The sequence below is a fragment of the Heptranchias perlo genome, chromosome 7 (assembly GCF_035084215.1).
Source record: "Heptranchias perlo isolate sHepPer1 chromosome 7, sHepPer1.hap1, whole genome shotgun sequence".
In the NCBI taxonomy this organism is placed as follows: Eukaryota; Metazoa; Chordata; class Chondrichthyes; order Hexanchiformes; family Hexanchidae; genus Heptranchias; species Heptranchias perlo.
The window spans coordinates 7,063,400-7,611,998 of NC_090331.1; the positions used below are offsets into that span (position 1 = coordinate 7,063,400).

Here is a 548,599-nt window from a genome sequence, read left to right on the forward strand (position 1 = left end):
GGGGCGAGGAAGAGAGAGAGCGAGACGTCATCCAGCGCTGGAACGGAAGATCGGGGTGGGGGGGAGAGTGGCAGATCGGGGGGGAGAGTGGAAGATCGGGGGGGGGGAGGGGAAGATCAGGGGGGGAGAGGGGAAGATCGGGGGGGGAGAGGGGAAGATCAGGGGGGGAGAGGGGAAGATCAGGGGGGGAGAGGGGAAGATCGGGGGAGAGAATGGAAGATCGGGGAGGGAGAGATGGGAAGATCGGGGAGGAGTGGAAGATCGGGGGGGAGAGAGGGGAAGATCGGGGGGGAGAGAGGGGAAGATCGGGGGGGGAGAGGGAAAGATCGGGGGGGGGAGAGAGGGGAAGATCGGGGGGGAGAGGGGAAGATCGGGGGGGGAGAGGGGAAGATCGGGGGGGGGGAGAGTGGTAGATCGGGGAGGGAGAGAGGGGAAGATCGGGGGGGAGTGGAAGATCGGGGGGGAGAGAGGGGAAGATCGGGGGGGAGTGGAAGATCGGGGGGGAGAGGGGAAGATCGGGGGGGGAGTGGAAGATCGGGGGGGGGAGAGTGGAAGATCGGGGAGGGAGAGAGGAAGATCGGGGGGGAGTGGAAGATCGGGGGGGGAGAGAGGGGAAGATCGGGGGGGGGAGTGGAAGATCGGGGGGGGAGAGTGGAAGATCGGGGGGGAGAGATGGGAAGATCGGGGAGGAGTGGAAGATCGGGGGGGAGAGAGGGGAAGATCGGGGGGGAGAGTGGAAGATCGGGGGGGGAGGGGGGAAGATCGGGGGGAGAGTGGAAGATCGGTGGGGGGAGAGAGGGGAAGATCGGGGGGGAGAGTGGAAGATCGGGGGGGAGAGTGGAAGATCGGGGGGGAGAGATGGGAAGATCGGGGAGGAGTGGAAGATCGGGGGGGAGAGAGGGGAAGATCGGGGGGGAGAGTGGAAGATCGGGGGGGAGAGATGGGAAGATCGGGGAGGAGTGGAAGATCGGGGGGGAGAGAGGGGAAGATCGGGGGGGAGAGTGGAAGATCGGGGGGGGAGGGGGGAAGATCGGGGGGAGAGTGGAAGATCGGTGGGGGGAGAGAGGGGAAGATCGGGGGGGAGAGTGGAAGATCGGGGGGGAGAGTGGAAGATCGGGGGGGGGAGTGGGGAAGATCGGGGGGGAGAGTGGAAGATCGGGGGGGAGAGAGGGGAAGATCGGGGGGGAGAGTGGAAGATCGGGGGGGGAGGGGGGAAGATCGGGGGGAGAGTGGAAGATCGGTGGGGGGAGAGAGGGGAAGATCGGGGGGGGAGAGAGGGGAAGATCGGGGGGGAGGGGGAAGATCGGGGGGAGAGTGGAAGATCGGGGGGGGAGAGAGGGGAAGATCGGGGGGGGGGAGAGAGGGGAAGATCGGGGGGGGGAGAGAGGGGAAGATCGGGGGGGGGAGAGTGGAAGATCGGGGAGGGGAGTGGAAGATCGGGGGGGGAGAGTGGAAGATCGGGGGGGGAGAGTGGAAGATCGGGGGGGGAGAGGGGAAGATCGGGGAGGGAGAGAGGGGAAGATCGGGGGGGGAGAGTGGAAGATCGGGGGGGGGAGTGGAAGATCGGCGGGGGGAGTGGAAGATCGGGGGGGAATGGGGAAGATCGGGGGGGGGGGGAGAGTGGAAGATCGGGGGGGGAGAGTGGAAGATCGGGGGGGGGAGTGGAAGATCGGGGGGGAGAGTGGAAGATCGGGGGGGGGGAGTGGAAGATCGGCGGGAGAGTGGAAGATCGGGGGGGAATGGGGAAGATCGGGGGGGGGAGAAGATCGGGGGGGAATGGGGAAGATCGGGGGGGGAGAGAGTGGAAGATCGGGGGGGAGAGTGGAAGATCGGGGGGAGAGTGGAAGATCGGGGGGGGAGAGTGGAAGATCGGGGGGGAGAGGGGAAGATCGGGGGGAGAGTGGAAGATCGGGGGGGAGAGGGGAAGATCGGGGGGAGAGTGGAAGATCGGGGGGGGGAGAGTGGAAGATCGGGGGGGGGAGTGGAAGATCGGGGGGGAGAGGGGAAGATCGGGGGGGAGAGAGGGGAAGATCGGGGGGGGGAGAGTGGAAGATCGGGGGGGGAGAGTGGAAGATCGGGGGGGAGAGTGGAAGATCGGGGGGGAGAGAGGGGAAGATCGGGGGGGGAGGGATGAAGATCGGGGGGGGGGAGAGTGGAAGATCGGGGGGGAGAGTGGAAGATCGGGGGGGAGAGGGGAAGATCGGGGGGGGAGAGTGGGGAAGATCGGGGGGGGGAGAGTGGAAGATCGGGGGGGAGAGGGGAAGATCGGGGGAGAGTGGAAGATCGGGGGGGAGAGGAGAAGATCGGGGGGGAATGGGGAAGATCGGGGGAGAGTGGAAGATCGGGGGAGAGGGGAAGATCTGGGGGGGGAGTGGAAGATCGGGGGGGGAGTGGAAGATCGGGGGGGAGAGGGGAAGATCGGGGGGGGAGTGGAAGATCGGGGGGGGAGAGGGGAAGATCGGGGGGGGAGTGGAAGATCGGGGGGGAATGGGGAAGATCGGGGGGGGAGAGGGGAAGATCGGGGGGGGAGAGGGGAAGATCGGGGGGGGAGTGGAAGAACGGGGGGGGAGTGGAAGATCGGGGGAGAGGGGAAGATCGGGGGGGGAGAGGGGAAGATCGGGGGGGGAGTGGAAGATCGGGGGGGAGAGTGGAAGATCGGGGGGGGGGAGTGGAAGATCGGGGGGGGAGAGTGGAAGATCGGGGTGGGAGTTGAAGATTGGGGGGGAGAGTGGAAGATCGGGGGGGGAGAGTGGAAGATCGGGGGGAGGGGGGAAGATCAGGGGGCAGGGGGGAAGTTGTGGGGGGGAGAGTGGAAGATCGGGGGGGGGAGAGTGGAAGATCGGGGGGGGAGGGGGGAAGATCAGGGGGCAGGGGGGAAGTTCGGGGGGGAGAGTGGAAGATCGGGGGGGGGAGAGTGGAAGATCAGGAGGCAGGGGGGAAGTTCGGGGGGGGGAGAGTGGAAGATCGGGGGGGGAGGGGGGAAGATCGGGGGGCAGGGGGGAAGTTCGGGGGGGAGAGTGGAAGATCGGGGGGGGGGAGAGTGGAAGATCAGGAGGCAGGGGGGAAGTTCGGGGGGGGGAGAGTGGAAGATCGGGGGGGGAGAGTGGAAGATCGGGGGGGGAGAGTGGAAGATCGGGGGGGAGAGTGGAAGATCGGGGGGGGAGAGTGGAAGATCGGGGGGGGAGAGTGGAAGATCGGGGGGGGAGAGTGGAAGATCGGGGGGTGGAGGGGGGAAGATCGGGGGGACATTGGGGGGGTGAAGGGGGGGACATCGAGAGGATACTGGGGCGGTGAAGAGGGGGAGATCGGAGAGGGAGACATCAGACATCGGAGCAGGGTGGAAAGGTCGGTTAATTTTGTGTTTTAACTTCCTTATATGGTTTTTGATGTACTTCATTTTGTTTCTTTTTCTGTGATCCGGTCCTTTGGCGTGAATCAGAAATGGTGGGCAGGCCGCCCAGGTAAATTAAAAATCATTACAGTCACTTAATCTGTCACAAGTAAAGTGCCTTCAGTATCTCAGTGAGGTACATTTGGGTCTTTGACCGGTTTCAGGTCGTCCGCGCCTACACAGGTGCGTCCTTGGGAAACTCGGAAGTCAGCGGGTTGCAGCCGAACCCGAACGAGGATTTCCCCGATTTTCGGAGCCCCCCCTGCCCCCAAAGCACCCGCAATTTCCCCCTTAAATTTAGCCCTTTGTGTCCTCCTCACAGCTTACTTTCCCACCTTGCTCTGTATCATCAGCAAACCTGGATACATTACACTCGGTCCCTTCGTCAAAGTCATTAATATAGATTGTAAATAGCCGAGGCCCAAGCACCGATCCTTGCGGTACCCCACTGGTTACAGCCTGCCAACCTGAGAATGACCCGTTTATTCCATTTTAGTCCCATTATGTCTGTTTTCTCTCCTTTATCCATGCTAATATATTACCCCCAACCCCATGAGCCCGTTCCTTGTGTAACAAGCTTTCATGTGGCACCTTTTTGAAAGCCTTTTGAAAATCCAAATATTCTACATCCACTGGTTCCCCTTCCTCTACCCTGCTCGTCACATCCTCAAAAAACTCTAATAAATTTGTCAAACACGATTTCCCTTTCGTAAAACCATGTTGACTCTGCCTACTCATATTAGTCCACCGTTACCACTTCCCTAATAATGGATTCCAGCTTTTTCCCGAAGACCGAAAACGGGCTAACTGGCCTGTAGTTCCCTGTTTTCTCTCTCCCTTCCCTCTTGAATAGCGGGGTTATATTTGCTAGTTTCCAATCCAATGGGACCGTTCCAGAATCTAGAGAATTTTGGAAGATCACAACCAATTCATCCACTATCTCTGCAGCCAACTCTTTTCGAACCCTCGGATGTAGGCCATCAGGTCCAGGGGATTTGTTGGCTTTTAGTCCCATTAGTTTGTCCAGTACTTTTTCTCTACTGATAATAATTACTTTAAGTTCCTCACTCTCATTTACCCCTTGGTTCCCCACTATTTCTGGCATGTTTTTTGTGTCTTCTGCTGTGAAGACAGATACAAAATATTTGTTTAACGCATCTGCCATTTCCTGATTATAATTTCTCCTGTCTCAGCCTCTAAAGGATCTACGTTTACTTTTGCAACTCTCTTCCTTTTTACATACTTGTAGAAGCTCTTACAATCTGTTTTTATATTTCTCGCTAGTTTACTTTCATATTCTATTTTCTCCCTTATCAATTTTTTGGTCATCCTTTGTTGTTTTCTAAAACTCTCCCAATCCCCAGGCTTATTACTCTTCTTGGTAACATTATAGGCCTCTTCTTTTAATCTAATACTCTCCTTAACTTCTTTGGTTAGCCACGGGTGTATCACTCTGGAATTTAATTTCCCAATCTACCTTTGACAACTCGCCCCTCATACCTATATAATTGGCTTTATTTAAGTTTAGGACTCTAGTTTCTGACTTAGGTACGTTACTTTCAAACTCAATATGATCGCTCTTCCCCAGAGGTTTTTTTACTGTGAGATTACTAATTAACCCTATCTCATTACATAGTACAAGATCTAAAATAGCCTGTTCCCTGGTTGGTTCCATGATGTATTGCTCTAGGAAAACATCTTGAATACATTCCATGAACTCATCTTTCAGTCTACTTTTGTCAGTTTGATTTGCCCAGTCTATATGAAGATTAATGCCCCCCATGATTACTGTATTACCATTGTTACAAGCTCCTATTATTTCATGATTAATACTCTGTCCAACAGTATAACTACTATGAGGGAGCCTTTAAATTACTCCCACCAATGTTTTCTGCCTCTTGTTATTTCTTATCTCTACCCAGACTGATTCTACTTCCTGATCCTCTGAGCCAAGGTCCTTTATTATTCGGACTACGCCCCCTCCTTTTCCATTCTGTCTTTTCTAAATGTCATGTACCCTGGAATATTTAGCCCCCAACCTTGGTCATTATGTCTCTGTAATGGCTATTAAATCAAACCCATTTATCTCTATTTGTGCAATTAATTCATCGATCTTGTTACGAATACTCTGTGCATTCAGATAACGAGCCTGTAATTTTGACTTTTTACCATTTTTTCCTGCTTTGACCTTTAACCCATGCTGTACCTGTCCTGGGAGTGTTTAATGGGGCAGTGCAGTCGGAGCTTTACTCTGCATCTAATCTTGAGCGAGAGCAAAGAAAATCACAAAGGAGAGGCAAGATTTTGTTACAAGAATTGGCCGTGTGGTTGATAGTATAGAAATAGGAGGATAGAGCAGATGAATGTGTGGCTGGAGAGATGGTGCAGGAGGGAGGGCTTTAGATTCCTGGGGTATTGGGACCGGTTCTGGGGGAGGTGGGGCCTGTACAGGCCGGACGGGTTGCACCTCAACAGGACCGGGACCAATATCCTCACGGAGAGGTTTGCTAGTGCTGTTGGGTAGGGTTTAAACTAGCTTGGCAGGGGGATGGGAACCTGAGCGTAGATTCAGAAGGGACAGAATCAGAACTGGAGATAGAAGGCAGAAAATTAGTGAGTGACTTAGGAAGGCAGAGGAAATAATGGTTAGAAGATAAACAGCAACGGAGTTTGGCAGTGCTTAATGGTATATACCTCAATGCAAGGAGTATAGTGGATAAGGCAGATGAGCTGAGGGCACAGATAGACAGGTGGAAGTTTGGTATCAGCTATTACTGAAACATGGCTTAAACAGAGGCAGGAATGGCAGCTCAATGTTCCTGGTTACAGGGTTTACAGACGAGATAGAGAGGGGTATAAAAAAGTGGAGGGGGGGTGGCAATATTGGTTAAAGAAACAAAATTACAGCTGTGAGGAGGGATGATATGTTCGAAGGATCATCAAATGAGGCCATATGGGTTGAGCTAAAGAACAAAAAAAGGGGCAGTCACACTGCTGGGAGTGTACTATAGACCCCCAAACAGTCAGAGGGAGATAGAAGAGCAAATATGTAGGCAAATCTTTGAGAAGTGCAAAACCAATAGGGCAGTAATAGTGGGGGATTTCAACTACCCGAATATTAACTGGGATAGAATCAGTGCAAAAGGTATAGAGGGTGCAGAATTCTTAAATTGCATTCAGGAGAACTTTTTTAGTCAGTACGTAGCAAACCCAACAAGAGGGGGGGCAGTTCTGGATTTAGTTTTAGGGAATGAGGCTGGGCAGGTGGAAGGAGTATCAGTGGGAGAGCATTTTGCTGATAGTGATCATAAGTCAGTTAGATTTAGCATAGTAATGGAAAAGGACAAAGATAGAACAGGAGTAAAAGTTCTAAATTGGGGAAAGGCCAATTTTACTAAGCTGAGAATTGAATTACCAAAAGTGGACTGGAAACAGCTACTTGAAGGTAAATCAGTGTCAGAGCAGTGGGAGGCATTCAAGGGGGAGATTCAAGGGGTTCAGAGTAAACATGTTCCCACAAAGAAAAAGGGTGGGACTGCCAAATCTAGAGCCCCCTGGATGACAAGGAGCATACAAGGTAAGATAAGGTAAAAAAGGGAAGCTTATGTCAGACACCGAGAGCTCAATACTGCAGAAAGCCTAGAGGAGTATAGAAAGTGCAAGGGTGAAATTAAAAAGAAAATTAGGAAAACAGAGTGAGCTGCAGGGCTACGGACCGGGTGCTGGAGGGTGGGATTAGAGTGGGCACCTGGTCGTTCTTCGAGCCGGCGCGGACACGATGGGCCGAATGGCCCCCTTCTGTGCTGTATCTTTTCTATGGTTCTATAGAGCGGGCATGAAAAGATATTGGCAAGTAAAATCAAGGAAAACCCAAAGATGTTTTATAAATACATTAGGAGCAAGAGGATAACTAAGGAAAGAGTAGGGCCTATTAGAGACCAAAAAGGTAACCTATGTGTGGAGGCGGAAGATGTGGGTCTGGTTCTTAATGAAAACTTTGCGTCTGTCTTCACAAAAGAGGGGGACGGTAAAGTTAAGGAGGAGGAGTGTGAAATATTGGATGGGATAATCTTAGTGAGAGAGGAAGTATTAAGGGGATTAGCATCTTTGAAAATAGATAAATCACCAGGCCCGGATGAAATGTATCCCAGGCTGTTAAAAGAAGCAAGGGAGGAAATAGCGGAGACTCTGACCATCATTTTCCAATCCTCCCTGGATACAGGTGTGGTGTCGGAGGATTGGAGGACTGCTGATGTTGTACCGTTGTTTAAAAAGGGAGAAAGAGATAGACCGAGTAATTATAGGCCAGTCAGCCTAACCTCTGTGGTGGGCAAATTATTGGAATCAATTCTGAGGGACAGGATAAATCGTCACTTAGAACGGCACGGGTTAATCAAGGACAGTCAGCATGGATTTGTTAAGGGAAGGTCGTGTCTGACTAACTTGATTGAATTTTTTGAGGAGGTAACAAGGAGGGTTGATGAGGGTAGCGTGTTTGATGTAGCCTACATAGATTTTAGCAAGGCTTTTGACAAGGCCCCACGTGGCATACTGGTCAAAAAAATACAAGCCCATGGGATCCAAGGGAGAGTGGCAAGTTGGATCCAAAATTGGCTCAGTGACAGGAAGCAAAGGGTAATGGTTGTCGGGTGTTTTTGTTTCCAGTGGGATCCCTCAAGGCTCAGTACTCGGTCCCTTGCTTTTTGTGGTATATATTAATGATTTCGACTTAAATGTAGGGGGCATGATTAAGAAGTTTACAGATGATACAAAAATTGGCCGTGTGGTTGATAGTGAGGAGGAAAGCTGTAGACTGCAGGAAGATATCACTGGACGGTCAGGTGGGCAGAAAAGTGGCAAATGGAATTCAATCCGGAGAAGTGTGAGGTAATGCATTTGGGGAGGGCAAACAAGGCAAGGGAATACACAATAAATGGGAGGATACTGAGAGGTGTAGAGGAAGTGAGGGACCTTGGAGTGCATGTCCACAGATCCCTGAAGGTAGCAGGACAGGTAGATAATATGTTTAAGAAGGCATATGGAATACTTTCCTTTATTAGCCGAGGCAAAGAATATAAGAGCAGGGAGGTTATGCTGGAACTGTATAAAACACTAGTTAGGCCACAGCTTGAGTACTGAGTACAGTTCTGGTCACCACATTACAGGAAAGATGTGATTGCACTAGAGAGGGTACAGAGGAGATTTACGAGGATGTTGCCAGGACTGGAGAATTTTAGCTATGAGGAAAGATTGGATAGGCTGGGGTTGTTCTCTTTGGAACAGAGGAGGCTGAGGGGAGATTTAATTGAGGTGTACAAAATTATGAGGGGCCTGGATAGAGTGGATAGGGAGGACCTATTTCCCTTAGCAGAGGGGTCAATAACCAGGGGGCTTGGATTTAAAGTAATTGGTAGAAGGATTAGAGGGGAGCTGAGGAGAAATTTTTTCACCCAGAGGGTGGTGGGGGTCTGGAACTCACTGCCTGAAAGGGTGATAGAGGCAGAAACCCTCAACTCATTTAAAAAGTACTTGGATGTGCACTTGAAGTGCCGTAACCAACAGGGCAACGGACCAAGAGCTGGAAAGTGGGATTAGGCTGGGTGGCTCATTTTCAGCCGGCACGGACACGATGGGCCGAATGGCCTCCTTCTGTGCCGTAAATTTCCATGATTCTGTGATCCTAAGACGACAGGATCTGCGATATCAATCTGAGTTTACAATCAAACGGCTCCACCTTGGTTTATTCCAACCCAGAGGTGATATTCCCATGATCCCAGTAGGTTTGCAGCCATCACATCCCTCTAACCTTCAATCCATTGTGAGCTAGGTATTCGTCGACCCTCTGTCTCAAATCAGCATGCCGCTTGCTGCTTCCCTGGGAATCCAATCCATATTCAGCATTCTGAGTGAGAATAAATTTCCTGATCTCTGGTTTCTCTGGACAGCTGGTTCATTCTGTTCTCCAGGGTTTGGAGTCTCTGATAACGCTCTCCCTCTAATCCTGCAGGGCAAATCTCTTACACACACACACACACACACACACACGTTGGCTACTTTCTCAGTTAGTCCCGGCACAGCTCACACTTTCGGCGGGCACAGGACTGAGATATAAATGTGCTGTTAATGGAGGAAACATTCGACCGAGAAAGAGACAAAGCTTGATTAGCGGCTTCAGTGGCCTCGAACTGATGTTACAGACAGTGACTAGTGTCCGGAGAAAGAGAGGGAGGGAGAAAGGAGAAATCTTACTGGCCGACTTACCGACCATTCCACCCACCGACTCGAGGTAGGTGGTGGGATCAGCTTGGACTCTCTCGCTGGGGTCCCACATTCAGGAAATGGGGGTGGCGGGGCAGGAGTCCGAGGTGGGGAAGCTTCCCCTTTGGGGCCTGGGGGAGCTCTCAGTTAACAGTGCAGTCGGGTCTCGATGACATCGGCAGGACCCGACATGCATAGGTAAAGGTGGACCCCCCCGCTGGTGTGTCTAAATGGATAGCTCTCTCAGAGAGTCGGCACAGGCAAGACGGGCCGAATGGCTTCCCTTTGCGCTGCAAAATTCTATGATTTTTCAGCTTACGTATTTTAGATTGCTCTTAAAAAAGTAAGAAAGACTTTCATTTATGCAGCACCTTACACGACCTCAGGACGTCACAGAGTGCTTTACAGCCGATGAAGTACTTTTTGAAGTGTAGTCACTGTTGTAATGTAGGGAAACACGGATCAATAATCATTCCTTGTTTTATGCTTTATTTGCCAATTGAATTTATTGAACAATAGACGAACCAATCAATAAATCACAATAATATATTTGCAGTAGATGTTGGGATATTCTAACTCCTTGAAGCAATGGAAATGATAAATAGTTCATATTGTCCATAATTATCTACTGTATCTTATAACAAACATAAATTTCTGTAATTATCCTGATATTGTTACCAGGGAGCTGTCTGATCTGTTTCCTCGAAGTTCCAGGCCAACTCTCTCTCTCTCTCTCTCTCTCTCATACCATTCCAGTGCTCTCCTGGCCAGCCTCCCACCTTCCACCCTCCGTAAACTTGAGCTCATTGCTGCCCGTATCCTAACTCGCACCAAGTCCCGTTCACCCATCATCCCTGTGCTCGCTGACCTACATTGGCTCCCAGTTCGTCAACACATCGATTTTCAAACTCTCATCCTTCTTTTCAAATCCCTCTGTGGCTTCGCCCCCTCCCGATCTCTGTAAATTCCTCCAGCCCTACAACCCTCCGAGATCTCTGCGCTCCTCCAATTCTGGCCTCCTGCGCATCCCTGATTTTCATCGCCCCACCATTGGTGGCCGTTCCTTCAGCTGTCTAGGCCCCAAGCTCTGGAATTCCCTCCCTAAACCTCTCTGCCTCTCTCTCCTCCTTTAAGACGCTCCTTAAAACCTACCTCTTTGACCAAGCTTTTGGTCACCTGCCCTAATATCTCCTTATTTACTAGGACCACTGCTGTTTTAGATTTATAGTAATGACTTGGACTTGGGTGTACAGGGCACAATTTCAAAATTTGGAAGTGTAGTGAACAGTGAGGAGGATAGTGATAGACTTCAAGGAGGACATAGACAGGCTGGTGGAATGGGCGGACATGTGGCAGATGAAATTTAACGCAGACAAGTGCGAATTGATACATTTTGGCAGGAAGAAAGAGGAGAGGCAATATAAACTAAATAGTACAATTCTAAAAGGGTTATAGGAACAGAGAGACCTGGGGGTATATGTGCACAAATCTTTGAAGGTGGCAGGACAGATTGAGAAAGCGGTTAAAAAAGCATACGGGATCCTGGGCTTTATAAATAGAGGCATAGAGTACAAAAGCAAGGAAGTTATGTTGAATCTTTTATAAAACACTGGTTCGGCCACAACTGGAGTTTGTGTCCAATTCTGGGCACCGCACTTTAGGAAAGATGTGAAGGCCTTGGAGAGGGTTCAGAAAAGATTTACTAGAATGGTTCCAGGGATGAGGGACTTCAGTTACATGGATAGACTGGAGAAGCTGGGGTTGTTCTCCTTAGAGCAGAGACGGTTAAGAGGAGATTTTATAGAAGTGTTCAAAATCATGACGGGTTTAGTTAAAGTAAGTAAAGAGAAACTATTCCCATTGGCGGAAGGGTCGAGAACCAGAGGAGACAGATTTAAGGTGATTGGCACAAGTACCAAAGGCGACATGAGGATAAACTTTTTTACGCAGCGAGTTGTTATGATCTGGAATGGGCTGCCTGAAAGGGCGGTGGAAGCAGATTCAATCGTGGCTTTCAAAAAGGAATTGGATAAATACTTGAAGGAAAAAAATTTGCAGGGCTACGGGGAAAGAGCAGGGGAGTGGGAATAACTGGATTGCTCTTACAATGAGCCTGCACAGGCTCGATGGGCCGAACGGCCTCCTTCTGTGCTGTAACCATTCTATGATTCTATGATTCTATGTGACTCAGTGTCAAATTTTGTCTGACAATCGCTCCTATGAAGTGCCTTGGGACATTTTACTACGTTAAAGGCGCTATATAAATGCAAGTTGTTATTGATTTGAGCAGTCCCGGTTAATTAAATACACCCCAGTCACTGAACAATCATACAGGCCGGGAATTTCTATCATCATAATTTCTTCACAAGAAATGCAGCGGAAACCGTGAAGTTATGGTGGCAAAACGAGAGCTGCTCTGAGGAAATTCCTCGCCCCAGAATATTTTTCCTTGACTTGTGTGCCTTGGCTCCTCTCTCAAGCCAACAGTCCTGAGACCAAATTGAACTGTTCTCACAACATTTACATTGATTTAGGCTGGGGACATGATTCCAAATGAGGCCGGTTTTAAACTCCCTGTGCACTGTCACTGAATTTAAGGAATCACGAGCGAACAAAAACGAGACAGAAATGTTTTTGCTTTTGAAAGAAGGATCTGGGAAAGGACAGAAGGAGAGAAGGAGGGCAGAAGAGAGGGAGGACAGGAAGAGGAGAGGGAGACAGAAATCAGGGAGAGGGGGAAGGAAAGGACCGAGAGAGGGAAGAAGGAAAAAAGGGGATGGAGTAAGAGGGAGAGAGGGAGAGGTGGGAGGAAAGAAGGGTAGAGAGGGACGAAGGAAAGGTGATTGTGAGAGATAAAAGAAGGCTGCAATTTTTATTTAATTCACTCTCAGGATGTGGGCATCACTGGCAAGGCCGGCATTTATTGCCCGTCCCTAGTTGCCTCGGAAAGGTGAACCGTTGAGTGACTTGCTAGGACACCTCAGAGCGCAGCTAAGCATCAACCACATTGGTGTGGGACTGTTGTCCAGACCGGGTAAGGACATTGATGAACCAATTAGGCTTTTACGACAATCTGACGGTTTCACGGTTACTTCTACTGATGCCAACGTTTGATTTCCATATTTTTTTTTTAAAAGTGAATTCAAATTCTGAACCTGCCATGGTGGAATTTGAACTTGTGTTCTGGCTGGATTCCTGGTTCAGTAATATAACCACTACACTACCGTACCCCAAGCAGGGAGAGATTACCATATATAGGCGATACTGCATGAATGTACACACACACACTAATATACTCCCGGGGAAAAATAAATAGGTAGCAGAAGGAATTTCAAATTATTTATCTGTATCTGAAGACAAAAATACCTTTATAAATATGGCGGGATCAATCAAGATCAATGTGTGGGCAGGAGATAGAGACAGGCAGAGAGAGAGAGGTATTAGAGGGATTTTATATTTAATCACTCTAACATATTCCTAATAGACTCCTTCTGAAAGCATTAATGATTCTCGGCCCATTGATTCATTCACTCAGCAACATCACTGTTCCAGTTATCGCTGTGACTCATTCCACAACTCATCTCATTATAACTCTGTCTGACTCAGCTCTCTGCACCCACCCAAGAGACGGGTAAAACCATTCCCCAGATCCATCAATCCCCCCCCGTCCCACCGCCGTGAAGCACATACATAGGAACATAGGAACAGGAGGAGGCCATTCAGCCCCTCGAATCTGTTCTGTCATTCAATTAGATCATGGCTGATCTGTATCTTAATTCCATTTACCCTCCTTGGTTCCGTAACCTTAATCCCCTTACCCAACAAAACTCTATTCATCTCAGTTTTGAAATTTTCAATTGACCCCCAGCCTCAACAGCTTTTTGGGGGAGAGAGTTCCAGATTTCCACTCCCCTTTGTGTGAAGAAGTGCTTCCTGACATCACCCCTGAACGGCCTGGCTCTAATTTTAAGGCTATGACCCCTTGTTCTGGACTCCCCCCACCAGAGGAAATAGTTTTTTTTTTATTCGTTCATGGGATGTGGGAGTCGCTGGCGAGGCCGGCATTTTTAGCCCATCCCTAATTGGCCTTGAGAAGGTGGTGGTGAGCCGCCTTCTTGAACCGCTGCAGTCCGTGTGGTGAAGGTTCTCCCACAGTGTTGTTAGGAAGGGAGTTCCAGGATTTTGACCCAGCGACGATGAAGGAACGGCGATATATTTCCAAATCGGGATGGTGTGTGACTTGGAGGGGAACGTGCAGGTGGTGTTGTTCCCATGTGCCTGCTGCTCTTGTCCTTCTAGGTGGTAGAGGTCGCGGGTTTGGGAGGTGCTGTCGAAGAAGCCTTGGCGAGTTGCTGCAGTGCATCCTGTGGATGGTACAAACTGCAGCCACTGTGCGCCGGTGGTGAAGGGAGTGAATGTTTAGGGTGGTGGATGGGGTGCCAATCAAGCGGGCTGCTTTGTCCTGGATGGTGTCGAGCGTCTTGTGTGTTGTTGGAGCTGCACTCATCCAGGCAAGTGGAGAGTATTCCATCACACTCCTGACTTGTGCCTTGTAGATGGTGGAAAGGCTTTGGGGAGTCAGGAGGTGAGTCACTCGCCGCAGAATACCCAGCCTCTGACCCGCTCTTATAGCTACGGTATTTATATGGCTGGTCCAGTTAAGTTTCTGGTCAATGGTGACCCCCAGGATGTTGATGGTGGGGGATTCGGCGATGGTAATGCCGTTGAGTCAAGGGGAGGTGGTTAGACTCTCTCTTGTTGGAGATGGTCATTGCCTGGCACTTGTCTGGAGCGAATGTTACTTGCCACCTATGAGCCCAAGCCTGGATGTTGGAGGGAAGGTCATTGATGAAGCAGCTGAAGATGGTTGGGCCTAGGACACTGCCCTGAGGAACTCCTGCAGCAATGTCCTGGGGCTGAGGTGATTGGCCTCCAACAACCACTACCATTTTCCTTTGTGCTAGGTATGACTCCAGCCACTGGAGAGTTTTCCCCCTAATTCCCATTGACTTCAATTTTATTCGGACTCCTTGGTGCCACACTCGGTCAAATGCTGCCTTGATGTCAAGGGCAGTCACTCTCACCTCACCTCTGGAATTCAGCTCTTTTGTCCGTGTTTGAACTAAGGCTGTAATGAGGTCTGGGGCCGAGTGGTCCTGGCAGAACCCAAACTGAGCATCGGTGAGCAGGTCATTGGTGACTAAGTGCCGCTTGATAGCACTGTCGACGACACCTTCCATCACTTTGCTGATGATTGAGAGTAGACTGATGGGGCGGGAATTGGCCGGATTGGATTTGTCCTGCTTTTTGTGGACAGGACATACCTGGGCAATTTTCCACATTGTCGAGTTTCTCTCTATCTACCCTATCAAATCCTTTAATCACCCATTAATCTTCTATACTGAGGGAATACAAGCCTAGTCTATGCAACCTGTGTTCGTAATTTAACCCTTTTAGCCCCGGTATTGTGTAAAAAAGAACTTGCATTTCTATTGCGCTTTTCATGACCTCAGGACGTCCCAACTCATTTTACGGCCAATTGAGTACTTTTGAGGTGTAGTCACTGTTGTAATGTAGGGAAACGCAGCAGTCAATTTGCGCACAGCAAGATCCCACAAACAGCAATGAGATAAATGACCAGATAATCTGTTTTTTTTTAAGTGATGTTGGTCGAGGGATAAATATTGGCCCAGGACACCGGGGAGAACGCCCCTGCTCTTCTTCAAATAGTGGCCGCGGGATCTTTTACGTTCACCTGAGAGGGCCTCGGTTTAACGTCTCATCCGAACGACGGCACCATGCTGGGATTTGAACTTGCCTTCTCTGGGTTGCTAGTCAAGTGACATAACCGCTGCGTTACAGCATCCAGGGCTTTGCTGCAAGTGTCGCGCAGACGATGCCGATGTTTCTGAACTATTAGATCGGGCTCGAAAGGGCAAACCTGCATCTGAGGAGGATCGTTTACTCCCGTTTGCGCCTAATTACCCGTCTCCTTTACCATCTCCAGCTGGAACGATCCTCGACCTGGCCACATATACACTTTGAATGGCCTTTGATTCCCTCAGCAAGTTTGCATCTTGGGCAAGCTATGCTGTTCTTTTCATAAGAAGATGTCCGTCGGCAGATACCCCTGTGTCAGAAATGGTGAAGCATGCAACAAACGAAACCCCTATTAAGAATTCACCTGCATTTACAACGCACCTTCTCACACCCTCCGGTTACCCCAAAGCAATTTACAAGCAATCAATTACTTTTTAAAGTACAGTCGCTATGTTGTTATGTAGGTAAATGGAGCAGCCAATTGTGCATAGCAAGATTCCACAAACAAGATGGGAATTTAATATATACGTAGAATGTACAGCACAGAAACAGGCCGTTCGGCCCGATAGGTCCATGCTGGTGTTTATGCTCCACACGAGCCTCCTCCCTCCCTCCCTCCCTACTTAGAATCATAGAATGGCTACAGTGCAGAAGGAGGCCATTCAGCCCGTTGAGTCCATGCCGGCGCTGAGCAAGAGCAATCCAGCTAGTCCCACTCCCCCGCCCTATCCCCGTAGCCCTGCAAATTTTTTCCCTTCAAGTATTTATCCAACTCCCTTTTGAAAGCCATGATTGAATCTGCTTCCACCGCCCTTTCAGGCAGCGCATTCCAGATCATAACAACTCGCTGCGTAAAAAAGTTTTTCCTCATGTCACCCGTGGTTCTTTTGCCAATTACCTTAAATTTGTGTCCTCTGGTTCTCGACCCTTCCACCAATGGGAACAGTTTCTCTCTATCTACTCTGTCTAGACCCTTCATGATTTTGAACAGCTCTATCAAATCTCCTCGCAACCGTCTCTGCTCTAAGGAGAACAACCCCAGCTTCTCCAGTCTATCCACGTAACTGAAGTCCCTCATCCCTGGAACCATTCTAGTAAATCTCTTCTTCACCCTCTCTAAGGCCTTCACATCATCCCTAAAGCGTGATGCCCAGAATTGGACACAATACTCCAGCTGAGGCCTAACCAGTGTTTTATAAAGGTTCATCATGACTTCCTTGCTTTTGTACTCTATGCCTCTATTTATAAAGCCCAGGATCCCCTATGCTTTTTTAACCGCTTTCTCAACCTGTTCTGCCACCTTCAGCGATTTGTGTACATACACCCCCAGGTCTCTCTGTTCCTGCACCCCCTTTAGAAATGTACCATTTAGTTTATATTGCCTCTCCTCGTTCTTCCCACCAAAATGTATCACTTCACACTTCTCTGCATTAAATTTCATTTGCCACGTGTCCGCCCATTTCACCAGCCTTTCTGTGTCCTCTTGAAGTCTATCGCTATCCTCCTCACTGTTCACTACTTCATCTCACCCCGATCAGCATATCCTTCTATTCCTTTCTTCCTCATGTGTTTATCGAGCTTTCCCTTAAATACATCTCTGCTATTCACCTCAACTACTCCTTGTGGGAGCGAGTTCCACATTCTCACCACTCTCTGGGTGAAGAAGTTTCTCCTGAATTCCCTATTGGATTTATTAATGACTATCTTATATTTATGGCCCCTGGTTCTGGTCTCCCCCACATATATACTTGAAAAGGAAAAAAATTGCAGGGCTATGGGGAAAGTACAGGGGGGGGGCAAGGGAGGTGGGAATGGGACCAATTGGACAGCTCTTTCAAAGAGCCAGCACAGGCACGATGGGCTGAATGGCCTCCTGTGCTGTAGGATGCAACGAATTCTGGAGTGGTGACAAAGACAAGAGTGCCACCAACTGAGGCAGGCTGACACTTCATCCTGCGAGTGGTGGGTGAGACCAGAGCTGGGTTTATTTTGTCAATCGTTTTCATTGAGATTCTCACGGGTTTCTCTGGCAGGGAGATTTACACTGTGGTGTAATTTAAATCCTTTAAATCCCTACCTTACTGATAGACTTCACCAGCTGCTGCAATATTGCTGCTGATTTTACTGCAATGATTAAACCTTCAAACCTGGGTGGGGGGGATTCAACGAATACAAATAACGATGAGTCCTTCAATAATGTGAGGGCTTAAAAATCACAGAGCTGGCACCGCGCTTTCTGTAATATCGCTGGAAGATCAGGTCTGAAGGTGAGAGAGATAACAGGAAAAAAATCGCAAATCTAACAGGGGCAGCGTGAAAGGGAAATCTCGGTCCTTTCCAGGCAATCGCTCGGGGCTCCCACTCCTGACTGCCGTCAATCACTCGGAGTTCCCACTCCTGACTGCTGTCAATCACTCGGAGTTCCCTCTCCTGACTGCTGTCAATCACTCGGAGTTCCCACTCCTGACTGCCGTCAATCACTCGGAGTTCCCTCTCCTGACTGCCGTCAATCACTCGGAGTTCCCCCTCCTGACTGCCGTCAATCACTCGGAGTTCCCCCTCCTGACTGCTGTCAATCACTCAGAGTTCCCACTCCTGACTGCTGTCAATCACTCAGAGTTCCCACTCCTGACTGCCGTCAATCGCTCGGAGTTCCCTCTCCTGACTGCCGTCAATCACTCGGAGTTCCCTCTCCTGACTGCCGTCAATCACTCGGAGTTCCCTCTCCTGACTGCCGTCAATCACTCGGAGTTCCCTCTCCTGACTGCTGTCAATCACTCGGAGTTCCCTCTCCTGACTGCCGTCAATCACTCGGAGTTCCCCCTCCTGACTGCTGTCAATCACTCAGAGTTCCCACTCCTGACTGCTGTCAATCACTCAGAGTTCCCACTCCTGACTGCCGTCAATCGCTCGGAGTTCCCTCTCCTGACTGCCGTCAATCACTCGGAGTTCCCTCTCCTGACTGCCGTCAATCACTCGGAGTTCCCTCTCCTGACTGCCGTCAATCACTCGGAGTTCCCTCTCCTGACTGCCGTCAATCACTCGGGGCTCCCACTCCTGACTGCCGTCAATCACTCGGAGTTCCCTCTCCTGACTGCCGTCAATCACTCGGAGTTCCCACTCCTGGCTGCCGTCAATCACTCTGAGTTCCCTCTCCTGACTGCCGTCAATCACTCGGAGTTCCCACTCCTGACTGCCGTCAATCACTCGGAGTTCCCACTCCTGACTGCCGTCAATCACTCGGAGTTCCCACTCCTGGCTGCCGTCAATCACTCGGAGTTCCCACTCCTGGCTGCCGTCAATCACTCGGAGTTCCCTCTCCTGACTGCCGTCAATCACTCGGAGTTCCCACTCCTGACTGCCGTCAATCACTCGGAGTTCCCTCTCCTGACTGCCGTCAATCACTCGGAGTTCCCACTCCTGGCTGCCGTCAATCACTCGGAGTTCCCACTCCTGGCTGCCGTCAATCACTCGGAGTTCCCACTCCTGGCTGCCGTCAATCACTCGGAGTTCCCACTCCTGGCTGCCGTCAATCACTCGGAGTTCCCACTCCTGGCTGCCGTCAATCACTCGGAGTTCCCACTCCTGGCTGCCGTCAATCACTCGGAGTTCCCACTCCTGGCTGCCGTCAATCACTCGGAGTTCCCACTCCTGACTGCCGTCAATCACTCGGAGTTCCCTCTCCTGACTGCCGTCAATCACTCAGAGTTCCCCCTCCTGACTGCCGTCAATCACTCGGAGTTCCCACTCCTGACTGCCGTCAATCACTTGGAGTTCCCTCTCCTGACTGCCGTCAATCACTCAGAGTTCCCCCTCCTGGCTGCCGTCAATCACTCGGAGTTCCCACTCCTGGCTGCCGTCAATCACTCAGAGTTCCCCCTCCTGACTGCCGTCAATCACTCGGAGTTCCCTCTCCTGACTGCCGTCAATCACTCGGAGTTCCCACTCCTGGCTGCCGTCAATCACTCGGAGTTCCCACTCCTGACTGCCGTCAATCACTCGGAGTTCCCTCTCCTGACTGCCGTCAATCACTCAGAGTTCCCCCTCCTGACTGCCGTCAATCACTCGGAGTTCCCACTCCTGACTGCCGTCAATCACTCGGAGTTCCCACTCCTGGCTGCCGTCAATCACTCGGAGTTCCCACTCCTGACTGCCGTCAATCACTCAGAGTTCCCACTCGTGGCTGCCGTCAATCACTCGGAGTTCCCACTCCTGGCTGCCGTCAATCACTCTGAGTTCCCACTCCTGGCTGCCGTCAATCACTCGGAGTTCCCACTCCTGGCTGCCTTCAATCACTCGGAGTTCCCTCTCCTGACTGCCGTCAATCACTCGGAGTTCCCTCTCCTGACTGCCGTCAATCACTCGGAGTTCCCTCTCCTGACTGCCGTCAATCACTCGGAGTTCCCACTCCTGACTGCCGTCAATCACTCAGAGTTCCCTCTCCTGACTGCCGTCAATCACTCAGAGTTCCCCCTCCTGGCTGCAGTCAATCACTTAGAGTTCCCACTCCAGACTGCTATCCAGTGAACCCCAGTTAAAAAGTGCACAGGCGTGGAACAGGTTGTTTTTTTAAAAAAAGCGGGACAGTATTGGAACTGGGCGATACAGTGGATCACCAGTCTGCCTTTTAGAACCTCGGCTTAATTCCAGCCCAGACTGATTGAGTGAATATCTTTGCTTGTTGCTGGCTGTAAGGGTCCCCCCATGAAATGACAGTCTCTGAAGGTAACTGCTGAGAAAGAAACAGACAGGCAGACAGACAGGCCGACCTCAGGACGTCCCAAAGCGCTTTACAGCCAATGAAGTACTTTTGAAGTGTAGTCACTGTTGTAGTGTAGGAAACGGAGCAGCCAATTTGTGCACAGCAAGATCCCACAAACAGCAATGTGATAATGACCAGATCATCTGATTTTAGTGATGTTTAAGATTGAGACCATCTGTTCAGCTGCCTCTGCCTCTTCCCTCCCTTCCCCTAACCCATCAAGGCAAACTTCCCCTAAGGTTTCCCACTGCCCTAGCCCCGAACTCACATCTTTCTCTAGTTTCTCTCCTACCTCTCCTGGATGAGCAGAAATTTCCTCCATTTGTCTTCGGTCCCCGCCACAAACTCCGTTCCCTGGCCATCAAAACCTTCCCTCTACCCGGCCACTGACTGAGGCTGAACCAGACTGTTTGCAACCTTGGCGTCCTATTTGATCCAGAGCTGAGCTTCTGACCCCATATCCGCTCCATCACCAAGACCGCCTACTTCCACCTCCGTAACATCGCCCCTCTCCGCCCCTGCCTCAGCTCATCTGTTGCTGAAACCCTCATCCATGCCTTTGTTACCACCAGACTTGACTATTCCAATGCTCTCCTGGCCGGCCTCCCACCTTGCAATCTCCATAAACTTGAGCTCATCCAAAACTCTGCTGCCCGTATCCTAACTCGCACCAAGTCCCGTTCACCCATCACCCCCCTGTGCTCGCTGACCTACATTGGCTCCCTGTCCGGGAACACCTCGATTTTAAAATTCTCATCCTTGTTTTCATTCCTTCCATGACCTCGTCCTTCCCTATCTCTGGAACCTTCTCCTACAACCCTCCGAGATCTCTGCGCTCCTCCAATTCTGGCCTATTGCGCGTCCCCGATTTCAATCGCTCCCACCATTGGCGGCCGTGCCTTCAGCTGTCTAGGCCCCAAGCTCTGGAATTCCCTCTCTAAACCTCTCCACCTCTCTCACCTCCTTTAAGACGCTCCTTAAAACCTACCTCTTTGACCAAGCTTTTGGTCACCTGTCCTAATATCTCCTTACGTGGCTCGGTATTAAATTTTGTTTGATAATCGCTCCTGTGAAGCGCCTTGGGACGTTTTATTACATTAAAGGCGCTGTATAAATGCAAGTTGTTGTTTGACCATTATGGCAGATGTCTGATTTTATCCTTTACAACTTTGTCTTCTGCTCTCTGGGCTCAGAATGGGACCTCAGTGTCTGTTAGCAGCCCTCACATCGTCCTCATGTTGTCTACTTCTGAACTTAGCCTTACCACCTCCTCGCACTCTTACTCTCCACTCAAAACCAACGGAAATTCTGCTTTGCTGGGTGGACCTCTTCTCCAGGTTGGGCCTCAGCTTCTTGGCAGGATCTCCTGCACCTCCTTCCCCTGTGTCCTCTACCACCGTGATGGATAATGCTGCAAGAGCAACATCACCTCCAAGCCACCCCCCTTCCCGGGCTTGGATATAAACAGCCGTTCCTTCATCGTCGCTGGATCAATATCCCGGAATTCCCTACCGGAGGCCATTGTGAAAGTTCCATCAACACAAGGACCATAACGGGGCTCATTCCAGGAGAAGGCCCATCGTCATCTCCTCAGGACAACTAGGAATAGGCAATAAGGGCAGGAGGGTCAGTAACCAGAGGGCACAGATTTAAAATAATTGGCAAAAAAGCCAGGGGAGAGATGAGGAGAATTTTTTTAAAAAAACATAGCAAGTTGTTATGATCTGGAATGTGCTGCCTGAAAGGGCGGTGGATGCAGATTCAATAATAACTTTCAAAAGGGAATTGGATAAATACTTGAAGGGGAAAAATTTTCAGGGCTATGGAGAAGGGGCAGGGGATTGGGACTAATTGGATAGCTCTTTTAAAGAGCCGGCACAGGCACAAGGGGCCGAATGGCCTCCTTCTGCGCTGCAAGATTCCATGATTCTACATTAGCCCTTGTTGGACTCGAAAGTTACTATTACATTGAGGCAAATGAAAGTTGAGAGTCTAAAGACTTCTCCTCCTTTGAAGAATTTGCAGATAGGGTGAGATGAAGTAGGGAGGGAGGAGGCTCGTACGGAGCATAAACACCAGCACAGACCAGTTGGGCCGAATGGCCTGTTTCTGTGCTGTAAATTCTATGTGAAGAGTGCTTAGCCCAAAGGGTCACCTCATCATGAAAAGGGAAACAACAGTCAAAGGGATAATATTTGGTCGAAAGTATATTTATTTTCCATTAAATGTGATTCTCAGGTTGCAGTCGGCAATCAAAGGGGGAAACGCCATCATATTTAACTCCTTCCCTGTTGTTGCTTATCGTGGGTTTTGATGGGGTGGACCAGCAGAGACGGGCAGCTGCTCCTCTTGCAGGAAGATTTCCGTGGTGTTGTTTGATTTCTCCGGGAAGCTCGAAGCTCTCTCTCAGCGGGATGTTTCCAGCAGAGTGTCGCCGTTTCTCTGAAGCCGAGTTCGACTGAGATTTTCTCGGCAGGATGATTTCATCTCCTCTGTGCCTTGTGCGCAGATGGACTTTTCCTTCTTCGCCGGCTCCTCGAGTCTTCATCCAGCACTCCATCTTCACCTCCTTCAACTCCTCCCCCGCCAAAGAAACCCAGCCCAGGAATAAAACAGGCCACAAACAAACAGTGAAATAAATGACCAGCTCATCTGTTTTTAGGTGTTGGTTATGTGGAATAAATATTGACCAGGGAGAACTCACCTGCCCATCCAAATAGTACCATGGGATCTTTTACGTCTGACATGGCAGACAGGGCCGCGGTTCTCACCTGAAAGTACTGGCACTGGGAGTGTCAGCCTGGATTATGTGCTCAAGCCTCTTGAGTGGAGCTTAATTCCACAACCTTCTGATTCACGGGCGAGTGTGTTGCGACCGAGCCAAGGCCGACACCTTAATCTGTATCGACTCTGGGAGTGGGGTCACAGTCTCAGGATACGGGGTATGCCATTTAGAACCGAGATGAGGAGAAATTTCTTCACTCAGAGGGTGGTGAACCTGTGGAATTCTCTACCGCAGAAGGCAGTGGAGGCCAAGTCATTAGATGTATTCAAGAAGGAGATAGATATATTTCTTAATGCTAAAGGGATCAAGGGATAGGGGGAAAAAGCGGGAACAGGGCACTGAGTTAGACGATTAGCCATAATCATTTTGAATGGCGGAGCAGACCTGAAGGGCCGAATGGCCTACTCTTGCTCCTATTTTCTATGTTTCTATGTTTGATGGGACAGTGTAGAGGGAGCTTTACTCTGTATCTAACCCGTACTGTACCTGCCCTGGGAGTGTTTGATGGGACAGTGTAGAGGGAGCTTTACTCTGTATCTAACCCGTACTGTACCTGCCCTGGGAGTGTTTGATGAGACAGTGTAGAGGGAGCTTTACTCTGTATCTAACCCGTGCTGTACCTGCCCTGGGAGTGTTTGATGGGACAGCGTAGAGGGAACTTTACTCTGTTTCTAACCCATTCTGTACCTGCCCTGGGAGTGTTTGATGGGACAGTATAGAGGGAACTTTACTCTGTATCTAACCCGTGCTGTACCTGCCCCGGGAGTGTTTGATGGGACAGTGTAGAGGGAGCTTTACTCTGTATCTAACCCGTACTGTACCTGCCCTGGGAGTGTTTGATGAGACAGTGTAGAGGGAGCTTTACTCTGTATCTAACCCGTGCTGTACCTGCCCTGGGAGTGTTTGATGGGACAGCGTAGAGGGAACTTTACTCTGTATCTAACCCATTCTGTACCTGCCCTGGGAGTGTTTGATGGGACAGTATAGAGGGAACTTTACTCTGTATCTAACCCGTGCTGTACCTGCCCCGGGAGTGTTTGATGGGACAGTGTAGAGGGCACTTTACTCTGTATCTAACCCGTGCTGGACCCGCCCCGGGAGTGTTTGATGGGACAGTGTAGAGGGAGCTTTACTCTGTATCTAACCCGTGCTGTACCTGCCCTGGGAGTGTTTGATGGGACAGTGCAGAGGGAGCTTTACTCTGTATCTAACCCGTGCTGTACCTGCCCTGGGAGTGTTTGATGGGACAGTGTAGAGGGAGCTTTACTCTGTATCTAACCCATGCAGTACCTGCCCTGGGCGTGTTTGATGGGACAGTGTAGAGGGAGCTTTACTCTGTATTTGTATACCTGACCGAGATGGGGAAGGGGCAATGTATTGGGAGATTTACTGAACATCTAACTCCTAAAGTATCTAACCTGGGACTCTTTGGTGCTGATACTGGGTGCATAATATAGGCACTAACCTTTAATAAACACAAAATTCACTCAAATGTGGTTAAAAGACCATTGTAGCTCTCGCTGAACTGAGATTGATAGATTTTTGTTAGGTAAGGGTATTAAGGGTTACGGAACCAAGGCGGGTAGTTGGAGTTAATATACAGATCAGCCGTGATCTAATTGAATGGCGGAACAGGTTAGAGGGGCTGAATGGCCACCTCCTGTTCCTGTGTTCCAATGAGTAAACAGAAAGTGTGTACAGATCAGACAACAAAGGGTGAGGCAGTGAGCAAAGAAAGCAGGATGGCAGAGAGCGGAGGAGGAGAATGAATAAGTTCACAGAGTAAATCTCAGCGGGTCTCAGGGAGGGGGTAGACTGAATGCAGCTCGATCTTGATCAACAGACACCAGTAACTAATTTGGCAGCACATTTTACACTCCTGCCAAGAGCTCCATGCACTGCAGATCAAAATAACCAGTCCATGAATTGTTACCGGTCAGGCTTTTCATGCAGTCGTTCAATCAGTACCTTGGTCTGAAAAAAACAAAATCACTTTAACATAGTAAAGACGCTTCCATAGTAAAAGTGACTCCGAGCCACATAAGGAGATATTAGACGAGGTAACCAAAAGTTTGGTCAAAGAGACAGGTTACAAGAAGCATCCTAAAGGAGGAGAGACACGTTTAGGGAAGGAACTCCAGAGATTAGGGTCTTGGCAGCTGAAGGCACGGCCCATCAGTGATTCTCAGTGTACAGCTACCTTTGGGGAAGCGATATTGGGCAGTCAGTTACTGGAATGACTTAGAGCAGAAGGCAAGAGGGTAAGAAATAAAGCATGGGTTTCTCTTGAGGCCAAGTGGAACTGATTAGGATTGACTTCCACCTGATTGCTTAATGGAGCCTCTTTCTCAGTGAATTATAAGCAAGTGTCAGATTATTACAGAGCGGAACTGAAAAATCCCAGCCTATTGTTCCCTCGATGTAATCTATCCTGCTCTTGCTGCCTCTCCTATCCCTTTTCACCCTTCTTTCTCTCTTCCTCCCCCTCATTCTTCCCCACTTACACCCCATGTCCCTCTCCCTCCCCCTCATGCCTTACTCCCTCCTCCGTTATTTTTCTTTTCCATTTCCCTCCCATGTTCCTCTACCCCATCCTCATTCCTTCCATCTCCCTGTATCTTCCTCCATCCTCCCTTCCACTCCCATCTTCCTCCACTCCCTCATCCCTCCCACTCCCATCTTCCTCTACTCCATCTTCCCCTTCTCCCTTTATCCCTTCCCCTCCTATCTTCCCTCGTTATCTTTCTCTCGCTATCCCTCCCTCCCTTCTCCTTCACCTTCCACTCCTCCCTCTACCTTCCTCCATCCACTCCTATCTTCCCTCCATCCCCCATTCTCCTTTGGGCCTGAGCCAGAGATAAAGGAGGCTAGTTGATGGTAAGGATGGAGGTAAATGAGGGGGTGGGAGCCGGGGTGAGGGGGCGGGGTGGAGTGTGCGTGTGGTATGACAGCTTTCTTTAAATTATTGGTGTGTGACTGAACCCTGAACTGCCCCCTCTTGTCCCATAGCCTGCAGCAACCCCAGGGAATGGAGAGAGCCAGCGTGGATTTGTGAAGGGTAGGTTATGTCTAGTGAACCTAGCTGGATTTTTTGAGGAGGTAACTAATGTGGTAGATAAGGGAGTGTCTATGCATGTTATTTATATGGACATCCAGAAGGCATTCGATAAGGTTCCACACAAGAGACTGCTCGCAAAAAATGAACGCACATGGAATTGGAGCCAACACTACAACAGTGCCTACACTTCAAAAGTACGCCATTGACTGAAGCACTTTGGGACATCCTGAGGTCATGAAAGGTGCTATATAAATGCAAGTTCCCTCTTTCTTTGAGGTCACCCTTCAGCCTGAGATTCTGGGCCATTCCAGGTAAGTTCCCAAAAATGGTTTTGATAGAGTAAATAAGGAGAAACTGTTTCCAGTGACAGGAGGGTCGGTAACCAGAGGACACAGATTTAAGATAATTGGCTAAAGAACCAAAGGAGAGACGAGGAGAAATTTTTTTTTTACGCAGCGAGTTGTTACGATCTGGAATGCGCTGCCTGAAAGGGCGGTGGAAGCAGATTCAATAGTAACTTTCAAAAGGGAGTTGGATAAATACTTGAAAAGGAGAAAAAAAAAGTGCAGGGCTATGGGGAAAGAGCAGGAGAGGTGGGACTAATTGGATAGCTCTTTCAAAGAGCCAGCACAGGCACGATGGGCCAAATGGCCTCCTGCTGTGCTGTATCGTCCTAGGATTCTATAAGCAGGTGTCAGTGACTCCACAGATTAGTCAATGCTCTTAATTGCTAATTGATGCTAAAATATTCATTGCGAAACAAAAATTGGAAGTGAATAATTCACTGAAATACCTGCTACTTCTCGTTAGACGCTGCCAGCAGGAGAAAAGAAAGATTGATAACAATTTTGCTGTTTTCTTTTCTTGTGCGTTTTGATCTTAAGGTTTCCACGTCAGGAAACGGAACCAGGTGACTGTTTCAGGCCGGTTTTCTGAACGGGCTTTACGGGCTGGTCAGTTGCACAAGCCGGCAGCTCACGGGCTTCGATGCCGATGTTTTACCAGCACATGGCAGCCCCGCTGGTAGTGGGTTAAAATTACAAGGGCAGGTTGCATAGACCAGGCTTGTATGCCCTTGATGACGGAAGATTAAGGGGTGATCTAATTGAGGTGTTCACGATGGTGTAACAAGCTAATCCAGGCCAATGACCCGATGGTCAATTAGACACACAGACTTTATGGGGCAGGATTTTAACAGCCAAGTACAGGTGGGTTCGGGGCGGAGGAGACGGGGGGGGGGGCAAACAAAATCACATTTCAATGGAGTCGGAGGGAATCCCCGCCCCAACCCGCCAAAAAACACGTATGACTCAGACCCATCTGGGGGCGCACACAGATCAGGAGATCAGAAAAAGTCCCACCAGCAATGAAATCCAGCAGGCCGATAATTACAGGGGCAAATGTACCTCATTGAGGTACTTAAGGTAGTTTATTTTTTGTATATTGGAAAGTTAATAAGATTTTAAGAGTACCTGGGCGGCTTTCCCACAGCTTCCGATTCACACCTGGTGACACCAGGCGGGTAGGGCCAGATCAATGAAAAAAATAAACTAAACAAATTAAATAAAATTACATTTGCCATTGTAAAAAATAAATAAACACACCTTAAAACCAATGTCACCTGCATCTCATCCCCCCCCCCCCCACCCCGAAATGTCTGATGTCTCCCCCCCCTCCCAATCCCATGTCTCTCCCAATGGGCAATGAGGTCTCCCTCTCTCTCTCTCTCTCTCTTTCTCTCTCTCTCTCGCTCCTCCCCTCTCGGATGTGTAGCCGACAGGCAGCCAGTCAGTCATTCAGTCAGCCAATCAATCTGGCTGCCAAGCGCAAAACCCAGAAGAGGCATTGAGTGCGATCGCGACCCCCCCACTTCCCTTCCGGGTTTCACACGAATGAATCCTCCCCCCCCACTCTCCTCCCGCTTACCGCAATGAAGCAGACTGTCCCAGGTATTACTTTAGGTCCTCCCTCCTCAATCTCCTCTTTTTTATTTGAACCATTTCCCCAGCCTTTTATCCTCCTCCCAGGCTGGGAGACGTTAAAGGCAATTAAGGTCCACAACCTCTTACAGTGGTAGCCCGATCTCAGATACAACTCTCACTCTGTTACAGATGATTAAAGGAGTTGAAAGGGTAAATAGAAACTATTCCCTCTGATGGGTGAGTCCGGATCAAGGGGGCATAACCTTCGGGTCTGTCTCGTGGTCTGTCTCTGGTCTTTTTTTTTTATTTGTTCATGGGATGTGGGCATCGCTGGCGAGGCCGGCATTTATCGCCCATCCCTAATTGCGCTTGAGAAGGTGGTGGTGAGCCGCCTTCTTGAACCGCTGCAGTCCGTGTGGTGACGGTTCTCCCACAGTGCTGTTAGGAAGGGAGTTCCAGGATTTTGACCCAGCGACAATGAAGGAACGGCCGATATATTTCCAAGTTGGGATGGTGTGTGACTTGGAGGGGAACGTGCAGGTAGTGTTGTTCCCATGTGCCTGCTGCCCTTGTCCTTCTAGGTGGTAGAGGTCGTGGGTTTGGGAGGTGCTGTCGAAGAAGTCTTGGCGAGTTGCTGCAGTGCATCCTGTAGATGGTGCACACTGCAGTCACGGTGCACTGGTGGTGAAGGGAGTGAATGTTTAGGGTGGTGGATGGGGTGCCAATCAAGTGGGCTGCTTTGTCCTGGATGGTGTTGAGCTTCTTGAAGCTGCACTCATCCAGGTAAGTGGAGAGTATTCCATCACATTCCTGACTTGTGCTTTGTAGATGGTGGAAAGGCTTTGGGGAGTCAGGAGGTGAGTCACTCGCCGCAGAATACCCAGCCTCTGACCTGCTCTTGTAGCCACAGTATTTATGTGGCTGGTCCAGTTAAATTTCTGGTCAGTGGTGACCCCCAGGATGTTGATGGCAGGGTATTTGGCGATGGTAATGCCATTGAGTCAAGGGGAGGTGGTTAGACTCTCTCTTGTTGGAGATGGTCATTGCCTGGCACTTGTCTGGCGCGAATGTTACTTGCCACTTATGAGCCCAAGCCTGGATGTTGTCCAGGTCTTGCTGCATGCGGGCTCGGACTGCTTCATTATCTGAGGGGTTGCGAATGGAACTGAACACTGTGCAATCATCAGCAAACATCCCCATATCTGACCTTATGATGGAGGGAAGGTCATTGATGAAGCAGCTGAAGATGGTTGGGCCTAAGACACTGACCTGAGGAACTCCTGCAGCAATATCCTGGGACTGAGATAATTGGCCTCCAACAACCACTACCATCTTCCTTTGTGCTAGGTATGACTCCAGCCACTGGAGAGTTTTCCCCCTGATACCCATTGACTTCAATTTTACTAGGGCTCCTTGGTGCCACACTTGGTCAAATGCTGCCTTGATGTCAAGGGCAGTCACTCTCACCTCACCTCTGGAATTCAGCTCTTTTGTCCATGTTTGGACCAAGGCTGTAATGAGGTCTGGAGCCGAGTGGTCCTGGCGGAACCCAAACTGGGCATCGGTGAGCAGGTTATTGGTGAGTAAGTGCCGCTTGATAGCACTGTCGACGACACCTTCCATCACTTTGCTGATGATTGAGAGTAGACTGATGGGCCGGTAATTGGCCAGATTGGATTTGTCCTGCTTTTTGTGGACAGGACGTACCTGGGCAATTTTCCACATTGTCGGGTGGATGCCAGTGTTGTAGCTGTACTGGAACAGCCTGGCTAGAGGCATGGCTAGTTCTGGAGCACAAGTCTTCAGCACTACAGCCGGGATGTTGTCGGGGCACATAGCCTTTGCTGTATCCAGTGCACTCAGCCGTTTCTTGATATCACATGGAGTGAATCAAATTGGCTGTAGACTGGCTTCTGTGATGGTGGGGATATCGGGAGGAGGCCGAGATGGAACATCCACTCGGCACTTCTGGCAGAAGATGGTTGCAAACGCTTCAGCCTTGTCTTTTGCACTCACGTGCTGGGCTCTGCCATCATTAAGGATGGGGATGTTCACGGAGCCTCCTCCTCCCGTTAGTTGTTTAATTGTCCACCACCATTCACGACTGGATGTGGCAGGACTGCAGAGCTTTGATCTGATCCGTTGGTTGTGGAATCGCTTAGCTCTGTCTATAGCATGTTGCTTCCGCTGTTTAGCATGCATGTAGTCCTGAATTGTAGCTTCAACAGGTTGGCACCTCATTTTTAGGTACGCCTGGTGCTGCTCCTGGCATGCTCTTCTACACTCCTCATTGAACCAGGGTTGATCTCCTGGCTTGTTGGTAACGGTAGAGTGAGGAATATGCCGGGCCATGAGTTTACAGATTATGTTGGAATACAATTCTGCTGCTGCTGATGGCCCACAGCGCCTCATGGATGCCCAGTTTTGAGCTGCTAGACCTGTTCTGAATCTATCCCATTTAGCACGGTGATAGTGCCACACAACACGTTGGATGGTATCCTCAGTGCAAAGATGGGACTTTGTCTCCACAAGGACTGTACGGTGGTCACACCTACCAATACTGTCATGGACAGATGCATCTGCGACAGGCAGATTGGTGAGGACGAGGTCAATTATGTTTTTCCCTCATGTTGGTTCGCTCACCACCTGCCGCAGGCCTGGTCTGGCAGCTATGTCCTTCAGGACTCAGCCAGCTCGGTCAGTAGTGGTGCTACCGAGCCACTCTTGGTGATGGACATTGAATTCCCCCACCCAGAGTACATTCTGTGCCCTTGCTACCCTCAGTGCTTCCTCCAAGTGGTGCTCAACATGGAGGAGGACTGATTCATCAGCTGAGGGAGGGGTAATCAGCAGGAGGTTTCCTTGTCCATGCTTGACCTGATGCCATGAGAATTCATCGTCTGTCTCTGGTCTGTCTCTGGACTGTCTCTGGTCTGTCTCTGGTCTGTCTCGTGGTCTGTCTCTGGTCTGTCTCGTGGTCTGTCTCTGGACTGTCTCTGGTCTGTCTCATGGTCTGTCTTGTGGTCTGTCTCGTGGTCTGTCTCTGGACTGTCTCTGGTCTGTCTCATAGTCTTTCTCATGGACTGTCTCTTGGACTGTCTCTGGTCTGTCTCTGGACTGTCTCTTGGACTGTCTCTGGACTGTCTCTTGGACTGTCTCTGGACTGTCTCTGGACTGTCTCTGGACTGTCTCTGGTCTGTCTCTGGACTGCTTCTGGACTGTCTCTGGTCTGTCTCTGGTCTGTCACTGGACTATCTCTGGACTGTCTCTGGTCTGTCTCTGGTCTGTCACTGGACTGTCTCTGGACTGTCTCTTGGACTGTCTCTGGACTGTCTCTGGTCTGTCTCTTGGACTGTCACTGGACTGTCTGGACTGTCTCTGGACTGTCTCTGGACTGTCTCTTGGACTGTCTCTGGACTGTTTCTTGGACTGTCACTGGACTGTCTCTGGACTGTCTCTGGACTGTCTCTTGGACTGTCTCTGGTCTGTCACTGGACAGTCTCTGGACTGTCTCTGGTCTGTCACTGGACTGTCTCTGGACTGTCTCTGGTCTGTCACTGGACTGTCTCTGGACTGTCTCTGGTCTGTCACTGGACTGTCTCTGGACTGTCTCTGGACTGTCTCTGGACTGTCTCTGGACTGTCTCTGGTCTGTCACTGGACTGTCTCTGGACTGTCTCTGGTCTGTCACTGGACTGTCTCTGGACTGTCTCTGGACTGTCTCTTGGACTGTCTCTGGACTGTCTCTGGTCTGTCTCTGGACTGTCACTGGACTGTCTCTGGACTGTCTCTTGGACTGTCTCTGGACTGTCACTTGGACTGTCTCTGGACTGTCTCTTGGACTGTCTCTGGACTGTCTCTGGTCTGTCACTGGACTGTCTCTGGACTGTCTCTGGACTGTCTCTTGGACTGTCTCTGGACTGTCTCTGGTCTGTCTCTGGACTGTCACTGGACTGTCTCTGGACTGTCTCTTGGACTGTCTCTGGACTGTCTCTGGTCTGTCACTGGACTGTCTCTGGACTGTCTCTGGTCTGTCTCTTGGACTGTCTCTGGACTGTCTCTTGGACTGTCTCTGGACTGTCTCTGGTCTGTCTCTTGGACTGTCTCTGGACTGTCTCTTGGACTGTCTCTGGACTGTCTCTGGTCTGTCACTGGACTGTCTCTGGTCTGTCACTGGACTGTCTCTGGTCTGTCACTGGTCTGTCACTGGACTGTCTCTGGTCTGTCACTGGACTGTCTCTTGGACTGTCTCTGGACTGTCTCTTGGACTGTCTCTGGACTGTCTCTGGTCTGTCACTGGACTGTCTCTGGTCTGTCACTGGACTGTCTCTGGACTGTCTCTTGGACTGTCTCTGGTCTGTCACTGGACTGTCTCTGGTCTGTCACTGGACTGTCTCTGGTCTGTCACTGGTCTGTCACTGGACTGTCTCTGGTCTGTCACTGGACTGTCTCTGGTCTGTCACTGGACTGTCTCTTCGACTGTCTCTGGACTGTCTCTTGGACTGTCTCTGGACTGTCTCTGGTCTGTCACTGGACTGTCTCTGGTCTGTCACTGGACTGTCTCTGGACTGTCTCTTGGACTGTCTCTGGTCTGTCACTGGACTGTCTCTGGACTGTCTCTGGACTGTCTCTGGACTGTCTCTGGTCTGTCTCTGGACTGTCTCTTGGACTGTCTCTGGACTGTCTCTTGGACTGTCTCTGGACTGTCACTGGACTGTCTCTGGACTGTCTCTTGGACTGTCTCTGGACTGTCTCTTGGACTGTCTCTGGACTGTCTCTGGACTGTCTCTGGACTGTCTCTGGTCTGTCTCTGGACTGTCTCTTGGACTGTCTCTGGACTGTCTCTGGACTGTCTCTTGGACTGTCTCTGGACTGTCTCTGGTCTGTCACTGGACTGTCTCTGGTCTGTCTCTGGACTGTCTCTTGGACTGTCTCTGGACTGTCTCTGGACTGTCTCTGGTCTGTCACTGGACTGTCTCTGGTCTGTCACTGGACTGTCTCTGGTCTGTCTCTGGACTGTCTCTTGGACTGTCTCTGGACAGTCTCTGGTCTGTCACTGGACTGTCTCTTGGACTGTCTCTGGTCTGTCTCTGGTCCGTCTCTGGACTGTCCCTTGGACTGTCTCTGGTCTGTCTCTGGTCTGTCACTGGACAGTCTCTGGTCTGTCACTGGACTGTCTCTTGGACTGTCGCTTGGACTGTCTCTTGGACTGTCTCTGGTCTGTCTCTGGTCTGTCTCTTGGACTGTCTCTTGGACTGTCTCTGGTCTGTCTCTGGTCTGTCACTGGACTGTCTCTTGGACTGTCTCTTGGACTGTCTCTGGACTGTCTCTGGACTGTCTCTGGACTGTCTCTGGACTGTCTCTTGGACTGTCTCTGGTCTGTCTCTGGTCTGTCACTGGACTGTCTCTGGTCTGTCACTGGACTGTCTCTGGACTGTCTCTTGGACTGTCTCTGGTCTGTCACTGGACTGTCTCTGGACTGTCACTGGACTGTCTCTGGACTGTCTCTGGTCTGTCACTGGACTGTCTCTGGACTGTCTCTGGACTGTCACTGGACTGTCTCTGGACTGTCTCTGGTCTGTCACTGGACTGTCTCTGGACTGTCTCTGGACTGTCTCTGGTCTGTCACTGGACTGTCAATTGGACTGTCTCTTGGACTGTCACTGGACTGTCTCTGGACTGTCTCTTGACTGTCTCTTGGACTGTCTCTGGTCTGTCACTGGACTGTCTCTGGACTGTCTCTGGACTGTCTCTTGGACTGTCTCTGGACTGTCTCTGGTCTGTCTCTGGACTGTCACTGGACTGTCTCTGGACTGTCTCTTGGACTGTCTCTGGACTGTCACTTGGACTGTCTCTGGACTGTCTCTTGGACTGTCTCTGGACTGTCTCTTGGACTGTCTCTGGACTGTCTCTGGACTGTCTCTTGGACTGTCTCTGGACTGTCTCTGGTCTGTCTCTGGACTGTCACTGGACTGTCTCTGGACTGTCTCTGGTCTGTCACTGGACTGTCTCTGGACTGTCTCTGGTCTGTCTCTTGGACTGTCTCTGGACTGTCTCTTGGACTGTCTCTGGACTGTCTCTGGTCTGTCTCTTGGACTGTCTCTGGACTGTCTCTTGGACTGTCTCTGGACTGTCTCTGGTCTGTCACTGGACTGTCTCTTGTCTGTCACTGGACTGTCTCTGGTCTGTCACTGGTCTGTCACTGGACTGTCTCTGGTCTGTCACTGGACTGTCTCTGGTCTGTCACTGGACTGTCTCTTGGACTGTCTCTGGACTGTCTCTTGGAATGTCTCTGGACTGTCTCTGGTCTGTCACTGGACTGTCTCTGGTCTGTCACTGGACTGTCTCTGGACTGTCTCTTGGACTGTCTCTGGACTGTCTCTGGACTGTCTCTGGACTGTCTCTGGTCTGTCTCTGGACTGTCTCTTGGACTGTCTCTGGACTGTCTCTGGACTGTCTCTTGGACTGTCTCTGGTCTGTCACTGGACTGTCTCTGGTCTGTCTCTGGACTGTCTCTTGGACTGTCTCTGGACTGTCTCTGGACTGTCTCTGGTCTGTCACTGGACTGTCTCTGGTCTGTCTCTGGACTGTCTCTTGGACTGTCTCTGGACAGTCTCTGGTCTGTCACTGGACTGTCTCTTGGACTGTCTCTGGTCTGTCTCTGGTCCGTCTCTGGACTGTCCCTTGGACTGTCTCTGGTCTGTCTCTGGTCTGTCACTGGACAGTCTCTGGTCTGTCACTGGACTGTCTCTTGGAATGTCTCTTGGACTGTCTCTGGTCTGTCTCTGGTCTGTCTCTTGGACTGTCTCTTGGACTGTCTCTGGTCTGTCTCTGGTCTGTCAGTGGACTGTCTCTTGGACTGTCTCTTGGACTGTCTCTGGACTGTCTCTGGACTGTCTCTGGACTGTCTCTGGACTGTCTCTTGGACTGTCTCTGGTCTGTCTCTGGTCTGTCACTGGACTGTCTCTTGGACTGTCTCTAGGACTGTCTCTGGTCTGTCTCTGGTCTGTCTCTTGGACTGTCTCTTGGACTGTCTCTGGTCTGTCTCTGGTCTGTCACTGGACTGTCTCTTGGACTGTCTCTTGGACTGTCACTGGACAGTCTCTGGTCTGTCACTGGACTGTCTCTTGGACTGTCTCTTTTTGACTGTCTCTGGTCTGTCTCTGGTCTGTCTCTTGGACTGTCTCTTGGACTGTCTCTGGTCTGTCTCTGGTCTGTCACTGGACTGTCTCTTGGACTGTCTCTTGGACTGTCTCTGGTCTGTCTCTGGTCTGTCTCTTGGACTGTCTCTTGGACTGTCTCTGGTCTGTCTCTGGTCTGTCTCTGGTCTGTCACTGGACTGTCACTGGACTGTCTCTGGACTGTCTCTTGGACTGTCTCTGGTCTGTCTCTGGTCTGTCACTGGACTGTCTCTTGGACTGTCTCTTGGACTGTCTCTGGTCTGTCTCTGGTCTGTGTCTGGTCTGTCTCTGGTCTGTCACTGGACTGTCTCTTGGACTGTCTCTGGACTGTCTCTTGGACTGTCTCTGGTCTGTCTCTGGTCTGTCACTGGACTGTCAATTGGACTGTCTCTTGGACTGTCTCTGGTCTGTCTCTGGTCTGTCTCTGGTCTGTCACTGGACTGTCTCTTGGACTGTCTCTTGGACTGTCTCTGGTCTGTCTCTGGACTGTTTTGTGGACTGTCTCTTGGACTGTCTCTTGGACTGTCTCTGGTCTGTCTCTGGTCTGTCTCTGGTCTGTCACTGGACTGTCACTGGACTGTCTCTTGGACTGTCTCTGGACTGTCTCTTGGACTGTCTCTGGTCTGTCTCTGGTCTGTCTCTGGACTGTCTCTTGGACTGTCTCTTGGACTGTCTCTGGACTGTCTCTTGGACTGTCTCTGGACTGTCTCTGGTCTGTCACTGGACTGTCTCTGGTCTGTCTCTGGACTGTCTCTTGGACTGTCTCTGGACTGTCTCTGGACTGTCTCTGGTCTGTCACAGGACTGTCTCTGGTCTGTCACTGGACTGTCTCTGGTCTGTCTCTGGACCGTCTCTTGGACTGTCTCTGGACAGTCTCTGGTCTGTCACTGGACTGTCTCTTGGACTGTCTCTGGTCTGTCTCTGGTCTGTCTCTGGACTGTCCCTTGGACTGTCTCTGGACAGTCTCTGGTCTGTCACTGGACTGTCTCTTGGACTGTCTCTGGTCTGTCTCTGGTCTGTCTCTGGACTGTCCCTTGGACTGTCTCTGGTCTGTCTCTGGTCTGTCACTGGACAGTCTCTGGTCTGTCACTGGACTGTCTCTTGGACTGTCTCTTGGACTGTCTCTGGTCTGTCTCTGGTCTGTCTCTGGTCTGTCACTGGACTGTCACTGGACTGTCTCTTGGACTGTCTCTGGACTGTCTCTTGGACTGTCTCTGGTCTGTCTCTGGTCTGTCTCTGGACCGTCTCTTGGACTGTCTCTGGACAGTCTCTGGTCTGTCACTGGACTGTCTCTTGGACTGTCTCTGGTCTGTCTCTGGTCTGTCTCTGGACTGTCCCTTGGACTGTCTCTGGACAGTCTCTGGTCTGTCACTGGACTGTCTCTTGGACTGTCTCTTGGACTGTCTCTGGTCTGTCTCTGGTATGTCTCTTGGACTGTCTCTTGGACTGTCTCTGGTCTGTCTCTGGTCTGTCACTGGACTGTCTCTTGGACTGTCTCTTGGACTGTCTCTGGACTGTCTCTGGACTGTCTCTGGACTGTCTCTTGGACTGTCTCTGGTCTGTCTCTGGTCTGTTACTGGACTGTCTCTTGGACTGTCTCTGGTCTGTCTCTGGTCTGTCTCTGGACTGTCTCTTGGACTGTCTCTGGTCTGTCTCTGGTCTGTCACTGGACTGTCTCTTGGACTGTCTCTTGGACTGTCTCTGGTCTGTCTCTGGTCTGTCTCTTGGACTGTCTCTTGGACTGTCTCTGGTCTGTCTCTGGTCTGTCTCTGGTCTGTCACTGGACTGTCACTGGACTGTCTCTGGACTGTCTCTTGGACTGTCTCTGGTCTGTCTCTGGTCTGTCACTGGACTGTCTCTTGGACTGTCTCTGGTCTGTCTCTGGTCTGTGTCTGGTCTGTCTCTGGTCTGTCACTGGACTGTCTCTTGGACTGTCTCTGGACTGTCTCTTGGACTGTCTCTGGTCTGTCTCTGGTCTGTCACTGGACTGTCAATTGGACTGTCTCTTGGACTGTCTCTGGTCTGTCTCTGGTCTGTCTCTGGTCTGTCACTGGTCTGTCTCTTGGACTGTCTCTTGGACTGTCTCTGGTCTGTCTCTGGACTGTTTTGTGGACTGTCTCTTGGACTGTCTCTTGGACTGTCTCTGGTCTGTCTCTGGTCTGTCTCTGGTCTGTCACTGGACTGTCACTGGACTGTCTCTTGGACTGTCTCTGGACTGTCTCTTGGACTGTCTCTGGTCTGTCTCTGGTCTGTCACTGGACTGTCTCTTGGACTGTCTCTTGGACTGTCTCTGGTCTGTCTCTGGTCTGTCTCTGGTCTGTCACTGGACTGTCTCTTGGACTGTCTCTGGACTGTCTCTTGGACTGTCTCTGGTCTGTCACTGGACTGTCTCTTGGACTGTCTCTGGACTGTCTCTTGGACTGTCTCTGGTCTGTCTCTGGTCTGTCTCTGGTCTGTCACTGGACTGTCTCTTGGACTGTCTCTTGGACTGTCTCTGGTCTGTCTCTGGTCTGTCTCTGGTCTGTCACTGGACTGTCTCTTGGACTGTCTCTGGACTGTCTCTTGGACTGTCTCTGGTCTGTCACTGGACTGTCTCTTGGACTGTCTCTGGACTGTCTCTTGGACTGTCTCTGGTCTGTCTCTGGTCTGTCTCTGGTCTGTCACTGGACTGTCTCTTGGACTGTCTCTTGGACTGTCTCTGGTCTGTCTCTGGACTGTTTTGTGGACTGTCTCTTGGTCTGTCTCTTGGACTGTCTCTGGTCTGTCTCTGGTCTGTCTCTGGTCTGTCACTGGACTGTCACTGGACTGTCTCTTGGACTGTCTCTGGACTGTCTCTTGGACTGTCTCTGGTCTGTCTCTGGACTTTCTCTTGGACTGTCTCTGGACTGTCTCTTGGACTGTCTCTGGACTGTCTCTGGACTGTCTCTTGGACTGTCTCTGGACTGTCTCTGGTCTGTCTCTTGGACTGTCTCTGGTCTGTCTCTGGTCTGTCTCTGGACTGTCCCTTGGACTGTCTCTGGACAGTCTCTGGTCTGTCACTGGACTGTCTCTTGGACTGTCTCTGGTCTGTCTCTGGACTGTCCCTTGGACTGTCTCTGGTCTGTCTCTGGTCTGTCAATGGACAGTCTCTGGTCTGTCACTGGACTGTCTCTTGGACTGTCTCTGGTCTGTCTCTGGTCTGTCTCTTGGACTGTCTCTTGGACTGTCTCTGGTCTGTCTCTGGTCTGTCACTGGACTGTCTCTTGGACTGTCTCTTGGACTGTCTCTGGACTGTCTCTGGACTGTCTCTGGACTGTCTCTTGGACTGTCTCTGGTCTGTCTCTGGTCTGTTACTGGACTGTCTCTTGGACTGTCTCTGGTCTGTCTCTGGTCTGTCTCTTGGACTGTCTCTTGGACTGTCTCTGGTCTGTCTCTGGTCTGTCACTGGACTGTCTCTTGGACTGTCTCTTGGACTGTCTCTTGGACTGTCACTGGACAGTCTCTGGTCTGTCACTGGACTGTCTCTTGGACTGTCTCTTGGACTGTCTCTGGTCTGTCTCTGGTCTGTCTCTGGACTGTCTCTTGGACTGTCTCTGGTCTGTCTCTGGTCTGTCACTGGACTGTCTCTTGGACTGTCTCTTGGACTGTCTCTGGTCTGTCTCTGGTCTGTCTCTTGGACTGTCTCTTGGACTGTCTCTGGTCTGTCTCTGGTCTGTCTCTGGTCTGTCACTGGACTGTCTCTTGGACTGTCTCTGGTCTGTCTCTGGTCTGTCACTGGACTGTCTCTTGGACTGTCTCTGGACTGTCTCTGGACTGTCTCTGGACTGTCTCTTGGACTGTCTCTGGTCTGTCTCTGGTCTGTTACTGGACTGTCTCTTGGACTGTCTCTGGTCTGTCTCTGGTCTGTCTCTTCGACTGTCTCTTGGACTGTCTCTGGTCTGTCTCTGGTCTGTCACTGGACTGTCTCTTGGACTGTCTCTTGGACTGTCTCTGGACTGTCTCTGGACTGTCTCTGGACTGTCTCTTGGACTGTCTCTGGTCTGTCTCTTGGACTGTCTCTGGTCTGTCTCTGGTCTGTCTCTGGACTGTCTCTTGGACTGTCTCTGGTCTGTCTCTGGTCTGTCACTGGACTGTCACTGGACTGTCTCTGGACTGTCTCTTGGACTGTCTCTGGTCTGTCTCTGGTCTGTCACTGGACTGTCTCTTGGACTGTCTCTTGGACTGTCTCTGGTCTGTCTCTGGACTGTCTCTGGTCTGTCACTGGACTGTCTCTGGACTGTCTCTGGTCTGTCTCTGGTCTGTCACTGGACTGTCTCTTGGACTGTCTCTGGACTGTCTCTTGGACTGTCTCTGGTCTGTCTCTGGTCTGTCACTGGACTGTCAATTGGACTGTCTCTTGGACTGTCTCTGGTCTGTCTCTGGTCTGTCTCTGGTCTGTCACTGGACTGTCTCTTGGACTGTCTCTTGGACTGTCTCTGGTCTGTCTCTGGACTGTTTTGTGGACTGTCTCTTGGACTGTCTCTTGGACTGTCTCTGGTCTGTCTCTGGTCTGTCTCTGGTCTGTCACTGGACTGTCACTGGACTGTCTCTTGGACTGTCTCTGGACTGTCTCTTGGACTGTCTCTGGTCTGTCTCTGGTCTGTCACTGGACTGTCTCTTGGACTGTCTCTTGGACTGTCTCTGGTCTGTCTCTGGTCTGTCTCTGGTCTGTCACTGGACTGTCTCTTGGACTGTCTCTGGACTGTCTCTTGGACTGTCTCTGGTCTGTCACTGGACTGTCTCTTGGACTGTCTCTGGACTGTCTCTTGGACTGTCTCTGGTCTGTCTCTGGTCTGTCTCTGGTCTGTCACTGGACTGTCTCTTGGACTGTCTCTTGGACTGTCTCTGGTCTGTCTCTGGACTGTTTTGTGGACTGTCTCTTGGTCTGTCTCTTGGACTGTCTCTGGTCTGTCTCTGGTCTGTCTCTGGTCTGTCACTGGACTGTCACTGGACTGTCTCTTGGACTGTCTCTGGACTGTCTCTTGGACTGTCTCTGGTCTGTCTCTGGTCTGTCTCTGGACTTTCTCTTGGACTGTCTCTTGGACTGTCTCTGGACTGTCTCTTGGACTGTCTCTGGACTGTCTCTGGACTGTCTCTTGGACTGTCTCTGGACTGTCTCTGGTCTGTCTCTTGGACTGTCTCTGGTCTGTCTCTGGTCTGTCTCTGGACTGTCCCTTGGACTGTCTCTGGACAGTCTCTGGTCTGTCACTGGACTGTCTCTTGGACTTTCTCTGGTCTGTCTCTGGACTGTCCCTTGGACTGTCTCTGGTCTGTCTCTGGTCTGTCAATGGACAGTCTCTGGTCTGTCACTGGACTGTCTCTTGGACTGTCTCTGGTCTGTCTCTGGTCTGTCTCTTGGACTGTCTCTTGGACTGTCTCTGGTCTGTCTCTGGTCTGTCACTGGACTGTCTCTTGGACTGTCTCTTGGACTGTCTCTGGACTGTCTCTGGACTGTCTCTGGACTGTCTCTTGGACTGTCTCTGGTCTGTCTCTGGTCTGTTACTGGACTGTCTCTTGGACTGTCTCTGGTCTGTCTCTGGTCTGTCTCTGGACTGTCTCTTGGACTGTCTCTGGTCTGTCTCTGGTCTGTCACTGGACTGTCTCTTGGACTGTGTCTTGGACTGTCTCTGGTCTGTCTCTGGTCTGTCTCTTGGACTGTCTCTTGGACTGTCTCTGGTCTGTCTCTGGTCTGTCTCTGGTCTGTCACTGGACTGTCTCTTGGACTGTCTCTGGTCTGTCTCTGGTCTGTCACTGGACTGTCTCTTGGACTGTCTCTTGGACTGTCTCTGGACTGTCTCTGGACTGTCTCTGGACTGTCTCTTGGACTGTCTCTGGTCTGTCTCTGGTCTGTTACTGGACTGTCTCTTGGACTGTCTCTGGTCTGTCTCTGGTCTGTCTCTTCGACTGTCTCTTGGACTGTCTCTGGTCTGTCTCTGGTCTGTCACTGGACTGTCTCTTGGACTGTCTCTTGGACTGTCTCTGGACTGTCTCTGGACTGTCTCTGGACTGTCTCTTGGACTGTCTCTGGTCTGTCTCTGGTCTGTTACTGGACTGTCTCTTGGACTGTCTCTGGTCTGTCTCTGGTCTGTCTCTTGGACTGTCTCTTGGACTGTCTCTGGTCTGTCTCTGGTCTGTCTCTGGACTGTCTCTTGGACTGTCTCTGGTCTGTCTCTGGTCTGTCACTGGACTGTCACTGGACTGTCTCTGGACTGTCTCTTGGACTGTCTCTGGTCTGTCTCTGGTCTGTCACTGGACTGTCTCTTGGACTGTCTCTTGGACTGTCTCTGGTCTGTCTCTGGTCTGTGTCTGGTCTGTCTCTGGTCTGTCACTGGACTGTATCTTGGACTGTCTCTGGACTGTCTCTTGGACTGTCTCTGGTCTGTCTCTGGTCTGTCACTGGACTGTCAATTGGACTGTCTCTTGGACTGTCTCTGGTCTGTCTCTGGTCTGTCTCTGGTCTGTCACTGGACTGTCTCTTGGACTGTCTCTTGGACTGTCTCTGGTCTGTCTCTGGACTGTTTTGTGGACTGTCTCTTGGACTGTCTCTTGGACTGTCTCTGGTCTGTCTCTGGTCTGTCTCTGGTCTGTCACTGGACTGTCACTGGACTGTCTCTTGGACTGTCTCTTGGACTGTCTCTGGTCTGTCTCTGGTCTGTCACTGGACTGTCTCTTGGACTGTCTCTTGGACTGTCTCTGGTCTGTCTCTGGTCTGTCTCTGGTCTGTCACTGGACTGTCTCTTGGACTGTCTCTGGACTGTCTCTTGGACTGTCTCTGGTCTGTCTCTGGTCTGTCACTGGACTGTCTCTTGGACTGTCTCTTGGACTGTCTCTGGTCTGTCTCTGGACTGTCTCTGATCTGTCACTGGACTGTCTCTGGACTGTCTCTGGTCTGTCTCTGGTCTGTCACTGGACTGTCTCTTGGACTGTCTCTTGGACTGTCTCTGGTCTGTCACTGGACTGTCTCTGGACTGTCTCTGGTCTGTCTCTGGTCTGTCTCTGGACAGTCTCTGGTCTGTCACTGGACTTTCTCTTGGACTGTCTCTGGTCTGTCTCTGGTCTGTCTCTGGACAGTCTCTGGTCTGTCACTGGACTGTCTCTGGACAGTCTCTGGTCTGTCACTGGACTGTTTTGTGGACTGTCTCTTGGACTGTCTCTGGACTGTCTCTGGTCAGTCTCTGGTTTGTCTCGTAGACTGTCGCGTGATTGGTCTTGTAGACTGTCTCTGGTCTGTCTCTGATCTGTCTCATGGACAGTCTCTGGTCTGTCTCGTAGACTGTCGCGTGATTGGTCTTGTAAACTGTCTCTGGTCTGTCTCTGATCTGTCTCATGGACAGTCTCTGGTCTGTCTCGTAGACTGTGTCTGGTCGGTCTTGTGGACTGTCTGCGAAGTTACTAAAATGGTTGGTTTTTATACCCTTCTTGCTGGTGCAAAACAAGCTTCTAGTACTTTCCCGAGCTTTAAAAGAAGTTGATATCACAGCATCTGATGTTTACAGCAGCTTCTCACAAACTTTCAAGGGCTTGACGTTGTCTCACCTTTAACCTTCTAGACGGTCTGCTGAGTGTGGCCAACTTTCCCAGCATGCCGCCTTGAACAGTCAGTTCCAAGTAATTAATCCCGGTCTCTAGCCAATCCTTTTAGTTTCCTGTTTGATATTGAAAAGTCCAAAATCCTTCACACTGATCCATTCTCTCAAACATATGAAACCATCCTCCAAGGTCTATGCATGAGATCGATGCCCCCGAATCATCGGACCCTTGAGATCTGGGTCCTCCAGGCTCCTCAGCTGAGGGTGGGTCTTCCTTCACCCTCCGTCGAGGAACTGCACTCTCCCCCTCCTCCACTCTCCCGCCCTCGTGCCCACTAGTGCTCAGTGCCGAGGCCTACAGTAAGACAATTGGCTAAAGCCTTTATTACCTCCAGGCTTGGCTATTCCAATGCTCTCCTGGCCGACCTCCCACTTTCCACCCTCCCTAAACTTGAGCTCATCCAAAACTCTGCTGCTCCCGTATCCTAACTCGCACCAAGTCCCGTTCACCCATCGTCCTCGCTGACCTACATTGGATCCCAGTCCGGCAATGCCTCAGATTTAAAATTTTCACCCTTATTTTCAAATCCCTCCATGACCTCGCCCCTTCCCTATCTCCGTAACCTCCTCCAGCCCTACAACCCTCTGAGATCTCTGCGCTCCTCCAATTCTGGCCTCTTGCGCATCCCCGATTTTCTTCCCTCCACCCTTGGCGGCCGTGCCTTCAGCTGCCCGGGCCCTAAGCTCTGGAATTCCCTCCCTAAACCTCTCCGCCTCTCTCACCTCCTTTAAGACGCTCCTTAAAACCTACCTCTTTGACCAAGCTTTTGATCACCTGTCCTAATATCTCCTTAAGTGGCTCGGTGTCAAATTTTGTTTGATAATCGCTCCTGTGAAGCGCCTTGGGGACGTTTCGCTACTTTAAAGGCGCTATATAAATGCAAGTTGTTGTTGGTGTTGTTTGTTGTTGTAAGGCAATTTTGGGGTTCCTCTGGCCCGTTAAGCAGGCCTCCCCCCTATTCCAGTGCCGCAGTGACGGTCCCACTGCGGAAATCACTGGAATTTTCCTCGGAGCCACTGGCAGTCTCCCACAGCAGGAATTCCACCAGGAGCCCAACCGGGGGGGGTACAGATTGACCCCCTTAACCCAGGATCCAGGACTGGGGTCACGGTGCGATTGGGGGCTGTCACTGAAAGTCCTGCCCCCCCCCCCCCCGCCCCCCCCCCACAAATGTCGTGAGGCGGGAAACTGAAAACCAGGACATGGTAGCGGAGTAGTTATGCTACTATTGGACTTGTTATCCAGAGAACCTGAGTTTAAATCCCACCACAGCAGATTGGGAATTTGAATTTAGTTTTTAAAAATACGGAAATAAAAAGCGACCATGAAGCTGTCGGATTGTCGTTAAAAACCCATCCGGTTCACTAATGTCCTTTAGGGAAGGAAACCTGCCGTCCTTACCCGGTCTGGGCCTATACGTGACTCCAGTCCCGCAAAAAGTGTGGTTGACTCTTCACTGCCCTCTGAGGTGGCCGAGCGAGCCTCTCGGTTGCATCAAACTGCCACCCCCTACCTCAGGGCAACTGAGGGGTGGACGATATTGTTCTTATAGACATTAAAGGCATCGGGGGGATATGGGGACAGGGCGGGTAAATGGCGTTGAGGTAGAAGATCAGCCATGGTCTTGTTGAACGGCGGAGCAGGCTCGAGGGGCCGGATGGCCCACTCCTGCTCCTATTTCTTATGTTCTTTCTCATGTTCTTAATAAAATGCCGGCCTTGCCAGCGACGCCCACATCCCGAGAGTGAATTGAGGAAAAGAATTCCAGCCCGTGCACTTAAGGAAAGAAAGACTCGCATTTATATAACCCCTTTCACGACCTCAGGACGCCCCGAAGCGCCTCGTGGCCAATGAAGTACTTTTGAAGTGTAGCCGCTGTTGTAATGTAGGGAAACGAGGCAGCCAATTTGCGCACAGCAAGATCCCACAAACACCAACGTGACAATGACCAGATCATTCATTTTTTAACGATATTAGTTGTGGAATAAATTTTGGCCCAGGTCACCAGGGAGAACTGCCCTGCTCTTCTTTGAAATAGTGGCCGTGGGATCTTTTACATCCCGCAAGAGGGCAGATGGGCCCTTAGTTTCACATCTCATCGAGAGACGGCACCTCCAGTAGAGCAGCACTCCCTCAGTACTGGCACTGGGAGAATCAGCCTAGATTATGTACTGAAGTCTCCGGAGTGCGGGACTTGAACCCAGGACTTTCTGACCCTGACGCGAGAATGCTACGCACTGCGCCAGGTCTGACGCACTTTTCGGGCAGAGTCACAGGACAGCGCTCAGGAGTGAGAACCGCTGGTTGATTCTTCCGCCTCCCTATCCTAGGGGAATCTTCCTCGCCTGCATATTGGAGCACAGCTGTTAGCAAGAGAGCCATCGGGGGCGGCTGGTGCATAAACACTCGGCAACTGGGTGTCTGGGGGCAGATTCATCGACACCCTTGGGGGTGCTGCTGCTACTGTAACCAAACGGAACGAGAGAGTCAATAATTGGCCGGCACTCCCGGCGATTAAAGGCGAATGAAACATTTCAGGGGGTCGGGGGACTGGCTCGAAACGCGAACTTCGTCTCTCAGAGTCAGAGCTTCCAGGCGAATGGGCTGAAGTGATTGAAATACGGCCGACCTTTCACCCCGAGCAGCGATTGAAATCCCAAGGGATTGGGTGAAGAGGGCTTGGCAGCATCCAACCGCCAGGGCTGTTGTTTGACGTGTGGATCGATATTTTTTTGTTCTCTGCGTGTTGTCTTTCCATCCACTTTCCTCGGCTTCCCAGGTGCCCGGCTACAATTCGATCAACAGCGAAATAGAACAATGTCTCAACGCCTTGAGATTTGAGGAGGATAAAAATGAAGCTGGCTGGAGAGTTAAAGACGGGAATAACGACACAAGTAATCACTGACAGGATACTGACCTATAGAAAGAAAGGGACTTCCATTTATATCGCGCCTTTCAACAACCTCAGGATGTCCCAAAGCACTTTACAGCCAGTGGAGTACGTCTTTGAAATGTCGGAAACACAGCAGCCAGTTTGTGCACAGCAAGATCCCGCAAACAGCAATGAGATAAACAATCAGATAACCTGTTTTTAGCGATGTTGGTTGAGGGATGAATATTGGCCTGGACGCCAGGGAATGGTCCCCTGCTGTTTCATCTATTAGTTCTGGGAGATCTTTTATCAACCACCTGAGAGGGCAGAAAGGGCCTCAGTTTAATATATCATCCCAAAAGGCAGCACCTCTGACAGTCCAACACTCCCTCAGTACTGGCTCTGGGAGTGTCAGCCTGGATTACAGGCTCTAGTTTCTGGAGTGAGGTTTGAATCCACAGCCTTTAGTAACATCAAGGGGGTAAGAGTGCTTCCCACTGAGCCACAGCAGAAACATACCCTGTACTTTGAGCGGTTTTGAGAGAGCAACTGTTTCCTCTGACCAGTGGGTCAGTAACAAGAGGTCATAGATTTAAAATAATTGGCCAATGGACTAGAGGGGAAATGAGGAGAATTTTTTTTCACGCAGAGGTCTGTTAAGATCTGGAATGCACTACCTGGAAGGGAGGTGGAAGCAGATTCCATAGGAACTTTCAAAAGGCAATTGGACATGTCCTTGAAGGGGACTAATTTGCAGGGTTATGGGGAAAAAGGTAGGGGAGTGAGACTGAATTGGGCAGCTCTGTCAAAGAGCCGGCACAAGCACGACGGGCTGAATGGCCTCCTTCCACGCTGTAAGATTCTATGATTCTTGGTGCCGCCCGTTAACAGGGCCGGATGGAAATGGCGGCAGGCGTACGGAAAGCGGGAACTGGCCGCTGCCATTTCCCCAGCGTTACCGTCCCGTCACCGCTCGAAATCAGGGACGGAACCCCGGCCCCAGTATTTCACTGCTGTGCATATTCTGTAGGGTTGTGGCAGGGGGCAGGCGTTGAGATGCACAGTAGGGGGCGTTAGTAGCCTGCGGTCGGGGGAGTTGGAGCCTTGGTTGCTGCTCCATGGAGTTACATCCCTTCTGTTGCAGGACCAGATACCCAGTACACCATCCGCTGTGTAACGTCTCCCTCTACTGGCAAAAGGCACAAATAAGAACATAAGAAACAGGAGCAGGAGTAGGCCATACTGCCCCTCGAGCCTGCTCCGCCATTCTATAAGATCATGGCTGATCTTCGACCTCAACTCCACTTTCCCGCCCGATCCCGTTGATTCCCCTAGAGTCCAAAAATCTATCGATCTCAGCCTTGAATATACTCAACAACACCAGGTTATAGTCCAACAATTTTATTTGAAAATCACAAGCTTTCGGAGATTATCTCCTTCGTCAGGTGAGTGAGTGGGATTCCTTGAACGTTTCGCATTTATAGTCAGAGAACAATACCTGGTGATTACAAATAATCTTTCCAACTGCCCGTTGTCAAGGCAATCAAAGTGTTCAGACAGAGAGGTGTTACCTACAGGACCACCGAATATACAAACGGCCAGAACAAAAGACAGAGAGAGAGGGAGAAACATCCGAAAGGAAGAGAAAGACAGAGAATGACCCGTTGTATTAAAAACAGATAACTTTTTTTCACTGGTGGGGTTACGTGTAGCGTGACATGAACCCAAGATCCCGGTTGAGGCCGTCCTCATGGGTGCAGAACTTGGCTATCAATTTCTGCTCGACGATTTTGCGTTGTCGTGTGTCTCGAAGGCCGCCTTGGAGAACGCTTACCCGAAGATCGGTAGCTGAATGTCCTTGACATAAGAACATAAGAAACAGGAGCAGGAGTGGGCCACTCGGCCCCTCGAACCTGCTCCGCCATTCAATAAGATCATGGCTGATCTTTGACCTCAACCCCATATCCGTTGATTCCCCAAGAGTCCAAAAATTTACCCATCTCAGCCTTGAATGTACTCAACGACTCAGCATCCACAACCCTCTGGGGTAGAGAATTCCAAAGATTCACCACCCTCTGAGTGAAGAAATTCCTCCTCATCTCAGTCCTAAATGGCCGACCCCTTATCCTGAGACTATGCCCCCCTAATTCTAGACTCTCCAGCCAGGGGAAACAGCCTCTCAGCATCTATCCTGCCAAGCCCCCTCGGAATCTTATATGTTTCAATGAGATCGCCTCTCATTCTTCTAAACTCCAGAGAGTATAGGCCCATTCTACTCAATCTCTCCTCATAGGACAACCCTCTCGTCCCAGGAATCAATCTAGTGAACCTTCGTTGCACCGCCTCCAAGGCAAGTATATCCTTCCTTAGATAAGGAGACCAAAACTGTACACAGAAATGGACCGCAATCAACCCCAGGAACATCCATAGGAACTGGAGGAGGCCATTCAGCCCCTCGAGCCTGTTCCGCCATTCAATTAGATCACAGCTGATCTGTATCTTAACTGGTAGAAGTTTGGAACTATCTTCCGCAAACAGCAATTGATACTAGCTCAATTGCTAAATTTAAATCTGAGATAGATAGCTTTTTGGCAACCAAAGGTATTAAGGGATATGGGCCAAAGGCAGGTATATGGAGTTAGATCACAGATCAGCCATGATCTTATCAAACGGCAGAGCAGGCACGAGGGGCTGAATGGCCTACTCCTGTTCCTATGTTCTATGTTCCTATCTACCCGCCTTGGTTCCCTAACCCTTAATACCCTTACCTAATAAAAAATCTATCAATCTCAGTTTTGAAATTTTCAATTGACTCTCTTCCTCAGCAGCTTTTTGGGGGAGAGAGTTCCATATTTTCACTCCCCTTCTGACTTTCTGGGTCACACAGAGGTGTACCGATGGAGAACAATAACATTTCAACCCACCATCTCATCGATTTGCAGATATCTCTAGTCGCTGATACTAACGGGTTCTGATTTAGGATTTGTCCACCAAAACTCAAGCAACCAGCCAGCGAGTAAGAGCATTCGGTGGGGGGGGTGTTGGGATTCGAAGGTTGGATTGCCTGCGTTCGGGATTGTAGTGAGGGAGCAAATGCAGCCCAGGGGAAAAGACCAACGGGCTAAACAAACCTGTCCCTTTTCGATGGATTTCCCTGAAAATTTGCCTGAATTCCCTTCTAGTTTCCCTGGGATTCCAACAGTAAAAATTTGCCTGGCCCGACCTTGTCACTTCACGATCTTCAATTAGATCCCCTCAGCTTCTCCTCTTTTCCAAAGGACACAAGACCGACTGGAAAAGTTCCAGTTGACAATCACCTGCCGCCCCTAGGATAAGGATGAGTTCAGAATTCCCATCTCCCTCCAAGCTTTTGGTCACCTGTCCTTAACATCTCCTTATGTGGCTCGGTGTCAAATTTTGTTTGATAATCGCTCCTGCGATGCGCCTTGGGACGTTTTACTACGTTAAAAGCGCTGTATAAATACAAGTTTTTTTTTTGTAAGGATTCGGCTCCTGAGAGACCTTTACATAAAGTTTGGGGTTGAATTTCCACGAGGGGTTCCTCAGACCGTCCTCTGTAACTTCGGCGGTTTCAATGGATCTTCTGTCGAGGTGACGACAGACAATCGGAAGGACCTCCACGGAAATGATACCGGGGGTTAGGGGGTGAAATTACGAGGACAGGTTGCATAGACCAGGCTTGTATTGCCCTGAGTATAGAAGATTAAGGGGTGATCTAATCGAGGTGTTTAAGATGATTAAAGGATTTGATCGGGTCGATAGAGAGAAACTATTTCCTCTGGTGGAGGGAGTCCAGAACAAGGGGGCAGAACCTTAAAATTAGAGCCAGGCCATTCAGGGGTGATGTCAGGAAGCACTTCTTCACACAAAGGGGAGTGGAAATCTGGAACCCTCTCCCCCCAAAAAGCTGTCGAGACTGGGGGTCAATTGGAAATTTCAAAACTGAGACGGAAAGATTTTTGTTAAGCAAAGGGTATTAAGGGTTCATAATGTCATAGTGGGTACAGCACAGAAGGAGGCCATTCGGCCCATCGTGCCTGTGCCGGCTCTTTGAAATTGGCATCTCCTTCAAGGTGAAGGAACGGTGATCTATGTCCAAGTCGGGATGGTTGTGTGACTTGGAGGGGAGCTCGGAGGTGATGGTGATCCCATGCGCCTGCTGCCCTTGTCCTTCTCGGTGGTGGAGATTATGGGCTTGGCCCCGAGATGTCTGTCCATTTCCCTTTTTGAATGCTTCGACTGAGACAACATGGATTGAGCTCGTTAGAAGATTGCTCCATATTGTCACCAACTCTAAACATGAGGTAGTTACTCCTGAAGTTACTTTTAGCTTGTGGTTCCCTTCGCTTGTAAGCCTGTCCCCTTATTCCCACCCTTAATGCTCAGATTGTTTCGAAGCTGCACTAAGCTACTGATAATACCTCACTCATGCACTCACACACTCTTGCTCTTTCTCTTTCTCGCTCTCCCTGACTCTCTGTAGAAGATGAGCTGTAGGGGTAGCAATTGCTAGCTATGATTGGGCCTATTTTAATGGCGTCGCCCCAGTGTCACCTGACAGAAGTCAGCACAATGAGTGCCCCATTTAAGGGCAGCACTAATATAATACAGGCTCCACATAGTGACACCACTATCTCCAGCCAGAAATGGAGATGATTGGGTAATTCCCCCGTCAATCATGCCTGGAGCCCGCACTGCTGTAAGTGACTGGGATTGATTTTATGCATATAATTAGTATTATGTAACTGTCCTCCACTCACTGCACTTCGCTGGAGAGAGAAGTTGCTGTAGTTTCTGTCCTGAGTTCTGTTTGTTGTAGTTCGTAGAGTCTCTGTTTAAATAGACTCTGTAGACTGTTTGCTGTAGTGCGCTGTTTAAATAGACTCTGTCTGCTATAGCGCCATGTTTAAATAGACACTGCTCGCTATAGTGCGCTGTTTAAATAGTCTCTTTGCAGTTTGCTAAGAAATTAGACTCTGTTTGCTGTAAAATACATTGTTTGCCATAAATCCCACCCCCGCCTCCAACTCATTGGCCGACACAGCGGTGTCAATAGATTCTTGGTATAATAAATGATCAGGTGGTCTGATTAAACGAAGATGTTTATGATAAAGCAACAAAAACCGACAGTGACCTTACCAATTAAATCAGAATGTTACTACCAGTCCAGTCCCTGCGGTGCCCACCGGTCGCGGAAGGCCTCGGGCGTACCGGTGGGCACCGAGCGCTCCATCTCCAGGGCCAACCGGGCACGGACAAGACCCTGGAAGAGAGGCGGGCAACCAGAGCAATCCGACCAATGGGCCGCACCAAAACCATGATTGGGATTTGACAGCGGGAGGCTTGTGTTCCCTTGTTTTGTTCCAATGGAAGTAAAGTCTTTCTGGATCGAGGTTGTTCGGAGACCTTGAGGGGCTTTGAGTGCAGGGGGCCTCTTTAGTAAGGCAGCAACGGTGCCAGAAGAGTTACGTACAAGATAAGTTAACCGGGTTTCCGCAGTGACACAAACCCATGATACAAAATGTCAACAGCCTCACTGGCCTTGTGGGCATCTCCTCATGATTGCATAATTGTACAATCTTACACGTGGGGAAAACTCGAGGCAAAAAAAATAGAAGCAGAGAAGGTTGAGGGGAGATTCAATCGAGAGTGTTCAAAATCATGAAGGGTTTTGATATTTTTGATATCCCAAACCCGCGACCTCTACCACCTAGAAGGACAAGGACAGCAGGCACATGGGAACAACACCACCTGCACGTTCCCCTCCAAGTCACACACCATCCCAACTTGGAAATATATCGCCGTTCCTTCATCGTCGCTGGGTCAAAATCCTGGAACTCCCTTCCTAACAGCACTGTGGGAGAACCTTCACCACACGGACTGCAGCGGTTCAAGAAGGCGGCTCACCACCACCTTCTCAAGGGCAATTAGGGATGGGCAATAAATGCCGGCCTTGCCAGCGCGCCCACATCCCATGAACGAATAAAAAAAAAATATTGTAAATAAGGAGAAATTGTTTCCAGCGGCAGGAGGGTTGGTAACCAGAGGACACAGATTTAAGGTAATTGGCAAAAGAACCAGAGGGGAGATGAGGAGAAATTTTTTTTATGCAGCGAGTTGTTATGATCTGGAATGCACTGCCTGAAAGGGCGGTGGAAGCAGATTCAATAATAACTTTCAAAAGGGAATTGGATAAATACTTGAAAAGGAAAAATTTGCAGGGCTATGGGGAAAGAGCAGGGGAGTGAGACTAATTGGATAGCTCTTTCACAGAGCCAGCACAGACATGATGGGCCGAATGGCCTCCTTCTGTGCTGTAAGATTCTAAAATATTTCAACCTGTAGGAAGAATAATGAAAGGCTCTTGAATTGGCCTAAAAATGTTTTTTAGTCGGCTGCTATATTTTGAAGTCAGTTGCACCAAAAAGGAAAAAAATACATTTTTATCCATGAATTTTTATTCAGGCACCTTTAACCTCTTGAATTCTGGGAGCAGCGATATGATTGGTTGGCTTATTGTCCAATATAACAATATCGAGCAGAGTTAGTGAGAATAAAGAACAAAGCAGAAACAATTCATATTTAATCCTTTCCAGCCCCAAACAAATTAAATTGAACAGTGAAACACTCGAACGTCTTCAATGACACGTAAAGGTCACAGAGGGAGTCATTGACTTGTGTCGGTAACTGGTAATGTTGGTGGTCAGTCCAGGCTTCAGAAGTGATCAGTTAAAGGGGAGTGAAGGGAGCATTAAATGACTGCCAACATGGTTAGTGAGATGGACTGAAAATTGTAAACAATTTTACAACACCAAGTTATAGTCCAACGATTTTATTTGAAATCTACAAGCTTTCGGAGGCTTCCTCCTTCCTCATTTACCTGAGGAAGGAGGAAGCCTCCGAAAGCTTGTAGATTTCAAATAAAATTGCTGGACTATAACTTGGTGTTGTAAAATTGTTTACAATTGTCAACCCCAGTCCATCACCGGCATCTCCACATCATGGACTGAAAGGCATTGGTATTGGTCGTAGTGTAGGGTTACCAACCCTCCTGGAGTCTCCAGGAATTGAAGATTAATCTTCAGGACACTGCTGAGGGCAAAATCCGGGAGAAAAATCATAGAGGCGTTGAGAAAAATTGTGGGTTTTTTTTCATAATCTCTGAACATTTTCATTTATTAATTATTGGAGTTGGGGAACAAAGGCTGTTTGACTAACAGTCAGGATTAATCCAACTGGGTAACAAAGAGTCTGTTCCCTTTCCAATTGGCCGTGGGAAGGCGGGACACCACGAGGACTGGCCAATGGCAGGTTAGTGAGGGGGCGGGAGGTCATGTGACATGAGGAACGGCCAATGGCGGGGTAGTGAGGGGGCGGGAGGTCATGGGACACGAGGACTGGCCAATGGCGGGGTAGTGAGGGGGCGGGAGGTCATGTGACACGAGGACCGGCCAATGGCAGGATAGTGAGGGGGGAGCGGGAGGTCATGTGACACGAGGACTGGCCAATGGCAAGATAGTGAGGGGGGGGCGGGAGGTCATGTGACACGAGGACCGGCCAATGGCAGGATAGTGAGGGGGGGGGGTGGGACAGTTCGAGGCGGGAGGTCATGTGATGAAACCTCCAGGATTACATCCAACTGGCGTTGGCAACCCCCGATATGTAGTGAAGTAACTGAAAAGTTTGGGGTGGGGGTGCGGAAACTGGGCGATTCAGAGTTCGAATGCTGTCCTTTCACTTCTGGGACTCTGGGTTTAAATCCATCCCAGACAGAATGGATCAAAGATCCTCCCGTCTCTGCGATCCATCAAACGTCCCACGGAAATGATTGGGAATCTGACCATCGCAATCTAACTTTAAGTGGCAACGAATCTGTGGCAGTGAAACTGCCCCTCGACAATCCACATCCAGCAAACAAGCAAAACTTTAATCAGTTAACAAATGAGAACAAAACGGCTGCCAATCCAGCCCAGTGAATGTGCATCCTACACAGGAGTGTGGTTTGGAGCAGATTATTTGGGGTGGGGGTCGGCGGGGGGGAAGAGGGTGGGGAAGGTTCGAAAGGACGTCCAACCTAAGATGTCGTGCCCTATCAGCAGTCGGGCAACCCTTGGTGATAAAGCAACCTCTGGCTTCTGGGATGGCTGGTCCTTCTAATGCTGCGCTAACGGTCGTGGTGGCGCGTCACAGCGGTCAGAGAAACTTTGCAGTCGGCCGTAACGATACAAGCGTAGAAATAACCGTTGGGTAACATTGGTGGAGAAACACGTTGGGGATGACGTTCCTCCACCCACCATTTCGGCAGAGACAACTAGGGACGAAACCGCGAGAGCGCAAAACTGGCGACGGCGAATTCGGCCGTCTGTTCTGCACCCCCCGCCCCACCCCCGGCCCCGATTTTCTTTTCCGTTGTCCCTGTGACTTCGATGGAAAATAAAATCGGGGCGGGGGGGTGTAAAAGGGGCAGCCGATTCTCTGTCGCCAAAGACCCGATTTCACCCCCGTTAACTCGCTCGTAATAAAATGGTTACCGCCTGCACTACGGTAACAGCGAGAGAGAGAGAGAAATGCCAAATGGTTACGTTTGTCTGCCAAAGTCACCCCGCAGTCAACTCTAGGTCCCATTGTACAGATAATAAACGGCAACTGCCTGATTTGAAAGTGAACATCCAAGTAGCTATTGCTAACCTATCGGTGTGCAATGCTTTATCCTAAATTTACTTATCGCACTGTGAAAAAATAGACACCAGAAAATCCCTATGTCCCACATAGTTACACAGTACATCTGAAATGATACAGAAAGAGCTACCCTAGTTCTCAAAAGGACGTGATCTATATTTCGAAAACCCTTTGTTTCCCTTCAGTTGAACTCTTCTTCTGGACTCTCCAACGCTACGTAACAAACGGCAGTCGGCTGACGATGGGAACGGGCTTGGAGGCACTAGTTCTGGGTACGTGCGATATCACTGTCAATCCGGTAGATGGGTGGTTGGTGGGTGGGGGGGCTCGTGGAAAGGTCAAGGGGTGGGGTCACGCTCTCCGTGCGTCCGTCAGTAGGTTTTAAGCCATCTCCTGTTGTTGCTGTGTAGACTCGCTAATCACCTGGAGGGAAGAGGAAGGAAGTGCTGTCAGTGGGGAATCCTCAACGCCTCTCCGCCGGGGGGGGGGGGAGAAATCGGCGTGCGTTTGCGCCCCCGGTTTTCGGGCGCGGAACGGGCGCCGAGCACACCAGTTTAGCAGTGGGACGGCCTGTGCCCGATGATATAAGAAATATACAAGGTAAGTTAACCGGATTTTCACAGTGACACAAACCACGATACAAAATGTCAACAGCCTCACTGACCTGATGGGCATCTCCTCGTGTTCGTCATGATTGCACTGTGTTAATTGTGCAATCGTGATTTATATCAGTTAGTGTTAATTGTATTCAGGTGGTGCGAATCAACTGGGGATTCTCATATCCATTTATAAGAGAGCCGATCTAGGGTTTGGGTGTAAATGTGGATCTCTGTGAATAGAGGCTTGGAAGCAACTGAAGACCAGGCTCCATTATTCCATCCTTCACCACCGGGCTATCCAGCTTATAACACCCTAATTGTACAATCTTACACCTTGGGGAAAAACTTCAAGCAAAAAAGGAAGCAGAGAAGAGTTTTGATAGAGAAAATAAGGGAATTGGCTAACTACTTGAAAACAATAAATTTGCAGGGCAATGGGGAAAGAGCAGGGGAGTGGGACTAATTGGAGAGCATTACAGAGAGCCAGCACAGGCACGGTGGGCTGAACGGCCTCCAACTGTGCTGTAAGATTCTGTGATTCTAAAATATTTCAACCTGTAGCAAGCAAATACCAAATGAATAATGAAAGCCCCTTGAATTAGAGTCATAGAGTCATAGAGTTATACAGCACGGATAGAGGCCCTTCGGCCCATCGTGTCCGCGCCGGCCATCAAGCCCTGTCTACTCTAATCCCATATTCCAGCATTTGGTCCGTAGCCTTGTATGCTATGGCATTTCAAGTGCTCATCCAAATGCTTCTTGAATGTTGTGAGGGTTCCTGCCTCCACAACCCTTTCAGGCAGTGAGTTCCAGACTCCAACCACCCTCTGGGTGAAAAAGTTCTTTCTCAAATCCCCTCTAAACCTCCCGCCTTTTACCTTGAATCTATGCCCCCTTGTTATAGAAACCTCAACAAAGGGAAAAAGCTCCTTAGTATCCATCCTATCTGTGCCCCTCATAATTTTGTACACCTCAATTGGCCTAAAATTGGTTTTTAGACGGTCTTCTGTATTTTGAAGTCAGTTGCCCCAAAAAGGAAAAATATACCCCACTTTTTATTCAATCACCTTTAACCTCTTGAATTCTAGGTGCAACGATATGATTGGTTGGCCTAAAACGGGTGCAAAACATACCAATCTGCACAGGTGTTGGTCCCACCACTAAACTCGTGGGGCCGTTTATTTTTAAGCGTCAAACCTCTTAAATATGCAAAATAGGGATTTAACGTCTGTTGAAGACCCCGTCTTATGGGGAAAGAGCAGGGCAGTGGGACTTCAGCTACGCGGAGAGACTGGAGAAGCTGGGATTGTTCTCTCCACAGCAGAGAAGGTTATTGATTTGATCGAGGTGTTCAAAATCATGAGAGGTTTTGACAGAGTAAATAAGGAGAAACTGTTTCCAGTGGCAGGAGACCAGAGGACACAGATTTAAGATCATTACATAGAATTACATTGAATTTACAGCACAGAAACAGGCCATTCGGCCCAACTGGTCTATTCTGGTGTTTATGCTCCACAAGAGCCTCCTCCCACCTTACTTCATCTCACCCTATCAGCATATCCTTCTATTCCTTTCTCCCTCATGTGTTTATCGAGCTTCCCCTTAAATGTATCTCTGTTATTCGCCTCAACTACTCCTTGTGGGAGCGAGTCCCACATTCTCACCACTCTCTGGGTAAAGAGGTTTCTCCTGAATTCCCTATTGGATTTATAAGTTAAAAGAACCAGAGTGGGGAGATGAGGAGAATTTTTTTTTACGCAGCGAGTTGTTATGATCTGGAATGCGCTGCCTGAAAGGGCGGTGGAAGCAGATTCAATAGTAACTTTCAAAAGGGAATTGGAGAAATAATTGAAAAGAAAAAATTATACAGGACTGTGGGGAAAGAACAGCCGGGCAGTGGGACAAAGAGCCAGCACAGGCACGATGGGCCGAACAGACTCCCTCTGTGCCGGATCATTCTATGATTCATCCAGAAATTAGTCGGCGGTGAACAGAGGAGGCGTCGGGCCTGTTCTGCTCAGGATTCTTCAGCAGCTCCCGCGACCGCCATTGACAGCTCCTCCGCACCCCCCCCTCCCGCCCCCATTACGGTGGAGTCGCGATCATCCCCGCCCGTGGCCCGCTCCCGGGGCTTAGCTGAGGGCCGCTTCCGGCGAGGCAGGCGGCCCGACATTGATCTCGGGGCGAGCTGCCTGTGGAGGAGCCGACCGGCGGTGGTGGGGGGCGGGGTGCGGGGCGGCTCGTGCCGAGGATTCTGATTGAAGCTCGTGGCGCCGATTTCCATTGATCCTCGCGGTCTCTCGGTTCGGGCGTTAAACCGAGGGCCCCCCCGTCTGCCCTCCCAGGCGTTACGTGAAGGATCCCACAGCCACCATTTCAAGGAAGAGGAGTGGAGTTCTCCCCGGTGTCCTGGGCCGATATATATCCCTCAGCCAACTCCTCTGAACTGGTCAACTATCACGTTGCCGTTTGTGGGATCTTGCTGTGCGCAAATTGGCTGCTGCGTTTTCCGACATTACAACAGTGACTACTCTTCAAAAGAAGAAGTACTTCATTGGCTGTAAAGCGCTTCCGGGACATCCTGAGGTCATGAAAGGCGCTGTAGAAATGCAAGTTCGTTCTTTCTTTTGAGGTAAGAACATAAGAGATAGGAGCAGGAGTAGGCCAATCGGCCCCTCGAGCCTGCTCCGCCATTCAATAAGATCACGGCTGATCTGATCCTAACCTCAAATCGAAAGAACACAAGAAGTAGGAGCAGGACCCGGCCACTCAGCCCCTGGAGCCCGCACCGCCACCCACAGGGCCTTGACCGATCCGAACTCAGCTTCATGTCCAATTTCCTGCCCGCTCCCCGTAACCCCTAATACAATATACGTCTCCTCTCTCTCTGCCTCCGTGCGCTCTGTCCCTCTTACCTCTCCGTCCCTTGTTTCGTAGGTCTTGATGGTCACGGTTTTCTTGGTGTGAATTTCGGCGAGATGCTGCTGCTCAGGGCTGGTCTCTGAAACGAAGACACCGCAGAGTTTACTCACGGGCGGGCAACAGCGGCAGGCCATTGTCCATTGAATTCCTCGGGGTTAGGAGGAGATTAGCATTTACCTACCTCTGAAACTCAGGGCCGAAAACGTCTGGACAGGCAAAACAATCCTAAAGAAAAGAATAATGGCAGAGCATCATTACTTCCTGGTCAAGAGGTCAACAACTAAAACACAGCACTGGCTCTGTAAGGGACTTCATTGAGATATGTTTGAAAAGTAACGACTATTTTTTAAATCTGATCCCTCTGAATTTTTTTAAAGAATATCTGAGAAATTTTAGGAGCAGGAAGAGGCCATTTGACATAAGAACATAAGAACATAAGAAATAGGAGCAGGAGTAGGCCAATCGGCCCCTTGAGCCTGCTCCGCCATTCAATAAGATCATGGCCGATCTGATCCTAACCTCAAATCTAAATTCATGTCCAATTTCCTGCCCACTCCCCGTAACCCCTAATTCCCTTTACTTCTAGGAAACTGTCTATTTCTGTTTTAAATTTATTTAATGATGTAGCTTCCACAGCTTCCTGGGGCAGAAAATTCCACAGACCTACTACCCTCTGAGTGAAGAAGTTTCTCCTCATCTCAGTTTTGAAAGAGCAGCCCCTTATTCTAAGATGATGCCCCCTAGTTCTAGTTTCACCCATCCTTGGGAACATCCTTACCGCATCCACCCGATCAAGCCCCTTCACAATCTTATATGTTTCAATAAGATCGCCTCTCATTCTTCTGAACTCCAATGAGTAGAGTCCCAATCTACTCAACCTCTCCTCATATGTCCGCCCCCTCATCCCCGGGATTAACCGATTTGGACCAACAAGACTGTAGGTTTGTTGGTTGGTCTCAGCCTCTCCGATCACATCCTCACCATATCCATTAAATCTATCCGTCTTTCAGGTGGAAGGTTAAACCAAGCAATGCAATACATTAGTTTATAGAATAAAATGCACTCGGCCTCGGCTCAGTGGGGTCTCTCCTGCCTCTGAGACGATCATGGGTTCAAATCCTGCTCCAGAGACTCGAGCCCATAATCCAGGCTGATACTCCTGGTGCCAGTACTGAGGGAGCGCTGCACTGTCGGAGGGTCAGTACTGAGGGAGCGCTGCACTGTCGGAGGGTCAGCACTGAGGGAGTGCTGTACTGTCGGAGGGTCAGTACTGAGGGAGCGCTGCACTGTCGGAGGGTCAGCACTGAGGGAGTGCTGTACTGTCGGAGGGTCAGTACTGAGGGAGCGCTGCACTGTCGGAGGGTCAGTACTGAGGGAGCGCTGCACTGTCGGAGGGTCAGTACTGAGGGAGCGCTGCACTGTCGGAGGGTCAGCACTGAGGGAGTGCTGTACTGTCGGAGGGTCAGTACTGAGGGAGCGCTGCACTGTCGGAGGGTCAGCACTGAGGGAGTGCTGTACTGTCGGAGGGTCAGTACTGAGGGAGCGCTGCACTGTCGGAGGGTCAGCACTGAGGGAGTGCTGTACTGTCGGAGGGTCAGTACTGAGGGAGTGCTGCACTGTCGGAGGGTCAGCACTGAGGGAGTGCTGTACTGTCGGAGGGTCAGTACTGAGGGAGCGCTGCACTGTCGGAGGGTCAGTACTGAGGGAGTGCTGTACTGTCGGAGGGTCAGTACTGAGGGAGTGCTGCACTGTCGGAGGGTCAGTACTGAGGGAGTGCTGCACTGTCGGAGGGTCAGTACTGAGGGAGCGCTGCACTGTCGGAGGGTCAGTACTGAGGGAGCGCTGCACTGTCGGAGGGTCAGTACTGAGGGAGTGCTGTACTGTCGGAGGGTCAGTACTGAGGGAGGGCCGCACTGTCGGAGGGTCAGTACTGAGGGAGCGCTGCACTGTCGGAGGGTCAGTACTGAGGGAGTGCTGCACTGTCGGAGGGTCAGTACTGAGGGAGTGCTGCACTGTCGGAGGGTCAGTACTGAGGGAGCGCTGCACTGTCGGAGGGTCAGTACTGAGGGAGTGCTGTACTGTCGGAGGGTCAGTACTGAGGGAGCGCCGCACTGTCGGAGGGTCAGTACTGAGGGAGCGCTGCACTGTCGGAGGGTCAGTACTGAGGGAGTGCTGCACTGTCGGAGGGTCAGTACTGAGGGAGTGCTGCACTGTCGGAGGGTCAGTACTGAGGGAGTGCTGTACTGTCGGAGGGTCAGTACTGAGGGAGCGCTGCACTGTCGGAGGGTCAGTACTGAGGGAGTGCTGTACTGTCGGAGGGTCAGTACTGAGGGAGTGCTGCACTGTCGGAGGGTCAGTACTGAGGGAGCGCTGCACTGTCGGAGGGTCAGTACTGAGGGAGCGGTGCACTGTCGGAGGGTCAGTACTGAGGGAGCGCTGCACTGTCGGAGGGTCAGTACTGAGGGAGCGCTGCACTGTCGGAGGGTCAGTACTGAGGGAGTGCTGTACTGTCGGAGGGTCAGTACTGAGGGAGTGCTGCACTGTCGGAGGGTCAGTACTGAGGGAGTGCTGTACTGTCGGAGGGTCAGTACTGAGGGAGTGCTGTACTGTCGGAGGGTCAGTACTGAGGGAGTGCTGCACTGTCGGAGGGTCAGTACTGAGGGAGCGCTGCACTGTCGGAGGGTCAGTACTGAGGGAGCGGTGCACTGTCGGAGGGTCAGCACTGAGGGAGTGCTGTACTGTCGGAGGGTCAGTACTGAGGGAGCGCTGCACTGTCGGAGGGTCAGTACTGAGGGAGCGCTGCACTGTCGGAGGGTCGGTACTGATGGAGCTCTGCACTGTCGGAGGGTCGGTACTGAGGGAGCGCTGCACTGTCGGAGGGTCGGTACTGAGGGAGCTCTGCACTGTCGGAGGGTCAGTACTGAGGGAGCGATGCATTGTCAGAGGGTCATAACTGAGGGAGCGCTGCACTGTCGGAGAGTCAGTACTGAGGGAGCTCTGCACTGTCAGAGGGTCGGTACTGAGGGAGCGATGCACTGTCGGAGGGTCAGTACTGAGGGAGTGCTGCACTGTCGGAGGGTCAGTACTGAGGGAGTGCTGCACTGTCGGAGGGTCAGTACTGAGGGAGCTCTTCACTGTCGGAGGGTCAGTACAGAGGGAGTGCTGCACTGTCGGGGGGTCAGTACAGAGGGAGCGCTGCACTGTCGGAGGGTCAGTACAGAGGGAGCGCTGCACTGTCGGAGGGTCAGTACTGAGGGAGCTCTGCACTGTCGGAGGGTCAGCACTGAGGGAGCGCTGCACTGTCGGAGGGTCAGTACTGAGGGAGCTCTGCACTGTCGGAGGGTCGGCACCGAGGGAGCGCTGCACTGTCGGAGGGTCGGCACTGAGGGAGCGCTGCACTGTCGGAGGGTCGGTACTGAGGGAGCGCTGCACTGTCGGAGGGTCAGTACTGAGGGAGCTCTGCACTGTCGGAGGGTCAGTACTGAGGGAGTGCTGTACTGTCGGAGGGTCAGCACTGAGGGAGCGCTGCACTGTCGGAGGGTCGGCACCGAGGGAGCGCTGCACTGTCGGAGGGTCGGCACGGAGGGAGCTCTGCACTGTCGGAGGGTCGGCACCGAGGGAGCGCCGCACTGTCGGAGGGTCGGCACCGAGGGAGCGCCGCACTGTCGGAGGGTCGGCACCGAGGGAGCGCCGCACTGTCGGAGGGTCGGCACCGAGGGAGCGCCGCACTGTCGGAGGGTCGGCACCGAGGGAGCGCCGCACTGTCGGAGGGTCGGCACCGAGGGAGCGCCGCACTGTCGGAGGGTCGGCACCGAGGGAGCGCCGCACTGTCGGAGGGTCGGCACCGAGGGAGCGCCGCACTGTCGGAGGGTCGGCACCGAGGGAGCGCCGCACTGTCGGAGGGTCGGCACCGAGGGAGCGCCGTACTGTCGGAGGGTCGGCACCGAGGGAGCGCCGCACTGTCGGAGGGTCGGCACCGAGGGAGCGCCGCACTGTCGGAGGGTCGGCACCGAGGGAGCGCCGCACTGTCGGAGGGTGGCGAAGGTAGAATTCTTACATTGATGTTGACAGGCGCGGGGTCGGGCCCCCCCCCCCCCCCCGTCCCCACCGCGAGCGGCGAAAGGACAAGCGTGAGCTCGCGTTCGCCTTGACAAAGTGCCCGCCCCAAGCGGGCGATCGTTCGCACAACGCACCTGCTCTCCTCGCCCTCCAGCAGCTTCCTGTAGGTGGCGATCTCCACATCCAGCGCCATCTTCACGTTGAGCAGGTCCTGGTACTCGCGCAGGTGACGCGCCATCTCATCCTTCAAGTGACGGATCTCTTCCTCCAGGCGGGTGATTGTGTCCGTGTATCCGGCCGCCTCGCTCGCAAACCTTTCCTCCATTTCACGCATCTGCCGCATCAGGGACTCGTTCTGCCGAAAGAGATCCAGTTCGTTCGGCAACGTTTTTGCAGAGGCTGAGACTTCCTTCAGTGCGTAAGACCGTAAGGGATAGGAGCGAGGAGCGGGCCATTCGGCCCCTCGAGCCCGCTCCGCCATTTAATGAGATCATGGCTGATCTGATTTTTACCTCAACTCCACTTTCCCGCCCTTTCCCCATATCCTTTGACTCCCTTGCTGATCAAAAATTTGTCTAACTCAGCCTTGAATGGATTCAATGACTCGGCCGCCACAGCTTTTTGGGGTAAAGAATTCCAAAGATTCACGACCCTCTGGGAGAAGAAATTCCTCCTCATTTCCGTCTTAAATGGGTAACCCCTTATTCTGAGACTATGCCCCCTAGTTTTAGGTTCCCCCATGAGGGGTAACATCCTCTCAGCATCTACCCTATCGAGTCCCCTCAGAATCTTGTATGTTTCAATAAGATCTCCTCTCATTCTTCTAAACTCCAATGAGTTTAGACCCAACCTGTTCAATCTTTCCTCATAAGACAACCCTTCCATACCCAGAATCAACCTCGTGAACCTTCTCTGAACTGCCTCCAATGCAAGTATGTCCTTCCTTAAATAAGGGCACCAGAACTGTACACAGTACTCCAGGTGTGGTCTCACCAGCACCCTGTACAGTTGTAGCATGACTTCCCTGCTTTTATATTCCATCCCCCTAGAAATAAAGGCCAATATTCCATTTGCCTTCGGATTACCTGCTGCACCTGTATGTTGACTTTTTGTGTTTCATGTACGAGGACACCCAGATCCCTCTGTACCGCAGCATTTTGTAGTATTTCTCCATTCAAATAATATTTTGCTTTTTTATTTTTCCTCCCAAAGTGGATGACTTCACATTTTCCCACATTATATTCCATCTGCCAAATTTTTGCCCATTCGCTTAACCTGTCAATATCCCTTTGCAGACACTTTGTGTCCTCCTCACAACTTGCTTTTCCACCTATCTTTGAATCATCAGCAAATTTGGCCACAAGACACTCTGTTCCTTCATCCAAGTCACTGATATATATTGTAAATAGTTGAGGCCCCAGCACTGAGCCCTGCGGCACCCCACTAGTTACAGATTGCCATTTTGAAAATGACCCTTTTATCCCGACTCTTTGTTTTCTGTGAGTTAGCCAATCCTCTATCCATGCCAGTATATTACCCCCGACACCATGAGCTCTTATCTTGTGCAGTAATCTTTTATGTAGCACTTCATCAAATGCCTTTTGGAAATCCAAATATACTGCATCTATTGGTTCCCCTTTATCCACCCTGCCTGTTAATTCCTCAAAGAACTCTAATAAATTTGCCATCAAGATTTCCCCTTCATAAAACCATGTTGACTCTCCTTGATTGTATTATGAGTCTCCAAATGTCCTGCTACTACTTCCTTAATAATGGATTCTAGCATTTTCCCAATGACAGATGTTGGGCTAACTGGTCTATAGTTACCTGCTTTCTCTCTCACTCCCTTCTTGAATAGGGGTGTTACGTTTGCGGTTTTCCAATCCGCTGGGACCTTTCCAGAATCTAGTGAATTCTGGATGATTACAACCAATGCATCCACTATCTCTGTAGCCATTTCCTTTAAGACCCTTGGATGCAAGCCATCAGGTCCAGGGGACTTGTCAGCCTTTAGACCCATTAGTTTACCTAGTGCAGATATTGCATAGAATGTACAGCACAGAAACAGGCCATTCGGCCCAACTGGTCCATGCTGGTGTTTATGCTCCACACGAGCTTCCTTCCTCCCTACTTAATATCACCCTATCAGCATACCCTTCTATTCCTTTCTCCTTCATGTGTTTATCTAGCTTCCCCTTAAATGTATCTCTGTTATTCGCCTCAACTACTCCTTGTGGGAGCGAGTTCCACATTCTCACCACTCTTTGGGTAAAGAAGTTTCTCCTGAATTCCCTGTTGGATTTATTAGTGACTATCTTATATTTATGGCCCCTAGTTTTGATCTCCCCCCACAAATGGAAACATCTTCTCTACGTCTACCCTATCAAACCCCGTCGATAATCTTAACGACCTCCATCAGGTCACCCCTCAGCCTTCTCTTTTCTAGAGAAAAGAGCCCCAGCCTGTTCAATCTTTCCTGATAGGTACAACCTCTCAGTTCTGGTATCATCCCAGTAAATCTTTTTTGCACCTTCCTCAGTGCCTCTATATCCTTTCTATAATATGGAGACCAGAACTGTTCACAGTACTCCCAGTGTGATATATTGAGCTGAAATGTCCAAATGAACGGGGTGATGAGCTCTTTATTGGTGTCAGCTGTGGCTCAATGGGTAGACCTCTGAGTCACGAAGGTCGTGGGTTCAAGTCCCACTCCACAGACTTGAGCACATAATCTAGGCCGACGCTCCCAGTGCCAGTACCGAGGGAGTGCTGCACTGTCAGAGGTGCCGTCTTTCGGATGAGACGTTAAACCGAGGCCCCGTCTGCTCTCTCAGGTGGCATGTGAAAGATCCCAAGGCCACTATTTTGGAAGATGATCAGGGAAGTTCCCCCTGGTGTCCTGGCCAATATTTATCCCTCAACCAACCGTGCTTAAAAAAAACAGATGATCTGGTCATTATCACATTGCTGATTGTGGGATCTTGCTGTGCGCAAACTGGCTGCCGCGTTTCCTACATTACAACAGTGACTACACTTCATTAGGTGGTAAAGTGCTTTGGGACATTGTGAAAGGCGCTATATAAATGCAAGTTCGTTCTTTCGTTTTTTGATTACAGTCAGGGATTTAGCGGCAAACACTCACAGATCCTTTGAGGGCATCGATCTCACAGGTGTGGGTCTGAATCTGGTGTCGGTACTCCATCAAATCCTGCTTGGCCTGTCGCAACGCGTCATTGTTTTTGACAGCGTTCTGATTCAAATCTGAGACCTGGAACCAAAGCAGTAAAGCACTCAGGTCATAGGTCACTCTCCGGCCCCAAGCCCCCCCTGTATAGGTGTCCACAGTACAGTACTGCCATCGCACGTTCATGTTTCTTTCGCTTGCAAGGTGAGGCGATTTGTCACGTGACCCTGCGGGTAAATACGGCCACCATTGCTGTCCCATAATCCGTGTGTTGTGAGGGGGGGCGGCGGGGGGGGGAGATGGGGGAGGCGGACGTTTTTCTTAATTTATTCTCGGGATGTGGGCGTCCGGCATTTATTGCTCATGTCTATTTGGCCTGAGAAAGTGATGGTGGGCCGTCTTCGTCATGAACCACTGGGCAGCGGTTCGATACGACTGAGAGGATTACCAGGCCACTTCAGAGGGCAGTTAAGAGTCAACCACGTTGGGTGTGGGACTGGAGTCACATATAGGCCCAGACCGGGTAAGGACGGCAGGTTTCCTTCCCCTAAAGGACATTAGTGAAAACAGTTGGGTTTTTACCTCAGTCCGGCAGCTTCATGGTCACTTTTACTGAATTCAAATTCTCAAATTGCCCATGGAGGGAATTGAACTCCCATTCTCTGGATTATTGCTCCTGGTCTCTGGATTACTAGCCCAGTCGCATAGCCACTGCGCTCCCCGCGCCCCGTATTGGATTGGAAGACGAGACGATTTGTCACGTGATCCTGCGGCCAGTGAAGTGCCACAGTCCACGTGTTGTACTGGAAAGGGGGGGGGGGGGGCGGAGTGGGGGGAGGGGATGTGAAACTTCCGGTATTCTGTGCGGGAGGGTTCCTCACGGGCTCCTGCCGTAACTCCGGCTCGGGCCCAGCGGGAACCGCCCAGGGACGCTGCGGCGTGCCGCGTGGGAATCGGGAGAACGCAATGGAATTCCAGACCGGGGCGGTCCAGAGCTCCACCTGTTGGCGATCCGTTCAAACCAACGATAGCTGGGAAATAAAGGCCAAGACCTTTCTCGGAGTGTGGCGGGGGGGGTGGGGGGGAGATGAGGTGGGGGAGGGGGGAGGTGAGGAAGTCTGGGGGGGTGGGGGGAGTCTCCCGATCAGCCGTTCTGACTTTGGAGGAAAATTTTACCCGATTGGGAGAGCGACTGAAAATTAACCCTCAGTTCCCCGGTTTGGAATATTCTACGCTTTGTGTAACCAATAATTTATTAGCAAGGTCTTTGTCCACCTGGTCTCCCCTCAGTCCTGCACTGGAGCCATGTAATAGAGAGAAATTCCTCGTACCTTCGATTTGTACCACTCCTCGGCCTCCTGGACATTCTTGGCCGAGATGGACTCGTACTGAACGCGGATGTCGCGCAGGGCGGCGGTGAGGTCGGGCTTGGACATGTCGACCTCCACCTGGACCTGTTGCTCCTGGAGCTGAGCCTGCAGCTCGCGCAGTTCCTTTCAAAAGAAAAAAACAAGAAGGGGGAAGCAAAGAGACGCTTTTAAGCAACATACTTAAAAGAAACAATTCGCGGATCTGCCCCCCCACCGTGGCACAGCTCGGTTCAAGTGGGATGGCACCGCAGCTTTACAAGGGCCGCAGCATCGGACACTTCTTCTGCCTTCCCATGAGCAACGCCACGGGGGCTGCCTTTAAAAGAAATTTCAAAAGAGAAAGGAAACCAATCATTTCCGGTCAAACCTCCAACTGGCCTGCGAATCATTTCACTTCTAATTTCCCTCAGGAGACCTTAAAGGGAAACACCAAGTTGCACGCAGATGCACTTGAGTTGCAGAATATCACAGTGGGGTAAATTTTCCCCTTAAGGTCTCCTTTGCTGTGCCTCCCTGAGGGAAATGAGATGCTGGTTGATCCGCAGGTCAATCAGAGGGAGACAGGAAATCAGTGGCTTCTTTTCTCCTTGGGATAAAATTTGCATACGTCACGCAGGCCTCTTAAAATGTTTACATATGCTAGGGAGCTCCCGTGCGTTTGGACAAAGTGTTGCTTTATAAGGACAGGGGAATGGTAAAGGTTTAATGTTCCCGATGCAGGAAGTCAGTGGGAAATAAAATGGTGACAGAAACAAAAGGCAGTAAGGGAGAGTGTACAGAACATGACCGGACAGATGGTCTGAGAAAGCAGGGCAAAGACCAAGGGAAGTCTAGATTAAACTGCATTTATTTCAATGCAAGAAGTCTGATGGGCAAGGCAGATGAACTCAGGGCATGGATGGGTACATGGGACTGGGATGTTATAGCTATTACTGAAACATGGATAAGGGAGGGGCAGGACTGGCAGCTCAATGTTCCAGGGTACAGATGCTATAGGAAAGATAGAGCAGGAGGTAAGAGAGGAGGGGGAGTTGCGTTCTTGATTAGGGAGAACATCACGGCAGTAGTGAGAGGGGATATATCCGAGGGTTCGCCCACTGAGTCTATATGGGTAGAACTGAAAAATAAGAAGGGAGAGATCACTTTGATAGGATTGTACTACAGACCCCCAAATAGTCAACGGGAAATTGAGGAGCAAATATGTAAGGAGATTACAGACAGCTGCAAGAAAAATAGGGTGGTAATAGTAGGGGACTTTAACTTTCCCAACATTGACTGGGACAGCCATAGCATTAGGGGCTTGGATGGAGAGAAATTTGTTGAGTGTATTCAGGAGGAATTTCTCATTCAGTATGTGGATGGCCCGACTAGAGAGGGGGCAAAACTTGACCTCCTCTTGGGAAATAAGGAAGGGCAGGTGACAGAAGTGTTGGTGAGGGATCACTTTGGGACAAGTGATCATAATTCCATTAGTTTTAAGATAGCTATGGAGAAGGATAGGTCTGGCCCAAAAGTTAAAATTCTAAATTGGGGAAAGGCCAATTTTGATGGTATTAGACAGGAACTTTCAGAAGTTGATTGGGAGAGTCTGTTGGCAGGCAAAGGGACGTCTGGTAAGTGGGAGGCTTTCAAAAGTGTGTTAACCAGGGTTCAGGGTAAGCACATTCCTTATAAAGTGAAGGGCAAGGCTGGTAGAAGTAGGGAACCTTGGATGACTCGGGAGATTGAGGCACTAGTCAAAAAGAAGAAGGAGGCATATGACATGCATAGGCAGCTGGGATCAAGTGGATCCCTTGAAGAGTATAGAGATTGCCGGAGTAGAGTTAAGAGAGAAATCAGGAGGGCAAAAAGGGGATATGAGATTGCTTTGGCAGATCAGGCAAAGGTGAATCCAAAGAGCTTCTACAAATACATAAAGGGCAAAAGGGTAACTAGGGAGAGAGTAGGGCCTCTTAAGGATCAACAAGGTCATCTATGTGCGGAACCACAAGAAATGGGTGAGATCCTGAATGAATATTTCACATCGGTATTTACGGTTGAGAAAGGCATGGATGTTAGGGAACTTGGGGAAATAAATAGTGATGTCTTGAGGAGTGTACATATTACAGAGAGGGAGGTGCTGGAAGTCTTAACGCGCATCAAGGTAGATAAATCTCCGGGACCTGATGAAATGTATCCCAGGACGTTATGGGAGGTTATGGAGGAAATTGCGGGTCCCCTAGCAGAGATATTTGAATCATCCACCGCTACAGGTGAGGTGCCTGAAGATTGGAGGGTAGCAAATGTTGTGCCTTTGTTTAAGAAGGGCGGCAGGGAAAAGCCTGGGAACTACAGACCAGTGAGCCTGACATCTGTAGTGGGTAAGTTGTTAGAGGGTATTCTGAGGGACAGGATCTACAGGCATTTGGAGAGGCAGGGACTAATTAGGAACAGTCAGCATGGTTTTGTGAGAGGAAAATCATGTCTCACGAATTTGATTGAGTTTTTTGAAGGGGTAACCAAGAAGATAGATGAGGGCTGTGCAGTAGACGTGGTCTACATGGACTTCAGCAAAGCATTTGACAAGGTACCGCATGGTAGGTTGTTACATAAGGTTAAATCTCATGGGATCCAAGGTGAGGTAGCCAATTGGATACAAAATTGGCTTGACGACAGAAGACAGAGGGTGGTTGTAGAGGGTTGTTTTTCAAACTGGATGCCTGTGTCCAGCGGTGTGCCTCAGGGATCGGTGCTGGGTCCGCTGTTATTTGTTATTTATATTAATGATTTGGATGAGAATTTAGGAGGCATGGTTAGTAAGTTTGCAGATGACATCAAGATTGGTGGCATTGTGGACAGTGAAGAAGGTTATCTGGGATTGCAACGGGATCTTGATCAATTGGGCCAGTGGGCCGATGAATGGCAGATGGAGTTTAATTTAGATAAATGTGAGGTGATGCATTTTGGTAGATCGAATCGGGCCAGGACCTACTCCGTTAATGGTAGGGCGTTGGGGAGAGTTATAGAACAAAGAGATCTAGGAGTACAGATTCATAGCTCCTTGAAAGTGGAGTCACAGGTGGATAGGGTGGTGAAGAAGGCATTCGGCATGCTTGGTTTCATTGGTCAGAACATTGAATGCAGGAGTTGGGATGTCTTGTTGAAGTTGTACAGGGCATTGGTGAGGCCACACTTGGAGTACTGTGTACAGTTCTGGTCACCCTATTATAGAAAGGATATTATTAAACTAGAAAGAGTGCAGAAAAGATTTACTAGGATGCTACCGGGACTTGATGGTTTGACTTACAGGGAGAGGTTAGACAGACTGGGACTTTTTTCCCTGGAGAGTAGGAGGTTAAGGGGTGATCTTATAGAAGTCTATAAAATAATGAGGGGCATAGATAAGGTCGATAGTCAAAATCTTTTCTCAAAGGTAGGGGAGTCTATAACGAGGGGGCATAGATTTAAGGTGAGAGGGGAGAGATACAAAAGGGTCCAGAGGGGCAATTTTTTCACTCAAAGGGTGGTGAGTGCCTGGAACGAGCTGCCAGAGGCAGTAGTAGAGGCGGGTACAATTTTGTCTTTTAAAAAGCATTTGGACAGTTACATGGGTAAGATGGGTATAGAGGGATATGGGCCAAGTGCAGGCAATTGGGACTAGCTTAGTGGTATAAACTGGGCGACATGGACATGTTGGGCCGAAGGGCCTGTTTCCATGTTGTAACTTCTATGATTCTATGATTCTATGATTCTATAAAGCAGCCTGCGTGTGTCTCTTTAAGGCTTAAAAGGTATAATTGTTCTGAACTCCAGGAATGAATTACTGTTACAGGTCAGACTGGAATTCTTTCTCTTTATTAAGTGCGTATGGAGAGGTGGGGTGAATTTCCTCAGAGCCTCTCTCGCTCCCCCACCAAAACTTCGTCAGCAGTGGGGCGGACACTCCGTTTGAGGGTGAGGAAATTCACCCCCACGGTTCAAATTTAAAAAAACTTTCTTTCATTAGAGCTTTTCATGTCCTCATGTACCTGTCCTGGGAGTGTTTGATGGGACAGTGTAGAGGGAGCTTTACTCTGTATCTAACCTGTGCTGTACCTGCCCTGGGAGTGTTTGATGGGACAGTGTAGAGGGAGCTTTACTCTGTATCTAACCCGTGCTGTACCTGCCCTGGGAGTGTTTGATGGGACAGTGTAGAGGGAGCTTTACTCTGTATCTAACCCGTGCTGTACCTGCCCTGGGAGTGTTTGATGGGACAGTGTAGAGGGAGCTTTACTCTGTATCTAACCCGTGCTGTACCTGCCCTGGGAGTGTTTGATGGGACAGTGTAGAGGGAGCTTTACTCTGTATCTAACCCGTGCTGTACCTGCCCTGGGAGTGTTTGATGGGACAGTGTAGAGGGAGCTTTACTCTGAATCTAACCCGTGCTGTACCTGCCCTGGGAGTGTTTGATGGGACAGTGTAGAGGGAGCTTTACTCTGTATCTAACCCGTGCTGTACCTGCCCTGGGAGTGTTTGATGGGACAGTGTAGAGGGAGCTTTACTCTGTATCTAACCCGTGCTGTACCTGCCCTGGGAGTGTTTGATGGGACAGTGTAGAGGGAGCTTTACTCTGTATCTAACCCGTGCTATACCTGCCCTGGGAGTGTTTGATGGGACAGTGTAGAGGGAGCTTTACTCTGTATCTAACCGGTGCTGTACCTGCCCTGGGAGTGTTTGATGGGACAGTGTAGAGGGAGCTTTACTCTGTATCTAACCCATGCTGGACCTGCCCTGAGAGTGCTGACTGCTGACATTTGATGCTTGAAATGGAGAAGTCCCTTGAGGTACACATCACACAAGTACGCCCTTGGAAAGAGAATGGATAAAAACCCCAAACCCGATGGGATATGAGGAATAAAGGCTCCATTGCTTTGATTCACTCAAATCTGACTCACCTCCTCGTGCACTTTTTTGAGGAATGCGATCTCCTCGTTGAGGGATTCAATGCGACGCTCGAGATCGATGCGGGCCAGAGTGGCTGCGTCAACATCCTGCAAAACGGGGGGGGGGGGAAGAAAACAGTTGCTGCAGTCGGGATTAAGTCCAATTGTTCCGGTCACTCAGTAAGATGACTCCTGCTGCCAGCTGTCAGCGGGGCGTTTAAAAATAACCCAGGGCACCGTCAAAGAAAATACCCACCCCCCACCGTGCCCTGTCTCAATGAGTACGCAGCCGGCCCGGGGCGGGGTGGAATGTGGGGGGCGGAGGGGGGGAGTATGTTTCGTTGCTTTATCCGTACCTGGATTATTGACTGAACCGATCGCCAACAAATCCCAACTTTTAGGAACATAGGAACAGGAGTAGGCCATTCAGCCCCTCGTGCCTGCTCCGCCATTTGATAAGATCATGGCTGATCTGTGATCTAACTCCATATACCTGCCTTTGGCCCATATCCCTTAATACCTTTGGTTGCCAAAAAGCTATCTATCTCAGGTTTAAATTTAGCAATTGAGCTAGTATCAATTGCCGTTTGCGGAAGAGAGTTCCAAACTTCTACCACCCTTTGTGTGTAGAAATGTTTTCTAATCTCGCTCCTGAAAGGTCTGGCTCTAATTTTTAGACCGTGCCCCCTACTCCTAGAATCCCCAACCAGCGGAAATAGTTTCTCTCTCTCCACCCTATCCGTTCCCCTTAATATCTTATAAACTTTTACTCCCTTTTGTTCTGAGATTTTGTCAAAGAAGAAGGCGCCTTCTCAAGGGGCAACTGGGGACGGGCAATAAATGCCGGCCTTGCCAGCGACTCCCACATCCCGGGAATGGAAGTTTTAAAACCTACGCTAGATTGCCAGTGACAGGACCCAGAATCTCACGGCGATGACAACCGTTTCGTCACCGCCGCTGGGTCAGAATCCTGGAACTCCCTACCAAGGGCCGCTGTGGGAGAACCTTCACCACACGGACTGCAGCGGTTCAAGAAGAAGGTCCCACCACCACCTTCTCGAGGGGCAACTGGGGACGGGCAATAAATGGCGGCCTTGTCGGTGATAGGACCCAGAATCTCACGGTGATGTCTTTCTCCACCCCAACCGGGAAAAAGGGTTTCAGAGGCAGACTCCGCTCAGCACACTGAGGGTATAAAACAGCTGTGTCACTCTCGCACTCAGTCGGCACTCACTCGCAGTTGGAGGAGAGGGGGAGCAACTCTGGTTTCCTGCCTGTAGGACCCTCTCTGCCTCTTCCCACCGCCCCCCCACCCCCCGCCATCAGATTACATAGCTTGAGTAGAGGTCGCCAACTCTGGTCGGACGTATTCCTGGAGGTTTCATCACATGACCTCCCACCGCCCCGCCCCGCCCCCCCACACACACACACTCCCGCCATTGGTCGGCCATCCTCGAGACGCCCCGCCTTCGCATGGCCAATCGGAAAGCGAGCAGACTCTACGTTACCCGATTGGATGGTTCTTGACTGTCAGTCAAACAGCCTCCCATCTCCAACATTTTTATAACCAAAGTGTTCAAAGAAAATGAAAATAAAAACACTCCATTTTTGTTTTGACGCTCCGCTGAGTTTTCTCCCTGTGTGTGTGTGTGTTTTTTTTTTTTGCTGGCAGCAGTGTCCTGGAGATTAATCTTCATTTCCTGGAGACTCCAGGGCAGCCCTGGAGGGGTTGGCAACCCCCTTCCGCCCCCACCCCCCCCCCCCCCCCCCCCCCAGGCCTGAGGCAAAAGAAAACAAGTGAGTATAAAAGAAGGGGATCAGAATGCAGGACTCACGTGTCTGAATGCAGCAAGGTTGTTCTCGGCCTCCTCCTTCAGGTGAATCTCGTCCTGCAACCTGCAAGAGTGGATAATGGTTTGGATCCGAATCTCACAGCTCGTGGACTGACCACCCCTCTCAGGTTTTTTTTTGAATGACCTTTCCCTTCTCCCCGGGGAGGTGAGGAGACATTTGTGCCGAGGCAGTGAAACTGGGCTGAGACTGAGGGACTCAGATCACGTAGAATCATAGAATCATAGAATCATAGAAGTTTACAACATGGAAACAGGCCCTTCGGCCCAACATGTCCATGTCGCCCAGTTTATACCACTAAGCTAGTCCCAATTGCCTGCACTTGGCCCATATCCCTCTATACCCATCTTACCCATGTAACTGTCCAAATGCTTTTTAAAAGACAAAATTGTACCCGCCTCTACGACTGCCTCTGGCAGCTCGTTCCAGACACTCACCACCCTTTGAGTGAAAAAATTGCCCCTCTGGACCCTTTTGTATCTCTCCCCTCTCACCTTAAATCTATGCCCCCTCGTTATAGACTCCCCTACCTTTGGGAAAAGATTTTGACTATCTACCTTATCTATGCCCCTCATTATTTTATAGACTTCTATAAGATCACCCCTTAACCTCCTACTCTCCAGGGAAAAAAGTCCCAGTCCATCCAACCTCTCCCTGTAAGTCAAACCATCAAGTCCCGGTAGCATCCTAGTAAATCTTATAGAAAGGCCCCTTACCGCCACCAACTACAACAACTCGCATTTATACAGTGCCTTTAACGTAGTAAAACGTCCCAAGGCGCTTCACAGGAGCGATTATCAAACAAAACTTGACACCGAGCCACATGAGGAGATATTAGGACAGGTGACCAAAAGCTTGCTCAAAGAGGTAGGTTTTAAGGAGCGTCTTAAAGGAGGAGAGGTAGAGAGAGGCGGAGAGGTTTAGGGAGGGAATTCCAGAGCTTAGGGCCCAGGCAGCTGAAGGCACGGCCGCCATTGGTGGAACGATGGAAATCAGGGATGGGTTGCACACGGTGACACCGCAAGTCCCGGCCAGAATGGAGATGATTGGGTAATTCCCCCCGTCAATCACGGCTGGAGACCGCACTGCTGTAAGTGACTGGGATTGATTTTACGCACGTGGTTTGTATGATGTAACTTTCCTCCACTCACTGCACTTCGCTGGAGAAATAATCCTGCTTTTATCGGGAGACTTTGCTGTAGTTTCTGTCATGAGTTCTGTTTGCTGTAGTTCTGTCGCGACTCTGTTTAAATAGACTCTGTGGACTGTTTGCTGTAAGTCCCACCCCACCGCCAACTCATTGGCTGACACAATGTTCACTCCGCCTTTTATAATCTCGTGCTTTCAATTCAGCGAGTTCACAAATCTAAAATAATGTCCAAATTTCCTTTTCTTTCCAACATCGACTGTACAAGGACCTCAGAAAATCCGGCGTGAGAAAAGGCCATTCGCCCATCGTGGACCCCCTCACCCCCACCAGTTGACCCTCTACTTTAAGGAACTGTGGCCTGGAAATTCTGCCGCACGGTGCCCGTTTTCAGGGGGCTAAACAACCCCCAATGCTCCCAATATGGCGGCAGGAAACGCGCGCAAATTACCGGCCGGAAGTGCTGCACCCGCTGAGCACACGGCGGGAACATTCAGTGGCGGAAATTCTCGGTTTTCATTCTCGATTTTGAAAGGTCACTTGCTGGACTCGGGCAGCACAGCCGTGGCGCTAGCCGGCAGGAAGGCTCATTCTTATCTGAATGTGGAGCCAGGAAGAGCGCGTTAAAAGCAGGTGGGCTCCCCTTCCCTTCTGGTCCTAGGCCTCCCCCTACTCCTTGTGCTAGGCCTCCCCCTACTCCTTGTGCTAGGCCTCACCCTACTCCTTGTCCTAGGCCTCACCCTACTCCTTGTCCTAGGCCTCACCTTACTCCTTATTCTAGGCCTCACCCTACTCCTTGTCCTAGGCCTCCCCCTACTCCTTGTCCTAGGCCTCACCTTACTCCTTATTCTAGGCCTCACCCTACTCCTTGTCCTAGGCTTCACCCTACTCCTTGTCCTAGGCCTCACCCTACTCCTTGTCCTAGGCCTCACCTTACTCCTTATTCTAGGCCTCACCCTACTCCTTGTCCTAGGCCTCACCCTACTCCTTGTTCTAGGCCTCACCTTACTCCTTATTCTAGGCCTCACCCCACTCCATTTTCTAGGCCTCAGACCACTCCATGTTCTAGGCCTCAGACCACTCCATGTTCTAGGTCTCAGAGTACTCCTTGTTCTCGGCCTCACCCTGCTCCTTGTTCTAGGCCTCAGGCCACTCCTTGTTCTAGGCCTCACCCTACTCTTTGTTCTAAGTCTCAGACCACTCTTTGTTCTAGGCCTCACCCTACTCCTTGTTCTAGGCCTCAGGCCACTCCTCGTTCTCGGCCTCACCCTGCTCCTTGTTCTAGGCCTCAGGCCACTCCTTGTTCTAGGCCTCACCCTACTCTTTGTTCTAAGTCTCAGGCCACTCCTTGTTCTAGGCCTCACCCTACTCCTTGTCCTAGGCCTCAGTCTACTCCTTGTCCTAGGTCTCAGATTACTCCTTGTTCTAGGCCTCACCCTACTCCTTGTCCTAGACCTAAGTCCACTCCTTGTCCTAGGTCTCAGATTACTCCTTGTTCTAGGCCTCACCCTACTCCTTGTCCTAGACCTAAGTCTACTCCTTGTTCTAGGCCTCACCCTACTCCTTGTTCTAGGCCTCAGACCACTCCTTGTCTAATGGGCCTGTCCAGTTATTTTTGGTGATCATCCACCTGCTAAATAATTTGGTGGTAACTTTCCCCTTGGCATTCCACGATTAAATTAGCTTTCAGGTCCTTCCAAATGCCCTTGAAGCCGGTCCTATATTTACCGTTGATCCCAGCTGCCTTCACTGTAAATCCCCTGCTCTTGTCTCAGCTGTTTACAATTTCTGGCTCAGATTTATCTTTCTAATATAGACCCAGCTACCGTATGTGTAACTGTCTATGTTTACATTCTTCTTAAGATGTCAGCCACGGCTCAGTCAGTGGCACTTGAGCACATAATCCAGGCCGACACTCCCAGTGCCAGTTACTGAGGGAGCGCTGCACTGTCGGAGGGGCCGTCTTTCGGATGAGGCGTTAAACCGAGGCCCCGTCTGCCCCCTCTCAGGTGGACGTAAAAGATCCCCACGGCCGCTATTGCGAAAAAGAGCGAGGGGAGTTATCCCCGGTGACCTGGGCCAATATTTATCCCTCATCCAACCTCACTAAAACAAAAAGACAGATGATCTGGTCATTATCACATTGCTGTGCGTGGGAGCTTGCTGTGTGTAAATTGGCTGTCACGTTTCCCACTTTACAACAGTGACTACACCTCGAAAGTACGTCATTGGCAAGGTCCCGCAAACAGCAGTGAGATAAACGAGCAATTAAAGGGTTTTAGTTTGAACACCGTTCACGGAGCATGTACATCGTCAATTTAAAATGATCACTGAGACAGTGAGGAGAGAGGTCACCACAACAGTCTGCATTTAAATCGTGCCTTTAACGTAGTAAAACGTTCCAAGGCGCTTCACAGCGGCAATTATCAGACAAAATTTGACACCGAGCCAAAGAAGGAGATCATTAGGACAAATCTTGGTCAAAGAGGTGGATTTTAAGGAGAGTCTTAAAGGAGGAGAGAGAGAGGCGGAGAGGTTCAGGGAGGGAACTCCAGAGCTTAGGGCCCTAGGCAGGTGAAGGCACGGCCGCCAGTGGTGGGGCGAAGGGAGTGGATGCACGAACAAGGCAGACTGAGGCGACATTATTTTACGGCGTCGGACTCCAGCAGCGGATTCCTGTATCTTCCACCCTGCCTGTCCTGAGACCGATATACCGGAGGAATTTCGCAGAGCGCCCACTGGTCTCACAAAATAACAGCTGGATGGCCTCCGCGGAAACATCTGGAAGGATTCCCTCGCCACAAAGCCGCAGCCTTAACTTTCTTTTCCCTCTTTTAAAAAAAAAAATAATTGACCCAAATTGGAATTCCTGGCTGAAGTTGATTGAGGAAAAAAAAAATCACAGCCCCCCCCCCCTCAAGACTTTGCTAAATGGCGACCCGTACCAAACTTCAGGCCCTATCGCCCGGGACACCCCAGAAATGGTGGGCAGTGTGACCTTCTGCTCCCATCGCCGTGGCAATGATCCCCTCCCCTCCCCCTCCCACCTTGGGCCGTCCACGGGGGCAGCTGAAACGGCTCCCCGAGTCAGGCCGTAAATGAAGATCGGAGGTTCTAAGAAAGAACTTGCATTTATATAGCGCCTTTCACGACCTCAGGACGACCCAATGCGCTTTACGGCCGATGGAGTACTTTTTTTTGAAGTGTTACTCCCTGTCGTAATGTAGGAGACGCGGCAGTCAATTTGCGCACAGCAAGATCCCACAAACAGCAATGGGATAATGACCCAATGATCTGTTTTTTTTAGTGATGTTGGTTGAGGGATAAATATCGGCCCAGGACACCGGGGGAGAACTCCGCCCGCTCTTATTCGAGATGGTGGCCACGGGATCTTTCACGTCCACCTGAGAGGGGCAGGCGGGGCCTCGGTTTAACGTCTCGTCCTAAAGACGGCACCTCCGACAGTGCAGCACTCCCTCGGTACTGGCACCGGGAGTGTCGGCCCGGATTTTGTGCTCAAGTCTCTGGAGTGGGGACTTGAACACACGACCTTCTGACTCTGAGGTGGAAGTGCTACCCGCTGAGCCGCGGCTGACACAAGTAGTCTATTCGGCCCGTCGCACCTGTGCTGGCTCTCTGACCAGAGCTCTCCCCTTAGTTCCAAGCCCCATGCCTTTTCCCCACACCCTTTTTCTTTCTTGAATATTTATTCTCTTCCCTTTTTATGGAGGCTGCTCACTCCCCTGTTTCTGGGAAGTGTATTCCATGTCCTACTCGTCTCCTGACCTCTCCCTTTTTGTGTTTGTTGGCGATGGTCTTAAATTGATGCCCTCGAGTTACCAACTTGGCGACCGTTTGTCCGATGAAGCAGTGACAACTTGTCAATCGTTTGTCTTAAACGCAACAAGCTACAGTGGTGAGAAAACAGCTGGCTCCCTCATCGTTTGATGTTCATATCCCACTGAGGGGGATTGTGCAGAGTTTAATCATAATCAGGGATTCACATTGAACAAATACCCACAAGGAGGGAGGAGAAAATATAACAGACGTTAGCTGCCCTGTCTGGAAATTATGGATCAGTGGAAACTTAAAACCGGGATCTGCTATTTTTCTTACAAGACTTTTGATTTTTTTTTTGTGCTGATTGCAATTTTCGACTCTGTTCCTCAACGGGGCTGTGTCTTTCTTTTCTTGGCCTGTGTTGTTTGAAGGGAATGCCTTACCACTCTTCCACCCACACCCCCTAACAACCTGCCCTCCCCTTCCCCCTCCATTCCTCCAGCCAATTCTCTATATATGGGCAGCAAACAGTCTTTCGATGGCTTTAAATGGCTTGACTAAAATAATCTGACGGTTCCTCTCAGAGACAAGAGCCGCAGGGAGGGAGGAACAGCAGTCAGTGGGTGGCCTTGAGTGCAACTCGTACTGAACAGTCTCCTCTCATCTCTTCGCTGTCCTCCACTGAAAGCGCTTACTCGTGCTGAGATTCGGTTACAAGGGTGCCATCTGGTATCTTGCCCAGCCTTCATTGTAGGAGTCTAGACGCCGAGTGTGGGTGGGCTGTTCGACTGCGGGGGGCATCGCGGCCACGCTCAATTCTGCCCTCGTTCAAAAATCCGCACGCGCATACACGCATTCTATTAGAAATATATATAGTGCTCAAGAAGTCCTGGCTGATTTTCCCCATCTAACTCAAGGTGGGCTTCTCAGGTCAGCTTCTGGTCAGTGTGACTCAGTGCCACGCTGTATATTGTCTTTACATATTAGTTCATCCCGGAAGTCACAGTGTTACTTTTATGGCTTTCAAATTCCTTCAGGCAGATGAATTTCCCCCCCCCCCTCTCCACTACAAAATGGCTTCGCCCAATCTAAGGCTCAGTGCCAAATGGCAGTACATTTTACCCACTTTCCTTAGCGTGAGTGAAACCACTGCACAAGGTAACAGAGCATAAAGGGAACATGGGTGTCGGTATATCCTGTTAGCAGGTACCTGCCTTTCCACAAGTTCGGTTAGTCTGCCTCTAGTTGGGGACAGGATGGAGAAATGGTGGAGAGACTGGAGGAGCTGGGATCGTTCTCCTTAGAGCGGAGAAGGTTAAGGAGATGGTGATGATAGAGACGTGGGGTTTTGACAGAGTAAATAAGCAGAAACTGTTCTCACTGGCAGGAAAGTCAGTAACCGGAGGACACGGATTTAAGGTATTTGGCAAAAAGGCAGAGATGACGAAAGTTTTTTTTTTAACGCAGCGAGTTGTTATGATCTGGAATGCGCTGCCTGAAAGGGCGGTGGAAGCAGATTCAATAATAACTTTCAAAAGGGAATTGGACGTATATATATATGAAAACAAAAAATTTGCAGGGCTATGGGGAAAGAACGGGGGGAGTTGGACTAGTTGGATAGCACTTTCAAAGAGCTGGCACAGGCACGATGGGCCGAAAGGACTCCTTCTGTGCTGTATGATGCGATGAATCTATGAAATAAGTGCATCTCAGGACTTTTCTATCTGTTCCTCAATGACACACGATCTAGCTATCTCCAGCTATCGCATTATGATGGGTGTTTGCCTCATTCACTGGCTGGTTCACAATGACCTACAAATAACTACATGGTACAATTCCAATCGAGATTGCCAGCGTACTATGCTGAAGTCAAGACTCATCGTGCTGTCTCCTACTCTAAATCATTCTTTCCCGTGGTTTACCCTCCGTTCCCCCTGCAATCTACAGGCTTCCCACAAGCTACTCACAGATGAGGAAGGGAATTCGGCCCATCTTAATCCATCCATTTAGATCAACCTCTACATTCCCACCCCCCCCCCCCCCCCCATTGCTGCATCTACTTGTTTCTCAAACAATTCCAGGGTTTTCCCCTCCACTGCTCTGCCCAGATGTGGATCATTCCCAGTGAGCGAGCGGCCAATCTATGGAACAGGCTCCCTGGGGAGACGGTGGGAGCAGTCAGTATTGATTCATTCAAATGCAAATTAGTGAGATTTCTTTCAGTAAATAACATCTTGGGATCCAGTATACGAGTAATTTGAGACCTGACGTGTGGTGAGTGTGACAGGCTCGGGAGGAACAGGTGGCTTTGGACCTCTGGTTTCAAAGCTCTCCCCCACTGGAGGTTTTCCTCACCTCATGTCTGGGTCTGTCATAGACTAATTGATAGAGATTGATTGCTGTAATTAATCAACAACTCCATTATGATCGTATCATGCGATTACTGAGATGGGAGAAGGTGAACTAGATGAACCCTGGTCTTTTATCATCCAGCAATTCCTATGTTCCTATCACTCTCAATGTGAAAAACCCACTGAAAACTGTCCTAAAGTTACTTTTTACTACTTTGAAACTCTGTCCGCCTTGTTCTACTCCCGCATTTTAGAGTAATATTCCGGATTAGCCTTTTCCATACCCATTTATTCATTTGTACATTTATGTAAGACCATACCTCAGCCGCCTCCTTTCCAGATAAAAAAAACCCCCGGATCTTCCCAGTCTTTCCTCATAACTCAGATCCCTACCCTGGGGATTAGCCTTGTGGTCCTTCTCTGCACTGCCTCCAGTGTTCGAATATCTCCCTTGTTTCTTGGCGACCAGTCCTCGAGGAGTTTGCCCAGTGCACTTTACTGCTTGATCACAGGTTCCTCTGACTTGTAGTCTACTGTTTTGATTATGACATTCAACATTCTATTGGATATTTTAAAAGCGTATTAAGTATGGCATTACCTAACCAGGATTCCTTTGCTTCTCTCCTAATCTTTTCACGGGTTAGATACAGAGTAAAGCTCCCTCTACACTGTCCCATCAAACACTCCCAGGGCAGGTACAGCACGGGTTAGATACAGAGTAAAGCTCCCTCTACACTGTCCCATCAAACACTCCCAGGGCAGGTACAGCACGGGTTAGATACAGAGTAAAGCTCCCTCTACACTGTCCCATCAAACACTCCCAGGGCAGGTACAGCACGGGTTAGATACAGAGTAAAGCTCCCTCTACACTGTCCCATCAAACACTCCCAGGGCAGGTACAGCACGGGTTAGATACAGAGTAAAGCTCCCTCTACACTGTCCCATCAAACACTCCCAGGGCAGGTACAGCACGGGTTAGATACAGAGTAAAGCTCCCTCTACACTGTCCCATCAAACACTCCCAGGGCAGGTACAGCACGGGTTAGATACAGAGTAAAGCTCCCTCTACACTGTCCCACCAAACACTCCCAGAGCAGATAGCATGAGGCAGATGTAAACCTCTCTCCACATTATTCAAACATTAGAATCTATCCCAGACTGACAGAATGAAAGTCCATCTCTGACAGTTATAAGTATCTAACCTGATGTGAGATTGGGGCATCCTCAATGTAGACACAACTGGGCATCCCAATCAGCGCAAATTGGCACAAAATGTACAGTCCTTCTCAGATGGCTGGCATAACCACGGGGTGGCAGTATGTGGCAGTCTCCTGGGCAGAGTGGGGAGAGCTTCACTCTGCACCCAACCCATAACCTGATCTGAAGCACAGAAGGTTAAGGGGAGATTTGGTCGAGGTGTTCAAAATCATGAGGGGTTTTGATTGAGTAAATAAGGAGAAACCGTTTCCACTGGCAGGAGGGTCGGTAACCAGAGGACACAGATTTAAGATAATCGGCAAAAGAACCAGATGGGTGGATGGGGAGAATTTTTTTTCAACGCAGCGAGTTGTTATGATCTGGAATGTGCTGCATGAAAGGGCGGTGGAAGCAGATTCATTAATAAGTTTCAAAAGGGAATTGGATAAATACTTGAAAAGGATAAAATTTACAGGGCTATGGGGAAAGAGCAGGGGGAGTGCGACTAAATGGATAGCTCTTTCAAAGAGCCGGCACAGGCACAATGGGCCGAATGGCCTCCTTCCATGCTGTATGATTCTATGATAATACATTCAGTGCATGTTATATTCTCTTATTAAGCATATATTACTAGTGAATCTCACAGGTAAATATTCTCATTTCTTATCAGGATTAAGTGAAGGTGAAGTTAATATATATTCCTCAGGCTGAAGTTTTGGCCTCTGAAGGAAGTTTAAAGCACAGTAGGAGACCATTCAGCCCATCGAGTTTGTGCCGGCTCTTTCCGAGAGCATCCAAAACCAATCCCACTGCCCCGCTTTCTCCCCACAGCCGTGTATCGTCCTCTGCTTCAGAGTTTAGCTGCTCTTCCGATGTAATAGACTCTGCCTCAACCACACCTTGTGGAAAAGCATTCCATACTCGCCTGCCTAAAGAAATTTCTCGTAACCCTCATCCGTGCCTTTGTTACCTCCAGCCTCGACCATTCCAAAGCTCTCCTGGCCGGCCTCCCATCTTCCGCCGTCCTTACATTGAGCTCATCCAAAACTCTGCTGCCCGTATGCTAACCCGCACCAAGTCCCCTTCACCCATCACCCCCCCTGTGCTCGCTGACCTACATTGGCTCCCGGTCCAGCAACGCCTTGATTTTAAAATTCTCATCCTCTTATTCAAGCCCTTCTATGGCCTCACCCCCTCCCTATCTCTGTAACCTCCTCCGGCCCTACAACCCTCTGAGATCTCTGCGCTCGTCCAATTCTGGCCTCTTGCGCAGCCCCCACTTTCTTTGCTCCACCATTGGCGGCCGTGCCTTCAGCTGCCTCGGCCCTAAGCTCTGGAATTCCCTCCCTAAACCCCTCCACCTCTCTCCACCTCTCTCTCCTCTTTTAAGTCGCTCCTTAAAACCTACCTCTTTGACCGAGCTTTTGGTCACCTGTCCTAATGTCTCCTTCTTTGGCTCGGTGTCAAATTTTGTCTGATTCACACTCTTGTGAAGCGCCTTGGGACGTTTTACCACACTAAAGGCGATATATAAATGCAAGTTGTTGTAACCTCTCTCCTCACTCTCTTAGTGACAATTGTAAATCGATGATATACACATTCTATGAGCGGTGTTGAAACAGCAAAGGTTGAAGTTGAAAGAGCTCCAGGAGTCTTATTCGACTCAAAGTTCCATCAAAGTCGAGCAGCAATCAACAGAATTTTGAATGCATCACAGAAAGTCGGGATCAAACTGCCCAGTGCTCTGGACAGACAACACCAAAAACAACTTGCATTTATATAGCACCATTAACGTTGTAAAACATCCCAAGGTGTTTCACAGGAGCGATTATCAAACAAAAATTGACACCGAGCCAAAGGAGATATTAGGACAGGTGAAAAAAATCTTGGTCAAAGAGGTAGGTTTTAAGGAGCGTCTTAAAGGAGGAGAGAGAGGTGGAGAGGTTTAGGGAGGGAATTCCAGAGCTTAGTGCCTGGGCAGCTGAAGACATGGCCGCCAATGGTGGAGCGATGAAAATCAGGGATGTGCAAGAGGCCGGAATTGGAGGAGCGCAGAGATCTCTCCTTGAGTGCTGTGTCCAGTTCGGTGTAAAGTCTTTGACTGCCACAAAGTCACTGTATCTGTTCTGGGACACTCTTGGTTGCTCACCAAAGCAATCAGAGATCAGCATTGTACCTAATAGATACTTGTCCCTAATGGAGATTGACTACTGTGCCATCTCTCTTACACCACAGTATCAAGATTGGAATCCATAGTGTAATGGAGGATGCTGGCCAATGAGAAAGAGGTGAAATTTAATTAACAAACCACGACATCAAAAGCTGATGAGATTACAGAGTGGAAACTCTCTGCCAAGTGTTAGACTTTGTATAATGACAGCAACAGCTTTCATTTTAACTCTGGATTTCTTTTTCAAATATTACGTTCAGTGCAGTGAAGGGGCTGCAGTAACATCAAATCCCACAGGGGATTCCTGAACTCAAACACACTCATGCACTATCCCAACCCCTGACTTAAACACACTATCCTAATCTCTAGTTCACACACACTATCCCAATCCCCAAATCAGACACACTATCCCAATCCCCAACTCAGACACACTATCCCAATCCCCAACTCAAACACACTATCCCAATCCCCAAATCAAACACACTATCCCAATCCCCAAATCAAACACACTATCCCAATCCCCAACTCACACACACTATCCCAACCCCTGACTTAAACACACTATCCCAATTCCCAAATCAAACACACTATCCCAACCCCTGACTTAAACACACTATCCCAATCCCCAAATCAAACACACTATCCCAACCCCTGACTTAAACACACTATCCCAATCCCCAAATTAAACACACTATCCCAATCCCCAAATTAAACACACTATCCCAATCCCCAAATCAAACACACTATCCCAATCCCCAAATCAAACACACTATCCCAATCCCCAAAACAAACACACTATCCCAATCTCTCTCAAACACACTATCCCAATCCCCAACTCAAACACACTATCCCAATCTCTCTCAAACACACTATCCCAATCCCCAACTCAAACACACTATCCCAATCTCTCTCAAACACACTATCCCAATCCCCAAATCAAACACACTATCCCAATCTCTCTCAAACACACTATCCCAATCACTCTCAAACACACTATCCCAATCCCCAAAACAAACACACTATCCCAATCTCCAACTCAAACACACTATCCCAATCCCCAAATCAAACACACTATCCCAATCTCTCTCAAACACACTATCCCAATCCCCAAATCAAACACACTATCCCAATCCCCAAAACAAACACACTATCCCAATCACTCTCAAACACACTATCCCAATCTCTCTCAAACACACTATCCCAATCCCCAAATCAAACACACTATCCCAATCCCCAAAACAAACACACTATCCCAATCTCTCTCAAACACACTATCCCAATCTCTCTCAAACACACTATCCCAATCCCCAAATCAAACACACTATCCCAATCCCCAAAACAAACACACTATCCCAATCCCCAAATCAAACACACTATCCCAATCCCCAAATCAAACACACTATCCCAATCCCCAAATCAAACACACTATCCCAATCCCCAAAACAAACACACTATCCCAATCACTCTCAAACACACTATCCCAATCTCTCTCAAACACACTATCCCAATCCCCAACTCAAACACACTATCCCAATCCCCAAAACAAACACACTATCCCAATCTCCAACTCAAACACACTATCCCAATCCCCAAATCAAACACACTATCCCAATCCCCAAAACAAACACACTATCCCAATCTCTCTCAAACACACTATCCCAATCCCCAAATCAAACACACTATCCCAATCTCTCTCAAACACACTATCCCAATCTCCAACTCAAACACACTATCCCAATCTCTAGTTCAAACACATTATCCCAAACCCCAAATCAAACTCACTATCCCAATCTCTCTCGATCACATTATCCCAAACCCCAAATCAAACGCACTATCCCAATCCCTCTCTCTCAGTCATACACACTATCCCAATCACTCTCAAACACACTATCCCAATCTCTCTCAAACACACTGTCCCAATCTCTCTCGAACACACTATCCCAATCCCCAAATCAAACACACTATCCCAATCTCTCTTGAACACACAATCCCAATCCCCAAATCAAACACACTGTCCCAATCTCTCTCGAACACACTATCCCAATCTCTCTCAAACACACTATCCCAATCCCCAAATCAAACACACTATCCCAATCCCCAAAACAAACACACTATCCCAATCTCTCTCGAACACACTATCCCAATCTCTCTCAAACACACTATCCCAATCCCCAAATCAAACACACTATCCCAATCTCTCTCGAACACACTATCCCAATCTCTCGCTCATACACTATCCCAATACCCAACTCAAACACAATATCCCAATAACACCCAAACTAGACCCCTACTCCACATCCCAAAGACACAATCCACGACTCTATAACCATTTACCCGAGCCTTTTCTCTCATCTCCTAGTCAACAATAAAAAAATAACATGGATTTATTGTCCGTCCGTAGTGTGGGACTGGAGTCTCCCTTCCCGGAAGGACATTAGTAAATCAGTTGGGTTCTTAGGACATGGTGATTTACTGGTACTAGTTAGCTCAGATTCAAACCTTACAATGGTGGGATTATGAACTCACAGTCTCTGGGTTACTAGTCCAGTATGATAACCACATGTTACCACACCCATCGACCATCACCTAAACCCCAATCTATAGCCCATTACCTACACTCCCTAATCAATATCCTGTAAAATAACCAGTCTACAGTCCTTATCCCAAAGAAAAGAAAGATTTGTATTCATACAGCGCCTTTCACAATCTCAGCACATCCCAAAGCACTTTATAGCCAATAAAGTACTGTCACTGTTGTAATGCAGAAAATACAGCAACCAATTTGCACACAGTAAGATCCCACAAACAGCAATGACCAGATAGTCTGTTTTAGTAATGTTGGTGGAGGGATAAATATTGGCCAAGACACTGGGGAGAACTCCCCTGCTCTTCTTCAAATAGTGCTATGGGATCTTTTAGATCCACCTGAGAGGGCAGATGAGGCCACAGTTTAATGTCTCATACTAAAAGCTGCACTTCCAACAGTGCAGCACTCCCTCAGTACAGCACTGGGAGTGTCAGCCTGGATTATATACTCAAGTCTCTGGAGTGGGACTTGAACCTACAACTTTCTGACTCAGAGGGGAGAGTGCTACCCACTGAGCCACAGCTGACATGCAACGATAAAGGAAATGAGTGATATTTATGATCGCAAGGAATGGGACAGATCTGACCAATGGGGTAAGGGTGAGATACGTGAGTGAGATACCAGCCACATCTTTAAACCCAACTGAGGGGGGCTTCATCTCCGACTCAGGGGGGATGTCCTACCTCTGTTTGAGTTTCTGCAGGTCGTCCACCAGATTGTCCCTCTCCACCTCCACCCGGACCTTGTCGCTGGTCAGCAGGTCGATCTGCCGCCGGAGGTCCCTCATCTCCTGCTCGTAGAGGTCATTGACCCGCCCGGGCTCCTGCCCCTTCAGCCGGTTCACCTCGGCCACCAGCACCTTGTTCTGCTGCTCGAGGAAGCGGACCTTCTCGATGTAGCTGGCGAAGCGGTCGTTCAGGTGCTGCATCTCCGCCTTCTCGTTGGTCCTGGTCTGGATGAACTCCTGGTTCAGGGCGTCCGCGATGTTGAAGTCCACCACCTCGTAGCCTCGGACCGGGACCTTGGCCCGAAAGCTGGAGTAAGAGGGCATGGTGGAGGACTTGGAGATCAGCACCCTGGAGGACGCGTTGCTCCCACCGCCAAAGCGGCCGCTGGAGAAGGAAGCCCTGGACATCTGGGGAGATGCCATCAGGTTCCCTCCGAAGGTCCTTCTGTAGGAACTCGAGGCTGTGGTGTTTGCAAAAGACATTGTGTGCTGCTTAGGTCTCCGATTTTCTTTCCTACTCCCTTTCCTTTCCTTTCTATCTCTCTATCTCTCTCTCTCTCTCTCTCCCCTTCTAACTACAGCACTTACAATGAAGTGGCAGGGCTGCAGTTCCAACCTCCCACTATAAATATGCTGCTCAGAATGACACGGCTCGTAACTCCTGGGTCCTAGTGCCCCATGCATCACACGGCCAACCCTCCATACTTGTGCCCTGGCCAATGTTTATCTCTCAACCAACACCACTAAAAATAGATTATCTGGTCATTATCACATTGCTGTTTGTGGGATCTTGCTGTGCGAAAATTGGCTTTCGTGCTTCCTACATTACAACACTTCAAAAATACTTCATTGGCTGTAAAGTGTTTTGGGACGTCCTGAGGTTGTGTAAGTTGTTATAGGAATGCAAGTTATTTCACTTTTTTAAAATTAGCTCCACGGGTGGAGTTCTGGAATCAAATCAGCTACCATTTCATTTTCCACTGAACACTTTTGTTTCAGAAAAAGCTGCCCCCATGGTGAATCGACTCAAAACCAAGCACACAGGGACCGATAGTCTCTGACTGATTTGCAGTGCACACTCTCCCCTCGAAGGGACGTGCCCCACTTACCTGAGCCCATAGGGGACTTTGTGCAACATGGGTGATAGAGAGTCGGCAGCCCATTTTACATCTCTCCCCATTTCTGTTTGCAGCCATCGCATTATTTTATATATAAACCCCCCCGAACCCCTCGATTAGATTCCAGCCTGTAACTCACTCCCGGGTATCCATTATTCTATATATAAACCCCCCGAACCCCTCGATTAGATTCCAGCCTGTAACTCACTCCCGGGTATCCATTATTCTATATATAAACCCCCCGAACCCCTCGATTAGATTCCAGCCTGTAACTCACTCCCGGGTATCCATTATTCTATATATAAACCACCTGAGCCTTTCGATTAGATTCCAGCCTGTAACTCACTCCCGGGTATCCATTATTCTATATATAAACCACCTGAGCCTTTCGATTAGATTCCAGCCTGTAATTCACTCCCGGGTATCCATTATTCTATATATAAACCACCTGAGCCTTTCGATTAGATTCCAGTCTGTAACTTACTCCCGGGTATCCATTATTCTATATATAAACCACCCGAACCCCTCGATTAGATTCCAGTCTGTAACTCACTCCCGGGTATCCATTATTCTATATATAAACCACCCGAACCCCTCGATTAGATTCCAGCCTGTAACTCACTCCCGGGTATCCATTATTCTATATATAAACCACCCGAACCCCTCGATTAGATTCCAGTCTGTAACTCACTCCCGGGTATCCATTATTCTATATATAAACCACCCGAACCCCTCAATCATTTTCCAGCCTGTAACTCGCTGTTTAACTTTTGATGATATATTTTGTCACTACTGTGTAGTTTAGTTTTTAATCGACGGAGTCACATGACTAAATATTTTCCGAACTACGTTGGCTCCCTCCGGGCAGGAGTAGTTCTTGGAGTCGACTGTTAAGTGGGCACCAGTCACATCTGGAAAGTGTGAGCAGTGTCTCGGTTACGTCATGGGATGGCAGGACTGATCTTGTAGAAGGGAGAAATCAAAGTGCGCCAAAGCACCTGTCTTGAAGTTTACTCTCAGTGTGGGTGGGAGCAGGTTTGCTTCAGCAGCCTTGGGTTAGTGGAGGAGGAAAGTATTGTTTGCTGCTCTTGAATGCATCCAATGAAGGCGTCTGCAGTGTGTGCCCATGTGTGGAAGTCAGGCAAAGGCGAGGTTCAGACTTGGAGTTGTGCAGAGTGGTGAGTTGGGCAGGGTACCGTAGAGCCTGATGGCAGCTACGGAACAGCACCAAAGGACACCGGGTCGTCAGCCGCGGCTCAGTGGGCAAGCCCTCTCCCATCTGGCTCAGACGATTGTGGGTTTGAGCCCCACCTCCAGAGACCTGAGTCCATAATCCCAGGTCGACGCTCCCAGCGCCAGCACTGAGGGAGTGCTGCACTGTTGGAGATGCTGTCTTTTGGATGAGACGTTAAACCGAGGCTCTGTCTGCCCTCTCGGGGGGAATGTAAAAGATCCCATGGTCACTATTCAAAGAAAAGCAGGGGAGTTCTCCCTGGTGCCCTGTACAATATTTACCCCTCAACCAACATAGAATCATAGAAAGTTACAGCACAGAAGGAGGCCATTCGGCCCATCGTGTCCGCGCTGGCTGAAAAAGAGCCATCCAGCTTAATCCCACTTTCCAGCACTTGGTCCGTAGCCCTGTAGGTTACGTCACTTCAAGTGCACATCCGAGTACTTATTAAATGAGTTGAGGGTTTTTCCCACACCACCCTTTCAGGCAGTAAGTTCCAGACCCCCACCACCCTCTGGGTGAAAAAAAATTTCCTCAGCTCCCGACCCCTAATCCTTTTACCAATTACTTTAAATCTATGCCCCCTGGTCACTGACCCCTCCCTATCCACTCTATCTAGTCCTGTCATAATTATATACCTCAATTAAATCTCCCCTCACCCTCCTTTTTTCCAAAGAAAACAACCCCAGCCTATCCAATCTTTTCTCATAGCTAAAATTCTCCAGCCCTGGCAACATCCTCGTAAATCTCCTCTGTACCCTCTCTAGTGCAATCACATCTTTCCTGTAATGTAGTGACCAGAACTGTACACAGTACTCAAGCTCTGGCATAACCAATGTTCTAGCAAAGCCTCCCTGCTCTTATAGTCTATGCCTCGGCTAATAAAGGAAAGTATTCCATACGCCTTCTTAACCACCTTATCTACCTGTCCTGCTACCTTCAGGGATCTGTGGACATGCCCTCCAAGGTCCCTCTCTTCCTCTACATCTCTCAGTATTCTCCCATTTATTGTGTATTCCCTTGCCTTGTTTGCCTTCCCCAAATGCATTATCTCACACTTTTCTGGATTGAATTCCATTTGCCACTCTTCTGCCCACCTGACCAGTCCATTGATATCTTCCTGCAGTCTACAGCTTTCCTCCTCACTATCAACCACACGGCCAATTTTTATATCATCTGCAAACTTCTTGATTAAGCCCCCCACATTCAAGTCCAAATCACCAGTCTGCCATGTGGGACCTTGTCAAAAGCCTTGCTAGAATCCATGTACACTACATCAAATGCATTACCCTCATCGACCCTCCTTGTTACCTGCTCAAAAAATTCAATTAAGTTAGTCAGACCCGACCTTCCCTTAACAAATCCATGCTGACTGTCCTTGATTAACCCGTGCCTTTCTAAATGACGATTAATACTGTCCCTCAGAATCGATTCCAATAATTTGCCCACCACTGAGGTTAGACTGACTGGCCTATAATTACTCGGTCTATCCCTTTCTCCCTTTTTAAACAACGGTACAACGTTAGCAGTCCTCCAATCCTCCGACACCACGTCTGTAGCCAGGGAGGATTGGAAAATGATGGTCAGAGCCTCCGCTATTTCCTCCCTTGCTTCTTTTAACAGCCTGGGATACATTTCATCCAGGCCTTGTAATTTATCTATTTTCCTGCTAACCCCTTAATACTTCCCCTCACTATGTTTATCCCATCCAATATTTCACACTCCTCCTCCTTAACTACAATCCCTACATCGTCCCCCTCTTTTGTGAAGACAGATGCAAAGTATTCATTAAGAACCAGACCCACATCTTCCGCCTCCACACACAGGTTACCTTTTTGGTCTCTAAAAGGCCCTACTCTTTCCTTAGTTATCCTCTTGCTCTTTATGTATTTATAAATATATTTTTGGGGTTTCCTTAATTTTACTTGCCAGTATTTTTTCACACCCTCTCTTTGCTTTCCTAATTTCCTTTTTAATTTCACCCTTGCACTTTCTATACTCCTCTAGGCTTTCTGCAGTATTGAGCTCTCAGTGTCTGACATAAGCTTCCCTTTTTTGCCTTATCTTACCCTGTGTGCTCCTTGTCATCCAGGGGGCTCTAGATTTGGCAGTCCCACCCTTTTTCTTTGTGGGAACATGTTTACTCTGAACCCCTTGAATCTCCCCCTTGAATGCCTCCCACTGCTCTGACACTGATTTACCTTCAAGTAGCTGTTTCCAGTCCACTTTTGGTAATTCACTTCTCAGCTTAGTAAAATTGGCCTTTCCCCAATTGAGAACTTTTACTCCTGTTCTATCTCTGTCCTTTCCCATAACTATGCTAAAACTAACTGAATTATGATCACTACCACCAAAATGCTCTCCCACTGATACTCCTTCCACCTGCCCAGCCTCATTCCCTAAAACTAAATCCAGAACTGCCTCCCCTCTTGTTGGGCTTGCTACGTACTGACTAAAAAAGTTCTCCTGAATGCATTTTAAGAATTCTGCGCCCTCTATACCTTTCACACTGATTCTATCCCAGTTAATATTCGGGTAGTTGAAATCCCCCACTATTACTGTCCTATTGTTTTTGCACTTCTCAGAAATTTGCCTACATATTTGCTCTTCGATCTCCCTCTGAATGTTTGACGGTCTATAATACATTCCCAGCAGTGTGACTGCCCCATTTTTGTTCTTTAGCTCAACCCATATGGCCTCATTTGATGATCCTTCTAACATATCATCCCCCTCACAGCTGTAATTGTTCCTTTAACCAATATTGCCACCCCCCCTCCTTTTTTATCCCCCTCTCAATCTCATCTGTAAATCCTGTAACCAGGAACGTTGAGCTGCCATTCCTGCCTCTGTTTAAGCCATGTTTCAGTAATAGCTAAGATATCATACTTCAATGTGTCTATCTGTGCCCTCAGCTGATCTGTCTTATTCACTAGACTCCTTTCATTGAGGTATATACCATTAAGCTGCCAAACTCCTTTGTTGTCTAGTTTCTAACCTTTGTTTCCTCTGCCTTCCAAACTCACTTACTAATTTTCTGCCTTCCATTTCCAGCTCTGCTCCTCTCCCTTCTGAATCTACGCTCAGGTTCCCATCCCCCTGCCAAGCTAGTTTAATCCCTCCCCAACAGCACTAGCAAACCTCTCCGTGAGGATATTGGTCCTGGCCCTGTTGAGGTGCAACCCGTCCGGCTTGTACAGGTCCCACCTCCCCCAGAACTGGTCCCAATACCCCAGGAATCTAAAGCCCTCCCTCCCGCACCATCTCTCCAGCCACACATTCATCTTCCCTATCCTCCTATTTCTATACTCACTAGCGCATTACTGAAAAACAGATTATCTGGCCATTATCGCATTGCTGTTTGTGGGACCTTGCTGTGTGCAACTTGGCTGCTGTGTTTCCTACATTACAACAGTGACTACACTTCAAAAAGTACTACAGTGGCTGTAAAGTGCTCTGAGACATGCTGAGGCTCTCTATATAGATGATATCTTTCTTTCAGGAGAGAATCTAATGGACCTATTTATTAGAAGTGCCTTGAGTTGCTTCGTGCACTCATCTGATTTAAGGCAGGTTCAGGGTTCTTTGTTTTCTTGCTTTTGGAGGTGCGGTGGTACCTGGCCAGTGGGACAGAGGCTATGTCCACTTGTTTGGTCATCCGGTCAGCATCAAGCCCACTCAGGTCAGATGTAGCAAAAAGAAAAGCCCCCTCTGCGCTGCTCCACCAATGCACCTTGTCTCTCGAGCTTAGGGGAGCGCCCCCCTACTGCACCCAGTGTGACATTTCTATTTCCTGCATCAGCCACCTTGAGGCCTCTCAGACTGCTAATGCCCACACGGTGCCAATCTGGGCACAAACTTGACTTGTATTCCCTTGAGCCTAGGGGTGATCCGATCGAGGATTTTAAAATGTTAAAAGGATTTGATAGGGTAGATATGGAGAAACTATTTCCCCTGGTGGGGGGAGTCCAGGACAAGGGGGCAGAACCTTAAAATTAGAGCCGGGCCGTTCAGGGGTGATGTCAGGAAGCACTTCTTCACACAAAGGGTGGTGGAAATCTGGAACTCTCTCCCCCCAAAAAGGCTGTGGATGTCGAGGGACAATTGGAGTCTTCAAGACCGAGATAGATAGACTTTTGTTGGGTAAGGGCTATTAAGGGATATGGAGCAAAGGCGGGTAAATGGAGTTGAGGTACAGATCAGCCATGATCTAATTGAATGGCGGAACAGGCTCGAGGGGCTGAATGGCCTCCTCCTGTTCCCGTGTTTCTATGTTGAGATATATCTATGCTCAATCAGACACACATTTTTGGGAGGCACTTATCAGGGTTAAGTAGCGATTCTTTCTGAAGGGTGTCTCTTGTCTGTTCCAACAACTCAAAGGGCTGCTTAGCAGTCAACATAATACATCCCATGGGAATCATCAGTGCCAAATGTAATGGAATCCCTTTGAAAAATTAATGGGATAGATTTACACTGATTCGCTTAAATCATCCTGGATAAAGCGTCAATCCTTGTAAAAGACTCGGGTGATCCTGAAATCCACCCGCTCTCTTTACTTTTAAAAGCCCCTGCGGAAACAGGTCAGAACACAAGACCGGACGAGGGTCTCCTGACACGCCCACTTTATTCCCAAAATGCAGTCATCAAAACTAACCTTCCCTCCACTGTCTGCCCCCCCCCACCGCCGACTAGTTCCCTTCTCCCCAAGTACACTGCTCTCTCCGGGAGAGCTACGAGCAGCGGCAACACGACCCCATGTGGTATTAAGCCATCCAGACCAGGACTCCCTACAGTGCCTTGCCCATCAGACGTGTGTGTGTGGGAAATCACAGCCAAGCCCAATCCTCCCCTAGCCCGACGTTAAGATCCAAGCACTTTCCAACAATGCCAATCTGAAACAGGACTACCCTGGCTGGTCTGTTTGCTCCCCCCAGTCCCGGGGGGCACTAAGACCCCCTTCAGTAGCTCCCCTTCAGTTCCCCCCAAGCTGAGGTTAGCTGCCTCAGCAAAGACCAAGGATTGCACCCGGAGCTGCCTTGATCGGTTCAGCTCAACTTCAACTTGCAGTTTATTAGCGACTGAGCTATCAAGAGAATTATACTAACTCACACCCATTTTTTTTAGTGTAGACCTACAGCAGAAACCCTTTGAATTCTCTGGACTCGTATTAGTGTTCTCACCGTGTAGTTGGTATAGCCAATGTGTATCATTACAGTCTGTCTGTCAGCTGTGGCTCAGTTGATAGCAGTCTCACCCCCTGAGTCAGACGATCGTGGGTTCAAAGTCCCCACTCCAAGAGATTTAAACACAAAATCTAGGCTGATACTTTAGTGTGGGAGCGCTGCACTGTGAGAGGTGCTGTCTTTTGGATGAGGTGTTAAATCGAGGCCCCCGTCTACCCTCTTGGCCACTATTTGATGAAGAGCAGACGTCCTGGGCCAGTGTTTATCCCTCAACCAACATCAGTAAAAGAGATTATCGGGTCATTATCTCATTGCTGTTTTGTGGGATCTTGCTGTGCGCACATTGGCTGCCGCGTTTCCTACATTGCAACAATAACTACATTTTAAAGGTACTCCTTTGGCTGTAAAGCGCTTTGGGACATCCTGAGGTTGTGAAAGGCGCTGTAGAAATGCAAGTCTTTTCTTTTTATTGCCGACCTGGCCCGGGGTTCCAAACCCACACCAGAATGTTCCAGCACAGAAACAGGCCATTCAGCCCATCGAGTCTCTACTGGTGTTTTTCTCCACATGAGCCACCTGTCACCAATCTTATTCTCATGCTCGCTCCCCATAACCTTTAATATTCCTCTACTTTTTAACTTGTGCGTAAATAGTATATCGCACCATAGAGATGGACCTTGCAGGAATGGCGTTGAGTGAACCCTTCGAATAGGGAGATCCATTCCACAACAAATCGAGTCAGTTGTCCAACTTGGCTTGTGGCCTTGAATCAGGGAGGGCATTAGGACCCTGAGGGTGGACTGCAGAATCCCATCTCTCCCCTCCCCCACACACCTGACCTAGTATTTAATGGACAGTCAGGACATTCCAACAACATGGGCCAAAATAAAGCTTCCCAACTTAGCATCTGAGGTAAGGGCAGGCTCTGGAATCTTCTATCAGGCCGTTATTTCAGGCCGTCAGATGTCAGCAGGTCCCGATATATCCTTCCCCTCTTTGCCAGGATGTTGCAATTATCTCCCATATATTGTAACTGAGCCTGATGCTTCCCTGCCATCGTCTAAACTTATCTTCACTAATCTGCAAGGCCCCACCCTAGAGTCAGGTTCCAGTGCGTCGAACAACCATTAAAATAAAATTGGGATGAGCAGTGATTCACAGATGCTGAGAAAAGTTTAGAAAAAATAGTCCGCCCTCCTCTCCACCCTCCTAAGAGACCATATTCGAGGGAAAAAAAAATTGATGCTCACTGAAAATTCCCCTCATGGCTGGCTGGGTAATTCAGTCCCAGGTCTGTGCTGAGTTACTTCGAATTACATAGAATTTTACAGCGCAGAAACAGGCCATTCGGCCCGACGGGTCCATGCCGGCGTTTATGCTCCACACGAGCCTCCTCCCACCCACCTTCATCTCACCCTATCAGCATATCCTTCTATTCCTTTCTCCCTCGTGTACTTATCTAGCTTCCCCTTAAATGCAGCTATGCTAATCACCTCAGCGACTTGAGCACAAAGTCTAGGATGCCACTCCAGTGCAGCACTGAGGGAGTGCCGCACTGTCAGAGGTGCCGTCTTTCGGATAAGACGTTAAACCGAGGCCCCGTCTGCCCTCTCAGGTGGACGTAAGAAATCCCATGGCCACTATTTCAAAGAAGAGCAGGGGAGTTCTCCTGGTTTCCTGGGCCAATATTTACCCTCAACCAACATTACTTAAAAACAAACTAACTGGTAACATGCTGTCTGTGGGACCTTGCTGTGCGCAAACTACAGCGTGTGCCTATATTACAACAGTGGCTACATTTCAAAAGTAATTACATTGTCCCTCATCTGCATTATTCTCAGCGAGCAGCCTCTTCACTGGAGTCTCTATTCGTTCTGTACAGTTTACAGATGCTCAACATGTCACATCCACAATGGAACAAGGAACCTTTCCGCAGGTCAGAGTACAGCGTGCTGGTTAGACATCACATTAGTTCACCGCTGTCTGGCATCCCAACTAAACACCTCCTCCTCTTTTTTTTATATTCGTTCGTGGGATGTGGGCGTCACTGGCGAGGCCGGCATTTATTGCCCATCCCTAATTGCCCTTGAGAAGGCGGTGGTGAGCCGCCTTCTTGAACCGCTGCAGTCCGTGTGGTGAAGGTTCTCCCACAGTGCTGTCAGGGAGGGAGTTCCAGGATTTTGACCCAGCGACGATGAAGGAACGGCGATATATTTCCAAGTCGGGATGGTGTGTGACTTGGAGGGGAACGTGCAGGTGGTGTTGTTCCCATGTGCCTGCTGCCCTTGTCCTTCTAGGTGGTAGAGGTCGCGGGTTTGGGAGGTGCTGTCGAAGAAGCCTTGGCGAGTTGCTGCAGAGCATCTGATTATATTTTTCTTCTTATCTCTCTCCCCTGCCGTCTCTCTTGCTCTCTCTTCATCTCTTTGCGTGTTTTTCTGGTCATTTTTCTCCCTCCCCTCTTGTGAGCCCTTTCTGGGGTACATCTCCATGGGCTCCAATCAACAGCCCCCACCACCCCCCTCTGTACCTCTTCCAGCCAGCCAATACCCATGGGTGAGCCTTGACATCTCTCTCTCTTTTTTCTTTCTCTCTACTATTCTTTTTTCTCTCTTCCTTTATCTGAAATGTGTTATTTAGTCTGTCTCTCTCTATCTTCCTTGCTCATTTCCTTTACTTCTTTCTCTTTTTTTTCCTTCTTTCTTTTTTGTTTCTCTCTCCCTGTCTTTTTCTCTTCCAATCTTTCTTCACTCTTCTGTTCTTTCTTTCCCTCTTCCTTTCTTTCATTTTTTCTTGTTCGTTCCCTCTATCTTCTTCCTCATTTCCTTTAGTTCTTTCTCTCTTTTCTTTTACTTCTTTCTCTCTCTCTCTCTCTCTCTCTCTCTATTTTAATCATTCTCCCCTCACCTGTGCATATTTGCTACAGGAAGATTCTGTGCTTCTCACAGGGAAAATGACCTGTGAAAGTTACACTTACATAAAGCTGTGGTTAGACTGCCCTCAGGAATACTGCATTCAGTTCTGGGCACTGCACCTCGGGAAGGATATATTGGCCTTGGAGGGGGTGCAGTGCAGATTCACCAGAATGATACCGGGGCTTAGAGGGTTAAATTATGAGGACAGATTGCACAGACTAGACTTGTATTCCCTCGAGTATAGAAGATTAAGGGGTGATCTAATTGAGATGTTTAAGATGATTAAAGGAATTGATAGGGTAGAGAGAGAGAGAAACTATATCTGCTGGTGGGGGGAGTCCAGAACAAGGGGGCATAACCTTAAAATTAGAGCTCGGCCATTCAGGGGTGATGTCAGGAAGCACTTCTTCACACAAAGGGGAGTGGAAATCTGGAACTCTCTTCCCCCCAAAAAAGCTGTTGAGGCTGGGGGTCAATTGAAAATTTCAAAACTGAGATTGATAGATTTTTGTTGGGTAAGGGGATTAAGGGTTACAGAACCAAGGCGGGTAGATGGAGTTAAGATACAGATCAGCCATGATCAGATTGAACGGCGGAACAGGTTCGAGGGGCTGAATGGCCTCCTCCTGTTCCTGACGAAGGGTCATCGACCTGAAACATTAACTCTATTTCTTTCTCAAGAGACGCTGCCTGACTTGCTGAACATCTCCAGCATTTTCTGTTTTTATTTCTGTTCCCATGTTCTATCTCAAATAATGCTGAGCTGTACACAGTGCGTGGGAACAAAGCATGTCGCGCAATTTAAAATTGCCTGTGAATGTGCACACACCTCAGTCCACAAACTCATGTAAACATAAATCACCGGAAAGTATCTTCGTCACGTCTAATGTGTTTTGTAGTTTTGAAAAAACAAAACGATGTTTCTATTGTTTTTCACATTCTGTGAACCCATCTTTGACTTTGTTTAAATAAATACCTAATAAGGTAAATATTTTCTTATAAAGTAAACATTAAGATGATGTTACCAGTTAAAAACCGTTCCTAATAAGCTGATAGCTCACAGTAACAAACTGGTGAACCACTTAATCGTGCGCCTCCTGCAATACGTACAGACTTGTGTACAAGCCTTGCGGTAGAACCATGGAAATGTCAATACTGAAGGGTTTCGTCACTCCTGCCTGTGCCAGACACATGTCAGACGTACCTGCCCTCAACCCATTTCGCTGCATCCTTTAATGTGTTTCCTCCAAACTGTCTATCTCATTCCCTTTTAAACGCTGTGATTGACGATGCCTTTGATAGCTATTTGTGGTAATGGATTCTATATTTTTAATGACTCTTTGTGAATAAAAATTCCTTCTAGCTTTCCCCCTTTACTCTTCCAGTACTAATCCTAAATTAACCTTTGTTACCGATTCACTGGAAGTAATCCTTCCCTATTTATTCACTCAAATCCTTTCATTAATTGGAATACTTCTCTTAAATCCCCCTTCAGTGAACACAGGCCTACTCATTCGAGCGTCAGCCTTGGCTCAGTCGGTAGCGTTCTCACCTGAGTCAAAAGGTCTTGGGTTCAAGTCTCACTCTAGAGACTTGAGTGCAAAATCTGGGCTGACACTCCAGGGCTGTACTGGGGGGAGTGCTGCAATTTTGGAGGTGCTGTCTTTCAGATGAGACGTTAAACCAAGGCCCCATCTGCCCTTTCGTGGTGGATGTAAAAGATCCCACGGCCACTATTCATAGAATCATAGAAAGGTTACAGCACGGAAGGAGGCAATTCGGCCCATCGAGTCCGTGCCAGCTCTATGCAAGAGCGATCCAGCTAGTCCCCTACCCCTCCAGTAGCCCTGCAAATTGTTTCCTTTCAAGTACTTATCCAGTTCCCTTTTGAAAGCCACGATTGAATCTGCCTCCACCACCCTCCTCGGGCAGTGCATTCCAGATCCTAACCCCTCGCTGCGTTAAAAAGTTTTCCCTCATGTCACCTTTGGTTCTTTTGCCAATCACCTTAAATCTATGTCCTCTGGTTCTTGACCCTTCTGCCAATGGGAACAGTTTCTCTCTATCTACTCTGTCTAGACCCTTCATGATTTTAAATACTTCTATCAAATCTCCTGTCTACCTTCTCTGTTCCAGCTTCTCCAGTCTATCCACGTAACTAAAGCCCCTCATCCCTCGGAATCATTCTAGTAAATCTCTTCTGCACCCTCTCTGAGGCCTTCACATCTTTCCTAAAGCGCGGTGTGCAGAACTGGACACAACACCGAACCAGTGGCCGAACCAGTGTTTCGGAATGGTTCATCATGACTTCCTCGCTTTTGTACTCAATGCCTCTATTTGTAAAGCCCAGGATCCCATATGCTTTTTTAACCACTTTCTCAACCTGCCCTGCCACCTTCAATGATTTGTGCACATATACCCCCAGATCTCTCTGTTTCCGAACCCTTTTTAGAATTGTGCCCTCCGGTCTTCCAACCGAAATGTATCACTTTGCATTTTTTGGCGTTAAATTCGAAGAAGAGCAGGAGAATTCTCTCCGGTGTCCTGCGCCAATATTTATCCCTCAACCAACATCACTAAAACAGATTATCCGGTCATTATCACATTGCTGTTTGTGGGATCCTGCTGTGTACAAATTGGCTGCCACGTTTCCTACATTACAACAGTGACTACACTTCAAAAAGTACTTCATTGGCTGTAAAGCGCTTTGGGACGTCCTGAGGTGGTGAAAGGCTCTATAGAAATGCAAGTTCTTTCTTTATGGTGCAAAGCGGGCGATGGCGAGTCGGCAGACTGTTTCACATCTCTCCTGATTTTTGACTTCCACTGGCTTTCAATAGAAATAAAAAGGGGGAGAGATGTGAAAAGGGCGGGCCGACTCGCTCTCACCCTGGTTTACGCTGTCACGCAAAGTCAAGATCTACCCCAGCGTACGGGAAGGAGTGCATTGGTACTTTGGGAGTGTCGGCACAGTTCTGTACACGGTGGGACAGTGCGGTGTTTGAGGCTTGAGACGATTGGGCGATGATGTCTGGTATGCAGTTGGACTTTATCAAGTCAACCAGGAAAAGCTTCTAACTTGTATACATATTTTTAATCTGGCATTAACGGTGTTAGGGAGACTGCAGGGTGCAAATCAGGGTCTCTGTATTCTAATGAAAGCAAAAAAAAATTGCTGCAAATGCACAGCCAGCGTCTGAAAAGAGAAAAAGTTGATGGTTCAGTTTAAGCTCTAATCAAAAAAGAACAAGAGGGGGGAGATGAGGAGAAATATTTTAACGCAGCGAGTTGTTATGATCTGGAATGCGCTGCCTGAAAGGGCGGTGGAAGCAGATTCAATAGTAACTTTCAAAAGGGAATTGGATAAATACTTGAAGGGAAAAATTTTGCAGGGCAGTGGGGAAAGGGCAGGGGGAAGTGGGACTAACTGGATAGCTCTTTCAAAGGGCCAGCACAGGCACGATGGACCGAATGGCCTCCTTCTGTGCTGTATCAGTCTAGGATTCTATGGTTCGATCGGGATTCCTAACAGCCTTCCAATTTCCAGCGTCCACAGGTTTTATTTTCCCTCCTTGTCTCTGTTATCGGATCTTCCGTGGCGTTGCTCGCCGGTGGTAGGTTGCCAGGAGAATGGGAGTGATGCTTAGTCGCCAAGGTGGGATTGTTGGCCGTTGCTGGTGATCTAAACAGGTACATCTTTAGAGGTTTAATTGCTGAGGGAGGTCTCTGTGGATTGGCGGATGATCTGAATTCCCAGACCCCCTGCTTGTGGGGGAATGTCCAGGATAGCAGGGTCAGGAGAAGAACGGCAGAGAAATGACTGGTTTACTCTCTTTTTTGAAAGAAAAGTGTTTTTATCTCTTTACAGTGCAATATCTGAAGTGTGAAGGACTTGCACAATACGCAGAAGGTGCAGTGTATGAAAATACGGACAGGACATGACCCTCTGGTCCATCCAGTCTGCCCCACACAATTGCAATGCCTGGTCATCACGATAAATACACTCCTCATCCAACCCGTGTAATTTCCTGGGAGAGGTGGAAAAACAGATAAAAACCCAGGCCAATTAGGGGAAATTAATCTGGAAAATTCCTCTCCGACCGTCTTAGGGTGATCGAAACTAGTTTGGTCCCCGGTCCGGCAACCCCTCGATTTCAAAATTCTCATCCTTGTTTTCAAATCCCTCCGTGGCCCTCGCCCCCTCCCTACCTCTGATAGCCTCCTCCAGCCCCACAACCCTCCGAGATCTCCGCGCTCCTCCAATTCTGGCCCCTTGCGCATCCCCGATTTCCATCGCTCCACCATTGGCGGCCGTGCCTTCAGCTGCCTGGGCCCTAAGCTCTGGAATTCCCTCCCTAGACCTCTCCGCCTCTCTCTCCTCCTTTAATCTGCTCCTTAAAACCTACCTCTTTGACCAAGCTTTTGGTCACCTGTCCTAATCAGTGGCCCGGTGTCAAATTTTGTCTGATTTACGCTCCTGTGAAGCGCCTTGGGATGTTTCACTAAGGCGCTATATAAATGCATGTTGTTGTTATTGTTATTGTTGTTGTTGTCATTATCTCATTGCTGTTTGTGGGATCTTGCTGTGCGCAAATTGGCTGCCGCTTTTCCCACATTACAACAGTGACCACCCTTCTAAAGTACCTCATTGGCTGTAAAGCACTTTGTCGTCGTCCATGAGTCCACTTTGGCCCTGATAATTCTATGCACTACATTATCTACTTTATGTAAGAGTTGATCTCCGCCCCAGCCAGAAACAGGTCCAGCTCTCGCTTGAAGGAATTCAGCGAATCAGCGTCCACCGCATGGGCTGGCAGCCTGCTCTAGAGGCCCGCTATTCTCTGGGGGATGGAACCACCTCCTGACGTCTAGCCTTGATCCAGCCTCATGCTACTCAAAATTGTGACCCCAGGTCCTCCCTGACCTATTTAATTGAAACAAACTGTCCACTCAAACACAATCCGTTCCCGTCATCACCTTATAAACCTCGATCAGATCACCCCTAAGTTTACGCTTCTCTAAAGTGTAGAGTCCCAGCTCTTTTAGCCTAAGTTGATAACTAAGATGCTTCAAACTAGGGAATTAGTCGAGTGGCCCTCCTCTGCACCCTCTCCGAGGCCTCAGTATCGCTCACCAGGTGAGGAGACTAAAACTGGACACAGTATTATAACTGGATCCTAACCTAGGTCTTGTAAGAAGAGAGAACTTGCATTTATATATCGCCTTTCCCAACCTCAGGGCATCCCAAAGTGCTTTACAGCCAATGAGGTACTTTAGACGGGTGGTCACTGTTGTAATGTGGGAAAAGCGGCAGTCAATTTGCGCACAGCAAGATCCCACAAACAGCAATGAGATAATGACCTGTTTTAGTGATGTTGGTTGAGGTATAGATATTGGCCAGGTCAAACTCCCCTTCGAAACAGCATCGTGGAATCTTTTACATCCACCCAAGAGGGCAGGCAGGGCCTTGGTTTATCATCTCAACGGCTCATCTGATAGACAGCGCCTCCCTCAATACTGGCACTGGGAGGTGTCAGCCTAGATTTTGTGCTCAATTCTCTGGAGGGAGGCATGAACCCACAACCTTCATAACCCAGAAGGTGAAGAGCGCTACCCACTGAGCCACGGCTAACAAGTGTACCCTGTGCAATTTTACACACTGATCCTTGGAAGCGCCGTGAAACAGAGCTTCAGATCTCGTAGGGTTAAAACTGCTCCTTCTGGTATGAATCCTCGACCTCCCATCCCCCAGTCCCTTTTCCTCAGCAGTGATTTGTACTCCGGCGGTAAGCGATATATCACACCAGTTCTTTCATACATTGCTGCAACCACTGAATTACTCAACTTTAAAAGGCAAGGTATTTCTCCCAGGAGGTTCCTGAAGTGATTTATCCAACATCAAAGAACCAGGAATACTTCCTAAAGCAAAACATTCAAAGAGTTCATTATTTCAAGGGGGGAAATGGCCTGTTTCGCCATTTTGGGAGTCTGCTACTAGACAAAACCCCACTGCAGATATCACACAGAATATACAGTACAGAAACAGGCCATTCGGCCCAACAGGTCCATGCTGGTGTTAATGCTCCCTTTTGGTCTACAATTGACTTTGGAATACAATGGGGTGGAAGTTAAGCTCCAGCTCTAGTCAGACGCCATCTGGAATATTGCGTTCAGTTCTGGGCACCGCGCCTCTGGAAGGATATATTGGCCTTGGAGGGGGTGCAGCGCAGGTTCACCTGAACGATACCGGGGCAAAAAGGGTTAAATTATGAGGACAGGTTGCATAGACTAGGCTTGTATTCCCTCAAGTACAGGAGATTAAGGGGTGATCTAATTGAGGTGTTTAAGATGATTAAAGGAGTTGATCAGGTAGATAAAGAGAAACTATTTCCTCTGTGGTGGGGGGAGTCCAGATTGATAGATTTTTGTTGAATGAGGGTATTAAGGGATATGGAGCAGAGGTGAGTAAATGGAATTGAGATACAGATCAACCATGATCTGACTGAATGGCAGAACAGGCTAGAGGGGGTGAATGGCCTTCTCTTGTTCCTATGACTCCTTGGGCTATGGAGGGAGAAAGGACTCAGCCAGCAGTTTCCACCCCCAACTAAAAAGTCTACACGTGAGGCAGTTTGGTCAGGATGGGATTGGGCTTAGTCGTGAGGCCCTCCAAGGTTGAATAGTTGACCAACACTCACTGCTTAGGTTCACAGATTTTGAACTCTAGGAGTCCAAGCTGGGCTTTGTAAAGGCCAACAGGAATGTCTCCAATTTACTCCCATCCCTCTCCCCTCAAGGTGCAAAGTCCCTCACTGGGGGGGTGGGCACAGAGTCACGGGCTACAGGTGCTCTCTGGTACCTCGTCCAGGGTCCACAATTTGTGCTGGACCCTTGACGGCAGGCTGTCTGACTGTGGAGGGCATCACAGCCTAGCTCCATCCTGTGCGCTGCCGGTAGGTTTTTCTGTTTGGTATGATGGCTGATAATTGCCTCTGCCTTACACCAGGAGCCTCTTGAGGTGCTCCAGCTGTGAGTGGGAATTGAACCAGGAAGTTACTGCTCTGTCTGGCTCAGAGATAAAAACTTAGCTTCTGAGCCATCAGGGAAGCTTGCAAGAATTTCAGACATTGCAAGGACATAGGAACAGGAAGAGGCCATTCAGCCCCTCGAGCCTGTTCTACCATTCAATTAGATCATGGCTGATCTGTATCTTAACTCCATTTACCCGCCTTGGTTCCGTAACCCTTAATATCCTCACCCAACAAAAATCTATCTTGAAAGCTCCAATTGACTCAACATCCACAGCCTTTAGGGGGAGAGAGTTCCAGAGTTCCACTACCCTTTGTGTCATAAAATGCTTCCATTTAATTCCTATGTGTGTGTTTAGAGTGTCAGCCAGGGCTCGGTGGTAGCAATCTCGGCTCTGAGTCAGAGGTTGTGGATTTAAGCCCCACTCCAGAGACTTGGGCACGTCATCTGGGTTTGGCACTTCAGTGCAGAACTAAGGGAGTGCTGCACTGTGAGAGGGGCTGTCTTTCAGATGAGACATTAACCGAGACCCTGCCTTCCTGTTCAGGTCAATATAAAAGGTCACACAGCACTATTTAAACAAGAATAGGGAGTTCACCAGTTTCTTGGCCAACATTCCTCCCTCAACCAAAACCAATTGGTCATTCATTCAATTGTTTTTTTGTGGGATCTTGCTGTGCACAAATTAGAAACATAGAAAATAGGAGCAGGAGTAGGCCATTCGGCCCTTCGAGCCTGCTCCGCCATTCAATATGATCATGGCTGATCCTCTATCTCAATACCATATTCCCGCTCTCTCCCCATACCCCCTTGTTGCCTTTTGTGTCTAGAAATCTATCTAGCTCCTTCTTAAATATATTCAGTGACTTGACCTCCACAGCCTTCTGCGGTAGAGAATTCCACAGGTTCACCACCCTCTGAGTGAAGAAATTTCTCCTCATCTCAGTCCTAAATGTCCTACCCCGTATCCTGAGACTGTGACCCCTCGTTCTGGAACCCCCCCAGCCAGGGGAAACATCCTCCCTGCATCCAGTCTGTCTAGCCCGGTCAGAATTTTATATGTTTCAATGAGATCCCCTCTCATTCTTCTAAACTCGAGTGAATACAGGCCGAGTCGACCCAATCTCTCCTCGTACGACAATTGGCTGCCTCATTTGCCCACATTACAACAGTGACTACACTTCAAAAGTTCTTCATTGGCTGTAAAGCGCTTTGGGACATCCTGAGTATGTGAAAGGTGCCAGACCAAGGGGGCATAACCTTAAAATTAGAGCCAGGCCGTTCAGGGGTGATATCAGGAAGCACAAAGGGGAGTGGGAATCTGGAACTCTCTCCCCCAAAAGGCTGTTGAGTCTGGGGGTCAATTGAAAATTTCAAAACTGAGATTGACGGATTTTTGTTGGGTGAGGGGATTAAGGGTTACGGAACCAAGGTGGGTGGATGGAGTTAAGATACAGGTCAGTCATGATCTAATTGAATAGCGGAACAGGCTCAAGGGGCTGAATGGCCTCCTCCTGATCCTTTGTTCCCGTGCAAGCCCTTCTTTGCTTGTCTTCGTTCCCATGACCAAAATGTTGGGCCCGTCCACCAATTGTCATTATCCACCAGCGGATCTGCTCCTTTAGGGGGGATAACAACATTACTGTGTTGAGTAACCCAGTGGGACCCTGCTCGCTGTTTGCAGAGAGCTTCCCTTCAAGGTCCTTTCACGTATCTCCCATCACAACACCGCTCGGCTTTCGTCCTTTCTTCACTTCTTGCTGGCTCCCTGGCCCTCGTTTAACACCTTCAGAAATATTTATTTCCCCCTTTGAGCTAAACTGCAGCAGTGACCTTGCTGCGTCCTCCTTACGCTGCGGCCTGGCCGGTGGCGCAGGGCCCGAAGGGCTCCGAGAGTCTCTTGGATAAAGCGAGATAGCACGGGCGTTCTGGTAAATGTCACGTCGGGGTGAATTCCTGGTGCTTGACATCATCGGTGAGCTCATCCGACATCGCCGCAGTCCAGATAAGGGTCTCTAAAACAAGGCCAGCTCAGATAGCGAGCATTTCAAAGTGCTTTGTCGGCTCGGAACCTTGAGCCCAGCTTCAACCCGCAGGATGCTTGATTTATACACGTACGATAACAAACACTTAGGAGCGCGTACTGAGCTCCAGCACAGTGAGGGGGGGAGTCAGATAACGGAGTTAAAAAAAAACACAAGGGCACAGTCCAAATGGTTTACGAAGATTGACCCGAGCCCCCGAGATTGCCCTGAAGAAAGAAAGAGGGAAAGAAAGATTTGCGTTTATACAGCGTCTTTTACGACCTCAGGATGTCCCAAACCACTTTGCAGCTAATGAAATACCTTTTTGAAGTTCGGTCACTGTCGTAATGTTCGAAGTGTGGCAGCCAATTTGCGCACAGCAAGATCCCACAAACAGCAACTCCCCTGCTCTCCTGTGAAATAGTAACGTGGGATCTTTTACATCCACCTGAGGGGGCAGACTGGGGCCTCGGTTAACCTTCGACATGCGACACTTGTGCTGATCTGCGAAGCTCGCAAAGGATGGATTTAACAGGACTCTCTTCCTCTAAGCATTGGGGCATCCAAGTGAGAACTGTAAGGACAACAGGAATTTAAAAATAAACTCCAGCTTCAAAGTGGAGAGAATCCTCTCCTTGCCCCCAGAGGACTGCTGAAAAGGCCACCAGTAACAAACTACGAAGCCATTTGCTTTCACCATGCATAAACCTCTGAAAGGTCTCCGATAGAAAGTTCATGCATTAGAGGTGTCAACAATTGGTGGTCCCATGTTCAGTTCCCAATATTCTCTGTTGCTGCAGCTCACTATTCTAACAGGAGACCATCCTCGTCTTTGCTGCTCTTCCTTCCCTCCACCATGTGGCTTCCCTCCTCTCTAGCACACTGCCTGCCTCCTTTCCACTTCCCTTAGTCTACAATGTAGTCCCCTCCTCTTTCCCACCCTGCCCTGTGCCCCCTCCTCTCTCCCCACCCTGCCCAGTGCCCTCTCCTCTTTCCCCACCCTGCCAATGCCCCCTCCTCTCTCCCCACCCTGCCCAGTGCCCTCTCCTCTTTCCCCACCCTGCCCCGAATGGGAAAGAGTGGAGGGGCACAAGGCAAGTGGGGAAAGAGGTGAGGGGCCGTAGGTAGGGTGGGGAAAGAGGAGAGGGGCACAGGGCAGGGTGGGGAAAGAGGAGAGGGGCACTGGGCAGGGTGGGGAAAGAGGAGAGGGGCACAGGGCAGGGTGGGGAAAGAGGAGAGGGGCACAAGTCAAGTGGGGAAAGAGGAGAGGGGCACGGGGCAGGGTGGGGAAAGAGGAGGGGGGCACTGGGCAGGGTGGGGAAAGAGGAGAGGGGCACAAGGCTGGGTGGGGAAAGAGGAGAGGGGCACTGGGCAGGGTGGAGAAAGGGGAGAGGGGCACAAGGCTGGGTGGGGAAAGAGGGGAGGGGCACAGGGCAGGGTGGGGAAAGAGGAGAGGGGCACAGGGCAGGGTGAGGAAAGAGGGGAGGGGCACAAGTCAAGTGGGGAAAGAGGAGAGGGGCACAGGGCAGGGTGGGGAAAGAGGAGGGGGGCACAAGTCAAGTGGGGAAAGAGGAGAGGGGCACAGGGCAGGGTGGGGAAAGAGGAGAGGGGCACAGGGCAGGGTGAGGAAAGAGGGGAGGGGCACAAGTCAAGTGGGGAAAGAGGTAAGGGGCACAGGGCAGGGTGGGGAAAGGGGAGGAGGGCACAGGGCAGGGTGGGGAAAGAGGAGATGGGCATTGGGCAGGGTGGGGAAAGGGGAGGAGGGCACAGGGCAGGGTGGGGAAAGAGGAGAGGGGCACAGGGCAGGGTGGGGAAAGAGGAGAGGGGCACAGGGCAGGGTGGGGAAAGAGGAGAGGGGCACAGGGCAGGGTGGGGAAAGAGGAGATGGGCATTGGGCAGGGTGGGGAAAGGGGAGGAGGGCACAGGGCAGGGTGGGGAAAGAGGAGATGGGCATTGGGCAGGGTGGGGAAAGGGGAGGAGGGCACAGGGCAGGGTGGGGAAAGAGGAGAGGGGCACAGGGCAGGGTGGGGAAAGAGGAGAGGGGCACAGGGCAGGGTGGGGAAAGAGGAGAGGGGCACAGGGCAGGGTGGGGAAAGAGGAGAGGGGCACAGGGCAGGGTGGGGAAAGAGGAGGGGGGCACTGGGCTGGGTGGGGAAAGGGGAGGGGGCACAGGGCAGGGTGGGGAAAGTAGAGGGGGGCACTGGGCTGGGTGGGGAAAGGGGAGGGGGCACTGGGCAGGGTGGGGAAAGAGGAGGGGGCACTGGACAGGGTGGGAAAGAGGAGATGGGCATTGGGCAGGGTGGGGAAAGAGGAGGGGGGCACAGGGCAGGGTGGGGAAAGAGGAGATGGGCATTGGGCAGGGTGGGGAAAGAGGAGAGGGGCACAGGGCAGGGTGGGGAAAGAGGAGGGGGGCACAAGGCTGGGTGGGGAAAGAGGAGAGGGGCACTGGGCAGGGTGGGAAAGAGGAGAGGGGCACAGGGCAGGGTGGGGAAAGGGGAGGGGGGCACCATGGGCACTGGGGCACTGCACCCTCAAAAATTAAGAGCTGCACTGGATCTCTCAGCCTGGTGCTTATTTCAAAGAAAGAAAACCCTTGCACTGATACCAAGCTTTATGCATCTTCAAAGCACTTCACAGCTAATTAATTACTTTTGAAATGTCGTCACTGCTGTTTTCGTAGGGCAAAGGCAGCCGCCAAAAGGTCCCGCAAACAGCAATGAGATCCATTTTTGGTGGTGGTTGTTGAGTGTTAAATGTTGGCCAATAACTCCCTTCCATTCTTCAAATAGCGGCCATGGGATCTTTTATATCCCTTTAAGCAGGCAGATCTTGGTCTGGGTTTAACGTCTCATCTGAGTGTCAGCACCTCCGACAGTGCAGCTCTCCCTCAGCACCGCACTGGGAGCTCGCAGCCTGGATTTTGTGCTCGAGCCTCTGGAGCGCGATTACGCACGCACTACTTTCTGACTCAGAGGTGAGAGTCGCTACGCACTGAGCCAGGGCTGACACTTGAACAGCCGGCATGCACCATCAGTGTGTCATCTCCCCGAAATGCACAGCTGTGACAAGGAACCATGGTGAGCTGACAGGGTTGGATTCGTGACTTGTTTACTCGGGTTCCACCTTCTGATTCCGTCCATCCGAATTTTGCCTGACCGTCTAAATCCCCTCCAAGCGAGCTGATCCGAATGTCGAATTTAGCATGACATCCCAACAAAGATTCCCGCCCCCTCCTTTCCCGTGTCAGGTTGCTCGGCGTGACATTCCTTCCAGTTGGAAATCCCTCGTTCGTTTTTTTTTTTGGGTGGCTGGGATTGAGGCTGAGAGGTCTTTAAGATTACGAAAGGGTTTGATAGGGTAGGCATCGGGAAGATGCGGGGGGAGACCGGAACTGGGAACCGTAAATAGAGAATAATAAATCCAATAGGGAACTCAGGAGAAACTTCTTCACCCGGGGAGTGGTGAGAATGTGGAACTCGCTCCCACAAGGAAAAACATAGAAACATTTAAGGTGAAGCTTAGGTAAACACATGGTGACCAGATAATCTGCTTTTAGCGATGTTGGCGGAGGGGGAAATATTGGCCCAGGACACCGGGGAGAACTAACTCCCCTGCCTCTTCTTTGAAACAGTGGCCATGGGATCTTTTACGTCCACCTGAGAGGGCAGACGGGGCCTCGGTTTAGGGACTCGGGCGGGAGTGCTGCCACTGAGCCGTGGCTGAAAAGAGATGCGCCTATTTTTATTTTTGGTGGTGCTGTTGATTAAGGGAGGAATGTTGGCCCGAGACACCGGGAGAACTCGCTGCTCTTTTCCAAGCAGTGCGGTGGGATCTTTGCTCGGGTATTTGTGTGGGGGGGAGGGGAGCTCTTTGCCGGTAAACGCAAAGTCCATTCCCGCCGAGTGACTGGTGTCTTTGCCACGCAGATTCCTTCAGCTGACGCAGGCACATCAGAGGGCCTTTGGCGAAGGAGGTCTCAGGAGCTGGGCTGCTTTTACGGCCTGAGGCCTTTAACTGGCAGTGGCAGGGGGGGGGTGGGGGGGGCAACGTAATCCCACACTTCAATTTGAGAGCAAGTGATACTTTGAATGAAGACGACAGCTGCTTCACCGTCCAAGTGAGTAACTGACTGAAGCTGTGTGCGGGCCGCCCACGCTGTGTTCAGGAAACCATGGCCCCGATATTCGCTGCCTGCAATGGTTAGCGCCCAGGCACACCATTTGTGTTCGGCGCCCATATCTGTGGTTGGCATCAGCACCAAGGCTCCGTCTTACACTTAGACCCACCGCAAACTCGACACCACATACTTGCGAGCGGCACCTCTCAGGTGGACGTAAAAGATCCCATGGCCACTATTTCGAAGGAGAGCAGGGGAGTTCTCCCCGGTGTCCTGGCCAATATTTATCCCTCAACCAAAAATCACTAAAACAGGTTATCTGGTCATTATCTCATTGCTGTTTGTGGGATCTTGCTGTGCGCAATTTTGGCTGCCGTGTTTCCTACATTACAACAGCGACTACACTTCAAAAAGTACTTCATTGGCTGTAAAGCGCTTTGGGACGTCCTGAGGTCATGAAAGGCGCTATATGAATGTAATCTTTCCGCCTTTCTTTCTTTCTTTTTCCCTCTTTCTCTCTTTTTCTTTCTTTCTCCTTTCTTTCTTCTCTAAAGGGAACAATCCCAGTTGCTCTAATCTCTCCATTAGTGGTCGCTGGGTCAATATTCTGTGGTTCCCTACCTAACATCATCATGGGAGCACCATCACCGCACGGACTGCAGTGGCTCAAGGAGAAGGCCCTCACCAACACCTCCCAAAGGCAACTCAGGATGTGCGATAAATGCTGGCCTTCAGGGGTGCCAGAAATCAAAATCCGCTTGTGACCCAAAGTCAACCAAATACGAGCCCAAAAAGTGGCCAATATTATGTTGCCTAACTAGCTCAAAGTAAGCCGGATAAACATGGTATTTTCAAGTTTCTTAATCTACTTTTATCTTCAGCTATTCGAATCTCAACCGTGCACAAGACACACATCCCGTGTAGTTACAGGTAGCAGAATGGCCAATTTAGGTTAGTGTGTTTGAAAATCCCTCCATGGCCTCGCCCCTCCCTATCTCGTCTTCCGGATGAGACGTTAAACTGAAGGCCCTGTCTGCCCTCTCAAGTGGATGTAAAAGATCTTGTGGTACTATTTTGAAGAAGTGCAGGGGAGTTCTTCCTGGAGCCAATATTTACTTCTCAACCAACGTCACTAAAACTGGTCATTTATCTCATTGCTGTTTGTGGGATCTTGCTGTGCGCAAGGTGGCTGCCACGTTTCCTACATTACAACAGTGACTACACTTCAAAAGTGCTTTATTGGCTGTAAAGCATTTTGGGACGTCCTGAGGTCGTGAAAGGAGTTATATAAAGGCAAGTTCCTTCTTTCTTTAACATAGTGAAACGCACTTTGACAGCACCTCCCAAACCCGCGACTTCCACCACCTAGAAGGACAAGAGCAGCAGGCACATGGGAACAACACCACCTGCACGTTCCCCTCCAAGACACACACCATCCCGACTTGGAAATATATCGCCGTTCCTTCATCGTCGCTGGGTCAAAATCCTGGAACTCCCTTCCTAACAGTACTGTGGGAGAACCTTCGCCAGATGGACTGCAGCGGTTCAAGAAGGCGGCTCACCACCACCTTCTCAAGGGCAATTAGGGATGGGCAGTAAATGCCGGCCTTGCCAGCGACGCCCACATCCCATGAACAAATAATTTTTTAAAAATCAGACAAAAATTGACACCGAGCCAAAGAATGAGATATTAGGACAGGTGACCAAAAGCTTGGTCAAAGAGGTAGGTTTTAAGGAGCGTCTTAAAGGAGGAGAGAGAGGGAGAAAGAAGGGAGAGGTTTAGGGATGGAATTCCAGAATTTAGGACCCCGACAGCTGAGGAAGCCTTAGTATAAATAGGACAGGCATTCGAACTGTCACAAACGCCATCTTCTTCTCCTCTGACCTTGTACAGAACGCCATGTCTGGGCTGAAGCCAGAGATATCTGCACTTGACTGGAAGAACTCCAGAAAAGTTTTGCAATCGTCGGATACCCACCGCCTCCACTGGCTCGCGTTCAGCACCCTGTTATCAGCCAGATAATTTAAAGATTTTTCTAATTGCCTTCAGGAAACAACCAGCTCGTGACAAAGCAACAGCACAAGAAGTTTTGTTTACTCAAGCTAGGTTTAATTTTTTTTATAAATTAATCCTCGGGATGTGGTGAGTCCGGCGTTTATTGCCCGTCCCTAGATGACCTTGAGAAGGTGAGCAGGGGAGTCCTCTGGCCTATATCAACCAACACCACTAAACAGATTATCTGGCCATTAACACATTGCTGTTTGTGGGATCCTGCTGTGCGCAAAATTGTTTGCTGGAAAGCACTTTGGGACAACCTGAACTCGTGAAAGGCTGTATATAAATGCAAATCTTTTTTATATGATAGTCTAGCGGTTATGGTACTGGATCAATAACCCAAAAGGTTCACGGAATCTGAGAATCAGAGAATCATACAGCACAGAAGGAGGCCATTCGGCCCATCTTGCCTTGCGCCGGCTCTTTGAAAGAGATGTCCAATTAGTCCCACTCCCCCTGCTCTTTCCCCGTAGTCCTGCAAATTTTTTCCTTTTCAAGTATTTATCCAATTCCCTTTTGAAAGTCATTATTGAATCTGCTTCCACCGCCCTTTCAGGCCGTGCAGGTTATAAGTTCAAATCCCTCAACGGCAAATTATGAAACTGAATTCAATAAATCTGGTAATGTTTGGGCTAGTACCAAGAAGCTTCCAGATTGTTATAAAAACCCACCTGGTTCACTAACATCCTTTAGGGAAGTGATCCTGCCACATCTACCCGGCCTGGCCCGGACGTGACTACAGTCCCTCACTAGGTGATTGGCCCCTAATGCCTTGTGTGGTGCCCGAGCAAGCCACTCACTTGTAAACAATCTCTACAAGAAAACATCCGATGCATGTGCCCTTTTTTTGCACCTCTAGCTTCCAACCACTCTCTTAAAATCAGACCCTTTGTGTTATGATTTGCGCTCCCTTGACCTTTCCTCTCGTTGCCCCTGAGCTGGAAGCACACTGTGTTACATGCCCTTCCTCCTCCCTGCAGCACCACGATAATGGAATCAAGACCCACCTCACCCTCTCCTACTTTGCTAGGAATGGAAATCTGTGGAACGCCACTCCTAGCATCACAGAATCATCGAATGACACCGCACAGAAAGCGGCCACTCGGCCCATCGTGCCTGTGCCGGCTCTTTGAAAGAGCTATCCAATTAGTCCCATTCCCCTGCTCTTTCCCCATAACCCTGCAAAATTTTCCCCTTCAAGTATTTATCCAGTTCACCTTTTGAAAGTTACTATTGAATCTGCTTCCACCGCCCTTTCAGGCCGTGCATTCCAGATCATTACAATGCGCTGAATACATTTTTTTTTCCTCATCTGCCCCTCTGGTTCTTTAGCCAATTACCTTAAATCTGTGTCCTCTGGTTGCCGACCCTCCTGCCACTGGAAACAGTTTCCCCTTATTTACTGTATCAAAACCCTTCAACCCTTCAAATCTATCTCTAGCACCTCCCTCACTTTTCCCTGCCTCTTACAATCTACGGGCTTTTAAACCCCAAGTTTGATGCCCCCGAACCATTGCTCCTTGGTGCACATGCTCTTTTCTCTTAATTCTCTCTCAGGACTTCAGAACCGCAGAGCTTCTCATTTCCCACAGTTTTGTTCCTTCCTCTCACAATCTACATGTCTATTGTCAGTGGGTAAGAACTGTGATGGTCTTCATGGCTGAATAGCCTGTGAATAATCACTGTCAAGGGTGACAGGTGAAGAAAGTCCATTTGAGTGAAGCATCAGAGGGCTGCCCATGCCTGTGGAACCATGCACAGCCAAAGTCAGCGCTTTCAGGATAGATTGTGGTGGGGGGGTGCGAAATTGGGCAGAAAAAGCATGAAGGCATTTGGCCCATCTAGCTCATTCCTCTCCCAGCCCATGTACAATCTACGCCACCATGAACTCTACCCCACCCATTGAATCTCCTTCTACAGCCCATGTACACTCTACCCTATCATGGACTCTACCCCACCCATTGAATCTCCTTCTACAGCCCATGTACACTCTACCCTATCATGGACTCTACCCCACCCATTGAATCTCCTTCTACAGCCCACCTGCAATCTGTTTTATCATCTACCCATTGAATCCCCTGCCACAGCTGATGTACACTCAACCCTTTCATAGAATCATAGAATGATACAGCACAAAAGGAGGCCATTTGGCCCATTGTGCCTGTGCCAACTCTTTGAAAGAGCTATCCAATTAGCCCCACTTCCCCCGCTATTTCCCCGTAGCCCTGCAAATTTTTCTTTTTCAAGTATTTATCCAATTCCCTTTTAAAAGTTATTATTGAATCTGCTTCCACCACCCTTTCAGGCAGCGCATTCCAGATCATCACAACTCGCTGCGTAAAAAAAATTCTCATCTCCCCCTCTGGTTCTTTTGCCAATTACCTTAAATCTGTGTCCTCTGGTTACCGACCCTCCTGCCACTGGAAACAGTTTCTCCTTATTTACTCGATCAAAACCCCTCATAATTTTGAACACCTCTATTAAATCTCCCCTTAACATTTTCTGCTCTAAGGAGAACAATCCCAGCTTCTCCAGTCTCTCCACATAACTGAAATCCCCCATCCCTGAAAGACTTGCATTTCTATAACACCTTTCACCACCTCAGGGCATTCCAAAGCGCTTTACAGCCAATTAAGTACTTTTGAGGTGTAGTCACTGGAACTCCCTATCTAACAGCACTGTGGGAGAACCTTCACCACACGGACTGCAGCGGTTCAAGAAGGCGGCTCACCACCACCTTCTCAAGGGCAATTAGGGCTGGGCAATAAATGCCGGCCTCGCCAGCGACACCCACATCCCATGAACGAATAAAAAAAAAACTGTTGTAATGCAGCGGCCAATTTGCGCACAGCAAGGTCCCACAGACAGCAATGTGATAACGACCAGATAATCTGTTTTAAGCGATGTTGGTTGAGGAATAAATATTGGAGAGGACACCGGGGAGAATTCCCCTGCCTCTTCTTTGAAATAGTGCCATGGGATCTTTTACATCCACCTAAGAGGGCAGACAGGGCTGGGGTTTAACATCTGTTCTGAAAGACGGCACCTCCTACAGAGCAGCACACCCTCAGTACTGCTCTGGGAGTGTCAGCCTAGATTTTGTGCTCAAGTCTCTGGAGTGGGATTTGAACCCACGACCATTAGTAACTGGGGAGTGAGAGTGCCAATCACTGAGCCACAGGCTGACACCCGGTACCAGTCCAGTAAGTCTCCTCCACACCCTCTCCAAGCACTTGCAGAGATAGCGGGTCTTCTTCGACTGTCACCCATGATGACGCCCCTAGTTACCCGTGTTTTGTGTTGGTAAAGAATTCACCTGAGTCACCCCGGGAGCATGTGGTTTTTATTGGATCAGTCAGCCACCAGTAGCTATCTGGTGTTGCAGGGCTAAGAATAGGAGGAAGCATTCAGACACTTGGCAGTGTTGAGCGTCTGAGAGCTGGATCGGGTCTCCAATCAAGGCCTGTTGAGAGCAAGGCGACAGGAAGAGAAATATGTCGTCCGCCGTTAACTGTTTGCTGATTAAAGTGATGCGTCAGTGAGAAAGTCACTTCCGTGGTCGCAGGCCTGCAGAATTCTCGACTGGAACGCAGCGTTTATCTGCATTAACATCCCATTTATTCTACAGAGTTTCAAATGGTTATAAAAGTCCCCCTAGCTCAGTGGGTAAATGCGCTGAGCTATACAAAAATCAGGGGAGGGTCTCAGGGCGTCTGAGCGGGGATGTTACGATTGCTGCCAGCAGCCAGACTTCCCTCTCCCGTTTGCTGCCCGTGTCTCCCGCTGGGAAGTGCAGGTGCACGGCCGTTGGGCGAGCACAGGATCAAACTCAGCAGTGACGCTTCCGCAGTCGAATACCCTGCCAGTGCTCACACCTAGCTTCACACCGGAAGAGTGTCCGCTTTGGAAAGGCACCGGGGGGGTCCCTGGAACTGTACCCAGCAAGGAATCTGTGCTTTCGGTCCAGTTTACTCTTCTAACCCACAATCTTACCTCGTTTTCACTGTTTCTGTTTCTAGGTTGCACTAATCTATAGGCCTCAGTATCCATAACCCCTCACACATACTTTGGTGCTAACTTGTCTCCAGCGAGATGATCCAGCCCTGCTACATATTTGTCCCCATTCTGACTTCTTATGATCCCAAAGTTGCACAGAAAACATTGGTGTTTTAGGGTTAGCAAGGCATAGGAAGGAGCTCTGCTAGCATTCAATAGATAATGAGTCTCCAGTTTGGAGTGATAAAGTGAATCTAAACGTAAGCATGTGCAAGCAGGCCTTGAGAAAGACTGTAGTTAATCTTTGCAGTTGTTTTTTGCAGCCTTCTAAATCCCTATATTTAATTAGAGGAAATTTCGGCTCATCCAGGACTGGATGTCGGACAAGCAGCCTGTAGATGATCAAAAGTCCCCATTAATCAGAACGAGAGCTCTGCTGGGAAGTGACTTGTGGACGCAGAGTTCCACAAACAGCCTTCCAGCTCGACATAAATCACTTGGAACAACTTCCCTACGCGGGCGAGTCTGCTTCGAAGCAGCTGTGGAAAATGTCAAGGTGATTTGTCGTCACGGGGATAGATTTCCAAATAGGGAGCAGCGGAGCATCGACAGAAATCAAATTCCCCCTCTTTCACCCGCCCCATGAAACAACTACGGCTATTTACTTTTGTCCTTGAAACGTTCCTTACTCTGAGCTCAATATCACGGAGTGGTTTGGGGCAATTATGGGCGCGACAAGGACCTAATTGTTTGGACCCGTTCTTGTCATTGAAATCCAGCCCACTGCACGTTCACTTTAAACCCACTGAGTCACGCTCTGCCCCGTTACATTTGTTACCGTCACGTTGCTGCTCTGCCCACGGCCCCCTCTAGGAATCAAACGCTTGCCAACGATTAGCGTAAACTTTTTTAACAACTTGTTGGGGTTGGTGGGGGGATTTGCAAGAATTCTTTTTCTGGAATTTTCCACTTCCGCACTCACCAGCCTGCAATATTTTATTGCCCTTCGACACAGGGACAGGAGGAGGCCATTCAGCCCCTCAGGCCTGTTCCACCATTCAATAGATCATGGCCGATCTGTATCTTAACTCCATCTACCCGCCTTGGTTCCGTAACCCTTAATACCCTCGGCTAACAAAAAAAATCTATCGAACCATAGAACCAGAGAAAAGATACAGCACAGAAGGGGGCCATTCGGCCCATCGTGTCCATGCCGGCTCGAAGAATAACCAGGTGCCCATTCTAATCCCACCTTCCAGCACCCGGTCCGTAGCCCTGCAGCTTACAGCACTTTAGGTACAGGTCCAGGTACTTTTTAAAAGAGTTGAGGGTCCCTGCCTCTACCACCAATCGATCTCAGTTGTTTCTTTAAAATTTATTCTTGGGCTGGGGCACTACCGGCAAGGCCACTTTCATTGCCCACTAGAGTCAACTATGTAGTAGGAGACTGGAGTCACGTGTAGGCCAGACCAGGCAGGTATGGCAGGTTCCTTCCCCTGAAGGGTATTACTGAACCTGTTGGGGTTTTTACAACATTTTAGCAGCTTTCGTAGAAAGAAAGAACTTGCATTTATATAGCGCCTTTCACGTTCTCAGGACGTCCCAAAGCGCTTCACAGCCAATGAAGCATTTTTGAAGAGTAGTCAATGTTGTAATGCAGGAAACGCATGTAGCCATTTTGCGCACAGCAAGATCCCACAAACAGCAATGAGATATTGACCAGATCATCTGTTTTTGGTGATGTTGGTCAAGGGGTAAATATTGGCCCAGGACACCGGGGAGAACGCCCATGCTCTTTTTAGAATAGCGCTGGGGGATCTTTTACCTCCACCTGAGAGGGCAAACGGGGCCTCAGTTTAACTTCTCATTCCAAAAGGCAGCATCTCCGGCAGTGGGGACGCTTGGTGCATATACGAGGGAGAAGGGAATAGAGGAATGCAGGGAAGGGGTGGAAGAGGGAGAGTGGGAGGAGGCTCGTGTGGAGTATAAATAGGACCAGTTGGGCCGAATGGCCTTGTTTCTGTGCTGTAGACTCTGTGTGATTCTACGCACACGAAGAATGGTGAGGTGGAGGAGGGAAACTGTTACCTGTGGAACTGTACACCAGCAAGACAAGACCTCCAGCAGAGAAGGAGGGGAGAGAATTGGCGGGGGCGGTGGGCGGGGGCGGGGGTGGGGACCGGAGGTCGGGGGGGGGGCGTGGGGGGCGGACGGAGGAATTGGACGGGGCTGGTAAAAATCAAACATTTTTTGTTGTTTCTGGGAAAAGCGTCTGATTAAGAAGCTTGGCAGGGAGGCAGGAACCGAAGAGATTTTAATGTGTTGGATGTAATGGTGGGCCCGTAGACAGCACTGTGTTGGACTCCGTCAGCGAGACGTTCACAGCCTGCCAAGACTTCTCAGAGCAAGTCCATTTTAGGGAACTCTTGTCATGAATTTGCCTAGTTTCCCTGTCATGTCTCCTTCTTGGGGCTGGGTGAAATTTGTTGTTTTGACAGACTCCCACCAGTTGATGAATATCTTTGGCATGCATGCCGAAGTCATCCTGCTCCCAGAATGGCGTAGAAGCCTCCACATTATAACCTGACACCCTACGCTCGTTCTTGTTTGACTTTGACCGTATGTCACCTCATCACAACATAGGAACATCGGGTTACCAACCCTCCAGGATTGTCCTGGAGTCTCCGGGAATCGACGATCAATCTCCAGGACACTGCTGCGAGCAAGACCCGGGAGGAAAAAAATCATAGGGTCGTTAAAAAATATCTGTTTTATTCATTTTCTTTGAACACTTCTGTTTGTAAGTCATAAAAATATCGGAGACGGGGGGGGGAGCGGCGGGGGAGAATGACTGTTTGACTGACAAAAATCATCCAATCGGGTAACGGGGGTGGGAAGGAGTTGTGCCGTGAAGGTGGGTGTGTTGGGCGACTAATGGCGGGAGAGTAGGAGCGGGTTGGCAACTCTGTAAGAACATTACGCACAGGAGGAGGCCATTCAGCCCCTCAAGCTCGTTCTGCCATTTATTTAGATCGTGGCTGATCTGTATCTTATCTCCATCTACCTGCCTTGGCACCAAATCCTCTGATACCCCTTACCCAACAAAAATCTATCGGTCTCAGTCTTGAAAGTTCCAATTGACCCCCAGCATCCACGGCCTTTTGCGTTTGGGGTGGGAGAGAGTTCCAAATATACCCTATCCTTCATGTGAAGAAGTGCTTCCTAATTTCACCCCTAAATGGGCTAGCTCTAATTTTACAACCATCTGTGCGTTCAGGCCTCCAGTTAAAGGGCCCCGATGACGACGTCTGCACCCTTGAAGAGAACCCCACCGGCTTGGTTATATCAGGGCAGGAAAGGAGCGGAAACCAGACTGGGGTGATGGATTAAAATCGGGGCTGACATGTTGACAGGGACACTGACCGTCAAGCCCGTAGAAAAAGGGCGGAGTGGGCGTTCGGCAGGCACAGTGCGGGATTCGCTCTTTCCTGTTTGGGATTAGCCGAGGTTGGGGGGGGGGGTGAACATTAGCAGCTGCTGACTTCAACGGTCGAGCCGTGTCTAAGGACCATCTGTGAAAGACATCCCTTCTGTTTTTGCTCTCCTACTTAAAGGGGCGTTGCGGCCACATCAAGGGGAATTTTTCAAGGCGAGGCCAAAACAGCCAGGAACAGGCAGCTCATAGATCTCAGCACTGATACATGACCCATGTGCTATAAGGGGAGCTGTCTGTGCCGTAGCAACCATTTTGCAATCCAGTATTTATTTTGCCGTTGTTCAGTGGGTATCACTCTCGCCTCTGAGTCAGAAGGTTGTGGGTTCAAGACCCATTCCAGAGATTTGAGTACAAAATCTTGACTGAGACTCCCCGGTGCCAGTACTGAGGGAGTGCTGCACTGTCGGATGAGATATTAAACCAAAGATCCATCTGCCCTCTCAGGTGGACGTAAAAGATCCCATGACACTGTTTCGAAGAACATTAGAACATAAGAAATAAGATCAGGAGGAGGCCATCCAGCCCCTCGAGCCTGCTCCACCTGCTCATGGCTGATCTTCTACCTAAATGCCATTTTCCTGCACCATCCCCATATCCCGTGATGCCTTTAATATCTAGAAATCTATTGATCTCTGTTTTGAATGTACTCAATGACTGAGCCTCCACAGCCCTCTGGCGTAGAGAATTCCAAAGATTCACCACCCTCTGACTGAAGAAATTTCTCCTCATCTCAGTCTTAAATGGCCTACTCTTTATTCTGAGACTGTGACCCCTGGTTCTAGACTCCCCAGCCAGGGGAAACATCCTCCCTGCATCTACCCTGTCGAGCCCTGTAAGAATTTTGTATGTTTCAATGAGATCCCCTCTCATTCTTCTAAACTCTAGAGAATACAGGCCTAGTCTACTCAATCTCTCCTCATACCACAATCCCACCATCCCAGGAATCAGTCTGGTGAACCTTCGCTGCACTCCCTCTATGGCAAGTATATCCTTTCTTAGGTAAGGAGACCAAAATTGTACACAATACTCTAGGTGCAGTCTCACCAAGGCCCTATATAATTTCAGTGAGACATCTTTACTCCTGCACTCAAATCCTCTTGTAATAAAGGCCAACATACCATTTGCCTTCCTAATTACTTGCTGCACCTGCAAGTTAGCTTTCAGTGACTCATGTACAAGGACACCCAGGTCCCTTTGAACATCAACATTTCCCAATCTCCCACCATTTAAAAAATACTCTGCATTTCTGTTTTTCCTACCAAAGTGGATAACTTCACATTTTTCCACATTATATTCCATCTGGCATGTTCTTGCCCACTCACTTAGCCCGTCTATATCCCCTTGAAGCCTTTTTGCATCCTCCTCACAACTCACATTCCCACCCAGTTTTGTGTCATCAGCAAACTTGGAAATATTACATTTGGTCCCCTCATCCAAATATAGGTTCTGAATAGCTGGGGCCCAAGCACTGATCCCTGCGGTACCCCACTAGTCACAGTCTGCCAACCTGAAAAAGACCTGTTCATTCCTACTCTCTGTTTTCTGTCTGTTAACCAATTCTCAATCCATGCCAGTATATTACCCCCAATTCCATGTGCTCTAACTTTGTTCACCAACCTCCTGTGTGGGACCTTATCGAAAGCCTTCTGAAAATCCAAATACACCACATCCACTGGTTCCCCCTTATCTATTCTACTAGTTACATCCTCAAAGAACTCCAATTGATTTGTCAAACATGATTTCCCTTTCATAAATTCATGTTGTGGAGATGCCGGTGATGGACTGGGGTGGACAAATGTAAGGAATCTTACAACACCAGGTTATAGTCCAACAATTTCATTTGAAAATCACAAGCTTTCGGAGGCTTTCTCCTTCATCAGGTGAGTGTCCTGACGAAGGAGAAAGCCTCCGAAAGCTTGTGATTTTCAAATAAAACTGTTGGACTATAACCTGGTGTTGTAAGATTCCTTACATTTATAAATCCATGTTGACTCTGCTAAATCCTATTATTATTTTCTAAGTGTCCTGTTATCACATCCTTTATAATAGATTTTAGCATTTTCCCTACTACTGATGTCAGGTTAACAGGTCTGTAGTTCCCTGTTTTTTCTCTCCCTCCTTTTTTAAATAGTGGGGTTACATTTGTCTCCATCCAATCTGCAGGAACCATTCCAGAATCTATAGAATTTTGGAAGATGACAACCAATGCATCCACTATCTCTATAGCCACCTCTTTCAAAACCCTGGGATGTCGATCATCAGGTCCTTGGGATTTATCGACTTTCAGTCCCATTAATTTCCCTAGTACTATTTTTTTACTAATACTAATTTCTTTCTGTTCCTCACTCTCGCCGGACCCTTGGTTCTCTAATATTTCTGGGAGGTTTTTTGTGTCCTCTTCCGTGAAGACAGACATAAAGGGTTCGATTTTCACACCCGCGATCGGGTGCGTTCGTGGCGGGGGAGTTGCGAAAATCCGGGATTCCCGGGGCGGGTCTGGAGCCCCGCTCCAACCCGCCCACTTCCGGGTTCCCCGGTGATGCGCTGACATGCGCGCGCAGCCCCCGCATGTGGGACTCCCGCCGGCAATTAAAGCCGGCGGGGTGCCACTTAAGGTAATTAAACAGGTACTTCAGGCCGTTTACAGACCTGATTGACCTGATATTTTAGGAGGGGTGGGATTTTGAAATTAAATGAGACTGTTTCCCACACTGGGGGAAACACTCCTAGTTGAAATGGACCTGTTGCAGCCATCAGCCTGTGGCAGCTGCAAAGGTCCATTTGACAGGTTGTGGGGGGGGGCGGCGGTGGAGACCCTCAGTCATTGCAGGAGGCCACTCTGTCACTTTGGACAAAGTTTGGCCTCCACCACCCTCCCCCTAACAATAAAAGTCACCAACTTGCACACTTACCCCGGTGTCCAGACACATGTACCTACCTTGCGGACCCCCTCAGATGTACATCTTCCAGATGGGGGCCACCGTAGCTGCAGTCATGACCTCCTCGGAGGGCGAACAGCATCACCAGCCTTGCCGGCCATGCCGTCCACCTCTGACACGTGGAGCTCCACACACAGTGCTGTGACACATCCACCTGCACAGCAGGAGGGAGGGCAACCAGAGAGAGATGCGTCACAGAGGGCACTACCCTCGCCACAGGGTCTACAGACCGAGGCTCAGCTTCCTGGACCTCTCTGAGCCAGCAGTGCACACGGAGGCTCAGAGTCACTCGACATGTAGTCGTGGACATCTGCAGCCTCCTTCATGCCGAGCTGCTCCCGGCTGGCCTGAGCACCATCTTCTTACCTGTCGCTGTCAAAGTCACCACTGCCCTCAACAACTTCTCCTCCGCATCCTTCCAGGGTGCCACCGGGGACATCGCCGACGTCTCTCAGTCGTCTGCACAAAAGAGCCCTGCAAATACACCTACACCCACTCTGCAGTGACACAATGGGTGGCATCAAGTGTGCGTGTTCATGGTGAACCCCATGAAAGGGACCTATTCCACAAGCCAGTCAAGAATGGGCAAGACGTGGCAGTAGTGGTGATAATAATAATATTTATTGTGCATGTGAAAGAAAACAAATATAAATAAAAAACATGACAAATCGTCAGACACCCTTGTGCAGTCCCTTTGCGCTCACAAAACCTTCACCTTGTGTTTCCGGGAACCCCTATGTGGTGCTACCCCTGTGGCTTCAGCAGAGGTAGTGGCAGGTTGCTCTTGTCCATGCCCTGACCGATGAGATGCTCTGGGTTTCGGTGCCCGTGAGGGCCCCTCCAAAGACTGCTCCACCTGCACCTGTGCAGGGGCAGACTCGGCCACCTGGAGAGGGGGCAGCATTGCGGGTACTGGTTGAGAGGGGGGCAACGGGTGAGACGTGGGAGCGCTTTGAGTGGCGTCCCCACTTCAATGCCCACTTTCACCATCATCCCTCTCCTGGGCCAGGCCCACATCACTCCTTCCACCCTGCTGGACGGCGGTTTGGAGGACTTGTGTGAGGCCTTGGATGGCCAGTTGTAAAGTATCTGTCAGCCTGTTCAAGGCGGCAGAATGTTGCTCACCCTGAATCCGAACGGCCGTTGTCAGGGCCTGAATGGGCTCATTGTTGAGCCGTGCTTGACGCTCAAGGGAGGCTAGCCTTCCCTCCATCGCAGACATTCCCGCACCTACCCGCGACACTATCTCAGAGATGCCCTCACGTCCCTGCGACACTATCTCGGAGATCCCCTCCTGTACCTGTGCCACCATTCCCCTCATGCAGGAGTTGGACTCCTCCATCCTCTGCGTGATTGTGGAGAGTGCGCGTGGCACCTGTTCCAGTGCCTCGGCAATGTGCTGCTGCCCCTCGACGACTCTCCTTTTCACGGCTGGCCCCCAGGGTTCAGCATCTGGGTCCGGCTGAGCAGAGCCTGGAGAAGAGTGCTCCCACCGACGTGGACTCTCCAAGGCTGCTCCTGCCACCAGGGTCTGCTCGTGCTCACATGTGCGTGGTGACTCACCGTGTGCAAGCCCAACTACGTGAGGACGGGGACCCACCGAGGTGTGTGTATCTGCGCTGGCAGGTGCATGGCTCAGATGTGACGATGGGCCCTCAGAAGTCCTCTGAGGAATCGCCCTCCACGGTCACAGTGCTCGCAGATGGCCCTGCAAGAGAACAGAAAGCAATATTAGGCATGTGGACAGATGTTGAGGTGCTGCAGATGTCAAGTGATGCTAAGATCATTCGCTATCATGAGTGCTGAGTGTTAGATTTCTGTCACCGGCCGCTTGTGCAATCCCAGCCTTGACATCCACCACGGACAGGCACTCCAGCGTGCGGCTGATCGCCAATGCCTGCTGCTCTACATCTGTTAGTGCCATCTGGTGTGGTGGGCCCCCTCTGGTCCGTGCCCTCTTCCGGGAGTTCTGGCATCTCTTCTCCTATCAAGGCAAAACACAGAGAGGCGTGATTGAGTGACGGTTGCATGGTGAGCCGCTGCATGCATTGGTGTGGGTGGGGTTGAGAGTGAGGGAGATGCATGGGAGGGTGCGTGTGCAACATAGCCGTGATATTGTATGAGGATTGGGTTGCGTGGTAGTGTTCGAATGGGGACAGGGCCGGTGAGTACGTGCAGGCAAGGTGAGGATGATAGTTGAGTGGATGTGAGGAGTGATGCGAGAGCGTTGTGGTGGCAGTGCAGAAGGGGTTGTGTGGTGGTGGAGGTGATGTGGAAGACGGAGTGTGCAAGAGTGCGTAAGTATACTCGCTTTGGCTGACCTGGTTAGGTCATTAAATCCCTTCCTGCACTGGACCCAGGTTCATGCCACATTGCCGCAGCTGGTGACCTCCTCGGCCACCTCCAGCCAGGCCTTCTTCGTGGTGGAGGGAGGGCACTTCCTCCCATCAGACGGGAAAAGGATTTCCCTCCTCCTCCTCACCCCATCCAGCAGCAGCTGGAATGAGGAGTCCGAAAATCTTGGGGCAGCCTTCCCTCTGGCCTGCTCCATGGTTCAGCATTGGTTGTTTGATGCAGGAGGAGCATTGGTGGACTGCCCCTTTAAATAGGGCTCCTCCAGCTGACAGACCTTACTGCGCATGCGCAGTCCGCCCACCGCGCAGCTGACCAGCGGCAAACCCGGAAGCAAAGGTAAGTGGCTCCAATCAGCCTGCGATTCCGTGCGGAGCACGCTGATTTCACCGGGCGCGTTACCCACGCGCCCAGTCGACCCCCCGCTGAGAACCCGCCGCCCTGCTAATATCGAGCCCAAAGTATTTGTTTAATTTCTCTGCCATTTCCTTATTCCCCATTATAAATTCGCCCGACTCTGTCTGTAAGGGACCCACATTTGCCTTCGCCAGTCTTTTCCTTTTTACACACCTATAGAAGCTTTTACGGTCCGTTTTTATGTTTCTCGCTAGTTTATTCTATTTTCCCTTTCTTTATCAATTTCTTGGTCCTCCTTTGCTGAATTCTAAAATGCTCCCAATCCTCAGGCTTACTGCTTTTTCTGGTAAATTTATATGCCTCTTTCTTTGATTTAATACCATCTTTAATTTCTCTTGTTAGCCTCGGTTGGACCATTTTTCCTGCTGGGTTTTTGTGCCTTAAAGAAATAGAGGAGCAGGGGAGTTCTCCCCGGTGTCCTGGGCCAATATTTATCCTTCAACTAGCATCACTAATGCAGATTATCTGGTCATTTATCTCATTACTGTTTGTGGGATCCTGCTGTGCGCAAATTTGACTGCCGCATTTCCCTACAGTGACTACACTTCATAAACACCTCATCTGTCGTAAGGCGCTGGCCTGTCTTGAGGTTGTGAAAGGCGCTATGCAAATGCAAGTTCTTTCTACCTTTCTTCTGAACCCTCTTATGCTTTGATTTGTCTGGGCAAAGGACAATGAGCCCTGAATTTCCTCGGATGTACTCACTCCAGAGACTTGAGCGCATAATCTAGGTTGAGACTGAGGTGCCCCTTATGAGACACCTTGTCAAATGCTTTCTGAAAACTCACATCCAGTCCATTTCCCTTTATCTATAACCAAACCTTCTTCAAAAACTCTATTGCAAGAGGTCCCCATGAGTATGCTAATATCTGAAGGGGAATTGCGTCAATAATTACAGGCGGTCTCCAGGAGCGTGCCAATATTTGCAGGGATTGTGTCAATAATTACAAGGGGAGGGGTTCCCCGGGAGTGTGCCATTATTTATCAGAGTTCCTGGGAGTATATCAATAATTGCGGGGGAGTCTCGGGAGTATCAATAGTTTTGAGGGCCCAGGGAGTATATGAATATTTGCAGGGATTCTCTGGAGTGTACCTATATCTGCTAGAGGGTCCTTGGGAGTGAATCAATATTTACAGGGGAACCCACACAGAAACATTTGAAAGCCACTGAAGAACATTAGTACTGGAACACTTAGCAGCTGAGTTTCCGACCTCACATCCTCTCCATCACCTCCGTAACATCGCTCGTCTCCGCCCCTACCTCAGCCTAGCGGCTGCTGAACCTCTCGACTCTCGTCCATATCTTTGTTACCTCCAGACACGACTATTCCAATGCTCTCCTGGCCGGCCTCCCACCTTCCACCCTCCATAAACTTGAGCTCATCCAAAACTCTGCTGCCCGTATCCTAACTCGCACCAAGTCCCGTTCACCCATCACCCCCACCTGCGCTCGCTGACCTACATCGGCTCCCGGTCCGGCAACACCTCGGCTTTAAAATTTCCATCGTTGTGTTCAAATCCCTCCATGGCCTCGCCCCCTCTCTATCTCCGTAACCTCCTCCAGCCCTACAACCCTCCAAGATCTCTGCACTCCTCCAATTCTGGCCTCTTGCTCATTCCCGATTTTCATCGCCCCATGAGTGGCGGCCGTGCCTTCAGCTGCCTCGTTTCTAAGGTTTGGAATTCCCTCCCTAAACCTCTCCGTCTCTCCACCTCTCTCTCCTCCTTTAAGACGCTCCTTAAAACCTACCTCTTTGACCAAGCTTTTGGTCACCTGTCCTAATAACTCCTTATGTGGCTCGGTGTCAAATTTCTGTTTGATAATCGCTCCTGTGAAGCGCCTTGGGGACGTTTTACCATGTTAAAGGCGCTATATAAATGCAAGTTGTTGTTGCTGCTTCAGTAATAATTGGAGACTGAGATCAGATTCAAACTCAAACAGGCCCTCCTCTGGAATTCGTGTGATTGGAGCAGGTCGCCTCTTTTAACCTTATTAACCTTTTTGGGGTGAGGTGACGCCTCAGATGTGCTGCTCGCTCACAACCGAAAATCTCAAAAGTGAGGCTGTTACTCCTTGTTGGAACCTCTGCAATGTCGATGTAAAGCTGTGTTGAGAATGTTTTCGGCTCTAAAACTAGCCTTAGCTCTCCCCCTGGTGGACAGAGTATTCTACATAAGAACATAAGAACATAAGAAATTGGAGCAGGAGTAGGCCAATCGGCCCCTCGAGCCTGCTTCGCCATTCAATAAGATCATGGCTGATCTGATCCCAACCACAAATCTAAAGAACACAAGATGTAGGAGCAGGACCCGGCCAGACAACCCCTGGGCCCTCTGCGCCACCCACAGGGCATTGACCGATCCGATTCTGTGTGTTTTACACTCCGTCAGACTCATCGCCTTCCTTACACTTCTTCCCCAGCCCGCCCCCGCCAGCCCCCGCATCACCATTTATGATCAGCGTTAAAACTTTACAACAACAACTTGCATTTATATAGCGCCTTTAACGTAGTAAAACGTCCCAAGGTGCTTCACAGGAGAGTTATCAAACAAAATTTGACACTGAGCCACGTAAGAACATAAGAAATAGGAGCTGGAGTAGGCCATACACCCACCCCCACCCCCCTCCGAGCCTGCTCCGCCATTCAATCAGATCATGGCTGATCTTCAACCTCAACTCCAATTTCCCGCCCGATCCCCATATCCCTCGATTCCCCTAGAGTCCAAAAATCTATCCATCTCAGCCTTGAATAAACTCAATGACTGAGCATCCACAGCCCTCTGGGGTAGAGAATTCCAAAAATTCACAATCCTCTGAGTGAAGAAATTTCTCCTCATCTCAGTCTTAAACGGCCGACCCCTTATCCTGCGACTATGCCCTCTAGTTCTAGACACTCAAACCATGGGAAACAACCTCTCAGCATCTACCCTGTCGAGCCCCCTCAGAATCTTATATGTTTCAATGAGATCACCTCTCATTCTTCTAAACTCCAGAGAGTATAGGCCCATTCTACTCAACCTCTCCTCATAGGGCAACCCTCTCATCCCAGGAATTAATCTAGGGAACCTCCATTGCACCGTCTCTATGTCAAATATATCCTTCCTTAGGTAAGGAGACCAAAACTGCACACTGTACTCCAGGTGAGGTCTCACCAAAGCCCTGTACAACTAGAACCATAGAACCATAGAAAAGATACAGCACAGAAGGGGGCCATTCAGCCCATCGTGTCCGCGCCGGCTCGAAGAACAACCAGGTGCCCATTCTAATCCCACCTTCCAGCACCCGGTCCGTAGCCCTGCAGCTTACAGCACTTTAGGTGCAGGTCCAGGTACTTTTTAAAAGAGTTGAGGGTCCCTGCCTCTACCACCAATTCGGGCAGCGAGTTCCATACACCCACCACCCTCTGGGTAAAAAAGTCTTTCCTCGTGTCCCCTCTAATCCTTCCGCCAATCAGCTTAAATCTATGTCCTCTAGTTCTTGAACTTTCCGCTAGTGGAAACAGGTACTTCCTGTCTACTCTATCTGGGCCCCTCATAATTTTGTACACCTCAATCAAGTCACCCCTCAGCCTCCTCTGCTCCAAGGAAAACAACCCCAGCCTATCCAATCTCTCCTCGTAGCTGCAATTTTCAAGCCCTGGCAACATTCTTGTAAATCTTCTCTGCACTCTCTCCAGAGCAATTACATCCTTCCTGTAATGTGGTGACCAGAATTGCGCACAATACTCCAGCTGTGGCTTTACCAGTGTTTTATACAGTTCTATCATTACATCCCTGCTTTTGTATTCTATACCTCGGCTAATAACAGAGGGCATTCCGTATGCCTTCTTCACAACCTTATCTACCTGTACTGCCACCTTCAGGGACCTGTGCACATGCACTCCAAGGTCTCTCACTTCCTCTACCCCTCTCAATATATTCCCATTTACTGTATATTCCCTTTTACTGTTTGCCCTCCCTAAGTGCATTACCTCACACTTCTCCAGGTTGAACTCCATTTGCCACTTTTCCGCCCACTCTGCCAACCCATTGATATCTTCTTGGAGTCTACAGCTATCCTCTTCACTATCAACTACACAGCCAATTTTTGTGTCGTCTGCAAATTTGCCAATCATGCCCCCTACATTCAAGTCCAAATCATTAATATATACCACAAACAGCAGGGACCTAACACTGAGCCCTGTGGCACACCACTGGAAACAGATTTCCATTCGCAAAGACATCCATTGACTTTTACCCTTTGTTACCTGTTACTGAGCCAATTTTGGATCCAATTCGCCACATTTCCCTGTATCCCATGGGCTGTAGTAAGATTTCCTTACTCTTGTACTCCAACCCCCTTGCAATAAAGGCCAACATGCCATTTGCTTTCCTAATTGCCCCTGTACCTGCATGTTAACTTTTTGTGTTTCTTGTATGAGGACACCCAAGTCTCTCTGAACACCAACATTTAATAGTTTCTCACCATTTAAAAAATATTCTGTTTTTTTATTCTTCCTACCAAAGTGAATAACCTTACATTTCCCCACATTATACTCCATCTGCCACCTTCTTGCCCATTCACTTAACCTGTCTATATCCCTTTGCAGACTCTTTGTGTCCTCCTCACAGCTTACTTTCCCACCTATCTTTGTATTGTCAGCAAACTTGGATACATTACGTTTGGTCCCCTCATCTAAGTCATTAATATAGATTGTAAATAGCTGAGAAGATATTAGGACAGGTGACCAAGAGCTTGGTCAAAGAAGTTGGTTTTGAGAAGCATCTAAAAGGAGGAGAGAGAGTTGGAGAGGTTTAGGGGGGATTTCCAGAGCTTGGGGCCGAAGCAGCTGAAGGCGCATCTGCCAATGGTGGAGCAAAGAAAATCGGGGATGCGCTAGAGGCCGGAATTGGAGGAGCGCAGAGATTTCGGAGGGTCGTAGGGCTGGAGGAGGTTACAGAGACAGGGAAGGGGGGGCGATACACATACACGGTCCCACTTTGCGTGCTTGTAGTTTTCTTTTGATCTGCTCGATTTCTGACTCGCGCTGAACATGACTTGATCAATTGACTTCAGGTGTCAGCCTCAGTGGGCAGCACTCTCGCCTCTGAGTCAGAAGGTTGTGGGTTCAAGAAGCACTCCAGAGACTTGAGCACATAATCCAGGCTGACACTCCCAGTGCAGTACTGAGGCACTGTCAGAGGTGTTGTCTTTTCAATGAGACATTAAACCGAGGCACAGTCTACTCTCTCGTGGATGTAAAAGATCCTAAGGCACTATTCAAAGAAGACCAGGGGAGTTCTCCCCGGAGTCCTGGGCCAATATTTATCTCTCAACCAACATCACTAAAATGGATTATCTGATCATTATCACATTGCTGTTTGTGGGAGCTTGCTGTGCGCAAATTGGCTGCAGCATTCCCTACATTACAACAGTGGTTATACTTCAGAAAAAGTACTACATTGGCTGTGATGCGCTTTGGGGCGTCCGGACATCATTAAGGTTGCTATATAAATGCAAGTCCTTTCTTTCTTTTATTTATTACAAGGAATGGTCACAAAAGCACGGGTTGCGGGATGCAGAGTATCGCGCTATGTGAACGCTGCACGTCCTCCTCCACCACCACCCCACCCCCGCCCCTCTCGCCCCCAGGATCTATCTGAGGGCGGCTTCTATCGTGCAGATCACCCAAATTGGTGCTTTGAAGTCTGGCGAGCTGCCTCTGGACAATCGCCGGAAACGTGGTCATGAGGCCTAATTTTTGTCGTGCCTCGGCCTCCAGCTTCTGGCGTGCGTTCCCAGCACGGAAACAGGCCGAAACCAATTGCTAGGCCAACATTTTTCCATCGAACACAAGTAGTTGCCCCTGTTCCATAGAACGAGGAGCCATTTTGAGTTGTTTCATCGTGATGACGTCATCAAGCTAGGTTAAACAGGAGCCTATCTTACCCCTCGTACGAACATACGAAACTGAGGGGCAGGAAAAGGCCAGCTGGTCCATCAAGCTCCACATTCATGTTGGCCGGAGCAGCGTGACTAAACACTGCCCCCCCCGCAGCCATGTAATCTCCTGGGAGTGGCAAAAAAAACAAAGCACAAACCGCAGAGCCAATGAGGGGAATAAAGTACTCTGGAAAATTCCCCTCCAACCCCCCACCCCGCCCCCCCCAGGCAATCAAAACCAATCCATGAGATCACACGGATCAGCACATGGTCCACGCTGTTTCTCAAAGCCATGTTCTATCTCTTTCTTTCTTTACGTTGTATATGTCAAGTGTTCTTACTTCACAAGAAGCTGAAAGTAGAAGTGAAAACAAACATTTGAGAACTTGGCTTGGATAACCCAAGTCTTGACAGGCTGTATCTGGACCAAATATCTGTGTTACCACATTGGGTATCATTTGACATACATCAACATACCGAGTATACAGAGGGCCCAAATATAGACAAGAGGAGATAACAATTATCTGTACATTGAGGGGTAAATGAGAAGTGTCAATATTTTATGAATGGCCCCTTCAAAAAACCAGGCAGGTGTCAGATGTGACTCAGTTATGAAATATCTCAAATATTATAACACTCAGCAAAGATACATTCCAGAGAGAAAGAAAGACTCTAGGGGAAGGACGTACCATCCGTGGCCAACTAAGGACGATAAAGATAGTATCAAATTGAAAGAAAAAGCATACAGTTCCATGAAGATTAGTGGCAGGTCAGAAGATTGGACAGACTATAAAAAGCAGCAAAGAATGACTAAAAGAATAATAAGGAGGGAGAAATTAGAGTACGAGAGAAAGCTAGCTAGAAATATAAAAACAGATAGTAAAAGTTTCTACAGGTATTTAAAAAGGAAAAGAGTAAGTAAAGTGAGCGTTGGTCCTCTAGAGAGTGAGTCTGGGGAATTAATAATGGAGAATAAGGAAATGGCGGATGAATTGAACAGATATTTTGCGTCCGTCTGCACTGTAGAGGATACAAATAACATGCCAGAAATAATTGTGAATCAAGAGGTGAAAGGGACGGAGGAACTTAAAACATTTACAATCACCAGGGAAAGGGTTCTGAAAAAAATATTAGAACTAAAAGCTGACAAGTCCCAGTTCCTGACGGACTTCATCCTAAGGTCTTAAAAGAAGTGGCTGCAGAGATAGTAGATGCATTGGTATTAATTTTCCAAAATTCCCTAGATTCTGGAAGGGTCCCATCAGATTGGAAAACAGCGAATGTAACTCCTATTCAAGAAAGGAGGGAGACAGAAAGCAGGAAACTACAGGCCAGTTAGCTTAACATCTGTCATAGGGAAAATGCTGGAATCTATTATTAAGGAGGTTATAGCAGGGCACCTAGAAAATCTCAATGCAACCAGGCAGAGTCACCACGGCTTTGTGAAAGGGAAATCGTGTTTGACTAATTTATTGGAGTTCTTTGAGGAAGTAACAAGCAATGTGGATAAAGGGGATCCTGTGGATGTGGTGCACTTGGATTTCCAGAAGGCTTTTGACAAGGTGCCACATCAAAGGCTACTACACAAAATAAGAGCTCATGGTGTAGGGGGTAACATATTAGCATGGATAAAGGATTGGTTAGCTAACAGGAAACAGAGAGTAGGCATAAATGGGTCATTTTCAGGTTGGCAAGATGTAACGAGTGGAGTGCCACAGGGATCAGTGCTTGGACCTCAACTATTTACAATCTATATCAATGACTTGGATGAAGGGACCGAATGTATGGTTGCTAAAGGTAAGTAGGAAAGTAAGGTGTTAAGAGGACTCTAGGAGTCTGCAAAGTGATATAGATAGGTTAAGTGAGTGGGCAAAAATTTGGCAGATGGAGTATAATATGGGAAAATGTGAACTTGTCCACTTTGGCAGGAGGGATAGAAAAGCAGTATATTATTTAAATGGAGAGAGAATGCAGAACTCTGAGTTACAGAGGGATCTGGGTGTCCTAGTACATGAATCACAAAAAGTTAGTTTGCAGGTACAGCAAGTGATTGGGAAGGCAAATGGAATGTTGCCATTTATTGCAAGGGGAATGGAATATAAAAGTTGAGATGTTTTGTTACAGTTGTACAGGGCATTGGTGAGACCACATCTAGAATACTGTGTGCAGTTTTGGTCTCCTTATTTAAGAAAGGACATAATTGCTTTGGAGGCGGTTCAGAGAAGGTTCACTCGACTGATTCCTGGGATGAGGAGGTTATCTTATGAGGAAAGGTTGGACAAGTTGGGCCTGTATACACTGGAGTTTAGAAGAATGAGAGGTGATCTTATTGAAACATATAAGAGCCTGAGGGAACTAGAAGGGGTAGATGCTGAGAGGATGTTTCCCCTTGTGGGGGAGACTAGAACTAAGGGCCACAGTTTAAAAATAATGGGTCTCCCATTTAAGACGGAGATGAGGAGAAATCTTTTCTCTCAGAGGGTCGTGAGTCTGTGGAACTCCCTTCCCCAGAGAGCGGTGGAGGCAGGGTCATTGAATATTTTTAAGGCTGAGTTAGATAGATTCCTGATTAACAAGGGAGTCAAAGGTTATAGTAGGTAGACGGGAAAGTAGGGTTGAGGTCGCAATCAGATCAGCCATGATCTTATCAAATGGCAGAGCAGGCTCGAGGGGCCGAATGGCCTACTCCTGCTCTTAATTCGTATGTATGTTCGTATGTTCATTGCTAGCACTCTTGCCTCTGAGTCAGAAGGTCATGGGTTCAAGTCCCACTCCAGAGACTTGAGCACAAAATCTAGGCTGACACTCCCATTGCAGTACTGAGGGAGCGCTGCACTGTCGGAGGTGCCGCCTTTTAGTTGAGACGTTAAGCCGTCTAACCTCTCAGATAGATGTAAATAACCCCACGGCCGTTATTTGAAGAAGAGCAGGGAAGCTCTCTCTGGTGTCCTGGGCCAATATTTATCCTTCAAACAACATCACCAAAAACAGATGATCTGGTAATTTATCACATTGTTGTTTGTGGGACCTTGCTGTGCGCAAATTGGCTGCTGCGTTTCCTACATTGCAACAGTTCAAAAGTATTTCATTGGCTGTAAAGCGCTTTGGGATGTCCTGAGGTTGTGAAAGGCGGTGTATTATTGCAAGATTTTCTTTATTTCATGCATTGCTTCAAAATCATCACACACTTTGTTAAGCTATTTCTCTTGACATTGGCCATTTTCTCTTCATCTATGATTTAGAAATACAATGTAAGTTGGTTAAATTCTCAGCTAGGGAAGGGGGTTGAATTAGTAGGGACCCATGAAAGTAGTTAGATGAAACACCAAACGGATGGAGCAATGGCAGATGAAAAGCATAAGTTAACTATAGATGATGTAACAATTGCTAAAGATCAAAGGGATCTGGCGATGGTACTAAATGCAATATTTACCATGTCTAATCACTGTGCAGCAGGAATCAACAGTGAATTGCACACTCAACTATATTGCTCAATCAGCAGAGCACAAATGAGATGTCCTGCTAAGACTGTACAATGCCTTGGTCAGGTTTCACCATATGTACCGTGTATTCTATAGGCCACCAATTAGTGGGAAGGAGCAAATTTGCAGGGAAATTACAGAGAGGTGCAAGAGCCATACAGTAGTGATAATGGGGGACTTCAACTAACCTAATATAGACTGGGATAGCAATAGTGTAAAGGGCAAAGAGAGGGAGGAATTTTTGAAGTGCGTTCAGGAGAACTTTCTTGATCAGTATGTTTCCAGCCCAACGAGGAAGGAGGCATTGCTGGATCTGGTTCTGGGGAATGAGGTGGGTCAAGTGGAGCAAGTGTCAGTGGGGGAACATTTAGGGAACAGTGATCATAGTATCATAAGGTTTAGATTAGCTATGGAAAAGGACAAGGAGCAATCTAGAGTAAAAATACTCAATTGGAGTGTGGCCAATTTCAGTGGGATGAGAACGGATCTGGCCCGGGTAAATTGGAATCAAAGATTGACAGGCAAAACTGTAATTGAACAATGGGTGGGCTTTAAAGAAGAGATGGCTCAGGTACAGTCTAGGTACATTCCCATGAGGGAGAAAGGTAGGGCAACCAAAACCAGAGCTCCCTGGATGATGAAAGAGATAGAGAGTAAGATGAAGCAGAAAAAAGGGGCAAATGACAGATGTCAGGTTGATAATATAAGTGAGAATCAGGCTGAATATAGAAAGTTCAGACGGGAAGTGAAAAAGGAAACAAAAGGGGCAAAGAGGGAGTATGCGAACAGGCTGGCAACTAACATAAAATGGAATCCAAAAGTCTTCTATAGGCATATAAATAGTAAACGGGTAGTAAGAGAAGCGGTAGGACCGATTAGGGACCAAAAGGGAGATCTACGCATGGAGGCGGAGGACATGGCTGAGGTACTAAATGAGTACTTTGCATCTGTCTTTACCAAGGAAGAAGATGCTGCCAAAGTCACAGCAAAAGGAGAGGTGGTTGAGATACTGGATGGGCTAAAAATTGATAAAGAGGAGGCATAAAAAAGGCTAGCTGTACTTAAAGTAGATACGTCATCTAGCCCAAATGGGATGCATCCTAGGTTGCTGAGGGAAGTAAGGGTGGAAATTGCAGTGGTACTGGCCATAATCTTCCAATGGTACAAGAGGACTGGAGAATTGCAAATGTTACACCCTTGTTCAAAAAAGGGTGTAAGGATAAACCCAGCAACTACAGGCCAGTCAGTTTAACCTCGGTGGTGGGGAAACTTTTAGAAACGATAATTTGGGACAAAGTTAATAATCACGTGGACAAGTGTGGATTAATTAAGGAAAGCCACTCTCCCAATGAGTAATCGAACATCACTCTCCCAATGAGTAATTATCCGTCACTCTCCCAATGAATAACTGACCGTCACTCTCCCAATGAGTAATTGACCGTCATTCTCCCAATGCGAAAATGGTCATCACTCTCACAATGAGTGAATGACCAACACTCTCCCAATGAGTAATTGACTGTCAATCTCCCAATGAGTAATTGACTGTCACTCTCCCAATGAGAAAATGGCCATTGCTCTCCCAATGAGTAATTGACCGTCACTCTCCCAATGAGTAATTGACCATCACTCTCCCAATGCGAAAATGGTCATCACTCTCCCAATGAGTAATTGACGATCACTCTCCCAATGAGTAATTGACTGTCAATCTCCCAATGGGTAATTGACCATCACTCAATGAGTAATTGACCATCACTCTCCCAATGAGTGAATGCTCATCACTCTCCCAATGAGTAATTGACCATCACTCTCCCAATGAGCCACCGCCCTCTGTGAATGATTGACAGGGTCTCAGTCCCGGCGTGTGCAGCTCCTCCTCCCGGGCTGCGGGGGGCGCTGTGGGGGTTTTTTTTTTAGGGGGAGGGGGAGAGGGAGACGGTGCGAGTGAGGAGCGGCGAGCGGCGGGGTTACCGGGGAGACGGCGGGTATGCAGGTAGGAGCCCCGGGGGGAGGGATTATCTCGGGCCCGGGCGACCCGATGCTTCCTACCACCCCACCCTCTCCCTCCCTCTCCCCTCCTTCACCGGGTCGTGAGCGAGAGCCGCCGCCGCCGGGGGGTGGGCCTAGGCGCACGGCCCGGGGCTGTGGTAGTGCCGGGTGGAGGGAGGGTTCCCCCCTGTACGGGCGGGCGCAGAGCTCGCTGACCCGGGGGACCGGGACCGGGACCGGCTCACTGAACAGCCTCCCGTGGGGAAATTCGATAAAATGGCAGCAGGACCTCCCGGAGCCGCCGGTGCCCCGGGCGCTATTTGGAAGAAGATGATTGTAAACAATTTTACAACACCAAGTTATAGTCCAGCAATTTTATTTTAAATTCACAAGCTTTCGGAGGCTTCCCCCTTCGTCAGGTGAAGGATGTGAATGATTGACATGATTTTCACATCGTTCACCTGACGAAGGGGGAAGCCTCCGAAAGCTTGTGAATTTAAAATAAAATTGCTGGACTATAACTTGGTGTTGTAAAATTGTTTACAATTGTCAACCCCAGTCCATCACACCAGCATCTCCACGTCATGGAAGAAGATGAGCAGGGGGGGAGTTCTCCCCGGTGTCCTGGGACAATATTAATCCCTCAACCAACATCACTAAAAAAAACAGATTATCTGGTCATTATCACATATTGCTGTTTGTGGGATCTTGCTGTGCGCAATTTGGCCGCCGCGTTTCCCACATCACAACAGTGACTGCACTTCAAAAGTACTTTATTTGGCTGTAAAACGCTTTGGGAGGTCCTGAGGTTGGGAAAAGTGCTGTATAAATTCAAGTCCTTTCTTGACTGTAATGATGCGGCATAAGAAAATGAAAGCCAGGCGCGCGACTGAAGCAGCGGTATTTCCGGGGATAGGTGGAGGTGAAAAGCTTTTTTTTAGAAAAAAAATAACTCTGTTGCCGGTTCTTCAGGTCTCCAAACCGCTTAGTGTTTATTTTCATTTCACGGGTGTGTCAGCTTGTCGATCGTAAGCAGTGTTCGTGGGTAATCCGTGCTGAGTTAACTGATCTCAGCTGGGGTAGCAACAGGAGCGTTGCAGTTGGCCTTTGGGCGGCGGCGGGGGGGGGAGAAAAAATACCTCGGGTTCCCGCTCTTGATTATTTTTGAGTGATGCTTGCTGGTGGAGGACACCTAGGGATTTCGAGTAACAACTGTAACTTGTCTTTAATTAGCACCTTTAACGTAGTAAAACTTAGGAACAGGAGGAGGCCATTTAGCCCCTCGGACCTGCTCCGCCATTCAATGAGATCATGGTTGATCTACGACCTAACTCCATATACCCGCCTTAGCCCCATATCCCTTAATATGTTTGGTTAACAAAAATCTATCAATCTTAGATTTAAAATTAACAATTGAGCTAGCATCAACTATCGTTTGCAGAAGAGAGTTCCAAACTTCTACCACCCTTTGCGTGTAGAAGTGTTTCCTAACTTCACTCCTGGAAGTCCTGGTTCTAATTTTTAGGCTACGTCCCCTAGTCCTGGACTCCCCAGCCAGCGGAAATAGTTTCTCTCTATCCACCCTATCAGTTCCCCTTAATATCTTGAAAATTTTGATCATATCACCCCTTAATCTTCTAAATTCTAGGGAATACAACCCTAGTTTGTGTAATTTCTCCTTGTAATTTAACCCTTGGAGCCCAGGTGGTATTGTAGTAAATCTACGCTGCACTCCCTCCAAGGCCAATATATCCTTCCTAAGGTGCGGTGCCCAGAACTGAACACAGTACTCCAGGTGTGGTCTCACCAGGGCTTTGTATAGCTGTAGCGTAACCTGTGCCCCCTTGTATTCTAGTCCTCTAGTTATATGCCAGCATTCTATTAGCCTTTTTGATTATTTTCTGTACCTGTCCATAACATTTCAATGATCTGTGTACATGGACCCCAAAGTTTCTTTGGACCTCTGCTATTTTGAGCTTTTTACCATTTAGAAAGTACTCTGATCAATTCTGGCTCTCTCTGATCAGCTGAAAATTTTCAAGGTGATCAGTCACTATTCTTAATTGTAGATTCTAGTAATTTCCTGACAACAGATGTTAGGCTAACTGGTCTATAATTCCCTAGTTTCCCCCCTCTCACCTTTCTTAAATAGCAGAGTGACATGTACAATTTTCCAATCTAACAGTTCCTGAATCGAGAGAAATTTGGAAAGTTATAGTTAGGGCATCTGCAATGTTCTCACCTACTTCCTTTCAACCCTGAGATGGAAACCATTTGGTCCTGCAGATTTGTCACTCTTTAGTGCCATTATTTTCTTCATTACTGTTAATTTACTTATGTTAATTATGGTGAGTCCCCAACCTTGATTCAAAATTAGTTTTCTTGGGGTGTCCGGCATGCTATCCTATTCCTCTGCTGTAAATATTGACACAAAGGCGTCCCAAGATGCTTCACAGGAGCGATTATCAAACAGAATTTGACACCGAGCCATAAGGAGATATTAGGACAGGTGACCAAAAGCTTGGTCAAAGAGGTAGGTTTTAAGGCATGTCTTAAAGGAGAGGAGAGAGAGTTAGAGAGGCGGATGGGTTTAGGGAGGGAATTCCAGAGCTTGGGGCACGGCTGCCAATGGTGGAGCGAAGGAAATCAGGGATGTGCAAGAGGCCAGAATTAGAGGAGCGCAGAGATCTCAGAGGGTTGTAGAGCTGGAGGAGGTTACAGAGATAGAGGAGTGAGGCATGGAGGGATTTGAAAACAAGGATGAGAATTTTAAAATTGAGGCATTCCTGGACCGGGAGCCAATGTAGGTCAGTGTGCACAGGGGGTGATGGGTGAACGGGACTTGGTGCGAGTTAGGATACGGGCAGCAGAGTTTTGGATGAGCTCAAGTTTGCGGAGGGTCGAAAGTGGGAGGCCAGCCAGGAGAGCATTGGAATAGTCAAGTCTAGAGGTAACAAAGGAATGGATGAGGGTTTCAGTAGCAGATGAGCTGAGGCAGGGGCAGAAACGGACGATGTTATGGATGTTGAAGTAGGCTTGAATTCTGCCATGATGCTCCATTAATTAAGGAGTTCCCTGGGGCTCCGTTCCCTCGTCCACCCTCCTCTTCATCTTCTCCTCTCATCGTCCAACCCCTAGTCATTCCATGCTACATTCAGCAACTCCCCTTCAGATCACCTCATCAGTGCTCAAACCTACAGGCTTCTTATTGCAATGGCTGAATCTCCTCTTCGGGGCAATCAACATCTTGTTTATTAGTTCTTTGAAGACAGTTTCTTCTTGTCTCTTAAAAGGCAATGAATAATTACCATCTCTTGCCTTTAATAGCTCCGTCTTTAGTGCTTCCATTGACATTTTTGGCCTCTCAATCTCTGACCTCAAATGCTGCTCCCACATCCACCTCCATTGCTGAAGGTTATGCTGATAGGGTTAGATGAAGAGGGGTGGGAGGAGGCTTGTGTGGAGGATTCTAACCCTGTACAGCCTCGGGCTACATATCTGGACAGAATACTTGACAAAGTATATTGTCTGATCTGTGTGTGTCTCCCTCTCCCCTTGTGTGACACTTTCTGTCAGTCTCTTCCCCCATTGTGAAATTTGTCATCCCACATGCTCTTCCTGCTCTGTACGTTCTTACTGTATTGAAGTCAGGTCTCATTGTTCAGAGCTCCGCTCTAACTCGTTCTTTCCCAATGCCTGAGTGTTGTGAAACTCCTTTCATTCCTCCTACAATCAGGCTTTTATCACCCAACCTTAGTGTCACCTAATTATTACTTCCAGTCCTTATCTTGTCTTTTCTTTCACCCCTTTTCACCTTAGTGGTGCTTGGACTATGGGTCTTGGCCTCTCACCTTGGTTTAAAATAAGAGTGCCTTCCTTGGGAGGACATTTCCAAGGTCCCAGTAGGCTGGGAGCTGGGATGCTCAGAAATGTCGTGCCGTGGAAGGCAACTGCTCATGACCTTGGAGGTAAGGAAGCTGGGATATGGTGAGAAGGTGGGTAGGTGAGGCTGAGATCAATCAAAAAAGTTGATTGTGGGAGACTCAGCGATGGTAGTGCCATTGAAGGTAGTTTGACAGTCTATGGAAGGGGAAAGTTGATGGGCCTAATGGCCTTTTCTTTGTGTTCTTGTATTCAATTTACAAAGAAAGAAAGAACTTGCATTTAAACAGTGCTGTTCACGACAATTGACTATACGACAAAGCACACTATTCTGTCCTTGTACAGGCCTCATTTGGAATACCGTGTCCAGTTTTGGTCTCCTCACATGGTGGGCGATATTGAGGCTTCGGAAAGGGTGCAGAGGAGGGCCAGTAGACTAATTCCCAGCTTAAAGCATCTTAGTTCTCTTAATAAGGTAGGCAATGTAATGCATAGAATTATCAGGGCCAGAGCAATCACCTGGCCTAGTTTCGATTGCCAAAGGGGTCGGAGAGGAATTTCCCAGATTGTTTTCCTCCCACTTTGACCTAGGTTTTTAATCTTTTTTTGTGTCTCCTCAAAAATCACATGGTGTGCGGTGGAGTGTGTATATATTGTGTTACGCAAGATATCAGGATTGTGTGGGACAGGCTGGATGGATCAGAGGGTCTTTTCCTATCCGTCATTGTCTGTATGTTCGTATGACCTCAGGACTTTCCAAAGCGCTTTACAGCCAATGAAGTACTTTTTGAAGTGTAGTCACTGTTGTAATGTAGAAATGTGGCAGCCATTTTTGCGCACAGCAAGCTCCCACAAACAGCAATGTGATAATGACCAGATCATCTGTTTTAGGGACAAAGTTCAGTCTGCAGAAGAAAGGCATGAGGTCTGATCCTAACTGAAACAAAAATGGTGGAAGTGCCCAGCAGATCGGTCATCATTTGAAAGAGAAGAGGTTGTTAATGTTTCGGGTGTGACTTTTCACCAGGGTGAAAGGTTAGCCTGTCTTTTCTCTTCCCAGATACTGACAGGCCTGTTGTGTATTTCCAGCATTTTCTGTGTTTATTTTTCCTTTGGATCTGTTATCTGTAAAAGCAGTTCTGCAAAATTAACCGGTGGTGGGGGGGGGGAGATTTCTTCTGGAAAAATTTGCAGGGCTATGGGGAAAGAGCGGGGGAGTGTGACTAATTGGATAGCTCTTTTTAAGAGCCGGCATAAGCACGATGGTCCGAATGGCCTCCTGTGCTGAGAGATTCCATGGTCACTATATGTTAGTACATCGTGAACATAGTGAGACGATGTCTCTACTTGCTGCATCTAACAAAACTGAGCGTGTTCTTTTAGAAGAACGTAATGATTTTGCTAGAAATGTCAAGCATGGGAGATCGTTCTGCTATGTTTACTATGTTTCTAACGTACAGCAGCCAGGGAAGTCGTCATCTGTGGCCTCACTCTCGTGGCATGTGTGGAAAACCAGTTGGTAACTTAAATTATAGAATCATACAGCACAGAAGGAGGCCATTCGGCCCATCGCACCTGTGCTGGCTCTCTGGAAGAGCTACCAATTAGTTCCATTCCGTCTGCTCTTTCCCCATAGCCCTGCAAATTTTTCCTTTTCAAGTAATTGAAATTTCCCTTTTGAAAGTTACTATTGAATCTGCTTCCACCGCCCTTTCAGGCAGCGTATTCCAAATCATCATAAATCGCTGAGTAAACAAAATTCTCCTTATCTTCCCCCCACCCCAATTATTTTAAACCTCATGCCAGTGGAAACAGTTTCTCCCAAACACCTCTATTAAATCTCCCCATAACCGTATCGGCTCTAAGGAGCACCCCAGCTTCTCCAGTCTCTACAGATAACTGGAACCCCTCATCCCTGGTACCATTTTAGTAAATCTCCTCTGCGCCCTCTCCAAGGCGTTGATGTCCTTTCTAAAGTGTGATGCCCAGAATTGGACATAAATCTCCAGCTGAGGTCTAACCAGCGATTTATAAAGAATTAGCATAACTATCTTATGTTTTTACTCTCTGCCTCTATTTATATATGCCTTTCTAACAGTTTCTAAAATCAATACTGGGGTGTTTCGGTCCTTGTAGTTTCACCTGGGGTAATCAATAGACTGTCACTCGTTTTGTCATCTCATCATTTTTAATTTACTTCCCTACCCTTCAGGCGGTGACCACGAAAGGTTTGAAAGACGCAGTGCAGAATGCTGCCAAGGAGTTCCTGTCCTTTGTGGATAAAGGGGTGTCCCCTTATCACGGTAAGCTGACCACATCATTCTTTCGCCTGTACAATATCCACTAGAAATCCTTCAGAGATCTGTGTTGCCTGCTCCTAAGTTACAGCCGGTGGGTTCAAGTAATGAAACAGCTAAGATCCTTCACTACAGACCTGGATTCAAATCCCACTGCACACCAAAAGCTATTGATTGAAGTGCATTGCGACTGTTCATTGATGTGATGATAAATGATATAAATGTAAGAATAAAAGCAAAATACTGCGGATGCTGGAAATTTAAATAAAAACAGAAAATGCTGGAAAACACTCAGCAGGTCGGGGCAGCATCTGTGGAGAGAGAGAGAGAGAGAAACAGTGTTAACATTTCAGGTCGATGACCGTTCGTTCGTCAGAACTGGAAGAATTTAGAGATAAATAGCTTTTAACCAGGTACAAAAGCAGGGAAAGGTCTGATAGGGCAGGAGTGATTAAATGATAGATGATGGTGCAAGGCAAAAGGAGGTGATAATAGGATAAGTGAAGAAACAAAGGATGGGTCCAGAGGAGATGTAAATGGTTACAGAATGCCCAAGAGAAGATGGGAGCAGTGGTCATGATCTAAAGTTCTTAAACTCAATATTGAGGCCGGAAGGCTGTAAAGTGCCTAATAGAAACATGAGGTACTGTTCTTTGAGCTTGCGTTGAGCTGCATTGGAACAGCGTAGGAGGCAGAGGACGGAGAGGTCTGTGGGAGTGGTATGGATATATAATTGCAAGTCGTTCCTTCTAAGAGTAAGGAGGTCTTCCTGCAATTATATAGGGCTCTGGTGAGATCACACCTGGAGCACTGTGTACAGTTTTGGTCTCCTTATCTAAGCAAGGATATAGGCCTTAGAGAGGGTGCAATGGGTCAAAATCCTGGAACTCCTTTCCTAACAGCACTGTGGGAGAACCGTCACCACACGGACTGCAGCAGTTCAAGAAGGCGGCTCACCACCACCTTCTCGAGGGCAATTAAGGATGGGCAATAAATGCTGGCCTCGCCAGCGGCGCCCACATCCCGTGAACGAATTTTTAAAAAATGAAGGTTCACTAGATTGATTCCTGGGATGAGGGGTTTGTTCTATGGGAAGCTTCTTCGACAGCAGCTCCCAAACCCGCGACCTCTACCACCTCGAAGGACAAGAGCAGCAGGCACATGGGAACAACACCACCTGCATGTTCCCCTCCAAGTCACACACCATCCCGACTTGGAAGCATATCGCCGTTCCTTCATCGTCGCTGGGTCAAAATCCCGGAACTCCCTTCCTAACAGCACTGTGGGAGAACCGTCGCCACACAGACTGCAGCGGTTCAAGATGGCGGCTCACCACCACCTTCTCAAGGGCAACTAGGGATGGGCAATAAATGCCGGCCTCGCCAGTGACGCCCACATCCCATGAACGAATTTTTAAAAAAAGAAATTGAGTAAAATGAGCCTATACTCTCTGGAGTTTGGAAGAATGAGAGATGATCTCATTGAAACGTATAAAATTCTTAGAGGGCTTGACAGTGTAGATGCTAAGAGGTTGTTTCCTGTGGCAGGAGTGTCTAGAACTAGAGGTCATAGTCTCAAGATAAGGGGCTGGCCATTTAGGACTGAGATGAGGAAAAAGAAGGCTGTGGATGCTCAGTCATTGAGTATATTCAAGACTGAGATCGATGGCTATTTGGACACTAAGGGAATCAAGGGATATGGGGATCGGGCGGGAAAGTGGAATTGAGGTCGAAGATCAGCCATGATCTGATTGAATGGCAGAGCAGGCTCGAGGGGCCGTATGGCCTACTATTTCTTGTGTTCCTCGCCTCAATCAGCATTTAGGCTTGGGTTCCACTGGCTAGGCTTCTCCAGTTCTCAGCTGAGCTTTTCAGATGTGTTTCTTGCAGCTCCCTTAATGGCAGAATGGATGAATGCACTATCTGGTGTGGAACTGAGCCTGTACAGACCTGAGGATCCCGGCAGTGGTCCCTAGTCCATGCTGAATCTCACCGTGGATAACAGTTGGAGCGCCACATTGGCCCAGTTCTCCACTCTATCTCCCCTATTATATTTGTGCTTTCATTAGAATCATTGGCAGTCGTGCCTTCAGCTGCCTAGACCCTAAGCTCTGGAATTCCCTCCCTAAACCTCTCCATCTCTCTCTCCTCCTTTAAGACTCTCCTTAAAACCTACCTCTTTGACCAAGCTTTTGGTCACCTGTCCTAATATCTCCTTATGTGGCTCGGTGTCAAATTTTATTTGATAATCGCTCCTGTGAAGCGCCTTGGGATGTTTTATTATGTTAAAGGCGCTATATAAATGCAAATTGTCATTGATGTAGAGCGTCCTTTGATTAACGCTGTGTGCCATTAATGGCTTGTATGGAAGTGGGGGGAGGTATCACTGTGCTGCCCCATTTCTTGATTCACCGCATCTCGTCTTTATCCTCCAGTGTGATTTTAAGCGTGTAATTATGTGGCAACTTCTGCAAAGTGCTTTCCACTAAAATGTCACTTGGCTCAGCTGGTAGCATTCTTTCCCCCTCCCCACTCACCCCCCCCGCCCCCCCCCCCCCCCCCCCACACTCTGAGTCAGAAGGTTGTGGGTGGTTTCAAGCCCCAACTCTGGGACTTGAATACGTAATTTAGGCTGATGCTGAAAGTGTTGTACTGAGCGAGTCTTTCGGATGAGGCGTTAACCCATGGCTCTGTCTGCCTGACCAGGTGAACATGAAAGATCCCGTGGCAATCGTTGAATAAGTGCAGGGTGTTCTCTGGGTCCCGGCCAGCATTCCTCCCTCGTTTAGTCCCAAAGGTCATTGTGATGTGAAAGAACCTACAGAACAAAGATTTTAATTTTTATTTCTATTCCTGATAACGGGTCACACCCAAAACATTAATCTTTTCTCTTACAAACACAATCAACATTCCCGGCACCTCCAGTTTTTTCTTTCCTATTTATAACATTTGCTTTATTTCCCTTGAACCCTTCATTTAGTAGATTCAACGTATTCTGCCGTTGAGGTGCTGTAGCGTCTCCACTGGTGGGAGGGCATAATTACAGGGTGACAAGTTTTACATGGGCAGTTCCCATTATAAATGTGGACATGAGAATTTATAACTGATAGATTTTTTTTTTCCACGGAGTATGGAACTAAGCCATTCCGACAGAAGGTCCCTTGTTCGATTTCCAGCCTGCGTTGAGTGAGCAGCAATCGGCCAGAGCAGTGGGGGGTGGGCTCGCCGCTTGGTGGTCCATGTCCCTAAGATGCAGGGAAGTAAGTCAAGACTCTCATTACTGATTGCTGTCGTGTGACCCTGTTGGACAGTGCAGGTGTGAGAACAGCATCTGGCTCAGCTGTGCTGCCCTCCATGATTGCAGAGGATAGGAACAGGAGTAGGCCATTCAGCCCCTCGAGCCTGTTCCGCCATTCAATTAGATCATGGCTGATCTGTATCTTAACTCCATTTACATTCCTTAATACCCATAGCTAACAAAAATCTTATCAATCTCAGTTTCAAAGTTTTCAATTGACTCCCAGCTTTTTGGGGGAGAGAGTTCCAGATTTCCACTCCCCTTTGTGTGAAGAAGTGCTTCCTGACATCACCCCTGAAAGGCCTAGCTCTAATTTTAAGGTTATGCCCCCTTGTTCTGGACTCCTCCCACCAGAAGAAATAGTCTCTTTCTATCTACCCTATCAAATCCTTTAATCATTTTAAACGCCTCAATCAGATCACTACTTAATCTTCTATATTCAAGGGATTACAAGCCTGGTCTATGCAATCTGTCCTTATAATTTAACCCTTTGAATCCTGGTATCATTCTGGTGAATCTGCTTTGCACCCCCTCCAAAACCGATATGTCCTTCCCAAGGTGCTGGCCAGAACTGAACACAGTACTTTAAATGGGGTCCAACCAGAGCTTTATATAACTAACATAACTTTCCACCCCTTTGTATTCCCAGCCTCCTTGAAATAAAGGCCAACATTCCATTGGCCTTTTTGGTGGTGGGGAAACTTTTAGAAACGATAATCTGGGACAGAATTAACAGTTACTTGGACGAGTGTGGATTGATTAGGGAAAGCCAGCTCAGATTTGTTAAAGGCAAATCGTGTTTAACTAACCTGATAAAGTTTTTTGATGAGGTAACAGAGAGGGTAGATGAGGGCAATGCAGTTGATGTGGTGTATATGGACTTTCAAAAGGCGTTTGATAAAGTGCCACATGGTAGGCTTATCAACAAGATTGCGGCCCATGGAATAAAGGGGGCAGTAGCAACATGGATACAGAATTGGCTAAGTAACAGGGAACAGTAGTGGTGAACTGGAGGGAGGTGTACAGTGGTGTTCCCCGGGGTCTGTGCTGGGACCACTGCTTTTCTTGATGTATATTAATGACTTGGACTTGGGTGTACAGGACACAATTTCAAAATTTGCAGATGACACAAAACTTGGAAGGATAGTAAACAGTGAGGAGGATAGTGATAGACTTCAAGAGGATATAGACAGGTTGGTGGCATGGACGGACATGTGGCAGATGAAATTTAACGCAGAAATATGCGAAGTGATACATTTCGGTAGGAAGAGCGAGGAGAGGCAATATAAACTAGAGGGCACAACTCTGAAAAGGTTATAGGAACAGAGATCTGAGGGGTATATGCACAAATCGTTGACAGAGGCAGGGCAGGTTGAGAAAGCGGTTAAAAAAGCGAGAGTAATTTGAGAACCAAGCAGTGTTCCTGCTTTTCCTTCTTGTCCCCCAGTGTTCTTCTGCAGAGGGCAGCCTGAACAGGGCTTTTGAAAGGCCAATATTTATCCCTCAACCAACATCACAAAAAAAACAGATTATCTAGTCATTTACCTCATTGCTGTTTGTGGGAGATTGCGGCGTTTCCCACATAACACCATTGGCTGCAGAACGCCTTGGGATGTCCTGAGGTGGTGAAAGGCGCTATGTAAATGCAAGTTCTTTCTCTATTTCTTCTTTCTTACTCCTGGCCCTGTTTTCTTGCAGTGCTGGTTTATTTAAAAGCCCTTAATTCATGCTACTGGATAATTCAAAAAAATAAACATAAGCATTAAAAGTCGAGCTGTAGGTGCAGTGGTTCCAGAAGGGTCCAAGAGATAAACACAGATCAACAGATTTCACAATTGTGGCTGTCAGCTTGCAATGCAGATGGGAAAGTGCTTATCTCCTGAACACATCAGAGCAGAGATGAGGGGGTGTGTTACACAAGGAGATCACCTCCCCCTTTATATTTATCTCAAACACCCAGAGGATATCGATTCCCATAAACTGTTATGTGATGGATGCATTTTGTTCAAATCTGTTGCTGTAATTCAGTTTATAATTCAATGTTTTGTGACAAAATTTGTATTTTATTGACAGGGCATCTCAAAATCCAAACATAAGGACATTACTGCACTGCCCTGAGCTCATACCCTGCGGCAGCATGCTCTGATGGGACAGTGTAGAGGGAGCAGCTCTGATTCTAACTCGTGCTGTACCTGCCTTGGGAGTGTTTGATGGACAGTGTACTGTCCCATCAAACAATCCCAGGACAGGTACAGCACGGGTTGGATACAGAGTAAAGCTCCCGCTACACTGTCCCATCAAACACTCCCAGGGCAGGTACAGCACAGGTTAGATACAGAGTAAAGCTCCCGCTACACTGTCCCATCAAACACTCCCAGGGCAGGTACAGCACAGGTTAGATACAGAGTAAAGCTCCCTCTGCACTGTCTCATCAAACACTCCCAGGGCAGGTACAGCATGGGTTAGATACAGAGTACTTTTACAGCCTCAGTTCCAATCTCTCAGGATCTTTGCTCTCCTTGCTGAAGCTGATAAAGACCTGCAAAGACATTAGGGAATGTTTAATATATTACCCTGAATTATTTTTATTCTCCCCATCAGTTTTCACCCCACCCCCCTCTCCTGGAAGCACTGCCCCCTGCTGTGGTGCAGTTTCACAGGCACTTGGCACCCTCCATTACTCTCACCCAAATACCCACTCTTCGTGTGGGAGCCTGAACGGTAAGTATCGGCAGACTATTCAACCTCGGGGGAAAGACGCACAGCCGATCCTGTCCTCGGCCAGTGTCCGCATGCAGACACTTTGCAGCTCAGATCACTGATCAGGAGCGGGGATTCTGGTCAAATTTTTCTTTACATCCCCACTCTAGCTCAACTGGAAACGCCCCAGCTGCCTCCCCGACAGAGACCATCTAACTCTGCACAGACCAGGGGTTCTCGAGGACCTTTGTTTAATTACCTTTATCTAAGAAAGAACTTGCATCTATACACAACCTTTCACGACCTCAGGACATCCCAAAGTGCTTTACGGCCAATGAAGTGCTTTTGAAGTACATTCACTGTTGTAGGGAAATGTGGCCGCCTATTTGCACACAGCAAGATCCCGCACACAGCAAGATCCCACAAACAGCAATGAGATAATGATCAGATAAGCTGTTTTAGTGATGTTGGTTGAAGGGTAAATATTGGCCAGGGCACCGGGGAGAATTCCCCTGCTCTTCTTCAAATAGTGCGATGAGAACTTTTATGTCCATCTGAGAGGGCAGACGGGGGTCTCGGTTTAACATCTCATCCGAAAGACGGCACCTCCGACAGTGCAGCGTTCCCTCAGTACTGGCACTGGGAGTGTCAGCCTGGATTATGAGCTCAAGTTTCTGGAGTGGGACTTGAGCGCACGACCGTCTGACTCAGGAGGTGAGAGTGCTACTACTGAGCCAAGGCTGACGCTCGATTTATGATTATAATCATAAAATGAAAGGTCTGAAGTACACCTTCAAGGCTGCGTCCTGTAATAAATGTTGATTTGCACACTGCTCAGCATTAATTCAGAGAGCACTGGACTCAGCATTAGCACTTCCATGTCAGCATGAAGCTTTCCCAGGCACCGGAATCCTGTGTTGGCCACCTTTACCTGACCGGCCTCCCACCTTCCACCCTCCGTAAACTTGAAATCATCCAAAACTCTGCAGCTTGTTTCCTAACTCGCACCAAGTCCCGTTCACCCATCACCCCTGTGTTTGCTGGCCTACAGTGGCTCCCAGTCCGGCAACCCCTCAATTTTAAAATTCTCATCCTCTCCTTCAAATCCCTCCATGGCCTCGTCCCTCCCTATCTCTGTAACCTCCTCCATCCCTACAACTCTCCGAGATCTCTGCACTCCTCCAACTCTGGCCTCTTGTGCATCCCCTACTTTCATTGCTCCAGCATTGGCGGCCGTGCCTTCAGCTGCCTAGGCCCCAAGCTCTGGAATTCTCTCCCTAAACCTCTCCACCTCTCTCTCCTCCTTTTAAGTCACTCTTTAAAACCTACCTCTTTGACCAAGCTTTTGGTCACCTGTCCTAATATCTCCTTATGTGGCTTGGTGTCAAACTTTGTTTGATAATCGCTCCTGTGAAGCGCCTTGGGATGTTTTACTACGTTAAAGGTGCTGTATAAATGCAAGTTGTTGATGTTGTAAACAGTCTGATCATTGAAGAATTAAAAGCACATCCCTTTTGTGATAAATAAATGCCATCCTCCTGCCTTCTCATCATATCTTTCAATCATTTCTCTCCAAGAATGCATCTAATCGTATCCTTTTTAAAAAAGAATGTTCTTGAGATGTGGGCAACACGAGCAAGGCAGTATTTATTGCCCAACCCTATAATGCTCTGAGGGCATAGAGAGTCAGCCACGTAGACGTGAGACTGGAGTCACGTGGAGTGGCAGGTCCCTCCTCGAAGGACATTAGTTGCCATTTCTACAGCTTTTATGGTCATTTCTATCTGGTCCTAACCCACATGTTACCAGATTCATTGAATTTCAACTTCACAACTTGCCATGCTGGGATTTGAACTCACAACCTCTGGGCTATTAGTCCTGTACCATAAACACTTAGCTACCGTACCCGCTCACCGTATAATTCAAATATTTCTCTCTCAAAACACATTTAATTGTCTCTTGCCTCCATTTATATTGTGTGTATCAGTGGCCATCCCCAGCAACTTAGCCCACAGCTAAAATCTTTTTGACTTGCTCCTCTTCTTACTCCTAACTTAAGAATTTTTTATTTTCACTAAAGAGAATACGTAACCTTCACCTCCATTAGCACGAAACCAAGTCTACTTAGTTACAATTAATTCTGTTCTGACAATTTTTTTTTTGTTCCAACCTTTTTGTGAATAATCTTGGTTAACATGCTTTGCCTGAAAGGGTGAAAGAAGCAGGTTTAATAGTAGCTTTCAAAAGGGGAATTGGATAAATACTTAAAAAGGAAAAATTTGCAGGGCTATGGGGAAAGAGCAGGGGAGGGGGACTAATTGGATAGCTCTTCCAAAGAGCTGGCACAGGCACGATGGGCCGAATGGCCTCCTCCTGTGCTGTATGATTCTCTGATTCTAACAGTGAATGCCAGTGACATCATAGAATCATAGAATCATAGAAGTTACAACATGGAAACAGGCCCTTCGGCCCAACATGTCCATGTCGCCCAGTTTATACCACTAAGCTAGTCCCAATTGCCTGCACTTGGCCCATATCCCTCGATACCCATCTTCCCCATGTAACTGTCCAAATGCTTTTTAAAAGACAAAATTGTACCCGCCTCTACTACTGCCTCTGGCAGCTCGTTCCAGACACTCCCCACCCTTTGAGTGAAAAAATTGCCCCTCTGGATCCTTTTGTATCTCTCCCCTCTCACCTTAAATCTGTGCCCCCTCGTTATAGACTCCCCTACCTTTGGGAAAAGATTTTGACTATCGACCTTATCTATGCCCCTCATTATTTTATAGACTTCTATAAGATCACCCCTTAACCTCCTACTCTCCAGGGAATAAAGTCCCAGTCTGTCTAACCTCTCCCTGTAAGTCAAACCATCAAGTCCCGGTAGCATCCTAGTAAATCTTTTCTGCACTCTTTCTAGTTTAATAATATCCTTTCTATAATAGGGTGACCAGAACTGTACACAGTACTCCAAGTGTGGCCTCACCAATGCCCTGTACAACTTCAACAAGACATCCCAACTCCTGCATTCAATGTTCTGACCAATGAAACCAAGCATGCTGAATGCCTTCTTCACCACCCTATCCACCTGTGACTCCACTTTCAAGGAGCTATGAATCTGTACTCCTAGATCTCTTTGTTCTATAACTCTCCCCAACGCCCTACCATTAACGGAGTAGGTCCTGGCCCGATTCGATCTACCAAAATGCATCACCTCACATTGATCTAAATTAAACTCCATCTGCCATTCATCGGCCCACTGGCCCAATTTATCAAGATCCCGTTGCAATCCTAGATAACCTTCTTCACTGTCCACAATGCCACCAATCTTGGTGTCATCTGCAAACTTACTAACCATGCCTCCTAAATTCTCATCCAAATCATTAATATAAATAACAAATAACAGCGGACCCAGCACCGATCCCTGAGGCACACCGCTGGACACAGGCATCCAGTTTGAAAAACAACCCTCGACAACCACCCTCTGTCTTCTGTCGTCAAGCCAATTTTGTATCCAATTGGCTACCTCACCTTGGATCCCATGAGATTTAACCTTATGTAACAACCTACCATGCGGTACCTTGTCAAATGCTTTGCTGAAGTCCATGTAGACCACGTCTACTGCACAGCCCTCATCTATCTTCTTGGTTACCCCTTCAAAAAACTCAATCAAATTCGTGAGACATGATTTTCCTCTCACAAAACCATGCTGACTGTTCCTAATTAGTCCCTGCCTCTCCAAATGCCTGTAGATCCTGTCCCTCAGAATACCCTCTAACAACTTACCCACTACAGATGTCAGGCTCACTGGTCTGTAGTTCCCAGGCTTTTCCCTGCCGCCCTTCTTAAACAAAGGCACAACATTTGCTACCCTCCAATCTTCAGGCACCTCACCTGTAGCGGTGGATGATTCAAATATCTCTGCTAGGGGACCCGCAATTTCCTCCCTAACCTCCCATAACGTCCTGGGATACATTTCATCAGGTCCCGGAGATTTATCTACCTTGATGCGCGTTAAGACTTCCAGCACCTCCCTCTCTGTAATATGTACACTCCTCAAGACATCACTATTTATTTCCCCAAGTTCCCTAACATCCATGCCTTTCTCAACCGTAAATACCGATGTGAAATATTCATTCAGGATCTCACCCATCTCTTGTGGTTCCGCACTTAGATGACCTTGTTGATCCTTAAGAGGCCCTACTCTCTCCCTAGTTACCCTTTTGCCCTTTATGTATTTGTAGAAGCTCTTTGGATTCACCTTTGCCTGATCTGCCAAAGCAATCTCATATCCCCTTTTTGCCCTCCTGATTTCTCTCTTAACTCTACTCCGGCAATCTCTATACTCTTCAAGGGATCCACTTGATCCCAGCTGCCTATGCATGTCATATGCCTCCTTCTTCTTTTTGACTAGTGCCTCAATCTCCCGAGTCATCCAAGGTTCCCTACTTCTACCAGCCTTGCCCTTCACTTTATAAGGAATGTGCTTACCCTGAACCCTGGTTAACACACTTTTGAAAGCCTCCCACTTACCAGACGTCCCTTTGCCTGCCAACAGACTCTCCCAATCAACTTCTGAAAGTTCCTGTCTAATACCATCAAAATTGGCCTTTCCCCAATTTAGAATTTTAACTTTTGGGCCAGACCTATCCTTCTCCATAGCTATCTTAAAACTAATGGAATTATGATCACTGGTCCCAAAGTGATCCCTCACTAACACTTCTGTCACCTGCCCTTCCTTATTTCCCAAGAGGAGGTCAAGTTTTGCCCCCTCTCTAGTCGGGCCATCCACATACTGAATGATTGGAGATCCTGGCTCAGAAGAGCTACTGAGCCTAACAGTTGAGGGGGTTTCGTCAACACACATAGTTGAATCTCCGACAGTTATGGATGACAGGCTCCATTTGCCTCATGCTAACTCATTCATCCCCCACCAACAACAACTTGCATTTATATAGTGCCTTTAACGTAGTAAAATGTCCGAAGGCGCTTCACAGCAGCGTTATCAGACACCGATCCACATGAGATATTAGTACAGGTGACCAAAAGCTCGGGTCAAAGAGGTAGGTTTCAAGCAGGATCTTAGAGGAGCAGAGAGGTTTAGGGAGGGAATTCCAGAGCATAGGGCCTAGGCAGCTGAAGGCACGGCCGCCAATGGTGGAGCGAAGGAAGTGGGGGACGCACAAGAGGCCAGAATTGGAGGAACATGGAGTTCTCGGAGGGTTGTAGGGATGGAGGAGGTTACAGAGATAGGGAGGGGCGAGGCCATGGAAGGAATTGAAAATAAAGATGAGAATTTTAAACTCAAGGCGTTGGTGAACCAGGTGCCAGTTCAGGCCTGCGAATCACAGCATCCACCTTTTCTTCAAACTGCTTTTTTATCTCTGCTGTGCTATCCGTTTTGTGTGAAGAGCTTCCTGATACAAGTCCCAAATTTTCCCTTCATCAGTTTGAACATGTCCCTGTCCTGTTACAGTTTAACTTTTGCTCTGGATTTATCTTTTCTGTACCATTTGCTGATATACTTGGAGGTTTCCCCCTCAGTCACCTCCTTTCAAGGCTGAGAAACTTAAGTTTCTCCAGTTTTTCCAAGGAGCCAGCTCAGCTCGGTTGGCAGCGCTCTCGCCCGTGAGTTGGAAGGTTGGGGGTTCAACCCCTCATTCCGGGACTTGAGCACCCTGAGGGAAAATCAGCTAAATTAGCACAGACCCCCATCTGTCGAACTGCGTTCAGTTCTGGGCACCGCACCTCAGGAAGGATATATTGGCCTTGGAGGGGGTGCAGCGCAGATTCACCAGAATGATACCGGGGCTTAGAGGGTCAAATTATGAGGCCAGATTGCATGGACTGGGCTTGTATTCCTTTGCGTATAGGAGATTAAAGGGTGATTTAATTGAGGTATTTAAGATGATTAAAGGAATTGATAGGGTAGATAGAGAGAAGCTATTTCCTCTGGTGGGTGAGGCCAGTACAAGAAGGGCATAAACTTAAAATTAGAGCTAGGCCGTTCAGGAGCACTATCTCGCACAAAGGGTAGTGGAATTTTAACTCTCCTTCCCCCCCCCCCCCCCCCCCCCCCGGAAGGCTGTGGATGATGGGAGTCAATTGACATTTTCAAGACTGAGATCGATACATTTTTGTTGGGTAAGGGTATCAAGGGATGTGGAGCTACGGCGGATAAATGGATTTGAGTACAGATTAGCCGTGGTCCAATTGAATGGCGGAACAGGCTCGAGGGTCTAAATGGCCTTCTCCCCTTCCTAATGTTGCAATTTTCCTCGACCGGACTCAAGCCCGAGATCTCCCTGGTCTGAACGTCCAAGTAAGTATCACCATGAGGCGGTGTGTTTATTAGTTGAACTGTCTGAAGTGGGTGAGTAATCGGTGCACTGACTCTGGACTTCACGTCTTTTATCTTTCAGTTGTTGAAGAGTGCAAGCTTCGACTCCGTTCAGCCGGCTTCAAGGAACTCAAGGAGACCGACCACTGGGACCTGAAACCTGCCAGTAAGGTAAGGGGCAGGGGAGGACAACACAGGCTGTGAAGCATAGATAAGATAGCCACTAGCCTCTTAACACGTCCATGAAAAGTAATGAGATACCCATCCTTCACTTACAGCTTGGTGATTACAGCACTTTCAGGATTAGATTTAAAGTAAAGTTCTTGCATGGAAGTACATAGAAGTTACAAACGGAAACAGGCCATTCGGCCCTCCCTGTACATGTCAGCGTTTACTCTCCAAACGAACCTGTAATGTCAATTCGCAAATCAACAACAACAACTTGCATTTATGTAGCGCCTTTAACGTAGTAAAACATCCCGAGGCACTTCACTGGACCGTTATCAAACAATATTAGACACAGCGCAACATAGGGAGACATCAGGACAGGTAACCAAAAGCTTGGTCAAAAGGTAGGTTTTAAGCAGCATCTTAGAGGAGGAGGAGGGCAAGAAAGAGGGAGAGGTTTATGGAGGGAATTCCAGAGCTCAGAGTCTAGGCAGCTGAAGGCACGGCCGCCAATGGTAGAGCGAAGGATATCGGGGGTGCGCAAGAGGCCACAATTGGAGGAGCGCAGAGATCTCGGAAGATTGTAGGGGCTGGATTCCTAAGCTGATTTTTTTTTTTTCTCTTTCCATTCCCCCCTCTCTCGACGCTCCGGACTCCCTCACTGAGGTACAGTTCCGCAAGCCGAGGGCACCCTCCAGCCTCTTGCCCGAGCGGCCATTATTCATCAGTGAACCCAGGCTATTCGACTGTGGAAGCCGATCCTGATCCTGTCCACACGTGCACTCATGAATAGGGGTGGGAACCCTGGATGATTTTTACCTTCTCTAATCCAGGGCGTTGAGGCCTAGATCAGCTAACTGGGCACACCGGGGATCCGACCTGGGATCCTGCTGTGCTCACACGTACAAAATGGCAAGTTTGGGACTATACTGGAGGGACTGCTGGTGACCGGACTATCTTATGTCACCAAGAGTCATCACCTTCAAGAGAGGGTTGGGGGTGGGGGGGGGGGGGGGCAGAGGAATTGCCACACTTGTTAGTATCATGGTGAATAGTACTTGAGATTCAAGTTAAATGGGGTGAGTCCAGAACAAGGGGACATGAATATAAGATCGCCACTAACCGATCGAATAAAGAATTTAGGAGGAATTTCTTCACTCAGAATACGGAACTCACTGCCACGTGGAGTGGCTGAAGCAGTTAGCATTGATGTATTTAAGGGGAGGCTAGATACATACACGGGGTAGAAGGCAGGGTGGAAAGAGGTTATTAGTCTTCGCCATGTTTGAGTCTCCAAACCAAACTATTGAGAAATCAAGATAAGTAGAGTTTCTGTCTGCCTGATGCGGAGTCGCTGCTTAGAGATGAACCCCACTTAAACCTGATCACAGAGAGCCTCACCCAGATTGGGAAAAGCTAAAGATTGGAGACCCCCAAATGTACAGATCGATAGAGTTGGGGTTTAACTGGCTAATACGTTTGCAAGTTACCAACGCAGAGCACTGGTAAGCTTCCCGTAGCTTGTCCAGCCAGGATCACTCTATCCATTTTGGGTTCATTGGTTTGCAGAGTTCTTAGAAGCCAAATGGGAAGAATCCCTGTCCCCGGTGACTGGGTTATCCTCCCAGGTCCCAGCAATGCTGGCCGATCAGTCATCAACGGTGCCTTGGGGATGCTGCAGGAGATGCCTGGCCGAGGTATTGGATTATCAAATCTGTGGAGGATCGAGTCGGTACTGGGCTCCCAAACACCAGGAGGGCCATTTTGGAGCCAATCCAATTCCCACTCGAGGAGGATAATCACTGGTTGATTGATGCTAAAAACGGGTAGAGGCAAAAAGTCATTGTTGCTCCTACGCTTTTCTCCAACTTGCGCCTCCTGTAAATGTCACGTAGGAGCGATGAGCAGAAAAAAAATCAAGAGTGCTTGAAATCTGAAATAAAAACAGAAAATGCTGACAGATCCCATGGGTTTGTCAGGATCTGAAGGATTAAAAAAGGACAGGTTAATGCTTCAGGTTTTGATCAGAATTCTGATGAAGGGTCACAATTCAGCAAAGCTTTAACCCTACTCTTTTTCAGATTCTGGCTGACCTTCTGTTAATGACCTGTAAGAATGTGAATCGACCCCCTCCTAAGGTGCTTCAGCTCTGGGAGAGTGGCACTCAACCAAAGACACATTACTTCTGGCACCCCTCTTCCTTTTTTATACTATACCATAGCACTGTTGGTACCTGTTGGGGAAAAGGGGGAAAGAGGCATTTGTACCAATGACCTCCATTCTCGAGAACCATGGAAGCCAGATCTCTCACCTCATTTATATTATAGTGCGCCACCGGTGGTGGGAGTACTGACGGTGCAATGGAAAATGATCTCTACTGAGTCCAAAATCTAATGTTGCTTGAGAGGGTTGGGATATTTACCTGCTCGACCAACCATTAATTGTGACTCGACATCAAAGGCAGAGTTGAAATATAGAGGAGTAGAATCGAGATATGGAGCGAGATTAGAAAACATTTCTGCACACAAAGGGTGGTAGAAGTTTGGAACTCTCTTCAGCAAACGGCAATTGATACTAGCTCAATTGCTAAATTTAAATCTGAGATAGATAGCTTTTTGGCAACCAAAGGTATTAAGGGATATGGGCCAAAGGCAGGTATGTGGAGTTAGATCACAGATCAGCCATGATCTTATCAAATGGCGGAGCAGGCACGAGGGGCTGAATGGCCTACTCCTGTTCCTATGTTTCTATGTTCCTAATCCTGCAATGTTAGGACACTTCATATCATAGTGTTGTGACTATAGTCCCCTAAGAAAACACAGAACTGGAAAGGACCACAGAAGTCCATCTAGCGAGTCCCATACTGTACTCTTACTCATGCCTTATTTGGCCCCAAAAAAATCCAGCACTCTTGAATTTGAAGATGTTATTCATCGTCACTATGCCTCTGGGCTGTCTGTTTCACACATGCTGCATCCTCTGTGTGAAGTAATTACATCTAACTGTGGTCACCTTCCCTCTTCTGAGCTTGAGTCTGTGTCCCCTGACTACAGATTTTGTAGGTACGTCAAAAAATGTGTGTCCAACACAACCTACTAAACTGTGTGTACTTTACTTTGCTTTAAACAGTATTACATGACTAGGAATTACTCTACAATAATAGCCTTTGCGGTGGGAGCCAAGTACAAACCAGGGAATGGATTCAGCATGATTGGAGCGCACACGGACAGCCCCTGCCTACGGGTGAGTCTGGAATACCAGCTAATATGGTTTTGGTTTTGAGGGTAGGATACATGAATATCCATGGCACAGGAATTGAGTTGAGTTCAATATTAATATCACAAACTGAATGTTTGTTTATATCTTGGCCTGTGAAGTTGATTTATGTCAGGAAGAGATTGGTGTTACTGAGCAGCGTAACAAGATAACATCTTGCACAAGGCCGTGTCTCTCAAAATGTCTGGCAGATAATGGGGCAGAGTTATAATTGGAGCATGGTTAAAGAGGTTCCACTGTCGGAGGAGAATGATCGCTGCTCCAGGCTTGGGTTACTCCTCCACACAGACACCCAAAACAAACCTGCTTCAGGCGACTGCCAGAAGCACTGGTTTATTTCTGTCTTGAGAACTATCTTTCAACTTTGTTCCCTCTTTCTTTCCCATTTCTTCCACTCTGTTTTCCCTTTCTGTGTTCCTTTCTCTTCTGGTTTTGTTTTATCTCTTGAGTTCTTTCTGTTCAAGGTGGGGGATGTCAGTGATGGGAATGGAATATTTTTGCCAACTTTTTGCAACCAGAGCCAGTGTTGAGCAGCCCCCAGAGCAGGTATGACGAGGTTTGGGTACAGCGTAAAGTGTTCAGACAGCATTCAGGAAAATGTGTATTAACCCCAACCTCAGAAGAGTGCCCCCTATCGTGCCATTGCAATACTTCCATTTCCCAAATTGCCCCATGGTGATTTCTCACCGACTGTTACAGCTATCAGAGTGGCCTTTGCATCCCACCAGTAGGCTTCTCCTTGGCTTCATTGGTAACACTCTTGGCTCTGAGTCAGAAGGTTGTGCGTTTGAGCCCCACTCAAGGACTTGAGCGTAACATTGAAAGAAAGACATGCATTTATATAGCATCTTTCACAATCTCAGGGTGTCCCAAAGTGTTGTACAGCCAATTAAGTACTTTTGAAGTCTGGTCACTGTTGTAATGTAGGAAACGCAGCAGCCAATTTGCGCACAGCAAGGTCCCACAAACAGCAATGTGATAACGACTTGATAATCTGTTTTTAGAGATGTTGATTGAGGGATAATTATTGGCCGGGATACCAGGGGGAACTCCCCTGCTCTTCGAAATAGTGTTCATGGAATCTTTTATGTCTACCTGAGAGGGCAGATGGGGTCTCAGTTTAATGCCTCATCATTGACTACACTTCAAAACAAATTCATTGGATATGAAGTGCTTTGGACATCCTGAGGATGTGATATGGCACAAGATAAATGCAATTTTTCTTTCTTGTTTATTGTTTGTCTTTCTAGGCAGCTCCTAACTCCAGCATTGGGGTTACAGAGAAGTGTACTAATCGACCCAGTCACTCAGCATTCACAAACCTTGCCCACTGCAAACTGATTGTCATCGGACCTTATTTAGAGCACAAAAGGGGTGAAATTCCTCTAACGAAAGGCAGGCGAATGCCTGTTTCTTTCTCCATAACTAACGGACTGCTGATGACACTGCGAGAGTAGTTTATATGCCCCCTAATAGTAGCTATACCATTGGAGTATTAATCATGAAATAATAGGAGCTTGTAACAAAAGTAATGCAGTAATCATGGGGGGCTTTAATCTTCGTATAGACTGGGCAAATCAAATTGACAAAAGTAGACTGGAAGACTAGTTCATGGAATGCATTCGAGGCAGCTTCCTAGAGCAATACATCGTGGAACCAACCAGGGAACAGGCTATTTTAGATCTTGTATTGTGTAATGAGATAGGGTTAATTAGTAACCTTACAGTAAAAAAACCTCTGATAGAATTTCACATTGAGTTTGAGAGTGACATACTGAAGACGGAAGCCAGGATCTTAAATAAAGCCAATTACATAGGTATGAGGGACAAGTTGGCCATGGTAGATTGGGAAATTAAATTAAAGGGTATGATGGTTGAAAAGCAATGGCAAACATTTAAAGAAATATTTCAATATTCTCAACAAATATACATTCCATTGGGAAATAAAAACTACACGGGAAAAGTGATCCACCCGTAGCTAACTAAAGAAGTTAAGGATAGTATTAGTTTAAAAGAAGAGGTCTGTAATGTTGCCAAGAAGAGTAATAAGCCTGGGGATTGGGAGAGTTTTAGAAACCAGCAAAGGATGACCAAAAAATTGATAAGGGAGAAAATAGAATATGAAAGTAAACTAGCAAGAAATATAAAAACTGATTGTAAGAGTTTTTACAAGTATGTAAAAAGGAAGAGAGTTGCAAAAGTAAACGTAGATCCTTTCGAGGCTGATACAGGAGAAATTATAATCAGAAAATGGCAGATACGTTAAACAAATATTTTGAATCTGTCTTCACAGTAGAAGACACAAAAAGCGTACCAGAAATAGTGGGGAACCAAGGGGTAAATGAGAGTGAGGAACTTAAAGTAATTATTATCAGTAGAGAAAAAGTACTTGAGAAACTAATGGGACTAAAAGCTGACAAATCCCCTGGACCTGATGGCCTACATCCGAGGGTTCTAAACGAGGTGGCTGCAGAGGTAGTGGATGCATTGGTTATGATCTTCCAAAATTCCCTAGATTCTAGAACGGTCCCAGCGGATTGGAAGGTAGCAAATGTAACCCCGCTATTCAAGAAAGGAGGGAGAGAGAAAACAGGGAACTACAGGCCAGTTAGCCTCACGTCAGTTGTCGGGAAAATGCTGGAATCCATTATTAAAGAAGTGGCAACAGGGTGCTTAGAAAATCATATGATTAGGCAGAGTTAGCGTGGTTTTATGAAAGCAAAATCATGTTTGACAAATTTATTTGTTTTTTGAGGATGTAACTAGCAGGGTAGATAAAGGGGAACCAGTGGATGTCGTATATTTTGGATTTTCAAAAGGCATTCGATAAGGTGCCACATAAAAGGTTGTTACACAAGATAAGGGCTCATGAGATTGGGGGTAATATATTAGCATGAATAGAGGATTGGTTAATGGACAGAAAACAGAGAGTAGGATTAAATGGGTCATTTTCAGGTTGGCAGGCTGTAACTAGTGGGGTACCGCAAGGATCGGTGCTTGGGCCTTAGCTATTTACAATCTATATTAATGACTTGGATGTAGGGACCGAGTGTAATGTATCCAAGTTTGCTGACGATACAAAGCTAGTTGCTTACAGAGTCTGCAAATGGATATAAACAGGTGAAGTGAGTGGGCAAGAAGGTGGCAGATGGAGTATGATATTGGGATATGTGAGGTTATTCACCTTGGTAGGAAGAATAGAAAAACAGAATATTTTTTAAATGGTGAGAAACTATTAAATGTTGGTGTCCAGAGAGACTTGGGTGTCCTCGTACAAGAAACACCAAAAGTTAGTCTGCAGGTACAGCAAACAATTAGGAAAGCAAATGGCATGTTGGCCTTTATTGCAAGGGGGTTGGAGTACAAGAGTAAGGAAGTCTTACTACAATTGTACAGGGCTTTGGTGAGATCCCACCTGGAGTACTGCGTACAGTTTTGGTCGCCTTATCTAAGGAAGGATATACTTGCCTTAGAGGCGGTGCAACGAAGGTTGACTAGATTAATTTCTGGGATGAGAGGGTTGTCCTATGAGGAGAGATTGAGTAGAATGGGCCTATACTCTCTGGAGTTTAGAAGAATGAGAGGTGATCTCATTGAAACATTTAAAATTCTGAGGGGGCTTGACAGGGTAGATGCTGAGAGGTTGTTTCCCCTGGCTGGAGAATCTTGAACTAGAGGGCATAGTCTCAGGATAAGGGGTCGGCCATTTAAGACTGAGATGAAGAATTTCTTCACTCAGGGTTGTGAATCTTTGGAATTCTCTACCCCAGAGGGCTGTGGATGCTGAGTCGTTGAGTATATTCAAGGCTGAGAGATAGATTTTTGGACTCTAGGGGAATCAAGGGATATGGGGATCGGGCAGGAAAGTGGAGTTGAGGTTGAAGATCATTCATGATCTGATTGAATGGCGGAGCAGGTTCGAGGGGCCGAGTGGCCTACTCCTGCTCCTATTTCTTATGTTCTTCTTCCCAGAAATTGCACATTTCTAAGCCACCAGCTCTCGCAATTTCAATGGAGAGAGAAACACACATTCACTGAAAGAGGAATGCGGGTCACTGAATCGAACTTGTTTATTGAAGCATGTTGCAAAGTTGTGCTGGTTTTAGACACTTGGCGATGTACTAAACAGTACAACACAGTTTCTGCTTTGAGTGAAGTTTGAAATATTACAGCAGGAATGCTTGTGCCTCCTGGGTTATGGAAGGGAAAATTCAGCCAGGGTTCCAGCTCCTAGTTGCTGCCCATTGACTCCTGCTGGAAAGTATTTTTGTGTATTGGTGAGTGGGCAGGGAAGTGTGCTGTAATTTGTGTGCTTAGTTTGCACTGACTGGTGTTGAATTTGTTTCTGATACCAGGTGAAGCTCAGGTCAAAGAAGACACAGGTGGGCTACCTGCAGGTTGGCGTGGAATGTTATGGGGGCGGAATCTGGAACACCTGGTTTGACCGCGACCTCACAGTGGCTGGCAGGGTTATGGTGAAGGTAAGTTGGGTTCCAGTCCTTCGTCTCCAGAGCGTGCAGTGCCAGTCAGTCTGATGCGTGCGATTTGATGCGGCGATTTTATTTGCTTCAGATCTGTGCTTCTCTTCTGTTTCCAGAACGGAGACAAAGTGGAGCACCGCCTGATCAATGTGGGTCATCCAGTCCTTCGTATCCCTCACCTGGCCATCCACCTGCAGAGAGAGATGAACGACAACTTCGGAGCCAACAAGGAGACTCACCTGTACGCTCTCATGGTTGGCAGTGTTTGAATGCACTGGGAGACTCGCCCTCCCCTTAGCTCAGCTGGTGGTAGAACTCTCACTTCTGGCTACGGGTTCAAGTCCCACCTCAGGACTTGAGCACATAATCCAGGCTGACACTTCTCTGCACTACTGCGGGGGAGTGCTGCACTGTCGGAGGTGTGTTCCTCGGATCAGACGTTAAACCGAGGTCCTATCTGCCTGTTCAGGTGGGCGATAGGTATCCTAGTCAAAGACTGAGCAGTGGCCTGGTCAGCGTTCCTCCCCTCAATCAATACCACCAGAAGAACGTGCTTTAACTGTACAGTCATTTCACTGCTGTTTGTGGGATGCTGTTGGTGCCGAATGGCTTTACGTTTACCTACATAACAACAGTCACTGCACTCCAAAACTAATTCACTGTTTGAAGCTCTTCATTTCAGCAGGGCACGGTGCTGAACAAGTGCAAGTATTTCTTTTTGAAAGGTTTTTCATGTTCCAAGAGTCAGGTTTTAGGTGGAAAAGGGAGTAGTAAGGTTCAGCTCCGTGGCTCAATTCTACACTGGGCAGTGCATTTACCCATCGAGCTTTCGGTCGAGACGTTAACCCGAGGCCCCGACAGCCCTCTCAGTGGACGTAAAAGATCCCGTGGCATTATTTCGAAGAAGAGCAGGAGAGTTCTCCCCGGTGTCCTGGCCAATATTCATTCCCTCAACCAACACCTAAAACAGATGAAGCAAAAGCAAAATACCGCTCGATACTCCAAACAGGTTAGGCAGCATCTGTGAAGAGATAAACGTTTCAGGTTGATGAGCTTTCGTCAGAATTTTATCAGGATTCTGATGAAAGTTCTTCGGCCTGAAACGTTAACTCTGTCTCTCTCCCCACCAATGCTGTCTGTCCTGCTGCGTGTTTCCAGCATTTTCTGTTTTTATCTGAAGCAGATGATCTGGTCATTAACCTCAACGCTGTTTGTGGGATCTTGCTGCGCGCAAATTGGCTGCCGCGTTTCCTACATTATGACAGTGACTACACTTCAAACGTACTTCATTGGCTGTAAAGCACTTTGGGACCAAACTGTAGCTGCCAAATTGTGCCGATCTGGCCCTCAAAGCCCTGATAACCGCTGCCCCTACTAAGATCAGCGAGCTCAGCACGGACCACCAAAGTTACCGGACACACTGGCTGAGTCGTCTGAACAGCCCACACTTTGCCTTTCAGAAACATGTTTTCTTTCGAGGTCGAAGTTGTGTTACAAACTGGATAAAATTGTGTTTTCGTATTTTTCTGAAATCACGCTGGTGTCTATAATTCATTGGTTGACTCTCTGTCTCAGCTAAACGCTCACTGTATGTATCTTTCAAGGGTTCCAATCATAGCCACAGCCGTGCAGGAGCAGCTAGAAACGGGAGCGAGATCGACTGGAAACGCCTGTGATGCCGCTCAAATGGTAAAACAACCTGTCCGTTGTTATTTCAAAAGCAAATTCATCCTTTGCAGACCAATGTAATGATATTACACTTGAATTGTGAAATGGATAGGTTTATTATTGAAGGTGAAGGGCCCACGGCTATCATACATCACAACACCGAGGCTTTCGAGAGTAGCAGAGAACGCGAGTTAAATCAGGAAGTAGTGGTTAGAGATATGGAAAAAAAACTGCGAGTGCTAGAAATCTGAAGGAGAAAATTCCTGAAATACACAGCAGATCAGAAGTGGTTAAGTCAGGGTTGGATAATATGTAGATTGTAGGAGGAATGGAAAAGTGAAGGAGGTAAAGATTTTGAGGCCTGGGGGGCGGATTGAGTTGGAGACAGTGCGATGGCTATTGACTTCACCTCAGTGCAGAGACAAAGAGGAGGAAGGGAATGAATACAGAGTATTCATAGAATCGTAGAAGTTTACAGCATGGAAAGAGGCCATTCGGCCCCTCGAGTCCGTGCCGGCTCTATGCATGAGCAATCCAGCTAGTCCCATACCCCTGCCCTATCTCCATAGCCCTGCACATTTTATCGTTCCAAGTACTTATCCAGTTCCCTTTTGAAGGCCATGATTGAATCTGCCTCCACCACCCCCTTGACTTCAGAGAGAGGCAAAGAGGAGGAAGAGAATGTGGTACAGAGTATTCACTTCACCTCTGAGAGGCAAAGAGAAAGAAGCCTATTCGGAGAAGCAAGAGGGGAAAGTTCAGAGGAGCAACAACCAGTGAAGTATACCGTAGTTAAATTAAACAGGTTGTATAGGTGAGAGAGGCTGGAGCTGAGGGGAAGGTCACCTGCCAGACAAGCTTTTATCTCTCTTACATTGCTGCACTCTTTACAGAACTTTGTTGCTAATTTAGCGGTCTGACTTTGACAAATGACGTGAAAAGTTATTTGCAGTCTCAATGTAGAAAGGTTTGATTAGTTTTTTTTAAATGAACACAACAGAAAAACGCATGGAAGTGTCGGTGTTCCTTGTAATGAATTTACTTGCGTATCTGGAGAACCACTTTGACAGGAACTCTTTCTGTCTTTGATTTTTGAGGCTTTGTTCCAAAGGTAACAGATTGATTTAACGCAGTGCTTCTCTCAACTATTACTCCCTGTCTGTCAGCCTCCCGTTTTGGAAGAGGGCCGAGCGGACTGAGTGGTACAGTTGTTCAGAATGCTGCCCTTCTATTTCTGAGAGGAGGGTTTAAGTCTCGGCCAGACAGATGGGATGAAACTCTCGTCCCCTTCCCCCACTTCCCCTGAAGGTGTTTTCTAAGTCTTGAAAACAAAAGTATGTTTGATTATCCTTTAGTTTTCTGAGAGACACTTTTGATTTTTTTTTTCCCTATCGGTCTTACTGAGTTCTTATCAACTGGTTTCATCCGCAGTCAGAGAAGCACCATCCTGTTCTGTTGAACCTGCTGTGCACGCAGTTGGGGGTGAATGTGGACACCGTTATAGACTTCGAGCTGTGCCTGGCCGATACTCAACCTGGGGTGAGTCCTTGACCATGAGATGGGTCCATACAATGTGACTATTGGAAAACATGGTTTGAATGGTCTGTGAGTCTCCTCGAGCAGCTCAATTGGTGCGGCTGTGTTCCTAGTGTGGAACTGAGCCGTTCTGACCAACAAGGGCCCAGGTTCACAACCCTGTTCCGAGTTGGCTGATCTCACCCACGGAGCTGTGATTGACTTCAAGTTAGGGAGGAGGAAGAATCCGTCACCGTTCCTGCTCCTGATTACTGTATGGAAACTTGTGTGGATATCGGCTGAAAAGGTGATCAAGCTTGGCTGCGATGTCGGCTATGTTTCAGTAGCCTGCCGGCACTCACCGCCTATCCGCACATGAAGAAAGGCGTCTTGCCTGGTACCGGGCAGTGGGCGGCACCTTGTGGAACTGTACCCCAGCAAGAGACAGCACATTCAGGAGAGGAGGGGGTGGGGCAACGGTGGTGGGTGTGGGTGGTTGAGGACAGACTGGAATTGCATTGATACACTGCTAGTAGATATAGGGCAGCGGGAACCAGACTGCTTAAGGGAGCAGCTGAGACCACCCTAACCTGAGATGATAGCAGCAGCAGATCTGAATTCAGAACACCGTTCTACAGAGGTAGCATTCAACTCTATTAGAAAGGGAATAGGGGAGTGGACTGGAGGGACACCAGGGGAGTGGACTGGAGGGACACCAGGGGAGTGGACTGGAGGGACACCAGGGGAGTGGACTGGAGGGACACCAGGGGAGTGGACTGGAGGGACACCAGGGGAGTGGACTGGAGGGACACCAGGGGAGTGGACTGGAGGGACACCAGGGGAGTGGACTGGAGGGACACCAGGGGAGTGGACTGGAGGGACACCAGGGGAGTGGACTGGAGGGACACCAGGGGAGTGGACTGGAGGGACACCAGGGGAGTGGACTGGAGGGACACCAGGGGAGTGGACTGGAGGGACACCAGGGGAGTGGACTGGAGGGACACCAGGGGAGTGGACTGGAGGGACACCAGGGGAGTGGACTGGAGGGACACCAGGGGAGTGGACTGGAGGGACACCAGGGGAGTGGACTGGAGGGACACCAGGGGAGTGGACTGGAGGGACACCAGGGGAGTGGACTGGAGGGACACCAGGGGAGTTCCTCCAAAAGCAGGGAGAAGGATGGAAGAGGAATTAATCTTAAGATGCTGCTGCCCAAATGCCCGTAAACGCACAATTAATGTTGTGATCACTTTTCTCGGCATAGTTGTAATTCAGTTTCCTTTTCCCTGCCCTTTTAACTAAAAATAAAACTGTCTAATAAAAACTTCAGAATGAACTAACTGACGTCCCGTGGCACTGCTCGTGCCTGGAGTCCAGGGCAGGAGTGGCATGTTTAGCCTGCTTTTTTTAACATCATTGTTCAGATTCTCCCCATGGGCAAGTGGTATGAAATGGCGCTGAGATCAGTTAAAGGCTAATTGTTGTTGGAAGTCTTTTTTTTAATTGGCAGCCACTCAGCTTCCCTTGGGGAGAGGCCAGGTTAACTCAAGGTCGGTTAAACAGCAGGAGTTGACTGATTTATGTGTTTGCTTTAAGATGTGATTTGTTGGCATTTTATGCAAAGTGTGTTGTGTGAAGTGTGATGGATGCTCTCAATGCTTTCACGTAGACAGGGTAGAAGGAGGGGTCGAGTGGCACAGAGAGTTAGACAAGGGGCATTCACCTCTGAGAATGGGATTGAAATCCAGGGGGGAGGGGGCTGTCCCTTTGGCATTTGACAGCTTTGTTGGGATAGTGTAGAAGGACCTTTATTCTACATCTGACCCATGGGAGTGTTTGATGGGACAGTGTAGATGGAGCTTTACTCTGTATCTAACCCATGGTATACCTGACTTGGGAATGTTTGATGGGGTGGTGTACAGAGCTTTACTCACTATCTAACCTACCCTGTGCCTGCCCTGGGAGTGTTTGATGGGACAGTGTAGAGGGAGCTTTACTCTGTATCAAACCCGTGCTGTACCTGCCCTGGGAGTGTTTGATGGGACAGTGTAGAGGGAGCTTTACTCTGTATCTAACCCGTGCTATATCTGCTCTGGGAGTGTTTGATGGGGCACATGTTGCGTTACCTAGTGCTGACATCCGTCACCGTGACAAATTCAGAAGTACACCAAAGTTTTTTGTTGTTTAAGGAGACAAATCACTAGGTGTTACTTCACTGCAGCTTACGGATATACGATGGGATAAACTCCTGAGTCAGGAGGTTGCTGATTCAAGCCCCACTCCAGAGACTTGAGCACATAATACAGGCTGACACTTCAGTACTAAGGGAGTGCTGCACTGTCAGAGGAGCCGTCTTTCAGATAAGACGTTAAAGCAATGTCTGCCCCCTCGGGGATGTAAAAGATCCCATAGCACTCTTCGAAGAAGTGCAGGGGGAGTTCTCCCGGTGCTCTGGGCCAATATTTATCCCTCAACCAACACCTAAAAAAACAGATGATCTGGTCATTATCACATTGCTGTTTGTGGGATCTTGCTGTGCGCAAATTTCCTGCTGCGTTTCCTTTCATTACAACAGTGACTGCACTTCAAAAGTACTTCATTGGCCGTAAAGTGCTTTGGGATGTCCTGAGGTCATGTATGGCGATATATAAATGCAAGTTCGTTCTTTCTCACCCATAACCTTGTTATAAATCAGATAGCCAGGTGGTGAAGGATGGAATACTGGAGCCTAGTCTTCAGTTGCTTCCAAGCCTCTATTCACACATTACTTACCCTCTATAAATGGATACAAGAGAGACCCTAATTGATACCCACCACCTGAATACAATTAACACTAATTGATATGTCAGAGATACAATTAACAAATCTGTCCCTACTCTCTGATGGGGAAATAGTATTGAGTAGATGTAACATAGGCAGTGTACTGGGAAATGGTACATGGCTTGAGGGTTTGTGTGGGGGCTGGGAAGGGGTAAGAGAAGGTTAATTTGGTTGCTTTGGTTAATTTTGAGTGGCTGCGCTGATCACTGTGTTATGTGGGGTGTGAGGACAGATCCCTGGATTTTAAGAGATTGGTGTTACCTTGGATACTGCTGCTTTCATTGTGCTTTCATAAAATTCCCTGCTCTCCTCCATTCTAGGCCCTGGGTGGCGCTTTCAAGGAATTTATATTTGCTCCGCGATTGGATAACCTGCACAGCTGCTACTGTGCCCTGCAGGTAATGTGCATTAACCTCCTTCAACTCACCGTGGCTTCTTTGCTTCTGAGAGTGTGCAGTGAGAAAAAGGGCAAGATAGCAACCCAGTCACTGGCAGCGTCAAGTCAATTCTATTTACTCTAAATACCTGATTTTAATCATTAGTAACAAGCGTACAGACTGAGCAGTGGAGCTTCTGTTGATTCAGTGTTTTTCTGTTCGGCAGCCATTTAGGCTGCTCGCACACTGCCCCACCTTGTTACTTTTACTTTGACTGCTGCCCGTATCCTGTCTCGCACCAAGTCCCGTTTACCCGTCAGCCCTGTGCTCACTGATTTACATTGGCTCCTGTTCCAGCAGCATCTCAAATTTAAAATTCTCATCCTTGTATTCAAATCCCTCTGTGGCCTCGCCCCCTCCCTATCTCTGAAACCTCCCCCAGCCCTACAACCCTCTGACATCTCTGCGCTTCTCCAATTCCGGCCTCTTGCGCATCCCAGATTTCCTTCGCCCCACTATCGGCGGCCGTGCCTTCACCTGTCTAGGCCCTCCGCTCTGGAATTCCCTCCCTAAACCCCTCCACCTTGCTCTCCTCCTTTTGAGACGCTCCTTAAAACCTTTGACCAAGCTTTTGGTCACCTGTCCTACTATCACCTTGTCTGATAATCGCTCCTGTGAAGAGCCTCGGGACGTTTTGCTGCCTTAAAGGTGCTGTATAAATGCAAATTGTTGATCTGGTGCAAGGTTGAAAATGCAACTTGAATTCACTATTTTCAAAAAAAGAAATCTATGTGACTGGTACAGGTCCTTCCACCTGTTGCTCCCCTTTCTCAATCCCCTGCGATTTCTCCGGTGTCGGCCCTGACTCAGTGGTAGCTCTCTCACCTTTGAGTCAGAAGCTTGTGGGTTCAAGTGCTACCACTGAGCCATGGCTGACACAAAAGGAACAGAAGTAAATGGAGTAGGGTCGCGAACCCACGACCTTCTGACTCAAGACGGGCAAGTGCCACCAACTGAGCCAAACCGACACACAACCTTTCCCCTTGCCCGTGTTTTGTTGCCTCTACGGGAAGACCCCTGCAATGTGTTTTCTGTTTCCTCCGCAGGGTCTGATAGAATCCTCTCAAGAAGAGGGAACACTGGCAGAAGATGGCAATATCCGAGTGGTTACACTGTTTGACAATGAAGAGGTAAGAAGGTAGATTGATGTTAAAGCCCCACAGAAAACACTTGTGCGTCTTATTTGCAATATTCAGTTCATTGGAATGACACCTCAGTTTACAATTTGTGGCGTTGGGGTGGAGTGGGTTCTCTCGCGCTCACGTGCGGCTCAATACGATAAGCAACAGCGCCCTCGTTCTAAAAGACGCCTAAGCTCTAAGCTCTGGAATTCCCTCCCTAAGAATCTCTGCCTCTATCTCTCTTTCCTCCTTTAAGATGCTCCATAAAACCTACCTCTTTGAGCAAGCTTTTGGTCACCTGTCCTAATAGCTGCTTATGTGGCTCGGTGTCAAATTTTGATCGATGATCGCTCCTGTGAAGCGCCTTGGGACTTTTTTACTACGATAAAGGTGCTATATAAATGCACGTTGTTGTTGCTGCGAGATCTCCTCCAGTCACAATCCTGTCCGATCCAAGTCCTTTCCTAAAATCCCTAGAGGCAAGGAGGGCTGTTGGGTCTTTCAAATGCGTCTTAAGAAGCCAGAGTGCTTCCAATACAGTTGTGTTATGGATCAGAGTTCTAATCATCGTCTCCTCTTGTCACCCCCCCCACCCCGCCGTTTTAAGGTCGGCAGCGGGAGCGCCCAGGGAGCAGGATCCACCCTGACGGAGTTAATTCTACGTCGCCTGTCCTCTAGTGCCCAGAACCTGACTGCGTTTGAGGAATCCATTCCCAAGTCGTTCATGATCAGCGCGGACATGGCGCACGCCGTCCATCCCAACTACTCGTAAGTGTTTAAATTCTAAATTCTTGCTCTACAGAATGATATATCATCACTTTCCCCACATTATTCTTCCACTTTGACTGCTATTGTTTAGACCAGTAACGTCGATGGATTAATAATTAATCAAGAACCAATGCAAATTGCATGCTAGTGATCCACTGCCCCTGTTGCTTGTGCCTTTAAAAATTAAACCAGTACCTTCTATGTGTTACCGAGCAGATAAAAAGCACCTTGTAGTATTGAGAAAGCCTGTCCCTTTTTCATAATTTAACCTCACCTTCTCACCATATCCCTTAATCCCAACTCTCTGCGGAAACTCATCTAATCACCTCTTGACCCCATTTATACCGACCGCTTCAATCTCCTTCCCTGATAACTTATTTCACAACTCAATCCCCTTTTGGGTGATAAAGTGACTTCCCTTCTTACTCCTCCCTTCCTCATTTGAAAGTGTGCCCCCTTGGCGTTTGAGCCCTTGTTTAATTCCCTTCATAACCGTGAAAACTTCACCAAGCTCACCTCAAAATCTCATCTTCTCCAAAGAAAATAAACCCAATTTCCCTGTCCTTTCCTTGTAACTTAAATTCCATACTCCTGGAATCACTTTGAGCAGGGTAGACTCAACTTTTTATCAGCAAACTAAATTGTTTATTGCTCCCACGTTAATAAAGAATCTGTGCAGATTTAAAATATGCCTTTTGTGCGGCTTGCAGTGAAAGAGGCTCCATGTGTTTAACAAAAGAATTGCCACGTAATGCCAGATGTTATAAAGAATAACCTCATGTTGTTTCAGCCGCTGTGTCCCCCTCCAGAACTCCTCGCTAGGGACCCCCTTTGACCCTCTCCTAACTCTCTCCTTGCTCGATGGTCCCTTGCGACCACTGCCCTGTAAAGAGCTTTGAGATGTGTCTCCCTATGCGAGGAGCACTACCTAACCTGTAGAAGGAGATGCTGCACACAAGTGACCTGCACATTAATAGCCTAAAGCACAGGAACGATACAGGACTGGCACATCCCAGCAAATGCCAGATGACCTCTTTTTTTGACATTTGGGATTGCATAGCAGTTCAAATGAATGTGTATTACGTTTTATTGTCCCATTTATATTAGGGAGGTCGGTACAAGCCAGCGCTACACAAAATCACATTGTTCTCATCACTTAGTGACCTCCTGTAGTTATAAATACCTCCCCATGCCCTCTGGTCTTCCGACATCAGGTTACTGTTCCTTGCCCCCTCTCCCTCTGCTGCACCATCAGTAATAGTTGTTTCAGTTACTGCACCTCTTACATAAGAACATAAGAAATTGGAGCAGGAGTAGGCCAATCGGCCCCTCGAGCCTGCTCCGCCATTCAATAAGATCATGGCTGATCTGATCCCAACCACAAATCTAAAGAACACAAGAAGTTGGAGCAGGACCCGGCCACACAGCCCCTGGGCCCTCTCCGCCACCCACAGGGCATTGACCGATCCGAACTCAGCTTCATGTCCAATTTCCTTACCTTTTGTACCTCCCTCCCTCCACCTTGCCGCCTTTCTCCTGACCACCAGAAGCCTTCTTAAGATCTATTTCGTGCTTTCACCCCCTCCTCCCACTGCTATTTCTTTTTTGACTTCTCCTGCTTGTTCTGCGTCCTTTTCCTTCCACCCTGTAAAACACTTGAAACCATTCGGGCAGCTCCAGGGTGACCCTCCGACAGACTTTAAATCATTCCCACCGCCTGCTGTTTGCTGCTGGACGTTCAGGGAAATTATCCATAGCTGGCGGCCCTGGAGTGGTCCAGCCTAGAGGCCGACCTCCCTCGAGTGTCTTCATGACGGTGAAAATATTGATGCTTTTTTAATAAAAACGTCATTTCGCAGAATGTATTACATAGCATAGAGTCATACAGCACGGATAGAGGCCCTTCGGCCCATCGTGTCCGCGCCGGCCATCAGCCCTGTCTACTCTAATCCCATATTCCAGCATTTGGTCCGTAGCCTTGTATGCTATGGCATTTCAAGTGCTCATCCAAATGCTTCTTGAATGTTGTGAGGGTTCCTGCCTCCACAACCCTTTCAGGCAGTGAGTTCCAGACTCCAACCACCCTCTGGGTGAAAAAGTTCTTTCTCAAATCCCCTCTAAACCTCCCGCCTTTTACCTTGAATCTATGTCCCCTTGTTATAGAACCCTCAACGAAGGGAAAAAGCTCCTTAGTATCCATCCTATCTGTGCCCCTCATAATTTTGTACACCTCAATCATGTCCCCCCTCAGCCTCCTCTGCTCCAAGGAAAACAAACCCAATCTTCCCAGTCTCTCTTCATAGCTGAAGCGCTCCAGCCCTGGTAACATCCTGGTGAATCTCCTCTGCACCCTCTCCAAAGCGATCACATCCTTCCTGTAGTGTGGCAACCAGAACTGCACACAGTACTCCAGCTGTGGCCTAACCAGTGTTTTATACAGCTCCATCATAACCTCCTTGCTCTTATATTCTATGCCTCGGCTAATAAAGGCAAGTATCCCATATGCCTTCTTTACCACCTTATCTACCTGTTCCGCCGCCTTCAGGGATCTGTGAACTTGCACACCAAGATCCCTCTGACCCTCTGTCTTGCCTAGGGTCCTCCCAATATAGAGCACAGAAACAGGCCATTCGGCCCAACTGGCCGATGCCAGTGTTCATGCTCCACACGAGCCTCCTCCCACCTTACTTCATCTCACCCTATCAGCATATCCTTCTATTCCTTTCTCCCTCATGTACTTATCGAGCTTCCCCTTAAATGCATCTATGCTATTTGCCTCAACTACTCGTTATGGTAGCGAGTTCCACATTCTCACCACTCTCTGGGTAAAGAAGTTTCCCCTGAATTCCCTATTGGATTTATTAGTGACTATCTTATATTTATGGCCCCTAGTTTTGGACTCCCCCAGAAGTGGAAACGTTTTCTCTACGCCTATCCTATAAAACCTTTTCATAATTTTAAAGACCTCTCAGGTCACCCCTCAGCCTTCTCTTTTCTGGAGAAAAGAGCCCCGGCCTGTTCAGTCTTTCCTGATAGTTATAACCGCTCAGTTCTGGTATCATCCTTGTAAATCTTTTTTGCACTTTCCCCAGTGCCTCTATAAAAAGGGGGGAGTACTTTTTAACAAGAAGCGTCGACCCAGAACTTAATGAAATTCACGTTTATGTTTTCAATACTTTCAGAGACAAACACGAGGAAAATCACAGGCCTGCTCTGCACAAGGTGAGGTCATGGACATTTATTAAATTCCAACAAAATTTAATAGCGAGCTTCCAAATGGTTTTGTGAAATCGAGCGGTGAAATTATCTCTAATAAATGAATCGCTTTTGTTGTCTGCTACATTTAAACTGCGCATTCCTGCAGATAAGATGTTAAACAAGGCCCCGTCTGCCTGTTCTGGTGTTCCAGTGGATGTTAAAGGTGCCATGGTGCTATTCATAGAACCCTGGGGTTTCTCTCCACGTCCTGGCCAACGTTTATCCTCAAACAACACCGTGAAAAAACAGATGAACTGGTAGTTTGTTGGTTTGCTGCTTAGGAAGACGAACCACAGCTTCAGGAACAGTGTCTCATCTTTAACCTAGTACCGTGCAATCTCTAGTCTGACCATTGACTATAGTAACTTCAGACCTTAGCTATCCACTTCCCCATGTTCCTGTAAGCAGGAGCTACTTCGGATGTAGTGGAGCGCAATTTTGCTATTTATCTTTGAGATGCTAAGGAGAGGAGATATAGTGGCCTCTAGGGAAAAGAGGAACAAGCAACATATAAGTGTGGACCCTTTGTTTAGAACTGGTCCAGATGTCAGCCGTGGTTCAGTGGTAGCATCGCTCGCCTCTGAGTCAGAAGGTTGTGGGTTCATAATCCCACTCCAGAGACTTGAGCACATACACTGGGCGTGTCAGCCTAGATTAATACTGAGTGAGTGCTGCACTGTCAGAGGTGCCAGCTTTCGGGTGAGATGTTAAACCGAAGCCCTGCCTGCCCTCTCAGGTGGACGTAAAAGTTCCCATGGCACTATTTTGAAGAAGAACAGGGGCGTTCTCCCCAGTGTCCTGGCCAATATTTATCCCTCAACCAACGTCACTGAGAAAAAATAGAATATCTGGTCATTATCACATTGCTGTTTGTGGGATCTTGCTGTGCGCAAATTGGCTGCCGCGTTTCCTACATTACAACAGTGACTACACTTCAAAAGTACTTCATTGACTGTAAAGCGCTTTGGGACGTCCTGACGTTGTGAAAGGTGCTATATAAATGCAAGTTCTTCCCTTTAGATGGAGTGATCTGGACCCACGACTGATGGACCAGCATTTGCACTTGTTATCCTTACTGCTTCAACAACATCAATAACTTGCATTTATATAGCACCTTTAACGTAGTAAAACGCTCCAAGGTGCTTCACAGGAACCATATTAGGACAGGTGACTAAAAGTTTGGTCAAAGAGGTAGGTTTTAAGGAGCGCCTTAAAGCAGACGAGAGAGGCGGAGAGGTTGAGGGAGGGAATTCCAGAGCTTAGGGCCTAGGCAGCTGAAGGCACGGCTGCCAATGGTGGAACGATGAAAATCAGGGATGCGCAAGAGGCCAGAATTGGAGGAACGCAGAGATCTCGGAGGGTTGTAGGTCTGGAGGAGGTTAGAGATAAGGAGGGGACGAGGCCATGGAGGGATTTGAAAACAAGGATGAGAATTTTAAAATCGAGGCGTTGCCGGACCGGGAGCAGGGGGGGTGATGGGTGAATGGAACTTGATGCGAATCAGGATTAATCATGAAGCAAATCATAGCGTATTGCAATATGCTTAAATGAAACTGGTGCAGCGGTTGTATGCAGTTTTTGTGTGTTACGGTGAGTTTTACCGGGGGCCCCGTATTTGGCTGGGGCTCCTGGGTGCAGGCCCCGTTGGCCTTCGCGTTGTTCTGCCCCTGCGTGACTTGCTAATGTTGCTCTTCTTTGTTTCTGTTCAGGGGCCGGTGATCAAATTTAACAGTAACCAACGTTACGCCTCAAATGCAGTCACTGCTGCCGTAGTCCGAGAGATTGCTAATCGCGTGGACGTCCCACTCCAGGTAACGTCATATCCCTTTTTTTGGTGGGGGGGGGGGGGGGGAATAAAAGAGGGCAAAAGGGCAGTGGGAAACTGGATCGCTCTCGCCCCCAAAAGGCTGTGGATGCTGGGGGGGGGTTAATTGAAATTCTCGCGGTCAAAAATCGATAGGCTTTTGTTGGATACGGGTATCAAGGGATATGGAGCAATGGCGAGTAAATGGAGTTGAGGAAAAGAGCAGCCATAATGTAGTAGAATGGCAGAACATGCTGGAGGGGCTGAATGGCCTCCACCTGGTCCTTTGTTCACACCCCACCAACCTGAAAGTTGTGCTTGGTGCAGCGTTCTGATTCTCCGGGTGCCGTGTGCCCTCCTGCACCTTGCCCACGTGCCCATTTGTCTATTCAAGCCTAGGTGGTGAGTGTTGGCAGAATACTTATTACTCTCATCAGATCCAAACCCTCACTTGACATCCACAATTTTCCAGCAAGGGTGAGAACCCTGGCAGCATTTGTTTTTTTCCCCCACTCTATAGCCAAGGTAACCCAGCAAAGGCCCATGGATTGAACCTTAGGCCTTTCTAGTCAGTATCGCACTGGGCAATGACTTTATGCACTAATCTAATGGGGTGCTCTACAGTGGCAGGGCTTTAATCTGTAGTTCATGACATTATTGATACCTCTTGGTAAGGCAGTTCTAGCTTCATTAGGATAGAGTTGTAGAATCATAGGATCATAAGCACAGAAGGAGGCCATTTAGCCCATCGTGACTGTGCCAGCTCCTTGAAAGAGGTACCAATTGGTCCCACTTCCTCTGCCTTTTCTGCATAGCCCTGCACATTTTTCCTTTTCAAGTATTTATCCAATTCCCTTTTGAAAGTTACGATTGAATCTGCTTCCACCGCCCTTTCTGGCAGTGCATTCCAGATAATCATAACTCGCTGCGTTTAAAAAAAAAAATGCTCCTCCTCCCCCTCTGGTTCTTTTTCTAATTATCTTACATCTGTGTCCTCTGGTTACCAACCCTCCTGCCAGTGAAACAGTTTCTTGCCATCCACCCCATCAAAACCCTTCATAATTTTGAACGCCTCTATTAAATCTCCCCATATCCTTCTATGCTCTAAGGGGAACAATCCCAGCTTCTCCAGTCTCTCCAAGCAGCTTTACTGCAATCTCAATGAATTCTGATCAGCTTCTGAACCAAATTCTTTGCAGGATGTCATGGTAAGGAACGACAGTCCCTGTGGTACCACAATCGGCCCGATCCTTGCCTCCGGCCTTGGGCTGAAAGTACTGGACATCGGGTGCCCGCAATTGGCCATGCACTCCATCCGTGAGATGTGTTGCACGTCCAGTATACTCCAGACCGTCACGCTGTTCAAGGTAAACAACACATGGGTCTCTTGGTTCTTGCTCGCGTTGGGAAAGCTCCATTACCGTACAGTTAGGAGTCACTGCTTTCACTGTGTATAAGGCTGCGTATAGTGACACCAGTATTCCCGGCCAGCACGGAGATGATTGCGTAATTCCCCCCGTCAGTCACGCCTGGAGATCGCACTACTGGAAATGATTTTACGCACATAATTTGTGTCATGTAACTATCCTCCACTTGTTGCATTTTGCTGGAGAAATAATCCTGCTTTTATCGGGAGATGTTGCTATAGTTTCAATCATGAGTTCTGTTTGCAGTAGTTCATAGAGACTCTGATAAATAGACTCTGTTTGCTGAGTAAATTACATTAAAATGTACAGCACAGAAACATGCCATTTGGCCCAACAGGTCTAGCCAGTGTTTATGCTCCACACGAGCCTCCTCCCAACCTTCTTCATCTAACCCCATCAACATACCCTCCTATTCCTTTCTCCCTCATATACTTACCTAGCTTCCCCTTGAATACATCCATGCTAGTCGCCTCAACTACTCCTTGTGGTAGCGAGTTCCCCATTCTTACCACTCTCTTGGTTAAGAAGTTTCTCCTGAATTCCCTATTGGATTTATTAGTGACTATCTTATATTTATGGCTCTTTAGTTCTGGTCTCCCCCACAAGTGGAAACATCTAATCTAGTTCTACCCTATCAAACCCTTCTGTAATCTTAAAAACCCCTATCAGGTCACCCCCTCAGTCTTTTTTCTAGAGAAAAGAGCCCCATCCTGTTCAATCTTTTCTGATAGGTATAACCTCTCAGTTCTGGTATCATCCCAGTAAATCTTTTTTTGCACCTTCTCCAGTGCCTCTATACCCTTTCTGTAATATGGAGACCAGAACTGTGTACTGTACTCCACAAGTGTGGTCTAACCAAGGTTCTATACAAGTTAGCATAAATGTTAATTGTATCTGTGATTTATATCAATTAGTGTTAATTGTATTCAGGTGGTAGGTATCAATTGGGAACTCTCTTGTATCCTTTTATAAGAGAGTTGATCTAGGGTGTGGTGTTGGTCTGTGTAATGTGGAGCTCTGTGAATAAAGGCTTGGAAGCAACTGAAAACCAGGCTCTGGTATTCCATCCTTCAACGGGCTATCCAATTTAGAAAAATAACTTCTCTGTTTTTCAATTCTATCCCTCTAGAAATGAACCCCAGTGCTTGGCTGGCTTTTTTTATGGCCTTATTAACCTGCATCGCTACTTTTAGTGATTTGTATATCTGTACCCCCAGATCCCTCTGCTTCTCTATCCCATTTAGACTCTTATTTTCCAAGAAGTATGTGGCCTCCTTATTCTTCCTGCCAAAATGTACCACCTCACACTTATCTATATTGAAATTCATTTGCCAATTACACACCCATTCTGCAAGTCTTCCTGTATTTTTCCGCAGTCTTCCTCAGTATTAACTACACCCCCCAATTTGGTGTCGTCTGCAAATTTTGAAATTGTACTTCTGATTTCGGAGTCCAAATCATTTGTGTAAATGGTGAATAACAGTGGTCCCAGCACCGACCCTTGTGGAACACCACTTCCCACCTTTTGCCAGTCTGAGTAACTACTTTAAGCCCTACTCTCAGCCACCCAATCAAGATCAGCCATGATTGATTGAGTGGCAGAGCAGGCTCGAGGGGCTGCATGGCCTACTCCTGCTCCTATTTCTTTTGTTCTATGTTCTCTCTGTTTTCTGTTTTGTAGCTAGCTTGCTATCCAGTCTGCTACTTGTCCCCTGACTCCACATGCTCTGACCTTAGTCATGAGTCTACTATGTGGTTCCTTATCAAAGGCTTGTAGAAAATCCAAATATATTACATCTACTACATTACCCTTCTTTACACTCTCTGTTACTTCAAAGAATTCAATAAGGTTGGTCAAGCATGACCTTCCCTTTTTGAAATCCGTGCTGACTATTCTTTATATTTTCGGTTTCTAGATGTTTTTCTATTATATCTTTGAGTAAAGATTCCATTATCTTTCCTACCACCGACGTTAAACTAACTGGTCTATATTTCCCTGGACTTGTTCTATCTCCCTTTTTAAATATAGGAATCACATTAGCTGTTCACCAGTCCTCTGGCACTATTCCCTTTTCTAATCAATTTTTATATATATGTCACAGTGCCTCTGCTGTCTCTTCCCTAACGTCTTTTAAGATGCCTGGACGCAATCGATCTGGACATGGGGTTTTATTTTCTCTAAGGTTGATTTGTTCATCAATTATCAGCGCCCCAACCCTGCCTCCTTTCTATCTTAAATGTCTTTATATCTTTTTTGATCTCTTCTAATGTCCTGCCCACCATGTTAGTCTCCCTGGTAAATACTGAGGTAAAGTAATTATTTAATATTTGTCATTTAACTCTCATTACCTGTGAGTTTATCGTGTGTAACCCTTAGTGGCCCTAACCCTATCCTCATTTTTCTTTTGTTATTTGTGTGTCTGTAGAATACTTCACTATTTGCACGGTAGGCTTACCATCAAGATTGCGGCCCATGGAATAAAGGGGGCAGTAGCAACATGGGTACAGAATCGGCTAAGGGACAGGAAACAGTATGTTTTTCGGACTGGAGGGAGGTGTACAGTGGTGTTCCCCAGGGGTCAGTGCTGGGAGCACTTTTTTTTTTATAGATATATATTAGATAGATGGAGATGGACGGACAGTACAGGCACAAGTTCGAAATGTGCAGATGACGCAAAACGTGGAAGGGCAGTAAACAGTGAGGAGGATAGTGATAGACGTCGAGGATATAGACAGGCTGGCGACATGGAGGGACGTGTGGCAGATGAAATTTAACGCAGAAAAATGTGAAGTGATACAATTCGGTAGGAAGAACGAGGAGAGGCAATATAAACTAGAAGGCACAACTCTAAAAGAGGTACAGCAACAGAGAGATCTGGGGATATATGAGCACAGATCATTGAAGGTGGCAGGGCAGGTTGAGAAAGCAGTTAAAAAAGCATACCGGATCCTGGGCTTTATAAATAGAGGCATAGAGCACAAAAGTATGGAAGTCATGATGAACCTTTATAAAACACTGGTTCGGCCGCAACTGGAGTATTGTGTCAAGTTCTGGGCACCGCACTTCGGGAAAGATGTGAAGGCCTTAGAGAGGGTGCAGAAGAGATTTACTAGAATGATTCCTGGGATGAGGGACTTCAGTTACGTGGATAGACTGGAAAAGCTGGGGTTGTTGTCCTTGGAACAGAGACGGTTGAGAGGAGATTTGATAGAGGTATTCAAAATCATGAAGGGTCTAGACAGAGCAGATAGAGAAACTGTTCCCATTGGCGGAAGGGTCAAGAACCAGAGGACATAGACTTAAGGTGATTGGCAAAAGAACCAAAGGTGACATGAGGAAAAGCTTTTTTACACAGCGAGTGGTTAGGATCTGGAATGCTCTGCCCGAGGGGGTGGTGGAGGCAGATTCAATCGTGGCCTTCAAAAGGGAACTGGATAAGTACTTGAAAGGAAACAATTTGCAGGCTACGGGGATAGGGCGGGGGAATGGGACTAGCTGGATTGCTCTTGCATAGAGCCGGCATGGACTCGATGGGCCGAATTGTCTCCTTCCGTGCTGTAACCTTTCTATGATTCTTTTTATATTCCTTGATCATTTAATTTCGTAGTTTCTCTTTGCTTTCCTAATTGTTTTTGTGACTTCTTTCCTAATCTTTTCATATTCCCTTTTGTCATCCTCTCCTTTATTGTCTATGTACTTAGTGTATGCCTTTTTCTTTAGTTTCAATTTTGTCCATGGTGTTTCATTACTGGCTAGTTTGTTCTTGCTTTATGGTGGGATATATTTTTCCTGGACTCTCTTGATCACCGTTTTGAATGTTTCCCACTGCTGTTCTGTTTCTTTGTTTGTCAGTAAATTTTTCCAGTTATTTTCCCTAGTTCCGCACTCATCCCCTTAAAACCAGATTTTTTCCGATTTGTTACTTTGGTCTTTGTCTCACTTATGTCCTTAATCTTTATCTTAAGCCTTATTATGTTGTGATCGCTATTGCCTAGATGTTAAGAACATAAGAAATAGGAGCAAGAGTAGGCCCCTCTAGCCTGTTCCGCCATTCAATAAGATCATGGCTGATCTTCAACCTCAACTTCACTTTGCTGCCCGATCCCCATGTCCCTTGATTTCCCCCAGAGTCCAAAAATCTATCGATCTCCCCAACACTTCTCTTATCTGTTCTGGTTCATTTCCCATTACTACATTCAGCAGTGCTTCCTCTCTTGTTGCACTTTTTACATACTAGGTAAGAAAGGAGTCCCGCACACATTGTAAAAATTCCATTCCCTGTGCCCCTTTACCTACCTCTTGCCAGTTTACTTGGGGGCAGTTAAAATCTCCCATGATTATTATTCTCTGAAATAGACACTGTTTGCTGCAAGTCCCGCCCCGTCTGGCTGACACTGCGGTGTCAGTAGATACATTGATAAGTTTAATGTCCCCACCGACACAGGCCTGGCACTCAATGAGCTTCTGTTTGCCTTCACACGCTGTAAATCCGAACAATACTCGGACATCTGGCCCTTCACCATTTGTTGCGTCTGTATTACTGTGTGGTACATGGAGTGCCTGTGCCAATTTAGATCTGGATTTTGGTGATGCCATCTATATTACAGAGCCCCTTAAAAAATACGTTATCTGGTCATTAACACGTTGCTATTTGTGGGATCTTGCTGTGCCCAAATTGGCTTCTGCGTTGCCAATGTTACAACAGTGACTACACTTCAAAAGTACTTAATTGGCTGTAAAGCGCTTTGAGGCGTTCTGAGGTTGTGAAAGGCGCTCTATAAATGTACGTCTATCTTTTTTTCTTTTAGTTCTGCGTTGCAGCCTGTGGCATTCGGTGCTGCAGAATCTGTCCCTTTTTATATTAAGTGGCTGATTCTACAGCCTTGGAGCAGTAACCAGCTGCCCGTGGGCACTTATTTCAAAGCTGCAGTTTGGGAATTTATTTTCTAGCTTTTGGAACCTCCCCACTTTCCCTGTACAGGGGAGTCGAAGTGCCCAGCCATCGTTGCAGACAGAAACGCTTTCTCCTACCTTTTCGAGGACAGTGTTCTATTCCCTTGGGAAGTGCAGATGAAAAGCATCTCTTCACATGGCTCTCGGTGCCTCCAGAGTCGCAAGCCCATTCTCCCAGTTTATCTGAGCCCCGCATCACAACAATAACAACTTGCATTTATGCAGCGCCTTCAACATTGTAAAATGTCCCCAAGGCGCTTCACAGGAGTGTAATTGGACAAAAAACTGACACTGAGCCACATAAAGAGACATTAGGACAGGTGACCAAAAGCTCGGTCAAAGAGGAAGGTTTTAAAGAGCGTCTTAAAGGAAGAGAGAGAGGCGGAGAGATTTAGGGAGGGAATTCCAGAGCTTAGGGCCCAGGCAGCTGAAGGCACGGCCGCCAATGGTGGAGCGATGGAAATGGGGGATGCGCAAGAGGCTGGAATTGGAGGAGCGCAGAGATCCTGTAGGGCTGGAGGAGGTTGGAGATAGGGAGGGGCGAGGTGTAATTTGAAAATAAGAATGAGAATTATGGTGACTCATTTCTGTTGCTCCACTAACTCAGCTCAGATTAATCTTGTCGGTCTGTACGTCTCAAATGCACCCCCCGCCCCCCAACCCAAAGTTGTTACTGCCCACAACGCTGCATTTTAATTTTATTCAATTAATGTCATCGCCATCCGGCCCACCAGATGGTGGCAGTATTGTTCAGTGCTATAAGGAATGTTTGGTTCAATTGATGACTGCAAAGTCAAGCCTCTCACCGAAAGGGTAATCTTGGTTTTATAATATGCTGAGTAGTCACCCCCAAAACGCTTTGGGCACCCCCAGGATCACTAGCTGCAGACTGCTGCACCCCAAGGGGGTTTGACAAACACTTGCTCCAGGGCATGTCCCTCGCACTCTTCTGCGACACTCTGAGAGTCGTAGAATTTACAGCACAAAAGGAGCCCATTCCACCCAGTGTCCCTGCGCCAGTGCTGCCTCACCAACTGGAGCTCTCTACTCCCCACTCCATTTTCTCTGAAGGTTGAGGGCTGGTCTGATTGAGGTGTTTAAAATGATAAAAAGATTCGCTAGGGTAAATACAGAGAAACAATTTCCTCTGGTGAGGGAAATCAAGAACCAGGGGACGTAATCTTAAAATTAGAGCTAAGTCATTCAGAGGTGAACTCGGGAAGCACTTTCTCACATAGTTGGTAAATCTGGAACTCTCTTCCCCCCCCGAAAGGCTTGTGGATGCTGGGGGGACAATTGATCATGTAGCACTATTCGAAGAGCAGGGAATCCTCCCGATGTCCTGACCAACTTTATTCCCTCAACCAACACGACCATAAACAGATTAACTAGTCTGTTGTCTGTTGTGTGACTTTGCTGTGTACAACTTGACAGCTGCATTTGCCTACATCACATAGAATGTACAGCACTGAAACAGGCCATTCAGCCCAACTGGTCTATGCCAGTGTTTATGCTCCACACGAGCCCCCTCCCACCCCTCTTCCTCTAACTCTTATCAGCATGTCCTTCTGTTCCTTTCTCCCTCATGTGTTTATCTATCTTCCCCTTAAAAGCATCCATGCTATTCGCCTCAATTACTCCATGTAGTAGCAAGTTCAACATTCTAACCACTCTCTGGGTAAAGAAGATTCTCCTGAGTTCCCTATTGGATTTATTAGTGACTCTCTTATATCTATGGTCCCTAGATTTTGGACTCCCTCACAAGTGGAAACATCTGTAACTGCGTTTCAAAAAAAAAAAAATTTTTTTTATGCCACACCGTGAGTACTGTGTCCATTTCTAGTCATAAGACACAAGGGAGACATGCAGGCCATAGGCGATTGGCAAAAGAACCAAAGGTGACTTGAGGATAAACTTCTTTACATACCGAGTGATTGGGATCTGGAATTCACTGCCCAAGGGAGTGGTGGAGGCAGATTCAATCATGGCCTTCAAAGCGGAACTGGATAGGTACTTGAAAGGAAAAAATTTGCAGGGATAGGGCAGGGGAGTGGGACTAGCTGGATTGCTCTTGCAGAGAGCCGGCGTGGACTCGATAGGCCGAATGGCCTCCTTCCGTGCTGTAACCTTTCTATGATTCTATAGAGGCAGAGCAGAGAAGAGCCGCAAGGCATTAGAGTTATGAGGAGAGAAGGGGAGGGGGAGGAGCTTGGGTTGTTCAGCCTTGAGAGTCGGCAACTGAGGCTATTTTCCAGAGGTATATGAGATGGTATGAAAAAGGTACGCTGGGATATTACTTCAAACTACATCAAGAGTACAACAAGGGACACAGGTTCAAACTTGTAAACGGCAAAATTAGAATCATACAGCACAGAAGGAGGCCAATCGGCCCATCGTGCCTGTGCCGGCTCTTTGAAAGAGCTATCCAATTAGTCCCGCTCCCCTGCTGTTTCCCCAAACTCCGCAAATTTTTGCTTTTCAAGTATTTATCCAATTCCATTTTGAAAGTTACTGTTGAATCTGCTTCCACCGCCCTTTCAGGCAGCGCATTCCAGATCATCATAACTCGCTGCGTTTTAAAAAAAAATTCTCATCTCTCCTGCAGTTCTTTTGCCAATTACCTTAAATCTGTGTCCTCTGATCACCAACCCTAATGCCACTGGAAACAGTTTCTCCTTATTTACTCTATCAAAACCCTTCATGATTTTGAACACTTCTATTAAATCTCCCCTTAACCTCCTCTGCTCTAAGGAGAACAATCCCAGCTTTTCCGGTCTCGCCAATCCCTGCTATCATTCCAGTAAATCTCCTCTGCACCTTCTCCAAGGCCGTGACATCCTTCCTAAAGTGTGGTGCCCGGAATTGGACACAATACTCCGGCTGAGGCCCGAGCAGTGATTTATAAAGGTTAAGGATCGATGAGAGGAAGATCTTCATGAACAGAGTGATCAGCACCTGGAATGGCGTTAGATAGAGTAGTGGCGGTGAAATTGATTGAAGAATCTTTTGAATACTGTCTTGGAGGAGTTAACTATTGGGCCTCTTTAGAAGAATTAAGTAAAGAGGGGCTGAATAGCTGTCCTCATCTGCCTCTGTCTTGTGATTTTGTGTGTTTGAAGAAAGACCTGAAGAACTTGCATTCATATCACACTTTCATAACCGTAGGATGTCCCACAGTGAGGTTATTCACTTTGGTAGGAAAAATAGAAGAACATAATATTTTTTAAATGGAGAGAAGCTATTAAATGTTGGTGTTCAGAGAGATTTGGATGTCCTTATACAAGAAACACGGAAAGTTAACATGCAGGTACAGCAAGCAAGCAAGCTGAAGAGTCTGGAACTAGGGGGCATAGTCTCAGAATGAGTGTTGGCCATTTAGGACTGAGATGAGGAGGAATTTCTTCACTGAGGGTTGTGTATCTTTGAAATTCTCTACCCCAGAGGGCTCTGGATGTTGAGTATATTCAAGACTGAGATCGATAGATTTTTTGGACTCTAAGGGAATCGAGGGATATGGGGATCGGGCAGGAAAGTGGAGTTGAGGTCGAAGATCAGCCATGATCTGATTGAATGGCGGAGCAGGCTCGAGGGGCCTTGAGGCTTACTCCTGCTCCTATTTCATATGAAAGACAATGCAGTACTCCCTTTAGTACTGCACTGAAGTGTCAGCCTAGATTATGTGCTCAAGCCTCTGGAGTGGGGCTTGAACCCATGACCTTCTGACTTGGAGGCGAGTGTACTGCTCACTGAGCCACGACTGATATCAGTTCGGCAGTGTGCCTCAGTCCTGCACCCCATGTTTCTCATAAATTGTCACCTGTGCTCTTAACATGACTAACCCATGCCCCAGAGTACTTTGCAACAGAAGGTCTGTGTTATTTGGGAGAGGGGAACGATTCCCTTGCTGTTTTCTTTTCTGACTGATCCATTCAACCTCTGTGCTTTTTCTCCCAGGGATTCTTTGACCACTTCCCATCTGTGAACAGTAGTCTGACCGTTGACTGAGGGTTGGTATTCTCCTGGCTCCGAGGTGCGCGAAGGTCGTTGGCAAAAGCAACGGCAATAGACAACTCGACTCAACCGGGCGTAACACCCAGAGCCGCTTCGGACTTCTGAAGGATCACTATTTTAATAACGTAACTTCTGATTTACCAAAATCTGGAAACTACTTGTAACTGCAGTGAAGTATTTGACTTGAACAAGATTGTGTTTTAGGGCTTTGTAACTCCGGATGTATCCCACTCCCAGCGCACGGGTGATTTTTGTACTTGGGGTGCAGGAGCTGGGCAGTGTGATCACATGCCAGCCTTATCAAAGCTTCTAATGTACACTGATGGGAAAAGTAGCCCAGTGTTGTCTCTAGGCTTGTTGGTAAGAGTGTGCTACAGGAAAAGTCACAGTGTAACGTGCGATACACTTCTTGCACCACACGCTCAATTGGCTGCCTCACATTTGTCTCTCTGCCGGTGGTAGACCTGTGCCCAGCTGCACTTTTCCCCGGTGTTATGGCGGAGGAGTCCTGCTTATCAGCCGTCACTAGTGCCACCATTGAAGCTGCCCGCTGGGGCCTGTGATGCAGCGGATGGAGAGGCGGGGAAGCTGGACGAACCTCCCAGTGACTTTACCCTTGGTGTCGGGCCGGCTGCTCATCGATTACGGAGGACGGCGGGCGCTGTCTCCTGCTTTGCCGTCCCTTGACACCAAAACCGCCACTGTGCTAATTTCAATGGGCTACCGAATCTGAACGGGGAAGGCAAATGAGTTTCTGCCTCTGGTTAAAGAGACTTGGGTGGAGGGGGGGTAATTGTAACTTAACCCGCCCGTCGGGGAAACTGACTGGATCGGGTGCAACGCTGGTTTTACACCCTGCCCAATTTTACTCTCCACTGAAGTCAACGGGGAGCAAAATCAGGATTCCCCCCGATCCCGTGGGATTCCCACCCGGTGAGTTAGGTTTAAAATTACCCCCTTAATCTCTCATTAATACATGAAGCTGCATTTCCAGGAACGAGGTGGGGGGGGGAAAGGTTTGACGGGAATTAGGGCCACAATACTGAGTCAATAAGTTACGCTCAACTCTGTGATTACGGGTAGGGCAAGTGATTTTCCATGGTTCTGTAGGATAGGTGGGATTCAGGGTAAGTGGGGCTAGTTCTGGTACAGACGTGATGGGTCGAATGGCCTCCTCCCACGCTGTGCCTTCAATCTCGAGACAAATTTCTGCACTTACTTTGCTTTGTATCTCAGTTTGCAGCCTGATGTGGAAAAGTCCAACCTGAGTAACAAGCCCAGTTTCTGAGTGGGGGAGAAAAAAAAATCACTTGCCCTAATTATTGAACATCATGCACGTCTCTTAAAATGGATCGCTTTTTAATAATCATTCAATAAACCTTGAAGTTCAAAGAAATGGATGAAAAGCTTTCCTTATTCCCAGTGTGATTTAGAAAAGAGAAGGCTGAGGGGTGACCTGATACAGGTCCTTAAGATAATGAAAGGGTTTGATAGGGTAGTCATGGAGAAAATGTTTCCACTTGTGGGGGAGACCAGAACTAGAGGTCATAAATATAAGAGAGTCACTAAATAAATCCGATAGGGAATTCAGGAGAAACTTTTTTACCCAGAGAGTGGTGAGAATGTGGAACTCGCTACCGTAGAAAGCTTACAGCACGGAAGGAAGCCATTCGGACCCTCGAGTCTGCGCCAGTTCTATGCAAGAGCAATCCAGCTAGTCCCACTCCCCCGCTCTTTCCCCGTAGCCCTGCAAAATTTTTCCTTTCAAGTGCTTATCCGGTTCCCTTTTGAAGGCCGTGATTGAATCTGCCTCCACCACCCCCTCGGGCAGTGCATTCCAGATCCTAACCACTTGCTGTGTAAAAAAAGGAGTATTGTAAGGAATCTTACAACACCAGGTTATAGTCCAACAATTTTATTTTAAAATCACAAGCTTTCGGAGATTATCCCCTTCGTCAGGTGAGTGAAATATAAGATTCATTCACTCACCTGACGAAGGGGATAATCTCCGAAAGCTTGTGATTTTAAAATAAAACTGTTGGACTATAACCTGGTGTTGTAAGATTCCTTACATTTGTCCACCCCAGTCCATCACCGGCATCTCCACATCATTAAAAAAAGGTGTAGTTGGGGCGAATAGCATAGATGCATTTAAGGGGAAGCTGGATAAGCACATGAGGGAGAAAGGTTCAGAAGTGTGTCCTGGTAGGGTGAGATAAAGTAGGGAGGGAGGAGGCTCATGTGGAGCATAAATGCCGGCATAGACTAGTTGGGCCGAATGGCCTGTATCTGTGCTGTAGTTTCCATGTGACTTGGTGTAAGTGCTTCTTAAAGAGAGTGAGGTAACTCTTTGAAGAACCAGATCCCATCACATCCGCCACCCCCGAAAGGCAGGGGCTGAGTACATCCAAGGAAAATTAGAGGGAAGAGGGATCACCTTGGAGCTGCATCCAGAGGCCACTCACTGATTGTTCCCAGAACAGTTCTGGCAGAAGCCTTGGAGCAGGTGCCTTGCTCCTCTTTGTGCAGTGGATGGTGATGGTGTGGGGAAACAAGAGAAGGGCTAGGGAGGAAAGAAAAATTGCATCCCATTTAATACAGATACTTTTTTAAAAATTCACACCAATTTTCGTGTGGGGTAAACCGTATCCTTCCAGTGATGCAAGTCAGTTTGTGTCCCCTGCCCCATTCCCCTACCCCCTCAAAGACGCACGCTATTTTTGGTACTAAATCTTTTGGTATAGGAACTGTGGAAGTGCATAAAGGGATACTTGACCATATTAACTCTCTCTCTAATTCACCTAACTCACAAATGTGGAAATGCATGAAGGGATACTTGACCATCACTCTAGTTACTTTACTGGTTTCACAGAACGTTGACCAGGACTTCCCAGCTTTGATTCCCAGTCTGTGCTGTTAACATATCTCAGCTGAGACAACAGTAGGAATAGCGAGGGGAGGAAAATTAGTCTATGTTCACAATCCGGAGACACCTGCTGGAAAGTGCACAAGTGGACATCAGGTAAGGGTAAGGATTAGGATCAGGCTCTGATGCCCTCCAAGGTCTGCCAACACTGGATGTCTAAGCTCATGGACCAAGAGCAGCTGCTTGGTTGAGGTGCCAGAGGTTGGCAGGTGTCCAACGCAAGAGTCTGCGCTCTGCAGCTCTGCAACCCTCCGAGATCTCTGCGCTCCTCCAATTCTGGTCTCTTGAGCATCCCAGGTTTCCATCGCTCCACCATTGGCGGCCATTCCTTCAGCTGCCTAGGCCCTAAGCTCTGGAATTCCCTCCCTGAACCTCTCCACCTCTCCTTTTAAGACGCTCCTTAAAACCAAGCTTTTGGTCACCTGTCCTAATGTCGTCTTATGCGATTCGGTGTCAAATTTTGTTTGATAAGGTTCCTGTGAAGCGCCTTAGGATGTTTTACTGAATTAAAGGCGCTATATAAGTGCAAGTTGTTATTATGGGGAGAAGGTTGGCAATTATGATGTAGACCTGGCCAGTGGCCCATCAATTTCTTACACTCTGATTCCCTCTCTTGCGTGGCCTACGCACCTGAACACTGGAAGTATTGGCTTTCTGCAATGGCATAGGCCATGTTTGAGAACATAAGAAATAGGAGCAGGAGTAGGCCATATGGACCCTCACGCCTGCTCCACTATTCAATAAGATCATGGCTGATCTTCGACCTCAACTCCGCTTTCCAGCCTGATCCCTGTCCCCCTTGATTCCCCTCAAGTCCAAAAATCCATCGATCTCAGCCTTGAATATACTCAATGCCTGAGCATCCACAGCCCTCTGCGGTAGAGAATTCCAAAGATTCACAACCCTCTTGAGTGAAGAAATTCCTCCTCATCTCAGTCTTAAATGGCCGACCCCTTATCCTGAGACTTTGCCCCCTGATTCTAGACTCTCCGGGGGAGGATGGATGAAGGGGTTTCTAAGCCACTCGTTTAGCAAAGGACCATTTATTATGGTGGATCAGCCACTGTCGAAACATCTCTTACTTCCCAGATTTGGGTTTATCTTCCAGTTGATTTCCAGCGACGCCCTCGACACTTGGACTCGTGTCCAACATTTACCCTCGTTTCACTTTGCTGTGGTGCAGTTAAAGTGAAGCCGCTTCCTGCAGCACTTGTGAAGGCCACAGCGATGCCCAAATGGTCTGCAAAAACCTGCAGTCAAAGCAAAGAAAAACTTTCCCCTCAACAGAAAGGAGTGCTCTTGAAAGCAGCACTATGAAGAGCCTCACGTTTATTAAAAGCTGCAATTTCCCTAAGAGAATCATTTGCTTGTTGGTGTTCAGAGAATGGACTGAACTTTTGATGCATCATTCTGTAATTCCACACATATTCATTTTTTTTTTCATTTTGTGGCTTTGAACAGATTTTTCACCTCCAAGTCGTTCACCATTTTGACTTGGACATATATCGCCGTTCCTCCATTGGTGCTGGGTCAGTATCCTATATTGACCCAGCCCCTCTCCGTCTACTTGATCAAACCGATTCATTATCTTAAAGACCTCGATCAGGTCACCTCTCAGTCTTCTCTTTTCTGGAGAAAAGAGCCCCAGCCTGTAGATTGGGTCAACGATTGATACCATTAATACTACCTAGGTTACATTACCTCCCTTTAAAATAGTCAGATGGCTTGCCAGTCTGTTTTTAAATTCACAATTTCTTTCCTGTACACTGCTGGATGAAGTTAGATGAAGATCAGTCATTGCTGCCTTCCGTGGCTTTTTTTGGCTTGCCAGTCTCTGTTTGGATCCAACAATCCCTGAAGAAGGGGTTAGACTAGATTGGCACCCCATCCACCACCCTAAACATGCACTCCCTTCACCACTGGCGCACTGTGGCTGCAGTGTGTACCATCCACAGGATGCACTGCAGCAACTCGCCAAGGCTTCTTCGACAGCACCTCCCAAACCCGCGACCTCTACCACCTAGAAGGACAAGAGCAGCAGGCACATGGGAACAACACCACCTGCACGTTCCCCTCCAAGTCACACACCATCCCGACTTGGAAATATATCGGCCGTTCCTTCATCGTCGCTGGGTCAAAATCCTGGAACTCCCTACCGAACAGCACTGTGGGAGAACCGTCACCACACGGACTGCAGCGGTTCAAGAAGGCGGCTCACCACCACCTTCTCAAGGGGCAATTAGGGATGGGCAATAAATGCCGGCCTCGCCAGCGACACCCACATCCCGTGAACGAATAAAAAAAAAAGACAGACTGACGAAGAGGCAAGTGTTCCCTACACCACCGACCTTTGCCTTTAAGGTTGTGAAGTCAAACTGCACCAGGTCCTGGACTGTTGTAGAGTCTTGAAAATTTTGGGGAGGGTAAGGAATCTTTGCTGGGTTTATTTATTGCTATGCAGTAATGTGAAGAGGCCACAGCAACAACAAAAAAAAAAAATCTCACAAACACAAATATGAACATAGAAAAATGACAGTCGGGAAAAGACGAGCTGGTCCATCAACCCTGTCCCCGCACTTGGAATGGCTGGAGCATCGGGGTGAGAAGAACCCCCCCCCCCCCCCCCCCAAATCCAACCTGCTCAGGGCAACTAGGGATGGGCAATAAACACTGGCCTTGCCAACGTTACCCACATCCTGAGAACAAATATAAAATCATATAACATAAATGAAATATTACACAATAAGGCAAATACTATATATTAGATATACCATAATCTAATTATTATGCAGCAGAACCACTATAGATGATATGCTAACCAGTATATATCGCATTGAATAGTCTATTTCGTATTGTGTTTCTACTTTATTGGCGGTGTTAACAGGACACTGCATTACAGAGTGGATTAATGCGGCAAAATATATTTCCCTGCGAGTCACAGATGGGATTTTAAGCGATGAGTACAACATATTGCAGCATTGCATAGACCTGCTTCCATTTGGAGGCCTGGATGGCATAGTGTGTTAACACATTGCTACGGCCCAGGTTCAAATCCAGCCCAAGCTAAGGGGTGAAAGGAAAGCTCGAGGAACAGCACCTCATCTTATCTGAGAGGTACTTTGCTGCCCTTTGGCCATAACATTGACTTTAACAACTTAAGACCTCAACTGTAGCTCCCACATTCTCTCTGGCAGGAGGCGCTGGCAATGTGGGATGGGTGTGTCGGTGTTTCCGGGGTCGGGGGGGGAGGGGTAGTAGCCGGTTGGTGTTTGGGATGGAGACCACCCCCTGTCAGAGCACTGTGCTGACGGGATGGTCTGCACCCTTGGTGTTGACCTGTGTTTTTCTGCCACGAGGCTTCTGGGTCACTGGCGCCCGCTGTGCTTTGCCTGTTTTCCATGTTTCCCTTTCAACTGCCTATCTCCCACTTTGCTAACCCCCTTTACCTATTAACATAGGAACAGGAGTAGGCCATTCAGCCCCTCGTGCCTGCTCCGCCATTTGATAAGATCATGGCTGATCTGTGATCTAACTCCATGTACCTGCCTTTGGCCCATATCCCTTAGCTTTTTGGCAACCAAAGGTATTATCTATCTCACATTTAAATTTAGCAATTGAGCTAGTATCAATTGCCGTTTGCGGAAGAGAGTTCCAAACTTCTACCACCCTTTGTGTGTAGAAATGTTTTCTAATCTCGCTCCTGAAAGGTCTGGCCCTAATTTTTAGACTGTGCCCCCTACTCCTGGAATCCCCAACCAGCGGAAATAGTTTCTCTCTATCCACCCTATCCGTTCCCCTTAATATCTTAAACTTTGATCAGATCACCCCTTAACCTTCGAAACTCCAGAGAATACAACCCCAATTTGTGTAATCTCTCCTCGTAACTTAACCCTTGAAGTCCAGGTATCATTCTAGTAAACCTACGCTGCACTCCCTCCAAGGCCAATATGTCCTTCCGAAGGTGCGGTGCCCAGAACTGCTCACAGTACTCCATGTGCGGCCTAACCAGGGTTTTGTATAGCTGCAGCATAACTTCTGCCCCCTTGTACTCCAGTCCTCTAGATATAAAGGCCAGCATTCCATTAGCCGCCTTGATTATTTTCTGCACCTGTTCATGACACTTCAATGATCTACGTACCTGAACCCCTAAGTCCCTTTGGACATCCACTGTTTTTAACTTTTTACCATTTAGAAAGTACCCTGTTCTATCCTTTTTTGATCCAAAGTGAATGACCTCACATTTGTCTACATTGAATTCCATTAACAGTCTGTGTCTAGTAAATTTCTTTTATTTCTCTCATATTATTTCCTGGTAATAATACTTTGACTATTTAACCATCTCCTGTTCTCCATGTAAACACCGTACAAACTCATTCTATTTATTATCCTGTGTGTGTGTGTGTGTGTGTGTGTGTGTGGCTGTATAGTTTTTTTCTCCCCCATCCCCTTGTTCTGTTTCTTTTTAAATGCTGTCCATCTGTATAATATCTTCCCAGTTCTGGGGAAGGGTGCGTACCCAAACGTCTTGTGTGTTCTCTCCATGGATGAGACCTGATCTGCTGAGTTTTCTGTAATAGTATGATAGTCTCCATTCTCCGATTGGGAATAGGGAAGCGATTCAGTGAGACCACTCTCAATAACATCTGGCCACCAACTTAACCCATATAAATAAATGGGTTTGCATTTGATTTCTACTTGCACAAGTCTCCTTCGTGCATTTTTAAAAACTTATTGTCTGTTCCGTTGCTGTCTGTATTTAAATTGTGTATTTAAATATAAGTACACATTTATAATATATATAAATACCCAATTATAATACATATAAATACACCATTTAAATGTACAATTATGTATACACCATTTAAATACAGAATTATACTATAAATACACCATTTAAATACACGATATATAAATACACCATTTAAATGTACAATTATGTATACACCATTTAAATACAGAATTATACTATAAATACACCATTTAAATACATGATATATAAATACACCATTTAAATAATTGAGTACACCATTTAAATACACAATTATAATAAATACACTAAATTATATAGATAAATACACAGTTTAAATATGTATAAATACTCATTTTGAGTATATAGATACACAATTTTATATATATATATACACTTTAAATGCAGAATTCTAATACATATAAATACACAATTCTTACGTATAAATACATAATTTAAATACACAATTCTAACAAATACACAATTATAATATATAAATACATACTTTAAATATGCAGTTCTAATCTATATATATATATATATATAAACAATTTAAATACACAATTCTAATATATATAAATACACAATGATAACCCCTTGCATACGCTTATGGTATTTCATACACAATTCTATAGGCATGTAAACAGTAAACGGGTAGTAAGAGGAGGGGTGGGGCCGATTAGGGACCAAAAAGGAGATCTACTCATGGAGGCAGAGGGGATGGCCGAGGTACTAAATGAGTACTTTGCATCTGTCTTTACCAAGGAAGAAGATGCTGCCAGAGTCTCAGTAAAGGAAGATATAGTTGAGATACTGGATGCGCTAAAAATTGATAAAGAGGAGGTGCTTGAAAGGCTAGTTGTACTTAGTCGATAAGTCACCAGGTCCAGATGGGATGCACCCTAGGTTGCTGAGGGAAGTAAGGGTGGAAATTGCAGAGGTACTTAGATACGGGGGGTTGTACCAGAGGACTGGAGAATTGCAAATGTTACAACCTTGTTCAAAAAAGGGTGTAAGGATAAACCCAGCAATTATAGGCCAGTCAGTTTAACCTCAGTGGTGGGGAAACATTTAGAAACAATAATCTGGGTCAGAATTAGCAGTCACTTAGACAAGTGTGGATTGATCAGGGAAAGCCAGCACAGATTTGTTAAAGGGAAATTGTGTTTAACTAATTTGATTGAGTTTTTTGGATGAGGTTACAGAGAGGGTTGATGTTGTGTATATGGACTTTCAAAAGGTGTTTGATAAAGTGCTGCATAATAGGCTTGTCATCAAGATTGAAGCCCATGAAACAAAAGGGGCAGTAGCAGCATAGATACAAAATTGGCTAAGTAACAGGAAATAGAGAGTAGTGGTGAGGAGGCAGGTATACAGTGGTGTTCCCCAGGGGTCGGTGCTGGGAACACTGCTTTTCTTGATATATATTAATGACTTGGACTTGGGTGTACATGGCACAATTTCAAAATTTGCTGATGATACAAAACATGCAAGTGTAATGAACAGTGAGGAGGATAGTGATAGACTTCAAGAGGATATAGACAGGCTGGTGGAATGGGCGGACACGTGGCAGATGAAATTTAGCGCAGAAAAATGAGAAGTGATACATTTCAGTAGGAAGAACAAGGAAAGGCAATATAAACTAGAGGGCACAATTCTATAAGAACAGAGAAATCTGGGCATATATGTGCACAAATCATTGAAGGTGGCAGGACAGGTTGAGAAAGCGGTTAAAAAAGCATACGGGATCCTGGGCTTTATAAATAGAGGCATAGAGTACAAAAGCAAGGAAGTCATGATGAACCTTTATAAAACACTGGTTCGGCCACAATTGGAGTATTGTGTCCAGTTCTGGGCACCGCACTTTAGGAAAGATATGAAAGCCTTAGAGAGGGTGCAGAAAAGATTTCATAGAATCATAGGATCATAGAAGTTTACAACCTGGAAACAGGCCCTTCGGCCCAACATGTCCATGTCGCCCAGTTTATACCACTAAGCTAGTCCCAATTGCCTGCACTTGGCCCATATCCCTCTATACCCATCTGACCCATGTAACTGTCCAAATGCTTTTTAAAAGACAAAATTGTACCCGCCTCTACTACTGCCTCTGGCAGCTCGTTCCAGACACTCACCACTCCTTGAGTGAAAAAATTGCTCCTCTGGACCCTTTTGTATCTCTCCCCTCTCACCTTAAATCTATGCCCCCTCGTTATAGACTCCCCTACCTTTGGGAAAAGATTTTGACTATCTACCTTATCTACGCCCCTCATTATTTTATAGACTTCTATAAGATCACCCCTTAACCTTCTACTCTCCAGGGAAAAAAGTCTCAGTCTATCCAACCTCCCTATAAGTCAAACCATCAAGTCCCGGTAGCATCCTAGTAAATCTTTTCTGCACTCTTTCTAGTTTAATAATATCCTTTCTATAATAGGGTGACCAGAACTGTACACAGTATTCCAAGTGTGGCCTTACTAATGTCTTGTACAACTTCAACAAGACATCCCAACTCCTGTATTCAATGTTCTGACCAATGAAACCAAGCATGCCGAATGCCGCCTTCACCACCCTATCCACCTGTGACTCCACTTTCAACGAGCTATGAACCTGTACTCCTAGATCTCTTTGTTCTATAACTCTCCCCATGCCCTACCATTAACGGAGTAGGTCCTGGTCCGATTCGATCTACCAAAATGCATCACCTCACATTTATCTAAATTAAACTCCATCTGCCATTCATCGGCCCACTGGCCCAATTTATCAAGATCCCGTTGCAATCCTAGATAACCTTCTTCACTGTCCACAATGCCACCAATCTTGGTGTCATCTGCAAACTTACTAACCATGCCTCCTAAATTCTCATCCAAATCATTAATATAAATAACAAATAACAGCGGACCCAGCACCGATCCCTGAGGCACACCGCTGGTCACAGGCCTCCAGTTTGAAAAACAACCCTCTACAACCACCCTCTGTCTTCTGTCATCAATCCAATTTTGTATCCAATTGGCTACCTCACCTTGGATCCCGTGAGATTTAACCTTATGTAACAACCTACCATGCGGTACCTTGTCAAAGGCTTTGCTGAAGTCCATGTAGAGCACGTCTACTGCACAGCCCTCATCTATCTTGGTTACCCCTTCAAAAAACTCAATCAAATTCGTGAGACATGATTTTCTACTAGAATGATTGATTCCAGAGATGAGGGATTTGAGTTACGTGGATAGACGGGAGAAGCTGGGGTTGTTCTCCTTGGAACAGAGGAAGGTTGAGAGGAGATTTGATAGAGGTATTCAAAATCATGAAGGGTCTAGACAGATAGAGAAACTGTTCCTATTGGCATAAGGGTCAAGAATCAGAGGACATAGCCCCTATTTGGTGCATTAGACAGTATTAATGCAGCATTTAGGAAGAAATATTGCAGTTTCAACAATAAACCATCTATTTAGTTTACTGTGAGGCTATACCTTGTGAGAAGGTTTGAAGCCCTCCTATGTTGTGCAATAAATAGATATTGATGCATGCTTGGAGATTTAAAACAAAAGGAAATCTACGTGCAATAAGAGCAAAGGGATCCATTTTTAATTGACATTTGCAATTTTATTGTGCAAAGGAACCAGCGGCGACATGAGGAAAAACTTCTTTGCACAGCGAGCGGTTAGGATCTGGGATGCACTGCCCGAGGGGGGAGGCAGATTCAATCACGGCCTTCAAAAGGGAACTGGATAAATACTTGAAAGGGGGGGGGAGGAATTTGCAGAGCCACTGGGATGGGGGGGGGGGAGTGGGACTCGCTGGATTGCTAGTGCATGGAGCCAGCACTGACCCGATGGCCCAAATGGCCTCCTTCTGGGCTTTCTATGATTCTAATTTAAATACAGACAGAATATTTTTTTTCACCCCCTCCCAACCAAAAAAAAAACAAGTGTGCAGCGGTGGGGGGGTGGGGGAGAGAGATTGGTGCCAGTGGAAGTTGGCTGTAATCTGAAGGATTGCAGCAGGGGTTAAAGGGAGGGAGGGAGGGAGGGGGCGGTGCACGACTGCGGATCCCAGCAAATTGGCACTGGAGGGTTAAAAGGGGGGGGGGGGGGGGGGGGCTCGGATTTGATGTCATGCGCGCTCCCGCCTGACGTCAGCCACCCCCCCCCCCGCCGCGTGCACGCGCCCCGGCGATGTATCGGTTTTAATGTATCTTTTTTTTGTTGTTGTTGTGATGTATCAGCTGCGCTCGTCAGCTGAGAGCCGGTGAGGCGCCGTCTCAACCCGGTCCAAACACCTCCCCTCCCCTCCCCAGACCGGCCCCTCCACCCTCCCTCCTTAAAGGGCTGAGGATGTGAGCGGCTTCCCGTCCATCTCTTTTTCTGACGGGGCTTGAATGAGAGGATGAAGCCGGCGACTGCGCTCCGCTCCCCGTTGCCTCTCCACCACCTCCTCCTCTTGGTGCTGCTGCTGCTGCTCGCCCCGAGCCCCGTGAGCTCCTCCAGCCCCCGCACGTACGGTAAGGAGAATGAACAACCTGCAGCCCGCTTCACCCACTTACATCACCACGGAGAGGGGGGGCGGGGGAGGAGGAGGAAGGGGGGGTGTGTAATCGGGGAGAGGGAGAGAGGGGGGTGGTGAGTTAATATTCGTGTTTAAATAAAATTGGAGGGCAGGGGGCATAACCGGCAGAGGGAGGGAGGGGGGGATGCGAGTTAATGTTTGTATTTAAATGGAATTGAGGGGAGAGAGAGGGGTGAGTTAATGTTTGTATTTAAATAGAATTGGAGGGGTGAGGGGGAATAACCAGGCACAGCGAGGGGGTTGAGTTAATGTTTGTATTTAAATAAAATTGGCGGGGAGGGGGAATAACTAGGCAGGAGGGGATGAGAAGCAAGTTAATGTTTGTATTTAAATAGAATTGGATATTGAGGAAAGTCTTACTCCTTTAGTGTGTTTCAAGAGAGGTAAAGATGCATTTAAAGAGCATGAAGAGGCTCCATTAGCGGTCCCAAATCTGCGAGGAAGGGTTACAACCCTGGATCTCGAGGGTGGGGGTTCAGGAGACCAGCACTGATGGATAGAGAGAGTCAGAATCAGGTGGGAAAGGAGATTGGAGCAAATTCTAACATGGATTTTTTTTAAAAGAAAAACCATAAGGGGTTATCATTTGCGTGAGTGAGTGGGGGGAAGCTGCATTATTTGACACTTGTGTGACACAAGTTTTATGGAAAATTAGAGAGCTGCAGTGTGATGGAGGCAAGGAGCGAGTGAGGGAGGGAGCAGATAGCAGAAATAATTGAACTAAAAGCAGTGATTGCCTGCTTGTGAAGAGGAGGTGGGGAGAGGAGGATGCTCAGTAAGGCAGTACATTGTGACCTGTTCCTGCGTGTGTTGTCACTCTTTACAAATAATAGAGCTGGAGCCTTTTTATTTCAGTCGGTTTACGATCTATTTTATCTCCTTTCTATTTTATCAGCCTCATGTTTTAAAAAAAAAATGTTTCCCCCCCCCCCCCCCCCCCTTAGCGATTGTCTGACCTTGGCAACTGTGCCTGTCTGGTTTGGGGAAATTAATTCAAGGTAACGTAGAGTGCGGTAATGGATTTGAGAAGCATCTTCATTGTTTTGCAAAAGGAGGTGCAGAGTGAATGAAGTGAAATGGTTCGCACACTCGAACCGGGCAGAGGGAGAAAGTATTTAGCTCCTGTCATAGTGCCTGTCGCTTGTTGGTGTTCCTAGTTGGCAGGCTATGTTAGTGATGGTTGCACAGATCGCGGGTGTACAAGATTCTCTTGTCAGCCCTGGTTCAGTGGGTAGCGCTCTCTCCTCTTTAAGTCAGAAGGTCGTAGGTTCGGGTCCCCACTCCAGAGACTCGAGCACATAACCCAGGCCGACACTCCCAGTGCAGTGCTGAGGGAGCGCTGCACTGTTGGAGGTGCCGTCTTTCGGATAAGACATTTAACCGAGGGCCCCCTCAGCTGGATGTAAAAGATCCCGTGGCCACTATTCGAAGAAGAGTGTATAGTTTATAAGATATTAAGTGGAACGGATAGGGTGGATAGAGAGAAACTATTTCCGCTGGTTGGGGATTCTAGGATTAGGGGGCACAGTCTGAAAATTAGAGCCAGACCTTTCACGAGCGAGATTAGAAAACATTTCTACACACAAAGGGTGGTAGAAGTTTGGAACTCTCTTCCGCAAACGGCAATTGAGACTAGCTCAATTGCTAAATTTAAATGTGAGATAGATAGCTTTTTGGCAACCAAAGGTATTGAGGGATATGGGCCAAAGGCAGGTATATGGGGCCAGATCACAGATCAGCCATGATCTTATCAAATGGTGGAGCAGGCACGAGGGGCTGAATAGCCTACTCCTGTTCCTATGTTCCTAAGAGTAAGGAGTTCTCCCCGGTATCCTGGGCCAATATTTATTCCTCAACCAACATCACTAAAACAGATGATCTGGTCATTACCTTATCACTGTGGGATCTTGCTGTGCGAAATTGCCTGCCGCATTTTCCTGCGTTATAACAGTGACCGCTTCAAAAGTTCTTAATTGGCTGTAAATCACTTTGGGATGTCTTGAGGTTGTGAAAGTCGCTATATAAATGTAAGTTCTTTCATTTTTCTTTTCTGTCTTGCTAACAATGGATGGAATATAATGTGGGAAAATGTGAAGTCATCCACTTTGGGAGGAAAAATAAAAAAGCAAAATATTATTTGAATGGAGAAATACTACAAAATGCTGCGGTACAGAGGGATCTGGGTGTCCTCGTACACGAAACACAAAAAGTCAACATACAGGTGCAGCAGGTAATCCGGAAGGCAAACGGAATATTGGCCTTTATTTCTAGGGGGTGTCGAAGACTTAATTACCTATTATATACAATGCATTAACTCCAAACACTTATTTTCAGACAAGTAAGAATTTTAATTAAAAGAAACTTGAGCTCAAGGGAAGAGTGCTCTAAAACAATGGTTAGAACAACCTCTTCACTGTACATAGGAAGACAGTTCACATTTATACAGTTTAATTAGTAATGTCTGTCTATCATAGAATATGGGTGTACATGTACATTCTTTATTAGTTCAAGTGGTTAGTCAATCAAAATAGGGAACCCACCCTCTGGTTCCTCATGACTGCCTCGTGATTCTTTTAAACATTGTCTGGGAAAGCACGTTTCCTTAGTAACAGTTTTTCTTATCAGTGGGTCTGTACCTAGTCTCAAGGCTATATGGTCATTCATTTGTGTTAGTCAGACAGTTATCTCATAAGCAGGCAATAGCTCTTCTGTGTGTCTTTGGTGAGAACTAAAACATAAGCTTTCTATTATATTCAGCTGGTCAGCTAACATGGTCAACTTATCCATCATGCTTTACTTTTTTTTGGTTTTAAGGGTATTAGGAAATTAATATGGTCAGCTTTATGGTTTAGGTGTATTAGAAAGTTAATTTGGTCAGGCATTTCTTTATGGTGTGTGTGTATATATATATATATATATTAAAGGACAATACTCTAATAGAGCATTATTCCACCCAGACGTTCAAACTCCTCCTGCACCTCATCCTGTGTCACCCCTACTTGCACCATCAAATTTGTGGGAGCTATATGTGTACCCAGATTGGACATCATAGCACAGCAACATTTAAGTAAGCAATAAACTATAAGAATTATAACAACGAATATGACTAACCCTTGAACTAGAGAAGTCCCAATAGATCCCAGCCATGTTTCATCAATACGCCTTTGTACTCTTATCTGTTCTCAGGAACAGACTCCTTCTAAACATTTCTCAAGTAAGTTGCGAATGTCCTTGGTCAGTTAAACCTATCCATGTTAGTTTGAAAAGGGCTAACAGAGTCAAATATCTCATGGTGCTTTATATTTTGTTTCCAGCCTAACTAGACTGAATGGTACCTTTCAGACCATTTTATACCTGTAAATTGGGGCCCTCCCCTTTATATCCCTTAATCCAAATTTTATCCCTATAATATCCTCTTAGATGCTGTACCTCATCTTAACCAGGTTCCCTTCGTGTTGGCCACCAGTCCGGGTGGAAGAGAGGCAGAGCATCTGATAATCCTATCAAACTATGATTGTCTTCCCTTTTACATGCACCTTACCCCAGGGGGTGCTACTCCCGGTACCATTAAGATGTGTTCTTAGTTGAAATCACAGAGACAATGGGGACATTCTCACCCAGGCTCTGTTTTACTATCTTTGCCAAACCCTTCATCCTCTGCTTACATTTATTACATGCCATGAAAACCAAGAATCATATTGCAACAAACTGCACTACAACTAATACATGTGAAGTTAATCTAATCTGAGGATGGATCTGTATATTCAGTCCCCAATTCCAGAGGTCATCTCACCAAGTGGTGACTTTAATTTGGTCAATGTCATGCTTAATATTTTTATTGTCCTGTTGTAGGTTATAATAAACCTTCTGGGAGAGGCGTATCTCCATTCGCAATGCTTTCAAGTATTTAGGCAACAGGGGTGTCAGATACCCAAATGTGTCCTGATATTCTTTTAAGTCCTTTTTGATATCCTCAGAAACTTGTAAGGTGGTGAGGTTATGCCGGTGTATCTCTACCAGTTCCTCGGGTCCAATCCGAACCGGGACTTCAGGAATGAAGCAGAACTCTGGACTTAAAATATCACAAGTTAGATTGGCATATTTAAACGTTTTCAAATTAGTTGTAACACAGTATTCGCCCTCTCCGGCATATGCCACTTAAGTGGGTTTTAGATCCTGATTGGTACCGGTATTGTTAAACCCAAACTGTGCTTCTGGGCTGTGTCCAACACTATGTGGACACACAGTGACAGCATGTCTAGTAACACATCCCTTTAATTTGTTCCAGCCAATCAGCTTAAATCTATGTCCTCTAGTTCTTGAACCCTCTGCTAGGAGAAACAGGTACTTCCTGTCTACGTTATCTGGGCCCCTCATAATCTTGTAATTTTGTGTCCATCGTGCGGATATCTTCTAAGTATTGTTTCTCTCAATTTCATTGTTAACTGATGGGAACCTAACCCTGAATTTTGGAAATCCAAATTACTATGTTCCTCTTTACTTTCATTTCAGTCCTTCTGATTGGTACCAGTGTTTCCTGACTGTTTCATTAATTAGTCGGTTTCTCTATGGACCATGTGTCAGTGCCTTGTTTAAAAGGATTTCTCACTCGCCTGGACCACATTAACCATTTCATGTTGTGCTGTTGTCAAGTAACTGAGCCTGTCTGAGACTCATTCTTCAGTGTATCTTCTTCATGTATTTCCACATACTAGCAACATATCATAGGTAGTGTTCTTGGATATTAACTTTCTGCTGGCCAGTCTCTTCTTCCTCATGGTATTTCCGAACGTGTTTTCCTTGGCACACATCATATGTCCTGTAGGATTCAGTCCTGTAAAAGCAACTGGTTTGTTTAAAGAGTGGTTTCACTCGCTCACCAGGCCATAGGCCTTTGTAATCATGTTCTTCATCCTGGTCTCTGTTTCAGATGATGGCAACATACATTTGTATCTTTTATGTCCACTGTAGCTATTCTTAGGTTTTCAGGTTATCTTGTCAAAAAGATCAGGGGTGTCTAGAGTGCTTATCTCCCCCTGCATGGTCCCGATGTCAGGGTAGTGGCCAGGCTATTGAATGTAGCTTTCTCATTGTTCATTATAGGCAAAGACACAAATATCTCCACGAGAAAGCTATCAATTTACTATTCTCAACTATACTTTCCTGACTTTCACTAGATTGTATATTTATGCCAGATTGATATTTTTTTGTAAATCATGCCCAGTTCAATGACTTTAGAGAAATTCCCATTTGGTGTAATTTCTCTGTTTCTTTACTTTAATTCTCAATCACTTCCTCTCATCCAATTTTACATAACCCATTACATTACCTATCATGAGCCCTGGAGGAACGTTACTGTCCGATACAATATTTACAGTCAGGTCCAATATCCCAAAATTTGTTTATTTTACGTAATTTCTTCTTGAACCGCTTTTCATTTCCCAAAATATCCCACTACATTGTGCCCGAGTCCCTTCTATCATTTCACAATTATCCCAACTTGAGAGCAGTATTGTTGGACTGACAGGACTTGTCGATGTAAAATTTTCTTCCCTCCCGAAAAGAATTCTTCCTTGGTACACAGCATTCAATAGGAACCATTTAGACTGGACTTCTTTTATTTTAAAATATAATTTGATTATCCCCTTAAATTACAAGTAAATTTTTCTTTCTCGAGTGCTTGAATAGCATCTCATATAAATTTTTCTTATCAATTCCAATTTCAGAAACAAATTATGTCCAGGCTTTGTGGTTTTATAGTAGAGATGAAGTACTCGTAATTACTTTTGGATGTAACTCCCATATCTCCCCACCTCGAGCACTCTGTCTTGGAAGACAATAAATGAGTTAAAACAAAACAAATCAAAATGTTTTCAAAGGAAGAGAATCAGGTTGATATCACCACGCTGTGACATTTGGTATCTGCCGATGTCTGCAGCTAAGGTCTTAAATTTTAACACCACTGGACCGTTTCCTGCACCAAATTTCTCCAGCAAAGGTTGCACCGTAACTTTGTAAAGCCATTTTATGTCAAAGAACGACTCTTGGTAATCCTGCACCATCAACACTCACGTGGTCCCAAAAACCAGGGTCATCTGTTTTAAAAGAAACACAGAAAATCCATTGTGGCTCTTCTTGAGAGCCCAAGGGGTTAATTTGTCAAATCATCATTTATTATTTATTTTGTCCAAAGGAATAATCCCTTTACCCGAAACAAACCCAGAAAACAAAACAGGAGAGAGAAATTGCCTAGTCCCTCTCTCTCTCTCTGGAGCTCGCAACCTGTCTGAAATAAACACTGTCTCTCCCACATACAGATGTACGTAGGACTGCAGACTGGAATTTCCAACTCCAAGTCCTAATCTGTGTTTTCAAGATGTAACCACATTAAGAAAAATGTTTTGTGTTTTTGATTTCATTTATTCCCTCAGGTAAGGACAGCCCCTCCATCATGCCCACAGGTCAGGTTCACCCTCAGTTTGTTGATTCGTTATTCATAAGGGTACTTCCCCTGCCTGTATCTGGGCTAGGTTCTCTCGTGTCTGTTCCACAATCCAGTTACCATATGTACTGCAGATGTCATTAGCAGTCGCCTGCTAAGATACGTTATATTCCTCTTTTATTAATTTATTAATGGTTTGGGCATGTGTTTCTAGCACTGTAGCTATCTTTTACAAATGTACGGTCAGCATTTGATCCTCAGACGATTCCTTATCTGTATTTTCATTTATTTTTTTAATATATCTTTAATGCGAGACCCTAAATCTCTGACCTTTTGATCTAATGTTGCCAAATCAATGGTGTTAACAACTGAGGCACCCGACTTAAAGGCAGTTGCTATATCATTTATCACAGATCTTTCACGTCTCCACATTTGTCTATCTCTTTTACGATGTCCACCTCCATTCCATGTCACGCTTTGTTTTAACACTTGAGTTAGGAGGTGTTGATATAATTGTTGAGTTTTCTTAGCATTCTCAATGCGAGTTATATAATTTGTCAGGGAAGGTCTTCCCCTCTTTGGTCAGATCTTGTATTGGAGCTACTATTCGTGAATAGTTTCAAATAAAATTGAATAGCCCCAGAACTTGTCGAACTTCCTTATCATACTGTGGTGGGGTAAAACTGATAGGCGTTTAGTACCCTGTGTCAGTACATAGCTCAAGTAATGGACTTCCAATTGTCCAACCTATGCTTTCTCTTCATACGATTTGTTTTACATTCCTTTCTTATCAATTTTTTTTGTAGCATTGTCTGTGTGGAAACTTATATCTCAGTCAATTGTAGCCTTTGACATTTCCGAGTAATTGGGTCAATTTTACTAATATAACCTATACCAATTGTTACCTCATGTTCACCTGTGTTCTGGGCAAGCCTCAGACAGTTCTCAACCGACTGGGTCATTTCTATCTGTTTGAACTGCTCTTGGCATGACAGTCTGGCTTCTTGGGATGGAAGGGGTTAACATTAACTGGCTCTCGTGGGTTTTTTTTATTCAAATCCCACCACGGCGGCTGGCGAATTTAAATTCAATTAATTAAATAAAAATCTGGAATTAAAATACTAGTATCAGTAATGTGATACTTCTCCCTCTGAGATTAAGTTTCCACATTCCACCTTCAAAATTTCTCTTCACACAGGTTTGACTGATTTTTTTTTTTCACATTTGTGAATTGCTTTACACTATATATTTTGCACACTATTTTTGAGATTTATTTTAATCATAGTGTTTTCTCCAATGTTTCTTATTTACCAACTTTTGTTTGCTTGCAGCTTCTTTACTTTCTTTTCAGACTCTGCTTTAGCTTTGCAAACAGCCTTTTCCCTAATCTTATCCTTCAGACGACAATTAAAATCCAATATGATCATTATCGCCGTCTCTTTTTTTATATCTATTCCCTCAGGGGAGGAGGATTCAAAGATCTTCACCATGCACCCTGAAGAAAGAGGGTGTCTCCCTTCAAAATTCACAAAAAACCTTAAGGGGTAGGGAAATTCTTTTTTTAAAAAAAATTCATACCGGGAAATAACATCTCCCATCGTACATTTTAGTTTATAGTTAGTCTAGTATTTCCAGTTTGTTGTGATCAACTTTTGTTTAGGTTCCCCTCAATTTTCACCTTGCTTCGTAAGTTTTATAATTTGCTGTCCAATTCATTTTTTTTTTCACATACTTTTAGTGGGTATGATTATAACCAACTCTCCGAGCTGTTCCAGCTTTCCGACTTTTCCTATCACGGTGATACCAGATAGCTTTTTTTTATCTGTCCCGTTAATTTTTTTAAAACTTTTTTTTAACCACAGCCAATCACAAGATAAAAATTCAAAATGCCAATTTTTTTTTTGAAGATCCCATGTCTGGAATTTAACATGCTCACATTTCATAAGAACCAGAATTTAATAGGTCACTTAACCTCAATAACTCCAATTTTAATTCAGCAATCTCAGAATTAAACACAAGACAAAACAGATACATCACACAAAAGAGGAAAACACGTAAGAAGGGGGCGTGGCCCACAACACCGACAGAAAACACTCACAATAAGGACAGGCTTTTTAAAGAGACAGTACACTGAAAACAAAAGAACCTTTCTTTTCCGGGTCTCTGTCTTTTAAACATTTTTCGAGTCACTTAATTCTATCCATATTAAATGTACTGTCTTCGGGAAAGGGATATTTCTTAGTCCTGGTCCATTTGGAACAAACTATCAACTCATCAGTTGTTTCTTTCCCAAAGTTTCTGTACATGTAAGTAGCAGGTGTTCCCTTTGGAGGGATTTTGCTTATAGTTTATACAATCCTCCGCAGTGTAATTACACAACAATCAAGACCTATCTTAACTAGCACAATTCTATACTTGATAGTTCAGCTGATTGGACAAGACGTCATGTGTTCTCTACACCTACTTTAGGGTCCTGGCCTTCACGTGGGGTTAAAACCCTCTTAATAACCAGCTCAGGCTCGGTGTGTGAGAGAAACGTCTGCACTTAGTTGAATCAGCTGACTTACGCAAGATTTTTTTCAAAAGTGCTTCTCCCTTTGAGAAGGGGGAACACTGCTTCCTTTAAGTGCTTCTCCTTTTGAGAAGGGGGAACATTATTAGTGTTTCTATCTAAAGACTTAATTTAGGTAAACCAGAATTTCACACTTTTCCGAATCCGCGACATCCACACCAGTCTGCGTTTGTCGCCACTACAGACTTGTAATTTCACACTTTTCCAAATTACGCAACATCTAGTCTGCGCTTGTCCAAATTACAACTTCACACTAAGAATTTTTTAAACAAGTCTATAACCTGGTTACCTTTTTTTCTCTTTTCCTGGTGCCTCTTTGTTTTTTTCACTAGCAGCTGACAGTCTGTTGGCCCTTACAGCAACCTCAACGTCACTCTAGTATCACCGGTATCACAGATCTACTCCGTTATTGCTCTCTCTCAGCCCGTTACTACAACACCGCAGCTGACAATATCGAGTAATCTGTCGCGCGTCTCTTTTTTTTCCCCTTTTTTTTTCTCCTTGTCTATACGAAACACATTTCCTATGATCGCCTTCCAATTCCTAAAGGCAAACAGAAGAATTAGTCATGTCAGTTAATGCATACACTTATCAATCGCTGTGTGTCTGGGTTCGTACAGACAACTTGTATCCGTACTTACCGGGGATCACAAGCGATCTCGGTGGAACCTCCAAGAACTGTCGAAGACTTAATTACCTATTATATACAATGCATTAACTCCAAACACTTATTTTCAGACAAGTAAGAATTTTAATTAAAAGAAACTTGAGCTCAAGGGAAGAGTGCTCTAAAACAATGGTTAGAACAACCTCTTCACTGTACATAGGAAGACAGTTCACATTTATACAGTTTAATTCGTAATGTCTGTCTATCATAGAATATGGGCGTACATGTACATTCTTTATTAGTTCAAGTGGTTAGTCAATCAAAATAGGGAACCCACCCTCTGGTTCCTCATGACTGCCTCGTGATTCTTTTAAACATTGTCTGGGAAAGCACGTTTCCTTAGTAACAGTTTTTCTTATCAGTGGGTCTGTACCTAGGCTCAAGGCTATATCGTCATTTATTTCTGTTAGTCAGACAGTTATCTCATAAGCAGACAATAGCTCTTCTGTGTGTCTTTGGTGAGAACTAAAACATAAGCTTTCTATTATATTCAGCTGGTCAGCTAACATGGTCAACTTATCCATCATGCTTTACTTTTTTTTTGGTTTTAAGGGTATTAGGAAATTAATATGGTCAGCTTTATGGTTTAGGTGTATTAGAAAGTTTATTTGGTCAGGCATTTCTTTATGGTTTTCCACAGGGGATGGAGTATAAAAGCAGGGAAGTCATGCTACAACTGTACAGGGTGCTGGTGAGACCACACCTGGAATACTGCGCACAGTTCTGGTGCCCTTATTTAAGGAAGGACATACTTGCATTGGAGGCAATTCAGAGAAGATTCACTAGGTTGATTCTGGGTATGGAAGGGTTGTCTTATGAGGAAAGATTGAACAGGTTGGGTCTAAACTCATTGGAGTTTAGAAGAATGAGAGGAGATCTTATTGAAACATACAAGATTCTGAGGGGACTCGATAGGGTAAATGCTGAGAGGATGTTACCCCTCATGGGGGAATTTAAAACCAGGGGGCATAGTCTCAGAATAAGGGGTCGCCGGTTTAAGATGGAAATGAGGAGGAATTTCTTCTCCCAGAGGGTCGTGAATCTTTGGAATTCTTTACCCCAAAAAGCTGTGGAGGCTGAGTCATTGAATACATTCAAGGCTGAGTTAGACAAATTTTTGATCAGCAAGGGAGTCAAAGGATATGGGGAAAGGGCGGGAAAGTGGAGTTGAGGTAAAAATCAGATCAGCCATGATCTCATTGAATGGCGGAGCAGGCTCGAGGGGCCGAATGGCCTACCCCTGCTCCTATCTCTTATGGTCTTAAGGTCAATGTACCTCCTTCGCTGGCTTGGTTACGTTTAGCAGGGAATATGTGCAGTTTTGTTATTTAGGGCATCTGTGTGGAAACCTATCCAGGCTTTGAGCATCCAAATCAAACCATTGAGAAATCTACATGAGTCGAGGTTCTCTTTCGCTGAGATGGACTGCACATCCCACTTGCCCTAATCTGGAGAGCTCGGGCGCGGGTTGACAAAAGTTAAAAGGCTTAAGGAGCGCTGCTGGAGTTTAACCAGCACAGAGCAGCAGTAAGATTCCTGCTGAATGTCTAGCCGAGACCCCAGTTTTAATCGCCCCACCATTGGCGGCCGTGCCTTCAGCTGCCTAGACCCCTAAGCTCTGGAGTTCCTTCCCCAAACCCTTCTGCCCCTCTACAGCTCTCTCCTCCTTTAAGACGCTCCTTAAAACCTAGCACTTTGACCGAGCCTTTGGTTACCTGTCCTAATATCGCCTTATGTCGAATTTTTGCCTGATAACGCTCCTGTGAAACGCCTTGGGTCGTTTTGCTATGTTAAAGGCGCTATATAAATGCAAGTTGTTGTGGAGACCACTGTACCTGTTCGGACATTGCCTTGCTGAGCTCCCCCACAGTCGACAGCCACTGTCTGGATGCAAATCAAGAATGGTGTTCATAGAATCATAGAAGTTACAACATGGAAACAGGCCCTTCGGCCCAACATGTCCATGTCGCCCAGTTTATACCACTAAACTAGTCCCAATTGCCTGCACTTGGCCCATATCCCTCTATGCCCATCTTACCCGTGTAACTGTCCAAATGCTTTTTAAAAGACAAAATTGTACCCGCCTCTACTACTGCCTCTGGCAGCTCGTTCCAGACACTCACCACCCTTTGAGTGAAAAAATTGCCCCTCTGGACCCTTTTGTATCTCTCCCCTCTCACCTTAAATCTATGCCCCCTCGTTATAGACTCCCCTACCTTTGGGAAAAGATTTTGACTATCGACCTTATCTATGCCCCTCATTATTTTATAGACTTCTATAAGATCACCCCTTAACCTCCTACTCTCCAGGGAAAAAAGTCCCAGTCTGTCTAACCTCTCCCTATAAGTCAAACCATCAAGTCCCGGTAGCATCCTAGTAAATCTTTTCTGCACTCTTTCTAGTTTAATAATATCCTTTCTATAATAGGGTGACCAGAACTGCACACAGTACTCCAAGTGTGGCCTCACCAATGCCCTGTACAACTTCAACAAGACATCCCAACTCCTGCATTCAATGTTCTGACCAATGAAACCAAGCATGCTGAATGCCGCCTTCACCACCCTATCCACCTGTGACTCCACTTTCAAGGAGCTATGAATCTGTACTCCTAGGGTTCAGGTACAGCAGTGAGGCCCAGCACCAGTGAACTCTACCCCGGCATGAGTCTGCACCTTCAGTGGCTCAGTGGTAGCACCCTCACCTCTGACTCGGAAGGTTGTGGTTTCGAGCCTCACCCCCGAGACTTGAGCACGTAATCGAGACTGACCCCTCGGTGCGGGACCGAGGGGAGTGCTGCATTTTCAAAGGTGCCATCTTTCGGAAGGGACGTCAAACTGATGCCCTGTCTGTCATCTTGTAGAATCGTACAGTGATGTGGAGATGCCGGTGATGGACTGGGGTGGACAAATGTAAGGAATCTTACAACACCAGGTTATAGTCCAACAGTTTTATTTGAAAATCACAAGCTTTCGGAGCTTACCTCCTTCGTCAGGTGATAGCCAAGTTCCGCACCCATGAGGACGGCCTCAACCGGGATCTTGGGTTCATGTCACGCTACATGTAACCCCACCAGCAGGGGAAAAAAAGTTATCTGTTTTTAATACAACTGGACACTCTCTCTATCTCTCTCTCTCTCTATCTATCTCTCTCTCTATCTATCTCTCTCTCTATCTCTCTCTCTCTCTATATATCTCTCTCTCTCTATCTCTCTCTCTCTCTCTCTCTCTCTATCTCTATCTCTCTCTCTATCTCTCTCTCTCTCTCTCTCTCTCTCTATCTCTATCTCTATCTCTCTCTCTCTCTCTCTCTCTCTATCTCTCTCTCTCTCTCTATCTCTCTCTCTCTCTCTATCTCTCTCTCTGCCTTTCGGGTCTCTTTCTCTCTTTGTCTGTGTAATCTGACCCATTGTGTATTCAGTATACTGGGATGTAATGTTTTCCGTGGCTAACCTGTCTGAACACCAACGACACCTTTGATTGCTGTGACCGTCTCCCAGCCTAATATATGCTGTGCGATTTTAGAACCTCTCACTCACCTGACGAAGAAGGTAAGCTCCGAAAGCTTGTGATTTTCAAATAAAACTGTTGGACTATAACCTGGTGTTGTAAGATTCCTTACATTAGAATCGTACAGCACAGAGGGAGGCCATTCGGCCCATCGTGCCTGTGCCGCCTCAGTGAAAGAGCTATCCAATTAGTCCCACTCCCCCTGCTTTTTCCCCGTAGCCCTGCAAATTTTTCCCTTTATATGTATATATCCCAATTCCCTTTTGAAAGTTATTATTGAATCTGCTTCCACCGCCCTTTCAGGCAGCGCATTCCAGATCATCACAACTCGCTGCATTTAAAAAAAAATTCTGCTCATCTCCCCCCTGGCCTGTTTGCCAATTACCTTAAATTTGTGTCCTCTGGTTACTGATCCTTCTGCCACTGGAAAGGTGGATTTAAAAGGGGAGGGAGTTCTCCTGGTGTCAAATTTTGTCTGATTACGTGTGAAGCACATTGGGACTATATAAATGCACGTTGTTGTTGGTATCGTGGTCAATGTTCAGCCCCAAACCACGGTCAAGAAAAAAACGATCTCGTTGCTGGAACCAGCTGGCTGCCATGTTTACCTGCGTAACAACAGTGACTTCAACGGTGATTCATCGGCTGCAAAGAGTCTGGGGGCATCTGTAGGACATGAAGGGCGCTATATAAATGCAACCTCTTTCCCTCGGTGGGGGGGGGGGAAGAAAACACTTGACTGGAGAAAGTGCAGAATAGATTTACAAGAATGTTGCCAGAATTGAGAGGATACAACTATCAGGAAAGATTGAACAGGCTGAGTCTCTTTTTTTTTCTCTCTGGAAAAGAGAAGACTGAGGGGTGACCTGATAGAGGGCTTCAAAATTACGAAGGGGTTCGATGGGGTGGATGTGGAGAAACTGTTTCCGCTTGTGGGGGAGTCCAGAGCAAAGGGGCACGAATGTAAGATCGTCACTAACAGATCAAATGAAGGATTTAGGAGTTTCTTTACAGAGGGAGCGGTGAGAATGTGGAACTCGCTGGAGTAGTTGAAGCAGATATTGTTGCTGTGTCTAAGGGGAGGCTTGATGCACACGTGAGGGAGAAGGGAATAGAGGGATACAGGAGCAGGGTGAGAAGAGGTAATTAGAGTGGGTGGAGGTTCATGTGTGGTATAAGCACTGGTATTGACTAGTTCGGCCGAATGGCCTGAATGTGTGCTGTAGATTCTATGCATGTGGCGTAGGGGCTGGATGGCAATAGCTGAGAAGTAAGCAAGTGGCGATCAGGCAGCAGAGAAAAAAAAAACCGTGGAATGGGAACTAAATTAGGGGCAAGTGCAGGAGCTAGTTACCGCAGTGGGGGAAGGGACTGTAGAGCAGAGTGTGATGACCACCTGACCCAAACAGGCAGGAAGAGGGACTGGCAGCAGTGTCCTCTTTCCTATAATAACTCTGATGGCTAGTTCCCACCTAATCGCCTAGGGATAAGATACAAGAAAGAGGAAAAATTAGGTTTTAAGAACATATAGAAATAGGAGCAGGAATGGGCCATCCGGCCCCTCGAGCCTGCTCCACCATTCAATAAGATCATGGCTGATCTTTGACCTCAACTCCACTTTCCCGCCCAATCCCCATATCCCTTGATTCCCCATGAGTCCAGAAATCTATTGATCTCAGCCTTGAATATATTCAACGACTCAGCATCCACAGCCCTCTGGGGTAGAGAATTCCAAAGATTCACGACCCTCTGAGTGAAGAAATTCCTCCTCATCTCAGTCCTAAATGGCCGACCCCTTATCCTGAGACTATGCCCCCTAGTTCTAGACTCTCCAGCCAGGGGAAACAACCTCTCAGCATCTACCCTGTCAAGCCCCCTCAGAATGTTGTATGTTTCAATGAAATCACCTCCCATTCTTCCAAACTCCAGAGAGCCCATTCTACTCAATCTTTCCTCATAGGACAACCCTCTCATCCCAGGGATCGATCTTTTCTGCCTCTGACGTCCTCTGTCTTTCTCCCCCACCCCCACCTCATGATGGGCCCAGTATGAGAGGAGATACATAACAGGAGGCAGGAAATTGCATGTCATGTCCCGTTTATTGTGAGATCGAGGTGAAAGACCGAAAGAAAGAAAGAAAGAAAGAACTTGCATTTCTACAGCGTCCTTCACAACCTCAGGAGCGCTTTAGAGCCAATGAAGTACGTTTTTGAAGTGTCGTCACTGTTGTAATGTAGGAAACACCGCAGCCAATTTTCGCACAGCAAGATCCCACAAACAGCAATGAGATAATGACTCGATCATCTGGTTTAGTGATGTTGGTTGAGGGATAAATATTGGCCCAGGACACGGGGGAGAACTCCCCCCGCTCTTCTTCAAAATAGTGCCGTGGGATCTTTTACGTCCACCTGAGGGCAGACGGGTCTTCAGTTTAACATCTCATCCGAAAGACTGCACCTCCGACAGTGCTACGCTGGGAGTGTCCGCCTAGATTTTGTGTTCAAGTCTCTGGAGTGGGGCTGGAACCCACGACCTTCTGATTCAGAGCCGAGAGAGAGTTGCCACCCACTGAGCCACGGCGGGCATCTGTTGCTAGTGCTCCCAGACGGTGTCTCTGCTGCGTTTTGTTTTAATTCGGATACCAGGGGACTGGCGGGCTCGGAGCTGAATCACAGCGATCGTGCTGCCAACTCCGGCTCCCCTTGTACTAAATCCAGCTCCCTGTGCTGGCATCAGACCCGTACACCTGTTTTTAAAACAAAACGGGGTCTACAGATCTATATGCGGGATTCATTACTGTAATGTAAACGTTGCATTCTCAGATGCCAGTCTCATGGGGACCTGACTTAAAACAGGTGCGTAAGCAGCATTATAAAAAAACACACCGGTAAATTGAGATGTTTTGGTTAGGCGATGGGCAGGAAGAGTTTTAAAAGAATAAAGATTGTAGAAGGAAGGGGGAGCCTTGGTATAGAACAAAGGCGGGTAAATGGGGTTGAGATACAGATCAGACTTGATCTAATTGAACAGCGGAACAGGCTCGAGGGGCTGAGCGGCCTCCTCCTGTTCCTATATGACTGAAGGTGTACCACATTGCGGAAAACATCAAGCATCCCGTTCGTCCGCTGTCCACTGCACCCAGAATCTGTGTCCCTGTGACCCACTGTTTTAAGGGTCTGAGGACCGGCCATTGGCTGTGCCAGCTCTGCTTCTGCCTCCCACCCACCCTGTAGAGAATGGCACCCGGGGCAAAATCGGGGTGGGGTGGGGGTGGGGCGCGAGGGCGCGTGGGGATGGGTGGTAGGATGCTCGCAGAGAGCCGCGCTCCCAGAACCGCGTCGCGAAAGCACGCCGAGCGGAGGCGAGGAGCCCCTCCACCCTCTCATCTAGTGTCAGCCCTGGGCTCGGTGGGTGGCACTCACTCTCTCCTCCTGAGTCAGAAGGTCGTGGGTTCAAGTTCCCCCACATTACACCCACTTCAAAAGTACTTGATCGGCTGTAAAGCGCTTTGGGATGATCTGAGGTTGTGAAAGGCGCTATATAAATGCAAGTCTTTTTTTCTTTTTTGAACGCTCTTACCTCTCGATAGTTTTAGGAGGGTAACAGGTCGGTGGGATGCACGTTCGGTCTATGCCTTGGCCCAACTGGCTCTCGAACTGTGTTCTCCCACAGTCTATTGTGGAAGAGCCGGCTGCATCATGTAACGCCCTGACCGGTGATTCTCCGTGGCGCGTGGCGCGGGCTGTCTCGCTGCGGTCTTTGGCTGAGCCAATGACCGGTGATTCTCCGTGGCGCGTGGCGCGGGCTATCTCGCTGCGGTCTTTGGCTGAGCCAATGACCGGTGATTCTCCATCGCACGTGGCGCGGGCTGTCTCGCTGCGGTCTTTGGCTGAGCCAATGACTGGTGATTCTCCGTGGCGCGTGGCGCGGGCTGTCTCGCTGCGGTCTTTGGCTGAGCCAATGACCAGTGATTCTCCGTGGCGCGGGCTGTCTCGCTGCAGTCTTTGGCTGAGCCAATGACCAGTGATTCTCCATGGCGCGGGCTGTCTCGCTGCAGTCTTTGGCTGTGCCACCCCCAATGGGTACGTCCAGATTTCAGAAGGAAAAGTTCATTTGTTACCTTATTAAATGGCACTTTCTGCATGGTATAAATGGAACACACTCGGGGGCAGGGTAGTGTTTGCAGAGTGAACTCATCGCAGGCACTGGACTCGCAACCCGGCATTCAGATCTCGCCCATGGCCAGGTTGTGAGATTGAACTCTTCCATCAGTCTGGGCTGGCACGAGAAACAAATCATAGAATCGTACAGCACGGACGGAGACCGTTCAGCCCATCGTGCCTGTGCCGGCTCTTGAAAGAGCTATCCAATTAATCGCACTCCCCCGCTCTTTCCGCGTTGTCTCGCAAATTTTTCCTTTTTAAGTATTTATCCAATTCCCCTTTGGAAGTTACTATTGAATCTATTTCCACCGCCCTTTCAGGCAGCGATTGTTGTTGACAGTAGAGACGAGGGAGGCTCGCATTGAGGATTACTGACTCTGCCAGTCTGCTCCGTCCTGTCCTATGGAAGTGTGCTGGTCTGCAATTGCCCTGTGCCGCCTTCATGGGACTGCGCTGATTTTTAAACAAAAAACACCATATTTCCATGGAGTGCAGGACTGGTGTGATGGAAAGAGCATGGACTTCAGCAGCATTGTCTATGGAGAGGTTGCATGATGGGCCTCCAGCAGTGAGGAACCTCGCTTGAAGCAGAACCAAGCTTGATTGTCCTGCGGTAGGTTTTGAGGAGGGGGGAGATGGGTGGCAAGGTGGGGAGGAGAAAGAAGGTTCGGGAGAGCGTTCCAAAGCGGGGGGGGAGGGGGGGGACAAGATTGTTGAAGGCTGTACCATGGTGAAGGGGGAGCAGAGGAGGTCAGAGGTTGCGAGCTGCGAGAAGTAGGACAGCGGAGGAGTTTGCGGAGTTAGCAAGGGGAGAGGCTGTGGTGGGATTTGTAATCGAGGAATGCAGAATTTGAATTCAAGGGATATGGAGCCAAGGCGGGTAAATGGTGTTGAGGCACAGGTCAGCCCTGATCCAATTGAATGGCGGGACAGGCTGAATGGCCTCCTCCTGTTCCTATGTATGTGGGGTGGGGGAGGTTGGGGAGAGCCAGACTTGTGGATGAAGCTATTGATTAACTTGTCCTGTTTAAATCCCGGGGAAAAAAAACGTATTTTTAATTCCGAATGTTCAGGGAGAAAAGCAGCTTGAACGTCACAGAGGCGAAGGAATAAATTCTGGTAAATTGCAAAAGGACAACAGCGGAAGCAAGACGCAGGCTTAATATTGTCGAGCTTTGGGGAGAAGGCTGCAGAGAGACACTTAAGGAGGTTTGAGGCAGAATGTACAGAGACGAACGTCATCACTTTCTGTGTGGGTGAAGTGAGCAGAGAAGATGATGTTTTTTTTTTCATTTCGACAGCTCCTTTCGCACCCTCAGGACGTCCCAAAGCGCTTCGCAGGCAGCGAATTAGTTTTTTTGCAGTGTGGTCACTGTTATGTAGGAAACGCAGCAGCTGATTTGTGCACCGCAAGATCCCACAAACAGCATGGAGATGAATGATGGTTGAACTGTTTTAGTTGTCATAAACTGGATAGCCCGGTGGTGAAGGATGGAATAATGGAGCCTGGTCTTCAGTTGCTTCCAAGCCTCTATTCACAGAGATCCACATTACCCACTGTGCACCCCCTAGATAACCTCTCGTGTAAATGGATACGAGAGTCTCCAATTGATACCCGCCACCTGAATACAATTAACACTAATTGAAATAAATCACATGGATACAATCAACATTAATGATGTTGGTTGAGGGATAAATATTAGCCAGGGGCCCCGAGGAGAGACCTCCCCTGCTCTTCTTCGAAATAATGGCCGTGGTATCTTTCATGTCCCCCCGAGAGGGCAGATGGGGCCTCAGTTTAACGTCTCAACCGAACAACGGCACCTCCGGCAGTGCTGCACTCCCTCAGTACTGGCGTTGGGAGTGCCGGCCTGGATTATGTGCTCAAGTTTCTGGAGTGGGGACTTGAACCCCACGACCTCCTGACTCAGAGGCGAGAGTGCTGCCCACTGAACCACGGGCTGGTATTTAAATATAACCTGTTAGTGATCCAAGGTTCCAACACTGAATTGTGAACCTTTTATGGAAATGTCTGTTTGGCGTTACGACTTTTTAATTTGTTTCAACCTTTTTAGATCTGGAGTAATTTGTTTCAAATGAGTTTTTAAAAATATTTTTTTATTAAAAATAATTCTCTGCTGAGGGTGCACACTCATTCCATCACCATCCAGCCCCCCCCCCCCACCTGAGTGGTCCTGGTTCATGAATGAGACTAGATTAGTTTTGAATTTTCCAGCAAAGAGCTAGCACCAATCTGATGGGCCGAATGATCGCCCTCTGTGCTGTAAACGTCTATGGATTTCTGTATTGTTACTGGAAAAATACCATATTGAAGCTCATCATATAGAAAATATTGGGCGCCCTCTCGGGTGGACACGAAAGATCCCATGGCACTATTTCGAAGAAGAGCAGGGGAGTTCTCCCCGGTGTCCCTCAACCAACATCACTAAAAACTGATTATTTGGTCATGATCACATTGCTGTTTGTGGGATCTTGCTGTGCTTAAATTGGCTGCCGCGTTTCCCTACATCACATGATGTCCCAAAGCACTTTGCAGCCAACGAAGTACTTTTGAATGTAGGGAAACATTCATCTAGTGGGATCTTGCTGTGTGTAAAATCCCAAAATGGCTGTTGCGTTTGCCGACACAAGTCAATCAATTTTGGAAGTGATTCATCGTGTTTGAAGCCACACCTGAAATACTGTGCATTTTTTTTGGCTCATTTTAGGAAGGATATAATAGACTCGGAGAATAGTATAATGCAGATTTACCAAGTATGAGGGGTCGAGAGTAATTGTGGCTGTTTTCTCTTAAACTGGGGAGATCGGGGGGTACTCGTGTTCAAAATGACAAAAGGAATGGACAGGGTAAAACTAAATGGACTATTTCTATTGGAGGTAAGTTATAGCCAAGAGGCCATGATCTTAAGATAAGTACATAAAGGAGCAGAATAGAAGAGTTATTGAGGTGTCCAGTGCTTTGCCACGAGTGGTAATCAATGCAGAAATCGATTGCAGCTTTCAGAAAATGCTGGAAAATTACTGAATGGGGGCAGTGTAAAAGGAAGGAGGAAAGAAATACTTGCATTTACGTAGTGCCTTTCATGACCTCAGGATGCTTTACAGCCATTGAAGTACTTTTTTGTTTGAAGTGTGGCCAATTTATGCACAGCAAGATCCCACAAACGGCAATGAGACTTCAATCCATCACAGGCAGGGAGGGGCTGAACGGTCGTCTCCCATGCTAAACATTCTACGCTAGAGCTTCACGCCGCTTTTGAGAGCTGTGATAAGGCACTGCATCAATGTGGCTCTTCCCTTCCACACGGTCTGGTAGATTATTCTACGTATTTATTACTCGTTAAGCAAAGACCTTCTTGATCAGCGCTGCACTGAAGTCTCGACCTAGATGATGGACTCAAGTCCTGAAGCGGGGTTTGAACTTACAACCTTCTGACTCTAGACTTCAAGATGATTGGCAGGAAAACCAAAGGCGACATGAGAAAAAACTTTTTTACGCATCGAGTGGTTGTGATCTGGAATGCGCTGCCCGAGTGGGTGGTGGTGGAGGAGGCAGATTCAATCGTGGCTTTCAAAAGGGAATTGGATAAGCATTTGAAGGGGAAAAAAATTTGCAGGGCTGCGGGGAAAGGGTGGGGGAGTGGGACTAGCTGGGTTGCTCTTTGGCCAAATGGCCTCCTTCTGTGCTGTAACCATTCTATGATGTAAGGAATCTTACAACACCAGGTTATAGTCCAACAGTTTTATTCGAAAATCACAAGCTTTCGGAGCTTACCTCCTTCGTCAGGTGAGTGAAATATAAGATTCATTCACTCACCTGACGAAGGGGATAATCTCCGAAAGCTTGTGATTTTCAAATAAAACTGTTGGACTATAACCTGGTGTTGTAAGATTCCTTACATTTGTCCATCCCAGTCCATCACCGGCATCTCCACACCATTCTATGATGGGGGGAGTGCTACTAACTGAGCCAAACTGACCCTGTGGGTCTCTTGTACCTGTACATCATTTCTACACCTGACACAATCATTCCTTTTAGCTTGGGGCTTGGAATGAGTAGTGTTGGTCTCCTCTGAACCCCCCCCACCACCCAGTATTTTGTTTTTAGGACATGGTAACCAGAATTGAGCACATCCGGAGCTAAAAGGGGTTAAATTACGAGGACAGGTTGCGTAGACTGGTCTTGTACACCCTCGAGTATAGAAGATTAAGGGGTGATCTAATTGAGGTGTTGAAGATGATTAAAGGATTTGATCGGGTCGATAGAGAGAAACTATTTCCTCTGGTGGGGGGAGTCCAGAACAAGGGGGCAGAACCTTAAAATTAGAGCCGGGCCGTTCAGGGGTGATGTCAGGAAGCACTTCTTCACACAAAGGGGAGTGGGAATCTGGAACTCAACAACAACAACTTGCATTTATATAGTGCCTTTATCGTAGTAAAAAAGTCCCAAGGTGCTTCACAGGAGCGATTATCAAACAAAATTTGACACCGAGCCACATAAGGAGATATTAGGACAGGCGACCAAAAGCTCGGTCAGAGAGGTAGGTTTTAAGGAGCGTCTTAAAGGTGGAGAGGTTTAGGGAGGGAATTCCAGAGCTTAGGGCCTAGGTAGCTGAAGGCACGGCCGCCAATGGTGGGAACGGTGAAAATCGGGGATGCGCAAGAGGCCTGAATTGGAGGAACGCAGAGATCTCAGAGGGCTGGAGGAGGTTGCAGAGACAGGGAGGGGGCGAGGCCATGGAGGGATTTGAACAGAAGGATGAGAAAAAGCTGTTGAGGCTGGGGGTCAGTTGAAAATTTCAAAACTGACGTTGATAGATTTTTGTCGGGTAAAAGTATTAAGTGTAGACGGAGTTAAAATAGAAATCAGCCATGATTTGATTGAATGGCGGAACAGGATTGAGGGGCTGAATGGCCTCCTCCTCTTCCTCTGTTCCAACTTTACTCCCAAATTCGGGCTCTTTGAAAGCCGGGTGAAGAGGTCAGGTCAGGTCCCGGTGCAAAACACGGTTGAGATTGAAGAAAGTAGGAGGGAGTTGAGGTCAAATGGGGAATTGGTTAGGAGATGCCAAGCTTGTGGTTTTTAAACGTTCTTACGATCGTGGGTGGGTGAGGGGGGAAAGGGAAGACGGACGGACGGAGAGAGGTGGAGTTGCAGAGTTTTGAGAGGCTGTCACTGAGACTGTCATCGCTGCCTGCAGTGAGGCGATGGCGTTGCTGATATCTCCCATTTATATTCCCAGTGCTGGTGCGTCTCCAGAGAATCTTCAGCCTCTGGTCAGGAACCCTGTGGCCACTCGAGTGACCGAATGTTCCCATTGAAAGCACAATTCAAGAATGATGATTGTGATTTTTAGAAGAATGCTGCGTTTTTTGGCTGTGTGGCATCTCAAGATGAACGATAGTACTGGTCATGCAGAGCTGTGGCGTTTAGTTAATCAGAAAAGTTTGGTGCAAAACAGAAATAGTGCAGCCCTTGGGCTCAATGGGTAAATGCTCTGCCTGATTTTTACTTCCCATTCTCTGGATGTGGGCGTCCCTGGCAAGGCCGGCGTTTATTGCCAATTCCAAGTTGCCCCTTGAGAAGGTGGTGATGAGCTGCCTTCTGGAACCGCTGCAGTCCGTGTGGTGAAAGTACTCCCACAGTGCTAGTTAAGTAGGCAGTCAGGAACAGGAGTAGGCCATTCAGCCCCTCGAGCCTGTTCCGCCATTCAATGAGTTCCAGGATTCTGACCCAGCGACGACGAAGGAACGGCTGATTAAGTGTCCGAGTCGGGAAGGTGTGTGTGACTTTGAGGGGAACTCGGAGGTGACGGCGTTCTTGTGCACCTGCTGCCCTTGTCCTTCTAGGTGGTGGAGGTCGCGGGTTTGGGAATTGGACTGAGCCATACAGCTCAGGAAGGTCCTGTGCTTTGATCCCTGGATGGTGGCGCTGGCTGATCTGTGCTGAGGTGGTGGGGCAGCCTCTACAGATGTCTCTGAGTGCGGGACGGGTGGGTCCCAAATCAGCGAGGGCGCACAACGATCGATGCTGGCAAGTGCTCGTGTGGCGGTACCGAGTGAGCACGGGCTTAGACTCGAGTGTGATGCCCTTCAGAGTCACAGTCGTCCCTTCTCTCTCTACCCCCCCCCCCACCATCCCCCCATCCCCCCATGTGTGGGTGTGCTGGGGCTCGCGGGCAGGGGCAGGCGTCCGTGTGTGTATGCGTGCTTGTCCATGTGATTGCCTGCCTGTCCTTGTGCTTCTAGAATGTCTAGTTGCGAGAGGTGTGGAAGGACAGTCACCACCCTGGAACCGAACCCCACCCTGAACCAGCACCTGCAGGTGAAGAGGGGGAAGTTTTAGGGGGATGGGGAGGTAGAGGAGGAGAAATCCTCTGAGACTCGGGGCCTAGCTGGGATGTGCTTTCCCCTCCCTCGCTCCCCATGTACTGGTGAATGTCTTGCTTGCTCTGTTAATTGTCTTCGGGGGGGGCTCTTTTTCATCCCCCCCATCCCTCACACCAGTGAAATGACGCTGACTTACGCTGGCTAATGTCACTGGGCAATCGTTGAGTACCTGTCAGTAACTAATTCTGAAACCAGATTGATTGCTTTGTGCTGCCTGGGAGCTGCTCTAGTTTGCCTGGAATTTAATGATAATTGTACATTTTAACCAAAATAAAGTTATTTATGATGTCAGTGCATCATTGGAGGTGTTTGTGGGATGGGAGCGTGGAGGGAGGGGCCGCAAGGATAAAGCAATATGGCGGCAATTATTTCACTTCCTGAAAATGGTTCTGAGCTGCGATTGGTTTGCGCTGACATGTGGTATTGATCACAGGCCAATCAGCAATGCTGCTGTGCAAGTATTAACGTGGCCTTCCAGCCACCCAATGTTTGACTCCAGGTAAGAAGGTTCCTCCCCTCTCATCGCCTTGGCAAGAACTGATGAACTGAGCAGGGTGACACAAGGCACACTTGGGATGAAGGAGGGCGACAAAATGGAGAATTGAGAGCTTTCTCACAGTAAAGAACTCGCATTTATACAGTGCCTTTCATGTCTTTGGGACGTCCCAAAACGTTTTGCAGCCAAAGAAGTACTTTTTGAAATGAAGTCACTGTTGTATTGTAGGAAATACGGCAGACAATTTGTGCACATCAAGATCCCGCAAACAGTAATGCGATAATGACCAGATCATCTTGTTTTTTTTCTTCAATAATGTTGGTTGAGGGATAAATATTGGCCCAGGAAACAGGGGAGAATTCCCCTGCTTGTCTTCAAATACTGCCATGGCATCTTTTACATCCGCCTGAGAGGGCGGATGGTGATTTGGTTTAATGTCTCTTCCGCAAGATAGTGCAGCACTCCCTCAGTACAGCACTGGGAGTGTTAGCTTAGAATTTGTGCTCGAGTCTCTGGAGTGGGACTTGAACTCACAACCTTGTGACTCAGAGGGGAAAGTGCTACCCACTGAGCCAAGGCTGATACTGTGCTATAAGCATAGACTAGGGCCTGAAGCCTCTAAAGAACATTGAGCCCACTTCTGTTTACTCTCCCTCCGCCCCACCCGGCCGTTCTGTTCCGCTCTCGCTCGCTCTCTCTCTCACCTGCGGACTCCATTCTCGCTCTGTCCCCCGCGTGCTCCGTTACCCTCTCTCTCTGTTTCTCCAGCCCTTGACCATGGCACTGTCCTGCACTCTGGTCCTGAGCCTGGCATTGTCCTGCACTCTGGACTTGACCCTGGCTGGGCCCCGGCCCTTCACATTTAAGAACGTAAGAAATAGGAGTAGGCCATAAGGCCCCTCGAGCCTGCTCCGCCATTTGATCAGATCATGGCTGATCTTCGACCTCAACTCCACTTTCCTGCCCTATCCCCATATCCCTTGATTCCCCTAGAGTCCAAAGATCTATCAATCTCAGCCTTAAATATACTCAATGATTCAGTATCCACAGCCCTCTGGGGTAGAGAATTCCAAAGATTCTGCGTAAAGAAATTCCTCCTCATCTCAGTCTTGAATGGCCAACCCCTTATCCTGAGACTATGCCCCCTAGTTCTAGACTCTCCAGCCAGGGGAAACAATCTCTCAGCATCTACCCTGTCAAGCCCTCTCAGAATCTTATATGTTTCAATGAAGTCACCTCTTCTAATCTCCAGAGAGTATAGGCCCATTCTACTCAACCTCTCCTCATAGGACAACCCTCTCATCCCAGGAATTAATCTAGTGAACCTTCGTTGCACCGCGTCCAAGGCAAGTATATCCTTCCTTAAATAAGGCGACCAAAACTTTACGCAGTACTCCAGGTGAGGTCTCACCAAAGCCCTGTACAATTGTAATAAGACATCCTTACTCTTGTACTGCAGCCCCCTTGTAATAAAGGCCAACATGCCATTTGCTTTCCTAATTGCCTCTGTACCTGCAGACTAACTTTTTGTGTTTCTTGGATGAGGACACCCAAGTCTCTCTGAACACCAACATTTAGTAGTTTCTCACCATTTAAAAAAAAAAGTTTGTTTTTCTATTCTTCCTACCAAAGTGAATAACCTCACATTTCCCCACATTATACTTCATCTGCCACTTTCTTGCCCATTCATTTAACCTGTCTATATCCCTTTGCAGACTCTGTGTCCTCCTCACAGCTTACTTTCCCACCTAACTTTGTATCGTCAGCAAACTTGGATACATTACTCTCAGTCACTTCATCTAAGTCATTAATATAGATTGTAAATAGCTGAGGCCCAAGCACTGATCCTTGCAGCACCCCACTAGTTACAGCCTGCCAACCTGAAAATGATTCATTTATCCCTACTCTCTGTTTTCTCTCCTTTAACCAATCCTCTATTCATGCTAATATATTACCCCCAACCCCATGAGCTCTTACCTTGTGTAACAACCTTTTATGTGGCACCTTATCGAATGCCTTTTGAAAATCCAAATATACTACATCCACTGGTTCCCCTCTATCTACCCTGCTGGTTACATCCTCAAGAAACTCTAATAAATTTGACAAACACGACTTCCCTTTCATGAAACCATGTTGACTCTGCCTAATCATATTATGATTTTCTAAGTGCCCTGTTACCACTTCCTTAATAATGGATTCCAGCATTTTCCTGACGATTGGTGTCAGGCTCACTGGCCTGTACTTCCCTGTTTTCTCTCTTCCCTCCCTTCTGGAATAGCGGGATTACAGTTGCTACCTTCCAATCCATGGGGACCATTCTAGGATCTAGGGAATTTTTGAAGATCATAACCAATGCACCCACTATCTCTGCAGCCACCTCTTTTAGAACCCTCGGATGTAGGCCATCAGGTCCAGGGGGATTTGTCAGCTTTTAGTCCCATTAGTTTGTCCAGTACTTTTTCTCTAGTGATATTAATTGTTTTGAGTTCCTCACTCTCATTAGTCCCTCGGTTCCCCACTATTTAGAGTCATAGAGTTATACAGCACGGATAGAGGCCCTTCAGCCCATCGTGTCCGCGCCGGCCATCAAGCCCTGTCTACTCTAATCCCATATTCCAGCATTTGGTCCGTAGCCTTGTATGCTATGGCATTTCAAGTGCTCATCCAAATGCTTCTTGAATGTTGTGAGGGTTCCTGCCTCCACAACCCTTTCAGGCAGTGAGTTCCAGACTCCAACCACCCTCTGGGTGAAAAAGTTCTTTCTCAAATCCCCTCTAAACCTCCCGCCTTTTACCTTGAATCTATGTCCCCTTGTTATAGAACCCTCAACGAAGGGAAAAAGCTCCTTAGTATCCATCCTATCTGTGCCCCTCATAATTTTGTACACCTCAATCATGTCCCCCCTCAGCCTCCTCTGCTCCAAGGAAAACAAACCCAATCTTCCCAGTCTCTCTTCATAGCTGAAGCGCTCCAGCCCTGGTAACATCCTGGTGAATCTCCTCTGCACCCTCTCCAAAGCGATCACATCCTTCCTGTCGTGTGGCGACCAGAACTGCACACAGTACTCCAGCTGTGGCCTAACCAGTGTTTTATACAGCTCCATCATAACCTCCTTGCTCTTATATTCTATGCCTCGGCTAATAAAGGCAAGTATCCCATATGCCTTCTTTACCACCTTATCTACCTGTTCCGCCGCCTTCAGGGATCTGTGAACTTGCACACCAAGATCCCTCTGACCCTCTGTCTTGCCTAGGGTCCTCCCATTCATTGTGTATTCCCTTGCCTTGTTAGTCCCTCCAAAGTGCATCACCTCGCACTTTTCCAGGTTAAATTCCATTTGCCACTGTTCCGCCCATCTGACCAACCCATCTATATCGTCCTGCAGACTGAGGCTATCCTCCTCGCTATTTACCACCCTACCAATTTTTGTATCATCAGCAAACTTACGGATCATACCTTTTACATTCATATCCAAGTCATTAATGTAGACCACAAACAGGAAGGGACCCAGCACCGATCCCTGTGGTACCCCACTGGCCACAGGCTTCCAGTCACAAAAACAACCTTCGACCATCACCCTCTGCCTTCTGCCACTAAGCCAGTTTTGTATCCAAAGTGCCAAGGCACCCTGGATTCCATGGGCTCGTTTCTGGTATGCTTTTTCTGTCTTCTACTGTGAAGACAGATACAAAATATTTGTTTAACGCATCTGCCAGTTCCTGATTTCCCCATTATAATTTCTCCTGTCTCAGCCTCTAGGGGACCAACGTTTACTTTTGCTACTCCCTTCCTTTTTACATACTTGTAGAAGCTCTTGCCTGTTTTTATATTTCTTGCTAGTTTACTTTCATTTTCTACTTTCTCCCTTTTTACCAATTTTTTGGTCGTCCTTTGCTGGTTTCTAAAACTCTCCCAATCCACAGGCTTATTACTCTTCTTGGCAACATTATAGGCCTTTTCTTTTAATCTAATACTCTCCTTAACTTCTTTAGTTAGCTACGGGTGGATCACTTTTCCCATGGAGTTTTTATTTCTCAGTGGAATGTATATTTGTTGAGAATATTGAAATATTTCTTTAAATGTTTACCATTGCTTTTCAACTGTCAAACCCTTTAATTTAATTTCCCAATCTACCTTTGACAACTCGCCCCTCATAGCTATATAATTGGCTTTATTTAAGTTTAAGACTCTAGTTTCTGACTTAAGTACGTTACTTTCAAACTCAATGTGAAATTCATCATATTATGATCAATCTTTCCCCAGAGGTTCTTTTACCGTAAGATTACTAATTAACCCTATCTCATTACACGGTACAAGATCTAAATTAGCCTGTTCCCTGGTTGGTTCCATGACGTGTTGCTCTAGAAAACCATCTCGAATACATTCCATGAACTTGTCCTCCAAACTACCTTTGCCAATTTGATTTGCCCAGTCTATATGAAGATTAATGCCCCCCATGATTACTGCATTACCATTGTTACAAGCTCCTATTATTTCATGATTAATACTCTGCCCAACAGTATAGCTACTATTGTGGGGGTAGTTTATAGGCCATCTCGTGTTTTCTGCCCCTTGTTATTTCTTATTTCCACCCAGACTGATTCTACTTCCTGATCCTCTGAGCCAAGATCCTTTCTCACCACTGTCCTTATGATATCCTTCATTATTAGGGCTACACTCCCTCCTTTTCCATTCTGCCTGTCTTTTCTAAATGTCATGTACACTGGAATATTTAGTTCCCAGCCTTGGTCATTTTGCAACCATGTCTCTGTAATGGCTATTAGGTCAAACCCATTTATCTCTATTTGTGCAATTAACTCATCTATCTTGTTACGAATGCTCAATGCATTCAGATAAAGAGCCTTTAATTTTGGACTTTTTAGCATTTTTTTCCTGCTTTGACCGACCTTGTTGTTGCACTATAATTGGTAAACTCTCTCTGTCCCTTCCTGCCATGCTCTGCTTATCTTTACCCAAGTCACTAAATACTCTGTTGCATTGTCTTAACTTTTCTCATTAGATTTCTAAATTTCCCCTCATCTGACCCCTCTTCCCCCCCCCCCCCTCCATTTTTAGTTTAAAGCCCTATCCTCAGCCCTAGTTATTCGATTCGCCAGGACACTGGTCCCAGCCCGGTTTAAGTGGAGACCGTCCCATCGGAACAGCCCCCTCTTTCCCCAGTACTGGTGCCGATGCTCCTCGATTTGTGTCTCAATTTGAAAATAAGAGCGTTTGCCTAGAGTTTATCTTTAATTCCTTGTCCTTTCACTGTGTGTGTTTATAATGAGATGTTGGTTGGTTGCTATGGCTGTTGCCAGGGAAACACAGTATTACATGGATGTGGGAGAATTGACGGAGTGTGGAGCAGCTGCTTGTATTTGTAGTGGAGAGAGCTGCCTGATGGAGGTTGTTCCACTGTGCGGCTCCAACTAGTACACGACCTGATACGGCTTTCTACTAACCTTGCTGAGCTATCTTCTTACATATAATAAAAACAACAACAGCTTGCATTTATACAGCGCCTTTAACGTAGTAAAACGTCCCAAGGTGCTGCACAGGCGCGCAAATCAGACGCAATTTGACACCGAGTCACATAAGGGAGACATTAGGACAGGTGAACAAAAGCTTGGTCCAAGAGGCAGGTTTTAAGGAGCGTTTTTAAAGGAGGAGAGTAGAGGCGGAGAGGTTTAGGGAGGGAATTCCAGAGCTTGGGGCCTAGGCAGCTGAAGGCACGGCCGCCAATGGTGCAGCGATGAATATCGGGGATGCTCAAGAGGCCAGACTTAGAGGAGCGCAGAGATCTCGGAGGGTTGTAGGGCTAGAGGAGGTTACAGAGATAGGGAGGGGCGAGGACATAGAGGGATTTGAAAACAAGGATGAGAATTTTAAATATGAGGCATTGCCGGACCTGGAGCCAATGTAGGTCAAACTTATTAATTATCCTAAGTAGCAATGCGAAATAGGAAATTGTGAAGAGATCCTATGTTTGGCTCAGTGGGTACTACTCTTCTCTTAGTCGGAAGGTTGTGGGTTTGAGTCCCACTCCAGAGGCTTGAGCGCATAATTCAGCCTGACACTCCCAGTGCAAGTACGGAGGGAGTGCTGCACTGTCTGAGGCGCTGTCCTTTGGCTGAAATGTTAAACCGAGTCCCATTTGCCCTCTCGGGTGGCCTTTGGCAGCATCGTCTTCCATGCGTTGATCATGAAGCAGAAAAAGGGGTGTATGACAGACGTCAGGTTGATAATACAAGTGAGAACCAGGCTGAATATAGAAAGTACAGAGGAGAAATGAAAAGGGAAATGAGAGAGTACGAGAATAGACTGGTGGCCAACATAAAAAGGAATCCGGAAGTCTTCTATAGGCATATAAATAGTAAACAGGTAGCAAGAGGAGGGGTGGGGCTAATTAGGGACCATAAAGGAGATCTACTCATGGAGGCAGAGGGCATGGCCGAGGTACTAAATGAATACTTTGCATCTGTCTTTACCAAGGAAGAAGATGCTGCCAAAGTCACAGTAAAAGAGGAGGTAGTTGAGATACTGGATGGGCTAAAAATCGATAAGGAGGAGGTACTAGAAAGGCTAGCTGTACTTAAAGTGGATATCTCACCCGGTCCGGGTGGGATGCATCCTAGGTTGCTGAGGGAAGTAAGGGTGGAAATTGCGGAGGTACTGGCCATAATCTTCCAAACATCCTTAGATACGGGGGTGGTGCCAGAGGACTGGAGAATTGCAAATGTTGCACTCTTGTTCAAAAGAGGGTGTAAGGATAAACCCAGCAACTACAGGCCAGTCAGTTTAACCTCGGCGGTGGGGAAGCTTTTAGAAACGATAATCTGGGACAAAATTAACAATCACTTGGACAAGTGTGGATTAATAAAGGAAAGCCAGCATGGATTTGTTAAAGGCAAATCGAATTTAACTAACTTGATTGAGTTTTTTTGATAAGGTAACAGAGAGGGTTGACGAGGGCAATGCGGTTGATATTGTGTATATGGACTTTCAAAAGGCGTTTGATAAAGTGCCGCATAATAGGCTTGTCATCAAAATTGAAGCCCATGGAATAAAAGGGGCAGTGGCAGCATGGATACGAAATTGGCGAAGTGACAGGAAACGGAGAGTAGTGGTGAACGGTTGTTTTTCGGACTGGAGGGAGGTGTACAGTGGTGTTCCCCAGGGGTCGGTACTTGGACCACTGCTTTTTTTGATATATATTAATGACTTGGATTTGGCACAAATTTGCAGATGACACAAAACTTAGAAGTGTAGTAAACAGTGAGGAGGATAGTGATAGACTTCAAGAGGGCAGAGAAGTGCAAATTGATACATTTTAGCAGGAAGAATGAGGAGAGGCAATATAAACCAAATGGTACAATTTTAAAGGGGGTGCAGGAACAGAGAGATCTGGGGGTGTATGTGCACAAACCTTTGACTGTGGCAGGACAAGTTGAGAAAGCAGTTTAAAAAGCATACGGGATCCTGGGCTTTATAAATAAAGGCATAGAATACAAAAGCAAGGCAGTTATGTTGAACCTTTATAAAATACTGGCTCCAGCTGGAGTATTGTGTCCAATTCTGGGCACCGCACTTTAGGAAGGATGTGAAGGCCTTGGAGAGGGTGCAGAAAAATTTTACTAGGGCTGAAGGACTTCAGCTACGTGGATAGACTGGAGAAGCTGGGATTGTTCTCCTTAGAGCAGAGAAGAGGAGATTTGATAGAAGTGTTCAAAATCATGAAGGGTTTAGATAAAGTAAATAAAGAGGAATTTCCCATTGGCGGAAGGGTCGAGAACCAGAGGACACAGACTGAAGGTGATTGGCAAAAGAACCAAAGGCGACATGAGGAAAAACTTTTTTACGCAGCGAGTAGTTATGATCTGGAATGGGCGGTGGAAGCAGATTCAATCGTGGCTTTCAAAAAGGACTTTGGTTAAATACTTGAAGGGAAAAACTTTGCAGGGCTACAGGGAAAGAGTGGGGGAATGGGACTAACTGGATTGCTCTTACAAAGAGCCAGCTCAGGCTCAATGGGCCGAATGGCAGCCTCCCGTGCTGTAACCATTCTATGATTCTATCTCCTTTTTGGTCCCTAAGCAGCCCCGCCCCTCCTCTTACTACCTGTTTACTATTTATATGCCTATACAAGACTTTTGGATTCCCTTTTTATATCAGCCATCAGTCTATTCTCATACTCTCTCTTTGCCCCTCTTATTTCCTTTTTCACTTCTCTGAACTTTCTATATTCAGCCTGGTTCTCACTTGTATTGCCAACCTGACATCTGTCATACGCCCCCTTTTTCTGCTTCATCTTACTCTCTTTCTCTTTCGTCATCCAGGGAGCTCTGGCTTTGGTTGTCCTACCTTTCCCCCTCGTGGGAATGTATCTAGACTGTACCCGAACCATCTCCTCTTTACAGACCGGCTATTGTTCGTTTACAGTTTTGCCTGCCAATCTTTGATTCCAATTTACCCGGGCCAGATCCGTTCTCAACCCACTGAAATTGGCCCTCCTCCAGTTGAGTATTTTTACTCTAGATTGCCCCTTGTCCTTTTCCATAGCTAATCTAAACCTCATGATACTATGATCACCGTTCCCTAAATGCTCCCCCACTGACGCTTGCTCCATTTGACCCACCTCATTCCCCAGAACCAGATCCAGCAATGCCTCCTTCCTCATTGGGCCGGAAACATACTGGTCAAGAAACTTCTCCTGAACACACTTCAGAAATTCTTCCCCCTCTCTGCCCTTTACACTGTTACTATCCCAGTCTATATTATGATAATTGAAGTCCCCCATTATCACTGCTCTATAGTTCTTGCACCTCTCTGTAATTTCCCTACAAATTTGCTCCTCTATATCCTTCCCTTTAGTTGGTGGCCTATAGAATACACCCAGTAGTGTAATGGTGCCTCTATTGTTTCTTAACTCTAACCAAATAGATTCTGTCCTTAACCCCTCCAGGACATCCTATCTCTCCAGCACTGTAATATTCTCCTTAATCAATACTGCCACCCCCCTCCTTTTTTCCTTCCCTCTCTTTCCTGAACACCTTGTATCCAGGAATATTTAGTACCCAATCCTGCCCTTTTTTGAGCCAGGTCTCCGTTATCGCCACTACATCATATTCCCATGTAGTTGTACCTGCCCCAGAACTGGCCCCAATGCCCCAAGAATCTGAAGCCCTCCCTCTTGCGTCATGTCTCTAGCCACACATTAACCTGCCGTATCTTCCTATTTCTGTACTTACTAGTGCCTGGCACTGGGAGTAATCCAGAGATTACCACCTTTTGAGGTCCTGCTTTTTCACTTCCTCCCCAACTCCTGAAATTCTGACCGCAGGACCTCGACCCTTTTCCTTCCTCTGTCGTTGGTTCCCACATGGACCACGACTTCTGGCTGTTCCCCCTCCCCCCCGGCAGAATGTTCTGCCCCCTCTCTGTGATGTCCTTTACCCGGGGACCAGGGAGGCAATAACCATGCGGGACTCACATCGACGGTCACAGAAACGCCTGTCTGTCCCCCCGACTATGACTTCTGCATTTCTACACTTTACTGTGCCCCCCCTGCGCAGTCCTTTCCCCCACGGTGCCACGCTCAGGACTGCACTCCTTCGAGGTGTCGTCGCCCTCACTGGTATTCAATGCTGATTTGAAATGTTCGAGAGCGCCACACACCCAGAAGATTCCTGCACTGCCTGCCTCTTCCCACCCTTTCCGACGGCCACCCACTTACTATCCTGAACTCTCTGTGGCTGCGGGGTGACCACCTCCTGGAACGTTAGATCCAAGAAACCTTCAGCCTCCCCTATGCTCTGCGGTGACTCCAGCCGCCCCTCAAGCTCAGGAACCCTCAGCTTGAGCTCGAATAACTGGAGGCATTTCCTGCACATGTGGCCCTCCAGGACACATGAAGTGCCCTCAAGTTCTGTCATGGAATGGCAGGGAATGGGTCTCGGCTGCCGTCCATTATATTAAACACTTTTTTTTTCTAAACTCCCTTTCGATACCCTATTATTAATTTACTTACTGTTTACTTGCCCCGATTAACCTATCCTTTTATTCCGGGTCTCTGAGACCTCCTCCTCTCTCTCTTCTCTGTGACGTCACTGTGATGCCACTCTCTCTGTTCTTAGTGAATGTACTGATATCTGGGGCTCCTCCCCTGGTGCTCAGCGCCATTTCTCTCCCCGCCGCTCCTCTTGTTCTCCCCGGGTCCGCCCTCCCCGCCGCTCCTCTTGTTCTTCCATATGATTGTAAGTCTTTCTTTTTTTTTATATATCCCATAGTGGTGGGCGTCGTCCCCCTTAAAATCAGAGCCACACCATTCAGGAGAGAAGTTAGGAAACCATTTTCTTCACGCAAAGGGTGGTAGAAGTGTTGGAACTCTCCCCCCACAAAAAGCAGTAGATGCTATCGATGCTAGATTTTTGCGAGCCAAGGGTATTAAGGGATATGGAGCCAAGGTGGGTGGATGCAGTTAGGATACAGATCAACCATGATCTCATTAAGTGACGGAACAGGCTTGAGGGGCTGAATGGCCTCCTCATGTCCCTATGTTCCCTTCCCACTCCTTCCCCCACAGTTTTCTCAAACGTTGATCCTTTTGGGTCGTGTCCGAAGCGGTTCGCATGTAGACTTTTTTTTTAATTCCCCCATGATCTCTGATGTCAGCTCGTCTGCCGTTCCTCTTATTTATTTTTAATCAGATCAATTTTTATTTTTATATATTTTTTTTTCTGTGCTGAATTTTACTCCCCACCCCCCCCCACCCCCAAGTTGAAGGGACTGCGATATCGGGGTTCACAAGCAAATTCCGTTGTGGAAAGCACCCAGTGTCGACCTCCAGCATCCACAATGCACTTTAACCCTTGACTTTTTTGTTAACCTTTTGGTTTTAAAAAAAAAAGTAAGAACCTAAGGTCATTTAAATGAATTAGCTTAATCTGCTGCATTTAAGTGTTGCTGCAGAGATTGGAGCACTCGTCTCGGTCTTAGTGCGTCAGTGCCTTGCGTTTATGCAGTGCCTTCACAAAACCCACGCTCCCATGATCGAGAAACATTTTCTGCACGTTTTCGGGGGGGAATGCAAGCGCTCTCGGTAGCTGCAGTGAAGGTGATTTCAATGTATCCCCTTAATACTTCAGGAGCAAGTTGCTAACTTCAATTATCTGTAAGCATTTGGGGTTTTTGTAGCCGCAGCAGCAAAGCTCGTCTCCCACCCCCCCCCCTCGACAAACAGGTCAGGTAATTTTATACAACGTTACTTCAAGCAAAAGACCAAATTAAAATTTGTCAGCAGGCGGGGAGGGCCTGCGAAACACGGCTCGAGTACGCACTGGAGGGAACATAGGAACTGAAGTTGGCCATTCAGCCCCTCGAGTCTGTTATAATCGTAGAATTATAGAATCATAGAAAGATACAGCACAGACGGCCATTCGGCCCATCGTAGCTGTGCCGGCTCTTTGGAAGAGCTATCCCACTCCCCCTGCTCTTTCCCCATACGCCTGCAAATTTTTCCCCTGCAGGTATTTATCCAATTCCCTTTTGAAAGTTACTATTGAATCTGCTTCCACCGCCCTTTCAGGCAGCGCATTCCAGATCATAACAACTCACTGGGTTTAAAAAAAAAATTTCCTCATCTTCCCTCTGGTTCTTTTGCCGATCACCTTAGAATCATAGAATCATAGAATCATAGAAGTTTACAACATGGAAACAGGCCCTTCGGCCCAACATGTCCATGTCGCCCAGTTTATACCACTAAGCTAGTCCCAATTGCCTGCACTTGGCCCATATCCCTCTATACCCATCTTACCCATGTAACTGTCCAAATGCTTTTTAAAAGACAAAATTGTACCCGCCTCTACTACTGCCTCTGGCAGCTCGTTCCAGACACTCACCACCCTTTGAGTGAAAAAATTGCCCCTCTGGACCCTTTTGTATCTCTCCCCTCTCACCTTAAATCTATGCCCCTTAAATCTGTGTCCTCTGGTTACCGACCCTTCTCCCACTGGAAAAAGTTTCTCACTATTCTATCAAAACCCTTCATGATTTTGAACACCTCTATCAAATCTCCTCTTAATCTTCTCTGTTTTAATGAGAACAACCCCAGCTTCTCCAGTCTCTCCACATAACTGAAGTCCCTCATCCCTGGTGCCATTCCAGTAAATCTCCCCTGCACCCTCTCTAAGGCCTTGACATCCTTCCTAAAATGTGGTGCCCTGAATTGAACACAATACTCCAGCTGAGGCCTAACCAGTGATTTATAAAGATTTAGCATAACTTCCTTGCTTTTGTACTCTGTGTCTCTATTAATAAAGCCCAGGATCCCATATGCCTTTTTGAACAGCCTTCTCAACTTGTCCTGCCACCTTCAAAGATTTGTGTACATACAGCCCCCGGTCTCTCTGTTCCTGCACTCCCTTTAAAATTGGACCATTTAGTTTATATTGCCTCTCCTCATTCTTCCTACCACAAGGTATCATTTCACACTCCTCTGTGTTAAATTTTATCTGCCATGTGTCTGCCCATTTCACCAGTCTGTCTCTGTCCTCCTGAAGTCTGTTACTATCCTCCACATTGTTTACTATATTTGAGTTTTGTGCCATCTGCAAATTTTGAAATTATACCCTCTATACCCAAGTCCAGGTCATTAATATATATCAAAAAGAGCAGTGGTCCTAATACTGACCCCTGGGGAACACCACTGTATACTTCCCTCCAGTCTGAAAAACAACCGTTCACCACTACTCTCTGCTTTCTGTCCCACAGCCAATTTTGTATCCTTGCTGCCACTGTCCCTTTAATCCCACGGGCTTTAATCTTGCTTACAAGTCTATTATGTGGCACTTTATCAAATGCATTTTGAAAGTCCATATACACAACAGCCGCACTACCCTCATCAACCCTCCCCGTTGCTTCATCAAAGAACTCAATCAAGTTTGTCAAACACGATTTTCCGTTAACAAATCCGTGCTGACTTTCATTTATTAGCCCGTACTTTTCCAAGTGCTCATTAATTTTGTCCCGGATTATTGTGTCTCAAGGTTTCCGCACCACCGACTTTAGGCTGACTGGCCAGTAATTGCCGGGTTTATGAACAGGGATGTAACATTTGCAATCCTCTGGCACCACTCCCATATCCAGTGAGGACTGTAAGATTGTGGCCAGAGCCTCCGCAATTTCCACCCTTACGTGCCTCAGTAACGTAGGATACATCCCATATGGAACGGGTGACTTTTCTACTTTGAGTACTGCCAATCTTTTAAGTGCCTCCTCTTTATTTTTATCCTAGCCAATATCTGCTACCTCCTCCTTTACTGCTACATTGGCAGCATCCTCTGCTCTAGTGAAGACTGATGTGAAGTATTCACTTAGTGCCTCAGCCGTGCCCTCTGCCTCCACAAGAAGATCTCCTTTTTTGTCCCGAATCGGCCCCACCCTTCCTTTGACTACCCTTTTACTGTTCATTTGTTTATAAAAGACTTTTGGGTTCTCTTTTATGTCACCCACGAATCTATTGTCATGCTCTCTCTTTGCCCCTCATTTCCTTTTTCAGTCCCCCTCTGTACTTTCTGTATTCAGCCTGGTTCTCTACTGTGTTATGAACCGGACATTTGTCATAAGCCTCCTTTTACTGTTTAATTTTATTCTCTCTATCTTTCTCAACCATGTAGCTGTAGCTTTGGATCTCCTCCCTTTCCCCCTCGTGGGAATGTATCTATCCTGTACCCGAACCATCTCCTCCTTGAAGGCCTCCCATTGTTCAATTCCTGTTTTGCCTGCCAATCTTTGATTCCAATCCACCTGGGCAAGCTCCCTTTTTAACTCACTGAAATTTGCCCTCCTCCAGATAAACATTTTTACTTCTGATTGTTCCTTGTCCTTTTCCATAATGATTCTAAACCTAATTATATTATGATCACTGTTCCCCAAATGCTCCCCCACTGAAATTTGCTCCATTTGCCCCACTTCATTTGCCAGAACTAGATCCAGCACTGCTTCCTTCCTCATTGGGCTGGAAACACACTGATTGAGAAAGTTCTCTTGTACACGTTTCAGGCATTCCTCCCCCTCTTTGCCCTTTACACTGTTACTGTCCCAGTCTATATTGGGATAATTGAAGTCCCCCATTATCACTACTCTGTAGCTCTTTCATCTTCCTGTAATTTTCCTGCAAATTTGCTCTTCTACCACCTTCCCACTATTTGGTGGTCTATAGTGTACACCCAGTAGTGTAATAGCTCCTCTATTGTTCATTAATTCCAACCAAATAGATTCTGTCTTTGACCCCTCAACTGCATCATCCCTTTCCAGTGCTATAATAGTTTCTTTGATCAATACTGCCACTCACCCCCTTTCTTTCCTGAATAACTTGTAGCCAGGAATATTAAGTATCCAAGCCTCCCCTTCTTTGAGCCAGGTCTCCGTTATCGCCAATATATCATAATCCCATGTGGCGACTTGTGCCTGCAGCTCACCAACCTTATTTACCACACTCCGTGCATTTACACACATGTACTGCAAACCCATCTTAGACTGCCTCGCATTTATCCCCTGTCTGATTCCCTCCTATTTCTGAACTATTTTTCATTCTAATGCTGTTTGTCTCTCCCGGTCCTCTGTGTACCTTGTTTCTCCTCTCTAATGCTTCATCCTGGTGCCCATCCCCCAGCCAAATCAGTTTAAACCCTCCCCCCACAGCACATGAACCTCCCACCGAGGACATTGGTCCCAGCTCTGTTGAGGTGCAACCAGTCCATCTTGTACAAGTCCATCTTGCTCCACAACTGGTCCCAATGCCCCAGGAATCTGAAGCCCTCCCTCCTGCACCATCTCCCCAGCCACGTGTTAACCTGTCTTATCCTACTATTCCTATATTCACTAGCACGTGGGAGTAATCCAGAGATGCACAGCAGGATGTCGCATGCACATTCTGCGCCATGTGGGAACTCCAAAACACTTTGTGTGACCTGGAAAACCACGAGTGCAGGAAGTGCCGCCAACTGCTCGAGCTCGGGCTCAGAGTTTCTGAGCTTGAGGGGCGGCTGATGTCACTACGGTGCTATGGGCAGCTGAGAGTTTTGTGGAAAGCACGTCTCAGGAGGTGGTCACCCCACAGCTACAGAGAATTCCGGCGGAGAGGGAGTGGATGACCACCAGACACACTTTTTTTTATTCGTTCATGGGATGTGGGCGTCGCTGGCGAGGCCGGCATTTATTGCCCATCCCTGATTGCCCTTGAGAAGGTGGTGGTGAGCCGCCTTCTTGAACCGCTGCAGTCCGTGTGGTGACGGTTCTCCCACAGTGCTGTTAGGAAGGGAGTTCCAGGATTTTGACCCAGTGACGATGAAGGAACGGCGATATATTTCCAAGTCGGGATGGTGTGTGACTTGGAGGGGAACGTGCAGGTGGTGTTGTTCCCATGTGCCTGCTGCTCTTGTCCTTCTAGGTGGTAGAGGTCGCGGGTTTGGGAGGTGCTGTCGAAGAAGCCTTGGCGAGTTGCTGCAGTGTATCCTGTGGATGGTAAACACTGCAGCCACAGTGCGCCGGTGGTGAAGGGAGTGAATGTTTAGCGTGGTGGATGGGGTGCCAATCAAGCGGGCTGCTTTGTCCTGGATGGTGTCGAGCTTCTTGAGTGTTGTTGGAGCTGCACTCATCCAAGCAAGTGGAGAGTATTTCATCACACTCCTGACTTGTGCCTTGTAGATGGTGGAAAGGCTTTGGGGAGTCAGGAGGTGAGTCACTCGCCACAGAATACCCAGCCTCTGACCTGCTCTCATAGCCACAGTATTTATATGGCTGGTCCAGTTAAGTTTCTGGTCAATGGTGACCCCCAGGATGTTGATGGTGGGGGATTCGGCGATGGTAATGCCGTTGAATGTCAAGGGGATGTGGTTAGACTCTCTCTTGTTGGAGATGGTCATTGCCTGGCACTTGTCTGGCGCGAATGTTACTTGCCACTTATGAGCCCAAGCCTGGATGTTGTCCAGGTCTTGCTGCATGCGGGCTCGGACTGCTTCATTATCTGAGGAGTTGCGAATGGAACTGAACGCTGTGCAATCATCAGCGAACATCCCCATTTCTGACCTTATGATGGAGGGAAGGTCATTGATGAAGCAGCTGAAGATGGTTGGGCCTATATCACTGCCCAACTAGGAGGAAGAGGCAGGCAGTGCAGGAATCCCCTGGGACTGTGGCACTCTCAAACCGTGTTGAACACCAGTGTGGGTGTTGACACCTCGGGGAAGTGCAGTCAGGAGCAAACCCACGACACTGTGGGAGACTCGGCTGCACAGGGGGGCACAAGAAATGCAGATGTTATAGGGATCCGATTGGGGGTTAGACAACAGTCGTGAGTCCCAAATGGTGTGTAGCCTCCCTGGTGCCAAGGTAAAGGATGTCACTGAGTGCAGGACATTCTGCGAGGGAAAGGGTAACAGCCAGAAGGCATGGTCCATGAGGGAACCAATGACGTAGTTAGCAAAAGGGTTGAGGTCCTTCAGGCAGAATTTCAGGAGCTAGGAAAAAGATTAAAAAGCAGGACCTCAAAGGTGGTAATCTCTGGATTACTCCCAGTGCCATGTGCTAGTGAGTACAGAAGCAGGAAGATAGTGCAGGTGAATGTGTGGCTGGAGCAATGGTGCAGGAGGGAGGGCTTCAGATTCCTGGGGCATTGGGACCAGTTCTGGGGCAGGAGGGATCTGTTCAAGATGGACGGGTTGCATCTCAACAGAGCTGGGACCAATGTCCTAGCGGGGAGGTTAACTTGAGCCGTGGGGGGAAGGTTTAACCTAATTTGGCATGGGGAGGGGAACCAGGACAAGGTGCATAGAAAACTAGGAGGGACAAACAGCAACAGAACAAAGAATAGTGCAGAAAGAGCAGGAATTAGACGGAGGGGAAAAAACCAAGCCGACTAGCACGGTGTTGGAACGCATGTGTGTTAATGCGAGGGGTGTTGCAATGTATCCAGGAAGGAAAGAGAAGGAAAAAAGAAAGGAGGGGAGGTGGCAGTATTGAAGAAGAATAATATCACAGTATTATAGAGGGACGATATACTAGAGGGTTCAAAGGCTGAATCTATTGGTTAGAGTTAAGGAACAGAAAAGGAGCTGTTACATTGGGTGTTTGCTACAGACCCCTAGATAGTGAGAAGGAGATGGAAGAGCAAATCTGTGGGCAAATTTTGGTGAGCAGTTGTTTTTCGGACCGGAGGGAGGTGTACTGTGGTGTTCCCCAGGGAACAGTGCTGGGACCGCTGCTTTTCTTGATCTATATTAATGACTTGGACTTGACACAAAACTTGGAAGGGTCATAAACAGTGAGCAGGATAGTGACAGACTTCAAGAGGATATGGACAGACTGGTGGAATGGGCGGACACGTGGGGTGGTGGAGGCAGATTCAATTGTGGCCTTCAAAAGGGAACTGGATAAGCACTTGAAAGGGAAAAAAAAAACTTGCAGGGCTACGGGGATAGGACGGGGGAGTGGGACTAGCTGAATTGCTCTTGCGTAGAGCCGGCACGGATACGATGGGCCGAATGGCCTCCTCCCATGCTGTAACCTTTCGATGAATCTATGAAATTTTAGAGAAAAGTAAAAATAATAGTCAGGGACTTCAATTACCCTAATATAGGCTGGGTAAAAAAACAGTGTAAAGGGCAAGGAGGGTGAAGAATTCCTAAAATGTGTACAGGAGAACTTTCTTAATCAGTATGTTTCTAGCCCAACGAGGAAGGAAGCAGTGCTGGATCTAGTTCTAGGGAATGAAGTACGGCAAGTGGAGTGTGTTTCAGTGGGAGAACATCTGGGTAATAGTGATCATAATATAATTAATTAATTAGTTTGAAAGTAGTTATGGAATGAGACAAAGAAAAATCAACGGTGAAAATACCCAACTGGAAGAGAGCCGATTTCAGTGATTTGAGAAGGGATCTAGCACAGGTGGACTGGAAACAAAGATTGGCCAAGTAAACAATAAATGAGCAATGGCAGGCCTTCAAGGTGGAGATAGTTCAGGTACAAACCCAGCATATTCCCATCAGGAGGAAAGATGGGGCACCCAAAGTTAGGGCTCCCTGGATGAGAAAGGAAATAGAGGTTAAAATAAAACAGAAAAAGGAGGTTTATGACAGATGTCAGCAACAGAATACAGTACAAAACCAGGCAAAACACAGAGTGCAAGGGGAAATCGAAAAAGGATACGAAAAAATAGAAAATAGGAGCAGGAGTAGGCCATTGGAGCCTGCTCCGCCATTCAGTACGATCATGGCTGATCCTCTATCTCAATACCATATTCCCGCTCTCTCCCCATACCCCTTGATGCCTTTTGTGTCTAGTGCTCTTATTTTCTTCTTTTCTAAAGAGTGACAAATCCCCAGGACCAGATGGTTTCCATCCCAGGGTTTTAAAGGAAGTAGGTGAGCACATTGCAGATGCCCTAACTATAATCTTTCAAAGTTCTCTAGATTCAGGAACTGTCCCTCTGGATTGGAAAATTGCACATGTCACTCCGCTTTTTAAGAAAGGAGAGAGAGGGAAACCAGGGAATTATAGACCAGTTAGCCTAACATCTGTTGTGGGGAAAATGCTGGAGTCTATAATTAAGGATAGGATGACTGAACACCTCGAGAATTTTCAGTTAATCAGAAAGAGCCAGCATGGATTTGTGAAAGGTAGTCATGCCTGACAAAGCTGATTGAATTTTTTGAAGAGGTGACTAAAGTAGTGGACAGGGGAATGTCAATGGATGTTATTTATATGGACTTCCAGAAGGCATTTGATAAGGTCCCACATAAGAGACTGTTAGCTAAGATAGAAGCCCATGGAATCGAGGGAAAAGTACAGACTTGGTTAGGAAGTTGGCTGAGCGAAAGGCGACAGAGAGTAGGGATAATGGGAAGGTACTCACATTGGCAGGATGTGACTAGTGGAGTCCTGCAGGGATCTGTCTTGGGGCCTCAATTATTCACAATATTTATTGACGACTTAGATGAAGGCATAGAAAGTCTCATATCTAAGTTTGCCGATGACACAAAGATTGGTGGCATTGTAAGCAGTGTAGATGAAAACATAAAATTACAATGCGATATTGATAGATTAGGTGAATGGGCAAAACTGTGGCAAATGGAATTCAATGTAGGCAAATGTGAGGTCATCCACTTTGGATCAAAAAAGGATAGAACAGGGTACTTTCTAAATGGTAAAAAGTTAAAAACAGTGGATGTCCAAAGGGACTTAGGGGTTCAGGTACACAGGTCAATGAAGTGTCATGAACAGGTGCAGAAAATAATCAATAAGGCTAATGGAATGCTGGCCTTTATATCTAGAGGACTAGAGTACAAGGGGGCAGAAGTTATGCTGCAGCTTTACAAAACCCTGGTTAGACCGCACCTGGAGTATTGTGAGCAGTTCTGAGCATCTTCGGAAGGACATATTGGCCTTGGAGGGAGTGCAGCGTAGGTTTACTTGAATGATATCCGGACTTCAAGGGTTAATTAACGAGGAGAGATTACACAAATTGGGGTTGTATTCTCTAGAGTTTCGAAGGTTAAGGGGTGATCTGATCGAAGTTTATAAGATATTAAGGGGAACAGATAGGGTGGATAGAGAGAAACTATTTCCGTTGGTTGGGGATTTTAGGAGTAGGAGGCACAATCTAAAAATTAGAGCCAGACCTTTCAGGAGCGAGATTAGAAAACATTTCTACACACAAAGGGTGGTAGAAGTTTGGAACTCTCTTCTGCAAACGGCAATTGATACTAGCTCAATTGCTAAATTTAAATCTGAAATAGATAGCTTTTTGGCAACCAAAGGTATTAAGGGATATGGGCCAAAGGCAGGTATATGGAGTTAGATCACAGATCAGCCATGATCTTATCAAATGGCAGAGCGGGCACGAGGGGCTGAATGGCCTACTCCTGTTCCTATGTTCCTAAATCTATCTAGCTCCTTCTTAAATATATTCAGTGACTTGGAAGCGCAAAGAGAGAATGAGAAAAGATCAGCGGGTAATATAAAAGGGAACCCAAAAATCTTTTATAAACATATAAAAAGTGAAAGGAGAGTTAAAGAAATGGTGGGGCCGACGAGGGACAAAGAAGGAAATCTTCTTGTGGAGGCGGAGGGCATGATTGAGGTACTGAATGAGGACTTTGCATCTGACCTCACAAAAGAAGAGGATGTAGTTAATGTCGTAGTGGAGGAGGGGGGAGTAGAGATATTGAATAGGATAAAAATAGATAGAAAGGAGGTGCTACATAGCTTGGCATCACTCAAAGTTAACGAGTCACCCGGTCCAGATGGGAAGCATCCTAGGTTGCTGAGGGAAGCAAGGGTGGAGATAACAGAAGCTCTGACCACAATCTTTCAATCCTCCTTGGATATGGGAGTGGTGTTGGAGGATTGCAAATGTTGCACCCCTGTTCAAAAAAGGGGAGAGGGATAAATCTGGTAACTACAGACGTTAGACTGATTGGCCTGTAGTGGGAAAACTATTAGAGACCATTGTCAAGGACAAAATTAATTCTCGCTTGGAGAAGCATGGGTTAATAAGGGACAGCCAGCGTGGATTTGTTAAAGGTAATCGTGTCTAACTAACCTGATTGAGTTCTTTGAAGTAACAGAGAGGGTTGATGAAGGTGGTGCAGTATGTGTTGTATGAATGGACTTTCAAAAGACATTTGATAAAGTACCACATAACAGACTTAGTCAGAAAATAGAAGCACATGAGATTAAAGGGACGGTGGTAACTTGGGTATGTAATTGGTTAAGGGATAGGAGGCAGAGAGTAGTGGTGAACGGATGTTTTTCTGACTGGAGAGAAGTTTGCAGTGGGGTCCCCCAGGGATCGGTATGAGGACCATTGCTTTTCTTGTTACATTCCCTTGGTCTTGGGTATAGGGAGTACAATTTCAAAGTTTGTGGATGATACAAAACCATGGCAAAGTAGTAAATAGTGAGCATGATAGTGGCAGACTGATGAAATGGACAGACACATGGCAGATGTAATTTAATGCAGATAAGTGTGAAGCGATGCACTTTGGGAGGAACAACATGGAGAGGCAATATAATCTAAATGGTACTATTTTGAGGGGTGTGCAAGAGCAGAGGGACCTGGGGGTGCATATTCACAAATCTTTGAAGGTGGCAGGGCAAGTTGATAAGGTGGTTAAGACAGCGTATGAGATACTTGGCTTTGTAAATAGAGGCATTGAATACAAAAATAAGGAAGTTATGTTAAACCTTTAGAAATCACTGGTTGGGCCTCAGCTGGAGTATTGTGTACAGTTCTGGGCACCACACTTTAGGAAGGATGTCAAGGCCTTGGCGAGGGTGCAGAGGGGATTTACCAAGTTGATATCAGGGATGAGGGACTTCAGTTATTTGGAGAGTTTGGAGAAGCTGGGATTGCTCTCCTTAGAGCAGAGACGGTTAAGCGGAGATTTATTAGAGGTGTTCAAAATCATGAGGGGTTTTGATAGAGCAAGTAAGGAGAAACTCTTTCCTCTGGCAAGTGGGTCGGTAACCAGAGTTCACAGATTTAAAATAATTGGCAAAAGAACGAGAGGGGAAATGAGGAGAATTTTTTTCACGCAGAGGGTCGTTGAGATCTGGAACGCACGATCTGTAAGGGTGGTGGAATCAGATTCCGTAGGAACTTTCAGAAGGCAATTGGACATGTATTTGATTGAAGAGGACCAATTTACGGGGTTATGGGGAGAAAGCAGGGGTGTGGAACTAATTTGGACGGCTCTTTCAAAGAGCCGGCACAGGGACAGCGGGCCGAATGGCCTCCTTCTGTGCTGTAAGATTCTACGATTACTACCTTTTTGAGATCCTACTTTTTAACTTTCTCCCTAGCTCCTGAAACTCTGACTGCAGGACCTCAAGCCTTTTCCTTCCCCTGGGTCATTGGTTCCCACATGGACCACGACTTCTGGCTGTTCCCTCTCCCCCCTCCTCCTCTTCCTCCTCCTCCTCTTCCCCCCCCCCCCTCCCCACCCCACCCCAGTCAAAATGTCTGCACCCTTTCAGTGATATCCTTTACCCTGGCCCCAGGGAGGCAACACACCAAGCGGGATTCACGTCAGCCTGTTCCGCCATTCAATTAGATCATGGCTAATCTGTATCTTAACTCCATTTTACCCGTTTTAATACTTTATATCCCTTAATACCCTTACCTAACAAAAATCTATCAAACTCAGTTATGAAATTTTCAATTGACCCCCAGCCTCAACAGCATTTTGGGGGGAGAGAGTTCCAGATTTCCACTCCCCTTTGTGCGAAGAAGTGCTTCACCCCTGAACGGCTATGGTAAGCATATCCTTTCTTGGGTAAGGAGACCAAAATTGCACCCAATACTCCAGGTGTGTTTCACCAAGGCCCTATATAATTGCAGTGCGACATCTTTACTGCTGTACACAAATCCTCTTGTAATAAAGGCCAACATACCATTTGCCTTCCTAATTACTTGCTGCACCTGCATGTTAACTTTCAGTGACTCATGTACACCCAGGTCCCTTTGAACATCAACATTTCCCAGTCTCTCACCATTTAAACAATATTCTGCATTTCTGTTTTTCCTATCAAAGTGGATAACTTCACATTTTTCCACATTATATTCCATCTGCCATGTTCTTGCCCACTCACTTAGCCCTCTTGGAGGCAGGAACCCTCACAACATTCAAGAAGCATTTGGATGAGCACTTGAAATGCCATAGCATACAAGGCTACGGACCAAATGCTGGAATATGGGATTAGAGTAGACAGGGCTGATGGCCGGCGCGGACACGATGGGCCAAAGGGCCTCTATCCGTGCTGTATAACTCTATGACTCTATGACTCTTTGCATCCTCCTCATAACTCACATTCCCACCTAGTTTTGTGTCATCAGCAAACTTGGAAATATTACATTTGGTCCCCTCATCCAAATCATTGATATATATTGTGAATAGCTGGGGCCCAAGCACTGACCCCTACGGTACCCCACTAGTCGCTACCTGCCAACCTGAAAAAGACCTGTTTATTCCTACTCTCTGTTTTCTGTCTGTTAACCAATTCTCAATCCATGCCAGTATATTACCCCCAATTCCATGTGCTCTAACTGTGTTCACCAACCTCCTGTGTGGGACCTTATCAAAAGCCTTCTGAAAATCCAAATACACCACATCCACTGGTTCCCCCTTATCTATTCTACTAGTTACATCCTCAAAGAACTCCAATTGATTTGTTAAACATAATTTCCCTTTCATAAATTCATGTTGACTCTGCCAAATCCTATTATTTTCTAAGTGTCCTGTTATCACATCCTTTCTAATAGAGTCTAGCATTTTCCCTGCTACTGATGGGCCTATACTCTCTGGAGTTTAGAAAAATGAGAGGTGACCTCATTGAACCGTATAAGATTATGAGGGGGCTTGACAGGGTAGATGCTGAGAGATTGTTTCCCCTGGCTGGAGAGTCTAGAACTAGGGGGCATAGTCTCAGGATAAGGGGTCAGCCATTCAAGACTGGGATGAGGTGGAATTTCTTCATTCAGAGGGTTGTGAATCTTTGAAATTCTCTACCCCAGAGGGCTGTGGATGTTGAGTCATTGAGTATATTCAAGGCTGAGATCGATAGATCTTTGGTCTCTAGGGGAACCAAGGGACATGGGGATCGGGCGGGAAAGTGGAGTTGAGGTCGTAGATCTGATTGAACGGTGGAGCAGGCTCGAGGGGCTACTCCTGCTCCTATTTCTTATGTTCCTAGAAGGAAAGGTTAGGCCTCCCCTTTCCCCTTGCTGGTCAGGAGATTTCCTCCCCCCCCCGCCCCCCCCCCCTGGCTACACTCTGCCCGCCACGATGGATCCGGGCCTCGTTTAAAATACCCCAGGAATCATTTCCGGAGAAGCTGGTGTATTTCTCTCTAACTCATGCCCACCGCCACCCACCCTCCCAAAACTGGCCCGGAGTTAAAATCGGAATCCCGGAGCCCTCGGTTTAACGTCTCATCGTGAGAGACGGCGCCTCCGAATGCACAGCACTTCCTCAGTACTGGCATCCGGGAGTGTCGGCCGGGATCACGCGCTCTTGCTCCTGGAGTGGGACTTGAACCCACGACCTGCTGACTTGGGGACGAGTGTTTACGCCACGGAGCGGAGGATGAATTTTAAAGCAGAGCGCATTCATCTCTCGTACATTTTTGCGGAAACGCTTTGCCGCATCTTGCGAAATAACTTACATTTCGACAGTGCCTTTCCCCACCTCAGGACGTCCCAAAGCGTTTTACAGCCAATGAAGTACTTTTTGAAGTGTAGTCACTGTTGTAATGTAGGGAACGCGGCAGGCAATTTGCGCACAGCAAGATCCCACAAACAGCAATGAAATAAATGAGCAGGTAAACTATTTTTAGTGTTGTTGGTTAAGGGATAAATATAACACTAGGGACAACTCCCCTGCTGTTCCTCGATAGCGCTGGGGGATATTTTACATCCACCTGAGGGGGCAGGCGGGGCCTCGGTTTAACTTCTCATCTGAAAGACGGCACCTCTGACAGCGCAGCACTCCCTCAGTACCGCACTGGGAGTGTCGGGCTGAATTATGTGCTCAAGTCTCTGGGGTGGGACTTGAGCCCGCGACCTTCTGACTCAGGGGCAAGAGTGATACCCACTAAGCCATGGGGCTATAGCTATTTTACTTTCCCACGTGAGCCTATCCAGCGAGTAACTGGGCTGCACAGTTCAGGGAGGTCCCAGGTTGAAACCTCGGCCTGTGCCGAGTCAGCCTGATCTCGGTACCCCCGGGTTAGGAAGCAGCACATCGGTGGAGATCACCAGGTAACGACACTTGAGGGAAGTGGGAGTTGTTTGACCATCTCCGATTTCCATTGCTCCACCATTGGCGGCCGTGCCTTCAGCTGCATAGGCCCTAAGCTCTCTGGAATTCCCTCCCTAACCCTCTCTCCTTCTTTAAGATGCTCCTTAAAACCTACCACTTTGACCAAGCTTTTGGTCACCTGTCCTAATATCTCCTTGTGTGGTTCGATGTTAAATTTTGTCTGATAATCGCTCCTGTGAAGCGCATTGGGACATTTTACTACGTTAAAGGTGCTATATAAATGTTGTCAAGTAAGTGTGAAAACAGACTCCTCCTGCCCCTCCCCCCCCATCTCCTGCCCCTCCCCCCCCATCTCCTGCCCCTCCCCCCCATCTCCTGCCCCTCCCCCCCATCTCCTGCCCCTCCCCCCATCTCCTGCCCCTCCCCCCCATCTCCTGCCCCTCCCCCCCATCTCCTGCCCCTCCCCCCCATCTCCTGCCCCTCCCCCCCATCTCCTGCCCCTCCCCCCATCTCCTGCCCCTCCCTCCCATCTCCTGCCCCTCCCCCCCATCTCCTGCCCCTCCCCCCATCTCCTGCCCCTCCCCCCCATCTCCTGCCCCTCCCCCCCATCTCCTGCCCCTCCCCCCCATCTCCTGCCCCTCCCCCCCATTTCCTGCCCCTCCCCCCCATTTCCTGCCCCTCCCCCCCATTTCCTGCCCCTCCCCCCCATTTCCTGCCCCTCCCCCCCATCTCCTGCCCCTCCCCCCCATCTCCTGCCCCTCCCCCCATCTCCTGCCCCTCCCCCCCATCTCCTGCCCCTCCCCCCATCTCCTGCCCCTCCCCCCCATCTCCTGCCCCTCCCCCCATCTCCTGCCCCTCCCCCCCATCTCCTGCCCCTCCCCCCCATCTCCTGCCCCTCCCCCCCATCTCCTGCCCCTCCCCCCCATCTCCTGCCCCTCCCCCCCATCTCCTGCCCCTCCCCCCCATCTCCTCCCCATCTCCTGCCCCTCCCCCCCATCTCCTGCCCCTCCCCCCCATCTCCTGCCCCTCCCCCCCATCTCCTGCCCCTCCCCCCCATCTCCTGCCCCTCCCCCCCATCTCCTCCCCATCTCCTGCCCCTCCCCCCCATCTCCTGCCCCTCCCCCCCATCTCCTGCCCCTCCCCCCCATCTCCTGCCCCTCCCCCCATCTCCTGCCCCTCCCCCCCATCTCCTGCCCCTCCCCCCCATCTCCTGCCCCTCCCCCCCATCTCCTGCCCCTCCCCCCCATCTCCTGCCCCTCCCCCCCATCTCCTGCCCCTCCCCCCCATCTCCTGCCCCTCCCCCCCATCTCCTGCCCCTCCCCCCCATCTCCTGCCCCTCCACCCCATCTCCTGCCCCTCCACCCCATCTCCTGCCCCTCCACCCCATCTCCTGCCCCTCCCCCCCATCTCCTGCCCCTCCACCCCCATCTCCTGCCCCTCCACCCCCATCTCCTGCCCCTCCACCCCCATCTCCTGCCCCTCCACCCCCATCTCCTGCCCCTCCACCCCCATCTCCTGCCCCTCCACCCCCATCTCCTGCCCCTCCACCCCCATCTCCTGCCCCTCCACCCCCATCTCCTGCCCCTCCACCCCCATCTCCTGCCCCTCCACCCCCATCTCCTGCCCCTCCACCCCCATCTCCTGCCCCTCCACCCCCATCTCCTGCCCCTCCACCCCCATCTCCTGCCCCTCCACCCCCATCTCCTGCCCCTCCACCCCCATCTCCTGCCCCTCCACCCCCATCTCCTGCCCCTCCACCCCCATCTCCTGCCCCTCCACCCCCATCTCCTGCCCCTCCACCCCCATCTCCTGCCCCTCCACCCCCATCTCCTGCCCCTCCACCCCCATCTCCTGCCCCTCCACCCCCATCTCCTGCCCCTCCACCCCCATCTCCTGCCCCTCCACCCCCATCTCCTGCCCCTCCACCCCCATCTCCTGCCCCTCCACCCCCATCTCCTGCCCCTCCACCCCCATCTCCTGCCCCTCCACCCCCATCTCCTGCCCCTCCACCCCCATCTCCTGCCCCTCCACCCCCATCTCCTGCCCCTCCACCCCCATCTCCTGCCCCTCCACCCCCATCTCCTGCCCCTCCACCCCCATCTCCTGCCCCTCCACCCCCATCTCCTGCCCCTCCACCCCCATCTCCTGCCCCTCCACCCCCATCTCCTGCCCCCTCCACCCCCATCTCCTGCCCCTCCACCCCCATCTCCTGCCCCTCCACCCCCATCTCCTGCCCCTCCACCCCCATCTCCTGCCCCTCCACCCCCATCTCCTGCCCCTCCACCCCCATCTCCTGCCCCTCCACCCCCATCTCCTGCCCCTCCACCCCCATCTCCTGCCCCTCCACCCCCATCTCCTGCCCCTCCACCCCCATCTCCTGCCCCTCCACCCCCATCTCCTGCCCCTCCACCCCCATCTCCTGCCCCTCCACCCCCATCTCCTGCCCCTCCACCCCCATCTCCTGCCCCTCCACCCCCCATCTCCTGCCCCTCCACCCCCCATCTCCTGCCCCTCCCCCCCCCCATCTCCTGCCCCTCCCCCCCCCATCTCCTGCCCCTCCCCCCCCCCATCTCCTGCCCCCCCCCCAATCTCCTGCCCCTCCCCCCCCAATCTCCTGCCCCTCCCCCCCCCAATCTCCTGCCCCTCCTCCCCCCCACCGCACGTGGTTGATGTGCTGGAGGGAAATCTTTTCCATCTCAATTGTAATCTAACATGCTGTGAGCTCCTTCAGGAGTGTAGAAAAAAAAAACAGCTCGCAGTTTCAATTAAATCTAATTCCTCAGCAACTAACGGTTGTTTATTGTTGAGAAGCCCAGGTGACGGGGACGAGGCCTCTCGGTCAGGGCGACACTGACTTTAATAAGAGTATCAATCCAATCGGGAATTCAGGAGAAACTTCTTTACCCAGAGAGTGGTGAGAATGTGGAACTCGCTCCCACAAGGAGTAGTTGAGGCGAATAACAGCGATACATTTAAGGGGAAACTAGATAAGTACATGAGGGAGAAAGGAATAGAAGGATATGCTGATAGTGTTAGCTTGAAGTAAGGAGGGAGGAGGCTCGTGTGGAGCATACGAAGAATGGCCTCTTTCTGTGCTGTAGGCTCGATGTAAGAATAGGGGAGATGATGAGGTAAATCAGAAAGTAGAAGTTAACCAGCACCGAGTTGGGGTTTTAAGCCTGGTGATTGCAGCGGGAAGGGAAAGTTGAGGTGGGTGAGGAGACCCACAGTACGAGGATCCCGCTGAGGGCTGAGTTAGAGTCGGAGATGGGCACCGAATCCCGATTCTATCGCGGTGAGATTGCAGGGAGCAGGAAGGGTTGGTGGGGGAAAATGAGACTCGAAATGCACAAAAGTGGAGCAGACGTGCGGAAGCAGTCATCGGTTTTAATTATTTCTTTTTCCATTGCACGAAGCGCACTGCTGGCCTATTTTTTAAAAATCTGCATGGGTCAGTGCGAGCAGGAGATGGGGGAAATGAGAGAGACTCTTGCTTATGCAGCTTAGGAATCTCATCACTAATTAAATTGAGGCTAATTACTCTTTTAAAAAAAAAATGTCTGCCTTCTGGCATGAAGGCAGATGGTTTTGTCTGGAGCTGCCAGACTACAGGACGGAGATTAGAACCTAATAAGGAGTGCGAAGTGGAGGACGCAAATAAGCCATTCGGCCCTTCAGTTTCTGTCCCTCCTGTACTGTGTCGGTGCTTTTAAAACAGCAATGATGAAAGGGCGGCATCAGCCGTGGCTCAGTGGGTAGCACACTCGCCTCTTGAGTCAGATGGCCATGGGTCAAAGTCCCACTCCAGAGACTTGAGCACAAAATCCAGGCTGACACTCCCAGTGCAGTACAGAGGGAGTGCTGCAGTGTCGGAGGTGCCGTCTTTCGGATGAGACGTTAAACCGAGGCCCCGTCTGCCCCCTCGAGTGGACATAAATGATCCACGGCCACTATTTCGGAGTAGAGCAGGGGAGTTCCTCCCCCGGTGTCCTGGCCAATATTTATCCCTCAACCAACAATACCCCCCCCCGCCCCCCTCCCCATTACACGTGGTTGAACCACTCGTTGTCTCGGCTCACTCATCAGGAATGGCCAAATGGTTGATGTACTGGAGGGAAATCTTTTCCATCTCAATTGTAATCTAACATGCTGTGAGCTCCTTCAGGAGGATAGGAAAAAAAAAAACAGCTCGCAGTTTCAATTAAATCTAATTCCTCAGCAACTAACGGTTGTTTATTGTTGAGAAGCCCAGGTGACGGGGACGAGGCATCTCGGTCAGGGCGACACTGACTTTAATAAGAGTATCAATCCAATAGGGAATTCAGGAGAATCTTCTTTACCCAGAGAGTGGTGAGAATGTGGAACTCGCTCCCACAAGGAGTAGTTGAGGCGAATAACATGGATTCATTTAAGGGGAAACTGGATAAACACAAGAGGGAGAAAGGAATAGAAGGATATGCTGATAACTGGGTCATTCTCAGGTTGGCAGGCTGTAACTAGTGGGGTGCCGCAAGGATCGGTGCTGGGGCCTCAGCTATTTACAATCTATATTAATGGCTTGGATGAAGGGATCGAGTGTCATATCCAAGTTTGCTGCCTATACAAAGCTAGGTGGGAAAGTAAACTGTGAGGAGGACACAGAGTCTGCAAAGGGATATAGACAGGTTAAGTGAGTGGGCGAGAAGGTGGCAGATGGAGTTTAATGTGGGGAAATGTGAGGTTATCCACTTTGGAAGGAAGAATAGAAAAGCAGAATATTTTTTAAAAGGTGAGAGAATAAGAAATGTTGGTGTTCAGAGGGTTTTGGGTGTCCTTGTAAACGAATCGCAGAAAGTTAACATGCAGGTACAGCAAGCAATTAGGAAGGCAAATGTCATGTTGGCCTTTATTGCAAGGGGGTTGGAGTACAAGAGTAAAGAAGTCTTGCTGTAATTATATGGGGCTCTGGTGAGACCACACCTGGTATAGTGTGTACAGTTTTGGTCTCCTTATCTGAGGAAGGATATACTTGCCTTAGAGGGGGTGCAACGAAGGTTCATTAGATTGATTTCTGGGATGAGAGGGTTGCCCAAGAGGAGAGATTGAGTAGAATGGGCCTATACTCTCTGGAGTTTAGAAGAATGAGAGGTGATCTCATTGAAACGTATAAATTGGCCAACAGACAGGAAACAGAGTGTTGGAATAAATGGGTCTTTTTCCGGGTGGCAGGCAGTGACTAGTGGGGTACCGCAGGGATCAGTGCTTGGGCCCCAGCTATTCACAATATATATCAATTATTTGGATGAGGGAACCAAACGTAATATTTCCGAGTTTGCTGACGACACAAAACTAGGTGGGATCGTGAGTTGTGAGGAGGATGCAAAGAGGCTTCAAGGCGATTTACACAAGTTGAGTGAGTGAGCAAATACATGGCAGATGCAGTTTAATGTGGATAAATGTGAAGTTATCCACTTCGGAAGGAAAAACAGAAAGGCAGAGTCCTTGTACACCAGTCACTGAAAACAAATATGCAGGTGCAGCAAGCAGTTAGGAAGGCAAATGGTATGTTGGCCTTCATTGCAAGAGGATTTGAGTACAGGAGCAAGGATATCTTACTGCAGTTATACAGGGCCTTGGTGAGACCACATCTGGAGTATTGTGTGCAGTTTTGGTCTCCTTACCTAAGAAAGGATATACTTGCCATAGAGGGAGTGCAGCAAAGGTTCACCAGACTGATTCCTGGGATGGCAGGACTGTCGTATGAGGAGAGATTGGGTCGACTCGGCCTGTATTCACTTGAGTTTAGAAGAATGAGAGGGGATCTCATTGAAACATATAAAATTCTGACAGGGCTAGACAGACTGGATGCAGAGTGGATGTTTCCTCTGGCTGGGGGGTTCTAGAACAAGGGGTCATAGTCTCAGGATACGGGGTAGGACATTTTAGGAATGAGATGAGGAGAAATTTCTTCACTCAGAGGGTGGTGAACCTGTGGAATTCCCTACCACAGAAGGCTGTGGAGGCCAAGTCACTGAATATATTTAAGAAGGAGCTAGATAGATTTCTAGACACAAAAGGCATCAAGGGGTAATGGGAGAGAGCAGGAATATGGTAAGCATAGTCTCAGTGGTCGGCCGTTTAGGACTGAGATGAGGAGGAATTTCTTCACTCAGAGGGTGGTAAATCTTTGGAATTTCTACCCGAGAGGGCTGTGGATGCTCAGTCATTGAATATATTCAAGATTGGGGTCGATAGATCTTTGGACACTAAGGAAATCAAGGGATATGTGGATAAGGTAGGAAAGTGGAGTTGAGGTCGACGATCAGCCATGACCTTATTGAATGGCGGAGCAGGCTCGAGCGGCCGTACAGCCTACTCCTGCTCCTATTTCTTAGGTTCTTATCGGGTTATATGAAGTAGGGAGAGAGAAAGCTCATGTGGAGCATAAACGCCGGCATAGACCAGTTGGGCCGAGTGGCCTGTTCCTGTGTAGACTCGATTGTAAATAAAAACAGATTATCTGGTCATTTATTACATCGCTGTTTGTGGGATCTTGCTTTGCACAAACTGGATGTTGCATTTCCTACATTCACAACGGTGACTACACTTCAAAAAAAAAATGTACTTAATTGGCTGTAGAGCCTGTCAGCACGTCCTGGGGTCGGGAAAGATGCTATATAAATGCAAGTCCTTTACTGTGAGGAATTTAAAGCTCTTAGCTTTTGGAAAAAAGACCAATTTCCACTGGTTGGTGGGTCGGTAATGAGAGGGAATAAATTGTTGATCATCACCAAAAGAACGAAGGTAGAGGTTAGGAGAGCATTTTTGTTTTGCACAAAGGGTTGTTAGGCCACGGAATGACTGATCAGAAACAGCCTCTGTAATAGCTTTTACCAGGGAAGTGGAGAAATATTTGAAAAAGAAAAAATGGAAAAAAGGACAGAGGAATGGGATTAAGTGGAGAGCACTCAGAGAGCTGACCCAAAGCTGATGGGCTGAACGGTTTCATTCTATAAGGAATTCAGGAGCAACTTCTTTACCAAAGAGAGTGGGTAGAATGTGGAACTCACTACCACAAGGAGTAGTTGAGGTGAATAGCATAGATGCATTTAAGGGGAAGCTCGATAAGCACATGAGGGAGAAAGGAATAGAAGGATATAGAAAATAGGAGCAGGATTAGGCCATTCGGCCCTTCGAGCCTGCTCCGCCATTCAATATGATCATGGCTGATCCTCTATCTCGATACCATATTCCTGCTCTCTCCCCATTACCCCCTGATGCCTTTTGTGTCTAGAAATCTATCCAGCTCCTTCTTAAATGTATACAGTGACTTGGCCTCCACAGCCTTCTGTGGTAGAGAATTCCACAGATTCACCACCCTCTGAGTGAAGAAATTTCTCCTCATCTCTGTTCTAAATGTCCTACCCCGTATCCTGAGACTGTGACCCCTCGTTCTGGACCCTGCAGCCAGAAACATCCTCCCTGCATCCAGTCTGTCTAGCCCTGTCAGAATTTTATATGTTTCAATGAGATCCCCTCTCATTCTTCTAAACTCGAGTGAATACAGGCCGAGTCGACCCAATCTCTCCTCATACGTCAGTCCTGTCATCCCAGGAATCAGTCTGGTGAACCTCTGCTGCACTCCCTCTATGGCAAGTATATCCTTTCTTGGGTAAGGAGACCAAAACTGCACACGATACTCCAGGTGTGGTCTCACCAAGGCCCTGTATAACTGCAGTAAGACATCCTTGCTCCTGTACTCTCACCCTCTTGCAATGAAGGCCAACATACTATTTGCCTTTCTAACTGCTTGCTGCACCTGCATGTTTGCTTTCAGTGACTGGTGTACAAGGATACCCAGGTCCCTTTGTACATCAACATTCCCCAATCTATCACCATTTAAATAATACTCTGCCTTTCTGTTTTTCCTTCCGAAGTGGATAACTTCACATTTATCCACATTAAACTGCATCTGCCAAGTATTTTCCCACTCACTCAACTTGTCTAAATTGCCTTGAAGCCTCCTTAGGAACATAGGAACAGGAGTAGGCCATTCAGCCCCTTGTGCCTGCTCCGCCATTTGATAAGATCATTGCTGATCTGTGATCTAACTCCATATACCTACCTCCTTGCATCCTCCTCACAACTCATGATCCCACCTAGTTTTGAGTTGTCAGCAAACTTGGAAATATTACATTTGGTTCCCTCATCCAAATCATTGATATATATTGTGAATAGCTGGGGCCCAAGCACTGATCCCTGCGGTACCCCACTAGTCACCACCTGCCACCCCAAAAAAGACCCATTTATTCCTACTCTCTGTTTCCTGTCTGTTAACCAATTTTCAATCCATGCCAGTATATTCCCCCCAATCCCATGTGCTTTAATTTTGCACACTGACCTCTTATGTGGGACTTTATCAAAGGCCTTCTGAAAATCCAAATACATCACATCCACTGGTTCTCCCTTATCTATTCTACCAGTTACATCCTCAAAAAACTCCAGTAGGTTTGTCAAACTCGATTTCCCTTTCATAAATCCATGTTGACTTTGTCTAATCCTGTTGATATTTTCTAAGTGTCCTGTTATCACATCCTTTATAATAGACTCAAGCATTTTCCCTACTACTGATGTTAGGCTAACTGGTCTGTGGTTCCCTGTTTTCTCTCCCTCCTTTTTTAAATAGTGGGGTTACATTTGCCACCCTCCAATCTGCAGGAACTGTTCCATAATCTATAGAATTTTGGAAGATGATCACCAATGCATCCACTATTTCCATGGCTACCTCTTTTAATACTCTGGGATGCAGATTATCAGGTCCTGTGGATTTATCGGCTTTCAGTCCCATTAATTTCTCCAGCACTATTTTTTTACTAATACTAATTTCCTTTAATTCCTCCTTCTCACTAGTCCCTTGGTTCCCTCGTATTTCTGGGAAGTTATTTGTGTCCTCTTCTGTGAAGACAGAACCAAAGTATTTGTTTAATTGCTCTTCCATTTACTTGTTCCCCATTATAAATTCTCCCATTTCTGGCTGTAAAGGACCTACATTTGTCTTCACTAATCTTTTTCTTTTTACATACATGTAGAAGATTTTCCAGTCCACTTTTATGTTCCTTGCAAGTTTACTCTCATACTCTATTTTTCCCCTCTTAATCAACCTCTTGGTCCTTTTTTGCTGAATTCTAAACTGCTCCCAATCCTCAGGCTTGTTATTTTTTCTGGCAATTTTATGACTCCTCTTTGAATCTAATGTTATCCATAATTTCTTTTGCTAACCATGGTTGGGCTGCTTTTCCTTTTGTGTTTTTGCGCCAGAAAGGAATGTATAATTGTTGCAATTCATGCATTCCTTCCTTAAATGTTAGCCATTGCCTATCCACCGTCATGCCTTTTAATGAAGCTTCCCAATCTATCATAGCCAACTCACTCCTCATACCTTCGTAGTTTCCTTTGTTTAGATTTAGGACCCTAGTTTCAGATTGGACGACTTCACTTTCCATCTTAATGAAGATTTCTATCATGTTATGGTCACTCTTCCCTAAAGGACCCCGTACAACAAGATTATTAATTAACCCCTTCTCATTTCACAATACCCAATCCAGGATGGCCTGTTCCCTGGTTGGCTCCTCAACGTCCTGGTCTAAAAAACCATCTCGTACACACTCCAGGAATTCATCCTCCACAGTATTACTGCTAATTTGGTTTGGCCAGTCTATATGTAGATTAAAGTCACCCATGGTTACTGTAGTACCCTTGTTACATGCATCTCTAATTTCCTGTTTGATCCCATCCCCTACATTACCACTACTGTTTGGAGGCCTATAGACAACTCCCACCAATGTTTTCTGCCCCTTGGTGCTTCTTAACTCCACCCAGACTGATTCTACATCTTGATTTTCTGAGCCGATATCCGTTCTCACTATTGCTCTGATCTCATCCTTTACTAACGACACCACCCCACCTCCCTTGCTGGTAGGGTGAGGTGAAGTAAGGTGGGAGGAGGCTCGTATGGAGCACAAACACCGGCATGGACTTGTTGGGCCGAATGGCCTCTTTCTGTTAAATTCTACGTAATTCGATGCTGTGAAAAGATTTTATAATTCACTCCCTATGCTGAAAATTCATGTGAGTAGATTAGACAGGCACATAGACTCACATTTACAAAAGTAGCAAATCTAATCAACTCAAAACAGTTTGACACTGTCATTCCCTCAGTTTTTGCCGGACAGATTTCTCCCAGTTAACGAGTGCAGGTTTATTTTTTAATTGAAGCGCTCTGTGAATCAGATTGGTGTGTCTGTGTGTGTGTCACCAAATGCCTGCATCAAGTGTGACGATTCCCATCTTTTATTTCGCACCGAATCTCATCTTTGTAAATTTAATAAATGCAGGGTGAGGGGGGAGAAAAATGGCTTGCTGGCTCGGGAGTGACGATTCACAGACTGCAGCTGTGGGTCCTCGAATATTACAGGAGTGTCTCTCTCTCTCTCTGATGGCTGTCTGACATCTTATGACGATTTGAGTTGCGTACATCACTGTGCGTGTGGGAGACTATCATTTTTTGATTCGTTTGCTTCTGGTTGAAAATAGAACATTTTTTTTTAAAAATAGGTTTTCCGGAACAGGTATATAAAACAACTTACGTTTAAATCACTTCATCAACTCTAAACAGAAATCACCCGTAATTTCAATGCTTCCTCCTCTCCTGAAACAACGACAAATTGTATTTACACACATGCCTATAGGTCCCAAGGTGCATTAAATCAAACAAAATTCGACATCGGGCCACATAAGGAGATAATCGGACAAAGAGAGAGGTTTTAAGAAGTGTCTTAAAGCAGGAGAGAGAGACGGAGAGATTTAGGGAGGGAATTCCAGAGCTTAGGGTCTAGGCAGCTGAAGGCACGGCCGCCAATGGTGGAGCGATGAAAATCGGGGATGCGCAAGAGAGTCAGAATTGGAAGAGCGCAGAGATCTCGGAAAGTTGTTGGGTTTTTTTATTCATTCATGGGATGTGGTCGTCGCTGGCAAGGCCGGCATTTATTCCCCATCTCTAATTGCCCTTGAGAAGGTGGTGGTGAGCCGCCTTCTTGAACCGCTGCAGTCCGTGTGGTGAAGGTTCTCCCACAGTGCTGTTAGGAAGGGAGTTCCAGGATTTTGACCCAGCGATGATGAAGGAACGGCCGATATATTTCCAAGTCGGGATGGTGTGTGACTTGGAGGGGAACGTGCAGGTGGTGTTGTTCCCATGTGCCTGCTGCTCTTGTCCTTCTAGGTGGTAGAGGTCGCGGATTTGTGAGGTGTTGTCAAAGAAGCCTTGGCGAGTTGCTGCAGTGCATCCTGTGGATGGTACACACTGCAGTTACGGTGCGCCGGTGGTGAAGGGAGTGAATGGTACCCCATCCACCACCCTAAACAATCAAGCAGCCTGCTTTGTCCTGGATGGTGTCGAGCTTCTTGAGTGTTGTTGGAGGTGCACTCATCCAGGCAAGTGGAGAGTATTCCATCACACTCCTGACTTGTGCCTTGTAGATGGTGGAAAGGCTTTGGGGAGTCAGGAGGTGAGTCACTCGCCACAGAATACCCAGCCTCTGACCTGCTCTCGTAGCCACAGTATTTATATGGCTGGTCCAGTTAAGTTTCTGGTCAATGGTGACCCCCAGGATGTTGATGGTGGGGGATTCGGCGATGGTAATGCCGTTGAATGTCAAGGGGAGGTGGTTAGACTCTCAATTGTTGGAGATGGTAATTGCCTGGCACTTGTCTGGCACAAATGTTACAGTCTGGAGGTTACAGAGATAGGGAGGGGGGGCGAGGCCGTGGAAGGATTTGAAAACAAGGATGAGAATTTTAAAATGGAGGCGTTGCTGGACCAGGAGCCGATGTAGCTCAGCACAGGGGGTGATGGGTGAACGGGAGTTGGTGCGAGTTAGGAAATGGGCAGCAGAGTTTCAGAACGAGCACTGACCGATGGCGGGGTTCAGTTCCTCAGGTATTGGATCCTACAAGTACCTCAGTCGAGTGGTCGCTCGTTCCCTGTTGACCTTTGTGGTGAGGGTTGGGGGCAGGCTCTTCCGACTGTGTGGGGGGAGGGGCATCGTAGCCATGCCTAACGTCCAACAGCTACGCGCGCACAGGCTTCCCAGAGTCACCAGACGGACCTGTCTTCCCTGCCTCGCCCAGGGGCTCACCAACACAAGTTCCTTATGTTAAGAAAGAAGGAACTTGCATTTCTAAAGCACCTGTCACGACCTCGGGACGTCCCAAAATACTTTACAGGCAATGAAGTACTTTTTGAAGTGTAGTCACTGTTGTAATGTAGGAAACGCGGCGGCCAATTTGCGCACAGCAAGATCCCACAAACAGCAATGTGATGACGACCAGATAATCTTGTTTTTTCTGCGATGTTGGTCGAGGGATGGCCCTGGGCACTTGGAGAGAACTCGCCTGCTCCCCTTCGAAATAGTGACCGCGGGATCTTTTACGTCCACCTGACGGGGCCTCGGTTTAACGTCTCACCGGAAAAGACTGCACCTCCTGACGGTGCAGCGCTCCCTCGGCACTGGCAACTGGGGAGGGTCGGCCTGGATTTTGGGCTCAATCCTCTGGAGTGGGTCTTGAACCCACGACCTCCTGATTCAGAGGCCGAGAGGCCTCCCACTGAAGCTGCCCACTGAGCCACGTCTTACACCGTGAAGAGCGGTGTCACTGGGGATGAGGTGACGGAGATGAAACGAATCAGAATTGTGTCCATAACTCCCGTGGCCACTCTAATTCCGTTGGACATTTTCTGTGGAAATGTATGAGGTGGGTGTGGACTTTCCAAGGAGGTAATTGACGCTGTCCAGTGAAACGGTCAGATCCGTGCGGTTGCTATGGTCCCGTTGCTAGGCTTCGAGTAGCCTTGAGGCCTCTCGTCTGCAATGGATCTCGAGGTTGCTTTTTGTGTTTATAATAAATCCAATATTCCAACCTGATATTTTTCTCTCTCTCTCTTGTTTTGAAGGCTGCCTGTTTGACGAGGGACTCTGCTCACATCACGAGCTCTGTGTGAACGGTAAGCCCTGTTAGAGTCACCGCTGGCAGAATGGAATTGAGATTTTTTTTATTTTAATTTTTTTTTTCTTGTGGATGTATTTTGTGCTCATCAAGGTGAGGGATGTTGGTGTGAGCAGAGTTATGGACAGATTGGCAGTCTCTCTACACTGTCCCATCAAACACTCCCAGGGCAAGTACAGCACGGGTTAGATACCGAGTAAAGCTCCCTCTACACTGTCCCATCAAACACTCCCAGGGCAGGTACAGCATGGGTTAGATACAGAGTAAAGCTCCCTCTACATTGTCCCATCAAACACTCCCAGGGCAGGTACAGCACGGGTTAGATACAGAGTAAAGCTCCCTCTACACTGTCTCATCAAACACTCCCAGGGCAGGTACAGCACCGGTTAGATACAGAGTAAAGCTCCCTCTACACTGTCTCATCAAACACTCCCAGGGCAGGTACAGCACGAGTTAGATACAGAGTAAAGCTCCCTCTACACTGTCCCATCAAACACTCCCAGGGCGGGTACAACACGGGTTAGATACAGAGTAAAGCTCCCTCTACACTGTCCCATCAAACACTCCCAGGGCAGGTACAGCACGGGTTAGATACAGAGTAAAGCTCCCTCTACACTGTCCCATCAAACACTCCCAGGGCAGGTACAGCACGGGGTTAGATACAGAGTAAAGCTCCCTCTACACTGTCCCATCAAACACTCCCAGGGCAGGGACAGCACGGGTTAGATACAGAGTAAAGCTCCCTCTACACTGTCCCATCAAACACTCCCAGGGCAGGGACAGCATGGGTTAGATACAGAGTAAAGCTCCCTCTACACTGTCCCATCAAACACTCCCAGGGCAGGTACAGCACGGGTTAGATACAGAGTAAAGCTCCCTCTACACTGTCCCATCAAACACTCCCAGGGCAGGTACAGCACGGGGTTAGATACAGAGTAAAGCTCCCTCTACACTGTCCCATCAAACACTCCCAGGGCAGGGACAGCATGGGTTAGATACAGAGTAAAGCTCCCTCTACACTGTCCCATCAAACACTCCCGGGGCAGGTACAGCACGGGTTAGATACAGAGTAAAGCTCCCTCTACACTGTCCCATCAAACACTCCCAGGGCAGGTACAGCACGGGGTTAGATACAGAGTAAAGCTCCCTCTACACTGTCCCATCAAACACTCCCAGGGCAGGTACAGCACGGGTTAGATACAGAGTAAAGCTCCCTCTACACTGTCTCATCAAAGGGCAGGAACAACACGGGCGATAATCAGAGTGAAACAACTCCAGACAGCTCCGTACCGCACCGGTCCACGTTTACATCCCGCCCACGAGATGTTCTCGCCACTTAGTGTCGATTATGGGATGAGCTGTGCGGACGCCCAAGGATTGACACCACTCCAAACCCATTCCACATGAAGACCTTAACGAGAGAGCGAGGGAGGGGGAGTCATCCCTTTCATCGTCCTTCAAACTTTGATCGCAGAGGGCTAAGAAACCGCGACTGACGTTTATAAATCTAACCCCTCGTTGGAAGGTTCACCGCTATGTTTAGAACACAGTCCACATAACTGAGTCGCGTTCGACAGGAGGTCATTTAATCCCGTCGTTCCAGAATGTGTTAAGACTGTTTAACAACCTCGGTCTTTGTCTGTTGGACTCCCTGCGTCTCGCAGCGCTTCAAACCTTGCCGTGATGAAATTGCCGTGTCTGTCTGTCTGTCTGTCTGTCTGTCGGAGATGTATGTTCAGCGAATGACTCACTTTGATTCCCTGGCCGTCACCACCGTCCCTTAAAGCTAAGTGTGGGTAGAAGCCTACGTAGTCGCAGCTCCCTACTGATCCAGCTTAAGTTCTAATTAACTTTCACCGTAATCGTCTCTTAAAGCGTGTCACTCTCGGGGAGAGGGCGGGGAGGTTTAAAAGGCACACGCAGAGCAGATAAAAGAAATAATGGAACAAGGATAAGGAGTATATGTATTTTTTTTTTAGAAAAAGCGATGATAGGGAGGGGGGGTGGGTGGAGAAGAGGGGAGCGAACGAACAGACAGGAAAGAAAGACAAATCTCCTCACTAACCAGAAGGTTAAAGGGAAGGTGAGTCAGCACATCTAACGCAACGTCCGGCCTGCATCTTTCCTTGGTTGCCAGAGTTTTCGAGGGGCAAAGCCTTGTGCGGGAGGCTGTTGCACGGCCCGCGAGCGCCAATCGAGTGGAGTGGGAGTTGGGGTCGGGTGGGGTGGGGTCCTGCCATAACCTGACGCCTAAGCCCAGTGAGTTCGGTTTACGATGTGCTTGTCTGTCTTGGTCACTGTGTCCAGAGTGTTGCGATGCTACATGTTATTTGCGAGGTGTCTGCATTGGAAAAGGAGGAGGCCATTAAATGAGATTGCGTCTGATCTGTACCTCAACTCCATTTACCCGCCTGAGCGCCACATCCCTTGATACCCTTACCCAACAAAAATCTAGTGATCTCAGTCTCGAAAATTTCAATTGACCCCCCCCCCTGCAGCATCCACTGCCTTTCTGGGGGGGAGGAGTGTTCCAGATTTCCACTACCCTTTGTGCGAAAAAGTGCTTCTTGATTTCCAGCCTGATGGCCCAGCTCTAATTTCAAGATTGTATCCCCTTGTTCTGGATGTGGGGACGGCTGCGGTGCGGCCATTTTGTGGGGACGGCTGCGGTGCGGCCATTTTGTGGGGACGGCTGCGGTGCGGCCATTTTGTGGGGACGGCTGCGGTGCGGCCATTTTGTGGGGACGGCTGCGGTGCGGCCATTATAGACACGGTCGTTTTATTCTCAGAATCCTGGCCGGCGATGGGGTGCCAGGGTGGGCAAGTAAGTCATTACAATAACTCAATATGATTGCTTGCCAGGTAACCACTAACGCCTGTTAAGGAGACCCACCGTATTGGAAGTGTTGGTGTGGAGAGACTAGATGTCCGAGCTCTTTTTTTTTTTAAAACATTGATATTGAGGGACTGTGACTCGTTGTAATATCCCTCTCCTTCTGTCTTTCTGTCATAATTTGTTTTCAGCTGAGCAAGGGTCAAGGTTCAAAGTGCAGGACTGCAACTTTGCTGAAAGGTGTAGAAGAGATGGTGAAGGGAGCCAATATTACAGGGTGGAACAACAGTAAGGAAAATTAACCGGATCTCGGGACGTGTAGTCAGAGGGATTGAGCGCAAATCCCAGGAGGTGATAATGTGCCTACACAAAGAAAGACAGACTTGCATTTATACAACAAACAACAACAACTTGCATTTACATAGCGCCTTTAACGGTGACGCGCAAGAGCCCAGAATTGGAGGAGTGCTGAGATCTCGGAGGGTTGTTAGGCTTCCGGACCGGGCGCCAATGTAGGTCAGCGAGCACAGGGCTGATGGGCGAATGGGACTTGGTGCGAGTTAGGATACGGGCAGCAGAGTTTTATACAGCACCTTTCATGACCTCGGGACGTCCCAATGAAGTACTTTTTTGAAGGTTTTTTTTTATTCGTTCATGGGATGTGGGTGTCGCTGGCGAGGCCGGCATTTATTGCCCATCCCTAATTGTCCCTTGAGAAGGTGGTGGTGAGCCGCCTTCTTGAACCGCTGCAGTCCGTGTGGTGAAGGTTCTCCCACAGTGCTGTTAGGAAGGGAGTTCCAGGATTTTGACCCAGCGACGATGAAGGAACGGCGATATATTTCCAAGTCGGGATGGTGTGTGACTTGGAGGGGAACGTGCAGGTGGTGTTGTTCCCATGTGCCTGCTGCTCTTGTCCTTCTAGGTGGTAGAGGTCGCGGGTTTGGGAGGTGCTGTCGAAGAAGCCTTGGCGAGTTGCTGCAGTGCATCCTGTGGATGGTACACACTGCAGCCACAGTGCGCCGGTGGTGAAGGGAGTGAATGTTTAGGGTGGTGGATGGGGTGCCAATCAAGCGGGCTGCTTTGTCCTGGATGGTGTCGAGCTTCTTGAGTGTTGTTGGAGTTGCACTCATCCAGGCAAGTGGAGAGTATTCCATCACATTCCTGACTTGTGCCTTGTAGATGGTGGAAAGGCTTTGGGGAGTCAGGAGGTGAGTCACTCGCCGCAGAATACCCAGCCTCTGACCTGCTCTTGTAGCCACAGTATTTATGTGGCTGGTCCAGTTAAGTTTCTGGTCAGTAGTGACCCCAGGATGTTGATGGTGGGGGATTCGGTGATGGTAATGCCGTTGAATGTCAAGGGGAGGTGGTTAGACTCTCTCTTGTTGGAGATGGTCATTGCCTGGCACTTATCTGGTGCGAATGTTACTTGCCACTCATCAGCCCAAGCCTGGATGTTGTCCAGGACTTGATGCATGCGGGCACAGACTGCTTCATTATCTGAGGGGTTGCGAATGGAACTGAACACTGTGCAATCATCAGCAAACATCCCCATTTCTGACCTTATGATGGAGGGAAGGTCATTGATGAAGCAGCTGAAGATGGTTGGGCCTAGGACACTGCCCTGAGGATCTCCTGCAGCAATGTCCTAAGGCTGAGATGATTGGCCTCCAACAACCACTACCATCTTCCTTTGTGCTAGGTATGACTCCAGCCACTGGAGAGTTTTCCCCCTGATTCCCATTGACTTCAATTTTACTAGGGCTCCTTGGTGCCACACTCGGTCAAATGCTGCTTTGATGTCAAGGGCAGTCACTCTCACCTCACCTCTGGAATTCAGCTCTTTTGTCCATGTTTGGACCAAGGCTGTAATGAGGTCTGGAGCCGAGTGGTCCTGGAGGAACCCAAACTGAGCATCGGTGAGCAGGTTATTGGTGAGTAAGTGCCGCTTGATAGCACTGTCGACGACACAATCATCAGCAAAGTGATGGAAGGAGAGTAGACTGATGGGGCGGTAATTGGCCGGATTGGATTTGTCCTGCTTTTTGTGGACAGGACATACCTGGGCTATTTTCCACATTGTCGGGTAGATGCCAGTGTTGTAGCTGTACTGGAACAGTTTGGCTCGAGGCGCGGCTAGTTCAGCACTACAGCCGGGATATTGTCGGGGCCCATAGCCTTTGCTGTATCCAGTGCACTCAGCCGTTTCTTGATATCACGTGGAGTGAATCGAATTGGCTGAAGACTGGCTTCCGTGATGGTGGGGATATCGGGAGGAGGCTGAGATGGATCATCCACTCGGCACTTCTGGCTGAAGATGGTTACAAACGCTTCAGCCTTGTCTTTTGCACTCACGTGCTGGACTCCACCATCATTAAGGGTGGGGATGTTTACAGAGCCTCCTCCTCCCGTTAGTTGACACTGTTGTAACATAGGAAGCTCGGCAGCCAATTTGTGCACAGCAAGATCCCAGAAACAGCAATATGAGAAATGACCAGATCGTCTTTTTTTTTTATTGATGTTGATTGAGGGATAAATATTGGCCCAAGACACCAGGGAGAACAGTAAAGATACTGAGCCCCTGAGTACCCTCCAGCACCTCTCCCAAGTATCTACGCTCCACACGTGAGCCACACATTGAGTGGCAGTGGGTTTTTCCATCTTGGAGGGGGTCACGGCGGAGCCTGATCCTCACCCAGTGTCCACACGTTCCAACAGGGGGTCACTGGGCAGCAATCAGGAGCCAGAACCAGAGCTGATTCGATTATCATTCCTCGCCCCAACTCCCACAGCCTCGGTCAAGAGCCAAGAGCACCAAACAGGGGCCTGGCTTGCTCAGTGGTTCAGTCAAACACTGCTTTTATCCTCCTGTGAAGCTCCTTGCGACGCTCGGCTTGCGTGCCCTCGAGTATAGAAGATTAAGGGGTGATCGAATTGAGGTGTTTTAGATGATTAAAGGATTTGAGAGGGTCGATAGAGAGAAACTATTTCCTCTGGTGGGGGGAGTCCAGAACAAGGGGGCATAACCTTAAAATTAGAGCCAGGCCGTTCAGGGGTGATGTCAGGAAGCACTTCTTCACACAAAGGGGAGTGGAAATCTGGAACTCTCTCCCCCCAAAAAGCTGTTGGGGCTGGGGGTCAATTGAAAATTTCAAAACTGAGATTGATCGATTTTTGTTGGGTAAGGGTATTAAGGGTTAGGGAACCAAGACGGGTAAATGGAGTTAAGATACAGATCAGCCATGATCTAATTGAATGGCGGAACACACTCGAGGGGCTGAATGGCCTCCTGCTTGTTCCTATGTTCTACGTTAAAGGCGCTATATAAATGCAAGTTGGTTTTCAACTGACTGGGTGAAGCAGCAAGGAGAGTGCGTGGTTTTTCTTGTATTTTTGCAGCATTTTACCGTTAAGGGGTATCCTGGCTTCACGTTACGATAGTGGTTGGTAAACCAAGCTCTGCAGGGTGAATCTGCGCCTCGACTCGGCTGAATTATGGTTTCGAGCCTCACCCTAGGACTTGAGCACATCATCTAAACTGACACTTGAGTGGAGCACTTAGGGAGTGCCGCATGTACCATCCTCGAGATGAGCAACCAAAGGTATTAAGGGATATGGGCCAAAGGCGGGTATATGGAGTTAGATCACAGATCAGCCATGATCTTATCAAATGGCGGAGCAGGCACGAGGGGCTGAATGGCCTATTCCTGTTCCTATGTTCCTAGATATTAAACCCGAAGCCTTCCATGGCCTCCTCCCCTCCCTATCTCTGTAACCTCCTTCAACCCTCCGAGATCTCTGCGCTCCTCCAATTCTGGCCTCTTGAGCATCCCTGATTTCCATCGCTCCACCATTGGCGGCCGTGCCTTCGACTGCCCAGGCCCTAAGCCCTGGAATTCCCTCCTTAAATCTCTCTGTCTCTCGCTCTCTCTCTCGTTTTAAGGAGCGTCTTAAAATGTACCACTCTGACCAAACTTTTGGTCACCTATCCTAATATCTCCTTATGTGGCTCGGTGTTCATAACGCACCCTGGGGACATTTTACTACGTTATAGGCGCCATATAAATGTCAATTGTTGTGGGCGAAGCCTCATCTGACATTCCAGCGCGGTACTGAGGGAGTTACTGCCCTGTCGTTAGCACAATCTTTCGGGTGAGATACTGAACCGAAACACAGCTGGGCGTTCGGTCGGACGTTGAAGGCCATTTTTGAAGAAGAGCAGGGGGATTCCACTGGTGCCTCGGGCGAAATTTCTTCCCTCAATCACCAGCACCTAAAACAGATGAAACCGGGCGGTCAGCCATCTTGTTGCCGTTGGTGGGATTTTTGCTGTTCTCAAAATGGCTGCTGCGTTTGCCTCCAACAGTTACTGTACGTCAAGGAGGGGAAAAAGCCATGAAGGGTTTTGATAGAGTAAATAGGGGGAAATTGTTTCTACTGGCAGGAGGGTCGATAACCAAAGGACATAGATTTAAGATAATTGGCAAAAGAACCAGAGGAGGAGGAGAGAATTTTTTTTTACGCAGCGAGTTATGATCTGGAATGCGCTGCCTGAAAGGGCGGTGGAGGCGGATTCAATAATAACTTTCCAAAAGGGAATTGAACAAATACTTGAACAGGAAAAATTTGCAGGGCTACGGGGAAGGTGGGACTAATTGGACAGCTCTTTCAAAGAGCCAGCACAGGCACGATGGGCCGAATGGTCTCCCCTGTGCTGCAAGATTCTATGATTCAACGTACGTGACGTGTTCTGAGACATTTCGAGAGAAGCGATGAGGTGCTAAGTAAATGCAAGTTTCTGCTTCGGTTGCACGAGAGACACTGTCGGGGGGGGGAGGCGGGGGGGCGTGTGGTGGGTTAACGGCTAATTACTGCTAATCTTATTCAAATTAAGTTGAGTTCGTCAACGCGAGGAGCAGGCTCCCAGGGCGCGTGACGTCGCTGGAGGGCGCCATGCGAAGTAGCCGAGGGCTAATCGGTCCCTTTAACGCACCTCCGGTGATCCAAGAAGAGGTTGGGACTCGCTGCCGACATCGTGACGCGGCCGTAACTTTTAGCAGCGGATTGCATTGGCCCGGAGCTTGTGATGTGACTATTGGCTGCGTCACTGGGCTGACTCATCCTGCAGAGCTGGATGAGAGACCATCCGAAATAAAACCAGAAAAAACAGTTAACGGACCGTAATAAACCCACTGCGGGGTGGGTGGGGGGTTCCGGGAAGAGAGAGAGAGAGAGAGAGAGAAATCCTCTCGGAAGTTGCTTGCGAGCGTAGTGGGCGGGGGCGGAGATTTAAGTTTCAGCCTGCGACTGATGAATAATCAGTGACACTCGGCCAGAGATGCGTTCGAGACGCAGCTTCTGCCCTCTGAGCAGACACTCTCGTGCGGGCCCGTCTCCATGGCGACGGCAGTAGGCTTTCGTTTGACAAGTGTGGCATCAATGGACCTTTTTCTTTTCTCTCTCTCTCTGTCTGTCTGTCTGTCTGTAACAAAGGGTTTCAAGGCTGTGGGAGAAAACACAAGAGTCGTTACCGAGTGTTTGAATTGAGAGAGTCGGCTTTATTTAATATGAAAGCGTGACTCGCCTCTGCTGTGATTGCCGGAGTCAATTTTTTTTGTTTTTCTCTTCCTCGAGGCGTGACCAAAACCGATTTTTAATTTTATTTTGAACGTTGCTCTCAAATTGATTTTCGGTTCTCCCACACCCCCCCCCCCCCCCCGGCCTTCTCCACTGGCGGGAGGGTCGGTAACCAGAGGTCACAGACTTAAGATAATTGGCAAAAGAACCAGAGGGGAGATGGGAATTCTTTTTATGCAGTGACTCGTTGTGATCTGGAATGCGCTGCCTGAAGGGGCGGTGGGAAACAGATTCAGTAATAACTTTCAAGAGGGAATTGGATAAATACTTGAAAAGGATAAAATTCGCAGGGCTATGGCGGGGTTAGTGGGACTGATTGGAATAACTCTCCCAAAGAGCTATTCAGGCACAGGCACGATGGGCCAACGGCCAGTGTTCCCGCATCACATCACTGCCCGTTGATTCCCGCGTACACACGTGCTGTGCGAGCACTTGATTGTAAACAAAATCACAGCCGAACGCAAAGAACGTACATCTTAGAAACAGGCCGTTCGGCCCGACTGGTCCGTGCCGGTGTTTATGCTCCACACGAGCCTCCTCCCACCCCTCTTCATCTCACCCTATCAGCATATCCTTCTATTCCCTTCTCCCTCATGTGTTTATCCAGCTTCCCCTTAAATGTATCTCTGTTATTCACCTCAACTACTCCTTGTGGTAGCGAGTTCCACATTCTCACCACTGAGTTTCTCCTTAATTCCCTTTTGGATTTATTAGTGACTGTCTTATATTTATGGTCCCTAGTTTTCTGGTCTCGCCCACAAGTGAGAAAAATCTTCTCTACGTCTCAAACCCTTCCATAATTTTTAAAGACCTCTATCAGGTCACCCCTCTGTCTTCTCTTTTCTGGGGTAAAGAGCCCCTGCCTGTTCAGCCTTTCCTGACAAAGTGCTCTGGGAAGCCCCGAGTTCGTGAAAGGTGCCAAATTCCATCCTGTTCTCCATATAAGGAGCTAACTCGGCCGGTTCGTGCTCCCCGCCGTCCCGCCCTCCCCTCGACTTTTCCCTTCCATCCCCATTCTTCTCCCACTCCCTCACAAAACTTGAGTAGCCTGCCCAGCGATGACGTGAAGGATGGCCCCTTGGTGTGGAATAGTGCAGAACGCTGGAGACCACCAACGCTTTACAGCCAATGAAGTACTTTTGAAGCGTAGTCACTGTCATAACGTAGGAAATAACGACAACTTGCATTTATGCAGCGCCTTTAACGTAGTAAAACATCCCAAGGCGCTTCGCAGGAGCGTGATCAGTCAAAAAATCGAAACTGAGCCAAAGAAGGAGACATTAGGACAGGAAAATGTAGGTTTTTAAGGAGGGGAGAGAGAGAGAGGTAGCGAGGCAAAGAGGTTTGTGGAGGGAATTCCAGAGCTTAGGGCCTAAGTAACTGAAAGCACGGCTGCCAATGGTGGAGTGAAGGAAATGGGGGATGCACAAGAGGCCGGAGTACAGCCAATGAAGTCCTTCTGAAATGTAGTCACTGTTGCAATGTAGGAAATGCGGCAGCCAATTTGCGCACAGCAAGATCCCACAAAACAACAATGTGATGATGACCAGATAATCCTTTTTAAATCGCTGTGGGATGTCCTGAGGTCGTGAAAGGCGCTATGTGAATGCATGTTTATTCTTTCTTTCTAAGAAACTTAGTCAACAAGTCCAGGTTTGTGACAGTAATTATTATTTTTTTCCCTCTGTTCAATTGAGAGTTGGTCAAGGCGAACGTCTCAGTGCCAAAACTAAAAAGGTATTCTTGATTTATTTAGATGGACTCTTCGGGCACTGTCAAGACTCCTTGCTACAAGCCAGGACCCAGTATGACGTATCGGCCGCTGTCCTAAAGCGACTGCAGGAGGTGCTGAAGCAGCTGATGTTACAAGGTGGGGGAACGCAGAGGATGGGGGAGCATTGACTCCTGTTCCAAACGTTCAATTGAAAAAGGGCCCGTCAGCTCCCGCTGTGCGGGGCCCATTCGCTGGCGTTTTATGCTCCACACGAGCCTCCTCCCTCCTGACTTCATCTCACCCTATCAGCATATCCTTCTATTCCCTTCTCCCTCATGTGTTTATCCGGCTTCCCCTTAAATGTATCTCTGTTATTTGCCTCAACTACTCCTTGTGGTAGCGAGTTCCACATTCTCACCACTCTCTGGGTGAAGAAGTTTTTTCTGAATTCCCTATTGCATTTATTAGTGACTCTCTCTTTTTATCTTTATGACCTTAATTTATCTGCGCTCTTAATATTTGTCTGCCTTTTCTCTATTTCACCCTTCCCTCCCTCCCGCCCCCATTCGCCATGTCAAACGATTTAATCCCTCTTTGACGGAAGCTGTTTTTCTTTAACTGGACCTTTTCGTGCCTCTTGCATTTTTTTTTAGGATTGTCATGGCAAGATGACGTCACCCAGTATGTGATCTCTATGGAGATGGAAAAGGTCCCAAAACTCCGCCCCCACCAGCACCGACTGACCACAGGGGCATCGCCGGGGGACAGGTACAGCTCTCTGGATAGAAGACATGGGCTTAAGAGGAAATGATCTGCTCCGTAACATGTAAACACACAGTCAAAAACACACGTGTAGGAATGATCGATTTACAGGCAGCAAACGCCTCGGAATATTCACATTCTGAATCATCTCGTGGACCCGCTGTTTGCTCGTAGGAGTGTTTGCTCTGCTCCACCTCTTACTTCAACAAGCTGAGACCATGTTCCGTGAAGCTTTATTTTGTAATTCGCAGCTAAGGCAGTATTATTCGGAGAGATTCAGTGTTCAGTACTGTATCTGGGCAGTGTTATCTGTGTTAAAGGGGTAATGTACTCCTTCTTCTGTATTGTGCACAGGGACAGTGTTATCAACAATAATAAATTGCATTTACACAGCGCCTTTTTAAGGTAGTAAAATGTCCCAAGGCGCTTCACAGGAGCGATTATCAAAACAAAATTTGATACCGAGCCACATAAGGAGGTATTAGGACAGGTGACCAAGAGCTTGGTCAAAGAGGAAGGTTTAAAGGAGAATCTTAAAGGAGGGGAGAGAGGTTTAGAGAGGTGGAGAGGTTTAGAGAGGGAATTCCAGAGTTTAGAGCCTAGGCAGCTGAAGGCACGGCCGCCAATGGTGGGGCAACTTAAAATCAGGGATGCGCAAGAGGCCAGAATTGGAGGAGCGCAGAGATCTCGGAGGGTTGTAGGGCTGGAGGAGGTCACAGAGATAGGGAGGGGGCGAGGCCATGGAGGGATTTGAAAACAAGGATGAGAATTTTGAAACTGAGGCGTTCCCGGACCGGGAGCCACTGTAGGTCAGCGAGCACGGGGGGTGATGGGTGAACGGGACTTGGTGCGAGTTAGGATACGGGCAGCAGCAGAGTTTTGGATGAGCTCAAGGTTATGGAGGGTGGAAGATGGGGGGCCGGCCAGGAGAGCATTGGAATAGTCAAGTCTGGAGGTAACAAAGGCATGGATGAGGGTTTCAGCAGCAGATGGGCTGAGGCAGGGGCGGAGACGGGCGATGTTACGGAGGTGGAAGTAGGCGGTCTTGGTGATGGAGCAGATATGTGGTCGGAAGCTCATCTCAGGGTCAAATAGGACGCCAAGGTTGCGAACGTTCTGGTTCGGCCTCAGACAGTGGCCAGGGAGAGGGATGGGGTCGGTGGCGAGGGAACGGAGTTTGTGGTGGGGACCGGAGACGATGGCTTCGGTCTTGCCAATATTTAGTTGGAGGAAATTTTGCTCATCAAGTACTGGATGTCGGACAAGCACCTTTGTCCGACATCTAATACTGGAAGAGCAAAGTTTCCTCCAGAGAAAGACAGTGGAGGGGTCGAGAGGTGATGGTGAGGTAGAGCTGGGTGTCATCAGTGTACATGTGGAACCTGATGTTGTGTTTTTGGATGGTGTCGCCGAGGAGCAGCGTGTAGATGAGAAATAGGAGGGGGTCAAGGATAGATCCTTGGGGGACTCCAGAGGTAATGGTGTGGGAGCGGGAAGAGAAGCCATCGCAGGTGATTCTCTGGCTACAGCTGGAATGGAACCAGGCGAGTGCAGTCCCATCCATCTAGACGATGGAGGAGAGGCTTTGGAGGAAGAGGGTGTGGTCAACGGTATCAAAGGCTGCACAGGCGGAGAAGGATGAGGAGGGATAGTTCACCACGGTCACTGTCACACAGGATGTCATTTGCGACTTTGATAAGGGCCGTTTCAGTACTGAGGTGGGGCAGAAACCTGATTGGAGGGATTCAAACATGGAGTTGTGGAAAAGAAGGGCACGGATTTGGGAGGCGACAACACGTTCAAGGGCTTTGGAGAGGAAAGGGAGGTGGGGCGGTGGTTTGCAAGGACAGAGGGGTCAAGGTGGGTTTTTTGAGGAGGGGAGGTGATGACGACAGATTTGAAGGGGAGGGGGAACAGTATGTGAGGAGAGGGAACCATTAACAATATCAGCTAACATGGGGACCAGGAAGGGAAGTTGGGTGGTCAGCAGTTTGGTGGGAATGGGGTTGAGGGAGCAGGAGGTGGGTCTCATGGCCAAGGTGAACTCTGAGAGGGCATCAGAGGATTTAGGAGAGAAACTAAGTACAGGGCTAATGCAGGGGGAACTTTATCAGTACTAAAGGGGTAAAATACTCCTTATTCTGTTGTTCTATACTGTACATGGGCAGTGTTATCAGGAATAAAGAGGTAATATTTAATTGGCAGCAGTCAATTTGTGCACAGCAAGGTCCCAAAAACAGCAATGTGATAATGGTCAGATAATCTGTTTTAGAGATGTTGTTTGAGTGATAAATGTTGTCCACAACTCCCCTGCTGTTCTTCAAAATAGTTCTGTAGGATCCTTTACAACCACCTGAGGGGGCAGAAGGGGCCTTGGTTTAAATTCTCATCCGAAAGACGGCTCCTCCGACAGTGCAGCACTCCCCCATTACTGGCATTGGGAGTGTTTGACGGGACAGTGTAGAGGGAGCTTTACTCTGTATCTAACCCGTGCTGTACCTGCCCTGGGAGTGTTTGATGGGACAGTGTAGAGGGAGCTTTACTCTGTATCTAACCCGTGCTGTACCTGCCCTGGGAGTGTTTGACGGGGCAGTGTAGAGGGAGCTTTACTCTGTGTCTAACCCGTGCTGTACCTGCCCTGGGAGTGTTTGATGGGACAGTGTAGAGGGAGCTTTACTCTGTATCTAACCCGTGCTGTACCTGCCCTGGGAGTGTTTGATGGGACAGTGTAGAGGGAGCTTTACTCTGTATCTAACCCGTGCTGTACCTGCCCCGGGAGTGTTTGATGGGACAGTGTAGAGGGAGCTTTACTCTGTATCTAACCCGTGCTGGACCTGCCCTGGGAGTGTTTGATGGGACAGTGTAGAGGGAGCTTTACTCTGTATCTAACCCGTGCTGTACCTGCCCTGGGAGTGTTTGATGGGTCAGTGTAGAGGGAGCTTTACTCTGTATCTAACCCGTGCTGTACCTGCCCTGGGAGTGTTTGATGGGACAGTGTAGAGGGAGCTTTACTCTGTATCTAACCCGTGCTGTACCTGCCCTGGGAGTGTTTGATGGGACAGTGTAGAGGGAGCTTTACTCTGTATCTAACCCGTGCTGTACCTGCCCTGGGAGTGTTTGATGGGGCAGTGTAGAGGGAGCTTTACTCTGTATCTAACCCGTGCTGTACCTGCCCTGGGAGTGTTTGATGGGACAGTGTAGAGGGAGCTTTACTCCGTATCTAACCCGGGCTGTACCTGCCCTGGGAGTGTTTGATGGGACAGTGTAGAGGGAGCTTTACTCTGTATCTAACCCGGGCTGTACCTGCCCTGGGAGTGTTTGATGGGACAGTGTAGAGGGAGCTTTACTCTGTATCTAACCCGGGCTGTACCTGCCCTGGGAGTGTTTGATGCTGACACTGGGTGCCTGAAATAGAATCCCAGTGCCAATATCTTACCTTGATGAGCAAGAAATGCATATTTTCTTTTAAAAATGATTGTTTTGAAACTCTACTGATGTCTGTTCGGAGCTGATTTCCATCTCCACATAAAGTGAGATGGACGCTCCAGCCTGCAGCGCCGCCTAGAGGCCGAGCGCTGGCTTGACTGCTTGCACAGGACGAGGCCGCTGATTTAATAAGATCTCAAACATCTTGTCTCTCAGATTCCAACAGCACCCGGGTAAAGCCCATTACCCGGCGGGTATTTCCATGTCGGTGGTTGAACAGTGGCCGCCCTCCCTGATCAGCCGCTACCTTCAGTCCATCCTCTATGGCAGCCACCACGGACTGCACTCCGCCCACAATATTGACGGGTCGCTCCTGGAGCCCTATCTGTTTCGCAAGGTGTGGTATCTTCTGTCTTTGTTTGCTATCTTTCTATTTTTCACCCCCTCCCCCCTCCTTGTAGTATTTTCCTTCTCTTTTTTTTTCTCCCCCCTTCCCCCTTTTATTCCGTGCAAGTGTTGTAAGGTTGCCAACTCTGGCCAGACATATTCCTGGAGGTTTTCTCACGTTATCTCCTACCTCCAACTGCCCCGCCCCCTACACTCCCGCCATTGGTCGCCCAACACGTCCCTCCACGGCCAATCGGGAAAGCGAATAGTCTCTCCGTTACCCGATTGGATGATTCTTGACTGTCAGTCAAACAGCCTTTCTTTTTCGCCCCATGTCTGATATTTTATAACTAATAAAAATGTTCAAAGATTTTTTTTTTTTAAAAAAACACAACTTTCTTCATGCCCTTATGATTTTCCTCCTGAATTTTGCTCACAGCAGAGTCCTGGAGACTCCAGGCAATTCCTGGAGGGTTGGTAACCCTAGTACAAGGTGTTTGGTCAGACAGTTGAAAGAACTATCCAATTAGTCCCACTCCCCCTGCCCGTAGCCCTTCAGATTTTCCCCCTTCAAGTATTTATCCAATTCCCTTTTGAAAGTTATTATTGAATCTGCTTCCACCGCCCTTTCAGGCAGCGCATTCCAGATCATCACAACTCGCTGCGTTTTTAAAAAAAAAAATTCTCCTCATCTCCCCACTCTGGTTCTATTGCCAATCACCGTCTTTTTTTTTAAAAAAAAGGTTGACTCTTAAATGCCCTCTGAATTGGCCCGACAAAAGCCACTTGGTTAGTTCAAGAAGGCTCTTCACCACCATCTTCTCGGGCAACTGGGGATGGGCGATAAATGCCGGCCTTGCCAGTGACGCCCACACGTCCTGAGAACGAATTTTTTTTTTAAAAACCCAACGAACCCACCTAAAGCTCTGAAGTCGAGCTGTCTGCTTAGCCCTTCCAGCAGACGCCAACAAACATCAAATTAGGTACTTTACAAAAGGAAAAAGAACGGTTGCTCTCGCCTAACTCTGGCGTGCAGATCCTAGCCCATCACCAGCACCTGCTGTCCGCGAAAGTGTCTCGGTTAGAACTATCAGGAAAAATTTTGTCCAGAAAAGAGAAGGCAGTGGGGGTGACCTGATAGAGGCCTTTAAGATTATGAAAGGGTTTGATAGGGTAGACGTAGAGATGATGTTTCCACTTGTTGGGGGAGACCAGAACTAGGGGCCATAAATATAAGATAATCACTAATATATTCACTAGGGAATTCAGGAGAAACTTCTTTACCCAGAGAGTGGTGAGAATGTGGAACTCGCTCCCACAAGGAGCAGTTGAGGCAAATAGCATAGATGCATTTAATGGGAAGCTCGATAAACACATGAGGGAGAAAGGAATAGAAGAATTTGCTGATGGAGTTAGATAAAGAGGGGAGGGAGGAGGTTAGTGTGGAGCATAAAGACAGAAATGGACCAGTTAATAAGACCATAAGAGCGAGGAGCAGGCCATTCGGCCCCTCGAGCCTGCTCCGCCATTCAATGAGATCATGGCTGATCTGATTTTTACCTCAACTCCACTTTCCCGCCCTTTCCCCATATCCTTTGACTCCCTTGCTGATCAAAAATTTGTCTAACTCAGCCTTGAATGTATTCAATGACTCGGCCGCCACAGCTTTTTGGGGTAAAGAATTCCAAAGATTCACGACCCTCTGGGAGAAGAAATTCCTCCTCATTTCCGTCTTAAACGGGCGACCCCTTATTCTGAGACTATGCCCCCTAGTTTTAGATTCCCCCATGAGGGGGAGCATCCTCTCAGCATCTACCCTATCGAGTCCCCTCAGAACCTTGTATGTTTCAATAAGATCTCCTCTCATTCTTCTAAACTCCAATGAGTATAGACCCAACCTGTTCAATCTTTCCTCATAAGACAACCCTTCCATACCCGGAATCAACCTGGTGAACCTTCTCTGAACTGCCTCCAATGCAAGTATGTCCTTCCTTAAATAAGGGCACCAGAACTGTACACAGTTGGGCCGAATGGCCTGTTTCTGTGCTGTAGTCTCGATGTAATTCTACAGAGTGATGGCTAATTTGAACAAGTGACCGACTGGGTGAGGCAGGACCAGACTCCACGTCGCCTTTCTTTGTTGCGTAGACCTGGTAAGCCCTATGAACCCTAGAGTACGGAGTGGAATCTGAATCTCATTTTTTCTCTTCCCCCACATCATGTCGTTCGGTTATCCAGACGGTTGAGGCCAGCTGGTACCCAGTGCCGGTAAAATAAAATGTTTGCTCTCAGCCAGTCCAGCGAGCGGACGCGGTCTGGGAGACAGATCCCCCGCGATGCCCGTCCCTCCCTGGATGGACCCCTCCCACCACCCCCCTCTTCCCCCCCCCCCCCAAGCCTCCGGGTCACCAGCCCTCAGCAGGAGTGGGACTATATTAATGGCTTAGATGAAGGGTCCGAGTGTAATGTATCCAAGTTTGCCCCCGATACAAAGCTAGGTGGGAAAGTAAGCTGTGAGGAGGACACAAAGAGTCTGCAAAGGGAGATAGACAGGTTAGGTGAATGGGCGAGAAGGTGACAGATGGAGTATAATGTGGGGAAATGTGAGGTTATTCACTTTGGTAGGAAGAATAGAAAAACAATATTTTTTAAATGGTGAGAGACTATTAAATGTTGTTCAGAGAGACTTGGGTGTCCTCGTACAAGAAACACAAAAAGTTAACATGCAGGTACAGCAAGCAAATGGCATGTTGGCCTTTATTGCAAGGGGATTGGAGTACAAGAGTAAGGAAGCCTTACTACAATTGTACAGGGCTTTGGTGAGACCTCACCTGGAGTACTGCGTACAGTTTTGGTCTCCTTATCTAAGGAAGGATATCCTTGCCTTAGAGGCGTTGCAACGGAGATTCACTAGATTAATTCCTGGGATGAGAGGGTTGTCCTATGAGGAGAGATTGAGTAGAATGGGCCTATACTCTCCGGAGTTTAGAAGAATGAGATGTGATCTCGTTGAAGGATATAACATTCTGAGGGGCCTTGACAGGGTAGATGCTGAGAGATTGTTTTCCCCTGGCTGGAGCGTCTAGAACTAGGGGGCATAGTCTCAGGATAAGGGGTCGGCCATTCAAGACTGAGATGAGGAGGAACTTCTTCACTCAGAGGGTTGTGAATCTTTGGAATTCTCCAGCCAAGAGGGCTGTGGATGCTGAGTCGTTGAGTATATTCAAGGCTGAGATAGATAGATTTTTGGACTCTAGGGGCGAATCAAGGGATATGGGGATCCAGCAGGAAATTGGAGTTGAGGTGGGAGATCAGCCATGATCTTATTGAATGGCGGAGCAGGCTCGAGGGGCCGAGTGTCCTCCTCCTGCTCCTGTTTCTTATGGAAGCTACCACGGGATTTAATCGGCTCCTCTTCCTTTGAAACAGAGCGGGAACGTGTTCCAGCTGAGGGCGGAGCAGGACAGCAGCCACCAACGGCGGGCAGACCATCACCGAGTCAACCACCAGCAACACCCCAGTGACTACGCCTTGCCCTCCGACTACGCCAACAGCTACGGACTGATCTACGGGCAGACGCAGGATCCCAATCCAAAGCTTCAGACCCGGATGAAGGATCACGGTGCTGATCCGAGCAGCCCTCGGTCTCTAGAAGGTAAGATCAAAGTTTATGTGACCAAACTTAAAAGAGTAAGTTTTGGAGTTGGAGACCGACCATTTTGTCTCTTCTCTTCCCGGAGGCCCACCCCAACCAACCCAGCCGCCTTCCTCGTGCAAGAGCTTTCCCTTTGACCAGTGGCGCCGCTAATGGCCTCCCCATTAGTGGTGGGTGGGGAGTCATAAAGAGAAAGAAAGACTTGCCTTTATGTATTACATTTCCCAAAGCACTTTACAGGCAATGAAGTACTTTTTGAACTGGAGTCACTGTTGTAACCCGGCAGCCTCTAGTGATGGGAAATGAACAGGAAAGAGAAGTAAGTGTAGAGGAACATCTCGGAAACCCGGCAGCCAATTTGCGCACAGCAAGATCCCACAAACAGCGATGTGATAATGACCAGATAATTTTTTTTTTTAAAAATGGTGTTGGTTGAGGGACAAATATCGGCCCAGGACACCTCCCCTGCTCTTTGAATAGTGACCACGGGATCTTTCACGTCCACTCGAGAGGGCAGACGGGGCCTCGGTTTAACGTCTCATCCGCAAGGCGGCGCCTCCGACAGTGCAGCACTCCCTCAGCACCGGCACTGAAGTGTCAGCCTAGATTTTTGTGCTCAAATCTCTGAAGTGGGTCTCGAACCCACGACCTTCGTGACTCTGAAGCGGGAGTGCTGCCCACTGAGCACCACATGGCATCCCACCACTTGCTGGACAAGTCACATCATGGTTAAAGTGATTTGTAATAGTTATGACTCGACCGAGTGAGCCTGTCCCTTTTTTTTGATGGACCAATTCCGACTTTACCTGACCTCACCATGTTCCGCAATCCCTTCTGTGTCCAGAAATGCAACCAGTGTTATATCGCCTGCTTCAGTGTCCATCCCCGGCAGCTTATTCCACGGCTCTGTCACCCTTTGGATGAAGAAGTTCCCTGTGGCTCAGTGAGTCGCACTCTTGCCTCTGAGTCAGAAGGTTGTGGGTTCAAGTCCCCGTCCAGAGACTTGTCCACACAATCCAGGCCCAACACTCCCGCTGCCGGTACTGAGGGAGTGCTGCACTGTCGGAGGTGCCGTCTTTCGGATGAGACGTTAAACCGAGGCCCCGTCAGGTGAACATAAAAGTTCCCACGGCCATTATTTTGAAGAAGAGCAGGGGGAGTTCCCCCCCGCTGTCCTGTCCAATATTTATCCCTCAACTAATATCACTTTTTTTAAAAAAAACAAGATTATCTGGTCATTATCTCATCGCTGTTTGTGGGATCTTGCTGAGTGCAAATTGGTTGCTGCGTTTCCTACATTACAACAGTAACTACACTTCATTGGCTGTAAAGTGCTTTGGGGTGTCCTGAGATCGTGTAAGGAGCTGTATAAATGCAAGTTCGTTCATTTTTACCCCTAACTCGCTCCGTCTTTTTTACCCCTAACTCGCTCCGTCTTTTTTACCCCCAACTCGCTCCGTCTTTTTTACCCCGAACTCGCTCCGTCTTTTTTACCCCTGACTCGCTCCGTCTTTTTTGCTCCTAACTCGCTCCGTCTTTTTTACCCCTAACTCGCTCTGTCTTTTTTACCCCTAACTCGCTCCGTCTTTTTTACCCCCAACTCGCTCCGTCTTTTTTACCCCTAACTCGCTCCGTCTTTTTTACCCCCAACTCGCTCCGTCTTTTTTACCCCTGACTCGCTCCGTCTTTTTTGCTCCTAACTCGCTCCGTCTTTTTTACCCCTAACTCACTCCGTCTTAACATGTCCCCTTGAACCCATCCCAACACCTTTTCTATTTTTCACTGTGAGCGACTCCCGATGGGATCTCCACACCTACCCGTTACATTTGTACTCTACCCTTTTCCTGTGAAGTGCCTTGGGACGTTTCACTATGTTAGAGGCGCTTTATCAATGCGAATTGTTGGTGCCCCTTCACACTTTTAATAGGATTTTCCGATCTGTGTCTGTGTGACGGTCATTCCTGGGATAGGTGGTACTGTGCGGAGTTGCAGGCTCTGACCGCTCTGTGTGGCACTGCTGAGCAGATTTCTTTCTTTGCTGAACTCTGACTCTCTGCCATGTTGATTTTCCCCTCTGCGAGCTGAGTGCTTTCTGTTCTAACTTTTAAAAAAAAGTTTCAACATTCAATTTTTTAAAAACCTTTCCTCTCTCTAAACATTGGCCCGCCACTTCCCCCATCCCACCTGCTCTCCCACTTCCACCTCAGCCCGCTAGGGCCTCCGAGGGTATCGATTTTCAACCCACCTCTCCCCACCCAAGCCAAGGCCCCGAGTCAATCTAGGCTGATGCTCCCAGTGCCAGTACTGAGGGGGTGCTGCACGGTCGGAGGTGCCGTTTTTCGGATGAGACGTTAAAACCTCTCGGGTGGACATAAGATCCCACGGCCACTATTTCAGAGAAGAGCAGGGGAGTTCTCCTGGGCCAATATTTATCCCGAAACCAACACCATTAAAACAGATTATCTGGCCGTTTATTATATTGCGGTTTGTCGGAGTTTGCTGTGCCGTGTTTCCTACATTACAACGGTGACTACATTTCAAAAGTACTTCATTGGCCGTAAACGCGATTTGGGACGTCCAGAGGTTGAGAAGGACGCTATGTAAATGCAAGTTCTTTGTTTTTTGTGTCTTTGAGCGAAGCTGACACTGAGTAAAGATATACGTACTCCAAAATACTCCCACGCTCCCTCTCAGCTAAAATTAATCTTGCGTGGGTCGACTCATTGCCTTTTCTTGATTATATTAGTATTACCTGCCAGAAAGTACGTATGTGGCTGTTTCTGTCAGTGGGCGACTGGGATTATTTAGAGAAACCAGTGAAATCTGCTCGACTAGAGGCAGTCCCCCAGGGGCATTTATGAGATGATTATACATGGGGTTTTTTTGAGAGTGAATTGAATAGATTTCATTAATAAAAGCTTGGAATAGTTTGCACCATATTTCAACACTTGATTTTATTTTTTGCCTACTTAATATTCTGGAAGCTTCCTTCATTCGCTCCAATCGTCACGTTACCAGAGACTGTGTCACAAGTACGTTTCCAAAAACTTTCATGTTAGAACGTACGTGTCCTTAAAAGAACATTCTGCATCATTTCATTTCCCACTTCCCCCCGATTCTCTCTCTCTCTCCCTCCCGATTGTGTGGACTCTTGCTGCGGTACAGTTCCGTGTTTTTTTTTTAATTCGTTCATGGGATGTGGGTGTCGCTGGCGAGGCCGGCATTTATTGCCCATCCCTAATTGCCCTTGAGAAGGTGGTGGTGAGCCGCCTTCTTGAACCGCTGCAGTCCGTGTGGTGAAGGTTCTCCCACAGTGCTGTTAGGAAGGGAGTTCCAGGATTTTGACCCAGCGACGATGAAGGAACGGCGATATATTTCCAAGTCGGGATGGTGTGTGACTTGGAGGGGAACGTGCAGGTGGTGTTGTTCCCATGTGCCTCCTGCTCTTGTCCTTCTAGGTGGTAGAGGTCGCGGGTTTGGGAGGTGCTGTCGAAGAAGCCTTGGCGAGTTGCTGCAGTGCATTCTGTGGATGGTACACACTGCAGCCACGGTGCGCCGGTGGTGAAGGGAGTGAATGTTTAGGGTGGTGGATGGGGTGCCAATCAAGCGGGCTGCTTTGTCCTGAATGGTGTCGAGCTTCTTGAGTGTTGTTGGAGTTGCACTCATCCAGGCAAGTGGAGAGTATTCCATCACACTCCTGACTTGTGCCTTGTAGATGGTGGAAAGGCTTTGGGGAGTCAGGAGGTGAGTCACTCGCCGCAGAATACCCAGCCTCTGACCTGCTCTTATAGCCACAATATTTATATGGCTGGTCCAGTTAAGTTTCTGGTCAATGGTGACCCCCAGGATGTTGATGGTGGGGGATTCGGCGATGGTAATGCCGTTGAATGTCAAGGGGAGGTGGTCAGACTCTCTCTTGTTGGGGACGGTCATTGCCTGGCACTTGTCTGGCGCGAATGTTACTTGCTACTTATCAGCCCAAGCTGAGGTCTCAGCACCTCCTCCACTCGCTCGCACAAATGGCCGTTCTTTCCCCTTCAGCCTGGATGAGTTAGTGCCGGCCGACTATTCGACTGTGAGGGCATTATGGGCGATCCCGATTGCGTCCTTTGCATTTCCCGAACAGGAGGTCACCCAATAGTGATCGCTGTCTGATTTTTAGGCCTATTTCCCTCCTGCCACCCGCACTCTGTGTCCAGTTGCTCCATGGGCTAGGTTCGTGCTCGGCTTATGAATAAACAACAACTAGGTTGGGTCTCAGCTGGAGTATTGTGGTCAATTCTGGGCACCACGCTTTAGGAAGGATGTCAAGGCCTTGGAGAGGGTGCAGAGGAGATTTACTAGAATGTGTGACTTCAGTTATGTGGAGAGACTGGAGAAGCTGGGGATGTTTTCCTTAGAGCAGAGAAGGTTAAGGGGAGATTTGATAGAGGTGTTCAAAATCAATAAGGGGTTTTGATAGAGTAAATAAGGAGAAACTGTTTCCAGTGGCAGGAGGGTCGGTAACCAGAGGACACAGATTTAAGGTAATTGGGAAAACAACGAGAGGGCAAGATAAGAATTTTTTTATGCACTGCCTGAAAGGGCGGTGGAAGCAGATTCAGTAGTGACTTTCAAAAGGGAATTGGATAAATACTTGAATATTGCAGGGCTACGGGGAAAGAGCGGGGGAGTGGGACTAATTGGATAACTCTTTCAAAGGAGCCGGCACAGACACGACGGGCCGAATGGCCTCCTGCGCTGCATGGTTCATCCAAGCCCACCTTGTACATTGTGTGTGTGAATGTTAGTGGGTGGGTAATTGTAGGAGGAATGTGCAGGCCGCGTATCCAAACTATCAGCCCGTGCGTGTGGGCTGGTGAGATAATTTGTCTGGGAAGTTTATAGCAGCATTGACATCGCTGGTGACGTCGGAAACTCACCTTGTTGTCTTGTCTTATTTCATTAAAATGAAGCTCCATTCAACGACAATTTGCATTTATACAGCGTCTTCAATGTAATAAAACGTCCCAAGGCGCTTCACTTTCCCCATAGCCCTGCAATATTCAAGTATTTATCCAATTCCCTTTTGAAAGTGCTTTAAAAAATTCTTATCTTGCCCTCTTGTTCTTTTCCCAATTACCTTCAATCTGCGTCCTCTGGTTACTGACCCTCCTGCCACTGGAAACAGTTTCTCCTTATTTATTCTAACAAAACCCTTCATGATTTTGAACACCTCTATCAAATCTCCCCTTAACCTTCTCTGCTCTAAGGAAAACATCCCCAGCTTCTCCAGTCTCTCCACATAACTGAAGTCACACATTCTAGTAAATCTCCTCTGCACCCTCTCCAAGGCCTTGACATCCTTCCTAAAGTGTGGTGCCCAGAATTGACCACAATACTCCAGCTGAGACCCAACCTAGTTGTTGTTTATTCATATCAGATAAAATTTGACGCTGAGCCAGACAATGAGAGATTAGGACAGGTGACCAAAAGCTTGGTCTAAGAGGTAGGTTTTTAAGGAGCGACTTAAAGGAGGAGAGAGAGGCGGAGGGGTTTAGGGAGGGAATTCCAGAGCTTAGGGCCTAGGCAGCTGAAGGCACCTTCGCCAACGGTAGGGCGAAGGGAGTGGGGGATGCACAAGATTTGGAGGAGCGCAGAGATCTCGGAGGGTTGTAGGGCTGGACAAGGTTACAGAGATAGGGAGGGATTTGAACACGAGGATGAGAATTTTAAAATCGAGGACCAGGAGCCAGTGTAGGTCTGCGAGCGCAGGGGTGATGGGTGAACGGGACTTGGTGCGAGTTAGGATACGGGGCAGCAGCGTTTTGGATGAGCTGAAGTTTATGTGAAAAATATGAGTCACCGTGAGTGACGAAGAAATAAAGAAAAACAAGTAAAGTTGTAAGTGAGGTTGGAAGGCAGAAGTGAGAGAGTGATTGTTATTCAGACAGGTTCTTCTGGTGAAGGACCTTACAATGTGTGCAGGACTCCTTTCTTACCCAGGATGTAAAAGCCCAACAAGAGAAGGAGCACTGCTGGATCTAGTAATGGGAAATGAACAGGAAAGAGAAGTAAGTGTAGGGGAACATCTAGGCAATAGCGATCATTTTTTTTTATTCGTTCACGGGATGTGGGAGTCGCTGGCGAGGCCGGCATTTATCGCCCATCCCTAATTGCCCTTGAGAAGGTGGTGGTGAGCCGCCTTCTTGAACCGCTGCAGTCCGTGTGGTGATGGTTCTCCCACAGTGCTGTTAGGAAGGGAGTTCCAGGATTTTGACCATAACGTAACAAGGTTTACAATAAAGATTGAGAAGGACATAAGTAAGACAAAGACCAAAGTAATAAATTGGGGAAAAAAGATGATTTTTACAGGGATGAGAATGGAACCAGGAAAAATAAACTGGAAAAATTTACGGATAAAGAAATAGACCAGCAGTGAGAAACATTTAAAACGGTGATCAATAGAGTCCAGGGGAAATATATCCCATTAAAAGGCAAGAACAAATTAGCCAGCAATGACACACCATGGATGAATTAAGAAATAAGGGCAAAGTTGAAACTAAAGAAAAAGGCACTCACTGAGTACACAGACAGTAAAGGAGAGGATGACAAAAGGGAATGAAGAGGTGAGGAAAGAATTAGGAAGGCAAAGAGAAACAACAAAATTAAATTATCAAGGAATATAAAAAGAAATAGTGAAATATTCTACAGGCACATTAATAAAAAAAGAAAAATGAGGATAGGGACAGGGCCACTGAGAGATACACACAATAAACTCACAGGTAATGACAGCGAAATGGCAGAAATATTAAATAATTACTTTGCCTCAGTATTTACCAGGGAGACTAACAAGGTGGGCCAGACATTAGAAGAAGAGATCAAAAAAGATATAAAGACATTTAGGATAGAAAGGGAGGAGATAATTGATAAACTAATTAAACTTAGAGAGGATAAAACCCCTGGTCCGGATGAATTGCATCCGCGCATATTAGAAGGAGTTAGGGAAGAGATAGAGGCACTGTTACATATATATAAACATTCATTAGGAAAGGGAATAGAGCCAGAGGACTGGTGGACAGATAATGTTATTCCTATATTTAAAAAGGGAGATAGAACCAGCCCAGGGAAATATAGACCAATTAACTTAATGTCGGTGGAAGGAAAGATAATGGAATCTTTACTCAAAGATATAATAGAAAAACATCTAGAGACCGGAAATATAATAAAGAATAGTCAGCACGGATTTCAGGAGGGAAGATCATGTTTGACCAACCTTATTGAATTATTTGAAGAAGTAACAGAAAGGGTAGAGAAGGGTGATGTCGATGATGTAATATATTTGGATTTTCAAAAAGCCTTCGATAAGATACCACATTGTAGACTCATGACTAAGGTCAGAGGATGTGGAGTCAGGGGACAAGTAGCAGAATGGGTAGCAAGCTGGCTACAAAACAGAAAACAGAGAGTAGGGGTTAAAGGCAGTTACTCAGACTGGCAAAAGGTGGGAAGTGGTGTTCCCCAAGGATCGGTGCTGGGACCGCTGTTGTTCACCATTTACACAAACGATTTGGAATCGGAAGTACAATTTCAAAATTTGCAGGCAACACCGAATTGGGTATGGTTAATATCGAGGAGAACAGCAACATAATACAGGAAGACATTAATAAACTTGCAGAATGGGCGGGTAATTGGCAAATGAATTTCAATATAGCTAAGTGTGAGGTGGTACATTTTGGTAGGAAGAATAAGGAGGCCACATACTCCTTGGAAAATAAGAGTCTAAACAGGGTAAAGGAGCAGAGGGATCTGGGGGTGCAGATTCACAAAGTAGCGATGCAAGTTAATAAGGTCATAAAAAAGCAAACCAAACACTGGGGTTCATTTCTAGAGGGATAGAATTAAAAAGCAGAGAAGTTATGTTAAACTTGTATAGAACCTTGGTTAGACCACACTTGGAGTACTGTGAACAGTTCTGGTCTCCATATTATAAAAAGGATATAGAGGCACTGGAGAAGGTGCAAAAAAGAATTACAAGGATGATAACAGAACTGAGGGATTACAACTATCAGGAAAGATTGAACAGGCTGGGGCATTTTTCTCTAGAAAAGAGAAGGCTGAGGGGTGACATGATAGAGGTCTTTAAAATTATTGTGTTTGATAGAGTAGATGTAGAGAAGATGTTTCCACTTGTGGGGGAGACCAGAACTAGGGGCCATAAATATAAGATAGTCACGAGAAAATCCAACAGGGAATTCAGGAGAAACTTCTTTACCCAGAGAGTGGTGAGAATGTGGAACTCACTCCCACAAGGAGTAGTTGAGGCGAATAACATAGATGCATTTAAGAGGAAGCTCGATGAACACATGAGGGAGAGGGGAATGGAGGGATATGCCGATAGGGTTAGGCAAAGCAAGGTGGGAGGAGGCTCATCTGAAGCGTAAACACTGGCATGGACCTGTTGGGCCGAACGGCCTGTTTCTGTGTGGTACTTTCTATGTAATTCTATGGTGCTGTGTCCAGGAGTGAGTGACAAGCGCTGAGAAATTCTAACCAGGCACAGTCAAATCTGACACGCACTTGGATTTTAGAGCTTGTGGGGGTGGGGGGCAGCTTTAGAAAGAAGAAAGACTTGCATTTATATAGCGCCTTTCACGACCTCAGGATATCCCAAAGCCTTTTACAGCCAACGAAGTACTTTTGAAGTGTAGTCACTGTTGTGATGTAGGAAACGCGGCGGCCAATTTGCACACAGCAAGATCCCACAAACAGCAATGTGATAAATGACCAGATAATCTCTTTTAGTGATGTTGATTGAGGGATAAATATTGTCCAGGACACCGGGGAGAACCCCCCTACTCTTCTTCAAAATCGTGCTGGGATTTGGGATCCCATTATTTCCACCTCAGAGGGCAGACGGGGCCTCGGTTTAACATCTCATTCGAAAGACGGCACCTCCGACAGTGCAGCACTCCCTCGGTACTGGCAATGGGAGTGTCGGCTTAGATTTTGTGTACTAATCACTGGATTACTGAAGGAGAGTTAGGAGCTGTACATGGCTTTAGAAAACTAATTGCAAGTCGCTCCATATAACACTCCAGCGTGTTCTCCTCCCACAGAGCCAGCTGCGCGGAGGATCGCCATGGAGCTGGACAAATACGGCATCGATCTCCAAGACCTCAGCGACCAGCAGCTTAACAGCATGTCGTCTGCTATTCTTCAGCTCATGAAAACGGACAGCCAGCCTGACACAGGTAAGAGAGAAGGGAGGGAGAGGGTCCTGGGAATGTGGGTTTGGGGACTGTTGCGGGGTTGGGGGACCGGGGCCGGGTACGTGAGGGTTGGGGGACCGGGGCCGGGTGCGTGGGGGTTGGGGGACCGGGGCCGGGTACGTGAGGGTTGGGGGACCGGGGCCGGGTGCGTGAGGGTTGGGGGACCGGGGCCGGGTACGTGGGGGTTGGGGGACCGGGGCCGGGTGCGTGAGGGTTGGGGGACCGGGGCCGGGTGCGTGGGGGTTGGGGGACCGGGGCCGGGTGCGTGGGGGTTGGGGGACCGGGGCCGGGTGCGTGGGGGTTGGGGGACCGGGGCCGGGTGCGTGAGGGTTGGGGGACCGGGGCCGGGTACGTGGGGGTTGGGGGACCGGGGCCGGGTACGTGGGGGTTGGGGGACCGGGGCCGGGTACGTGGGGGTTGGGGGACCGGGGCCGGGTACGTGGGGGTTGGGGGACCGGGGCCGGGTGCGTGAGGGTTGGGGGACCGGGGCCGGGTGCGTGGGGGTTGGGGGACCGGGGCCGGGTGCGTGGGGGTTGGGGGACCGGGGCCGGGTACGTGAGGGTTGGGGCGGGTTTGGGGGTTGCGGGTCCCAAATTGGGATTCTGCGCATTTTAGTATATCCATATAGTGATGTGTTAGCTGCTTTTCCTAAAATCATGATTTCACCTCAGGATCAAGCATTTAAATAAGAGCTGGATGGAAGGATTCATATTTTATTCGCTGAGATTCTCTTTTTTTTTTAATGCAAAAAAATGAATTTATAGAACGCCTTTCATGACCACAGGACGTCCCAAAGTTCTTCACAGCCAATGAATGTGTAATCGCTGTAGGAAATATGAGATGTTCTTCACCACCCCCCCTCCCACCTTAGCTTCCCCGGTGAATGATTGTTGGTTGTGACGCTCGGGGTCAGCCGTGGCTCAGTGGGCAGCACTCTCGACACTGAGTCAGAAGGTCATGGGTTCAAGTCCCACTCCAGAGACGTGAGCACAAAATCCAGACTGACACTCCCAGTGCCAGTACCGAGGGAGTGCTGCACTGTTCGGAGATGCCGTCTTTCGGGTGAGACGTTAAACCAAGGTCCCGTCTGCCCTCCTTGATGGAAGTAAAAGATCCCACAGCTATTATTTCGAAGAAGACCAGGGGCGTTCTCCCCAGTGTCCCGGGCCAATACTTATCCCTCGACCAACATCACCAAAAGCAAGATTATCTGACCATTATCACATTGCTGTTTGTGGGATCTTGCTGTGTGTAAATTGGCTGCCGCGTTTCCTGCATTACAACAGTGACCACACTTCAAAAAAGTACTTCATTAGCTGTAAAGCGCCTTGGGACGTCCTGAGGTCGTGAAAGGCGCTATATAAATGCAAGTTCTTTCTTTAACGTGCTGTGGGTGATTCCCGTCGGATGTTACGCTAACATGAATAATGTCTGCTTTCTTCTCTTTTTCAGCTCCGATGGAGCCGGACGGTCTGATGCGGAAGAAGGTGAGATTTGACGATAGCAAACGCCGGTATGTGACACGGAAGTCTTAATACCATCGGGGTGCTTGTTTCCCTCTGATGGCCGAGTGGGTGAACCGTACATGCCAGGGAGATCACCGGCCCGCCATCGGGTCCTAGAATCATAGAATGATACAGCACGGGGAGGCCATTCGGCCCATCGTGCCTGTGCCGGCTCTTTGAAAGAGCTGTCCGATTAGTCCCACTCCCCCCCCCCCCCCCCCCCCCACTGCTCTTTCCCCATAGCCCTGCAAATTTTTCCCCTTTCAAGGGTCCTGTTGTGATCCGCTTTCAAAAGACCGTAGGAACAGGAGCGGGCCGTTCAGCCCCTCGATCCTGTTCTGCCATTCAATTAGATCATATACGTGTTGTAGAACAACAGAGAAGAAAATGGTGGGGGGGGGAGATTTTTCCATATCTTCAGCGTAGAATTTACAGTACAGAAATAGGCCATTCGGCCCAACTGGTCTATGCCGGCATTTAAGGACATAAGAAAAAGGAGGCAGGAGTAGGCCATACGGCCCCTCGAGCCTGCTCCGCCATTCAATAAGATAATGGCTGATCTTCGACCTCAACTATACTTTCCAGACCGGTCCCCATAACTCCTGATTTCCCCTAGAGTCCAAAAATCTATCAATCCCAGCCTTGAATATACTCAACGACTGAGCATCCACCGCCCTCTGGAGCAAAGAATTCCAAAGATTCACAACCCTCTGAGTGAAGAAATTTCTCCTCATCTCCGTCTTAAATGGCCGACCCCTTATACTGAGACTATGCCCCCTAGTTCTAGACTCTCCAGCCATGGGAAACAACCTCTCAGCATCTACCCTGTCAAGCCCTCTAAGAATCTTATATGTTTCTATGAGATCACCTCTCATTCTTCTAAACTCCAGAGAGTATAGGCTCATTCTATTCAATCTCTCCTCATAGGACAACCCTCTCACCCCAGGAATTAATCTAGTGAACCTTTGTTGCATCACCTCCAAGGCAAGTATATCCTTCCTTAGATAAGGAGGCCAAAACTGTACACAGTGCTCCAGGTGAGGTCTCACCAAAGCCCTGTACAATTGCAGCAAGACTTCCTTACTCTCGTACTCCAACCTCCTTGCAATAAAGGCCAATGTGCCATTTGCCTTTCTAATTGCTTGCTGTACCTGCGTGTTAACTCTTTGTGTTCCTTGTACGAGGTGAAGGTGTGAAACGTGCCAGAGTAACGGACATCACTCCTGATTGTTAACGAGCTGCGCTGCTGTGGATGTGATGCGTTGCCCACCTCTTTCTCTGTCTTTCCATTCCCCCGCCCCCCCCCCCCATGTGTTGCCAGCATTTCCTGTTTAATTTTTTTGTTATATAGTAAAAAGCTGCACCAGCAAGGCCCCATAAACAGCAGTGTGTTGAATGCTCCGTTACACAGGTATCTCCAGATCTGGTTATACCTGTCCTTTTATATTAACTTTGTCCGATGTCCCCGCGGGGGTGTTTGCTAGTGCTGTTTGGGGAAGGTTTAACCTAGAATGGCAGGGGGATGGGAACCTGAGCAGGGAACAGAGGAGAGGGAAACAAGGATAGTAACAAAAGACAGAAAGGGAAGAAGCAATGGCGAATAATAGATAGGGCCACAGTGCAAAATAAAACTAAGATGACTTGCAATCTTAAAAAGACAAGTCTAAAGGCATTGTGTCTTAATGCGTGGAGCATTCGCAATAAGGTAGATGAATTAACAGCGCAGATAGATATTAACAGATATGATATAGTTGCGATTACGGAGACATGGCTGCAGGGTGACCAAGGATGGGAACTGAACATCCAGGGGTATTCAATATTTAGGAAGGACAGGCAAAAAGGGAAAGGAGGTGGGGTAGCGTTGTTAGTAAAGGAGGAAATCAATGCAATAGTGAGGAAGGATATTGGCTCGGAAAATCACCATGTGGAATCTGTATGGGTGGAGCTAAGAAACACCAAGGGGCAGAAAACGTTGGTGGGGGTTGTCTATAGGCTCCCAAACAGTCGTGGAGATGTAGGGGAGGGCATTAAGCAGGAAATTAGAGACGCATGCAAGAAGGGTACAACTATAATCATGGGTGACTTTAATCTACATATAGATTGGTCAAACCAAATTAGCAATAATACTGTGGGGGAGGAATTCCTGGAGTGTGTACGTGATGGATTTCGAGACCAATACTTTGAGGAACCAACTAGAGAACAGGCGATCCTAGACTGGGTATTGTGCAATGAGAAAGGATTAATTAACAATCTTGTGTGGGGTCCCTTAGGGAAGAGCGACCATAACATGATAGAATTACTCATTAAGATGGAGATTGAATTAGTTGAATCTGAAACTAGGGTCCTGAATCTAAATAAAGGAAATTACGAAAGTATGAGGTGCGAGTTGGCTATGATAGATTGGGGAACTTTACTAAAAGGGATGATGGTGGATAGGCAATGGCTAATATTTAAAGAACGTGTGAAGGAATTAAAACAATTATTCATTCCTGTCTGGCACAAAAATAAAACAGGAAAGGTGGCTCAACCGTGGCTTACAAAAGAAATTAGGGAAAGTATTAAATCCAAAGAGGAGATGTAAAATTGCCAGAAAAAGCGGCAAGCCTGAGGATTGGGAGCAGTTTAGAATTCAGTAAAGGAGGACAAAGAGATTGATTAAGAGGGGAAAAATAGAGTATGAGAGTAAACTAGCAGGGAACATAAAAACTGACTGTAAAAGCTTCTATAAATATGTCAAGAGAAAAAGATTAGTGAAGACAAATGTAGGTCCCTTACAGTCAGAAATGGGGGAAATTATAATGGGGAACAAAGAAATGGCAGAACAATTAAACACATACTTTGCTTCTGTCTTCACAAAGGAGGACACAAATAACCTCCCGGAAATGTTAGGGAACCAAGGGTCTAGTGAGAGGGAGGAACTGAAGGAAACCAGTATTAGTAAAAAAATAGTGCTAGGGAAATTAATGGGGCTAAAGGCTGACAAATCCCCAGGGCCTGATAATCTACATCCCAGAGTACTAAAGGAAGTGGCCCTGGAAATAGTGGATGCATTGGTGATCATCTTCGAAAAGTCCATAGACTCTGGAACAGTTTCTACAGATTGGAGGGTGGCAAATGTAACCTCACTATTTAAAAAAGGAGGGAGAGAAAAAACAGGGAATTACAGACCAGTTAGCCTAACATCAGTAGTGGGGAAAATGCTAGAGTCTATTATAAAAGATGTGATAACAGAACACTTGGAGGGCATTAACAGGATTGGACAAAGTCAGCATGGGTTTATGAAAGGGAAATCATGCTTAACAAATCTACTGGAGTTTTTTGAGGATGTAACTAGTGGAATAGATAGGGGAGAACCAGTGGATGTGGTGTATTTGGATTTTCAGAAGGCTTTTGATAAGGTCCCACACAAGAGGTTAGTGTGCAAAATTAAAGCACATGGGATTGGGGGGACTATACTGGCATGGATTGAGAATTGGTTAACAGACAGGAAACAGAGAGTAGGAATAAACGGGTCTTTTTCCGGGTGGCAGGCAGTGACTAGTAGGGTCCGCAGGGATCAGTGGTTGGGCCCCAGCTATTCACAATATATATCAATGATTTGGATGAGGGAACTAAATGTAACATTTCCAAGTTTGCAGATGACACAAAGCTGGGGTGGAATGTGAGCTGTGAGGAGGATGCAAAGAGGCTCCAATGTGATTTAGACAAGTTGGGTGAGTGGGCAAGAACATGGCAGATGCAGTATAATGTGGATAAATGTGAGGTTATCCACTTTGGTTGTAAAAACAGAAAGGCAGATTATTATCTGAATGGTGATAGATTGGGAAAAGGGGAGGTGCAACGAGACCTGGGTGTCCTTGTACACCAGTCGCTGGAAGCGAGCATTCAGGTGCAGCAAGCAGTTAGGAAGGCGAATGGTATGTTGGCCTTCATTGCAAGAGGATTTGAGTACAGGAGCAGGGATGTCTTACTGCAGTTATACAGGGCCTTGGTGAGACCACATCTGGAGTATCGTGTGCAGGTTTGGTCTCCTTATCTGAGGAAGGATGTCCTTGCCATGGAGGGAGTGCAACGAAGGTTTACCAGACTGATTCCTGGGATGGCAGGACTGACGTATGAGGAGAGATTGGGTCGACTAGGCCTATATTTACTAGAGTTTAGAAGAATGAGAGGTAATCGCATGGAAACATAAAATTCTAACAGGACTAGACAGACTAGATGCAGGGAGGATGTTCCCGATGGCTGGGGAGTCCAGAACCAGGGGTCACAGTCTCAGGATACGGAATTTGCCATTTAGAACAGAGATGAGGAGAAATTTCTTCACTCAGAGGGTGGTGAACCTGTGGAATTCTCTACCACAGAAGGCAGTGGAGGCCAAGTCATTAGATGTATTCAAGAAGGAGATAGATATATTTCTTAATGCTAAAGGGATCAAGGGATATGGGGAAAAAGCGGGAACAGGGTAATGAGTTAGACGATCAGCCATGATCATTTTGAATGGCAGAGCAGGCCCGAAGGGCCGAATGGCCTACTCTTGCTCCTATTTTCTATGTCCCACTGGAAGGCGGGTCAGTAACCAGAGGACACAGATTTAAGATAATTGGCAAAAGAACCAGAGGGGAGATGAGCCTCAGCTGGAGTGTTGTGTTCAGTTCTGGGCACCGCACTTTAGGAAGGATGTCAAGGCCTTAGAGAGGGTGCAGAAGAGATTTACTAAAATGGTCCCAGGGATGAGGGACTTCAGTTATGTGGAGAGACTGGAGAAGCTGGGGTTGTTCTTCTTCGAGCAGAGAAGGTTAAAGGGAGATTTGACAGAGGTATTCAAAAATCATCAACCGTTTTGATAAAGTAAATAAGTTGAAACTGTTTCCAGTGGCAGATGGGTCGGTAACCGGAGGACACAGATTGAAGGTAATTGGCAAAAGAGCCAGAGGTGGGATGAGGAAAAATTTTTTTAGCAGCGAGTTGTTATGATCTGGAATGCGCTGCCTGAAAGGGCGGTGGAAGCAGATTCAATAATAACTTTCAAAAGGGGAATTGGATAAATACCTGAAGGGAATAAAATTTACAGGGCTATGGGGTAAGGGGCTAATTGACTAGCTCTTCCAAAGAGTCGGCACAGGCACGATGGGCCGAATGGCCACCTCCTGTGCTGTATGATTCTGTGATAAAATGGAGCCTGGCTTGTGAGGAACGCAGTGCCTCCAATCTGAAACGCTGCCGCTGAGAAATGTTCTTGTCTCTCTTAAGGCATCCATGATGGAAGGCACCATGCAGCACTGGAAAGAGATAGAATCGAGAGAGAGCAGCGAGTCGCAGATCCCGGACCCCGACGGCCTCCTCCCGCCCAATCCTCCCGGCGCCTCGACTGCCGGGGGGGCGGAGGGCGAGGAGGCGTTGGCCACCATCGTGGCGGGCTCCGTCCTGAGCAAGGCCGCCGGCGATGGGAGGATCCAGTTGGCGGAGGAAGAGCTGGGCGGGGCTCGGGAGGAGCCCAGCCACGTCCTACTGGAGGAGATGGACCTGGCTCCCGAGCGGCTGCTTCACACCGAAGGTCTCCAGCCGGACGGGATTCCGACCGGCGCGCCTACGCAGCGCAAGGAGGAGTATGCCTACATCGTCACCAACAAGAAGTAAGGACCAGTTTATCTACCGGGTAATTGATCCGTTCATTTCCTCCAGCCCCGGGGTGGGGGGGGGGCTGATCTGCCCATCTTGAGACCCCCGTTCGCATTCGGGGGGCCACTCCACTGATTTGACTGGACCTGCTTTGTGAATTGTCCCAGAGCTGGTGTGTTCTGGGTGCTGTCACGGCCGGTGCTAACTCCTGGTGGGGCAGCCGCAGGGTCACGGAAGCGATGACTCGCCATGCGAATAAATGGGGCCACTCCAGGGCACAGGCGTTTCAGTGATGTTGCTCGAGGGATAGATAAATGTCGGTCCAGGGCACTGCGGAGAACTCCCCATTGCTCTTCAGATTGTGGGATCTTTCTTTCGCTTCGTTGGCTGATCTTTCTTGTGTACAGCTCCTCCATTGGATCCCTGTCCCCCTCCATCTCAGCTGCTAAAGAAGTGGAATGGTTGTGTGGGGTAAAATAAGCCAAGGGAAGGGTCATCCTCTTCCGAGTATCGTGACCTTCTCTCTTTTAAATTGACGAAGCAGATGGACTCCGCCCCCCCCCAGATTTCCTTCAGTGGATACATGTCTGACGATGGTACTGAGCCATGCACATCAGTGAGTTCCAGATTTGAAGCCTCATCCTCGCTCCATTAATTGATCTGAACCTTGGCTCAGCGGGTAGCAACTCTCGCCTCTGAGTCAGAAGGTCGTGGGTTCGAGCCCCACTCCAGAGACTTGAGCACAAAATCCAGGCCGACGCTCCCCAGTGTAGTACTGAGGGAGTGCTGCACTGTGGGAGGTGCCGTCTTTTGGATGAGGCGTTAAACTGAGGCCCCGTCTGGTGGACGTAAAATATCCCGCAGCAATATTCGAGGAAGAGCAGGGGAGTTTGCCCCAGTGTCCTTGGCCAATATTTATCCCTCAACTGACATCACTTAAAAAAAAAAAGAGATGATCTGGTCATTATCACATTGCTGTTTGTGGGATCTTGCTATGCGCAAATTGGCTGCCGCGTTTCCTACATTGCAACAGTGACTACACTTCAGAAAGCGCTTTGGGACGTCCTGAGGTTGTGAAAGGCGCTATATAAATGCAAGTTCTTTCTTTCTATGGTGACTGTGCGAGTGTTACAGATCCCCCTGGCCTAGGAGGAGAAAAATCAACCAAGGTTTCTGCCCCTTGTCAGATTTTAGCCACCCCTGCTAATCCTGTTATTAATAGATCCAAGAGTCCAGTGTCAGCAAATTTAAAACTTCATTAAGAAATGCAGGACTTAGCTGCTACCTTACCTTACTTTGATCTGTCAATCAACAACAATTTGCATTTATATAGCGCCTTTAACCAGAAACTTAACTGGACCAGCCACATAAATACTGTGGCTACAAGAGCAGGTCAGAGGCTGGGTATTCTGCGGCGAGTGACTCACCTCCTGACTCCCCAAAGCCTTTCCACCATCTACAAGGCACAAGTCAGGAGTGTGATGGATTACTCTCCACTTGCCTGGATGAGTGCAGCTCCAACAACACCCAAGAAGCTGGACACCATCCAGGACAAAGCAGCCCACTTGATTGGCACCCCATCCAGCACCCTAAACATTCACTCCCTTCACCACCGGTGCACTGTGGCTGCAGTGTGTACCATCCACAGGATGCACTGCAGCAACTCGCCAAGGCTTCTACGACAGCACCTCCCAAACCCGTGACCTCTACCACCTAGAAGGACAAGAGCAGCAGGCACATGGGAACAACACCACCTGCACGTTCCCCTCCAAGTCACACACCATCCGGACTTGGAAATATATCGCCGTTCCTTCATCGTTGCTGGGTCAAAATCCTGGAACTCCCTTCCTAACAGCACTGTGGGAGAACCTTCACCACACGGACTGCAGCGGTTCAAGAAGACGGCTCACCACCACCTTCTCAAGGGGCAATTAGGGATGGGCAATAAATGCCGGCCTCGCCAGCGACGCCCACATCCCATGAACGAATTTAAAAAGCTAGTAAAACGTCTCAAGCCATTTCGCAGGAGCTTTATCAAACAAAATTTGACATCAAACTAGAAGCTTGGTCAAAGAGGTAGGTTTTAAGGAGCGTCTTGAAGGAGGAGAGAGGCGGAGAGGTTTAGGGAGGGAATTCCAGAGCTTAGGGCCCAGGCAGCTGAAGGCATAGCCGCCAATGGTGGAACGATTAAAATCGGGGATGCGCAAGAGGCCAGAATTGGAGCAGCGCAGAGATCTCGGAAGGTTGTAGGGGCTGGAGGAGGTTACAGAGATAGGGAGGGGCGAGGGCCATGAGGGGTTTGAAAACAAAGATGAGAATTTTAAAATTGAGGCGTTGCCGGTCCAGGAGCCAATGTAGGTCAGCGAGCACAGGGGGTGATGGGTGAACAGGACTTGGCGCGAGTTAGGATACGGGGCAGCAGAGCTTTGGATGAGCTCAAGTTTACAGAGGGTGGAAGGTGGGAGTCCGACCAGGAGAGCAATCGTACTAAACACGCAAGCACCACACGTCCACGTTACTCCCACCGGGGCAGCTCGCTGGACGGGCCTGTTAGACGCTAGTCCGTCTCTAGTGTCCAAAGTCCAAGCTGCACGCACTTTCGTCAGGATTGGCCACAACTCGAACAAATTGAATTTTAAACCAGCGTAAAAGATCACAGAAAGCCCTGAAGTAAGTGGATTTTGGGTGTAAGTCACTCATGTTTAAAATGCCCTGATCTTTTGTGCTGGTTTGGCTGATTCGGCCCGGATTGCACTGATATAAATAGCGGGAGCTCCACCCACTGTGCATACTTCTAAGTTAAGCTCGTTCCACTTTCCCACAATGCGTGTTACGTCAGCCATTTTGCGTTGACGTACTCTTAAAACCTACGCTCCATGATAACCAGCCGGTCGCTCCCCCTCTTTTTTTATCCCCCACCCCCGGGCGTGTGGGTCGACATCAGGTGATGCTCCCCCTGGTTGAATGCCCAGCCGAGACTCTCCCCAGGTGAAGATTGGCCACGTTGGCGCAGTGACAGTGGAACGTAGACCCAGCCCGGATCAGCGATTTTCCAGGGGAGAGGAAAAGCATCGGACCTGCCGTTCTCCCACTGTAGCGTGGTTCAGAGCAACTCCTGGAGCAAAGGATCAAATCTGGAACTTGCTGGTCTGCGTGAAAGAAAGATTTGCATTTATATAGCACCTTTCACGATCTCAGGACGTCCCAAAGCACTTTACAGCCAATGAAGTACTTTTCCTGAAATGTGGACACTGTTGTAATGGAGGGAAACGCGGCAGCCAATTTGCGCACAGCAAGATCCCACAAACAGCAATGTGATAATGACCAGATCATCAGTTTTAGTGTTGTTAATTGTGGGATAAACATTGGCCAGGACGAAGGGGAGAACTCCCCCTGCTCCTCTTCGAAATAGTACCATGGGGTCTTCTACGTCCACCCAAGAGGGCATACGGGCCCTCGATTTTTAACGTCTCATCCGAAAGACGGCACCTCCCAGCAGTGCAGCACACCCTCAGTCCCGGCACTGGGAGCGTCAGCCCCGGATTATGGGCTCAAGTCTCTGGAGTGGGGACTCGAACCCACGACCTTCTGGCTCAGAGGCGAGAGTGCTGCCCACTGACCGTTCGATGGATCAGTAACCCGCCCCAAGTACTCACCGCGAGCAATCTGGAGGGAGGGAGGGACGAGAGGGGGGAGGAGGAGAGGCAGAAGTCCAGCTGGTTGGTTAATCAGGCAAACCATCGAGGCCTCTCCCACTTCAGAATATTTCTGCAAGGGCAGAATTAATTTTCATATCGTGCCTGTGTTGAGTCTCAAATTAGACTGAATTCCACTATGCAAATACGCCTGCTGTCTCTCAGCAGCTGCACTAGATTCCCTTCAGTTGGTGAGTGTTTGTTGACGATGGTAAAACAGGGCCTGAGTTCAGTCGGACTGGTGAGTTTTCCCCAACTCCTTTTATTTTTCTTTTCGTTCTGTGTTTGGATCGCAGTTTAACTCGAAAGGACTTGCATTTATATAGCCTCTTTCACCACCTCTGGACGCCCCAGGTCGCTGTGCAGCCAATGAAGTGCTACTTGAAGTGTAGTCACTGTTGGAATGTATGAAACGTGGCAGCCAATTTGTACACAGCAAGATCCCACAAACAGCAATGAGACAATGACCAGATCGTCTGTTTTTTTTTTCGTGTGATGTTGGTTGAGGGATAAATATTGGCCCGGGACACCGGGGGGTGGGGTGGGGGGAAGAACTCCCCTGCTCTTTTTCGAATAGTTGCCGTGGGACCTTTTTACGTCCACCTGAGAGGGCAGACGGAGCCTTGGTTTAACGTCTCATCCGAAAGACGGCACCTCTCTCCCGCGGCCACTGTATCGAAGAGGAGCATGGGGAGTCCTCCCACGATCCTGGCCGACATTCATCCCTCAACCAACACCGCCAGGAGACCGATCAACCGGTCCCTGTCACCTCAATCCACGTTTGCGGGGCCTTGCTGTGTGTAAATTAGCTGCTGCGTTTGCCTACGAAACAACGGTAACTATACCGGAAGTCCTGAGAACATGAAAGACGCTAAATAAATGTCAGTTCTTCGATCGATATGTCGGGTTTAAATTGTCGTGTGTGACGTTTAGGGTCGCCAACCCTCCAGGATTGCCCTGGAGTCTCCAGGAATTGAAGATTGATCTCCAGGATGCTGCTGCGGGCAAAAAAAACCAGGAGAAAAACCAAAGGGGCGTTGATAAAAAAAAATTGTGGCTTTTTTGATTTCCTTTGAACACTTTAGTTTATTAGTCATAAAAATGTTGGCAGTGGGGGAAATAATGCTGATTGACAGTCAAGAATCATCCATTCGGGTAATGAAGAGTACGTTCACTTTCCGATTGGCTGTGGGAAGGCGGGGCACGGGTGAGGATGGACATGTCGAGTGACCAATGGCGGGAGTGTAAGGGCGGGGCGGTTGGAGGCAGGAGGTCATGTGATGAAACCTCCAGGAATACACCCAACCAGAGTTGGCGACCCCTCTGTGACGTTGGTAAACGCATCAGTAAACTGCTTTTTAACTGAAGAAAGGGCCTGGCCCTTAAAATAGTGAGCGGGAGGACGGGTTGATCGCTGGCCGCTGGCGGTGTAATGCCAGGCGCCTTATCTCCGCCACTTTGTGTTGCGATTGCCGTGCCTGCCCCCGGGGTTCACTGTGTCTTGTCTTTCTCCCCGCTGAGCAGGCCTCTGACTCTGTCTGACGGGATAAAGTTACTGGAGTCCTTGGCTCACCGGATTCACCTGGCAACAGTCAGCTTCATCAACATCAGGCAAGTGTCCAGACTTTTGCAGCGGGGGAATGAGTTAGGGAGCGGGGAAGATCAGGAACTGCACTGCGCCCAGGCACCAGATTACCTCGTTCAGCAACACCAAACAAGAGTTACCAGCTTTACCCCTCCCCATCTCTGTAACCTCCTCCGGCCCTACACCCCCTCGCAGATCCCTGCGATCCTCCAATTCCGGCCTCTTGCGCGTCCCCGATTTCAGTCGCTCCACCGTTGGCGGCCGTGCCTTCAGCTGTCTAGGCCCCTAAGCTCTGGAATTCCCTCCCTAAACCTCTCCACCTCTCTATCTCCTTTCTTTTAAGTCGCTCCTTAAAATCTACCTCTTTGACCAAGCTTTTGGTCACCTGTCCCAATATCTCCTGATGTGCTTTGTTGTCAAATTTTGTTTGATAATCGCTCCTGTGAAGCGTCATGGGACGTTTTTACTACTTTAAAGGCGCTGTATAAATACACGTTATATATTAAACGAGAGATAAACCCGTGACATGACTGCCATGCACCGAGTACAGGTTAATGAGGAGGGAGCATGATGAGGGGGACGAGGCGGTGAGGAGATGCTGTGAAGGAAAGACGAGGTGGCTTTGGCAAAAGGAAAGCAATGATTTTACTTATTGGAGAAATGTGGGGCCACTTTGAAGCAGGGGCTTCTTATCCAGCCTTGAGAACCACCCCATTGTCGGAGTACTCCCGTCCACCATTAGGTGGCAGGCGTTACCACGGAAACTGGCTGAATCAGGGAACTGGTTGTATTGGAAATTAAAGGCTCTTTTTTTCCCCCCTCCCATATTTTGTAGGACTCCATTCTGACAATGCCGTGACACTCAATAGACCCCAGCCTCTTAACGTCCGAATACTTATAGGCGATTTGTCAGTCACTGGCCTCATCAGCTTAGGCAAGCTCCCTGTTTCATAGGATCAGGCGGAGGCCATTCAGCCCCTCGAGCCTTTGCCGCCATTCAATTAGACCGTGGCTGATCGGTACCTCAACTCCATTTACCCACCTTAGCCATCTCAACCCCAGGGCATTGCTGCAGGAGTTCCTCAGGGCAGTGTCTGAGGCCCAACCATCTTCAGCTGCTTCATCCATGACCTTCCCTTCATCATAAGGTCAGAAATAGGGAAGTTCGCTGATGATTGCACAGTGTTCAGTTCCACTCGCAACCCCTCAGATAATGAAGCAGTCCGTGCCCGCATGCAGCAAGACCTGGACAACATCCAGGCTTGGGCTCATAAGGGGCAACTAACATTCATGCCAGGCAATGACCATCTCCAACAAGAGAGAGTCTAACCACCTCACCTTGACATTCAACGGCATTACCATCACCAAATCCCCCACCATCAACATCCTGGGGGGGGTCACCGTTGACCAGGAACTTAACTGGACCAGCCATACAAATACTGTGGCTAGAAGTGCAGGTCAGAGGCTGGGTATTCTGTGGTGAGTGACTCACCTCCTGACTCCCCAAAGCCTTTCCACCACCTACAAGGCACAAGTCAGGAGTGTGATGGAATACTGTCCACTTGCCTGGATGAGTGCAGCTCCAACAACACTCCAGAAGCTCGACACCATCCAAGATAAAGCAGCCCGCTTGATTGGCACCCCATCCACCACCCTAAACATTCACTCCCTTCACCACCGGCGCACAGTGGCTGCAGTGTGTACCATCCACAGGATGCACTGCAGCAACCCCCCCAGGATGATGATGGTGGGGGATTTGGTGATGGTGATGCCGTTGAATGTCAAGGTGAGGTGGTTAGATTCTCTCTTGTTCGACAGCACCTCCCAAACCCGTGACCTCTACCACCTAGAAGGACAAGGGCAGCAGGCACATGGGAACAACACCACCTGCACGTTCCCCTCCAAGTCACACACCATCCCGACTTGGAAATATATCGGCCGTTCCTTCATCGTTGCTGGGTCAAAATCCTGGAACTCCCTCCCTAACAGCACAGTGGGAGAACCGTCACCACACGGACTGCAGCAGTTCAAGAAGGCGGCTCACCACCACCTTCTCAAGAGCAATTAGGGATGGGCAATAAATGCCGGCCTCGCCAGCGACGCCCACATCCCATGAACGAATATTTTTTTTAAAGTTCCATATCCCTTGATACCCTTATCTAATAAAAGCCTATCGATAGTTTCCCCAGCACATCACCTTCAGAATCCTCAACTCAGTTCTTCCCAAAGACTCACTCCACCTTTGCTCTTCAGTGTTTTCCAGCCCTGCATAGTCTCCACTCGACTATAATCCACCAGGGCTTTTAACACCCTCTTCCCTCTCTCATGCCCCCCACCTCCTTCAAAAGCCAAGCCTCTTTGGCCGGCGTTTATTGCCTATCCCTAGTTGCCCTGAGAAGGTGGTGGTGAGCCGCCACCTTGAACCGCTGCAGTCCGTGTGGTGTTATTCTGTGTAACGTGTTTAATACACCCGAGTGGCTTGCTGGACCGCTTCACAGGGCAATGAAGAATCAACCGCATTGGTGTGGGGAGTGGAGTCGCACAGAGGCCCAGGACGGCAGGTTTCCTTCCCCTAAAGGACATTAGTGAACCAGTTGGGGTTTTTAATGACAATCCGACAGCTTCACTGTCGCTCCTGCTGATTCCAGTTTCTTAATCTTCAAACTTCCCGTGGTGGGATTCGAACTCAAATTCTCTGTATCACTAGCCCAGTAATATAACTACTACATTACTGTACTCTGGTAGCTTTGGTCACCTCCCCAAGCTTTTCCGCCCCCACCCCGCGCCCGTAGTCCACCGGTTACTGCTCTCACTGAGCGGCAGTTTTTGGGAGGACTGAATTGCTTCAAAGAGCAGCGGGAGGGAGTCTGAAAATAGCGGGTGCCAGCTTGGCTCGGTTGATAGTATTCTTGAATCTGAGTCAGAATAGCCTGGGCTCAAGCCCCACTCCTGGGCACTGAGCGTATAATATAGGCCAGCACTCGAATGCATTCGGTTCTGGGCACTGCACCTCGGGAAGGATGTATTGGCCTCGGAAGAGGGTGCAGCGCAGATTCACCAGAATGATACCGGGGCTTAAGGGGTTAAAATTATGAGGCCAGGTTGCGTAGACCGCACTTGTACTCCCTTGAGATTAGGAGATTGAGGGGGTGATCTAATCGAGGTATTTAAAAATGACAAAAGGATTCAGTAGGGTGGACATGGAGAAACTACTTCCTCTGGTGGGGGGAGAGTCCAGAACAAGGGGGGCACAACCTTAAAATCAGAGCCAGGCCGTTCAGGGGTGATGTCAGGAAGCACTTCTTCACACAAAGGGGAGTGGAAATCTGGAACTGTCTTCCCCGCCCCCACCAAAAGGCTGTGTTTGCTTGGTGGGCGATTGGATTTTCAAGACTGAGATCGATAGATTTTTTGATAGGTAAAAGGGTATCTGGGGATGTGGAGCAAAGGCAGGTAAATGGAGTTGAGATACAGATCAGCCAGGATCTAATTGAACGGCGGAACGGGCTTGAAGGGTTCGAAGGGCTGAACGGCCTGTGCCTGTTCCTATGTACTCGGCACGGAACGGCCGGTTTTGTGTGTTTTTGATGGTAATTCAGGGCAGGAGGTTGTGCGAGACACATGGCCCTTCCTCCCCTTCAAATAGTGCCGTGAAATTTTAAATGTCCACCTGAACGGGGCAGACGGGCCCCGGGTTCCTGGCCTCACCTGAAGAGCAGCAACTCTCCGACAGTGCAGCGCTCCCTCAGTATTGCGCTGAAGTCTGAGCCTTCAGGTCCTGGGGATGGGGCTTGAACCCAACGACCTTCTGACCCAGACTCGGGAATGAGCCAAGCTGGCACTCCCTCTCTGTTCCTTGATATACCCGGTCTATGAAGTACCATGAGTTTTGATTTCAACACAGTGAGGCTGCAGAGAGGGGGAATTGTAGAATCATACAGCACGGGAGGAGGCCATTCGGACCATCGTGCCTGTGCTGGCTCGTTGAAAGAGCTATCCAATAAGTCCCTCTGCTCTTCCCCCATAGCGCTGCAATTTTTTCCCCTTCAAGTATTTATCTAATTCCCTTTTGAAAGTTACGATTGAATCTGCTTCCACCGCCCTTTCAGGCAGCGCATTCCAGATCAGAACAACTCGCTGCGTTAAAAAAAAAATTCTCCTCACCTTTTCGTTCTTTTGCCAATTACCTTAAATCTGTGTCCTCTGGTTACCTTATTTGCTCTATCAAAACCCTTCATGATTTTGAGCACCTCTATTAAATCTCCTGTTAACTTTCTCTGCTCCAAGGTGAACAATCCCAGCTTCTCCAGTCTCTCCACATAGCTGAAGTCCCTCATCCCTGGCACCATTCCTGTAAATCTCTTCTGCACCCTCTCCAAGGCCCTGACATCCGTCCTAAAGTGCGGTGCCCAGAATTGGACACGATACTCCCAGCTGGGGCCTAAGCAGTGATTTGTAAAGGTTTAGCATAACTTCCTTGCCTTTGTACTCTATGCCTCCATTAATAAAGCCCAGGATCCCATATACTTTTTTTTAACAGCTTTTATCAACTTGCCCTGCCACCTTAAAAGGGGTGCGTGTGTGTGTGGGTGTGTGTACACGCGAATGCAGCAGTTACGTGAACTCTGTGTGTCCGTTGTTTTGTTGTTGCCGTGGGCAATGCTTTGCCTGATTCCGGACTGACCATCCTCCTCCTCCTCCTCCTCTTGCTGCAGTGTCATTGGACCAGCCCTAACATTCAGACTGAGGCACAACGACCAGAATCTCACCATCGCAGAAGTGGCCAACAAAGCCAGTAAGTACAGGCCCAGGCCGTTCCCCTACATTGTACTTTGCGGGGGTGGGGGCATGACATTAACGTATGACCTTTTAACTGCTGGCTTCCGATAACCAAATAGCAGGAGAGCGATCTGATCCTCCTGGTCTGAATGGCTGAATTCCAAATTAGAATCATAGAAAGTTTACAGCATTGAAGGAGGCCATTTGGCCCATCGAGTCCGTGCCGGCTCTATGCAAGAGCAATTCAGCTAGTCCCACTCCCCCGCCCTATCCCCGTAGCCCTGCAATTTTTTTCCTTTCAAGTATTTATCCAGTTCCCTTTTTTGAAGGCCATGATTGAATCTGCCTCCACCACCCCCTCGGGCAGTGCATTCCAGATCCTAACCACTCGCTGTGTTTAAAAAAAAAAGTTTTTCCTCATGTCACCTTTGGTTCTTTTGCCAATCACCTTAAATCTATGCCCTCTGGTTCTTGACCCTTCCGCCAATGGGAACAGTTTCTCTCTATCTACTCGGTCTAGACCCCTTCATGATTTTGAACACCTCTATCAAATCTCCTCTCAACCTTCTCTGTTCCAAGGAGAACAACCCCAGCTTCTCCGGTCTGTCCACGTAACTAAAATCTCTCATCCCTGGAATCATTCTAGTAAATCTCTTCTGCACCCTTTCTAAGGCCTTCACATCTTTCCTAAAGTGCGGTGCCCAGAACTGGACACAATACTCCAGTTGTGGTCGAACCAGTGTTTTATAAAGGTTCATCGTGACTTCCATACTTTTGTGCTCAATGCCTCTATTTATAAAGCCCAGGATCCTGTATGCTTTTTTAACCGCTTTCTCAACCTGCCCTGCCACCTTCAACGATTTGTGCACATATACTCCCAGATCTCTCTGTTCCTGTACCCCTTTTAGAGTTGTGCCCTCTAGTTTATATTGCTTCTCCTCGTTCTTCCCACCGAAATGTATTACTTTATATTTTTCTGCGTTAAATTTCATCTGCCACGTGTCCGCCCATGCCACCAGCCTGTCTGTATCCTCTTGAAGTCTATCACTATCCTCCTCACTGTTCACCACACTTCCAAGTTTTGTGTCATCTGCAAATTTTGAAATTGTGCCCTGTACACCCAAGTCCAAGTCATTAATATATATCAAGAAAAGCAGTGGTCCCAGCACTGACCCTGGGGAACACCACTGTACACCTCCCTCCAGTCCGAAAAACAACCGTTCACCACTACTCTCCGTTTCCTGTCCCTTAGTCAATTCTGTATCCATGTTGCTACTGCCGCCTTTATTCCATTGGCTTCAATCTTGATAACAAGCCAATTATGCGGCACTTTATCAAACACCTTTTGAAGGTCCATATATATCACATCAACTGTATTGCCCTCATCTACCCTCCCTGTTACCTCATCAAAAAACTCTCAAGTTAGTTAAACACGATTTGCCTTTAACAAATCCGTGCTGGCTTTCTCTAATCAATCCACACTTGTCCAAGTAACTGTTAATTCTGTCCTGGATTATTGTTTCTAGACGTTTCCCCACCACTGAAGTTAAACTGACTGGCCTGTAGTTGCTGGGTTTATCCTTACACTCTTTGCATGGTGCGTTCTTTTTGTTGGCTGTAGCCCATAATCCAAGACTGAGAGCAGGCAGGATTATTCCTGCTAATTTTCTTCCCCCTGCTTCCCCCTTCCCCATTCCCCCTTCCCCCTTCCTCTCCTGAAGAAGGCCCCCTCCTATTTCTCATCTACATGCTGCCCCTCGGTGATATTATCCGAAAACACGTCAGGTTCCACATTTATGCTGACGACACCCAGCTCTACCTCACCGCCAGCTCTCTCGACCCCTCCACTGTCTCTCATTTGTCACACCGCTTGTCCGACATCCAGTATTGGATGAGCAAAATTTCCTCCAGCTATATATTGGGAAGACCGAAGCCATTGTCTTCGGTCCCCGCCACAAACTCCGTTCCCTAGACACCGACTCCATCCCTCTCCCTGGCCACTGTCTGAGGCCGAACCAGACCGTTCGCAACCTTGGCGTCCTATTTGACCCTGAGATGAGCTTCCGACCCCATATCCGCTCCATCATCAAGACCACCTACTTCCACCTCCGTAACATCGCCCGTCTCCGCCCCTGCCTCAGCTCATCAGCTGCTGCTGAAATCTCATCCATGCCTTTGTTACCTCTAGACTTGACTATTCCAATGCTCTCCTGGCCGGCCCCCCATCTTCCACCCTCCATAAACTTGAGCTCATCCAAAACTCTGCTGCCCCATATCCTAACTCGCACTAAGTCTCGTTCACCCATCACCCCCTGTGCTCGCTGACCTACATTGGCTCTCGGTCCGGGAATGCCTCAATTTTAAAATTCTCATCCTTGTTTTCAAATCCCTCCTTGGCCCTCGCCCCCTCCCTATCGCTGTAACCTCCTCCAGCCCTACAACCCTCCGAGGTCTCTGCCCTCCTCTTGCACATCCCCTATTTCCTTCGCTCCACCGTTGGCGTCTGTGCCTTCAGCTGCCTAGGCCCTAAGCTCTGGAATTCCCTCCGTAAACCTCTCCACCTCTCTACCTCGCTCTCTGCCTTTTAAGACACTCCTTAAAACCTACCTCTTTGACCAAGCACCTGTCCTAATATCTCCATATGCGGCTCGCTGTCAAATTTCTGCTTGAATACGCTCCTGAGAGGCGCCTTGGGGCGTTTTTTTTAGGTTTAAAGGCGCTACATAAATGCAAGTTGTTGTTGTTGAGCGGTATCGTCAACGGGCACCGTGAGCCCCTCGGGTACGTCATCCAACTGGCCATTGTCCACGAGCGAGCTTTGATAGCGAGCGTCAGACTGTCTTCATGGGGGGGGGGGGAAACATCACAAGCGAGTCCAATCCTGTTTTCATTCGTTGCCCACATCAGGTACACATTTCCAGCACGGGTCGCTGGCTAGCAATCAAGAGCTTTATTATTCATATATTACCCCACCCACCCAGGGGCGCGGAGGGAATTTGGACGAGAGAATGTTTAAATCTCTGCAGGAGCAAGTGAAAGATCTGCCCTGCCAAGCTCTCGTTCTTGATTCTGAGCCAGGTAATGGAGCTCATTTGGGCGGTGAGGTTAGCGGACGTGAGCATGGGATGAAGAGAGAGACACTCGCTTTCCAGCAGAGGTCGCTAGAAGGTGGAACTATGGCTGACTTTTCTTTTTCTCTTTTGTTCGTTCGTTCTTTCTTTCTTTCTCTCTCTCCTTTCTTTCTTTTTTTCTTTCTTTCTCTTTCTTTCTTTCTCCTTTCTTTCTTTCTTTCGCTTTCTCTCTTCTTTCTTTCTTCCTTTGTTTCTTTCGCTTTCTCTCTTCTTTCTTTCTTTCTTTCTTTCTTTCTTTCTTTCGCTTTCTCTCTCTTTCTCTTTCTTTTTTTCGCTTTCTCTCTTCTTTCTTTCTTCCTTTGTTTCTTTCGCTTTCTTTCTTTCTTTCTTTCTTTCTTTCTTTCTTTCTTTCTCCTTTCTTTCGCTTTCTCTCCTTTCTTCCTTTTGTTTCTTTTGCTTTCTTTCTTTCTTTCGCTTTCTTTCTTTTTCTTTCTTTCTTTCTTTCTTTCTTTCTTTCGCTTTCTCTCTTCTTTCTTTCGCTTTCTTTCTTTCTTTCTTTCTTTCGCTTTCTTTCTCTCTCTCTCCCTACTCCCACCACCACAAACCAAGGGCTAGTGGGCTACATGCAGTGTCAGCATAGACCAGTGATTGAGCTGGGGATCTTCCTGTGTGGCTGTGAAAACACTGGGCAGCGAGCCATTGAAAGACATACATAACGTTACATCACGGTGTTAGCTGTGGCTCAGTGGGTAGCACTCTCGCCTCTGAGTCAGAAGGTTGTGGGTTCAAGTCCCACTCCAGAGACTTGAGCCCATAATCTAGGCTGACACTCCCAGTGCAGTACTGAGGGAGTGCTGCACTGCCAGAGGTGCCGTCTTTCGGATGAGACGTTAAATCAAGGCCCCGTCTGCCCCCTCGGGTGGACGTAAAAGATCCCACGGCCACTGTTTCGAAGAAGAGCAGGGGAGTTCTCCCCGGTGTCCTGGACCAATATTTATCCCTCAACCAACATCACTAAAAAAAACCCCAGATTATCTGGTCATTATCACGTTGCTTTGTGGGATCTTGTTGTGCGCAAATTGACAGAAGTTATGCTGCAGCTACACAAAACCCTGGTTAGACCGCACCTGGTGTACTGTGAGCAGTTTTGGGCACCGCACCTTCGGAAGGACATATTGGCCTTGGAGGGAGTGCAGCGTAGGTTTACTAGAATGATACCCAGACTTCAAGGGTTGAGTTACGAGGAGAGATTACACAAATTGGGGTTGTATTCTCTGGAGTTTCGAAGGTTAAGGGGTGATCTGATCGAAGTTTATAAGATATTAAGGGGAACGGATAGGGTGGATAGAGAGAAACTATTTCCGCTGGTTGGGGATTCTAGGAGTAGGGGGCACAGTCTAAAAATTAGAGCCAGACCTTTCAGGAGCGAGATTAGAAAACATTTCTACACACAAAGGGTTGTAGAAGTTTGGAACTCTCTTCCGCAAACAGCAATTGATACTAGCTCAATTGCTAAATTTAAATGTGAGATAGATAGCTTTTTGGCAACCAAAGTTATTAAGGGATATGGGCCAAAGGCAGGTATATGGAATTAGATCACAGATCAGCCATGATCTTATCAAATGGCGGAGCAGGCACGAGGGGCTGAATGGCCTACTCCTGTTCCTATGACTGCCGCGTTTCCTACATTACAACAGTGACTGTATTTCAGAAAGTACTTAATTGGCTGTGAATGCTTTGAGACCTCCTAAGGTCGTGTAAGGCGCTATACAAATGCAAGTTCTTCCTTTACTGATAAATCCCATCGATAGCCACATCTTGGAACAAATAGAGGGGCCGAGCTTTCCTTGGTGACTCTCATTATGTCTGCAAGCGGCAACAAACGGTTTCTCATTAACGGGCCTCGTAATCGAGCGGTGGGCACATCCTCCCGATCCTCATCTGTTTACAATCTTTTTTTTTAAGAAAGGATGGAAGCCGGTGGGTTAATTATTCTGCAGGCGAGACGCTATCGATTGTTGGTTGGTTGATTAAAGGGCACGCTCTGTGTGGCTGGAAAAGCAGCTTCTGAAACGGATTCTGTATTCTGTAAACTCCCCCTGAATATGGATGTGACCTTCACGCTGAATATAGGTCACGATAAGTGCCGCATGCGTCAGTCAACCCCGCCTTTCGTGCACCTGCTCAGGAGAACGCCGGGGATTAATTAAACGTCTCCACGCTAAAGACATGAGGCGAGGGGAGTCTCCTGCTTCACAGTCGCTCCAAACGTTTAGCAAATCTCCTCCGGAGGCTCCTGCTCTTTGTCAGCCTTCCATTTGATATAATCCCCCACCCGTTCTTTATTTTTTTTCAATTCAGATAAATGCGGCCTGACTGTCCGGAAGATAAAATGGATTCGTTGTTGAGGGCTTATAAAACATAGAAATATTCCAGCAATCCAAGAGCAGGCCCTTCAGTATCTGGACGAGAGGTTAACACTTCAGATATAGACCCTTTTATCAGACTTTCTTCAACAGTCATCGCCAAGGAAGGCCTAAAAATTAAGGCTGTTTTTTTCCCCCTCACTGGAACAGCGAAGGTTGACATTACATAGAATTTACAGCACAGAAACAGGCCATTCGGCCCAACTGGTTCATGTCTACTTCCTATAACTCTATCAGCAAATCCTTCTATTCCTTTCTCCCTCATGTGTTTATCCAGCTTCCCCTTCAATGTATCTCTGTTATTCGCCTCAACTACTCCTTGTGGGAGCGAGTTCCACATTCTCACCACTCTCTGGGTAAAGGAGTTTCTCCTGAATCCCCTATCGGATTTATTAGTGACTATCTTATATTTATGACCACTAATTTTGGTCTCCCCAACAAGTGGAAACATCTTCTCTGCATCTCCCCTTTCGTAATCTTAAAGACCTCTATCAGGTCACCCCTCAGCCTTCTCTTTTCTAAAGAAAAGAGCCCCAGCCTGTTCAATCTCTCAGTTCTGGTATCATCCCAGTAATTCTTTTTTTGCACCTTCTCCAGTGCCTCTATATCCTTTCTATAATATGGAGACCAGAACTGTTCACAGTACTCCAAGTGTGGTCTAACCAAGGTTCGATACAAGTTTAACATAACTTCTCTGCTTTTCAATTCTGTCCTTCTGGAAATGAACCCCAGTGTTTGATTTGTCTTTTTTTTTTATGGCCTTATTAACCTGCGTTGTGACTTTTAGTGATTTGAGTATCTGTACCCCCAGATCCCTTTGCTCCTCTCCCCCATTTAGACTTATTTTCCAAGGACAATGTGGCCCCCTTATTATTCTTATCAAAATGCACCATAGGTGCATCTAATAGAGCGTTTTTGAAACTATATGAGGTTTTCAAGAGGGTATCGGTAACAAGGTGACATGGACGTAGGATTATCGCTGGAAGAATTAAGCGGGAAGTTAGAAATGTTTTTGCACAGAGGTTTTGCATCAGTGGTTTTTAAGGTTAGAGATGAGAATTTAAAATTCACATCATTGTGTTCAAATTGCTCCATAGCCCTCGCCCCCACCCCTCCCCCCCAAAAAAAATCTCTGTAATCTCCTCCAGTGCTACAACCCTCGTTCCTCCAATTCCGGCCTCCAAGTTTCCTTCGCTCCACCATTGGCGGCCGTGCCTTCAGCTGCCTAGGCCCCTGAGCTCTGGAATTCCCTCCCTAAACCTCTCCGCCTCTCTCTCCTCCTTTTTAAGACGCTTCTTAAATCCTACCTCTTTGACCAAGCTTTTGGTCGCCTGTCCTAATATCTCCTTCTTGGACTCTGTCTATTTTTTGTCTGATTCACGCTCCCGGGAAGCACCTTGGGACATCTTACTACGTTAAAGGCGCTATCTAAATGCAAGTTGTCGATAACAACATTTGAAAGGAAACTGGATGAGTATTTATTTGAAAAGAAAGAAAATACAAGGATAGGGGACTTGGGATTACACCAGATGGGTCCAGTTGCCAGAGCCAGAGCCAGCACCAGCACCAGCTCGATTAGTGAACTGTCTCCGCCTGTACTGTAGATTATAGATTTTATAATCAATCTGTCTTCATTCCTTGAGCTGCTGACTGATGTTTTTATTAAATTAGGAAACCCGAGTGAAGGCCTGCATTGCAGGAGGTTGAAAGAACAAAGACGAGGCAATTCGAAAAGGAGATTGATCCCAAGTTGAGGTTTTAAATGGCTGTAGATTGTAGGAGGAAGGGGAAGACTGAAGGAGGCGAGTTTTGAAGTCGAGAGAATAAATAATCAGCTCTGGAAGTCCCTCCCTAAACCTCTCCGCCTCTCTCTCCTCCTTAAAACCTACCTCTTTGACCGAGCTTTTGGTCGGCTGTCCGAATATCTCCTTATGTGACTCGGTGTCAGATTTTGTCTGATTTACGCTCCTGTGAAGCACCTTGGGACATTTTACTACGTTAAAGGCGCTATATAAATGCAAGTTGTTGTAGTGAGCAGAATAATCTGCCGATAATTCCCAGCCAAGTCGATGGGAACAATTGGGAAAACTGTGCACCGGGTCCTGAGGAAGCCAAGGCGTAAACAGCAATAATTACAACTTCAAGAGGGACGAAAAGCCTTTTTTAAGTCTCATCAAAATTCAAAACAAGTTTGTTAATTTGACAGAGGCTAATTTAATTTAGAAATCAGCAGGTAGCCTTGCTGGCGGACATGTGGAAGGAAACGCACTCTGTCGGAGCAAGTTAATGGAAAACAAAGTGATTGCTCTTTAAGATACAGGAATTGATGGAGCGCAGTGCTGTTGTTTTTTTTTTAAAAAAAAGAATGAGTTTTTAATTCGCCTTTTACAAAATAACACCGAGCAGGTCCCTCCAACGCGTGGCCTGGTTTATATCCCCTCCAGTGAGTAGACGCGCTGCCTGATTTAGATAAGGGTTAGGGAATCAAGGCGGGTAGATGGAGTTGAGAGACAGATCAGCCGTGATCTTATTGACCGGCAGAACAGGCTCGAGGGGCTGAATGGCCTCCTCCTGTTCCTATCCCCTTGATGCGTCAGTGCATTTGCCTGGTTTAGATCCTCTCAATGGGTCGATTCATTGTCTGGTTTAAATCCCCTCAATGAGTTGATGCACTGCCTGGTTTAGCGTAGGCTTCAAGGAGCTCCTGACAATTACCTGAGGAAGGAGGAAGCCTCCGAAAGCTTGTAGATTTCAAATAAAAATCGTTGGACTATAACTTGGTGTTGTAAAATTGTTTACAATTGTCAACCCCAGTCCATCACCGGCATCTCCACATCATGGTTGAGACCCCACAGTGATTCAACAGGGAAACGCACTCCTTGGTTTAGATCAAGGAGTTACGGAAGTTTTGAATGGGACAGCGAAAATACACCAGAAATGGTACTTTCAATCATCCCAGGACAAGAGGGCACGGGGTCAGGGCTGTGATGGGTAAGTTTCGGACAGTCAGAAAATATCTCTTGATACAGAGGGCAGTCCACAGTTGGAATAGGTTTCCCAGGAGGGTGGTTAATACCAAACTATTCTAAGAAACAGTTGGATGCTACAAATGGAGTAATGGGAAAGATTGCTGCCTGCATCCAAACTCGCATCAAGTCATGTTCACCGAGCATCCTCTGTGCTCGCTGACCTACATTGACTCCTGGTCCAGCAACGCCTCGATTTTAAAATTCTCATCCTTGTTTTTAAATTCTGCCCTATCTCTGTAACCTCCTCCAGCCCCACAACCCTCCGAGATCTCTGCGCTCCTCCAGTTCCGACTTCTTGCACATCCTCTGTTTTAATCGCCCCACCGTTGGCAGCCATGCTGTCAGCTGCCTCGGCCCTAAGCCCTGGAATTCCCTCCCTAAACCTCTCCGCCTCTCTTTCCTCTTTTAAGACACTCCTTAAAACCTACCTCTTTGACCAAACTTTTGGTCACCTTTCCTAATATCTTTTTTTTATTATTCATTCTCGGGATGTGGGCGTCGCTGGCAAGGCCGGCATTCATTTCCCATCCTTAATTGCCCTTGAGAAGGTGGTGGTGAGCCGCCTTCTTGAACCGCTGCAGTCCGTGTGGTGAAGGTTCTCCCACAGTGCTGTTAGGAAGGGAGTTCCAGGATTTTGACCCAGCGACGATGAAGGAACGGCGATATATTTCCAAGTCGGGATGGTGTGTGACTTGGAGGGGAACGTGCAGGTGGTGTTGTTCCCATGTGCCTGCTGCCCTTGTCCTTCTAGGTGGTAGAGGTTATGGGTTTGGGAGGTGCTGTCGAAGAAGCCTTGGCGAGTTGCTGCAGTGCATCCTGTGGATGGTACACACTGCAGCCACAGTGCGCCGGTGGTGAAGGGAGTGAATGTTTAGGGTGGTGGATGGGGTGCCAATCAAGCAGGCTGCTTTGTCCTGGTTGGTGTCGAGCTTCTTGAGTGTTGTTGGAGCTGCACTCATCCAGGCAAGTGGAGAGTATTCCATCACACTCCTGACTTGTGCCTTGTAGATGGTGGAAAGGCTTTGGGGAGTCAGGAGGTGAGTCACTCGTCGCAGAATACCCAGCCTCTGACCTGCTCCTGTAGCCACAGTATTTATGTGGCTGGTCCAGTTAAGTTTCTGGTCAATGATGACCCCCAGGATGTTGATGGTGGGGGATTCAGCGATGGTAATGCGGTTGAATGTCAAGGGGAGATGGTTAGACTCTCTCTTGTTGGAGATGGTCATTGCCTGGCACTTGTCTGGCGTGAATGTTATTTGCCACTTATCAGCCCAAGCCTGGATGTTGTCCAGGACTTGCTGCATGCGGGCGCGGACTGCTTCATTATCTGAGGGGTTGCGAATGGAACTGAACACTGTGCAATCATCAGCAAACATCCCCATTTCTGACCTTATGACGGAGGGAAGGTCATTGTTGAAGCAGCTGAAGATGGTTGGGCCTAGGACACTGCCCTGAGGAACTCCTGCAGTAATGTCCTGGGACTGAGATGATTGGCCTCCAACAACCACTACCATCTTCCTTTGTGCTAGGTATGACTCCAACCACTGGAGAGTTTTCCCCCTAATTCCCATTGACTTCAATTTTACTAGGGCTCCTTGGTGCCACACTCAGTCAAATGCTGCCTTGATGTCAAGGGCAGTCACTCTCACCTCACCTCTGGAATTCAGCTCTTTCGTCCATGTTTGGAACAAGGCAGTAATGAGGTCTGGAGCCGAGTGGTCCTGATGGAACCCAAACTGAGCATCGGTGAGCAGGTTATTGGTGAGTAAGTGCCGCTTGATAGCACTGTCGATGACACCGTCCATCACTTTGCTGATGATTGAGAGTGGATTGATGGGGCGGTAATTGGCCAGATTGGATTTGTCCTGCTTTTCTTGGACAGGACTTACCTGGGCAGCTTTCCACATTGTCGGGTAGATGCCAGTGTTGTAGCTGTACTGGAACAGCTTGGCTAGAGGCGCGGCTAGTTCTGGAGCACAAGTCTTCAGCACTGCAGCTGGGATGTTGTCGGGCACCATAGCCTTTGCTGTATCCAGTGCACTCAGCCGTTTCTTGATATCACGTGGAGTGAATCGAATTGGCTGAAGACTGGCTTCGGTGATGGTGAGGATATTTGGAGGAGGCCGAGATGGATCATCCACTCGGTACTTCTGGCTGAAGATGGTTGCAAACGCTTCAGCCTTGTCTTTTGCACTCTCCTTATGTGGCTCGCTGATAATCGCTCCTGTGAAGCACGTTGGGACGTTTTGCGACATTGATGACATTATATAAATGCAAGTCGTTGGTATTCTGGAAGGATGGGCTAAAGGATCTTCATATGGACCTATCTTGTAGGGTTCAGACTAGGAAGTTCCCAGAATCAAGCGAAGCTCCAGAATATTCATTCACCTTATTCAAACTTAGCCATCAGCCCTCCATGGACAACATTCTCCCCTTCCCTGCCCCCATTGCACAAGTAGAATCAGGACATGCGTGCTTGGATCATCTCAGTCCGCACCTATTCTTGTATCCACCATTCTTAACAGGATATTTGTTCAGTTCTTTTTCTTGAGTAATTAATTGTCTCAACTTCCTTTTGTGAGCAGTCGCACAAACCCACGTTCTCTACTCTGTGACTCCGTACCTCACCGTGCCTTTATTTTGAAGAGTAAATATTTTTAAGAAGGAAGCTCGCCCTTTTGACCCATCAACCCAACCACCTGCCTTCTCACTCGATCCCTCAAACCCTTCCAGGAACACAGGAACAGGAGGAGGCCATTTCAGCCCCTCGAGCCTGTTCTGCCAATCAGTTGGATCGTGGATGATCTGTGTCTTAACTCATCTACCAGCCTTGGTTCCATATCCCTTAATATCCTTGCCTAATGGTTTAGTGACTTCTTGCAGATATGCATCTAATTGTCTTTGAACAAAATTTGTATTGTTTGCTCCTGTGGCCTACTCTTGGAATCATTGAATTTTGCAGCTCAGTAGACAGTCATTCAGCCCATCGTGCCTGTGCCAGCTCTCATTGGAACAGGAGGAGGCCATTCAGCCCTTCGAGCCTGTTCTGCCATTTGACTCGACCAAGGCTGATCTGTATCTTAATTTAATTTACCCACCTTGGTTCCATATCCCTTACTACGCTTACCGGACAAAAAATCTTATCAATCTCAGCCTTGAAATTTTCAATTGACCCCCAGCCTCAACAGCTTTTTTGGGGGAGAATTTCAGACTTCCACTCCCCTTTGTGTGAAGAAGTGCTTCCCGACATCACCCCTGAACGGCCTAGCTCTAATTTTAAAGTTATGCCCCCTTGTTCTGGACTCCCCCCACCAGAGGAAATAGTTTCTCTCTACCTACTCTATCAAATCCTTTAATCATCTTAATCACCCCATAATCTTCTATATTTAAAGGGATACAAACCAAAGTCTATGCAACCTGTCCTCATAATTTAACCCTTTTAGTCTCTATCATTCTGGTGAATCTGCACTGCACCTTCTCCAAGGCCAGTATATCCTTCCTGAGGTGCGGTGCCCAGAACTGAATGCAGTCTCCAGATGGGGTCTAACCAGGACTTGTTATGTTACAGCTTTGTATTCCAGTCCCCTTGAGATGAAGGCCAACATTCCATTAGCCCTCTGAAATCGCTCTCTGAAAGAGCTATCCACTTAGTCCAATGTCCCGGTCTTTTCTCCATTTTAATTTTATCCTTTTCAAGTATTTATTCACTTCCCTTTTAAAAGCCATTATGGATTCTGCTCCCACCACCGTTTCTGGTGGAACCATTCCATATCCTAACAACTTTCCGCATTTAAGATTAGAATTCTCCTAACCCCTCTCTTTTGTTCTTTTGCTGATGATCTTAAATATAGGTCCGCTAGTTAGTGACTCACTGACAAGTGGAAATTTATTTTTCCTGAATTATCTTATCAGAACCTCTCATCATTTTGAACACCTCCATCAGATCTCCTCTGAAACTTGCTGCTTCTAATGCAATGAGCCCCAGTTGCTGTCGTCTCTCCTTCTAACCAAAGCCACTCAGGTCTGGTAATATAAAATTTACAGCACAGAAACAGGCCAGTCGGCCCAACTGGTCCATTCCTGTGTTTGTGCTCCACACAAGCCTCCTCCCTCCCTACTTCATCCCTATCAGCAAACCCTCCTGTTCCTTTCTCCCTCATGTGTTTACCTAGCTTCCCCTTAAAAGTATCTGTTATTCGCGTCAACCACTCCTTGAGGTAGCGAGTTCCACATTCCCACCACTCTGGGTAAGGAAGTTTCTCCTGAATTCCCTATTGGATTTATTAGTGACTATCTTATATTTATGACCCCTAGTTTTGCACTTCTCCACAAGTTTAAACATCTCTACGTCTACTCTATCAAACCCCTTCTATCAGGTCACCCCTCAGACTTCTCTTTTCTAGAGAGAAGAGCCCCGGCCTGTTCAATCTTTCCTGACAGTTACAACATCTCAGTTCTGATATCAGCCCTTGTAAATCTTTTTTGCACCTTCTCCAGTGCCTCTATATCCTTTTTGTAATATGGAGACCAAAACAGTGCACAGTACCCAAACGAACCCCAGTGCTTTATTTGCATTTTTTAAATGGCCTTGTTAATCTGCGTTGCTACTTTCAATGACTTGTGGATCTCAGTGAATCTCCTTCGCACCCTCTCCATGGCCTGACGTCATTCATAAAGTAACACCACTCTTCACCGCAGCCAGCAATTTTTCTGGACCGGTTTTTGGCAAATCCCTTCATAATCTTGAAAATAGATCAATTCGAAGCCTGCTCTTATCCGAATGAAAACCAGCCCATGTCCCATCTCAATTTATAAAGTCCTGAGACCTTGATTAAATTTAGCCCCTCTTTCCCCTCTGAAGGTTAACAGTATTTCCTCTGATCGGGGAAGTAGTAAAATTAGTGTCAGGCCGTTCAGGAGAGAAATCAGGAAGCACTTTTTCCACACAGAGGGTAGTGGAAATCTGGACCTCCTTTTTCCCACCCCCCCCACTTCCCCCAAAATGGCGGTGGCCGCTGGGGGCCAATTGAAGCTTTCAAAACTGCAAGAGAAAGAAAGAACTTGCATTTCTAGGGCGACTTTTCCAACCTCAGGACGTCCCAAAGTGCTGTACAGCCAATGAAGTATTTTTAAAGTGCAGTCACTGTTGTTTCGTTGTTTCATAGCACGATACAGCACAGAAGGGAGGCCATTCAGCCCATCGTGCCTGTGCCGGCTCTTTGAAAGAACTATCCAGTTAGTCCCACTCCCCCCCCCCCCCCCCCCCGCCCCTGCACTTTCCCCCCAGCCCTGTTGAATTTTTTTCCCCAAAATTTTTTGTAATGTAGATTCTCGGTAGGTCAGGGGTATCGAGGGATATGGAGCTAAGGCGGGTAAATGGAGTTGAGGTACGGTGTAGCTGTGGTCGAACCGAATGGCGGAGGAGGCCCGAGGGGCTGAATGGCCTGCTCCTGCTCCTTATGTTCCCAATATCCTTACTAAAATTCGTTGACTGGAACTGCATAAAACGATCTCAATAAGGTCCGACCAAACGCCTTGCACAGAAACACTGTTGGCTCATCCCCACTTGTCCTCTATCCTTCTGCTTGGACCCGGCAACTTACTTCCGAATCGCCCTGCCCATCCCACTGTCCTTGGCAGATTTAACCCTTAACTGCCCGGGAACCGCCAACTCCCCAACCTTCAGCAGCTGCGTCGAAACCAGCTGACTGGGAATTTTCACTTGTAGTCACCTTCAGTGTGAGCTGATAATAAATTTGTGTTTAAGGTGCCGCAGGTTTCTTATTTTAGAATTTGGTGCGACATCAGTGCCAGCTCGGAATTATTTTTTTTTGCTGAAGTTTCGCTTTCTTCATATCAATTTTGTTCCCACGTTTTAGCAGACAAGAAAAAAAGCCAGGAGTGCATCCTTCTCAAACAGAGTTAATAGTCTGTGTCTTTTTTTAGGGGGGAATCAAGGAGGTGGTGAGTTTTTATTGCTCATGATTCTGAAGGATGTCTGTATGGGGAAATGGGAGGTATGTAATGTCAGCGGGGACTCGTAAATCAGGTACAGCACAGGTTAGATACAGAGTAAAGCTCCCTCTACACTGTCCCATCAAACACTCCCAGGGCAGGTTCAACACGGGTTAGATACAGAGTAAAGCTCCCTCTACACTGCCTCAACGAGAGAAGGACGTACCTCACAGGACGGAAGTGATGTTACTGTTTCCCACTCCAGTCATCCTCCTGGCCCTTCACAGTGAGATTGGAGTCAGACTGAAATTAGGGGCAGTTTTGCACTGTAGATTCAAACCCACCAGGAACTAGGCAGAGACTGGCCAAACTCATCTCATATAGACCGCGTATGGCCAGGAGGGAGGTCGCAGACTTTCATCCTATTGATTCGAGAGGGATTCAAACCCCAGTGCAACGTACGGACATATGAAATTTAATGGGCAGGAAAAGACCTGCTGGTTCATCGAGCCTACCCCACACTGTGATGGCAGGAGCATCGTGATTAGACACCTCCTCCCTCCCCCTGCAGCCATGTCATCTCCTGGGAGAGGCAAAAAAAAACAGAGGAAAACCCCAGGGCCAATAAGGGGAAGAAACACTCTGCAAAATTCCTCTCCCACCCCCACCCCACCTCGCCTCCCCCACCCTCAGGCGATCGAACCCAGTCCAGGAGATCACACGGACACCGAGTGTTTTCTATAAAGACACTTCCCTTCTATACGATGCGATCTGTGCCCCGGTCAGGCACCGGTCCAGTTCCCTCTTGAGGGTGAGCAGAGAGTCGGCACCGACCACACCGGCCGGCAACACATTCCAGAGACTCACTGCTCTCCGGGGAAAGGAGAACCTCCCAACATCCAGTCTATTCCTGCTCTTCCATAGTTTAAACTCCTGACCCCCGGTCCTCCCCAATCTGTCAAACTGGAATAATCTCTCAACGGGGACTCGATCCAGCCCTTTAATTATTTCATAGACCTCTATCAGGTCGTCTCTAAGTCTACGCTGCTCTAAAGTAAATAGACCAAGGTCCTTCAGCCTATCTCAGTAACTGAGGTAAAAGAGTAGCGCAATAATATAACACACCAGCATGTCCTCCAGTAAAATTCAGATGATACATAACAGCAGAGCGCTCACAATATGAATAAGACTGAAAAATGATGAGTTATCGGTCACCTACCGGGAGCAGGAACCAGTTCCCTCCATATTACCCTGAAACAAGTCCACTGTTGGGTTGAAGTGGTGAATATTATTGTCTCAATCTGAAATTTCAACACAGAAGGAAGCTATTCACTAACCTCGTTACCTGTGCCATTGCTGGGTCCTACTGTAACCCCATCTCCCCGCTCGTTTCCTCCTACGCTTTAATATTCTTCCTATTTATCTAATTCCCTCTTAATGTGACAAACACAGCATCAACAGCCCGTTCTGGTACGTCATTCTGCGTTCAAATAACCCTGTCTGCTTCGACTACCGAGCCTCAGTTTACGTCCTGATTCACCAACCTGTGGATGTAGTCTCTCACAATTTACCCTCCCAAACCCTGTCACAATTTTGAACACTTCAACGAGTGTATATTTTTTGAACCAACATCACTTTAAAAATAAACAGGTGATCTGGTCATTATCTCATTGCTGTTTGTGGGATCTTGCTGTGCGCAGATTAGCTGTCACGTTTCCGACATTACAACAGTGACTACTCTTCTAAAAAAAAAAGTACTTCATTGGCTGTAAAGCGCTTTGGGACGTCCTGAGGTTGGAAAGGCGCTGTATAAATGCGAGTTCTTTCTTTTATTTTATGTACCCAGTGCTCCCAGGTACTGTCTGGTACCGCATGGTGGGATGTGGAGTAAAGCTCCCTCTCGTCTGCACCGATAGCGAAAGAAAAGATATAACTTTTATTACAGCAACTCTCACACCTGCAGGGGATTCCAAGGCACTTCACAGTCAATGAACTACATATTTGAAGTGCAGTCACTGTTGTTATGTAGACAAACACAGCTGGCGAGGGCACAGCAAGATCCCACAAACAATAAATGAGAGAAATTATCTTGCGATGGCATTTGTTGAGGGATGTATATTGGCCAGGACACAAGGAGGAAGACCCTGTTCTTCTTGAAGTAGTCAAATGTAAGGAGTCTTACAACACCGGGTTATAGTCCAGCAGCTTTATTTGAAAATCACAAGCTTTCGGAGGCTTCCTCACCTGACGAAGGAGGAAGCCTCCGAAAGCTTGTGATTTCAAATAAAGCTGTTGGACTATAACCCGGTGTTGTAAGACTCCTTACATTTGTCCACCCCAGTCCATCACCGGCATCTCCACTTCTTGAAGTAGCGCTGTGGAATGTCTTATGCCCACCTTAGTGGGCAGACGGGGCCTCAGTTTAACGTCTCATTCAGACGACTGGATCCCTGACTGCGGCGCTCCCTCAGTGCTGCACTCGGAGTGTCAGCCTAGATTATGAAGTCCTGATGTGGGTCTTGAACCCATGACCTTCCGACTCAGAGGGTGCACTAACTCGTGGCACTGTATGGGTGTGTAATTACTTGTTGCAGTGGGTGTGCAATAATTTGTGCCACAATATGAGTGTGTAATACCTCGTGTCACGGGATGTGCAATAATTCATGTTGGAATATGGGTGTGTCATACCTTGTGTCACTGTGAAATGCCTCGTGTCGCTGGGTGAGTGCGAAATAACTCCTGAACCTGTACAGAAATGTTTCTCCTTTTTCCATCTTCAGTTGCAGACAAGTGGCACCTGGAAGCGGAGACGGGTTTGAAGATAGTGCAGGCTGGCGTGGGTGAGGTAAGTGACAGCAGTCTTCTCCAATTATCCGCGGTCGTTGGGCACCGCGGTTACAGGCACGGGCAGCACTGCCCAGTTATTCCCGTATGTTGGGCGACTGCCCGATTCAGCGAGTGGTTCTCACCTGCTCGATCCCAGCTGTCTGGGCTTAGACCTGCCAACTCTAAAGGGGGCGCCTGGTGGAGGGAGGTACAACAGGGAGGTCTTCCTGGGTCTGTGCCTGGGCGCAGCGGATATCGGAGAAACGGGCAGCATCCTTTACTGGCAAGATGTCCTGATACTCGCTGCTCCCAGGTGATCCAGCGCACCTGAATGCGGACCCAAGGCAATCTTCCCTAATAAATCATCAAATCATACAGCACCAGAGGGAGGCCATTTGGCCCATTGTGCCTGTGCTGGCTCTTTGAAAGAGCTATCCAATTAGTCCCACTCCCCTGCTCTTTCCCCATAGCCCTGTAAATTTTTTTCCTCCTTCATGTATTTATCCAATTCCCTTTTGAAAGTTACTATTGAATCTGCTTCCACCGCCCTTTCAGGCAGCGCATTCCAGATCATAACAACTCACTGCGAACAAACAAATTATCCTCATCACCCCCTCTGGTTCTTTTGCCTTGCATTGCTGGTTCCCCCTATTGGTGACGGTACTGTCCAACATGGCACCAAGCCGTACAGACCAGTAACATCTCGTGTTTAATCCCCGGCGTGTGTTGTGTTAGCAGATCTCCACCAGGGCAGCATTCTGGGTCTCCGTGCCCCTAGCGCTGGGGCAGGTGGGAATCAGTATACCCTTTCTGAGGGCACTGCACCTCGGGAAGGATGTATTGGCCTTGGAGGGGGTGCAGCACTGATTCACCAGAATGATACCGGGGCTTAAAAGGGTTAAATTATGAGGACAGGTTGCACAGACTAGGCTTGTATTCCCTCGAGTAGAGCAGATTAAGGGGTGATCTAATTGAGATGTTGAAGATGGTTAAAAGATTTGATCGGGTAGATAGAGAGAAACTATTTCCTCTGGTGAGGGGGAGTCCAGAACAAGGGGGCAGAACCTTAAAATTAGAGCCAGGCCGTTCAGGGGTGATGTCAGGAAGCACTTCTTCACACAAAGGGGAGTGGAAATCTGGAACTCTCTCCCCCAAAAAGCTGTTGAGGCTGGGGGCTGATTTCTAAATGGACTGATTTTTGTTAGGCAAGGGTGTTAAGGATTACAGAACCAAGGCGGGTAAACAACAGCAACAATTTCAGCTGGAGCTATCTGGTGTAATCCCATGTCCCCGTATCCTTTTATATTTCTTTTCAAATGAATACTCCTCCAGTTCCCTTTCAAATGATGTTGACAACAACGACAAATTGCATTTATATAGCGCCTTTAACGTAGTAAAACGTCCCAAAGCGCTTCACAGGAGCGTAAATCGGACAAAATTTGACACCGAGTCACATTAAGGACAGTAACGGTTAAAATGCCGATCAGCCATGATCCAATTGAATGGCGGAACAGGCTCGAGGGGGCTGAATGGCCTCCTTCTGTCCCATAGTTCCTGCCCTAAATCGAGTGACCCCGGTGCGAACAGGATCGGGCTTGGCTATGATGCACCCTGCAGTCGAATAGCCCAGCTGCACGTGTTGTCTAGACTTAACCCGTGGAGAAGACCGTGTGGCTGGAGGGTGGGCAGACAATCGCAGTGCATGTCAGCGTCTTCAGGAGAGATGGGGAGAAAGGCAGGTTTGCCGGACACTGCATTCGGCAGGTTTTTAGTGGAGCTGCTCGACCGGAGCGGCATGCAGCCAATGTCAGCTGGGCAGCTTCCTGCTTTGTCTAATCGGGGCATCTGTCAGGAACTGTGGAAATGATATTAAATTTCTAATAAGATCAGACCATTTTTCTCACTGAATCAGAGGAAGAAAGAACTTGGCATTAAATTGCACTGTCCTTTCCAAACATACCTTCTCCACCCAGCCAACCTCCCTGTATCTCTACTGATGTTAATCCCTCTCCCTCACACTGTCGCTCAGTAACCCCTCTCCCCCAGCACCCTGTGTTACTGACTGTATCTCTACTGATGTTAATCCTCCTCCCTCACACAGTCACTCAGTAACCCCTCTCCCCCCAGCGCCCTGTGTTACTGACTGTATCTCTACTGATGTTAATCCCCCTCCCTCACACTGTCACTCAGTAACCCCTCTCCCCCAGTGCCCTGTGTTACTGACTGTATCTCTACTGATGTTAATCCAGCTCCCTCACACTGTCGCTCAGTAACCCCTCTCCCCCAGCGCCCTGTGTTACTGACTGTATCTCAACTGATGTTAATCCAGCTCCCTCACACTGTCACTCAGTAACCCCTCTCCCCCAGCGCCCTGTGTTACTGATTGTATCTCTACTGATGTTAATCCCCCTCCCTCACACTGTCACTCAGTAACCCCTCTCCCCCCCAGCGCCCTGTGTCACTGACTGTATCTCTACTGATGTTAATCCCCCTCCCTCACACCGTCACTCAGTAACCCCTCTCCCCCCAGCGCCCTGTGTCACTGACTGTATCTCTACTGATGTTAATCCCCCTCCCTCACACCGTCACTCAGTAACCCCTCTCCCTCAGCGCCCTGTGTCACTGACTGTATCTCTACTGATGTTAATCCCTCTCCCTCACACTGTCACTCAGTAACCCCTCTCCCCCAGCGCCCTGTGTTACTGACTGTATCTCTACTGACGTTAATCCAGCTCCCTCACACTGTCACTCAGTAACCCCTCTCCCCCAGCGCCCTGTGTTACTGACTTTATCTCTACTGATGTTAATCCAGCTCCCTCACAATGTCACTCAGTAACCCCTTGCCCGCTGGGTTTCTGGTTTTTTGGTAGTTGCTGCCTTTACTTGGTCAAGCGCAAACCTGAAAGTCCCAGAGGTGACCCAGCAACAGAAATAATGGGCGAATGATGGAGTGGGTCAAAGGCTGGCCGAGGAGGGAGTGTGCTCGCTCCATATGAGCACAGGAGGTGCTGGGACCGATACAGCCAGAGTGACTGGAGCACAGTCCCAGCTCGGGGTTCTGGTAGATGAAGCAGCATCAAAGAAGCTCGGTAATAAGCATGAAATGAGACACTGAGACACATTTACTGGGCAGTTAATTAACGGCACATAAAACCAAAGAGTAACTCTCTATCAATCCCTGTGCTTGCTTTTCTGTTGCCAACTCCCTTCCTCCCCCATTGTGTTTACTAATTGGGGAGGTGTTACAGATCAAAGGCAGTGACCTTATAAAAGGAGAATAAAGCCCTGTTTATATTCCAATTCGCTCCCCGTTCCCTCTTTGTTCCAAGGGTTGATTCAGCTACAGTGGAAGAATTGCTTTTGTGCAGGATCGAATTGTAAGGTTGCTTAAAAGCCTTATCAATATCGAGTAGTGAAAAATAAATTTACAACCGATACTGAAGAATCTCCCTCACGCAAAGGATGGGAAAAAGTATCTAATCTGTCAGTTTGGTTCAAATCCCACTCCAGAGACTTGAGCCCATTATCTAGGCTGAGACTCCCAGTGCCAGTGCTGAGGGAGTGCTGCACTGTCAGGGGTGCCGTCTTTCAGATGAGACGTCAAACCGAGGCCCCGTCTGCCCCCTCAGGTGGACGTAAAAGATCCCACGCCACAATTCGAGGAAGAGCAGGGGAGTTCTCCCTGGCGTCCTGGTCAATAGACACCATCGAAACAGATTAACTGGTTATGTATCTATTTGTGGGATCTTGCTGTGCGCAAATAGGCTGCTGCGTTTCCTACATTACAACAGTGACTACACTTCAAAAGTACTTCATTGGCTGTAAAGCACTTTAGGATGTCTTGAGGACATGAAAGGCTCTATATAAATGCACGTTCTTTCTTCCTATGTTCCTGTGTGTGTCACAAGACAAATGAAAACAAAAGCCTTACGTTTATGTAGCTGCTTATCCAAACGAAAGTGATTCAATGCACCTTGTGCAATAAATTATTTTTTGAAATACGCCGCACTAAATGTAATTCCCCCACCTCGAGCAGCTTTATACCCCACTTATACTGCAGACAATGAGATCCATAACTCAGGAGAGGTCTGCTCACTGCCCACTCATGGAGTCAATGAACCATTGGCACTTGGAGTTCCTTATCGCTGGCCCACCACCAAAATCAGGGACGACACATGATCCTAATGACGAGGTTGTTTGGTTTTTTTTGAGCTAAATAGCCTGTTTCATGATCATTTGTTCAAAACCAACTGAAGTTGCCTCGGTGTGATTTAGTGACCCCAATATCTTGTGAACCTGAACCCCCAAATCCCTCTGCTCTTCCACATCACCCATCTCTCCTCCATTCAAAGTATAATTATTACTTTTATTTTCTTTAAACCAAAATGTACCGTTCGACCCACTGAAGAACGTCTCTCTCTCGTGCTTGTGAGGAGAACACAAAAAGAGCCTGCAAAGGGATATAGACATGTTAAGTGAGTGGGCAAGAAGGTGTCAGATGGAGTATAATGTGGGGAAATGTGAGGTTATTCACTTTGGTAGGAAGAATAGAAAAACAGAATATTTTTTAAATGGTGAGAAACTATTAAATGTTGGTGTCCAGAGAGACATGGGTGTCCTCGTACAAGAAACACAAAAAGCTAGCATGCAGATACAGCAGAAAAACAAATGGCATGTTGGCCTTTATTGCAAGGGGATTGGAGTACAAGAGTAAGGAAGTCTTACTACAATTGTACAGGGCTTTGGTGAGATCTCCCTTGGAGTACTGCGGACAGTTTTCATTTCCTTATCTAAGGAAGGATATACTTACCTTAGAGGGGGTGCAACAAAGGTTCACTAGATTGATTCCTGGGATGAGAGGGTTGTCCTATGAGGAGAGATTGAGTAGAATGGGCCCATACTCTCTGGAGTTTAGAAGAATGAGAGGTGATGATTTACTTTTTTGAATCTATGTCGTCTTGTATTACTTGCCGTGAAGTAATCAGATAGAAGGGGTATGGTAATGTAGTGGTTATGTTACTGGACCATTAATCCAGAGGCCCAGACTAATAATCCATGAGTTCAAATCCCACCATGGCCAGTTTGAGAATTTAAATGTAGTTTTTAAAAATCTAGAAATAAAAACTGTCAGTACAAGTGATCTTGAAGGTGTCGGATTATTATAAAAGCCCAACTGGTTTACTAATGTTCACTCCTGTGAACTGCCTTGGGACTTTTTACCACATTAATGGCGCTGTATAAATGCAAGTTGTTGTTTTTGTCCTTGTAGGGAAGGCAATCTGCCGTCCTTACCCGGTCTGGGCCTATATGTGACTCCAGTCCCACACCAACATGGTTGATTCTTAACTGCCCTCTGAAGTGGTCTTCCAAGTCACTCAGTTGTATCGCCATCTTCTCGAGGGCAACGAGGGATGGGCAACAAATGCCGGCCTTGCCAGCGACACCCACTTCCCAAAAATGAGTGTGTTCGGGATAGTTTTCTACAGCAGTATATCCTAGAGGCAACAAGGGGGCAAGTCATACTAGATTTAGTAATGAGTAATGAACCAGAATTAGTTAACGGCTTAACTGTACGCAAACATCTATCCAGTAGCGATCATAACATGATCGAGTTCAATGTAGTGTTTGAAAGGGAAAAAAGTGAATCAGCTGCTAAGATTCTAGACTTGGGTAAGGCTGACTTCAATGGGATGAGACAGAGACTGTCCACAGTAAACTGGGCAAATCTGTTAATGGGTAAAACGACTGATGATCAGTGGGAAATGTTTAAAGAAACATTTAACGTGATACAGAATCAGTTTATACCCCTGAGGGACAAGAACTCTACTTGCCAAAAAAAACAGCCATGGGCAACTAAAGAGGTAAGGGACAGTATAAGACACAAGGAAAGGGCATACAAAAAGGCAAAAAATGGCACAGATCCTGGCGAATGGGAAAGATACAAAGATCAACAAGGGTCACAAAACAGATAGTAAGAGCTACAAAAACAGAGTATGAAAAGAAACTTACAAGGGATATCAAAACCAATACAAGGAACTTTTATAGTTATATTAGGAAAAAGAGGGTGGTCAGGAGCAGTGTTGGCCCCTTAAAAACTGAAAGTGGAGACATTGTCATTGACAATGGGGAAATGGCGGACATGTTGAATAATTACTTTGCCTCAGTATTTACAGTAGAAAAAGAGGATAGCATGCCGGAAATCCCAAGAAAACTAATATTGAATCGGGGACAGGGACGCGATAAAATTAACATAAGTAAAGCAACAGTAATGAAGAAAATAATAGCACTAAAGAGTGACAAATCCCCAGGACCAGATGGTTTCCATCCCAGGGATTAAAGGAAGTAGGTGAGCACATTGCAGATGCCCTAACTATAATCTTTCAAAGTTCTCTAGATTCAGGAACTGTCCCTCTAGATTGGAAAATTGCACATGTCACTCCGCTTTTTAAGAAAGGAGAGAGAGGGAAACCGGGGAATTATAGACCAGTTAGCCTAACATCTGTTGTGGGGAAATTGCTGGAGTCTATAATTAAGGATAGGGTGACTGAACACCTCAAGAATTTTCAGTTAATCAGGGAGAGCCAGCATGGATTTGTGAAAGGTAGGTTGTGCCTGACAAACCTTTTGAAGAGATGACTAAAGTAGTGGACAGGGGAATGTCAATGGATGTTATTTATATGGACTTCCAGAAGGCATTTGATAAGGTCCCACATAAGGGACTGTTAGCTAAGATAGAAGCCCATGGAATCGAGGGAAAAGTACGGACTTGGTTAGGAAGTTGGCTGAGCGAAAGGCGACAGAGAGTAGGGATAATGGGTACGAGCCCATGGAATCCAGGGTGCCTTGGCACTTTGGATACAAAACTGGCTTAGTGGCAGAAGGCAGAGGGTGATGGTCGAAGGTTGTTTTTGTAACTGGAAGCCTGTGGCCAGTGGGGTACCACAGGGATCAGTGCTGGGTCCCTTGCTGTTTGTGGTCTACATTAATGACTTGGATATGAATGTAAAAGGTATGATCAGTAAGTTCGCTGATGATACAAAAATTGGTAGGGTGGTAAATAGCGAGGAGGATAGCCTCAGTCTGCAGGACGATATAGATGGGTTGGTCAGATGGGCGGAACAGTGGCAAATGGAATTTAACCCGGAAAAGTGCGAGGTGATGCACTTTGGAGGGACTAACAAGGCAAGGGAATACACAATGAATGGGAGGACCCTAGGCAAGACAGAGGGTCAGAGGGATCTTGGTGTGCAAGTTCACAGATCCCTGAAGGCGGCAGAACAGGTAGATAAGGTGGTAAAGAAGGCACATGGGATACTTGCCTTTATTAGCCGAGGCATAGAATATAAGAGCAAGGAGATTATGATGGAGCTGTATAAAACACTGGTTAGGCCACAGCTGGAGTACTGTATGCAGTTCTGGTCGCCACACTACAGGAAGGATGTGATCGCTTTGGAGAGGGTGCAGAGGAGATTCACCAGGATGTTACCAGGGCTGGAGCGCTTCAGCTATGATGAGAGACTGGGAAGATTGGGTTTGTTTTCCTTGGAGCAGAGGAGGCTGAGGGGGGACATGATTGAGGTGTACAAAATTATGAGGGGCACAGATAGGATGGATACTAAGGAGCTTTTTCCCTTCGTTGAGGGTTCTATAACAAGGGGACATAGATTCAAGGTAAAAGGCGGGAGGTTTAGAGGGGATTTGAGAAAGAACTTTTTCACCCAGAGGGTGGTTGGAGTCTGGAACTCACTGCCTGAAAGGGTTGTGGAGGCAGGAACCCTCACAACATTCAAGAAGCATTTGGATGAGCACTTGAAATGCCATAGCATACAAGGCTACGGACCAAATGCTGGAATATGGGATTAGAGTAGACAGGGCTTGATGGCTGGCGCGGACACGATGGGCCGAAGGGCCTCTATCCGTGCTGTATAACTCTATGACTCTATGACTCTATTCACATTGGCAGGATGTGACTAGTGGAGTCCCGTAGGGATCTGTCTTGGGGCCTCAATTATTCACAATATTTATTAATGACTTAGATGAAGGCATAGAAAGTCTCATATCTAAGTTTGTCGATGACACAAAGATTGGTGGCATTGTAAGCAGTGTAGACGAAAACATAAAATTACAAAGCAATATTCTTAGATCAGGTGAGTGGGCAAAACTGTGGCAAATGGAATTCAATGTAGGCAAATGTGAGGTCATCCACTTTGGATCAAAAAAAGATAGAACAGGGTACTTTCTAAATGGTAAAAAGTTAAAAACAGTGGATGTCCAAAGGGACTTAGGGGTTCAGGTATATAGATCATTGAAGTGTCGTGAACAGGTGCAGAAAATAATCAATAAGGCAAATGGAATGCTGGCCTTTATATCGAGAGGACTAGAGTACAAGGGGGCAGAAGTTATGCTGCAGCTATACAAAACCCTGGTTAGACCGCACCTGGTGTACTGTGAGCAGTTCTGGGCACCGCACCTTCGGAAGGACATATTGGCCTTGGAGGGAGTGCAGCGTAGGTTTACTAGAATGATACCCGGACTTCAAGGGTCAAGTTACAAGGTGAGATTACACAAATTGGGGTTGTATTTTCTGGAGTTTCGAAGGTTAAGGGGTGATCTGATTGAAGTTTATAAGATATTAAGGGGAACAGATAGGGTGGATAAAGAGAAACTATTTCCACTGGTTGGGGATTTTAGGAGTAGGGGGCACAGTCTAAAAATTAGAGCCAGACCTTTCAGGAGTGAGATTAGAAAACATTTCTACACACAAAGGGTGGTAGAAGTTTGGAACTCTCTTCTGCAAACGGCAATTGATACTAGCTCAATTGCTAAATTTAAATGTGAGATAGATAGCTTTTTGGCAACCAAAGGTATTAAGGGATATGGGCCAAAGGCGGGTATATGGAGTTAGATCACAGATCAGCCATGATCTTATCAAATGGCGGAGCAGGCACGAGGGGCTGAATGGCCTACTCCTGTTCCTATGGCCCTAACACATTCTTCTAGGATCAGACACGTAGAGTGACCCCCTTTGCTGAGACACCAGGGGGCTGTCGCTGTTTGTGGATCCCGAATCCCAAATGTTAATAGAAGCACAATAAGCATGGAAGTTATGTTAAACCTTTATAAAATACTGGCTAGGTCTAGGCTGGAGTATTGTGTTCAATTCTGGGCACCATGCTTTAGGAAGGATGTCAAGGCCTTAGAGAGGGTGCAGAGGAGATTTACTGGAATGGTACCAGGGATGAGGGAGTTTAGTTATGTGGAGAGACTGGAGAAGCTGGGGTTGTTCTCCTTAGAACAGAGAAGGTCAAGGGGAGATTTGATCGAGGTGTTCAAAATCATGAAGGGTTTTGATAGAGTAAATTAAGAGAAACTGTTTCCAGTGGCAGGAGGGTCGGTAACCAGAGGACACAGATTTAAGATGATCGGCAAAAGAGCCAGAGGCGACATGAGGAAACATTTTCTCATGCAGCGAGTTGTTATGATCTGGAATGCGCTGCCTGAAAGGGCGGTGGAAGCAGATTCAATAATAACTTTCATAAGGAAATTGGATAAATACTTGAATATTGCAGGGCTACGGGTAAAGAGCGGGGGAATGGGACTAATTGGATAGCTCTTTCAAAGAGCCGGCACAGGCACGATGGGCCGAATGGCCTCCTCCTGTGACGTACGATTCCATGATACGAGTCAGCTTCTTCCAGAGAAAATTGGGAGACAAAAAAAGTGCAAACATTCACCTCAAAACTAGAGAGAAACTATTTCCTCTGGCGGGGGGCGAGACCAGAACAAGGGGGCATAACCTTAAAATCAAAGCTAGGCCGTTCAGGGGTGATGCCAGGAAGCACTTCTTCACACAAAGGGGAGTGGAAATCTGGAACTCTCTTCCCACAAAAAGCTGTTGAGGCTGGGGGTCAGTTGGAGCTCCCAAGACTGAGATCGATAGATTTTTGTTAGGCGAGGGTTACGGAACCAAGGTGGGGAGATGGAGTTAAGATGCAGATCGGCCATGATCTAACTGAATGGCGGAACAGGCTCAATTGGGCTGAATGGCCTCCTCCTGTTCCTAATGTCCCTCGAACAGAAGTTATCGCTGAACCTCTCGGGGAAGCTGACTCAGACGAATAAATTGCTTTTCCAATAGCCAGACGCTCTGCGATCCCCCTCAGGTGCTCCTGGGCTGAGGAGGACTGATGCAGAAGGAAGTCTTTAAGCTGAGTCCATTAGTAATGTACAGAAGGTACAAGACTTGACAGGAGCTTTTTAAGGGTCGTTAGCTGTGGGAGAGTGATGCTGTGCTGCGCATTGTTCCCTCAGAATACCCTGTGGCAATTTTAAATCTTTCTTTACTCTCTCCTCTCTCGGATAACCCTTGTTTTTCATTCTAGATTTATTCCTCTTTGATCTTCTCCATTCCTCTCCTGAAACCGCTGACGTTTTTAAAATATAGATTCATTCTTGGGAAGGCCATATTGATTGCCTCGCCCGCTACTGAGTGGCTCGCTCGGCCATTTTGAGAGGCATTAAGCGTTAACTACATCGCCTGGGACTGGAGTCACTTGTAGGCCAGACTGGCTAAGGTCCTAAGTCGCACCTACGTTGGCTGCAGGTCTGGCAACACCTTGATTTTAAAATTCTCATCCTTGTGTTCAAATCCTTCCATGGCCCTCGTCCCCTCCCTATCTCTGTAATCTCCTCCAGCCCTACAACCCTTCGAGATCTCTGCGCTCCTCCAATTCTGGCCTCTTGCGCATCCGTGATTTTCATCACTCCAGCATTGGCGGCCGTGCCTTCAGCTGCCTAAACCCTAAGCTCTGGAATTCCCTCCCTGAATGTCTCCACCTCTCTACCTCTCTCTCTCCTCCTTTTAAGACACTCCTTAAAACCAACCTCTTTGACCAAGTCCAGTCCTAATATCTCCTCATGTGGCTCGTGTCAAATTTTTATTTGATAATCGCTCCTGTGAAGTGCCTTGGGGCGTTTTACTACGTTAAGGACGCTACATAAATTCAAATCGTTGTTCGTGTGGGGCTGGAGTCACGTGTAGGTCAGACCGGGTAAAGGCAGCAAAGTCCCTTTTCTCATTGACATTAGTGAACCAGTTGGGACAAGTGCCAGCCCATAAATTACTGGATTTATGGAATCCAAATTGCCATGGTGGGATTTGAACTCATGCCCTCTGGGTCACCCGTGACTCTTGGTGGAGTACGGTTCCACAGATGCCTCCAGTAGCTCACCCATGTGACAATTCGTTACGTATGCGCCAGAATGGCAATTGAACCGGGGGAGGGGGAGGGGGAGGGGGGGAAGTGCATTGCAACTGAGCCCGAAACTCTTTCCAATCTAATGTCCACGCAGGTGTCCCTGATCAGCAAAGGGAGCCCTGAATACTATTCCCCCTACCCAGGGTCACTGAGGCCAAATGTAGTGCCACCACTACCACAGATCAGTTAAGTGTAGTCACTGTTGTAATGTAGGAAACGAGGCAGCTAATTTGCACACAGCAAGCTCCCACTAACAGCAATGCGATAATGACCAGATTATCTGTTTTGGTGATGTTGTTTGAGGCGTAAATATTGACCGGGACACCAGGGAGAACTCCCCTGCTCTTCAGTTAGTGTCATGGGATCTTTTATGTCCACCTGTGAGGGCAGACGAGGCCTCGGTTTAACGTCTCGTCCAAAAGACGACGCCTCCGACAGTGCAGCACTCCCTCAGTACTGGCACTGGGGAGTGTCGGCCTGGATTATGCGCGCAAGGCTTTGGAGTGGGGACTTGAACCCAAGACCTTCTGACTCAGAGGTGAGAGTGCTACCCACTGAGCCACGGCTGTCGCCCAGTAAGCAAAGGCCGGGGAGGAAACCTGGAACTTTCCCGGTCTACGTCCCACACTGTGCAGCTCGTTTATCCAATGAGAAATGAGGAGTGGACAATGTCACTTCAATTATCCAGCACCATGAGCATTTATTACACATCCACACATCAGTGTACATCCTGAAAACTACCCTCAGCGATTAAAGCTGCTTAAAGCCATCAGTAAAATGAAACAAGAATCTGGACCAAGGGCCCAGCGAGAATGAGGAACTGAGAGAAGTTAGTATTAGTAAAAAAAAAAATAGTACTAGAGAAATTAATGGGACTGAAACTTCGTAAATCCCAAGGACCTCATGATCTACATCCCAGGGTTTTGAAAGAGGTGGCTATAGAGATAGTGGATGCATTGGTTGTCATCTTCCAAAATTCTATAGTTTCTGGAACAGTTCCTGCAGATTGGAGGGTGGCAAATGTAACCCCACTATTCAAAAAAGGAGGGAGAGGGAAAACAGGGAATTACAGACCAGTTAGCCTAACATCAGTAGTAGGGAAAATGCTAGAATCTATTATAAAGGATGTGATAACAGGACATTTAGAAAATAACAGATGATGTGAGATGATGATAGGAGAGGGTACAGCTGTCACCCCCCTCCCCACCCCACCCCCGGTCTAATACTCTGCCGGAACTCACTGTCCAGGCTCGCACATGGAAAGTGGCCATTTGGCCAAGTTGTAGGAGGGCGCCTGAAGTCTCTGCCACTGGTCCCAGCGAGAGCCAGCGGCTTCCAGGAGAGGAAAATTAATTGTGGAACGAGATGGACAGGCCGTGATTGCATTTTTCTAAATACGAAGGAAACCCATTTTTTTTCTAAAAACAAACATCTTGAGCACTTCAACCTGTCACTTCCCTTATAGAATCATGGAATCTCACAGCGGTGTGTCCACCAGGGGTCACTGGTAGTAACCAGGAGCCCGTAGCCTCGCCCCTCTCTATCTCTGCAGCCTCCTCCAGCCCTAAAACCCTCCGAGATCTCTGCGCTCCTCCAATTCTTGCCTCTTCCACATTCCAGATTTTAATCGCTCCACCATTGGCGGCCGTGCCTTCAGCTGCCCGGGCCCTAAGCTCTGGAATTTCCTCCCTAAACCTCTCGGCCTCTCTACCTATCCTACTTTTAAGATGCTCCTTAAAACCCACCTCTTTGACCAAGCTTTTCGTCACCTGTCCTGATATCTCCTTATACGACCACTCGAGCCTGCTCCGCCATTCAGTAAGATCATGGCTGATCTTCTATCTCAACTCCACTTTCTCGCCCTATCCCCATATCCCTTGATTCCCTTAGTGTCCAAAAATCTATCTATCTTGGACTTGAATATACTCAACGACTCAGCATCCACAGCCCTCTGGGGTAGAGAATTCCAAAGATTCACAGTCCTCTGAGTGAAGAAATTTTTCCTTATTTCGGTCCTAAATGGCTGACCCCTTATCTTGAGATTATGACCCCTAGTTCTAGACTTTCCAGCAGGGGAAACAGCCTCTCAGCATCTACTCTGTCAAGCCCTCTAAGAATTTTATACATTTCAATGAGATCACCTCTCATTCTTCTAAACTCCAGAGAGTATAGGCCCATTCTACTCAATCGTTCCTCATAGGACAACCCTCTCATCCCAGGAATCTATCTGGTGAACCTTCGCTGCACCGCCTCTAAAGCAAGTATATCCTTCCTTAGGTGAGGAGACCAAAACTGTACACAGTGCTCCAGGAGTGGTCTCACCACAGCCCTATATAATTGCAGCAAGACCTCCTTACCCTTATACTCCAACCCTCTTGCAATAAAGGCTAATATTCCATTTGCCTTCCTAATTGCTTGCTGTACCTGCATGTTAACTTTCTGAGATTCGTGTACAAGAACACCCAAATCCCTCTGAACACCAACATTTCTTAGTCTCTCACCTTTTAAAAAATTTTCTGCTTTTCTATTCTTCCTACCAAAGTGGATAATTTCACATTTCCCCACATTATACTCCATCTGCCACCTTCTCACCCACTCACTTAACCTGTCGATATCCCTTTGCAGACTCTTTGTGTCCTCCTCACAGCTTACTTTCCCACCTAGCTTTGTATCGTCAGCAAACTTGGATACATTACACTCAGTCCCTTCATCTAAGTCATTAATATAGATTGTAAATAGCCGAGGCCCAAGCACTGATCCTTGCGGCACCCCACTAGTTACAACTTGCCAACTTGAAAATGACCCATTTATTCCTACTCTCTGTTTTCTGTCCTAATCAATCCTCTATCCATGCTAATATATTTCCCCTAATCTTGTGTAACAACCTTTTATGTGGCACCTTATCGAATGCCTTTTGAAAATCCAAATAGACTACATCTGCTGGTTCCCCCTTATCTACCTGCTAGTTACATCCTCAAAAAACTCTAATAGATTTGTCAAACACTATTTCCCTTTCATAAAACCATGGCTAATTATATTATGATTTTCTAAGTGCCCTGTTACTACTTCCTTAATAATAGATTCTAGTATTTTCCCTACTACTGATGTCAGGCTAACTGGCCTGTAGTTCCCTGTTTTCTCTCTCCCTCCCTTCTTGAATAGCGGGATTACAGTTGCTACCTTCCAATCCACGGGAACCATTCTAGAATCTAGGGAATTCTGGAAGATCAAAACCAATGCATCCACTATCTCTGCAGCCACCTCTTTTAAAACCCTAGAATGTAGGCCATCAGGTCCAGGGGATTTGTCGGCTTTTAGTCCCATTAATTTCTCCAGTACTTTTCAGGAGCTTCACAGGAGTATAATCAGATAAAGTTAGACACCCAGCTACATGAGATACTAGGACAGGTGACCAAAAGCTTGTTCAAAGAGGTAGATTTTAAGAAGCGTCTTAAAGGAGGGAGAGAGAGATGGAGAGGCTCAGGGAAGGGATTCCAGAGTTTAGGGCCTAGACGGCTGAAGGCACGGCCGCCAATGGAGGGACAATGGAAATCCGGGGTGCACGAGGGGCCAAGTCTGATCCAGTGGTGCAGAGAGATGTTGAAGGGTCCATGACGCTGCTCAGCTGGGAATTCTCCCGGCGTCCTAACCAATAAAAAAAAACCCATCACAACTCATCTCGTTGCTGATTGTGTGATCTTGATGTGGGCAAAATGGCTGCTGCGTTTGACCACATCATTAATTCACCGTGGGTGGAACGAATTGAGACATAGGGGGCCACTTAAATGCAAGTTTTTTTCTTAAGATGGATGCTGAAATTTTTTGTGTGATAGTTTAATGCGTTGGTATAAAACCCCTCTGCTTATGTTAAGCAGACGCGAATGCATTCAGTGCCACGCACGCTAATATTCGCCCTGTGTGATTTGGGGGGGCATCGGTTTCTGTTTTTTATTTTCTATCTGGCAGTCAGATCCCAGCGTTCAATCCTTCCCTTACCGCCGCCCCCCCACCCCACCCCATCCCTCCTCCTCCTCCTCCCCACTTAAACTAGCTCAAGACACTTTTGACGTATCAGTAATGGCGCCCCCGCTCCGACACAGTAGGGTTAAATCCCGAGGACGCCTGTGCACAAGGCGAGCGTTGCATCTTGTTTCTTTCTAAGTATGCAGAGGGACGAGAAAATCCTCCAGAGCCGAACAACAAAAACGCCACTAACCGTGAGCAACATGTGGAGAGGCTGCCATGGCAACCCTTTTTTTTTTGATGTGACACATGGCAGGAGAAAATGAATGATGGTGGGAGGCTTATAAGGAGGGTTCAGAGCCGTCTAGAGCATTGCAGGACCTTTCTCTCTCTCTCTCTCTCTCTCTCTCCTTTCTTCTCTCTTCCCCCAACCCCCTCACCATCCCTTGTTTTTTTTTTGTTGTATTTTAACTCACTTCTCGACAAAGCTTCCCGTGAAACTCTCAAACTGAGGTAAGCCGCAGATTAACAAAAACATATTTTCTTCAGCAAAATTACTTGATGCTCGTTGCTTCAATGTATAATTATGTTTCATCATCTACAAGTGTAAATGCCCTGGTTGGGGGGGGGGGGATATTTGTGGAGATGCGGCGGGAGGGGAGGAGGGGGGTCGGGGTGCGAGGTGGTGGGGGTGGTGGGGGGGGCGCCAAGATTGGGGTTCGAGAGAGATTTCCGTTCCTCCAGCATCCGAGACGGGCCTGTCACGTTGCCAGAGTTGGGGGGGGCGGGGGGGGGGGGGGGCTCGAGGAAGAGCTCGAACCTAACGTTTCTGGTGAGTCCTGAATAGAACGGGGGAAAGTGGGAGAGAGAAAAAGAACAAGATGATGATGATGATGATGATCCAAGGCTTCGAACGTATTTTAAAATACAGGCTGAGGAGGAGGAGGGAGTGGGGGTGGGTGGGTGGGTGGGGGGTGATGTTTTCGGTCTGAAATGAAGGTAGAGTCAACACGTGAAGTGAGTGTATGGGTCTGAACGGGAAAACCCAAAAAAAACAATCAATTTATACTCTGTTCGGTCGTCCTGTCTGTTGTGTATATTTATAGTGTTATTTTGTGCTTTCAGTGAAAATTGATACTGAGGGGATTGTCTGCTGTTATTTTAATACCTTGGGTCTTTATAAATCTAATATATATGTCTATTTTATATATATATGTATGTATTAATATTGGATGTTTGTGTTTTTTATATATATATATATATACACACAGATAAATATATTTGGATACATTACTGAATTTTTAAGATTTGAAATCTTTTTACGCTGCTTCTGCCGTCTGTACGGTTAACATGGCAACCGACTCCAAGTGCCTCGAAATTAAAAGATTTCTCACATCAAACATTATTTCTCCACCCCACCACCACCACCACCACCCCCCCCCAACACTTTCATTACTTGTTGGACACAGTGCGAAGGGCCAGCCACTAGGCTACAATTCCGGCAATCCCAATCCTTCCTTCACAGCAAAATCCCAGCATTCCCAATCCCTCCTTTAAATGTGGAATTCCCCCATGTGCCCGATTCCTCTTTTTTTTCCTCTCAAAGAACTTTCATGTTGCCGATCCTCTTTAAGTGTAGAATTCCAGTATCCCAATCCCTGTTTATTGTAGAATTCCAGTATCCCAATCCCTGTTAATTGTAGAATTCCAGTATCCCAATCCCTGTTAATTGTAGAATTCCAGTATCCCAATCCCTGTTTATTGTAGAATTCCAGTATCCCAGTCCCTTTTATTGTAGAATTCCAGTATCCCAGTCCCTTTTATTGTAGAATTCCAGTATCCCAATCCCTGTTTGTTGTAGAATTCCAGTATCCCAATCCCTGTTTGTTGTAGAATTCCAGTATCCCAATCCCTTTTTATTGTAGAATTCCAGTATCCCAATCCCTGTTTATTGTAGAATTCCAGTATCCCAATCCCTGTTTATTGTAGAATTCCAGTATCCCAATCCCTTTTTATTGTAGAATTCCAGTATCCCAATCCCTGTTTATTGTAGAATTCCAGTATCCCAATCCCTGTTTGTTGTAGAATTCCAGTATCCCAGTCCCTTTTTAATGTAGAATTCCAGTATCCCAATCCCTGTTTATTGTAGAATTCCAGTATCCCAGTCCCTTTTTATTGTAGAATTCCAGTATCCCAATCCCTTTTTAATGTAGAATTCCAGTATCCCAGTCCCTTTTTAATGTAGAATTCCAGAATCCCAATCCCTGTTTATTGTAGAATTCCAGTATCCCAATCCCTGTTTATTGTAGAATTCCAGTATCCCAGTCCCTTTTTAATGTAGAATTCCAGAATCCCAATCCCTGTTTATTGTAGAATTCCAGTATCCCAATCCCTTTTTATTGTAGAATTCCAGTATCCCAATCCCTTTTTATTGTAGAATTCCAGTATCCCAATCCCTGTTTATTGTAGAATTCCAGTATCCCAGTCCCTTTTTATTGTAGAATTCCAGTATCCCAATCCCTGTTTGTTGTAGAATTCCAGTATCCCAGTCCCTTTTTAATGTAGAATTCCAGTATCCCAATCCCTGTTTATTGTAGAATTCCAGTATCCCAATCCCTTTTTAATGTAGAATTCCAGTATCCCAGTCCCTTTTTAATGTAGAATTCCAGAATCCCAATCCCTGTTTATTGTAGAATTCCAGTATCCCAATCCCTGTTTATTGTAGAATTCCAGTATCCCAGTCCCTTTTTAATGTAGAATTCCAGAATCCCAATCCCTGTTTACTGTAGAATTCCAGTATCCCAATCCCTTTTTATTGTAGAATTCCAGTATCCCAATCCCTGTTTATTGTAGAATTCCAGTATCCCAATCCCTTTTTATTGTAGAATTCCAGTATCCCAATCCCTGTTTATTGTAGAATTCCAGTATCCCAATCCCTTTTTATTGTAGAATTCCAGTATCCCAATCCCTGTTTATTGTAGAATTCCAGTATCCCAATCCCTGTTTATTGTAGAATTCCAGTATCCCAATCCCTGTTTATTGTAGAATTCCAGTATCCCAATCCCTGTTTATTGTAGAATTCCAGAATCCCAATCCCTGTTTATTGTAGAATTCCAGTATCCCAATCCCTGTTTATTGTAGAATTCCAGAATCCCAATCCCTGTTTATTGTAGAATTCCAATATTCGCGATCCCATTTGAATGTAAAATTCTGATATTCCCGATCCCATTTTAACATAGAATTCCGATATTCCCAATCCTTCTTGAATGCGAGATTCCTGATCCAGCACACGTTTCTCCGGCTAATTGTATCTTCAAGGCTCGCGAGTGACCTAATTCCCCCCAAATTGCCTGTCTGTATTTTTCTCTGCGCTGATCCTACTGATGGGCTTGGTATTCTGAAACCAGTAGTCGTTTTAAGAGCTTCGCCTTTGGTTAATTGCTAAATCGACCTTAATGAGGTGAAACTACTGGAAACGACTCCTTGCGAGACGTCAACAATTATTCACACAAAAGATTTTTTTTTAAAAAAAAGAAAAGTAAGTCTTTCCCTCACAAAGTACTTGTGTATTTCAACGCGTCAACCCCGACCCCTTTGCAAGAGAGCGAATGTAGAAACTTGCCTCCGCGCAGTTCCTCCTCCCTTGCTGGGTCTGCTTTTTACCCTTGTGCTTATGTGGACAATCTCATAGGAACAGGAGGAGGCCATTCAGCCCCTCAAGCCTATTCCGCCATTCAGTGAGATCATGGCTGGTACGTATTTTAACTCCACCTGCTCACCTTGGTTCCATATCTCCTAATACCCTTACCTAACGAAAATCGATCAATCTCCGTTTTGAAATTTTCAATTGACCACCCCCCCCCCAGCCTCAACAGTTTTTTGGGGGGAAGGGAGTTCCAGATTTCCACTCCCCTTTGTGTGAAGAAGTGCTTCCTCACATCACCCCCTGAACTCTAATTTTAAGGTTATGCCCCCCCTAGTACTGGACTCCCCCCACCAGAGGAAATAGTTTCTCTCTAACTACCCTATCAAATCCTTTAATCACCTTAAACATCTCTCTCTATAACCATTTCCCTTGCACAGTCAGAAATCTTCTGTAACCAGCGAAGTGGAACTTTTGTGACTCGTTCTTTGAATGAAATTCATGGGGGGAAGGGAATCAACAAACGCCTTACAGAGACAGCCAGTTAAATAATATATTCCTGGTTTCACACCCCCTCGCTGAGTGAGCAAAGGAACTGTCCAAGAGAGCACCAACAGTAACTTACATTTATAATAGCGCCTTTAATGTAGTAAAACGTCCCAAGCTGCTCCGTAGGAGCGTAAATCAGACAAGGAGACATTAGGACAGGTGACCAAAAGTTTGGTCAAAGAGGTAGGTTTTATGGAGTATCTTAAAGGAGGAGAGCGAGAGGAGGAGAGGTTCAGGGAGCGAATTCCAGAGTTTAAACATAGAAAATAGGAGCAGGAGTAGGCCATTCGGCCCTTCGGGCCTGCTCCGCCATTCAAAGTAATCATGGCCGATCCTCTAACTCAGTACCCTGTTCCCGCTTTTTCCTCATATCCCTTGATCCCTTTAGCATTAAGAAATATTTCCATCTCCTTCTTGGATACATCTAATGACTTCGCCTTGGTGCTTAGATGGCTGAAGGCATGGCCGCCAATAGTGGGGCAGAGAAAGTGGGGTTTGGACAAGAGGCCAGAGTTGGAGGAACGCAGAGATCTTAGCGGTTTGTAGGGCTGGACGAGGTTGGAGAGATGGAGGGGGTGGGGGAGTGGGGGATGAGGCCATGGAGGGATTTGAACGCGAGGCTGAGAATTTTAAAATCGAGGTGTTGCTGGACCGGGGGCCGTTGTAGGTCAGCGAGCACAGGGGTGGTGGGCAAACGGGACTTGGTGCGAGTTAGGATACGGGCAGCAGAGATACAGGAAGTTTCGGCCGCACAGCCCCTTAAGCTAGCAAGGAGGAGAAAATCTTCAACCTGGGTTCCCGCTCCTGATCACCAGGGTTCGCCAACTCTGGTCAGGCGTATTCCTGGAGGTTTCATCTCAAGACCTCCCGCCAACAAAGGCCTCGCTCGGTCAATCGACCGTTTCCTCCCCGGCCCCGCCCCTGAATTTTTATAAAAGTGTTCAAAGAAAATTGGGGGGTGGGGGGGGCAACACAGCAATTTTTTTTAACTCCCCTTTGATTTTTTTTCTCCCGGGTTTTTGCTCGCAGTAAATCTTTGAGTCCTGGACAATCCCGGAGGGTGACGGTCACGATGTGTGACGGATGTGACGCGAGGGCAGAAAATGGACAAAAACCACAACAAAAAAGGACCTTTTTTAGAAAAGGGTGGGTAGTCAGAAATTACGGCCGGAATTTGGATCAGTGATAGAAATTCTGCCTCAGACTTAGGAAAGAACGGTTTCCCTTTCTGTATTTATGCATTACATCGAATTTACAGCACAAATTCAACCCAACTGGTCCGTGCCGGTGTTTATGCTCCACACGAGCCTCCTCCCTCCCTACTTCATCTCACCCTATCAGCATATCCTTCTATTCCTTTCTCCCTCATGTGTTTATCGAGCTTCCCCTTAAATGTATCTACACTATTCGCCTCAACTACTCCTTGTGGGAGCAGGTTCCCCATTCTCACCACTCTCTGCAGAGTGCTCCTCTTTTTAATCTTTTTTCATTTGAGTTATCTGTAAATTTGAATGGCAGTGGTGCCATTAAAAGGCATCTGTGCTGCTTTATTAAAATTGCTTAATTCACGGGAAGATTAGGAACAGGAACAGGCCATTCAGCCCCTCGAGTCTGTTTCGCCATTCAGTCAGATCACGGCTGATCTGCAGCTCAGATCCATTTTCCCGCCTTGGCTCCATAATCCCTTGATACCCCTTACCCAACGTAACGTCTTACCCCTGTTCCTAATGTTCCGAACATAAATCCATTGAACCGGGAAATTTTCGATGGTCGCTGCATCCACAGGAGAGAGTTCCAGATTTCCGCTACCCTTTCGAATTCAAATCAGGAAATAAAACGCCAGTACCAGTGGGAGTGACCATGAAGCTGTCTGATTGTCGTAAAAACCCAACTGGTTCACTGGAAAAGAAACCTGCCGTCCTTACCCGATCTGGGCCTATACTTGACCCCAGTCCCACACCGACGTGGCTGACCCTTAACTGCCCCTCAGCAGTCAGGGCAACTAGCGACAGGCGGTAAACGCCGGACTTGCCAGCGACGCTCAGTAAAGTGCCGGTGAGCGGAGCCGGTCACCGTAGCAACGGGCAAGTTGGCGCTGGGTCGGGCGGACGAAGAGAGGCAGAGCATCGGGACTCGGGCCTGTAGGGAGAGGCAGAGACTGGCTTACTAAACTCAAAATAAATAACAAAAAGTGTCACGGGAAATGATGCAGTTCACAAATGGAGCATCGAATTCTTTTTTCGCAAGGATAATTTTGCAGTACACTAACCGACACCCTGTGGCGACACTCGAGGGCAGTCTCGGGCCTGACCTACATCGGCTCCCGGTCCGGCAACTCCTCGATTTTAAAATTCTCATCCTTGTTTTCAAACCCCTCCATGGCCTCACCCCCTCCGTATCTCTGTAACCTCCCCCAGCCCTACAACCCTCCGAGATCTCTGCGTTCCTTCAGTTCTGGCCTCTTGCGCATTCCCGACTTTCATCGCCCCACCATTGGCGGCCGTGCCTTCAGCTGCCTACGCCCTGAGCTCTGGAATTCCCTCCCTAAACCTCTCTACCTCTCACTCCTCCTTTTAAAGACGCTCCTTAAAACCTACCTCTTTGACCAAGCTTTTGGTCACCTGTCCTAATATCTCCTTATGTGGCTTGGTGTCGAATTTTGTTTGATAATCGCTCCTATGAAGCACCTTGGGATATTTTATTATGTTAAAGGCGCTATATAAATGCAAGTTGTTGTCAGGAGGTTGGATGTGGTGGTTAGCTGCTGATCTGGCCTGTCCCTTTAAGGCCAGTGCTCAGGCACCCCCTGTTGTGGAGTGGCCTAAATTGGACCATTGTAGCTGCTTGCGAATTATTTGAGCCAATCAGAGGGCAATGGGATCCACCTGTAAATTTCAGGCTCCAGGTCAATAACTGGTTTCTCTTTTTTTAAAGAATGTTTGGTAGCTGTGACTTCTGGAGTGATACAGTGCACAAAAAACAATAACAACAACTTGCATTTATATAGCACCGTTAACATAGTAAAACGTCCCAAGGTGCTTCACAGGAGCGATTATCAAACAAAAATTTGATACCAAGCCACGTAAGGAGATATTAGGACAGGTGAACAAAAGCTTGGTCAAAGAGGTAGGTTTTAAGAAGTGATTTATAGGAAGAGAGAGAGGCGGAGAGGTTTAGGGAGGGAATTCCAGAGCTTAGGGCCTAGACAGCTGAAGGCACGGCCGCCAATGGTGGAGCGATGAAAATCGGGGATGCGCCCCTGCTCTACCAGACCCGTGTTCAGTACAGAATAAAGAAGTTGCATTTATATAGCGCCTTTCACTCCTTCAGGACACTCGAAAGCGCTTTACAGCCAATCAGCTACTTCTGAAGTGCAGTCACTGTTATTATACAGGCAAACACAGCAGCCAATTTGAGCACAGCAAGATCCCACACCATGAGGTAAAACGTATCCTTGTGTAACATAGAATAAGGATTATATTGCTGGTTACACTGCCTCGAGTACAGTACAGAATAAGGATTATAATACCTGATAGACTTCTTTGATCAGGTGACAGATAGGGTGGACGGGGAAATGCAACGGATGTGGTATATATGGACTTTCAGAAAGCCCATGACAAGGTACCACATAGTCAACTATTGAAGAAGATTAAGGGGTATGGGATTGGGGGAAGCGTAGCAAATTGGATTAAAAATGGTTGAAAGAAAGGTTTGCATTTGTATAGCGTGACCTCGGGAAGTCCCAAGTACCTTTCGAAGTGTAGTCGCTGTTGTAATGTAGGAAACGCGGCAGCCAATTTGTGCACAGCAAGATCCCACAAACAGCAATGTGGTAATGACCAGATAACCTTTTTTTAGGGATAAACATTGGCCAGGACACTGGGGAGAACGCCCCTTCCCTTTTTCGAAATAGTGGCCGTGGGATCTTTTACGTCCACCCGGGGGAGGACGGACTGGGCCTCAGTTTAACGTCTATCCGAAAGACAGCACCTCCGACAGTGCAGCACCCCCTCAGTACTGGCACTAGGCGCGTCAGCCTAGATTCTGCGCTCGAGTCTCTGGAGTGGGACTTGAACCCACGACCTTCTGACTCGGAGGCGAGAGTGCGAGCTACGGCTGACACCTGGAAGCAGTGTCTCACAAGGTTCAGTTCTGCGGCCAATGATTGAAGTATAGGCCGAGAGGGAGTGATGTCCAAATTAGATGCTAAAATAGGAGGTAGAGTAAACAATTCTGTGGAACAGAGGAAGTTGCAAGGGAATATTGATAAGTCGATGGAATGGCCAAAAACATGTGGTAGATGGAATTCAATGTCCGTGAATGTAAAGTGGTTCATTTTGGTTAAAAGTAATAATCATTCTTTGAATGGGGGACGGCAGGGTGATATGTGAGAGCAGAGGGATTTGGAGTTCAGGTTCACAAGACAGTAAAGGCAGCAGCTCACTTGGATAAGATTATAAGAAAAAGGCTAATGAAATACTGGGTTTTATGGCAAGAGGTATAGAGTATAAAAATCGAGATGTAATAATGCATCTGTATAAAACCTTAGTAAAACCACAGTTTTATTGTGTACAGTTTTGGGCTCCACAATATAGGAAGGATATTGAGGCAGTAGAGAGAGGGTACAGTGTCGGTTCACTAGAACACTGCCTGGATACAAGGTAATGCAGACTTGAGAAATTGGAGCAGTTTTCATTAGAGCAGAAGAGATTGAAGGGATGTTGAAAGAGGGAATACAGATATAAGACCATAGAAAATTTACAGCACAGAAGGAGGCCATTCGGCCCATCGTGTGCGTGGCGTTCGAAAAAGAGCTACCCAGCCTAATCCCACTTTCCAGCCCTTGGTCCGTAGCCCTGTAGGTTACGGCTCTTCAAGTGTATATCCAAGAACTTTTTTAATGAGTTGAGGGTCTCTGCCTCTACCACCCTTTCAGGCAGCGAGTTCCAGACCCCCCACCACCCTCTGGGTGAAAAAAATTTTCCTCGGCTCCCCTCTAATCCTTCTACCAATTACTTTAAATCTATGACCCCTGGTTATTGACCTCTCTGCTAAGGGAAATAGGTCCTTCCTGCCCACTCTATCCAGGCCCCACATAATGATTTAGGACAGAGAGCAGGAGAGAGGTTTTTTTTGTACGGCTTTAAATGCACTTCCTGAGCAAGTGATTGAAGCAGGGAGCAGGTCAGCTTTTAATAATAGGTTAGATAGGTGGTTGAAGGAAAGGGGGAAATAAAGGGATATGGGAATTGAGTGGGGCACACGGGATTGGGACTGCTGCTCGGTGTGGAGGCTGAACACTCAATGGGCTGGTTGGGCCTAACAGCCTGTCTCCATCTTGTCAATTCTACTGATTACAGTGCTCTGAGCACAGTAAACAATAAGGAGTTAAACTACTGGGTATACTCTCTTCCACATATAGTACAGGCCAAGAAGTGTATTACTGATTACTGAGTGTCTGGGTTACATAAGAGAATTGAGTGGCAGAATGGACGGAGTGTCCAAGTGAAGGCCCCAGGCCCGGTTAAATCTGGACTGCAGTAAAATCCTGTTATTACCCTGTCGTTTATGTTGTCTTATAAAGTGAGCTTGTGTTTTACACTGAATTTAATATATTTATATTGTGAAATTATTTGCTTTTCTCTCTATCATTTTACTTTTTATTCTTATTTTTTCCTCCTCCTGTCCTCTAAATTTTTCTCTCTTGCTCTATCCTCTTTTCTCTCTCTTCTTATCTTTCTATTTTATTTCTCTATCCCATTTCTCTCCCTGTCCTCTCTTTTCTCTGTCCTTTTTCTCTCTGTCCTTATTTCTTGCTCTCATTTTTCTTTCCGTCCTATTTTCTCTCCTTTTTTTCTGTACTTTTTTCTTCTCTCTCTCCCCTTTTTCTTTCTCTCTCTCTCTCTCTTCCTTTTTTCTCTCTCCCTTTTTTTCTCTCTCTCTCCCTTTTTTTCTCTTTTTCTCTCTCTCTCTCCCTTTTTCTCTCTCTCTCTCTCTTTTTCTCTCTCTCTCTCTCCCCTTTTTTTTTCTCTCTCTCTCGCTCTCCTTTTTACTCTTCCTGTCCTTTTTTCTCTCTCCCTATGCTTTTTTTCTTTCTTATTCCTTTTCCCTGCCTAGCCTCCTTTTTTTATCCTTTTATCGCTCTCCATCCCCTTTTTTTTCTCTCCCTTTTTCTCTCTCTCTTTGTTTCCTCTCTCTCTTGCGGCAATTTTTTTTTAGCGACAGGGAGAATCTTGGGGGGTTTTTTTTCCCTATTAAAACGGGTCTTGTTGGTAGAATTATCGAGGAGGAATTTTACCCCTCGCAGTCTCACTCCTTTTACCTCTGACTCTGTTATCCTGCGTGAATCAGGCTGAGAGTCCGAATACAGATAGACCATCAGACCCGTGAAATTATTTGTAAGATGGCATGTTGTTTCAGTGTAAAAAAAAACCCAGCAGATATGTGGAAACCAGACTGAAAATGAAGTGACATTTTTATTGGCTGTCCTTGTCTATTTTAAAAAATACCTATTTTCTCAGAAGATTTGGCGACACCTGACACTGAAATTGTGTTAGAAACAAAAAGCTCCTTTTTATTTTACTTGTAAAATACACTCAACGAGATTTATCTGGAATGCTCTGCCTGAAAGGGCGGGTGGAAACGGATTCAATAATAACTTTCAAAGGGGAATTGAATAAATACATGAAGAGGAAAGATTTTACAGGGCTCTGGGGAAAGAGCAGGGGGGGGGGGGAGTGGGACTAATTGGATAGCTCTCTCCAAAAAGCTAGCACAGGCACGATGGGCCGAGCGGTCTCCTGTGCTGTGTGATTCTACAAGTATTTAGGAATCTGTCGCGGAAAGTGCGTCTATATTTTTTTTTTTGGAAAATTGAAAGGCTAAAGCGATGCAGCATCTAAACCTTCCCTCTCAACAATCTTAAAAACGCTTCTCGCCGATGGGCTTCCCATCGAACTGAAACAGCCACACTCCCCTCAGCTGTCGGAGCCTGTGGAGGGTTTCAGGAATGAAACAATAGGCTGCAAACTCACGGTCAAAGAACTGACAAAAGGTGGCTTGGGGCAGGGGGTAGCGGGGGGAGGGATGGATGAGAGAGTTCAACATCAAATTAATGACCTATTCCTTCACACAAACCTCACCCCCCCCCACCTTCCGCCCCCAGAGAAATAGCCCGAGAAAACAGAACTGCAAGGGCTTTGAAACGTAGGAGACGTATCGGTGTAAGTGTTTGCAAATCAAACCTTTTTCCTTCCAATTGTGTGTTTTTTTTTTAAATGTTATCCCATGATTGTCATAAAGCATTTTTAACTGGATTGCTCCATCCGTTGGCCAATTCTTGTTGTGGGGGGCGGGGGGAATCCATCCGCCTTCACAGAATATTGGATGAGGAATTGAAGATTATCTTTCTGTCTACACCCAGTGCCCGCTCTGCTGCTAATTGGAATAATATTCGGTGTAAATGCGTTAATTGAAACGCAGCGGCCTGTGTTCGTCAAAGCCTGATTTTTTTTTTTTTCTTCGCGATTTTATTCATCCTGGAACTGTGGTTCAACGGGGGCCTTACTGCCCTCCGGTACCCCACCAGCACTCGGAGCGTGCCCAGAGGTCGAGTCTGTTCCACCATGGGGGGGGGCGGGCGTCACTACTGAGCCCAACCCTACCCGAAGACATGTGCTTTCAAGCAGAAGTCATTTTGATAAAGTAAATAAGGAGACACTGTTTCCAGTGGCAGGAGGGTCGGTAGCCAGAGGACACAGATTTAAGGTAATTGGCAAAAGAACCAGAGGGGGAGATGAGACATTTTTTTTGCTCAGCGAGTTGTTATGATCTGGAATGCGCTGCCTGAAAGGGCGGTGGAAGCAGATTCGGTAGTAACTTTCAAAAGGGAATTGGATAAATACTTGAAGGGGGAAAATTTGCAGGGCTGTGGGGAAAGAGCAGGAGAATGGGACTAATCTTCCGAAGAGCTGGCACAGGCACAATGGGCCGAATGGCCTCCCTGTGTGCTGGGTGGTTCAACGATGGTTACCGAAGTTGACAAAAGGCTGACCTTTTTTCTCCCTTCCCAGTCCAGTGGTGCTGAAGCCAATTGCAGTGCCCCCTCCTGCTACCTCGGCTCAGGCCGAGTGAACCCCAACAAAGACTGGGGATTAAACCCTAATTCCCCCCACCCCCCACCCCCCCCCCCCCGGCCCGTGTGACTCAGGACCACGCTGGGCAGTGCATTAGGCAACTGAGCCCACAGGGCAGTCAAGGAACCCCTGTTAAAAGTAAATTTGTGCAATCTTTGGGTGGATGCGTAGACCTGATTCACGAATGTCATTAAGCTTGGTTTATAACAGTGACTACACTTCAAGAGTACATCATCGGCTGTAAAGCACGTTGGGACATCCTGAGGTTGTGAAAGGCGCTATATAAATGGAAGTCTTTCCTCCTTCCCTCCCTCCTTTCCGACCCTCCTTTCCCAACCTCCTTCCTCTCCTTCCCTCCCTCTTTTCCATCCCTCCTCTTCTTCCTTTCCGCCCCTCCTTTCCTAACCTCCTTCCCTCCTTCCCTTTAGCTCTTGGGGTCTGACACATTGGATCTTTGAAGGCGTGCAGTCCGTGATTTTGTAATTATTAATATGAATGGACCCCGTACACGCACTGACTCCCTGCGCGACCCCACTAGCAGCACGGGGCTGGTGAAACTCACCCTTCATTTGTTTTATTAAACTTGTTTAAATTTTGATTTTTTTTTATATATATATGTTTTCACTAATGTCCTTTTAAGGGAAGGAAAACCTGCCGTCCTTAGCCGGTCTGGCCTATATGTGACTCCACTCCCACACCGTGATTGACTCTTCACTGCCCTCTGAAATAGCCCAACAAGCCACTCTGGTGTATCGGACCACTACAAGCACGGACTGCAGCGGTTCAAAAAGGCGACCCTCCACCACCTCAAATAAATACTGGGCATGTTAAACTCGGGCAGCGGATGGTCACCGTGGAAACTGTCCTGCCAACTCGCTCGTTTATTGCGCTCCAAAAATATGAGGGCAGTGGAACAAATTTTTATTTAAAAAAAATACAAGCGGTTATCAACGTATTTTTTTTCCTTGCAAGCCTTTATTAAAAAAAAAATCCTTTTATTCACATTCCCCCGCTCTCTATCCCCGGTGGGGTGGGGTGGGGTAGGAAATGCAATAATTTAGTCTCGTATAAAATCCCAGCGTGAGAGAGAGAGAGAAAAAGAGGAGGCGGAAAGAAAAAGCCTCCTGGTTTTTTTTTAATTGAGTCCCAAAAAAAAAAGTTGCCCAACAACTCTGAGATGTTCAATAGGGAACCGTGAGGCAGAGAATGGAGAGAGAGGGGGAGAGACTGGAGAGAGGGGGGAGAGACTGGAGAGAGAGGGGAGAGACTGGAGAGAGAGGGGGAGAGACTGGAGAGAGAGGGGGAGAGACTGGAGAGAGAGGGGAGAGACTGGAGAGAGAGGGGGAGAGACTGGAGAGAGAGGGGGAGAGACTGGAGAGAGAGGGGGAGAGACTGGAGAGAGAGGGGGAGAGACTGGAGAGAGAGGGGGAGAGACTGGAGAGAGAGGGGGGAGAGACTGGAGAGAGAGGGGGAGAGACTGGAGAGAGAGGGGGAGAGACTGGAGAGAGAGGGGGAGAGACTGGAGAGAGAGGGGGAGAGACTGGAGAGAGAGGGGGGAGAGACTGGAGAGAGAGGGGGAGAGACTGGAGAGAGGGGGGGGAGAATGGAGAGAGGGGGGGAGAGACTGGAGAGAGGGGGAGAGACTGGAGAGAGAGGGGGAGAGACTGGAGAGAGAGGGGAGAGACTGGAGAGAGGGGGGGGAGAATGGAGAGGGGGGGGGAGAATGGAGAGAGGGGGGAGAGACTGGAGAGAGGGGGGAGAGACTGGAGAGAGGGGGGCAGAGACTGGAGAGAGGGGGGCAGAGACTGGAGAGAGGGGGGAGAGACTGGAGAGAGGGGGGAGAGACTGGAGAGAGGGGGGAGAGACTGGAGAGAGGGGGGAGAGACTGGAGAGAGAGGGGAGAGACTGGAGAGAGGGGGGAGAGACTGGAGAGAGGGGGGAGAGACTGGAGAGAGAGGGGGAGAGACTGGAGAGAGGGGGGCAGCGAATGGAGAGAGGGGGGCAGCGAATGGAGAGAGGGGGGCAGAGAATGGAGAGGGGGGCGAGAATGGAGAGAGGGGGGAGAGAGGGGGGAGAGACTGGAGAGAGGGGGAGAGACTGGAGAGAGACTGGAGAGAGGGGGGAGAGAATGGAGAGAGGGGGGAGAGAATGGAGAGAGGGGGGAGAGAATGGAGAGAGGGGGGAGAGAATGGAGAGAGGGGGAAGAGAATGGAGAGAGGGGGGGAGAGACTGGGGAGAGGGGGGAGAGACTGGAGAGAGAGGGGAGAGACTGGAGAGAGACTGGAGAGAGGGGGGAGAGACTGGAGAGAGGGGGGAGAGACTGGAGAGAGGGGGGCAGAGAATGGAGAGAGGGGGGCAGAGACTGGAGAGAGAATGGAGAGAGGGGGGAGAGACTGGGGAGAGGGGGGAGAGACTGGGGAGAGGGGGGAGAGACTGGAGAGAGGGGGGAGAGACTGGAGAGAGGGGGGAGAGACTGGAGAGAGGGGGGAGAGACTGGAGAGAGGGGGGAGAGAATGGAGAGAGGGGGGAGAGAATGGAGAGAGGGGGGAGAGAATGGAGAGAGGGGGGAGAGAATGGAGAGAGGGGGGAGAGAATGGAGAGAGGGGGGAGAGACTGGAGAGAGGGGGGAGAGAATGGAGAGAGGGGGGAGAGAATGGAGAGAGGGGGGAGAGAATGGAGAGAGGGGGGAGAGAATGGAGAGAGAGGGGAGAGACTGGAGAGAGAGGGGAGAGACTGGAGAGAGAGGGGAGAGACTGGAGAGAGAGGGGAGAGACTGGAGAGAGAGGGGAGAGACTGGAGAGAGAGGGGAGAGACTGGAGAGAGAGGGGAGAGACTGGAGAGAGGGGGGAGAGACTGGAGAGAGGGGGGAGAGAGGGGGGAGAGAGGGGGGAGAGGGGGGAGAGAATGGAGAGAGGGGAGAGAATGGAGGAGACTGGAGAGAGAGGGGAGAGACTGGAGAGAGAGGGGAGAGACTGGAGAGAGAGGGGAGAGACTGGAGAGAGAGGGGAGAGACTGGAGAGAGAGGGGAGAGACTGGAGAGAGAGGGGAGAGACTGGAGAGAGAGGGGAGAGACTGGAGAGAGAGGGGAGAGACTGGAGAGAGAGGGGAGAGACTGGAGAGAGAGGGGAGAGACTGGAGAGAGAGGGGAGAGACTGGAGAGAGAGGGGAGAGACTGGAGAGAGAGGGGAGAGACTGGAGAGAGAGGGGAGAGACTGGAGAGAGAGGGGAGAGACTGGAGAGAGAGGGGAGAGACTGGAGAGAGAGGGGAGAGACTGGAGAGAGAGGGGAGAGACTGGAGAGAGAGGGGAGAGACTGGAGAGAGAGGGGAGAGACTGGAGAGAGAGGGGAGAGACTGGAGAGAGAGGGGAGAGACTGGAGAGAGAGGGGAGAGACTGGAGAGAGAGGGGAGAGACTGGAGAGAGAGGGGAGAGACTGGAGAGAGAGGGGAGAGACTGGAGAGAGAGGGGAGAGACTGGAGAGAGAGGGGAGAGAGGGGGGAGAGAATGGAGAGAGGGTGGAGAGAGGGGGGAGAGACTGGGGAGAGAATGGGGAGAGACTGGAGAGAGAGACTGGAGAGAGGGGGGAGAGAGGGGAAGAGACTGGAGAGAGGGGGGAGAGAATGGAGAGAGGGGGAGCCAGGAGGGGTGGGGAGTGATCACACTCTCCCGGTTAAAGGGCAAACCCCCACCACAAAGCCTATTGGTCCAGGCCGGTGGTACAGATGTTCGTGGCTCTGGAGTGATGGAGGGGAGAGGCAATTTGTGACCTGACTCACGGCTAAAAACTGACTCCCGACGTTTGTTTAACCTGTGAGAAATCTGGTTGAGATGCTCGCCCGCAAATCTCCTAAACCCTTACTGATTTTGTGAGTAGATTTTGTTGGATGCCCATGAATCTTGAGTTCAGTGTTGGTGGACTGTTGTGCTCCTTATTGGGCGTGTGCGCAGCCCGGTCACTGTGTGACTGACTGACTGACTGACCCCCTCGATGGTGCGGCCCAGTCACTGTGTGACTGACCCCTCGATAGTGCGGCTCAGTCACTGTGTGACTGACTGACCCCTCGATAGTGCGGCCCTGTCACTGTGTGACTGACCCCTCGATAGTGCGGCTCGGTCACCGTGTGACTGACCCCTCGATAGTGCGGCTCAGTCACTGTGTGACTGACTGACCCCTCGATAGTGCGGCCCGGTCACTGTGTGACTGACTGACCCCTCGATAGTGCGGCCCTGTCACTGTGTGACTGACTGACCCCTCGATAGTGCGGCCCGGTCACTGTGTGACTGACTGACCCCTCGATAGTGCGGCCCGGTCACTGTGTGACTGACTGACCCCTCGATAGTGCGGCTCGGTCACCGTGTGACTGACCCCTCGATAGTGCGGCCTGGTCACTGTGTGACTGACTGACCCCTCGATAGTGCGGCCCTGTGACTGACTGACCCCTCGATAGTGCGGCCCTGTGACTGACCCCTCAATAGTGCGGCCCGGTCACTGACTGACTGACCCCTCGATAGTGCGGCCCTGTGACTGACTGACCCCTCGATAGTGCGGCCCGGTCACTGTGTGACTGACTGACCCCTCGATAGTGCGGCCCGGTCACTCACTCACTGACTGACCAGCAATACCTGGGCGTAATGAGAAGGGTGGATCTCGAGCCAGTGGAGAACAGAGATAGTGAACAGATCACTCCACTCAGTCTCCGCAGCTCTGTTGCATCAATAAATTTGTGTGACATATTTGTGCCTATCACACATTGTGAAAGTTTGGAGTGTCAGTGTTAACTTGGTAACTTGCGTCTTGTGTGAGATTGTGGGTTTGCCGCTGTTTTGGTTACCAGCCAAGTTGGCACTTGCCAGCTCTTGTTATCTAATGTGCATTTTCGAAAAAGATTCACCTCACATATGGGAAGTCAAGATTAGCATAAAGAAAGAATTTGCATTTATAAAGCCTCTTTTCACAACCCCGGGACACCCAAGAGCTCTTTACAGCCAACAAAGTACTTTTTTTTGAAGTGCAGTCACTGTTGTAATGTAGGAAACGCGGCAGCCAATTTGCGCACAGCAAGATCCCACAAACAGCAATGTATTTGTAGTGATGTTGGTTGAGGGATAAATATTGGCCAGGACACCGGGGAGAAATGCCCTGCTCTTCTTCGAAATAGTGGCCGTGGGATCTTTAACGTCCGCTTGAGGTGGGGTGGGGGGGCAGACGGGGGCTTCGTTTGAAACGTCTTGATCCGAAAGCCGGCCGTAACGCCTGCAGCAGGAAGGCTGGACTCCCCGGCCCGCGCTGGGTTAATTGGCATCGCAGCGGCGCCACTACTTGCATCGCTGCCTCTGAGCTCGACTGCGTGAAACATCCGTCCGGGTTCCTGCTCCCGACGGCCAGCCAGTGGACCTGTGGACCTCCAGGGAGAGCAGGCTCTGGCTCAGCTGTGACGCAACCTGTAGCCGAATAGCCTGCTGGCACCCGCCATCTGGGCTCGTACACCGAGAACGGCCACTTTGGTGAGGAAAGCTGGTGCCCAACACGGACAGAGAAGAGAAAAACGGATACAAAAGCATCATTGGTCCACATCCAGCCTGTTCTCAACAGTTGAATTTTTTGAGGTGGTCTCTAACATGGTGGATGAGGGAGTGTTTACGGATGGTGTTTAGATGGACTTCCAGACGGCATTCGATAAGGTTCGACACGAGATTATTAGCAATATCAGTTGGGGGTCAAGTGTCGGCTGTGGCTCAGCGGGCAGCACTTTTGCCTCTGAGTCAGAAGGTCGTGGGTTCAAGTCCCACTCCAGAGACTTGAGCACAAAATCCAGGCCGACGCTCCCCAGTGCCAGTAATGAGGGAGTGCTGCTCTGTCGGGAGGTGCCGTCTTTCGGATGAGATGTTAAACCGAGGCCCATTCTGCCACTCTCAGGCGGACGTAAACGATTCCATGGCAGTGTTCGAAGAGCAGGCGGAGCTCTCCCCGGTGTCCTGGGCCAATACTGTTCCTTCAACCAACATCACTTTTAACAAAAAAAAAATACAGATGATCCGGTCATTATCACATTGCTGTTTTGTGGGATCTTGCTGTGCGCAAATTGGCTGCCGCGTTTCCCTACATCACAACAGCGACTGCACTTCAAAAAGTACTTCAGTGGCTGTAAAGCGCTTTGGGACGTCCTGAGGTGGTGAAAGGCGCTATATAAATGCAAGTCTTTCTATAATGAGAGCACATGGAACTGTGGAGGTAAGCTTGTGAGATGGTTTGGTAATTGGTTGGGAGGAGGAGACAGAGAGTGGGGGTAAGGGATCTGACAAGTGGTGCTAAGCCACACGGGTCAGGAGGACCCGAGATTCAACCCATTGGTAAATGCTGCGCTAGTTTATCTCAGCCAGGGCAGTCGTAGAGATCCTAGAATTGGAGGGCAAGGGGAGAAATCAGCTGGGTTTTCCTGCTCCTGACTGCTGTCCAGTGGCCTTCACTTCACAGTATAGATAGATGCTGATACGGATAAATTTATATAGACATATAAAGGCATAAAGCTTCAGTTTACAGGAACAGTAGCTTCAAAAGGGAACTGGATATATGCCTGAAAAGGAAAAATTTACAGGGCTGTGGGGAAAGAGCGGGGAGGGAGTGGGACCAATTGGATAGCTCTTTCAAAGAGCCGGCACAGGCCTGATGGGCTGAATGGCCTCCTTCTGTGCTGCATGATTCTATGAAAAAGTCAGAGGTAAGAAAAGGCCATTCGGCCCATTGAAGCTCATCTCTCTCATGCTCTAACTCGCCCAGCCCGCTGTCCAACTGCATTTCAAACTATCCCAGAGTCTTGGTGCCACTAAATTCCTTGTAGATTTTTCCAAAGGCTTCTCGCCCTTTGAGGAAAGAAACGTTTTCGAAGACTTGTTTGGGATTTGCTTTTTTGAACCTATGTCGCCTTGCCTTACTTACTGTGAAGTAATACAACACATGGGGTACGGTAGGGTTGTGGTTATGTTACTGGACCTGTAATCCAGAGACCGTGAGTTCAGATCCCACCATGGGCTGTTTGAGAATTTCAATTCAGTGTTTTTTTTTAAATCTAGAAATAAAAAGCCGGTATCAGTAAAAAGTATCGGATTGTCGTAAAAACCCAACTGGTTCACTAATGTCCTTTAGGGAAGGAAACCTGCCGTCCTTCCTTACTTGGCCTGGCCTACATTAATAAGGTATTGGTGAGACCACACCTGGAATACTGCATACAGTTTTGGTGTCTATACTTAAGAAAAGACATACTTGCTCTCGAGGCAGTACAAAGAAGGTTCACTCGGTTAATCCCGGGGATGAGGGGGCGGACATATGAGGAGAGGTTGAGTAGATTGGGACTCTACTCATTGGAGTTCAGAAGAATGAGAGGCGATCTTATTGAAACATATAAGATTGTGAAGGGGCTTGATCGGGTGGATGCGGTAAGGATGTTCCCAAGGATGGGTGAAACTAGAACTAGGGGGCATAATCTTAGAATAAGGGGCTGCTCTTTCAAAACTGAGATGAGGAGAAACTTCTTCACTCAGAGGGTAGTAGGTCTGTGGAATTTGCTGCCCCAGGAAGCTGTGGAAGCTACATCATTAAATAAATTTATAACAGAAATAGACAGTTTCCCAGAAGTAAAGGGAATTAGGGGTTACGGGGAGCGGGCAGGAAATTGGACATGATTTTAGATTTGAGGTTAGGACCAGATCGGCCACGATCTTATTGAATGGCGGAGCAGGCTCGAGGGGCCGATTGGCCTACTCCTGCTCCTATTTCTTATGTTCTTATGTTCTTACACGTGACTTCAGTCCCACACCAGTGTCTCTTAACGAAGGCGGCTCACCGCCACCTTCTCGAGGGCAATTAGGGATGGGGCAATAATTGCCGGCCTCGCCAGCGACGCCCACATCCCATGAACGAATATAAAATAAAATAACAGCCCTGTGAAGTGGCCTAGCAAGACGCTCAGTTCAAGAACCGCCACCACCTTCTCAGTGACAAATAAACGCCTGGCCTTGCCAGCGACGCCCACGTCCCGAGAATCAACTAAAAAATAAAAATTCCAGGGGGTTTTGTAAGTCAGGAGCTGTAAAATAAAGACATTTTCAGCCGTGTTTAACTTCAGTTATTAATCATTTGTCACCCCGAACAAAAAAAAAAACAACAGAACGGCAACAGAAAGAGGGACCCGGCTCCCAGGGCTTGCTTGCGACGCTCCCCATTTATTGAACACGAGGAATGGCCTCTTAGATAAGGTACCAGTGGGAAGACGGGCATCCCTGGAAACGTAGCTCGGCAAAAGGCACCACCGTCGACAGGGAACAAACAAAAAAAAACAATTTGTATTTGAATCCAGAAAAGTCCCTTTGTGTCGCTCGGCCATGTGTCGTTTTAGACGCAGTTACAGAAATAAGGCCTTTTGGAGGCTGTAGGTGTGGGGGGAGGGGAGAAGCTTATTCCAAACAAAAAAAAAATGAATAGTGAACGTGTTAACAAAGGACTGGAGGAAAATGGAGGCCTCCCGAGGAGCCAGTGGGACAGAGGTTAAAAGGTCGTGTTGTGCAACTCGAGTTGCTGATGGCTCTGAATTGAAGCTGGGGTTTTTTTTTTGTTGTTCGGAGTTTCTGTAGAGGCTGCTTTAACCTTCTTTTTGAAAGAGAGAGAGAGTTTTAACCTCTACATACACCGGCCTTCACCCTCTTCCTCATTCACTGCATCCTCATTGTGTTGAAATGGAGGCCCCATCTCACCATCTTCCTACTCTCATTCTTTCCCGGGACCCGAAAGCTGTGGAACACCCCTTATCTCCTTCAGTCTTCCCTTCAGTCTACCTACAATCTACGGGCTATTAAAACCCAAGCTTGGTGTCTCCCCAGCGGCCGCTTGATTTAACTCGCCCCCCCCCTCGTAGACTTTTCAAGCTTGGCGTTCCCCTGCGTTATGGACATTGGGTCTTCACTTAAGCTTCTCAGTTGAGAAAACTGGGCCTGTGGGTTGTCAGGATCCAATGTACATGGTGACCTAAGAAAGCAAAAACTTGCGTTTATTGTGGCACCTTTCACAACCTCAGGTCGACCCAAAGAGCTTTACAGGCAATTAAGTACTTTTGAAGTGTGGTCACTGTTGTAATATAGGGAAACACAGCAGCACATTATAGCACTTATTTTTTTTTATTCGTTCATGGGATGTGGGCGTCGCTGGCGAGGCCGGCATTTATTGCCCATCCCTAATTGCCCTTGAGAAGGTGGTGGTGAGCCGCCTTCTTGAACCGCTGCAGTCCGTGTGGTGAAGGTTCTCCCACAGTACTGTTAGGAAGGAAGTTCCAGGATTTTGACTCAGCGACGATGAAGGAACGGCGATATATTTCCAAGTCGGGATGGTGTGTGACTTGGAGGGGAACGTGCAGGTGGTGTTGTTCCCATGTGCCTGCTGCCCTTGTCCTTCTGGATGGTAGAGGTCACGGGTTTGGGAGGTGCTGTCGAAGAAGCCTTGGCGAGTTGCTGCAGTGCATCCTGTGGATGGTACACACTGCAGCCATAGTGCGCCAGTGGTGAAGGGAGTGAATGTTTAGGGTGGTGGATGGGGTGCCAATCAAGCGGGCTGCTTTGTCCTGGATGGTGTTGAGCTTCTGGAGTGTTGTTGGAGCTGCACTCATCCAGGCAAGTGGAGAGTATTCCATCACACTCCTGACTTGTGCCTTGTAGATGGTGGAAAGGATTTGGGGAGTCAGGCAGCCAGCCTCTGACCTGCTGTTGTAGTCATAGTATTTATGTGGCTGGTCCAGTTAAGTTTCTGGTCAATGGTGACCCCCAGGATGTTGACGGTGGGAGATTTGGCGATGGTAATGCCGTTGAATGTCAACGGGAGGTGGTTAGACTCTCTCTTGTTGGAGATGGTCATTGTCTGGCGCAAATGTTACTTGCCACTTATCAGCCCAAGCCTGGATGTTGTCCAGGTCTTGCTGCATGCAGGCACGGACTGCTTCATTATCTGAGGGGTTGCGAATGGAACTGAACACTGTGCAATCATCGGCGAACATCCCCATTTCTGACCTTATGATGGAGGGAAGGTCATTGATGAAGCAGCTGAAGATGGTTGTGCCTAGGACACTGCCCTGAGGAACTCTTGCAGCAATGCCCTGGGGCTGAGATGATTGGCTTCCAACAACCACTACCATCTTCCTTTGTGCTAGGTATGACTCCAGCCACTGGAGAGTTTTCCCCCGATTCCCATTCCCATTATATAGTGTATTATAATGTTACAATATATTTTATAGATTATTTGATTTATAATATAGTGTATCACAGTGTTATAGCATTATTGTGTTGTATATTATCACTACAGTATATCATAATGTATTATTGTGTTGTATATTATAATATACTAGTTAGTCCTCTGTGGCACAATGGAAGTCAAGATCAAGTACGGTATTCAGGTCAAGCAGGGTAAGAGGCAAGGGGATAATTGGACCTGGGCGGAAGAGGGGTAAAGAGAGAGTGTGGAGGGGGCAGATGAGAGTGGGAAGGTTGTGGGGGAGGGAAAGAAAGGGAAGGGAGAAAGAGAGACACAAGGAGGATGAGATTGAGTCAGGAGGGGAGGAGGAGGATGGGGAGGGGAGATAGTGATTAGAGAGTGGGACGGGAGGAGGAGAACGGGGAAGCTGGGTGGAGTCCATCACCTAATGTTAGACGAGCCCCACTTGGGTTAATGAGTCACGTAACATAAACCTCACAGCACCACCTGGAAGCACGATACTGACAATGTTGTGAAGACTCAAGCAGGGTTAATATATTATAGTTTGGCATTATAGTATATTTATTAAATATGTTGTAATGTTATGGTATATTACGGTGTATTATTTCATGGTGTTAAAGCATATTATATAGTATGTTATAGTGTATTAATAGTATTGTATTATAGTGTTAAAAACATCCTACTGTTAATATATATTACAGCATGTTATTGTATTATATCAGTTATAGTATACTACAGAATTGTATAATTATAGTAGATTACATATTATAGTATATTACTTTCTAAATGGTAAAAAGTTAAAAACAGTGGATGTCCAAAGGGACCTAGGGGTTCAGGTACATAGATCATTGACGTGTCATGAACAGGTGCAGAAAATAATCAAGAAGGCTAATGGAATGCTGGCCTTCATATCTAGAGGACTAGAGTACAAGGGGGCAGAAGTTATGCTGCAGCTTTACAAAACCCTGGTTAGACCGCACCTGGAGTACTGTGAGCAGTTCTGGGCACCGCACCTTCGGAAGGACATATTGGCCTTGGAGGGAGTGCAACGTAGGTTTACTAGAATGATACCCGGACTTCAAGGGTTAAGTTACAAGGAGAGATTACACAAATTGGGGTTGTATTCTCTAGAGTTTCAAAGGTTAAGGGGTGATCTGATCGAAGTTTATAAGATATTAAGGGGAACAGATAGGGTGGATAGAGAGAAACTATTTCCGCTGGTTGGGGATTCTAGGAGTAGGGGGCACAGTCTAAAAATTAGAGTCAGACCTTTCAGGAGCGAGATTAGAAAACATTTCTACACACAAAGGGTGGTAGAAGTTTGGAACTCTCTTCCGCAAACGGCAATTGATACTAGCTCAATTGCTAAATTTAAATGTGAAATCGATAGCTTTTTGGCAACCAAAGGTATTAAGGGATATGGGCCAAAGGCGGGTATATGGAGCTAGATCACAGATCAGCCATGATCTTATCAAATGGCGGAGCAGGCACGAGGGGCTGAATGGCCTACTCCTGTTCCTATGTTCCTAGTGTTATAGTATATTACAGTAATAAACTATAATATACAATACTATTATAGTATAGCAGTCCATAGTGATATAGTTCGTATAGTGTTCTATATTATATTATACTAGTGTTATAGTATATTACAGTATATTATGGTATGTTATGTTATTATGTTATGCTGTTATAATGTACCATAGTCTTAGTATATTATAATATAGAGGATAGTATATCAGTGTTATAGTATATTTATTACAGTGTGTTATAGTATTTTATAGTATATTGTAGTGTTACTGTGTTAACCATGTTATAGCATAGTATGTTATAGTGTTGTATGTTAGATTGTAGGATATTAGTGTTACAGTATATTTATTACAACAACAATTTGCATTTATATGGCACCTTTAACATAGTAAAACGTCCCAAGGTGCTTCACAGGAGCGATTATCAACCAAAATTTGACACTGAGCCACATAAGGAGATATTAGGACAGGTGAACAAAAGCTTGGTCAAAGAGGTAGGTTTTAAGGAGAGTCTTAAAGGAGGAGAGAGAGACGGAGAGGTGGAGGGGTTTATTGAGGGAATTCCAGCGCTTAGGGCCCAGGCAGCTGAAGGCACGGCCGCCAATGGAGGGACGAAGGAAGTGGGGGATGTGCAAGAGGCCAGTTTTGGAGGAGTGCTGAGATCTCGGAGGGTTGTAGGGGCTGGAGGAGGTTACAGAGATAGGGAGGGGGCGAGGGCCATGGAGGGATTTTGAAAACAAGGATGAGAATTTTAAAATCGAGGTGTTGCCGGACCGGGAGCCAATGTAGGTCAGCGAGCACAGGGGGGGTGATGGGTGAACGGGACTTGGCATGAGTCAGGATACGGGCAGCAGAGTTTTGGATGAGTTTAAGCTTACAGAGGGTGCCAGGTGGGAGGCCGGCCAGGAGAGCAGCTGAAGGCACGGCCGCCAATGGAGGGGCGAAGGAAGTGGTGGTGGGGTGGGGGTGCACACGAGGCCAGAGTTGGAGGAGCACCGAGAATAGTCGAGTCTGGAGGTAACAAAGGCACGGATGAGGGTTTCAGCAGCAGATGAGCTGAGGCAGGGGGCGGAGACGGGCGATGTTACGGAGGTGGAAGTAGGTGGTCTTTGGTGATGGAGCGGATATGTGGTCGGAAGCTCATCTCGGGGTCAAATAGGACGCTAAGGTTGCAAACGGTCCGATTCAGCCTCAGACAGTGGCCGGGGAGCGGCGATCGTGTTTATAATATGTTAGTGTTGCAGTACGTTATTGTGTAGTGTTTCATAGTGTTATAGTACACTATAATTCTTTTACTATATTCCATTTTCATATTACACTATTATACTATAACACAATAAGATAGCATATTCTAGTCTTGTGGTGTGATGTGTTACGGTATGTTATAGTGTATTATATTGCTATGGTATATTATAGTGTTATGGAACATTATTATAGTATATTGCACTGTTATATAATGCAGGATGTTTTTTATTGTATATATTCTCATGTTATTAGTGTTATAGCATATTAGTCTTATAGTATATACTCTTATTGTTTATCTTAGGGTTATGGTACCTTATATCATAGATAACAATGTTACAGTGTATTGTTGTGGTATTGTTTTAATCAGTAATATACTCCACATGTACGCAGGGACAGTGTGATCAATAATATACTCGTACGCAGGAGCAGTGTGATCAGTAATACACTCATGTACGCAGGGATAGTACATAAGTAATATGCCCTTCATGTATACGGGGACAGTGTGATCAATAATATACTCCTCATGTACACGGGGACAGTGTGATCAATAATATACTCCTCATATACACAGGGACAGTGTGATCAATAATATACTCCTCATGTACACAGGGACAGTGTGTTCAATAATATACTCCTCATGTACACAGGGACAGTGTGATCAATAATATACTCCTCATGTACACAGGGACAGTGTGATCAATAATATACTCCTCATGTACACAGGGACAGTGATCAATAATATACTCCTCATGTACACAGGGACAGTGTGATCAATAATATACTCCTCACGTACACAGGGGCAGTGTGATCAATAATATACTCCTCATGTACACAGGGACAGTGTGTTCAATAATATACTCCTCATGTACACAGGGACAGTGTGATCAATAATATACTCCTCATGTACACAGGGACAGTGTGATCAATAATATACTCCTCATGTACACAGGGACAGTGTGATCAATAATATACTCCTCATGTACACAGGGACAGTGTGATCAATAATATACTCCTCACGTACACAGGGACAGTGTGATCAATAATATACTCCTCATGTACACAGGGACAGTGTGATCAATAATATACTCCTCATGTACACAGGGACAGTTCAAATTCCTGTGCAGGGTAACAACGAAAGATTATGCAGTGCTCCCACCCACCCCCGACACACTGCCATCCCTTTCACAATCGCCCCTCTACTCCCCTTCCATCCCCCCACCCCCTCCCCCTCCCCCTCATAACCTCCCCCTCCCCCCCTCTCCCCCCCACAGTTTCTTTCCCTCCTCTCTCGTGGCCACGACCCCTTTCTGAAGTGCGATACCTTGTGTGCGTCGCAAAGCTCCGTTCCCCTCACCTAAGTGACTGCGCTGCAACCGGGGCAAGTTGGGGGGGGGTGGGGGGGGGGGGAAAAGAGAGGTGGAATTTGGGGGGGGGCGGGGGGGGGGTGGTGCTCAGTTACTTGCCCCATTTCCCCCCCCCCCCCTCCTTCCCCCCCCCCCCCCACCCCCTCCCTGGTGGGGGAGATGGCTGGTTGCTGAATGAGCCGCATAATAAACCGCCCACGTACAGGCGGCCCACACGATGACGAAATGAGGAAAGAAAGTCATGCTTCGTATTTCCAACGCTGGGTATAAGGAACACCTGTTACACCTGGATGTCCAAAATTGGTGAGGGACTTTGGCGGGGGGCAGGTGGATGGCTGGTTTCCCATTGTGGTCGGTCGATCACAGTGTGATCAGTTGCACTACAGGAAGCGGCCTATTTAAATAAAGACTTGCATTTATATAGCGCCTTGCACGACCTCAAGACGTCCCAAAGCGCTTTACAGCCGATGAAGTACTTCCGAAGTGTTGTCACTGTTGTAATGTAGGAAACACGGCAGCCAATTTGTGCACAGCAAGATCCCACAAACAGTAATGTGATAATGAGCAGATAATCTGGGGTTTTTTTTTTCAGTGATTTTGGTTGAGGGATAAATATTGTCCAGGACACCGGGGTGGGGGGGGCGGGGGGGGGGAGAGAACTCCCCCTGCTCTCCTACGAGAAAATGGCCGCTGGGCAGACGGGGCCTCGGTTTGACGTCTCATCCGAAAGAGGGCGCCTCCGACAGTGCGGCACTCCCTCAGTACTGGCGCTGGGAGTGTCCGGCCTGGATTATGGGCTCGAGTCTCTGGAGCCGGGACTTGAACGCACAGCCGGCCATTATTTACCCTTTCTTAATCTCGGCCTAGGTCTGGGTGGCCCGTTAACCTGGGGCAGATGTAGTGCACGCCCCTGCCTGAATATTTAAAGGCCCCTCACCTTGGGAAGTGGGTCAGCGGCGCAACCAGTAAGGGAATGGTCCCACCTCGCCAAACTTATTGAACAGCGGCGATGCGGGACCAGAGGTGGTTTGGGGCTTGAGTGTCAGCAGGCTATTCGACCGTGGGGTTTATCGCAGCTGAGCTGGTCGTCCAGGCGCGTGCACTTTCCACCAGCAGCAGTCGCACCTGCCTAGCTTTTCCACTTGCCGGCCCGTGGGCAACAACACCATTTCTACTTCCTTTTCTCTTTCCCCCCCCTCCCCCAACCCCCACCGCCCCCCACCTCCACCCCCCAGTTCCTCCCCCCCCCCTCCACCGACCCCAAGAGACTTGAGCGCAAAATCTAGGCCAACACTCCAGTACTGAGGGAGTGCTGCACTGTCGGGGGTGCTGACTTTCGGATGAGACGATAAACCGAGGCCCCCTCTGCCCTCTCAGGTGGACGTAAAAGATCCCACGGCCGCTATTTCGAAGAAGAGCAGGGGGGGGGGAGTTCTCCCCGGTGTCCTGGCCCGATATTTATCCCTCAACCCAACATCACTTTTTAAGAAAAAAAAAAACAGATGATCCGGTCATTATCTCGTTGCTGTGCACCAATTGGCTGCTGCGTTGCCTACATTACAGCAGTGACTACACTTCAAAAGTATTTCATCGGCTGTAAAACGCTTTGGGACGTCTTGCGGTCGTGAAAGGCGCGATATAAATGCAAGTTCTTTCTAATTGGGATAGAAATTGCAGGGTTCTGGTACAGGCTGGACAGGAACATGGAGTCAGAGATGGGACATTGTAGCCCCAACTCCATCTCCCAGCAACGGAACCCAACAGCGGTGCTCTGTACACGAGGGCGGCGTCATCAGCGGAGGGGGGTGCTGCTCCCTCGATACCTCGGATACGCAGGCGCAAATTGTACCTCTGGTACCGCAGGAGTAGGGGTATCAGGAAGGAACGAGTTAGTCTCCCCGTGACTACGGAACGCCAAGAGGAGGCAGACTTCCCCCAGAGTTCACGGGCGGCGCTATCGGCACGGAGTTACGTTGAAGCTGCAACAAGCCGATCAGCCCGCGTGGCTCGCTAAGCTCCACCTAGTGGTGGAAGAGCGCAGCTACAGGCGTGACTGCGTGTCACGGGCCAGTGACATCCGAAGGAGGCGCCTGCAGCTTTAATAAACTGTGGACGAGTGGACATATTCCACTTTCTCCCAAACTGTTTGCCGTTAAGTGAGATGTCTCTTCAATCCAGCTTCAAAATAGACAGAATCAAATCCATTCTTTGAGGGACCTGCCGTCTTCACCCGGTCTGGGCCTGTATATGTGACTCCAGTCCCACACCCAACGAGGTTGACTCTTAACTGCCCTTCGAAGTGTCCCAGCAAGTTTTGTATCAAACCGCTACAAAGGCACAGACTGCAGCGGTTCAAGAAGGCGGCCCACCACCACCTTCTTTTCGAGGGGCAACTTGGGGAATGGGGCAATAAATGCCGGCCATGCCAGCAACGCCCACATCCCAGTAACCAATTTTTAAATACGGGAGGGAGTTGTACATCACAGAGAGACCTTCATTCTGGGGCGATGGGTCGCGTTGTTGGTTTTTTCTTTCCAAAAGCATTCCCGAGCGCATCTCAGGAGTCGTCTTTTATCATTTGCAAGAGATTCGACCTACCCTCCTCCTCCTCTTCCTCCCCCTCCTCCAAAATCCCCTCCCTCCTAGGGGTTGCCAACTCTTGTTAGGTGTATTCCTGGAGGTTTCATCTCATGACGTCCCACCTTGAACCTCCCCCCGCCCGCCCGCCATTGGTCCATCCTCCAGGCCAATTGGAAAGGGAACAGACACTTAGTTACCCAATTGGATGAATCTTGACTGTTAGTGAAACGGCCTTTTTTTCCCCCCCCCCATCGCCAATATTTTTTATAACTAATAAAAATGTTCAAACAAAATGGGGGGGAATAAAATCACAATTTTGTTTAATGCCCTTATGATTTTTCTCCTGGGTTTTTGCTTGTCCTGGAGATTAATCTTCAATTTCTGGACTCTCCAGGACAATCCTGGAGGGTTGGCGACCCTACTCCCTCCCGACCCCCTCCCGCCGTGTAAACTGCATGTCGGGGCCGTAGTTCGTAAGCCACCTTCTCTGCTGGGAAATCAAATCTCCAGTTTTAAGAGTAAAAAACGAACAAATGCAATTTTTGAATACTTTGCAGCGAGGCTTTGACGTGATTTCTGTGGAGGTGGCGGTAACTCACTTCGAAGCAGCTGCCGTGTGTGTTTCCTCTCTCCCTCTCTCTCTCTCTTATCCATCTCTTCCCTCCATTTGTCTTAATTATCTGATTTCAAGCTTTAAATGAGCGTATTGTGCAAAGGGGGCCTGATACGTGCTTCAAGGCGGCGGAGGAGGAGAAGACGACGAGGGGAGAGGGGGGCGGGGGAGCAAAAAAATATAGAAGTGATGATTGCAGGAGACAGGCGGAGGCCTTTTCGCTCTGACCTTTCGCTCAGCGCTCTCACAGCGAGACCCCCCTCCACGCAGTCCCCCGTCGCTGCCTTTGTCCGTTTGAAGATTTTTTTTTTTTTGAGTTTTTTTTTTAATCTCAAACGTTTCCCATCTTCTGGGACCCGAGTGGCTGTCAGTCATTCTGGAGGAGGCCTTTTGATATGTTAAGGGGTGTGGAGCAGGCTTGTCACCAGAGATAGATCACAGAGGTTCGTCTGGACAGGCAGTTTCAGCGAAAGCCTAATTAGGTGCGAGGGAGGGAGCCAGGAGGATGTGGGGGGGGGGGCAAGAGCTAGAGGTGGGGAGGGGGGAGGGATGGGGAAGGTTTGCTGCAGCCAGCAAAGGGTTAATAGGCAGTTTTACTTTTGGCATTGAATTCACGTAAGTACTGTTTGTTTGTGCAGTTATTTTATTGTCTGGAGATCTATATGAAACAGTGTGACAGGTACAGAGCTAAGACACGAGAAGAAAAAAATATCAAGTAATATTGTGCAGCAAACATTCCTGAGAGATTGTGTAGGCAGCATTAGAATGTAGCGTGCAGTATGGGAATAGGACCAGACTATGCCAGGAACAAGCAGTCAGCAGCTGAAAAAGAAAGAAAGGTTTAACGTTTTGGTTGGGTTCCCACCATATATACATTTCTGAGAGTCATTTATATAGGGTCCAATTTGAAGCCTATTCTTACTGGATTTATACACCTTCAATGTATAGAATTGTAGCTCGTTACAGAACCTGGCGACACTCTGTAATGTACAGATTTGTAGATTGTTACAAGATCTGGCTTATACCCTGTAACGTGCAGAATTGTCGATGGTAAAGGATCTGATCGCGCCCTGTAATGTATAGTTTTCTAGATTGTTGCAGAACCTGGCTACACCCTGTAATGTATAGATTTAGGGATGGGCAATAAATGCTGGCCTTGCCAGCGACGCCCACATCCCATGAACGAATTTTTTTAAATTGTAGATTGTTACAAGATCTGGCTACACCATGTAATGTAAAGATTTGTAGATTGTTACCGAACCTGGCTGCACTCTGTAATGTATAGACTTGTTGATTGTTACAAGATCTGGCTATACCCTATAAGGTACAGAATTGTAGATGGTTACAAGATCTGATTACACCCTGTAGTGTATAGATTTGAAGGTTGTTGCAGAACCCGGCTACACCCTATAATGTATAGATTTGTAGATTGGTACAAGATTTGGCTACACACTGTAGTGTATAGATTTGTAGATAATTTCAGAACCTGGCTATGCTCTGTAATGTGTAGATTCGTAGATTTCTTACAGAACCCGTTATGCTCTGTAATATATAGATTTGTAGATTGTTACAGAACCCAGCTACATCTGTAATGTATAGATTTGTAGATGGTTACAAGATCTGGCTATACCCTGTAGTGTATAGATCTGCAGATTGTTACTGAACTTGGCTGCACCCTGCAATGTATATATTTGTAGATTGTGACCAGACTTGGCCCATACCCTGTAATGCATTGACTTGGCCATACCCTGTAATGTATGGATTTGTAGATTGTTACAAGATCTGGCTACACCTTTGTAATGTGCAGAAATCTGAGTTTGTTGCAGACTCTGGTTAAACCCTGGAATGCATTGAATTTTGAGTTTGTTAAAGGATGTTATTATTCTTTGTAATGTATATATTTGGGAGATTGTACAGGATTTGGTTACTGATATTGTTATGGGATCTACTGAAACCTTGTAATTTATAGAATTCTGAGATTGTAACAGAACTAGTTGTACGCTGTAATCTATGAAACACTGTAATGACAGGATATGGTTCCATCCTGCAACATACAGAATTCTAGTTTATTACAGGACGTGATCACACCTTGTAATGTGTAGAATTCGGGCACAGTAACAGGATTTGTTTACACCTTGTATTCAATTTTGAGATTGTTACAGGATCTGTTTGCATCTTATAAAGTATGGAATTGCAGATTTTTATAGTATCTGGTTTATTGAACTGATTGAATTCCCGGATTGTTATGAATACAGGATTACGTTTTGTTAAGTCTAGAATTCTAGATTATTACAAGATCTGGTGACACCCTGTAACAGATAAATTTCTAGATTGTTACAAGATGTGCTTATAGTCTAAAATGTACACCATTTTAGGTTATTACTGGAACTATTAGGAACTGATTACATCCTGTAACGTATAGAATTCTGAGACTGTAGCCGGTGTTTATGCTCCACACGAGCCTCCTCCCTCCTGACTTCATCTCACCCTATCAGCATATCCTTCTATTCCTTTCTCCCTCATGTGTTTATCCAGCTTCCCCTTAAATGTATCTCTGTTATTCACCTCAACTACTCCTTGTGGGAGCGAGTTCCACATTCTCACCACTCTCTGGGTAAAGAAGTTTCTCCTGAATTCCCTGTTGGTTTTATTAGTGACTATCTTATATTTATGGCCCCTAGTTCTGGTCTCCCCCACAAGTGGAAACATCTTCTCTACGTCTACCCTATCAAACCCTTTCATTAACTTAAAGACCTCTATTAGGGGTCACCTCTCAGTCTATTTTTTTATATAGAGAAAAGAGTCCCAACCTGATAGTTGTACCCTCTCAATTCTGGTATCATCCTTGCAAATTTTTTTTTGCACCTTCTCCAGTGCCTTTTTGTAATATGGAGACCAGAACTGTTCACAGTCACACTGTGCAGTAACAAAATGAACCAGTTAGCACCTTCCTAAAAATCGCAATGGATTTTCATGTAAATACATAAACCTGATCATTGCTAATTTCCCATGCTGCTATTTCAAGCCCCATGTGTTTTGTAAAAGAAAGTACTTGGAATTCCATAGCATCCTATTGTGTGTCTCAGATCACCTCCCAAACCCATGACTTCCACCTTCTAGAAGGACAAGGGCAGCAGGTGCATGGGAACACCACCACCTCCAAGTTCCCCCTCCAAGTCACACACCATCCTGACTTGGACATATATCGGCCGTTCCTTCATCGTCGCTGGGTCAAAATCCTGGAACTCCCTCCCTAACGGCACTGTGGGAGAACCGTCACCACAAGGACTGCAGCGGTTCAAGAAGAAGTCCCACCACCACCTTCTCAAGGCAACTAGGGAAGGGCAGTAAATGCCAGCCTTGCCAGTATAGCCCACATCCCGAGAATGAATTTTAAAAAGTGTTGGGCGTACAATGAGTTACTTATAGGATTTCTTTAAACAAACACTCTCAGCCATTCTGCACACAGTATGGTTCCCCCAAATCAGCAGTGAGTTGAATGCCCATTTAGCTTGTTTTTGGTGTTGGTTGAGGGGTTATTATGGGCCAGGATGCTGGGAGAACTTCCTGCTCACCACCTTACAGGTATTCGAAGGTACGTGTGCTCCAATGCAGCTGGTTGAAGGCAGGTTGAGAGCAGACATTTTGTTCGAAACTCTCTGGGGTGTCATAGCTTGAAGATCTGTTCGAGTGAGTACAGTGGAGTGCACTTCTACATCAGTGCGGTACACCTTGCAATTATTTTAATGGAGAATAAATTATACATAGGAACGGGAGTAGACCATTCAGCCCCTTGAGCCTGGTTCGCCATTCAATTAGATCATGGCTGACCCATACCTCATCTGCATTTGCCTTCCTTTGCTCCATATCCTTGATAACGTGACCTGATAAAAATCTGTCTCAGACGTGAAAATTTCAACTGACCCATCATCCACAGCCTTTTGGGGGAGAGAGTTCCAGGTTTCCACTCCCCTTTGTGCTTCCTGACATCACCCCTGAATGACCTGGCTCTAATTTTAAGGTTCTGCCCCCTTGTTCTGGACTCCCCCCACCAGAGGAAATGGTTTCTCTCTATCGACCCTATCAAATACTTTTATCATTTTAAACACCTTGATTAGATCACCCCTTAATCTTCTATACCCGAGGGAATACAAGCCAATATACATTTTAGTTTGTGAGGATTTATTTGCATATTCATGATCTCATTAATTATTTAGTACCATATAAATGTCATACGTTAATATTAATTTTTTCTTTTATATTTTAATAAGGGAACTTTTTTATGTTGGGGAAATCATTGAGTGCAATGCAGGTGTTTTTTTTTAGAAGGATGGTGTTTTGAATTAATATCACATTCTTTTTACTCATTTTTTAAAATATCGTTACCCAATAGCTGGACAAGAGTCTGGAATATGCTTGACTTTTTTCTTTTATTCTCTCCTCCCTTTGTTTTGTGTGTGTGTGTGTGTGGGCGCGTGGGCGCGTGGGTGCGTGTGCATGCATGTGTGTAGGCGTGAGTACGTGTGGGTGTGTGTACATGCGTGTGTGCGCACGTGTGTGCGTATGTGCGGGTGTGTGTGCGCGCGCATGCATGTGTGTGCGCGTGTGTGTATACGTATGCATGTGTGTGTGGCGGGTGTGTGTGAGCGTGTGTGCAGGCGGGTGTGCGCGCATGTATGCGCGCTCGTGCGCATGTGAGGAGGCGTGTGCGTCCACGCGGTATGCGCGTGTGTGCGCGCGCATCTTGAATTATCCAAGGAGTCTGTTTCCATGCACCCCTGCTGGCCTAAGGATTCAGCCTAGCGTTTTTGCTGTTGCCATGGTGACCCGTGCGGGCTCGTTCTGCGGCATCCTGCTGATAACCAGGAGTCGGCTTTGTGTGTGTGGTTTTTTTTTGTTCCTTTTCTGCGGCTGTTTCCACGACGGCCTCGTTGGGGCACGAGAGTGTGGGAGACAATGCAGAGAGGTCTCCCCCCCCCCCGCCCCCCCCCCCCCGCCCCCCCCCCCCGCCTTACCCTGCCGTCATTTGAGGCTTTTTGTGTAGCGGAGCTTGACAGCAGGGTGAAAGAGAATCCACTCGTTTTCGCTCCTCGATGGGATTTTCATTAATCGTATACATGGGCTAATTAAATATCTGAGGCCCTAATCAGCTTGTGCTAATTGTAACCAGTGAATCGGTGCGATGTATTGGCCCTAAATGCTGTCCTCTAATTAGGAGCTGATGGACCCACAGTCTAGGCACACAAAGCCATAGTCTGAAAACAAAGGCCATGTCAGAGTTACAATCCACCCCACGACCACACAAAAACACACCTTAAAGGACCTACTTTTCTTGTGTTCAATTTTTGGGGATTTTATATGGTGGGGAGGCGAATAGCACCTTATCTCTTTTCCATTCGATTAGAAAGAAAGACTTGCATTTATATGGCGCCTTTCACACCCGCAGGACGTCCCAAAGCGTTTCACAGCCAATGAATTACTTTTGAAGCTTAATCGCTGTTGTGATGTGGGAAACATGGTAGCCAATTGGTGCACAGCAAGCTCCCACAAACAGCAACGTGGTAATGACCAGATCATCTGTTTTTTAATGACATTAGTTGAGGGATAAATACTGGCCCCAGGACAGCGTGGCAAACTCCCCTGCTCTTCTGTCGAAATAATTCCCCTTGTGTTCTTTTACGCCCACCTGAGAGGGCAGACGGGGCCTGGGTTTAATGTTTCATCAGAAAGACGGCACGCTTTGACAGCGCAGCACTCCCTCAGTACTGAGGCTGGGGAGTGTCAGGAGCGGGGACTCCAACACCACAACCTTCTAGAATCTGAGGCACGGTTGCTACCCACTGAGCCACAGCTGACGCCTAACTGAGAAGAGGCTTGGGGAGCTCGAAAGAAAAAAGACAGAAGATGCTGGCAATGCAAAGTCTGAACCTGGACAGAGAAGAGGCATAATCTTAGACTAAGGGGCTGCTCTTTCAAAACTGAGATGAGGAGAAACTTCTTCACTCAGAGGGTGGTAGGTCTGTGGAATTTGCTGCCCCAGGAAGCTGTGGAAGCTACATCATTAGATAAATTTAAAACGGAAATCGACAGTTTCCTAGAAGTGAAGGGAATTAGGGGTTACGGGGAGCGGGCAGGAAATTGGACATGAATTTAGATTTGAGGTTAGGATCAGATCAGCCATGATCTTATTGAATGGCGGAGCAGGCTCGAGGGGCCGATTGGCCGACTCCTGCTCCTATTTCTTATGTTCTTATGAGAACGGTTTGGAGAGTGTGCACTCTTCATCAGAATGGAAATGGAAAGAAAAAGTGGCTGGTGAGATATGAACGCGTGCAGTTCTGAATTCCGTCTGCCCTCTCAGGTGGAAGTAACCGATCCCATGGTGCTATTATGAAGAAGAGCAGGGGCCATTGTCTTCTCCCCCCAGCCCCAACCTTGTCCTGACCAACATTTATCCCTCAAAGAATACCATCAAAAACAGGTCATTAGCAATTTCCTGTTTGTGGGATCTTGCTGTGCCTAAATTAGCTGCCACGTTTCTCCACATCACAACAGCGACTACACTTCAAAAGTACTTAATTGGCAGTGAAGCGCTTTGAGACGTCCTGAGGTAGTGAAAGGCGCTATATAAATGCAATAGGGAGAAACTGTTCCCATTGGCGGACGGGTCAAGGACCAGAGGACATAGATTTAAGGTGATTGGCAAAAGAACCAAAGGTGGCATGAGGAAAAACTTTTTTACACAGCGAGTGGTTAGGATCTGGAATGCACTGCCCGAGGGGGTGGTGGAGGCAGATTCAATCATGGCCTTCAAAAAGGGAACTGGATAAGTACTTGAAAGGAAAAAAATTTGCAGGGCTACGGAGAAAGTGGGACTAGCTGGAATTGTTCTTGCATAGAGCCGGCACGCATTCGATGGGCCGAATGGCCTCCTGCCCCCCGCTGGAACCTTTCTATGATTCTACGTAGTCCTTCCTTTTCTCCCCTGTAGGTGGAAAAGGTGTTTAGGGGCTGCAGCGGTTTAAGAGTTGGGTTTCTGACCGTGGATTAGAATCGCCTCAGTGCCGGTAATCCCTCCGGAAGCAAACCTCTTGCCGAGGGTAAAGGAGAACGTGATCCAGGGGCACCTGGAATTACTTCACGGATGAAATCCCTATGATGGAAAATGGGAGACCGTCTGCCAAACGAGTCGCGTTCTCAGAAACTCCGCATTTCAAAGCCATGACCTCCTGGTGACATCCACTGACCTCCAGTACCTGGCCCAAAATGGCCATTGTTCATTTGTGAGTCGAGATAGGACAGGGTGTGACATCGTGTCACGTGATAAACACACACACACACACACACACACACACTCCCACACACACACACACACACACACACACTCCCACACACACACACACACACACACACACACTCCCACACAAACACACACACACACACACTACCGCGCACACTCCCACACACACACACACACACACTACCACACACACACACACACACACTCCCACACACACACACACACACACACTCCCACACACACACACACACACACACACACACTCCCACACAAACACACACACACACACACTACCGCGCACACTCCCACACACACACACACACACACTACCGCGCACACTCCCACACACACTACCGCGCACACTCCCACACACACTACCGCGCACACTCCCACACACACACACACACACACTACCGCGCACACTCCCACACACACACACACTACCACACTCCCACACACACACACGCACACACTCCCACACACACACACACTACCGCGCACACTCCCACACACACACACACTACCACACTCCCACACACACACACACTACCACACACACACACACTCCCACACACACACACACTACCGCGCACACTCCCACACACACACACACTCCCACACACACACACACACACACACACACACTCCCACACAAACACACACACACACACACTACCGCGCACACTCCCCCACACACACACACACACACTCCCGCGCACACTCCCCCACACACACACACACACACTACCGCGCACACTCCCACACACACTACCGCGCACACTCCCACACACACACACACACACACTACCGCGCACACTCCCACACACACACACACACACACACTACCGCGCACACTCCCCCACACACACACACACACACTCCCACACACACACACACACACTCCCACACAAACACACACACACACACTACCGCGCACACTCCCACACACACACACACTACCACACTCCCACACACACACACACGCACACACTCCCACACACACACACACTACCGCGCACACTCCCACACACACACACACTACCACACTCCCACACACACACACACTACCACGCACACACACACTCCCACACACACACACACTACCGCGCACACTCCCACACACACACACACTCCCACACACACACACACACACACACACACACACACTCCCACACAAACACACACACACACACACTACCGCGCACACTCCCACACACACTCCCCCACACACACACACACACACTCCCGCGCACACTCCCCCACACACACACACACTACCGCGCACACTCCCACACACACTACCGCGCACACTCCCACACACACACACACACACACACTACCGCGCACACTCCCACACACACACACACACACACTACCGCGCACACTCCCCCACACACACACACACACACTCCCACACACACACACACACACACTCCCACACAAACACACACACACACACTACCGCGCACACTCCCACACACACACACACTACCACACTCCCACACACACACACGCACACACTCCCACACACACACACACTACCGCGCACACTCCCACACACACACACACTACCACACTCCCACACACACACACACTACCACACACACACACACTCCCACACACACACACACTACCGCGCACACTCCCACACACACACACTCCCACACACACACACACACACACACACACTCCCACACACACACACACACACACACACACACTCCCACACAAACACACACACACACACACTACCGCGCACACTCCCACACACACTCCCCCACACACACACACACACACTCCCGCGCACACTCCCCCACACACACACACACACACACTACCGCGCACACTCCCACACACACTACCGCGCACACTCCCACACACACACACACACACACACACTACCGCGCACACTCCCACACACACACACACACACACTACCGCGCACACTCCCACACACACACACACACACACTACCGCGCACACTCCCCCACACACACACACACACACTCCCACACACACACACACACACACTACCGCGCACACTCCCACACACACACACACACACACTACCGCGCACACTCCCCCACACACACACACACACACTCCCACACACACACTCCCACACACACTACCGCGCACACTCCCACACACACACACACACACTACCGCGCACACTCCCCCACACACACACACACACTACCGCGCACACTCCCCCACACACACACACACACACTACCGCGCACACTCCCCCACACACACACACACACACTACCGCGCACACTCCCCCACACACACACACACACACTACCGCGGACACTCCCCCACACACACACACACACTACCGCGCACACTCCCACACACACTACCGCACACACTCCCACACACACACACACACACACTACCGCGCACACTCCCCCACACACACACACACACTACCGCGCACACTCCCACACACACTACCGCACACACTCCCACACACACACACACACACACTACCGCGCACACTCCCCCACACACACACACACACACTACCGCGCACACTCCCCCACACACACACACACACACTCCCACACACACACACACACACTCCCACACAAACACACACACACACACACTACCGCGCACACTCCCACACACACTACCGCGCACACTCCCACACACACACACACACACACACACACACTCCCACACAAACACACACACACACACACTACCGCGCACACTCCCACACACACTACCGCACACACTCCCACACACACACACACACACTCCCGCGCACACTCCCCCACACACACACACACACACTCCCGCGCACACTCCCCCACACACACACACACACACTCCCGCGCACACTCCCCCACACACACTCCCCCACACACACACACACACACACTACCGCGCACACTCCCACACACAGTCAACAGAAGACGATCAAGTTGGCAGGGAGAGTGGGGGGGGGATCTCTGACTGAGTTTTTCCAGTTCTCTGTTTCCCCCCCCCCCCCCCCCCCCCGCTTTAACTTGGGACCAGTGTACTCTGCACAGATTGAGAAATACATCTGGGAGCTTAAAACCTTGACTTTCAATCGTCATCTCATTCTGCGTCAGCTAACCGTCACTAGAAGGTACAAATTTTAGCGTTATGTTGTAAAATTGGGATGTGAAGGGGTGGGGGTGGTTGGCAGTTAAACAATGAGAAGTAGCTGCCTGCAGATCGGCCACAAGAGGACATGTGGCTGTAGCTATAGCGACCGGGCAAGTGAGGAACAGCTGGAGTATTGTGTTCCATTCTGGGCACCACGCTTTAGGAAGGATGTCAAGGCCTCAGAGAGGGTGCAGAAGAGATTTACTGGAATGGTACCAGGGATGAGGGACTTACGTGGAGAGACTGGAGAAGCTGGGGTTGTTCTCCTTAGAACAGAGAAGGTTAAGGGGAGATTTGATAGAGGTGTTCAAAATCATGAAGGGTTTTGATAGAGTAAATGAGGAGAAACTGTTTCCACTGGCAGGAGGGTCGGTAACCAGACGACACGGATTTAAGGTGATCGGCGAAAGAGCCAGAGGCGACACGAGGAAACATTTTTTTTTGGGCAGCGAGTTGTTATGATCTGGAATGCGCTGCCTGAAAGGGCGGTGGAAGCAGATTCAATAATAACTTTCAAAAGGGAATTGGATAAATACTTGAAGGGAAAAGATTTACAGGGCAATGGGGAAAAGAGCAGGGGAATGGGACTAGTTGGACAGCTCTTTCAAAGAGCCGGCACAGACACGATGGGCCGAATGGCCTCCTCCTGTGCTGTACCTATTATGAAAATTCAAGAGATGCATGATTAATTTTTACCCGTGGAACGGGTGGAAAATACTCTGTAATTTGGCACGAGAAAACCTAGTGACATAAGACCCAAAACATGTCGATAACCGGAGCCTCCATTTTGAACATTTCTGCCTTGTCTTTAGGAGCCTAAACCTTGGTTGAATGTGTCATATTGTACGCATCATCGACTTCACCCTAGTCTCCTAAAACATTGAAGAAAAAGCACAGAGTAATGCAGTCAGTGCTGTTTTGTGATGAAGCTAATATTGAGTTTATATTTTAGTATTTTCCTCTGGTTTCAGGTTTGGAATTCCGTCCAATGTCAAATTGTAGAGGGAGTTGAGCTAAATATCAAGCAATATATTGTAATTAATTTACTGTATCTACGTATCACACTGTGTAGGACTAGAACAGAACCAAACCCCATCCTATTCACTCCCATTAGTTGCAATCCCATTGGACCAAACTCGTTCCCATTCATCCCCATTGTATATAATCCCAATGGACCAAACCCCATCCCATTCACTCCCAATGTATAGAATCCCAATGGACCAAACCCCATCCCATTCACTCCCATTGTATAGAATCCTAATGGACCAAACCCCATCCCATTCACTCCCATTAGATACAATCCCAATGGACCAAAACTCCATCCATTCACTCCCAATTGACCAAATCCCATCCCATTCACTCATTAGGTGCAATCCCAATGGACCAAACCCATCCCATTCACTCCCATTGTATATAATCCCTATGGACCAAACCCCCTCCAATTCACTCCAATTGTATAGAATCCCAATGGACCAAACCGCTTCCCATTCACACCATATTGTATAGAATCCCAATGGACCAAACCCTTTCCCATTCACTCCAAGTGTTTGCCATCCCAATGAACCAAACTCCTTCCTATTCACTCCAATTGTACGCAGTCCCAGTGAGCCAAACACCTTCTCATTCGCTCCTGTGATATGCAATCTAAGCGAACTAAACCCCTTCCCATTCGCTCCCATTTTTTTCCATTCCAATGGACCAAGTGCGCTCCCATTCAATCCCTGTGGATAGAATCCCAGTGAATCAAAGCCTTTCCCAATTCACTTCCATTGTATCCAACCTGAAGGGACTAACCCTTTCCCAGGCGATTTCCTGATACACACAGGGAGCGAGGAGACTCAGAAGCAGCAACACAAACTCAGGATATTGGTCCTATGGTTTTGTGCTCACTTTGGACTACTAGTCATTTCTGTGGAGAAGCTGTGTGTGTTTGCATTGAATCATTAGGTGATGATTGAACAGCTGTCGTACAGAGACCTGCAAATTGGTTATCTTTTCTACAAGCCTCCATCTCAGCACAATTCACATCTGTGACACATCCCTTGGAGACTGAGCAGTGTGAATTAGTATCAATCTTAGTTTTATCTCGTGTGTTTTTCATCTCTCTCTCTCTTTCACGTGTTTTCACAGAGGAACGTGTTTCACTCACTACCAAAACCAGCAAGGCACAGTGACACCTTCCGCTTCCTGCTGCTGACGTTCATCGCTGTAGCCTGCATCGCTGGTATACTCATCGCAGGGGCCGTCATCTTCTGCCTGAGACAGAATGCCAAGCAACGACACAAGGAGAAACTGGCCGGACTGGGCCCTGAGGGAGGAACTGACACGTCCCTCGAGTATCAGGTACACGTCCCTCCAAGAAAATGTACACGTCCCTCCAATATCAGCTACACGTCCCTCCAATATCAGGTATACAACCTAGACTATCAGGTACGTAACCCTCCAATATCAGGTATGGGACACTGATTAGCAAGGGGACAATATGAAATCTCGGTCTGATGGTCAGGAGCTGATTTTGTCAACCACCTGTACAAGATATGCAAATCAGATTAAAATTAGAGAGAGTAGCTGGCCATACTCTATACTTATGGCGATGTCTATCATATATCAAAAATCTTATGTTGGTGCCTACTTCCTGTCTACACCACTCGATTTCCTGTTGCCGTGTTTGTGTCACTATTTTTGTGTCAGTTTTTCCCCATTATAAATTGCTGTGTCCACATTTCTAATGGGATTGGCCTATGTAAACTTATCCCGCTGTAATCATGTAACCTGAACGCTGGATGGCATTGCGCCCAGTCGGGGACCGTCTTCAGCTGAACTGAGACAAGTTCAACGGGCAACCCACGATTGCCTTGGCTGACGTCAAGGGTTCGTCCCACCAATCCCTGTCCAATGACACCTGTTGGAAAGTGCGAGAGCGCGGATATCAGGTGAGCGCAGGATCAGGATCGGGCTGCGATTCTCACCACCCCAATTGCCGACACACCTCACACAGTAAGGACTGACACTTGATCGAGCTTGTAGAAGGTAGCCAGCACTTTGGAACCCTAGCCCAGCAGCTTTAGGAGAAGAGGGGGAGGAAAAAACCAAACTTGCAAATGTAGACCTGGCTAAGACTAAGAGAAGCTGGGATTATTCCCCTTGGAGCGGAGAAGGTCAAGGGGAGATTTAATAGAGGTGTTCAAAATAATGAGGGGTTTTGATTGAGAATAAATAGGCAGAAACTGTTTCCACTGGCAGGACGGTCGGTAACCAGAGGATACAGATTGGCAAAAGAGCCAGAGGGGAGATGAGGACACATTTTTTTTTAACGCAGGGAGTTGTTCTGATCTGGAATGCGCTGCCTGAAAGGGTGGTGGAAGCAGATTCAATCGTAACTTTTAAAAGGAAGTTGGATAAATACATGGAATCATACAGTACAGGAGGAGGCCATTCGGCCCATCGTGCCTGTGCCGGCTCTTTGAAGGAGCTGTCCAATTAGTCCCACTCCCCCTGCTCTTTCCCCACAGCCCTGTAATTTTCTCCCCTTCAAGTATTTATCCAATTCCCTTTTGAAAATCACGATTGAATCTGCTTCCAGATCATAACAACTCGCTGCGTAAAAAAAAAAAAAATTCTCCTCATCTCCGCTCTGGTTCTTTTGAAAAGAAAAAAATTTGCAGGGCGATGACGAAAGAGCAGTGGGGGGGAATGGAACTAGTTGGACAGCTCTTTCAAAGAGCCAGCACAGGGACGATGGGCCGAATGGCCGCCTTCTGTGCTGTAAGATTCTCTGATTCTATAAAGGCCTCAGTGGGTCTGATGTTAAACCCAACGCACGCGAACCGTCTTGTCAGGTTTAAGCAACTGGAAGGAACTTGGCCTTGTTTCTCTCGTCAGGAGCTGTGCCGACAGCACATGGCAGCCAAATCGTCCTACGCCCGCACAGAAACGGTGGACACGTCCCGCGTCAGCAGCGTCTCGTCTCAGTTCAGCGACGCTCCGCAGGCCAGCCCGAGCTCCCACAGCAGCACCCCCTCCTGGTGCGAGGAGCCCGTGCAGTCCAACATGGACATCTCAACCGGCCACATGATCCTGGTAAGACCCTGGATTGGACAGAAGGGAGCATGGTCCTTGAAAGAGAGTGTTCAGTTCGGTGGTAGGTTGGGGGGAGGGGAGGGGAGGGGACGTGAAAGGAGTGAGGGGAGCGGGAGCGAGAGTGAGTGGATGGAGGGGCAGTGAGAGGAGGAGTAAGAGTGAGGTGGGAGAGAGAGGAAAGGGAGGCGGAGTGAAAGGAGGGAAGGGGGAGTGAGAGATGGGGCAGTGGGAGTAGGATGGGGAGGACGGGGAGCGAGAGGAGGGAAGTGAGAGGAAGGGGAGGGGGAGTGAGCGGAGGGGGGGGCGTGAGGAGGAGGAGGAGCAGGAGTGAGAGGAAGGGAACGGGTAGTGAGGAGGAGGAGCAGGAGTGAGTGGAGGGGGAGTGAGTGGAGGGGGAGGAGCGGGAGTGAGAGGAGAGGGGGAGGGAGGAATTTGAGGGGAGAGGGGGTGGGGGGAGGGGAGGGAGTGTGAGAGGAGCGGGAGCGAGGGGAGGGGGGGTGAGAGGAGGGGAGGGGTTTTGAGATGGAGGAGTGAGGAGGGGGTGTGAGGTGAGGGGAGGGGAGCGGGAATGAGAGGAGGGAAGGGGGTGTGAGAGGAGGGGGAGTGGGGAGGGTGAGTGAGAGGAGGTGCGGGAGCAAGAGTAGGGGAGGGGGAGTGAGAGGAGGGGAGCGGGTGTGAGAGGAGGGGAGCGGGAGCGAGAGGAGGGGCATGTCAACATTGTGCAGCGAGGTTGATTCTGGTGGGATGTTGGACTCTCTAATCCACGAAGGTTGTCTATCCAAAGCATTGTTAGTGGAGTTTTCAGCTGATTTGAGTTGAGTTGCACTGTTGGTTGGATTCCCTTTGGTTTGGAATGTTGCCCCTCCTCTCCCCACCCCGCCCTCCCCTCTCCTCCCCTCGCCTTCCCACCCTCCCCTCTCCTTCCCATCCTCCCCTCTCCTTCCCACCCTCCCCTCTCCTCCCCTCCCCACCCCACCCTCCCCACCCCACCCTCCCAACCCCACCCACCCCACCCCACCCACCCCACCCCGGCTGAAGGCACGGCCGCCAATGTTGGGGTGAAGGAAGGGCGGGGAAAGCACAAGAGGCCAGAATTGGAGGAAGGCAGAGATCTCAGAGGGTTGTCGGGCTGGAGGAGTTTACAGAGATAGGGAGGGGGCGAGGCCATGGAGGGATTTGAACACGAGGATGAGAATTTTAAAATCGAGGCGTTCCCAGACTGGGAGCCAACGTAGGTCAGCGAGCACAAGGGGTGATGGGTGAATGGGACTTGGTGCAGGTTAGGATACGGGCACCAGAGTTTTCGATGAGCTCAAGTTTACGCAAGGTGGGAGGCCGGCCAGCCAACAGCCTAGGGTCGCCAACCATCCAGGATTGACCTCCAGGAATTAAAGGTTAATCTCCAGGACTCCGCTGCGAGCAAAACCCGGGAGATGGAAAAACAGGCTGTTTGGGTGGGGCAGTTGGAAGCAGGAGATCATGTGATGAAACTTCCAGGAATACGCCCAACCAGTGTTGGCTATCCTCCCACAGCCCATCCCTGTAAGTTAAACCTTTGGAGATTGGTGGGCAGTCTAATGGATTGCAAAATACTCTCGGGGCAATGAGGTGATGTTGGAGCAGGACAGTAATGCACAGTAGATGGATTCCCATTCCATGATTAACAAACGTCCCTGGATTCCTGAAGTCGCTTTCCATGGGAATGTGCCAGGCAAGACCGATCCCATTCTGTGCGAAACAGGCCATTCTGCCCAACTGGTCTGTACCGGTGTTTATATTCCACACGAGCCTCCTTCCACCCCACTTCATCTCACCCTATTGACATACCCTTCTATTCCTTTCTCCCTCATGTACTTATCTAGCTTCCCCTTAAATGTAACAACATCTGCAGTGAGACACCTGGCATGAGACACCTGGCATGAGACGCCTGCAGTGTGACGTCTGCAGTGAGACACCTGGCATGAGACGTCCACAGTGTGATGTCTGCGGTGTGACGTCTGCAGTGTGACATCTGGCATGTCATCTGCGGTGTGACGTCTGCGGTGTGACTACCTGCATGCTTGCCCTCTAGGCTGTGGGTGGGTCTGACTGACCCAATTAGGAGAAAGAAATACTTTAACAGTAGGGAGTTAAAACAAAGTTAAATGTAAAAGTTGAATTAAAAATGAATGTGGGTCAGTTAGCAAAGTCTGTCGTCTCTCTCAGCTGTGGGAGGACAAATGGGAAGATTGAACAGGCTGGGGCTCTTTTCTTTAGGACTGACCTAATAAAGGTCTTTAAAAGTATGAAAGGGTTTGATAGGGTAGACGTAGAGAAGATGTTTCCACTTGTGGGGGGAGACCAGAACCAGGGGTCATAAATATAAGATAGTCACTAATAAATCCAATAGGGAATTCAGGAGAAACTTCTTTACCCAGAGAGTAGTGAGAATGTGGAACTCGCTCCCACAAGGAGTAGTTGAGGCGAATAACAGAGATACATTTAAGGGGAAGCTGGATAAACACATGAGGGAGAAAGGAATAGAAGGATATGCTGATAGGGTGAGAAGCAGAGGGGTGGGAGGCGGCTCGTGTGGAGCATAAACCAGTTGGGCCGAATGGCCTGTTTCTGTGCTGTAAATTCTATGTAGTTCTCTGTAGGGGGACAAGTCAGATGGGAGCATCGCACAAGGGGGTCCCTTCTGGTGCCTCCTGCTGCCCAGCTACAGGGCAGGCACTGTGAGCAGCCTGTGTGCAAGCCCCATGCCATCCTCGGATGGCAGTAGACCTCAGACCAGATATGTCTGATGATTTATTTGCGGGCGGTCATATTCAGTGTCCGCCGCCATCTCTGATGGGGAATCTTGGAAGTGGCCGCGGAGGCAGGGAGCTGGCAAAATAGACTCCTCGCGATATTTCCCACACACGTGCCCAGAAGCCTCCTGAAGATAGGCGGGATAAGCTCAGGAAATAGGAACAGGAGGAGGCCATTCAGCCCCTCGAACCTGTTCCGTCATTCAATTAGATCATGGCTGATCTGCATCTCAACTCCATTTACCTGCCTTGGTTCCGTATCCCTTAATACCCTCGCCTAACAAAAATCGATCAATGTCAGTTTTGACATTTTCAATTGACCCCCAGCCTCAACAGCTTTTTGGGGGAGAGAGTTCCAGATTTCCACTCCCCTTTGTGTGAAGAAGTGCTTCCTGACATCATTCCTGAACGGCCTGGCTCTAATTTTAAGGTTCTGCCCCCTTGTTCTGGACTCCCCCCACCAGAGGAAATAGTCTCTCTCTATCTACACTATCAAATCCTTTAATCATCTTAAACACCTCAATTAGATCACCCCTTAATCTGCTATACTCAAGGGAATACAAGCCTAGTCTGTGCAACCTGTCCTCATAATTTGACTGTTTTAGCCCCAGTTATCCATGCCAATACTTCAAGTGTGAACATATCAAACCTTACATGGACCAAGTACAGTGCTCCTGGTTTCACTAAATGGTCTTACCAATTCAACCGAAGCCCTGTTTGATTTCCCTGTAGCTGCCTCACTCCCATAAAATCATTAGATTATTCAGCACAGAAGGGGACCATTCGGCCCATTGTGTCTGTGCCGGCTCTTTGAACGAGCTATCCAATTAGTCCCTCTCCCCTGCTCTTTCCCCATAGCCCTGTAAATTTTTCCTTTTTAAGTATTTATCCAGTTCCCTTTTGAAAGTTACAATTGAATCTGCTTCCACCGCCCTTTCAGGCAGCGCATTCCAGATCATAACAACTCGCTGCGTAAAAAAAATTCTCCTCATCTCCCCTCTGGTTCTTTTGCCATTTATCTTAAATCTGTGTCCTCTGGTTACCGACCCTCCCGCCAGTGGAAACTGTCTCTCTCTATCTACTTTATCAAAACCCGTCATGATTTTGAACACCTCTGTTAATTTTCCCCTTAACCTTCTCTGCTCCAAGGAGAACAACCCCATCTTCTCCAGTCTCTCCACAAAACTGAAGTCCCTCATCCCTGGAATCATTCTAGTAAATCTCCTCTGCACCCTCTCCAAGGCCTTGACATCCTTCCTAAAGTGCGGTGCCCAGAAATGGACACAACACTCCAGCTGAGGCCTAACCAGTGTTTTGTAAAGGTTTAGCATAACTTCCTTGCTTTTGTACCCTATCCCTCCATTTATAAAGCCCGGGATCCCATATGCTTTCTTAACAGCTTTTATCAACTTGTCCTGCCACCTTCAAAGACTTGTGTACACACACCCCCAGGCCTCTCTGTTGCTGCGCCCCCTTTAAAATTGCACCCTTTAGTTCCGATTGCTTCTCCTCATTTTTCCTTCCATTACCTTTTAACAGGTGCTCAGCTACATCCTCCCAGGTCTCCTTCCTGCCCCCGTCGAAATTTAACGTGTTTGCTTCTTTTCCCAGGCTTACATGGAAGACCATCTGAAGACTAAGGACCGCCTGCACAAGGAGTGGGAGGCCCTGTGCGCTTACCAGGCTGAGCCCAACGCCCGCTCCGTCAGCCAGAGTGAGGCCAACGTCAAGAAGTGCCGAAACCCCGACTTTGTGCCCTGTGCGTGTGAGCGGTTTTTTTTTAAACGCACACTGGAGGTATTGAGTGTGGGGCCTGGGATTTAAAGGGGACACAGCTTCATCCCTCCAAAGAGAGAGAGAGGAGAGATTTCTTTTTTCTTCTTCCCTTTGCTTCCAAATTCCTGAACTCGCCGCGTCTCGCTGGGATATGGTGACGGGCGACTGCCTGCGCTCCGTGTGTGAGCCTCGGGAGCGAGGGTCGGTGGGCTTGGTTGACCGTGGGGATCCTCACAGGCAAGCCCCGATCTCGTCCCCACTCGATATTAACACGCACGCAATCTTAAAATTGGAGCTCGGCCGTTCAGGAGTGAAATCAGGAAGCATTTTTTCACACAAAGGGTAGTGGAAATCTGGAACTCGCACCCCCGCTGGAGGGCAATTGGAGTTTTCAAGACTGAGATCGGTAGATTTTTGTTGGGTAAGGTGGGACAAAGGTGGGTAAATGGGGTTGTAGTATAGGAAAGGCAGCAGCTAATTTGCACACAGCAAGATCCCACAAGCACCAATGAGGTAAAGGACCAGATCATCTGTTTTTAGGTGTTGGTTAAGGGATAAATATTGGCCCAGGACACAGGGGGAGAACTCCTCTGCTCTTCTTCAAATAGTGGCCGTGGGATCTTTTCCGTCCACCTGAGAGAGCCTTGGTTTAACGTGTCATCCGAAAGACGGCACCTCCGACAGTGCAGCACTCCCCTCAGTACTGCACTGGGGGCGTCAGCCTGGATTTTGTGCTCCAATCTCTGGAGTGGGACTTGAACCCACGACCTTCTGACTCAGAGGCGACAATGTGACCAGGAATGGCTACACTGCAGTAAATTTCCAAAAGTTGGGCACTGTTCATCCAAACAGTTTGGGAAATGCTGCAGCGCCTTGGGTAATTGAATAATTCGGATGATTGGTCCTGTACTGGTTCTAATGAACACTCAGTACAAAGACTGATCGAACATGGTCACATCGCACGCAGTAATCACACAGACAGGGCATAAATAGGTGCTCCAATCAACACTAATGAGTGGCATTTGTCTAAACTGCATCCAGCCGTCTCCCCGCATTATCTGTAACATTTAAAATACATTCCGAACCAGATTCCTTGTGTTCTTGCAGGAGCAGTTGGTTCGGGGGAAGGAGAGAGTGTGAAATAATCCACCCAAGATCATAGAATCATACAGCACAGAAGGAGGCCGTTCGGCCCATCGCGCCTGTGCCTGCTCTTTGAAAGAGCTACCCAATTAGTCCCACTCCGCCTCTCTTCCCCCATGGCTCTGCAAATTTTTACCTTTCATGTATTTATCCAATTCCCTTTTGAAAGTTACTATTGAATCTGCTTCCACCGCCCTTTCAGGCAGCGCATTCCAGATCACAACAACTCACTGCGTAATAAAGTTTCTCCTCATCTCCCCTCTGGTTTTTTTGCCAATTATCTTAAATCTGTGTTCTCTGGTTACCGACTCTTCTGCCACTAGAAACAGTTTCTCCTTATTTACTCTATCAAAACCTTTCATAATTTTGAACATCTCCATCAAATCTCCCCTTAACCTTCTCTGCTCTAAGGAGAACAACCCCAGCTTCTCCAGTCTCTCCACATAACTGAAGTCCCTCATCCCTGGTACTATTCCAGTAAATCTCCTCTGCACCCTCTCCAAGGCCTTGACATCCTTCCTAAAGTGCGGTGCCCAGAATTGGACACCACCCTTAGACAGGGTGCAGAAGAGATTTACTAGAATGATTCCAGGGAGGAGGGACTTTAGTTACGTGGATAGACTGGAGAAGCTGGGGTTGTTCTCCTTGGAACAGAGAAGGTTGAGAGGAGATTTGATAGAGATTCAAAATCATGAAGGGTCTAGAACCAGAGGACATAGATTTAAGGTGATTGGCAAAAGAACCAAAGGGGACATGAGGAAAAACTTCTTTACACAGCGAGTGGTTAGGATCTGGAATGCACTGCCCGAGGGGGTGGTGGAGGCAGATTCAATCATGGCCTTCAAAAGGGAACTGGATAAGTACTTGAAAGGAAACAATTTGCAGGGCTACGGGGAAAGGGCGGGGGAGTGGGACTAGCCGGATTGCTCTTGCATAGAGCTGGCGCGGACTCGATGGGCCAAATGGCCTCCTTCCGTGCTGTAACCTTTCTATGAGCAGGACCGGGACCAATGTCCTCGCGGGGGTGTTTGCTAGTGCTGTTGGGGAAGGTTTAAACTAGAGTGGCAGGGGGATGGGAACCTGAGCGGGGAGTCAGAAGGGAATAAAATTGAGAGCAGCAAGAGAGGGGAAATAGTACAAACAGTTGTTCAAGAACAAGTGAAAGGGAAAAGCGTAGAGCAGCGGAAAGAAAGTGTACTTTAGGCACGATAGAAAAAATAAAAACTAGAAGGCGTAAGGCGATTCACCCAGCATCAAAGCTGTGGCAGGGGGTTGGGAACCTGAGCAGGGAGACAGAGGAAAGCATGTCAGGAAGGGATAGAAGGTATGGAGTAAAAGGTGAAGTGTTAAAAAAGGAAAAAGCAGGAACTAAGTGTCACAAAACATATTTGAAAGTTCTTTATCTGAATGCACGTAGCATTCGTAACAAAATGGACGAGTTAACGGCACAAATAACTACGTATGGGTATGATCTTGTGGCCATTACAGAAACATGGCTGCAGGGTGACAACGACTGGGAATTAAATATGCCAGGGTATTTAACAATCAGGAAGGACAGGCAGGAAGGAAGGGGAGGTGGGGTGGCTATGTTAGTAAAGGAAGGAATCACTGTAATACAGAGAAATGATATTGGGACAAAGGATCAGGATAATGAAACAGTTTGGGTCGAGATAAGGAATAATAAGGGGAAAAAAACACTAGTGGGCGTAGTATATAGGCCTCCTAATAGTTGCAACTCTGCTGGAAGAAGTATTAATCAGGAAATAGTCAGGGCATGTAATAAGGGAACAGCTATAATTATGGGGGATTTTAACTATCATATTAACTGGACAAATCAAATTGGGCAGAGCAGCCTTGAGGAAGAGTTTATTGAGTGTATTAGGGATGGATTTCTTGAGCAGTATGTAACTGATCCTACAAGGGGGCAAGCAACCTTGGACCTGGTCCTGTGTAATGAGCCAGGATTAATTAATAATGTCCTAGTTAAGGATCCCCTTGGAATGAGTGACCATAACATGGTTACATTCCATATCCAATTAGAGGGTGAGAAGGTTGGTTCTCAAACAAGTGTACTGAGCTTGAATAAAGGAGACTATGATGGTATGAGAGCGGAATTGATTAAAGTGGACTGGGAAAATAGATTAAAGGGTAAGACAGTACATGAGCAGTGGTGTTCATTCAAGGAGTTATTTTACAACTTTCAAAAAATATATATTCCACTGAGGAAAAAAGGGTGTAAAAGAAACGACAGCCATCCGTGGCTAAGTAAAGAAATTAAGGACAGAATCCGACTAAAAACAAGGACATATAAGGTAGCCAAACTTAGTGGGAGGATAGAAGATTGGGAAGTCTTCAAAAGACAGCAAAAAGTAACGAAAGGATTGATTAAGAAAGGGAAGATAGATTATGAAAATAAATTAGCCAAAAATATAAAAACAGATAGCAAGAGTTTCTATAGTTATATAAAAAGAAAAAGGGTGGCTAAGGCAAACGTAGGTCCCTTAGAGGATGAGACCGGGAAATTAATGGTGGGAAACATGGAAATGGCAAAAATGCTGAACAAATATTTTGTTTCAGTCTTTACAGTAGAGGACACTAAGAATATCCCAACACTGGACAAACAGGGGGCTCAAGGGGGGGAGGAGCTAAATACGATTAAAATCACTAAGGAATTGGTACTCAGTAAAATAATGGGACTCAAGGCGGATAAATCCCCTGGACCTGATGGCTTGCATCCTAGGGTCTTGAGGGAAGTGGCAGTAGGGATTGTGGATGCTTTGGTAATAATTTTCCAAAATTCTCTGGACTCGGCAAAGGTCCCGGCATATTGGAAAACTGCTAATGTAACACCCTTATTTAAAAAGGGTAGTAGGCAGAAGGCTGGAAATTATAGACCAGTTAGCCTAACATCTGTGATGGGTAAAATTTTGGAATCTATTATCAAGGAGACAGTAGCGGAACATTTGGATAAACATAATTTAATAGGACAAAGTCAGCATGGCTTTACGAAGGGGAAGTCATGTCTGACAAATTTGCTTGAGTTCTTTGAGGACATAACGTGCAGGGTGGATAAAGGGGAACCAGTGGACGTAGTGTATTTAGACTTCCAGAAGGCATTCAACAAGGTGCCACATAAAAGATTATTGCTCAAGATAAAGAATCACTAGATTGGGGGTAATATTCTGGCATGGGTGGAGGATTGGTTATCTAACAGGAAGCAGAGAGTTGGGATAAACGGTTCATTCTCGGACTGGCAACCAGTAGCCAGTGGTGTTCCGCAGGGGTCGGTGCTGGGTCCCCAACTCTTTACAATCTATATTAACGATTTGGAGGAGGGGACCAAGTGTAACATATCAAAGTTTGCAGATGATACAAACATGGGAGGGAAAGTGGAGAGTGAGGAGGACATAAAAAACCTACAGGGGGATATAGACAGGCTGGGTGAGTGGGCGGAGATTTGGCAGATGCAATACAATATTGGAAAATGTGAGGTTATGGACTTTGGCAGGAAAAATCAGAGAGCAAGTTATTATCTTAAAGGCGAGAAACTGGAAAGTACTGCAGTACAAAGGGATCTGGGGGTCCTAGTGCAAGAAAATCAAAAAGTTAGTATGCAGGTGCAGCAGGTGATCAAGAAGGCCAACGGAATGTTGGCTTTTATTGCTCGGGGGATAGAATATAAAAACAGGGAGGTATTGCTGCAGTTATATAAGGTATTGGTGAGACCGCACCTGGAATACTGCATACAGTTTTGGTCTCCATACTTAAGAAAAGACATACTTGCTCTCGAGGCAGTACAAAGAAGGTTCACTCGGTTAATCCCGGGGATGAGGGGGCGGACATATGAGGAGAGGTTGAGTAGATTGGGACTCTACTCATTGGAGTTCAGAAGAATGAGAGGCGATCTTATTGAAACATATAAGATTGTGAAGGGGCTTGATCGGGTGGATGCGGTAAGGATGTTCCCAAGGATGGGTGAAACTAGAACTAGGGGGCATAATCTTAGAATAAGGGGCTGCTCTTTCAAAACTGAGATGAGGAGAAACTTCTTCACTCAGAGGGTAGTAGGTCTGTGGAATTTGCTGCCCCAGGAAGCTGTGGAAGCTACATCATTAAATAAATTTAAAACGGAAATCGACAGATTCCTAGAAGTAAAGGGAATTAGGGGTTACGGGGAGCGGGCAGGAAATTGGACATGAATTTAGATTTGAGGTTAGGATCAGATCAGCCATGATCTTATTGAATGGCGGAGCAGGCTCGAGGGTCCGATTGGCCTACTCCTGCTCCTATTTCTTATGTTCTTATGTTCTATGATTCAACACTCCAGCTGGGGCCTAACCAGTGATTTATAAAGGTTTAGCATAACTTCCCTTGCTTTTGCACTCTCCGCCTCAATTTATAAAGCCAAGGATCCTAAATGCTTTTCACAGTATCGTGGAATGGTTACAGCACAGAAGGAGGCCATTCAGCCCATTGAGCCCGTGCCAGCTCATTGTAAGAGCAATCCAGTTAGCCCCATTCCCCCATTCTTAACTTGTCCTGCCACCTTCAAAGATTTGTGTTACATTATACTCCCAAGTCTCTCTGTTCCTGCACCCCCTTTAAAATTGTACCATTTAGTTTCTATTTAGTTTATATAATGCAGGCTAAATTTACTCAGCCCCCACCCCCCCGACTATGCAGTCCAAAGGTCCTCCATTGCACGCGTTTAGATATTTCGCCACTCCACGCTGATAACTGTAGCACTTAAAAGCAAATCACAGGAACATTGAGTAACATAACTGCCGTTGGCAAGGAGACGGGGCTGGGTTTATCTGCGATCCTGTGCCAAACCGGCACCTGTCTTGATGCAGACGGGAGCTCAATTGCTGACTCGCTATGCTCTATAGTTGTTTTTTTCATTGAGAAAAACCAGCTGACTGCCCGACTGAAAAATCATCTTTGCGAATCACCGGTTAGGCCTCAGCTGGAATATTGTTTTTTTTTATTCGTTCATGGGATGTGGGCGTCGCTGGCGAGGCCAGCATTTATTGCCCATCCCTAATTGGCCTTGAGAAGGTGGTGGTGAGCCGCCTTCTTGAACCGCTGCAGTCCGTGTGGTGAAGGTTCTCCCACAGTGCTGTTAGGAAGGGAGTTCCAGGATTTTGACCCAGCGACGATGAAGGAACGGCGATATATTTCCAAGTCGGGTTGGTGTGTGACTTGGAGGGGAACGTGCAGGTGGTGGTGTTCCCATGTGCCTGCTGCTCTTGTCCTTCTAGGTGATAGAGGTCGTGGGTTTGGGAGGTGCTGTCGAAGAAGCCTTGGCGAGTTGCTGCAGTGCATCCTGTGGATGGTACACACTGCAGCCACAGTGCGCCGGTGGTGAAGGGAGTGAATGTTTAGGGTGGTGGATGGGGTGCCAATCAAGCGGGCTGCTTTATCTTGGATGATGTCGAGCTTCTTGAGTGTTGTTGGAGCTGCACTCATCCAAGCAAGTGGAGAGTATTCCATCACACTCCTGACTTGTGCCTTGTAGATGGTGGAAAGGCTTTGGGGAGTCAGGAGATGAGTCACTTGCCACTGAATACCCAGCCTCTGACCTGCTCTCGTAGCCACAGTATTTATATGGCTGGTCCAGTTAAGTTTCTGGTCAATGGTGACCCCCAGGATGTTGATGGTGGGGGATTCGGTGATGGTAATGCCGTTGAATGTCAGAGGGAGGTAGTTAGACTCTCAATTGTTGGAGATGGTCATTGCCTGGCACTTATCTGGCGCGAATGTTACTTGCCACTTATCAGCCCAAGCCTGGATGTTGTCCAGGTCTTGCTGCATGCAGGCTCGGACTGCTTCATTATCTGAGGGGTTGCGAATGGAACTGAACACTGTGCAATCATCAGCGAACATCCCCATTTCTGACCTTATGATGGAGGGAGGGTCATTGATGAAGCAGCTGAAGATGGTTGGGCCTAGGACACTGCCCTGAGGAACTCCTGCAGCAATGTCCTGGGGCTGAGATGATTGGCCTCCAACAACGACTACCATCTTCCTTTGTGCTAGGTATAACTCCAGCCACTGGAGAGTTTTCCCCCTGATTCCCATTGACTTCAATTTTGGTGTAAGACGGAAAGTAAAAAAAAAGTCTTTTTGTGCCTTTTCTGGCCCCGATCCTCTTCCTCTCTGTCCCCACCTGGCCGAGGAATCTCGGTGCATGTTCCAACTCAGGTCGAAACGTTAAAATTGCAGCCGGGTCCCGATGATGTCACTGGGACCCAACACCCACGTATAAAATAAGGACCCCGACCGGCTTCAGGCGTCCGTCCTTGCCCCCTGCTCAGTTGAGCAGGTTAAAATCGAGAACCGTCGACTCCTGACGTCCCCAGGACGGGTAAGTAACCCGGCCGATTCTAAACGCCCGCCCGCCCGCCAATGGGTAGCACTCTTGAATCAGAAGGCCGTGGGTTCGAGTCTCACTCCAGAGGCTTGAGCGCATAATCTGGGCTGATACTTCACTACGGTACTGAGGGAGTGCTGCACTGTCGGAGGGGCCGTCTTTCCGATGAGATGTTAAACCGAGGCCCCGTCTGCCCCCTCAGGTGGACGTAAAAGATCCCATGGCCACTAGTCAAAGAAGAGCAGGGGAGGTTCTCCCCGGTGCCCTGGCCAATATTTATCCCTCAACCAATATCACTAAAAACAAATTATCTGGTCGTCATCTCATTGCTGCCTGTGGGATCTTGCTGTGCGCAAATTGGTGTATCCTACATTACAACAGTGACTGCACTTCGAAAAGTGCTTCATTGGTTGTAAAGCCCTTTGGGACATCCTGAGGTCATAAAAGGCGCTGTATGAAGTATTTTTTTAAATTCTTTTTAAGCTGAAGTGAGTTCAGGAAAGTTTAAAATCTACCTTGCAGCCGCATCCTGAAGCTACTGGGACAAAGAGAGGATCAGAATGTCAGTGAGCTCTCCTGGGACGTACGGAGCAGCCAGTGAAACTGTTACCTGTTATGATCTGAAACAACGGGTAGGGTGGGTCACTAAACCATCACTACCATCCAGGCTTATTGTGCTGGGATAACCAGATTCATTCTGATAACTGCAGGGGTTAATGATCCGGGAGCCCACATCCGGGAAGGGGGAGGGCGCTAGCAGAGTTAATTGGTGACCAATCGACCCTCGATCAAGGGGGGAAGTCAGGAGTAAAACAACAAAGCTTCCTGCCGTGGGACGCATTGAGAGGAATAAAGAGACAGGTGTTGAAGGAGGGTCCCAAGAAAGTGCCTTGCTTATTTTCTTCCTTGGTTAAACCACATTTGGGAGTACTGCGCACAGTTCTGGTCTCTATAGTGTAAAAAGGGATATAGAGACATAGGAGAGGATGTAAAATAGATTCACAAGGATGCTACCAGAACTGAGAGGATGTAGTTATCAGGAAAGACTGAACAGGCTGGGGCTCTTCTCTCTAGAAAAGAGAAGCCTGAGGGGTGACCTGATCGAGGTCTTTAAGATTATGAAAGGGTTTGATAGGGTAGACGTAGAGAAGATGTTTCCACTTGTGGGGGGAGACCAAAACTAGGGGCCATAAATATAAGATAGTCACTGATAAATCCAATAGGGAATTCAGGAGAAACTTCTTTACCCAGGGAGTGGTGAGAATGTGGAACTCGCTACCACAATGGGTGGTTGAGGTGAATAGCATAGATACATTTAAGGGGAAACTAGATAAGTACATGAGGGAGAAAGGAATAGAAGGATATGAGCTGATAGGGTGAGATGAAGTAGGGAGGGAGGAGGCTCGTGTGGAGCATAAACACCGGCACGGACCAGTTGGGCCGAATGGCCTGTTTCTGTGCTGTAGACTCGATGTAACTCACTGTTATATTTTTTCAAATTTTAGATGACCATAACCGCATGATTTTGAAAGCAGAGGTCAACCCATCCAGGACGGACTTCATCAATGCCAGTCCGATAGTAAGTCAGCACATGTTTATTTAAAGCATTGGGAAACCTTGGTGAAGGGTCAAAGGCCATAACACCGGACAGCAGCGAGTTTGAAAAATAAGGTAGGAGAGAAATTGTGGTCAATTGGAAAAAATATACTTGGAGGCCACCAAGGTTGGGTTTAAAACACCTGAGTATTGTGGGAGGAAGGGAAGACAGATGGAGGGAAAGAGTTGGATCATTCTGAGTCTCTGAAAGAATGAGTTAAGAGTCTTGATTTCAACACAGTGACGCCGCATGAAGGAACATAGGAACAGGAACAGGCCATTCAGCCCATCGAGCCTGTTCTGCCATTCAGTGAGATCATGGCTGATCTGTATCTTAACTGCATTTACCCACCTTGGCTCCATATCTCTTGATACCCTTGGCTACCAAAAATCTATCGGTCTCAGATTTAAAATTATTAATTGAGCCAGCATCTACTGCTTTCTGTGGGAGTGTTCCACACTTCTACCACCCTTTACGAGAAGAAGTGTTTCCTAACTTCTCTCCTGAAAGGCCTGGCTCTGATTTTAAAGTTCTGTCCCCCAGTCCTAGACTCCCCCCACCAGTGGAAAAAGTTTCTCTCTATCTACCCTATCAATTCCTTTCAAAATCCTAAAAACCTCAATCAAATCACCCCTTCTATATTCCAGGCAATACAAGCCTTCCTCCTCATAATCTAACTCTTGGAGCCCTGGTAACATTCTGGTGAATCTACGCTGCACTCCTTCCAGGGCCAATATATCTTTCCTAAGGACTGTACATAGCACTCCAGAGGCGGTCTAACCAGGGCTTTGTATAGCTGTAGCAAAACTTCGTAGGGTTTCCAACTGTCCAGGATTGTCCTGGAGTTTCCAGGAATTGAAGACTGGCCATATCCTTCTTAGATACAGGGGTAGTGCCAGAGGACTGGAGAATTGCAAATGTTACACCTTTGTTCAAAAAGGGATGTAAGGATAAACCCGACAACTACAGGCCAGTCAGTTCAACCTCGGTGGTGGGGAAGCTTTTAGAAACGATAATCCGGGACAAAATTAATAGTCCTAAATTAATAGGAAGGAGGCATTACTGGATCTGGTTCTGGGGAATGAGGTGGGCCAAGTGGAGCAAGTGTCAGTGGAGGAACATTTAGGGAACAGTGATCATAGTATCATGAGGTTTAGATTAGCTATGGAAAAGGACAAGGAGCAATCTAGAGTAAAAATACTCAATTGGAGGAGGGCCAATTTCAATGGGATGAGAACAGATCTGGCCCGGGTAAATTGGAATCAAAGATTGGCAGGCAAAACTGTAATCGAACAATGGGAGGCCTTTAAAGAGGAGATGGTTCGGGAACAGTCTAGGTACATTCCCACGAGGGGGAAAGGTAGGGCAACTAAAGCCAGAGCTCCCTGGATGACAAAAGAGATAGAGAGTAAGATGAAGCAGAAAAAAGGGGCGTATGACAGATGTCAGGTTGATAACACAAGTGAGAACCAGGCTGAATATAGAAAGTTCAGAGGCGAAGTGAAAAAGGAAATAAGAGGGGCAAAGACAGAGTATGAGAATAGACTGGCGGCCAACATAAAAGGGAATCCAAAAGTCTTCTACGGGCATGTAAACAGTAAACGGGTAGTAAGAGGAGGGGTGGGGCCAATTAAGGACCAAAAAGGAAGAACGAGGAAAGGCAATATAAACTAAAGGTTACAATTCTAAAAGGGTGCAGGAACAGAGATCTGGGGGTATATGTGCACAAGTCTTTGAAGGTGGCAGGACAGGTTGAGAAAGCGGTTAAAAAAGCATACGGATTCCTGGGCTTTATAAATAGAGGCATAGAGTACAAAAGTATGGAGATTATGATGAACCTTTATAAAACACTGGTTAGGCCACAACTGGAGTATTGTGTCCAGTTCTGGGCATCGCACTTTAGGAAGGATGTGAAGGACTTAGAGAGAGTGCAGAAAAGATTTACTAGAATGGTTCCAGGGATGAGGGTCTTTAGTTACGTGGATAGACTGGAGAAGCTGGGGTTGTTCTCCTTAGAGCAGAGAAGGTTAAGAGGAGATTTGATAGAAGTGTTCAAAATCATGAAGGGTTTCGATAGAGTAAATAAAGAGAAACTGTTCCCATTGGCGGAAGGGTCTAAAACCAGAGGACACAGATTTAAGGTAATTGGCAAAAGAACCAAAGGCAACATGAGGAAAAACTTTTACACAGCGAGTGGTTATGATCTGGAATGCGCTGCCTGAAAGGGCGGTGGAAGCAGATTCAATTGTGGCTTTCAAAAAGGAATTGGATAAATACTTGAAGGGAAAAAGTTTGCAGGGCTACGGGGAAAGAGCGGTGGATTGGGAATAACTCTTGCAAAGAGCCGGCAAGGGCTCGATGGGCCGAATGGCCTCCTTCTTTGCTGTAACCGTTCTATGGTTCTATGATTAATCTCTAGAACACTGCCACGAGCAAAACCCGGGAGAAAAATCATTTTCTTTGGCCACTTCTGTTATTAGCTATAAAAATATTGGGAGTGGGAAAAAAGCCTGTTTGACCGACAGTCGAGAGTCATTAAATCGGGTAATGAAGAGTCTATTTGCTTCACGATTGGCCTTGGGAAGGCGGAGCATCATGAGAATTGACATGTGGGGCGAGCAATGGCGGGAGTATGGGGGGTTGGCAGCTTGGAAGCAGAAGGTCATGTGTTGAAACCTCCAGGAATATGTCCAACTAGAGTTGGCAACCCCTCGCACCGCAGGTGTGCGGGACGGTATGTTTGGAGCTTAGAGAGAACAAGAAAGGAAAGTTTAAGGGAAGCACTGACCACAGAAAGGCTGTGACTCGGAGTGAGTGCGGAGCGCGGAGCTGAGAGAGGGATCACACAGAAAGTTAATGTGCAGGTACAGCAAGCAATTAGGAAGGCAAATGGCATGTTGACCTTTATTGCAAGGAGGTTGGAGTACAAGAGTAAGGAAGTCTTGCTACAATTGTACAGGGCTTTGGTGAGGCCACACCTGGAGTACTGTGTACAGTTTTGGTCTCCTTACCTAAGGATGGATATACTTGCCTTAGAGGGGGTGCAACGAAGGTTCACTGGATTGGTTCCTGGGATGAGAGGGTTGTCCTATGAGGAGAGATTGAGTAGAATGGGCCTATACTCTCTGGAGTTTAGAAGAATGAGAGGTGATCTCTTTGAAACATATAAGTTTTTGAGAGGACTTGACAGGGTAAATGCTGAGAGGCTGTTTCCCCGGCTGGAAAATCTAGAACTAGGGGGCATAGTCTCAGGATAAGGGGTCGGCCATTTAGGACTGAGATGAGGAGGAATTTCTTCACTCAGAGGGTTGTGAATCTTTGGGATTCTCTACCCCAGAGGGCTGTAGATGCTGAGTCATTGAGTATATTCAAGGCTGAGGTAGATAGATATTTGGACTCTAGGGGAATCAAGGGATATGGGGATCGGGCAGGAAAGTGGAGTTGAGGTCGAAGATCAGCCATGATCTTATCAAATGGCGGAGCAGGCTCGAGGGGCCGTATGGCCTACTCCTGCTCCTATTTCTTATGTTCTTTTGTTCCTATGATAAGAAGATGCTGCTTGTATCCCATCCAGGAGCAAGAGAATGCTGAGAGCAGGATTCAGATACTGAACAAAATTGAGCTTTACAGAGAGTTAGGAGTTGTGGGGTGAAAAAGGAGAGGAGTGTTCGTCACATGTTTTAATTAACAAACCAGCATTTAAAAGTCTGTGTTTAAGGCAGGGATTTTCTGTAAGAAATTCTCAGCAATACTTTAGGCTAAAATAGTGCAGCTTATTATAACGGACATTGCTCCCTTCAATTGGTTCAATTCTAATCAGTATTTTGAAGGGATGAGGAGATATATTATTTATTTATCACTAGTGGATCTTCTGTGGCAGATGATGCACTTGGTATGAGGACAGTGTTATACCATGTAATGCAGAATGTACTGCTTGTTCTGCAGATCAAGTGTAGTCTGTTTGTAATTTGGCCTCAAGGCCACACAGTCTAATTGCTGTAAATTGGTACTGAAATCAATTAAATTGATTGTTTCTCTTGAGATTGGCGACTGGTTATAAATCGCTGGCTCCTCACCAAGGTCGGAAGGAAGCAACATGTAATCACTGTCTTTTTTTATCTTTAAGATAGTTTTGCAAAGTGTATAATTTTTTACATAGCCGTAACAAAGTGTGACGTCTGCAGTGTGACGTCTGCCGTGTGACGGCTGCCATGTGACAATCGCAGTGTGACCTCTGCAGTGTGACTGCTGCCATGTGACAATTGCAGTGCGACAATTGCAGTGTAACGGCTGCACTTTGACAACGTCGTGTGATGGCTGCAATGTGACAATTGCAGTGTGACAGCGTCAGTGTTATGGCTGCAATGTGACGGATGCAACGTGATGATTGAAACGTAACGGCTGCAGTGTGACGGCGACAGTGTGACGGCTGCAGTGTGACTGATGCAGTGTGACGGCTGCAGTGTGACTGATGCAGTGTGACCGATGCAGTGTGACGGCTGCAGTGTGACGGCTGCAGTGTGACGGCTGCAGTGTGACGGCTGCAGTGTGACGGCTGCAGTGTGACGGCTGCAGTGTGACTGATGCAGTGTGACTGATGCAGTGTGACGGCTGCAGTGTGACGGCTGCAGTGTGACTGATGCAGTGTGACGGCTGCAGTGTGACGGCTGCAGTGTGACTGATGCAGTGTGACGGCTGCAGTGTGACTGATGCAGTGTGACTGATGCAGTGTGACTGATGCAGTGTGACGGCTGCAGTGTGACGGCTGCAGTGTGACTGATGCAGTGTGACGGCTGCAGTGTGACGGCTGCAGTGTGACTGATGCAGTGTGACGGCTGCAGTGTGACTGATGCAGTGTGACGGCTGCAGTGTGACGGCTGCAGTGTGACTGATGCAGTGTGACTGATGCAGTGTGACTGATGCAGTGTGACGGCTGCAGTGTGACGGCTGCAGTGTGACGGCTGCAGTGTGACGGCTGCAGTGTGACGGCTGCAGTGTGACGGCTGCAGTGTGACGGCTGCAGTGTGACTGATGCAGTGTGACTGATGCAGTGTGACGGCTGCAGTGTGACTGATGCAGTGTGACTGATGCAGTGTGACGGCTGCAGTGTGACGGCTGCAGTGTGACGGCTGCAGTGTGACTGATGCAGACTAGACGCAAGAACCATACAATAAAAGATGGAGTATAGTCTAAGCGCTGCAGTTTTTTCTTGCACTGTTTCTCTCTGGACATTTCTTGTGTATTTCCCTTGCAGATTGACCACGACCCTCGAATGCCAGCCTACATTGCCACTCAAGGCCCCCTCTCACACACCATCTCTGACTTCTGGCAGGTGAGTGCCAGCCTGTCGCCACGATCGCCTTTATTCGCTAGTGACAAATCGACCTGGAGAACCTGATTCCCACAGGACAAGACTGAGCTTTGCATAACGTTCCCACTGTGTGGGGACCCCGTCAAATTGAGGAGAGGGGAGGGAGGAAAGGAGTCCAGTGCTGTTTTTTTTTTATTCGTTCACGGGATGTGGGCGTCGCTGGCGAGGCCGGCATTTGTTGCCCATCCCAGGCACTTTCCCCGGTGGGAAGGGAGGGAAAATCCAAGAGGTTTGACACCAAATGCCTCCTGACAGAAATTTGGGAGCAGGTCACGTGCCCGCCCACTTGGTTAGAAGTGAAATGGAGAGGCCAAGAAAACTGAGGCATGAAAAGGTTTCTTGTTAAATCTTTTTACCCGAAGCAAAAAGACAACTGTTTTGCTTTGGCTCCCAGAGGGGGAGATGAGGAGAAATGTTTTTACACAGTGAGTTGTTATGATCTGGAATGCGCTGCCTGAAAGGGCGGTGGAAGCAGATTCAATAATAACTTTCAAAAGGGAATTGGATAAATACTTGAAAAGGAAAAGAATTGCCGGGGGGTCACTGGCTACGAAGAAAGGAAGACTCGCATTTATATAACACGTTTCATATCTGCGGCCAATGAAGTACTTTTGAAGTGGAGTCACTGTTGTAATGTAGGAAACTCAGCATTAATTTGTGCACAGCAGGATCCCACAAACAGCAATGTGATCATGTGTTTTTAGTAGAGTTAGTTAAGGGATAAATATTGGCCAGGGCACCAGGGAGAGCTCTGCTCTTCTTCGAAATAGTGGCCACGGGATCTTTTACGTCCGCCTGAGAGGGAAGACGGGGCCTCGGTTTAATGTCTCATCCGAGAGACGGCATCTCCGACAGCACTGAAGTGCCGGCCTAGATTATGTGCTCAAGTCTCTGGAGTGGGGCTTGGCCTCCTGACTCAGAGAGGAGAGAGTGCTGCCCGCTGACCTACGGCTGACACCTCTATCCTTCTCCTCCGATTCCCGGGACACAAAGTGGAGGCATCAGTTAATTAAATAATTGATTGATTGTTAAACTTTCCAACTTGGCTGATGTGTTTGCCTACGTAATGAACAGTTATGCAGCAATAAGGTGCTATATAAACACCGGTCCGTCTACCATTGACTCTCTCAGCGGAGAGAATACTGAGGATAATTCTGTACCTTTGACGTTTGTACTGTGTCCTGTTACAGATGGTCTGGGAGAACGGATGCACAGTGATCGTCATGCTCACCCCGCTGGTGGAGGATAGCGTTAAGCATTGTGACCGCTACTGGCCGGATGAGGGCTCGTCTCTCTACCACATCTACGAGGTAGGCAGGACATTGTGTAGGATAATGAGCAAGGGGGAGCACTGCACAGCGCTAACCCTTCGAATGGGGTTCAAATGCTTTGGAAACCTTCACAGCAGAGCTCATAGTGAGGTAGCAAGGTTAGCGCAGGAGGAGACCATTGATTGGGTTTATAAAACCAACGAAGGGACCAGATTGTGCGGATGTAGACCAATTATTTCAACAGGTGAGGTGAGGGAGGACCAGGGTTCACACCTGCAAGTTATGTGAGGGCAGAACTGGCTTGGATGTTAGAAGGTGGTTCTTTTCCAAGAGAATACTGGACCCGTGGAACAGGTTACCTTCCCAATTCCTCTGGATCTGTGGCAGCCGAGTGGCTCAATCTAACAGAGACCCGCCCCATGACACTGCAGGTTGGTGCTGCAGTCCCACCAGGATCTACCCAGGAGTTAGTTCAGCCCTTTTGTCACCTGTTTTTTTCCCGTCCTCTCCTGACGGTGTTGACTCCTTATTGGGGTGTGGTCCCACAGGCACTAATTGCCCACTCATACCGCACCCAATTGCCTATTGTTCACACACGAGCCTTGGTGATACATGTCGGTGGGCTGTTCCACCATGTGTGGCATCACTTGTGAGCCTTTGTCTGTCCGTTCCCCCCTCTGCGCCCCCCCCCCCCCGCCGACCCGCCTAGAGCAGGGGCACTGAGGGCAATTGTAACATGCACATACCCCCCTCTCTACCCTGAATTGTCAGCCGTGGTTCAGTGGGTCGCACTCTCGCCTCTGAGTTAGAAGATCATGGGTTCAAGCCCCCACTCCAGAGACTTCAGCATATAATCCAGGCTGACATTCCCAGTGCCAGTACTGAGGGAGTGCTGCACTGTCGGAGGTGCCGTCTTTCAGTTGCAGACGTTAAACCGAGGCCCCGTCTGCCCCCTCTCAGGTGGACGCAAAAGATCCCACGGCCTCGATTCGAAGAAGAGCGGAGGGAGTTCTCCCCGGTGTCCTGGGCCAATATTTATCCCTCAACCAACATCACAAAAAAAACAGATGATCTGGTCATTTGTCTCACTGCTGTTTGTGGGATCTTGCTGTGCACAGATTGGCTGCCGTGTTTCCTACATTACAACAGCGACTACACTGCAAAAAAAAAGTACTTCATTGGCTGTAAAACGCTTTGGGACGCCCTGAGGTTGTGAAAGGCGCTGTATAAATAAATGCAAATCTTTCTTTCTTTACTCAGCTCATTCAGCACACACCAGAGGGGAGTGGGGGATCAAACCTGGGAGGATGCCTGCTCTGTACGGTCCAGCTACTCACCAGGCAATCTCACAGAACCATCGGGGAGGCGGGCAGTGAAATTAGTTAGGAGTTTGAAGCGGAGGGAATGACCCACGGGACATATGCACGTACCTAACCCTGAGCAATCCTCCTTGCTGCTGCCCCCCCGCAGGTCAATCTGATCTCCGAGCACATCTGGTGCGAGGACTTCCTGGTCCGCAGCTTCTACCTGAAGAACGTCCAATCCCAGGAGACGCGGACCCTCACCCAGTTTCACTTCCTGAGCTGGCCAGCGGAGGGCACTCCTTCGTCCACCCGGCCGCTGCTGGACTTCCGCAGGTATGGGGTCGGGGGGTCGGGGTGGGAGAGGGGGTGAGAAGGACACAAGGGTCTCGAGGAATTGTGTGATTCGATAGGAGGCAAAATTTTTGGGGGGGCACGGTGTGGCAGAGACCTAGAATTTGGATCGGTGTAATTAGAACACTAGCGCGAACCCATTAAGGAGGAAATTGATTGCAACGGTCGTTGCCTCCAGTCTCCTGAGCTCTGGCAATTTTGTCTCAAGAGTCAGAATTCAGAACCAGACCGTTGGCCACCCCAGCAATTGAATGACGGCACTCCCAGCAGGAAGCTAAATCTGGATTAAGTAGAGGGTAAATTTCCTTTCAAGATGTAGGATGAAATACACTTGACCCAGGTAAATAAAGTAAATTGTAGGTTTTGGTGAAAGTTCTGCTTTTAACCCCGCAGTCAAGGGCTAGGCACGTGCCCTTTGACCTTGTGAGTTGGGTTGGAATTCAGTCCAAGCCGATGGGATAATAGTCTCTGAATTTAGCTGGCTGTTAAAGCTCAATGTTAAATGAATCTGGGCCAGTCTCAGTCCAGCCACAAGCTGCCATTAAGTTCGCAATCTCACTCAGAGAGATTGGCTAGTGTGGGAAATGGGACAGTGTAGAGGGAGCTTTACTCTGTATTTAACCCGTGCTGTACCTGCCCTGGGAGTGTTTGATGGGACAGTGTAGAGGGAGCTTTACTCTGTATCTAACCCGTGATGTACCTGCCCTGGGAGTGTTTGATGGGACAGTGTAGAGGGAGTTTTCCTCTGTATCCAACCCGTGCTGTACCTGCCCTGGGAGTGTTTGATGGGTCAGTGTAGAGGGAGCTTTACTCTGTATCCAACCTGTGCTGTACCTGCCCTGGGAGTGTTTGATGGGACAGTGTAGAGGGAGCTTTACTCTGTATCTAACCCTTGCTGTACCTGCCCTGGGAGTGTTTGATGGGACAGTGTAGAGGGAGCTTTACTCTGTATCTAACCTGTGCTGTACCTGCCCTGGGAGTGTTTGATGGGACAGTGTAGAGGGAGCTTTACTCTGTATCTAACCTGTGCTGTACCTGCCCTGGGAGTGTTTGATGGGACAGTGTAGAGGGAGCTTTACTCTGTATCTACCCCGTGCTGTACCTGCCCTGGGAGTGTTAAGCTCCCTTTAAACTGTCGTTTGTCCAGGTTGTTTTGCTTTTAACTGGTTGCTGGCTGTTATTTCACTCCCTTGCCCGAATAAGAATTGGATTAATAGGATGAGGAACTAACCTGTGTGCGTATTAATAGCCGGGAATACGCGCCGTGTCTGCTTGGAGCCGTTGACGTGACCTGCTGTCCAGCTAACCTCTCCTTGCTCCCTCTTTAACCAGCGTTACTAACCCTGTGACTGGCTGCCTCCGCGACACTCCTTCCTTATGGCTCTCAGTGTCATTTTTGTGATTTGCAGCTAGTAGTCTCAAGTCCAGTTGCATAGTCACAAAAGTGATCATTGGCAGCTGTATCTGCTGCACGGAGCATGCCCTTTGACCCTTTCTTTTTTTTTGTGCAGGTGGTAACGTCCGGGTTGAGCGTTGCAGCCTGAGAGAGTAGGTGCGGATTATGTTGGTTGGAGAAGGGGGGTCTCCCCTTCTGCGATCTCGCTCCCCGCTTTGACAGTACTGAGGGGAGCGCTGCGCTGTCATAGAGATGCCGTCTTTCGGATGAAACGTTAAACCGAGGCCCCCGTCTGCCCTCTCAGGTGGGACGTAAAAGATCCCACGGTGTCCTGGGCCAATATTTATCCCTCAACCAACATCACTTAAAAAAAAAAGATTATCATTTATCGCATCGCTGTTTGTGGGATCTTGCTGTGCGCAAATTGGCTGCCGCGTTTCCTGCAATACAACAGTGACTCCACTTCAAAAATTACTTGGGACGTCCTGAGGTCGTGAAAGGCGCTATATAAATGCAAGTTCTTTCTTTTATGGCTCTGACATGGGCCGAGGGCATGCCTTGTTCTCAGACCACCTCCAAGTGTGAACTCCCTCTAAATCTCCCGCCCACCCACCATCCACTACCCGTCCCCACACACACTTATGGGAGGCACCACAGTCTCTCCTTGCTGCCTGCTTGTGCAACACAGCTCAGATTGAGAACCGCCCTGAATAGGGGTTGCCAACTCTGGTTGGGTGTATTCCTGGAGGTTTCATCACATGACCTCCCGCTCCCCCCGCGCCCACCATTGGCCCATCCTCCAGGCGCTCAGCCTTCCCACGGCCAATTGGAAAGGGAACGGACTCTTTGTTACCCAACTGGATTAGTCTTGACTGTTAATCAAACAGACCTTTTTTCCCCCCTCCATCTCCAATATTTTTATATCTAATGAATGAAAATGCCCAAAAGAGCACAATTTATTTGATGCCCTGCTGATTTTTCTCCCGGGTTTTGCTCGCAGCAGTGTCCTGGAGATTAATCTTCGATTCCTGGAGACTCCAGGGCATTGGTGCGGGGTTGGCGACCCCTGGCCTTAGTGGATTGAACGTCCCATCTCTTCCTCTTCCTCAACACTGTGCTGAACGTGGTTGCAGTCGCGATGTTAAATCACCAGGCCCAGGGTTGGAGGGGTTGGTGGGGGTGTGACTGGAGCTCTGAGCTGTGGAGCGGGAGGGTGTAGGATGGTGGTACCTCCTGCCCACACAGCGAGTGCCCGATCTCAGCCACGCTGCCTGTTACCAGGCGGCCGGCAACTTCTCCCCACGGGGACAAAGGACAATCTGCCTAAGCCGCGCTCTACTCCAGCCCCACCTAACTCATGTATCGCCAGTGCTCAGAGCAGTAATAGGCAGACGGGAAAAGTAGGGTTGAGGTCACAATCAGATCAGCCATGATCTTATCAAATGGCGGCGCAGACTCGAGGGGCCGAATGGCCTACTCCTGCTCTTAATTCGTGCGTATGTAGTAATGACAGGCGGTCTAGGAGTTAGTTGACTGTCTTCTGTTATTGTCTGGGAAATGTTTTTACGACCATTGGAAGGGAAGGGGAGAAGATAAGATAGATTAAAAGGATCAGAGGGAATGGGGGATGCAGAGACAAAATGGTGGATGTCCATTTGATTTCAAGCCATCGACGTTACCTTTTGTCTTTCGGTGGTTAAACCCTCCACTATTTCTTGTTGTAATATAACCCTCGCCCCTTCCCCCCAATAGCTCCGTGTTTAAATGCAGTGCCTCGCCCGGCAACTGAACCTGGGACCTCCCCACCCTCACTGGTTCACTACCACCTATTTATGTTAAACCTCATTCTCGGGATGTGGGCTATACTGACGAGGCCGGCATTTATTGCCCCATCCCTAGTTGCCCTGAGAAGGCGATGGTGAGCTGCCTTCTTGCTTCAGAGAGCAGTTAAGAATCAACCAGGTTGGTGTGGGACTGGGATAGAGGATCAGCCATGATCATATTGAATGGCGGAGCAGGCTCGAAGGGCCGAATGGCCTCCTCCTGCTCCTATTTTCTATGAGTCACGTATAGGCCTAGACCGGGTAAGGACGGCAGGTTTCCTTCCCCTGAAGGGACATTAGAGAACCAGTTGGGTTTTCACGATAATCCGACAGTTTCACAGTCACTTTTACTGACACGAGCTTTTTATTTCCTGTTTTAATTTTTTTTAAAAACTGTATTTAAATTCTCAAAGCTGCCGTGGTGGGATTTGAACTCACCTTTTACTGGATTATTAGTGCAGGCTGCTAGATTACTAACCTAGTAACCTAACGACGACACCACCATAACCCCACGTTCAATTGCGCCTACCCACTGACCCATGATGGATGGTCGGGGTGGGGGGAAAGGAGGGGCCAGTGACTCCTTCTGGCTTATTTTCATACAATCACAGAATCATTCTGCACAGAAGGAGGCCGTTCGGCCCATCGTGCCTGTGCCGGCCCTTTGAAAGAGCTATCCAATTAATGCCACTCCCCCTGCTTTTTCCCCATAGCCCTGCAAATTTTTTCATTTCAGGTATTTATCCAATTCCCTTTTGAAAGTTACTATTGAATCTGCTTCCACCGCCCTTTCGGGCAGCGCATTCCAGATCATCACAACTCGCTGCGTAAAAAAAAAAAAAATTCTCCTCATCTCTGGTTCTTTTGCCAATTATCTTAAATCCGTGTCCTCTGGTTACCGACCCTCCTGCCAATGGAAACAGTTTCTCCTCATCTATTCTGTCAAAACCCCTCGTAATTCTGGACGCCGCCATCAAATCTGCCCTTAACCTTCTCTGCTCTAATTTGGAAATGTTGAGAATTGCTGTTTGATGTGTGAGCGAGTGTCTGCGTGCCGATCCTCGTGCGATAGTGGTGCAGAGGTTCCCCTGGATCCTCTCGGTCCCTCTCTTCCCTGGTGTTAAATGGTGCTTTTTTTTAATTCAGGTAAACAGAGCAACGGACGAGCTCCTTTAACGCCTTTCGTTCTGTTCCGCAGGAAAGTCAACAAGTGTTACAGGGGCCGCTCCTGTCCCATAATCGTTCACTGCAGGTAAGGTCCTATCATTGGGATTCCTCCCATTCCATTCAGTTTCTGAAGGTATACACTATCGCCTCATTTAGAAGTAATGGTTAAGAAGGGCACTCAGAAAATCATAATATGATTGGGCAGAGTCAACATGGTTTTAATGAAAGGGAAATCGTGTTTGACAAATTTATTAGTGTTTTTTGAGGGTGTAACCAGCAGGGTAGATAAAGGGGAACCAGTGGATGTCGTATATTTGGATTTTCAAAAGGCATTCGATAAGGTGCCACACAAAAGGTTGTTACACAAGACCCCAGAGGGCAGTGAATGCTCAATCGTTGAGTATATTCAAGGCTGAGATCGATAGATTTTTGGACTCTAGGGGAATCAAGGGATACGGGGATCGGGCGGGAAAGTGGAGTTGAGGTCGAAGATCAGCCATGATCTTATTGAATGGCGGAGCAGGCTCGAGGGGCCGTATGGCCTACTCCTGCTCCTGTTTCTTATGTTAAGATATGGATATCGATTTCAAACGAGACTGGGTAAGGCTGGACGCTGTTTGCTCGCCAGCGCCTGCCCAGACTGATGGGATGAGAGTATGGTCTGTCTGCTGGCTGTGAAATGGGTTTGGCCAGTCTCAGTCTGGTTCCTAATGGGCAGTAGGCTCCAAGCCCCCCTCTTGCGACAAGACTTTCCATGCGGGTTAGCGACTGCCTTAAAATAGCAGGGACAGGGAGTTAATGTGACTTCATTAACCGGTGAACTAAGAATAGTACGAACATATGAACACACGAACTAAGAGCAGGAGTAGGCCTCTCAGCCCCTCAAGCCTGCTCTGCCATTTGATAAGATCATGGCTGATCTAATTGCGACCTCAACCCTACTTTCCTGTCTACCTACTATAACCTTTGACTCCCTTGTTAATCAGGAATCTATCTAACTCAGCCTTAAAAATATTCAATGACCCTGCCTCCACCGCTCTCTGGGGAAGGGAGTTCCACAGACTCACGACCCTCTGAGAGAAAAAATTTCTCCTCACTCCGTCTTAAATGGGAGACCCCTTATTTTTAAACTGTGGCCAATAGTTCTAGTCTCTCCCACAAGGGGAAACATCCTCTCAGCATCTACCCCTTCTGGTCCCCTCAGGATCTTATATGTTTCAATAAGATCACCTCTCATTCTTCTAAACTCCAGTGTATACAGGCCCAACTTGTCCAACCTTTCCTCATAAGATAACCTCCTCATCCCAGGAATCAGTCGAATGAACCTTCTCTGAACCGCCTCCAAAGCAATTATGTCCTTTCTTAAATAAGGAGACCAAAACTGCACACAGTATTCTAGACGTGGTCTCACCAATGCCTTGTGCAACTGTAGCAAAACATCTCAACTTTTATATTCCATAAATGACAACATTCCATTTGCCTTCCTAATCACTTGCTGTACCTGCATACTAACTTTTTGTGATTCATGTACTAGGACACTCAGATCCCTCTGTAACTCAGAGTTCTGCAATCTCTCTCCATTTAAATAACATACTGCTTTTCTATTCCTCCTGCCAAAGTGGACAAGTTCACATTTTCCCACATTATACCCCATCTGCCAAATTTGGATAATTTCTTGATTTATGATATATATATTAGAGTCAGGAACGAATTAAATCCCCTTATCCCAGCAGTTTGAAAGCATAAGACGCAGTAATAAGGAGCAATGGTCACCAGTCAGTAAGTGTACCAATGCCTGGGGTTTGAATTACAGAGAATGTGCAGCACAGAAACAGGCCATTCGGCCCAACTGGTCCATGCCGGTGTTTATGCTCCACACGAGCCTCCTCCCTCTCTATTTCATCTCACCCTATCAGCATATCCTTCTATTCCTTTCTCCCTCATGTGTTTATCTAGCTTCCCCTTAAATCTATCTATGTTATTCACCTCAACTACTCCTTGTGGTAGCGAGTTCCACATTCTCACCACTCTCTGGGTAAAGAAGTTTCTCCTGAATTCGTTATTGGATTTATTAGTGACTATCTTATAGAAACATAGAAAATTTACGGCACAGAAGGAGGCCATTCGGCCCATCATGTCTGTTCCAGTCGAAATAGAGCTACCCAGCCTAATCCCACTTTCCAGCACTTGGTCCGTAGCCTTGTAGGTTACGGCACTTCAAGTGCACATCCAAGTATGTGGTACTTTATCAAACGCCTTTTGAAAGTCCATATACACATCAACCACACTACCCTCATCAACCCTCTCCGTTACTTCATCAAAGAACTCAATCAAGTTAGTCAAATACGATTTGCCTTTAACAAATAGTGCTGACTTTCATTTATTAGCCCATATCGTTCCAAGTGCCAATTCATTTTGTCCCAGATTATTGTCTCTAAAAGTTTCCTCACCACTGACATTAGGCTGACTGGCCTGTAATTGCCGGGTTTATCCCTCTCCCCTTTTTTTGAATAAGGGTGTAACATTTGCAATCCTCCAGTCCTCTGGCATTGCCCCCATATCTAAGGAGGATTGGAAGATGGTGGCCAGAGCCTCCGCAATTTCCACCCTTCTATCAGTAACGTAGGACGCATCCCATCCGGACCAGGTGACTTTTCTACTTTGAGTAGTGCCAAATCATTGAAGTACCTCCTCTTTATCTATTTTTATCCTATCCAATATCGCTCCTACCTCCTCCTTTACTGCTACATTGGCAGCATCCTCTTCTCTAGTGAAGACCAATGGGAAGTATTCATTTAGTACCTCAGCCATGCCCTCTGCCTCCACAAGAAGATCTCCTTTTTTGTCCCGAATCGGCCCCACCCTGCCTTTGACTGCCCTTTTACTTTTTATATGGTTATAAAAGACGTTTGGGTTCCCTTTTATGTTAGCCGCTAATCTATTCTCATACTCTCTCTTTGCCCCTCTTATTCCCTTTTATGGATCTCCTCTGTACTTTCTGTATTCAGCCTGGTTGTCTACTGTATTATGAACCTGACATTTGTCATAAGCCTCCTTTTCCTGTTTCATTTTAATCTCTATATCTTTAATCATCCAGGGAGTTCTAGCTTTGGATGCCCTTCCTTTCCCCCTCATGGGAATGTGTCTACTCTGTACCGGAACCATCTCCTCCTTGAAGGCCTCCCATTGTTCAATTACTGTTTTGCCACCAATTTTTGATTCCAATCCACCTGGGCAAGATCCCTTTTTAACTCACTGAAATTTGCCCTCCTCCAGTTAAACATTTTCACTTTTGATTGTTCCTTGTCCTTTTCCATAACTATTCTAAACCTAATGATATTATGATCACTGTTCCCCAAATGCTCCCCCACTGAAAATTGCTCCATTTGCCCCACTTCATTCCCCTGAACTAGATCCAGCACTGTTTCCTCCCTCGTTGGGCTGGAAACACTGTTCCAGAAAGTTCTCTTGAACACATTTCAGGAATTCTGCCCCCTCTTTGCCCTTTACACTGTTACTGTCCCAGTCTGTATTGGGATAATTGAAGTCCCCCATTATCACTGCTCTGTAGCTCTTTCATCTTCCTGTAATTTGCCTGCAAATTTGCTCTTCTGTCTCCTTCCCACTATTTGGTGGTCTATAGTATACACCCAGTAGTGTAATAGCTCCTCTATTGTTCCTTAATTCCAACCAAATAGATTCTGTCTTTGACCCCTCAACTACATCATCCCTTTCCAGTGCTATAATAGTTTCTTTGATCAATACTGCCACCCCCTCCTTTCTTTCCTTCTCTATCTTTCCTCAATACCTTGTAGCCAGGAATATTTAATACCCAATCCTCCCTTTCTTTGAGCCAGGTCTCTATTATTGCCTCTATATCATAGTCCCATGTGGCTACTTGTGCCTGCAGCTCACCAACCTTATTTACCACACTCCGTGCATTTACACACATGCACTCTAAACCCATCTTAGACTGCCTCGCATTTCCCCCCTGTCTGATCCCTCCTATTTCTGAACTATTCATTATTCTAGTGCTATTTGTCCCTCCCGGTCCTCTGTGCACCGTGTTTCTCCTCTCTAATGTTTCATCCTGGTGCCCATCCCCCCGTCAAATCAGTTTAAACCCTCCCCCACAGCACCAATTAACCTCCCCGCGAGGGCATTGGTCCCAGCTCTGTTGAGATGCAACCCGTCCACCTTGAACAGATCCCACCTGCCCCAGAACCGGTCCCAATGCCCCAGGAATCTGAAGCCCTCCCTCCTGCACCATTTCTCCAGCCACGCATTAACCTGTCTTATCCTGCTATTCCTGTACTCACTAGCGCGTGGCAGTGGGAGTAATCCAGAGATCACCACCTTTGAGGTCCTGCTTTTTAACTTTCTCCCTAGCTCCTGACACTCTGACTGCAGGACCTCGACCCTTTTTCCTTCCTATGTCATTGGTTCCCACATGGACCACGACTTCTGGCTGTTCCCCTTCCCCCCTCAAAATGTTCTGCCCCCTCTCAGTGATGTCCTTTACGCTGGCACCAGAGAGGCTACACACCATGTGGGACTCATGTTGGCAGTTGCAGGAACGCCTGTCTATCGGATCCCTATAACATCTGCATTTCTTGTGCCCCCCTGTGCAGCCGAGTCTCCCACGGTGCCGCGGATTTGCTCCTGACTGCACTTCCCCGAGGTGTCAACACCCTCACTGGTGTTCAACAAGGTTTGAGAGTGCCACAGTCCCAGGGGATTCCAGCACTGCCTGCCTCTTCCTCTTCCTCCTAGTCTGCCTGGTGGTCACCCACTCCCTCCCCGCCTGAACTCTCTGTAGCTGTGTGTGGGGTGACCACCTCCTGAGACGTGCTTTCCACGCAACTCTCAGCTGGCCCATAGCACCGTAGTGGCATCAGCCGCCCCTCAAGCTCAGGATCTCTGAGCCCGAGCTCGAGCAGTTGGCGGCACTTCCTGCACACGTGGTTTCCCAGGGCGCACAAAGCGTTCTGGAGTTCCCACATGGTGCAGGACATGCAGGCGACGAGCCCCAGCTGTCCTGCCATGTTAGCTCACAGTTATTTAAACTGTCTGTTTAGCTTTAAGGCTGTTCATCTGACACTAAAACACTAACCACTAAAAAACACGAACCTACCACTAAAGACACTAACCAATGAACTAAATACTTACTGACTTACCCTCGACGCTCCTCCTTGGCATCACCTTCTGACTTTCCCTTGATTTCTGATTCCTCGCACTGCTCTATTTATGCTCTGCTCAGTGTTAGTCTTTTGTTTAAATTTTATGTTTTTTTTATTTAAGTTTTAAAATTGATAGATTAGTTTATAGTTCCTTGGTTTAGGAACAGGAGTAGGCCATTCAGCCCCTCGTGCCTGCTCCGCCATTTGATAAGATCATGGCTGATCTGACAGATCTAGCTCCATATACCCGCCTTTGGCCCATATCCCATAATAACTTTGGTTGCCAAAAAGCTATCTATCTCAGATTTAAATTTAGCAATTGAGCTAGTATCAATTGCCGTTTGCGGAAGAGAGTTCCAAACTTCTACCACCCTTTGTGTGTAGAAATGTTTTCTAATCTCACTCCTGAAAGGTCTGGCTCTAATTTTTAGACTGTGCCCCCTACTCCTAAAATCCCCAACCAGCGGAAATAGTTTCTCTCCATCCACCCTATCCGTTCCCCTTAATATCTTATAAACTTCGATCAGATCACCCCTTAACCTTCGAAACTCCAGAGAATACAACCCCAATTTGTGTAATCTCTCCTCGTAACTTAACCCTTGAAGTCCGGGTATCATTCCAGTAAACCTACGCTGCACTCCCTCCAAGGCCAATATGTCCTTCCGAAGGTGCAGTGCCCAGAACTGCTCACAGTACTCCAGGTGCGGTCTAACCAGGGTTTTGTATAGCTGCAGCATAACCTCTGCCCCCTTGTACTGCAGTCCTCTAGATATAAAGGGCAGCATTCCATTAGCCTTATTGATGATTTTCTGCACCTGTTCATGACACGTCAATGATCTATGTACCTGAACCCCTAAGCCACTTAGCACCTCCTTCCCCCTCTGCACCTAAAGCCCTCATTCGCTGCGTTAGAAGTTCGTTCTCCGTCCTTCTCAAGTTCAATTATCTTTAAATTTAGAACATTTTTTTTTTAAAAGGGGGTTCAGATTGCAGTTCAGTCTCAACACTGTGCGTGCAGTGTGCTGGATGGCTGGGAGCGGATTGTGCCGAGTCAGTAAACCAATCGCGCGCGGTCTTCAGGTAGAGTCCTAAACTCGAGGGGCATCAGCAGAATCCTTGCCCCGATCAGGATAACTGGGCTTGAGCTTTCAGTGGAAGGCAGCGCCCTCCAGTGACCAGCTGAACAAATTGACCGTTGCTTTTGGGAGGTTAAGTCCATTGTCGTTTGGCCAAACGGGCCTCAGAGAACAGGTCGTTGGGCGGCGACCGCTTTCTGCGGCTGCTTTGGGCTGCTGGCTCCATCCCTAAAGCGTGCCCAGATATCTCCCGCATCACAAAGTCTGCCCTTTGGCGACGGCTGCAAAGTCGGCATTGAGACGGGGAGACCAGTCTCGCCTTCCAGCTTTAACTCCTGCACGTTTCTCGGGTTTATCCCCCCTTCACACAGGGCGGCAGCTTCGATCCTGCTCTCAGCAAGGATCGGAAGGACATATTGGCCTTGGAGGGAGTGCAGCGTTGGTTTACTAGAATGATACCCGGACTTCAAGGGTTAAGTTACGAGGAGAGATTACACAAATTGGGGTTGTATTCTCTAGAGTTTCGAAGGTTAAGGGGTGATCTGATCGAAGTTTATAAGATATTAAGGGGAACGGATAGGGTGGATAGAGAGAAACTATTTCCGCTGGTTGGGGATTTTAGGAGTAGGGGGCACGGTCTAAAAACTAGAGCCAGACCTTTCAGGAGTGAGATTAGAAAACATTTCTACACACAAAGGGTTGTAGAAGTTTGGAACTCTCTTCCGCAAACGGCAATTGATACTAGCTCAATTGCTAAATTTAAATCTGAGATAGATAGCTTTTTGGCAACCAAAGGTATTAAGGGATTATGGGCCAAAGGCAGGTATATGGAGTTAGATCACAGATCAGCCATGATCTTATCAAATGGCGGAGCAGGCACGAGGGGCTGAATGGCCTACTCCTGTTCCTATGTTCCTATGCTGGGGACATTAGATTTGGTTTCCGCTACCCCTGCGTTAGGAAGGGAAGAATCAGCGAGGGCCCCCACTGCTGACCGCCACCTAGTGACTCAACGGCAACTTGCATTTGGATCTGGTCCCTTTAGCGTAACAAAAAGTCCCAAAGAGGAACGTCACGCAGGAGGGTGTCGGCCGTGGCCTCACGTGGGCAGCGCGCTCGTCTCTGAGTCAGGAGGTCAGAAGCTCACCCCAGAGGCCTGAGCACATTATATCTGGGCTGACACTCCCAGTGCGATACTCAGGGAGTGCTGCATGGTCGGATCATAGAATTGACCAGCACAGGAGGAGGCTATTCGGTCCATTGGGTCATGGGTCAGAGATAGGCGGACGCCGTTCCGAAGGAAAGGAATTGGATAAATACTTGAATGGAAAAAAATTTGCAGGGCTGCGGGGAAAGAGCGGGGAAATGCGACTAACTGGATTGCTCTTACAAAGAGCCGGCACGGGCCTCAATGGGCCGAATGGCCTCCTTCTGTGCTGTGACCATTCAGTGATTCTATAATTTTGAACACCTCTATTAAATCTCCCCTTAACCTTCTCTGTTCTAAGGAGAACAACTTCTCCAGTCACTCCACGTAACTGAAGTCCCTCATCCCTGGCACCATTCTAGTAAATCTCCTCTGCACCCTCTCTAAGGCCTTGACATCCTTCCTAAAGTGCGGTGCCCAGAATTGAACACAACAACCCAGCTGAGGCCCAACCAGCGATTTATAAAGGTTTAGCATAACTTCCCTTGCTTTTTGTGCTCTACGTGTAAGAGAGTCTATGGCGCACTGCCGACCATAACCCATGTACAGTGTAGGGCCGATTCCTCGATCGGACGCTCCCAGCGTGGAGCGGTGCGTCAGGGAGCGCTGGCCAGAGGTGCCTTGAGCTAAATGAATGAATGAATGGGGGAAGGCAAGGGGCTAGGGGGGGCTGCCAACGAGCATCATTCGCGATCGCAGTGACGATGCTCTCACTTGCACCCACTCACAGCACAACACGTGTGCAAACACCTGCCTCCCGAGCGTGCGACTGACACAACTGTCTTCATTTTGCAGTGATGGAGCCGGAAGGACTGGGACGTACACCTTAATCGACATGGTCCTCAACAGAATGTCCAAAGGTAATCCGCGGTCTTTCTCAAGTGGCCTTCCTGGTTCTGCGAATCCCTGTCCCATCTCAGACTAAAGGCTCAATTTTAAACTTGAGGGCGGAGGGGGGGAGGGGGGCTGCGAAAATTGCAAAGAGTGGGTTCGGAAGCCGGCTCCAACCCGCCGACTTCCAAGTTCCCCACGGACGCACCCGTGTGCACGCGGGCGTCCCGAATCCGGAAATTAAAGAACCAAATGCACCTCATTGGGGTACTTAAGGCACTTTAATTGTGACAGATTAGGTAGTTAGAACGATTTGTAACTTACCTGGGCGGCTTTCCCACGGCTTCCGATTCAAGCCTGGTGAAAGCAGGTGTGAAGGGCCGGATCAGGCAAAGATAAACAAAATAAATTAAATAAAAAACCATTGCACAAAGTTAAAACACAAAATCAACCCACCTTTCCACCCTGCTCCGATGTCCGATTTCTCCCTCTCCAATATCCCTCTCGGCCCCCGATGTCCCTCTCCGATCTTCCCCTCTACCCCCCGCCCGATGTTCCCCCAATCTTCCCCTCTCCCCCCAATCTTCCCCTCTCCCCCCGATCTTCCCCTCTGCCCCTGATCTTCCCCTCTCCCCCTGATCTTCCCCTCTCCCCCCATGTCCCCCCGATCTTCCCCTCTCCCCCACATGTCCCCCCGATCTTCCCCTCTCCCCCACATGCCCCCCGATCTTCCCCTCTCCCCCACTTATCCCCCCGATCTTCCCCTCTCCCGCCAATCTTCCCCTCTCCCCGATCTTCCCCTCTCCCCCCGATCTTCCCCTCTCCCCCCGATCTTCCCCTCTCCCCCCGATCTTCCCCTCTGCCCCTGATCTTCCCCTCTCCCCCTGATCTTCCCCTCTCCCCCACATGCCCCCCCGATCTTCCCCTCTCCCCCACTTTTCCCCCCGATCTTCCCCTCTCCCGCCAATCTTCCCCTCTCCCCGATCTTCCCCTCTCCCCCCGATCTTCCCCTCTCCCCCACATGCCCCGCCGATCTTCCCCTCTCCCCCACTTTTCCCCCCGATCTTCCCCTCTCCCGCCAATCTTCCCCTCTCCCCGATCTTCCCCTCTCCCCTCGATCTTCCCCTCTCCCCCGATCTTCCTCTCTCCCGCCAATCTTCCCCCTCCCCCCCATGTCCCCCCGATCTTCCCCTCTCCCCCACATGTTCCCCCAATCTTCCCCTCTCCCCCCGATCTTCCCCTCTCCCCCGATCTTCCCCTCTCCCGCCAATCTTCCCCCTCCCCCCCATGTCCCCCCGATCTTCCCCTCTCCCCCACATGTCCCCCCAATCTTCCCCTTTCCCCCCGATCTTCCCCGTCCTTCCCATCTTCCCCTCTCCCCTCAATCTTCCCCTCTCCCCTCAATCTTCCCCTCTCCCCTCAATCTTCCCCTCTCCCGCCAATCTTCCCCCTCCCCCCCATGTCCCCCCGATCTTCCCCTCTCCCCCACATGTCCCCCCAATCTTCCCCTTTCCCCCCGATCTTCCCCGTCCTTCCCATCTTCCCCTCTCCCCTCAATCTTCCCCTCTCCCCTCAATCTTCCCCTCTCCCCTCAATCTTCCCCTCTCCCGCCAATCTTCCCCTCTCCCCCCATGTCCCCCCAATCTTCCCCTTTCCCCCCGATCTTCCCCGTCCTTCCCATCTTCCCCTCTCCCCTCAATCTTCCCCTCTCCCCCCATGTCCCCCCGATCTTCCCCTCTCCCCCACATGTCCCCTCAATCTTCCCCTTTCCCCCCGATCTTCCCCGTCCCTCCCATCTTCCCCTCTCCCCCCGATCTTCCCCTCTCCCGCCAATCTTCCCCTCTCCCCCCCCATGTCCCCCCGATTTTCAACTCTCCCCCCCATGTCCCCCCGATTTTCCCCTTTCCCCCCAATCTTCCCCTCTCCGCCCCCCCCAATCATCCACTCCCCCCCCTCCCCGATCTTCCCCCCTCCCCCCCACCGATCTTCCGTTCCAGCGCTGAATGAAGTCTCGCTCTCTCTCTTTCTCTCCCCCCCCCCCCCCCCCCCACCGATCTCGGTGTTGCAGCTCCTGTCGGCAGCCAGCCTGTCAATCAGGGGCTGCCAGGCGCGAAACCCAGAAAGAACTTTAATCACCATCAATTACATCGCGATCACATCGGAAAAGGTAAGTTTTATTTATGCGGGTTTGCCACGCGCACCACCCATCCCCCACCCTCCCGCCCCCACTGCCAACCCGCCACCATTTCAAATTGAGCCCTAAGTGTCTGTAAACTCCTGATCATCCAGTGTCACAGACAGAGAGGCCACACAGGGGATGGAGAGGGCCACTGGTGCAGTAGGCAATGATCTTCTGCGGTTGCGGTTCAGCGACATTAATGGGAGGGAAAGGGGAGGAAACAATGTGCATTTACATGAGCTGGGATGATACAGTGTAGAGGGAGCTTTACTCTGTATCTAACCTACCCTGTACCTGCCCTGGGAGTGTTTGATGGGACAGTGTAGAGGGAGCTTTACTCTGTATCTAACCTACCCTGTACCTGCCCTGGGAGTGTTTGATGGGACAGTGTAGAGGGAGCTTTACTCTGTATCTAACCCCGTGCTGTACCTGCCCTGGGAGTGTTTGACGGGACAGTGTAGAGGGAGCTTTACTCTGTATCTAACCCATGCTGTACCTGCCCTGGGAGTGTTTGACGGGACAGTGTAGAGGGAGCTTTACTCTGTATCTAACCCGTGCTGTACCTCCCCCGGGAGTGTTTGATGGGACAGTGTAGAGGGAGCTTTACTCTGTATCTAACCCGTGCTGTACCTGCCCTGGGAGTGTTTGATGGGACAGTGTAGAGGGGACGTGTCTGTGTTTGGGATGGGGATTCCCCCATCAGTCCACTGCCCCCCGCTGTGATCTGCGCCCCTGATGTCAACCTGCCTTTCTCTTCCACCAGGCTCCTGGGTCACTATAGCCTCCCCACTTAAATAACCTGCTTTAACTATTCACACATTCTCTGGGTCTCATCTATGTCTCTTATTTCTCTAGTTCTCTCATCATGCCTCCTTTTCATTTATGCTATTATCACTTCTGTCCTTTAACCATCTCCTGTTCTCTATCTAATCATTTTACAGATCCTTCTTTCATTTTTCTTCGGTATGGTCTTTCCTACCCCCCCCCCACTCCGTTTCTTTCCCCCCTCCCCCGTTTCTTTTTCCCTCGCTCTGTTCCTTCTTACAAGATGTTCATCTGCGATATCTTCCAGTTCTGACAGAGAGTTTTACCCCGAAACATTAACGGGAGTATTTGTGGTTATGTTACTGGACCAATAATCCAGAGGCCTGAACTAAAAATCCAGAGAACATGAGTTCAAATCCCACCATGGGCTGTTTGAGAATTTGGATTCAGTTTTTAAAAATCTGGTATAATGTGGGGAAATGTGAGGTTATTCACTTTGGTAGGAAGAATAGAAAAACAGAATATTTTTTTAAATTTTGAGAAACTATTAAATGTTGGTGTTCAGAGGAATTTGGGTGTCCTTGTACACGAAACACAGAACATTAACATGCAGGTATAGCAAGCAATTAGGAAGGCAAATGGCATGTTGGTCTTTATTGTAAGGGGGTTGGAGTACAAGAGTAAGGAAGTCTTACTACAGTTGTACAGGGCTTTGGTGAGACCACACCTGGAGTACTGTGTACAGTTTTGGTCTCCTTATCTAAGGAAGGATATACTTGCCTTAGAGGGGGTGCAACGAAGGTTCACTAGATTAATTCATGGGATGAGAGGGTTGTCCCACGAGGAGAGATTGAGTAGAATGGGCCTATACTCTCTGGAGTTTAGAAGAATGAGAGGTAATCTCATTGGGGAAATAAATAGTGATGTCTTAAGGAGTGTACATATTACAGAGAAGGAGGTGCTGGAAGTCTTAACGCGCATCAAGGTAGATAAATCTCCGGGACCTGATGAAATGTATCCCAGGACGTTATGGGAGGTTAGGGAGGAAATTGCGGGTCCCCTAGCAGAGATATTTGAATCATCGACAGGTACAGGTGAGGTGCCTGAAGATTGGAGGGTAGCAAATGTTGTGCCTTTGTTTAAGAGCGGCAGGGAAAAGCCTGGGAACTACAGACCGGTGAGCCTGACATCTGTAGTGGGTAAGTTGTTAGAGGGTATTCTGAGAGACAGGATCTACAGGCATTTGGAGAGGCAGGGACTGATTAGGAACAGTCAGCATGGTTTTGTGAGAGGAAAATCATGTCTCACGGATTTGATTGAGTTTTTTGAAGGGGTAACCAAGAAGATAGATGAGGGCTGTGCATTAGACGTGGTCTACATGGACTTCAGCAAAGCCTTTGACAAGGTACCGCATGGTAGGTTGTTACATAAGGTTAAATCTCACGGGATCCAAGGTGAGGTAGCCAATTGGATACAAAATTGGCTTGACGACAGAAGACAGAGGGTGGTTGTAGAGGGTTGTTTTTCAGACTGGAGGCCTGTGACCAGCGATGTGCCTCAGGGATCGGCGCTGGGTCCGCTGTTATTTGTTATTTATATTAATGATTTGGATGAGAATTTAGGAGGAATGGTTAGTAAGTTTGCAGATGACACCAAGATTGGTGGCATTGTGGACAGTGAAGAAGGTTATCTAGGATTGCAACGGGATCTTGATAAATTGGGCCAGTGGGCCGATGAATGGCAGATGGAGTTTAATTTAGATAAATGTGAGGTGATGCATTTTGGTAGATCGAATCGGACCAGGACCTACTCCGTTAATGGTAGGGCGTTGGGGAGAGTTATAGAACAAAGAGATCTAGGAGTACAGGTTCATAGCTCCTTGAAAGTGGAGTCACAGGTGGATAGGGTGGTGAAGAAGGCATTTGGCATGCTTGGTTTCATTGGTCAGAACATTGAATACAGGAGTTGGGATGTCTTGTTGAAGTTGTACAAGACATTAGTAAGGCCACACTTGGAATACTGTGTACAGTTCTGGTCACCCTACTATAGAAAGGATACTATTAAACTAGAAAGAGTGCAGAAAAGATTTACTAGGATGCTACCGGGACTTGATGGTTTGACTTATAGGGAGAGGTTAGATAGACTGGGAGGTTAAGGGGTGATCTTATAGAAGTCTATAAAATAATGAGGGGCATAGATAAGGTAGATAGTCAAAATCTTTTCTCAAAGGTAGGGGAGTCTATAACGAGGGGGCATAGATTTAAGGTGAGAGGGGAGAGATACAAAAGGGTCCAGAGGGGCAATTTTTTTCACTCAAAGGGTGGTGAGTGTCTGGAACAAGCTGCCAGAGGCAGTAGTAGAGGCGGGTACAATTTTGTCTTTTAAAAAGCATTTGGACAGTTACATGGGTAAGATGGGTATAGAGGGATATGGGCCAAGTGCAGGCAACTGGGACTAGTTTAGTGGTATAAACTGGGCGACATGGACATGTTGGGCCGAAGGGCCTGTTTCCATGTTGTAAACTTCTATGATTCTATCTCATTGAAACATATAAAATTCTGAGGGCTTGACAGGGTAAATGCTGAGAGGCTGTTTCCCCTGGATGGTGAGTCTAGAACTAGGGGGCATAGTCTCAGGATAATGGGTCAGTCATTTAGGACTGAGATGAGGTGAAATTTCTTCACTCAGAGGGTTGTAGATCTTTGGGATTCTCTACCCCAGAGGTCTGTGGATTATCAATCATTGAGTATATTCAAGACTGAGATCGATAGATTTTTTGGAATCAAGGGATATGGGGATCGGGCGGGAAAGTGGAGTTGAGGTGGAAGATCAGCCATGATCTTATTGAATGGCGGAGCAGGATTGAGGGGCCGTATAGCCTACTCCTGCTCCTATTTCTTATGTTCTTGTGTTACATATCAGCAAAAGGGACCATGAAGCTGTCGGATTGTCGTAAAAACCCAACTGGTTCACTGAAGTCCCTTTAGTAAAGGAAACCTGCCGTCCTTACCCGGTCTGGTCCTATATCCGACTCCAGTCCCACACCAACGTGGTTGACTCTTAACCGTCCTCTGAAGTGGCTTAGCAAGCCCCTCAGAGAGAAGACCCACCATCACCTTCTCAGGTCAACTTGGGATGGGCAATAAATGCCGGCCTTGCCAGCGACGCCCACATCCCGAGAGTTAATAATAATTTTTTTTAATACTGCCTGAGTGTTTCCAACAATATTTGTTTCAGATTTCCAGCATCTTTATTTTTTTCTACATACTGGGGGGCAATTCTGACGTTGGGCGAGTGTAAAACGGACGATTTTGTGTCAGCCACCCATTGTACATCTCTCCTCATTTTCATTTCCATTGGCTTCAGTGGGTGAATCAGTGTCACCCGAAGTCAGAATTACCCCCATTGCAGGTTACTGGGTCTAGAAGTCGTGTGCATTAATACACTGGTTTTACGTGGGTATGTCGTATTAACACACTGTTAATGGTGCAACGCCTTTGTCTCCTGCAGTCTCTTCATGTATGTTTATGATTTGTGCACTAGGTGTTAAGGAGATAGATATCGCTGCTACTCTAGAACACATACGAGACCAAAGGCCTGGCATGGTGTGCACAAAGGTACGTCTTAACCCTGCTGGAGTTTGGGAGTTGTCAGAGCTCCACCACTAGTCCAGCTTCCGCAGTTTTCAGAACCATAGCAGGCAGGTCTGTTCCATTTTGAACGTTAGCAGGAGTGGGAAACTGAGAGTGAGCTGGCATGAGAGCCATTGACGTTGTCCAAAGGGACTTAGGGGTTCAGGTACACAGGTCAATGAAGTGTCATGAACAGGTGCAGAAAATAATCAATTAGGCTAATGGAATGCTGGCCTTTATATCGAGAGGACTGGAGTACAAGGGGGCAGAAGTTATGCTGCAGCTATACAAAACCCTGGTTAGACCGCACCTGGAGTACTGTGAGCAGTTCTGGACACCGCATCCTCGGAAGGACATAATGGCCTTGGAGGGAGTGCAGCGTAGGTTTACTAGAATGATACCCAGACTTTAAGGGTTAATTTACGAGGCGAGATTACACAAATTGGGGTTGTATTCTCTGGAGTTGCAAAGGTTAAGGGGTGATCTGATCGAAGTTTATAAGATATTAAGGGGAACGGATAGGGTGGATAGAGAGAAACTATTTCCACTGGTTGGGGATTCTAGGAGTAGGGGGCACAGTCTAAAAATTAGAGCCAGACCTTTCAGGAGCGAGATTAGAAAACATTTCTACACACAAAGGGTGGTAGAAGTTTGGAACTCTCTTCCGCAAACGGCAATTGATACTAGCTCAATTGCTAAATTTAAATCTGTGATAGATAGCTTTTTGCCAACCAAAGGTATTAAGGGATATGGGGCAAAGGCAGGTATATGGAGTTAGATCACAGATCAGCCATGATCTTATCAAATGGCGGAGCAGGCACGAGGGGCTGAATGGCCTACTCCTGTTCCTATGTTCCTGGCCTGTCCTTTTAGAGGTTGCTGTGGAGGTTTATTTCTTGGCCTCCTCTCGCCCTCACCAGGCACCAATATCTGGGCTATCCTATTGACCCACAGTCTACATCATCAGATTAACTCCACAGAGTAAGCTTGCGAGCACCAATATCATAGAGTGATACAGCACAGAAGGAGGCCGTTCGGCCCATCGTACCTGTGCCGACTCTTTGAAAGAGCTATCCAATTAGTCCCACTCCCCTTGTTCTTTCCCATTTGCCCTGCATATTTTTCTTTTTCAATTATTTATCCAATTCCCTTTTGAAAGTTATTGTTGAATCTGCTTCCACCGCCCTTTCAGGCAGCGCATTCCAGATCATAACAACTCGCTGCGTAAAAAAAAATTCTCATCTCCCCTCTGGTTCCTTTGCCAATTATGTTAAATCTGTGTCCTCTGGTTACCGACCCTCCTGCCAGTGGAAACAGTTTCTCCTTATTTACTCAGTTATACAGTGAGTGCAGAAAGGCAGAAAGCAAAGGAGCCCACAGTCACAACCTTGCACATCTGTGTAGTTTTCCTACATAACAGTCTCTGCTGTAATTGTTTGCAAAACACTTGGGACGATTCTGAGAGACGTAACAGGTCATAAAAGTGCAAGTTTATCTCTACACAAAAGAAAGACTTGCATTTATAAAGCACATTTCACGACCTCAGGACGTCCCAAAGCGTTTTATAGGCAATGAAGTACTTTTGAAGGGAAGTCACTGTTGTAGGAAACGCAGCGCACAGCAAGATCCCACAAACAGCAATGAGATAAATTAACAGATGTCTTTTAGTGATGTCGATTGAGGGTTAAATATTGGCCCAGGACACCGGGGAGAACTCCCCTGCTCTTCTTCGAAATAGTGGCCGTGGGATCTTTTACGTCCAGCTGACGGGGCCTCGGTTTTTAACATCTCATCCGAAAGACGGTAACTCCGACAGTGCCGCACCTTCCGCGGTACTGGCACTGGCTGTGTCGGCCTGGCTTATGTGCTTGAGTCACTGGAGCAGGACTCGAACCCACGACCTTCTGACTCAGAGGCCAAGAGCGCTACCCACTGAGCGACGGCTGACGCCGGCGGTAAATAAAGGACATACAGACGGAGACGTTAGGTGCGGATTCTAAACGAGCCCCTTTTTATTCTTCACGCAGGACCAGTTCGAGTTCGCACTGACGGCCGTGGCGGGCGAAGTGAATGCCATCCTGAAGGCTCTGCCTCAGTGAACTCACCGTCACCGCTCGATGACACGCCAAGCCCGCCATCGAAACTGCTTCGTACTCCATGGATCCCCCGCAGCCCGTACCGTGCTCGTATCTTCTGTCACGCGTTTTGTTTCCTGTCTTGCCTTGGAAAACCAACACGCAGTGCAGTAAATTTCTGTGAGGGGCTTTCTCTTTATATATAAAATATATATTATACATACACATGCATATAATATATATTGTACATACACATATAGTATACATACACATGCATACAATACATATACACACGCAAAGAATATATATTATACATACACATGCATGTAGCATATATTATTCATACACGCATATTATACAGACACACTCATATAGTACATATACATAAACGCATGATATAATATACATGCAGAATATATTATACATACACATGCATATATCAAATACACACATTTGTTATATACATATAGTACATATACATACACGCATAAAGTATATATACTATACATACACATGTGTATATGGTATACATTATACAAACATATATTATACACGCATACAGGATATATTCTACATACACACATATGGTATATATTACACATTCACGTGTATATAGTATATATCATATATATGCATGCATGCAATATATATTACACACATGTAACATATTCTACATACACATATTATATACACATATATTATATGTACACATATATATAATATATATTATGCATACATATGCATACAATATAATGAAAGCATAGTGTATACGTGGAAAGCATCTGATTAACAGCCTTATGGTTATTTTTTAAATTGGACTTTCTGCCTTACACAGTGCGAAATATAGGGGACTAGACCCTGCCTTCATGCGATAGTGTTAAACAGGTGATAGCAAATGGGCAGCCTGTTTTACATCTCTCTCGATTGAATTCAATGGGAATAAAAATGGGGAGAGATATAAAATGGGCTGCCGAGCCGCTGTCACCTGTTTTACACTGTCGCACAAAGTCAACCCCCACCCCCCGCCCCCGGTAGAGCGTTACTGGCTGCACGAGTATAAATTCTACCTTAAAATGACAGCAGAGGAAATTGGGAATGTGAACTCGTGTGCGTTCATTGCAGGTCAGACCCCATCGGTGTGGCAGGTGAGTGTTTATTTAGGCAGCCCGCAGGTATACTCGAGGGAGTGCCCACCCAGTTAACAGGAGGTCCTTTGGCAACGGATGTATTGGTGGCCTGACCGCAGTCCATTGGAGGTGATCGCTGCCCAGAGATGCAGAGGGTAGGACCAGAGAACCAAGAATCAGAGCCTGGACTAGCTTGGACTGAGAATTTAAAGTGTCTCCTTCCTCCCCCATCAATCAGGCCGATTATCATCAAATTTGCAGACATGCACACTCCTCAGTTACGTAGAACAATGAATAGCACAGAAACAGGCCAATCGGCCCAACAGGTCTATGCCGGTGTTTATGCTCCACACGAGCCTCCTCCCTCCCCCCTTCATCTCACCCTAGCAGCTTATCCTTCTATTCCTTTCTCCCTCGTGTATTTATCTAGCTGCCCCTTAAATGCAGCTGTGCTTTTCGCCTCAAGTGCTCCATGTTAGATTGATACAGAAGGAGGCCGTTCGGCCCATCGTGCCTGTGCCGACTCTCTGAAAGAGCTACCCAGTGTCCCGCACCCTCCTCCAGGGCGCCGAAACCCATTTTTAAATGGCCCGTGGCTAATTTTAACCTGACTCGCCGGGCGGGAATGCCACGGGATCGGGTGAAACGCAGGTTTTACGCCCCCCCCCCCCTGTCAACTTTAACGGAGAGTGAAATCGGGCAGAGTGTAAAAGCAGCATCGCACCCGATCCTGTCAGTTTCCCGAGGGGCAGGTTAAGGTTAAAATTGGCTCGAGTGAGGTGATAGCATTTAAACCCGTGTGATACCAAACGCTAGCTTATTGCGAAGGTTTGAGAACAGACCTTCCAGAATAGGCTTTCGGAGAGTCTGAACTGAGAGGATGAGGATGGGATCATTAATCTGAACAGTAACAGAAGGGGAACTATTAACAGTACCTTTAAATACAACAAATGACGACCTAACACACATTGAATCAATACTTTCACAACAAAGGGGAACGTGTCACATTAGTCAGGTGTTTGTGACACCAATGTGCAGCAGATGTCCCGGGGATGAGGGGGCGGACATATGAGGAGAGGTTGAGTAGATTGGGACTCTACTCATTGGAGCTCAGAAGAATGAGAGGCGATCTTATTGAAACATATAAGATTGTGAAGGGGCTTGATCGGGTGGATGCGGTAAGGATGTTCCCAAGGATGGGTGAAACTAGAACGAGGGGGCATAATCTTAGAATAAGGGGCTGCTCTTTCAAAACTGAGATGAGGAGAAACTTCTTCACTCAGAGGGTAGTAGGTCTGTGGAATTTGCTGCCCCAGGAAGCTGTGGAAGCTACATCATTAAATAAATTTAAAACAGAAATAGACAGTTTCCCAGAAGTAAAGGGAATTAGGGGTTACGGGGAGCGGGCAGGAAATTGGACATGAATTTAGATTTGAGGTTAGGATCAGATCAGCCATGATCTTATTGAATGGCGGAGCAGGCTCGAGGGGCCGAATGGCCTGCTCCTGCTCCTATTTCTTATGTTCTTATGACATGTGGCTTGTCGTCTGTTCTGCTCGAGGGGGCGTCGCTTTCCCCCTTTAACTTCAGCGTCCCGCCCTGCGTAGTTCAGGTGCAGCCAGCTCTTTCGCAGCAACAGCCTCTCGCACTGCGGTCACTGGGTGAGGCAGCGCTGACCGGCTGATGGGGCCTGTTTGCTGAGCGACTCTTCAGTGACACTTTCCTGCGAGATGCTGTCGGAACGCACCAGCGAACAGCATCTTCGGTTTGGCCTTTGAGGGCGGGGGTTGGGCGGGGTTAAAGGGAAGCCCGCTCGTTTCCCAAATCGGAAACATACCTAACAGGTCTCCAATCAGTTTCAGCACTCCCAAGGTTAAGGTTGAGACAGAAATCGAATCCAGTGAACGCTCATCCCTGAAACTGATGTGTTACTCTGTTTTAAAAAAATAAATAAAAATGCTGCTTTGTGACGTCTCGAGCTCGTGGCCAAAACCTTCAGCTGCAGCATCTCATTACAAATCTTCAGAGAAAATTTCTAAAAGAAACTGAATTTAATTTTGTATATTGATGTGAATAAAGTTTGTTTGTGAGGTCTGTGCAAATCGCAAAAAAAGGCTCTGGTGTCACGTTCATGGATTTCCCTCTCTCTTGTCTGTTCTCTTCCCGCTGAAGATACGTGGAATCATAGCCTGGGGGGTTGTCGGGGGGGAGGGGGGGGGGTCATAAACATATCATCATACACTGCCGCAGAAGACTTTACAGCTCCCTCCCGCCTCAACCCCAAAGCAGACAGACACACGGATACACAAGCACACGCATGTACACACGTGCACTTCACCAGGGGTTTCTAGGCCAGCAATCAAGTGATTTTTTTCGCCCCATTCTCCAGGGGAAGCTACTTGTGCCCCCCACCTTTGCCCAAGCCCTGGCTGAGATTAACTAACTTTGTACAAAGCAGGGATCAGTGCTGGGTCTGTACGGCTCAGTAGTTCATTTACAACTGGGCCATCAGGGGAAATACACACAATTTACAGCACAGAAACAGGCCATTCGGCCCAACTGGTCTATGCCGGTGTTTATGCTCCACACGGGCCTCCTCCCTCCCTACTTCAACTCACCCTATCAGGATATCCTTCTATTCCTTTCTCCCTCATGTGTTTATTGAGCTTCCCCTTCAATGCATCTATGTTATTCGCCTCAACCACTCCTTGTGGTAGCGAGTTCCACATTCTCACCACTCTCTGGGTAAAGAAGTTTCTCCTGAATTCCCTATTGGATTTATTAGTGACTATCTTATATTTATGGGCTCTAGTTTTGGACTCCCCCACAAGGGAGTTAGCCAGATTTAATAAAACACAGAAAACGCATGGAGTGGGAACATAGCAGAACAGGTGGTTAAAAAAAAATGCCAACATCTACACCTATGGGAAAATCAGAGCTGGGGTTTGGATCCAGCACACTCATGGTCAGAGCAGTTTACTGCTCTTGGATGTCTCATTTTTTTCCAAATTGGGCAGATGAGATGAAGGGCCAACCTAATGCAAGGCACCACCAAGGCTTCTTCGGCAGCACCTCCCAAACCCGCGACCTCCACCACCTAGAAGGACAAGGGCAGCAGGCACATGGGAACAACACCACCTGCACGTTCCCCTCCAAGTCACACACCATCCCGACTTGGAAATATATCGCCGTTCCTTCATCGTCGCTGGGTCAAAATCCTGGAACTCCCTTCCTAACAGCACTGTGGGAGAACCGTCACCACACGGACTGCAGCGGTTCAAGAAGGCGGCTCACCACCACCTTCTCAAGGGCAATTAGGGATGGGCAATAAATGCCGGCCTCGCCAGCGACGCCCATATTCCAAGAATGAATGTTTTTTTAAAAAATGGTTAAGAAGACCTCTGATGTACATAAAACAATCCTGAATATTAATAACACGGGATATTGAGCCAAAGGTTACAAAATAGAGAAAAATAAATTTGTATCTGAAGGAAGTTCACAGACGGGGGGGTTATAAAATGGTCAGAATACCTTGCGAATCTCGGGGGGGGGGGGGGGGGCGCAAAGGGTGGGTGTAGTGTCAATATCCGGACACTAGAGCGGGAAGTTGGGTGTTTTGCTGTTGAGCAGCGACCAAGCTGGCATCATGGAACTTGTTTGGATCGAGGACTAGCCCTGATTATTGAGACAAATGGAACAGGAAGGAAAGGCACCTCTGAAGACAGCAGACCAGGTAATCCAATTATTTGATGGTAGGACTGGGTTTTAACAAGACTGCAGGTTGTAAGGGGGGAAAGGAAGACCGTCAGAGGTAAGTCCCACAGTTTGGAGGTCCTGGGAAAGAACAGTGGGCCCTTCGGGAAGTTTAGTAAGTTAGGAGAATCCTGGACAGAATCACAGAATGACCATTCAGCCCATCGTACTTTTGAAAGAGCTATCCAATTAGTCCCACTCCCTCTGCTCTTTCCCCATAGCCCTGCAAATTTCTCCTTTTCAAGTATTTATCCAATTCCCTTTTGAAAGTTATTATTGAATCTGCTTCCACCTTTCAGGCAGCGCATTCCAGGTCGTAACAACTCGCTGCTTAAAAAATATTTCCTCATCTCCCCCTCTGGTTCTTTTGCCAATTACCTTAAATCTGTGTCCTCTGGTCACTAATCCTCCTGCCACTGGAAACAGTTTCTCCTTATTTATTCTGTCAAAACCCCTCATAAATTTGAACGCCTCTATTAAATCTCCACTTCACCTCTGCTCTAAGGAGAGCAACCCCAGCTTCTCCATAACTGAAGTCCCTCATCCCTGGTACCATTCTAGTAAATCTCCTCTGCACTCATTCCAAAGCCTTGACATCCTTCCTAAAGTGCGGTGCCCAGAATTGGACACAATACTCCAGCTGAGGCCTAACCAGTGATTTATAAAGGTTTAGCACAACTTCCTTGCTTTGGTACTCTACGCCTATGTTTATAAAGCCAAGGATTTCTCAACCGTCTCAACCTGTCCTGCCACCTTCAAAGATTGGTCTACACGAACCCCCACATCTCTCTGTTCCTGAACCCCCCTTTAAAACTGTACCATTTTGTTTATATTGCCATGGATCTGCTGGAAGAGGACTCAAATACAGTCAGAGGTCGCAAATGGCCGTGAACCTTCAAGGAATCATATAAAAATAAATATATTACTGGTGCTTTTTTTTAGGAAGCCATAGTGTTCCAGAAGGAAAGACAGAAATCAATAATAGGACGTTGAGTTCCGAAGCAGCACAAGATTGTGGTTTATTCAAAAACATTCTCCGCAGCTCCATACACTCCTTGTTCCATTGTGTATAATCCCAGAGAATTCCAGTGGCAATTTTCATTTAGTCCCACTGCGTTAGATAAATCTTGATCCTGGGAACTGGAGGGAAACTTCCTTGGAGCTGCACCCGTTCCACCGAAACTCCGCCTACATGCGTGGACCGTCTCAGAGGAAATTTCCGGCCATAAGTTTTACTTGAGGTAAACTTTGTTAGTCATAGAATCATAAGGGCACAGAAGGAGGCCATTCAGCCCTTCATGCCACTCCCATTTGTTCCACTCCCCATTGCTCTTTCCCCATAGCCCGTGCATATTTTTTCCCCTTCAAATATTTATCCAATTCCCTTTTGAAAGTTACTATTGAATCTGCTTCCACCGCCCTTTCAGGCAGCACATTCCAGATCATAACAACTCGCTGCGTAAAAAAAATTCTCCTCATCTCCCCTCTCTGGTTCTTTTGCCAATCATCTTAAATCTTTGTCCTCTGGTTACTGACCCTCCTGCCAGTGGAAACAGTTTCTCCTTATTTACTCTATCAAAACCCTTCATAATTTTGAACACTTCTATTAAATCTCCTTTTAACCTTCTCTGTTCTAAGGAGAACAATCCCAGATTCTCCAGTCTCTCCACGTAACTGAAGTCCCTCATCCCCGAGATCACTCTCCAAGGCTACCTCACATCCTTCCTGAAGTGTGATTTAAAAATATATTTAAAACAACTCATCGAAAAATTCTTGCTCACAGGTCGAGAGGTGAGGTTGTGGGGTTAAGGACGCTAGTAGAGATTAAAATACAGTGGTAATTGGGCTAGGCAGGTTGCATTACTAAGGGGATGAGCATTAATGAACTGACCAAAAGGTCTGTTCTTGTCACTGACTCATGTGCTATATGCTTTGGGTAGACTTCTTCAGAACTTTTGTCTCCCCCACACATTAACCTGCCTGAGCCCTTTTCAGATGCCAACAGACCTGCTGTGCATTTATTGTCATTAAAAGTGTCAGCCGTGGCTCAGTGAGTCCTGGGTTCAAGCCCCTCTCCAGAGACTTGGGCACAAAATCTAGGCTGACATTCCCAGTGCAATACTGAGGGAGTGCTGCACTGTCGGCGGTGCCTTCTTTGGGATGAGACGTTAAAATGAGGCCCCTTCTGCCCTTTGAGGTGGACGTAAAAAATCCCATGGCCACTATTTCGAAGAAGAGCAGGGGGAGTTCTCCCCGTTGTCCTGGGCCAATATTTACCCCTCAACCAAGGTCACTAAAAAACAGATGATCTGGTCATTTATCTCATTTCTGTTTGTGGGATCTTGCTGTGCACAAATTGGCTGCCGAGTTTCCTACATTATGACAGTGACTACACTTCAAAAGTGTAGTTTGGCTGTAAAGCGCATTTATACCATCAGGGTGTCCCATAGCAAGTTCTTTCTTTTTTCTATTGCAGCATTTATTTCGGATTCCCAGTTCTCCTCTTCGCCTCACCCGATAAAATGTGATTGTTGCACCTATTTAATATTCAACGACTCTTCTTCCATTTCTCAGCCCTGTCCTTAACCCCCTCTCCGATCCGAAGAGAAACTGTCCTCTCACCAAAATAAAATAAAACGAACGACTCAGCCAAGTGAATGAGCTTAGCGAGGAACTGAACCCTGATCACAGCTGAATGCAATAGGTATGGGTGCTTTTTAATACAACCTACAAGCTAAATTCATGCCGGCCTCCCACCTGGCACCCTCCGTAATCTTGAGCACATCCAACACTCTGCTGCCCCGTATCCTAACTCGCACCAAGTCCCGTTCACCCATCACCCCCTGTGCTCACTGACCTACATCGGCTCCCAGTCCGGCAACGCCTCGCGTTTAAAATTCTCGCCCTTGTTCTCAAATCCCTCCACGGCCCTCGCCCCCTCCCTACCTCCCTCCAGCCCGACAGCCCTCCGAGATCCCTGCGCTCCTCCAATTCCGGCCTCTTGCGCATCCCCCGATTTCCTTCGCTCCACCGTTGGCGGCCGTGCCTTCAGCTGCCTGGGCCCTGAGCTCTGGAATTCCCTCCCTAAACCTCTCCGCCTCTCCACCTCTCTCTCCTCCTTTAAGACCCTCCTTAAAACCTACCTTTTTGACCAAGCTTTCGGTCACCTGTCCTAATATCTCCTTGTGCGGCTCGGTGTCAGTTTTTGTCTGATGGTTGCTCCTCGGGACGCTTTGTTACGTTAAAGGTGCTGTATGAATACGTGTAGCTGTTGTTGAACCGCACAAAGATTCTATAAGAAGCAGCAGGATACCAGTCCCAACCATATATTTACAACATACGAATTTACAATGTACACTTCAGATCATACAGGGATTTTTTTTTGAAGGGGGAGGTTGTACATAAACCTCAACAGACAGAAGCAGCAGTGGCCCTCCCACTCCCCCCTCTTCATGACAGTCAAGAATTCAACACCGAACACTTCATTAAATAGCATATAACAAACATTGTACATGGTGCGGGGGATTTTTTTTTTAAATATTGCTAAAACATTTCCACACACCCGGTGAGCATTGCTACACATCCCAAGTGAAAGTGCTCGTGGTGAAGGTAGACGAAAGAAAAAAAAAACATAAGTTACAATAACGATCGAGCGGCCCTCGTCAGCACACCTTCCCAAATGGCTACCTTCGCTTCGGCCTCCGCACGTCTCTCTCCAGTCCTAGGAATAGGGAGCGAAGATCACAGCGGAAAAATAAACAAACAACAAAAAAAAAACAAGACAAGAGTGACATGATCACACACAAGCAGCGGTGCATCACGGGGACGAGTTATGCGACTGGCACGGCAAACAAGAGCCGAGAGAAAACAAAAAAAAACCAAAACGATGATTAAAAAAAAACAAAACGATGATTAAAAAAAAAACGATGATAAAAAAAAACCCAAAACGATGATTTAAAAAAAAAAACAAAATGATGATTTAAAAAAAAAAGTAAGCATTACCTGCTGGAAAAGAACTGTAGATAGTCAGCCTGAATAAGCCTGGAAATCTGCGTCTGAGAGAGAGGGAGAGAGGGAGAGAGCAAGAGAAGCAACAGTTCGAAAATGCGACTTGCAAACGATGTGCGTTTTTAAGGTGCGCGGTTATAATTTGGCTTATCGGTCGGTGCAGTGGCGTGGGTTAATAAAAATTACAAAATAAAAAAAGAACACAGCCCCGGTGATTCTCACCCTTTGACCTGGCACGTGTGATCCCTGGAGCCTTGGGAAGAGCGGGGTGAAGTAAAGGCTGAACCCCTCCCCATGGATTTATACAAACACACACACACACGCGCGAATAATGGAAGGTAATGTACCCCAGATACCAGGACACTGGCTCAAAGCCATCTCTCCCCCCTGCTGAGGAATGAAGGGATAGGAACATTTGGAACAGGGAGAGGCCATTCAGCCCCTCGAGCCCGTTCCGCCATTCAATTAGACCACGGCTGATCTGCACCTCAACTCTATTTACCCGACTTATCTTTTGATACCTCACAAATATCGATCTATCTCCGTCTTGAAATCGCCAATTGACCCCCCCGCATCCATAGCCTTTCAGGGGAGAGAGTTCCAGATTTCTACTGCCCTCGGTATGAAAAAGTGCTTCATGATTTTGCTCTTGAATGGCCTAGCTCTAATTTTAGGATTATGTCCCACAGTTCTTGATTCTCGGGTGAAGCTCCCTCGACACTGTCCCATCAAACACTCCCAGGGCAGGTACAGCACGGGATAGATACAGAGTAAAGCTCCCTCCACACTGTCCCATCAAACACTCCCAGGGCAGGTACAGCACGGTTTAGATACAGAGTAAAGCTCCCTCCACACTGTCCCATTAAACACTCCCAGGGCAGGTACAGCACGGTTTAGATACAGAGTAAAGCTCCCTCTACACTGTCCCATCAAACACTCCCAGGGCAGGTACAGCACGGGATAGATACAGAGTAAAGCTCCCTCTACACTGTCCCGTCAAACACTCCCAGGGCAGGTACAGCACGGGTTAGATACAGAGTAAAGCTCCCTCCACACTGTCCCGTCAAACACTCCCAGGGCAGGTACAGCACGGGTTAGATACAGAGTAAAGCTCCCTCCACACTGTCCCGTCGAACACTCCCAGGGCAGGTACAGCACGGGTTAGATACAGAGTAAAATACTGTCTACAATGCCCAAGAACGTACCTCAGGAAAGCACCCCCACTGTCCCAGTGTCCCAGTGTGAAATTGCTCCATCTTCTCACCACCCTTCCTGTGTTCCCTCTGAATTTAGAATTGGGGCAGATTTGAGTTGCGGTCTTTGCCTGGAAGGAACTGGGGTTCAGACAGTGCGAACCCAATTCATACAAGGCCACCACGGACGGAAGAGATTGACGTCCCGTCAGTCCGGGGGCTGGATTAACTCTTGGGTCGCCGAGATAAAACCGGGGCGCAATTTTTAAACCTAACCTGCCCGTCGGGTGAGCGACGGGATCGGGAGCAACGCTGGTTTCACACCCCCCGCCCGGGTTTACTCTCCGCGGAAGTCAACGGGGAGCGATATCGGGCGGGGTGGGTAAAACCAGCGTTCCACCCGATCCAGTGTGATTTTCCCGGCGAGTTAGGTCGAAATTACCCCCAAAGTGGTCAGTGCACCTCCCAAAATGGGCCGCAGCACAAAACTTAGTTTCACCATGAGACGGTGTTACCCCTGACTAAATCGACGAGACCCTGAAAGAGGAGGAGCAGTGAACTGCAATCTCATTTACTGTCGCCCTTGTTGTATACATTTGTGAGCCAGCTCCCATAATTAGGGGGTGGAGGGGAATGGGTCAATGTGAACCGTGCCAACTAGAAATCGACTCAGCAGATGAGGCATCTGAAGCCACTCTTTTTCTTCTCCGGCTGCCCCGCCGTAGAAGCCTGTGGCTCCTCTCCGCTCGGCAGCTCCGCCCCGAGCCCGCTGCCGTCCACGGTCTCACTCCCGCCGTCAGTGGGCTGAGCAACCCCCCGCCTCGGGCTGGCTCCGGCGCTCGCGAATCCCCCGCCCGAGCCCGGCCTCTCCCCATCCGCGGGCGCTCCCCCCGCCTTCTCCGTCTTCTTGCCGCCACGCCTCTTCCCCCGCCCGCCTCGCCCACCTGCTCCGTGCCGACTGGCTTCCATCTCGGACAGGCTGTACGCCATGGCCAGCTGCAGGTCCTCGTCCTCCTCCTCCTCGTCCTCCTCCTCCTCGTGGCCGTAGTTCGGCTGCAACCTCCCGGACCACGGCTCGTGCGTCCCTCGCGAGGGCTCCCACTGCTCCCGTCGGCTCAGCTCTATGGCGAGCGCCATCTGGTCATCGGCACCTGGACGGGACGGACCGACAATGAATAGCGACCACCCACAGGACCGAGCCCCACCCAAAGGCAGGAGCCCCACCCACAGGACCGAGCCCCGTCAAGATCATTGAACATTTCCACATAGACCCTGGTGGGAGTGTCGGTAACCAGAGTTCACAGATTTAAGGTAATTGGCAAAAGAACCAGGGAGGAGATGAGAAGAATTTTTTTTATGCAGCGAGTTGTTATGACCTGGAATGTGCTGCCTGAAAGGGCGGTGGAAGCAGATTCAATAATAACTTTCAAAAGGGAATTGGATAAATACTTGAAAAGGAAAAATTTGCAGAGTTTGGGGAAAGATCAGAGTAGTGGGACTAATTGGATAGTTCTTTCAAAGAGTCGGCACAGGCACGATGGGCCGAGTGGCCTCCTCCTGTGCTCTATGAGATTTCTGCAGCACGGTAATGCCGTACACAGAGCGGTAGGTTATGGGTCTGGACGCATCATTCCCCACTTAACAGGTACTCCAATCTCAATCCCATCACTGTGGAGAGCAGTGAGGAATTGGGCAAAATTGATGGAAGAGTCACTCCCGGGTCCCTTACTGTCGATCCGCAAAGTGAGATTGGTGTTGGTGCTAGAGGATGTGAGAGAGACTGCCCAGCAAGGAGGGACTGGCACAAGCATGGCGAGACAGTCTGCATAAAGCTACACCGAATGACTCGGGAGAGCAGCTGATAAGGAGCAGGAATGCTAGGGGAAGCTAGATAAGTACATGAGGGAGAAAGGAGTAGAAGGATATCCTGATAGGGTGAGATGAAGTAGGGAGGGAGGAGGCTCGAGTGGAGCATAAACACCGTCACGGACCAGTTGGGCCGAATGGCCTGTTTCTGTGCTGTAAATTCTGTGTAATTCTATGTAACACACTCCCTTTGTACATGTGGGTGCAAGCTACAGAACCCGTGGGTAACGGAGTGTGAACCGGGTCCATCAGTCAACTCTACAACAATCTAACTCACTAATGAAGAAGCTCACCCCTGCTGGCTGAGTGGGTGAATGCAGCGGAGGGAGCGACAGGTGGGTCAGATAGAGCAGAAAGGTCCCATGTTCGTCCTACAGTCGACCTCCAGACCGATACGGAAGAGGGTGGAGGGGGGACAAGATCAGCCAGGCCTGTGATCCTGCTCCTAAACATTATCCAGTGGCAGAAAGTGCACGAATTTGAGTCCAATTCCGGCCTCTTGCACATCCCCGATTTTCATCGCCCCGCCATTGGCGGCCGTGCCTTCAGCTGCCCGGGCCCTAAGCTCTGGAATTCCCTCCCTAAACCCCTCCGCCTCTCTCTCCCCTCCTTTAAGACGCTCCTTAAAACCTACTTCTTTGACCAAGCTTTTGGTCACCTGTCCTAATATCTCCTTACGTGGCTCGGTGTCAAATTTTTGTCTGATAATCGCTCCTGTGAAGCGCCCTGGGGACGTTTCACCACGTTAAAGTCGCTATATAAACGCAAATTGTTGTGGTTGTTATAGAGCGACAGAGCACGTCGGGATTGGGCTCAGCCGCGAGCGTCCAGTGGCCTGGTAGGACTCGAAGTTGGGAACGGCCGGTTATCGGTGGGCTGCCGGTGTTAACGGAATCGCATCCCAGTCGCTTGCTTGAAAGTAAAAAAAAAGGAACACTGAAGGGTTTGGGGAACGAGCAGGAGGATGGGATTAGCATGGGTGGCTCACGTGGAGAGGAACATTGGGAACAGGAGGAGGCCATTCAGCCCCTCGAGCCTACTCTGCCATTCCATTAGATCATGGCTGATCTGCGCATTTTCCCGCCTTTGCTCCGTATCCCTAGATACCCTCACCCAAGAGAACACTGGTGCAGACCCGATGGGTCGAACAGCTTGTTTCTGCGCTGTAAGATCCTATGGTATATTTGGGGATTGGGGGCGGAAATGGGATCAATTAATGACAGACATTTTGGATTTTTCAAATACTTCTGTGGGGGGGGGGGGGGGGGGTGGATAAAAATACCTGATCAATCGCAAAACACTTAATAAATGCTCCCCCCTCCCTTTTCTGAACCAACTGGAAGTTGGTATCCCTCGATCGCCCGCACAGTACACTCACACCATGAGATACCGACCCCTTGTGTTTAGTAGGGTTCTTTGAAAACTCACTATATTTGACTATAGCCTCAGATTCCAGTGTCCATCGAGTGGTGATGGGGCTGGGCTTACAGGAACATAGGAACAGGAGGAGGCCATTCAGCCCCTCGAGCCTGTTCCGTCACTCAATTAGATCAGGACTAATCCGTATCTTAACTCTACCCACCCGCCTTTGCTCTGTATCCTTGCCTAACAAAAAATCTCAGTTTCGACATTTTCAATTGACCCTCAGCCTCAGCAGCTTTTTCTTGGCCGGGGGGGGGGAAGGGGGAAAGAGAGTTCCAGATTTCCACTACCCTTTGTGTGAAGAAGTGCTTCCTGATTTCACCCCTGGATTTGATTTTAAGGTTATGACTCCTTGTTCTGGACTTTCTGTAGAGCAGCAACCACCCCCCCACTCCCCCAGATTGAAAGGACCACTTGACTCTCAGCACCCTGGCTCACACTGGAAGAATAACCACTCGCAACTTCAAAAAAAGGGGCATCTGTACGCCCACACCTCTCCTTCCCTCCACCTCCATTTTCCTGCCCGAAGCAGATTCAATAGTAACTTTCAAAAAGAGAATTGGGTAAATACTTCAAAAGGAAAAATTTGCAGGGCCGTGTAGGAAGAGTGGGGGAGGGTGTGGGACTAATCGGATAGCTCTTTCAAAGAGCCGGCACAGGCACGATGGGCCGAATGGCCTCCTTCCGTGCTGTATGATTCATGCTCATTGACGTGTGCGATGTCGGTGCTAATGGAGTAATTTTTCCCCACTTTGGACCAACAGAGTGCAGTGTGAAGTTCCCTTTACTTTGACCAAAGTATACACCTTGGCCCCACAACCTCAGGCATCCCCCTATCCAACCCCCCCACCTCCACCCCCCAACCTCCACCCTACCCCCCCCCAACCTCCACCCTACCCCCACCACCCCCCCCAACCTCCACCCTACCCCCACCACCCCCCCCCAACCTCCACCCTACCCCCACCACCCCCCCCCCCAACCTCCACCCGACCCCCACCACCCCCCCCCAACCTCCACCCTACCCCCACCACCCACCACCCCCCCCCCCCCCACTGATGAAAATCGGGGATGCACAAGGGACGAATACCTGAAAGAGTCAATATAAGATATTAAGGGGAACAGATAGGGTGGATAGAGAGAAACTATTTCCACTGGTTGGAGATTCTAGGAGTAGGGGGCACGGTCTAAAAATTAGAGCCAGATCTTTCAGGAGCGAGATTAGAAAACATTTCTACACACAAAGGGTGGTAGAAGTTTGGAACTCTCTTCCGCAAACGGCAATTGATACTAGCTCAATTGCTAAATTTAAATCTGAGATAGATAGCTTTTTGGCAACCAAAGGTATTAAGGGATATGGGCCAAAGGCAGGTATATGGAGCTAGATCACAGATCAGCCATGATCTTATCAAATGGCGAAGCAGGCACGAGGGGCTGAATGGCCTACTCCTGTTCCTATAATATTGGGGATTCACACTTTATTGTAGAAGCCCAGACCCAACAGGTAGGGATCAGGACGAGTGTGGGGAGGTATCACCGCACCCTCATTGACTTCAGTGACTCCCTTAATCAAGGGTCTTTGTTCAGTCATTAGAGGGCACCCCCCATGATGAACCATCACCACCGAATTGAAGCTTTGTAAGTTTCTCGTTACGTAATAACACCTCGTTTATAGTCTATACCCTCAACCAAATTCTAGGCTCCATTTTTGGAAGCTTCCTCACTCGCTCCCGACTGTACCCCCCAATCTCTGGTGGGTATGGCCTGCCGACGGGACAGGACCTACCCGGAGATGGTGATGGAGGCGTCTGGGACGTTGGCTGATGGGTACGATTCCGTGAGCGTCACTAAGTCAGGCTGTTGTTGCTTGCCTCCCTCGCCTGTGGGACCACTCCCCCCAGCTTCGGCACCAATCCCCAGATGTTAGCGAGGACAACTTTGCAGGGTCGATTGGGCTGGGCGTGCCTTTGTTGTGTCCTGATTCGATGCCTAGGCTGCAGGCAAGCGGTCCGTCCAGTTTTACTCTGGTTATTCTTTGTAAGGGTTTGTTACATCTGAGGGGCTGAGGTGGTGGGCTTTCCAACTGAGTTGCTTGCTAGGCCACATCAAAGGGCAGTTAAGAGTCAACCACGTTGGGTGTGGGACTGCAGTCACATATAGGCCCAGACTGGGTAAGGACGTCAGGTTTCCTTCCCTAAAGCACATTAGTGAAACAGTTGGGTTTTTACGACAATCATGGTCAGTCTCACTGACCATTAAAATCTGAATTTAAATTCTCAAACTGCCACGTTGGGATTTGAACTCATGTTCTCTGAATACTAGTCCAGTAACATAACCACCACACTACCGTACCCTACAGTGCAGTGATCAGCTCCATTCGCAATTCCTCAGATAATGAGGCAGTCCGAGCCCGCATGCAGCAAGACCTGGACAACATCCAGGCTTTGGGCTGGTAAGTGGCAAGCAACAATCGCGCCAGACAATGACCACCTGGTCAGACCACACCTGGAGTACTGTGTTCAGTTCCGGGCTCCGCAACTTAGGAAGGATATATTAGCCTTGGAGAGAGTGCAGCGTAGATTTACTAGAATAATACCTGGGCTCCAAGGGTTAAATCACGAGGAGAAATTACACAAACTAGGGTTGTATTCCCTGGAATTTAGAAGATTAAAGGGTGATTTGGACAACGATTTCAAGATATTAAGGGGAACTGACAGGGTAGATAGAGAGAAACTATTTCCACTGGCTGGGGAGTCCAGGACTAGGGGACGTAGCCTAAAAATTAGAGCCAGGACTTACAGGAGTGAAGTTAGGAAACACTTCTACACGCAAAGGGTGGTAGAAGTTTGGAACTCTCTTCCGCAAAACGACAGTTGATGCTAGCTCAATTGTTAATTTTAAAACTGAAATTGATAGATTTTTGTTAACCAAAGGTATTAAGGGATATGGGGCTAAGGCGGGTATATGGAGTTAGATCAAAGATCATCCATGATCTCAATGAATGGCGGAACAGGCTCGAGGGGCTAAGTGGCCTACTCCTGTTCCTATCTCCAACAATGTGGAGATGCCGGTGATGGACTGGGGTTGACAATTGTAAACAATTTTACAACACCAGGTTATAGTCCAACGATTTTATTTGAAATCTACAAGCTTTCGGAGGCTTCCTCCTTCCTCAGGGCATTTACCTGAGGAAGGAGGAAGCCTCCGAAAGCTTGTAGATTTCAAATAAAATCGTTGGACTATAACTTGGTGTTGTAAAATTGTTCACAATTATCTCCAACAAGACAAAGCCCAACCACCTCCTCTTGACATTCAATGGTATTACCATCGCCGAATCCTCTGCCATCAGCATCCTTGGGGATCGCCACTGACAAGAAACTCAACTGGAATAGCCACAGAAATTCCGTGGGTAGTAGAGCAGTCAGAGGCCAGATGTTGATGGTGCCCCATCCACTGCCTTAAACATCTACTCCCTCCACCACCGGCGCACCGTGGCTGCAGTGCGTACCTTCTACAGGATGCACTGCAGCAACTCGCCAAGGCTTCTTCGGCAGCACCTCCCAAACCCGCGACCTCCACCACCTAGAAGGACAAGGGCAGCAGGTGCATGGGAGCACCGCCACCTCCAAATTCCCCTCCGTGTCACACACACCATCCTGACTTGGACATGCGTCCCGTTCCTTCGTCGTCACTGGGTCAAAATCCTGGAACTCCCTACCTAACAGCACTGTGGGAGAACCTTCACCACACGGACTGCAGCGGTTCAAGAAGGCGGCTCACCACCACCTTCTCAAGGGGCAACTGGGGATGAGCAATAAATGCCAAACTTGCCAGCGACACCCACATCCCAAGGTCTATCACTATTACACACATCTCACTGGGTTTTATCCCTCGTCGCCGCCCAGGATCCCTCCAAAAGCTGCAAATTAACAAATGACAATGGCATTTGTAAATGGAGCAGTACTTGGAGTACTGTTCACAGTTCCGGTCTCCATATTATAGGAAGGGTATACAGGCGCTGGAGAAGGTGCAAAAAAAGATTTACTAGGATGATACCAGAACTGAGAGGTTTATACCTATCAGGAAAGATTGAACGGGCTGGAGCTCTTTTCTCTAGAAAAGAGAAGGCTGAAGGGTGACCCGATAGAGGTCTTTAAAATTATGAAAGGGTTTGATAGGGTAGACGTAGAGAAGATGTTTCCACTTGTTAGGGGGGGGTCCAGAACTGAGGGGCCATAAATATAAGATAGTCACTAATAAATCCAATTGTGAATTCAGGAGAAACTTCTTTACCCAGAGAGTGATTGGAATAAGGAACTCGCTCCCACATGGAACTGTTGAGGTGAATAACGTAGATGGATTTAAGGGAAAGCTGGATAAACACATGAGGGGGAAAGGAATAGAAGGATATGCTGATAGGGTGAGATGAAGAGGGGTGGGAGGAGGCTCGTGTGGAGCATCAATGCCAGCACAGACCAGTTGGGCCGAATGGCCTGTTTCTGTGCTGTAGTCTACGTAACTATGTAACTCCTATTGGCCATCTGTTCAAACTTAACCAAGCCCATTGGTGGATGCTGTTACAAGGCGTGACACGTGGCAGGGTGGAGAACCAATCACCTCCACCTTTCAGTGTGCTCGGAGCCACGGAGAACTTTCCCACCGCTGGTAAAGTTGTGTGGTCACACAGCGCCGACTGACCGAGATGAGGAGAGTGAGCGAGAGAGTGCACCCCAAAGCTCTATCCTCAGCCGTGGCTCAGTGGGGTCGCCGCCGCGGAGTCAGCAGGTCGTGGGTTCAAGTCCCCACTCCGGAGACACGCGCTCAAAAATCCAGGCCAACGCTCCCAGTGCCAGTACTGAGAGAGCGCCGCACCGTCGGAGGTGCCGTCTTTCGGATGAGGTGTTAAACCGATCGTTTAAGACGTGAAAGATCCCACGGCCGCTACTTCGAAGGAGGGCAGGGGAGTTCTCCCCCTGTCCTGGCAAATATTTATCCCTCAACCAATATCACTAAAAACAGATTATCTGGTCATTATCACATTGCTGCTTGTGGGACCTTGCTGTGCGCAAATTGATAATCAAAACGAAGGGCGCGGCCTGAAAAAATACTCGCTCTAACACTAGCTGGTTCTACCGAGAATAAACAAGTCCGGGGCAAATGGGAGGGGCATGGGAAGGTCCTTTTTATTTCTAAAATATATTTATTCTGGATTCTTGCAGTAGCACTGAGTGCCTCTAGTCAGAATGGCTAATCGCTGGAGTTTTATCCTTCCTGTCTTGGTGCCATCTGCTCCCACTGATCTCTTCTCTAGCTGATTCCCATGACTCCCTGCTTCAGCGATCGGTTGACTGCGGCCTAGTCTCGCACGGCCCTCCTATCTCGCTTACCATTTACTCGAATCGATTTCAGCTGCCCGTCTTCCTCGATTTCCACCCTCTCTTCACCATTTTCCACAATTCTAGAAGTGGGGAGGTGTGGGGGGGAGCGAAAAGGACAGAATAAACATTTATTAAATAGGTTATATTTTCATAGAGAGTCATCAAGGTGGGAAAAAAAACAACACACTCCCGGGGCAGGTACAGCACGGGTTTGATACAGAGTAAAGCTCCCTCTACACTGTCCCATCAAACACTCCCAGGGCAGGTACAGCACGGGTTTGATACAGAGTAAAGCTCCCTCTACGCTGTCCCATCAAACACTCCCAGGGCAGGTACAGCACGGGTTAGATACAGAGTAAAACTCCCTCTACACTGTCCCATCAAACACTCCCAGGGCAGGTACAGCACGGGTTAGATACAGAGTAAAGCTCCCTCTACACTGTCCCATCAAACACTCCCAGGGCAGGTACAGCACGGGTTAGATACAGAGTAAAACTCCCTCTACACTGTCCCATCAAACACTCCCAGGGCAGGTACAGCACGGGTTAGATACAGAGTAAAGCTCCCTCTACACTGTCCCATCAAACACTCCCAGGGCAGGTACAGCACGGGTTAGACACAGAGTAAAGCTCCCTCTACACTGTCCCATCAAACACTCCCAGGGCAGGTACAGCACGGGTTAGATACAGAGTAAAGCTCCCTCTACACTGTCCCATCAAACACTCCCAGGGCAGGTACAGCACGGGTTAGACACAGAGTAAAGCTCCCTCTACACTGTCCCATCAAACACTCCCAGGGCAGGTACAGCACGGGTTAGATACAGAGTAAAGCTCCCTCTACACTGTCCCATCAAACACTCCCAGGGCAGGTACAGCACGGGTTAGATACAGAGTAAAGCTCCCTCTACACTGTCCCATCAAACACTCCCAGGGCAGGTACAGCACGGGTTTGATACAGAATAAAGCTCCCTCTACACTGTCCCATCAAACAATCCCAGGGCAGGTACAGCACGGGTTAGATACAGAGTAAAGCTCCCTCTACACTGTCCCATCAAACACTCCCAGGGCAGGTACAGCATGGGTTAGATACAGAGTAAAGCTCCCTCGACACTGTCCCATCAAACACTCCCAGGGCAGGTACAGCACGGGTTAGATACAGAGTAAAGCTCCCTCTACACTGTCCCATCAAACACTCCCAGGGCAGGTACAGCACGGGTTAGATACAGAGTAAAGCTCCCTCTACACTGTCCCATCAAACACTCCCAGGGCAGGTACAACGCAGGTTAGATACAGAGTAAAGCTCCCTCTACACTGTCCCATCAAACGCTCTCAGGGCAGGTACAGCACGGGTTAGATACAGAGTAAAGCTCCCTCTACACTGTCCCATCAAACGCTCTCAGGGCAGGTACAACGCATGTTAGATACAGAGTAAAGCTCCCTCTACATTGTCCCATCAAACACTCCCAGGGCACGTACAGCACGGTTAAGATACAGAGTAAAGCTCCCTCCACACTGTCCCATCAAACACTCCCAGGGCAGGTACAGCACGGTTTAGATACAGAGTAAAGCTCCCTCCACACTGTCCCATTAAACACTCCCAGGGCAGGTACAGCACGGTTTAGATACAGAGTAAAGCTCCCTCTACACTGTCCCATCAAACACTCCCAGGGCAGGTACAGCACGGGATAGATACAGAGTAAAGCTCCCTCTACACTGTCCCATCAAACACTCCCAGGGCAGGTACAGCACGGGTTTGATACAGAATAAAGCTCCGTCTACACTCTTGTCTCTGAGTCAGAAGGGTTCGAGCCCCATTCCAGAGACTTGAGCACATTATCCAGACTGACACTCCCAGTGCCAGTACTGAGGGAGTGCTGCACTGTTGGAGGTGCCGTCTTTTGGATGAGACGTTAAAATGAGGCCCCGTCTGCCCTCTCAGGTGGATGTAAAAGATCCCTTGGCACTATTTTGAAGAAGAGCAGGGGAATTCTCCTCGGCGTCCTGGGCCAATATTTATCCCTCAACCAACATCACTAAAACAGATGATCTGGTCATTATCACATTGCTGTTTGTGGGATCTTGCTGTGTGTAAATTGGCTGCTGCATTTCCTACATTACAACAGTGACTACACTTCAAAAAGTACTTTGTTGGCTGTAAAGTGCTTTGGGACGCCCTGAGGTGGTGAGAGGAGTTATATAAATGCAAGTTCTTTCTTTCTTTACACTCACTCACAACCAGTGCGCCCCCCACCGCCGCACCCCCTGCTCCCCCCCCCCCCCCCCCCCCCCGCCGCACCCCCTGCTCCCCCCCCCCCCCCCACCACCGCACCCCCTGCTCTCCCCCCCCCCCCCCCCCCCCCACCAGAATAAGGATAGGAACAGAACTCTCCCCGTAAATACAACTTGCAGCAGGTCAGACGGCCAATTTGACAATATTGACACCAATTAAGGACCCTCCGAATCTCCTCCCTGTTACTCACTTTCTGGTGGTGATGCGTTTGCCGTTAACAAGTTTCGTGGAGGTCGACACTGATCGGAAACTGCCCACTCCACTCCCGCCGACATTGGCAGAGAACGACGAGAAATCTGTCCAGGGTAAAGTGTATTTGTTAGAGGTTGGAAACCAGAAGGTGGATTTGGAGAAAAAAATTCACATAATAAAAAGGTGTGACAAAGGGGATAATCTCCGAAAGCTTATGATTTTAAAATAAAATTGTTGGACTATAACCTGGTGTTGTAAGATTCCTTACATTTAACTTGCTGAAGCATTGGGAGAGCCACATTTTACTTTTACTTTCACCGATTTTACTGACCCCCGAACCTCAGCTGCTCCATCAAAGGTTATCTTTCTCTACATGATCTTCTGTACAGGCTGGGCTAAGCTGGAGAAGCTATAAGTTGTGTCAAAGCCATTACACAGAGATGGAGGTTATAAGCAGCAATGCTTCTCTTATCACAGTCATCAAGGCTGAATTTAAGGATAATAAGGACCTTGTCGATAATGACAAGGGTGCCTTGGAGAGGGTGCAGGGGCGATTTACTAGAATGGTACCAGGGATGAGGGTCTTTAGCTACGTGGAGAGACTGGAGAAGCTGGGGTTGTTCTCCTTAGAGCAGAGAAGGTTAAGGGGAGATTTAATAGAGGGGTTCAAAATTATGAGGGGTTTTGATAGAGTAAATAAGGAGAAACTGTTTCCACTGGCAGGAGGGTCGGTAACCAGAGGACACAGATTTAAGATAATTGGCAAAAGAACCAGGGGGGAGATGAGGAGAAATTTCTTTACGCAGCGAGTTGTTATGATCTGGAATGCGCTGCCTGAAAGGGCGGTGGAAGCAGATTCAATAGTAACTTTCAAAAGGAAATTGGATAAATACTTGAAAAGGAAAAATTTGCAGGGCTATGGGGAAAGAGCAGGGGGAGTGGGACTAATTGGATAGCTCTTTCAAAGAGCCGGCACGGACACGATGGGCCGAACGGCCTCCTCCTGTGCTGTACGATTCTATACGATCTCGATAGCTGGATAAAGGCAAACATTTTGTTTTAAAGGCAACATCAGCTCAGGCGCCGACTTAATAGGGACAGTTCAGGCTGGTTTAGGACAGTTTTGAACGGGAATTAACTGATCCTCCCTCACTGTAACTACTCTATTGACGGGCCACCAGGCGGCAGCGTCCGAACAGAAACAAGGGTCAGAAGAAGATGGTTCCCACAGTATCTTCCCGCCCCCCACCTACCCCCATTTCAGAGTGGGACTTCCCCCCACCCCCCCCCCCCCACCACCACCCCTCTGTCCTTAACCAAACGTTTCCCCCACTTCCAACATACCTGACCCAGTGGGAAAAGAGAATGAAAAGAAGGATCCAGGACCGCGGCGCGATCTCTCGATCCCCCCCATTTCGGAAAATGGTCCAAAGTCATCTGCAGGTAAAATAATCAGGACAGAAAAAAAAAATCAGTCATAAATTGGCTTACATCTTATGTGCAAATTAAACCAACAGGAATCGAAAAACAGGAGCATTTGTATTCACGTCGTGTCTGATTGCGACAGCTTAAAGTGCTGCGTGCAATAAATTACCTTTGGCAGTGACTTTTATATGCATAGATGCACGAAAGAAAACAGGCCATTCGGCCCCAAGCAGTCCAGAGATCTGAGCACAAAATCCAGGCCGACGCTCCCAGTGCAGTACTGGGGGAGTGCTGCACTGTCGGAGGCGCCGTCTTTCGGATGAGACGTTGAACCGAGGGCCCCGTCTGCCCTCTCTCTCAGGTGGACGTAAAAGATCCCACGGCCACTATTTCGAAGAAGAGCAGGGGAGAGTTCTCACTGGTGTCCTGGGCCGATATTTATCCCTCAACCCAACATCACTAAAAACAGATTGTCTGACTATTTATTTCATTGCTGTTTGTGGGATCTTGCTGTGCGCAAATTGACTGCCACGTTTCCTACATTACAACGGTGACTACATTTCAAAAAAAGTACTTTCATTGGCCGTAAACGTTTTAGGACGTCCTGCGCTACAAGTTCAAGCTTCTTCCGCGGTTCAGTCAGACCACGGCTGATCTGCTCCTCCCAAACCCACGACCTCTACCACCTAGAAGGACAAGGGCAGCAGGCACATGGGAACAACACCACCTGCACGTTCCCCTCCAAGTCATACACCATCCCGACTTGGAGATATATCGCCGTTCCTTCATCGTCGCTGGGTCAAAATCCTGGAACTCCCTCCCTAACAGCACTGTGGGAGAACCGTCACCACACGGACCGCAGCGGTTCAAGAAGGCGGCTCACCACCACCTTCTCAAGGGGCAATTAGGGATGGGCAATAAATGCCGGCCTCGCCAGCGACGCCCACATCCCATGAATGAATTAAAAAAAACTCCATTTACCCGTCTTGGCTCCATTTCCCTTCATACCTTTACTCAACAAAAATCCATCCATCTCAGTGTTGAAAATTTCAATTGACCCCCCCAGCACCCACAGCCTTTTGGGGGGCGAGAGTTCCAGATTTCCACTCCCCTTTGTGTGAATTCCTGATTTCGCTCCTGAACGGCCCAGCTCTAATTTTAAGGTTATGCCCCCTTGTTCAGGACTCCCCCCACCAGAGGAAATAGTTTCTCTGCTATCAAATCCCTTTATCATTTTAAACAGCTCGACTAGATCACCCCTCAACCTTCTAAACTCAACGGAATACAAACCTAGTCTATGCAACAAGTCTTTGGTGGCGTTGGGTGAGGGAGGACGCAAACGGTGCCTGAGATCTTTTATCAACCACCCGACCAACTGGAACATGCAGACGGGGCCTTGTTTTAACGTCTCAATGAAAGACATCACCTTCAACGATGCAATAGTGAAGTTTCAGAGTATCGAAGGTCACCATTAACATTATTCAACAACAACAACTTGAGGTAGGTTTTAAGGAGCGTCATAAAGGAGGGGAGAGAGGCGGAGAGGTTTAGGGAGGGAATTCCAGAGCTTAGGGCCCAGGCAGCTGAAGGCACGGCCGCCAACGGTGGAGCGACGGAAATCGGGGACGCGCGAGATCTGGAGGAACGCAGAGGTCTCGGAGGGTTGTAGGACCGCAGGAGGGGGGACTGAGATAGGGAGGGTGGGGGTGAGGCCACGGAGGGATTCGAACACAGAGGATGAGAATTTTAAAATCGAGGCGTTGCCGGACCGGGAACCAACGTAGGTCAGCGAGCACAGGAGGCGGTGGGCGAACGGGAATTGGTACGAGTCGGGATACGGGATAGCAGAGCTTTCATTAAGCTAAATCTCGGACCAGTTACATCGCACAGACGGGAACCCGGTAATTCTGCGGAAGCGGAGTGGGGTCGTTCAGTCGCCTCAACACGTCACCGCCCAAGAAAAAAAAAAGACAGCACGCTCACCGAACAACTCTGCAAAAGGATCTCGACCGCCGAAGAACTCCCTAAATACTTCATCAGGGCTACGGAACGAAAACACAAATCCTGGAAACTCCGTTCCCTTGCTGGGTCCTCTGCCACCTGTTGAAATTATTTTTAAAAATGAAAATAAATATTTACGTCAAAAAAGTGCAACTTGCCTTAGAAGCGTTTTCTGGAAGCAGGGTTTCCACCTCCCGCTTGCTACCAGCTGGAGGTTCTGACCGCATGGCCAAAGGGCGAGGGAAGGAGGGAGCTCGGCCGTGACGCCCCCCCCCCCCGTAAGTTGAATAGCGTCCGCTCGGGCACTGCGGGACTTCGTAGCGGGAGAGGCAAGGGACACGAGTTCAAACTATGGAAGAGCAGGAATAGACTGGGAGGTTCTCCTTTTCCCCGGAGAGCAGTGAGCCTCTGGAATGTGTTGCCGGCCGGTGTGGTCGGTGCCGACTCTCTGCTCACCTTCAAGAGGGAACTGGACCAGTTCCTGACTGGGGCACAGATCGCATCATATAGAAGGGAAGCGTCGTTACAGATAACACTTGGTACCCTGTGATCCCCTGGACTGGTTTCCATCGCCAGAGGGGGCCCGGAGAGGAATTCTACAGGGTATTTTTTTTTCCCCCCTTATTGGCCCTGGGGTTGTCTCTCCGTTTTTATTTGCCTTTGCCCAGAGATTACGTGGCCGCGGGGTGGAGGGGGGTGATGAGGGAAGAAGTGCCTGGTCACGATGCTCCGGCCGTAACGGTGCGTGGGGCAGGCTTGAGGGGACCAGCTGGTCTTTTCCTGCCCGTCAATTTCGTACGTAGGAGGAGAAAATTGCCACGGGCAAAAAAAAAAAAGGCAGACGCAGAGCCTCACCGTTCCATCACCGCGCTGGCGGTGGCAGCGCAACAGCGAATGAAGCAGCGGCGCGGCATGCTAACGGATTGCAACGAGCAGGGCTGGAGCGAGGGCGGGACTCACGTACTGCGGGGATACGTCATCGGGGCTTTTAATAAAATCAGGGCGAGAGCGTCGAAGGAGCAGGGTGGCGTGTCACTTCCCGATCATTCCAGCCCCTCCGCAAAGTACCCCCCGGGGAGTGATACAGAATCATAGGGATAGGTGTAGGCCATTCAGCCCCTCGTGCCCGTTCCGCCATTCAATTAGATTGTAGCTGATCTGTATCTTAACTCCTTCTACCCACACAGGTGCCACAACCCTTAATACCCTCGCCTAACAAATATCTATCAACCTCAGTCTTGAAATTTTCAATTGGCCCCCAGCATCCACACCCTTATTGGGGGGGAAAGAGTTCCAGATTTCCATGCCCTTTATGTGAAGAAAAGGGGGGGGTAAGGAAAAGAATCAAGCTGTTTCCTCTTACCTGCTCCCATTAATCCGTCCTTTCCATACACGTCATAAACCTCCCGCTTACTTTCTGCAATAAAAAAAAAAGGTTAATGAAATTAAGAGTTATAGAAATTACATAGAGTCTAGAGCACAGAAACAGGCCATTCGGCCCAACTAGTCCATGCCGGTGTTTACGGCGGGAGGAAATAGCGGAGGCTCTGACCATCATTTTCCAATCCTCCCTGGATACAGGCGTGGTGCCGGAGGATTGGAGGACTGCTAACGTTGTGCCATTGTTTAAAAAAGGGAGAAAGGGATAGACCGAGTAATTACAGGCCAGTCAGTCTCACCTCGGTGATGGGCAAATTATTGGAATCAATTCTGAGGGACAGCATAAACCGTCATTTAGAAAGACATGGGTTAATCAAGGACAGTCAGCATGGATTTGTTAAGGGAAGGTCGTGACTGACTAACCTGATTGAATTTTTTGAGGAGGTAACAAGGAGGGTCGATGGGGGTAACGCGTTTGATGTAGTCTACATGGATTTTGACAAGGTCCCACGTGGCAGACTGGTCAAAAAAGTACAAGCCCATGGCTAGTTGGATCCAAAATTGGCTCAGTGGCAGGAAGCAAATGGTAATGGTTGACGGGTGTTTTTGTGACTGGAAGGATGTTTCCAGTGGGATTCCGCAGGGCTCAGTAGTAGATCCCTTGCTTTTTGTGGCATATATTAATGATTTAGACTTAAAGTGTAGGGGGCATGATTAAGAAGTTTGCCAATGATACAAAAATTGGCCGTGTGGTTGATAGTGAGGAGGAAAGCTGTAGACTGCAGGAAGATATCAATGGACTGGTCAGGTGGGCAGAAAAGTGGCAAATGGAATTAATTCCAGAGAAGTGTGAGGTAATGTATTTGGGGAGGGCAAACAAGGCAAGGGAATACACAATAAATGGGAGGATACTGAGAGGTGTAGAGGAACAAAGGAACATAGGAACAAGATTAGGCCATTCAGCCCCTCGAGCCCGCTCCACCATTTGATAAGATCATGGCTGATCTGTGATCTAACTCCATATACCTGCCTTTGGCCCATATCCCTTAATACCTTTGGTTGCCAAAAAGCTATCTATCTCACATTTAAAATTAGCAATTCAGCTAGCATCAACTGCCGTTTGCGGAAGAGAGTTCCAAACTTCTACCACCCTTTGTGTGTAGAAATGTTTTCTAATCTCGCTCCTGAAAGGTCTGGCTCTATTTTTTAGGCTGTGCCTCCTACTCCTAAAATCCCCAACCAGCGGAAATAGTTTCTCTCTATCCACCCTATCTGTTCCCCTTAATATCTTATAAACTTCGATCAGATCACCCCTTAACCTTCCAAACTCTAGAGAATACAACCCCAATTTGTGTAATCTCTCCTCGTAACTTAACCCTTGAAGTCCGGGTATCATTCTAGTAAACCTACGCTGCACTCCCTCCAAGGCCAATATGTCCTTCCGAAGGTGCGGTGCCCAGAACTGCTCACAGTACACCAGGTGCGGTCTAACCAGGGTTTTGTATAGCTGCAGCATAACTTCTGCCCCCTTGTACTCTAGTCCTCTAGATATAAAGGCCAGCATTCCATTAGCCTTATTGATTATTTTCTGCACCTGTTCATGACACTTCAATGATCTATGTACCTGAACCCCTAAGTCCCTTTGGCCATCCACTGTTTTTAACTTTTTACCATTTAGAAAGTACCCTGTTCTATCCTTTTTTGGTCCAAAGTGGATGACCTAACATTTGCCTACATTGAATTCCATTTGCCACAGTTTTGCCCATTCACCTAATCTATCAACATCCCTTTGTAATTTTATGTTTTCATCTACACTGCTTACAATGCCACCAATCTTTGTGTCATCGGCAAACTTAGATATGAGACTTTCTATGCCTTCATCTAAGTCGTTAATAAATATTGTGAATAATTGAGGCCCCAAGACTGATCCCTGCGGGACTCCACTAGTCACATCCTGCCAATGTGAGTACCTTCCCATTATCCCTACTCTCTGTCGCCTTTCGCTCAGCCAACTTCCTAACCAAGTCCGTACTTTTCCCTCGATTCCATGGGCTTCTATCTTAGCTAACCAGTCTCTTATGTGGGACTTTATCAAATGCCTTCTGGAAGTCCATACAAATAACATCCATTGACATTCCCCTGTCCACTACTTTAGTCACCTTTTCAAAAAATTCCCTGGTTTCCCTCTCTCTCCTTTCTTAAAAAGCGGAGTGACATGTGCAATTTTCCAATCTAGAGGGACAGTTCCGAATCTAGAGAACTTTGAAAGATTATACTCAGGGCATCTGCAATGTGCTCACCTACTTCCTTTAAAACCCTGGGATGGAAACCATCTGGTCCTGGGGATTTGTTACTCTTTAGTGCTATTATTTTCTTCATTACTGTTGTTTTACTTATGTTAATTTTATTGAGTCCCTGTCCCCGATTCAATATTAGTTTTCTTGGGATTTCAGTTACATGGGTAAGATGGGTATAGAGGGATATGGGCCAAGTGCAGGCAATTGGGACTAGCTTAGTGGTATAAACTGGGCGACATGGACATGTTGGGCCGAAGGGCCTGTTTCCATGTTGTAAACTTCTATGATTCTATGCTCATTAGGGGGCATAGCCTCAGAATAAGGGGTCGCCTGTTTAAGACGGAAATAAGGAGGAATTTCTTCTCCCAGAGGGTTGTGAATTTTTGGAATTCTTTACCCCAAAAAGCTGTGGAGGCTGAGTCATTGAATACATTCAAGGCTGAGTTAGACAAATTTTTGATCAGCAAGGGAGTCAAAGGATATGGGGAAAGGGCGGGAAAGTGGAGTTGAGGTAAAAATCAGATCAGCCATGATCTCATTAAATGGCGGAGCAGGCTCGAGGGGCCGAATGGCCTGCTCCTGCTCCTACCACTTATGGTCTTATGCTCTTATGGTCATATGCTATCCTCTTTTTCTACTGTAAATACTGACGCAAAGTAATTATTCAACATGTCAGCCATTTCCCCATTGTCAATGACCTTGGAGTGCATGTCCACAGATCCCTGAAGGTAGCAGGACAGGTAGATAAGGTGGTTAAGAAGGCATATGGAATACTTTCCTTTATTAGCTGAGGCATAGAATATAAGAGCAGGGAGGTTAAGCTAGAACTATATAAAACACTGGTTAGGCCACAGCTGGAGTACTGCGTACAGTTTTGGTCACCACATTACAGGAGAGATGTGATTGCACTAGAGAGGGTACAGAGGAGACTTATAAGGATGTTGCCAGGACCGGAGAATTTTAGCTATGAGGAAAGGTTGGATAGGCTGGAGTTATTTTCTTTGAAACAGAGGTGGCTGAGGGGAGATTTAATTGAGGTGTACAAAATTATGACGGGACTGGATAGAGTGGATAGGGAGACCTATTTCCCTTAGCAGAGAGGTCAATAACCAGGGGGCATAGATTTAAAGTAATTGGTAGAAGGATTAGAGGGGAGCTGAGGAGAAACAATTTCACCCAGAGGGTGATGGGGGTCTGGAACTCACTGCCTGAAAGGGTGGGAGAGGCAGAAACCCTCAACTCATTTAAAAAGTACTTGGATATGCACTTGAAGTGCCGAAACCTACAGGGCTACGGACCAAGTGCTGGAAAGTGGGATTAGGCTGGGTGGCTCATTTCTGGCCAGCGCGGACACGATGGGCCGAATGGACTCCTTCTGTGCCGTAAATTATCTATGATTCTAATGCTCCACACGAGCCTCCTCCCTCCCTACTTCATCTCACCCTATCAACATATCCTTCTATTCCTTTCGCCACCCTTGTACTTATTAAGCTTCCCCTTAAATGCATCTATGTTATTCGCCTCAACTACTCCACGAGGTAGCGAGTGCCCCATTCTCACCACTCTCCGGGTAAATTGAATCAAACTGGTCCTTGTACAGGGGGTGGGGATGTGGCATTTCAGGTTGTGCACTGGTTTGAACAAAAACAAGTACATGCATTTTGAGGATAATTATCTGACATTGAAAGTCCTTTTAAACCACAAACTTCAATAATGTTCTTTAATTTTAGACTGTCCATTTGGTCTGTTTTTTCTGAATATATGTTTTGTTTAAGAAAAAACACGCCAATAGTTATGGAGAAGGATAGGTCTGGCCCAAAAGTTAAAATTCTAAATTGGGGAAAGGCCAATTTTGATGGTATTAGACAGGAACTTTCAGAAGTTGATTGGGAGAGTCTGTTGGCAGGCAAAGGGACGTCTGGTAAGTGGGAGGCTTTCAAAAGTGTGTTAACCAGGGTTCAGGGTAAGCACATTCCTTATAAAGTGAAGGGCAAAGCTGGTAGAAGTAGGGAACCTTGGATGACTCGGGAGATTGAGGCCCTAGTCAAAAAGAAGAAGGAGGCATATGACATGCATAGGCAGCTGGGATCAAGTGGATCCCTTGAAGAGTATAGAGATTGCCGGAGTAGAGTTAAGAGAGAAATCAGGAGGGCAAAAAGGGGACATGAGATTGCTTTGGCAGATAAGGCAAAGGAGAATCCAAAGAGCTTCTACAAATACATAAAGGGCAAAAGAGTAACTAGGGAGAGAGTAGGGCCTCTTAAGGATCAACAAGGTCATCTATGTGCGGAACCACAAGAGATGGGTGAGATCCTGAATGAATATTTCACATCGGTATTTACGGTTGAGAAAGGCATGGATGTTAGGGAACTTGGGGAAATAAATAGTGATGTCTTGAGGAGTGTACATATTACAGAGAGGGAGGTGCTGGAAGTCTTAACGCGCATCAAGGTAGATAAATCTCCGGGACCTGATGAAATGTATCCCAGGACGTTATGGGAGGTTAGGGAGGAAATTGCGTGTCCCCTAGCAGAGATATTTGAATCATCCACCGCTACAGGTGAGGTGCCTGAAGATTGGAGGGTAGCAAATGTTGTGCCTTTGTTTAAGAAGGGCGGCAGGGAAAAGCCTGGGAACTACAGACCGGTGAGCCTGACATCTGTAGTGGGTAAGTTGTTAGAGGGTATTCTGAGGGACAGGATCTACAGGCATTTGGAGAGGCAGGGACTAATTAGGAACAGTCAGCATGGTTTTGTGAGAGGAAAATCATGTCTCATGAATTTGATTGAGTTTTTTGAAGGGGTAACCAAGAAGATAGATGAGGGCTGTGCAGTAGACATGGTCTACATGGACTTCAGCAAAGCATTTGACAAGGTACCGCATGGTAGGTTGTTACATAAGGTTAAATCTCATGGGATCCAAGGTGAGGTAGCCAATTGGATGCAAAATTGGCTTGACGACAGAAGACAGAGGGTGGTTGTAGAGGGTTGTTTTTCAAACTGGATATCTGTGTCCAGCGGTGTGCTTCAGGGATCGGTGCTGGGTCCGCTGTTATTTGTTATTTATATCAATGATTTGGATGAGAATTTAGGAGGCATGGTTAGTAAGTTTGCAGATGACACCAAGATTGGTGGCATTGTGGACAGTGAAGAAGGTTATCTAGGATTGCAACGGGATCTTGATAAATTGGGCCACTGGGCCGATGAATGGCAGATGGAGTTTAATTTAGATAAATGTGAGGTGATGCATTTTGGGAGATCGAATCGGGCCAGGACCTACTCCGTTAATGGTAGGGCGTTGGGGAGAGTTATAGAACAAAGAGATCTAGGAGTACAGGTTCATAGCTCCTTAAAAGTGGAGTCACAGGTGGATAGGGTGGTGAAGAAGGCATTCGGCATGCTTGGTTTCATTGGTCAGAACACTGAATGCAGGAGTTGGGATGTCTTGTTGAAGTTGTACAGGGCATTGGTGAGGCCACACTTGGAATACTGTGTACAGTTCTGGTCACCCTATTATAGAAAGGATATTATTAAACTAGAAAGAGTGCAGAAAAGATTTACTAGGATGCTACCGGGACTTGATGGTTTGACTTACAGGGAGAGGTTAGACAGACTGGGACTTTTTTCCCTGGAGAGTAGGAGGTTAAGGGGTGATCTTATAGAAGTCTATAAAATAATGAGGGGCATAGATAAGGTAGATAGTCAAAATCTTTTCCCAAAGGTAGGGGAGTCTATAACGAGGGGGCATAGATTTAAGGTGAGAAGGGAGAGATACAAAAGGGTCCAGAGGGGCAATTTTTTCACTCAAAGGGTGGTGAGTGTCTGGAACGAGCTGCCAGAGGCAGTAGTAGAGGCGGGTACAATTTTGTCTTTTAAAAAGCATTTGGACAGTTACATGGGTAAGATGGGTATAGAGGGATATGGGCCAAGTGCAGGAAATTGGGACTAGCTTAGTGGTATAAACTGGGCGACATGGACATGTTGGGCCGAAGGGCCTGTTTCCATGTTGTAACTTCTATGATTCTATGAATATCAAGGAGAAATTAAGAGCTGGATTAACATCAGTAGAGATAGAGTCAGTAACACAGGGCACTGGGGGAGAGGGGTTACTGAGTGACAGTGTGAGGGAGCTGGATTAACATCAGTAGAGATACAGTCAGTAACACAGGGCGCTGGGGGGAGAGGGGTTACTGAGTGACAGTGTGAGGGAGCTGGATTAACATCAGTAGAGATACAATCAGTAACACAGGGTGCTGGGGGGAGGGGTTACTGAGTGACAGTGTGAGGGAGCTGGATTAACATCAGTTGAGATACAGTCAGTAACACAGGGCGCTGGGGGAGAGGGGTTACTGAGTGACAGTGTGAGGGAGCTGGATTAACATCAGTAGAGATACAGTCAGTAACACAGGGCGCTGGGGGAGAGGGGTTACTGAGTGACAGTGTGAGGGAGCTGGATTAACATCAGTAGAGATACAGTCAATAACACAGGGCACTGGGGGAGAGGGGTTACTGAGTGACAGTGTGAGGGAGGGGGATTAACGTCAGTAGAGATACAGTCAGTAACACAGGGCACTGGGGGAGAGGGGTTACTGAGTGACAGTGTGAGGGAGGGGGATTAACATCAGTAGAGATACAGTCAGTAACACAGGGCGCTGGGGGAGAGGAGTTACTGAGTGACGGTGTGAGGGAGGGGGATTAACATCAGTAGAGATACAGTCAGTAACACAGGGCGCTGGGGGAGAGGGGTTACTGAGTGACAGTGTGAGGGAGCTGGATTAACATCAGTAGAGATACAGTCAGTAACACAGGGTGCTGGGGGAGGGGTTACTGAGTGACAGTGTGAGGGAGCTGGATTAACATCAGTAGAGATACAGTCAGTAACACAGGGTGCTGGGGGAGGGGTTACATGGTCATCTATTTTAACCAAAATGGCTAACAACCTCCATTGAAAGAAAATTTCTTACAACAACAACAATTTGCATTTATATAGCGCCTTAATGTAGTAAAACGGCCCAAGGTGTTTCACAGGAGCGATTATCAAACAAAATTTGTCACGAGCCACATAAGGAGATGTTAGGACAGGTGACCAAAAGCTTGGTCAAAGAGGTAGGTTTTGAGGAGTGAGAGGCGGAGAGACGGAGAGGTTGCAGGAGAGAATTCCAGAGCTTAGCTCCTAGGCAGCTGAAGGCACGGCCGCCAACGGGGGAGCGATGGAAATCGGGGATGCGCAAGAGGCCGGAATTGGAGGAGCGCAGACCCTTCAACTTAACAACGCAGCGTGCAAGTTCAAGGGCACGGTAACAAGGCGATGAGTGAGGGATACAAGAAAATGCAAGAGTGTCCCCCTTTGTCACAATGATCGGTCCATGTGACACCACTCCTCACATCCCTGCACCACAAGTAAATGGAAAACAATTTGGGATGCGCACTTACTGTCTGATAGTACTTCATATGCCTCCGCAATCTCCTTAAACTTTTGTTCCGCAAATTCCTTATTATCTGGGTTCTTGTCGGGATGCCATCGCAGTGCCTGTTTCCGGTAGCTGTTAGGGGGGGGGGGAAGGGGAAAGGAAAATTTCAATTCCCACCGGATCACCAAAACTTGCCACTGTAAGATTCCGACTTAACGCCTCGTCTGATTAATGAATAGGTTCGGGGGCCTAGTGTCGGCAAACTCTAGTGCTTTATTAAGGAAGTATAAAAGATTGGCAGGTTTTCTGTCCTCCACCGTATCTTGCGCCGATACGTCAATCGTGGCAGACACGCCAGTCCCGCGCGTCCACGGTGACGCCCACCGGGTCAGCCCGTCGGACGGAACCTTGCACGCCCCGAGTTTGATCTCCGGCGTCTTTAGTCCCGTTTGCGCCCACCCCAGCCGCTGGCGTCCACCAATCTTTATACCCTGACCCTGACACGCCTACTTTCGGCCACAGGAGAAAAAAAACGTGCGACCGCAGCTTCGCGTGCTAGTCCTGCCTTTGGGGGGAAAAAAAGGTGGAACTGTTTTTTGGCCAGTTCTGCACTTCAGACAGCATTAGGGTCCTGGTCGGACGTATTCCTGGAGGTTTCATCACATGAGCTCCCCCCCCCCCCCGACCCCCAAAACATCCATCGCTCCCGCCATCGGTCGCCCAACACGTCCGTCCTCGCGGTGCACCGTCTTCCCGCGACCAATCGGAAAGCAAAAAGGCTCTTCGTTACCCAACTGGATGACTCTTGGCCGTCAGTCAAACAGCCTTTTTCCCATCTCCAATATTTTTATAACTAATAAACAGAAGTATTCAAAGAAAACGAAAAAAAAAAAACACAATTTTTTTTTGATGCCCTGATGATTTTTCACCCCCGCAGCGGTGTCCTGGAGGATTAATCTTCAATTCTTGGAGACTCCAGGCAAATCCTGGAGGGTTGGCAACCCTAAGCTTCATCTCTTCAAGGATTCTCTGTTCAGCGCGTTCGCCGTTATACCTCTGTATCCATGGTAAACCTCGTTTAACTATTTTAGGTTTATAGGGGGTTAAATCGGTTAACCCCCGAAAACAGGCGCGGGGATCATGGTGCGCGATTAACCCTCGCACATAGGTTGCGATGCAGGCAGCAGGTAACATTCGTGCTGCCTGACAATTTAAGAACATAAGAACATAAGAAATAGGAGCAGGAGTAGGCCAATCGGCCCCTCGAGCCTGCTCCGCCATTCAATAAGATCATGGCTGATCTGGTCCTAACCTCAAATCTAAATTCATGTCCAATTTCCTGCCCGCTCCCCGTAACCCCTAATTCCCTTTACTTCTAGGAAACTGTCTATTTCTGTTTTAAATTAATTTAATGATGCAGCTTCCACAGCTTCCTGGGGCAGCAAATTCCACAGACCTACTACCCTCTGAGTGAAGAAGTTTCTCCTCATCTCAGTTTTGAAAGAGCAGCCCCTTATTCTAAGATTATGCCCCCTAGTTCTAGTTTCACCCATCCTTGGGAACATCCTTACCACATCCACCCGATCAAGCCCCTTCACAATCTTATATGTTTCAATAAGATCGCCTCTCATTCTTCTGAACTCCAATGAGTAGAGTCCCAATCTACTCAACCTCTCCTCATATGTCCGCCCCCTCATCCCCGGGATTAACCAAGTGAACCTTCTTTGTACTGCCTCGAGAGCAAGTATGTCTTTTCTTAAGTATGGACACCAAAACTGTATGCAGTATTCCAGGTGCGGTCTCACCAATACCTTATATAACTGCAGCAATACCTCCCTGTTTTTATATTCTATCCCCCGAGCAATAAACGCCAACATTCCGTTGGCCTTCTTGATCACCTGCTGCACCTGCATACTAACTTTTTGATTTTCTTGCACTAGGACCCCCAGATCCCTTTGTACTGCAGTACTTTCCAGTTTCTCGCCATTGAGATAATAACTTGCTCTCCGATTTTTCCTGCCAAAGTGCATAACCTCACATTTTCCAATATTGTATTGCATCTGCCAAATCTCCGCCCACTCACCCAGCCTGTCTATATCCCCTTGTAGGTTTTTTATGTCCTCCTCACTCTCTACTTTCCCTCCCGTCTTTGTATCATCTGCAAACTTTGATATGTTACACTCGGTCCCCTCCTCCAAATCGTTAATTTGATTGTAAAGAGTTGGGGACCCAGCACCGACCCCTGCGGAACACCACTGGCTACTGGTTGCCAGTCCGAGATTGCTGCGTGCAGCCAGTGCTACCTGCGCTGTTGGTTGGCTGCACGCACCAGCAGGGGGGCCCCCGATATCGGGAGTGGCCAGCACTACTTAAAGGAAGCCTGCACCTCTTAAAGGGAAGGTGCACTGTGGCTGCAGGAAGGGATTTGGGAGGTGAATCCGTGGTGGAATATAGCGAAGAATGGCTGCGCCTGGGAGAGAGCGGCACCAAGGTTCGCGGACGGTGCACCAGAGGCCTTGGTGGAAGAGGTGGACAGACGGAGGGCCGTCCTATATCCACAGGGGGGCAGGCGGCCCTCCAGATATATACTGAGGAGGCAGTGGCGGACGAGGTCAATGCCAGGAGCATAGCGCCAAGCACATGGATGCAGTGCAGGAAGAAGTTCAATGATTTCTCACGAGTGGTCAAGGTGCGTGAGTTCGAGTATCAGGTGGCACCTCCTACCAACTGCACCATTAGCCTCATCCACTGCTCCATGCACTACACCCCCCATCACCCACCTACCAACAAACTCTTTCAATCACTACTCAAACCTTCAAATCACAAGCTGCATCTCACCCTCACACATTACCACTCTGGCAACCCGCACACCCACAACTCGCAGGTCACACGCGCTGGCAGCTACTCAACCCTGACAGCCACACCACCCAAACACCTTGCAGGACACTCACTGGCACATTTCGCTCTTTCTTGCAGGAGAAGGTGGCGCACAACAGCAGGCAGCAGGAAAGGCCTGGGGGGGGGGGGGGAGGACAGACGCGCCTACACATCCTCACCCCCATGGAGGAGACAGCGCTGTCCATCACTGGATGGGCCATAGCTAAAGTCGTGGCCATTGGCAGTCGCTGGAGGTATCGACGCTGACGGGCCCTGCGTACCTAATCCTCCTTCTCGCTTCCCGCATCTCCCTCAGCCCACAATCTTTTCTGACTCACGTGCTGCAGATGGTGTAAGCACACGCGTCTTACTTTCTCCTCTCCCCTCACCACAACTCAACCCAACCCATGTCCTTTTTGTCATTGCAGATACCCTAGAACTGGAACCGACACAGTCAGAGGAGGCAGAGGCAGGACGACAGAGATGATGAAGAGACACCGTCACTCGCAGCCACCAGCTCAGAGGCTGACACTTAGAGGCGAGGACAGAGGAGGGATCTGCACGTGGCGAGACACCGGGCACAAGTGCGCAGGAGCCGGGGCGGGGAGAATGGATACCGCAGGTGCCAGCTCGCCGGAGGGCGAGATCTCACACTAGTTGTGCTGCAGAGGATTCAAATGACGATATTGATGGGTCGGGCTACAGAAGAAGGCTGATGGGCGTACACGACCAAATGCTTGGTGCACTGGAAAGCCTGCGCACAATGTCAAGGGGCATGGAGGAGTCCAGCTCAAACTTGGCGCAGGGCTTGGAGCCCATCCTTTCCCACATGTTGCGTGGTCACCTCCATCAGCGTACCTGTGGAACCCGCCATGATGCAGCGTCTGACGACTGACGTCTCAGCTTCCAGTGAAGCACAAACATCTGCCATCCAAGGTCTGACTGCTGCCTTGGAAGCTCAGAATGCTGCCTTCGTGGCTCTGGGCTCCACTGTGGAACGGGGCTTCCAGGGCGTCACAGCAGTCCAGCAAACTGTTCTCTAGGCAGATCACCAGGCGCCGCCCCGGGAGAGTGGCAGTGATGCCATTGAAGACGAACCTGCGGTCCTCTCTCTCTCAGGACGACAGCATTCCTGCTCCCACCCCTGACACTCCGCCAGTGCCCTTGCTGTTGCCCGTCAGCCAGCCTGGCCGAGATGGTGCAGTCCGAAGCCGGGCCCTCCCGGCCCAGAGCTGCCCGAGGTCGTCCACCACGGCCATCCGCAAGCTCCTCGATTGAAGGTCAGCAGCCTTCCACCCCCCATGCTCCAGCCAGTGGGGATGCAGCTCGTAGGAGCACTAGGAAAGGTAAAGGCACACGAACAACGGGCACTAAGGGAATGCACAAGGGTCAATAGTATAGAAAGGTTACAGCACGGAAGGAGGCCATTTGGCCCATCGAGTCCACGCCGGCTCTATGTGTAAATCTATAAATGTGGTTTTGAATTTGTATTTGGTGTGGTTTACATTTCTGCGATGAGCTGAGGGAGGAAGCAATCATAGAAAAACCATAGAAAATTTACGACACAGAAGGAGGCCATTTGGCCCATCGTGTCCGCGCTGGCCGAAAATGAGCCACCCAACCTAATCCCAATTTCCAGCACTTGGTCCGTAGCCCCTGTAGGTTACGGCACTTCAGGTGCACATCCAGGTACTTTTTAAATGAGTTGAGGGTTTCTGCCTCTATCACCCTTTCGGGCAGTGAGTTCCAGACCCCCACCACCCTCTGGGTGAAAATCTCTCTCCTCAGCTCCCCTCTAATCCTTCTACCAATTACTTTAAATCTATGCCCCCTGGTTATTGACCTCTCAGCTAAGGGAAATAGGTCCTTCCTATCCACTCTATCTCGGCCCCTCATAATTTTGTAAACCTCAATTAAATCACCCCTCAGCCTCCTCCATTCCAAAGAGAACAACCCCAGCCTATCCAATCTTTCATCATAGCTAAAATTCTCTAGTCCTGGCAACATCCTTGTAAATCTCCTTTGTACCCTCTCTAGTGCAATCACATCTTTCCTGTAATGTGGTGACCAGAACTATAGGCAGTACTCAAGCTGTGGCCTAACTAGTATTTTATACAGATCCAGCATAACCTCCCTGCTCTTATATTCTGTGCCTCGGCTAATAAAGGAAAGTATTCCATATGCCTTCTTAACCACCTTATCTACCTGACCTGCTACCTTCAGGGATCTGTGGACATGCACTCCAAGGTCGCTTTGTTCCTCTACACCTCTCAGTATCCTCCCATTTATTGTGTATTCCCTTGCCTTGTTTGCCTTCCCCAAATGCATTACCTCACACTTCTCTGGATTGAATTCCATTTGCCACTTTTCTGCTCACCTGACCAGTCCATTGATATCTTCCTGCAGTCTACAGCTTTCCTCCTCGTTGTCACCCACGCGGCCAATTTTTGTATCATCTACAAACTTCTTAATACATAGTAGTCAAAATCATTAATATATATCACAAAAAGCAAGGGACCTAGTACTGAGCCCTGGAAACAGCCTTCCAGTCACAAAAACACCCGTCGACCATTACCCTTTGCTTCCTGTCACTGAGCCAAGTTTGGATCCAATTTGCCACTCTCCCTTGGATCCCATGGGCTTGTACTTTTCTGACCAGTCTGCCATGTGGGACCTTGTCAAAAGCCTTGCTAAAATCCATGTAGACTACATCAAACACACTACCCTTATCGACCCTCCTTGTTACCTCCTCAAAAAATTCAATCAAGTTAGTCAGACACTACCTTCCCGTAAAAATCCATGCTGATGTGTAATGTGTAATCATAAGGAGGACGATTTGATGGTAAGGAGTGTGGGACTTTTGGTGAATGGGGAGGTGTCGTTGAGGTTACTGGTATCGCTCATTAACCATCTGATCACGCAGAGCCCTGGCAGACAGGGCCTGTCTACCTTGTTGCCTACGTGCCTCCTCCACCTCCTCCTCCACCTCCTCCTCCACCTGTCCTGCTCTGCATGGTCTCTCTGCATGCGTCCAATCATGTTCAGTTCCCAGAGGAAGCCCTAGCAGGCAACCCATGTCTGGAAGCAACTTTGTTCAGCACACTATTTTAAATGCCACTCATAGTACTACAAGACCACTGCAATATTGCAACCTTCTTCAAGTATAGGAAATTTCCACAAACACTCACAATTGCACCAGCAGCCAGAATAAATAATCCAGCATCTAAACTGTAACTCCTGCATGCTCCCTTTAAATAGCGCTGGTAGGGGGTGGGGGTCCATCATGCCTTTAACTCCTGTTCAGCTGTGCGAGGTTAGGACAGTGCGTCGGCTGGACCGGGGAGTTCCAAAATGCCGCCAGCCGCTTCAAATCAGCGTTGCGCACTGATTTACGTCATAATCTCCCTACTGTACTTGCTGCCGGCGTTCGTTAGACGCGCGGAGAACCACCTTTACCAAGGTGGTGTCCTGCGCACGTCACGCCGGAAGTGCGCGCTCGCATCTCGGACGCCATTTTCGGGGCTTAGGTCTCCGTGTAGGGCCAACAGAACGGGCGCCGCGCAGCCCAATTTAGCCCCCACGCTCTCTTAAAGTCACGTGATACCATGCTCATCCAAGGGTCTATTGTCTATAGGAATACAGTTAAATCCTACACCAGCTGCCTTGTCTTGGTCAGGCTGCCTGTTCTGCAGAGAGATGTCTTAGACACATGCTGTACCCGCTATACTAGTTAACCCATGATGCATTGCCAGCGATGCCCACAGCCCGAGAACTAATTATTAAAAATGAAATTTCAATATGTAGGAGTGATAGTCAGTTGTTTCCCTTGATGTTTTGCCTCAGACATTCTCTGCTAAACCTTTGAGTTATGCTAGAATGGTATATCTACCATTGGCGGGAAAGTGGAGTTGAGGTGGAAGATCAGCCATGATCTTATTTACTAGAATGGTACCACTTCAGTTACGTGGAGAGACTGGAGAAGCTGGGGTTGTTCTCCTTAGAGCAGAGAAGGTTAAGAGGAGATTTGATAGAGGTGTTCAAAATCATGAACGGTTTTGACAGAGTAAACAAGGAGAAACCGTTTCCAGTTGCAGAAGGGTCGGTAACCAGAGGAAACAGATTTACGGTAATTGGCAGAAGAACCAGAGAGGAGATGAGAATTTTTTTTTTTTTACACAGCGAGTTTATATGTGCTGCCTGAAAGGGCGGTGGAAGCAGATTCAATAGTAGCTTTCAAAAGGGAATTGGATAAATACTTGAAAAGGAAAAATTTGCAGGGCTATGTGGTATGAACAGGAGAGTGGGACTAATTGGATAGCTCTTTCAAAGAGCCGGCACAGGTCCAATGGGCCGAATGGCCTCCTTCTGTGCTTTATCATTCTATGATTCACATGATTCTAGAACTAGGGGTCACAGTCTCAGGATAAGGGGTCGGCCATTTAGGACCGAGATGAGGAAAAATTTCTTCACTCAGAGGGTTGTGAATCTTTGGAATTCTCCACCCCAGAGGGCTGTGGATGCTGAGTCGTTGAGAATATTCAAGACTGAGATCGATGGATATTTGGACACTAAGGGAACCAAGGGATATGGGGATCGGGCGGGAAAGTGGAGTTGAGGTCGAAGACCAGCCGTGGTCTTATTGAATGGCGGAGGAGGCTCGAGGGGCCGAGTGGACTACTCCTGCTCCTGTTTCTTGTGTTCTTATATGCTTGAGGGGTCACGTTGGGGAATGCTTTAATACGCTGCAGCTTAGAGCGGTCGGTGGAAGGTGGGCTTCTGCTCACAGGCTCCCCAGTGTGGGCGTAGCCCCCTACCCACCCCACTCACATACCTTTCTATACAGGATAACGAGGCAAAGGGGAGGGAACTGCGCCAATACTAGCTCCAGCAAGGGTGCTGCCAGCAGGCAGGCGGAGAATGGATTCCCAGAGGTACAGGGAGTGGTAGACTGGCCGGCTGCCCGAGGGGAAGGGAAAGCGGGACAGCGCGCGGCCCCTCCTCACGGAAAATAACACCTCAGTGAGCGGGTGGTCAAATGCATTTCTTTCAGAAAATAACATTTTGCGATCCAGTATACGAGCAATTCGAGACGTGACGTGTGGTGAGTGTAACAGGCTCGGGGGGAGGAACAGGTGACTTTGGGCCAATGGTTCCCGAAGCTCTCCACCACTGGGGGTTTTCCTCTCCTCGTGTCTGGGTCTGTTGTCGACTAATCGATAGAGACTGATTGCTGTGATCAATCAACAACTCCCATTATTTTTGTATCATGCGATTACCGAGATGGTAGAAGGCAAACTAGATGGGACCATGGTCTTTTATCATCCAGCAATTCCTATGTTCCAGGCCACATTACAAGTAGACACACTAAGTTACCACACATGCACACACTTTAGAGATATCTGTGTTCCAACAGAGGTAATCAGGGCGCGGCTGGGGGAAGGGGATACAAGGCGCACACTTACGCTTTCTTAATGTCGTCCTGCGAGGAATTGTGGGGGACTCCCAAGATATTATAATAGTCCACCATTTCCTCCACAGCTGTGTTCTGGCTGCGAGACAAAAGTAAGATGGGAGTCAGAGTTTAACAATATCTTCTCATAACAATAAAATTCTCATCCTTGTTTTCAAATGCTTCCATGGCCCTCGCCCCCTCCCTATCTCTGTAAGCCTCCTCCAGCCCCACAACCCTCCGAGATCTCTGCGCTCCTCCAATTCTGGCCTCTTCCGCGTCCCCGATTTCCATCGCTCCACCATTGGCGGCCGTGCCTTCAGCTGCCTGGGCCCTAAGCTCTGGAATTCCCCCCCTTAACCTCTCCGCCTCTCTATCTCTCTCTCCTCCTTTAAGACGCTCCCTTAAAACCATCTCTTTGATCATGCTTTTGGACACCTGTCCTAATTGCTCCTTACATGGCTCGGTGTCAAATTTTGCCTGATAACGTCCCTGTGAAGCGCCTTGGGACGTTTTACTACATTAAAGGCGCTCTATAACATAGGAACAGGAGTAGGCTATTAAGCCCCTCAAGCCTGTTCTGGCCATTCAATGAGATGTGACCTAACTCCATATACCCGCCTTAGCTGCATATCCCTTAATACCTTTGGTTAACAAAAATCTATCAATCTCAGATTTAAAATTAACAATTGAGCTAGCATCAATTGCCATTTGCGGAAGAGAGTTCCAAACTTCTACCACCCTTTGTGTGTAGAAGTGCTTCCTAACTTCACTCTTGAAAGTCCTTGCTCTAATTTTTAGGCTACGTCCCCTAGTCCTAGACTCCCCAACCAGCGGAAATAGGGTCGACTGAGAGAAACTATCAGTTAAATATAAATGCAAGTTTTTCTTGTTGCATTTCCACCGGAAAACAAAACAAGACCAAGTCAAGTTCCACAGCGTTTCACCGTATTTGGAAAGCCAGCCCGGGACTGACAATCCCCGTCGGCTTAACTTGGAGGAGAGTCGAATCCTAGGCCGAGACACTTCGGGGCGACGCGCTCGTGTCTCCTCCAGGCCAGCAAGGGGCAGAGACCAGGGAGTGGGTTCTTCTGTTCCTCCCTCGGCCGGGGACTGGTGCACATCATGTAGCCCACAGAAGGAACCTCACTTGGGGGAGGGAGGGGTGGGGGGGAAGAGAGACAGACCACATCTTGAAAAAAAAGTGTCAAAAAAGCTCAGACCTTTCCTGACCGGAAAGAATAAAGACTTGCATTTATATAGCACCTTTCACAACCTCGGGACGCCCCAAAGTGCTTCGCAGCTAATGAAATACTTTTTTTTTAAAGTGTTTTTTTTCATTCGTTCATGGGATGTGGGCGTCGCTGGCGAGGCCGGCATTTATTGCCCATCCCTAATTGCCCTTGAGAAGGTGGTGGTGAGCCGCCTTCTTGAACCGCTGCAGTCCGTGTGGTGACGGTTCTCCCACAGTGCTGTTAGGGAGGGAGTTCCAGGATTTTGACCCAGCGACGATGAAGGAACGTTCGATATATTTCCAAGTCGGGATGGTGTGTGACTTGGAGGGGAACGTGCAGGTGGTGTTGTTCCCATGTGCCTGCTGCTCTTGTCCTTCTAGGTGGTAGAGGTCGCGGGTTTGGGAGGAGCTGTCGAAGAAGCCTTGGCGAGTTGCTGCAGTGCATCCTGTGGATGGTACACACTGCAGCCACTGTGCACCGGTGGTGAAGGGAGTGAATGTTTAGGGTGGTGGATGGGGTGCCAATCAAGCGGGCTGCTTTGTCCTGGATGGCGTCGAGCTTCTTGAGTGTTGTTGGAGCTGCACTCATCCAGGCAAGTGGACAGTATTCCATCACACTCCTGACTTGTGCCTTGTAGATGGTGGAAAGGCTTTGGGGAGTCAGGAGGTGAGTCACTCGCTGCAGAATACCCAGCCTCTGACCTGCTCTTGTAGCCACAGTATTTATGTGGCTGGTCCAGTTAAGTTTCTGGTCAATGGTGACCCCCAGGATGTTGATGGTGGGGGATGTTGATGGTAGTCACTGTTGTAATGTAGGAAACCCAATTTGCGCACAGCAAGATCCCACAAACAGTAATGAGATAATGACCAGATAATCTGTTTTTGTTTAAAAAGTGCCGTTGCTTGAGGGATAAATATTTGCCAGGACACCAGGGAGACCTCCCCTGCTCTTCTGTGAAATCGTGCCATGGGATCTTTTACATCTACCTGAGAGGACAGACGTCCACCTGAGTTTAACGTCTCATCCGAAAGACAGCACCTCCGACAGTGCAGCACTCCCCAACCCCCCCCCCCCACCCCATGTAATAAATTGGATAGCCCCGGTGGTGAAAGATAACATACTAGAGCCTGGTCTTCAGTTGCTTCCAAGCCTTTATTCACAGAGATCCATATTACCCACTGTGCACCCCCTGGATAAGCTCTCATATAAATGGATACGAGTCCCCATCATCTGAAAACAATCAACACTAATTTATATAAATCATATGGATACAATTAACACCTCAGTACAGGCACTGGGAGTGTCAGCTTGGATTTTGTGCTCAAATCTCTCGAGTGGGACATGAATCCACAACCTTTTGCTTTAAAATCTGTTCAAAACAATTAGAAATTTTTCAGAAAAGGTGGAACGCCAAGTTTCAAAAGTTGGCTATTTAAAACAAAATAATTTTTTTAAAAAAAATAAACAGACTTGATTGACAGCCAAAGGCTTTTCCCCCACCCGGCCCCTCCCATCTCTGAATGAGAACTTGGAGCCAAGTCACGTTCAGGAATCATAGAATCATACAGCACAGCTATCCAATTAGTCCCACTCCCCCCCTCTTTCCCTCCCCCATAGCCCTGCAAATTTTTCCTCTTCAAGTATTTATCCAATACTTTTTGAAAGTTACTATTGAATCTGCTTCCACCGCCCTTTCAGGCAGCGCATTCCAGATCATTTCAACTCACTGCGTAAAAAAGAATTCTCCTCATCTCCGCCCTGGATTTTTCGCCAATTATCTTAAATCCGTGTCCTCTGGTTACCGACCCTCCTGCCACTGGAAACAGTTTCTCCTTATTTACTCTATCAAAACCCCTTATTGATTTTGAACACCTCTTATTAAATCTCCCCTTAACCTTCTCTGCTCTAAGGAGAACAATCCCAGTCTCTCCACATAACTGAAGTCCCTCATCCCTGGTACCATTCTAGTAAATCTCCTCTGCAAGGCCTTGACATCCTTCCTAAAGTGCGGTGCCCAGAATTGGACACAATACTCCAGCTGAGGCCTAACCAGTGATTTATAAAGGTTTAGCATAACTTCCTTGGTTTTGTACCCTATTTATAAAGCCTTCTTTAACGGCCTTCATAACCTGTCCTGCCAGTGGGAGGAAGTCTACCCAGCTCAGCACAGAGCAGCAACATGAAAAGAACACTGTTAAAGTCCTCACACACTAGCTCGATGGGAAGACATGAACTAAAACTAGAATGATTCCAGGGATGAGGGACTCCAATTACGTGGATAGACTGGAGAAGCTGGGGTTGTTCTCCTTGGAACAGAGACGGTTGCGAGGAGATTTGATGGAGGCATTCAAAATCATGAAGGGTCTAGACAGAGTAGATAGAGAGAAACTGTTCCCATTGGCGGAAGGGTCAAGAACCAGAGGACATAGATTTATGGCGACTGGCAAAAGAACCAAAGGTGACATGAGGAGGAATTTTTTTACACAGCGAGCGGTTAGGATCTGGAATGCACTGCCCGAGGGGGTGGTGGAGGCAGATTCAATCATGGCCTTCAAAAGGGAACTGGATAAGTACTTGAAAGGAAAAAATTTGCAGGGCTACTGGGATAGGACGGGGGAGTGGGACTAGCCGGATTGCTCTTGCATAGAGCCGGCGCGAAGTCGATGGGCCCAAAGGCCTCCTTCCGCGCTGTAACCTTTCTATGATTTTCTAAAAGTCCAATTATATCACACGGAGGGAGGGGGCAGTGAGAATCTGAGCTGACTGTATGCAATTTTTCTACGTTATGGTGAGTATTACCAAGGGGGACTCCACATGTGCACGGGGCCCCTGGGTGGGGACTCCACATGTGCACGGGGCCCCTGGGTGGGGACTCCACATGTGCACGGGGCCCCTGGGTGGGGACTCCACATGTGCACGGGGCCCCTGGGTACACGTGCGTTAATCCACCCCTGGTGATGGTACAGCAGGGAAATACACAGACCAGTGAGGAAATGACCGGTACAGAACAGGCATGATCCACGGCCTGTGTTGTGTTAACTGATCTCAGCCGGACCAACGGAGGGGAAATTGGCCTCAGTACCCCTGAGTTTGAGGAGGAAAAAAGAACGAGCTTGCATTTAGATAGCACCTTTCACGACCTCAGGACGTCCCAAAGCACTTTACAGCCAATGAAGTACTTTTTGAAGTGTAGTCCCTGTTGTAATGTAGGGAAACGCAGCAGCCAATTTGTGCTCCCACAAACAGCAACGAGATAACGACCAGATAATCTATCTTAGTGATGTTGTTTGAAGGATAAACATTGGCCAGGACACCCCTGCTCTTCTTCGAAATAGGGGCCGTGGGATCGTCTACGTCCACCTGGGAGGGCAGACAGGGCCTGGGTTTAACGTCTCATCCGAAAGACGGCACCGCCGACGATGCAGCACTCCCTCAGAACTGCGCTGGGAGCGTCGGCCTGGACTGTGGGGCTCAAGACTCTGAAGTGGGGCTCGGACCCACGATCTTCTGACTCAGAGGCGAGCGTGCTACCCACTGAGCCACGGCTGAGGGAAGAGGACAACAACAAAATCACATCAGCCCAGCTTCTAGCTCCTGATCACTGTCCAGTGACTGCAGCTAGAAGTGTGTGCCAAGTCATGCATCCAATAAGGGATCTCCGGAGGGCTGTTGAGCTGGAGTCACCTTCCCCATTCTGTTCACTGAGAGATAACCGGCATTAAAGGTGCGGCCCTCCGAGATCTCCGCGCTCCTCCAATCCTGGACTCTTGCGGACGCCCCACCTTCATCGCTCCACCATTGGCGGCCGTGCCTTCAGCTGCCTAGGCCCCTAAGCTCTGGAATTCCCTCCCTAAACCTCTCCAACTCTCTCCCCTCCTTCAAGACGCTCCTTAAAACCTACAATGGGCCGAATGGTCTCTTTCCCCCCCGTGCTGTAAAAAGTTTGGCGTAATGCACAAGGTCAGCGGTCAACGGCACAGCATGTACCGATCCCAGGAAGCGGAGGAATAAGTGACAAATCTCCGTGCCTTGGAGCGACGCACTTCCCGCGACGTTTCTGAAGTTAAGCCGCGCCGTTGTGGGGAGGCAGCGGCCGAGGGCCAGAATCGTCCCCGTACGGAGAGTAAATTAGATGCTGCACTTCCTCGGCCATGCCACCGGCTGTTCTCCAGCATCCAGGCAACCAAATACACAACAGCATCGGTAGTGTCAGCCGTGGCTCAGTGTGTAGCACTCTCGCCACAGAGTCAGAAGGCTGTGGGTTCGCAGTCCCCACGCCTGAGACTTTGAGCCCGTAATCCAGGCTGACACTCCCCGGCGCAAGCACTGAGGGAGTGCTGCACTGTCGGAGGTGCCGTCTTTCGGACGAGACGTTAAACCCAGGCCCCGTCTGCCCTCTCAGGTGGACGTAAAAGATCCCACGGCCGCTATTTCAAAGAGGAGCAGGGGAGCTCCCCCACCCCACCCCACCCCCCCCTGGTGTCCTGGGCCAATATTGATCCCTCAACCAACATCACTTAAAAAAAAAGATTATCTGGTCATTATTTCATTCATTCATTCATTCATTCATTCCTGAGGTCGTAAAAGGCACAGTATAAAAGCAAGTTCTTTCTTTCTTGCACAAGTGGATTGGAGTTTGTAACCCCTGCCCCAGCCAGTTTTGGAACTAGGCAAAAGGGCATCGACCCAATCGGAACCGCAGAGCCACAGCAGCAAATCACCCACGAGATAACCCAGGGTGGAGCAGGTTGCAGGCAGCGGCATGTCTCGGGGAGTGTGGGGGTTGGAGATATCCATCAATTTTATATATATATATATATAATAATAAAATATAGAAAAATATATATTAAAATATATATATAAATATACATATATATATATACAAATCACATCAGCAGCCACGCACTGCTCCAAAGCCCCTGATCTCAGACGAGTAGAATCCGTGGCCTCTATTTTCAGTCGCTGAGCGTCAAGCCTGCGGTGAGGAGCTATTTATGGCTGCACCACATCCAGTTTATAAATATGCCTCACAGGTGAAGCAGCAGAACCCCTGCCAATCAGTACAGTCCTGAAAAATGCACCCCCCCCCACTGCTTCACCAGAAACATAGGAACGGCAGTAAGGCCATTCAGCCCCTCGAGCCTGCTCCGCCATTCAGTTAGATCACGGCTGATCTGTATCTTAACTCCAACTACCCGCCTTGGTTCTGTAACCCTTAATACCCTTACCTAACATAAAAATCTATCAATCTCAGTTCTTAAAATTTTCCCCCAAGTCTCAACAGCTTTTTTTGGGGGGGGGGGGGGGAAAGAGTTTTCCAGATTTCCACTATCCTTTGTGTGAAGAAGTGCTGTCATTTCCTGGAGCAGAAACACTGCTCCTCTTCGACTCGGGGTTCTGACGAGCTGTGGCCAAAAAAAAAAATCAACCCAGACGATCGACTCCATCACAGCCCCCGATTCAAACGAGACCAGAACTGAAATACTGACTCCACCCCACCACCCCCCGATTTTCGCAGGAATACTATGGTGGGCTACATGCTATCTCCGGATGAACCTCGGCTGCTGATGGGGTCTGCACTTCCATGGTGCTTTCTTCCTTTGTGTGGCAGAGAGATTGGACAAGAACAAAAGCAACTTGCATTTATACAGCGCCTTTAACGTAGTAAAACGACCCCAAAAGCGCTTCACAGGAGCGTGATCAGACAAAAATTGACAGGGAGCCACACAAGGAGATATTAGGACAGGTGACCAAAAGCTTGGTCAAAGAGGTAGGTTTTAAGGAGCGTCTTAAAGGAGGAGAGAGAGAGAGAGAGAGAGAGAGAGAGAGAGAAAGACGGAGAGGTTTAGGGAGGGAATTCCAGAGCTCAGGGCTTAGGCAGCTGAAGGCACGGCCGCCAATGGCGGGGCGAAGGAAATCAGGGGTGCGCAAGGGGCCAGAATTGGAGGGGCGCAGAGATCTCGGAGGGTTGTAGGAGGTTACAGAGATAGGGAGGGGGTGAGGCAATGGAGGGATTTGAAACGAAGGGTAAGAATTTTTAAATTCTCACTCCCGTTCTTTTCTCATACACCTTCTAGGGGGAGGTGGGGGATGGAGGGGAGGGAAGGAATTTTTAAGACCCCTGACATTGTGTTAAATTCCTCCCCCCACCCCCCCATTCTGTTCCCACCTCAGATCTGGCCGTCTGTAATTGAAATGTTCCAGGGGGCATTAAGAGTCCCAAGGCGCTATGCGATGAAGAGCTTCAAGTTTTTCCTGATGTCCTAGCCAACATTCCTCCCTCGACCAAAACCCCCCCAAAAAAAAGACTAAATAGTCATTCAGCTTATTACTGTTTGTGGGATCCTGCTCTGCACAAAGCAGCTACCAGGTTTGCCTACATAACAGTCACAGTACTTCAAAAGTAATTTACTGCATGAAGCATTTTGATGATATGATGAGGTGCTACCCATTGAAGATAATTGGCAAAAGAACCAGAGGGGAGATGAGGAGAAACATTTTTACACAGCGAGTTGTTACGATCTGGAATGCGCCGCCTGAAAGGGCGGTGGTAGCAGATTCAATAGTAACTTTCAAAAGGGAATTGGATAAATAGTTGAAGGGGAGAAAATTTGAAGGGCTACGGGGAAAGAGCAGAGTGGAGTGGGACTAATGGGATAGCTCTTTCAAAGAGCCGGCACAGGCACGATGGACCGAATGGCTGCCTTCTGTGCTGTATCATTCTATGATTCTACTTATACCTGTTAGCCTGGATATTGTCAGTAGGCTTCTCCACTTGCATCATAGCCAAATCTTTTTTTTTATTATTCATTCACGGGATGTGGGCATCGCTGGCGAGGCCGGCATTTATTGCCCATCCCTAATTGCCCTCGAGAAGGTGGTGGTGAACCGCCTTCTTGAACCACTGCAGTCCGTCTGGCGAAGGTTCTCCCACAGTGCTGTTAGGAAGGGAGTTCCAGGATTTTGACCCAGCGACGATGAAGGAACGTTCGATATATTTCCAAGTCGGGATGGTGTGTGACTCGGAGGGGAACGTGCAGTTGGTGTTGTTCCCCCCATGCGCCTGCTACCCTTGTCCTTCTAGGTGGTAGAGGTCGCGGGTTTGGGAGGTGCTGTCGAAGAAGCCTTGGCGAGTTGCTGCAGGGCATCCTGTAGATTTAGTCCTAAGCCATCATCTGCACATATACAAACCAGCAGGGCTCAATGGGTAGCAACTGAACGCGGGAATCCTGGCCAATTTTCTTTTGGTTACGAAGGGAGCACCAAAGCTCATGGTATCGCTCCCACTCAGACCGAGCACATCCAACTCAGCACACAGAGCAAGGATCAAAGACTTTCCATGACTCAATACCTTAGCAGCGGTCAAGTGGCTAGTCCCAGGCGGATGCCATTTCAAGAGGAGAGTGAGTACAGCCCAGAGACACCCCCGAAACCACCCCTCCCCCTCTTTAGGTAGAACATTTGACTTCCATTGAACATAAGAACATAAGAAATAGGAGCAGGAGTAGGCCAATCGGCCCCTCAAGCCTGCTCCGCCATTCAATAAGATCATGGCTGATCTGATCCTAACCTCAAATCTAAATCCATGTCCAATTTCCTGCCCGCTCCCCGTAACCCCTAATTCCCTTTACTTCTAGGAAACTGTCTATTTCCTTTTTAAATTTATTTTGAGTGAAACTCCCTCCCCATGTGTCAGCCGGGCCTCGTGGGGGTTGCTCTCTCCCCTCTGAGTCAGAAGATCGCGGGTTCAAGTCCCCACTCTAGAAACGTGACCCAGGCTGACGCTCCCGGTGCAGGACTGCACTGTGCGAGACGTTAAACCGAGGCCCCCACCCCACCCCACGTATGCCCTCTCGGGTGGAGGTAAAAGATCCCCTGGGCGCTATTTCGAAAGGGGAGCGGGGGGGGGGGGGGGGGGGGAGTTCTCCCCGGCGTCCTGGGCCAATATTTATCCCTCAACCAACATCACTAAAAACAGATGATCTGGTCGTTTATCTCATGGCTGTTTGCGGGATCTTGCTGTGCACTAATTGGCCACCGCGTTTCCTACATCACAACAGTGACTACACTTTTTTTTTAAAAGTACTTCATTGACCATAAAGCGCTTTTAGACGTGCTGAGGTCTTGAAAGGCGCTATATAAATGCAAGTCTTTCTTTCTTCACAGAGGGCACTTGGCCTCCATTGTGGCACCACCCCAGCGTAGGAAGTGGCAGCTACAGACTCACGTCCAAGTGTATCTCAGTGCCACACCGCACTGCGGCTTCAAACTGCTGACCTCGAATATCTCACCAAAGCTCACCGTCAAAGTGCCTTCAGGAGAGGAGGGGCAGAAGGTAAAAGGGGTGGGAGGGAGGAGGAGGGGGAGGGGGGAGGGGGAGGGGGGAGGGGGGAGAAAGGATACCAGTCTTAAAGCAAAAAAAAAGAAACTTTCCAAAAGAAAAAAGAAAAGCTCATAATCTGGGAGCTACTTAATGGATGTAATTCCCAACCTCTCTAACCCTCTCTCTCTCTCGCTCTCCTCCTTCAAGACGCTCCTTAAAACCTACTTCTTTGACCAAGCTTTTGGTCACCTGTCCTAATATGGTGTCAGGTTTTGCCTGATTGCGCTCCTGTGAAGCGCCTCGGGACGTTTTACTACGTTAAAGGTGCTGTGCGAACGCAAGTTGTTGTTGATTCCAGTCCTGCACATTCCTACGTCCCCACTCAGAGATTAAATTTGCAGGTTTTGAGGCAAGCCACTCCACATTACCAGTTCTCCAGTTACAGAAGTGGAAACAGGTTGCTGTTTCAGGCACTCTCCTTATAAGGCCTGTTTTCTGTGTATTTGTTCGTTCTACCGTGTCTGATTCATAGCGTCGTCAGTATTTGTTTTAAAACAAACATTCAGTTCCCGCTGGAAAGATACTAAAGCAGTTGATACAACATCATCTGCAAACTAGGAATCACCTTCCACGTCTAACGCAAGCTTCCCACCATCGCCAATGACTCCAAGGCTGTTCCGTTGCTGTAGCTTCTAACTGCCTCTCCTGCATCAAGTCTTTAAGATGAGTTGAAATTTCCTTCAGCTCAATGTTGTCAAAACTTAAGCCATCCGTTGACTCGTTCACACCATTTGGTGTTAGCCGTAGCTCAGTGGGCAGCACTCCCGCCTCTGAGTCAGAAGGTTGTGGGTTCAAGTCCCCACTCCAGAGACTTGAGCACAAAATCCAGGCTGACACTCCCCAGTGCCAGTACCGAGGGAGGGCTGCACTGTCGGAGGTGCCGTCTTTTGGATGAGGCGTTAAACCGTGGCCCCGTCTGCCCTCTCAGGTAATAGATCCCACGGCACTATTTGGAAGAAGAGTAGGGGAGTTCTCCCCGGTGTCCTGGGCCAATATTTATCCCTCAACCAACATCACTAAAAAGCAGATTATCTGACCATTATCACTTTGCTCTTTGTGGGATCTTGCTGTGCGTAAATTGACTGCCCCGTTTCCTACATTGCAACAGTGACTACACTCCAAAAGTGCTTAATTGGCTGTAAAGCGCTTTGGGACGTCCTGAGGTCATTAAAGGCGCTCTATAAATGCAAGTTCTTTCTTTCTTCTCATGTTAAAGCCCAAATGTGTGACCTCAGCGCCCTGTTCCCCTGAGCTCAACTCCCTGGCTCACATCCAGTCTGTTGCCACGGTCACTTTGTTCCACCTGCTTCCACCCCTGACTGTCCCTCCGGAGCTGCTGAGACCCTCACTCCCTCAAAGACTCACTTCACCAACACCTTCCATGGCCTCCCTCCTCCAGCTCAATAGTCCGACACACCCAACGGCCCACCTTTGCCACGTGCCGCTGATCACCCGCTGATTCAACCTCAAGATTCCCGTGCTCACCTTCAAATCCCTCCAAGGCATCATTCCAAGTTATCGGTGTACACAGAATTACATAGAACGTACAGCACAGGAACAGGCCATTCGGCCCAACGGATCCATGCTGGTGTTTATGCTCCATACGAGCTTCCTCCCTCCCTCCCTCAGTTCCCATTGGCGGAAGGGTCGAGAATCAGAGGACACAGATTTAAGGTGATTGGCAAAAGAACTAAAGGCGACACGAGGAAAAACCTTTTTACGCAGCGAGTGGTTATGATCTGGAATGCGCTGCCTGAAAGGGCGGTGGAAGCAGATTCAATCGTGGCTTTCAAAAAGGAACTGGATAAATACTTGAAGGGAAAAAATTTGCAGGGCTACGGGGAAAGAGCGGGGGAATGAGACTAACTGGATTGCTCTTACAATGAGCCTGCACGGGCTTGATGGGCCGAATGGCCTCCTTCTGTGCTGTAACCATTCTATGATTCTATTTCGCAATCATTGCCTGTGAGTTTATTGTGTGTATCCCTCGGTGGCCCTATCCCTATCCTGATTTTTCTTTTGGTATTTGCGTCTCTGTAGAATACTTTACTATTTCTTTTCACATTCCTTAATAATTTAATTTCCTAGTTTCTTTTTGCCTTCCCAATTGTTTTTGTGACTTCTTTCCTAACCTTTTCATATTCCCTTTTGCTATCCTCTCCTTTATTGCCTAAGTGCTTAGTGAATGACTTTTTCCTTTAGTTTCGAATTTGCCCTTAATTCTGTATCCTTCCATGTTGCGTCATTACTGGCGAGCTTGTTCTTGCTTTTTAGTGGGATAGATTTCCCCTGGACTCCACTGATCACCGTTTTAAATGTTTCCCACTGCTGGTCTATTTCTTTGTCAGTAAATTTTTCCAGTTTATTTTTCCCTAGTTCCATTCTCATCCCCTGAAAATCAGCTTTTTTTCCCCAATTTATTACATAATAAGAACATAAGAAATAGGAGCAGGAGTAGGCCAATCGGCCCCTCGAGCCTGCTCCGCCATTCAATAAGATCATGGCTGATCTGATCCTAACCTGAAATCTAAATTCATGTCCAATTTCCTGCCCGCTCCCCGTAACCCCTAATTCCCTTTACTTCTAGGAAACTGTCTATTTCTGTTTCAAATTTATTTAATGATGTAGCTTCCACAGCTTCCTGGGGCAGCAAATTCCACAGACCTACTACCCTCTGAGTGAAGAAGTTTCTCCTCATCTCAGTTTTGAAAGAGCAGCCCCTTATTCTAAGATGATGCCCCCTAGTTCTAGTTTCACCCATCCTTGGGAACATCCTTTCCGCATCCACCCGATCAAGCCCCTTCACAATCTTGTATGTTTCAATAAGATCGCCTCTCATTCTTCTGAACTCCAATGAGTAGAGTCCCAATCTACTCAACCTCTCCTCATATGTCCACCCCCTCATCCCCGGGATTAGCCGAGTGAACCTTCTTTGTACTGCCTCGAGAGCAAGTATGTCTTTTCTTAAATATGGGCAAAGTACTTTGGTCTTTTCTAGCTGTATGAACCAGCACACACCCTCCTCCTAATGCTGTATTAGAGTTTGCTCTCTAATCCCTCCACTCAGCCATCAGAGGCTGGTTTTGTAGTCAGTACCACCTGTGGAAAACTCTCCCGAAACGACTTCAACCTTGCTACCCACCCCATCTGCTTTCAAAAATAAATGCAAGTTATTTTAATAATTTCAATTTTACATTTAAAATCAACACAAAGAAACATCCTGTGCAGTAGACGTGGTCTACATGGACTTTAGCAAAGCCTTTGACAAGGTACCGCATGGTAGGTTGTTACATAAGGTTAAATCTCACGGGATCCAAGGTGAGGTAGCCAATTGGATGCAAAATTGGATTGACGACAGAAGACAGAGGGTGGTTGTAGAGGGTTGTTTTTCAAACTGGAGGCCTGTGACCAGCGGTGTGCCTCAGGGATCGGTGCTGGGTCCGCTGTTATTTGTTATTTATATTAACGATTTGGATGAGAATTTAGGAGGCATGGTTAGTAAGTTTGCAGATGACACCAAGATTGGTGGCATTGTGGACAGTGAAGAAGATTATCTAGGATTGCAATGGGATCTTGATAAATTGGGCCAGTGGGCCGATGAATGGCAGATGGAGTTTAATTTAGATAAATGTGAGGTGATGCATTTTGGTAGATCGAATCGGGCCAGGACCTACTCCGTTAATGGTAGGGCGTTGGGGAGAGTTATAGAACAAAGAGATCTAGGAGTACAGGTTCATAGCTCCTTGAAAGTGGAGTCACAGGTGGATAGGGTGGTGAAGAAGGCATTCGGCATGCTTGGTTTCATTGGTCAGAACACTGAATACAGGAGTTGGGATGTCTTGTTGAAGTTGTACAAGACATTAGTAAGGCCACACTTGGAATACTGTGTACAGTTCTGGTCACCCTATTATAGAAAGGATATTATTAAACTAGAAAGAGTGCAGAAAAGATTTACTAGGATGCTACCGGGACTTGATGGTTTGACTTATAGGGAGAGGTTGGATAGACTGAGACTTTTTTCCCTGGAGAGTAGGAGGTTTAGGGGTGATCTTATAGAAGTCTATAAAATAATGAGGGGCATAGATAAGGTAGATAGTCAAAATCTTTTCCCAAAGGTAGGGGAGTCTGTAACGAGGGGGCATAGATTTAAGGCGAGAGGGGAGAGATACAAAAGGGTCCAGAGGGGCAATTTTTTCACTCAAAGGGTGGTGAGTGTCTGGAACGAGCTGCCAGAGGCAGTAGTAGAGGCGGGTACAATTTTGTCTTTTAAAAAGCATTTGGACAGTTACATGGGTAAGATGGGTATAGAGGGATATGGGCCAAGTGCAGGCAATTGGGACTAGCTTAGTGGTATAAACTGGGCGACATGGACATGTTGGGCCGAAGGGCCTGTTTCCATGTTGTAAACTTCTATGATTCTATGATTCTATCCAGTTTATTTCACTTTCGGAAATAAAGAACTTGCATTTATTCAGCGCCTTTCACAACCTCAGGGACGTTCCAAAGCGCTTTACAGCCAATGAAGTACTTTTTGAAGTGTCGTCACTGTTCTAACATAGGAAACGCAGCAGCCAATTTGTGCACAGCAAGATCCCACAAACAGCAATGAGATAAATGATCAGATAATCTGTTTTTTTTTATATAAGCGATGTTGGTTGAGGGATAAATATCAGCCGGGACACTGGGGAGAACTCCAGCACCTTTCTCTTCAAATATCGCCATGGGATCTTTTACGTCCGCTCGAGAGGGCAGACGAGGCCTCGGTTTAACGACTCGTCCGAAATCTCTGGAGTGGGACTTGAACCCACAACCTTCTGGCTCAGAGACGACAGTGCGACCCACCGAGCCAAGGCTGACGCCTCTTTTTAAGAAGGTGATCCAGCAAATTTTCCCTTCAAATATTTGTTTCTTTTTTTAAAATCCCAAATCCAACTTTTAGCAATTAAAGACCCGCCTTTGCCTTTACAAACAGTTTGCTGCCCTTACCAAGACCTGATGTGGAGATGCCGGTGATGGACTGGGGTGGACAAATGTAAGGAATCTTACAACACCAGGTTATAGTCCAACAGTTTTATTTGAAAATCACGAGCTTTCGGAGCTTACCTCCTTCGTCAGGTGAGTGAAGGGATTCTAAAATCGCGTAGCATATATTAGGCTGGGAGACGGTCACACCAATCAAAGGTGTCGTTGGTGTTCAGACAGGTTAGCCACGGAAAACATTACATCCCAGTATACTGAATACACAATGGGTCAGATTACACAGACAAAGAGAGAAAGAGACCCGAAAGGCAGAGAGAGAGATACAGAGAGAGATAGAGAGAGAGAGATAGAGAGTGTCCAGTTGTATTAAAAACAGATAACTTTTTTTTCCCGCTGGTGGGGTTACGTGTAGCGTGACATGAACCCAGTTGAGGCTGTCCTCATGAGTGCGGAAAAAAAAGTTATCTGTTTTTAATACAACTGGACATTCTCTCTCTCTCTCTCTCTCTCTGCCTTTCGGGTCTCATTCTCTCTCTGTCTGTGTAATCTGACCCATTGTGTATTCAATATACTGGGATGTAATGTTTTTCGTGGCTAACCTGTCTGAACACCAACGACACCTTTGATTGGTGTGACCGTCTCCCAGCCTAATATGTGCTATGCGATTTTAGAACCTCTCACTCACCTGACGAAGGAGGTAAGCTCCGAAAGCTTGTGATTTTCAAATAAAACTGTTGGACTATAACCTGGTGTTGTAAGATTCCTTACATTTGTCTTACCAAGACCAGCGTGGGCTCTGCCGCGGATTCCCCCGTTTGAAGGCGGGAATTTTTTTTTTAATAAGGCAGCGAGTGGTTATGACCTGGAATGCGCTGCCCGAAAGGGCGGTGGAGGCAGATCCAACAGTAACTTTCAAAAGGGAATTGGACAAATACTTCCTGAAAAGGAGAAAGTTTGCAGGGCTGTGGGGGAATTGGGACTTTATTGAAGCATAGAAGTTTACAACATGGAAACGGGCCCTTCGGCCCAACATGTCCATGTCGCCCTTTCACAGGCACGATGGGCGGAATGGCCTCCTCCTCCTCCTGTGCTGCATCATTGGGGGGCGGGAGCACATTGTTTCCCCGCCCCTCTTCTGCCAAACTGACAGCGCGGGTGGCCAATGGGGTGAAACGTCGGCGCCGCGGAGGGAGCCGGGCGCCCAGTGAGCGGGCAGAGGGGGCGGGACGAAGCCGGGCAGCAGGTTGGCGCTGCAGCAGAACCTTCCGCCGCTCGGGAAGGACGGCAAGTTTCTCGGGTCTGGATACAAAGTAACGACTGAACTCCGCTGGAGGACTTCACAATGTTAAAAAAAAACTGATACAAAAAGAGGGAAACAGTTACAAAGTATCCAGGAGGACAATTACATTGTTACTATGTTTCAGAATCTTGTATTTTGATACCAAACAAAAGTAACAAATAAATCGTGTTCTATTTTTGCAAAAAAGAAAGGCAGAATGAATTCAGGCAGTGGTTTCAATGTGTTAATAGTCGCCCCACGCACCGCAATTAGTACAGGTTTTAGTTCAGCAAACGATTTAAAACAGTGTTAAAAAGAGACTAATTATACCGTGGAATTTATTTTAACGCCACACACAAAAAAAAAATAGGCTTCATGAAGTGTCAAATGCATCGTTTAAAGTAAAGATGGAAGAGCGGTCTTATATTCTGGTCATTACTAGTTGGCTGGGTTTTGGTTGGAATGTTCCTACCTGCCTCAATGAGATGTAACCCCCGTCTCTCTCTCTCTCTCTCTGGGCTGTTTCTGCCCGGCTGCAATCACTCTGATCTCACCGCGACGTCGACAATAAGCTGAAGAAACGTCGAGAAAACCCCAGCTCAGGGCGCGCGCGCGCGCAAAATAAAACCCAACCCCCCCCCCCAAGCCAGTAACCGCTGTGCCTGGAAAACACTCGGCTTATCTGCATCTGCTCAAAACAGGCCTTTTTTTAAAAATGTTTTTTAAAAAAAACATTAAAAAGGTCAACCAGGCTACTACTGAGAATTCAGATCGATCCATCTGCTAATCAGCAATCTATAAGCGCTGTCGAGTGAAGAAACAAACGTAAAGAAACTTTGCCTGTCAAGGAGCTCAGGGCCTCCCGAAGGCCTTCACAGCCAATGAAGTACTCGCGCTCACTGTTGCGACTTAGGAGAAAGAAAAGTAGCCAATTTGCGCACAGCAAGATCCCACAAACAGCAATGAGATCAAAGGCCACATAGTGGTGGTGTTGGTTGAGATGATGAATAAATATTGGTCAGGGCAATTGTACAATGAGATTATTTACATTCAACTGACGGCAGACACTTTTAACAGCTCAGCCCAAAGACAGCACCTCTGACCATGAAGTGTCAGTTTAGATTACGCGCCGAAGTCTGGAGTGGGGCTTTTACATAGAATCTACAGCACAGAAACAGACCGTTGGGCCCAAGTGGTCTACGCCGGTGTGTATACTCAATACGAGCCTCCTCCCAATCTAATTGCCCCTTCCACCCTGCCCCCATTTCCCTCTATTCCCTTCTCCCTCATGTATGCATCAAGCGTCCCCTTAAATACACCAATGCCATCTGCTTCAACCACTTCCATGTGGCAGCGAGTTCCACATTCTTGCCACACTCTCTGTAAAGAAATACCTCATAAATTCTTTATTTGATCTGTTAGTGGCTATCTTATATTTATGCTCCCGTGTTCTGGACTCCCCCACAAGTGGAAACAATTTCTACGATTCCAACGTGTGGAACCCCTTCATAATTTTGAAGTCCTCTCAGTCTTCTCTTTTTCAGAGAAAAGAGCCCCAGCCTGCTCGATCCTCCCTGATAGTTGCATCTTCTCAATTCTGGTGACATCCGTGTAAATCTTTTCCGCGCTCTCTGCATAGCTTCGATATCCGTTTGGTAGCGTGGAGAACGGAACTGCGCACGGTACTCACAAATGTGACCAAGGTTCAGTATAAATTTAACATTACCTCCCTTGAGCCCACAGCCGTCTTGACTGACGTGGGAGCCCCGACCGTAGATCCGGGGCTTTGCCAAAACTGCAATTTACAGGTCCAGGATGGGCGGGACCCAGGGGTGGGGGCGCGGGGTCGCGCTGGCTGCCCGACCGCCTCTCTTCCGCGGCATTGTCCGTGCCCGGGTGGCCCCGAAGAGGGAGCGTGCGGTGCCCACCGGTACGATCGAGGCCTTCCGCGACCAGCGTGTCTAATTGATATTCAGGTTATTATAATTTAATTGTTATTTGTGTGCCGTTGCTGTTTTAAGCACGGTTATTGTTATTTATTTATTATATTAGTGGTACACTAGGGCACTTGCCATGATATTTTTTATGTTTCCGACACTTGCAGTGTCACCCCTACAACGCAAGCCTAGACAATACAAGTACCCGAAATCAGCTAAGTCAGCAAGAGGCCAAGAATTGAAGCCGGGGCATTCCTGGTCTCTCATGGCAGTGAGTTAATCCTATAATAAACTATTCAGGCACTCTGCAACTCCATCTGTCTAAGCAGGTTTGTAATCTGTCACTTATGAATGCAGCCATTATCGAGTCCATGAGGTTAGCTATCGCCCCCCACACCCCACCCCATTCCCGCGAGTCCCAAGGATAACTCACACAGCCGCGGCTCGCTTGTTAGCCCTCTCGCCTCCGCGTCAAAAGGTAGTGGATTCAAGTCCCACTACAAAAAAAAAACTTGAGCACGCAAAAAAAAATCCAGGCTGACACTGTCGGCAGTGCCGTCTTCCAGAAGCAGACGTTAAACAGAGGTCCCCGTCTGCCCTCTCAGGTGGACGTTATAAAGTTATTTCGAAGAAGAGCAGGGGGAGTTCTCCCTGGCGTCCTGGCCGATATTTTCACCCCTCGACCAATATTTAAAAACAGATTTTATCTGGTCATTCTCACGACGCTGTTTGTGGGATCTTGCTGTGCGCAAATTGGCTGCCGCTTTTCCTACATTACAACAGTGACTGCACTTCAAAAAGTATTTAACTGGCTGCAAGGAGCTCTGTAGTCGGGAAAGGCGCTGTATAATTGTAAGTTTTTCTTTTTATCTGAAATACTAACCTATCTCTGTGCTGATTAATCTCTTATGCGATTCCAGCATTTTCTAGTTTTTAATTATTGTGTAAAGGGGTGGAGGGGGTAGTTATTTCCCAGAGTATAGACCCACACGGAATATATCTTCCCTCCAAACTGTAGAGCTCTAAGCCTTAAAAAAAAACACTTTTCAGCATGCTCTGGAGGGAAAGAGGAAAGATAAGTTAACACTGTGAGTGGGACCCTTCAAACGACAGATGTGAGGGTCTCACCCACAACTCTCTGCTTCTCACTCTAGTTAAAGTTGCCTGTTTTGGGACTGCCCACATTTTTAATTGTTCATCAGGCGAGTATTACACAACTACATTAATCTTTAACTCGTTCCCATTGCTGCATTTTGATTTCTAAATAATACTTGTGATTGTAGCCCACCTTCACCATGTCAAAATGACTGAAAGACCTTTGCACAGAATTATGTTTGAAGTTCAGTGACAGTTTTAGGTGCAAACACCCAGCGGTGTTAACAACAACGATTTGCATTTATATAGCGCCTTTAACATAGTAGAACAGGAGCGTAATCAGACAAAATTTGACACCGAGTCAAAGAAGCAGACATTAGCACAGATGACCAAAAGCTTGGTCGAAGAGGTAGGATTTAACGAGGGTTTTTTAAAGGAGGATGGAGAGGCGGAGAGGTTTAGGGAGGGAAATCCAGAGCGTAGGGGCCGAGGCAGCTGAAGGCACGGCCGCCAATGGCGGGGTGAAGGAAGTGGGGGATGGACAAGAGGCCAGAGTTGGAGGGATGCAGAGATCCCGGAAGGTTGTAAATCTGGAGGAAATTACAGAGATGGTGGGAGGGGGGGGGGTGGGGGAGTGGGGGGATGGTCAAATGCTACTATGGGACTCAGACCCACAGCCTTCTGACCCACAGGTGAATGCTAACAACTGAACCAAGTTGACCCACCAGATTTTCTAAAATCGCCACAGAAATGGCCACACACTTAAAACTCTTAAAAGTAGAATTTCTGTCGCCATTGCCCCGTGCTGCAAGTTTGTGATTTTATGGTCATTTAAAGAGTGGCAGATTGGATGCAGGCACCTCCCTACAGCAGCGAGAGGCTGTTTGCATTGTACGGGCAAGAGATGGATATTACATGGAATTTACAGCACAGAAACAGGCCATTCAGTCCAACTGGTCCGTGCTGGTGCTTATGTTCCACACGAGCCTCCTTCCACCCTTCTTCATCTAATCCAATCAACATTTCCTTCTATTCCTTACTCCCTCATTATCTAGCTTCCCCTTGAATGCATCCATGCTATTCGCCTCAACTACTGCTTGTGGTAGCGAGTTCCACATTCTCACCACTCTTTGGGTAAAGAAGTTTCTCCTGAATTCCCTGTTGGATTTATTAGTGACTATCTTATATTTATAGCCCCTAGTTTTGGTCTCCCCCACAAGTGGAAACATCTTCCCTGTGTCTACCCAATTGAACCCTTTCATTGCCTTAAAGACCTCTATCAGGTCACCCCTCAGTCTTCTCTTTTCTAGAAAAAAAAGAGCCCCAGCCTGTTCAGTCTTTCCTGATAAGTATAACCTCTCACTTCTGGTATCATCCTTGTGAATCTTTTTTTGCACCTTCTCCAGTGCCTCTATATCCTTTTTAAAATATGAACACCAGAACTGTGTACAGTACTCCAAGTGTGGTCTAACCAAGGTTCTATGTATGGTAGCTTTGTGGACTGGACTGGCAACCCGAAGGTAATGAGTTCAGAAACCCTTCATGACGTGTTTGTCCACCAGAAAAATACCCTTAAAGCTGTGTTTTATTGTAAAAACCCAACTGGTCCACTAATGGCCTACGTGGATGGGAGCCTGCGACGATCCCCCCCACCCCCCCCCAGACTTTTAGCAAGCCACTGAGTTGTACAAAACGATTGCTACGACGGCCCACTGCCACCTTCTCAGCGGAACTAGGGTGGGCAATAAATGTAGCTCTACCAGCACTGCCCACCTCCTGAGTATGTGCATAAAATTTAAAAAAAGGGAAAGATCTTGCATTTATATAGCGCCTTTCACAACCTCAGGATGTCCCAGAGCGCTTTACAGTCAAATGAAGTACTTTTTGAAGTGTAGCCATTGTTCTAATGTAGGGAAACACGGCAGCCAATTTACGCACGGCAAGGTCCAGCAATGAGATAACAACCAGATCATCTGTTGATTTTTTTTATTGTAAACAATTTTACAACACCAAGTTATAGTCCAACAATTTTATTTGAAATTCACAAGCTTTCGGAGGCTTCCTCCTTCCTCAGGTGAATGTCACATTCACCTGAGGAAGGAGGAAGCCTCCGAAAGCTTGTGAATTTCAAATAAAATTGTTGGACTATAACTTGGTGTTGTAAAATTGTTTACAATTGTCAACCCCAGTCCATCACCGGCATCTCCACATCATGGTTTTTTTTTAAGTGATGTTAGTTGAGGGATAAATATTGGCGAGGACACCGAGGGGAACTCCCCCTGCTTTTCTTCAAATAGTGGCCGCGGGATGTTTTACGTCCACCTGAGAGGGCAGACGGGGCCTCCGTCTAACGTCTCATCCGAAAGACGGTTAGATGACTGAGGTGATCTTTACATCAAACAATGGGGAAAGAAGCATGAAAGAAATTGAAGATATCTGAGAAGCAAAGAACACATGTACAACTAAGGCACTGAGAGGCACACAGCCAAGGCAGAGATGAGAAGATGGGAGATATTGAAGATGAGGCCTGAAATTAAAACAGAAAATGCTGATAAAATCACGCGCATCTCCAGCCCTGCAAAAGAAAAAGGGAGGTCAGCACCAAGGGCACAGATGCTCCCGCCAGTGCACTGGGCCGATGAAGGGTCGACATCCCAAGCGTCAAGCTGCCACACTGAACTATATTGCTAAATTGGTAAAGTATATGCTAGAGGATGTCATGCCAAAACTGTGCAGTGCTCTGGTGGTCAATACTGTGTCCATTTAAGAATTAGGAGCAGGAGTAGGCCATACGCCCCCTCGAGCCTGCTCCGCCATTCAATCAGATCATGGCTGATCTTCGACCTCAACTCCACTTTCCCGCCCGATCCCCATATCCCTTGATTCCCCTAGAGTCCAAAAATCTATCGATCTCAGCCTTGAACGTACTCAACGACTCAGCATCCACAACCCTCTTGGGTAGAGAATTCCAAAAACTCACAACCCTCTGAGTGAAGAAATTCCTCCTCATCTCAGTCTTAAATGGCCGACCCCTTATCCTGCGACTATGCCCCCTAGTCCTAGATTCTCCAGCCAGGGAAAACAACCTGGTTTTTGGTCCCAAAAGACACAAGGGGAAGCATTCCAGCTCAGAAGTGCCACGGAGCAACAAGACTGTTCCCCAGGGTCAGAGCATTGAGCCACAAGGGAAGACTGGGGAAATTGAAGCTACAAAATTGTCTCGGGGACAGAAAGCAGAAACTAGTGGTGAATGGTTGTTTTTCAGACTGGAGGAAAGTAGACAGTGGTGTTCCCCAGGGATTAGTATTGGGACCACTGCTCTTTTTGATATATATTAATGACTTGGACTTGGGTATAGAGGGTATAATTTCAAAGTTTGCAGATGACACGAAACTCGGAAACGTAGTAAACAATGTGGAGGATGGCAGCAGACTTCAGGAGGACATGGGCAGACACATGGCAGATGAAATTTAACATAGAGAAGTATGAAGTGATACATTTTGATAGGAAGAATGAGGAGAGGCAATATAAACTAAATGGTACAATTTTAAAGAGGGTGCAGGAACAGGGAGACCTGGGGTTGCACATACACAAATCTTTGAAGGTGGCAGGACAAGTTGAGAAGGCTGTTAAAAAAGCATATGGGATCCTGGGCTTTATTAATAGAGGCATAAAGTACAAAAACAAGAAAGTTATGCTAAACCTTTATAAAACACTGGTTAGCCCTTAGCTGGAATATTGTGTTCAATTCTGGGCACCACACTTAAGGAAGGACGTCAAGGCCTTAGAAGAGATTTACTAGAATGGTACCGGGGATGAGGGACTTCAGTTACGTGGAGAGACTGGAGAAGTTGTCCTCCTTAGAACAGGTTAAGGGGAGGTTTGATAGAGGTGTCCAAAATCATGAATGGTTTTGATGGAGTAAAAAAAGGAGAAACTGTTTCCAGAGGCAGAAGGGTCGGTAACCAGAGGACACAGATTTAAGGTGATCAGCAAAAGAGCCAGAGGCGACATGAAGAAACATTTTTTTATTCAGCGGGGATGTAACGATCTGGAATGCACTGCCTGAAAGGGCGGTGAAAGCAGATTCATGGAATCATATAAAGGAGGAGGCCATTCGGCCCATCGTGTCCGTGCCGGTCGACAAAGAGCTATCCAGCTTAATCCCACTTTCCAGCACTTGGTCCATAGCCCTGTAGGTTACGGCACTTCATGTGCTCATCCAAGTAGTGTTAGTTGAGGGATAAATATTGGCCAGGACTTGAAATAGTGCCATGGGATCTTTTATGTCCACCTGACAGGGCAGACGGGGCCTCGGTTTAATGTCTCATCTGAAAGGCGGCACCTACGACAGTGCAGCACTCCCTCAGAATTGCACTGGAGTGTCAGCCTAGATTTTGTCAAAAGTCTTTAAAGTTTAGGAGACATATATGTCATTATATTTTTCACTGTTATACCAGCTTTATATGGAAGAAAGATTTTTTAATCTTTGCTAACCTGGCAAGTATTATTTTGCAGCAACACTCTTAATTACGCAGCTAATTTAAACTTCACGGCTCAACATTTGTGCTTGATTCATCGTGGGAAGTGAAACATTTTACTTAAAATTAGGCTTCAGGAGATTTATAGAACCGTGAGATATCCTGCTCCCTTTGAGCCTCCAACTCTGGCCTTCTAAACATCTCCCCTCCCTTCACCACACCATTGGTGGCAGGGTCTTCAACTGTCCATATCCTCTCCATCACCAGGACCACCTCTTCCACCTCCGTAACATCGCCCGTCTCTGCCCCTGCCTCAGCTCATCTGCTGAAACCCTCATCCGTGCCTTTGTTACCTCTAGACTCGACTATGCTCTCCTGACCGACTTCCCACCTTACACCCTCTGTAAACTTAAGCTCATCCAAAACTCTGCTGCCCGTGTCCTAAGTCACACCAAGTCCCATTCACCCATCACCCCCTGTGCTCGCTGACCTACATTGGCTTAGAGTCATAGAGTCATAGAGTTATACAGCACGGATAGAGGCCCTTCGGCCCATCGTGTCCGCGCCGACCATCAAGCCCTGTCTACTCTAATCCCATATTCCAGCATTTGGTCCGTAGCCTTGTATGCTATGGCATTTCAAGTGCTCATCCAAATGCTTCTTGAATGTTGTGAGGGTTCCTGCCTCCACAACCCTTTCAGGCAGTGAGTTCCAGACTCCAACCACCCTCTGGGTGAAAAAGTTCTTTCTCAAATCCCCTCTAAACCTCCCGCCTTTTACCTTGAATCTATGTCCCCTTGTTATAGAACCCTCAACGAAGGGAAAAAGCTCCTTAGTATCCATCCTATCTGTGCCCCTCATAATTTTGTACACCTCAATCATGTCCCCCCTCAGCCTCCTCTGCTCCAAGGAAAACAAACCCAATCTTCCCAGTCTCTCTTCATAGCTGAAGCGCTCCAGCTCTGGTAACATCCTGGTGAATCTCCTCTGCACCCTCTCCAAAGCGATCACATCCTTCCTGTAGTGTGGCGACCAGAACTGCACACAGTACTCCAGCTGTGGCCTAACCAGTGTTTTATACAGCTCCATCATAACCTCCTTGCTCTTATATTCTATGCCTCGGCTAATAAAGGCAAGTATCCCATATGCCTTCTTTACCACCTTATCTACCTGTTCCGCCGCCTTCAGGGATCTGTGAACTTGCACACCAAGATCCCTCTGACCCTCTGTCTTGCCTAGGGTCCTCCCATTCATTGTGTATTCCCTTGCCTTGTTAGTCCCTCCAAAGTGCATCACCTCGCACTTTTCCGGGTTAAATTCCATTTTCCACTGTTCCGCCCATCTGACCAACCCATCTATATCGTCCTGCAGACTGAGGCTTCCGGTCCAGCAATGCCTCAATTTTAAAATTCTCATCCTTGTTTTCAAATCCATCCATGGCCTCGTCCCTCCTTATCTCTCTAACCTCCTCCAGCCCTACAACCCTCCGAGATCTCTGCGTTCCTCCAATTCTGGCCTCTTGTGCATTCCCGATTTTCATCGCACCACCATTGGCGGCCATGCCTTCAGCTGCCTGGGCCCTGAGCTCTGGAATTCCCTCCCTAAACCTCTCCGCCTCTCTTTCCCCCTCTCAGACGCTCCTTAAAACCTACCTCTTTGATCAAGCTTTTGGTCACCTGTCCTAATATCTCATGTGGTTCGGTATCAAATTTTGTTTGATAATCGCTGCTGTGAAGCACCTTGGGATGTTTTACTACGTTAAAGGCGCTATATAAATGCAAGTTGTTGTTGTTGAGCCACTTGACCCCAGAAACTATTGAAATTAAAAACAGATAATGTTGGACACACACAGCAGATCAAACAGCAACTGTAGAGAAAGGAAAAAAGTTACCGTTTCAGGTGTAACCCTTCGTCCAAAGCCTCTGGTCATTAAGACCCAAAACTCAAAATGTTTTCTTGCGTGTTTCTTTACTTGTTGTGTCCTAGCCTTAACGTTCAAAGAATGATTTACATACAACTAACAGAATCAACAATGCTTCACATAAATAAGACTTTATTAAAAGAATTTGCTCCAAGACAATACATATTTATTTACAATGCATAATAGAAATTCTGTGTCCTATAGCGATCATGAAATAATCAATTCTTTCTCTGGATTGATTTTAAACTGAGTAGTACATGTTGTTTCGTAAAACACTTTATTGTCAATCTTTGGGAAACTAATTTATTTCTGAGAGCTGCTATTACCTGAGTAAAAACTTTAAAAATAGCATGAACCACATTTATTTTTTTTCTGATATTAACTATCTTCCTTTCCCTTCCCTGCTCCTCCCAAAGCCACTGATTGCTTGCTGGGGTGTGATTCCACAGGCCCCAAATGTCCTCTGGTACTTTATTTACATGGGAGCCCGTACAGTGAGTGTCATCAGTCTAGTCTGCCAAAAGATGCGTCACTGCTGAGCCTCGCCCTGTCCTGACCAGGTGTGCACATCCCCGAGTGAGAATCAGAAATGGGCACCCTGATCAACTTTGCAAATTTGGGGGTCGCTGAGGCCAGCTGCAGTACACCCACTGCTGCAGCATAATTGAACCTGGTGACTTCCTAGTCTTTTTACAGCCCAACTACTCGCTGCTTTAACCAGCAGGGCCATTAGGTTAATCCGAGCCAGCACCATTTTAACAAGTACAGTATTACCTCTATTTTTAAATAAATAGTGAGAAAAGAGAAAAGGCTGGTGGTTACAGACATGATGGAAACCACAGAGACAAGTAAAGCTAATCACTTTATTAACCCCTGCTAACTCTATCTTTGGAACAAGGTTTTAGGTATTCTAATACTCATCACGGTCAAGATCAGAACTGTCAATGCCAACTTCTTCATAGTCCTTTTCCAAGGCCGCCAAGTCATCACGGGCCTCAGAGAACTCCCCTTCCTCCATCCCCTCACCCACGTACCAATGCACAAAGGCTCGCTTGGCGAACATCAGGTCAAACTTGTGATTAAGGCGAGCCCAGGCTTCAGCGATGGCCGTGCTGTTACTCAGCATACAACATGCACGTAGCACCTTGGCCAGATCACCACCCGGCACCACAGTAGGAGGCTGGTAGTTGATGCCAACCTTGAAACCGGTTGGACACCAGTCGACAAATCTAATGCTGCGTTTGGTCTTGATGGTGGCAATGGCGGCATTGACGTCTTTTGGCACCACGTCACCCCGATACAACATACAGCAGGCCATGTACTTGCCACGGCGAGGGTCACACTTGACCATCTGGTTGGCTGGCTCAAAACAAGCATTGGTGAGCTGAGCCACAGACAGTTGCTCATGGTAAGCCTTCTCAGCTGAGATCACTGGTGCATAGGCAATCAAAGGAAAGTGGATGCGTGGATACGGAACCAAGTTCGTCTGGAATTCTATCAGATCAACATTCAAAGCACCTTCGAAGCGAAGGGAGACTGTAATACAGGACACAACCTGAGCAAGCAGCCGGTTCAGGTTGGTGTAGGTCGGACGCTCGATATCCAAGTTTCTGCGGCAGATATCATAAAGGGCTTCGTTGTCTGCTATGAAGCAACAGTCTGAATGCTCAAGGGTGGTGTGGGTAGTGAGGATGGAGTTGTAGGGTTCAACCACAGCTGTTGAGATCTGAGGAGCTGGATAGATGGTAAATTCAAACTTGGACTTCTTGCCATAGTCAACACTAAGACACTGCATCAGCAGGGACGTGAAGCCAGAGCCGGTGCCTCCACCAAAGCTATGAAAAACGAGAAAACCCTGAAGTGATGCGCAGTCGTCAGCCTGTGGAAAAGAGGACATGTGTTTGATTAGCCGGCTGCACTTTTATATTCAGAATCAAAATGGCAGACAATTTTAAGCGTAAAGATATGCATTTTGCTTAAATTCTTCTGTTAGAAAATGTTCTTAAAGAAGAAAATAAATGTCGAAGAAATACAAATACAATTTTTTTCCACAATTTACAAAGAAAGAAAGCACTTGCATTTATGTAGCGCCTTTCACCATCTCAGGACCTCCCAAAGTGCTTTACAGCCAACTAAGTATTTTTCAAGTTTAGTCACTGCTGTAATGTAGGAAACATGGCAGCCAATTTACGCACAGCAAGATCCCACAAATAGCAATAAGACAATGATCAGATGATCTGTTTTTTTAAAATGATGTTGGTTGAGGGATAAATATTGGTCCAGGACACTGGGGAGAACACCTCTCCTCTTCTTTGAATAGTGTCATGGGATCTTTTACCTCCAACTGAGAGGACAGACGAGGCCTCGATTTAACGTCTCATCTCAGTACTACACTGGGAGTGTCAGAATAGATTATGTGCTCAAGCCTCTGGAGTGGGGCTTGAACCCACGGCCTTCTGAATCAGAGGCGAGAGCGTTACCATTGATAGCGTACACTCCCACGTCTGAAAATATTTGCGCTTTGTGTTAAATGCTTTTGAAATGGAGACCAACAATTTTGGGTCCCTAATCCTTGCACTCAGCTGACCTCAACTACATGACCATGAATGGGGGACTCCACTGAAAATCTCATAGACTAGCAGCTTTACCTGACCAGGATGCCCTGATCAGTAAGACTGAGTGCATATTATTTGAATTTTAATAACAACCAATAATAAATGATCAAATCACCAGTTCTGACGAAGAGTCATCAACCTGAAACGTTAACTCTGTTTCTTTGTCCACAGATGCTGCCTGACTCGCTGAGTATTTCCAGCATTTTCTGTTTTTATTTCAGATTTCCAGCATCCGCTGTATTTTGCTTTTGATTTAATAACAACCACTCTGTATTATCGTGAATCAAATCAGTTTTCTTTGTTTTCAGAACAGAGACAACTAACTCTGGGGAGCTCAGGTTTACCAGCACTTCAATTACAACAACAACTACACATCAAAAGGTACTTCATTGGCTGTAAAGCGCTTTGGGACGCCCTGAGGCCATGAAAGGGGCTATATAAATGCACATCTTTCATTCTCATAAACAGCCGTCAAGGAAGTTTGATTTTTTTTTTACTTATCTATTCCCTGGTGTTCAAAAGTGAGGACCAATCTCCGAAGCTACTGTTACAATTGACAGCAATAAGTTCTCCAGCAAAAAAGATGAGCTATTTATTTACTCAGTTGAAGCTTTCCATGATACAATGGCAGCTTACTTTTGCAATAAAAGTGTTTGATAAATGTCTCCATTCTCTTCCCTCCTTCCCCAAATCACACCCTGACTGAGAAGCCTCTCCCACCACTGCTATGTAAATAGCTGGTTCAAAGTTCGTGGCAACACCATGGGCTGGTTCACGCACCAATACGTCCTTCTCCCTAAGAAAGTTCTTCACCTCTGCTCAGATTTGCTGTCTCTTCTCCCCTTCCCAGGTGTGACTGAGACCTCACCAGGGGAGGGGGAAGAATACACCAAATCTGTATCATTTCATACATTTAGTGAGGTTCAACTGGAAAGTTGGGCCTCTGCATTCCATTAAAAAGGCTCTTACCAGTTTGCGTATTCTGTCCAGAGCCAGATCTACAATCTCTCTGCCGATGGTGTAGTGCCCGCGCGCATAATTGTTGGCAGCATCTTCCTTCCCGGTGATGAGTTGCTCGGGGTGGAACAGCTGGCGATAGGTACCAGTACGGACCTCATCTGGAATGAAGAATAAGAAGTTTTTAGGAGCCAGTTTATCTTTGTACCTTTTTTACTGTATGTGCTCATCAAAAAACCTAAGAACATAAGAAATAGGAGCAGGAGTAGGCCAATCGGCCCCTCGAGCCTGCTCCGCCATTCAATAAGATCATGGCTGATCTGATCCTAACCTCAAATCTAAATTCATGTCCAATTTCCTACCCGCTCCCCGTAACCCCTAATTCCCTTTACTTCTAGGAAACTGTCTATTTCTGTTATAAATTTATTTAATGATGTAGCTTCCACAGCTTCCTGGGGCAGCAAATTCCACAGACCTACTACCCTCTGAGTGAAGAAGTTTCTCCTCATTTCAGTTTTGAAAGAGCAGCCCCTTATTCTAAGATTATGCCCCCTAGTTCTAGTTTCACCCATCCTTGGGAACATCCTTACCGCATCCACCCGATCAAGCCCCTTCACAATCTTATATGTTTCAATAAGATCGCCTCTCATTCTTCTGAACTCCAATGAGTACAGTCCCAATCTACTCAACCTCTCCTCATATGTCCACCCCCTCATCCCTGGGATTAACCGAGTGAACCTTCTTTGTACTGCCTCGAGAGCAAGTATGTCTTTTCTTAAGTATAGACACCAAAACTGTATGCAGTATTCCAGGTGCGGTCTCACCACACCTTATATAACTGCAGCAATACCTCCCTGTTTTTATATTCTAAGCTGAAAATCCAGTAAAAGGGAAAGGAAACGCAAGCCCCAAAATTGCGAGTCCTGCAGAGCAGGACCCCCATCTTCCCACTCGGCCTGATGCTCACCCTGTTCTAAATTCCGGGGTCAGAAAATTTAAATATAGCTGGGCAGGGCAAAGGCCAGCAATTGCCCAATTATGCCAGAAGGCCGGGGGCAGGGGGGTGGTTGGAAGGAGAATGGGTGGAGGAAGCACTACATTTGAAGTTGGACTGCTCTTAAAGCAGTACCAAGATGCAGCAAATGAAATCTAGGAAGAAGAGAGCCCGCAGCTTCTCCAAGAATGTTATTCTAACTGAAATTGGGCATGCGGGGGAGTGGGGAGGAGGTTGTGAAATAATGAAAATGGGTGGCAAGAGACCTGCCAATATGGCAGCAAGGACCACATGGAAGGAAGTGGCACAGGTAGTGAGTGGCAACTCTGTGATTCCCCTGCCCAAGGCACTTCTCCAATGCAGGACAAAGTTTAACAACCTCATAAGGTCAGCAAATGCTGCATGGCTGCAAGCTGACCTTAAATGTATATTTTGTACATTTCAAATAGAATGTACCCTAAAAGTACATTCACAAATCGATGGGTATCATCCTGTTTATTTCACCTGGGCACTAAGTGATCCGTTGTGATACCTGCACATGGAAACTTCAATTAAATGGACACAGCATGCTGCACTGCATGCATACCCGTTCAGCCCACACTACATCGGTGGGAGTTCCGCAAGAGAAGTGATGAGGATTCTCAAATAGCTGTCAAATTCAACAGCTTGTAACGGACATTAACAAACATTCTTTTACCACGCAGGAAAAGGTTAAGCACAATTCTCGAAAAAGACAGGCTACAGGAAGAGGGACAGCAGAAAGGAGAAGGCAAAGCAAATCCTAAGAACTCCCTCAGCTAATGGAAACACGGGAGGGCCTTCATCCACAGATGGTGACTAAATGCTAATGGTCAAAGACCAGAAACACCCTCGAGGAGACCCTTATATGAGCCTAACAGGAAAGAAAAAGTGGACTGATCTCCATGGAAGCCGGAGGAATAAAGATGCTGCAGAGAGAGAGTGAAGGAGCCATTGGCAAAACCTTCAACAGCTAACTGGCCCACTCCATCATGAACCCTGTCACTTGCACTCACCAGCTCAGATAGATTAATTTGGGGTGGTACAGATAGTCTAGATGAGGAATTGACATAGGGTGATTCACAACTCACAAGGCAGCCAGGGAATGAGGTACTGTAGTTGGAGCACAATGCACCTGAGCAGATGATTAGATGTCAGACCCTGGCAGTTGAGCTTTCAGACGATGATCTCAGGGGCCCTGCCATGAAAAGACAAATTCTTGCAGCACACCAGGGCAATAAGAAGGCACTGCAAAGACTCCCCAAAATGTGAGGCCAGTGCCATCCTTTGCAGCACTATCAGAGAGGGCTTCTCTACAATGCAGAGCATCCTGGAGCTAGTGATAGTTTCAGGAACTTCTGCACATATTCCACAGAACAAAGAGGCCTCCTGACACATAACTCCATGGAAATATTGAGGAACTCTCAGGCTATACACCATGGTGATTGGACCAGGATGACACCACAGGTTCTAAATTCCAACATTTATGCTGTAGGATCCACCAATCTAACTTAGAATAGGGGTAACTTAGACTATCCCCTGAGGAAGGCGTGTGCTGGGATATTAAAGGTGAAATGCTCAAAAAAGGTGAAATAATCTTCTCCAGAACCAGTCTATTTTGATCACTTTACAATATTTTGTAAGTGTGCTATATGCACACGATCCTGGCAGAAAAGTGGCAAATGGAATTCAATCCAGAGAAGGGTGAAATAATGCATTTGGGGAGGGCAAACAAGGCAAGGGAGTACACAATAAATGGGAGGGTACTGAGGAAAAAAGGGACCTTGGAGTGCATGTCCACAGATCCCTGAAGGTAGCAGGACAAGTAGATAAGGTGATTAAAAAGGATACGGGATACTTTCCTTTATTAGCCGAGGTATAGAATATAAGAGCAGGGAGGTTACGCTAGAACTATATAAAACATTAGTTAGGCCACTGCTTGAGCACTGCGTACAGATCTGGTCACCATATTACAGGAAAGATGTGATTGCACTAGAGAGGGTACAGAGGAGATTTACGAAGATGTTGCCAGGGCTGGAGAATTTTAGCTGTGAGAAAAGATTGGCTTGGCTGGGGTTGTTTTCTTTGGAACAAAGGAAGCTGAGGGGAGATTTAATTGAGGTATATAAAATTATGAAGGGACTAGATAGAGTGGATAGGGAGACCTATTTCCCTTAGCAGAGGGGTCAGTGACCAGGGAACATAGATTTAAAATAATTGGTAGGAGGATTAGAGGGGAGCTGAGGAGAAATTCTTTCACCCAGAGGGTGGTAGGGGTCTGGAACTCACTGCCTGAAAGGGTGGTAGAGGCAGAAACCCTCAACTCATTTAAAAAGTACTTGGATGAGCACCTGAAGTGCCGTAACCTACAGGGCTACGGACCAAGTGCTGGAAAGTGGAATTAAGCTGGATAGCTCTTTTTCGGCCAGCACGGACACAATGGGCCGAATGACCTCCTTCTGTGCTGTAACTTTCTATGATAATTGTAGCAGGCTCTGGAGCTCCTTATAAGCCTGGCTTCGTGGGTTGCTGCTGTTACTCCTCTTCTTAAAGGGGGGAGAACCTTAAAATTAGAGCCAGGCCATTCAGGAGTGAAATCAGGAAGCATTTTTCACATAAAGGGTAGTGGAAATCTGGAACTCGCTCCTCCAAAAGGCTGTGGATGCTGGGGGATCAATTGAAATTTTCAAGACTGAGATCGATAGATTTTTAATAGGCAAGGGTATTAAGGGATATGGAACAGAGGCGGGTAAATGGAGTTGAGGTACAGATCAGCCATGATTTAACTGAATGGCAGAACAGGCTTGAGGGGCTGAATGGCCTACTCCCGTTCTTATGTTTTTCCTCCAACAAATAAATGACAAAGATGGGAATCCCCATGGGGAAAATACTTTCCAGCCTTGTTTGGACCCATTCCCAAACAAGAAAGCCTCGAGCGAGATTTCCAAATGAAGCTAGGATCGTCCACAATAAAGAGCAAAACATTTTTGACAAAATACCAATCCAAAGCAAAGTTATGAGCCTCTATCTAACAGCACAGTGAAACACAGCATTTCACCTTTAATATCCAAGCACCAGCCTTCCTCAGGGGGTAGTCTAAGTCTTTCTATCGTGGCATAAGTTAGATTGGTGGATCCTAAAAGCGTAAATGTTGGAATTTAGGACCTGTGGTGTCATCCTAGTCTAAACCGGTAATTTGCATAGCTGCACCGTAGCTAGGGCAGGCACACATTACAACCTCCCTCACATCCTGCAAAATATAGGATAGAACTTAACAGTGGTGTAAGATTGGCATATTCTCTCTAAATTCCAAATTCCGACTCTCCTTCCGCACCCCCCCCAGTTAGATTTGCTAGGTTTATGTCCTACCAAACCATCGGAATTTCAGGCCGTAACATTTTACACTTTATACCAAATATAGACTAGTGTGGCACAAGCCAGTCAATGAGGAAGTATTCCTTCATTTGGCCTGACAGTAAACCTTGAGAAGATAATCTTCTCCGAACCAGTCTATTTTGATCACGTTACAATATTTTGTAAGTGTGCTATATGTACACGACCCTGAACAGACATTTTATCGAATAGGACATCTTTTGATCTGAGATGTCTGTAAGCTGGGTTCTCAATATCGAATAAGTGTTCCAATTCATTATGGCACTCAGTTTGTTCTTAAAAATATGAAAACTTGAAATTAACAATGTGGTGAAGAACCAGTTTACATTAGACATACCAATCACAGTTGGCTCTAAATCAATGAACAAAGCTCGTGGGACAAGCTTTCCACCTCCTGTCTCACTAAAGAAGGTGTTGTAGGAGTCATCTGCAGCTCCGTAAGTCCATTCCCTGGGCATAAATCCATCGGGCTGTATACCATGTTCTAAACAGTACAGCTCCCAACAGGCATTGCCTATCTGGACACCAGCCTGGCCAATATGGATGGAGATACATTCATGCTGTGAGACAAAAAGCACAAAATTAGTACAAAGAAGGTAGGTCAGGTTAAGACAGCAACACAAATTGTAGTAATCTTAATTAATTAAATGAAATTTATATTGCAAAAACATCTTGCCTTTATACAGAGCCTTTAATGCATGAAACATGTCAAGTTACTTCACAAATAGGAAACAATAGAAAATTTATAGCACAGAAGGAGGCCATTTGGCCCATCGTATCCGTGCTGGTCAAAAAAGAGCTACCCAGCCTAATCCCACTTTCCAGCACTTGGTCCGTAGCCTTGTAGGTTACGGCACTTCAAGTGCATATCCAAGTACTTTTTAAATGTGATAAGGGTTTCTCCCTCTCAGGTAGTGAGTTCCAGACCCCCACCACCCTCTGGGTGAAAAGGAGTAAGGAAGTTGGACAGCAAGCCAGGAAGGAGGAGGTTAGGAAGGGTGGTCAAGAGCTTCTTCAAAGAGATAGGTTTTGAGTAAGTCTTCAAAGGAAGGAAGGGAGGTGAAGAGGTTTAGAGAGAGAGAGTGCCAAAGAACAGGACCAAAGCGGCTAAAAACTTTCCCACAAATGGTGAGGCGGGGGGTGGGGAGAGTTACACAGAAGGCCGGAATTAGCGAAACGCAGGAATCGGAATGGGATATAGGGCTGGAGGTTATTGCAGAGATAGGATGGGGCAAAAACTATTTGTAAGACTTGATATGCAACTAACGACTACACGATGCGATCAATCAGAAGATTCTATGAAGAGACACATAAACCAATTCTCCTGTGATCCACAGAAACAGAGAATCTCCAGTCTGTAACATTAAAAAGTCTTCAGCGTGGATGGTAACATAACAATATGATTGACTGTAAAGAGACATGATAAACCTTGAAAGAAATGAATACTGTGAAGTATAAAATATTGAAAATTATTCTTTTAGCAATCCAAAACTGTATCCCTTGGAACAATATACCTCAAAACAATAATTAAAAACTTACATTTTTTTAGGGCTCCTCATGTACACTGACAGGGCCGTGAATAAAAGGGCAGACAGACCAAGGATCGGTGCCTCTACCCAGTAAACCATCAGGGACTCAGCACAGACAAGGGACCAGTGCCTTTATGCAATAAACCACTGGTGACTCAGCACAGACCAGGGATTGGTGCCAGTAAACCCACAGAAGGGGACACTTAAAATAAAGGACACCGTATATTGCTCCAGTAAAGTTCTGCACCTGTGAGCTGACAGTTGGTTAACTGGATACTGTAACATTTTATTGTTAACATCAAGGTACAGAATATTCCGAGCATAAACATTTTTGATCCATCCAATATAAGGGACCAGGAGCAAGGGGGAAGGTTCACTGTTTACGACCATGACATGTCTCTCCTAATCTCTGTCATGCCTATGTAACCCAAATTTCCTCTGTGTTCATTTGCGTGCACATTTTGGCTGCCGCTCCAAACCTGAGCCCGTTACTTCTATCTCCCTTTCTTTTGACTCTTGGCTCCTCCTCTCCTGTCTCCTCCACTTCCTATCAATCAGTCATGCCACCTTTCCTTTCTCCCTTCTTGGGTACTTCTCCCCTCGCATCCCTACCCCAACCCATCACTACTCCTCTACCTGCCTGGTCTCCTGCCATTGAATAAGCCCATAGCTACCCTTTGTGTCTCTTTTGGCATTCTCCGAAGAGCCCATTGAGTCTTCCGAGCAACATCTCCAACTGCCCCAACCTCCTCTCTTGCCTTCCTTCTCGCCCGGAACACTCACTGGGAGCTAACCTCATAATCCTCTATCCCATTCCAATCATCCGTCCCATTCCGATCATCCCATCATCATTAACCCCTTGGATTTTGCCAGCGGATCAATCACCACCCCTCTCTGCACTTCCCTCCAGAATTTCTGTTCACTTGTGAACACGCCCTCCACCACCTTATTGTGAATGATTGCATTGATATCCTGGCTTTTATTGAAATGGATCTGATGGGTGACGACACCTTGTCCCTCACTGAGCCTCCCCACCTGGCTATACATTCCACCACCTGCCATGCCCAAATGCCCACGCCTTATGAGCAAGTCACACCCTGGTTCTCCCTATTCTTCTGGCATCTTCACCTTTATCAACCTGTCCTCCCACTTTTGAAGATTTATGTATTTTTTTATTCGTTCATGGGATGTGAGCATCGCTGGCAAGGCCAGCATTTATTGCCCATCCGTAATTGCCCTTGAGAAGCTGGTGGTGAGCCGCCTTCTTGAACCGCTGCAGTCCGTGTGGTGAAGGTTCTCCCACAGTGCTGTTAGGAAGGGAGTTCCAGGATTTTGACCCAGTGACGATGAAGGAACGGCGATATATTTTCAAGTCGGGATCGTGTGTGACTTGGAGGGGAACGTGCAGGTGGTGTTGTTCCCATGTGCCTGCTGCCCTTGTCCTTCTAGGTGGTAGAGGTCGCGGGTTTGGGAGGTGCTGTCGAAGAAGCCTTGGTGAGTTGCTGCAGTCCATCCTGTGGATGGTACACACTGCAGTCACGGTGCGCTGGTGGTGAAGGGAGTGAATGTTTAGGGTGGTGGGTGGGGTGCCAATCAAGCGGGCTGCTTTGTCCTGGTTGGTGTCGAGCTTCTTGAGTATTGTTGGAGATGCACTCATCCAGGCAAGTGGAGAGTATTCCATCACACTCCTGACTTGTGCCTTGTAGATGGTGGAAAGGCTTTGGGGAGTCAGGAGGTGAGTCACTCCCCGCAGAAGACCCAGCCTCTGACCTGCTCTTGCAGACACAGTATTTATGTGGCTGGTCCAGTTAAGTTTCTGGTCAATGGTGACCCCCAGGGTGTTGATGGTGGGGGATGTGGGGGTGATGAAACAGTATGGGGGGGGGTCTGACAGTATGGGGTGGGTTTGACAATGTGTGGGTGATAAATCTGTATGGGGGGGTCTGAAAGTGCATGTGGGGGGAGGTGTGATGAAGCAGTGTGGGGGGGTGGGATCTGAGAGAGTTTGTGTATGTGTGTGTGTGTGTGGGGGGGGGGGTGGCTGAATGTGGGGTGATGAACCAGTGTGGGGTGGGGGGAATGAATGTGGGGGTGATGAATCAGTGTGGGGGGGGGACTGAATGTGGGAGTGATGAACCAGTGTGGGGCGGGACTGAATGTGGGGGTGATGAACCAGTGTGGGGGGGAATGAATATGGGGGTAATGAACCAGTGTGGGGGGGGGCTGAATGTGGGGGTAATGAACCAGTGTGGGGGGGACTGAATGTGGGGGTAATGAACGAGTGTGGGGGGGGGGCTGAATGTGGGGGTAATGAACCAGTGTGGGGGGGAATGAATATGGGGGTAATGAACCAGTGTGGGGGGGGGCTGAATGTGGGGGTAATGAACCAGTGTGGGGGGGACTGAATGTGGGGGTAGTGAACCAGTGTGGGGGGGCTGAATGTGGGGATGTTGAACCAGTGTGGGGGGGACTGAATGTGGGAGTGATGAACCAGTGTGGGGGGGGTACTGAATGTGGGGTTAATGAACCAGTGTGGGGGGGGCTGAATGTGGGGGTAATGAACCAGTGTGGGGGGGGACTGAATGTGGGGGTAATGAACCAGTGTGGGGGGGAATGAATATGGGGGTAATGAACCAGTGTGGGGGGGGCTGAATGTGGGGGTAATGAACCAGTGTGGGGGGGCTGAATGTGGGGGTAATGAACCAGTGTGGGGGGAGACTGAATGTGGGAGTGATGAACCAGTGTGGGGGGGAGGGACTGAATGTGGGGGTGATGAACCAGTGTGGGGGGAACTGAATGTGGGAGTGATGAACCAGTGTGGGGGGAACTGAATGTGGGAGTGATGAACCAGTGTGGGGGGGAGGGACTGAATGTGGGGGTGATGAACCAGTGTGGGGGGAGCTGAATGTGGGAGTGATGAACCAGTGTGGGGGGAGCTGAATGTGGGAGTGATCAACCAGTGTGGGGGGGGGACTGAATGTGGGGGTGATGAACCAGTGTGGGGAGGGGACTGAATGTGGGGGTGATGAACCAGTGTGGGGAGGGGACTGAATGTGGGGGTGATGAACCAGTGTGGGGGGGGACTGAGTGTGGGGGTGATGAACCAGTGTAGGGGGGGGGGACTGAATGTGGGAGTAATGAACCAGTGTGGGGGGGGCTGAATGTGGGGGTGATGAACCAGTGTTGGGGGGGGGGCTGAATGTGGGGATGATGAACCAGTGTGGGGAGGGGACTGAATGTGGGGGTGATGAACCAGTGTGGGGAGGGGACTGAATGTGGGGGTGATGAACCAGTGTGGGGAGGGGACTGAATGTGGGGGTGATGAACCAGTGTGGGTTGGGGGGAATGAATGTGGGGGTGATGAACCAGTGTGGGGGGGGTTTGAATGTGGGGGTGATGAACCAGTGTTGGGGGAGGGGACTGAATGTGGGGGTGATGAACCAGTGTGTGGAGGGGACTGAATGTGGGGGTGATGATCCAGGGTGGGGGGAACTGAATGTGGGGGTGATGAACCAGTGTGGGCGGGAATGAGTGTGCGGATGATGAACCAGTGTGGGGGGAACTGAATGTGGGAGTGATGAACCAGTGTTGGGGGAGGGGACTGAATGTGGGGGTGATGAACCAGTGTGGGGAGGGGACTGAATGTGGGGGTGATGAACCAGTGTGGGGAGGGGACTGAATGTGGGGGTGATGAACCAGTGTGGGGGGAACTGAATGTGGGAGTGATGAACCAGTGTTGGGGGAGGGGACTGAATGTGGGGGTGATGAACCAGTGTGGGGAGGGGACTGAATGTGGGGGTGATGAACCAGTGTGTGGAGGGGACTGAATGTGGGGGTGATGAACCAGTGTGTGGAGGGGACTGAATGTGGGAGTAATGAACCAGTGTGGGGGAGGCGCTGAATGTGGGGGTGATGAACCAGTGTGGGGGGGGGCTGAATGTGGGGGTGATGAACCAGTGTGTGGAGGGGACTGAATGTGGGAGTAATGAACCAGTGTGGGGGAGGCGCTGAATGTGGGGGTGATGAACCAGTGTGGGGGGGGGCTGAATGTGGGGGTGATGAACCAGTGTGTGGAGGGGACTGAATGTGGGAGTAATGAACCAGTGTGGGGGAGGCGCTGAATGTGGGGGTGATGAACCAGTGTGGGGGGGGGGCTGAATGTGGGGATGATGAACCAGTGTGGGGGGAACTGAATGTGGGGGTGATGAATCAGTGTGGGCAGGAATGAATGTGGGGATGATGAACCAGTGTGGGGGGGGGACTGAATGTGGGGATGATGAACCAGTGTGGGGGGAACTGAATGTGGGGGTGATGAACCATTGTGGGGGGGGACTGAATGTGGGAGTGATGAACCAGTGTGGGGGGGGCTGAATGTGGGGGTGATGAACCAGTGTGGGGGGGGACTGAATGTGGGGGTGATGAACCAGTGTGGGGGGAACTGAATGTGGGGGTGATGAACCAGTGTGGGGGGAAATGAAGGTGGGGGTGATGAACCATTGTGGGGGGGTTTAAATGTGGGAGTGATGAACCAGTGTGGGGGGGGACTGAGTGTGGGAGTGATGAACCAGTGTGGGGGGGAGGGACTGAATGTGGGGGTGATGAACCAGTGTGGGGGGAACTGAATGTGGGAGTGATGAACCAGTGTGGGGGGAACTGAATGTGGGAGTGATGAACCAGTGTGGGGGGGAGGGACTGAATGTGGGGGTGATGAACCAGTGTGGGGGGAACTGAATGTGGGAGTGATGAACCAGTGTGGGGGGAACTGAATGTGGGAGTGATGAACCAGTGTGGGGGGGAGGGACTGAATGTGGGGGTGATGAACCAGTGTGGGGGGAGCTGAATGTGGGAGTGATGAACCAGTGTGGGGGGAGCTGAATGTGGGAGTGATCAACCAGTGTGGGGGGGGGACTGAATGTGGGGGTGATGAACCAGCGTGGGGAGGGGACTGAATGTGGGGGTGATGAACCAGTGTGGGGAGGGGACTGAATGTGGGGGTGATGAACCAGTGTGGGGGGGGACTGAGTGTGGGGGTGATGAACCAGTGTAGGGGGGGGGGACTGAATGTGGGAGTAATGAACCAGTGTGGGGGGGGCTGAATGTGGGGGTGATGAACCAGTGTTGGGGGGGGGGCTGAATGTGGGGATGATGAACCAGTGTGGGGAGGGGACTGAATGTGGGGGTGATGAACCAGTGTGGGGAGGGGACTGAATGTGGGGGTGATGAACCAGTGTGGGGAGGGGACTGAATGTGGGGGTGATGAACCAGTGTGGGTTGGGGGGAATGAATGTGGGGGTGATGAACCAGTGTGGGGGGGGGTTTGAATGTGGGGGTGATGAACCAGTGTTGGGGGAGGGGACTGAATGTGGGGGTGATGAACCAGTGTGGGGGGGGGCTGAATGTGGGGGTGATGAACCAGTGTGTGGAGGGGACTGAATGTGGGAGTAATGAACCAGTGTGGGGGAGGCGCTGAATGTGGGGGTGATGAACCAGTGTGGGGGGGGGCTGAATGTGGGGGTGATGAACCAGTGTGTGGAGGGGACTGAATGTGGGAGTAATGAACCAGTGTGGGGGAGGCGCTGAATGTGGGGGTGATGAACCAGTGTGGGGGGGGGGCTGAATGTGGGGATGATGAACCAGTGTGGGGGGAACTGAATGTGGGGGTGATGAATCAGTGTGGGCAGGAATGAATGTGGGGATGATGAACCAGTGTGGGGGGGGGACTGAATGTGGGGATGATGAACCAGTGTGGGGGGAACTGAATGTGGGGGTGATGAACCATTGTGGGGGGGGACTGAATGTGGGAGTGATGAACCAGTGTGGGGGGGGCTGAATGTGGGGGTGATGAACCAGTGTGGGGGGGGACTGAATGTGGGGGTGATGAACCAGTGTGGGGGGAACTGAATGTGGGGGTGATGAACCAGTGTGGGGGGAAATGAAGGTGGGGGTGATGAACCATTGTGGGGGGGTTTAAATGTGGGAGTGATGAACCAGTGTGGGGGGGGACTGAGTGTGGGAGTGATGAACCAGTGTGGGGGGGAGGGACTGAATGTGGGGGTGATGAACCAGTGTGGGGGGAACTGAATGTGGGAGTGATGAACCAGTGTGGGGGGAACTGAATGTGGGAGTGATGAACCAGTGTGGGGGGGAGGGACTGAATGTGGGGGTGATGAACCAGTGTGGGGGGAACTGAATGTGGGAGTGATGAACCAGTGTGGGGGGAACTGAATGTGGGAGTGATGAACCAGTGTGGGGGGGAGGGACTGAATGTGGGGGTGATGAACCAGTGTGGGGGGAGCTGAATGTGGGAGTGATGAACCAGTGTGGGGGGAGCTGAATGTGGGAGTGATCAACCAGTGTGGGGGGGGGACTGAATGTGGGGGTGATGAACCAGTGTGGGGAGGGGACTGAATGTGGGGGTGATGAACCAGTGTGGGGAGGGGACTGAATGTGGGGGTGATGAACCAGTGTGGGGGGGGACTGAGTGTGGGGGTGATGAACCAGTGTAGGGGGGGGGGACTGAATGTGGGAGTAATGAACCAGTGTGGGGGGGGCTGAATGTGGGGGTGATGAACCAGTGTTGGGGGGGGGGCTGAATGTGGGGATGATGAACCAGTGTGGGGAGGGGACTGAATGTGGGGGTGATGAACCAGTGTGGGGAGGGGACTGAATGTGGGGGTGATGAACCAGTGTGGGGAGGGGACTGAATGTGGGGGTGATGAACCAGTGTGGGTTGGGGGGAATGAATGTGGGGGTGATGAACCAGTGTGGGGGGGGTTTGAATGTGGGGGTGATGAACCAGTGTTGGGGGAGGGGACTGAATGTGGGGGTGATGAACCAGTGTGTGGAGGGGACTGAATGTGGGGGTGATGATCCAGGGTGGGGGGAACTGAATGTGGGGGTGATGAACCAGTGTGGGCGGGAATGAGTGTGCGGATGATGAACCAGTGTGGGGGGAACTGAATGTGGGAGTGATGAACCAGTGTTGGGGGAGGGGACTGAATGTGGGGGTGATGAACCAGTGTGGGGAGGGGACTGAATGTGGGGGTGATGAACCAGTGTGGGGAGGGGACTGAATGTGGGGGTGATGAACCAGTGTGGGGGGAACTGAATGTGGGAGTGATGAACCAGTGTTGGGGGAGGGGACTGAATGTGGGGGTGATGAACCAGTGTGGGGAGGGGACTGAATGTGGGGGTGATGAACCAGTGTGTGGAGGGGACTGAATGTGGGGGTGATGAACCAGTGTGTGGAGGGGACTGAATGTGGGAGTAATGAACCAGTGTGGGGGAGGCGCTGAATGTGGGGGTGATGAACCAGTGTGGGGGGGGGCTGAATGTGGGGGTGATGAACCAGTGTGTGGAGGGGACTGAATGTGGGAGTAATGAACCAGTGTGGGGGAGGCGCTGAATGTGGGGGTGATGAACCAGTGTGGGGGGGGGCTGAATGTGGGGGTGATGAACCAGTGTGTGGAGGGGACTGAATGTGGGAGTAATGAACCAGTGTGGGGGAGGCGCTGAATGTGGGGGTGATGAACCAGTGTGGGGGGGGGGCTGAATGTGGGGATGATGAACCAGTGTGGGGGGAACTGAATGTGGGGGTGATGAATCAGTGTGGGCAGGAATGAATGTGGGGATGATGAACCAGTGTGGGGGGGGGACTGAATGTGGGGATGATGAACCAGTGTGGGGGGAACTGAATGTGGGGGTGATGAACCATTGTGGGGGGGGACTGAATGTGGGAGTGATGAACCAGTGTGGGGGGGGCTGAATGTGGGGGTGATGAACCAGTGTGGGGGGGGACTGAATGTGGGGGTGATGAACCAGTGTGGGGGGAACTGAATGTGGGGGTGATGAACCAGTGTGGGGGGAAATGAAGGTGGGGGTGATGAACCATTGTGGGGGGGTTTAAATGTGGGAGTGATGAACCAGTGTGGGGGGGGACTGAGTGTGGGGGTAATGAACCAGTGTGGGGAGGGGACTGAATGTGGGGGTGATGAACCATTGTGGGGAGGGGACTGAATGTGGGGGTGATGAACCAGTGTGGGGGGGGACTGAATGTGGGGGTGATGAACCAGTGTGGGTTGGGGGGAATGAATGTGGGGGTGATGAACCATTGTGGGGGGGACTGAATGTGGGGGTGATGAACCAGTGTGGGGGGGGACTGAATGTGGGGGTGATGAACCATTGTGGGGAGGGGACTGAATGTGGGGGTGATGAACCAGTGTTGGGGGAGACTGAACGTGGGAGTGATGAACCAGTGTGGGTGGGGGCTGAATGTGGGGGTGATGAACCAGTGTGGGGAGGGGACTGAACGTGGGAATGATGAACCAGTGTGGGTGGGGGCTGAATGTGGGGGTGATAAACCAGTGTGGGGGGGGGACTGAATTTGGGGGTGATGAACCAGTGTGGGGGGGACTGAATGTGGGAGTGATGAACCAGTGTGGGGTGGGTACTGAATGTGGGGGTAATGAACCAGTGTGGGGGGGGCTGAATGTGGGGGTAATGAACCAGTGTGGGGGGGGACTGAATGTGGGGGTAATGAACCAGTGTGGGGGGGAATGAATATGGGGGTAATGAACCAGTGTGGGGGGGGGGGCTGAATGTGGGGGTAATGAACCAGTGTGGGGGGGACTGAATGTGGGGGTAGTGAACCAGTGTGGGGGGGACTGAATGTGGGGGTAGTGAACCAGTGTGGGGGGAGACTGAATGTGGGAGTGATGAACCAGTGTGGGGGGGACTGAATGTGGGAGTGATGAACCAATGTGTGGGGGGGGAATGAATGTGGGGGAAATGAACCAGTGTGGGGGGGGACTGAATGTGGGAGTGATGAACCAGTGTGGGTTGGGGGAATGAATGTGGGGGTGATGAACCATTGTGGGGGGGGACTGAATGTGGGGGTGATGAACCAGTGTGGGGGGAAATGAATGTGGGGGTGATGAACCATTGTGGGGAGGGGACTGAATGTGAGGGTGATGAACCATTGTGGGGAGGGGACTGAATGTGGGGGTGATGAACCAGTGTTGGGGGGGACTGAACGTGGGAGTGATGAACCAGTGTGGGTGGGGGCTGAATGTGGGGGTGATGAACCAGTGTGGGGAGGGGACTGAACGTGGGAGTGATGAACCAGTGTGGGTGGGGGCTCAATGTGGGGGTGTTAAACCAGTGTGGGGGGGGGACTGAATGTGGGGGTGATGAACCAGTGTGGGGGGGTACTGAATGTGGGGGTAATTAACCAGTGTGGGGGGGGCTGAATGTGGGGGTAATGAACCAGTGTGGGGGGGGACTGAATGTGGGGGTAATGAACCAATGTGGGGGGGAATGAATATGGGGGTAATGAACCAGTGTGGGGGGGAATGAATATGGGGGTAATGAACCAGTGTGGGGGTGGCTGAATGTGGGGGTAATGAACCAGTGTGGGGGGGACTGAATGTGGGGGTAGTGAACCAGTGTGGGGGGGGCTGAATGTGGGGGTAATGAACCAGTGTGGGGGGAGACTGAATGTGGGAGTGATGAACCAGTGTGGGGGGGACTGAATGTGGGAGTGATGAACCAATGTGTGGGGGGGGAATGAATGTGGGGGAAATGAACCAGTGTGGGGGGGGACTGAATGTGGGGGAAATGAAACAGTGTGGGGGGGGACTGAATGTGGGGGTGATGAACCAGTGTGGGGTGGGGGCTGAATGTGGGGGTGATGAACCAGTGTGGGGGGAGCTGAATGTGGGAGTGATGAACCAGTGTGGGGGGAACTGAATGTGGGTGTGATGAACCAGTGTGGGGAGGGGACTGAATGTGGGGGTGATGAACCAGTGTGGGGAGGGGACTGAATGTGGGGGTGATGAACCAGTGTGCGGGGGGACTGAGTGTGGGGGTGATGAACCAGTGTGTGGGGGGGGACTGAATGTGGGAGTAATGAACCAGTGTGGGGGGGGCTGAATGTGGGGGTGATGAACCAGTGTTGGGGGGGGGCTGAATGTGGGGATGATGAACCAGTGTGGGCAGGGGACTGAATGTGGGGGTGATGAACCAGTGTGGGGAGGGGACTGAATGTGGGGGTGATGAACCAGTGTGGGGAGGGGACTGAATGTGGGGGTGATGAACCAGTGTGTGGAGGGGACTGAATGTGGGGGTGATGAACCAGGGTGGGGGGAACTGAATGTGGGAGTGATGAACCAGTGTTGGGGGAGGGGACTGAATGTGGGGGTGATGAACCAGTGTGGGGAGGGGACTGAATGTGGGGGTGATGAACCAGTGTGTGGAGGGGACTGAATGTGGGGGTGATGAACCAGTGTGGGCGGGAATGAGTGTGCGGATGATGAACCAGTGTGGGGGGGGGACTGAATGTGGGGATGATGAACCAGTGTGGGGGGAACTGAATGTGGGAGTGATGAACCAGTGTTGGGGGAGGGGACTGAATGTGGGGGTGATGAACCAGTGTGGGGAGGGGACTGAATGTGGGGGTGATGAACCAGTGTGGGGAGGGGACTGAATGTGGGGGTGATGAACCAGTGTGGGGGGAACTGAATGTGGGAGTGATGAACCAGTGTTGGGGGAGGGGACTGAATGTGGGGGTGATGAACCAGTGTGGGGAGGGGACTGAATGTGGGGGTGATGAACCAGTGTGTGGAGGGGACTGAATGTGGGGGTGATGAACCAGTGTGTGGAGGGGACTGAATGTGGGAGTAATGAACCAGTGTGGGGGAGGCGCTGAATGTGGGGGTGATGAACCAGTGTGGGGGGGGGGCTGAATGTGGGGATGTTGAACCACTGTGGGGGGAACTGAATGTGGGTGTGATGAATCAGGGTGGGGGGAACTGAATGTGGGGATGATGAACCAGTGTGGTGGGGGGACTGAATGTGGGGATGATGAACCAGTGTGGGGGGGGACTGAATGTGGGGGTGATGCACCAGTGTGGGGGGAAATGAATGTGGGGGTGATGAACCATGGTGGGGGGGGGCTGAATGTGGGAGTGATGAACCAGTGTGGGGGTAGGCTGAATGTGGGGGTGATGAACCAGTGTGGGGGGGGGACTGAAAGTGGGGGTGATGAACCAGTGTGGGGGGAACTGAATGTGGGGGTGATGAACCAGTGTGGGGGGAAATGAATGTGGGGGTGATGAACCATTGTGGGGTGGGACTGAATGTGGGAGTGATGAACCAGTGTGGGGGGGGACTGAGTGTGGGGGTAATGAACCAGTGTGGGGAGGGGACTGAATGTGGGGGTGATGAACCATTGTGGGGAGGGGACTGAATGTGGGGGTGATGAACCAGTGTGGGGGGGGACTGAATGTGGGGGTGATGAACCATTGTGGGGAGGGGACTGAATGTGGGGGTGATGAACCAGTGTGGGTTGGGGGGAATGAATGTGGGGGTGATGAACCATTGTGGGGGGGGACTGAATGTGGGGGTGATGAACCAGTGTGGGGGGAAATGAATGTGGGGGTGATGAACCATTGTGGGGAGGGGACTGAATGTGGGGGTGATGAACCATTGTGGGGAGGGGACTGAATGTGGGGGTGATGAACCAGTGTTCGGGGGGACTGAACGTGGGAGTGATGAACCAGTGTGGGTGGGGGCTGAATGTGGCGGTGATGAACCAGTGTGGGGAGGGGACTGAACGTGGGAGTGATGAACCAGTGTGGGTGGGGGCTGAATGTGGGGCTGATAAACCAGTGTAGGGGGGGACTGAATTTGGGGGTGATGAACCAGTGTGGGGGGGTTTGAATGTGGGGGTGATGAACCAGTGTTGGGGGAGTAGACTGAATGTGGGGGTGATGAACCAGTGTGTGGAGGACTGAATGTGGGGGTGATGAACCAATGTGTGGAGGGGACTGAATGTGGGGGTGATGAACCAGTGTGGGGAGGGGACTGAATGTGGGGGTGATGAACCAGTGTGGGGGGGACTGAATGTGGGGATGATGAACCAGTGTGGGGGGGACTGAATTTGGGGGTGATGAACGAGTGTGGGGGGGTTTGAATGTGGGGGTGATGAACCAGTGTTGGGGGAGGGGACTGAATGTGGCGGTGATGAACCAGTGTGTGGAGGACTGAATGTGGGGGTGATGAACCAGTGTGGGGAGGGGACTGAATGTGGGGGTGATGAACCAGTGTGGGGAGGGGACTGAATGTGGGGGTGATGAACCAGTGTGGGGGGAACTGAATGTGGAGGTGATGAACCAGTGTGGGGAGGGGACTGAATGTGGGGGTGATGAACCAGTGTGGGGGGAACTGAATGTGGGGGTGATGGACCAGTGTTGGGGGGGGACTGAATGTGGGGGTGATGAACCAGTGTGGGCGGGAATGAATGTGCGGGTGATAAACCATTGTGGGGAGGGGACTGAATGTGGGGGTGATGAACCATTGTGGGGAGGGGACTGAATGTGGGGGTGATGAATCAGTGTGGGGGGAATGAATGTGGGGTTGATGAACCATTGTGGGGGGACTGAATGTGGGGGGTGATGAACCAGTGTGGGGGGAATGAATGTGGGGGTGATGAACCATTGTGGGGGGTACTGAATGTGGGGGTGATGAACCAGTGTGGGGAGGGGACTGAATGTGGGGGTGATGAACCAGTGTGGGGAGGGGACTGAATGTGGGGGTGATGAACCATTGTGGGGAGGGGACTGAATGTGGGGGTGATGAGCCAGTGTGGGGGGAACTGAATGTGGGGGTGATGAACCATTGTGGGGAGGGGACTGAATGTGGGGGTGATGAACCAGTGTGGGAGGAACTGAATGTGGGGGTGATGAACCAGTGTGGGGAGGGGACTGAATGTGGGGGTGATGAACCATTGTGGGGAGGGGACTGAATGTGGGGGTGATGAACCAGTGTGGGGGGAAATGAATGTGGGTGTGATGAAACATTGTGGGGAGGGGACTGAATGTGGGGATGATTAACCAGTGTGGGGGAACTGAATGTGGGGGTGATGAACCAGTTTGGGGGGGTCTGAATGTGGGGGTGATGAACCAGTGTGGGGAGGGGACTGAATGTGGGGGTGATGAACCATTGTGGGGAGGGGACTGAATGTGGGGGTGATGAACCAGTGTGGGGCTAAATGAATGTTGGGGTGATGAACCATTGTGGGGAGGGGACTGAATGTGGGGGTGATTAACCAGTGTGGGGAGGGGACTGAATGTGGGGGTGATGAACCATTGTGGGGAGGGGACTGAATGTGGGGGTGATGAACCAGTGTGGGGGGGAATGAATATGGGGGTGATGAACCATTGTGGGGAGGGGACTGAATGTGGGGGTGATGAACCAGTGTGGGGGGGACTGAATGTGGGGATGATGAACCAGTGTGGGGGGGAAATGAATATGGGGGTGATGAACCATTGTGGGGAGGGGAATGAATGTGGGGGTGATGAACCATTGTGGGGAGGGGACTGAATGTGGGGGTGATTAACCAGTGTGGGGAGGGGACTGAATGTGGGGGTGATGTACCAGTGTGGGGGGGAATGAATGTGGGGGTGATGAACCATTGTGGGGGGGACTGAATGTGGGGGGTAATGAACCAGTGTGGGGGGGGACTGAATGTGTGGATGATGAAACAGTGTCGGGGGGGGCTGAATGTGGGGGTGATGAACCAGTGTGGGGGGAAATGAATGTAGGGGTGATGAACCATTGTGGGGGGGACTGAATGTGGGGGTGATGAACCAGTGTGGAGGGGGGGCTGAATGTGGGGGTGATGAACCACTGTGGGGGGAAATGAATATGGGGGTGATGAACCATTGTGGGGAGGGAACTGAATGTGGGGGTGATGAACCAGTGTGGGGGGAACTGAATGTGGGGGTGATGAACCATTGTGGGGAGGGGACTGAATGTGGGGGTGATGAACCAGTGTGGGAGGAAATGAATGTGGGGGTGATGAACCAGTGTTGGGGGGGACTGAACGTGGGAGTGATGGACCAGTGTGGGGGGGCACTGAATGTGGGGGTGATGAACCAGTGTGGGGGGGGACTGAATGTGGGGATGATGAACCAGTGTGGGGGGGGTCTGAATGTGGGGGTGATGAACCACTGTTGGGGGAGGGGACTGAATGTGGGGGTGATGAACCAGTGTCGGGGGGGACTGAATGTGGGGATGATGAACCAGTGTGGGGGGGGTCTGAATGTGGGGGTGATGAACCAGTGTGTGGAGGGTACTGAATGTGGGGGTAATGAACCAGTGTGGGGGGAACTGAATGTCGGGGTGATGAACCAGTGTGTGGAGGGGACTGAATGTGGGGGTGATGAACCAGTGTGGGGGGAACTGAACGTGGGGGTGATGAACCAGTGTGGGGGGGGACTGAATGTGGGGATGATGAACCAGTGTGGGGGGGGACTGAATGTGGGGGTGATGAACCAGTGTGGGGAGGGGACTGAATGTGGGGGTGATGAACCAGTGTGGGGGGGGGGGGACTGAACGTGGGGGTGATGAACCAGTGTGGGGGGGGGGCTGAATGTGGGGGTGATGAACCGGTGTGGGGGGAAATGAATGTGGGGGTGATGAACCATTGAGGGGAGGGGACTAAATGTGGGGGTGATGAACCAGTGTGGGGGGGGACTGAATGTGGGGATGATGAACCAGTGTGGGGGGGGACTGAATTTGGTGGTGATGAACCAGTGTGGGGGGGTTTGAATGTGGGGGTGATGAACCATTGTGGGGAGGGGACTGAATGTGGGGGTGATGAACCATTGTGGGGAGGGGACTGAATGTGGGGGTGATGAACCAGTGTTCGGGGGGACTGAACGTGGGAGTGATGAACCAGTGTGGGTGGGGGCTGAATGTGGCGGTGATGAACCAGTGTGGGGAGGGGACTGAACGTGGGAGTGATGAACCAGTGTGGGTGGGGGCTGAATGTGGGGCTGATAAACCAGTGTAGGGGGGGACTGAATTTGGGGGTGATGAACCAGTGTGGGGGGGTTTGAATGTGGGGGTGATGAACCAGTGTTGGGGGAGTAGACTGAATGTGGGGGTGATGAACCAGTGTGTGGAGGACTGAATGTGGGGGTGATGAACCAATGTGTGGAGGGGACTGAATGTGGGGGTGATGAACCAGTGTGGGGAGGGGACTGAATGTGGGGGTGATGAACCAGTGTGGGGGGGACTGAATGTGGGGATGATGAACCAGTGTGGGGGGGACTGAATTTGGGGGTGATGAACGAGTGTGGGGGGGTTTGAATGTGGGGGTGATGAACCAGTGTTGGGGGAGGGGACTGAATGTGGCGGTGATGAACCAGTGTGTGGAGGACTGAATGTGGGGGTGATGAACCAGTGTGGGGAGGGGACTGAATGTGGGGGTGATGAACCAGTGTGGGGAGGGGACTGAATGTGGGGGTGATGAACCAGTGTGGGGGGAACTGAATGTGGAGGTGATGAACCAGTGTGGGGAGGGGACTGAATGTGGGGGTGATGAACCAGTGTGGGGGGAACTGAATGTGGGGGTGATGGACCAGTGTTGGGGGGGGACTGAATGTGGGGGTGATGAACCAGTGTGGGCGGGAATGAATGTGCGGGTGATAAACCATTGTGGGGAGGGGACTGAATGTGGGGGTGATGAACCATTGTGGGGAGGGGACTGAATGTGGGGGTGATGAATCAGTGTGGGGGGAATGAATGTGGGGTTGATGAACCATTGTGGGGGGACTGAATGTGGGGGGTGATGAACCAGTGTGGGGGGAATGAATGTGGGGGTGATGAACCATTGTGGGGGGTACTGAATGTGGGGGTGATGAACCAGTGTGGGGAGGGGACTGAATGTGGGGGTGATGAACCAGTGTGGGGAGGGGACTGAATGTGGGGGTGATGAACCATTGTGGGGAGGGGACTGAATGTGGGGGTGATGAGCCAGTGTGGGGGGAACTGAATGTGGGGGTGATGAACCATTGTGGGGAGGGGACTGAATGTGGGGGTGATGAACCAGTGTGGGAGGAACTGAATGTGGGGGTGATGAACCAGTGTGGGGAGGGGACTGAATGTGGGGGTGATGAACCATTGTGGGGAGGGGACTGAATGTGGGGGTGATGAACCAGTGTGGGGGGAAATGAATGTGGGTGTGATGAAACATTGTGGGGAGGGGACTGAATGTGGGGATGATTAACCAGTGTGGGGGAACTGAATGTGGGGGTGATGAACCAGTTTGGGGGGGTCTGAATGTGGGGGTGATGAACCAGTGTGGGGAGGGGACTGAATGTGGGGGTGATGAACCATTGTGGGGAGGGGACTGAATGTGGGGGTGATGAACCAGTGTGGGGCTAAATGAATGTTGGGGTGATGAACCATTGTGGGGAGGGGACTGAATGTGGGGGTGATTAACCAGTGTGGGGAGGGGACTGAATGTGGGGGTGATGAACCATTGTGGGGAGGGGACTGAATGTGGGGGTGATGAACCAGTGTGGGGGGGAATGAATATGGGGGTGATGAACCATTGTGGGGAGGGGACTGAATGTGGGGGTGATGAACCAGTGTGGGGGGGACTGAATGTGGGGATGATGAACCAGTGTGGGGGGGAAATGAATATGGGGGTGATGAACCATTGTGGGGAGGGGAATGAATGTGGGGGTGATGAACCATTGTGGGGAGGGGACTGAATGTGGGGGTGATTAACCAGTGTGGGGAGGGGACTGAATGTGGGGGTGATGTACCAGTGTGGGGGGGAATGAATGTGGGGGTGATGAACCATTGTGGGGGGGACTGAATGTGGGGGGTAATGAACCAGTGTGGGGGGGGGACTGAATGTGTGGATGATGAAACAGTGTCGGGGGGGGCTGAATGTGGGGGTGATGAACCAGTGTGGGGGGAAATGAATGTAGGGGTGATGAACCATTGTGGGGGGGACTGAATGTGGGGGTGATGAACCAGTGTGGAGGGGGGGCTGAATGTGGGGGTGATGAACCACTGTGGGGGGAAATGAATATGGGGGTGATGAACCATTGTGGGGAGGGAACTGAATGTGGGGGTGATGAACCAGTGTGGGGGGAACTGAATGTGGGGGTGATGAACCATTGTGGGGAGGGGACTGAATGTGGGGGTGATGAACCAGTGTGGGAGGAAATGAATGTGGGGGTGATGAACCAGTGTTGGGGGGGACTGAACGTGGGAGTGATGGACCAGTGTGGGGGGGCACTGAATGTGGGGGTGATGAACCAGTGTGGGGGGGGACTGAATGCGGGGATGATGAACCAGTGTGGGGGGGGTCTGAATGTGGGGGTGATGAACCACTGTTGGGGGAGGGGACTGAATGTGGGGGTGATGAACCAGTGTCGGGGGGGACTGAATGTGGGGATGATGAACCAGTGTGGGGGGGGTCTGAATGTGGGGGTGATGAACCAGTGTGTGGAGGGTACTGAATGTGGGGGTAATGAACCAGTGTGGGGGGAACTGAATGTCGGGGTGATGAACCAGTGTGTGGAGGGGACTGAATGTGGGGGTGATGAACCAGTGTGGGGGGAACTGAACGTGGGGGTGATGAACCAGTGTGGGGGGGGACTGAATGTGGGGATGATGAACCAGTGTGGGGGGGGACTGAATGTGGGGGTGATGAACCAGTGTGGGGAGGGGACTGAATGTGGGGGTGATGAACCAGTGTGGGGGGGGGGGGGACTGAACGTGGGGGTGATGAACCAGTGTGGGGGGGGGGCTGAATGTGGGGGTGATGAACCGGTGTGGGGGGAAATGAATGTGGGGGTGATGAACCATTGAGGGGAGGGGACTAAATGTGGGGGTGATGAACCAGTGTGGGGGGGGACTGAATGTGGGGATGATGAACCAGTGTGGGGGGGGACTGAATTTGGTGGTGATGAACCAGTGTGGGGGGGTTTGAATGTGGGGGTGATGAACCAGTGTTGGGGGAGGGGACTGAATGTGGCGGTGATGAACCAGTGTGGGGAGGGGACTGAATGTGGGGGTGATGAACCAGTGTGGGGGGAAATGAATGTGGGGGTGATGAACCAGTGTTGGGGGGGACTGAACGTGGGAGTGATGGACCAGTGTGGGGGGGAACTGAATGTGGGAGTGATGAACCAGTGTGGGGGGGGTTTGAATGTGGGGGTGATGAACCAGTGTGGGGGGGTTTGAATGTGGGGGTGATGAACCAGTGTTGGGGGAGGGGACTGAATGTGGGGATGATGAACCAGTGTGGGGGGGGATTGAATGTGGAGGTAATGAACCAGTGTGGGGGGAACTGAGTGTGGGGGTGATGAACCAGTGTGTGGAGGGGACTGAATGTGGGGGTAATGAACCAGTGTGGGGGGAACTGAGTGTGGGGGTGATGAACCAGTGTGTGGAGGGGACTGAATGTGGGGGTAATGAACCAGTGTGGGGGGAACTGAATGTGGGGGTGATGAACCAGTGTGGGGTGGGGACTGAATGTGGGGATGATGAACCAGTGTGGGGGGGGGGACTGAATGTGGGGGTGATGAACCAGTGTGGGGGAAATGAATGTGGGGGTGATGAACCATTGTGGGGAGGGGACTGAATGTGGGGGTGATGAACCAGTGTGGGGAGGGGACTGAATGTGGGGGTGATGAACCAGTGTTGGGGGAGGGGACTGAATGTGGCGATGATGAACCAGTGTGGGGGGGGACTGAATGTGGGGGGAATGAACCAGTGTGGGGGGAACTGAGTGTGGGGGTGATGAACCAGTGTGTGGAGGGGACTGAATGTGGGGGTAATGAACCAGTGTGGGGGGGGACTGAATGTGGGGGTGATTAACCAGTGTGGGGGGGGTTTGAATGTGGGGGTGATGAACCACTGTTGGGGGAGGGGACTGAATGTGGGGGTGATGAACCAGTGTCGGGGGGGGACTGAATGTGGGGATGATGAACCAGTGTGGGGGGGGACTGAATGTGGGGGTGATGAACCAGTGTGGGGGGGGACTGAATGTGGGGGTGATGAACCAGTGTGTGGAGAGGACTGAATGTGGGGGTAATGAACCAGTGTGGGGGGAACTGAATGTGGGGGTAATGAACCAGTGTGGGGGGGACTGAATGTGGGGCTGATGAACCAGTGTGGGGGTCTGAATTTGGGGGTGATGAACCAGTGTGGGAGGGGGACTGAATTTGGGGGTGATGAACCAGTGTGGGGGCAACTGAATGTGGGGGTGATGAACCAGTGTGGGGGGGGACTGAATGTGGGGGTGATGAACCAGTGTGGGGGGTTTGAATTTGGGGATGATGAACCAGTGTGGGAGGGGGACTGAATTTGGGGGTGATGAACCAGTGTGGGGGCAACTGAATGTGGGGGTGATGAACCAGTGTGGGGGGGGACTGAATGTGGGGGTGATGAACCAGTGTGGGGGGAACTGAATGTGGGGGTGATGAACCAGTGTGGGGGGGGGACTGAATGTGGGGATGATGAACCAGTGTGGGGGGGGGGACTGAATGTGGGGGTGATGAACCAGTGTGGGGGGGACTGAATTTGGGGGTGATGAACCAGTGTGGGGGGTCTGAATGTGGGGGTGATGAACCAGTGTGGGGAGGGGACTGAATGTGGGGGTGATTAACCAGTGTGGGGGAAATGAATGTGGGGGTGATGAACCATTGTGGGGAGGGGACTGAATGTGGGGGTGATTAACCAGTGTGGGGAGGGGACTGAATTTGGGGGTGATGAACCAGTGTGGGGAGGGGACTGAATGTGGGGGTGATGAACCAGTGTGGGGGGGAATGAATGTGGGGGTGATGAACCATTGTGGGGGGGAACTGAATGTGGGTGGTGGTGAACCAGTGTGGGTTGGGGGGAATGAATGTGGGAGTGATGAACCAGTGTGGGGGGGGGACTGAATGTGGGGGTGATGAACCAGTGTGGGGAGGGGACTGAATGTGGGGGTGATGAACCAGTGTGGGAGGAACTGAATGTGGGGGTGATGAACCAGTGTGGGGAGGGGACTGAATGTGGGGGTGATGAACCAGTGTGGGGGGAAATGAATGTGGGTGTGATGAAACATTGTGGGGAGGGGACTGAATGTGGGGATGATTAACCAGTGTGGGGGAACTGAATGTGGGGGTGATGAACCAGTGTGGGGGGGTCTGAATGTGGGGGTGATGAACCAGTGTGGGGAGGGGACTGAATGTGGGGGTGATGAACCATTGTGGGGAGGGGACTGAATGTGGGGGTGATGAACCAGTGTGGGGCTAAATGAATGTTGGGGTGATGAACCATTGTGGGGAGGGGACTGAATGTGGGGGTGATTAACCAGTGTGGGGAGGGGACTGAATGTGGGGGTGATGAACCATTGTGGGGAGGGGACTGAATGTGGGGGTGATGAACCAGTGTGGGGGGGACTGAATGTGGGGATGATGAACCAGTGTGGGGGGGAAATGAATATGGGGGTGATGAACCATTGTGGGGAGGGGAATGAATGTGGGGGTGATGAACCATTGTGGGGAGGGGACTGAATGTGGGGGTGATTAACCAGTGTGGGGAGGGGACTGAATGTGGGGGTGATGTACCAGTGTGGGGGGGAATGAATGTGGGGGTGATGAACCATTGTGGGGGGGACTGAATGTGGGGGGTGATGAACCAGTGTGGGGGGGGGACTGAATGTGTGGGTGATGAAACAGTGTCGGGGGGGGCTGAATGTGGGGGTGATGAACCAGTGTGGGGGGAAATGAATGTAGGGGTGATGAACCATTGTGGGGGGGACTGAATGTGGGGGTGATGAACCAGTGTGGAGGGGGGGCTGAATGTGGGGGTGATGAACCACTGTGGGGGGAAATGAATATGGGGGTGATGAACCATTGTGGGGAGGGAACTGAATGTGGGGGTGATGAACCAGTGTGGGGGGAACTGAATGTGGGGGTGATGAACCATTGTGGGGAGGGGACTGAATGTGGGGGTGATGAACCAGTGTGGGAGGAAATGAATGTGGGGGTGATGAACCAGTGTTGGGGGGGACTGAACGTGGGAGTGATGGACCAGTGTGGGGGGGCACTGAATGTGGGGGTGATGAACCAGTGTGGGGGGGGACTGAATGTGGGGATGATGAACCAGTGTGGGGGGGGACTGAATGTGGGGGTGATGAACCAGTGTGGGGGGGGTTTGAATGTGGGGGTGATGAACCACTGTTGGGGGAGGGGACTGAATGTGGGGGTGATGAACCAGTGTCGGGGGGGACTGAATGTGGGGATGATGAACCAGTGTGGGGGGGGTCTGAATGTGGGGGTGATGAACCAGTGTGTGGAGGGTACTGAATGTGGGGGTAATGAACCAGTGTGGGGGGAACTGAATGTCGGGGTGATGAACCAGTGTGTGGAGGGGACTGAATGTGGGGGTGATGAACCAGTGTGGGGGGAACTGAACGTGGGGGTGATGAACCAGTGTGGGGGGGGACTGAATGTGGGGATGATGAACCAGTGTGGGGGGGGACTGAATGTGGGGGTGATGAACCAGTGTGGGGAGGGGACTGAATGTGGGGGTGATGAACCAGTGTGGGGGGGGGGGACTGAACGTGGGGGTGATGAACCAGTGTGGTGGGGGGGGCTGAATGTGGGGGTGATGAACCGGTGTGGGGGGAAATGAATGTGGGGGTGATGAACCATTGAGGGGAGGGGACTAAATGTGGGGGTGATGAACCAGTGTGGGGGGGGACTGAATGTGGGGGTGATGAACCAGTGTGGGGGGGGACTGAATGTGGGGATGATGAACCAGTGTGGGGGGGGTCTGAATGTGGGGGTGATGAACCACTGTTGGGGGAGGGGACTGAATGTGGGGGTGATGAACCAGTGTCGGGGGGGACTGAATGTGGGGATGATGAACCAGTGTGGGGGGGGTCTGAATGTGGGGGTGATGAACCAGTGTGTGGAGGGTACTGAATGTGGGGGTAATGAACCAGTGTGGGGGGAACTGAATGTCGGGGTGATGAACCAGTGTGTGGAGGGGACTGAATGTGGGGGTGATGAACCAGTGTGGGGGGAACTGAACGTGGGGGTGATGAACCAGTGTGGGGGGGGACTGAATGTGGGGATGATGAACCAGTGTGGGGGGGGACTGAATGTGGGGGTGATGAACCAGTGTGGGGAGGGGACTGAATGTGGGGGTGATGAACCAGTGTGGGGGGGGGGGGACTGAACGTGGGGGTGATGAACCAGTGTGGGGGGGGGGCTGAATGTGGGGGTGATGAACCGGTGTGGGGGGAAATGAATGTGGGGGTGATGAACCATTGAGGGGAGGGGACTAAATGTGGGGGTGATGAACCAGTGTGGGGGGGGACTGAATGTGGGGATGATGAACCAGTGTGGGGGGGGACTGAATTTGGTGGTGATGAACCAGTGTGGGGGGGTTTGAATGTGGGGGTGATGAACCAGTGTTGGGGGAGGGGACTGAATGTGGCGGTGATGAACCAGTGTGGGGAGGGGACTGAATGTGGGGGTGATGAACCAGTGTGGGGGGAAATGAATGTGGGGGTGATGAACCAGTGTTGGGGGGGACTGAACGTGGGAGTGATGGACCAGTGTGGGGGGGAACTGAATGTGGGAGTGATGGACCAGTGTGGGGGGGGTTTGAATGTGGGGGTGATGAACCAGTGTGGGGGGGTTTGAATGTGGGGGTGATGAACCAGTGTTGGGGGAGGGGACTGAATGTGGGGATGATGAACCAGTGTGGGGGGGGACTGAATGTGGGGGTAATGAACCAGTGTGGGGGGAACTGAGTGTGGGGGTGATGAACCAGTGTGTGGAGGGGACTGAATGTGGGGGTAATGAACCAGTGTGGGGGGAACTGAGTGTGGGGGTGATGAACCAGTGTGTGGAGGGGACTGAATGTGGGGGTAATGAACCAGTGTGGGGGGAACTGAATGTGGGGGTGATGAACCAGTGTGGGGTGGGGACTGAATGTGGGGATGATGAACCAGTGTGGGGGGGGGGACTGAATGTGGGGGTGATGAACCAGTGTGGGGGAAATGAATGTGGGGGTGATGAACCATTGTGGGGAGGGGACTGAATGTGGGGGTGATGAACCAGTGTGGGGAGGGGACTGAATGTGGGGGTGATGAACCAGTGTTGGGGGAGGGGACTGAATGTGGCGATGATGAACCAGTGTGGGGGGGGACTGAATGTGGGGGGAATGAACCAGTGTGGGGGGAACTGAGTGTGGGGGTGATGAACCAGTGTGTGGAGGGGACTGAATGTGGGGGTAATGAACCAGTGTGGGGGGGGACTGAATGTGGGGGTGATTAACCAGTGTGGGGGGGGTTTGAATGTGGGGGTGATGAACCACTGTTGGGGGAGGGGACTGAATGTGGGGGTGATGAACCAGTGTCGGGGGGGGACTGAATGTGGGGATGATGAACCAGTGTGGGGGGGGGACTGAATGTGGGGGTGATGAACCAGTGTGTGGAGAGGACTGAATGTGGGGGTAATGAACCAGTGTGGGGGGAACTGAATGTGGGGGTAATGAACCAGTGTGGGGGGGACTGAATGTGGGGCTGATGAACCAGTGTGGGGGTCTGAATTTGGGGGTGATGAACCAGTGTGGGAGGGGGACTGAATTTGGGGGTGATGAACCAGTGTGGGGGCAACTGAATGTGGGGGTGATGAACCAGTGTGGGGGGGGACTGAATGTGGGGGTGATGAACCAGTGTGGGGGGTTTGAATTTGGGGATGATGAACCAGTGTGGGAGGGGGACTGAATTTGGGGGTGATGAACCAGTGTGGGGGCAACTGAATGTGGGGGTGATGAACCAGTGTGGGGGGGGACTGAATGTGGGGGTGATGAACCAGTGTGGGGGGAACTGAATGTGGGGGTGATGAACCAGTGTGGGGGGGGACTGAATGTGGGGATGATGAACCAGTGTGGGGGGGGGACTGAATGTGGGGGTGATGAACCAGTGTGGGGGGGACTGAATTTGGGGGTGATGAACCAGTGTGGGGGGTCTGAATGTGGGGGTGATGAACCAGTGTGGGGAGGGGACTGAATGTGGGGGTGATTAACCAGTGTGGGGGAAATGAATGTGGGGGTGATGAACCATTGTGGGGAGGGGACTGAATGTGGGGGTGATTAACCAGTGTGGGGAGGGGACTGAATTTGGGGGTGATGAACCAGTGTGGGGAGGGGACTGAATGTGGGGGTGATGAACCAGTGTGGGGGGGAATGAATGTGGGGGTGATGAACCATTGTGGGGGGGAACTGAATGTGGGTGGTGGTGAACCAGTGTGGGTTGGGGGGAATGAATGTGGGAGTGATGAACCAGTGTGGGGGGGGACTGAATGTGGGGGTGATGAACCAGTGTGGGGAGGGGACTGAATGTGGGGGTGATGAACCAGTGTGGGAGGAACTGAATGTGGGGGTGATGAACCAGTGTGGGGAGGGGACTGAATGTGGGGGTGATGAACCAGTGTGGGGGGAAATGAATGTGGGTGTGATGAAACATTGTGGGGAGGGGACTGAATGTGGGGATGATTAACCAGTGTGGGGGAACTGAATGTGGGGGTGATGAACCAGTGTGGGGGGGTCTGAATGTGGGGGTGATGAACCAGTGTGGGGAGGGGACTGAATGTGGGGGTGATGAACCATTGTGGGGAGGGGACTGAATGTGGGGGTGATGAACCAGTGTGGGGCTAAATGAATGTTGGGGTGATGAACCATTGTGGGGAGGGGACTGAATGTGGGGGTGATTAACCAGTGTGGGGAGGGGACTGAATGTGGGGGTGATGAACCAGTGTGGGGGGGAAATGAATATGGGGGTGATGAACCATTGTGGGGAGGGGAATGAATGTGGGGGTGATGAACCATTGTGGGGAGGGGACTGAATGTGGGGGTGATTAACCAGTGTGGGGAGGGGACTGAATGTGGGGGTGATGTACCAGTGTGGGGGGGAATGAATGTGGGGGTGATGAACCATTGTGGGGGGGACTGAATGTGGGGGGTGATGAACCAGTGTGGGGGGGGACTGAATGTGTGGGTGATTAACCAGTGTGGGGGAACTGAATGTGGGGGTGATGAACCAGTGTGGGGGGGTCTGAATGTGGGGGTGATGAACCAGTGTGGGGAGGGGACTGAATGTGGGGGTGATGAACCATTGTGGGGAGGGGACTGAATGTGGGGGTGATGAACCAGTGTGGGGCTAAATGAATGTTGGGGTGATGAACCATTGTGGGGAGGGGACTGAATGTGGGGGTGATGAACCAGTGTGGGGGGGACTGAATGTGGGGATGATGAACCAGTGTGGGGGGGAAATGAATATGGGGGTGATGAACCATTGTGGGGAGGGGAATGAATGTGGGGGTGATGAACCATTGTGGGGAGGGGACTGAATGTGGGGGTGATTAACCAGTGTGGGGAGGGGACTGAATGTGGGGGTGATGTACCAGTGTGGGGGGGAATGAATGTGGGGGTGATGAACCATTGTGGGGGGGACTGAATGTGGGGGGTGATGAACCAGTGTGGGGGGGGACTGAATGTGTGGGTGATGAAACAGTGTCAGGGGGGGCTGAATGTGGGGGTGATGAACCAGTGTGGGGGGAAATGAATGTAGGGGTGATGAACCATTGTGGGGGGGACTGAATGTGGGGGTGATGAACCAGTGTGGAGGGGGGGCTGAATGTGGGGGTGATGAACCACTGTGGGGGGAAATGAATATGGGGGTGATGAACCATTGTGGGGAGGGAACTGAATGTGGGGGTGATGAACCAGTGTGGGGGGAACTGAATGTGGGGGTGATGAACCATTGTGGGGAGGGGACTGAATGTGGGGGTGATGAACCAGTGTGGGAGGAAATGAATGTGGGGGTGATGAACCAGTGTTGGGGGGGACTGAACGTGGGAGTGATGGACCAGTGTGGGGGGGCACTGAATGTGGGGGTGATGAACCAGTGTGGGGGGGGACTGAATGTGGGGATGATGAACCAGTGTGGGGGGGGACTGAATGTGGGGGTGATGAACCAGTGTGGGGGGGGTTTGAATGTGGGGGTGATGAACCACTGTTGGGGGAGGGGACTGAATGTGGGGGTGATGAACCAGTGTCGGGGGGGACTGAATGTGGGGATGATGAACCAGTGTGGGGGGGGTCTGAATGTGGGGGTGATGAACCAGTGTGTGGAGGGTACTGAATGTGGGGGTAATGAACCAGTGTGGGGGGAACTGAATGTCGGGGTGATGAACCAGTGTGTGGAGGGGACTGAATGTGGGGGTGATGAACCAGTGTGGGGGGAACTGAACGTGGGGGTGATGAACCAGTGTGGGGGGGGACTGAATGTGGGGATGATGAACCAGTGTGGGGGGGGACTGAATGTGGGGGTGATGAACCAGTGTGGGGAGGGGACTGAATGTGGGGGTGATGAACCAGTGTGGGGGGGGGGGGGACTGAACGTGGGGGTGATGAACCAGTGTGGTGGGGGGGGCTGAATGTGGGGGTGATGAACCGGTGTGGGGGGAAATGAATGTGGGGGTGATGAACCATTGAGGGGAGGGGACTAAATGTGGGGGTGATGAACCAGTGTGGGGGGGGACTGAATGTGGGGATGATGAACCAGTGTGGGGGGGGGACTGAATTTGGTGGTGATGAACCAGTGTGGGGGGGTTTGAATGTGGGGGTGATGAACCAGTGTGGGGGGGGACTGAATGTGGGGGTGATGAACCAGTGTGGGGGGTCTGAATTTGGGGGTGATGAACCAGTGTGGGAGGGGGACTGAATTTGGGGGTGATGAACCAGTGTGGGGGCAACTGAATGTGGGGGTGATGAACCAGTGTGGGGGGGGACTGAATGTGGGGGTGATGAACCAGTGTGGGGGGAACTGAATGTGGGGGTGATGAACCAGTGTGGGGGGGGGACTGAATTTGGTGGTGATGAACCAGTGTGGGGGGGTTTGAATGTGGGGGTGATGAACCAGTGTGGGGGGGGACTGAATGTGGGGGTGATGAACCAGTGTGGGGGGTCTGAATTTGGGGGTGATGAACCAGTGTGGGAGGGGGACTGAATTTGGGGGTGATGAACCAGTGTGGGGGCAACTGAACGTGGGGGTGATGAACCAGTGTGGGGGGGGACTGAATGTGGGGGTGATGAACCAGTGTGGGGGGAACTGAATGTGGGGGTGATGAACCAGTGTGGGGGGGGACTGAATGTGGGGATGATGAACCAGTGTGGGGGGGGACTGAATGTGGGGGTGATGAACCAGTGTGGGGGGGACTGAATTTGGGGGTGATGAACCAGTGTGGGGGGTCTGAATGTGGGGGTAATGAACCAGTGTGGGGGGGACTGAATTTGGGGATGATGAACCAGTGTGGGGGGGGACTGAATGTGGGGGTGATGAACCAGTGTGGGGGGGACTGAATTTGGTGGTGATGAACCAGTGTGGGGGGGGACTGAATGTGGGGGTGATGAACCAGTGTGGGGAGGGGACTGAATGTGGGGGTGATTAACCAGTGTGGGGGAAATGAATGTGGGGGTGATGAACCATTGTGGGGAGGGGACTGAATGTGGGGGTGATTAACCAGTGTGGGGAGGGGACTGAATTTGGGGGTGATGAACCAGTGTGGGGAGGGGACTGAATGTGGGGGTGATGAACCAGTGTGGGGGGGAACTGAATGTGGGGGTGATGAACCAGTGTGGGGGGGGACTGAATGTGGGGGTGATGAACCAGTGTGGGGGGGTTTGAATGTGGGGGTGATGAACCAGTGTTGGGGGAGGGGACTGAATGTGGGGATGATGAACCAGTGTGGGGGGGGACTGAATGTGGGGGTAATGAACCAGTGTGGGGGGAACTGAGTGTGGGGGTGATGAACCAGTGTGTGGAGGGGACTGAATGTGGGGGTAATGAACCAATGTGGGGGGAACTGAATGTGGGGGTGATGAACCAGTGTGGGGTGGGGACTGAATGTGGGGATGATGAACCAGTGTGGGGGGGAAACTGAATGTGGGGGTGATGAACCAGTGTGGGGGAAATGAATGTGGGGGTGATGAACCATTGTGGGGAGGGGACTGAATGTGGGGGTGATGAACCAGTGTGGGGAGGGGACTGAATGTGGGGGTGATGAACCAGTGTTGGGGGAGGGGACTGAATGTGGGGATGATGAACCAGTGTGGGGGGGGACTGAATGTGGGGGTAATGAACCAGTGTGGGGGGAACTGAGTGTGGGGGTGATGAACCAGTGTGTGGAGGGGACTGAATGTGGGGGTAATGAACCAGTGTGGGGGGGGGGACTGAATGTGGGGGTGATGAACCAGTGTGGGGGGGGTTTGAATGTGGGGGTGATGAACCACTGTTGGGGGAGGGGACTGAATGTGGGGGTGATGAACCAGTGTCGGGGGGGGGGACTGAATGTGGGGATGATGAACCAGTGTGGGGGGGGACTGAATGTGGGGGTGATGAACCAGTGTGTGGAGCGTACTGAATGTGGGGGTGATGAACCAGTGTGGGGGGAACTGAATGTGGGGGTGATGAACCAGTGTCGGGGGGGACTGAATGTGGGGATGATGAACCAGTGTGGGGGGGGACTGAATGTGGGGGTGATGAACCAGTGTGGGGAGGGGACTGAATGTGGGGGTGATGAACCAGTGTGGGGGGGGACTGAACGTGGGGGTGATGAACCAGTGTGGGGGGGTGCTGAATGTGGGGGTGATGAACTATTGTGGGGGGAAATGAATGTGGGGGTGATGAACCATTGTGGGGAGGGGACTGAATGTGGGGGTGATGAACCCGTGTGGGGGGAACTGAATGTGGGGGTGATGAACCAGTGTGGGGGGTCTGAATTTGGGGGTGATGAACCAGTGTGGGAGGGGGACTGAATTTAGGGGTGATGAACCAGTGTGGGGGCAACTGAATGTGGGGGTGATGAACCAGTGTGGGGGGGGACTGAATGTGGGGGTGATGAACCAGTGTGGGGGGTCTGAATTTGGGGGTGATGAACCAGTGTGGGAGGGGGACTGAATTTGGGGGTGATGAACCAGTGTGGGGGCAACTGAATGTGGGGGTGATGAACCAGTGTGGGGGGGGACTGAATGTGGGGGTGATGAACCAGTGTGGGGGGAACTGAATGTGGGGGTGATGAACCAGTGTGGGGGGGGACTGAATGTGGGGATGATGAACCAGTGTGGGGGGGGGACTGAATGTGGGGGTGATGAACCAGTGTGGGGGGGACTGAATTTGGGGGTGATGAACCAGTGTGGGGGGTCTGAATGTGGGGGTGATGAACCAGTGTGGGGAGGGGACTGAATGTGGGGGTGATTAACCAGTGTGGGGGAAATGAATGTGGGGGTGATGAACCATTGTGGGGAGGGGACTGAATGTGGGGGTGATTAACCAGTGTGGGGAGGGGACTGAATTTGGGGGTGATGAACCAGTGTGGGGAGGGGACTGAATGTGGGGGTGATGAACCAGTGTGGGGGGGAATGAATGTGGGGGTGATGAACCATTGTGGGGGGGAACTGAATGTGGGGGTGATGAACCAGTGTGGGGGGGGACTGAATGTGGGGGTGATGAACCAGTGTGGGGAGGAGACTGAATGTGAGGGTGATGAACCAGTGTGGGGGGGACTGAATGTGGCGGTGATGAACCAGTGTGGGGGGGAACTGAATGTGGGGGTGATGAACCAGTGTGGGGGGGGACTGAATGTGGGGGTGATGAACCAGTGTGGGGGGGTTTGAATGTGGGGGTGATGAACCAGTGTTGGGGGAGGGGACTGAATGTGGGGATGATGAACCAGTGTGGGGGGGGACTGAATGTGGGGGTAATGAACCAGTGTGGGGGGAACTGAGTGTGGGGGTGATGAACCAGTGTGTGGAGGGGACTGAATGTGGGGGTAATGAACCAGTGTGGGGGGAACTGAGTGTGGGGGTGATGAACCAGTGTGTGGAGGGGACTGAATGTGGGGGTAATGAACCAATGTGGGGGGAACTGAATGTGGGGGTGATGAACCAGTGTGGGGTGGGGACTGAATGTGGGGATGATGAACCAGTGTGGGGGGGGGGGACTGAATGTGGGGGTGATGAACCAGTGTGGGGGAAATGAATGTGGGGGTGATGAACCATTGTGGGGAGGGGACTGAATGTGGGGGTGATGAACCAGTGTGGGGAGGGGACTGAATGTGGGGGTGATGAACCAGTGTTGGGGGAGGGGACTGAATGTGGGGATGATGAACCAGTGTGGGGGGGGACTGAATGTGGGGGTAATGAACCAGTGTGGGGGGAACTGAGTGTGGGGGTGATGAACCAGTGTGTGGAGGGGACTGAATGTGGGGGTAATGAACCAGTGTGGGGGGGGGGACTGAATGTGGGGGTGATGAACCAGTGTGGGGGGGGTTTGAATGTGGGGGTGATGAACCACTGTTGGGGGAGGGGACTGAATGTGGGGGTGATGAACCAGTGTCGGGGGGGGGACTGAATGTGGGGATGATGAACCAGTGTGGGGGGGGGACTGAATGTGGGGGTGATGAACCAGTGTGTGGAGCGTACTGAATGTGGGGGTGATGAACCAGTGTGGGGGGAACTGAATGTGGGGGTGATGAACCAGTGTGGGGGGGGACTGAATGTGGGGATGATGAACCAGTGTGGGGGGGGGACTGAATGTGGGGGTGATGAACCAGTGTGGGGAGGGGACTGAATGTGGGGGTGATGAACCAGTGTGGGGGGGGACTGAACGTGGGGGTGATGAACCAGTGTGGGGGGGTGCTGAATGTGGGGGTGATGAACTATTGTGGGGGGAAATGAATGTGGGGGTGATGAACCATTGTGGGGAGGGGACTGAATGTGGGGGTGATGAACCCGTGTGGGGGGAACTGAATGTGGGGGTGATGAACCATTGTGGGGAGGAGACTGAATGTGGGGGTGATGAACCAGTGTTGGGGGGCACTGAATGTGGGGGTGATGAACCAGTGTGGGGGGGGGACTGAATGTGGGGGTGATGAACCAGTGTGGGGGGGGGACTGAATGTGGGGGTGATGAACCAGTGTGTGGAGAGGACTGAATGTGGGGGTAATGAACCAGTGTGGGGGGAACTGAATGTGGTGGTAATGAACCAGTGTGGGGGGGACTGAATGTGGGGCTGATGAACCAGTGTGGGGGGTCTGAATTTGGGGGTGATGAACCAGTGTGGGAGGGGGACTGAATTTGGGGGTGATGAACCAGTGTGGGGGCAACTGAATGTGGGGGTGATGAACCAGTGTGGGGGGGGACTGAATGTGGGGGTGATGAACCAGTGTGGGGGGTCTGAATTTGGGGGTGATGAACCAGTGTGGGAGGGGGACTGAATTTGGGGGTGATGAACCAGTGTAGGGGCAACTGAATGTGGGGGTGATGAACCAGTGTGGGGGGAACTGAATGTGGGGGTGATGAACCAGTGTGGGGGGGGACTGAATGTGGGGATGATGAACCAGTGTGGGGGGGGGACTGAATGTGGGCGTGATGAACCAGTGAGGGGGGGACTGAATTTGGGGGTGATGAACCAGTGTGGGGGGGTCTGAATGTGGGGGTGATGAACCAGTGTGGGGAGGGGACTGAATGTGGGGGTGATTAACCAGTGTGGGGGAAATGAATGTGGGGGTGATGAACCATTGTGGGGAGGGGACTGAATGTGGGGGTGATTAACCAGTGTGGGGAGGGGACTGAATTTGGGGGTGATGAACCAGTGTGGGGAGGGGACTGAATGTGGGGGTGATGAACCAGTGTGGGGGGGAATGAATGTGGGGGTGATGAGCCATTGTGGGGGGAACTGAATGTGGGTGGTGGTGAACCAGTGTGGGTTGGGGGGAATGAATGTGGGGGTGATGAACCAGTGTGGGGGGGTTTGAATGTGGGGGTGATGAACCAGTGTTGGGGGAGGGGACTGAATGTGGGGATGATGAACCAGTGTGGGGGGGGACTGAATGTGGGGGTAATGAACCAGTGTGGGGGGAACTGAGTGTGGGGGTGATGAACCAGTGTGTGGAGGGGACTGAATGTGGGGGTAATGAACCAGTGTGGGGGGAACTGAGTGTGGGGGTGATGAACCAGTGTGGGGGGGTTTGAATGTGGGGGTGATGAACCAGTGTTGGGGGAGGGGACTGAATGTGGGGATGATGAACCAGTGTGGGGGGGGACTGAATGTGGGGGTAATGAACCAGTGTGGGGGGAACTGAGTGTGGGGGTGATGAACCAGTGTGTGGAGGGGACTGAATGTGGGGGTAATGAACCAGTGTGGGGGGAACTGAGTGTGGGGGTGATGAACCAGTGTGTGGAGGGGACTGAATGTGGGGGTAATGAACCAATGTGGGGGGAACTGAATGTGGGGGTGATGAACCAGTGTGGGGTGGGGACTGAATGTGGGGATGATGAACCAGTGTGGGGGGGGGGACTGAATGTGGGGGTGATGAACCAGTGTGGGGAGGGGACTGAATGTGGGGGTGATGAACCAGTGTTGGGGGAGGGGACTGAATGTGGGGATGATGAACCAGTGTGGGGGGGGACTGAATGTGGGGGTAATGAACCAGTGTGGGGGGAACTGAGTGTGGGGGTGATGAACCAGTGTGTGGAGGGGACTGAATGTGGGGGTAATGAACCAGTGTGGGGGGGGGGACTGAATGTGGGGGTGATGAACCAGTGTGGGGGGGGTTTGAATGTGGGGGTGATTAACCACTGTTGGGGGAGGGGACTGAATGTGGGGGTGATGAACCAGTGTCGGGGGGGGGGACTGAATGTGGGGATGATGAACCAGTGTGGGGGGGGACTGAATGTGGGGGTGATGAACCAGTGTGTGGAGCGTACTGAATGTGGGGGTGATGAACCAGTGTGGGGGGAACTGAATGTGGGGGTGATGAACCAGTGTGGGGGGGGACTGAATGTGGGGATGATGAACCAGTGTGGGGGGGGACTGAATGTGGGGGTGATGAACCAGTGTGGGGAGGGGACTGAATGTGGGGGTGATGAACCAGTGTGGGGGGGGACTGAACGTGGGGGTGATGAACCAGTGTGGGGGGGTGCTGAATGTGGGGGTGATGAACTATTGTGGGGGGAAATGAATGTGGGGGTGATGAACCATTGTGGGGAGGGGACTGAATGTGGGGGTGATGAACCCGTGTGGGGGGAACTGAATGTGGGGGTGATGAACCATTGTGGGGAGGAGACTGAATGTGGGGGTGATGAACCAGTGTTGGGGGGCACTGAATGTGGAGGTGATGAACCAGTGTGGGGGGGGGACTGAATGTGGGGGTGATGAACCAGTGTGGGGGGGGGACTGAATGTGGGGGTGATGAACCAGTGTGTGGAGAGGACTGAATGTGGGGGTAATGAACCAGTGTGGGGGGAACTGAATGTGGTGGTAATGAACCAGTGTGGGGGGGACTGAATGTGGGGCTGATGAACCAGTGTGGGGGGTCTGAATTTGGGGGTGATGAACCAGTGTGGGAGGGGGACTGAATTTGGGGGTGATGAACCAGTGTGGGGGCAACTGAATGTGGGGGTGATGAACCAGTGTGGGGGGGGACTGAATGTGGGGGTGATGAACCAGTGTGGGGGGTCTGAATTTGGGGGTGATGAACCAGTGTGGGAGGGGGACTGAATTTGGGGGTGATGAACCAGTGTAGGGGCAACTGAATGTGGGGGTGATGAACCAGTGTGGGGGGAACTGAATGTGGGGGTGATGAACCAGTGTGGGGGGGGACTGAATGTGGGGATGATGAACCAGTGTGGGGGGGGACTGAATGTGGGCGTGATGAACCAGTGAGGGGGGGACTGAATTTGGGGGTGATGAACCAGTGTGGGGGGGTCTGAATGTGGGGGTGATGAACCAGTGTGGGGAGGGGACTGAATGTGGGGGTGATTAACCAGTGTGGGGGAAATGAATGTGGGGGTGATGAACCATTGTGGGGAGGGGACTGAATGTGGGGGTGATTAACCAGTGTGGGGAGGGGACTGAATTTGGGGGTGATGAACCAGTGTGGGGAGGGGACTGAATGTGGGGGTGATGAACCAGTGTGGGGGGGAATGAATGTGGGGGTGATGAGCCATTGTGGGGGGAACTGAATGTGGGTGGTGGTGAACCAGTGTGGGTTGGGGGGAATGAATGTGGGGGTGATGAACCAGTGTGGGGGGGTTTGAATGTGGGGGTGATGAACCAGTGTTGGGGGAGGGGACTGAATGTGGGGATGATGAACCAGTGTGGGGGGGGACTGAATGTGGGGGTAATGAACCAGTGTGGGGGGAACTGAGTGTGGGGGTGATGAACCAGTGTGTGGAGGGGACTGAATGTGGGGGTAATGAACCAGTGTGGGGGGAACTGAGTGTGGGGGTGATGAACCAGTGTGTGGAGGGGACTGAATGTGGGGGTAATGAACCAGTGTGGGGGGAACTGAATGTGGGGGTGATGAACCAGTGTGGGGTGGGGACTGAATGTGGGGATGATGAACCAGTGTGGGGGGGGACTGAATGTGGGGGTGATGAACCAGTGTGGGGGAAATGAATGTGGGGGTGATGAACCATTGTGGGGAGGGGACTGAATGTGGGGGTGATGAACCAGTGTGGGGAGGGAACTGAATGTGGGGGTGATGAACCAGTGTGGGGGGGGGACTGAATGTGGGGGTGATGAACCAGTGTTGGGGGAGGGGACTGAATGTGGGGATGATGAACCAGTGTGGGGGGGGACTGAATGTGGGGGTAATGAACCAGTGTGGGGGGAACTGAGTGTGGGGGTGATGAACCAGTGTGTGGAGGGGACTGAATGTGGGGGTAATGAACCAGTGTGGGGGGGGGACTGAATGTGGGGGTGATGATCCAGTGTGGGGGGGGTTTGAATGTGGGGGTGATGAACCACTGTTGGGGGAGGGGACTGAATGTGGGGGTGATGAACCAGTGTCGGGGGGGGGACTGAATGTGGGGATGATGAACCAGTGTGGGGGGGGACTGAATGTGGGGGTGATGAACCAGTGTGTGGAGCGTACTGAATGTGGGGGTGATGAACCAGTGTGGGGGGAACTGAATGTGGGGGTGATGAACCAGTGTGGGGGGGGGACTGAATGTGGGGATGATGAACCAGTGTGGGGGGGGACTGAATGTGGGGGTGATGAACCAGTGTGGGGGGGGACTGAACGTGGGGGTGATGAACCAGTGTGGGGGGGTGCTGAATGTGGGGGTGATGAACTATTGTGGGGGGAAATGAATGTGGGGGTGATGAACCATTGTGGGGAGGGGACTGAATGTGGGGGTGATGAAGCCGTGTGGGGGGAACTGAATGTGAGGGTGATGAACCATTGTGAGGAGGAGACTGAATGTGGGGGTGATGAACCAGTGTGGGAGGGGGACTGAATTTGGGGGTGATGAACCAGTGTGGGGGCAACTGAATGTGGGGGTGATGAACCAGTGTGGGGGGGGACTGAATGTGGGGGTGATGAACCAGTGTGGGGGGTCTGAATTTGGGGGTGATGAACCAGTGTGGGAGGGGGACTGAATTTGGGGGTGATGAACCAGTGTAGGGGCAACTGAATGTGGGGGTGATGAACCAGTGTGGGGGGGGACTGAATGTGGGGGTGATGAACCAGTGTGGGGGGAACTGAATGTGGGGGTGATGAACCAGTGTGGGGGGGGACTGAATGTGGGGATGATGAACCAGTGTGGGGGGGGGACTGAATGTGGGGGTGATGAACCAGTGTGGGGGGGACTGAATTTGGGGGTGATGAACCAGTGTGGGGGGGTTTGAATGTGGGGGTGATGAACCAGTGTGGGGAGGGGACTGAATGTGGGGGTGATTAACCAGTGTGGGCGAAATGAAGGTGGGGGTGATGAACCAGTGTTGGGGGGCACTGAATGTGGGGGTGATGAACCAGTGTGGGGGTGGACTGAATGTGGGGATGTTGAACCAGTGTGGGGGGGGGGACTGAATGTGGGGGTGATGAACCAGTGTGGGGGGGGGACTGAATGTGGGGGTGATGAACCAGTGTGGGGGGGGACTGAATGTGGGGGTGATGAACCAGTGTGTGGAGAGGACTGAATGTGGGGGTAATGAACCAGTGTGGGGGGAACTGAATGTGGGGGTAATGAACCAGTGTGGGGGGGACTGAATGTGGGGCTGATGAACCAGTGTGGGGGGTCTGAATTTGGGGGTGATGAACCAGTGTGGGAGGGGGACTGAATTTGGGGGTGATGAACCAGTGTGGGGGCAACTGAATGTGGGGGTGATGAACCAGTGTGGGGGGGGACTGAATGTGGGGGTGATGAACCAGTGTGGGGGGGTCTGAATTTGGGGGTGATGAACCAGTGTGGGAGGGGGACTGAATTTGGGGGTGATGAACCAGTGTGGGGGCAACTGAATGTGGGGGTGATGAACCAGTGTGGGGGGGGACTGAATGTGGGGGTGATGAACCAGTGTGGGGGGAACTGAGTGTGGGGGTGATGAACCAGTGTGGGGGGGTTTGAATGTGGGGGTGATGAACCAGTGTTGGGGGAGGGGACTGAATGTGGGGATGATGAACCAGTGTGGGGGGGGACTGAATGTGGGGGTAATGAACCAGTGTGGGGGGAACTGAGTGTGGGGGTGATGAACCAGTGTGTGGAGGGGACTGAATGTGGGGGTAATGAACCAGTGTGGGGGGAACTGAGTGTGGGGGTGATGAACCAGTGTGTGGAGGGGACTGAATGTGGGGGTAATGAACCAATGTGGGGGGAACTGAATGTGGGGGTGATGAACCAGTGTGGGGTGGGGACTGAATGTGGGGATGATGAACCAGTGTGGGGGGGGGGACTGAATGTGGGGATGATGAACCAGTGTGGGGGAAATGAATGTGGGGGTGATGAACCATTGTGGGGAGGGGACTGAATGTGGGGGTGATGAACCAGTGTGGGGAGGGGACTGAATGTGGGGGTGATGAACCAGTGTTGGGGGAGGGGACTGAATGTGGGGATGATGAACCAGTGTGGGGGGGGACTGAATGTGGGGGTAATGAACCAGTGTGGGGGGAACTGAGTGTGGGGGTGATGAACCAGTGTGTGGAGGGGACTGAATGTGGGGGTAATGAACCAGTGTGGGGGGGGGGACTGAATGTGGGGGTGATGAACCAGTGTGGGGGGGGTTTGAATGTGGGGGTGATGAACCACTGTTGGGGGAGGGGACTGAATGTGGGGGTGATGAACCAGTGTCGGGGGGGGGGACTGAATGTGGGGATGATGAACCAGTGTGGGGGGGGACTGAATGTGGGGGTGATGAACCAGTGTGTGGAGCGTACTGAATGTGGGGGTGATGAACCAGTGTGGGGGGAACTGAATGTGGGGGTGATGAACCAGTGTGGGGGGGGACTGAATGTGGGGATGATGAACCAGTGTGGGGGGGGACTGAATGTGGGGGTGATGAACCAGTGTGGGGAGGGGACTGAATGTGGGGGTGATGAACCAGTGTGGGGGGGGACTGAACGTGGGGGTGATGAACCAGTGTGGGGGGGGGACTGAATGTGGGGGTGATGAACCAGTGTGGGGGGGGGGACTGAATGTGGGGGTGATGAACCAGTGTGTGGAGAGGACTGAATGTGGGGGTAATGAACCAGTGTGGGGGGAACTGAATGTGGTGGTAATGAACCAGTGTGGGGGGGACTGAATGTGGGGCTGATGAACCAGTGTGGGGGGTCTGAATTTGGGGGTGATGAACCAGTGTGGGAGGGGGACTGAATTTGGGGGTGATGAACCAGTGTGGGGGCAACTGAATGTGGGGGTGATGAACCAGTGTGGGGGGGGACTGAATGTGGGGGTGATGAACCAGTGTGGGGGGTCTGAATTTGGGGGTGATGAACCAGTGTGGGAGGGGGACTGAATTTGGGGGTGATGAACCAGTGTAGGGGCAACTGAATGTGGGGGTGATGAACCAGTGTGGGGGGAACTGAATGTGGGGGTGATGAACCAGTGTGGGGGGGGACTGAATGTGGGGATGATGAACCAGTGTGGGGGGGGACTGAATGTGGGCGTGATGAACCAGTGAGGGGGGGACTGAATTTGGGGGTGATGAACCAGTGTGGGGGGGTCTGAATGTGGGGGTGATGAACCAGTGTGGGGAGGGGACTGAATGTGGGGGTGATTAACCAGTGTGGGGGAAATGAATGTGGGGGTGATGAACCATTGTGGGGAGGGGACTGAATGTGGGGGTGATTAACCAGTGTGGGGAGGGGACTGAATTTGGGGGTGATGAACCAGTGTGGGGAGGGGACTGAATGTGGGGGTGATGAACCAGTGTGGGGGGGAATGAATGTGGGGGTGATGAGCCATTGTGGGGGGAACTGAATGTGGGTGGTGGTGAACCAGTGTGGGTTGGGGGGAATGAATGTGGGGGTGATGAACCAGTGTGGGGGGGTTTGAATGTGGGGGTGATGAACCAGTGTTGGGGGAGGGGACTGAATGTGGGGATGATGAACCAGTGTGGGGGGGGACTGAATGTGGGGGTAATGAACCAGTGTGGGGGGAACTGAGTGTGGGGGTGATGAACCAGTGTGTGGAGGGGACTGAATGTGGGGGTAATGAACCAGTGTGGGGGGAACTGAGTGTGGGGGTGATGAACCAGTGTGTGGAGGGGACTGAATGTGGGGGTAATGAACCAGTGTGGGGGGAACTGAATGTGGGGGTGATGAACCAGTGTGGGGTGGGGACTGAATGTGGGGGTGATGAACCAGTGTGGGGAGGGAACTGAATGTGGGGGTGATGAACCAGTGTGGGGGGGGGACTGAATGTGGGGGTGATGAACCAGTGTTGGGGGAGGGGACTGAATGTGGGGATGATGAACCAGTGTGGGGGGGGACTGAATGTGGGGGTAATGAACCAGTGTGGGGGGAACTGAGTGTGGGGGTGATGAACCAGTGTGTGGAGGGGACTGAATGTGGGGGTAATGAACCAGTGTGGGGGGGGGACTGAATGTGGGGGTGATGATCCAGTGTGGGGGGGGTTTGAATGTGGGGGTGATGAACCACTGTTGGGGGAGGGGACTGAATGTGGGGGTGATGAACCAGTGTCGGGGGGGGGACTGAATGTGGGGATGATGAACCAGTGTGGGGGGGGACTGAATGTGGGGGTGATGAACCAGTGTGTGGAGCGTACTGAATGTGGGGGTGATGAACCAGTGTGGGGGGAACTGAATGTGGGGGTGATGAACCAGTGTGGGGGGGGGACTGAATGTGGGGATGATGAACCAGTGTGGGGGGGGACTGAATGTGGGGGTGATGAACCAGTGTGGGGGGGGACTGAACGTGGGGGTGATGAACCAGTGTGGGGGGGTGCTGAATGTGGGGGTGATGAACTATTGTGGGGGGAAATGAATGTGGGGGTGATGAACCATTGTGGGGAGGGGACTGAATGTGGGGGTGATGAAGCCGTGTGGGGGGAACTGAATGTGAGGGTGATGAACCATTGTGAGGAGGAGACTGAATGTGGGGGTGATGAACCAGTGTGGGAGGGGGACTGAATTTGGGGGTGATGAACCAGTGTGGGGGCAACTGAATGTGGGGGTGATGAACCAGTGTGGGGGGGGACTGAATGTGGGGGTGATGAACCAGTGTGGGGGGTCTGAATTTGGGGGTGATGAACCAGTGTGGGAGGGGGACTGAATTTGGGGGTGATGAACCAGTGTAGGGGCAACTGAATGTGGGGGTGATGAACCAGTGTGGGGGGGGACTGAATGTGGGGGTGATGAACCAGTGTGGGGGGAACTGAATGTGGGGGTGATGAACCAGTGTGGGGGGGGACTGAATGTGGGGATGATGAACCAGTGTGGGGGGGGGACTGAATGTGGGGGTGATGAACCAGTGTGGGGGGGACTGAATTTGGGGGTGATGAACCAGTGTGGGGGGGTTTGAATGTGGGGGTGATGAACCAGTGTGGGGAGGGGACTGAATGTGGGGGTGATTAACCAGTGTGGGCGAAATGAAGGTGGGGGTGATGAACCAGTGTTGGGGGGCACTGAATGTGGGGGTGATGAACCAGTGTGGGGGTGGACTGAATGTGGGGATGTTGAACCAGTGTGGGGGGGGGGACTGAATGTGGGGGTGATGAACCAGTGTGGGAGGGTTTGAATGTGGGGGTGATGAACCAGTGTTGGGGGAGGGGACTGAATGTGGGGGTGATGAACCAGTGTGGGGGGGGGACTGAATGTGGGGGTGATGAACCAGTGTGGGGGGGGACTGAATGTGGGGGTGATGAACCAGTGTGTGGAGAGGACTGAATGTGGGGGTAATGAACCAGTGTGGGGGGAACTGAATGTGGGGGTAATGAACCAGTGTGGGGGGGACTGAATGTGGGGCTGATGAACCAGTGTGGGGGGTCTGAATTTGGGGGTGATGAACCAGTGTGGGAGGGGGACTGAATTTGGGGGTGATGAACCAGTGTGGGGGCAACTGAATGTGGGGGTGATGAACCAGTGTGGGGGGGGACTGAATGTGGGGGTGATGAACCAGTGTGGGGGGGTCTGAATTTGGGGGTGATGAACCAGTGTGGGAGGGGGACTGAATTTGGGGGTGATGAACCAGTGTAGGGGCAACTGAATGTGGGGGTGATGAACCAGTGTGGGGGGGGACTGAATGTGGGGGTGATGAACCAGTGTGGGGGGAACTGAATGTGGGGGTGATGAACCAGTGTGGGGGGGGACTGAATGTGGGGATGATGAACCAGTGTGGGGGAGGGACTGAATGTGGGGGTGATGAACCAGTGTGGGGGGGACTGAATTTGGGGGTGCTGAACCAGTGTGGGGGGGTCTGAATGTGGGGGTGCTGAACCAGTGTGGGGAGGGGACTGAATGTGGGGGTGATTAACCAGTGTGGGGGAAATGAATGTGGGGGTGATGAACCATTGTGGGGAGGGGACTGAATGTGGGGGTGATTAACCAGTGTGGGGAGGGGACTGAATTTGGGGGTGATGAACCAGTGTGGGGAGGGGACTGAATGTGGGGGTGATGAACCAGTGTGGGGGGGAATGAATGTGGGGGTGATGAACCATTGTGGGGGGAACTGAATGTGGGTGGTGGTGAACCAGTGTGGGTTGGGGGGAATGAATGTGGGAGTGATGAACCAGTGTGGGGGGGGACTGAATGTGGGGGTGATGAACCAGTGTGGGGAGGAGACTGAATGTGAGGGTGATGAACCAGTGTGGGGGGGACTGAATGTGGGGGTGATGAACCAGTGTGGGGGGGAACTGAATGTGGGGGTGATGAACCAGTGTGGGGGGGGACTGAATGTGGGGGTGATGAACCAGTGTGGGGGGGTTTGAATGTGGGGGTGATGAACCAGTGTTGGGGGAGGGGACTGAATGTGGGGATGATGAACCAGTGTGGGGGGGGACTGAATGTGGGGGTAATGAACCAGTGTGGGGGGAACTGAGTGTGGGGGTGATGAACCAGTGTGTGGAGGGGACTGAATGTCGGGGTAATGAACCAGTGTGTGGGGAACTGAGTGTGGGGGTAATGAACCAGTGTGTGGAGGGGACTGAATGTGGGGGTAATGAACCAGTGTAGGGGGAACTGAATGTGGGGGTGATGAACCAGTGTGGGGTGGGGACTGAATGTGGGGATGATGAACCAGTGTGGGGGGGGGACTGAATGTGGGGGTGATGAACCAGTGTGGGGGAAATGAATGTGGGGGTGATGAACCATTGTGGGGAGGGGACTGAATGTGGGGGTGATGAACCAGTGTGGGGAGGGGACTGAATGTGGGGGTGATGAACCAGTGTTGGGGGAGGGGACTGAATGTGGGGATGATGAACCAGTGTGGGGGGGGACTGAATGTGGGGGTGATGAACCAGTGTGGGGGGGAACTGAATGTGGGGGTGATGAACCAGTGTGGGGGGGGACTGAATGTGGGGGTGATGAACCAGTGTGGGGGGGAGACTGAATGTGGGGGTGATGAACCAGTGTGGGGGGGGTTTGAATGTGGGGGTGATGAACCACTGTTGGGGGAGGGGACTGAATGTGGGGGTGATGAACCAGTGTCGGGGGGGGGGACTGAATGTGGGGATGATGAACCAGTGTGGGGGGGGACTGAATGTGGGGGTGATGAACCAGTGTGTGGAGCGTACTGAATGTGGGGGTGATGAACCAGTGTGGGGGGAACTGAATGTGGGGGTGATGAACCAGTGTGGGGGGGGGGACTGAATGTGGGGATGATGAACCAGTGTGGGGGGGGACTGAATGTGGGGGTGATGAACCAGTGTGGGGACGGGACTGAATGTGGGGGTGATGAACCAGTGTGGGGGGGGACTGAACGTGGGGGTGATGAACCAGTGTGGGGGGGTGCTGAATGTGGGGGTGATGAACTATTGTGGGGGGAAATGAATGTGGGGGTGATGAACCATTGTGGGGAGGGGACTGAATGTGGGGGTGATGAACCCGTGTGGGGGGAACTGAATGTGGGGGTGATGAACCATTGTGGGGAGGAGACTGAATGTGGGGGTGATGAACCAGTGTGGGGGGAAATGAATGTGGGGGTGATGAACCAGTGTTGGGGGGCACTGAATGTGGGGGTGATGAACCAGTGTGGGGGGAACTGAATGTGGGGGTGATGAACCAGTGTGGGGGGGGACTGAATGTGGGGATGATGAACCAGTGTGGGGGGGGGCACTGAATGTGGGGGTGATGAACCAGTGTGGGGGGGACTGAATTTGGGGGTGATGAACCAGTGTGGGGGGGTCTGAATGTGGGGGTGATGAACCAGTGTGGGGAGGGGACTGAATGTGGGGGTGATTAACCAGTGTGGGGAGGGGACTGAATTTGGGGGTGATGAACCAGTGTGGGGAGGAGACTGAATGTGAGGGTGATGAACCAGTGTGGGGGGGACTGAATGTGGGGGTGATGAACCAGTGTGGGGGGGAACTGAATGTGGGGGTGATGAACCAGTGTGGGGGGGGACTGAATGTGGGGGTGATGAACCAGTGTGGGGGGGTTTGAATGTGGGGGTGATGAACCAGTGTTGGGGGAGGGGACTGAATGTGGGGATGATGAACCAGTGTGGGGGGGACTGAATGTGGGGGTAATGAACCAGTGTGGGGGGAACTGAGTGTGGGGGTGATGAACCAGTGTGTGGAGGGGACTGAATGTGGGGGTAATGAACCAGTGTGGGGGGAACTGAGTGTGGGGGTGATGAACCAGTGTGTGGAGGGGACTGAATGTGGGGGTAATGAACCAGTGTGGGGGGAACTGAATGTGGGGGTGATGAACCAGTGTGGGGTGGGGACTGAATGTGGGGATGATGAACCAGTGTGGGGGGGGGACTGAATGTGGGGGTGATGAACCAGTGTGGGGGAAATGAATGTGGGGGTGATGAACCATTGTGGGGAGGGGACTGAATGTGGGGGTGATTAACCAGTGTGGGGAAGGGACTGAATGTGGGGGTGATGAACCAGTGTGGGGAGGGGACTGAATGTGTGGGTGATGAACCAGTGTGGGGGGGAATGAATGTGGGGTTGATGAACCATTGTGGTGGGGAACTGAATGTGGGGGGTGATGAACCAGTGTGGGGTGGGGACTGAATGTGGGGATGATGAACCAGTGTGGGGGGGGGACTGAATGTGGGGGTGATGAACCAGTGTGGGGGAAATGAATGTGGGGGTGATGAACCATTGTGGGGAGGGGACTGAATGTGGGGATGATGAACCAGTGTGGGGGGGGGGGACTGAATGTGGGGGTGATGAACCAGTGTGGGGGAAATGAATGTGGGGGTGATGAACCATTGTGGGGAGGGGACTGAATGTGGGGGTGATTAACCAGTGTGGGGAGGGGACTGAATGTGGGGGTGATGAACCAGTGTGGGGAGGGGACTGAATGTGTGGGTGATGAACCAGTGTGGGGGGGAATGAATGTGGGGTTGATGAACCATTGTGGTGGGGAACTGAATGTGGGGGGTGATGAACCAGTGTGGGGAGGGGACTGAATGTGGGGGTGATGAACCAGTGTGGGTGGGGACTGAATGTGGGGGTGATGAACCAGTGTGAGGGGGAACTGAATGTGGGGGTGATGAACCAGTGTGGGGGGAAATGAATGTGGGGGTGATGAACCATTGTGGGGAGGGTACTGAATGTGGGGGTGATGAACCATTGTGGGGAGGGGACTGAATGTGGGGGTGATGAATCAGTGTGGGGAGGGGACTGAATGTGGGGGTGATGAACCATTGTGGGGAGGGGACTGAATGTGGGGGTGATGAACCAGTGTGGGGGAAATGAATGTGGGTGGTGATGAACCAGTGTGGGTGGGGACTGAATGTGGGGGTGATGAACCAGTGTGAGGGGGAACTGAATGTGGGGGTGATGAACCAGTGTGGGGGGAAATGAATGTGGGGGTCATGAACCATTGTGGGGAGGGTACTGAATGTGGGGGTGATGAATCAGTGTGGGGAGGGGACTGAATGTGGGGGTGATGAACCATTGTGGGGAGGGGACTGAATGTGGGGGTGATGAACCAGTGTGGGGGAAATGAATGTGGAGGTGATGAACCAGTGTGGGTTGGGGGGAATGAATGTGGGAGTGATGAACCAGTGTGGGGGGGACTGAATGTGGGGGTGATGAACCATTGTGGGGGGGGACTGAATGTGAGGGTGATGAACCATTGTGGGGGGGGACCGAATGTGGGGGGTGATGAACCAGTGTGGGTTGGGGGGGACTGAATGTGGGGGTGATGAACCAGTGTGGGTTGGGGGGGGAATGAATGTGGGGGTGATGAACCATTGTGGGTTGGGGGGAATGAATGTGA

General features: G+C 48.7%; 5 protein-coding genes across 9 annotated transcripts in view; 2 read left to right on the plus strand and 3 right to left on the minus strand.

Moving 5' to 3' along the window:
- Window positions 1–52,767: 52,767 nt before the first annotated feature.
- LOC137323491 (desmin-like) lies at window positions 52,768–87,818 on the minus strand. The gene is made up of 9 exons (XM_067987000.1): window positions 87,158–87,818; window positions 73,227–73,287; window positions 71,404–71,499; window positions 66,452–66,613; window positions 65,079–65,204; window positions 62,071–62,291; window positions 58,059–58,102; window positions 57,871–57,956; window positions 52,768–54,779 (listed from the first exon to the last, which is right to left on the minus strand). The coding sequence occupies exons 1-9, from the start codon at window positions 87,682–87,684 to the stop codon at window positions 54,738–54,740; spliced, it is 1,365 nt and encodes a 454-aa protein (XP_067843101.1). The 5' UTR covers window positions 87,685–87,818; the 3' UTR covers window positions 52,768–54,737.
- A 49,579-nt stretch (window positions 87,819–137,397) lies between these two features.
- Window positions 137,398–189,084, plus strand: dnpep (aspartyl aminopeptidase). Its single transcript, XM_067987001.1, has 15 exons — window positions 137,398–137,469; window positions 143,560–143,650; window positions 156,064–156,152; window positions 159,279–159,392; window positions 163,780–163,905; window positions 164,022–164,146; window positions 165,510–165,594; window positions 167,005–167,112; window positions 170,229–170,306; window positions 171,392–171,475; window positions 172,074–172,234; window positions 175,417–175,456; window positions 177,202–177,303; window positions 178,496–178,663; window positions 187,632–189,084. The coding sequence occupies exons 1-15, from the start codon at window positions 137,464–137,466 to the stop codon at window positions 187,680–187,682; spliced, it is 1,428 nt and encodes a 475-aa protein (XP_067843102.1). The 5' UTR covers window positions 137,398–137,463; the 3' UTR covers window positions 187,683–189,084.
- A 10,452-nt stretch (window positions 189,085–199,536) lies between these two features.
- Window positions 199,537–427,331, plus strand: LOC137323493 (receptor-type tyrosine-protein phosphatase-like N). Its single transcript, XM_067987003.1, has 23 exons — window positions 199,537–199,859; window positions 261,988–262,038; window positions 272,264–272,377; window positions 272,875–272,989; window positions 276,626–276,806; window positions 280,226–280,451; window positions 289,550–289,684; window positions 291,155–291,189; window positions 296,458–296,840; window positions 302,046–302,132; window positions 306,822–306,901; window positions 324,147–324,211; window positions 381,894–382,106; window positions 383,646–383,843; window positions 388,247–388,394; window positions 397,433–397,506; window positions 402,779–402,856; window positions 404,086–404,205; window positions 405,637–405,803; window positions 410,239–410,292; window positions 418,466–418,530; window positions 424,989–425,062; window positions 427,105–427,331. Exons 1-23 carry the CDS (start codon window positions 199,745–199,747, stop codon window positions 427,174–427,176), a joined length of 2,850 nt encoding a protein of 949 aa, XP_067843104.1. The 5' UTR covers window positions 199,537–199,744; the 3' UTR covers window positions 427,177–427,331.
- On the minus strand, window positions 427,066–485,679 carry dnajb2 (DnaJ heat shock protein family (Hsp40) member B2). 5 transcript variants are annotated; one of them, XM_067987008.1, is made up of 11 exons: window positions 485,566–485,678; window positions 469,230–469,316; window positions 460,913–461,022; window positions 453,167–453,220; window positions 451,786–451,902; window positions 449,722–449,814; window positions 448,376–448,481; window positions 445,906–445,976; window positions 438,178–438,384; window positions 436,035–436,087; window positions 427,066–427,298 (listed from the first exon to the last, which is right to left on the minus strand). In XM_067987008.1, exons 2-10 carry the CDS (start codon window positions 469,292–469,294, stop codon window positions 436,059–436,061), a joined length of 852 nt encoding a protein of 283 aa, XP_067843109.1. In that variant the 5' UTR covers window positions 469,295–469,316; window positions 485,566–485,678; the 3' UTR covers window positions 427,066–427,298; window positions 436,035–436,058. The 5 variants fall into 5 exon arrangements, with proteins under 5 accessions (XP_067843109.1, XP_067843108.1, XP_067843106.1 ...); XM_067987007.1 differs by lacking the exon at window positions 427,066–427,298 and adding an exon at window positions 435,343–435,753 and having other exon boundaries at window positions 485,566–485,677; XM_067987005.1 differs by lacking the exons at window positions 427,066–427,298; window positions 436,035–436,087 and adding an exon at window positions 435,343–435,753 and having other exon boundaries at window positions 469,230–469,312; window positions 485,566–485,679.
- A 9,758-nt stretch (window positions 485,680–495,437) lies between these two features.
- The window catches only part of LOC137323443 (tubulin alpha-1 chain-like), a 53,543-nt gene continuing 381 nt past the window's right edge, over window positions 495,438–548,599 (minus strand). Inside the window, exons 2-4 of the mRNA XM_067986916.1 lie at window positions 502,842–503,064; window positions 498,112–498,260; window positions 495,438–496,406 (exon numbers count right to left, since the gene is read on the minus strand). Coding sequence (XP_067843017.1) covers window positions 495,438–496,406; window positions 498,112–498,260; window positions 502,842–503,064 — 1,341 coding nt within the window. The remainder of the gene's footprint in view (window positions 496,407–498,111; window positions 498,261–502,841; window positions 503,065–548,599) is intronic.

Excerpts from the sequence above, each read along its gene's own strand:
- LOC137323493 (XM_067987003.1), top strand. The coding sequence starts at position 199,745 with ATGAAGCCGGCGACTGCGCTCCGCTCCCCGTTGCCTCTCCACCACCTC. Across the intron at positions 402,857-404,085 it reads CCATCTCTGACTTCTGGCAG|ATGGTCTGGGAGAACGGATG; the intron begins GTGAGTGCCAGC and ends GTCCTGTTACAG. Across the intron at positions 404,206-405,636 it reads CTCTCTACCACATCTACGAG|GTCAATCTGATCTCCGAGCA; the intron begins GTAGGCAGGACA and ends GCCCCCCCGCAG.
- LOC137323491 (XM_067987000.1), bottom strand. The coding sequence starts at position 87,684 with ATGTCTTTTGCAAACACCACAGCCTCGAGTTCCTACAGAAGGACCTTC. Across the intron at positions 66,614-71,403 it reads TCAAAAAAGTGCACGAGGAG|GAACTGCGCGAGCTGCAGGC; the intron begins GTGAGTCAGATT and ends TTCTTTTGAAAG. Across the intron at positions 54,780-57,870 it reads ACGAAACAAGGGACGGAGAG|GTGATTAGCGAGTCTACACA; the intron begins GTAAGAGGGACA and ends TCTTCCCTCCAG.
- dnpep (XM_067987001.1), top strand. Across the intron at positions 177,304-178,495 it reads GCGTGGACGTCCCACTCCAG|GATGTCATGGTAAGGAACGA; the intron begins GTAACGTCATAT and ends AATTCTTTGCAG. Across the intron at positions 178,664-187,631 it reads AGACCGTCACGCTGTTCAAG|GGATTCTTTGACCACTTCCC; the intron begins GTAAACAACACA and ends TTTTTCTCCCAG.
- dnajb2 (XM_067987005.1), bottom strand. The coding sequence starts at position 469,294 with ATGGTGGACTATTATAATATCTTGGGAGTCCCCCACAATTCCTCGCAG. Across the intron at positions 448,482-449,721 it reads CTCTTTTCCCACTGGGTCAG|ATTTCTCGTCGTTCTCTGCC; the intron begins GTATGTTGGAAG and ends TACCCTGGACAG. Across the intron at positions 435,754-438,177 it reads AGCCAGTCGGCACGGAGCAG|GACTGGAGAGAGACGTGCGG; the intron begins GTGGGCGAGGCG and ends CCCTATTCCTAG.